Source organism: Cydia pomonella, chromosome 2 (genome assembly GCF_033807575.1).
Source record: "Cydia pomonella isolate Wapato2018A chromosome 2, ilCydPomo1, whole genome shotgun sequence".
Classification (NCBI taxonomy): domain Eukaryota; kingdom Metazoa; phylum Arthropoda; class Insecta; order Lepidoptera; family Tortricidae; genus Cydia; species Cydia pomonella.
The window spans coordinates 10,924,754-11,501,469 of NC_084704.1; the positions used below are offsets into that span (position 1 = coordinate 10,924,754).

At 37.3% G+C, this 576,716-nt stretch overlaps 9 protein-coding genes, 2 long non-coding RNA genes and 2 other non-coding genes across 24 annotated transcripts; 8 read left to right on the forward strand and 5 right to left on the reverse strand.

The window, feature by feature from the left end:
• Nucleotides 1–8,033: 8,033 nt before the first annotated feature.
• On the forward strand, nucleotides 8,034–11,127 carry LOC133534167 (transcription initiation factor TFIID subunit 12). The gene is made up of 3 exons (XM_061873250.1): nucleotides 8,034–8,408; nucleotides 9,092–9,284; nucleotides 10,626–11,127. The coding sequence occupies exons 1-3, from the start codon at nucleotides 8,202–8,204 to the stop codon at nucleotides 10,751–10,753; spliced, it is 528 nt and encodes a 175-aa protein (XP_061729234.1). The 5' UTR covers nucleotides 8,034–8,201; the 3' UTR covers nucleotides 10,754–11,127.
• A 143-nt stretch (nucleotides 11,128–11,270) lies between these two features.
• LOC133534155 (uncharacterized) lies at nucleotides 11,271–37,139 on the reverse strand. Its single transcript, XM_061873244.1, has 4 exons — nucleotides 34,443–37,139; nucleotides 33,194–33,317; nucleotides 32,253–32,428; nucleotides 11,271–12,652 (listed from the first exon to the last, which is right to left on the reverse strand). The coding sequence occupies exons 1-4, from the start codon at nucleotides 34,806–34,808 to the stop codon at nucleotides 12,554–12,556; spliced, it is 765 nt and encodes a 254-aa protein (XP_061729228.1). The 5' UTR covers nucleotides 34,809–37,139; the 3' UTR covers nucleotides 11,271–12,553.
• Nucleotides 36,587–39,992, reverse strand: LOC133515657 (uncharacterized). The gene is made up of 2 exons (XM_061848228.1): nucleotides 38,436–39,992; nucleotides 36,587–36,748 (listed from the first exon to the last, which is right to left on the reverse strand). Exons 1-2 carry the CDS (start codon nucleotides 39,990–39,992, stop codon nucleotides 36,587–36,589), a joined length of 1,719 nt encoding a protein of 572 aa, XP_061704212.1.
• A 1,930-nt stretch (nucleotides 39,993–41,922) lies between these two features.
• Nucleotides 41,923–42,988, reverse strand: LOC133534170 (short coiled-coil protein homolog). Its single transcript, XM_061873252.1, has 2 exons — nucleotides 42,616–42,988; nucleotides 41,923–42,378 (listed from the first exon to the last, which is right to left on the reverse strand). The coding sequence occupies exons 1-2, from the start codon at nucleotides 42,878–42,880 to the stop codon at nucleotides 42,236–42,238; spliced, it is 408 nt and encodes a 135-aa protein (XP_061729236.1). The 5' UTR covers nucleotides 42,881–42,988; the 3' UTR covers nucleotides 41,923–42,235.
• An 878-nt stretch (nucleotides 42,989–43,866) lies between these two features.
• On the forward strand, nucleotides 43,867–48,564 carry LOC133534271 (large ribosomal subunit protein bL19m). The gene is made up of 6 exons (XM_061873371.1): nucleotides 43,867–44,048; nucleotides 44,128–44,361; nucleotides 44,497–44,639; nucleotides 45,324–45,503; nucleotides 47,809–47,963; nucleotides 48,369–48,564. Exons 1-6 carry the CDS (start codon nucleotides 43,982–43,984, stop codon nucleotides 48,499–48,501), a joined length of 912 nt encoding a protein of 303 aa, XP_061729355.1. The 5' UTR covers nucleotides 43,867–43,981; the 3' UTR covers nucleotides 48,502–48,564.
• Nucleotides 48,565–53,278: 4,714 nt separating this feature from the next.
• Nucleotides 53,279–401,311, forward strand: LOC133534241 (klarsicht protein). Of its 4 annotated transcripts, XM_061873338.1 has the most exons (25): nucleotides 53,279–53,521; nucleotides 81,074–81,113; nucleotides 188,551–188,905; nucleotides 192,095–192,212; nucleotides 192,731–192,866; nucleotides 193,365–193,559; nucleotides 193,897–193,995; nucleotides 195,653–195,755; nucleotides 196,877–197,007; nucleotides 349,192–349,362; nucleotides 351,900–352,061; nucleotides 352,539–352,698; nucleotides 353,242–353,804; nucleotides 355,014–355,157; nucleotides 356,421–356,648; nucleotides 357,258–357,496; nucleotides 363,171–363,549; nucleotides 363,808–364,566; nucleotides 367,124–367,220; nucleotides 394,965–395,143; nucleotides 395,773–395,924; nucleotides 396,762–396,960; nucleotides 397,216–397,377; nucleotides 397,591–397,688; nucleotides 397,801–401,311. In XM_061873338.1, the coding sequence occupies exons 3-25, from the start codon at nucleotides 188,896–188,898 to the stop codon at nucleotides 398,039–398,041; spliced, it is 4,725 nt and encodes a 1,574-aa protein (XP_061729322.1). In that variant the 5' UTR covers nucleotides 53,279–53,521; nucleotides 81,074–81,113; nucleotides 188,551–188,895; the 3' UTR covers nucleotides 398,042–401,311. The 4 variants fall into 4 exon arrangements, with proteins under 4 accessions (XP_061729322.1, XP_061729334.1, XP_061729326.1 ...); XM_061873350.1 differs by lacking the exon at nucleotides 356,421–356,648; XM_061873342.1 differs by lacking the exons at nucleotides 53,279–53,521; nucleotides 81,074–81,113 and adding an exon at nucleotides 123,423–123,853.
• On the reverse strand, nucleotides 60,371–60,443 carry Trnav-cac (transfer RNA valine (anticodon CAC)). The gene has a single exon. It is a non-coding gene; the product is annotated as a tRNA-Val (tRNA).
• On the forward strand, nucleotides 333,709–333,847 carry LOC133515661 (U4 spliceosomal RNA). Its single transcript, XR_009799060.1, has one exon. It is a non-coding gene; the product is annotated as a U4 spliceosomal RNA (small nuclear RNA).
• Nucleotides 401,312–424,667: 23,356 nt separating the features above from the next.
• LOC133534171 (uncharacterized) lies at nucleotides 424,668–430,146 on the forward strand. Its single transcript, XM_061873254.1, is given in 1 exon segment — nucleotides 424,668–430,146. A coding segment is annotated over 1 exon segment (5,172 nt). The 5' UTR covers nucleotides 424,668–424,959; the 3' UTR covers nucleotides 430,132–430,146.
• A 1,270-nt stretch (nucleotides 430,147–431,416) lies between these two features.
• On the forward strand, nucleotides 431,417–454,392 carry LOC133534178 (serine-arginine protein 55). 9 transcript variants are annotated; one of them, XM_061873270.1, is made up of 11 exons: nucleotides 431,417–431,681; nucleotides 432,346–432,473; nucleotides 432,977–433,047; nucleotides 434,033–434,176; nucleotides 436,828–436,909; nucleotides 438,631–438,704; nucleotides 440,390–440,572; nucleotides 444,040–444,123; nucleotides 452,182–452,316; nucleotides 452,670–452,693; nucleotides 453,047–454,392. In XM_061873270.1, exons 2-11 carry the CDS (start codon nucleotides 432,348–432,350, stop codon nucleotides 453,279–453,281), a joined length of 1,158 nt encoding a protein of 385 aa, XP_061729254.1. In that variant the 5' UTR covers nucleotides 431,417–431,681; nucleotides 432,346–432,347; the 3' UTR covers nucleotides 453,282–454,392. The 9 variants fall into 9 exon arrangements, 8 of the variants coding, with proteins under 8 accessions (XP_061729254.1, XP_061729248.1, XP_061729279.1 ...); XM_061873264.1 differs by having other exon boundaries at nucleotides 431,590–431,758; XM_061873295.1 differs by having other exon boundaries at nucleotides 431,590–431,758; nucleotides 434,033–434,146.
• A 6,113-nt stretch (nucleotides 454,393–460,505) lies between these two features.
• On the reverse strand, nucleotides 460,506–493,615 carry LOC133534223 (neurogenic locus protein delta). The gene is made up of 7 exons (XM_061873318.1): nucleotides 493,260–493,615; nucleotides 484,948–485,250; nucleotides 474,653–474,713; nucleotides 469,624–469,875; nucleotides 464,942–465,002; nucleotides 463,430–464,791; nucleotides 460,506–462,962 (listed from the first exon to the last, which is right to left on the reverse strand). The coding sequence occupies exons 1-7, from the start codon at nucleotides 493,338–493,340 to the stop codon at nucleotides 462,869–462,871; spliced, it is 2,214 nt and encodes a 737-aa protein (XP_061729302.1). The 5' UTR covers nucleotides 493,341–493,615; the 3' UTR covers nucleotides 460,506–462,868.
• A 71,948-nt stretch (nucleotides 493,616–565,563) lies between these two features.
• Nucleotides 565,564–571,839, forward strand: LOC133515596 (uncharacterized). Its single transcript, XR_009799046.1, has 2 exons — nucleotides 565,564–565,996; nucleotides 571,639–571,839. It is a non-coding gene; the product is annotated as an uncharacterized LOC133515596 (long non-coding RNA).
• Nucleotides 568,525–569,865, forward strand: LOC133515595 (uncharacterized). The gene is made up of 3 exons (XR_009799045.1): nucleotides 568,525–568,770; nucleotides 568,956–569,115; nucleotides 569,582–569,865. It is a non-coding gene; the product is annotated as an uncharacterized LOC133515595 (long non-coding RNA).
• Nucleotides 571,840–576,716: the final 4,877 nt, after the last annotated feature.

A 576,716-nucleotide genomic window follows, 5' to 3' on the forward strand; every position in this document is an offset into this window, starting at 1 on the left:
AAGCCGTATGGCTTTTCAGCATCTAGGAAGGAATGGTGCCAATTAAACAGACTCCGCACCGAACATGGACGCTGTGCGGACTACTTGTTTAAGTGTGGTTGGCGAGACTCACCAGCGTGCGACTGCGGGGCCCCAGTGCAGACTATACACCACATTACACATAATTGCCCGATACGGAAATTTGTTGGAGAGGCCCTAGATCTTCACTCACCTAGTGCAAACGCTGCCCAATGGGTGAAGAACTTAGATATTTTATTATAATTTATAATTAAGCGACTGTAAATGCCATACGAATAAATAAAAACTCCGTCAATAACGCCTAGGTTCTTAGACTTCTTAGCTACTCTAACGCTACTCTGGAGAGATTTAGAACTATTATTTATAGCTGACAGCTGGACACTTTTGCAGCATTACAGTTCTACCATAAGAGATGCCACTCCTCTTAATTCCACACTCCATAAATGATCAACTTATGAAAACGTCATTTATAAAGTATTCAATGTTTTGAAGTATCCATTTGCAAATTTGACACTTAAACTATATTTCATTAAGTTTAATTTTGTATGAAATACTTAACTAAATTTATAAAGAAGCGTTATTAGCATAGAGCGCATTGCCTAATGTCAGTTTGCACGTAGTGATTTTATATGCTCTTTGTCAGTTTGCTCCATATATTTTGACATATTTCTTTCGCATTGGGCGTCCTCTTCTTTTAATACGTCAATGCTAATATTACATGGCGCAGTCGGTAGGATACAAACCTACGCTCTCCCATAGGGAATATGGAGGCCTACCGCAAAAATCGAAGTTAATTACGTCTTACTCTAATTACGTCTTAGTGAGAGTAAAAGAGAAAGATCCCCGCAATTTGCGAATTTCGATTTTCCCGGTATTAAGCACCCAGATTTGATTCTGATTTTTAAAGAAGGGCAAAAGATAGTTTATAAAGAAAATGAAAATAGTAGTATTTGGAAACCAGGTACGGTTTGCAAAATCACCAACAACCCGCGATCTGTAACAATAAAAGACTGTTATGGAAACTTAAAAACTAGAAACTCATGGTTCATCAAAGTGAATAAAAGTAGAGAGCCCGTCCAACCACATGTACAGTCGGCTTGGTCACAGATAGCTGTTCAGCAGCCACCTGATACTGACTTGAATTCAGCTGCAGCTCCTGAGACTGAGATGCGAGTCGACGACGAGTACTGAGGCCTCTGCTCCTCCAATACCTCTTAGAAGATCTAACAGAGATGTTAGGCCTCCTAGGCATCTCGGCGATTATGTGTGTAGTACTTTTTAATTCTTTAACATTTACATTTTATTATTTTCCTTTATGTTGAAAAGGGAGATGTAGAGTGTTTTTAGTTTGTCTTTGAATTTTATGTTTTTGTGTCCATGATGGAACAGATGAATCGCGGCGCGACTTCGTGGAGCGAACATACCGCGACGCTGACGTAGACTCCACACTCGCACCACTTTACGGCGATTTCGCAGTTTGGTTCGGGGCAAGATGGCGCCAAAGCGTCAGCTGATCGGATTTAGTTTGCGGCAAGGCACTGATTCAAACTGGGAACTGTCAAATAATACTTATAGGTACAAGACAGAGGATTTAAATAAATAGGATAAACATCTATTACAACAAAAAGGAATGGGGAAAATACACAAAAAATTGGAAAGAAGTACAAGAATATAAAGCAACTATACAATATAAATCCAGATAATTCTAAAACTAATTAAATAAAAAAATACAATCATTAAAATACTTAAGGACTAACAAATAAACTTAACTATAAATAAAACTAAACCTAAACTAACCTCTAAAAACTAGTCAAACAACCCACCCCGCGTCGCTCCCAACGCAAAGGTGCCCAACACGCTTGCCGCGTTTCCGCGTTGAACCGCGATGGACAACCTTTGCGCTAGGAACGACTCGGAGCGGGGGTCGAGACCTCTTTCCTGCAAGCGCCGCCCCAGTTCCCCAAGAAAAGATTTCGCCTCCGCGCACCAGCACCCTGACGTCTCCACGGCAAGGGGAATAAACAAGTAGCTTGCCAGCCCCGAGTACTTGTCCCTCTTTAGGGGCGCCGCCTGCTCAGCAGCAGCTTCCGCCGATCGCACGGTGCGGCCAAGGTGCGTGGCGGCGAACGTACTAACGCAGGTGGCATCCCACAAAAGGCACTTACCACTCTCCCACGGCACCAGGGTCAAACCATCCGGTGTTTTACCATCCGACCGACTCAGGCCCGGCGGCTCCAGCACACACGGGACATTGGCTGACACCAGTGCCCTTCGAATAATATCGTTTAACGCGTGGTGCCGTGGGAACCTCCCCGCGCAGCGGCGACAGCTCAAGGCATGGTGCCCGTTGCTCTCCACCATAGACCCGCAGATGCATAGATGTGGTTCACAAACATCGCAGCCCAGGCGAAGAGCAACGGCCACCCGCAACGAGTCGTTGTCGAGCAGGGTGCCAAAGTTAGGGGAGGGGAGGGCGTGTAGCCAAGCCCCCGATTCCGGCACCGAAGCACAGTGGCGGATTAACCGAACAGCAGAAAAAGCATATGCTAAGGGCCCCGCGCCTAAGGGGGGCCCCGCGCTCCGACCCTGACCATGCGATTTCGGCACGCGGAACCGGCCAAGTTCAAGTAGAACTCACACTCCGCGGACCCTGTACTACCACATTTTATTTACAATGTATTTTTTTTGTAAGTTAGTAATAATATTGATCAATTTATTATTATTTGTTGTTATCCTGTCTATTTTTCTTTATGACGATACCAAATTTAAAGAATGTTTAGGCTAACGTAAAGACCAAGAGCAGAGTTTAGCATAAAACCGAAGGTGCAGAGTGTCTCAAAACTTTTGTGCATGGCTAAGCTGCAGGAAACAGCAGAGCTCGGAAACGAACAAAAGAAGATACTGTGTTTAAAAGCATATTAGTGAAAAGCAAGGAAGGATGATTCATTCATTAATTATTATTTCAAATAACAAATTGCACCTTACAGCTAATGCCTAATGATGATCAGCTTTGAGCCCGTAGGAGGCCAAAGGACGCGCTCCTCTACGGCTGGCAGGGCGCCCAAAATATGCCGAGTTGCTGCAAAGCCGTGATACATATGATCTAATTGTCAAAATGTTATAAAAAGAGAACAGCGGGTCCCCTATGCAGGGCTTTGCATTCGCATAGGCCGGATGTAAAGCCCTACATAGGGCCCGATACCCAAAGCATCCCAGCAAGTCGCACTTTGGAGCAAGAACTAAGGCCGAGCAGCAGGCGAGCCGAGATCACATTGGTTCAATTCCAAACTCTGTTCTCCTAAAATTCAGCCTTTGCATGGTGGCCTCCGGGCCTCCGCCCTTATACGGAGCTCGGCCAACGGCCTCGTTCACACTCTGGCATTGGTTTCATTCTAGGCTCTGCTTTCCTGCAGCTTAGCCTTCAGCTTCGCACGGGAACGCTACGAAATCGGGTGGTCCGGATATTCAGCTCGTGGCTTCGGCCTTGTTTTTTGGCTCACTTAGCCATTAGTTCGCACTACTTAGGTCCGAATCACTTTTCACCTATTTTTACAAGCTTTTATTAAACTTAATAATATTGATGTTGTTAAACAGTATCCCTTCATGCTTTTATTTAACTTGCAATACTCGTAAGTTGTTTTCAAAATCTGCAAACCATCTGCAAACTATATTTTTCTTCATTAAGATTAGGTTCTTTTAAAATGGCTAAAAAAAATCGGAATTCCTTCAAATTAATAAATAAGGAAAATACTCCGGATTTTAAATGACGTCATATACCTATCTATAGTTCGTATCATCCACGAAGACACGCCCCGCTCTTCTTTCTAATCGCTTATAGTACAAATCTGCAACTTTTTGGCAATTTAGTAGTTATGTCTACTAATTAATGTGTATAGACAGAACTACTATACTAGTAAAAGGTTGCACAACACACTTGTAGGTACTATAGGCGATTGGGAGGAGGAGTGGGGCGCGTCTTCGTGGATGACACGAACTACAGACACAAAAAAAAAACATTTCTTGTGTAGGGACTCCGTTAATTTTTCTTTTTGTTTTATATTTATTATTGTTACCATTCAGTCAAAAAAGGCTAAAAGTTAGTATCATTTACATTACATTACATGCATAAGGGAGGGGAGACCTTTGCAGCGCTTTGTACGCCTTTTTAGTAAGAAGAGAAGATTTTTTGCAATAACCCAAAAGTGACTACCCCGATCATTTTCGCTATAGTTTTCATTGAAAGTATTTATTAAGAGGCTGTCAATACCTAAAGCGCGCACACTGTCTATTTGTATCGGAGTAAATGAGATAGCACTGTCGCATGTTACTGGGCCTGGGCAAGGGAATAATAAGAAAAATATTTAAATAAAAAAAGTGGATTATTAGTGTAATATTTTACTCAACCACGGTTTAGATATAAATGTTTTGAAATTGTGATTTTAATTGCAGACCCATAAGTCAAAACAATAAAGACATAAAACCGTTTAATTGTGATTTTAAGACCAATCTTTGCAATTATTTTCTATCAAGCCGATTTCGTTCAATCGTGTATCGAGTACAACCACGATCTTTGAAATATAATTAATATGAACATATATTTTTCTTACTTGACTAAAACAAATAGTCTTTCTTAAAAAAACTGTTTAAGTAACATCAATTTCAAGGACATTGGGTGTTGACAGCCTCTTAAGCTTTTGTTTCACAATTTTTTTCATATTTTTTTGGACCCATGGTTCAAAAGCTAGGGGGGGGGGGGAACACACATTTTATTTAATTTCGGAGCGATTATTTCCGAAAATAATAACTTTATTACAGGGTCAAAGCAAAATAAATTCAAAGAAAAAACATTTTGTATGGGACACTGACCTATCACACAGACAGTTAGTCCTCATAAGGCTAATGTGCCAAAAGTGAAGCCGAAACTCGATCGATGTGTGCGTGCGACGCTCGTGTCTTACGCTCAGCGACACACACATATATACAAAAACGGGTTGCCAGAGTTCATTTATTCCCCTTAAAGTAGATGGATTTTAACCACATCCTTATACTTGGCTATCAATCATTTGGGAGTGTGTATGTAGATATTAAATTTGTAGCAAAAGCTTTCAAGGTTTCTTTTAAGGACTTTGCATTTCTGTACTTTGTGAAATAATGTTTAAATAAAAAAACGTTTATTTTTTTATTTTACAAATGTGCACAGATAATAGCTGGTAGAATTGACTTTGGAATAATGATTTTAAATGATAAATATTTAATGACGATCATTTGGATTTGATTTGGTTTGATTTTATTTGACTAATATTTTCTTCGGGTTAGTGTGGTGAAAAGTTTTGTGTTTCACTTGGGGCAAAATTTGTTTAACTCTCGTAACTTGAAACCCTCGCAACGCTCAAGATTCCATTTTTCGACATTTTGGATCTTTATTTAGCTCGAGTAGCAATATTAGCACGAGCGGTTAAACAACAACTTTTCCACTTGTAAAACAAATAACTATTTATCGTCAGTACTAGTAATTGTACCTGCAGGCCTAGCCAAGGTGGCAATCGCTATTGCTTCGAACAACGAAACGCTTTGTGTCTCTCTATCAGTTTCCATATAAGTGCGACAGTGACAGTTGCGTTTCGTTTTTACAGACCTTAACTTTAACACACAGGTTCCACAAATAAAATTTACTTTACTTGCTCATCAAAATGGCGAGAGCATATTCGACTATGTTTAGTCGGTTTCCATATTGCATCGTTCCTTTTTCCGTCCATCTCGCAGACAGAAGCGGATCAGTCGGAAATCTAAAACGAATATCACACAAAATAAAAATATGAATTTAAACTGTAATTTTATAAAAGACAAAACATAATTTGAAATAAAAGAATGAAAAACTAAAAAAGAATATTTTCTATAGTCATACAAGGAACTTAAAGCAAGCATTAGTACATTACGATACAAGTGCGAAAAATAGGAAATTCGAAACGAGTGGCAATAAATTAAAACACGACCGAAGGGAGTGTTTTAAATCGACACGAGTTGCGAATTACCTATTCGCACATGTATCGTACAACGTTTTACAGTACATATGGCCTTTTAAATGTTCGACACAGTAACGTAATATGCTACTTCTCGCACTAGTGCTATAAAGTAGCCCCATATGTACTGTAAATTAATTTTATCAATGTAATCGTCATGCCTCATTTGGAGGAAAAAAGATTCATATCACCTGGCAACATTTATAAGTAATGGCGGCTGACGAAAATTTGGATTTTTGTATTTACAATTACGTAAAAATATCACATTAAACTGGATACTTACGCATGAAATGTTATATCAGGCGGTTTGTTTTTATTCACTGATGTGTTGTGACACCAATTCACCGCACAAACAACCATCTTTCTTGTATTTTTTAATTTATAACCGGGAGGTGTACACAAACCAACTCGACCTTGAGTACTGCGAGGGCCGTTCGGATACGATGACACGAGGGCGACATAATGTCGTACTCGAAATGGCTTCACTAGGGATGTACAGACTAGGCATCTGGGTTAGTTATAAATCTATGGTATGGGAGGTATCCTAATTATTTTTTTTAGTTTTTATTTTATCTATTCTGTCGCAAAGCATGATTTATGTATCCATGCCAAATTACAGCACTAAAGATCACGGAGCCAAACCTCGGACAGACTGACATGGTGAAACTACTTATATAAGAGTTTCTAAGTGACTATTACGAAACTCTAAAAAATTCACTGCATAACATGTTAAAAAGTAATGAAGAACTAGTGGAAAAAATTAAGACATCGTAAAAATGTTGTGATGGTACTGAATCCTCGGGGTGCGAGTCCGACTCGCACTTAATCTTTTTTTTTCAAACCAGGGGGCCCCGCGATCTATTGTGCTAAGGGCCCCGCGCCTTCTTAATCCGCCCCTGCCGAAGCAGCGTTTAACCTGGCTCTATCAGCACGACGCTTAATGCCGACTTCGTCCCACAACCTGTCAAATTGATTTTTAGTTGATCAAGTTCGCACCCAATATAACCAAGTAGCCGCCATAAAAGGTTATGATTATGACAGTTCAGATTAACCGACTCGTGAGCGAATCGCGGTGTGAAGCGATTGCGAGTGTGGAGTCTTGCAAGTTCGCGCTTCGCGTCTCCTTTGACGCGGGCCAAATTCCGACAAAAAACGGGGAATAAGGCGCGAAGGCGTGAACAATCTGCGAAAGCGACGCGAGGGCCATCTACACTCGCGTTCGCGGCTTCCCGTCTCGATTCGTGCACGAGTGTGGAGGGCCCTTTAGACCAAACTAGATATGGTTGTTGTTTATTTTAAATACTAATATTACACAAAGTTTGTACGGAACCCTCGGTGCGCGAATAAAATGACCTCGAAATTGACCGGTTTTTATTTAACATGAAAAAATATTCTTTGGCAATTTCTAAAACTTTTGCACATGGCACATGTAACTCGCGTAATTTGAGGCGCATAGTTAACTTACTCGCGTGTGCGTTTTACAAGCTAAAGCGCCAATTATATCCACATCTCTGATCGTTTTCCGTTTCACGGAATATCAACACATCGTTAACAATATTTGACATGTAAAAAATACTTTATCTCTATTTGCCAAAAATGATAATATTTGATATTTTTAAATAGAAACGATTATTTTTACATTTCAAATATTGTAAACGATGTGTTGATATTTGGTGAAACGTTTACAATATTTGAAAAAAAATGGTTCATATGCAAAAATATCAAACAATTTTTGGTAATTAGATACAAATTATTTTTTACATTTAAACATTGTTACCGATGTGCTGATATTCCGTGAAACGAAAACGATTATCAGGCCCGAAATTGGGTCTGATTTCAGGCTCGAAATCGGGAAGTGTGGATGTAATTGGCGCTTTACTCCAGTCACGTTTATATATATTGTTACACGTGCAAAGATCATTTTACAAGCCAAACCAACTCGTACTCAAATAGCGCGAATAAAAACGTTGTCATATGTCAAAATGACACATGACATTAAACGTTGGTTGAGACGCTTCTCATCTGCTTGATAATGATTTTGCTTTGATACAACAGTTACAATAAAAACTGTTTAGTTTGTTGCATTTCGAATTGACATGTAATTGTTACATACAGTTTTGTTGTTCCAAACAAAACTTTAATTATTCTAAGACTTTGTGAATAATGTCAAACAACATGAACCCAGGAGGTAATATGCCCTCGATTGGGTCCATGAATCCATCTAGTGCGATCCAATACGCGAATAACCCGCTGCAAAGTCCGCAGCTTCAGTCGAGCTCCATCCAGAGCTCGCCGTCGCAACACAGTCCTATGAGTAGCCAGTCATCAATTGGCGCCAAAGTGAATACCAGTGGTGATCAAACTACACAGGTGAGAACTTATTTTATGCTTTGCTTTTTTATCACTCTGTATTTACGTTGTCATGGTATTATTTACTGCTGTTACTTAGGGTTGCCATCTCTAAAATTTGGGAACCAGGACAAGACACCCCGGATTTTAGAGTCCAGAACCTGGACATGTCAACATGTTTTTTAAACAGGTTGTGCGTGTGTCGCGGGCGGCCTAAGACTTTAAGTTTTTAAACCCAGACTACAAAGGAAGACCCCCTCCCCCCCCATGGACACCCTCTAACTAGGACAAATCCGGGGAAACCCAGATGGATGGCAACCCTACTGTTATTATTTACTGAGTACTTTCTGTACTTACAGATTTTGTACCTACTTACTAAGTTTCTCATCAAATTATAAAAGTATACAAAGTCAGCTGTTTCAACTCAGCACAAGGCTTAGAGCATAAATATTTCTTCTCCCACATAAATGGCCATGTCTAATAGGTTTAAAGCTAATATGGGGTATTTAACATGTATATTTATTTTTATCAGTTTATTATGTCTAGCGCATGGTTCCATTTTTATCGCCTGTCACTTTTGCACTTATATACATTTTAGAATGTGACAGGCAATAAAAAGTGCCCCTGCTACCGCCATAGGATTGTTCAATGCTGGCTAACCTGTCAACAAATATAAATTTAAATTAATAAAAACTTTGTGACAGCTCCTTAGCAGACCCAGACTTCAGGAGTTGGTGAGAGAAGTGGACCCCACTGTGCAACTAGATGAGGAGGTGGAGGAGATGCTACTGCAGTTGGCTGATGACTTCATTGACACATCTCTAAATGCTGCATGTGCACTCGCCAAACACAGACATGCTCCCACGGTGGAATTGAGGGATGTGCAGTTACATTTAGGTGAGTGCATTTTATTTTCTAATTCATTAAAGTTTTTCAATAATTTTGCACTTGCCCTGTCAGATATTTAGTGCTGCCGATAACATGCAAAATCCCGTATATAAAAAACAGCAACTACGAACAGAGAACCTGACTATTGAGTCACCGGATAGTATATAGTATAGTAGTATAATAATCACGTAAACTGCTGAGGCTGTTACAATGATTGTGTAAACTTAACAAAATTTACCAGCCTAATAAATATTATTGTTAAAACAATGTAAATTTTTTTGTTAAAAAATGAGAGTGCAATATTTATTTCACAAGTTATAAATATATGTACTATTTTGTTACCTTTTTCTACCATAAATCTTTTTAGTTGAGTGAGACTGTCCCACATCACCTTTAGCCTAAGAAGAGGAGATTGCCCTCCAGTCAAACTTGGAAATGATGTCCTGCCACATTGCGAGTGTATCAAGTACCTAGGATTTCATCTAGATAGGCGCCTTACATGGAAAACTCACATAAAACACAAACGGAATGAAATTATATTAAAATACAAAAATCTTCATTGGCTATTGGGACGAAACTCTACCCTCTCAGTGGATAATAAATTACTCCTATACAACGCAATCATTAAGCCTATCTGGACATATAGGATCCAGCTATGGGGAACTGCTAGTGATAGTAACATAATGTGTCTTCAAAGAGCACAGAACGCCATTCTTTGAGTGATTGCCAACGCACCGTGGTTCACCCGAAACGATGAAATACACGATTATCTCAATATGACCACCATAAAGGAAGAGATCAAAAAATTCACAAACAATTATATTGAGCGCCTAGCAAGCCACCCTAACCCACTGGTTTCAAAATTACTGGATAAGACTAAAACTGTACATAGACTTAAAAGGAAGCACATTGTGCAAAATTAATGTTTGGTTAAATGAGACGATGGTCTCCAAAACCCCAATGTCAATTCCTACATACATCAAAACTGATTATAGTCGTTACCGACTGATATGGCAGTTCCAAACAGAAAAAAAAAAAAAAAAAGTTGAGTGAGAATAATATGTTCTTGATGATTAAACATTTTCATATAGGCACATTAATTAATAATATAGTACACAATTTTTAAGCAATAGCGTAAAACCATTAAATATTGACTAACAATCTGTTCATAAAATTAACTCCCCTAACATGTTCTTAGCAACAAACAAGATTAGGCGGGTCCACACTAAGCGCACCAAACGGCCAGTGTAGACGCGACTGGGTCGAGGTGGCGCGCTCTGTGTGGACCCGCCTGTTGACAAAAATATATTGATATACAAATATATATATTGATGTTATTGAACATTCCAGAGAGACAATGGAATATGTGGATTCCAGGCTTCGGCAACGACGAGCTCCGGCCGTACAAGCGCGCCGCCGTCACCGAGGCGCACAAACAGCGCATGGCTCTCATACGGAAAACTATCAAGAAGTACTAGGAAATTAGATATCTTATTTACTGTACAGTACTACCAGTGAAAAGATATTGACAATTGTAAAAGGAAATGCAAGCTGGTATTCTGTTCGTACCAAAACAATGATTTGCCTAAGTCCATTCTCATCTTTATTAGCTCATAAAATGTTTGTAATAATAAAAAATATGGACAGAAGGCCAACTTACGTTTTCTCTTTATAAACTTGAAGAATCAACTAATATTTGATAGTCCTGTACATTGAATCTAGATATGTCAAGCAAGACTAATTAAATTAGATAATAACTAGGATAAGTGTGGTGAGCTGGTATTAATAACTGATCTAGAAAGTGAAAAATGTATTGTCAATGTGAAAGTTATTAAAAAACATTTTATAATAATTTATTTTCTGTCAATTCAATTTCATTGGAGGATTTAATTTATAAACAATCTTTTAACCAACTTTCACGTAGGCAGTGGCGGGTTTTCTCTACTTGGGCTCTTTTTTTATTTAAATGAAGAATGAAGGGATTGCGAATAATAGTTATTTCAACACAGTTTATTTAAATTTAATACATTTATTTCTTAAAAATACAAATGTGATGAAACATTTAATATAGTAACATGATAATTGCGTCACAATAACACTATTTTAAACCATTCACCTACAATTAAATTACATTGACATCACAATAAAGTCACAGGATAAAAAAAAAAAAATACTTCAATAATCATTTGTTTATTAGCCTCATTCATATAGTAAAAAAAGAATAGGCTATCCATAAATAAAATTTAACATGTATCCCGAATTCTAGATAGTCACAAAAAATATCACAATGCAGGTGATGAAAACACTAATTAGTTCGTCTATAAGATATCTCATTGGGAGACTGGCCACATCAAAAAGACTCAGAAGTCTTGGAAAATGCACACATATTTGGATCATCCACATCAAATTAGTGTGAACACGCTTCTCATGTGACGTGTATTTACTAATCACCATAATATATGCTATTTTAGAGGGTTGGTTAGGAGAAAAATTATCTATTGGTATAAGTAGCATCACATCTCAAATACTGAACGTAACTAAGTTTATAAGTACTGGGTCTTGCTTTACAATCTAATTAATTACCTAGGAATACTAATAAACTCCAAACTCAAGATTTTTCCATGCTGGCGATTAATTTCAGCGAATTCACCCACCAAAAACGCCAGTGTGATAAAGCATAGACACAGAACAGAATCGAGAAATCTAGGTAAATCATACCTAACATCACTGATGTAAGTTGTCGAGTCATACTTTGGAATGTTAAATTACCTACACATAAAACATAATTTTTGTAAAATTTAATTGGGATGCCTTAAAGGTCCATTATCTAACAGATAAAATCTAATCTAAACAGAGTGATTCATTATCATAAAATAGGTCATGGCTTGGCCAAGTTGTAATATCTCCTAAAACAGAAATTATCTAATACCCATCCATTAAGCGACAAGGGCTGTGCGAAAGGGAGCTAAAATACACCGAGTCTCCATTTTTAGTTTTTAAGGTCTTCCTAGAACTGCCAAGCAATTTCTATGCGTACACCTTTTTCTACTTTTAGTTATGATGTTGAAAATCACCTTTAAAATATCAGCCTACTTTTAAAAATACGTGAAGTCCACGTAACATAAGGCCAATGTTTGCGCCTGTAAGCATATTTTTATATAAACGATATTTTTACGTTCACATGCTACATCCGCTATCATCTCACGTAGCAGCAATTTTATAGTGTGGTGAGCTCATTCAGTTAGCTCGAAGCATTTCTACTAAACGGTGTAAATAATCTAAGCACTGCAGGCTTCGTCCTTGCCCACGATGTACAGGTGGTCCGAGGAGTCCACCTTCTTCCAACGCAGGGCCTTGGACTTGATAGTCACTGGTACCTGAAAAAAGGATGGGACATTATAACTTTTTGCCCAGGAACTGCATACATACATCTACACACACAGACATAATACACCGAGACATAGTCGCCATGCGGCTACTCGGCCAAAAGTGAAGCCGAAACACGATCGACGTGTGCGTGCGACGCTCGTGTCTTACGCTCAGGACGGCTACCGGGAAAATCGTAATTCGTCTATTGCGGGCATTTTTCTCTGTCACTCTAATTACGTCTTAGTGAGAGTAAAAGAGAAAGATCCCCGCAATTTGCGAATTTCGGTTTTCGCGGTAGGCCCCCTGAAACGCACACAAGTATACAAAAACGGGTTGCCAGTATTTATTTATTCCCGTCAGAGTAGGGATATTTTAACAACATTCTTATACTTGGTTATCAATAATTTGGAAGTATGTAGATTTTTAATTTTGTAACAAAAAGCTTTTTAGGGTTCCATTATTACATTGAACCCTCAAAAATTTAGTGTGAGTGCAATATTGCTGCGGTCGACCGCATTACAGAAGGAAATGTCAAATACATAGGTCATTTACTTAATACGAAATCTATCAAATTAGTCTTTAAAACCGGACAAGTGCGAGTCGGACTAATCCACCGAGGGTTCCGTACTTTTTAGTATTTGTTGTTATAGCAGCAACAGTAATACATCATCTGTGAAAATTTCAACTGTCTAGCTATCACGGTTCATGAGATACAGATGGACGGAAGGACAGCGGAGTCTTAATAATAGGGTCCCGTTTTACCCTTTGGGTACGGAACCCTAATAAAAATGTATCAATAATTACCCGTTCTATAGGCGCGGCAACCACTGCTAGACACCAAAATTGGTCCGGACGTGGACCGCATGTACTTGTAAGATTCAAAGATTTTAGTTGTACAACATAGGTAGATTACAAGATGTTACATAAATATTTTGGTATCACTATGTCGTGCCTATTGGCATACAAATTCAATAAAAATAGCAACGCGACGAAATCGCTGGGAGAGCCACGCCTGTTTTTTGGCAATAAGGTTTAAATAAATAAGCTTTTACTATTTTATTTTTATTTTACAAATATGAAAAAATTACTATATTTGAATACATTTTACAAGTGTACAAACAATGAGGTACCTCACAAGCTGACTCTGTTCAGTATTGGCGCTATAGTGTCGGATTTCTAAATCGATCATTACATGAAATAAAAATTAAACTGAAATATTATTTAAAAAAAAAACATTTTGAAATAAAATAACGAAAAATATAATTTTCTTTTAATAATACAAGGAACTTAAAGTAAGCGTACTTATTTTAGAATGGCAACGTCATGCCTCATGTGGAGGAAAAATTATTCATTTACCTGGCAACATTTATAAGCAATGGCGGCTGACAAAGGTTTCGATTTTAGTATTCACAATTACGTAAAAATATTATATTAAACTCGAACTCGATGCTTACGCGTGAAATGTAATATCAGGTGATTTGTTTTTATTTAGTGATGAATCGTGAGCGTGACACCCATTCAACGCACAAACAGCCATCATTCCTGTATTTTTTAATTTACAACCGGGAGGTGTATACAAACCGACTCGACCGAGTACTACGAGGGCCGTTCGAACGAGTACGACATAATGTCGCCCCTGGAGTGGCTTCACTAAGGATGTGCGGACTACTCATCTATGCTTTTTTTTTCTATGCCTACACACTATTGTATAGGTAACAGGTACTACACCTATGGGGTTTGAGATCAACAGTTTTTTTAAAGGCCAAAAACAAAAGTGAAATTAATTATACCTAGGTACTACTACCTACGTTACTTTTGTTTAGTAGCAGATTTATGAAATCATCAGAATCAGAGATATGTTCATGTATACATATCACGTTATTCTCATTTGAGTCTCGGCAAACATGTAGATCTATCTAATATCTGGCGCGAAAATCAAGGGCGTAGCCAGACAGTGAACTAGGGGCAAGGCTCGGAAACCGGTTAAATTTCCAAACCATTATCATGAAAAGTACTTGGCGCAAAACCTTTCAATTTCGGTTTCAATGACGAACGGTTTTTATGACATTAACAGTTCTTGTCAAATTAACCGGTTTAGAACAATAAAAACCGGTTCCTTCCTATGTCAGTGTCTATTTTTACATGGCACACCACCAGGCCGACCGGCCGTTGTGTCGCTCGGCGAATAAACCGTTTTTTTAGGTTACAATAGAGTTTTTAAAACGTTCGCGTTATCATAAAAATTCGGAAGAAAAAACCCAAATGAACCGGCATTTTAACAACCGGTTCCGAGCCTTGACGGGGTGGGAGTTAATATCGCCGGAGGCCTAGAGGGGTGGGGGGGGGGGGGGGTTTGCCCATGGCGAAATCATTTCTATCGAAATAACACAAATTGATATAAAATAGTACATTTTTACAGATCCGTACCTCAAAAGGAAACAAAACGGAACACTTATACCAAAAATACCCCTTAACGTAAAAAAAATACACGGCTGTTTATGCCGCAAAAACGTGTATTTCGACACTCAAGGGATTCAATACACGTACAAGGAAAAATATGAAAACTATACATTTTTAGTTAAACCATTACAAAAATTGTGACAAAATACATATAATTTTCGTTTTTTGGGTAAAAATCCATTTGTTTGTATAAAATGTAAAACGATAATGCAATGAATTCATCGTCCAAGACCCCCCCGCCCTTTATGTACGTACTGTAAAAAATACATCTCCCCTGTAAGGATGCAGTTTAATAATTAACCTTGCGAGGTTCTCAGGAAAGGCGCGCGCGAGTTAAACATACAATAACATGTATATGACCCTTATTTGCTACAGTAGTTACATTAATGCTATTATTGGGAGCGTGCACGACTGTCACGCAACCTAGTGTCCGCAATTCTAGGGGAAAACGTCAATTCACTACATCTTATAAAACTACTCCAAAACTAAAAACTACTGAACGGATTTTCATACGACTTTCATCTATCAATAGAGTGATTCTTGAGGAAGGCTTAAGTATATAACTTGTTAAGGTTTTGTGTAAATTGTTTGAAATATAACGATGTTGTCGGAAAAAATCACGCTGGCTAGGAGCTTTAATCGAAAACGCTGCCTAATCCGTTTGAGCTATAACAACACAATGTATGGTGGGGTTGTTTCTCATTCATAGGTCTATAAAAAAGTCCGCGATGTGAAATGTCTATCTTTTAAGGATAACTTACTATATCCATTCTTAACTTCTAGAAAAAGATCACGTAATATGTGGCATTTGCAAAGCTATTTACATGCATACATTATTAACAATTATCAAAATAAATACGTTAGTTATATTAAGCATTTCATACAGATTACAATGGTCCCTTACACCATACAATTTAAATGAATATTTCAGGAGTAATCGTAAATCAAAGTTTCATTTCGAGCCATATAATTGTACGAAATGTTAAAGACGCTATCCGCAGTTAGTTCAAATTTTTACCACCTTATGCGCTGGGATCGCTTTACTTACCCCCACCACGCACTTCGCACGGTCCCAATATTATTCATGCTATATTTCTTCAGATTAGCCCGCGTAGCCAACATGCCAGTCGTTAACGCTCCGCGTAGCGAACGAAATGCAACTGTCACTTTCGCACTAATATGGAGAGAGATGACTAAGCTACGTATTGGGACCGTGCGAAGCGCATGGTGGGGGTAAGTAAAGCGATCCCAGCGCATAAGGTGGTAAAAATTTGAACTAACTGCGGACAGCGTCTTTAACATTTCGTACAATTATATGGCTCGAAATGAAACTTTGATTTACGATTACTCCTGAAATATTCATTTAAATTGTATGGTGTAAGGGATCATTGTAATCTGTATGAAATGCTTAATATAACTAACGTATTTATTTTGATAATTGATAATAAATCCATATAAATAGCTTTGCAAATGCCACATATTACGTGATCTTTTTCTAGAAGTTAAGAATGGATATAGTAAGTTATCCTTAAAAGATAGACATTTAACATCGCGGACTTTTTTGTAGACCTATGAATGAGAAACAACCCCACCATACATTGTGTTGTTATAGCTCAAACGGATTAGGCAGCGTTTTCGATTAAAGCTCCTAGCCAGCGTGTTTTTTTTCCGACAAAATCGTTATATTTCAAACAATTTACACAAAACCTTAACAAGTTATATACTTAAGCCTTCCTCAAGAATCACTCTATTGATAGATGAAAGTCGTATGAAAATCCGTTCAGTAGTTTTTACTTTTGGAGTAGTTTTATAAGATGTAGTGAATTGACGTTTTCCCCTAGACTTGCGGACACTAGGTTGCGTTGCGTGACAGTCTTGCACGCTCCCAATTCCGCGGCCCCTCCGGCCGCGACTTGTGACATTAATCTTTTCATAACAGAAGCTAGCACTTGTCACTGTCGACAAACTAAACCGTATATTTAGTCGCAAAAATCAGTTGGGTTCAATGTAACTACTTCGATCGTTGAACCGTCTAAATTTCCAATCGACCCGGCCAGACGTCACGAGAGTCATGCGAGTGGCATCGCGCCAATCTTGCGACTTGGACCAGACACACCTCTCCGCAGTCATCTAGCTGATCTTAATCACGTCACGTTACAACAATATTATTCGGCAGGTGATAGAACAAAATAACATTGACACCAAAGTATTAGCTATATTTGCTATACTTTTCTGTTGTTATATTTTGTCATGCGCCTAATAATGGGGCCTTTAATTCGTCAATGTAACGATACATGTACATTCTGCTGCAGAGATAATTGACCCCCATGGACAAAAATGTGGTAGATGCCTCAATTTAAAAGGAAAATTAATAAAATAACTAGTAATTCATACAGTTATTATTATTATATTAATGTTAAGAACACGAACAAAACATACCAATTTAATCTAGGTATACTTCACAACTTAGATTGTCTTAGATAAATATCATTTAGAGATAAGGAAACAATATCAGTCGATGTCAGAAATTGTATTGGATGGTGAGAATGTATTGTTCGTAGACTTGTAGAGGTACTATTAACAGTAGGACGAAGTTGTTTAAATCCAATCATTATTCCATGAGTCCATGACTCCTTTGCGCAAATAATAGGCATCTACCTTCCTAATCTAATCGTTTTGAGTTCAATGTGATGAATCATATTCTCGACAAGAGTTTTTTTAAAAGTTAGTTTTCATTCTGTTTAATTTCCTACGTTTCGACGCAGTACAGCTATACACTATTTTGATAACTTGTAATTAAAACACTCGAATACAAATCACAGTTTTATTTCCCCAACTTCACTTTACAAAATCCAACAGCGTAATGAATCATGACAAATGTCAAACTACCTCTTATATTAAAATATCAATACCGCCAAATTAGTAAGTCGGGAATCAATCGAGCTACTAATCAAATTAAATATAAATGGCTAACATTCGGCCGTCCTGAATCAATTCCCGCCTCGGGAATTAAAATTAAACATACAAAATAATTTTGAATTTTAAGTAATACAAAACATAATAACATGGCCAATTAATTAATATATACGTTATTATGAATTTAATGTCAATACATCATTATTATTAAGAAACATATTATCTCTCAGCTCTATTTTACTTGATATTACCATAAATTTATTAAACAAAATTTACTTTATTATTCATTTTTACTGATACTTTATTACATAAAACAACTTAAATATAAATTGCTATTATTACTAATCTATGTAAATATTATCATTATACAAATACATCCTTTGTTTCAATATATTAACTCGTTCGTATTTATAAACTGCTTATATGTATAATCAACAACATTTCATTTCAATATTGAAGCCTCATACATATCTTCAATATTATAGTTTGGAAGAGTACTAGAACCTCATACATATTTCTAGTACCTTAAAGTAATTAAACACATGGAAACCTCCTTCATATTTTCCATGTATTCTCAAGTCATCGCCTATTCAATACTAAAACCTCCTGCCTGTTTTAGCATGTAAATCAAATGTCGTACATGGAAGCCTCCTTCATATCTTCCACATACACATATATATATATTATTTTGTACTAAAACCTCATACCTGTTTCAGTACCTGATTCAATTTAATCAAACTTATAGTATCAATATCATATTTTAATACAAATTAATTATCACTTTCTCAAATCATTCAGACATTTCAGATTCTACCTCAAGATAATCTTCACTAGCTTTATTTTCATTCTCACTTTGACAGTCAGATCTTTCAAATACTAGCCAGGGATGAATTTTATCCACAGCAAATATGCTCTTAAATGGCCTACTTCCCTTTCTGGACAGTGGCGTATCTTCAACTTCATATCTGTCATATCATAATACACGAGTTATGCGGTATGGACCTCTTAATTTTGGAATTAATTTCCTACTTTGACCTGTAGACTGTACTTCTCTCTCAATCCTCACTAAATCACCAACTTTATATTCAATATGTTTTCTTTTCCTATCATACCTATCCTTTTGCTTCTTTTGATCAACTTCTATGTGTTCTGTCATTTCGTTTCTAACAGTATCTCTATCTATGCTATCTTCATCTAAAGCGACTCCTAACCGCAATAACGCATCAGACATACCGGATAATTCCGTACCGAATAAAGCTTGTGCAGGTGTCTTACCAATCCCTTTATTCAAAGTATTATTTATACCCCATTGAATTTTTGATATGCTATCATCCCATACTCGCTCGGATTTTCCTATGTTACATGCCGTCAATGCAGCTAATAAGGTCCTGTTGTACCTCTCTACCTGTCCATTGGCTCTTGGGGTACACACAGCATTAAGTATATGTTTAACTCCTAAATCATTTAAAAATTCCTTAAATTTATGTGACGTGAATGAGGTGCCCCTATCTGAAATAATTCTTTTGGGTACTCCGAATGTATGAAAGTAAGCAGTTAGTGCTTTAATGCTACTAGCTGTCTTCGTATTTTTAACAGGAGTAATAACAATAAACTTTGTAAACGCATCAATTATTAACAGAATATGGGTATTCTTATGTTTACTTTTGACAAACGGCCCTAAATGATCGATGTGGACCGTGTGAAAGGGTACAGCAATTTTCTGTATAGGATGTAATTGACCAGCCTTTTTAGCAACAGGAACTTTAGCATGAGCGCACTCTAAACAAGATTCTACATACTTTTTAATAAATTTTCTCATTTTTGGAAACCAGTAAGTGGCTTTAATTTTGTCATATGTCTTTTCAAAACTAAAATGACCTATATCATCATGATTGCTTTTCATGATGTGCCATCTGACACCTTTAGGCACAACCCATCGATTACCATCACTAGTGACTCTATATAATAAACCCCTTTTGACAACAAAATTCTTCGATATTTCAATTATATTAGGAGTTTCATTATTTTTAAGTACGTTAACTGTACGCTGAAGCTCAGGGTCATTTTGTTGTACTGTAGCTATCCAATCTACTGTAATGGTTTTAATTTCAAAGGATACTTCATTGATTGGGTTGCGACTCAATGCGTCTACGTGAGCCATTGATTTTCCAGGTTTATAATTAATTGCAAAATCATATTCTTGGATCACATTCCACCATCTTGCAACTCTAGATATGACATCCCTTTTTTTCAAATGTAGCCCTCAAAGAATTGCAATCCGTGATGATGGTGAAATGGATACCAAGTAGATAAACCCTAAATCGTTGTAAAGACGCGACTACAGCTAGGGTCTCTAAATCGTAAGAAGTAAAATGCATTTCTTCGGGAGACGTTTGTCGGCTGTAATATGCAATAGCTTCGAATGGTTTTGACTTATCTTTCCTTTGTAGTAAAATTCCGGCCACTCCAAACTTAGACGCATCAGTATGTAACTCTATTTCATATGATGGATTGAAAAAGGCAAGAATAGGTCTGTCCGTTAAGTCATTTTTAAGCCGAATAAATGCATTTTCCTCCTGTTCGCCCCACATAAATTTAGTATCTTTCTTTAAAAGCTGAGTTAGTGGTCTCGCAATAATAGAGAAGTTTTTCACGAATCGCCGAAAGAAACTGGCTAATCCTAAAAATTGCCTAACCTTATGCTGATCAGTAGGACGAGGGAAGTCTTTTACTGCTTGAATCTTTTTCTCACCAGGCCTTATACCATTTTGATCAACTTCAAAACCTAAATACTCTATCGATTTTTTAAAGAAATTACATTTATCTAAATTTAAGGTCATACCAGCATCATGGAATAATTGTAAAGTAAGTTTTAATTTGTGCAGGCCGTCATTGACATCTTTAGATGGTATGATTATGTCATCCATATATGCAAATGCGTGTTTAAAACGTGCGTTACCTAGAATATTGTTTATGGTTCGTTGAAAATTGGCAGGTGCATTGCTTAAACCAAAAGGCATTCTATTAAATTGATAATGACCATCTGGTGTAATAAAAGCCGTGAGATGTTTCGAAGGTTCAGCTAATGGTATCTGGTAGTAACCAGATGCCAGATCTAATGTAGTATAATATGAATATCCAGCTAACCCGTCTAATTGATCGTCTATTCGGGGCAAAGGGTAATGTTCCTTTATTGTTCTCTTATTGAGAGCTCTATAATCAATGCACATACGATAGCCTCCAGTCTTTTTCCTTACCAATATAATTGGTGATGCATAATCGGAAGTAGACTCACTAACAATCCCTGATTCCTTCAATTCATTAACCATGTCTCTTACAACCTCCCTTTCCGCATAAGACAGGCGATAAGGACGGTATACTACCGGGGTTTTATCATTAAGTTGAATATTCATAGATGTAGAGTTACTACAACCTAATTCTTTGGTACTAAATGCAAAACATTTGCGATGTTCGTTTAACAACTTAACTAGTTCATTCATCTCCTGCACGCTTAATGTCTGCCCCACTTGGATTCTAGCTAAAGTTATCTCTTCATTAACAGTAAGTGATGAATTCAAAGCTATTCTATTAACAGTATATGCTTGAGCTTCTCTTGCAATACACGCACGAGTAATAACACTATCCTGTACTAGCTCAAAAGGGTTAACTGATAAACCTTTAACCATAACTCGTCCATGCCCCTCTGTTACAGTAATTAAACCCGGTATTGTTACAAATTCTCTTTCAGGTTGCGATATCAAACTATACTCCAAATATATTAACCCATTGCAAACTGGCTTAGTATAAAAATCTACCTCAGTAACATTATTTATTAGAATAGTGTTTTTAGAGATCAAAGATATAGGTTTGTATTCATAATCCTTCGATGTATTTGAAAAAGTTAAATTATTACTGGTTTTATAAGTTTCTATGTGATCCTGTTCAGTAAACGATTGTCCAATCAATAAAGATGTACTTAAATGGCTATCAGGTACTATGAATACCTCTACAGTAGCTTCAGCCGAATCAATTATAATATTTGTATAAACTCTACCTAATGTCCGAGTTGCTGAATGTGGATAACCTCTTAAAATAGGTAAATTATCTTTAGACCAATCATCAAAAATATTATTTGCATCAGATAATCTCAAAAGCGTACACTCACTGCCAAAATCTATAAAGCACGAAAGACTTGCTTTGTTTACGTATGCAGTTTTATAAAATTTTTGATCTTTACTATTAGATACGGCTAGTCATGACACAGTTTTCTCATTTTTCGCGTCAAAATTCTTTTTAGTGTTACAATCCGATGAAACATGACCAATTCTAGAACAAGTTTCGCATTTCTTTATTGGCTGTTTACATTTAAAATGAGGATGTCCATCCTCACCACAATTAAAACATTTAACAACTTTATTATCCGGTTTAGAGCCCCGGCTGTTAACTTGTTTGCTATCATTGGTCTGTCGAGACGAGACTCTTGGTTTGGTATTTTTCTGACTACGTAAATAAACTAGCAATTTATCCGGTTCTATAAATTGCGCTGCTTCGGCGCTGGTTTTTACTGCTCTGTCATCTATCCCTAATAAAATACAGTCAACTGCATCTGTACCTGTGATTCGACACCTATTAAGTAACATAACTTTTTCGTAATAATAATCTTCTAATGAATCTCCATATTTCGCGCGTTTTTCAAGCATTTCCGTTAACAATAAACCATAATTTTCCTTACTAGGAAAAGCCGTTTTTAATTTAACTTGCCATTCGGGCCACGTGTGTTTTAAGCTCGTCAAGCCTTGGTACCACTTTAGAGCAACACCGGCTAGTTTAGGTAACGCATAATGAATGACTTGTCGTTCAGTCCAATTGTAAATACTTGCGGTCTCATTTACTTTATTTAGCCATACGTCAATAGTTTGACTACGATTAGCTGGGTCAAATTCAGGCAACACGTTCATTACGGGGAATCTTTCAACATGATCTGACCTGTCCTCTGATCTAACAGCTTTAAATAAATCTTTCAAAGTGCCTAGTAATTCATTATCACCATACCTTGTATGACTTCGGCGGTGCCGGCGCGACTGCGAGCGGCTGCGGCTGCGGCGCGAGCGCATCCTACTGCGACGCGAGCGGCTGCGGCTGCGGCGCGAACGTGTAGGACTCCGGTGTACATGTGCTGGGCTGAGGCGCATCCGCGACCGGCTTCGACGCGAACGTGACCGGCTGCGGCGCCTGCTGCTTCTCGATCCGTCAGAGGTGATGCGGCTACTCCTCCCGCGGCTGTGTCTGGATCGACTTCGCCTTGCGCGGCTGCGCCTCTCCAGTTCCCGGTCGCGAGCCCTGCTATTCCTGTGTTGTACTTGCAGCGTCATCGATTGGCCTCCCTCAGGATTGTCACGTGGGAGCGGAGGCGTCCGTACAACTCTTCTATCAAGTTCATCCATACTGAAATTAAAATGATTTTCACAAGCATAACTGTTTTACTTACTACCTTAAGTATTTACACGTGTCTAACTAAAGTAAACACTAGTTTTTATATTGATAACTATGCACGTTATTTGTGGTAAGAAAGTATCAATAAGACTTTTAAAATAATAACATTACGAAGTACACTATCTATCACAATCATAATTAGAATAATGGGTACATAAATACATGTAAAACTAGTTGTACAGTTCCTTAAATATTATCAAGTATCATCCACAACAAATATCTAATAGTGAACATAAATTCTAATTTCTAGCATTACGGTTACGATTACGAATATGCTATTTTAATCAGATTGTTTACTAATTCTAATAATAAACGTAAACCTTGTTATCAAGCTATTTTATCTCCAGAATTATTGAAAATATTCTCAATTACCTCTTAGTTTTACTTGTAAATGTTCGATTAATAACGTCAAGAAAGCCAAATCATGCACATAAATCTATGAATTTAAAAACAAAATTTCAATTACCTGTGGCGTTTTGGACTCGTTTCCAACTTCTGATATGATAACTTGTAATTAAAACACTCGAATACAAATCACAGTTTTATTTCCCCAACTTCACTTTACAAAATCCAACAGCGTAATGAATCATGACAAATGTCAAACTACCTCTTATATTAAAATATCAATACCGCCAAATTAGTAAGTCGGGAATCAATCGAGCTACTAATCAAATTAAATATAAATGGCTAACAATTTTGATTACAATTTTGCCCACGAACATAGCTGGTTAAAAATAAGTAAGTGTGGAATTATTCGTTCATTAACTATGTACATAATGTGAAGATATATCTAGTTACCTACATGTATACTCCGTTTTAGGATCATTGCCAAGCGGTATAATGTACTTCAAAGCAATTTACATGGCTACCTAATCATAATCATGATATGTATTTTACGGAATTTCTAGTCGCACTAGGGCTATTCTAAACCAAGGCCATATTAAGCATAAAGTGGTAAAAAATGACGTACCGATGTTATGGTTATGTATAATGTGTAAATGTAAACTGGTCGTAACTAAAATATATTAGGCATAACGATTATAACGAACGACGCAGAAATGAGGAAATGTGCATGTAGTGATTTTCAGACTCGACTCAAACCCGGTAAAGTAACGAGGTAAATAGATTTTGTCAGGAATTTCCTAACACACGGAAATATAATTAAAATGATTTGGTCGGTTGGCATCTCCAGATGGTTGTCATCGCACATACCTACGTGATAACAACCATGACTAACTGCGGCCTTAACTAGCAAGGTCGCCTTAAAACAATATCGAAACGAATGGAATGGCTATTATACCACCATAAAGTTTATCGGAGCGCAGCATCCGTGCATCCGATATATAATAATAATGATTTACGAACACAAAGTGAATCATATATGATGTTGAATGTAATGAAGTCCGTAATAGGTATAACAATAAATATTTTGCTTCTTGAATTAAAAAAAAAACGTGCTTATAAAAACAATAATAAGGTTCTGAGTAACGTCCAGTAATCGTAAAGTATTGACTAAGGGCTGATTTAGATGGTGCGAGAACTCGCATGTGAGTTTCATTTCATTGCGGTATTTGATCGGTCGGCCGAATTGGCTGTAACGTCTGTCCGCAATGTAACTAAATTCGCATGCGAGTTCGGATGCCGTCTAACTCAGCCCTAAGAAGCAATGATTACAAATCCTTACGTTCTATACGAACATTAATTTTAGACTGGTATGATATTGAATTATTGCATGATTACTTGATTAGCATTAAGAGTCCTTATTCCTACAGACGAGCGTATTTTGTAAAATGCTTGCTTTTTCATTCAAGATTACGACGTAACTATTAGTATTTATTCAAAAACTGATAACGTACTTAAATAATCGTTTCCTAAACTAGGGGCTCCAACAGTTCAAATTTTCATTTTTTCTTTTAAACCTCTTTTTTAATGAGGTTTTTTGGGAGTCTTTTCCAAATTTTGCAGTGAGATGTGGCGTTTCGGTTCTCAATTTTGCTATAAACAAGAATCATTTGGTACATGAATGACTACAATTTGATTCAACATATCTCGTACGAGGGGCTGGAATGATTAACAATCGAAGATTCATTTGAAAAAACTGATAAAATACCTTCCGAGTTTTCTTCATTTTTTTGGCGAAAACAGGGTTTTATTATATTTTATTTCCGCAAATTGTACGCATATTTTGCTTTAAAAATAATATTATAGCAAACTGTAACTTTATGTTAACCTATTAAAAAAAAATCGTAACTATGGGACCTACATTGCCGTAAATTTATATTTTTTTTAAACACGTATAAATCACGCAGCAGCGACGCCCCGCTCTCAGTCCGCGCGGAGCGCGCTTAGAGGACGGACCTGTGCTCGATTGTCAGGCATTCGTTGCGATCGTAATCAGCTACGGAGTTCCGAGAAGTGCTATATACTGCGATTAGAAAATCTTAATAAAAGTTCATTTTATACAGTATGCCTAACAGACTCTCTTATTGATGGATTTTCAGTGTTACTTTTTTTTTAATACTAAGTCGGTGGCAAACAAGCATACGGCCCGCATATGTACGCCTGCAACTCCAGAGGAGTTACATGCGCGTTGCCGACCCTAACCCCCTCCCACCCCTCGTTGAGCTCTGGCAACCTTACTCACCGGCAGGAACACAACACTATGAGTAAGGTCTAGTGTTATTTGGCTGCGATTTTCTGAAAAACGCATTTTCACTTGAAATTACGTTAGGGTTTGCATTATTATTTTTGACCCGGATGAAGTCCAAGTTCTCATGATGGAGTCAGGAGTAGGTCACCAGAACTCCTAATCTACTAATTATAATCCCATCGTGTTTGGGCTCAAAAGATTTGCCCTGACGAACACCATCGATCTAGATGAGGTCCAGGGTCTCATGATGGAGTCAGGAGTTGGTCACTAGAACTCCTAATCTATTCATTATAATTCTATCGTGTTTGGGCTCAACAGAGTTGCCCTGATGAGCACCTTCAATCTAGATGAGGTCCAGGGTCTCATGATGGAGTCAGGAGCTGGTCACCAGAACTCCTAATCTACTCATCATAACTCCATCGTGTTTGGGCTCAATAGATTTGCCCTGATGAACACCATCGATCTAGATGAGGCCCAGGGTCTCATGATGGAGTCAGGAGTTGGTCACCAGAACTCCTAAACTACTCATCATAACCTCATCGTGTTCGGGCTCAATAGATTTGCCCTGACGAGCATCATCAATCTAGATAAAGTCCAGGGTCTCATGATGGAGTCAGGAGTTGGTCACTAGAACTCCTAATCTACTCATTATAATTCCAACGTGTTTGGGCTCAAAAGATTTGCCCTGATGAGCACCATCGATCTAGATGAGGTCCAGGGTCTCATGATGGAGTCAGGAGCTGGTTACCAGAACTCCTAATCTACTCATCATAACTCCATCGTGTTTGGGCTCAATAGATTTGCCCTGATGAACACCATCGATCTAGATGAGGCCCAGGGTCTCATGATGGAGTCAGGAGTTGGTCACCAGAACTCCTAATCTACTCATCATAACCTCATCGTGTTCGGGCTCAATAGATTTGCCCTGACGAGCATCATCAATCTAGATAAAGTCCAGGGTCTCATGATGGAGTCAGGAGTTGGTCACTAGAACTCCTAATCTACTCATTATAATTCCAACGTGTTTGGGCTCAAAAGATTTGCCCTGATGAGCACCATCGATCTAGATGAGGTCCAGGGTCTCATAATGGAGTCAGGAGTTGGTCACCAGAACTCCTAATCTACTCATCATAACTCCATCGTGTTTGGGTTCAATAGATTTGCCCTGATGAACACCATCGATCTAGATGAGGTCCAGGGTCTCATGATGGAGTCAGGAGTTGGTCACCAGAACTCCTAAACTACTCATCATAACCTCATCGTGTTTGGGCTCAATAGATTTGCCCTGACGAGCATCATCAATCTAGATAAAGTCCAGGGTCTCATGATGGAGTCAGGAGTTGGTCACTAGAACTCCTAATCTACTCATTATAATTCCAACGTGTTTGGGCTCAAAAGATTTGCCCTGACGAGCACCATCGATCTAGATGAGGTCCAGGGTCTCATGATGGAGTCAGGAGTTGGTCACCAGAACTCCTAAACTACTCATCATAACCTCATCGTGTTTGGGCTCAATAGATTTGCCCTGTCGAGCATCATTAATCTAGATAAAGTCCAGGGTCTCATGATGGAGTCAGGAGTTGGTCACTAGAACTCCTAATCTACTCATTATAATTCCAACGTGTTTGGGCTCAAAAGATTTGCCCTGACGAGCACCATCGATCTAGATGAGGTCCAGGGTCTCATGATGGACTCAGTAGTTGGTCACCAGAACTCCTAATCTATTCATCATAATGGTAATTTGATGGTGCTTGTCGGAGTAAATCTATTGAGCCCAAACACGATGGAGTTATGATAAATAGATTACGAGTTCTGGTGACCAACTCCTGACTCCATCATGAGACCCTGGACTTCATCTAGATCGATGGTACTCGTCAGGGCAAATCTTTTGAGCCCAAACACGATGGAATTATAATGAGTAGATTAGGAGTTCTGGTGACCAACTCCTGACTCCATCATGAGACCCTGGACTTCATTTAGATCGATGGTACTCGTCAGGGCAAATCTATTGAGCTCGAATACGATGGAATTATAATGAGTAGATTAGGAGTTCTAGTGACCTACTCCTGACTCCATCATGAGACCCTGGACTTCATCTAGATTGATGGTGCTCATCAGGGTAAATCTATTGAGCCCAAACTCGATGGAGTTATGATGAGTAGATTAGGAGTTCTGGGGAGTTCTGGTGACCAACTCCTGACTCCGTCATGAGACCCTGGACCTCATCTAGATCGATGGTGTTCGTCAGGGCAAATCTTTTGAGCCCAAGCACGATGGAATTATAATGAGTAGATTAGGAGTTCTGGTGACCAACTCCTGACTCCATCATAAGAACCTGGATGGACTTCATTCGGGTCAAAAATAATAATACAAACCCTAACGTGATTTCAAATAACACTGAAACTCTATAGCACTAATGTGCGCAAACGATTGGCATCTTGACTACGCAGCATGGGTGCGTAGCCACCATGCCAATCGATACGACAACGAAACACTATCTGTCTCTCTCTCGTACTAATATGCACAAATGATTGGCATCTTGGCTGAGCAGCATGGGTGCGTAGCCAACATGCCAAACGTTTACGATACGACAAGGAAACACTATCTGTCTCTCTATCACACTAATATGCGCAATCGATTGGCTTCTTGGCTAGGTATCATGGGTGCGTAGCCAACATGCCAATCGTTTACGATACGACAACGAAACACTACTCTCTCTCTATCGCACTAATATACGCAAACGATTGGTATTTTGGCTAGGCACTAAGCAAGTGTGTGGCCAACATGCCAATCGTTTACGATACGACAACGAAACACTATCTGTCTCTCTATCGCACTAATATACTTTATTTATACCTGCAGTCATTTAGTAACTTCTTCATTTTCCATTGGTGTGAAAGAGACAGAATAAAGAGCAAGGGTTATAGTACACTCTGTAGTCTGTACACTTAGTAGTAGTGTACATAAAAAAAAAACTACTGTGCATATACAATAAAATAAAGAGTGCCTATATGATATCATATGACACTAAAATTAATGTTGCTTGAAATTATATTGAAAACTATCAAGATTATTCTAGTCTGCATTGAAACGCGCGTCGCGTTGCCGGCGCTCGCGTACCGAGCGCCAACGCCATCTATCGAGCGTTATTTCGTGAAATCGGAGAACGCTCCAAGGATTAAGGGCTCTTAAACACTCCCTCCAATTCCCTCAATACAGTCCAGCCATACAGGTTTGTAAAGGAAGAGATATAATTATTGATAAAGTGGATATAAAATGCATTACGCATTATTACCTGCTGAAACGGGTATTCACGGTTATCTCTATCTCTTATCGCGCCCTATGGATCGGAACATAGTACACGTGTCGTAGGTATGTGCACATTAATCAAGATGAATAGCCAAACAAATGCGACAAGCTGAACAGTTTTTTAATGCCTGTGTGTAAGGTCATTAGGTCATTACCTAACAATACCTATTCTTATCTAAACTAAAACGATACTTCCGGCGAGATACTGTTATTTTCTGACTCAGATGTTATGAAATCGTTGTAGAATTGGATGATCTGAAAATGGGCACTGAATGTGGCTGATGAATACTAAATCCAGACGAATTGGTTATAGAGTGAGATGCGTACGACAAGAGAGGTTTTCCAATTTTGTCGAGACAGTGGACTTGCCAAATCTCAAATTGGCATCGCATAATTTTCGATACATCATTCAGAGGTGATGCTGATGCAATTGTATGCAGCGATAGAACCTTTATTCCTGATAGGCACTACCTAACTGCTTTGAGTAAGTACTTTGCCGGTTGCCAAACTTGCCAATATGGTACTGCACCAAGCACACCAAGGTGAATGTGAAAGTTAAATATAATTGAAACCTAACAATAAAATATAATACATAGCGGATACACAATAAGTATCCAAACATCAAGATATAAGTGGCTCTGTGAGCTGTAGACCTCGCGAGCATAACTTAACACTGAAAAAATGTATGGCTAAGACGCCATTTAAAAAAACCTGAAAACTGAATCGACTTTTTTTTTAAATATTGAATCATCGAATTAATTCTAATTAAAGTAGACGTTTCTTAAATATTGATTGACCGCTTAAGTCACTTTTCATTTGTGCAGCTCTGCGAGTTTCCCAGCGTGGAAAACTAGGGCGCCTGTTTCACAATGAATTCGTTTGTTTTATAATACTTTCGTCATCTGCTCGTGAGTCGAGGCATTGCACTTGTAAACTACCTACGTCTGCGTGTCTCGTGATCTTCCTGTCTCTCAGGGTTCACGTGAGCTCCAGAAACGTCCGAAGCATTCACAATCTTATTGATTTGTAAATATTTGACCCCATTTTCACACTGCCACAGCGATTTCAATATGAACAGTAAGTTTACTGTTTATTGATTTGTTGACTTTGTTGTCTGTAGGTATAAAACAATGGAGATTCCAGTTAGCGTAGCGCGGGTAGCACGTCATTTACAGCGAGATGTAATTAGCATTTAAGTGCGACTAATTGCGCTCTTGCGCAGCTGCATGGCTGGTGAAAGATTTTAAATTCAGTCTTTATTTACTTATAATTAGCTATACAAACATTATGGAAAAATAAAAATAATGTTTTTTTTTTTTAATAATGTTAAAAGGTGACTTGAGAATGACGTAAATGAAGGTGTTATACACTATAGTACTGCTTAATAAGCAAAACTTCTAGACGGGTTGTTTCTGTCACCAGATCTCTGTACTATATTATCAACAGAGCGAAATTAAAACATAAATTTCATCTGACTAAATATTACCTACATAACTTTTGTGATAAGTACTCGTAGGTACCGCAGCTACCCAGAATCTGGGTCCCTAATTTCTTTACAAAACCTAGCTACTACTCTGATTTGCAACAAACGTGCTTGATTAACTACATAACAATCGACAAGTCACACAGCGCGTAATACAGACACACACCAGACACAATAGGCAGCCAAGCCAAGGACGTTAACATAAACCCACTAAAGGTGTTTAGTTTATAAGCTTAAACGTCAAGGCTCGTTCCCACTCTACCGTAAAATTTAACCATCATCGACCTTGCTGATAACGCCATGGTCAATCTAATAAATGCGTAAATACCTACTCAAACGACAATCAATCAATAAAATGAGTAGGTAGTAAATTTTTCATAGCTACCTAAATGTTGTTCATGATTAAGTGTTGTTGATCATTGTGCTATTGTGTAAAGTAGGTAAGGCGTATTTAAAATTTCATGTTCATGAGTATCATGCCACATTTCGTTTCTGTTAAGGTAATAAGTAATACCTACATACGCACGCGCACGTCGCACACGTCATTTAATACTTTTATCAATTTTAAAAGTTTCTTGTAATTTTTTGTGGATCATTAAAATATTGAACTTAGGCTTTTAACTTGTTGTCTAATCCGATATTCAACCTAAATTACAAATGTACCTAAATTTAAAAAAATGTAGAATTTAGCAGCCTAAAAATTTTAGTTTTAATATTTAATTTTTACATTTACTTACACGTTTTAATCAATGGCAAATGCCATGAAAAAAATCACTTGGAATCTAGACTTAATTGCGTGCGCAGACTCTAAGTAAAATCTTAAAAGATTAAAGTTGGCTGTATAGAAAAAAAAAAACACGAAAATATGTCTAATTTTCCCTGCATACCATAGCAGTTTAGCAGTATAATTTTATTATAAAATAACTAAATTTAATGATATAGCAGAGGGATTTGAGGAGCAAAATTTTGAACAGAACTATACTTTCCGAGATATTGAGGTAAAATGTTAAAACCGTCCATCTTCCGTCGCAAGTTTCGCGCGGCGCAGCTTATCTTTTGTTCCTTTCTAATCTCCTGACTTTACACCCATTTGGGTCATATGAAGATATCCAGATCTATGCATAACTTTTACGTGCTTTACCGCTATATATGCTGCTGCTATACTTTCGTAGTGAGCTTGCCGTCATCTCCGATGAGGAACTCCTCGAGCCCGAAGACCAACGGCGACAAGTTGCTATGGAGAAGAGAAAGAAGGGAGAGGAGGCACCGCGCATCACACAGACGATCATGAACATACCTTCTTGACGAGCTTGCCGTCCTCCCCGATAAGGAACTCCTCAAGCCCGAAGACCAGTGGGGACCAGTTGCCAAGGTGGAAGATCCGCGAGGAGGTGCCGCGCGTCACGCGGAACTCGATCGTCTTCGCCATCAGCACGTTTGTGATCATGTACACCGACTTCTTGCCCTTCAGCTCTGTGCGCAACCGAATTATTGTTATTATGTGAGGATAAAGGGTAATAATAGAAGACAATAATAAACAATGAATGTGGCAGGTTTAGATTAATCATTTAATATTGATAATATAGTTCGTGCCATCCACGATGACGCGCAGATTTGTCAAATCTAACATGACAATACGAGTCAAGGCAAGCGTCTTCGTGTATGACACGATCTATAATCATAAGAAGGTTTAGTGATGTCATTAACTGCACAAATTTATTTATTTTGTTAATCGTTTCATATATCTATAGTTTAATAGATTTTATTTGATTCTAGATTTATTGTGGCAGGCAAGAATAGCAAAATAAGGTAAATTATGCCATTTGGCACTAAGTCTGCCTGCTGTAAGTATCTCTACTCTTCATTTAATGTCAAGTCAATGTTAAGATAAAGGAGCCCCATTTTAACTTCAATCCCATTTTAATTGGTTTCACATTTATATTTTGGAGAAAGGCCAATAATTGGTATTTACGTTGGCAGAATATATTATTTGTATGTAGCACCCTACCATACCTTTTTACAGTATTAAGTGGTGTGTTCGTGTGTATCAACCTAAGCGCGACATCTAACTATTCAAAAGTAAGAGGAGTTGGTTATAAAATCATGTTGCTGAAAGTTATGAAAAGTAGGAAAAATCTGGGAAGGGAATATTCTTGTAGTTGGTAGTTTTGCATGTTACAAAATATAACGAAAACATAGAGATGAAATGTAGGCCAAGGATTTTGTAGGTGTTGTTACCTTTGTTATTGACATCAAGATAGATGTTGTTCTCAAGGTGCTTGTCCTTGGGGACACTGGAGCGGGCAAAGTTGACCATGATCACTCGCACTTTGTTCTTGATTGTTTCATCTTGCAGTGTGATCTACAAATAACAAATATATCGGAAAAGGTTAAATCAATTTTGAGAATTTACCAAACCAAGTTGGTGGTAACTAATGGGTTTTTTTCCCAGTAGTTACCAGTGGTAAAAGGTGGGAAAAAAATTCCAAGTAGTTACCACTAGTAATAACTTGGTGGTAACTAGTGGGAATAACCCGAAATACCTATTTATACATATATCTAGTAAAAAAATTTATAGGGGAGATGTAGTAAAATATTTCCCAAACAACACTGATGAATAATAAGCTAAATTTGCAGAATCAAACTGAAATTGGGTTCAACTACATGAACATACATTACATGGAACAGGTAAGTACTTAAGTAATTGTTTACTTCGTGACTGATAATCCTTCTTCAGTGTTTTAATTTTGCATCTTCTGCATTCAAGCTTATATAGCTTGTGGCTCAGTATCACAGCTAGCAGCTAACTAGCTTATTTTAAAGACAGATGAATATAAGATTCTGATTAAGTCATAGTCTCATAATAAATTATCATCTAAAGTAAACTATGATTTTAAAGGGTTGTAATTTCCTTGATATCATAAGATGCAAAAAAAGGTGATTGCTAGGGCATGTAAGTATAACTTGTTAAAATTTTTCTATTTTTATAAAGGCTATGTAACAAGAGAACAATGTGTGCTCAGCATAATTTAAATTGCTAAACATAATTCATGTCAAGTTCACATGAATAATCATTAGTCATAAATAAGAAAACAATTTTGTTTTTTTTTATATTATAGGACATTATCACACAAATTGACTAAGTCCCACAGTAAGCTCAATAAGGCTTGTGTTGAGGGTACTTAGACAACGATATATATTATATTATTATATTTTGAATTTGTTAACCCTAGGTGTTGGAAAAACAAGGAGTACTAAGTTAAGGTAGTGTTTTCATGTTAACAACATTTTATTTCATGAAGATATTCAGTAACTTTATGAATTTAAAGGCTAAGGACTAATTTGGAATAAAATGCGTAAATTTAGTAATAAAGGTCTCCAGGGCAACACTGAATCTAAGCATGGATCCAAGGGACAGGTCAAGGTCAAAGGTACATAGGCTGAAAGTAATTTCAACGTATGCTTAAATATTACGTTTACAGCTTACCTTCACGCTTTCATGCGGAAATTTAAAGTCCTCCTCTTGAAAATTGCCTTGTTCCAGCCATTTCACATAATCGCTATTAGATTTTGCTTTATTAATATTCTGGCTCAATTCTCCAAGGGGCGTGAACATTTTACCGTTAGTTTCTTTTTCCTTAGGGACGAATAGAGAGGTGCATTTGTAGAGGTCTGCTTCCGTGATGTGCGGAATACAAACCAATTGACTGCTACCGATTTCTGTTTCAATTTCGTCTCTAATAAATGGCCACGCATCTTCCAGCTTTAGTGACTTCAAGTCGTCTAGGCTGACATCCTTCCGAATCTCGTGCGAGTACAGCGACTTCACTACAACTTTCAATTTCTTCGGCATTTTGTTTGAATTAAATTCACCCCGTTAATGAATTAAACAACACGCACTCACCGCGACTGTCACAGCTCTACTAACATTTTTTTAATACGTCGCCCGCGTCGCCGTTCCATTTCACAGACAAGGCACTGGCGTTATTCGTCCAGTACACATGGTGCACGGCGTATACCCATCATGCACCTTTATAATCAACCAAGTTAAAGCTGTTGCTACAATAATAATACCAGTAGCTTTTCCATTTTTCATTCGGGACATTGCATTTTTCACTTCCAAGGGTGAAATTATATAAATGAAATTATAGGGCCTGAGACTGGAGGCAACTCCGGAAGTTTGCCTTGTGGGAATTCTTCATTTAGAAGGTTGTAAAAGTAATCGTGCCATCTCCTACTTATATCGGCGTCAGCAGTTAAAAGTTTAATCATCGTTAATGTATTTATTTTGGTTAAAATCTTGGGTTTGCTTATTACGGAATTTAGCAACTTTGAAAATTTCATTTTCGTTTTCACATTTTTCTAACCGTTTGATAAAATCTCCCTCCGCCTGCGCTTTAGCTATTGCTACTGCTCTTTTCACTGATTTTCTAACGTTATGGTACAACTCTTCATCTTGGCTATGGTGTGTTTCGTGCCATTTCTTAAACTGTTGTTTCTTCTCCTTTAGCATTTCTTTGGCGTCCTGTGACCACCAGCTGCCATTCTTCTCAGACCTGAGCTTGCCTTTGGTAACCCCAAGAAGGTCCTTGGCGGTGCGAAGATTGAAAGAATGAAAGTTAAGTATTCCACATGGTGTTGACGTCTTCTGGCTTTTCACTAACATCTCGGAGATCTTCTGTGAGATATTCTCCTACTCTTACAGTAAGGCCTTTAGCCTTGTCCAGGTTGAACCATTTGATGCAGGGCCGGGGCTTTATTTTTGATTTGGATCTCCAATTTGGTAGTTTTAGACATGCTACAAGCAGCCGATGTTGGGTGGTAAGTGGTTCCCCTGGGATGACTTTACAATCTCTAAAGAACTTGCGCAGACTGGCATCACACATTATGTAATCGATCTGTGTAGCAAATTTACCACTTTTGTATGTGATAAGATGATCGTTTTTCTTCTCGAAGAAAGAGTTAATAATAGACACCTGAAAGTTGTTTGCAAGGTCTAGTATTTCTTTGCCTTGATCATTTAATATGCCGTATCCAAAGCCCCGTGCATATCACATCCCTGGGTAGACGCTTTTCCGATATGTCCATTTAAGTCGCCTGCAAGGATCTTATTTTCCGTAGCTGGTATGTTTTGGATGGTTTCCTGCAACTCTTCCCAGAATACCTCTTTTTCTTCTCTGTTACAGCCAGTTTGAGGGGCGTAAACCGATAAAATGTTTAAACAAGGCTGATTATCTAGGGCCACTTTGACGTACATTGTTCTGTCACTAATTCTGTTAATTTGTATGATTCTGTTCTTAAGATTCTCATCTAAGTAGTATTACACGACCGATGCCGTTCCTAGTAGTTGATGACCCATTATATAATAGTTGAATTTAACTCTTGAACACAGCAGATGTTAATGTGTCTTCTGTTAAGAATCATGGAACCGATATTCCAAGTCGCTATTCGCAAATTTGTCTCGCTGCGTCTAAAACCGTCGCTTACGGGGGACGCCCTAGCATGTTTCGCTGGTTTATATCGGGTTTCGCATGGGCAGTCGCTTACAGGGTACGCCTTAGCATTTATACTTATCCTTTCATATTGTACTTTCATGTTGAGTGTTAGATGTAGTGTATTGGCGAGTTGTTTTTACGGCCGGTTGCCACCTGACGCCGAGGACGAGGCTTTTCTGAAAAGCCGGAACGCCGCCGATGACCCACTTTGTGGTTCTTCCGCCGCCGAACCTTCTGTCCACTCCGTCCCAAGTGCACAGCGCTCCTGTAGCCCTTTATCCGAGTGTTTTGGAGAGGCCTGCCAGGAGGGATTATTTTGAAAGTGGAGATTAACCTACTCCTGTTTGCCCTATTGATGTGCCTCTTCCGCCTGTTTAGCCGTTTCAATGGTTTCTATATCCGCCTTTACAGCCGTTGGGCTCTTCACCCGTAACCCCGAGCCAGGGTTCCGCGTTATACCCCGCGGGCTTGGGTCCCTGTCCGAACATGGTCCGAACTCAGCCATGTATTCGCTCCGGCCTATTGAAGCGAGAGATGCCCACCCCCGCGGCATGGACGCGCCGGACAGGAATCACCCCAGTGGAGAAAAGTAGAGAAGATGGCTCTAATCTCCCTGAGGCCGGGTTAATGGTCTCGTATGATACCAAGACCAATGGCGTACAACAATATATATATGAAAAAAAAAACACTTAAGGATTAGCCTAGATAAATATATTACATACATACATACATACATATAATCACGCCTATTTCCCGAAGGGGTAGGCAGAGACCACGGATTTCCACTTGCTACGATCCTGACATACCTCTTTCGCTTCCTTCACTTTCATGACATTCCTCATACACGCTCGTCGGTTTAGGGTGCTCTTGACCTGGCCTTTCTTCAGGATTTCCCCGATTTGATCAGAGAAAGTCCGCCGAGGTCTACCCCTTCCAACTCCCTCTTCTACTTCTCCCTTATACACTCTCTTTGTTAACCTTCTTTCACTCATTCTTTCCACGTGTCCAAACCATCTCAACATACCTTTCTCAATTTTTGTCACTACATCTTCGTTCAGTCCACACTTTTCCCTTATCACACTGTTCCTAATTCTATCGTGTAATTTTACACCACACACACTTCTCAACGCTCTCATTTCCACTGCATTCACTTGACTCTGATGTTTCCTCTGCCATACCCAACTTTCGCTACCATACATAAGTGTAGGCACCAACACCCCTCTATGCACAGCCAACCGTGCTTTTTGCGACACCTTCTGGCTGCTCATAAAAGCGTTGAGTGCCCCATTCACACGATTTCCAGCATTCACTCTCCTTTCAATGTCTTCATCATGTTTACCGTCCCTAGTGAACAAGGTTCCCAGATACACAAACTCTTTCACTTGTTCAACTCTTTCTTGACCAATCAAAACTTCACAGTTTGTCATACTTTCTCCCTTTTCAAATACCATTACTTTCGTCTTGCTCACATTTATTTTCATTCCTTTCCTTTCAAAAGATCTATGCATTCTAGTTACCATCTCCTGCAATTCTTCACCCGATGACGCCAGCAATACCAGGTCATCAGCGTAAAGAAGACATTTGACGAGTAAACCTTTCATTCTCAGCCCACATTCATAATTTCTCAAATCATGCATACTACTGTCCATGAATAGATTAAACAGCCACGGTGACGCTACACATCCTTGCCTAACACCCTTTTCGATGCTAAACCACTCAGTGTACGATCCGTTTACTCTCACACAAGCACTGGAATCCTCATAGAGCGATTTCAGTGCCTGAATGAGACGACCGCTCAATCCATACACCGACAGTACCGACCAAAGTTCATTCCTCACCACTCTGTCATAAGCCTTTTCCAAATCCACGAAAGCGCAATAGACCTTTTGACCTCTGGCCAAATACTTTTCGGCTATGCATCGCAGGGAAAAGACTTGATCCGTACATCCCATACCCTTTCGGAATCCCGCTTGTGCATCCCATACTTTCTCATCGGTTTCTTTCACTACTCTTTCAATCAATATCTTTGCATACAATTTGCCGACGACGCTGAGTAAGCTAATGCCTCTGTAGTTTTTGCAATCCAGTTGTGATCCCTTTCCTTTGTAAAGAGGTACAATGACAGCCTTGCACCAGTCCCTGGGCACTTGGCCGGTTCTAAAGCACATATTGAAAAGGCGATACATCTGAGTTGCTACAATGCCCTGTCCAGCTTTCAGCATCTCGACAGAAACTTTATCATATCCTGCAGCCTTTCCTGATTTCATTCCTTTCAGCGCTTTCACAATTTCATCCATGCTAATACTATCTTCATTCTCCGACACATATTCAATGCTTTCATTCAAATCCGAAATTGGCGTGTTTGCCTCTTCTCTATCAAACAAACTTTCAAAATACTCCTTCCATCTTTTTAAGATACATTCTTCCTCATTCACTAATCTTCCATTCTTGTCTTTAATTGAGTTTAGCTCAGAATTCTGAGTGTTACCCCTGGCCAAACGAATGGACTTCCAGAAAAACTTTATATTTGCCTGGAAATCTTGAGACAGCCTTTCCTCCATTTTATCTTTCTGTTCGCCTTTCTTTCTGTCGACTAATTCTTTCACTAACACTTTCATTCTTCTATATTCCTTTTTCGCTTCACTGACTTCGTCAAATGAAGCTGTGTGATTTCTTTGGTTAGCTCTTGTGGCTAACCAATCCAACCACAACTTTTTCTTCTCACACACTGCTTCTTGCACTTCTTGATCCCACCAAACATTCTTCTCCTTTTTTCCTTTGTGCCTCTTACTTACTCCACATACTTCACTTGCCACACTTACTACTTTATTTTTAAAACTATTCCACAAATGTTCAGTCTCACTAATCTCATCCATACCTTCAAATTCGGTTTTTAATCTACTCTTATACTCATCATTGACTCCTTCATCTTGCAAATTCTCCACTTTTATTCTTTTTAAATCTGCAGTAACTGCACGGGGCCGTTGTCGCCATCCTTTAAACAAGCCTCTTAATCGGCACATCACCAGGAAGTGGTCAGTATGGATACCCGACCCTCGATACACCCTGGAGTCGATAACATTCTTCCTAATTCTTTCATCCACTATCACAAAGTCAATCACACTTTTCCTTACATTCTCCGCCTCACGAGTGTATAAATGTATCCTTTTGTGGTCAAACATCGTGTTTGTTACACAAAGGTTCCACTCTTGGCAAATCTCTAATAAGCTTCTCCCATTCTCATTTACTCTTTTGTCACCGTGCATTCCAAGAACCTTTTCAAATCCGTCCCGTTTTATTCCTACCCAGCCATTGAAATCACCTAACAAAATCATTCTTTCATTCCCCTTACATACTTTCAAAACCTCTCTTAATTCATCCCAAAATATCTGCCTGTCATTCTGAACGCACTGTGAGATCCTCGCACCCTGGTCTACTGGAGCGTAAACGCCTACCACAAATATGCGCATCAGTCCCACTTTCAGTCTAATCCACATCAGTCTAGAATTCACACATTCAAATTCTCTCACACACTCAGCCATTCTTGCGGAAAGTACAATACCGACTCCCTGACAGGCGCGATCCGAACTAGGCACCCCAGACCAATACGCCTTGTAGGTTCCATGCAGGGTAGTATCGCATCCTTTCCGTTTCGTCTCATTTACACACAAAATATCAATTTTTTCTCTCATCCATCATCTGCAAAACCTCATTTAATTTCTCTTCCATTCCTCCTCCAACATTCAGCGTAGCAAAGCGGCTCTCCGTGAGCCGCTTGTCGCCCCCGCGAGAAACGAGACGTGACGGGTGGCGTACCACGTCGCCGCCATTCGGATGATTATTATTTAGAATCTCCATTGCGTTCCCACGAGTAATAGGGATTTAAATGTCAACAACAGCAGAGCCCTGTACTGAAGCAAGGCGGTTTATCACTGTGTCCTGTGACCGCCAACACAGACACCCTCCGTTCAACGCCAGAACTACCCTCTGGCTATGCATCCCTCGGCACGGGTCGGCTAACACCTTGGATTTGGGGGTTTTATATTGGAGTTTTCCTTCTCCTAGATGGGTTGCAGCACAAAGCTAACGAGGCCCATCTCCCCGGGTTATATTTTGGAGTTTTCCTTCTCCTAGACGGGTTGCAGCACAATGCTAACGAGGCCCATCTCCCCGAGGGATAAATATATTAATTAAAATAAATGGATTAAGTAGTTTATTAATACATACCTAGGTAAGGCCTCTGAATAAACTCTGTAAATTAATTAGCTTCCAACATTAATACAATGCAGTACGTTATCTACCGCGGAAACATTCAACAAGTAGGTAAAAACTTTTGAGGCAACTCGGTGACATCACGTCGCGATTAGGCCGTTGCCACGCAACGCGCACGCTGCAACCGACTGCGCCCGCGCCTCTTTTTTTGCGGGAATCATGATCGTGTTCAACGGCTCTTTGCGATCGAGTGGCGTAACGTGTGAATCATTTAGTGCCACGCCGCTCGCAGCTGAATAAAATTGTAGGAAGTTTTGTAGGCAGCAAATTTGACTCAAAGTAAACAAGACTCGATCAAACATATTTAAAACATGTGGTAAGACCCATAGTTTCAAAATAACGTGAATTGTTCACTAAAGTGAATGTTCGTGTTAATGTAGAAAGTTTGTCTTTGATGTGGTTAAAAAAACTCGACAAATGCTAAGTTCCATCTAAGTTCGAATATGTACGTAATTAGCCGGGTCCACACCGAGCGCGCATATACGCGCCAGGCAATTTCCTCACGCACAGAACGGCCAGTGTATACGTGCCTCGGCCGAAGCGACGTGCGCGTTTTCCTCGCCCGAGCGGGCCGCCTCGGCCGAGGCACGTCTATTAGCCATTTGCCTATTTACTTATATTAATATAATAGTACTAACAATCATACAGTACTTAATATAATGTTGAGACAAAAATATTGAAACAATAAGAAATGATGTTTAAAACTTTATAAGCATAACAATCAAATAAAAATATGCTTCCTTATACCTTAAAAAAAAAGTGGACATTTTTTTTGTACTACGTCGGTGGCAAACAAGCATACGGCCTGCCTGATGGTAAGCAGTATCCGTAGCCTATGTACGCCTATGTGCGTGTGTGGACATATGTTTGTAAATGCATATGAGAGCTGATGCCTACTGGGTTATTCATTGAATAAATTAAACTAGATATCTATAATATTTTAGTGTGTTTCTTTATGTTGATAGTAACACAGTAAAACATAATCAATAGGCGGGTCCACACAGAGCGAGCATACGCGCGACCTATGTAGACATGCCTCGGCGGAGGTGGGGCTCGCGTTTTCCTCACCCGAGCACACCGCCTCGGCCAAGGCACGTCTACACTGGCCGGTTTATGCGTGAGGAAACTGCCTTGCGTGTATGCTCGCTCTGTGTGGACCCACCTAATAATTTTGAATGAGCCCGTTAATGAAACATAGAATAAGCCATTTAAACATATATTTTTTCCAATAAAGTGTGTTTGTATTAAGCTTTTGTTTCACCAAATTTGCTTGAGTAATTGTGCCAGGAAAGCAAGTGCTAAATATTACAACATTTATAGCACAAAATCAACTGACATGGTTTTTATATGTATGCTTGATAAGATGATAAAAGCTATACAAATTTTGTATGGTAATTATTTATTTTTATTACTTAAACATTAAGGATTAAACCATTATAGTTGCTTAATTTTAAAGTGCAACCAATATAAGTATGCCCTATTAAAAGTGCATATAGATTTCAAGCTCCCAGATTTACTTTTTATGAACATTTGGGGTAGTGGATTGAAATACTGATGATGCTGACATGAGATTTTCAATATACTGCCCCAACACTTGGTTTTCAGAACGCAGCTTCAAATTCTCTTCCTTTACTGAGTCCACTCTCTGTGACAGATCTGGGAATAAAATACATTTTATTATTTATTTATTGACACAAAGCATATAGGTAAATTCTAGGAAATAGAGAAAACTACTTCCAAAGCTATTACTGCATAATACTATTCCAAGGTTTAATGAGCAGTCTCTGAGACTGCAAGGTAACTGTAAGTTAACTGTGTGATGTCATCAATATGAATCCAAGGATGTAAAATAGTTCAGCATAAAATGATACGGTAATTAACAATGAATCATACCATCTAAAGTGTTCTGTAGCTCTAACACCTGCGATATCAACCGCGCCTTCTCTTCCTGCTCATCTAACCCCGAGTCGGGCTCAAAACTCTGCGGCCCATTCAGGCCAGGGCTAGAAGAACCACCAGTGTAGGAACTAGGCAACGAGTCCATTGAACGACCATGATCTAAATGATTGTTGTCTACGTCGTCTGTAATAATCACTTGCGGATCATCATCAGCTAATGGAATGTTGTCGTCGTTACACTTCTGCACTATTGACGACATTTTTGTTAAAGAATTGTTAGATTTAAATGTTAAGTTTTTATTTATATACAATAAAAAATGAAACGTTTGGCGAAAATCAATAAGTATTTGTGATTTAGTTGTCAAGTTTGACAGTGACAGCGTAAAGGTACGTTCATAAACTTAACCTTTTTACAAGCTTTTATTTACTTTCACCTGACCGTTGTCTGTTTGTAATCAAATCTTGCAAGTTATATTTGATCCACTTCCCGGTTTCCGATTGAGCTGAAAATTTGCATACATAATTATGTAAGTCGGGTGACAATGCAATAGGGAGCGTGCATGAACTGTAGGAGACAGCACAGTGCACAGGAGCCGTCAGATTTTTGGCGCGAGGCGTAAATGTGATGTTTATTGTTCCGATGTAGCCCACAAGATGGCAGCACTTACTATGCACAAGAAAACACGTGACGTGTAAATGTACACGTTTATGGTTACGATTCAGGCCACAAGATGGCAGACCCTCCAACGCGCACGGTCCCTATATTATGGTACCATCGAGCTGATCTGATGATGGAGACAAGAGGTGGACATAGGAATTCTGTGATAAAACAACGCAACCTAATTGTGTTTGGGGTTTTTAGAATTGGCTCGATGAGTATTAGTTGCCTGTGGAAAGAAAAGTACAGTCAGCGATAAAAGCTTGTACCAAAAATGAAATTTTTTGCCAAAAACTTATTTGACACAAAGCCTACTCATTATTCTACATTATTCTTTTATGTAATAATTGTATAGAAGATTGCTATTGAAATTTAAATTATTTGATTACATGTTAGTATAATCAAGGAGATTTGTAGTATTATTCTTGTTATGAATCGTTTCAGAACGTAACCCATATTTATATTATTCAAGTTATATGTTTAAACGCTAAAAACATGCTATATTATGAAAATTTATTTTGCTGTGGTTCAATGACAAATTGTTTATGTCAAAAATATATGTACTAGTAAAACGTAGTGATTATATGCTCTTTGTGTACTAGTACTGCATTTAATTTGTGTTAAACATATTATTTATTTTTATAGAGTTTCAACATAATTTCGGCATATAGTATAATCAGTTCGTATTTAATACAATTTAACTATGGCTCTTGCCATTAGAAAAAGTAGAACTGATTTATTCACCGCAGCCAAATGGCTGGCTCGGAGAGGTTATAATCAAGTTAATAACGGTATATTTATTTCTTAATTTTAGTTGCCACAACTTATATTATTTAAACTTTTTTGTAGATTGCCGTTTTCTTTCAAGCCTTCCAGAGAAGGCCGAAGCAGTTCCAGATGAGAAGCCAAGGAGAATGGGACGGAAGCCTGGAAACCGGAATGCAGCTTTAGAGTTCCGTCATGCTTACCCTGAATTTTTGCCCGATCCTAATCCTAAATGGCGTAACAGCTTAAGGGAGAAGTTGGAGAGAGCTGATATGCTGAAAAGGAGAAATCAGATTGATATTCCAGAGTTTTATGTTGGTATGTAAGCAAAATACGTCTTTGTATGTAACATGGCCCATTACTTACAATACTTTTGCAATTACACTTCCAAACATTATAATACTGAATACAGTAGTTTATGTTGGCCTAAACAGATTTTCTCTGTGTTTTCAGGCTCTATTTTAGCAGTGACCATAACAGATCCACATGCTCAGGGCAAGATCAATCGCTTTGTGGGCATCTGTATTGAAAGGAAAGGCTGTGGTTTAAGGGCAGAGTTTATTTTGAGAAATGTCATTGATCATCAGGGAATAGAGGTAAGCAAGTTTATTTTGAGAAATGTCATTGATCATCAGGGAATAGAGGTAAGCAAGGATACAATATGTGAAGTTGTACAATAATATTATAGTACCTGGGCGACCGAGTTTTGCTCGGTTATAACTATTTATTGTAATATGGTGGTGTATAGGTGATAATCTTAACTACATTTTTTTACAAAATTAAACTTGTCTAAAACAATAAAAATTAAAAAATTAAATATAAACTTGAACATATAAAAAAAAACAAAAGCTAGTCACCGGGCGAAATTCGAACACTTGTTTCTAGACCAGCGGTGGCAGTATGGTTCCATTTTTATCACTTGTCAATATGTCCGTCATTTTCGCGCTTACATACTGGTTAGAACGTGACAGGCATGGTGACAAATGATAAAGAGCCGACCATCTTAGCCCTACTGACGGACAGTGGCTGGCAACACGAAATTAGCGACCATATTCTGCGTCGCGTTTTCCCAAACATAAGACTAATCTAGATCGATTGTTTACCCCCAAAAACCCCCATATACCAAATTTCAGCGAACTCGTTAGAGCCGTTTCCGAGATCCCTGAAATATATATATATATATATATATATATATACAAGAATTGCTCGTTTAAAGATATAAAATTATTTATTTGATTAACAACTTGCCTTTCACAATAGTAATATTTATATTTTTTAAGGTTCGCTATGAGCTGTATGACCCCACCATTCAAAAGATCCAAGTGCTACGTCTTGAGAAGCGCCTTGATGACAAACTGCTGTACTTGAGGGATGCTCTACCAGAGTACAGCACATTCCCAACTGACATGGATCCGGAGATCTGCCCAGAGGGGACTCCTGTGCCTATTAATCCCGTTCAGGTATGGTTTTTTTTGTACAATGAAGTGTGTTAAAAAATGTACTGTACATATGGTGCTACCTTCCTGTTAGTGCAGGAATAAGCACTTTCCGTGCCTATGTTGAAAATTTAAAGGGCCATATATACAGTGTGTAGAGCTATGGAAAGAAGCATCTTAAAGAGAAGAAGAATTGACAAAATAAGTAACAAGGATTTAAGAGACAAAACAGGATTTACTGATGTGACATACAAAACAAAACAACTGAAATGGAAGTGGGCTGGACATACTATTAGAGGAGGAGATAAATGGAGTAAAATTATAACACTATGGCATCCTAGAGGACATAAAAGAAACAGAGGTAGGCAATTTAAAAGATGGTCCGATGAAATAGAAGACATGGCTGGAAGGACTAAAACATGGACCAGATTAGTGCAAAATAAGGAAGAGTGGAGAAGATTAGGGGAGGCCTTCGCCCAAAGGCACAAAGAATCGGTTATCGTATATATATATATATATATATATATATATATACAGTGTGTCCCTAGCCATTGGACAAAGCCGAAATGTACATTTGCATTAGGGTATATAGAACCAGTGTACAAAGTATCATAACAACCGGTGTAGCGGTTTCGAAGAAATTAACAAATTACCATTTTTTACTTTGGAGCAGCCTGTATGTGTTAGTAACTCCTAAGGTAATATCCTCAAAGAATAGTATGGAATCTTCTTCAACCGTTTTGATTATTTTTCATTTATTTATTTAATCTTTATTGCACAAAAGAAAACCTTATAGTACAAAAGGCGACTTAATGCCATGAGGCATTCTCTACCAGTCAACCTTTAGGCAAAGCAGAGAGATTTTGGGCGGTCCTACTTTAACAACAACAATCAAATATTATACAATAACATACCATACATATATAATAGATACATACTTAAATATACATACTTATATTTCTTATAATATATACATAAATAACGACAAAACATAATTATAGAGCTTACACATACATTATTATTTTTTCATTCTGCTAGCGAAGAAAGCACGTAAGGATTTTTTAAATGCAAACTTATTTTGAGCATTTTTGATGCCGTAGGGAAGTCCGTTCCAAAGACGGGCCGCATGCATGGAAAACGAATTCGACATGAACCCAGTGCGGTGAAGAGGGATAGATAGAGACATATTGCCGGAAGAGCGAAGTTGACGGTCCCGGGTAACGCCGTAGTATTGAAATAGAGACTTAAGGTATTCAGGAGAATGAGGATCATGTAACACAGAAAAAAGAGTACACAACATGCGAACATTGCGTCGTTGACGAATGGGGAGCCAGCCAAGCTGGGAACGAAAAGATGAGACATGATTATATTTACGAAGGCAAAAAATGAAGCGAATGCAGTTATTGAGTAGCCGATCCAATTTGTCGAGAAGTTCTTCATTTAAGTCCGGATAACACACATCACCATAATCAATAATGGGCAGGATAAGGGAATTAATTAATAAAACTTTGGTTTTGATAGGCAGGAAGTGCTTAAATTTATTAAGAGCGTGAAGGGAACCCATGACCTTTTGACTGATCTCAGTAACCTGTGCTCTCCAACTCAGAGTACTATCTAAAAGAACACCCAGATCTTTAACACTTTGACTGAACCTTATTGGAGTGCCGTCAAAACTTACTGGTGTTATCGCGTCCAAGTCTATTCTTGCAAGCTGTCTGGATGGCCTGGCACTTGGAAGGATTTACAAAAAGGCTGAACTTTTTTGACCACTGCTGGATATGTGAAAGGTCCAGGTTAAGTTTGTCAATGCAAATCTGAAGATCAGTCACGGGACACTGGTCGTAGAGTTGCAGATCATCAGCATACATTATATTTATGACACTAATAACCTTCTGACTTTTGAAAAATGGCATCATTATCAAATATTTCGAACCGCTTGTATCATGAATAACTATTTTTACATGTTTTGGTCAGGTCTGATTGTGTAATACCCTAGTTGATTTTCTTGGATTCCATGAAATATTTTCATGATATATTATTTGGTGGTGAAAAACCATAATTGGAACTTAGACCAAAGACCAAATCTGACTTAAGACAATTATTAGTCTTTGCTGTTGTTGTACAATTTTTAAAACCTTCATTGTTAACCTCTAGGGTCCCACGGTCCTAATACTAGTGCATATTAGACATATTACGTGCTATGAAATTTAAATCATGATTAGATGGAACAAAGTTGCTTTTGTTGTGTATCATTTGATTTTAAAGAGAATCAAATTCAAGATAATAATACTGTATATAATTAAACTTGATGCTCTTGTAATATTTTTAGGTAAAACTGAAACCAAGACCATGGCTCGAAAGATGGGAGAGGCAAGATCTTAAAGGAGTGTCTAATATTGAAGAATATTTAAAGGAGAAAGACAGAGTTAGGCGAGAACTGAGGAAGACCCCATGGGAGAAATATGATTTGATGAAGCAGTACAGGTACATTTTGATTAATTATAGATCTTGAGTTTTATAAATAAACCTTCATCACTAAGACTGTAGTGACCTTGTCTAAGAAACGTCCAGACGTTTGAATCCAGGTAATACCCCACAAGCCAGTTACAGTCTTCTATGACCAAGTTCATCTCTGCCCAAGGGGCATTTCATGAATATTAGTTCCTTGGTTGTGGATGTATTTTTTATCAAAGTATATTAGTAAGTAAGTAGTTACATTTAATTACGTAAATCTAACACTATGCTATTTTGTGGTAAGTTGACCTGTGTATCTAACACTATGCTATTTTGTAGTAGGTTGTGTAAATTGACCTGTGTAAGTCCCCAAATATTTATTTTAATTATGTTCATTAAGATTTATATAAAGTATAAGTATATATAATTTTCCAGAAAAACTATCCCCGAAGAAGACCAAAGCGAAATATGGGGTGAAGTGTACAATCAACTGCATCAGCTGCAAATAACGCGCAAGAAGACATATAGAAAACGCACACTTAGTGCACCAAAACCGCAGCTTGGATAACTGTTATGTATGAATCTTAGTTTTTAGATATAAAATTAATAAAGCAATACAAATATTATGTTATGTTATAGTTTAAATTATCCCTATGGGGTACGTTAGCAACTGTCAAAGGTTGTAAAATGCCACCAGCTTAGGTTTTACCTGTCTCTAGTTTTGTTTGTTCTAGATTTGGCTAAGCAGTTCATAAAATTCCAAAATAAAACAAGAATTTGATACTATTTCCCTGGGATAGGCGCACAATCTATGCTGGCGCCTTTTGTAGACGTACAATATGTATAGACATGAAATGGTAGAGCCAGCAGATGACTGACCGAGATGCTCTTATGGAGCTTTCAATAGGAGTAGCAGAGAAAGCGCTATGATTGTTTGTCCCGGTCACAGCATCATATATTTTTATTCCCCACTATAAATTTTAGTAAGTAAGTAATAAGTAAGTAAATATTCTTTATTGTGCACCATACATTTAAAAATAGACAGGAAATGAAAAAAACGCGTAAAAGTTAGGTAACAACAGGCGGTCTTATCGCTAAGAAGCGATCTCTTCCAGACAACCTTTGATTTTAGTATCGCTTATGGTGGGCAACAAATAACCCGACCAAATTATGTTTGGTCTGGTTTAATTACGTAGATTGTTTTTGGTATGTTGTCAGGAATCTTAAAACGTGTATTTAATTTGGCGCATTGCGTATGTTCTGTTCCTCACGGGCGCCGCACGCGTATAGCACATCTAGTTGATCTTACCATCTATTAGCCCACCAAAAAAAGTTAAAGGTCCCTTATTTTGGTTTTTCGTAAAAAACTCGTAAACGCAAATAATCTATATGAAATTGCCTACATTCTTGTAGGCAATTTCATATAGATTATTTGCGTTTACGAGTTTTTTTACACTTTTTCGGTACACTTTTATTCCGTACACTTTTTCGCTAGGATCAACATTTAAAAATATATTAAAGCGGGAAACTTAATTAAAATAAAATCAATTCTAATGTTCCTTTTCTTTCGTTTTTCGTAAATAATTTGTATGGTATGACCCATAGCAAAAAAAAAAAATGTCTAGTACATAAATAATTACCATGAATTTTTCTACAAGAAGCATATATGTATAACACTTATCGCTAGAATCAACATTTAAAAAGATACTAAAGCGGGAATATTAATAATAATCAATTTTAAAGTCGCTTCTTAGTTTATCGTAAATAATTCATAAATGGCAGCTCATACCAAAACAGGTTCTTATACATTATTTATTTATTAACATAATATTTCCTACAAAAAACATTAAGAAAACTTTTCTCTAGGATCAATATTTAAAACAATATTAAAGGGGGAAAGTAAATCACAAACAATTCACAGGTCCCTATTTTTTACTTTTTCGTAAATTACTCGTAAACGGTGGCCCATTGAAAAAAAAATTATACATAAATAAATAAAAAATCTACAATAAAGGTTGTGTACATTTTGTGGCTAGGATCAATATTTAATGAGATATTAAAGGGGGAATGTTAATTTTAATCAATTTCCTGGTCCTTTTTTTAGTGTTCGCAAATAACTCAATAAACATTTAGAACAGTCTTCCCTGGGATCAATATTTAAAAGATGAAGGGGGAAAGTTAATTACAATGAATCCTCAGGTGTATTTTTTAGTTTTTCGTAAATAATTTGTAAAGTATAACCTAAAGCAATATTTTTTATATCTAATCAATTAAAATTAAATTCTCTACACAAGACATTGCGAACACTTTTCCCTAGGATCAACATTTATTAAGCTTTTAAAGCGAGAAACACAAATAATGTGTAGTAATGATCAAAATTAACTTTCGCTGTTTAATATCTCAATAATATTGATCCTAACGAAAAAGAGAAATCTTTTTGTAGAAAATTTAAAGTTAAGTATTTATGTTTAACATTTTTTTTTTTGCACTGGAGCACCGATTACGAGTTATTTACGAACAACTAAAAAAAAGTACCCATGAATTGATTGTAATTAACTTACCCCCTATAATATCTTCTTAAATATTGATTCTAGGGAAAAGTGTTCAGAATGGTTTTTGCAGAAAATATTATGTGCATTATTTATGTATAAGATCGTGTTTTGTTATGGGCTACCGTTTACGAGTTACTTGCGAAAAACTAAAAAGGGACTTTAAAATTGATTATTTATTAACATTCCCGCCTTAGTATTTTTTTAAATAGATCCTAGCGAAAAGTGTTCTAAATGTTTCTTATAGACAATTGTATAATAATTATTTATGCTTAAGACATTTTTTTGCTATGGGTCATAGTTTACAAATTATTTACGAAAAAGTAAAGAAAAGGAACCTATGAATTGATTTTAATTATTAATAATATTTTTTTTTATTGTTCAAAACATAGATGGTACATATGCAGTTGGAGCCCTGGAGACTGCGTTAGTTTACACTGTGTTGCAGCCCCAGTGGGTGTGGGTGTGGGTGTGGGTGTGTGTGGGTGTGTGTGTGTGTGTGTGTGTGTGTGTGTGTGTGTGTGTGTGTGCGTGCGTGCGTGCGTGCGTGCGTGCGTGCGTGCGTGCGTGCGTGCGTGCGTGCGTGCGTGCGTGCGTGCGTGCGTGCGTGCGTGCGGGCGGGCGTGTGTGCGTGCGTGCGTGTCTGCGTACTAATCCGAACACCCAAATAATCCCTGAATTAATATTTTCTCAGTCTCATCATAATTCATATTAGATAACCATGTCCAAATTGTCTTTTTGGAAGCATGATTAGATAATGTTTTTAAAGTTCTATTTCTGTTTTACTATATATTAATAAGGCGTTATATTGATATTGCGTCTGGCAAATTTAGTTTTGCATTTCGAAAGAGGACATCTCTCAATACGATTGTGGGATGTCGATAACATTGGGACTACTTTGCGGTGATATCTTCTTAGGCATTGCATAATATACAATTTACGAATCGTGGGAACCATAGCCATGTTATATAAATCGGCAGTGGGATAGCGGAAAGGTAGGTATAACATGACCTTTAAGAAAGCTCGCTGAGCTCTTTCTACCTCTAACATGTGAGTCTTAACAGCACCACCCCAAGAGCAAATACAGTACTTCACAAATGCATTCACCTAGTGCTTTATATGTTTTAATTAACAATTGTTTGTTTGCCATGCTTCTTAGATTTCTGAAAGCATAAGTACATGAGTTTTCGAACTCTAGAAGCAACAACAGTAATGTGATGATTCCACTTAATTTTGGGCATCGATCTGTACTCCTAGGTATTTGAGATGATCAGTACGTTTCAAAAGGGCACAATTACTACAGTCCATGGATATATTTCTGTTGCATGGGTAAGTGTGTATAGTCACTTTAAAATCTTTCCCTGGTTTAGTGGCTGCTGTTTTACTAAAACAAATGTAATATGTTTTGGTTATATTGAGTGAGAGCAAAGAATCTTCCAATCAAGAGGTGACTAGTCTAAGCCCATTTTCTGCAAGTGCAATTAACTTTCCCTCTTTAATATCTTTTTAAATATTGATCCTTTCAAAAAGAGTACTGAATATTTTTCGTAGAAAATTTTGAGCACATTATTTACGTTTAACAGCGTTAATTTTTTGCTATTTGCCACCGTTTACTAATTATTTACGAAAACATAGAAAAATGGACCTCAAATTGATTTTAATTAACTTTCCCGCTTCAATATATTTTTAAATGTTGATCCTAGCGAAAAGTGTACTGAATCTTTCTTGTAGGCAATTTTATATAGAGTATTTGCGTGAAAGAACATTTTTTGCTATGGGCCACCGTTTACGAGTTATTTAAGAAAAACTAAAAACAGGGACCTTTAAACCCCCCTCTACCCGTTAGCGCCACCCCCATCCATCAGTACCTACTTTCAGTTCAGTATGTTATGTAAGGTACCTTTATCAACAACTATGCCAAAATTCGCTTATACACGAATTATTTCCCCGTTTTTTCCTTCGTTTGGTGGCCTATATGGTAAAATACTTCAATCGGCCAACCCCATTTGTGTGCAAACACTGTAAACGCAAAAACTTTACCATAATAAGTAGATATCACCAGTTAGGAAGCTCCAAGAGCCACAAATGATTTCAGGGGTCTAGAACGCTCAAATGTTTATTTTTTGGGTCACTTAAAGACTAGCTCTAAAGAGCCGCATGCGGCTCGCGAGCCGCGGTTTGCAGACCCCTATCCTAAACCCAACATGATTGTAAAAAATATAGTCTCTTAGGAAAGTGAAAAATCGCGGAATGTATTGGGCCCTGTACACCACGACTTTTCTCTTTCCGCACAGTGGGCCTACCGCGGAAATCGAAATTCGCAAATTGCGGGGACCTTTCTCTTTTACTCTCACTAAGACGTAATTAGAGTGACAGAGAAAAATGCCCGCAATTGACGAACTTCGATTTCGCGGTTATGGCACAGGCTTATGTAGTAGTGGCAACACCAGATATCAATAGTCGTTTCGAAAATGCATTGTAATAGGTCAGTGCGAACTTGCTTAAGTGATGATAGTGTTGATCCGCAGCAAAGAATGTAATACATAGCCAGTCGTACAATGTAAGTTATTGTACATTTTGCAATTGCTAAGGTAATATGTATCGTTAAAATGGTTTCATAGTCATAGAGCAGAATACATATTTTGAACAAATTGCGATCAGTGAACATAGTATCTAAACGTACACTATTCTGAATGTCAAATAGTTTCGGAAGAGAGCTAAAAGATGTCGCTACTACTCACAAAATCTGTTCGTTTTCGTTTGATTCACCCGTTGCTTTGCGTGCATTGCATGCAACATGCAATGCAAGTTTGCGAGTAAAGTTTGTTCTTGTTGGGTGCGTGACGTTCGGCGTTAAGCTAAGGAAGTTAATTCGTTGCACTTGATTGCACTTTACACATAATACTCCAGTTGTATTACAAGAAGATTCGATAAGTTATCAACGGAACATTAAAATAAGTTTCGTTAGTGACTTGTGAAGTGAAGAATAAGTGTTGCTTAAGTTGGATCCGGAGTTGCAATTGATCAGCTTGTCGCCGGGTAAGTTATTATTTATTCACTGCTGCATTAAAAAACTTAGTGTATTGTTGTAACTGCTAGTCTATTACTCCTTTGGTTCATGGAAATTAAGTTTATGTCGTTACTGGATGGATTTTGCAAGATTCACACGTACGTATTTGGGAGCTCGTGTCATAAATTTGCAACTGCATTTTATCCTTGAATTATTGATTATGCGTCACTGTTACTGGCCACTACATGACCACCGTTATGTTCACGCCTTTTAAGTATACTTAATTTAAGTCATAACAGGTTTTTACTTTATGTTAAAGTTTTTGATTCACACATCTTTTATGACGGTTCCTAGGTAGGTAAATAATTTAGTCTGTTTGGTCCAACATTGGTCATGCAATGGTTTTTAAACAGCTAAATTATACACAATTTACTTCATTTTATACATTTTTCTTCAGGATGGACAACCAAACGATTGAACTTAGACTATTTATTTTGACCATATCTGAATGCCAAGTAAATGTACTCAGATACTTATCTAAGTTTTACCTTTGCAGCATGCCAGCACATGATGTTGCACTAGAAAACCTTGGATCCGTACTCCCTGCCTGCACCACCCAGTCCTACCCATACTATCCTCTCATTTAAGTTTAAAATTTTTTTACAATTGAATTGCTGTAAACTATTATGTCAATGTAAAAACATAATTTGTTAACTTCTAGTTTCTTCTGGCCATGTGTTAACCTTTTAAGTGGTAGTGTGTCAGGTCCCGACTACTAATGTCATTAAATTTTTAATTGTTTAATTGATATAAGTAAAATCAAATGAAAACCACTCAAAGATCACTTATGCTATCTGAAGAGTTAATGTGTTGCTGACAGTATGTTGACAGGTGGGGAACTAGTGGGCTTATCAACACTTTAAACAAAAGTGTATGATTTCCTCAAACCGCCTTTTCAGACAAATATAGTCCCCAGTTTCCTCTATGGATATGACAAAACAGAATATATTTTTTAAAATTTCTGAACTTTGACTCCAAGCAAATATAAAATATTGAGGGCCTGTGAATTGAAAATATTTTGATACAATTTGATGTATATCAACAACTGCTTTTGATTTTTATCAAATTTTTATTAAGTTTTATTAGAATTACAAGCATATAATTTTTCTTTATGGAATTTGTTTCTTGCTCCTAACTCTTTTAATAAACAAATAATTGAAAGAAGTCAAACATAGGGGCTTGGCTGTTAATATCCCGAGAGGAAAATGAGGACTATGTTTGTATGGAGAAGCAGTCATCTCCTTTCCTTTTAATACCAGTATGGTCAGTGAATCTCGAGGGCTATGAACATAACCATACCACCTCAGATGTTTTTCTGTCAGCTTTTCTGTTATTGGAGCTACTTTGAAAACTACCCTGGATATAAACGTTTCTAATCTTGTCCATCATGGTGATACCGCTGACCAGCGTAACATGCGCATCTCTGTGGTGTGAAGCTTGTTCAGGTGGGGTTTCTTTGTAGCCCAGTACTCTGATCCGTACAATATTGCTGGTCTTACTGCATTTGATATTCTGTACAAACTATCTAATTAAGGCTGCTATCGATCTGGATTTATCCTAGTTTGCATCAGGTCCCTGGGCCATCAGGGACAGTTTTAGAAAGTGTTCATGATTGCGATTGACACATCTATTAGCTATCTGTATGACAAATTAATCATTGGATGGATAATAATAATTAGTTATAGGGTTGCAATGTATAAGAAAAAATAAAAACTGTTTTCTATGTTTTGTAAGTAAATAACAGTGGAATAAGAAATGGGGTTAGATGTAATACCTACTAACATAAGAAAAAGACAGTATTATTCTATCAGCCTATGCTCCTCTGACAAATTATTTGCTAACCTATAGCCTCCTGAGACCCAGAAGCACCTAATGTCTGAATTACGCATTGGTTAGTGTTAAGTGTGACTTCATACATTTGTTGCTTGTGTTTAATAGCAAATGTATGAACTCACACTTAATGGTCCCCAGCAACCTCGGTTCTGCATACAAATGTAGTTACACTCTCATTTTAAAACAACTAGCTAGATTGCTCTGAAATTTTGTACTTACAATAGTAAGTAAGTAAATATTCTTTATTGCACCAACAATTAGAATAAAAATAAATAAATAAAATAAATAGGTATAAAGACAATAGTTTATGTAGACTCAGATACCATAGTGAAAAAAATAATACAGCCAATTTAAGACTTTCTTACAAAACTTGTTTTTGCTCTGTTTCGTTTTTTTATAAGGTGGAGCAATATAAACAAATTTTTAGATTTTTAGAATCTTTAGATATACCTTATATCATTGTATGTGCAAAGTTTCATTACAATCTAACACATATGAGAACGAAACTCACGTTTGTATGGGAAGGTGAAATTCAGCAGAGCTTGCCGGGGACTCTCAATGTGTAAAAATCAGACTTAAGGTCAGTTGACCTAAGTGATCAATGCCTCAGGGGTCTATTTTAGATTTAAGTTAGTTATAGTAATCCTTTGTATACACCGTGTTTTTATTGAATTGCGTTAACTCCGGGGTTTCGGTAAGTACGTTTAAGGAAACTAAATGGCATAGTTAGTTTTCAAAAAAAAAAAATTTTTTTGTTTTTTTTTTATTTTTTTTATTTTTATAAAAGTAACTAAATGTTGCATATAGCGTTGTTGTAACACGGGCATTACATTTAACTCAACAAAACAATTGAAAACTGTGACATATCAATGTCATTTCGAACGTCGATCGTCCGAGATAGTACTTACGTTTAGTAGCAAATGTATGAACTCGCACTAAACACTAATCAAGAAGTAAACAGGCCCTAAGGCAAGTGTACACGCTCGTAAGGGTCTTATAAGATAAAAATTAATGATTGATTATCTCCGAAAGGGAGTTAGTTAGAATATCGGTATCTTTGAGAAAGTTACTTTATTTAAGCTCAGGAATGCACCCTCGAAATTAACGCAAATCAAAAAAAACACGGTGTATATCCATTATGTACATTGTTATTGTAAATAAAATATAAAGTGATCAATCAGATCACAAAATAACATACCATTTTATGAATGGGCCATGCAATTTTGCACCTTGTCCCTAATTTAAGTAGAGGGGAAGGACAAAATACATGTACTTTTGGTGGTGGTTTGTTATATTTATTATCATAGGTATTTATTTTTGCGGTGGGAGGGTGGGAACGTTAATTGCATGCAAAAAAATAAGCAAGTAAATGTAACGGGTTAGCACTAATTGACTAGCACGTTATTATTTCGCGGATTAGCAAAGTAATATTTTTGTTTTAATAGGCCATCTTACCTTACCCATTTGACAAGATTTTTATGTGGGTACCGACTTAGTAAAAATACTAAAAATGAAGATCCTTTAAAACAAAATATTTTATTTTTATTTTATCATTATCAAATGATTGCTTACTTAGCTTATGAACTGTAAGACCAATTCTAATAACGCGATAAAATTACAGGAAAGGACGTTATAATTTCGTCATAGAAATAAGCTTTGGGCGCGGTCGACGACCGATAATCCCGCTCGTAGGCAGTTAGTGTGCTATGAGGTACTATGAGGAATTAGAACCGACACCGCCCTTCGTTTGAGAATGACTTATACGCATTGAGTTATTATTAGTTATTACTTACGAACACTACATTAATTGGTGATGAAATGGCGTCTATGCCCATTTTCGTAGATTGATTGATTATTTATTTGCCATTTTTGCCAATAGTGGGATAACAAAGAGGCCTTAAAACTATTTGCAATATGTAACTACCCGTTGTTTGGACCCGGGTACGTCCTTAAACTACGTCCAAAAGAGAGGTATGGGCATTGTGAATGTCATCTCGCTTTGTGTGGTAGGGCACAGCCAGTGGATGTCATTCCAGATCTAGAGCAATTTAAAGTAAGTTTCCTTAAACTTAAAAGAAATAGTAAGTATATTTCAGTGCAAGTCTGTAAAATGTGTCATTATTCACGAGTACGGAGATGTCTTTGAAAGACACGGGACAAGTAAATAATGACACTTGCACACGTACATTGAACGATTTTTTATTTTATTGCGAAAAAGTTACAATAAAACAAATATTGGTTACGTGAGAGACGGCTTACAGACCGTGTACAGACCTTACGGTTACGAATTCTTCCTTGAACTTGAATGTTAATTCAGCACTATACACCACGTTCAGCGTTGATTTACATTGCAAAAATTAATCACAACAACTCATTTCATACAAAAACACTCTCACAGTTGCAATAAGTTGAATAACTAAATGAACTAAATTTTAAGTGAAAATACTGAAAATGGCAAGCGCCGGTTTTACTTTTTAATTTTTTCTGTCAACGACAGCCAACGTGGCAGTGATAGTTTCACTCAGTCAATAGCTATTTTTTTTGTGAAACATCGTATTACATAACAATTAATTTATATAATAACAACATATAATAAAATAAATAAAAATGGCGAAATAAAAACATATAATAAAGTTTTTGGACATCCAAACTCTTTGGTGTGGATGTATGGATTACGGTCAGAAATAAATTTAAAAACGTTGGAAAAGTATAAAGCATTAGTTCGCTTAACAGCTACGTAAAATAGCACTTTTTGAGCAACTGTATTAAAACAATATTTACATTTACAAGTACGTACCTGCCAGTACCTAATCCTAATACCCACTAAGCCCACTACTACTATGCTACTACGCAACTACTTACTCTTGAATGCATCAAGAGTTTGATCACGAGCTCCTAGTGAGTATTATATTCTTTGATCACGAGTTTCATGCCCAATATTGTTTGTACATACCCCACTCAACGTCATTTCAAAGAAGTTTCGGTTGAACACTTGTATAAAAACTATTCTTAGAACGTAGTGATTATATGCTCTTTGACTATTATAATAAAGTGACAGTTGGCAGTGACTGCAAACTAATAATTAACGTGATTAGGATGGAAAGTAAGCTATGATACTAAAGTGCATTTAATATACTGAGTGTGATGGATATAACATAATATATTTTAAGTAAAAAACTGCATAAAAAATAAAAGCGACGGGGCGACAGAGGTGCGGCGGCGGTGAGTGGCGAGATCCAATCTTATTACCTTTGAATTTCCTCCTGATAATAGGTACCAAACAGTCCATCAAATGTGTTACATTGTGTTGTGCTGGCTTACTTTTTGTATAACTACCTACATTTCTCGTATGTTACTCACTCCATTAGCCTTATTTATGCTCGCTACTAAACAAACCTGTAAAATTTTATTGACCTCTGCCATAAACAAAATCTAAGTATTCGTGCCATAAAAAGTCAACTCAACTGCCTTGCTTGCATACGGCAAGTACCTGTTCCGGAAATAGTCGGTCGTGTTTTGATGAAGCACCTCACATGTGCCGGCTTTCTAAACGATAATACTGGATGGGAATGCTCGCAATAAAAAAAAGCATCAAATTCAGGTATTAGATATGAGTGAGGCAGTATTCTTTCCTATGTTTAAAGTATTTAACGTGGCCCGGAGGAAATGACATTTTTTGTGATTTGTTTAAAACTTTATTTGCCTATCGTCTTAAAAGGATAGGTATGGACGCCATCATTCAAATGGCTGTCTGGCCGTTGCCGCTTCTGAAGCCAGTCAGGTAAAATGTGAATACTCGTACGAAATTGAGAAATCCTTTAGCGTTGTCTACTGTCTGCGGTCTCGTAAGTGGTGCGTTGAGTATAGAAGCTTACTTAGATTTTCAACCTTTGCGGATACGTACGATGGTTGTAGCTGTTGACATAACAGCTTGGTGACTGATGACAGTGTCTGTCCCTTACCATCACCCCTCATATTTTTTTGTCACGCCACACGCTATCATACGCCCGATGATTAAATAATTGTTTTTTCAAAAAATTGGTAACTAGCACGCATGGATATGTAGATCCGGTTAAACTCTAATTATAAGAACTTTGTTTACATTCAATACTGTTTTTGGTATTTTACTCGTATATCGTAATAAGGCTTAATTACATCCAGTTCTTGGGTTTATGCTTCCGCCGTTATTGCCTTCAACGCTCAAAATGGTTGTGCTTTATATTTTGTTAATGATCTGCACCTTAAAAAATAAGTTTCCATTTAATAATGAAAAGTATAAGTTAGCTCAGGTATTAAGTAATAATTGCATATACACGGATTAATTTCATTTTGTCTGAGGATTAACTGTATTAGAACTGAATTACATTGGTAGGAGAAGTCTTCAATTACGAAAATTGGCATTTATTAAATTTCCCGAAATATGTTTGCTATTAATGAATTTTAATAATTAGTCCGATTGTAAACAATTACATCACAAGAACAATCTGCACAAATGCACCAGCGAACCGCGTTGTGGCCAATTTATATAAATTATCCGATCCTGTGCTGTACCAGTGGTTGGTACACTTTCTAACTTTAATTACCGCCTTTTCCAGTTGTTTGGACTCACATTGTCAACGTTCTTCCGCGTCATTATCGCTGCTCTAGAACGTTTATACCATTTCCCATTCCCTATAAACAAGCGGACATTTACCTTGCAAATGCTTGCACAGACCGCGAAAATTAATGACTTGGGCAGAAGCTTTCCCGAGTCTTATTAATCTGTATCACGGTGACACAAGTATTATCTTCACAGTTAAGTTCTCGTCGTCACCAACCCAAAACCCAATTTGTATTTATTCTCTCGGAAGTTATTTCATAGGGTTATAGTTTAAAAAATGAAATATTATTTTCTTGTAACCATTGGTAACATTTTGAAATGGGAAATAGGTTTATTTATAATTACTGTTTGATGAAATAAAATTATATTAAGAAAAAAAAAAACCTGTTTCCGCCCGGGATCGAACCGGGGGCCTTGTGCGTGTGAAGCACACGTGATAACCGCTACACTACGGAAACGTTGAGGACATTGGTGAAAAAGTCGTTCAGTGTGTGTTGTCTCTGTAATGTTATGCTCCACTTATTAAACGAATCGCCAATCTACTATTTACTCTTGCGTGTGCAAAATGCATTGACGTAATGGAGTTAGCCTGAAGCCTAAGACACATTGTAATTGCAACCAAATGTGTAATAATAACCCGGTCTTTGAATTCGCTCTATTCAAAATATAGATGTTTGTGCTAGGTATTCCTTTGATCTATTACATATAATAAATGTACTTACATGATCGCTTATCATTTTTGCTTATCGGTAATACCAAAACATTGGATGGTCACGGTCATTTTCATTTTTTGATTCTCAATGTATTAGCTAAATTTGATAAGATCACACGACACGGAGTCATCGTTGAATTCTCAATACTCTAAAGATTAGCCAACCATCTAAAACAAAGAAATGGCCGCTTAATTATACGGCGATGGCGGCGGGTTACAAAAGATGCACCTTCGTAAGCAATTAACGCATGTGTTGAGTCACCGCGATCACTGATCGCTGCCCGCCTAAAGTTGTGTGCATGTACGAGTAGGGCTGCAATTACCTGCGTTGCCGACTCCGGATAAAATTCACAAACCCGGGGCGTTTTAATCCTATAAACCCGACACCGTAAGATTCCCGGACACCGTGGAATCTTGTTTTTATTATGAAGTGGACGAGGTTTTGAAAGATCCATACGAGGACAAATTCTGAAAATGTACCTACTCCCTTGCATTCGTCGGCTTGTGATATTGATGAATGAGGGTTAATTAATAATAATAAAATAATTCAGCCTATATACGTCCCACTGCTGGGCACAGGCATTCTATCATGCACGAGAGGGTTTGGGCTATAGTCTCCACGCTAGCCCAATGCGGATTGGGGACTTCACATACACCTTTGAATTTCTTTGCAGATGTATGCAGGTTTCCTCACGATGTTTTTCCTCACCGAAAAGCTAGTGGTTAAAAATGTTATCTCGCACATAAGTTCCAAAAAAACCATTGGTGCGAACTAGGATTTGAACCCGCGACCTCCGGATTGAAAGTCGGACGCTCGTCGGACGTCATATCGACTCGGCCACCACAGCTCTTAATGAGAGAGAGAGAGCGTTTATTCGTGTCTAAATAATAATAATAAAAAAAGAAAACAACAAGTAACATAACATAACATATACGCCACGAAATGGCTAATAATTATTGAGGGTTAAATATCAATCAGTTACAATAATGCTTGAATCGTAATAAAAAGCAATACCTAATACAAAATAATTTATAAATAATAAATAAGTATTATTAAATATATAAGAAAGTCCCTACATTCTTGCACAACTTGACTAAGTCCTACGGTAAGCCATGAAGCCTTGTGTTGTGGGTACTCACAAATACTGAAATACATAGAAAACATCAATGACCTAGGAACAAATTACCGGGATTCGAACCCAGGACCATCGGCTTCATAGGCAGGATCACTACCCACTACGCCAGACTAGTTGTCAAAAAAAAAAGCGAATTTATCGAGCTCTGCTGAGCTCAAAAGGTTTTTATTATGCTCTGGTTTGCTAACGAATTCCACGAGGTTATCGAACTTGCCAAACGAATATTAATTATGTAAACCTAACGCATATTAATGAGATGGAATGATCTATTACAATAGTAAATATTGTAGAAGTGTTTAGGTGATTTGAAGACGTTTAGTTAAAATTAAAGATTGTGAGGAGTTATATTACAATAACCGGCCAAGAGCATGTCGGGCCACGCTCAGTGTAGGGTTCCGTAGTTACTCTTCCGTCACAATAAGCTAAACTGGAGCTTAAAGTATAGTAAATTGTTAAACAAGGGATGAAACGGTACCTTTCACCCGAGTTAAACAAATAGGCTTTGCATAATCAGTACCTAATTAAAGTAAGTCTTTTTACTATGAAGGGAAAACTTTTTGCGATAACTCAAAAACAGCTAAACTGATCATATCCGCTATAGTTTTCATTTAATGTCTTTCTTAAGCTCTACTTCCACGATTTTTTTCATATTTTTTGGACCTATGGTTCAAAAGTTAGAGGGGGGGGGACACATTTTTTTTTTCTTTCGGAGCGATTATCTCCGAATATATTCACTTTATCAAAAAATGTTTCTTGAAAACCCCTATTAGTTTTGAAAGACCTTTCCAACGATACCCCACACTCTAGGGTTGAAGCGAAAAAAAAAATTGACCCCCACTTTACGTGTAGGGGAGGTACCCTAAAAAAAATTAAATTTTAGATTTTATTGTACGACTTTGTCGGCTTTATTGATTTATATATCCATGCCAAATTTCAGCTTTCTAGCACTAACGACCACGGAGCAAAGCCTCGGACAGACAGACAGACAGACAGACAGACAGACAGACAGACAGACAGACAGACAGACGGACATGGCGAAACTATAAGGGTTCCGTTTTATGCCATTTGGCTACGGAACCCTAAAAAGGCTAGTTTTACGGCAGTGAATCTGCAAATTACATCACAGGCCTCAAATCTAACATGTCGTGGTCAGTGTTACCACATTATAAGGCCCTTAAATCCATTGAAAATTGATTGCACAACGATATCAATGGATGTTGACGACATAATAGCGACGCCATTAAAGTTGACACCGACCGTGTGAGATAATGAAACCACGAGCTTGATTGAAGCTTATCTCTTTCCAAGGACAAGGGCTTACTATCAATTGATAAGGTAACCAAGCTAATGGCTGTTGTGTAATAAGTAATTCAATTGTTTTGTGTTAATACGAACAAAAATGTTGTAACAATGATGATACTAAGCCTACGCATGACTTGCACACACCTTGCAGTGTTTTGAGGTGTGTTTGGGCGGCAATTTTTTTTATTAAGGCCAGACTGGTAAGTAACCAATTTTTATATGTAAGTACCTACTTGGGTTCTATTTACAAAGCTTTTACAGATCCGTATTTTATCGCAAGTCTTGGTCTTATAACTGACCAAAACAGGGTTCCACTGTGACAAACGAGATGGTACAGCTTGTCCTAACCGTGCTGATTATTAACCTATCACGAATATAGCGCGCGTGAATCGGAGTGCGTGCCTGTCGCAGCGTGAAATTTGCGTACGCTGGCTGAGCAAGCCCGCGTGCGTGACAACACCGCATGATACTTTGGAAACCCCTTAACTTGATATGGCTAATCTTTCATATCTTCTAAGAACTTTATTTGTACAATTTTAGGAGTTTTTGGGGTGTCAGTGCACGATTTACGACAGATTTTATAATACTGTGTTCCAAATACCGAAACCTTAGTGCTCGTTTAAGAATATTACAGTAGACAGTACAGTACTTAAGTTGCTCCAGGTAAACTATACTAAATCTTAGACTACATTTCAGAGCAACTTCCAGATTACAAATAAGTAATATTATAGTTGTTCTAACAAGCAGAAAGAATGTAGTCGTCAGGCTCATATACTTGTGTTGAGTCTTTAATACCTATATAGTAAGAATTACATTTATAATTATAACATATAGGTAATTTAATTTACCTGAAATATTTAAGATCGAAGTAAACAAGTCAAAATATTGCACTAAAACTGTTAACATTATTTTAACTTGTTTACATCGATCCTCACAAAGTGCATTTCTCAGCGGGTATACATTTCTGTATAAGAAGTTCTTGTTTTCAATATCGTGTAATTCCGGTTGCATGTTTATGCGTTGTAAATGTTTTGTGATGTCGCTTAGGGTAACTATTCTAAGGGTGGATTTAGGGTTGGTACCGTAAGTCGGTATCACTTGTTTATGTTTTCAAAGGGAGGTAAGGTAATAGCAGCTCGAGGAACAGCAAAACCAAAAATACCAAACCTTTGATATTATTGGTATTGCACATCGAGATAGTTTTTTAGGGTTCCGTAGCCAAATGGCAAAAAACGGAACCCTTATAGATTGACATAACGTCCGTCTGTCTGTCCGATTATGTCACAGCCACTTTTTTCCGAAACTATAAGAGCTATACTGTTCAAACTTGGTAAGTAGATGTATTCTATGAACCGCATTAAGATTTTTCACACAAATATAGAAAAAAAAACCAATAAATTTTGGGGGTTCCGCATACTTAGAACTGAAACTCAAAAAATCTTTTTTCATCAAACCCATACGTGTGGGTTATCTATGGATAGGTCTTCAAAAATGATATTGAGGTTTCTAATATAATTTTTTTCTAAACTGAATAGTTTGCGCAAGAGACACTTCCAAACCGTACGGAACCCTTCAAGGGCGAGTCCGACTCGCACTTGGCCGCTTTTTTTTTCATAAAAATACTTTAATAGAAAACAGGTACTACGATAGATTTTATAATTCAGATTTCCTAATGATTTCATATTTAAATTCTGTATGAAACTAAACTAGTCATGATTATGGCCAATCGTACTTATTCTATTTATTTATTTGAGGCGCAGGTCAACGATGGCGTAAGCCTATTGTTACAGCGATTTAATCAGTGCTCGCACTGATCTTGAGTTGATATTTATGGTGATCTATGTGAAGTCATGACACAGATTGCAAAACATTATTATTTTTGTTACTCATGTTACATCATGGATCGAATCTTATGGATAGATTTAGATAAGCATAGAGTTCATCGAGATGAATAGTTCTGCTGTAAGATTTTATTATATTTTGATTGACATGACATTTACACCCATTTGGCGATCGGAGGTGTTTTAATTGGTTCTATTACAACTGAATGTAAGATCTAGACAAGAAAGAGCTAGTAGTAGACCAGAGGAATGAGACAATACGGTCTGTGCGATCAGAAATCACCGCACAATGTCGTCTGCGCATACGGCCCGGTTTGATGTTGCGCGCAATCTGACAACGTGCACGACTTGCTTTCTAGTGCCTTGTAGGGTTAGCGGCTATTTCTATGGCCCGATCATGTGAGATTGTGACGCTTGCCTAATTTTTGTGAGGTTTACGGTTTCTTTGTTTTTCTTGCAAATATTTCGGTAATTTCCGTCATAACTTTATATGGAACTAAGAGATTGTTGTAGGTGCTTAGTCCTATTAAGAAATGTGCCAGTAGAAAATCTAAATGAGTCAACTATAAATATTAAATAAGTACTAGCTGAGTGGTTGAAGGTAGATTTACTTTGATCGATTGTTGTGAATGAAATGAAGCAGACGCTGTTCAGTACATTTCTACACTCGTTTCCAAGGCTAGGGCATCCATTACTGAATCGATACTTTACCTCGTGTGTGTGAGACTAGGTGGATAGTGTCTAGTGTTGGTTATGCTAATACATAGTTATGGGAGGTGTCATTGTACAGTTAAGGCTCCGAGTAGGACTGCACAATATTATGGTTAGCAATAAGTTTCAACTTTGTTCGTAATTCAGAGTTTTAGGTACATTCGCCTGCAATAATATGTTACATAACGAATTCTGCAAAAACGTCTGACAAGATCTTATATGTAGAGCCATAAGAGGGTATCACATATTTTTGCGGCCTTCAAAGAGTAACGTATTATTGCAGGTGACTGTACTAGCTTTAGGGAGGGGTACGGGTAGTTAATTATTTTAGATGATATCGTTTTTCATAAGACAGAGCTTGTTTTGTATTAAGTATCTAAACTAAATAAATAACCCGTATCGAATTGCCTAATGTTTATATAAGTGTGTGGTGTGATATTCAGCTTATTTGGATTACGAGAATTGTGAATTAAACTCATCATCACCTTTGCCTTTTCGAATTACTTAATTTTGAAGGAATTAAAAAAAACAGTCAAGGCTGAATCTATTTTCGTATCTATTAGTTGAAAAAAACTTTGAATTCCCACGACAAAATCATGATGAAAGGTTAAAATCTTAGGTTTGTGAAGTTGTTTTTCCTTTCGGTCGTTGTTTTGAAGAGATAGGGGGTCTTTGTGATTTAGACTGTAATCGCTGACGTTGACAACGGTTACGCTCCACAAAGCTCGGCGGGAGTCCATCGCTCACTTTAAACAAGTTTTATTTACCACAAGTTCAAAAGTCTACTTACTGCACTGACATGCCTCATTGTAAACAAAACAGGTTAACATGTCGTTGCAGACACAATTTGAAGATCGTTTATGAACTCGTGCATTACGCAACAAGGTAAACATATTCAAGTACGAATGTTTGGGTTTTGACACATTCACAATGTTAGTAAACTCGTCTTATGAGCGGCAAAGATAACAGTTATAGATGTGGGCGGTTAAATTGTTTATAACTTAACAAACGCAAGTTGAGATCAGTGAAGGTATCAATTTATTACAGTCGTGCCGATCTCTAGACAACGGTCAAAACAAATCAATCAGATTACGGAATATGCAGTAAAACAACGTAGGTAGATGTTACAATATTGTACCAATTAAGTGTAACCATGAAGATTGACAGAAGAAAGCAACAGGGAGCAGGGCATGACGGCGAAAGTGGAATGTTTGGTCGTTAGGTCTGTATAAATCGGAGAAATAATGACCATCGGTACGGCCCAGGCTGACGTGTCAATACATGCAGCGTCAGCTATTACTCGGCCTGCTAATGGTCGCCTGTTGATGGCCGGGGTGTGTAAATGTCGCTATCAAACACTCGTTTACTGTGCGTAAGAACTCCAGGCTAAGTTAGAAGTATTAATAGGGAGAATTAAAAAAAAAAACAGTAAAGCCAAACTATTTATAACCTTCGACAAAAAATTTAAGTAATTACTATAAAACATAAATTTCGAAATTCTCATATGTATGTAAACTTGACGTTTCTCTCGAATGCTTATTAAAAATTGCGATATGTGATATGATCGATAATATAGTATTTATTTACTGAATAGCTACATATCTACTTATGAATCTGCCTATTATAATAGTATTATATGCAAAATTGTAACATTATTTAGTCATCTGCTTTCGTCTTTTTGATCTCAGAAAATTTCATTATTTAAAAAAACTGATAATTGCTCCCACATAGCACAATACACTTTGAATGGTCCGTCATCCCGTTGCTAACTGAACTGAGCGTTCGCCAAAAGCTCGTCAATCTGCGGTCGCGGGGCGGGGTAATTCGATTCGGGGCGGGGCAGTGCAGTACAATCAAAATAAGCTCTAACGTCAGGTTGGCGGGTGGACCCAATAAACCTTGCATTATTTAACTCAAAAAATATGTATTTACTATTTATATCGTACCTTCAGTGTACTCGTACAGTGAGCTGCGAAATTGCATGGAGAAATATGAATGAATTCATTGATTAAGACGCCATGCACTTTTGCGGCTTATGGTACCTATTAATTCGGTGGTAATAGGGGTAGAGGACCAAACGGTCAAAGTGAGGCAAGATGGGGTACCTCAGAGCTCAGTTGGTAGAGCTGTGGGCTGGTATCCCGGCCTGGAGTCACGAATTCGAGTCTCGCCCGAGAGTGAGCTTTTCCACTTTTCTATTATTTCTAAGGATTGTGGTATCATTTGCAGACGTTTCTGCTTAATACAAAATTAATCATTTTAAGTTTTTTGCGGCCTGGCGTTTATAAAATTTATTGCAGTTTTGGAAGTTCCTATATCGGGGAAACAAAGCGCACCATAGCAGAAAGAGTTAAGGAACATATCACAGCTGTTAAAAATCGTCAGGTGAACAAGTCTGCTGTGGATGAGCATTTACTGGAGTCAGGACCACACCACTGGATCGAGCTGCATAACCCTCCTTTCCACGGATCGTCAGTTCTACAGCAGAAAAGTGTGGGAAGCCATTGAAAAAAAAACATTGCAATTTCAATCGGGACGAGGGTTTGGAGATCACATCCACATGGAATCCAGTCATTAGTATATATAAGCGAGAACGAATATCGTTAGTGTTGTGTGTCGACAGAGTAACATCCCTAGTGCGCAAAATGTTCAAGTCAATAAACAAGACCAGGTGCGAGTAGTTCGAAAAACTCGCGCGGCTAGAAGATGATGATGTCAACTTTAGCCGGTCTTCTCCGAGACCACGGGGACAACGCCGTTCTCGAAACGTCGGAGGTAAATTTAAAACTTAATACGCGATTAAGTCCCGTTTGTGTTCGTTAATAAATTCTATCAAGTTAGTGAACAGCGTGGAACAAACTTTTTTTAACAAAAAGGGTTTAGCAACTTGATCTTTATCGGGTGTTCAGTGTCACGCCTACCTTCGACACGCTAAGTATTAGAGGAAACTAGTGAACCCCGCGCATTCAACCAGAAATAGTTCCATGCATTGTTTATTTCAGTTTGTCCTAATGACCAGTAATGGCTTAATATTTATTAATAAAACCTATTAGGCGTCGTGATCCGCACGACAGCCTGTTATTATGGCCGCCCACCGCTCGTAACGAGCCTGCCACATAATGGGAACGCATGCGCTGCTCAATGAAACACGTGATCACTGGTTTTACAAAATGAAAAGTACTTAACCCAAGCGAAGCATCGTTAAATTTGATACCATTAACATGTGATAAAAACTTTTGTGGTTCAAGCTAGTTATTGCAAGAATTAAAAATCGTAATTAAGAGTTATCAAGATAACATTATGTTTTAAAGTATTCGGATCAAGATGGAAATAAGTAAATTCTTCTAACCTTTACATGTATGTCCTCATCTCTGTTTTTATGCTAGTTAAATTCTCAGTGAATATTCGCCCATAAAAAATAACGAGAAAATTTTGTAACTACAATCAAAGTTAGATCGAATTACTTTTAACCCGCACGAATAAGTTTATCTGATGGAATCAAACGAACGACGAAGAAAAATCGTGTCCGTTATTCCTTGACTTTAAATTTGGCTTGTAATTGCGATATTTGGGCTAGTAAATCTACTATTTCCGCCCCATTTTCTTATTGTTTGGCCGCACCTCCAAATTGGTTGAAAAGTGCCCGAGCCCCGGTGGTCGATTATCGACATCCAGATCTCGAGGGGCTGCATTAGCCTCCCACGCCTTGTAATTCGTGGCTATTAAATGATTGTCAACAAACAGGGGTAAAGGTTTCCTTTTTAGGGTTCCGTTGTCAAATAGGAACCCTTATAGTTCCGCTATGTCCGTCTGTCCATCCGTCCGCAGCTTTGCTCCGTGATCGTTAGTGCTAGAAAGCTGCTATTTGGCATGAATACATAAGATATGCATGGCAACAGAACGGTTTTTAGGGTATCTCCCATACAAAATGTTTTTTTTATTTTAATTTTTTTCTGTTTAACCCAATGGTGTGGGATATCTTTGGATAATCTTTCAAAACGAATAAGGGTCTCCATAAATCATTTTTTGATAAAGTGAATAGTTACGGAAATAATCACTCCGAAAGAAAAATCCTAATACAAAAGCTTAATTTAAACATTCAATGAAAACTATAGCGAACATGATCGAGCCGTTTTTGAATTATTGCAAAAAGTGACATGCTATTGGCCGATTCTTCATTTGTTCTAACGTTAAGACCTACGTTCCTATAAGTAAGAAACAATTGACGTGAGTGTCTATATAAAATATTAATTAACAATTGAACTTTGCTACATTTAATTACATTCAATATAACACCATGTAAAAATGTACCTGGTCTAAGTTAAACGGGTGTTCTTAACGAATTTCAAAAACGAGTAGATAGGTTATCTAAATGCGCAATTTGTCAGAATTTAATAGCGCAATATTTAGAACATTATTCTAACCTATCAGTTGAACTCTTAAAGTTTACACAGTTGTTTACATGAACAATTTCAGATCTGAAAACAATTCCGTTTGAAGTTGCCCCCGTTCGACAACTGAAACAATTGCCTATTCTCATTAACGTTAGAGGTGGCAGATGTACAAACATGCCGCCTATGTTCGGCAATGTTTCACAATGTCTTCAGGACGTTAACACTTTGAATGAAACGTGTTGGACAGTTGTAAATAGCGTTTGCGAAATTTGTAAAAGTTTTTCGGGCGGTTTGTCCGTATCCGTAGCTATTGTATAGGTTTCAGCTACCGTTCATAATTTTATGATTACTTAATAACTAGTCATCATAGGTGTATTCCGGTAATATCAAAAATGGACTCTAATATTGTGATTTTCGGAATTACGCCAATATCCCATAGCTTACAGGACAATTCGAACGTACACTTATATCAGACTAACATCTAACTGTGATCTACCTAATGTCATTAAAATAAAGTGCAATTCGCTCGTACTTGTCCGTACAAGTATTGGCGATAACTAAATAATATGATTCAAATATTCAAATGTAAGTAATAACAGTATACGTTTTTAATATGTCTGCAATTCTGCATTATACATATTAAATAGTTTATTTTATTTTATTAAATATATTCAATTGGGCCTTTCTTAATTAAATCAAACCCGAGCTTCCCTCAGTGGTTCATATCTACACATAATTATCAACAACACCACGATCGTTAATTGTTACAAAATACAACCACCTAATATTAAAAACAGAAACATTGTAATTTTATTTGACTGAAACATGGTGTGTTTCCATTATTACTTAGGTACTCAATTTGCCTAGCTACCTACGTGTTTAATCCTATGATCCTTCATAGACTCTGTCTATGTCAACTCGTCTTGCCTAAACATCCGTATGAACAATATAATTGACTTGTCCATCTCTTGTCTTGTCTATAAGTAACTGAATACTTTCCCACTTGTTTTCAATACCTTACATCATGTCATTGTTTATAAACTCCTAACGCAACAGTTATGGTATTCTTGTAACTTTGAAGTTTCTGGTGAGTACCTTACAACGAATAATCGGTAGAAATTTTTGAATAATGTATTTGGCCCGGTTGCCTTGTATTATCATGTTAAATATTACTTATTTGTGCTTATGTCAAGCGACCGAAGTTATTTTTTTTTCAATTGGAGAATTATACCACAACTAGGCTGTTAACCTTTTCTTCATTTGTTTTTTTTTTGCTTTGTTGATTTTCGATTTAAGCCACTTCAAATTTATTATTTATTTATCTTATGTTGTAAATATGGCCCAGTTAATGACGACCTCAGTTGCATGCAGCAGATTAAAATTCAAGAAATTTAACGGTTAATCACAATATTAAATGCTAAACTGGTAATAAAATATATTTATGAGTTCTAATTCTTATACGTATGCCCAGTAATTGATGACTTCCGTAACTATTCGGAAATTAGGTAAATAATACATGCCCTATAGCCATAGGTGAAGGGACAGAAAGATGTTGGAAAAAAATTGCTGTCGTTGACCGTAAGTATTGCATACACAATAAAGCTGACGGTATGTATTAATGCAATTTGATACTGTATACTTCAAATACACAAAAAAAAAGCAATGATTCAATAGGTCATCGACGTCATCGCTTACGGCCGCAGTCGTAGGCGGGTCGAATCAATGTAAACTGCCGATGCATTAAAGGTTATGGCCAATAGATTGTACAGTTAGCTGGACCCGCTTGGAAAGCCCTTTTACTGTCCTCGGCAGATTGAAGTCGATACTGGTTGTCGGACAAACGATTGAAAGCTAATGAATAGTGTAAATCGATTAAAACTGTCGGTGGGACTTGGGAAATACATTAGGTCGTCTAGGTAACGTACGGGTACAACATTGCTTCTAGTGAGATAGGTTTATATTATATTCGCAAAGCCTAATGAATCTCACTTTTAACAGGTAGAATTCTAAGAAGTAGTAAAAAAATATCTAAATCATGGTAGGTACTGATTTCGAAAAAAAAAAACAATCAATATTCTATTTATCGATACCTGTGTACCTTACCAAGATATTATGGCACTTACTTTGACAGGATGAGTCTTGGAATTGTAGGTACGTATATAAAATAGTACATAGTAAAATTAGTCATTAGAGAAACTTAAGTATATTGCAATAAACCTGCCACAACAGGTCATAAATGCAAGATTTACTTATCCATCAATATACTAGTAGAGCAAACCTTATATTTATGTCTTGACATTATCATGAGCTCACAACGCTCTCAATATTTGCCGAAGGCTTCACACAAATGGCGTTAATCTCATTATAAACTGCAGTAAAGTTGGGAATACACTAATTTGTTCAGGATTATTTAATTAAAAAATTTAATCCTTATAAATAACCTAATTTGAAAAGTAGAACAAACGTCACCTTTTTTGTCAATTATCCTGTAATAGGTTTTGAATTTCAACTGATGACAACTCTTAACAAGATTACGTCAAAGCCTTGTGGGGATCAACAAACCAATACACAGTACAGTCATCGAACTAGCTTTTAACGCCGGTGTATCCCTAGCACAAGGATTATTTATGACACCACGAGTTTTGTTAGAAATTTCGTGACGGCCTATCGCTATAGGGTCCGTAACCTGCATACCGTGTCAGTCTGTCCATGCATCTGGAGTTAGTAATGACTCGGGGCTAACTTAGTATTAGCACTACAAGTGGGACGGCTTAAATTGTAGACGGTTGAAAGTACTCGTTATGGATAAGTTCTCTGGGTCATACGTAGGTAAGTTTTCTCTACTAACGTGGACCTAGTGTAAATGAAGACATATTACTATGTTAGTTTCATTCTTGCAACTCCAACAAACGCACAGAGGGCTCTCTGGCACAGGCATAGAAGAGACAACTGAGAGTCATAATACACGTTCATATTTATTAGCAAATTAAAGTAGGTATTTCTTGAGTGGCTTGTATCCCTACTAATATTATGAAAACGAAAGTAACTCTGTCTGTTATCTCTTCACACAAACCTCTGAACCGATTTAGATGAAATTTAGTTTTGAAATAGTCTTGAGTCTCGGGAAAAGATAGTCTTTATCACGGAAATTACTATTCTATGTCGCGAGCAGAAGCTAATAAATCTAGCAATGAATAAAACTAGACTTAAGTGTTACCTATTACTGATTTTATTGTTGCTAAATACTTGACACCTAATTATTATCAGACAGACAAAATTCATTCAATACTTTTACGAATGAATAACAAAGTCGTATAGTGATAGGCACGCTCAAAGCTTTATATTCCTTTATTTTTAACTAGTTAAATATGAATTCAACATAAAAGCCTACAGGAGAGGTGACTTGCGTGCAACCAAGTACTAACCCGGTTATTTTATTGTAAGCGTCGTAGGTAAACATGAAAGTCACACGATACGACCAAGGCCTAGTCCTTCGCCTTGCAACGTTACATAATTAATAAGACTCTCTTGGAAATAAAGTTCCACGCGTCTCCGACTAACAAAAATGTTTTCTAGAAGGCAACGTATTCATTATAAGTACGAATAAACGTGTTTATTTTATTCGAAGTGGTGTCAAAGTGTCAATGCAAACGCAGCGTGCAGACCGAGGCGACCTGCTTCTGCATAACTTATATTATTTTTATCCGCTAAAGTTGAACAGACAAGTTTTTGATTATATCGATCGAACTGAATACTGATATATAACATTCTATAGTTTGCTCCGAGTCGAGAGTCAGAGACGGTGGAATAATTTCTTCAAGCAATAGATTTCCTTTGACTTCCCAGGAATACTTAGTAAGTCTAAGTGCGGCTTTCCCCTGCCTAGCAAAACCAACATCAGCGATATCGTCTCGGCAATCTGTATGCCGCTAAATCCCGGCTTCCCATCGCTTATGGCATCTGATAGATACACTTGCCAATCGCTGCGCGGTGATCGTTCGGACACGCACTTCCTTTTGCAGTGTCCTCCTTGTGCTATTCGTGCGATTCGTGTTGCTTTGTTTTCAGACCGTATATATTTTGTTCAATGGTTCAAACCTCGGCTTGTACCAATTAGCTTTTCTGAACTTATGTACGAAATATGATTTGATATTTACCAGTCGCCGGAACTAACCGCCGGAAGCCGGAAACCGGACTAATCCCAACAAGGCCTAGTTTTACCCTCTGGGTTGGAAGGTCAGATGGCAGTCGCTTTCGTAAAAACTAGTGCCTATGCCAAATCTTGGGATTAGTTGTCAAGCGGACCCCAGGCTCCCATGAGCCGTGGTGTTCAATGCTAAGGAAAAGAGGAGCGCAGGTTTCTATGTAAGCATCTATAAAGCCTCGTTGCTGGTTCACATTTTATTGCAAGCCGGGTAAAGGCAGTTGGTTTAAATAGATTATTTGGACTGATTTTCTGTCGTTAACTCTTGAGTTCTTGACACATGTGGTCGTGACGATTGGATGGTCCTCCATTAATCATTGCGGTCGATGTAATATGATTTTCATGATCCTTCTTCAACTAATCCAGTATCGAGAAATATAATTCAGTATAGGTAAAAAACTTAAGTAAGTCACCTGTTGTATGTAGTTGTGACGTGTTCGAATAGACATTTGTTTTGTTTGTGTGTGTCTTTTAAACATGTATTGTCTATTCGAACACGTCACAACTACATACAACAGGTGCCTTACTTAAGTTTTTTACCTATATCTACTTTTTTGCAAGAATACACAGGTATGTATGTACAAAAGTGTCCTCATTTAAGGTTGGTAATAATTTCCAGCCACTTCGAATGCAAATACTACAAACAATAATAAAAGATTTGAAATTTAAAATACACACATACATTTTTCACATTTCTTTACATTTCTGGTCTTACCTTGACAAAGAAGAAACAATATTACGGAAGCCATTCCGTTAATATTGTCTTAAATTCTAAATTGAGGTCGGGGTAAGACTATCCAAAGATTTTTTTGTATTCTATCCATCATCGGGTTGACTGCGAATACTTTGCCTTCGACTTTTCTGAGAACATTACCAACCTTGCTAAAATTAATTTGCCAAGGACCAAGTCCTAAGTATTACACGATTAATACTTAACAATTGCTCCTTCGCAAATAAATTTACCCATATGGTATTTGTTTGATTAAGATTCAGAAAGGTTTTCCTGGCATGGGCTTTCATATAATGATGTCTGATTCTAAAGACTTTCGGGGGCTCAAACACCTTTCTACCACGGCCCATTGCGAACCTCCCGGAGCGTGACTAAATCAATTAAGATTTAGGTGATTCAGTAACACCGTTTAGGACTATCGCGAGGGATGATATCGGAGATGCTCCACTTCGATAGCATTGCGGCTGCTCGGTCGACTATCGTCTAATTAGAATGTTGCCTTTTGTGGAATAGCAGCCAGTATGCTCCGGTTTACGAAATTAGGTAGGACTTATTCGACTTTTTGCTTCGTGATTTATGATTTGTTCTTCGATATACACCTAAGCAATATCTTCCTTATTCGCTTTTGTGTCATATTCTTGGACGCTTTGATGTGATCATATGTATCACTTATTGGAAAAAGATTATGACAAGTTTATTGTCAACTTGATTGCAAATAAGTAAATAAAAATTCGATTTCAGCAAATCCGGCAATCTAGACAAAATTACTTTTATTAAAATTAAAATATCTTTATTAAAGACCGCATATGGTCCATAAATGTGTTAGTTATCAGTTATGTTAGTAGCAAGTTAGCAACCGTAACCTAATAAAATATGTAATAAATAACTTATAAACAATAGTGCCTTTGTCCGCTGACCCATTGCCCACAACAGAGGACAATCTAGCTTATTAGCTATAATGTTTAAAATGCTGTTGCTACTCCCGCACACTCTGTCAAGCAGTGAGGCCGTTTTCTTTCGCCACACGGGCCACACGGCATCAAAACCGTCTGCGCGCGCCTCGGCGAACATGGACGATGCGCTTCAGAAACGCGGCAGTCTCAACAGCATCCTAATTTTAGAACTGTTTCTTTTCGAATTCTCACCCAATTTTCAATCCCTAAGTATTCACTTAACATGGATCACTATTCACTAAATAGTTCGCATCACCGTAAACATCTATCATATTCCGTATTTGACTAAGCCTGGTATGCAGCGTAGCTATTCAGGTAATACAAAGACCGGATCTCGATTGAGGTTACATTTTCAAACCTAATTTGATACTCAATCAGCCTTTACCGGCTCATTATCGGCCAATATCGAGATCGAGATACTGTCAACACACAGACAGACGAGTGCCTGACACGGTCCCGCACTAATTACCATAGGCGTGCACTAATACGCTGCAATTGGAGCTTGCAGTTCACAATTATCAGCTCTCAATTGCTAAAGTAAATGCCCTGAGCCCATTATGTTAACTCACGCACGAACTGCTCTATGACCTATCATAGGTTCTCGCAATGTAACACTTTACGAATATGTACTTAATGATCCGGAAATAATATTTAGTACAGTAGGTAATTAAATGTTTTTATTCGTAATAGATACAAATTCATTGTTCGTATATATTTCGTAATGGGATAATGATTCCAGGATAATTCTGAGATTTACATAAAAGTAACAATATAAATTCATATAGAGGTCCTAAAGAACTAAAATAATATTTTTTATTGAAGCACTGTACTTAAAATGATGCCCCAAAAAAAATTAAGGTAAGGTACTGTAGAGCTTTACGGCGATTTTCACATTGGATGCGGATCCGCATGCCGATCCAGTGAACGAGTAGTGGGACGTTGGTGACGTTGCCATATATACTAGGCTAGTCGACGAGCTTCTAAATGGTGAAAAATAGAGATACTACTCCTAATAATGAGTTATCACGCGTATTTCTAGGAGTAGTATCTCTATTTTTCACCATTTTGAATTTGGCGACTAGACTAATACGTGTACAGCGCTGGTTAGGTTACACATCGGAGCGGCGTGCGGATCCACTTCAGTGTGGTAAGTGGTAACCGCGTAAATGTCTATTTCACGTCACAATTTACTCCGTTCAAAATAAAATGCATTAATATAATAGTCTCAAAGCGCGAGTGAAAAGTAATCGTCTATCAGTGGTAAGTAGCGCGGGCGCCCCGCTAAAATGTCGCCGCTTGCGCAATGCTAACTGTTATCCAGCTGTAATTAGAGTAGTTCCCAGGGGTATCGGCGATACATCTCGATCAGCGCTAAACACTTTATATTATTTCACTGGCGTGGTTAGAGCAATTTATTGTTTTCTCGACCGTGATTGGTGGTTGGCTTTTGTTTTACGAGTTATTGGTAATCGGACAACACATTTTCGAAACAGCAGTTGAGTGGTAGGTTCATTGATGGGTAAAATGTAATCAAGTATATTAAGTGTGCCAATAAAGAGTATTCTATTTATCTTCTATCCATCAATATTATTGCTTGCAGATGCAAAGTTCGAACAATAACTTATTCTAATTCGTATTTACTCGTATTCGTATAATAGTTTTTGCTAACTCACGATCTAATAGTAGCCGCGAAGAAAATAACTCGGAAAGTTAATAAAACGCATAAAAGGATGTCTTGAAATACGCTTGCAGTTGGCAGCAGGCCAGGCGCAGTTATCTCCTGAATCGCTCGCGGCTGATAAATAGAGAATATTTTGACTATGTTAACGCCTCGCCTTTGAGATCATTGCTCGAAATATGGCACACGATCTTTTTTTTTTTATTACGGAAAGGTAAGCATTTGACCACAATCTCACCTGATGGAAAGTGCCGATGTAGTCTAGGATGGAACATGCTTACCTAAAAGATGTCCATTCACTCTCGATTTAAAAAGGTCCAAGTTATAGTGGACTTGGAATAGATTTGCAGGAAGTGAATTCCACTCCTTAGCCGTTCGCATGATAAAGCTGGATGCGTAGCGTTTAGTGCGAATCAATGGTAAAGTAACGACGTAAGGGTGAAACGCAAGTCCGCGTCTAGTCCCACGGTGGCAGAACGGAGATGGGGGGATAAGATTATGTAATCCCATCGCACACTCCCCGAAATGTATCCTGTAGAATACCGATAAACACGCTACCTTTCTACGGTGTTCTAGGCTCTGCAGTCTAGCCTCTACCAATCTCGCAGCATCTAGGGTGGCTAGCTGATACTTGGCGGATCCATCCCAAAGGTGACTGCAATACTCCATACTAGGGAATGCAAACCGGTTTTAACCGAAACCGAAAAAACCGGTGTTTGACGGAAACCCAAAACCGGGTTTTTAGAATTTGAAAAAACCGGTTTCGGTTTTATTCGGTTTTTTTATTTACCTAAGTTGCATGTTTTATTCATTATAAGGGTATAAATCGGTCCTAAACCGGTTGAATCGAGACCAAATCAAATAATGTAGTGTTGTGTTAGTTTGATCATTTGTAACGCTAAATGAATTTTTACGGTACAAAATACAAAAATACGAAAGATTTAAATACTATAACGTACTGGCAGTGGCAGGACATCCGTGCTGGTGTACGAATTGTATAGTAGTACTTTTTAATAAAATCGGACAGACAGACGGACATGACGAATCTATAAGGGTTCCGTTTTTTGCCATTTGGCTACGGAACCCTAAAAATGGGTATAAAAGGTCTTACTTATAATTTTATTATGCGATGCGCTGTAGAAAAATTCCACGTAATCAATTATATCAATTGTAGCTTTAGTCTTTTGTTGGTTCGGTGATAACGATTTACCGACCAAAGAAAAAGTTTAATTGAGATTAATAGTACAAATACTAATTAAAGTTGATTATGGAATAAAAACAAAGCTTGTTTCATTTATTTCCTACTTTACAAATCCATAATAACTTAGCAAATATTTTATAAAGGAAGGTAGTAACAGTAAACGAATTAACTACTTTAATATATACTAGAAGACAGCAAAAAACTTAGAGCAAGATTTCGGATTGGGCCATTTGATTTAAGAGAAATAACATTCAATGATAAATTGATATTGTCATATATTTAAGAAAAAATGACCTATCCCATCGGTGTCTAACCAACAAACCAAAAAAATAATAATTTAATAAAATTGGTTTGTTCCTATTCCTAGTTACAAATAACATTAAGTCATTTGACAATTCCTATACAATACAATAAAATAGTCAGATATTCTGTCTTTAATTTCGTGATAAAATCGTGTATATACTATACTAGCATTCGTTTTTACACGTGAAGCAATCTTTTCTTTATTCCATGGCGATGAATTTAAGAATTTTTGATTCTAAAAACCGAAACCGGTTTTAACCGGTTTCGTTTTTTTTTGGTAAAACAAGAAAAAACCGGTTTTGAAAAACCTCCGGTTTTTGCATTCCCTACTCCATACACGACCGGACTTGAGCTATGTAAAGCTGAAGAAGCTGCCCCGGTGTGAAGTACTGCTTGACCTTAGAAAGGACGCCTAATCGTCTAGCTGCAGATTTAGCCAGAGATTCAATATACGCCCCGAAGCTCAGGTTAGATGAGATGCTTGTGCCAAGTAGCTGAAGATGGTTGGATATCGGTACGGATACATCCCGGAAAGTCGGAGTCAGGTCGAAAAGACTCCGTTTCGCAGAGAACAGACACGCCTGTGTTTTGGTAGCGTTGAATTTGACCAGGTTTGCGTCGCCCCAATCGGATACTACCTTAAGTGTCAAATTCAGACGGTCTACCATAGCCTGTCGATTAGATTGGGACTAGCATGTCGTTGATATGCAGCAGAAATAGGTTCACTAATGTTTAACCAAAACAATGTTGGCAAATTTTCATTTTACAAAAAACGTTTCACCAAAGTATTATTTGGCAAATATGTTATTCCGCAAATGTATCATTTTACAAAAAGTCACTTGACAAATAATCATTTAGTAAATAATACATTATTACAATATGTCAAAATACAAAGTATCAATTTTATATTTTTCATGTCACCTAGTAATATGTTTAGCAAATTAATACATTCACCAAACTTTGAGGGAATAATTCTGCATGGTTGCAATTTTCATTTGGGCCAGATTATTTTGAGGTAAGTTACTTAGTTGCAAGACAAGCAAGCAATCGTTGCTTACATTTTTCGCGTTGTTAAAAAAAAAATAACCTCGAAGCCTAAGGCGGGAGCAAAGCTCCCGCCTTAGGCTTCTAACCTAACCTATCCGAGTCGGATTGCCCCGACAGGTCTGGCTCGCTTACAGTTTATTAGTACAGAAACACATGTCAAAATAATACATTTTAGCAAACATTTTTTGACCAATGATAGATTTATTTGTTAACTTTGTTGTTAAATAATCATTTGTCAAAAAGATCTGTTATGAAATGAAATTTTATTAGTTAATTATTTGGTAATAAGAATAATTTGTCAAAAATATTGTTGTAAAAAAATGATTTGCTAAAATATAATTTTGCCAGTAGTTGGTTGCCAAGTGTCAATTTGCTAAACATCTTTTGGCCAAACGATAGGACACCGCAGAAATAAGGTCGCGGACAGAACAGAGCCCTGAGGAACACCGGCATTAATAGCCCATTGGTCAGATGTGTAGCCATCTAACACCACCCGGATGGAACGTTCACTCAGAAAATTCTCAATCCAGTTGCACAGGCTGGCTGGTATCCCATATGCTGGAAGCTTGCTCACCAAACTTGCATGCCAGACCCGATCGAATGCTTTAGAGACATCGAGAGATACCGCAAGGGCTTCACCGTGCCTCTCAATTGCCTCGCTCCAAAGATGGGTAGCATGCACCAGAAGATCTCCAGTCGAACGATCTGTTTTATTTTGGCGTGAAATGATTTAATGAGATTTTTTTATAAGGGCATATAGATACCAAGTGTCCGGAGCTTTAACTTGATTTGTATTCACGACATGACATTTCTTAAAGTAGATGATATAACTTATTCAGATGAAGGTTTTACTTATATTTGTTTTTACGTCTGCAGGTAATTCCGGCGCCATTAAATAAAATGGAGTAACTAGCAGGTATGTTACAAACGTTATAGTACATTGTGCCAGGGATCGGAAACCGGTATTTTTTTATGGGAACGAAAAGGGTAAGGGTATTTTATTTCTAATTTGGGCAATCTAATAATACGAAGTCGTTATCTAAAAACACAACGGACTCCTACATTTGGAGTATAAAATAAACCGAAATATATGGTTATTTCGAAGCTTTTGCAAGAAATCGGTTCCGATCCCTGCATTGTGCAAGGTGAAATATTGGAAAACAGGGTGGAATATTCTTACCCCGAGTTAGAAGCTTGGCTCTACAAGATACCAGATAACTTTTTGACAGTGCGAGCCTTATGGTTTCGTTTTGGCAACATTTTACATGAAAATGTTCTTGGTGGGGTATAAGTTACTTTTTACTCTCAAATATTTATTATATTATCAGTTTCGTTCTTTTACGTATTATAAGTAACCAAAAAAAGGATATAGATATATGCCAGTCGTTTCATAGTATCGTTGATATTGGAACGTTTTATTTAAGCTATTCCAATATAATAGATCCATTTAAGTAGGATTAAGACATCGCAGTTCACTGGACTCGGTAGAAACTCAATGCTCTTCTGTACCCCTAGTGTAACTTTGATCGACATCATAACGTGACGAACGCGTTTGCGTTAAGTCTCATTTTGTATAGGATTTTGAGGTTCCAAAACGTCCCGCTTGGCGCGCTCTTTCGAAATCCAATACAAAATGAGACTAAACGCAAACGCGTACGTCACGTTTGGAAATCGAATTTATTTACACTAGGGGTACGGAACTCATTTTACGGTCCGTGACTGCCCCCTTAGCGATATTACTTAGGCAATCTACTTTCCCATTATAGTGCTTATGGCGTTAAATGAGCCATTATGAATATCTCACCACAAACTATTGTATGAGGTAAAGCTCTAGAGATGACAGGTATGCCTATTGCCTGCGTATTGAACTTAAATACGTAATATTAGCGATATGAATATATTCCTACTATTGTTTATTTTTACATGATCTTGGATAATTTCAAAATAATGGTAGCGGATAAAACCACGCGTCAAAACTATCTGCCAACCTCAAATAAGTAGATACAAATAGTGATTCGGGGATAGTTCTATACCGCGTATAACTAACAAAGTCGATAGAGTCCAAAATCAAAGAAATAAGGAAATTGGACGTTTCTGCATTTGTTAGTTACGCGGTATTGCAGTATCCCCGACGAATATATCCCTACAGTTCGCGTTAAAAGTACACAAGTCTAATTGTTCTACATATCACATCACATCACATCACACACATCTCTTTTTGAAAAGCTATTCAAGATGGTAGGTACTTTTGTCGCATAGTCAAATACGCTACTTTTGATGATGACCGTGCGCATGAATATGCTGTATGCCGTGTTACATAAATTCAATTGTAACAGAGCTAAGAGCACTTAGTCTCGCCTACGTTATACGAAACTTGATTGTTCATCTCTGTTTTTGAGGAAAACTTACAGGACATATCGTTGTTTTACAGAGAGTCGAAATATTTAGTCATAAGTTAACTGCAAAGGTTAGTAAAGACACTTAGAACTCGTGAGTTGAACTTAAAAAGCACCCGAGTACAACGAAAAGCTTTTAAGTTCGCTTGTTAAGAGCATTTACACATAAATAAAGTAACTATTTCTAACTGTGTTGTGTGTTGACTAATGTAACTGTCTTTATTTAGAACGAGCTTACAAACGTTTTTAAGTCAAAAGTTCAAATTTAATTTTTAACTTCATTTGTTTTTTCGTTACGATTTCGGTCTCACTTTCAAGATCAAATTAATCGATATATACATAGCTAGCATACTTATTATTGTTACTTAATTTAGAACCACTTCCCTAAGTTTGATTAAGCTACAATTGATCTACGACGATTTTTAAATTGGTACAAAAAATTTGATAATACTAAAAAAATTATACATTTATAATTATTAATACTTTTATAACTATTAAATAACTACACCCAAGTCCCATGGCAGAAAACATTAATTGTAATTTGCAATCCAAATATAAAAAGGAGCTGTCGGTGTAGTCATTAGTGGTTAGATCCACAGACAAGGAGTGGACCGATTTGTTTTAGATTAAAAGAAGCTGGTGGTGGAGTAGCGGCGGCCTTGTGTAAAACCGCGGCGAGCGTTGACCCCACCGACTGGATTCCGCGCGTTAACGAATATAGCGTAGATAAACTTAGATAATTTAGCGTGCATAACTAACATAGACATGTTTTTAAACTTGTCCAAGGAGTACCAGTTGCGTACTTAAAACTAATTCATCTTGCTAAGTGTCAGTATTACAGACATTTCGTAATTGAGTCCTGATTTCATGATTACTAGAAATTACTTTTGGAATCTGATTACCGATTCCCAGATTCTCCTAGCCTCCTAAGTATGTAACATTTAATTATAAATCAACCAGCATGAAAATATATGTAAGAAAACGTCTGTGCGGTAGCTCAGTTCAGGATACTTAAAACTTCACATCTATCACAAATACAAAAGCTCTCTCATAAATCCCTGACACTGACATCACACAATACACTTCCTAAGCCCAATTGGGACCGTAAGTGCTTCCGACCGGTTCCACCGATGAATATGTATGTTCGCTTCCGTAGGTGTCCGATTACAGTAATGCAGTTGGAAGTTGTTAACCGACAACTTATCAGTGACCCTTCGTTGACGCGTTGTAAGACATTTACTCGGATGGATCCTGACGGGTGCTTATCATTTTTTGTTCCGCGACGTTGAAACAGAGAAGTGTATTAAATGCACTTGTGTTTTAAGATTTTCTTGCTCATTTCATCTTGCTACACTTCTGGCTACGTACGTGTCAAGGGTCTGTGTTAAGTTGTCGCAAGTGATAGTTAATTCACTTCGGTGCGGGGGCGGTTGGTAGAGCCACGTGTGGTCGGTCGTGTTTTATTTTGTGTTCGAATTATAAGTACGTGTTTATTGACAACCGTTTCTTCTGCTGCGCTGGCATATATAAGTTGCAAATAATTGTACTTAAATAATTGTATTTTTTCAGTAAAATTAACCATTTTTTATTATTATTATTTAATTCTGATTTGTAAAGTGTTCTATAAAAGCAGCTGATGCATGTAATACTGAAGTAGGTGGTGGCGTGGCTTACAATTCCAATTTACAGAGACATCACGGACCATTAGATGGTGGCTGCTGTGAGATGGAACTAATGTGTACTTAATGCTCGATGCACTTATGTACATGTAATCTATCTCCACTATAATTAGCTTACGACATGCCTTCTTCAATTGCTTTTGGTTGGATTAAGCCAGTAGACTAATTTAGTCCAAATTAGGTTTTTGAGTCCCTACTCCCTATACTTCTCATAACTCTAGCCCCTAGACAGTTTGAAAAGACGCCCTTTAGCAGTGGAGGATATCCCACGCCCTGTGGGATTTATTCCTCAAAAGCTATGAACTGCAAGTGATAGGCTAGGTGTGCCTAATGCCTACTCCCCCATTCCGTTGGCGCTTTTAAGAAAGGCCATGGATTTTTCACGTTTATTAATTTCCTCCGTTAAGATGCGTTTCGTCGGTCATCTTAATCCACTACACAGACTCTTTTATGCGCCATTTAATTCTAAAATAGGAATGTCTGATTAATATATAAACTTTAGAAGCGATGAACTCAAATGAGGACGTTGAGGTATTAAGTATTAATGACGGCCGATGGGCCTTTTCGTAAGGCGAAGGATCCTCCACGCTCACACCCAGTTCATTTCTCGCGTATGTGCGTTTGCGCCGGTCTAGTGCGCGCGGCGCCGGCACATTCGCTCGCCACTCGACCGGCTCAACGGGTGTCACGTTTCGCGCAATGGCTAAATAGGCGCGTCTCCTAGTCCCGGTCACTGCAGCTTACTACCAATCAGTTCATTACAACTGTTTAAAGGTAACCTTTTGGGGCTGTTTTGTCAATTGAAATTTTAAATGGAAAACACAGTTTTCGGAGCTTCAGAGCAAACAATACTTAATTTAAATTAAGCATTTATGACGAGGAATCTTGGTCTTCCATCGATTAGATCAGATACTAACCTGATACTTTCTGTAAACGCTTAGATATTCAGGTTCAGGAGTAACGTTAAAAATCAAACAGTAACTATGTTTGCCAATAGTATTTCAGAAGTCGCTAATAAGTCTCATAGTAAATTTAAAAAAAAATACAGTCAAATAAGTATACACGGTGAAATTTCATTGCTGATTAGCAGGGCCCGTACTTTTCATACCGTTGACGCAAAAATGACTTTATTTAACAAAGGGCGTTTTTTTACAACATTACAAATTTAGATTACTTACTTATTTACGGGTATCGAAATACATACTTGTTACGTGAATAAAAGCTTGTTACGATGTTAAAAATCAAAAATATGTATAAATTAATAGTCCATTATTTATTTTAGTGACAATAAGATGAAAGTCAGTTAGACGTTTCTGTACTGATTGTCAAGAAGCTAAAGAAAGCATCAATCAGTTAGCTAAAGAGGTTGACAAATGATTAATTATTACGAAAATACTAATTAGAATCATACTTTATGTAGTGTGACGTATTTTTTCTGTCAACGGCATGAAATGTACGGGCCCTGGTGATTAGGAACCAATGTTTCTGATTCAGTCATCGATTGCGATCACATGTAGCACTAACACAATTCTAAGTAATTTTTTTACATACCAAATTTGTTCATTGAAAGTTATTGTCACCCTACCAATGGTTTAGTTTAGTTTAAAACATCTTCCCAAAGTAAAAGGCATAAAAAACTAAAGCCATATAGGGCTTTACTCATAGGGACCATAGCCATAGGGACCATATAGTATGAACAATGTTAAATTCCCCGCCAAAGCGATGCCACATCACGTACACCTACGGTGTAAGGGGACAGGGACACCTACAAATAAGGTGTCCCTGTCCATGTATCTTGTGGTTATTAATTTTAACGATATTATAAACTGTAATTAATTAGACGGTGAAGTAAATTGCATGAGATTTCATTATTAAATTCTATTTAGGTTAGTAATTAATATTTTTCTACTCCGGATCACCTATTAAATTTCATATTGTATATAATCTCTTTTCTTTGCAAGTAAATGACGCTATAGCATATGACAAATAAGTCGAGAATTGATCTGATTGATACTGAAAACATTTCACTTGTTGCCCCAATTTGACTGCCTACATGTGACAGAGACTGGTTTGCATTGTAAGTAGTTCCTGATACCCCACGCTAATGATGCCATTACACTAACCACTACCAGTGTCTAACAGACGACTTTACACATTATGCAGGTAAGTTTAAGTACCTATATAGACTAATGGAAGATAATACTGTCGTGTCCCACTTCACCTGCCTTCCTAACTTTACACAACACAAGATTTTTCTCTCTAGCGGAGTACATAAGCTGTTTTATTTTTCTCTATCTATGTAATAATTATACCTCACATTTTACACTTATAGTAACACAATTTGTCATTTAAAGTTAATATAATACACGTAATAGGTAGGTTGCATATAAATAAGGATTTACAACTGTAGCTATCTATTGAATTGTCACTTTGTAATTATAACTGAATACAGGTATTTATTATGACCAGAAATAAATAGTAAAACAATTTAATAAAGACGGAGCACTGCGGCGCAACTTGCAACTGTGGTCATTTATTATTAGCCGATAAGAAGGGGTTTTATAAATAAATAAATATTATAGGACAATTTTACATACATCGAACTAGTCCTACTCAATAAGGCTTCTGTTTTATAATTTACAATATAAGCTTCAAGCTTCCTGAAAAGTAACATTTCTATTGTCGATGTTTAAATGTCCTTTATTTGGGATGCGACATGTGTTAGTACCTACATTAGCTGCATCCCATCTAAGGCACACGGTTAAGGCGGCAGGTTCGGCGGCAGAAATTGCCGCCATACATAAGCACGCCAAGTATTTCGGGTTACAGGGGACGTACGATTCTGTGCCTGTTGCTGTCGAAACGGCCGGACTCTGGTGCAGCGAGGCGTGCGAATTGTTCAGGGAACTGGGTCGGCGGCTGAGAGAATAGGGTAACGACCCCCGTTCTGGGTCTTGGCTGATGGTCCAACAGGTCTCTATCGCCATACGGCGCGGCAACGCTGTATGTGTGATGGGGACTTTTGGACCGGGCATGACACAGAACGGGTTTTAGGTTAGGTAGTTTTAAGTATGTGTATTTTTAGGTTTTTTGTTGTAATAATAATATATGTAAGTTTAAAATGTAAGGATTTCTGTTAGTTTATATTTGTGTATTTGCATTGGCTTATTGCAAACGGTGCCCACAGGCTTTCCGTTTCCGACGATGAGCGATTAACAAGCAACTGGCACAGTTCCGGTAAGCTACAACAGATTACTACTAGTTCTAGATACGTGGTATTTAATAACGTGTAAAGGCACAATCCTGATCACATTGTGGCAATTTTCATCAAACAAGCAAGTGATCACGATCAAAGAAAGCTTCGCCATAAGAAATCGCTAAAGACCCCATACCCGAGCACATTTAGTGGGAGCACACGAGTCGTGATCATAGACAATCGCTTTCTCGAATGTCTAGCTAGATACTGTATGTCATAAGATATCACTCCCACGACTCGCTTGATGTGCAAACGGAGATGCGGACATTATGAGACCAAGTACCCTCGAAAGGATTGGCGAGGTTTATGGAAATCAACGAGAAATCAAATAAGGCAAATCGTGTACGTATCCAAACCACTGCTTGTGCTTCTACAAAGAGTGAACTAAATTATATAGGTACAATCAGATACAGATGCTGTACATTATAAAAAGAGCAAATACAAAGTTTATTTTCTCGAATTGCTAATAAATCAACAGTCGTACAGTACAGTAAATACATAAACCATTATACTTTCAAGTGAGTTTATGTTATGTTATAAATTCTGCGGCTGTGGACCAATTGAACCGATTCGCGGCACTTACTTGATATTGGTTGTATTGGTCTGGAAATTACAACGTGAATTGAACTAGTTGATTAGTTTTTCCTTATTATGTTTAGTCGACACAGAAATATTTTTATTCTGACTACTGATATCGAATTCATAGTCCTAGTTCAATTCCGTTACATATTTTTACACATAGTTTGTTTCTGAGTCATGGGTGTTTTCTATGTATATAAGCAGGGGTCGGACAAAAAGTGCGGATGACGTAAAAATGACGTAATCTTGCACACAGGATGATGTTTGAGTTTGTATTTAAACTTCCGTGTGACATGTAGTAACAAATTAGTATTAATGAAGTAACAAAATAATCGTAAATAAATCCATGGAATGAATAATACATTTATGCATTTTTTTATGAAATTACGGAAGTTTTCATTTTGTAGTTGCACCCAGGGTATATTTGCTGCTATCATAAAATTTGTAAGGTTCATATTAAATTCACTTTGCCCTTTTTTTCTATGTTTCCGACATGTTTGGCTGTCTCCAAATGTCTTTTAATATTGCTTACCTTCGTTGGTACATCTTGATTACAGCAAGAGCAGTATACGTGTTTGTCACGTACCTCTAAAAACGGAAAATTGCCACAATATTCGAGTAAAGATGACATTTTAGACCGTTTTCTTATACATTAGTAAATATAAATTTTAGCTAATATAATCGTGAAGATACAATAGCTAAACAATAACGAAGTCAATTTATTGTTCATCTGATTGACAATGTGTCAGTCAAAAACGTACATACTCATTTCAAGTGGCGATATCGTTTAATAAAGAGGTTGATAAATGATAAGTGATAATTGTTTATGAAAATCAAAAATACTATTTGAAATCATCCTATAAGTGGTTTGACGTCATGCGCACTTTTTGTCCGACCCCTGTATATAAGTATGTATTTATCTATACAACGTGTCCCAAAACTCAACGATAAGCCGGCACCAGAGGATGGAGCTGCTTATGATTAGTCGAGAAAAAATAAGGAAAAAAATATATCTCAATTATTTTAGAAATTACAGAAAAAAAATGAAATTCATCGAAAATCGACATCCCTAATGGTATTTTTAATGACCATGTCACAAATATTCAAATATTACTGTTTTTTTTTTGTTTTTGGAAACTTAAGTAGCCCTGCTATCTAACACAGTTCTTAAAAATACCATAATACATGTAGTTTTTACACAAAAAATAATCAAAATTCATTTTGTCCCTACAATTTTGAAAGATTTTTTCTTACAGTCCACTTTCAATCATCATGGTGTAAAAAAATAGTATCGACACCACTATGGCAATTATTTTCAAAAGTTGACGCAACTAACCAAGATTCCAAAATGGTATAATACTTTAGGAAACCTAGTCACAAAAAAAAACAACGAATTTTTAAACAAGAATCGACATTATTTAATGTTGGCGGTAATCACTTTTACTGTACCCAAAAAAGGATTTTTGTTGTTGAAAAATGTTGAATAAATGCAAAGAAATGGTACAATTTTTTTTCCTTTTTTTTAAATTCATTTACTACATTATTAATACTACAGTAAATGTTCAAATTGCCTGCCACCGGCATTAATACAGACATGACATCGCCTTAGAAATGATCGTTTTATCTGTCGTGCATATCTTCTACCATTGATATGATCCGCAGCTTGTGTGATTTTTTGGCGAAGCTCGTCCAATGTTGCTATGGGTTTTGAGTAGATTTTGTCTTTAAGACAGCCCCAGTAGAAGAAGTCTAGGGGGTTCAGGTCGGGCGAACGGGGTGGCCACAAGATAGGACCAAGTCGCCCGATCCAACGCCCTGGATACTCTTGGTTTAAGTATTCTCGCACTGCACGGGCATAGTGAGCTGGGCAACCATCATTTTGAAACCACATGTTTTGTAAATCACGTAAAGGCACGTCTTCTAATAATTCAGGCAAGTCGTTTTGTAAAAAGGTCAAATAGCCATCACCATTAAGGTTTCCTTGTAACTCAAAGGGTCCAATTACATTTCCATTTAAGATGCCCGTCCATAAGTTAACCTTGAATTGATACTGAGATTTGTCTTCTCTCATCAAGTGCGGATTTTCATTGCTCCAACTATGTAAGTTGTGTAGATTTGAATAGCCATCTTTCTTGCAGGTTGATTCATCCGACCATAGAACTTTGTCTAAGAATTGGGGATCTTCCCTGTGCTTTTGCAGCATCGCACGGCAAAATGCGACCCGATGTGGATAGTCCCGCGGTAGTAACGTCTGCACACGCCTGTAGTGATATGGGTGAAGTCTGTGACGTTTTAGAATTCGATGTGCAGAACTTTTTGGTATTCCCGTAGCTAGTTCTATGGCACGTACCGAGGTAGTTGAATCGTTTTCTATTTCATTGAGAACTTCTTCATCGCGTTCCAATCTAGGTCTTCCAGTGTGTCTCCTGTCAAATGGTAAACGACCTTCCGCAAAGGCTTGATGTACATTAATAAACACTCGATAATCCGGATGTCTTTGAACATTTGGGTACCTTTCTCGATACAATCTGCTAGCAGCGTTAGCATTGCATCGGCATTCTCCATAAATGAGATGCATATTAGCGTATTCCAACGGTGTGTACGGTAGCGGCATGATAAACGCTAAACAATCCAGAATACGGAAAAAGTTTAATACACAAAACACAATCACAGTCCAAAATAATGCCAGGTCAGTACAGTTTGCAGATCACCAGTCCAAAAAGCAAAGCCAAGAGTTGTTAGTATGAGAGCCACATCAATTAATACGGAACGGTGCACAGCGAACAAAGGATCAGAGTGTACTGACTTGAAAATTGTATTAACTACCCACATTTTCCATTGAAATTTTAAAACTTGCAACAACAACCCTTTTCAAAAGTGATTAATATCAACATTTAAAAATGTCGGTTCTTGTTTAAAAATTCGTTGTTTTTTGTTGTGACTAGGTTTCCCAAAGTATTATACCATTTTGGAATCTTGGTTAGTTGCGTCAACTTTTGAAAATAATTGCCATAGTGGTGTCGATACTTTTTTTTACACCATGATGATTGAAAGTGGACTGTAAGAAACAATCTTTCATAAATTGTAGGGACAAAATGAATTTTGATTATTTTTTGTGTAAAAACTACATGTATTTTGGTATTTTTAAGAACTGTGTTAGATAGCAGGGCTACTGAAGTTTCCAAAAACAAAATAAAAAACAGTAATATTTGAATATTTGTAGACATGGTCGTTAAAAATACCATTAGGGATGTCGATTTTCAATGAATTTCATTTTTTTTCTGTAATTTCTAAAATAATTGAGATATATTTTTTTCCTTATTTTTTCTCGACTAATCATAAGCAGCTCCATCCTCTGGTGCCGGCTTATCGTTGAGTTTTGGGACACGTTGTATACGTATGGTACCCGCCTAGTACCCGTAGTACAAGCTATGCTTAGTTTGGGCCTAGGTCGATCTGTGTAAGATTGTCCCCAAATATTTATTTATTTATTATTTAGGTTTTCCTATTCTCTTAATCATCTCTCTCCTTTCAGTCCAGCGAATCCTTTCCATCCTCTACCAACACCACATTTCAAAAGCCACCATTTTCTATTTTTGTTTCAGTGTCCATGTTTCACTCGCATTCAGCGTAATGCTCTAGATAAACACCTTTATCAATCGTTTTTTTTAGATGCGTGCCTTAAGTCGATCCATTTTGTTCTCACTTTAGCCATTTTGTGGCTTTTTTAGTCATAGTACTGATAAGCCACAGTGAAGTCTATAGGCCAAATATAATACAAAATGTAGTAAACAAACAATCTCAGTTCCCATAGGTGCGTCACACTGTCCATTATACGTCTGCAAAACTGCATATTATTATCTTAACGATTTATCAATTATCCATTTCCGCTATATCAATCCGAGTCTAGCTAGCTCTACTACAATAGCTAGTGAAATTGGCCGGAAAGCATTCGCTACCCTCGCGGACAGCACGTCGCAAGGGAGTGCGAAGCACTATAATCTCGCAGTTAGCCTTGTCGCGCCCACGCGCCGTCAAATTGAAGACGTGATGCGCCTGAGCTGAGGGCCAGTGGATGAGGCATGCTGATAGAAATATTAGTTACTCCGCCTTGTGCTAACAAGACCCAATAATAAAGAAAGTTAGGCTCTAACTCTAATTTGTTTTTGCTCATGTTAGTCTGCATAAAATTTTGTTACTTATATGATAAAATATAATAGTTATTAATTCTTGATCCGAGTTTAGTGTCAACAGATTAGTGATACAAGGTTTTAGTCCTGTTTTTTAGCTCAGGCGTTGAATTTTATATGTCCCTTAAAATTCCCGAATTTCTCGTTTGTCAAAATCGAGATGTGTACCTAGTCCTCTAGTATAGAGCAGCGTTTCACTATGCTGTTGATACGAATTCCTTAATAGCTGCAAATTTCGAAAAACTTAAGGAATTCGGAAAAAAATTCCTTCCACTTACCTCCTTGCAAGCCTTGACTTTACATCTTATGCGATGCTCTATCAATTGTATCACATAACTTAAACTAACAAGGCAACTTAACCGCATTTCTCTGACCGAGCCATGTGAGCGAATTGCCTGCAAATAATTAAGGTTGACACTATACCAACGGTTGACAACACAGCATTACCCAAGGGTTTACTACCTTCCAGCCAATTGCTAATAAACAGGCTTTCTCATGTCGTTCAATTGGTCATTTAGTTTAGCATGGAGTGTGAAAGTGAGCAGATAAACGACTAGGTTTAGGACTAATAAGTCTGCACAATGATGGTGGGTGGTGCGAAAGTGATTTGAATGGCTGCTATCTCGATCTGAATCTATTGTGCGTTGCTTTGCTTCCTTGTTTGGTAATTTATTAAAATTTGTGATCTTGATACTCTCTAATGAAAACTGATCTAGGCGAAGGGTGGTCCTAGAAGTCCTTTGTGTGTTAATTAAATAGAAATGTACAGACGTTGGTGATATTTGTTCTTACATTTTGCACAAGAATAATATATGTTATCAAAACAGTTTCCGTTCGTACTTATTTTGTCTTAAGCAATTACATGTCTATTACTTTCCTTTTGGTTGTAATTCTAACACGTTTTTTTCTTGGCAGTGTTTCGCCTTGGGTAGCTTTAGTAAAGATGGAAAGTGATTTTGTGGCTAACGACCCATCACCCATTTACAGAGATGGGTATTTTTATATACAGTGTATAAATCTAATACGGGCGATAAATTAAATCAGACATAGAACTCATTAGTGTAATCATTAATTAAGATGTTTTTTAAGTTACACTTAACTGTGACCCCATAATTAATTTTTGAAAATTTTATCAGCAGCAATGTACTGGAAACATGGTTGCGTTACCAGAATATCTATTCGAAACGATTACTACGCATTTACAAATTTGACATGTTAGTATTACACTGCGTTTAATGTTTTGTGGTTATTTTGGTGGACAGACTGCTAGGCATGTTAAAGATATTAAATGTTATCTATTTCTCATTTTTATCGACAAAGAACTGACTTCATCTACTTAATGTCATTTTAATCAGTCACGATAACAGTACTTGACGTGATGTTTCCCAATACTGATCATAGACATATTTTGATAGCACCTTTCCTGAAAATGCACTTCATATCAGTACCTAATACTAGAATTTCATTTGTCTGATTTTGTTATACCAGATGGTGAGAAATAAGCATACGACCCGCCTGATAATTGTATTATTACTAAAATTGATTTCGAGAATTAACTAAACAGTCTAAACACCACAAAGTTTGGTACATTGTTTCAAAACGTGACAAACTCTTTGGTAAAGTTAAATATTTTTTATTTTATTTCGACTTTGATTTGACAATGTCAGTCATTCAACACAGATGTAATCGTGAGTTATAAAAATGCCTCCTTGAACAAATTTAACTGCTCCCAAATTAATGGAAATGTTTATACGAGTATCTAAATTTATTTATGAAACTAGGTATTACGTTTATCAGATAAAGAGCATCATACTTGGTTATTATTTACCCACTCATGGCTGTTAATGACAATAATGATATTACAAACGCGATATGAGCTTTTGAAAGTAACTGTCAACGAGCATTAAACGCGAGTGTGTTTACATTACATTGCGGGCCGAATTATTTTGTATAGATAAAATTTTAAATGCAATTCTAATTAAAAATTATGTAATTACATTTCTTATGTCCTATACTAACCACCGTTAAGAGATTCGCCCGTATTAGATTTACACACTGTATATTTTGCAGATGCCTGTACCCATGTATTTACACAATCAGAACGATTATATCCATACTTAACTTTATTTTCCTATTTTACCAGGAGCTGAAAAATATTATTTAAGTGGTCCTATACCGCACCGCGAGGTACACAATTAGTTAATGTTAAATCCTACAGCTATCCAAGCGAACGTAAGACACGCAGCATTAATGAATCCAATAACTCCTTTCCTGTTTCTACACGACATCACAATAGGCAAATAAATCACTATTTCACCCCGATAGCATTAACCACCAAGACAACACGGGTTACTAGACTGTACGACCAACAAGCATACTCAAAACAACATAATTTATCCGACTACCGCACGTAAATCCAATTTCCATTTCTCTACGAACCTTGTACCATCGGCATCAACAGTTCTATGAGTACGAACTTAGTTGAGATTTGCAAAAATTGTTAAAAAACTCAAGTACTACCCGGCAGAGGAAGCAAATGTGCATAGGTGGGCTATGCGAGGGCGCATTGATTGAGATAAACAATTCCTTCTTGGCACTAAGTGAGAACTTCATACATAATTCATATTTCTGAACAATGCAAAAGTCGATGTCGACTGTACTTGTTAGTTCTTGTTAAATTCAAATGGTAGCTAATCTGTGAGTTTCAATACAACGGCACAAATCCCATGATAGATTCCGACACACAGCATAATGTATGGGGACCTTAACAATGAAACGTGAACTAAGTACAAAGATGTTCAATCAATGGATAATATGGATATGGTGCATAAAGATCTTATTAAAGTACATACCACACAAAGTTGGTTAAAAAAAATTGACGCGTTGGTGTATTAATTATGTGTGTGTAGGTATTTGGCAATTAGCCAATGTACTTATAACCAGGGACCGGAAAACCCGTTCATTTGCCTTACCCGTTCGGAATGGGTAACCCCTTCATACGATAAGCTAATCGTTTGGGTAACCCGTTCAACCGGTTACCCAACAATAATGATAACCCGTATTATTCAGATTAACCTAATCGTAACAAGTGGTTACCGCTTACAGGAGCTGATTCGGTTTGTGTTTTGCGTGTACTAACCGGTAACCTTTCGGTTTAGGGTAAGCCTTACCCCTCTCCCGCGCCTTTCCCCCGCCGCTGCGGCACCGCGGGAGAGATGGGCATTACGTAATTGATTCGATAGGTATATTGTAACTACCGACGTAAAAGTACTTTTCGTTAATGTTGACTTACTATATAGATGCTTATTTGTATCCGGTTTATAACAGGTTTTAGTAAGATGGCGGCCACACACTTTGTCATAAAAATCATCATTTTTAGGTTTTAGGGAGTTCCGATTTCGAAAATGATGACGATTTTGGAATTCAAGATGGCGGCCATGCAGTAAGTCATAAAAGTCGCCATGTAAATCGGTTTTTAGGTTTATGGGAGTGCAGATTTAGAAAAAGATGACCATGTTGGAGTTCAAGATGGTGACCATGTACTATGTCATAAAAATCGTCATGGATGTCGTTATATAGGTTTTAGGGAGTGCAGATTTCGAAAATCATGACTATTCATGACTATTTTGGAATCCAAGATGGCGGCCATGCAATTTGTCATAAAAGTCGTAATGGATGGAGTCCAAGATGGTGACCATGTCATAAAAATCGTCATGGATGTCGTTTCATAGGTTTTAGGGAGTGCGGATTTCTAAAATCATGACTATTTTGGAATCCAAGATGGCGGCCATGCAATTTTTCATAAAAGTCGTCATGGATGTCGTTTTATACGTTTTAGGGAGTGCGGATTTCGAAAATGATGACCATTTTGGAGTCCAAGATGGCGGCCATGCAATTTGTCATAAAAGTCTTCATGGATGTCGTTTTATAGGTTTTAGGGAGTGCGGATTTCGAAAATCATGACTATTTTGGAATCCAAGATGGCGCCCATGCAATTTGTCATAAAAGTCGTCATGGATGTCGTTTTATACGTTTTAGTGAGTGCAGATTTCGAAAATGATGACTATTTTGGAATCCAAGATGGCGGCCATGCAATTTGTCATAAAAGTCTTCATGGATGTCGTTTTATGGGTTTTAGGGAGTGCAGATTTCGAAAGTCATGACTATTTTGGAATCCAAGATGGGGGCCATGCAATTTGTCATAAAAGTCGTCATGGATGTCGTTTTATTCGTTTTAGGGAGTGCAGATTTCGAAAAAGATGACCATTTTGGAGTCCAAGATGGTGACCATGTACAATGTCATAAAAATCGTCATGGATGTCGTTATATAGGTTTTAGGGAGTGCAGATTTCGAAAATGATGACTATTTTGGAAGCCAAGATGACGGCCACGTACTATTTAATAAAAGTCATCATGGATGTCGTTTTATAGGTTTTAGAGAGTGCGGATTTCGAAAAAGATGATCATTTTGGATTTCATGATGCCGACCATGAAATATGTCAGAAAATTAGTCATGGATGTCGTTGTATAGGTTTTACGGAGTGCGGATTTCGAAAATCATGACTATTTTGGAATCCAAGATGGCGACCATGCAATTTGTCATAAAAGTCGTCATGGATGTCGTTTTGTAGGTTTTAGGGAGTGCGGATTTCGAAAGTCATGACTATTTTGGAATCCAAGATGGCGGCCATGCAACTTGTCATAAAAGTTGTCATGGATGTCGTTTTAAAGGTTTTAGGAAATGTGGTTTTCAAAAATGATGAACCTCAACCATGTGTATCGTAAAGAACTCGTCAAGACATTTAAAATGAGCCTAAACTCGATAGCATTATGGGAAGTCATCGATGAGTTCCGCTGACACCTTCCGATTCCACCATCAGACCTTCGTCACCATGTGTATCGTAAAGAACTCTTCAAGACATTTAAAATGAGCCCTAACTCGATAACATTACTAGTAGTTATCGATGAGTTCCATCAACACCTTCGGATTCCACCATCAGACCCTCGCCAACATGTGTATCGTAAAGAACTCGTGAAGACCTTTAAAATGACCCCAAACTCGATAGCATTACTAGTAGTTATCGATGAGTTCCATCAACACCTTCTGATTCCACCATCAGACCCTCGCCACCATGTCTATCGTAAAGAACTCGTCAAGACATTTAAAATGAGCCCAAATTCGATAGCATTACTAGTAGGTATCGATGAGTTCCATCGATACCTTCCCATACCACCATCAGACCCTCGCCACCATGTGTATCGTAAAGAACTCGTCAAGACCTTTAAAATGAGCCCAAACTCGATAGCATTACTAGTAGTTATCGATGAGTTGCACTGACACCTTCCGATTCCACCATCAGACCCTTGCCACCATGTGTATCGTAAAGAACTCGTCAAGACCTTTAAAATGAGCCCAAACTCGATAGCATTACTAGTAGTTATCAATGAGTTCCACTGACACCTTCCGATTCCACCATCAGACCCTCGCCACCATGTGTATCGTAAAAAACTCGTCAACATATTTAAAATGAGCCCAAACTCGATAGCATTACTAGTAGTTATCGATGAGTTCCATCGATACCTTCCCATTCCACCATCAGACCCTCTCCCCCATGTGTATCGTAAAGAACTCGTCAAGACCTTTAAAATGAGCCCTAACTAGATAGCATTACTAGTAGTTATCGATGAGTTCCATCGACACCTTCCGATTCCACCATCAGACCCTCTCCACCATGTGTATCGTAAAGAACTCGTCAAGACCTTTAAAATGAGCCCTAACTCGATAAAATTATTAGAAGCCATTGATGAGTTTCACTGACACACGAGATGTGCACAGACAGCAAACGATAAAGAAAGTGACAATAATAGGAGTAATAGGTACTAAACAAAAATATACCAAAATCAATGCAACGCCTTACCATATTAGGTAATTTGCCTTAAACCTTAGCATGTGTTTTGAAATCTACGTTGTGCGCTACTTGACTTAACGTACACTTTTGTTTGAATTAGCAATATTAGGTCGGCAAATTACAAAGCCTTTGACAAATACCGACTGCCGCCGCGCCGCGCCGCGCACTCGCACGTGCACGTAGGGAATGGAACCGCCGTGTTTCGCGTCGGGCGCTACGTTAATAGACCATATGCAATTTACGTAAAAGCTAAAACAGCTTGTTCGTATTTAATCAGCGCTTGAAGCGATAACCCTTTCCCGGGTTTTTAATATCGGTAAGCGCTAACCTGAATTAATTCAAATAAAAGGATTAGCTTCTTAACCGGTAAGCCAATCAAAAGCTTACCGAAATGAAGCGGTTTTTGGAACACAGCTTTACAATAACCCGGGTTTTTGAACGGGTTAGGGTAAGCGGGTCCGGTCCCTGCTTATAACCCACATTTTTTTTTCTTTTTTGAGCGATTATTTCCGAAAATATTCACTTTATCAAATAATGGTTGTTGGAGACACTTATTCGTTTTGAAAGACCTATCCAACGATACCCACACCATTGGCTTAAAGCGAAAAAAAAAAAAAATTATGAGAGATACCCTTGTTTTTATTTTACCGTTCTGTCTTCATTTATGATTTACATATCCATACCAAATTGCAGCTTTCTAGCACTAATGATCACGGAGCAAAGCCGCGAACGGACAAACAGACGGACATGGCGAAACTATAAAGGTTCCTAGTTGACTACGGAACCCTAAGAGACAATAAATGTCAAATATATCATTTGATAGGCGGATTTGTAGAAAATCTTAAGGTGTAGGAGTACTATTATGTATTAATCATGTACAATGTATCTTTTATTGACTTTAATTATACCACATTCTATTAAGATGCTATTTTTGGGTTAGGTTATGTTAGGTTATGTATTTAACTGTGTACCTATTTAAATATGTATCTTGCGTTAGACAACCTTAACCGGTTTAGTTCATGTGTCGTACTGCATAATACTTCCTTAATCCTTATCAGAGCCATAGGAAACTATATTTCACAATTTTAATTACGATCTATTTAATCTTTTGGCGAATTATTGTTTAAAGTGCTAAAATCCTTTCAGCTAAGCTAATGTAAACTGAATCCGTGTGGGCTATCTCATGATTAGAAAGAATAATTGTGTCAATTACGGCTACAGCACGGCTCTAGCAGGTAAATGAATTGACCAATCATATGACCTTACAAGGATATGCCTACGCATTTAATATCTTTTATAAACGTATAATTTATACAGATAACTAAGGGAACATCTTTGAATGTGACTTTGACTAATAGGACTATATTTGTATTTTCTTTATTTAACTGAAGTTAGATGTGCTCGTCCCTGTCTCAGTTCATGTCATCTTTGAACTTACTTCATTAGCTGCATTGGACATTAGCATATTTAGCATGTCGAGATTGTCGAGCACTGGGACGTTTACCTTTTATGTATGTCTGGGTAGGTATAACTTAAATTACTTAGGTTCTGAATACATAGGTAACTAGTAAAGTACCACAGAATCACATGTATGTGTAAATCGATTAATTAAATGAATCTAAACCAAACATTAAATTTCTTCTGTAAGAGTAAGAGTCAATCTAAAACTTGATTATGTATTAGTCAATCAAAAACCCATTTACCACGCATAAGAACCGCGGTTATAATTTATAAATCTAAGACTCCATTACTCCAAAACTCAATTATTTTTTACTGTCGCATTACTGTGGCATTTCCTGCCCTGTTTTTTCTGTGTCCATGGGCCTGTGAGGAGCCGAGGAGTCGTATGGTTGACCGTGTGTGAGCAAGGAATGACTATATAAAGATATTTGTAGGGAACCTGACGATGCAATGTTTCCTACCAATTAGCACGAATCTAAGACCATACGTATGTGGGCAATGCAGTAAAATAGGAACATTGAACCTTTACGATTACGAGTATATTATTATTCATGAGTTGCCTTCGTTTTTCTTTTATTCACTTTTCTCCTAATCAGTATTTTGATATGAGTATAATTGAAGAAAAAAAATCCAATTTACACCAAACCTTTCGGTTTGGTGACACCAAAAATATCTTAAGCGTCTCAAAAATATTATCGCACCTAAATAGGCTAGCGAGAAATAATGTCAGTAATGCACATCATTACAGAGTCGGAACATTATTGTAACACCACATAATGGTCAGGAACGGTACAGCATTTCTCCATAACATTCAGGCTAAAGAATAATTAGGTGCATGAATATTTATAGGAGCCTGCGCATGACATTTAACTTTGACACACCTGCGACATCTGTCATGAATGTCGACACGTGCTGTCGTTTACCGTGCCCGCACAAGGATGGCATTCTCACCTGCCATTAGTTACGCCGGTAAAAAACGTCAAGGATGCACTTGCGCATACCGGGCAGATGCTCAATAGTCTGACGTAAAAACTATTAATCATTGACGAGGTGAAGCTGAAGTGCACAGCGGTAATAAAGCGTAGCACTCCCGTTGACATCTTACGCACTGTAAAGGAAGCGTCCCATATCACCATTCACCACATTGACTTGTACAATTTATGAAATATGTGACAGCCAAAGTGGCTGAATATACAATGTGTTTTTGTTGAATTCCGTTAACCCCCGTGGTATGGGTAAGTACGTTTAAGGAAACTAAATGGCATAGTCTATTAAAAAAAAACTTATTCTTTTTCCATTTTTTATTTTTATTAAAAATAATTAAATATTGCATATAGCGTTGTTGTAACACGGGAATTACATTTAATTCAACCAAATAATTGAAAACTGTGACGTATCAATATCATTTCGAACATCAATCGTCCGAGATAGTACTTGCGTTTACGTAGTAGCAAATGTCTCGTACTAAACACTAATCAATATGTAAACAGGCCCTAAGGAAAGTGTATATAGTGTGTGTGTATAGGGCCTTATAAGATAAAATTAAATTATTGATTATCTCCGAAATGGAGTTAGTCAGAATACCGGTGTCTTTGAGAAAGTTACTTAATGTAAGCTCAGGAATGCACCCTTGAAATTAACGGAAATAAAAAAACACCTTTGTTACCATAGGAAAGATGATGTGTTCCGAAATATTTAGCCACTTCGAGTTACAGTGGATGTACCTAAGTTCAGTTAGATACTAGGTAGGTACTGTTAGCGAATAGAAATTACTAAATGAGTTTCATTAAGAGTAACAAGGAACGATTCAATGTAGTGTTTATTTTTGAAGTAGGTAGTTGAAATTGTACTTTGGAATGAAGTTGTTGTAGAAATTTAATTGAATTGACGATATTTTGACATTTTGTCATTAATTCTAAATTAATTTATAACATTATTCTATGATCATTTACTTGACATGTACAGTCAATCAGTTTGAATCCTAGGCCACTATAGAACCTTGTCGCTTTAACTAGTCTATATATGACATGCATCACTCAATAAGCACTATCGTAGAAGTCATTATGACATGGTTCTATAGTGGCCTAGGAATCAAATTGGTTGACCGTACATAAATAACTGACATTTAAAAAGTGTATTTAATGATAGCTATACCGCAAATTTAAGTTAATCGTAAATTATGAATGTTATATTTTTATTTGACGTGTAAATATCTGTCCTTTTTTTACCAATAAAAATCTGAAATCTGAAGAATGTATTACAGTATGACTTTGTATTAAAGATGATGTGTGCTTATTATTACAGATTATTTTAAGTAAAAAGTGCCTTCACTTCCTTGCCATTAAGTACTAACTATTGAAACATATAATTTGGTATACACCGTGTTTTTATTTTCGTTAATTTCAAAGGTGCATTATTGAGCTTAAATTAAGTAACTTTTCAAAGACACCGGAATTCTAACTAACTCCATTTCAGAGATAATAATTTATTTTTATCTTATAAGGCCCTCACGAGCATATACACTTGCCTTAGGGGCTGTTTACATATTGATTAGTGTTTAGTACGGGTGTGTACATTTGCTACTACTAAACGTAATACTATCTCAGTCGATTGATGTTCGAAATGACATTGATATGTCATAGTTTTCAATTGTTTGGTTGAATTAAATGTAATGCCCCTGTTACAACAACGCTATATGCATATGCAACATTTTATTTTATTTTGTATATAACAAAATAAGATTATAAAAAACATTTTTTTTTAATTAACTATGCCATTTAGTTTCCTTAAACGTGCTTAACCATACCCCGGAGTTAACGGAATTCAATAAAAACACGATGTAGATAGTTATAATTTCATCATTTTTTCCAATGAATGTTATACTCGTACATACGTAAGTACCTAAATCAAACTTCTCATTTGTTTCAGGTAATCCACTGAGTTTATTATAACTTCGAGCGCATGTTCCTATGAATCACCGGTAATATTACTAATAAGGTATGTGACTTGTTTAGTTAACCTTCCGTTTAATTTCCCAATCATTACGCAACGATTATAAAACAAATATTTAAAGATCGATTAACGATAACTCCGCGGTTTCATTGCACACGGGAACTTTCTTCGGGAAACATCACTCGTATCAGGTGTCATCTCTTCAATCAATTTGTTATAATAACCAATTTAAATATACTATGTTTGTTATAAGAGAATGTCAATTTAGACTCTGTTTACATAGTACTAAGTTATAAGCGGACAGAAGTCTGGTTGAATTATCTGCAAATGTTAGCGCGGTCGGCAAGACAGCTGTCATATTTGCTCGCATGAACTGTCACTTTCGTGATCACATGACTAACTGACACGAAGGTAAACGATACGTATTTTGAAAGTAACATTGTCCCCCTTGATAATAAATAAATAAATTATGGTAATGACTACGACTTCGCTTGTATATCTACTCGTGTCTATCTATACTGTATGTCGAGGTAAGAGGTAACAATAATTTATTTACAGCCGACGAAAGTAGAGCTTTCACATAATAAAAAACAGTTGTTAACGTTTAATATCCCTGTTTTATAAACTTGTAACTTTAAAATCATCATGTGCGATGAGCGGAGAAAGCGGGAGAGGAAAATTTAATTCCTAATGTAGATAGGTGAGTGCAAATTAGGAACTCTTACTTCAATCTTACTGCTGCACATAAAGCATAAGATTTTTATTTTAAATTAAGAATAAAAAATTTAATAATTATTCCAGATGTAGGATCATTCTAAATAACGTTTTATTCAATTAAAATGTTATTCTGAATTAAGTTAACTTTTGTAGTACAATCGGTTATAGTTTGTAAAATCAATTTCACGTAAGATTTTTAAATGGCGTTTCATTGTCGTAGCGTAATGCCAAACTTTGGCAACCTAATCCCAACAATTAACGCAAGCATTAGTTTGAAGTCTAATCTTCAGTCCTTATAGGGATTAATCCGGTTTCCTCACAAGGTTTTCCTTCATCGTTAAGAAACTGGCAAATGATTTTTGGTATAGGCACTATCGCTTATATGTGGCGTTCCGTAACTAAAGGGTCCTTATGCTCCATGTGCATATGATCCTTTAGGAATGGAACGGCATATATTTTCACCCAGACCGATTTAGTCTTAAATCCCCAAAACCTGCTTAAATTTTGAACATTAGTTACATTTAACGCTTATAAACTCGTAAGTTTTTTTTATAAAAAATCATTTGGTAATACAGGAAATTAAAAACGCATAAACAGCCTTCGCTTCCTTCTCTAAATGCATATAACAACTCCATTGCGACGTGTGTATGAAATGAAACTATTTAATATTTCATAGTTATTTCGTTACTCTAAAATTTTCTTTAATTTTGTGCTTTTAAGGCGAAGGGTAGGGCAAGCTCTTTCCATACAAACTTTGTGCGCGTTTTTCTTCGTTTGTGTTTGCGCTACAGTTATTATTTTTGGTAAATATGCTTATTTTTCTGTTAGCTAGGGCTTGATGTATTATTATTTTTGTATTTTTTTTTAATAAAGAAAATTTTCTACATCAGGTTTGCGTATATCCAATATATACAAGCAAAAAATGAAATGAAATGCTATAGTGCCAAAACTAACGAATAAAACTTGCACAAGGTTTGTATGGAGAATGCCTTGCCCTACCCTGCGCCTTAATCCTCCAGTCAGGTATACGCAAAGGTTAAAATGTATTTTGCTACGAAATGAATCGCACTAACATAAAACGCTGAGAAATTCCCCCATTATAAAGATAAAAAGCTGGTGACAATCAAATCCATTTACCTACATTCGTGTAGAGAGTGACTTGGCGATGGGAATGGGACAGGCCATTATCGGACGCTTCACAACTCCTCACCCTTTGCAGAGTCACTGCTATTTTAGGAACGGAATGCAGATTCAGACGTGGCTGCACTGCAACAGGGAATTTATGGAATTATTAAGACCGGTCTATTCTTGGTTATAAAAAAGTGGACAAACATCTTACGATAATGTTAATATTAAACATTACCCTGCACCGTAGTTCTAAAATCAGTTGTTTGTGATAAAATAAACGTTAACTTTAGGCAATTTCTTGCTCTAGGTATTGAACTAAATTCTAAAAAATAAAAATATTGAACATGATTTAGTTCATCCAGACTGTTTTTAAAGTTTCTGTGTTTATGCCGATTTATATACCACACAATAATACTAATTCTAAGATCCTGTCCATTGATATAATAACTTATAAGTATAAGCATTTATAAAGTGGGTATGCCCTTTTGCAACTGTGTGAACATTTCCCTCATTAGCGTAGCAAGGAAATCAAAGTCACGAAGCGAATTATGCACCGATGTTGTCAACAGGAAACGTTATCTAAAACTATCCTCTTTTCTAAAAAATCTTAGGAAACGGAAATTCTGCACCAATGTCTCCTGTCCATTCGTCTGACCCAGTTGCACCCGCCTAATTGGTGGTGCTGGTGATGAAAACGAAGGAAGTCGCGACGGGATTATGTTACCCATGTTTCATTCGCTTTCAAAGGAATCTTTATATCTAAATATGTCATCTCTCATTTCATGCCTTTTTAACTACAACTAGTTCAAGATAGATGATTCCATTATAACGTCTTTGAAATTCAAAATGGTTCCACTGATCGATAGCTTGTTTGTTTTGATCGAATAAGCGTGTAATTTCTCAAATCAGTTCAATTACATAAGCAGCATAACTTGATTAATAGTTTTTCAAACGTGCGTTTGCAATTTCACTTACTTTCATAATATGGTTATTAAACAAAGCGGCATTGGATCGATAAATTATAATATTCAATCGAATAAAAGGAATGTTATTTCACAATATGTAATAGGTTAATCGTATTTCTCAGTCTGACCCCAGGATGGAGAACATAATTTATTTCACGGAACGGACGTCAATCAATGCGAGAGAATTCGGATTGACGGAGTTCGCTAGCGGATCGGGTTGCAACAGGAAAGCTTGTATCTTTCTTTTGATTGTTAGTGTTACGAAATCCGTGGACGTAAATTAGAGTCGTTCTTTTGGACTACAGACATCTGAGACATTAAACCGTTGGTTGTGTTGGGATCACATTCGGTGTCTTCATGAATCGTTGGCTCTAAAATACAAAAATCATCCGATGATTGCTGCTGAAGTGGAAACATAAAAACTTGAGCTAAGCAGTTCAAACGAAAGCTTTCCCACGTATAGAAAGTCTTTCTGACAAGACACTGCTGTTTTCCCGCATTTATTTATAGAACCTCTTTGATAAACATAACACGTAGCGCAGCAGAAGCGGTCTCAATTACGCTGCGACTTTGGACGCAGGCCCTTCAAAGAATCCAAGATTTATTGAAGACGCTCGTCACCAGAGACTTATGGTCTAAACCGTCTAAGCCGACGAATTTACAGCTGAATCTCTGACGAAGTCCGCTCTGATGTAGGTACTTGGGAAATGCCAAGTCTAACCACACTGCAACTGTTTTATGTCTTCCGCATTCTCAAATTGATTCTATTTCGGTTTTTATTTCCTTTATGGACCACTGTGAACGGTCATCTTTCATATCATGATTTTAATTGCTTCCTTAAAATGAAATATTTGTTAGTATACATTAACATCGGATAACTGAAGTAAATAAATTTTGATTTTTAATGCACCACTTATTACGAAGTTCGTAATAAGTGGTGCATTAATAATATCTTAATAACAGCAACTACCTACAATAACATTGGGCTTTTAGTTATAAAAACATCCGCGTTTTCATTAACCTTGGGGATGGGAGATTATTTATGACATTTTGAATATTTTGATAATTCAAAATAAAAAGTATCTGAAATTAATTTAACGTCTTCTCACGTTTAAAACAATTAAATTAAATTATTCAGTCCCTTCGTATAGAGTACCACGTGAACCACGTCACGTCACATTAGTTGAACATTTCTTCTTAATCATGACCTAAATGATTGCATAGTGATGTCTATAAATGGCGAGTGATTGTATCGGCAGTAACACTTGTCTACAAACCGAGGAAGGTACGGTTATACTAATCGCACAAGATTGTACGGTTTGATGCTTAAGTTATCGCCTTCTGTACTCATTTCTATGTTTACAGCACGTTTTAAAAGACAATTTCAAATATTACTGATTAAGATTTTTCCAATAAGGTTTTTGTTCATTTAAATCTCTAAGCTGGTCAAATTGGCTTCTTGATGATTCTACGTAAACACATGTGTAATTGTGTAGGTACTCCTTTTATGAATGTGTGATATTTTATTTTATTTGTATGTTTTCGTCCATCCATTCGTTTGGATCAATTTTGTGTAGGCACACATTATATAATAGTTCTTACCAACAGATACTTATCTCTCAAAGAAAACGCAAATACCTACCGTTTTGATACCTACACCAAAATACAATAGAACGCTAGGGTTGCCTACGCTTAGAAATGATTTTTCAAATACTACTTAAATTTACATTAGAACTTGCCGTTAGGTATACGTACACACATAACAGTATAGCGTGAAATAACTATAAGCAAGTTAGCAATAATTACAATATTTCGTTTATGCAGTTCATTCCGACGAAACATTTTAAAAGGTCATATGTCCCTGCAGTAACCGCAGTGTTTACGCCGTTTTATATGCCGCGCAATGAACTCGGCAAGAATTCGTTATGAAACTTCGCCTAGTTTATAACCAGATAGAGATTAACGTTACACAATAAAGAAAAATAATAGATAAAGCATGAATACAGGTAGGGCATAAGCAATATATTTAAATTTCAGTAAGTACTTACTCTCATTAAAATAAACATACATATATACCAAAGGGCCTAAAAAGTTAGTTATACCTATGTAACTATACATGATTGTGTCGTACAAACATAGCATCTTTAAAGAAATTCAATAAATAATAACAGTAGGTGTAAGTAAGTATTTCTCAATGAATGTCATAACTCATAACTCATAACATCTTTATTGCTCATATATTACATTGAATACAGACCCTGTAAGGGCACAGCAATTTATTCTTATACTATAAGTACTTATACTTAAAACTAATCTTATTAATTACATTGCACAGCTATGTAGGTAAAAATAAACCTAAAAAAAAAAAAAAAAAACTAGCATTCTATTTTGTCGGAAAGGTATCTTCAAAAAACTCCTTCAAAGAATAATAACTTTTATCTAATAAATAATTATTTAAGGCGGTTTCAAATGATTTAGGTTTTGCTATTGATTTTATTGCTTGTGGAATTTTGTTATATATTTTAGTGCACATCATGTGAGGTCCTGAATGATATAATGTAAGGTTGGATGTGGGTAGCGCGAGGTTGTTATTGTTTCGGAGGTTTAGCGGTTTTGTGTGTCGTTCTTTGGCTTGTAAGAAAAGATGGCTATGGGCTTTTACAAATTTACATATTTCTAATATATATAAGCACGTTAGTGTTAAGATGCCTAGCTCCTTGAAATAGGTTCGACAGCTGTGCATTTGTTTTATATTTACTATTATTCTGATACACTTTTTTTGTACAGTGAACAGACTGTTTACAATCGTGCTATTTCCCCAAAGCAATATGCCATAGCGGAACAAGGTGTGGGCATAAGCATGGTAGGCTGTTAAAGCAGTTGTTATATCCGTAGTCTTTTTTAATTCATGCAGTGCATACGTAAATCGGGATAATCTACTAATTAATTGTTGTATGTGGTCCTTCCAATTTATATGTGAGTCTATATTTAATCCTAGCAACTAGCAATGAAAACGTATTTACAGATTCTAACTTATTATTTTTAAATGAAATATCTATTGTTAAGGGTTGTTTTTGATAAGGCCTTAACTGCATTCGTTTGGTTTTGTTGTAGTTTATTTGGAGATTATGGTCAGTTAGCCAAGATTCTAATTTAGAAAGGGTACTATTAAGGTAAAATTTACAGTTACTAACGCTTGAGCACGGAAACACAACGGATATATCATCAGCAAACAAAACGCTTGGTGAATCTATAATTTTTGGTAGATCATTTATATAAATTAAAAACAATATGCACCCTAACACACTGCCTTGAGGTATATGGACCTTTTAACGTTTATTATACTTGATCTGACCTTATTACTAATTTTTCCAAACCTTGCGGAAAATGAAAATCGATACTTTTTATTTATTTTGATGTTTCTGCATCCATGCACGCAAGCCGTTATTTGTTGGTGGCGAAGACATTTCCTGCGCACATTAAGAGCGCGTGGTGGTGGCGTGCGTCCGTTAGCGCGCGTGGCAACCAACTGGCTGACTTTTGTACCGTAGACGGGACGAGTTTCGTAGGCATAAATTCGAGCTCGCGCGGAGAGTTCCATAGGCCCGGTGTAGGTACCTAGTTGTAATGTAGGAATTACTTTATTTGCGTAGATCAAAGGAGCCCAAGTGCACTTATAGAATTATTATTTTATTAGATTTATTTTTAGAAGTGTTTAATGGATGGCTTCTCTAAGGAAAATAAATGATCGAAAACGACATAAATTGAACTTTAATGATATGGTAACTGGGTCAACAATAGTGCAACAACGGTGCAAAAACTAAACGGGACGTACTCGTCGTGCATTCATTGCTTATCGAGCAGCTATTGTTATCGCCGTGGTCACATGTTAGTACATTTCGATGCTAGTGCGGAAAGTATGTCATTACTTCACGAGTACTGAGATATCCAAAGACTCGGGACGAGTGAAGAATGACATTGCCGCACGTGTATCGAACGACGATTTTTAATACAGTTGCGAAAAAAAAAGAAAAGTTCCATAAGACAGAAACAATTGTAAATATAAAATATTATACTATTATTACCTAAGTATGGTTATTTACGATTATTTGTGTATCGTATGTTTAAATTGTATGAAAACATTATCGAATGTTGCCTTTGGAAACTTAAAACATTCTTGCAGTAAGAAAAAACGCCTCTGCTTTGACAGGCGTTTCGGCAGCTATTCCGTTCCATTCAGAGAACTTATTAAGAACGGTTTTTCAATATTCAATATTAAAAAAGAAACGTGTTATAATGATGTAGAGGAAAGTAATAAAATATGAAATATGCTGATATTTATTATTTTTACATTAACAGTAGATTTTTATGTTGATTACGACTTTTAAAGGAAACTAACATTAACACTCATCAATAAGTAGTCATGAATTGGAACAAATGGAAAAGTAAAAAGCACTAGTTCGCGAAATCCAACTTTCTGCACGATAAACAGCTACGTAAAGTAGCACTTTTTGAGCAACTGTATTAAAAACAAGTGTATTCAATAGAATGTAATTAATTAAAGAGAAATATGTGTCTCATGGTATGTGTTTTTTCTAGGATAGTTTAGTGTTAATAACAAAACATAATTAAGTTTGTAACATAATAAAGAGTGTAACTTGTCGCCTACAAACTGTCATGCTGTCATGCAGTTTGGCGAAGCTTTAAAGAAAGTATTGTACATTAAGGGTTTTGTATAAATAAATTTAAAAAAATAACCATGCAAATTTTAATCTGTGCGTTCGCAGGCTTAATACGACAGTTTGGAGAATGTACCCACGGTAAAAGCTACAATAATCACCCTATAGATCTGACTCGAAGTTTAATATTCTTGATACGAAAGCTATAAAACGGTCAATTGTCCAACTATCCCTGTGTACTTGAAGATAATTTATAGCAAAAGCACAACTTTCGAGACTTTATCGACCGAGCAATCGGACAACTAGTCGTACTTAGCCGATATATCCCTTCAAGGAGCTAACAAGACCACTTGATGGAGCTCACGTTATGCTATCATCTGATTCCGTTTATCACATTTGCAGTTTTAATTAAGATATGATCAATAGATTTTATGGCTTCTCTAATAAAAGTCCCGGTTTGAGTTAGAAATTACACGTACGATAAAGACTAGGAGTATAATGTTTCCCATAAAGGTGTTATCTAGGATATAAAAATGTTTTAAATGGTACCCTTACTTATGTATACGTACCTAAAGGAAATTTGAAAATATCTGATGTGTATTCTTATCATAAACTATTAATCGAAATAAAAAAATAACTTAATAATAACTTATTAACCTTGTTTTCATCCCATACCCCAGTATTTAATCCATCGCTTTCACCCAATAGCCCAGTTCATTTTAGATTCCATCAACCCTGAAATAGTCCTTACACCCTGGTGGGTGCTGCCTCTGCGTGCGTCCCGTGACACGGGCAAGGGCAACATCCGCTAGGTGTACCCCTTACATTTCATTAAAGTGTCAAAAGGGCTCTACGTGTTGGCTTCGGCTCCGCGCACGCCTCCCAAAGGTCCGGAACACCATTGTTCCGTGATGGGAAAGACATACTTATTAACCTTGCTGGTCTAGATCGATTTGTGTAAGACTGCTAAAAAAAAGGTTGATACTGGAATATTGTCAAAGGGCGACGAGAATTTTAGCGAAGTCTAGTAAGTTAAATGGTTGAGTGCACATTAACCATTAATCTTCTTCGATTTTAGATAATTCCATAGTTGCGCTGGAAAGCGGACTAACTGGCATGTTAGCTATCCCCGGGCCCCGATTGCTATAGATAAGAGGCATTGTTGAGTCCAATATGTTTTCCCCCTAGATATCCAGTGTTGAAGAATAGAGAAGAAATCTTATGTAAAATTATGCTTTAATCTGTTGTCTATACGTCTTGACGAATTTCTACAACTAAAACTAGATATTTATCGTCCTTGAAATCTCAATCCCTTCCCCAAATGTAATTATGCAAAACATTGATCAGTAAGGTAAATGAGGTAAATTGTTTCAACTTATTCACGTATTAAAGGACAATGAATACAGTGATCATACTGATCATCAACCCACTCGGTCATTTAGTAAAACTTTCGTTTTCTCTGCACTTGATTAATTGCGCGACCGTCCAAAACGGTTCAAGCGTACGATCATCACATTCATCACTTTTAGTTAAAACCTATATTGTCAAACAATTAACGTACTCAACTTTATACATTGTATACATTTATAGTTGAAAATATTTCGATGCAAAACGACAGGTGCATCCCACAGCTCTCACTATCAGTCAGAATAAATGGAAAATTGTTCACTCACAGCAACATTATCTTTATTAGAAACCATATTTACATTGTACGGCCTTTAAGTTTATAAAGTACTTGGGTTTAGGTGAGCTACTCCCACTACTTCGCACTAGTTGGCAATATTGTCATTACTCTACTCTTCGGATGAAAGGAAATTATGCCCTCAACGCTGTCCAACATCATGTAACCCTCATGCTTGATTGTATGTATGCTTAATTTTCTGCTTGTATTAGCACTTTGAAAACACTAACTACTATTTGCGTATGAAGTCTGAGGAACTTCATGTGTTAATGCCATGTTAATTGTAACACGAGCATAGCTGTCCTACTGTCCCTGATAGTAACTATTGTTCCCTCCCTATTCAGCAGTTGACATAATTCAGTGTACCTACTGTCGCCAGATTGTATCATACTATTAACATAACTGGTATTGCGGTTTGATCTGTATGGCACGCATCATTACTTCCTTAAGCGTAAATTATACGTAAATTATAAGCAGGGTTGTTTGCGACGCTGTGATCATGTCTAAATCGGTATAATCTACATCACTTCATTATAAACCAAGCACGACTTTTACAACCAAGGACAAGTTTATCCAAATACAATTGAGCGAGGCTTGCTTTAGATGCCTATAGTTCGTGTCATTCACGATGACGCGCAGATTTGTCAAATCTAACCTTTAATAGCATGGCATTACGAATCAAGGCACACGTCTTCTTTTGACACGATACACGATCTATTCAAGAATTACACAAAATTCACCATGGTAATTCTTTTGGTGCCATTTTCGCATAACCTACAACATGAAATTTCAATCAATCATACTCATTATAAAAATCAAGATGCCATTAGTACTTCGGATACGCGTGGGTTTGTTTCCATTTCGTATCGCGATTTAATCATAATCGCCACCCATACTGCAGGTATTGCGATGATAGTCTATTCAACACGACCTTGGCCTAGACAACTAACGCTAGTAAGGTTTAAAGTCAGAACCTCAGAAGCAAATGTAGGCAAAATAAATGAATATTTCGAAATCTTATTTAAACAAGTCTTGTTTGAGGACGTTGCGACAGCGTTGATAATGCAACCGTTATCAGTAATTCGATGGTTTACTTTTGAAAATATGTAGTCCTATATTTTATACTCGTCATACATATATTTTTTTAATTATTTAATATTGTATGGGGCCCCATACATTCCATGACTCTTCTCTTTTCGAACAGACTCTATACATTGTGTTTGGGCAGCTATGGTGGAGCCGTTAACAACGTATAGTACTCATCAACCAACAATGTTAGTTTTTTCTATAGAGTTGAAGCACCCACGTATCGATAACAATTATGTAGATATAAATATATACGAGTATCATTTTGTCAATCCCTCGTTTTTGCTAGAAAAAGTTCTAGGTATACATATGAAGAAACTATGCCGGTCTGCCTACATGTTGTTATGTTAAACACACTTATACTCGTGTATTGATTCTTGTAGAACCGGTACCTCTTAGCAATTTGTCGCCGATTGTTTCAAACCCTGCTTATTGCAAAAGTCATGCGGGCTGTCTCTTCATAAGTTTGACATTATGATTATGACAAACAATGAGGCAGATTCGTTACGGTTTACGACATGGTGAGCGGTTGCTCAAGTTATCTTCGATACTTGCGTCTTGCTTTGATAAGGTTGCGACTTGTGTGAACTATGGTAGGTAGTGAAATAGTGATGTAGGCCTAAATTCTGCCGTGATAACGACAAATGCATAATTACATTTGAAAACTGATACAATTGTTGACCTTGTTGTTCTTTAATAAGTTCTTTATTTAAACAATTTTCTTGTGCAAGTACTGTACTTATGATAAGCGGGGCCACATATTTAATATGGGGCCTAATTCTAATCATTTCCTACACAGTAAAAAATGTAGGTATATACCACTATAAAATAAAACCACAAGTGCCTACCACGAGAAGAAGAGATGCTGCATATTTGCATAATTATTTTCTTAAGCTCAAAGCACCTCGATTGAAGAGGAAAGGGGACGACCATTTTTCTATATTAACGTAGTCCCCATTTTCCTCCCTGAATACTAAAATTATAGAAAATATGTTTATGCTTGTTGATGTATACAGGTGTAAAAAAAATAGCGGGGATCCGTTTAAGGGTAAATTCTGTATCGTGTTCTCATTAGGAAAATCCCCTTGATATACATAAAATACATACTAAAAGATATTATGTATGATGATGGTAATACGATATGATATACGAACTGAAATTAGTTGATTTGGTTGGTGAGTTTATTGCATCTTGTGAACGTTATTAATGTGAAATTATATACAATGTTGTTATATTTCGTGAGACGCACCCAAGCGCCATAGCTGTGGTACATACACAATTTTCTCTTTATTTGGGTAAACAAACAGCCACTACAAGTAATACTTACAAAACGAATTACTATATTGTTTACAACATGTGTGGCCCACAGCGATTACCACTAATTAATATAAATAATATTAATTCAGAGCCAAAGCTAATCACCGACAGTCTTAAGGACTCTTGGTGTCAACAACAACATAGAATGGTTGATTATGTATTTGGTAGGTATATGAAATACAGTACAAGAAACTAGAAGAAGTACTTAGTTTATAGGGTGTGTTAAAACATCAATAATACATTTTTTGTTTAAACTACAACCAATAATTTCTACGTGATTATTATTTTTATTGTAAGTGCTGACAAGTCTGCGCAGAGGATAATACATTAAATTGTGTCAAAATATTTTCAATAATTTTAAATCCAGAGAGGAAAATAGGGACAACGTTTGAATGGAAAAGCGGTTTTGCGGCAGTCGTCCACGTTTGTCTTAATGCGACTTGTTTTAATGGCAGCTTGCCGTATCGTATATATCGTCAGTTATCTATACCGTCATACAAGTACGTAGCTATTTTTATATAATAGATTTATGGCAATGGCCGAGTCCCATATAAAAACCCAGAGTCACTCGTACAACTGGATAACCTTGCTTTGCGGTCCCCGATCTATCAGGTTCTATAACCCTACTAGGTGATATATTGTTCGAGTCCCATGACGTTGTGTATATTTTTATTTTCAACCTTGTTAAAATCTTCACCAAGATGTGTTTTAAGACTTTAATTTGTGGGACAGAATTGCTTAAAGATCACGATTGAGAATGTCTATAGCCGCATTTTACTTACATTATTCCTCCGCCAAAGGACGAGTTTTATCATGCCCAGGCACTTACATTTTTTTGTGGTCAACCATTTTCATAGTTTGCGAGTCTCTTTGTGCATAGACGGCTAGACACTCATTCGACATCGTTAAGTTTGTATTTTGTACTGCGCTTGTTATTTAATTCAATATGGACTGCAAATTAACGCAAAAACTTATTGAGTGCCTACAAGACATAAATTGAATGTTAAATATTTATGGTTACGACTTACGACTTTTGTCGCTTTAAAGGAGCTATAAACAGACAGTTATTTTGCTGTAAGTTATTTTTAATAGGATAAATATAATGAACACCTGCTATCCTATCATGTGAAATGCCTGTGAATTTAAAAAATGCGTTGTTGAAGTTTTCGACAGAGACCGGTGACAAACTAGTTATTATATATGTATTGTAAATAGGTATAAGTTGTACAGGCTTGCACACTTACTACTATGAAAATTAAATTACAGTTCGCAACCTAGGACTATAGTAGATACCCCTATAATGGAACTGGAACCGGTAATGGGACATAAAACAACAAATTTTGTAAAATAAGTATCTAAAACTAGTTTATAAACACTGGCAACATTTTAAAATAAACAAGAGTCAGAGCTTCTTAGGTTTGGTGTTTCATTAAATTTGCTTTTTCTTAAGAAATTGGCGCCAAGCCAAAAGTTGTCGTGGAACCGAAAAAAAAAATCAGTAAAAATTCTTAACAACTCCGCTAAGAGAGGTGAGTACGTATTTTAAATTATAATAAATTATTTACTTCGTATAAATTAGAATGTGTTTTGTTAATTTCATTTACCATGAGATTGGGTATACAACACATTATGTTGTTACTCCAGAGATGTAAAAAAAAAAATTTTTGCGCAATCCCATTATAGGAGCTGTAAAACTGCATACCTCCTATACATAATGGGACAATCTTATACAATGATGCTTGCCATGCCGTAATTTCATGTTTAAAGAACACAAGTAAAATGTAGTAAACAAACATATCAGCTATTTTAAAATTTGACGTTTGTGGCAGTATGGTATGATAGTCAGCAGCATTACTGCAGCAGTATTGCAACGCGACATTACTGCTGGCCTCATTTCTGCGGCAGCAATGCAGTCGGTAGTCATGTCGTGCTGCAATACTGCTGCAGTAATGCTGGTGCAGTCTGAATACGAACGGTACCTTACGCATGGGATTTTAGCTACATTACGGACTATTGAAGTTATAATACATTGAATATTGCTGACCGATCAAATACCGCAATGTAATGAATCGACTCCTCTCCCTCTCTCTCTCTCTCTCTCTCTCTCTCTCTCTCATCGTCTAAATGAGCCCTAATATTATAGGCGACCCATCACTAGTTCCTTTCCATTACCGGGGTTTCATCACTGGAGCTTTGTGGTCCATGACTGGAGAAGAAAACATAGTTTTTAATTTGTTGATTATGTGGAAACTAATTGCAGTATCTTTTGTACAATACCCCTGAAACATAAAAGACGGAGACTTTTAACACGCTAAGGAGTAGAATTTTTACATGTATCTGGGAAATGTCACAAATACTACAAATTTGCTCTTAATTGTCTCATGACTGGTGCCGTTACCCTATATATAAATATATGGAGGAACTGCAATAGTGCAGCTCCGTGGTATACCTAGAAATTTAATCAGAGAACACCCACACAAAATCAGTTCGTTATGAGCAGTCAACATGAAACTGTCAGTATCATTTTTAAAATTATTTTTAATTATATAGATACTATTTTTCTGCAAGTGATTATATCATTTGTAATGATAAAATTCTATTAAAATTCTCAAATTCTAAAATTCTCATTCTAAATATATTCTTATTGCAACATGAAATATCCCAACTACAGTTTTTAACAACTATCCTCCACTTCCAAATTACTTCCTTATTTCAAATTACTATTAATTGGATAAAATACGTACCCATAAGAATTCATATTTTTATTTAATACAATAGAAATATTAAGTCTATGATCTACAATATAGTAAAAGCAATAAAATATTTATAACAATGAAAATATCAAGCTTAGCACTCTTAGCAGTGAACACTTTCCCACGAGTTGATAAGTGAATTTATAACGGAAACAGTAGGAATTTGAATAATGCGAGGTAAGTAAATCCCGAGAAAGTGGCAGATATAGATAAAGATAACCAACCCAAACCGTAACCACGATTCCACAAATTAACCGTGAAAATTATTATCGTTTGTATCGGAATCAAATCAAGATGTTACCATTTTTGGTGAAATTCTTCGTGGTTGATCGTTAAATTTCTGCAATGTAGCGAAATTATTGGCCTCAATATATGACATACATTTGTTTAGAAATCGTTTCCTAATCTTAATGATTTGTAATAAAGTGGCCTTACTGTAATTGTCTTTTTCCAAAATGTTAATATATTTTCCGAATCGATAGCATCAGTACATCAAGATACAGAGAGATAAAGGGATAAGGGTTATGTTTGCTAATTTCTTCGTACTGATTCTAACAAGATGCTTGTCAGGAAGAACGCAAACCGCATCTTAAGCTATCTTGTAAGGAATTTCGCAAGTTCCTTGTACCCGCAGCCGCTGTGGTCCGAGGAAGGTAATGTTTAGTTTACGTAAAGGCAAGCGCTAATGCCCGTAGTTACCGCAACTATGGATGGATAATGAGCGTCCAGTGTCGAGTGTCGAGACATCGGTGAGACGTATTAGCTGGGATCATTGTGGATTGGTTGAACAGTAACCAAACCACGTGCTGTGATTTGTCAGTGAGTTATCTAATGCGTCTTGAGACATGCCAATCCTGCCTCTTGCTAATAATTGTTGTTTAACCCCTCGTGCTAATATTGATATATGAGCACGCGAAAGATTCCGAAATTGAACTACAAGAGTAGCAGCGAGTAGTTCAAAAGGAATCTTGAGCGTGGCGGGGTTTCAAGGCTCGAGGGTTAAACAAATTTCGCTCCCGCGTGAAACACAAAATTTTTCACAAGACTGAATTTTATTTGAAAAACATTACAAATGAAATTCAAATGAACGTTATTTGTTGATTTTACCAAAGCATACGACAGTGTTGACAGAGAGACACTGTATAAGATTTTGCGGTACTTCAAAGTGCCAGAAAAATTGGTGATTATTGTTGCTACCAAAGTCGGCAAGACAGAAAGGGTAAAAGCTTACGTCCGAATTTGAAGTTGTCACATGCCTGAAACAGGGAGACGCCCTTTCGCCAATGCTGTTCAACTTGGCACTCGAATCCGTCGTCCGAAAACATGATGGGGGTATAGAGTTGAACGGCAGACATAAGTTCATAGAGTATGATGATGTCCTGGGGCTATTGGCGTAAAACAAAAGGGACCTGGAGGCCATGGCTAGAATTGTGGAGCAGGAAGGGGAGAATCAACCACCAGAAAACAGAATATATCCAAATGAAAAGGTACAAGAACACCAGAGCTGATATAGAAGACCTAGTAGTCGGAGCAACCACCTATAAAGGATAGGATCATTTTAGGTACCTTGGTTGCACAGTAACTGATACCAACCGAAGGGAGGAAGAGATAGATCTACGAATCCAAAACGCCTTAAGATGCGCGGCAGCGCTTCATCGAGTTTTAGTGTCCAAGCTGATCAGTAGACCAACCAAGATACATGTCTACCAGTGGCGGCGCGTCACAAATATTCGTAGGGAACCCGGAGCTAATTTTGCTTTCCTTTTCTCCATAAACCGATCGTGAAAGTACTCAACGGGCTGAAATTAGACAAGCCGGTGGGAATCGAGTTCCTTGAACGATCCGCCACTGATGTCTACAAGAATCTAATTAGGCCAATTTTGATGTATGAGTGCGAAGCTTGGACTCTGACGCAGAAAGAAGAGAGCAAGCTCTTAGTGGCGGAGAGGTAAATCTGGAGGATGATTCTGGGACCTATCAGAGACGAAGATGAAACTTGGAGGCGTAGGAAGAATAGGGAGCTAGAGGAGCTGGTTGCAATGCCCAATATAATTGGCGAGATCAAAGCCACACGACTCCGCTGGCTCGGTCACCTAGAGAGAATGAGAGAGGATCGTGCTCTGAGAAAACCGTATGTGGGGCCCCCGGTTGGAAAACGTCCGTCTGGCCGTCCCAGATACCGCTGGAGTGATGAAGTCGTAAAATACCTGTTCGCCCTTGGAATACCCAACTAGCGCGAAGTGGCGCAGGATAGGGCAGAGTGGCGCCCTCTTGTGTCAGAGGCCAAGATCCTGTTTGGGGCACTGAGCCAGTGAAGTAAGTAAATTAGTTTTATTTTAATCTACTGTTGTAAATCATTATCAAGATTAAACATACTTATATCAATATTTATCATTCAAAATCATCACTTAAAAGTCAAATCTATTAACCGACATGAGCAAGCAACTCAAAATTTGCATCAGATTGCTTTGCCATATGTGGATAAAATGCAACTTTCTTGTCAGTTTTACAAAGAGAGCCTGAAGTACAAGCTGCTGTGGTGGTGTGGTGGAAAATGGGTTAGTTAGTCTCGACGAACAATAACCAATGACAGTGTTCTGGATAGGCTCGTGGTATATGTATTTCATCTCAAATTGCAATAGACATACTTCAAGAAGGCTAGAAAAAGACTATGTATTTTTGAAGGAATTCAGAAGAACAAGGTATCTACATTGTGTCTATTCAGGACATTAGAACTTTTATAAGAAACGGACTACGAGGAAGGAAATGAATATTTGGAGCCATATAGATTTTGACGACCTATCTGGTCTACTCGGTGGTGACACTAGTGACCCTGCCTATGAAGCTGATGGTCTTGGGTTCGAACCCCAGTAAGGGCATTTATATGTATCCACAACACAAGCCTTCTTGAGCTTACTATGGGGCTTAGTCAATTTCTGTTAGAATGTCCTATAATATTTATTTTTATTTATTATGTATATAAGTAAGTCCGGTAATATTGCTCATTTGTATGTGCAATTGTGCATTTACTAGTTAATAGACATATTAGAGCCGCCTAGGAAGCGTTTCTCACGAGCGGTCGTGTGCATCACGCCGCTGCTGTTGGCTGCTCCGCCGATTCCCATTGTTTGACGTAATGTGTAACTGTTGCCTCATGTCTTCGCAAATCTCTTGGTTCTTTTGCTTGCGAACAAATCCTTCAACTTCAGGCGCCGTTAGCTATTGCCTTTTTTAATTCCGACTGGAATTGCATTTTATGGGCTAATTATTAGTAAGCAGTTGTGCAATCATGCAATTGTAGCGTCAAACAATACCGGTGAACGCTTTTGTCCGTTAAACTATTGGTGTTATGCGTTTTCCAACAACGGTACGTGAAATGAAATTAATAAAAAGAATATTTGAAATTACGGTGATTCCTATTAATTATCAGCAGAGCCAATCATGCTAGCAGTAGGCCACTTACATTACATTTTTGGGTACTTCTATAACATTTTTGTGACTTTCTTCTGACTATTTAATACTCTTAAGTTTGGTGAAACAAGTTCTCGTTGCCAAAATACATAATCCGTATATCAAAAGGAGGCCACTAAAAGAATGTGCAGAAAACTGAAAGTGAGCAATTAACATAACTCAGTGCAAGTAAATGGACTAGTCCCACTAGCGGGTTCACAGAACGAGTCTTCTTTCCTGCAGTATGCAGCACCAGCCCAGTCATTATTGCCGACATTAGCCTGTGGGGAGCATTTAGATTTAGTTCGTTTAATGCCATAACTTTGCATGGTAAATTGCTTTCGAAACAAGTTAGGTTTACACGCCTTAAACAATTCCCATGGACAGCCTGGTAGTCAAATCAACGAGAAGTGTACGCCCATGATAATCATCCTTATAACCGTGAAGTATGAAAAAAAAAACAATCACACTATGTATTTTCAAATGCGTCCATTTTACATGAACTTGGGTTAGGTAATAGGTATATACTAACTAATCTAGTAAGACGTCTTTAGGCTAATAATACGTTAAGTTCCATGCAGACCCTAGGTTAGGTCTGTAGACTATGGTCTACACACATAGTAATTTGTCTGTGATTTCGGAGTTATGTATGAATCAAAGTCGTGAGTCGTGTGCTCGTAAAGTTTAATGAAGAATCTGTTAACTAAATCTTACAAAATGAGCTCCTGTAAATTGAAGTGAAGAGCATGCGATTGCCCTTGTCTTCTTTAATTACCTACGCTTGTTTTACTGATCAGAGTTCAGGGGGCCTACCGCGAACCACGTTCGAAGTGTTTTCTCCCTGTCACACTTACCGTGTGACACTCAAGCTACTCAGCTTTGCATGTGCAGGTAGAGTTACTGTCTTGTCTTTGACTTTTTAGCTTTACTATGCATATCTAGTTAACATGTTTTTCAAATCCTTTTTTAGCTACCTCTATCCTATAGTAATTAATTGTAAAATAATTCTAACCCTTACCTTATTATATATATGGATAAATGAACATTTATAATCAATTGAAATTAGTACTGTCAATGTCCATCGCTCATTAAAATTATTGTTAAATAATAGTACCTTGCTTCTCAGCTGGAACCTGGAACACGCCTTAGCTTTTCAATGTTGATACTTAACAATATGCAAATTTAATTAAATATAAGGTAACAAAACTGTTTGACGATAGTGACTTTCCATATAATATTGTAAATTGATGGGTAATGTATGTAGACGAGACTTCTATATGGGATGGTTACTCTGTTATAATTTTATCATGGCCATAAACATTCATATTATATTGCTAATCGTAATGTAGTTTTATTTTTCAATATCTACTCTTAGCTTGTATTTTTTGCCTTAGGGGTTTGAATAAAAATGTTACGAGTATATATTAATATTATAACGAACACCGGGCCTCAGGTATGCGCTTTGAGTCGATTCTACTAATTATAATAGAAGGGACTAGATTCGATTTCATTTAAGTGGATTAAGTACAACATTTTTAGGAAGCCAAATTAATTAATAATTACAATAAAACAAATACAAACGCACGTGAATGATGACAGAAAGATATGGAAGAAAAACACATGTTGCGCCGTCCCCAAGTGAAAGGGATAAGGGCAAGCGAATGATGATGAACATAACAAATACGATTTCGATGATACGCTTGCTATTCTGGTTCTGCATATTTATAATCATATTGTTAGTTATTACTTCTAAAGGATTCGTTATTCGAAATAAATTATTAGGTATATTATATTTAAGTACAGCGTAAAACTAATCATATTGATCATAAATAGTTGTTTAATCTATGTTAATAGGCATTTCAAGAAATTCCTAGCTTCTGAAGGAAGTTATGCGCGCGCTCCGGTTTCTTACTATAGACATAACTGCCGGACGCTGTGATATGAATACCAGTATCACTGTGGCAAGAATTTAGGTTCATTATCACATTTAATCCTTTGATCACTTATGAGTATAAATATTGAAACTTAAACAATTTACGGATTGTAATATTTGTAATAACAATAAATGACAAAGAGTCAAGATTACGAAGCGATTACAGTCGTCCATGAACATCCGCAACAACACAGGGATTGTAAGTACGTTGCCGGCCTTTAAAATGGGCATTGTCTCTTTTCTACGGTCCGGAAATACTATATTATATAATACAATAAATTAGTAATATACAGTAGTGTGCAATATAATAGCAGTACATTAGAAAATGTAAATTAGGGGAAAACTATAGATCAATATATATATAACTTTAGATCAATAACATTGGATTTTTTTATATAATTCTTCTGCATTACTTGACATTGTTTCAAAATTAACTGTAAGCTTTACTTAAATAATATTGGAATTAAAAAAAAAATATCATGAATTCGGTTTTTTTTACTAACTTGCGGAAATTCTTATAAAAACGTAAAACCCTACATTTGTATACAACAATTGTAATTTAGTATCTTGCCTATTATTTCCAATCAAAGCTTTACATGTCATCCAGAAAAAAAACTTTTCTATAACAAGATCTTCATCCCAATACAAGTGGTCCATCATTCGGACTTTGTTGTTGATTTTTGACCAAATACTTGGTTTTGTTTGTTTGCTTGAGGCTCTATATGATAGTGCCGCCCATGACAAACCAAGTAGTGGGTTGTGAATAATATAGCGAGTTGTAAATAATATCATAGATAAGTAGGACGTGAATCAGAAATTCGTTCATTATCGTGCTACAGCAAAGTTTACAACTCTACATTATTAGCTGTACTAGTAACACGATTTGTAATAACCCCTATTGCCCCAAGTTTTTAAGAATATCCCTTTGCGGCATTATTACCTAGGCTGTTCAATATATATGTCAATGTATGACCAACATTGTTTGCAACTTCACAAGTCTTCCAATTTAAAAATAACTGAGTATTATAATGTTAGTGCGATATCGATAGCGGTTTAACATGGCTGGGTAAAAGTCTCTGCCGCGTGTGGCGTACGGATACGGACGGCCTTTAGTTTGTTAGCGCTCCTCGCGCCGCGCTCTCGTGTTGGACTCGCGCTCGATGCTTGTCAAAATGTAAACTGACTTTTCGATACGAATTTTGTCGGGTAAAGTCAGTTGGACTAACCTTTTTGAATATCAAAGTACGCGTGAATTCGTTTCGCGAATTCGAACGTGCGTATTTTCGTCCTTGCAGCCGGGAACTGTGCCGAGGACTGTAAACCTTAAGTGTTGTGGAGTCAGTGCATATCAGTTCGGTATGGTGGAATTGGAGCATGTGTTTTGTGGAAAGTGTTAATTGTGGGCTCGAGACTCGGGATACGTTTCACTGAACGCGAGCCATAAAGCTGTTTTGTGATCCAATTCACGTGAATGCTGGAGTATTGATACGCCGTGCTTTCCCCCCTTACTACGGATTGATTTATGGTAAGTCATGCCAATGACCAAACTAGTCCACTGGTGCAGAACCAAAACAGCTAAACCTTAACATCGGCCATAAATATATGCATCGGCCATTTTCATGATTCTAAATTAATTTGGCTGTTTAATGAGGAAATCGTGGCAGGACTAACCGCAAGGTCATTGGTCATCTTTGAATATTAAACATTAATTCAAAGGCAGCGAAGAAGACCTTCGTTAACAAAACTCGTTTTACGACACCAGACAGTCGCATAGAGATCGATAGCTATCAACAAAAATTTTATACCGGTCGGTTTGTGGACATATTTCTCCAATACCTCCGCCGCGCCAAAGATAAAAACAAAGTAAAGAAGCTGTTTTGACAGTGACATTGAATCTAGAGAAGAAAGTGACACCCATCAATCACATCACCAGAAACCCGAGATCGAAAAACATACGCCATATTTGAGATTAATTAATACCGATGTAAGAATGAATCGACAAATTCACTAGTAGGTCAAACCGTTTATTAATTGCAAATTATTCCGACAAGTGGGACCGGCATTGTATGCGAATAAACTGGAACTCGAAGATTTCCGTTCACTTTGCAATCTTGACGAATGTCCAATAATAAATTAACTTCGTTTGGTGCGCTAAGACAATCAATAAGAAACATTAGCATAATACCACCCATCGTCGTCATAATCATAATTTATGGAAAAATATGTTTCCGAAGAGAATTTTCACTTTCCAGTTCAGAAGGGGCAAAACAGTCTTTTGTTCGGAATAAACAGACTGTAAACGGTTTGTCTTGTTGTTAAGACAGTGCCCTAGAGAGTTTAACCTAGGCATAGATTGAATTTCTAGGCTTAAATAGTCACATCGGCAGCCATTCCACCTCGCTCCTTGACCCCCGCGTCACGACCACCGCGAAATATTGAGAGTCGTGCGCTATCCATTGATATATTTGGACTTTCTATTGATATTTTCATTCATCTTTATGTTTACTGACACTATATTTCTCTTCTATATAAATTTTACACATATAATGTGCATTAACATTCTTACTATTCTTAGTAGGTAATCATTAGACATATTGTTCACGTAACATTGTTAAATAACCGATATCATCTCTGAAACGTCATTACATTACGACTTAATTTGTTGCTGCGATTTTATCTTTGCGCTTAGCCTTAGCCCTCTGCACAAGTAAGCCCGCTAGCATGCTTAGTATTTCGTTGAGCTTAAAGCCTCTGATTCCTTACGACCAGTGTTGTTGAAGACACTTTGCTAGTATTATCGTGATAAGCGCTGTAGGCCTAGCACATGATTGGCGCGAGAGTATCTCGCGGCGAGATAGACTACCCGTCTTTTTCTAACCATGTTAATTAAAGAGGGACGGGTAGTCGCCGCCCGGCTGGCATGCTAGTACTTCCGACCGCGAACAGCGCCGGCCGGCCGGCGTCTTACGTTACTTTGATCCCTCGGTTAGAGCTCTGGTCACGATTGTGTTTGATTTGGCTCCGAATCATCGAAAATTATCGGCTGCCCTTGATATTGGTATCGCGTTATCGGAAAGCTTAAGGCCCTGATCGACGGGCGAGTAAAACCGCGGTTTTGCGGCTCGTCGGTAATGCTCGCCGGTGTATCATTGCAATACCGCGGTATTATATACCGACGAGCCGGGCTCGTGGCTCGTCATGTATGTTTGATTCTTTATCGGCTCGCCATGAAACCGCGTGTCGATCATAACAAACTTCATATTTTGAGCACGACATCTTGAACCGACCGCGATCGCACGACTGTTTTGCTCGCTAGTCGATCAGCGCTGACGAGCCGCGAGTAAAACCGTCGCTCTAAAACCGCGGTATAATAGCTCGTACGTCGATCACTCGCTTTACAATATGAATCTACTGAAAATTACGGGAAGTAATATAGAGGTCGTTTATTTATGTACGTTAGATATACATACTTGTATATAAATAATACCTAAACGAGTATGTAGACTTCTAAAGGAAACATTCAATAGTTTCCTAAAAACTATTCTTTTATGAACGATAATTCCCAAAACCGTTTCTCATAAAAACCTTTAAATTTTTCAGCGAGACTTTCCGTACAAAAATGTTGAATACTAACCCCCTTATTCATAAACGTGTACTAAAGTTACGATGCCGTTAATAATCGTTTGTCCCTTTCCATCATACCAATACGTCGGAAAGGGATAAACGATTATTAGCAGCATCGCAATTTTAGTACACGTTTATGAATAGGGGGGTATGTGTTTATTTAATGTAATAGTGGCATGATAATGAGTTGTAATTCATTTAAAAGGACGCTGGAAACATCTTTATTAAAATTATTTTCGTTCTGGTTTTTGTGCTTTAAAAAATATTAGACTCGTTTTTAGTGTTAGCTAGAGTATAATGGTTCCAGATATACATATATTTATGGGCGCAAGAGATATCGTGGAAAACTGCGTATGAGTATGATGTAAATGATACTTTAACGGTAACTTCGTTGCCGTATAAGGATTTTTGTTTTCAATTGTTAAAATATTACCCATTGTGTCGAGCTTCAGTCTTTCGATTGTTGCCAGAAATACAATGTTTGCGTTAATCTGATTTTATTTGTCATTACATACTAGATTAAGATTATACATGCGTAACGTAAGTTTAGTTGGAGTAAGAGAAACACCCGGTGACTGGAAAATTGTGTCTGATAAAGATATTTACTTTAGACTAAGCTAAGAAACGACAAGTTTTTTTAATCCGATGTTTCCTATATATAGATTCTCTCTTACGAGAACATTGCTCGTAACCAACATTAAAACCTAAGTATTTTGTAATCTTTAAATTTACCCAAATAATTGCCTAACTAGTAGCTAATTAACAATAGTAACCTCATAGGCTCATAGTTCTATCCTTGGTCATGCTCGAATTACTCATGCAAACTTCTACTCGCTTAGTTTAATTTTGCCAGCGTCGTAACAGCCATGATTTAAAATTCAATTCAAATTTAATCGCTGCTATGAGGAATAAACGTGCCATATTTCTACTAAAATTATAGTAAGTATAAACTAACACAGTGAGACATTTTATAGAACTACTGAACGAGTGGCGGCCGGAAATCATAAATTCAAATAAAAACCACATTAATACTGGCTTTATTTGTAATTAGATACTTAGCAAGAACAATAACGCCATCAGAGGTAAAAACTGCGCCCGCCATGCGTCATGAGGCTTTAAGGCCATTCTTGGGCTGTTTTCTATGAACGATTAAAATGAAAATTCTTGTACATGTCTCACTTTTTAGCTTATTTCATTTTTTGTGAGAATTTTGCTTGCTTAGTTACAGAAATGTGTTTATTTAAGTAATTTATTTTATTATTCTTAATTCAGCTGTAGTAGGTAATAACATCAGTCCATTTGTTTACTCGTAATTGTTGGTACAAAGGTACGCATGTGGTTAATGGGCAAACAGAAGAGTTACGGCATCCACTCTGACCATTTGACCTGATCAAGCATTCACTGGTATATTGAATGAAATTAATTCCTTTCAGTTATTTATTCCATAACGTTGATCATCAATTTATGAACAGCGCCCTGCCATCCATCATCCTAGTCGTGCGTTCCCTTGATATTACGTGTCAGAACGTTTGTCCTCATAATGGTCCGGGTAATATGCCTTTAGTAATACTCTTTTATGGTTTTATTCCCTGGGAGCGCCCTGTATCCTGGTACGCCCTCCCGCGCGTCGATCGTAATTATAGGACTCGTCGATGACTTGTCGATTACTCGATGCTTTGGTGCTCGGATCTTAAGTGGTTAGTGAGGATAGTAGTATGATATGGGATGGGAATCGAACGCAAGGCATTTTTTCTTAGTTTTATGTATGGAAGCGGTTATTGGTGTAATTTGCTGCCCTTAGTCATACCCTGTACGGATATGATGGTCGTTCTTGTCTACGTGACAGCGTGATAAAACGGTGTGCGTCACTTTCAATTCCTCGGTATTAAAATGTGACGGTTATTTTATCAGGTGGATAAAGCCATCCATAATTCGCCTGCTGCTTATATTATATAGTTATATACTTCACATAATTTAAAAATGAAATTTAAAAATGATGCTATTTCTAATCAACGGCCTCCTAGCCGAGTCGGTAGTGACCCTGCATACAAAGCAAAATTGAATTCCGGTAAGGGCATTGTGTGCTCATCGGCAATATTTGCTCCTCCATAACCATGGATATTATGTATGTATCTATGAGATATATGTATTTATCTGAATAAGTATGTATATTGTATATTGTACTTATAGTTCAAGCTTTGCTTAGTTTGGGTTAGATTGTCTTCATATATATATTTATTATATATAATCAGAGTATCATCTTCGGATATGAAACCTGCCTTGACTCTCCCATCTTTTTCCAAATAGAAGCGACTTGTTTTCGGCCCCGTGTATAATTTTTATTACACATTGATCAGCGATTGACCCTAGTTTCATCTGAGAGAAGATGTCCAGGCAAAGCATAAATATGTTTACCAGCGACGTAGCTAGCTGGTTCAGCAAAAGCCTTGTCGTGCTTGCATAGAAAAGTTAGTTCCCTTAATTGTATCAGGAAACCACAAGCGATGTAGAAAATTACATTTCCTTGGCAGTTTGACTTATGAAAGAAGAGATCGATTGTTCGTCCTAATAACTTGCCAATATAAGGATCAGATTAGCTTCCCACGTGTCTAGTCAGGAAAGAGGAGCTTTGCAATTCGTAGTGTGTTTCCGTCTGTTGCCTTAAGGTAATATTTTTTTATTACAACCAGGGTGTCACGTGCTCACATGCATATATATCTATGCAGGAAGCGGAGTAGTGTGTGTTGGTCTTTAGCCCTGTTGCTTTTTCGCAGGTTCGCATCTCTGGACGGTTACTTGTAATTGTGTAAATAATATTAACTTACCGATTGTTGTCGGACTTAAAAATCAGAAAATGGTTTCCAATTACTTAACCGACGCGTAATAGTCCGAGCAAGACGGAAGGCACCGGCCGAGCAAGACGGAAGATCTCCATACTAATTGCTTTATTAAGGCTTTGCGCAATGCAGGATGCTACGCGACGGCTTTTCCCTCAAGATTTGATGCACGTTTAATTGCTATGGTTACTTAATTAATTCTGTGACCTAAATTGAACCGTTTTGGTTTAATCGCTTGGACTTGTACTTAAAGATATCTTGCAATTAATTCGGCCAATTGGCCTGACATTATCAGTTTGATGCTGACTATACAATGATCTTTACCCCGCATGATTTGTACATTTAAGGCTCAAGTAACAAAGACGTCATGCGAGTAACTTTTTTTAAATTGACGAATATTGCTGAAAGGATTATTGGATTCAGTTGCTGAACTACCGATTAAAAAATCTAGTAGTTATTGCCTATTGTATTTTAAATTCATTATACGCGCTATAATCTTTAAGTGTGACCGCGGCCTGCGGCTAGGCTGGCAAAACGTCTCAGTTTGTCGTTTGCCATAAGGACGCCTTGACAAGTTATTCGTATAAAGATACAAGCAAATCTCGTCCTTATGGCAAGCGATCATGTGGGACGTTTTGCCGGCCGCGGCCAGAAGTTCTTTTATTTCAACGTGAAAGTTGTGAGATAATACTTAATCGCGGATTTTATCGATCTTTTTAGGGTTCCGTACCCAAACCGTAAAAACGGGACCCTATTACTAAGACGCTACTGTCCGTCTGTCTGTCTGTCAGTTGCCATTTCTGTTGCCGCTATACGCAACAAATATTAACAGAATAAAATAAATATTTAAGTGGGGCTCCTATACAATACAACAGACGTGATTTTTTTGCCGTTTTTTTGCGTAGTGGTTCGGAATCCTTCGTGCACGAGTCAGACTCGCACTTGGCCGGTTTTTTTCACATTCGTGTACCTAAACGTAACGCAATCCATATCCAGCGTACAAGCTTATTGCATTTGCTAAACAATTATTGCCGTTTGGTCCATATCTGACCATCGTCACAAAACATTTTGTCTCAATTATAAGCTCACCCTTAATATAAATTGACCCCGGAATTCTCAACGACTTAATCTGAGGTCATATTTACACTGGCAGCGTTGTGAAACGACCCAGGTCTACCTGATTGTTGCACTTAGGGTGGACATCCTGTGAGTCACACCGGTCACACGTCCGCCTCGACTAGAACCAGCGATGCGAATGCACGGCACGCGAACTGCTGTCATTACAGGGTCCTAACCTACCACACTAGCTGGCTTTGACATTTATTTTCATTTATTTATTGCATTCCATGGTACATACAGATGTTATCTTAAATTAAATTGTCACAACATGGACCCTGAGTAGGGTATAGCAAGTTAACCTTAATAGCTAAATACTTAAAATAACCTTACAAAACATATTATTACCTGTTGCCTAATATCTAAATTATAACTTAAGGTCTGTTCGAACATAATACACGTACTAATAATAGTAGGTGATTTACTTTTGAACTACCTACACCAGTGGTTCTTAACCTTTTCAGTTCTGCCACCCCTATGACTAACTAGGAAACCCGATTTTACCCCTCCTCCCATGCAATAATTATAAATATTATATCTTAAAGGTGTAACTTTTGTCATATTTAATTGAGCTTATTACCCCCGTAAAATACCAGTTTTACCCCTACGGTTAGAAACAGCTGACCTACACGCTCTTAAAACAAGATTTAGGAGATTAGTAGCGAAGCAAGCGCATGTTAACAGCATCTTGATATGACATAAATCATGTTATCGGTTTATAATCGATGAGTACCTGTTTTTAGCCAATTAACGATATAACCAATAGAATTTATTTTAACATAAGAGTAAGAGTACATTATCGTCGTTTCATCATCGATTTTAGCTGAATGAAAGAAAAAAAGAAAATGAGTAGAGGGTTGAACATTTGTAATGAGAATGTAAAAAAATGTGGCGGTTTTATTATTTTTGGAGCTTCCATGCACACAATAGTACATTGTGCAACGAGGGGGGTAAGTGAAATATTGTACGAAAGTCTATATATTCACGACAGCCGCAGGCTGGAGTGAATTGAAGACTCGAGTAACAATATTTTTACCCCCGGAGTTACATACAATGTTTTTCATCACACTTGCGAAGAAAAAACTAATTTTAAGCGAAATAAATATTATAGGACATTATTAAATAAATAAATAAAATAATCGCAGGCACAGACCTATCCGACGTTGAGCCACAATTGAAAATTGTGTAAAAATATTTCAAACGACGATTAAATCAAGCAAATATAATAAAATTTTTAATCAAATAAAATAGAAAAACTATTAAAGGGTTTTTCCATTTTTCTACTACCACAAAAATTTCTTGTCTGTATATCTTGGTACTATCCGCTCGGCGTGGGCGTTAAACTCTACAGAGAGAGAGTCAGAGAGTCAGTAATGTACACATTACTGACTCTCTCTATCTCTGTACGATAGGCCAAAATGTACGATCTTATAGCAGGCGGTTTTGGGCCGGGTACATAATTTGGCAACACTGATGTACTGTCAGGTTTTCGTTTGCATTATGTGCATTTAGTATTGTTGTCTATAACATATTTAGAATTTATTGCATGTAGCACGAAGAAGAGTGGTCGGTGTGAACCATGTTCGAGTTCAAGCGACGCGCCCTTTTTCCGGTGCGTTAGTGCATTTGTATTATGCAAAAGCGTTGTAGTGCTTGCAAATTTGTTAGCTGCATCACGTTCCCAGAAAATGTTATCCACTTCGTTTTTATTTGCTTACATCTGAGCAGGACTGGCTGTTTATTGAGATGGCATGATCCTAGTTGAAGCAGTGAAGCCGAGAAACCTGACATCATAGGCATTCCTTATGAAAACGCCCAAAATATTGCTGTTAGAGAAGGTATTTTCAAGGTATCAACGAGATGGTCCCTGAAGGTCCTTTCACTCCTTTCAGTGAAAGAAAAAGGCCTGAATTATTGACAAAGGAACTTCTCTTTCACCAGGATAATGCATGTTTTAAACGACACTAAAATCGTTGGCGGAAATTCACAACTGTAGATTTTAATTATTGGCATGGCACCCACCCTATTCGCCTGGTTTAGCACCATCCGACTTCCACAGATTCCCCAATAAATATAGCATATGGGTTTTATGAAATTGTCAAGTGATGTGAGGGCTGAGCTCCAAGCTGAGTGGACACATTTTGAAGCCCTGGAGAAAAGCTTCCTCAAAGGTGGTGTCTAATTGTAAATTGCCTTAGAATTCAGAGTCACAAGTTCGTTGAGCTCGGCGGCGGAGACTATGTAGAGAACAAAAATTTGTCTTAAAAAATCTTATATTTGTTTTCATTTCAATCTACTGTACCTACCTACAACTTTTACTACAACTACTACTAGTTATTTTTAATCCAGATATACAAAGTCTGTTGCTTTACTACATGTTTTCCACTCCCCATTGTCGGGCGCCCCCTTATCTAAATATTGCGAGAAAAAAATCTGTCATCTATGTATGTCGTGAGCCCAACATTGTCGCTGGAGTTTTGATTAGAAAACTTATTTTGATATCCTTTATATCAGTCAAGGTAAAGTAGGTATGTATTCCACCTAGTGGACACAGATCAAAAAACGAATTAAACGGTCACTTGGTGGTGATACTTAGCCATTTCCTGTGTTTACAATTTATTGAATTATATTGCACAGTAAATCTAGTAATTGAATTTTCTCTATGTTGAATTACTTACAAACTTATAATTACTGGAATTAACTCTGACAACAGTTTAACCGCCGCACAGAATGTATCTCATTTGATCATAAACCAGTTTTAGTGAGACGCTAACGCCCAGTAAGTAGTAATTAAATTGTTGATTGCATTCTAATTTACCTTATTGTACGCTAGTTGGGCTTTAATTGAAACTAAGCCAATTTCACAGATCTTATGTTTGTGCCAGTCAGCGTATAATATGTATAACATTTATCTTCAGACAGGAGTTAGGAGAGAACTTGTATGGATAGGTATCTACAGAGATGAAGAAAATATGAATCTCATCGTAGAGGGCGGTCGCGCTTGCAAAAACACGTCCTGTATAGATATAGACCTGAAACTGTCAGCGCCATTATACGTTCAGAATAATTATCTCTGTATTGTTTATTAACTGTATATGTAATTCCAATAGTATGTAATTTATTCTATTCGCCTTTGTATACATTGCTAGATAATACGTTAATTAATTACTTTTCCGGATTTTTTAAAGAGTTGGTTGAATAAAGGCTATTTTAGCGTGTAATTCAAACACAACATGCTGTCATCTTATTTTATTTATACAGGCATTATTCCAATGACACAGGTCAATTTAAACTACAGGTTCACTTCACTTTCTTTGATGATTTATGTACCCGAGTATTGTGCGATGTAATTTCCTTTGTCGTAATTGCTGCTGGCTTCCTAGTAATTATTAGTACAGCGGCCCGCACAGGTGGATGCGACCCTAATACGAGATTCGTCTTATCTGATGGTAGAATTTCATGCATCGGTGTGCACCGTACATCGTGTGAATCACCTGTGGGATCTAGTATTAGGTAATTAGGTATCTGATTCTGATAGCACCGGATCAATTATTGAGCCCTCTTGTTTCGTAAGAATCTTAAATCTTTGTTTTATTGCGTGCTTTAATTGTTGTATTTGATTTATGCTCCCGAATGAAAGTGCTTGTGGAATAAATTTATATTCATAATTATGATACTTTAGTAATAGATAGTTTAAGCGTCCCTTAGGGCAAGCTGTCTGCGGCAGCAGTGAGGTTGTGGTTGTGTAACATTGTATCATCGGACATTATATCGAGTTGATTTATCTCATGTAGAACGGATTATTGATTTAATATTAAATATTAGCGCTATGTTATGTACATGCCATACTGTATAGTAATACAATCATGAAACGTAGGTACTAACTACGAACATTACCCCTTCATTAAAATATATTTCTACAGTAAATACATGGTGTACTGTACGTTAACACAAATTAATACATAACTGTTTAAGACATTCTAATAGGTCACTGCTTATAGCAAATTTTTAGCCGCAAGTTAACACTTATTAAGTTTTTTATTCGTTTTATAACAGTCTGTAAATATAGCAGTAAATATTACTATTTTACGAGTAACACAAGTTAAAAATAGCTACTAGAGTCTAGAACCTATTTTCTCACACCTTTTTAATTACGCTATAATTTATTAATTTTCTCCTTGCCTTGGTCTTGTTTCTAACCCTTAAGTATATAATCAAGATTTTCTCTAGCAGGTTTAACGTCCTTGCGCGAACGGTACAGTCCATACGCAACATCGCAGTAAATGTGTCACCCGTGATGTCACTTAGACTTGTTTCAAACCTGTCACTGGTAACACAGTATGCAATCGATCATTTCAATAATGGCTTAAATCACAAGAAATCAATAAGGAATATACGTCGTAGTAGAAACTAGCATTTATTTATACTGGTTAATCTAACCGTGTGAAATCTCCAATTAGGCCTTATTAACGAGTGTCGCAACCTTTTATAGTATACGGCCGTATGTTAACGTGACGTTGGCTTCTTTCTTTGGTTGGAAAACCGCTATCGTTTCTAAGATAATTGAAGTATTTTTACTTGGCATAATTGATTCCTGTTAATTGGCACGAGTAACTGAGCTGGTGATTAGATACTGAGAAGTAGCTGCTCCAGTGACTCCGCTAATAGTATTATGAGGATTACGAAAGGCCGAGAGTGAATGTGCGGCGGTAGATGTCGAGTCATATAGTATGACCCTTTGATGAACTGCGGTTAAAACTGAAAGATAGTGCAGTTAATCATGTTAAGTTTTTATATTTATAGAATTAGAATTTTCGTAATGGTGTAACTATTGACGTAATAAGTGGATACGCATCTCAATGGCTGTATTATCTATAGAAGATATGTCATCAAAATTATTACATTAATGATAGAATAGACTAATCGTCAAGAATTAACATGCCTCAATGCTTTCTGTGATGTAGAAATATGTTGACACCTTTATATCTGTGTGGTCTAGTTCGCTTATTGGTACAGATAGCTCTAAACGGTCAATCTATTAAAACAAACCTGTTTGGAAAGCATGGGAAATTCTAAAGGAAATGCAAGAAAACTGGAGCCGCCGTCCATAATAACTGCGACGACAGTGCAATAATGATTTAATACTGTTGTTAAATTTATTTTTACCATGCATTCAAATTGGATACTCTTGTGATGAACGGTCATCTCAATTTAAAAGTTGATTTGGATATTAGATAAACGCAATGCTCGTAATTTGAATGAACGTTGTCTACTTGGTGAAAACTCAAACGTAACGTTAGTCAAACAGTCTGTTGTGATTAAATGCATTTCGAGCCCTAATATGGCAGTTTGTAGATACTAGGCTATGTTTGTATTTTTTTTTAAGAGCGGGCATCTTTTTATTTTCCTCTTGCTATTTGTGTCCTACTTTTTCGTCACGCTTATTGAAATTCTAAGAGAATAGGCGTATTGGCTCTTTATAATTCAATTTATAGTGGCTTAGACTTCACATGGACGTAAAAAATACCAAAATCGTGACTTTCATTTTTACTACGACCAATTCGCTTGGCTGTTAAAATATTAAATTTGTTCTTCGTAAAATCAATTTGTATAACTGTTAAATTCTTATCTTTTCTTCGTTATTATCTGGTGTTGAAGTCTGTACAGGTTGCCGTAAAAGCCGGCGCACTCACTTCGGGTACATTAGCATCCGTTGAAAATGACTGTCATTTTGATGTTATGAAATTTTTATTAATCAAAGGTATTTCAATCTAAAAATGTGTCTATTTTGTCAAATACATATCATCATTTTAGCATTTGTGTTTACTTAATGCATTATCATTTTATTACGTTACTTAAAGTAATCTAAACAATTTACTTATTACTAACGTTTACTCTCAAGCTCTTATTCGAATTCTGTTAAAAATGCAGGCAAACAACACTCGGGTGCAAAGAAATCGGACTACCCCAGCATTATTAACATTTTTATGGTTCCGTAGCCAAATGGCAGATAACGGAACCCTTATAGATTCGTCATGTCTGTATGTCTGTCCGTTTATGTCACAGCCACTTTTTTCCGAAACTATAAGAACTATACTGTTAAAAAATTTTTTCATCAAACCCCAAAGTGAGGTCTCTTTGGATAGGTCTTCAAAAATGATATTGAGGTTTCTAATATCATTTTTTTCTAAACAGAATAGTTTGCGCGATAGACACTTTCAAAGTGGTAAAATGCCCCCCCCCCCCCCGTAACTTCTAAAATAAGAGAATGACAAAACTAAAAAAATATATTCTCTACATTACCATGCAAACTTCCACCGAAAATTGGTTTGAATGAGATCTAGTAAGTAGTTAACAAAAAGCGGCCAAGTGCGAGTCGGACTCGCCCATGAAGGGTTCCGTACCATTTATGACGTATTAAAAAAAACTACTTACTAGATCTGGTTCAAACGAATTTTCGGTGGAAGTTTGCATGGTAATGTATATCATATATTTTTTTTTATTTTTCATTCTGTTATTTTAGAAGTAACAGGGGGGGGGACACATTTTTTCACTTTGGAAGTGTCTCTCGCGCAAACTATTCAGTTTAGAAAAAAATTATATTAGAAACCTAAATGTCATTTTTGAAGACCTATCCCTAGATACCCTACACGTATGGGTTTGATGAAAAAAATTATTTATTTATTTTAAGACACTGTATTAAAAAAACTACTTACTAGATCGCGTTCAAACCAATTTTCGGTGGAAGTTTGCATGGTAATGTATATCATATTTTTTTTTTATTTTTCATTCTGTTATTTTAGAAGTTACAGGTGGGGGGCACACATTTTACCACTTTAAAAGTGTCCCTCGCGCAAACTATTCAGTTAAGAAAAAAATGATATTATCATTTTTAAAGACCTATCCAATAAATTTTGGGGGTTCCCCATACTTAGAACTGAAACTCAAAAAATCTTTTTTCATCAAACCCATACGTGTGGGGTATCTATGGATAGGTCTTCAAAAATGATATTGAGGTTTCTAATATGGGGATGAATATTGTGCAAAATATGGGCTAGGAAATTATCCCCCTCCAACTGTCTCATGACGCATGCACTAATTGACCACTTATCATTAGGTATAATAATTTGGTAATTTTTAACCAATGTTGACAGTGTATGATTAGTACCAATAAATAAATCTATCTATCTATCTATAAAACCAGTCATTATCATTGTTTATGATAATTTGTAATTGATACGTCTTCCTGAACACTACTCTCATCGACTGAACCTGGAAAAACTAAAGAAAAATGGATAATACCCCGACTGAAGCTGGCCAAGCGGTTGCAATATTGCAGAGATGGCTTAGTCAGCGTGCAGTGGCTTGACAACTGAACCTATCGAAGTCATCGATTCACCGTGTCTTCTGAAGGTTCCGCAACGATCAGACGCTCTCCAGAAAACCCGGAACTGGCAGAACTCCCAGTATTTCTGAAAGAGATGACCGTTTTATCGTTGTTGCCTCGCTACGAAATCGTCGACTGAATGCTGTTCAGCTTCAGCAGAAGCTCCTAGAGACCAGGAATGTGTCTATCAGTCGATGGACAGTTAGGAGACGGCTGAAGGACCTTCTCCTTCAGCCGCCTCTTGATTGATAGCACACAGAGCTGCAAATGGTCCAAAATTCACCTCAATACACCGAGGAGCACGACTCGTCTTCGCTCGCAAACATGAAGAATGGACCCTTCAGCAATGGAGTCCCGTACTTTTTTCGGACAAGTGCAGGATAACATTGTTTGGCAATAAGTCAATGACGGACGGGCACGAGTCTACCGAAGGCCTAGGGAGCGGTTCTCACAATGCTGTGTCGAGGAACGTATTGCTTATGGTGGGGGTCAATCATGGTCTAGGCTGGTATTTCTCTGGAAGTGAAGACGGACATTGTATTCATCACAGGGCCAGGTACCAGGCAGAATTCAGGCGGTTTGACTGCACGTCGGTACGTAGAGGAAATCCTGGCTGATCATGTGGTCCCATTTGGTTATATTGGCGATGAGTTCATCCTCATGCAAGATAACGCTCGGCCGCATACAGCCCGGAACACTAAGGAGTAACTGGAAAAGGTCGGCCCGAAGTCCTGATCTAAACCCGATCGAGCACATTTGGGACGAGCTGAAAAGAAGAATCCGGGCCAGAAATCCCCCCCTGACACTGTATTGGAGCTAACGACTGCGATCGAAGAAGAATGGGCAGGCATCCCCCAAGACACTGTAAAACAATTAATAAGATCGATGAAAAACCGTATGACTGCGTGTCGTAGGGCTAGAGGAGGCAATACACAGATGCTGAACATTGTTTTAATTTTTCTTAAATTTCCTTAGAATCACAGTTTTCCTATTATGCATTAGTTTTACTCCAGTACGCATTTTTAGGGCGGCAACGTTCTTAGCCCTGAAATTCTGACATAAAACTTATTCATATATTCTGAGAAAAATAGAACAAAACACTAAAGGCGTATACTTCTCAAGATGGCGCCTGATCCTCGTGATCCCCAAAGCTCGAATTATAAGGAAAGTTAACATGGATCCCCGAGATTGTGTGTGTCAAATTTGATTACTGTCCCTTTTGTTTGAACCCCATTTAAGACCTAAACTCTGCAATCACAGTATTTAGCCTTAAACATTTTTCCTCCGTTTTTTAGTAAATTTGTATTGCATAGCACTCGTGTACCAATTATGGATCTACTGATGTCTGTTTTATTGAAATCCGCTCAATTATTTAGGCGCTAGAAGAAAAAATATGATTTAATATTCGGCGTCGTCTCAAAGTGGCTGTACTGATTTTTCTTTAATAAAACAAGTATAAACAGGTTATGAATAGCAAGAGGAATCTACCGAGATGTGATTTTAAAAAATCCAGCCAGTATCCTAAGCTAAAGGTTGTACTGAATCATCAGTACTTAAAGCCATCACCCTACTTTCTGAAGAAGTCGCAGTCGAGAAAAATGTTTATATTGGGGTAGATCACGTACAAATGTTTAGACAAAAGTGGAATTCATGTACCTCTTAGTTTCCTATTAAGAGAATGTCCCCTGGAAGTAGGGTTGCCAACTATTTTTTGGTGGAATATAGTATTTTCCAGAATAAGGCATTAAAAATATAGTACATTTCAAAAAAATATAGTACTTTTAGATAAAATGCTTAACATAAGTGTAATATACGTTTAATCATACTTACTAGCACTCTGTTAAGATTAGTTATGGTAACGATTTTAGAGCAAAAATGTAAAATTGATAGATTTAGTCGTTGAAATTGTATGTATTGGTTACGTCTTCTCATCTTGCCTTTTAATAATGAGGTCGCAAGCGTGCGTCCCCGGTAATATGTGACGAGAAGGGACAGTTTTCAAAAATTCATCAAAAAACTATGGTAGTAAATTATACAAAATTATGTATAAGAACAGTTTTAGCAAATGTTGTAGATTGTTTAAGTATCAAAATTACGTTGAAATTAAGATTTTCAGAGAAATTGTCACTTGTTTTGAAGTTCTGGAGAAAATAGATTACGTCTAAGTTTCATTCAAATAATTAAATTCAAATTTATAATAACAAAAATGTAGTTTATTAAAGTTGAAGTACAGGATATGTGTAATACAAAATTACCATTTTTAGCAGTCCAAACATTACGAAATTTACAATTAAGATCAACAAATGAGTCTATTTAAAAAAAAACTAAAGATAACAAGACGCGCTAATAGAAACCAGTACTTCTTATTTCTATGAATTTGACATTGTTGCGACTAAAATCGATAACGGCCTCTAAACTATTTCTTTTGTGTAGACCACTCTCTGTTGTCAAAATCAACCTATTCCTAGACTCCAGCATCATGCCATCAGTTAGTCATATATGTAAAACTGCTCACTCGTCATCTCAAAACAAATCTTTTTAATAACAATATTTATTTAAAGTTTAAATTTATATTTTTTACTGAGCTTTGTGCACTTTTTAGTAATGTCTAATTTTTTATAAAATGAGAAAACGATTCAGTACATTCATACTGAATATTTATGACAATTTAATAGCTCACTTTTTATTAAATTTATGTCAGCCCTGTTGCATTCCTCACGCCATTTTGTCTTCATACTTGAAATAATTTTATTTGATTAGAATTAAATTGATAATCGATCTTGAACAAATTAGAAATTTCGGAAATATAGTATTTTAGCGTACTATATATTTTTTCAACAGTATATAGTACAGAGAGCCAAAATATAGTACAATACTATATAATATAGTACGGTTGGGAACCCTACCTGGAAGTGCATAAGGGCTAAACCTAGATTCAGCAAGTTTTTTCTATAACAATAAGCTTTAATGTTGTTTTACACCATATTTTCATAGAGAATGTAGATTTTAAGTAAAACGCGAATTAACGCAAGGATAGTACACATTTTTCAAGATGGCTCGATGTCCCCAAATGTCAAATGTTGTGGACATGAAACAAGGGCCTTTAATTTACATACACACCAATTTTCAGGACTGTCACAGAGATTTCGAGGATATTGACATATTACCTATTGTCCCTGACGAATACTTAGTAGATTTCCGTTTATCTCATTTAGATATTGCTGTGTTAACGTCACTATAAGAATTATGAAATTGTGTCATGATTAAACGTAGACATAGGTATGACATTAAATAAGATTGCATAAATTAATCCTGCTTTAACATAACAAGGTACCTACTAGTATCGCCATAAGATGATTGATCATTCGTTTTCTGGTTTTCAGGTAAGCTTGTTTCTCAAGTATGATTAATAACGTGGTTGTATTTAAATATGACGCAAGCACACGTGGTAAGTAAATCAATTAATAATGTACTCTTTAAAAAAACAAAAGGTCATCAGATCACTACATAGCTACTTCGATTATAGGTCTAGGCATATTAAGATTGAAATTGAATGGGCACGCGTTTTAACTTATTTATGAAAGTCATGATGTAATAGAATAGGGTGGGCAAATAAGAAGTATACATTTTGTTTTCAAATTTTGACTATATTAAGTTCAAAGATTGAATACTATATTTTTAAAACAATAGTTAATTCTTGTTTTGCAAATATATTATTTAGGGTTGGCAAATACATGCGGAACATAATGTCGGACATATGACCACCCCTAACAGCAGGACAATTTTTATCCCCTATCATCGCAATTTTCAGCATGTTTTCTCACATTTTCGGCGTCAATTTGTGTCGCAAAGTCCGTTTTAACTGTTTAAATTTAATCATATTGTTAGCATAGACACGTAATTTTAGATAGCCCCACAGAAATAAGTCAAGAACAGCAAAATTAGGGAAGTTGTGTGCCAATCACTGGCACTTTTTATCGAAATTAACCGAGCAAACAACGTATTTTAAACAATACAAACATTTGAGCAAAAATTGCTTGCTGGTAGAGGTAGACATTTGGCAAAAATTATCTTCTGTATACAATTGCCTACCCTGAAAAATATATTATTGAAAAATATTTAATACATTTTGCACTTAATATAATTAAAATTTAAAAACAAATTGTATCACTCTTATTTACCCACCCTGTACATTACTGTATCGTAACAGAGAGATGCGAATTACCTTTTCGCACATTTATTGTACAACGTTTTACAGTACAAATGGGCCTTTAAATTTTCACCTACGCACGTATAGTGCTAGTTACCGCACTAGGGCGGTAAAGTAGCACCATATGTACTGCAAACTATTCTGATAATGTCTGCGCATTATTTTAAATCGCTTAGAGTATAATTATGTTCATATGTTATGATGATAGATGTTATTTATACATGAATATTTGTAATCTAGGTACCTATTATGAATTACAGTTAGACCAAGATAAGTCTGCAGCGATTTCGATAGCCCTGGCAGTGCAAGTGTTATTTTAAACCTCAATTTTCTATGAAATTATAACGCATAAATAACACTTTCACAGTCTGTGTTATCATAATCGTTGCAGAGCAATCTTAGTCTGAGTCTAGTCTAGGGTTGTTTTGACAAGTCACAATTAACCTTTCTTTTCACATGAATTCTTTTCTATGGATTTATATATTTTGTTTGGATAAGTTGGCATCGTTTATGGAACAAGAACTAAAATAGAGTAAGTCCAAGCTACGTTGGTAGCGGTTTTGACAGCGCAGATTGTGGAAGTGTTATTTGAAACATCTAACTTCTATGCAATTATTACGATTAAAATAACACTTGAACAGTTTGGGCTATCAAAATCGCTGCCAACTTAGCTTGGTCTAACTCTAAATATATATTGACATATTTAAGACCCTACTTGACGGTGGGTCCCCTCAGTCCCCTGCGTTATCGTTAGCGAGGCTGCGCGCGAGATCAAAGACCGCTGCGCGCGCGCTCGTCCGCGGGATGTGTTCATTAGACCGCATTAATCTTCCGCAGCGCTGCGTCTGAGGTTTTTTGTACTTTACGTGAGTATAGATAAATTTTCTTGCATAGAAAGGGAATCGAATGGAATCTATGAATTGTATGATTAGGATATTAAGGATTATGTCAATGGATTGCGGTATTGGTTATATTGGATAGCTATGCGATTTTCTTGGTGTGAGTCAATAACGTTTAACTGAGGCAGTTTTAAAGAATGTATTATGGCCATTTACGGACTGGTTGAAGTCTTGGCTGTATGAAGTTGGCTTATATTTTATTAAGTACTTAGTAATTACGTAATATATAAATAAAGTTTTAGTCCCAAAACCTTCTAATAGACAATAAACTTTTTTTCGAACCGTCTGGGATGAGTGAACCTATTGTAGTAGTAGTAGTAAAACTCTTTATTGTACAGAAATGAAAACAAAACAGGAAATAAATCACTCATCATTAGTACAAAGGCGAACTTATCCCTTTAAGGGATCTCTTCCAGTTAACCTTTGAGCAATTGAGGGAGAATTGGAGACGGTAGACATGCGTACTGTACATCTGTATTGTTTTCCTATAATCAACTATTTTTTTAAATATAAAACTACCTAGTTGGTTACTAAGTTCTGTAACTCGATTTGCAACCTCTTTATTTCCAAAAAAATAAAAAATTACATAATGTGGTGGATTTGTGAGCTATAATTAAATACCACACATAACGCTTATCTCGTCGTATCTATAATGAATTGGGGCCTAAAAGAGAATCGTATCACAGTAATTGCGTTGCACAAATGTGGGCACCCGCCAAACAGAGCTTCGATGACCGCAAGAGGTCTGGAAGACCACGCACCGTTCGGACCCCAGCTCTAATAAAGGCAGTGAAGGCGAGAATTGCAAGAAACCCCGTCCGGAAGCAAAAGTTGTTGGCAATACAGATGTCTGTGAAGAGAAGCTCCCTAAAAAAAGTTATCAATCAAGACCGTGGACTACACGCTTACCGCAGACAAAAAGGTCATTTGCTTAATGGACGATTAAAGACTATATGAGGCTAGAGAGAAGTCGCGTGCTATTGAAGCGGTACGCACAAAATGGCCACCGAAAAATACTATTTTCGGATGATTTTTTTTTTACCATTGAAGAATGTTGTAACCGCCAGAATGACAGAGTGTATGCAAAAAACAGTCAAGAGGCGATTGCGGCTGTTCCGAGAGTGCAACGAGGCCATCATCCCTCTTATGTGATGATTTAGCTGGGTGAATCATACTCAGGGCTAACACAGGTTCATTTCTGTGAAAAAGGTGTGAAAACTAGGGCCAAAGTTTACCAGGAAACCAATAGTGAAGCCCTTAAGCCACACCCTATTTCAAAACCAGCCATGGGTCTTTCGACAGGACTCAGCTCCTGCACATAAGGCAAAAACAACTCAAGCCTGGTTTCGAAGGAACAAAATGACTTTATTGTCCACGAAGACTGGCCGTCCTCCAGCCCGGAGCTTAACCCCCTGGATTATGCCATATGGCAGGTTATTGAGGAGAAAGCCTGTGCTAAACCCCACACAAATCTTGACTCCCTCAAGCGGGCCATAGTTAAGACAGTGAAGGAATTAGACATGACAATCGTGCGTGCCGCTATTGATGACTGGCCTCGTCCTCGTGTCGTTTGAGGGCCTGTGTCAAGGCCAGAGGAGGCCATTTTGAATGATATTGTCATATGTAATTCCTGATTTTGTGTACTTCATTTTAATATATAGTTTATTTAACTTTCATTCGTATATTTTATGTAGATAAAGATTATTGCAGTAACAGAATTGAGTAACCAACTAGGTAGAAGTACAGAATCTTTCCATAAAGAATAGGTAGGTGAGGGGGGCGAAGTGCGCCATGCCGTCTAAGTGCTTATAGAATACTAGTAATATTACTATACTAGTATTTTACAGTTTTATTAATAGTAGTAGTATTAACTAGATAATTTTCATTTAAAGAAAATATTAAATTAGACAGAGTCTAGTTTTTAAGTTCAAACACCATTAATCATATTTAAGAAACCAATCTGCATTTTTATGTCATATAAATTTTAGCTACAGGTATGATCCACATCCATACCTATATGGTATTTGTGAATATAATTTTGCTCACGGAGCTTATACACTTAAATAGGCTGAATTTCTTAACTTCATAATAATTACTTCGATAACACTTCAAAGTTCAAACGCAACGTATTTATGTGGCTTTACTTATTTTTTGTTTTCATATCGTTCTTTCCGCGCCGTTGCCTTGCATGTGTCTTCACACGTTCTGATTTTTTTTCCGTGTTCCACCAGAATAGACATAACTTGCATAAATACATATTCAGAATACCCGGAACTGTTTCAGTCATAATTTATAATAGGTACATCGTTCTTTAGGGCCTGGGGCGTATCTTGTCTGACCTTTCAGTAGATGGATTTCTAGATTACATATACTACGTGACGGGTTATATGTCATTTTATATACTATAACTATGTTATTAGATTAGGATTTAGATTAAGAGATTGAGGAGCCGATGAGAACACTTATTGATTATTATGAATATTATGATTGATTCATATGGACAGTTCCCACTAAGTCTTATATTTAGATGAATCTGATCGTTCGAGTAAAAAGCGTTTCTTTAGTTTAGTTTATTTTATCTCATTTATACAATTCTCACATAGAATATAGCTTACATTAATATACATTTCAGCTTGTACTACTTATCGTATAATGATCGGTTTTTGTAATAATAATAAGAATTAGGACCGATTTAAACATTAAATAAATAAAAAATAAAAATAAATAATTATAGGACATTATTACACAAATTGACTAAGTCCCACAGTAAGCTCAATAAGGCTTGTGTTGAGGGTACTTGTGTGTAGGGACAACGATATATATAATATAGGTATAGATATTTATAAATACTTAAATACATAGAAAACACCCATGACTCAGGAACAAATATCCATATCCATATCACACGAATAAATGCCCTTACCAGGATTTGAACCCGGGACCATCAGCTTCATTACATTGCATTTGATTATCAACAAGAGTCGGAAAAACGCCCGTCATTTTGAAAACATGACCCTGTTCCGTAAAACAGAGACTTCCTTATACCAATATCAACGATTAAATATGCCCCAATGACGTCCGTAGACTAACAAACATTTTCGAGTCATAATTGGGTCCTAAATTATGGTTGCTTTCAAAATAACGGGCGTTTTTCCGAGCCTTGATTATCAATAAATTGTTTATTTTATGAATTTTAGAAAAAAAAAAACTATAGTTTGCAGAATTGTTGTTTATCCGAATATCATAAGATACCTACATTAATAAACTATCTAATACGATATTACATTAAAGAGTTGGGTTATTTATTTTGATAGGATAGATTGACAAAAAAAAAGGAAAAGTGTCCAAGAAACAACACCCCTGATGTACCTTGGACATATCCCGTCGTACCTCGGATTGATAATTTTAGAATACAAATTACATTTATATAGAAATACAGCAAATATTAAACCTTACTAAAAAAAATAACGGTTGTATCAAATACGGACCAATGTGTACCTTGGCTCTTCGTTTACGTTTACGTGTACGTTTGGTTTAAGTGGCTTGTAACATATTTTCGGTGTATGAGGTACAACAAAGAAGCTTTTTGGACAAGTAAGCTTCGTAATACCACTTCCAATGAGATTATCTTACCATCGAATAACTAATTAACTTAACTTCAATCTCTTATTATATTAGGTTTTATTAACTTTTGAAAAACATGAAAAATAATCTTTTTTGATGTTAAGTTCGGAATACATAACACAGTTTATATCTTAATTTGTTTCTTGAAATACCGGCCGCTCCTCTCAAGTTTCGTTGATAGCTATCAATGATTTTGTTAATTAATAATAACGTTTCAAATAATATAAATGAAATATTTTAATAACCGAGGCAATGTGGAAATATTGCCAACCGTCCGGGGTAAAACTAGGTCCAAGGTACCACAGTTTCCCCTACCTATGTAACGTGACAGAAACGGCTACGGTCGACGACGCCCAACATTCAGTAGTTCTCGTAAAAAAAAAATTATAAAGTAAAAATTTAAGAAAGCTTGGCAACGTCATAAGATTTTTGTTAGAACGCATTTTAATTCAATTTTGCGTTCCAAAATTATTTAATACTATCACCTCAACCTCAAAATAACAAACCGGCCTGACATTTAGATGGAAATAAACACTAACTCTTTTAAGTTAGATATATGTGTGAATTTGCATGTATAATAAATCAATCTGTGTGTATGCAGTATCAAGTCTGACCAATTAAGTTTACGATACCTGTTCAACACCCTGAAGATAGCTCGAAAGCACGAGAAAGTGAATTATTACTTTCACTTGAAGGAAATTTGCCCAACGTAATAACGTCTCAGCGATCGTGCGTAATTAATTTAGTCATTGATGTCAACAACTTGAAGACTTAAGCGCTAGACGCCACCGGGGGTTGTACGTACTACGGACATAGCGTTGTAGATATCCGCGATATCATACAGTGCAGCTATGTGAGAAATGTACAGTATACGAGTATTTCGTTTGTTAAAATTATGTATAACACAATTTTGTAATGCTGTGTTCATGATGATGTCTTTATAAAAGCTCTGTTCGACATCGGCGCAACAGGCAGGGTCAATTCGGAACGAACTTAATGATCTATTTGTAGGTTCTGTCCATTGTTGCAGGCCGGTGATCTTCTTACTTACTAGGTGGACCGAACAATTGGCCCTTCCATAAGTTCTGCTCTGCTTAGTTGTAGCGAGATGTATAAAAGCCAGCAAAACAGGATATTCAGGGATGACCATAATTCTTTATCGCTTGGAGATGGCAGTGTCGAGTTCTCTTGTACACAAGTCTTCTTAGTTTTTATATTTAGAAAGGCTTGTTTTGGCTATGGATCAGAATTTATTTCTGTTGCATCCTCAGTTCGTGCTTCGAAGCCCAATGTTCACTTTCCGACTTTTTCTCGTTCAGTTCGTGAGGTCATCAGCATCCTTTTCGTCTTAGCTATCGAGAAGCCAGCACAAACATTTAGCCCATCCATTGTTAGCTATGCCATCACTCAATTTCTTACAGCATTTGCGCTAATCTGTCGCAGCCATCGCCAGCGAAAGTGGATCCGGGTTTAAATAATAAATAATTTTAGCGAGGATATTGTTCACAGCACGAGACCGCCATATTGTTCGTGAACATTGTCCGCAACTGGATCTATTTATTTTTCACTTTCGAAACTAATTTGCAAGCCGTTTTGGGCTTTACGACGCATGACATAACAGATACGTAAGCTTTGTGTGTGTCCGTTTTATATTTCGAAAATGAATTTGTCAAGCACGAGATGGACACTGGCACGTGTTTTCGGTTGCACGAAATGCACCTTGTGTTTCTTTTGCAACTGGTATTTTATACGCTTTGGGCTTTGCTAACGCCCGGCAACCACTTTAATAAAGATACGTATGTGTTGGCTTATATTTGGAGCTAACATAATTTTTTGGCGCTAAAATATAAATAGTCAAATTATATTATTATATGTCCAATGAAAGTTCCTGTTTAATATTTTAGCTGCCTGAATAATAATACTTAAACCTTTAGGCTTTATGTAAATTTTCCAAAACGTGGTAAAATAATAATTATGCGATAAAAAACAAAATGGCATGAACAATTACTCCTCTAACGTTTGGCCGAAACCTTTACACACGGAACTCTGAAATTCGACACACCTCTTCCGATGTTATCGCTACTATTTTCCTAATTCTAAACGCCTATTCAACGTCGAGGCGTCGGACTCACCGTAGGCTCTATCGGTCAACTTTTAACTTTCGTTTTCACTTTCGACTGCATCTCCAATGTCATGTTGCACCCACTGGGGGTCGCTATTCTAATGAGAGGTCAGGATAAGACACGTATCAGTAATCTCGAGTTCTGTCGCAATGTTTGTTTGAAGTTGAAGTGCTTGTAATGTTTGTATTAGTATCATTACGAATACCACCAGCAGTTACATTAAAATATGCGTGTTATAATAAAAGGGAACAAAACTTTAATTTATTTATTTATTTATAATTTTATTATGAGCCCATCAACTTGCTTACTAGCGCCACTGCTAAAAAATTGTGATTATTCAAATTTAACGATAGATATTTAGAAAAGGGGGCTGCTACGTACTGTATTTTGTATTTAAGTACCTTTTGAATACATCATAATAGTTTTAACGTTGCTGGATTCGCCAATATAGGCGTCCAAAGTTAAAACGGCCGTTTTTGTTTTGAGTTCATAGATCGACGAATCTAGCAACTTAGAAACTAGTTTGATGTATTCAAATGGTACTTAAATACAAAATACAGTACGTAGCTGCCTCATACTAACAAACTTTTCGGAACTAATGTACGAAATATTATTTGATATTTACCAATCAGTATTCGGTGAAGGAAAACATCGTGAGGAAACCGGTCTAATCCCAATAAGGCCTAGTTTACTCTCTGGGTTGGAAGGTCAGATGGTAGATCGCTTTCTTAAAAATGGTGCCTACGCCAATTCTTGGGATTAGTTGCTAAGCAGACTCCAGGCTACCATGAGCCGTGGCAAAATGATTGGACAACGCGAGGAAGATGATGATGATAATTTTATTAAAATACTGGTAGATTGCTCTACATTTTTGTTGGGGAAATTTCCAATTGCACGGAAATAATCAGAAAATATGACCTTCATAAAGCATCTTAATGTTTACCCCCAGCTGGTTACTTCCGTGAAAGTTATTGCGACCAAAAAAACTCAATTATTGACAATTATATTTATAAGTTCAAATTTGATAAGATCGGGACTATTTTATTTTGCAAAGTATTAGTCATGCTTTATTCACCTGAGATTCGCGAGTGATATTTACCATCGCATACACTTTAACTGGTTCTGTAAGAAAGTAAAATTGCCGACACTCGCATTTCGGGTCAATGGAACAATATAATTAACCAGTTTAGTTTGGTGGCTACTATTATTCAATCAATGTTCGAACTTTCGATGGCTGAAAAATCAATTTGTAACTTGACGGTATTTTTTTTTGTATTTGGTGTTTGATTAAAGATTAAGCGATTCGAAAATGTTGCCCTTGCTTCGTAGTATATCGGCATTGATACAAAAGTCACAAAATTAATTACTTACTTTTTAGGGTTCCGTAGTCAACTAGGAACCCTTATAGTTTCGCCATATCCGTCTGTCTTTCCGAGGCTTTGCTCCGTGGTTGTTAGTGCTAGAAAGCTGAAATTTGGCATGGATATATAAATCGATAAAGCCGACAAAGTCATACAATAAAATCTTTCTTTTTTTTTTTTATACCACGACGGTGGCAAACAAGCATACGGCCCGCCTGATGGTAAGCAGTCACCGCAGCCTATGGACGCCTGCAACTCCAGAGGTGTTACATGCGCGTTGCCGACCCTTTAAAAACCTGTACACTCCTTTTTTGAAGAACCCCATACTGTAGACCCTCGGGAAAACCTCGGATCCCTTCCGGCTGGCTCATTCCACAGCCGGAGCGTCCGCGGGAGGAAATTCCTCTTGAACCGCACAGTACGCGACCATTTTGGTTCTAAGGTGTGAGGATGAGCTCCCTGCCGACGGCGAGCGGTGCGGTGATAGAAAGTGGCCGTTGGCATCATCTCAAACAATTCCTCAGAACACAGCCCATTGTACAAGCGGTAACACACACAAGGAGGCAAAGTCTCTCCTTAGACTTAAAGGTTCAATACCGTTTGTGAGTTTGGGATTGTCAACGATTCGCACAGCGAATTGCGAATCTTGAATATTTTTTTTAGGGTATCTCCCCTACACGTAAAGTGGGGGTGAACATTTTTTTTGCTTCAACCCTACAGTGTGGGGTATCGTTGGAAACGTCTTTCAAAACTAATAGGGGTCTTCAATAAACCTTTTTTTGATAAAGTGAATATATTCGGAGATAATTGCCCCGAAAGAAAAAAAAATGTGTCCTCCCCCTCTAACTTTTGAACCATAGGTCCAAAAAATATGAAAAAAATCGAGGAAGTAGAGCTTAAGACAGACATTAAATGAAACTATAGCGGACATGCTCAGTTTATTATCGCAAAAAGTATCCCCTTCATAGTAAAAAGACGTACATATATCCAGTTAAACGTTATTACGAGATTAAATGGGTCGTTAAAGTTATTTTGCATTATTCATGTAAATATGCTATAATTTAAGATAAAAAATGCTTATTTTGCTCATTCTATTTTTATTTAATATTTAATTTGTCTAAAACAGTTACATTGGCTGTGTAAGTAAAGCCGAAAGAGTAAAAATTAAAAAGTATAAGAGGCAATCCCGTTAAATTTATATTCATATTCGTTTACTGCACTCATGTACGATGCATTATCTCTAGGACTTATTGTTATACTTTACTTTTTCATGCTTTAATGAACAAAATCATTTTAAAATTACTGCAGATTGCTAAAATATGTGTTTTATTCATCTATATCGGTATCAAAATGTTTTTCGCTATGGGATATCTTTAGACATGCAAAGTCTCCGATTGCAAGTAAGTCTGTTACTTTAATTAGGTACTGATTATGCAAATATGCCTATTTGTATAACTCGGGTGAAAGTTACCATTTCATCCCTTGGTTAACAATCTACTATACTTTAAGCTACAGTTTAGCTTATTGTGACGGAGGAATAACTACGGAACCCTACTCTGAGCGTGGCCCGACATGTTTTTGGCCGGTTTTTTTATTATTATGGATTAGTTATTTACGACTTCTGGACTGAAACATATGTGACGTATATATACATACTTTTCCTCATGACTTCGAATAGTTCGATTAATCACTGCAACAGAAGATTCCATATATAAATGTTAAATTATATCTGCAGTGGTGCAAGTGTGGTAATAGTTAGTAACGATCTTATTTAGTACATATGAATGCGGACTATATCTAGTGGAGATAGGTTTCCTATAGTCCTAAGTATTAATATAATTTGGAGTTCTTTAAAAAATATAACTGTTTGTGCTGCTGCTGACTGCACAATGCCTAATATGCGTTCATTATCACTGTTAGTCTTCTGAGATGTATACCTCTGACCCAGTTACCACCCGCTTTCTACTATAGATAAGAATTAAGGCAATTCAAACACGGATTGGGCACAATCGCCCAGAATTACAAAGATTGGCGTAATTGGGACGATATTTTCGTACAATTGCTATTTCAGCATCTGATCGAATTTTTGATAGCTACCTACCTACCTACATACGAACATATGTAGCTACGGCCTGTTACTTATCATATTTACTTCTTTAGTTTTATTACAAAGAAAACTTTTTTTTTAATTCTGAAATATTTGTGAGCGCCTTCCAATAACAGGAGGATGTACGTGTTTATTTGGATATACTCGTAGTATTTGTATGTTCGGGTGTACATGTATTTTCATTCTCAGCGCCGTCGTTCGATTTTGAATAGGCATTTTTTTGTTCTGTGGATTGACTTACTCGTTCTAAGTATGACGGATGAGAAAAATCTGGTGATAAAATAACTAATATTGCCTCTTATCATACTCGCACACATGGGTTCGTGTAAAGTGCACAGGTACGTAATTTATATCGCAGTTTACGGAAACGAACGGCAACGTAACATAATCTTAGACGTTAAGGTAACGTGTGGCAATGTTAGTCCCAGTTTTTCCAGATAGCTTTCTGATTACAGATTAACTTTACGAGCTATAGTTTGATAGCTGCAATGTAAACTGTTTCTCCATAAAAAGCAGTTATGGTAAGGTGTTGGCTTGCCCTACATCCGTTATCAGCTACCGTGTGGCAACGCCGCTGACACGAATATTCTCACGACACCGTGTAATCGATTCTATTAGATTTGTTATGCTTTTTATGCGTCGTGTGATTGAGATGTTAAAGATGATTGCGCAATTTCGTTTTTATTGTCAAAACCGGCCATTGTCGTTTTTATTTCATAATTGAAACCATTACAACTTTTTTTGAAGTAAATAATAAACATACAGATCATCCTGTTTCTAATGTCCTTACTTAATTAAATTAAATATATGGTTGTTAGATATATCTTAACTACCTACAGTCATTAGTGGACATGGCCGACATATAGATAAATGCGATAAAGATTAACTAATTTAATATGTGTAATGCGAGATGTATTATGAAATTCACTAAGATGAATCGGTCTTCTAGTCCTCGTTCCTGCTCTATGTTTATTTACAGCTTAGAAAGTAGCGCATCTATTGTCCATATATAGCACCTAAGTTTTATGCTCAAACACGTTTGATGGCACCTCGAGCGACGAGATCCAATCCAACGATAAGGTTTTATAGTCCTGCGCCTGCACCGTTAGCAAGTACTTGTGATGGATTTTATGAGCCCGTTTTCTGTCGACATAGCGTCGAAAAGGTGTAATTGAATCGAAATCTTTTGTACTTATTATGAACTTTACTTTATAGATGTTCAATATTTATGTAAATCGCTAACGATGTGGTATTTTGCAGTTTAAGCAAACAAGAAAGCAATATAGGGTTAAAGTTCGTATTTAAGGTAATGAACATCATGTCCCTAGTCACTACACCCGTGGCCCAAGTTTGACCTATGACTACGCCAAGATAGAGGATGGGCAGCAGTGTCCTTATAGATCTATATAATGGATGGAACTATCAATTGCATGTTCTCCTATCCACGTACACCTTGAATTTCAATAGTAGTTGCCTCTAAGCTCAACACGCTTGCCAAGAGCGGCGATGATGAAATTTCCTTTTAACAATTTAAGATTTTCAAGACGTTTAAGATCCGTGGAGGCCTTTGTCCAGAAATTTACGCCTTGGCGCACTAACATTCGTAACACGTTTCTGAATAATGAAAATGCTTTATTTATAAAGTTTATATAGGTAAATAAAATATGCAGAAAGTATTATAAAAAGCCTTCTAAAATTATCCGTGGCTATTGTTATCGCCTTAGTCACACTCGACTGGGTGGCTGAAGCTATCGGCGCACGATCAGCTGGCCCACATTGTTCTACTGAAGCGAAGAGAACGCCATAAATGTTTGCTTTTATATACATAGATTTTCTCGTACCCTTGCTCATAACTTCATAGCTGATTAATGAGGAATATATACGATACTTAAATTAAACATATTTGTTAGGTTTTGGTTGATGTGTCCATATTCGTCTTGCATCATCATCGATAGTGATTGATGGTTTATAATATTTTATTACCGGTTTTTATCTTGCGGTAAATTTCGTTTTCACTGTACGTTAATAAAAAAAATGCATTATTGCAGAGGCCGGGAAAGGGCAATTCGTGGATGAATTTCCTTTTTGTGGGACGACAAGAAGGAGTTCGACAAAGAAGACTAATCCACTTGCTGTTCCTGCGGCGAAGACAATTGCTGTTCCTGCCGAGGCATCTTCTTCTTGGCCGTTGTACTCTTTGCAGAGCGTCGTAGTCAACTGCTGACATCAGGGTGCAGATGTTGCTTGCCGTACGATTTCTCGCCATTTTTCGCGGTTGGGGGTGGTGGTGGTGGTGGTGGTGGGGGGTCATTCTGGCAAATGCGTTCTCTTTACGAGAGTCGAAAGGCGCTGCTTGATACGGAGTTCTTTAAGGATGGAGACATTAGTCCGAAGTTCAAAGTCGGTCCCGGATATCCTCAGCATTTTCTTCTAGCACTACATTTCTAGTGCCTTTATCTTCTCCTCTGTCTTTCGGATAGTCCAGGTCTCCGCAGCATATAAGAATATGGGAAAAACGAGGGCCCGTCCAAGCCGAACCTTCGTTGTGTTTGTGGCGTTTCGGTTCTTCCAATTTCTCTTCAACTTATCCATTGCGGTTCTAGTCATACCCATACGTCGTTTTACCTCATTTCCTCCCTCCCTTACCACGCATCTGACGGCAGTTTATATGCTTCCTATGCAATGAATAAACTTTTTGTGTATTTATTCAATGCCGGTTTAGATGTGCCGAAATCTCTTAGATGTTTGGACTAACCAGAGATACCAGGATAGTATAATCATCATATTAGAACTACAAAGACCAGCGGTCACCATCACTGCTTGAGGATAGTCCTTAAGGGTGTTATTAGTAAATTTATTTAAATTATGTAAGTAAACCAAGCTACGTAGCTTTTACTCGTATATCGTAAATCAGTTGTATTCAATGCAAACTAACGTGAAACTAAACTTCAGAATTCTTGGACTGTGTCTCCGTTAATATCGCAAGTATCGCAACTTATTCAAATACGTACTTCAAGACACAATTCTGAGAATCCTAAATTGTGAGAAGAATTGAAAACAACCAATGGAGTTTTGATAGCTCATACTGTGCAAGTGTTATTTTATAAGTCAAACTTCTATGAAATAATGACGTTTTCTGCTTAAGATAGAAATAGAATTTTAGGTTGCCAATAGCGATATGAAATTTAGAGACCCATTGAACATGAACATCTGAATGACCATAATTTATATAGCCGTATTCATAAAGATCGTATTCAAGGAGTAATCCACCGTTTCGAAAGCTGGCCTGCTTGCATCGTTATGAAGGGAACAGGCTGAACTTTAGCGATATCGCTGACGGGTCGGCCGTATCTGACCAAGAGCTTGCCACGGCTAAATAAAGTATCCTCGCTTACGGGGAATTCACAGGGGACCGTTTGTAAATTATGTGTTTATTTTATTCAGTAATTTATTTAGGCCTAGTACGGCGGTCTCCTTATTTAAAAAATGTTGCCTCTTATCTTCGTTTATCATGAAAGTGTTAGAATTGGTAACCATGATCATTTCTTTAAATGTGAATATAACTATAATAATAATAATTCAGCCTATATACGTCCCACTGCTGTGCATAGGCCTCCTCTTATGCGCGAGAGGACTCGGGCTATAGTCCCCACGCTACCCCAATGCGGATTGGGGACTTCACATACACCTTTGAATTTCTTCCAGATGTATGCAGGTTTCCTCACGATGTTTTCCTTCACCGAAAAGCTGGTGGTAAATATCAAACGACATTTCATACATAAGTTCCAAAAACTTTTTGGTACGAGTCAGGATTTGAACCCGCGACCTCCGGATTGAAAGTCGAACGTCATATCCACTCGGCCACCACCGCTTCACCGCAATGTAACTATATTTTATTAATTTCTTAAATGTATTACACGTTACACTCTTGTCGATGGAAATCTTTTATTTTTGCTGCTAGGGGTTCGCTCTCGTTATTTCTATACTATTGGTCAAATGTTATTTTTTAAAGGCTTTACTTTGAAGACCTACTGTTTAGATTATTGTTACTTTTATTTTGCAATCGAGCAGTCCTAATTGCGCTTGCTACATGGTCACCCTGCGTGGAGTGGCTAGAGGGCGTGGATAAATCAGAGCAAACATTTGTAAACGCCGGGCCAGATTGTGCTCTATGCTCTTTCGCTTCGCGATATGCACTACACCACCTGACTGACCCTGTTCAAGTAAACTTACGATTTTATAGTAACAATTACTGTCCTAATTTTTAGTACCCGAAACTTTTAATATTATTATACAGCACAATTTTTATACAACTGACTATTCTATTTTTAATAAATTGAAAATAGAAAAAATATTACTGATAAACAGGGCCCGTACATTTCATGCCGTTTACGGAAAAATGACGTCACGCTACATATAGAGTATGATTCCAATTAGTCTTTTCGCAATAATAAATCATTTTTCAACCTCTTTAGTTAACTGATACTACTACATACTAAACAATCAGTACAGAAACATCTAACTAACTTTCATCTTATTGTCACGCAACAAAATAATAGATTGTTAGTTTATTAAATGATACATATTTTTGATTTTTAACAGTGTAATTTTTACTCGTCAATATGTTTCCTATCAAAATTTGTAGTGTTATAAAAAAACTGCCTGTATTTGAAATTACGTCATTTTTACGTCAACTGCATGAAATGTACGGGCCCTGCTGATAAACATAAAATAATTAATCCAAGGGAAATGTTGTACTTAAGTATGTTTTGATACAAACATATGCAACTAGTTAATGCAACTGACGATCAGATTTATATGTAAACATATTTAAGCCATTAAATTGTCTGAGTAATTGATAATGATAATATTATATTCTATTAAATTTGTCATATTCCGGAGGCTTGAGTGAAAGTATGTATGTGGAACATGAAAAGGAAAGTGACGTAAGCGACATCTTGTAATCTGGATCTTACAAAACAAATTGTTACGTCCGGTTTATGTTTCTATTATAATTTTATTGAATGTATTTAACGTCGTTAAAGCCCTTTTAGATTAATACGTCGGTTTAGTATCGCAAAGTTTCACAGCATACCAGTTTTGGCCCGAAGCTCTATTTTATCATTATTTGCTTTCCTAGCCTATCGGGTGAATATTAATTCCACAACATGTCGGGCTAACTGCTGTATATTGGCCAAATAGGTCCCAAGTTACGGCATGGAGACGGTGTTCTAGTCAATCTAGGTATTATTAATTCATTTCAGCTGATCAGGTTGTAACCATATTAAGAATAAGTAAGTTTGGTTGTGTTAATCGTATGACATTAAACGACTACAGATAAAAAATATTATATGTAGATTCCTGTTATACCAAAGCCTAGGATATAATACTGATTGTTAACAAGTCATATTAGTATAACATTGCATGGTAACAATATAGAATTTAATTATGGGCAAATTCCATTATGGGCTTGTAATGCAGCTCTTTAAAATTCCAATAGCAGTTGACGGTAAACTATATGGTAAATTAAAGCTACTGTTATAGTAAACGCAGTCACGTACTTAGTAAGGCTTCTAGTGTCTGCAGCACAGTTGGGGAAAGGTAGCGGAAAAACCAGAGACACACACAAAAACGAATAACCTAACTGAAAGAAAAATACTCTTACTCACACGATTAGATACTCGTACGAGTACAATGCATGAGTTCGATGTCCTTTAGTTTTAAAGTTGGCTTGACTTCAATGGTACATTTAATAAATATGAAAGTTTGACTTCTCACACATTTTTAACTAAATCACAGTCCCTTACCTACTCTACTTTTTGTCAAAGCCAGTGGCATCAATCCGTCAGTGAGCTGATGACAGCCTGCTGACAAATGACAAGTTTTCGCCGGGCGAGCGACAAGTCGTCAGCGGTTTATGGCGACTTTTTTCAACCTGACTTTTCATCCGCGTTGTTATTTTACCGGTACCAGAGACACCCCAAATGTCATGAATATTCTTGCTTCATTTATCATTTTGGTGATTTAGACTCGGCCATATTACATCGCCTGAGAAATAATTATATTAAAGGCTTTATAATATTGATGATGAAATAAGTACCTCGGTTTGTATAAACTAGAAGTTTCATCGTAAGTTTATGTATTGCACCGTAGGCAAGGCGGGTCGCTCTGCATAAGTTTGACCCATTTGTCGGTTCAATCAAATCACGTTAGCTACGGTTCAATCAAATCACGTTAGCTATGACAACACGCAACCGTTTAGCTTCAAATTAGAATCTATATTAATTTTTAGATTATGCAAACCATAACGTGTAGACATACCATTCATACTTAAGTTTTACTTATCCCGGAATCTATATACTTATATACTCATATTTATTTGCTATTATATCTTCTTCTTCTTCTTCTCCTTGTCCTTTTCCCATTATTTGGGGTCGGCTCTCCTAGTTAGCTATTATATCGATTGAATTAAAACTGAAAAAAATCAGGCACTGCGTTTTATGATTAAGTAGGTAACGAATAAATTATAAGTTTCGTGTCGTTGTCGTCTAGACGTCTACGTTGTAGGCTCTTTTTTTCTTTTTTTAGTAAGTAATGAACATAAACTTAGCTAAAGTTTATGTTTATTCATCTGTGGCTTAAAATTAACTCAAAGAGTAGATACTACTACTCTACGGATTCAGACAGTTGTTTTCTAGACTTGTCGCTAACTGCCATATGGCGCATGCGTCAGCCAGCATGAGACAGCGCGATTGACCAAAACTGCACGCGGCGGCCGTGATAATGCGGCCTTTACATTGACCAAGTCAATTAACCCATATAACGACACGGCTACGGCTGCTGTACAAATAAATACTAAAAATTTGTAACAGCCAAGTAAGAATTGATCGCATTAGTTTGTTAGTAATAATAGCAGAGACTTTCAATAGTAATTAGTGTAATAACACTAATAACTGATAAGATGTTGTTTTATTTATTTGCACCCGCATGACACGATGAACCTTTTTGCTTTGAGAACATGGCTTGACAGAACCGTATACTATTTGTCTTGATATGTGCCTTACCCGTATATTTTTTAAGTTGGTATGTAACCTGAAAACTGCATAGCACGTTAATAATGCACACATGAATATTCCCACCGCACTTGACACGTTCGTGGACACGATGACACAGTCGTGTTCAACGAATGTTTGAGGAATGTCGTCTTTGTCACCTGTCGGTGAATCACTCCACGTATTCTAGTTTGTAGGCTTTGTCGTATAGTATGTCATATAGGGTCGTAAAGTAGCGATTTTAATGGATCAGAAACAGGTTTAAAAAGCTTAAAATTGTGACAGTTGCGTATTTGACAATTTTAAGTTGCAATCCACCAGAACTTTCTCAATATCTGATGTAGAAAAAATCACATACCTATTGCAATTATTAAATTATCAATGTGTAGGTATATCTGACGGATGTTAAGAGATCGAAAACTAATTTCAGCATAAATGTGTATCTGTGTAGTGTAGTCGAATATGAATAATAAATATATTATAATTAAATATTTTTTGCATACATTTTAGATATGTGTCAAAATATTTTACTCTATCCACCAGTAAACCTGCTACTCGTATCAGTGAAAAACGAATTATACTTTGTGAGTATTGTCCTTCATTTACTTCGCTTACTTAAACAAAAACTTTAAAGTTTTTAGCCATGATCTCAAGTAAAACTAATTGTTAGTACGTGTTTCACGTGCGTGATTTTAGCGGAATTGTACTGTCGATTCTGCACAGCTTAGAGAAATTCGCAACAGTATGTTTCGTGGAACAGTCGTTGGCACGCGGTTTGCATATTATTATGTTTTATGTGGCAAAATTCTGCAACCTGGTTAAACGTGTGTGGATAAGGACGGTGACAATAAAGATAATAAAATACTACATCACTTACTAAGAAGTCCCAATCCTTGTTCATATTATATAATAAACATAATTTCTTTGAATAAGATTAAGTAGATATCTACTTATATATGTATAGAAAGTATAGTAACCTTTACATAAGACTGTTTGAAGTACGTGTAGCTAATGGGTTTGTGTAGTACTCTACAGCCGTCTCTGCCTACTGCGAGTAGGTAGTGTTCAGTAACTGTTTGTATCGAGAAACATGTAGGTACGTACCATTAGCCTTAAAAGTGCATGCCGACTTCATCAATGGATTCATTCATAATTTCTCCATGCATTTTCGCAGCTCCCTGTACATCTATTTCTAATAAACATGTTCGTACTTAGGTACATATATTTACATTTATTCCCCCTAATCTTAACTCTTTACTACCTACTAGCGCTTCCTTTCAACTTTGTATTCTATACTAATTATTTATTTTTTGTTGCAGGTAATAATGTTACTACTTCACAATCTTATGTCAGTAAGAACTAATAACTGGAGTAAATAAATGGCAGTACCTACAAGTCAGACTTAAGTAGGCGCAAGGTCGGGTTGAATATGATATGCGGATTTCGACAAAACTGTTGCATTGTACTTATTGGTATTCGAAACTGGTCGAGTATCATGAAACGACATAAATATTCTGTTTAATATTAACTATTACGCTTTTTTAGTGACAGTAGGTTTAGAGTAGTTTGTGCGAATAAAGAAGGTTGTCCAAGTGACACAACGCGAACGCGACCTTCAGCAGCGAGAGCTGTGAGGTAACCGCGATGCAACAGCGATCAGCTGCCTCGGCGCTGACGCCGGCGCCGGTGACGCTCGCTAGACCTAGATCTAACTTAGGATAACAGTGCATACTCAGAAAGGTTATAATGTATGTAATTTATTTTTCAACAATTAAAACTAGCTCCTCATTTACGATTGTCTTTGTTGTAAATTAGGTTACATTCAAATTATTAAAAATAATACAAATAATCAATTGATTGTTAATTAAACTAGGTGAGGAAGTAATCAGTTTCTATACGGATTAAGGAAGATAAGTTATTCCTAAACTGTTTCCGTGTAATTGGTCACAAATAGTTCCGATAGTGATTTATCTATGACTGTTTGGATATACGGATTCTTTAGATAATTTAGGTATGTGATAAAAGATAAATGTTTTATAGTCATTTTAGTTAGTTGATCGTTAAAATAGTTTTAAATTGTTAATAACAAATCAGACTGCACACTAAATAGCTGCTATAAGTATCATTAAATATCTTAAACCAGAATTCGTAGTTAGAAATTAGAAAGACATTTTTTAACGTTATACTTCTCCGGCTCTCATATAAAAAGTATGAGTATACCGAGAATGCGGGCAAACGGATTGGGAAGTAGATAGTTCTTGAAGTTTCACTAAGCATTACGTGTCCAATATGAGATTTATAGGCAACCATAAACATAGATGAGGTGTGAAATATCTGAATATTATGCCGCTATACAATAGCTGATGATCATATTGCTCCAGTTTTCACTCCCGACGGAATCGCGTGTGAAGTGAACACGACACAAGAAATTGGGCTCACCGTGTCACAAGTTCCTTTATTTCCTGTTATATCGTACATACGTAGCTCTTAGAATCGCTTTCCATTTATGGAATCAATAAATGCAATCGCTGAATTGAATTTTCGTTTTTCAAAGTGTAATTGTAAATTAAAGTTGTGGTTAACATCGGTTATACCTAAAATTATCTTACCTACACAAATAAAATAAACATAACCTCGTTCTATTCATATAAAACTACATTTCTCGCAATAACAAAGAAGTCTCATTAGATCAGGTGTAAGTTATTAAAAAGTACGTTGCAACTTGCAAGATGCGGTATGAATAGAATACGTTCGAAGTTGTCTGTTCTAATTAAAGTCACTGTTTATGCATGCGGTTCATTCATTCAAATCAGCGGGTAATTAGCTCGTGGGAAAGGTACACTCTGTTCGGCTTCTCTATGTAGCTTCTGTTATTATTTAGAAGTTGGAACTTAGTTTCACGGCTGCCTATTGACCTTGATGCAAATGGAATAAAGAACAATATATTTCTCTTTGTTATAGATCAGTCTTACGTTTCTTATCCAATATTTTTTCATTTATGCGAAATTAGGTTTTAGAACTAAAAGGAATTCTCAGTAAAATATTACTTATATTTAAATTTTATCCGGACAAATATTTGCAATTATTTACTTATTTTATCGTTTGTCCGTCTCCAGATTTTCGTTGAAAAGCAATTTATTGTAAACAAGTAGGTAATAAATCTAATTAGGTACTTACACGTGAGTATCCAACAAGCATACGAACTATGTTCTTCGTCCACGATCAATCCGTAAAAAGCCGCGATCAATTTTGTGAACCTTTGGTTAAAAGGTTTGATTGTATAATGGTTTAATTTGTATTCCGCGCCCGTTCGTAACGGGTTGATATGTAGGCAGCAAGCGTTCAGCCCGTTGAAACGGTGAACATACTTGACCATTAGCGAACATTGAAACTGTTCAGTTTTATACTTTGTATATTATTCGCAACTGTTTCAGTCCCATCTTGAGTTGCGTTATTATCTGTTTCTGAAATAATAAACTATATAGTAGATAAACTTAACTAGACTGTTAGTCATAACTAAAAAAAGTTCATGTGGATTGGCAAGTCCGTAAACGTTTGCAGTTCATATAATTTTTGTAGTATTTCGCTTAGATTGCTATATTATAAATGCATGAGCAATGAAAAAGCGTCATTTTGTACAGATATTTCCATTTTAAGTGAATACGTTTTCATTGCTCTTGCACTCAAGACTGTACTTAGTTCGCCGAAAGCACCTGTTGTTTAAATGTTGTATGTTTACCTAATGTCTGCCCACTGTCTGCGTAAATCAGTCAGTCGCTCAGACGCCCACTTCTCGGTCTAAACTACCTTTGTTACCTTACCTTACTTTTCCGAACGTATTCACACATAAATAAATTAGTTCCCACGGCTGATATTTGTACATTTGACATAACTTTATCAACCACGTTACAAATGATATGTCTGCCATTAATTTCTGACTGCGTCAGATTGTATTTTTCCGGGTAAAGTATTATACGATTTATTAGATAACTTTCGCAGACATTTTATAATTAAAGGTTACCTACTCATAATACGCACATTCGTCAATATTTTATTTAATTTTATTTAATTTTTTATTTAATTTTTCGGTGTAGGTTAGTATAGTATGTGTCCTCCAAATTAAGCGCCTAGTATTTATCAACCTTACTCGTATAATAAATGAGCAACACTAAATAATTCATGCTCCAAATAGCACGAAGATGTTCCTTTCTACTCTAGTAGTGCTAGGTGAGTGCTAGTGTCCGGTGTCCTTTGTGTCTTCGGCAACTCGACACTAGCTAGCTTGTGAAGTGTTAGGTGGCGCGTCTTTTGTTTTTGCTGCAACTGCGTTTCGAGGACGTAACCGATACGTGCTGGGTTACAGGAACATGCGCATTAACGTGATCTTATACATATAGTGCCAGGTGCATGAGAACTATTATTTATTGAAAATGTTACGTGACAGTTGGAATTGAGACAAAAAAAAATAAAAAGTATTTTGTTTTTTGTTGAGATCTCGTAAAATATGATTTAGAAACGTAAGTCTATGCATTTTAAGCAAGATGTAGAAGTGGACAGTTATTTTACTACAAATATTTCACACCAGCCACACTACCCAAGGATGTTCTTCCTACTTCCCAAAACGGATTAAAGGGTTGTTACCTTTAAACGAGCAATTCTTGTATTTATAATTTATTTATTTATTTAAGGGGAGGTCGGATAGGTCTAACGATTTCGATGAAATTTTGCTATATGGGGGTTTTCAGGGAGCGAAAAATCGATCTAGCTAGGTCTTATCTCTGAGAAAACGCGCATGTTTGAGTTTTTATATGTTTTCCGAGCAAAGCTCGATCTCCCAGATATTCTTTCATAAATGACTCTCAGATTTCAGTGGTATCTAATAAATCGATATTTGTTTAGTATTAATCAATAGTCAACATAGCAGCTGTGGGATTAATCTTGTCTATTATGTTGTCAGCAGTGCGGGCCGCGGTATTGTTGCCCCATCTGCGGTCAGTGATTCATGGCTTGCGCGCGTGTTCGGTGACACGCAAACTTTTGCTTTATAGGAAACGTAGGCGTGCTCTTATCGAGGTGCTTGTCGATTGATGATATTATTTCGTGGATCAAGTTTTGTTTCTTGTCTTCCTAAGGTAAATTGATCTTAATTCCACTGTCGTCGTAGACCTAAATTATGCTGTATGCAACTCTTATGGCGTCTAAGCGCCTGCCACATTAATCCTCCTATATTTCGAAGGCGACACATTTTCGGAATGAAAAGTGCTGTGATATAACTTTATATGATCATTAATTAAGAACCTTACGTTTACTCACAATGTGTATTCATGGTTATGGCATGGTAAAGAATGAAACGTCATACTCGTAGATGTAGGAAATCTTTATGGCTTATCTTAAATAACCCATTCGGCAGACTACTTTTACGCACATGTTACATAAGTTTAACACCATTTAACAAGATGACACGGCTCGTTGTATTGTGTACATTTCCTGGTGCAATCCGAGACGGTTGTTACTTGTAAACGAAAAGTCTTCTTAACAACCGCCGAGCATGCACGGCGTTCTTAATCGACCATCTTTTATTGATAATTACATAAACATGAAAGTAATTGGTTAATTATTTTGTTGTGTAAGTGTCAAAAATATATGATTGTTTATAATATCGTCAAATTTGTTGTGTCAAAAGACACCTGTCAAAAGGCTTAAATTGACTCTGTAGTTACGATTATAAACATTATACTTGTGTATACTCATACCTTATTTGACAGACACAAGGTGAAAAATACATTTTATTTTATAACCATGCCTGAAATAACATGTTTATGAAGTCGGCGATATTATACGTATATGGGTAATTGAGAAGAGAAATGAGCCACTTGTTGTTTGTGTCAATGCTCTTAAGATTATTACTAGTTATCGGGTATTACAACCCCATCAACATCATAGCACTGATTGTAAAACACATTTACATTGGAATATGCCGATTTGCCAACGTCTTGGCCTGCCATTAGCATGGAGAATCGATTTTCGAATCGATCGAGAAACTTGTTGCCTTGATCCTCGAGTGAACTCATTTGCGATTCGACAAGTGTTGCCGTCGCGTGTTCGTTGTCTCCAAAGTAACTTCGTTAGTCAGACTAATCTTAAACAAGAGTCAACGTTTGTATTCTAAAAGGCTCATCGTTTGGTATACTAATTTCACTTTAACATGTAGCATCGCGTGCCGTAGTATTCGGGGTTGGAAATTTGAGTTTTCAAAGCCTAAATACAACCCTTGTTTTATTGCCTCGTCCCACCACCCTCACTCATTTCGGAAGTCAACGAATTTATTATGTTAGTGGTTTATAACAACGATGCTCTATTGCTTTTAAATGATTCATTAGTTCTTATGAATGTACGAGTATTATGTATAATCTACTGATTAAGGACCATAAGTTTCTATAGGTAGACTATTGTGCTACCCAACATTGTTTGTATAACACACGTCTGCTTGACAGGTAGCTAATAAAAAGTTTCTTATTTTCATCTCTATTCTTCAATATGAACATTATACCCACAGTTTATCGTTCAAAATGCTACATTCGGATTTATAAAATAAAGATTAATGCATATGTTAATGCCCGTTTATTTGCCTTTAGCCCTTCATCATTCAATGAACATTATCGTCTGTTTTCACTTTCGATTTCTGTACTCTCGAAACCTATAGTAGCCTGACAAAAGTTACTGTCATGTCAAAGTCAACAGCGCCGAGAGTGTTTTCCGGTCGTCATTTTGTGAAATGGAAGTTCAGTGACATCCGGTTGATTGGAAACTTTTGACGAGTGGCTGATTATACCAGGCGATTGTGTTTTTGTGTTGGTCTTGTATCCTGTGGGTACCACCGTATAGAATGGCACGGTTTAATAGGAAAAAGTTACGAAAATGACTTATAGAATAGAACATGTAACCGCTATGATCAGTGATAAAGTAATATACAGGGGTCTATAATGTAATTTATGTATACATACAATTAATCGCAAACACAACAAATTATGAGCATGCGAAATGCATTTTTGCCACTGTCAACACATTCTAATACCTAATTGTAATTACATATTTACTATACTTTTGCTTAACAATAGTCTCACTTACGGACACTAGATTCATTTCAGCCTATGATTATGAGCTTTAAATATTCCTATTCCTATAATAATAATAATGTACAGGTATTTAATTTACGTATGGCCACTATCGTTAGGGTTGTCATTCGTCCCGTATACACGGGACTATCACCGTATTCACGTAATAAAAAAGCGGTGGTGGCCGAGTGGATATGACGTCCGACTTTCAATCCGGAGGTCGCGGGTTCAAATCCTGGCTCGTACCAATGAGTTTTTCGGAACTTATGTACGAAATATCATTTGATTAAATATCAAGCTTTTCGGTAGCACTAGCTTTTCGGTGAAGGAAAACATCGTGAGGAAACCTGCATACATCTGAGAAGAAATTCAAAGGTGTATGTGAAGTCCCCAATCCGCATTGGGCTAGCGTGGGGACTATAGCCCGAGCCCTCTCGCACATGAGAGGAGGCCTGTGCCCAGCAGTGGGACGTATATAGGCTGAATTATTATTATTATTATTAAGCAATACCGCTATAGAATATCTACATAAACGGTAACAATCATGTCTGTATTAACCAGTTTGTTTACCTGAAAGATACAAAGTGACATAACAGCAAAAATATGTGAGGATGTATTATTGTATTTGTACCCAACCACTAGTACTACCCCCTATTTACTAACCCCTTGTCCCCTATAAGTTCGGAAAAATTATGGCAACCCTAAGCATAGTGGATGTTGTCGAACTAAGGGTTAATATGTATAATTGTCACGTTAACTCACGTTCTACGAATAAAGGTACCTTATGGCGGTTGGCGTTGACCCTTGGAACGTCACAATATTTACTTAGACATAAAGGTATGTTTAGAGTACTTGAGATCACATTCTCGTACATATCATTGACTATACTCCTTACAGATCAGCATCTAAATGGTTTTTTCCTCGGGCTGGTCGTGCAACGATAGTTGGGCGTGTAGAGATGGCAGTTATTTGTGTTTTCACCTCAGGACCGCTTGTGACATTAGCGGCGCGGCGCCGCCGCCGGCGTGTGCCACGTGTGGGAGGAGCGCGTTGGAGACGATGCGCGATTTTGTTCACAACCGGTACTTTTTAAGTTAATTACTCACAATGAGTTTACTTACATTCTTTGAATGTACCTACCTACTTCTAACAGTCTGACACTAGGCGCAAGTTATACTATGATGATCTGCGTTCTGGTGTTGTTGAATTCAAAACGTTCCGAAATCGACCCGAGTACTCAAAACAAGATCCTTATCTAATGTAAACCAATAAAATACGGTACGAACCTATCAGTATTGATCCCAGCCGGAAGCAATGTAACTATCATGTCGATGTACAGAAGATTGCAATCTCTCAATGACTGAGAAAGTTATATTAATGGCGGTCGCGTACACTACGCACTACATACTCGATTCGGGGGACTTATCGGCCTTATCGCTTAAAGCACTTTACGATTTCCTATTGCATTTTAGTCCAGTTCAAAAGAATTAAGACTAAGTAAATAGATTTACTTTCGGTTGTATAATGTTTTTAATATAGAATATAATATACGAGTACAATTGAATATCCCCCTAGCGTCCAAACTATACCCAGTCTAGTGAAAATAGCATCAAAATTAGTTTACGTTAGGTACTTGCCTATAGATTTTCTTTAGGAACCGCGCTGCGTTGATTTAGAGCCATAAAATTATACATCATTGTTAGATTATTTATACTACTAGAAGTGTCATAATGCTATGATGAAACATAGACTTTAGTGTCATATCAGTATTCAACGTCGGATCAAAAAGATAAATGCAGCAACGCACCCAAAAGTTGTGTCATTAGACAATACATTCACTCCATTTTGAATTGAATCTTGCTACTGCTCAATAAGGATGTAATTTGAAGCGCAAGTTTGGGATGTGTTGTGATGTAATCTAGTTCAAAGTTCCACGACAACTTGTATTCCCTTCATGCATCCATCATCATAATCGACTATTAAAAATAATAGCTAACGCAAGAATTAATTATTCTCCACAAACTGTAATTATGCGGCTACTAGTAGCTTAATTATGGCAATTTAATGTTGGGTGATAAATGTGAACTTTCTACTTAAAGTACTTAATATGTATTAGTACTGTGCTTTAACCTTTATTACATTGTAATTCCGTTATTATGTTTTTGTTGTGTTTATTATGTTGTTGTCCGTTGGCTTGTTAGGTGGACGACATTCGGAAGATTGCGGGTCACTTCTGGATGAGATTGGTTCAGGACCGGGATAAGTGGCGTATTCGAATAGAGGCCTCTGCTCAGCAGTGGGCGATAAAAGCCTGATTGATGATATTGTAATGATTCACGAAGCGGTGTACCGATGACTATTTCCTGACTACAAATTCCTTGACTTCGTGCGCGAAGTGTACACTATTCCTTTCTGATTTCGGTTATATATGAATTAGTTCCGAGGTTGGCAACGAGGTTTCCGTACAAACTTTGAATTATCTCGTGTAACTATAAAGGTGAAAGACTTTTGATCAGATGTGCCTATACTAAGCATATTTTTTTCACAGCTTCAAGGGACTGTAGACCTGAGTATAATGGTTATAATTTCAACTCGATATCTCCACGCGTTCCCGAGATAAACGGTCTTGACAAAGAGACGGACGGACAACAAAGTGATCCTATAAGAATTCCGTTTTTCCTTTTGAGGTACGGAACCCTAAAAATCGGGAGTTCCTAATTTTTACGATATAAAATTTATCTACATTAGTTAGTATTTACTATTTACAGACAAATAAATATTTAATGTCGAGCATTATGAGTAGTTACGTGATATTTATATTTATTACTTCTTATAACAATTCGCTCTTGATGCACGAAAGTGAGAGTTGCCTGGTTGTTTATGAATTGAAAGAAAATTGATTTTTGTCGATTGTAACGAGTTCGCAACATATCGATTAGCTGTATCCGTTGACCTTTTCCGACAGATCTTATTGTTAATTTCGAAGAGAGCGTGTTTGTATAATTGATTTTGTAACTTACACACGATTACATTACATACAATGCACGCTCTCGTCTGTTACTACATTTAAGAGCTATAGATACGAGAAAGTATTTGGTTGTTTACATATGTGTATCTCTGATAAATCGGTCCATATTACAAAACAGTGGCGATCAATATTACAAACTAGATATTGCCGATATTAAAACGGTTATCAAGTCTTGCGCCGCCAACGTCATTATTTGGGTTGGCTTTAATTAAGTTATACCCATGTACGTGCTCATTGATCTTATCTGATCACCATTTTAATAAATGGTCTAGACTCTAGATGACCATTCCAATGATGCGATTCATAACGTAACATGTTTAATAGCTGTTAGTAAGCACTTGTGTATCGGAAGTAACCATTAGATAGATTCTATCAGATGAAACTGACTTTGACAAACTGCGACATGAATCGATTTCTTTGGTATTTAGAATGGTCATAGCTGTCATGAGGACTGTTCACTTGGCATGTGCAGTTGTGTGTGTCGTTGCAAGCTCAAGCATTGTAACTACACGATAGTGCTAAACAAAAATACTGTGTCTGCAAAACATAGCTGGATTAGTGCACTGGTATGCTCATGCTCATGACATTATCTACATTAATAATCGTAATGAGTGCCAGTGTTTGTACTTGTCAAAGAGAAATTCCCTGTCGTGTCCTCTCGCTTTCTTTCGCATGACTGTGACAACGGTAGATTAAAGAGTGTTGATGGTTAGCTAATATCATAATATTTAACATAATACCCAAGCTGGGCAATTGTATCAATGTTTGGTATTCCTGTATTGCTTACTAATACTTAGATACGTAATCGTTCTATTTTAATCTATATCATCGATCGTGTCGGTCATGTTTGATTTACATGTGGACTTGTATGCAAGTATAAAATAAATGTTCTCATATCGAATGAAAGAAATGAAACAATTATCCAAGTCTATGTTTAACCACAAAAAAATGAGAGTAAGAACCCGAGTCCAACTATAATCGGGGCGGATCGCGCTCAGCATTCCTTGATACAAGATTATAATAAAAAAAAAGTTTTTTAGTCCCTGGTCGATCATCCTTCGGCCAGGATTCGTCTTGCTTTACAAGTGTTATTCTGTTATACCTTGTTGAGTTCAGATAGAGCGTGTTTGTAATTTAAAATACAGTCTTGTTCTTATATTTATTAAGACGAGTAAATAATATTAAGAGATGCACTTATACATTCCACAGTTCGCATTTGCATTGCGTTGAACATACATAGGTAGTTGTAGAGAAGAGGAAATGTGGAAGTTATTTAATTTCAAGATTTGACTTTGCTAGTTTTTACGTACAGGCTATATTATATTATATTTGTATATTTTACTTTTCTAAAATTTGGTGTGTTAGTAAAAACTAGCCAAGTCAAATCCTGAAATTAAATAACGACCCAAGTGAAATAAATGCATTGTGTAAATAATTGCCTGTTAAATTTAAGATTCAATATATATTTCCTATTAAGCAGCAAACATTGTGTTAGTATCAAGAAATAAGAAATTGTTATATAAATTCATTTTAAAACGTTGCATATTCTTGTAACAAAAAATTCAGGATTCTCAACACACAACTTGGCATCCATTTAGATCTCAATTCTTTTGTAGGCGAAGACAACAACGACGCATTATCTTCATTTTATATTGAACTTGGCTCTCATTTCACATTTATGTTTTTGATGGGATATCTTTACTTTTTGTACAAAAAATTATATTAGTGTTAATAATGTTTTTTTTTTTTTTTTGTAAAATTACTCTATTTTTTTACGTTAACGCTGTATAGTTTCCTTTTTAGTATTATTTTCTATATTTTCTTGAACCTTCGCAATATTAGGATGAATTGCCCACTCATTATCTGCAATTTTTCTTACACGTTTTCGGTTTATATTTATTTTGGCCAATTCGGGGCGGTATAATGTGCGTAGGCGGTTGTATTGTATTATTGAGCTTTCTTGTGCCTTGACTTGACTTGGATCTTGATTATTATGATATCCTCCGTCTAAGGTTTTACATCTAGAGAGTACAACGTAAGCCTGCCCTTTGCTAAATATTGAGGAGCCTATATCAAGAAGAGCGCTGTCAAGACTAAGGCATTGTGATTTGTGGATAGTAATAGCATACCTATATGCTAAGCAAACAGGGAATTGTTCCCGATGAACATATGTATTACTTAATATCTGACAGGCAGTCTTGACACGGTCTAATTCGTACATTAAATTATGATTAAATTTCATTGTAATTTTTCCAATGGATCCGTTTACCAGCCTCTTAATGACATTTAATGTTTCTTCGCAACATTACACGTGCACCTATTTTTATTTTGATAACAGTTTCTAAGCCAGCGGTTAATGATTAATCATCCTCGTTCAGTACTTCCTTTTCTCGTGTTTTTAAATACCGTCGACAGTCTATTTCGTCTGTAGAATTTAATTAAATTTCTGATTGTTCGATACTTGCAAACATTGTATTATTAAACTGATTACACATATTTTTAGTGGGACATAAGCATACGGTATCAACGGGCAACAGTTTAAAATAAGTTATAATTTCCTTAAGTAGGTCGTTGTGGTTTTTAGCGGTCAATTTAACGAGTCGATTAGACAAAGCACACCTTTTTTTTTTTTTTTTTTTTTTTTTTTTTCACGCAGGGGTAAATGCATTTACGCATCTCACCCCCTGGCTGGGGAGGCCAACTTGGGGGGTGGTATGTGGGACTCGCTCCTCCCGGTACTCCCTCTGTTAAACAGAGGGAGGGGAAGAGAATACCCACTAACATCCCCTGCGGCGTTGCCCGCTCTACCGTTATTGGGGGACGCCACGGGGTCGCGAGACCATTCTACCGTGCCGTCCCCCCGGCTGCCCTAGTTAATATAACGGGGACACCCTCGATCCAGAGGAGGGAAGGATCGGCAACGCACTGATCCTTCCTCCAGACGTGTAAGGCCCTATATTGTGGATCCCCAGCCCACAGGCCCCTACTGGGGGATTAGGCGATTAATATACTGTAACCGCCTTCTCCCCATCCGTCTACGCCGGAGTGGGTGCGCATTTGCTCGCTCCTCGCGCTCCCGCTCCGCTACCTCTTTTTTCTGCAGCACTATTTCGCAGAATTTTGTGACAGCATCCCACGATCTCTCGCTGCTCAGCATACACGACACCACACTGTGCAGAGAGAGATCATCCACCCCCAATATCGCCACCATTTCGTGGCGCTCTAAGGCCCAACTAGGGCAATCCGCAAGGGTGTGCTGGGCAGTATCGTCCTCTTCGCCACAGTGATGGCAGAGACAAAGCACACCTGTCTTGACTTGCTATTACACCGATTCTTACTCGATCCAACATTTCGCCGAAAAGTTGGTCATTTTTTTGCCTCTGCATCGGGAAGTGGCCTAGATTTTTGACCTATATCAATATATGATTTTTTTTCAATCGAATTTTACAATAATTTTCTGTTTTCTGACTTTTTCCCCTATGCACACCTAATAGCCAACCTTGTTGTCAAATATCAAGTTTCTAGGTCATCTCGAAGTGGGTTAGGTTTTTGACCTATATCGATATATGATTTTTTTCAATCGAATTTTCAATAATTGTCTGTTTTCATGTTTTCCCCCTTATGTACACATAATAATCTACTTTATTACCAAATAACAAGTTTCTAGGTCATCTGGAAGTGGGTTAGATTTTTGACCAATATCAATAAATGATTTTTATTCAATCGATGTTTCAATAATTTTCTGTTTTTAGATTTGTTCCCTTATGTACACCTAATGGCCTATCTTGTTGCTTAATATCAAATTTCTAGGTCATCTGTGTAAGTGGGTTAGGTTTTTGACCTATATCAATATATGATTTTTTTTCAATCGAATTTTCAATAATGTTCTGATTTTAGATTTTTTCCCTTATGTACACCTAATAGCCTACTTTGTTGCCTAATATCAAGTTTCTAGATCATCTGGAAGTGGGTTAGATTTTTGACCTAAATCAATATATGTTTTTTTTCACTCGGATTGTCCATAATTTTCTGGTTTCGGATTTTTCCCCTTATGTACATCTAATTCAACTTTCTAGGTCACCTGGAAGTGGGTTAGGTTTTTGATCTATAAGTCAGTCAGTCACAAAAATGCCGGTTTTTAAACATTAATATATCAATAACTTATTGAGCTACGTCTATGAAATTTTGTATTTTAGACAAGCTAAAAGATTCGAATAACTGTGCCAAATTTCATGTGTGTAGGTTAAATAGGTTTCAAGTTGTGAAGGGGTCAAAAGTAGCTCGAAATGGTTCGTGTAATATTACACACGGTTGCGTTGCCAGTTCCTTTTTCTTTGAACTTGGCTGGACACGCTACCGCGTGTCTCGAGATGTAATGTTTTGAAAAGATGTATCCCGCCGAGTTTCTTGCCGGTCCATATTGGGATACCCTCCTCCAATTGAGGGGGGATTTAAATCTTCTCGGGTCAGAGGTGTAGGCTTAGAGCCGGTGTAGCTTTATTTGACGTTCATATAAGCGCATTGTAATATGCCTACTTGAATAATAAACTATCTTTTCAACACACTTGCTCAAAACGACGTTTTTATTCCACCGATTTTTTGCTCATTATCCTAGATATTATACACGCGTGCTTTTTCAGTATATTATACCACTCGTGCTTTTTCATTATATTATCCGACTGAGTTAAGAAGGTAAATGATTGCTAATAATATGCATGGAAACGGAGCCTTCTTAATTTGATCGAGTAATACATTTTTTTAAACCAACTATTAGGTTTCAAATGTTAGTTCAAAGAGGTTTCATCACACCAAACATAATTTATAGGTTAAATTATCTCGTAAATTACATTAATGAATAATTCATAACATTTTATCGATTTGATCTCCATCCGTGGAATAGAAATACGAAAATATTAGCTTTATACATTTTTTTAATTGGCTGTTTGTCGATTTCGTTCGCGCCTTTGCCTTGCGCGCGCATTGGAATCGTGCGTAAAAAAATAACGCGCCAACCATTTTCCGTATTTGTCATAAAATTGGAGTAGTTTTGCATGTTTTGCAAGCCCAGCACGCTTTGGTGCAATTATTCGATGTTAAAACTGTAAGCCACCAATTTGAAAATTGGACTGACTTTTACTGTTCTGACAAAAAAAAATCTAATTTATCAGTTGTGTTTTTTCCTCGCAAGTGTGTTGAAAAACGTCGTATGAAACGCGTGTGCATTGTTCATTACCCACATCGGCTTTCTCATTGCGCGCTCGCTTACAGCTCGCGCGCACAATATCGTCTCGTGTGTAATGACCAACTTAGCACACTTGTATCATTATGTACTATTATCTAATCTTTTATATATTATGTGAATATAAATGTACCGAAAACCGTCAATTTACGCCTTCGCTGCCGCGAATGGTTGAAGTGGCCAACCTGTAACTATTTCATTGTTTACGAGGGAATAATCATAATGCAAAGAAAGTAATGTTTGCTTTATTATATAAATAATAGCAAATGAAAGGTGTTGGTATCTTATCTCATTTTATCTATATGGGCATCTTAATTGATTTTCCACAAAGGTTCTGAGGAAAGTAGTAAATTGATAAATTTTCAGTCCCATTTAACTTTTTTTTATATACTACGTCGGTGGTAAACAAGCATATGGCCCGCCTGATGGTAAGCAGTCTCCGTAGCCTATGTACGCCTGCAACTCCAGAGGACTATTTCCCCTGATAATCATGCTGTAATACTTGCAATATTTCTTATTAAACTCTAATTCGTTAAGTTAATAAACTTGTTATTATATATCCAGTTTTTTACGGCATTAGTGTTTTATAAATACACATGGGCATTAGGTTTTACATTTACATGTTTCTGTAGCGTAACGAAAATATTGATATGTAATTAAGAAGGATGTAGAATATTTTGTAATAACCAGGACAAAGTAATATTACGTTTATTTTTAACAATAAAACAATTCACAAATGAATGAGTAGGAGGTTAATTTTCCATTAAAAAAAATATATAACATAAAAAATGCAAAAAAAACCGACTTCAACAGGGATTAAATAAAAATGTATTATCCTATTTAAGTATGTGTTACCAACTGATATGTTTGAAGTCGGTGCCCTCTGTCGTGTTTACCCATTTTAGCCTGGCGCTAAAATTCAAGTGAGGCGAACATTATTATAGTAAAATAGGAATTGCATTTTCACTTTTGAACTGTTTGTCCGGAAATCGAGTCTGTTTTTTTAGAAATACAAATGTTTATAACTGTCCTTTTCCTCTTTAATCTCATTTCACCACTAGTGTACAGGTACATCGATTGATATTTCACTTAACATCCTATTCATGTTCCTTGCCCGCAGTAATATAAACCACCTGTACATTTCACGGCGCATCCTCCCCGCTTTCGACCATAATTACACCATTGTCGGCTGCCGGACTCGCGCGCATCCTTTATTTGGTTCACAGCCCGAGCCCGAATAGTTCAGTATTCCTACTCACTTAATGATATCCATTCCCGACAACGTTGTGATTCGAAAGAGGCGTATTTTTATCAAGATTTCAAACCACATGTTACCTCTTATAAAGTACTATTCCACTGTACACGATATCTTGAATCGTTGAGAAATTGTTTCTTTAGTAATTGATACAGGATCATGGATAGGGTTGTTAATTATTAATAGTAAAGTCAGTAAAATGCGTTCGTTCTTTTCTAGAATATTGTTTGTTTGTTTATTCGGTCGGTGGCATAATCAATTTGCAAAGTTGGATTCCATTGCATTAAAATTTTCAACGAAATTTTGTGATTTTAGTTACATGTAACTTAGTCCAGCCAAATTTCCACCAATACAAGAAAATGGATATACACCTAATTTATAGTATTCCTCTACTCTACAAACTAGGCCTAAAATTTATAATAATGAGCCATTGATATTTATGGCATATTCTAGAAAATGTAATATAATTGAATAATTTTGAGAAAGGCGGAAGATGTGTAGATTTTTGCATAAATCCATTTTGCTTTCCGCGTAAACAATGTCACCGTTTAGTTAAATATACATTACATGAAACTACAATTCAATTAAGTACTAAAGTGAATGCAGGTATGGCATGCAAGTGCATTTACTGAAAGGTCAGTTAAATCACATAGACTTCTTCGAATATACTCCACTCATTTTGCGGACCGTAAGTATGGCGAATTGGAAATAATTTATAATAGCTGATGTTTACAGTTTAACGAATAGGTATGTAATGATTCGAGTATTATACTTACGAGTATACTTAACTTAAACAATTTTCTTAGACAATAAAGTTTCTTTAAACCGAAATCCGACGAAATATCGTTATATATTTTCTGGTACAAATATGTATGAACCTATTAAAGATGTTTTTTTCCCGTAGGATTTTTATGAAAATAGATTTTCTAGGTCGTTTAATATGCATCTGAACAAAGTACTACTTATTAGCTTATTACTATTTGTTTCAAGACCGCCGCACATTTGTAGAATTATTAGGTTTACATGTATGATTTTTCTATGGTTTTGTTTTTTACTGATTTCAGGCAAAAATGTCGTTAAGTTTGTTTATAAAAATAATAATTATTATTTGAAATATGGGAACGGAGTTAATGATTGTTCCTATTATCTACTTCCGGGTACAATATTTGTAGGATTCCTGCATATAATTGTCTGTAAATATTTTATTAGAGTGATATAAAATCAGGCTATTATAATTTAACTGGCTATTAAATAAATCCACCATTTTTCGACTATAATTAAGCATTTTACCATTTGTTCAGATTTTCTCACATCTTTTATGTAAACTGAATCTGCGATTTTTACGGCTGTAAAATGTTGCATTATCGCTGTATTCTACTATGTATATCATTATGAAGTTGCGTTGGCCGAGCTCTATAAACTCTTCCGTAGATGTATCGAATAACAGGCCAATTCAAACGTATACTGATATCAGAATGACATCTAAATAATGTCGTTTAGACATCGTGCATTAGATTAGATTTATTTTCATAATAGCATTTCGCTCGTACTTGTCCGTACATGTACTGGCGCGAGTGATGCGCAGAGCAACTAAATGGCATCATTCTGATGTCAGTGTACGTCTGAATTGGTCTGGATGTTTAGACAACTAACAAAATATACCAGATGCGTGACGCGCCGGAAGCACGCCTACGAAAATCGCAGTAATTTTTGATCATGATCACGCATAAACATCAACAATATCAACATGCTAATATCACATAAATTACACTAAGCTCGCAGCGAGATGCGCCATTATGTAAGATTTCGGTCCATATTAGAGCAGGTGGCACACATTATACGCGTATACTATGAATAATACCATGTTAGTGTGTTAGTGGATTGTTTGCTTTAATCTACGCACCTAAAACCTTTTCAATGGCCCGTTTTCTTTCTATCGTTGACTCGGTTAAATTAGGTTTACGCAGCTGAAGTACTGGTCGTAAAGAAAACTTTTTATATTTGCCCACGCATGGACTGATCTGGCCGACCCACATTGGTAGGCGTCGACACGTTGCCAAGAAGTAGGCTTTGTTTTTGAAAACCGTCACACGACGCAAATTTCAAATAACTGTGCTAACAAATTTGCTACTTATATTTATTTATAAATGGGAATAATAAAGCCCTTAAACAATCTTTATTGACTTCTTCTCCTCTTCTTCTTCCTCGCGTTGTCCCGGCATTTTGCCACGGCTCATGGGAGCCGGGGGTCCGCTTGACAACTAATCCCAAGATTTGGCTATATAAATAATCTATATTGACTAACTAAACTAAAATATAATATTACAAAACTAGATACTTATATTTTTACAGCTGTTAATACTCGGCTCCTGGAGTATATTTAAGTATGAAATATTATAGGAAAATTGGAAATAAATTTGCTACGTTAAAACACCCTGTTGACCTGGAGACCTTATTGAACAGATTCTAGAACCTCTTTTAACTAACACTTAACTGGCCACTTCACGTTAATACATCAAATTACACGTTGACAATGACAGAAAGTGTAGAACATATTGTCAGTTACATGATGATTATTTTTAGATAATTGCAAATTGAAACCAATAAAAAATTATATGAAGTTTTCTTAATTTTTATTTAAAATTAATTGTTTTGGTGTAATGTAAAGTATCATCTCTTAAAATATTGGTAGCTAATATGATAGCACCTTAATAAACCTATTTCAATTTAGTGTGTATTTTCCTTTTAAAATTACTTCTGACGTTTCTTTTCTAGTAATGATAGTGATACTTGTTAGTTACACCACTACATAATATAAGCATAATAATAATTCAGCCTATATACGTCCCACTGCTGGGCACAGGCCTCCTCTCATGTGCAATTGTGCAAGAGGGCTCGGGCTATAGTCCCCACGCTAGCCCAATGCGGATTGGGGACTTCACATACACCTTTGAATTTCTTCGCAGATGTGTGCAGGTTTCCTCACGATGTTTTCCTTCACCGAAAAGCTAGTGGTAAATATCAAATGACATTTCGTACATAAGTTCCGAAAAATTCATTGGTACGAGCCATGATTTGAACCCACGACCTCCGGATTGAAAGTCGGACGTCATATCCACTCGGCTACTACTGCTTAATATAAGCTTAATCAAAACCAATTTTTGACACGATGCCATGGAGGCGTCAAACAAAACCTTCTTTGTTTACTGTATCGCGTAAGAAATATAAACCAAATTAGTTTAACATTACATGACGTAATTAATTAGCGAGCTAAACAAATTACTGTTGTGGTGTTAGTAGACGATTTTTAACAAGATAATTATTAATTACGCGTTATCGCTGAACACGTCTTTTATTAGAACAGTTTCACTTCCATGAGGAGATTGCTGAGCGACATGGCGGTGCTCTGGGAAACAATGCTCAGAGTTTTAGGGTTCCGTCTTTCGTCAAAATGTAGGCAAACTTTGATCACATGATTTCTGGGTGAGCTTATTATAAATATTGGACGTAGCAGGTTGTAGCAATAGCGATGTCATGACCTCTTATTGACGACCGGTTTGGCCTAGTGGGTAGTGACCCTGCCTACGAAGCTGATGGTCGCCAGCTAAGCTGCCGGTCGCCTTCTCCGCGGCTCCATAACCTGGCCCCGCTCAAACGGTATCACCAGGTTAGGGGCCGTGGGGTTGGATAACGATCGGTAGCGAAGAGCTGGCCTACACCAGCTGCCCACACCGTCCCCAAAATGACGGCCACCAGACCACCCCACCAGTCGGTGGGGAAGCGAACCGCAACAGCCGCCGCAGCCATTGTGCGGTAGCGGCCCCTCATACCCCCCTCACGGGGGGTATCGACAGATCTCTCACTCGAAGCTGATGGTCCCGGGTTCAAATCCTGGTAAGGGCATTTATTCGTGTGATGAACATGGATATTTGTTCCTGGGTCATGGGTGTTTTCTATGTATTTAAGTATTTATAAATATTTATATATTATATATATCGTTGTCTAAGTACCCTCAACACAAGCCTTATTGAGCTTACTGTGGGACTTAGTCAATTTGTGTAATAATGTCCTATAATATTTATTGAAGCCCAATCACGAAACCCAAGGTGGGCATACAAAGGAAAACATATTAAAAAATTGCGACGCAATTGTATACGAATTAGACAACTATTAGGATACTATTAGAATTATTAGAACAAATTAAATTATTTTCAGGAAATATTTTCTTTGTATATGAGACATTTATTTCAGTTTAACTATTAGGATGTCGGAGGAGTTGCTAAATTAATGTTGTTGAAAATTTATTATAATTTTTATCACTCACACAATTTTTATACACACACAAGTAAATTATTCAAAACTTTTTAACTTAGACTAAAAAAAGACCTTAAAATAAGATTAATTATACACATAACCTAAAATGACCCCATCGTGCATTGTACCTGGCCCAAAGGTCCCCATACTGCCTGAAGCATTCCCCCGCTGAACAGCTATGGAGACGTGTTGGACAAAGTACGACCCAGAACGAGGATCACCACCCCTCTCCCGCAAATGCCGGCCTAATTCCCTTAAGGTCTCTACAGCCACCGGCACAAAGTCGTACTCCGAATTGCTAAATTACAAGTCACATTACATATAGCAAACACCTGTCAGCTCTGAGATGTAGTCTGTACAGTGAGCTGCAAAATTGCATGGATAAATTATGAATGAATTCATTGATATGCATTTTTACGGCTGATGGTAAAGTCAGCATCAAAAGTTGCGGATCAAACAACGCTTCAAAAGTATCTACCATTCTGTAACAGCTTAACAAAAACGGAGGTTTCTATATGTTAAGCAATTAAGACGATAAAAGATATACTTCTGCGGTGGCAGCATGGTTCCATTTTTATCACTTGTCACGATACCCGTCACTTTCGCGCTTACATACTTGGTAGAACGTGACAGCCATGGTGACAAATGATAAAGAGCCGACCATCTTAGCCCTACTAAGCGTGAAATGAAGAGATTTATCGATATTTGGAAAAGTTATCAGGAATATCAGATATTTTTGGCGCCTTGTTTCATCCGCTACTATTGATGCTGACTGTACATACTCCGTAGAACCGTCATGATCGAGGTCAATTTAGTTTTTTACCTTATGTATTTATTACAATTAAAACGTACGAGTAAACCACTAAGATATCGATGTAACAAAAGGTGAATGCAGCGTACTATGGAAGTAACCTACTGAAAAAATATTCCAGTTTACTTCTCAGCCAGTATTAAGTAGGATAAGATGGATGACACTGGATCACTCCATTTTCCAGCGCTCATCTCATTCGTATATGTATTTCGAAAAATAACTGTTATATCATTCTTTATTTTGAAGCTATTGAATAGGTACACAATTTATCTAAGAATCACTATGTTATACTTCAAATTCAACCATTTGGTGTCAGTAGCGCTTTTAATTAAAAATGGGAATTGACTCACTGTGCAACAGGGGGTAGTCCGCAGTCCAAAGATGGATTAAAGGAAGTAAATAAGCAAACAAATATATTGAATCATCTCTTTTTGAATTTTTGATGAGAAAAATCCTAATAAGACCAGTTTTAATCTCCTGTTACAATATAATTATACCTAGGAAACTTCTCCACGCCGTCTTAGAGAAAAATCAACCTTTTACTCGCATAAATATTTTTGCTTTGTCATGGTTCCTTTGACGAGCTTTGACCCACCTGAATCACTTGATCCACTGTCAACCCAGGTCTCAATTATAAAATAATACAAACTAATAAAATGATTAATGAGTCAGCAAATAAAGTAATACCATGTAGAAATAGCTAATTGAAATAATTAGCTAGAAATGAATTCATACTGTTGACAGTCCCGCATATACGGGACGTATGGCAACCCTATATATTTTGGAAAATACACATTAAACTTCAATAATAATATAGTAGATTGTTAACCAAGGGATGAAAGCCACTTATTCTAGTCGAGGTAGTTTTAGAGGTAGTTCGCCAATAGTCCGAGGCCGAAATGATGCCTTCACTCGAGTTAAACACTCTACTTTTCATTTCCAATACGAGGAAAGTAAAATACATGCTTGTAAATAAACATGACGTATAAACTATATACTATTTCTTGAGGGTACTTTCAATTAACAGGTATTGTTACTTATGGAATAGGGAGTTAAATATCAGAATGGAAATGGTAGAACAAATCTATTTAAAACCAAATTTTTATTGCTTATCGTATTAAGATGAAGAAAAAACCTTACGTAAAATGTAAAATGCTCTAGAGTAGAAACGTATCACTTTCTGCACACTTTATAGAACAACAATGACTCTTTTTCAGAGTATGAGAAAAGAAATAGTAAATTTCGATGCTAGTGCGCAAAGTATGTCATTACTTCACGAGTACCGAGATCTCTCGCCTACGGCTCGTGGCAAGACTCGGGACGAGTGAAGAATGACATTTCCGCACGTGTATCTAGCGACGTTTTTAATACAGTTGCGAATAAATAAGAAAAACAACAAGTAATTTTTTATGCATGTTCCATAAAACAGAAACAATTGTAAATATAAAATATTATACTATTATTACCTAAGTTATAGTTCGCCTCTGCTTTGACAGGCGTTTCGGCAGCTATTCTGTTCCATTCAGACAACTTATTAAGAACGGTTTTTCAATATTCAATATTAAAAAATAAACGTGTTATAATGATGAAGAGGTAAGTAATTAAATATGAAATATACTTATATTTATTATTTTTACATTAACAGTAGGTTTTTATGTTCATTACGACTTTTAAAGAAAACTAACATTAACACTCATCAATAAGTAGTCATGAATTGGAACAAGTGGAAAAGTAAAAAGCACTAGTTCGCGAAATCCAACTTTCCGCACGCTAAACAGCTACGTAAAGTAACACTTTTTGAGCAACTTTATTATAAAAAATTATCCGGACAACTAATAAACTTTAACAGACCTCCATGATTTTGTGATTACTCCAATGATCTAGCATTAAGTTAGTAGAATCGTGTTGCCAAGGAGCAAGTGCGGGAAAAGTATTGGAAATACCTTGCATTTTTCCAGAATTAGCATAATTACTGTGTACCTCAACCCACTGTCCGTGTCAAACAAGTTAACCTATATGTTTCATGCCTTTCTCTACTAATATATTGTGCATTGTTCTCACATTGCCAAAAGTCCATACGCAACAAATAGCTCATTAACATTAATCGAGTGGTGGCCGATGAAAGTAAGGCCACAATTAACGTTATCGGATCTGATAACCCCGCCGGGCGTGAGGGACAGGCGGCAGCGGTACCTAAATCAATTCTCAGCTCTTAAAATGTGTTTTCGAGTTATGCTATTTGTATCCATAAAATAAAATTATTACTTTCAATAGGTATTTACTTTAATTTGAGTCGCTATTTTATTTTATACTCTGTTTCCTTAACATCTAAGAAATTATATAAAATGTATTGAGTTAATCGTTTTAGATGGTCCCCAATTAAAGTGTATTACTGCAATTACCGCTATCAGATGTGATCAACCAGCTGGGGTAGTTAAGCATGTTTTGATGGATGGGCGGAAGCGGGAAAGGTGACCGATTCGAAGTCTTCAAATGGTTAGAAAGAAAGTTGGACTAACAGCATTTCATACATATGTACACTAGCAAGCATTACTCAAATTCAATCATTTGCTATTTCTGCTTATGTTTTCTAAATTTAGATATTAAGACCTTATTAGAAAATTGACGATACGCTATTCTAAAGATAAACGCAGCAAATGAGAGTAGGTACGTAGGTACGATATGCATCCTTGCTTGGTAACTTTTATACGAAAGGGAAAACCACAAGGTACTAGTACACAACAAGACGCAAAACAGTCAAGACTCTTTTTAACAATATTTTTGCAATGAACAATCAGTTAAAAAGGTCCTTCACAGGCGTCAAACTCTCGGCACTCGTGCCACTTACACCTGACACATGACAGTATAAAAAAACCTTTATATTTCGCTTCCCATTGTCTGCCCATGACGAGAAAGGCGTATTGTTATCAGCCCGGCGGAACTTACAGCCGTGGCAGACAAACATTGTGTATGATGGAAGACGTGCACACAAAGGGTGCAGTGCCACTATCGTACTGCCAAATCGCTAGTGACAAGTAATTTAAGTGAAAACGGAGTTGATGAAACGATTACATGTAATGTTGAACGTTTGATCATATTATGGGAAAAAAACACTAATATGATTGTGAACCTTTGAAATGAAATGAAATGAAAATCATTTATTTCGAGCTAAAAACTCATATAGTGTTAGTACATACAACAATTATTATTTATCTACCTATATATCTAAGTTAGTACAATATAAACAAAACAATAAATACCTAAAACTACTTAACATAATCTATTTCGATGATGCGTTGGTCCGTTGGGTTCATGCAGTTGGTTCCAACGCCTCATCAGTTAATGAAGAAAACAATTTATTTAACACTGAAATTCTATATTAATATCTTCCCTAGTTTGTTCAAACTTGTTCCGTGCAGCCACCTCAGCCGTTTGTATCATTAGGCAGTCGGTGAACATGATTGATGTCTCTTACCTTTCGCAAACAATGATTCGCCAGTTCCTCTTCTTAGCTATCTCCTCTCATTTGTTTTATGATTCGCGAAACATCCGCACTTGCTCGTTTGTTTTAATAATTATTTTCAAATTAAAATTTAATTTGGTAGGTAATCATCGGGTTATTCTCTAAAGGAAAGTTGTTTTTTGCATTGTCCGAATTTCGCACGGTAACGGAACGGAGATTGATAGGGTTTATTACTTTCTAAGGCCTTGAAACGAAATAAGTCATTATCTGAATAAGCAATTTTAGCTGTTATCTACTTACGTGCTGTATTGTTCATGGTTCATTCATTGAGGATTCTAAATTGTACTTATATTCCTTTTAATGACTTCATTTGCTGTTACTTTGTCATAAAACTCATAACTATTTATTTTGACTGCCCAGGATATTGAATTGAATTTCTCTCATTCAAATACGTAGAGGTAAGACACGTTATTAATTCTTTAATATAGCGCCACAAGAGAATGTCTGTTTTTAGAGTTATCGTTTATCAGTAATCTTTTAAGTATGTATTGTATGACAACTACATGTCATGCAACACAGTCCCATTAGTTATATAAACCCTTTGGAAATTATAATTCAATTGAGCATAATATTGGCGAGTGTTATATGCCGCACGGAGCCAGCTATAGGTTATAATGCCTCGCACGACACACAGGCAGGCGGCCATTATCTAGGGGCCATAAATTTTAACTCCAATACGTTTACCGTTAGTCGACAGATTAAATTGTTGTACCTAGGGTTCCGAGCCACCCTGCTTTATGGGTTAACGGCTAGAAAGTCAATGTTTGGACGGTGGTTAGGTATGTTAAGGGCTTGGGTTAAATTGCAAGTCGAATTGATTTGTATTCATGAACTACTGTAACTTGTGTAGCTAAGGTGTATTTTTAAGCGAAACCTATAATATGCCTATTAAAAGCGTGGGCTATTTTGCTGATAAAGTGTTGTTCAAAGACAGCCCAGTAAGTATAACATTTAATTTTTACTTTAATTATTACTGTGGAAATAACCACGAGCCAGTTTCGATTCCGGAAATCTTTAAGTTTTAAAAAGTTGAAAGAACCGACCCGCACCATTATCGCGTACTTGTTAGAGCATTTAACGGCTGTCGAGTATTCTTCTCTCTACGCTTGTAATGGTTATGCGATGGTCTGTGCAATTTCACGTCTCTACAGAACTCTGCTTAATAGAAATATCTTATTAGATCAATTATTTTAACTACTCACCTTTGTTAGTTGCTCATTTGGCTATCCACACTGCATGGCTAATTTGGCTATCCACTGAGTTGAATTGTGGACTAAAGTGCGGTCATATTTTAAGGACTTTCAAATATTTAAACTAGCTTGATTCATTTTTAATACAAATATTTCAGAAATGAATAAAAGGCTATTTTACTAACTAGCCATAACAGATACGTAGTCTGCATGGAACGTAAAAAAGATTTGTTACTTAGTATGTAAGGAATTAGTATGAGAGTTGCAATAAGTGACTGCACAAGTAGGTAATCCAACCTTCATTGTGTTTTGTTGAAGTTAAAATAAACTTGCTGGAATCCTCTAATTTGCAGTTTAGGTATGTTGTTATGTTTGATGACTGCTGTGACACATTTTTCTATAGGAAACTACATAGTTTATTTATTCTAAATATTCTTACAGTAGGTAGGTATATACCTACGCAGCACACTAAACGTAAACTTTAAATAAAGTTAATATTTACTTAAAATATATACATTAAGGCAACCCTGCCGTACCGTGCTGTCACGCAACGAAAATATGACCAATGCCAATCTATTATCGACTATTAGATATTTTCGAACACTGAACAGCCCCCGGCAGCAGGAAGCAGTTAAATCCATAACGTGGAGCCAACACCACAATCTGTCGTTACGCATTTACGCGAAAATTTATCGACGGAACATTGTCCAGCGAAATGACGTAACTGTACTTGCAATGCAATGGTTTTTTCGGAAGACGTGGGGTAGTATTATGTTTAGACGCAATATCACGAGATGCGACCTCCCACTAGGCTGTGAGCGAGGTAGGTATATTCACCAAATACATTATACAAGATATTATAACTGCGCCGCATAATGTAAACCAAAATATTACTTACACACTCTACACAGACATCGCAAGCTTAATATGTGCTAAAGCTGGGTCTAAAGCGTGAGCGTGACTTGATACCCTGACGACGTTTTACAACGTCAAATCAAATAAAGACGTCAAGGTTATGTTCGGGACCGCACTTCAAGCATACAACCGAATTGAGAACCTCCTTCTTTTGAAATCTTGAAGTAGGTGAAAAGGCTTACCTGTAATATATAGGTACTCGTACCTATAACTTCACGGATAGGTATTCCACATGTGTTCTGTGGAAAAAATCAACGCTTACTATTTTTGTGAAATGAGTAAAACCATTAACGAAATTAGTTCCTCATCTATCAAATGTCAAAGAGAGAGTCAAATGATCGTAAAACTACACCCGTCTATTTCTAGTTTTGTTCTTGTTCACTTTATTCTCGGAAAGATCACTTAACAGAAATAAAAGAGTATCAGAATCACATTCAGTAGCCGAGTAGCACCAGCAGTACGTGAGGTTCCGTGAGAATATATTGAACTGAGAATATAGGTACAAATAAACAAAGTAAATCATTTATAAATCAGCACATACTTTACTATTTAGAATTGGTATATAAAAAACATATTTTCACTTGATAAAATCAATTTTTAGATATAAATTTAAGTTATACTGATAAGATATTTGGGTCTTGAAAAAACCTAATGTTAGACAATTTTTTTTTATTGGTAACCAACTCATAAAACTATTAATGAATTCGGATTCGGTTGTTATGCTAGGGGACCCTTAAATAGCAAGGAACTGTTGAGTGCCGGAAGAGTTGTTAAAACAAGTTAACGGGGAGCAGGAGCCAGCCTGGCGAGATTAGAACAGGTTTTAGTGTGTTTGAAGACGCACCTGTTCTAAAACGACTTTGTTATCCTTGGCGTCCTGCATCTGTCTCTAGGTATGTCATGCCTATATTTTGTATTGTAAGCAGGAGGTATTCGCAGCTGCTTCATTTCACATTTGCAACTGCTCACCTTAATCAAAAGGCCTTACGTGTTCCACATGTTCTTGTTTTTGATATATATATATATATTTATATATATTTACAACAACACATATTGCTGAAGGTATACGTTTGACTTGATTGGCTGGCCGATTAATTACATTTACCATAATCCAAGATAACCCTTCCATTATATCATTGTTCTCTCTCGGCATCAGTCACGATTATAATCACTTAATGTCATTGAGTGTTCATTCAGAGTAGGTTACACACCTTGATATTCATTTATTTGCTACACTAATCCACTGAACCAAGGCGCATATAAGCGATAGCGTAAGGCTAGGTTCAGATGACAAGCGCTCAACGCGCGTTTTGATAACGCGCGTTTACAACTACATATATTTTATTCAGGTCGTACACATGCTAACGCGCGATATAATAACGTTAGCATGTGTACGACCTGAATAAAATATATGTAGTTGTAAACGCGCGTTATCAAAACGCGCGTTGAGCGCTTGTCATCTGAACCTAGCCTAACCGATCAAATCGCCTGCGACTTTTCGGTGTGTCACTTTGAGAGACGGTATCAACTCGGTTGTCACCATAGACCATGATTAAAGAGACACAAAGTGCCGGCAACTAGGCTTCCGCGGGTGAAAGTTGATGGCGGCCCATCGGTCATGGCTGTGGTCATGGTTCAGGTAATGGGTGCTGAATCAATCGATCTCATGTTCGTGGAATGGCCACTTCGTGACAATTGTTGCGAGGAATGTTAGGGACGGATTTGATTTTACAATATGCTATTAAAAATAAAATATACGATCATTATTACGCTTTTCATTTTTAATCCATCCTGATATTGCGCCTGGCTTGGGGTAATTTTTCTTATTAGATACAGCAAAGCCAAAATTTCATGCAAGGCGAAATTTCCAATATACAATAAATAATGAAAAATCGGGTAATAATCAACCAAAAGAATAAAAAAATGATGGTAATCATCGTACATAATATACAAATTTCCATAAATCACTCTTCTAAGAAGCGTTTGTGAGTAAGAAGCGTCCCATGCCTAATCTACGGCTCACTCGTGTAAATCTGCAGATCGGTGTGAATCTGATGCGGAGGAAAATACCCGTCACTTTCCATTCGTCATGCGCTTGCGCCGCCCTCAACGTTACGTGCAACCACCATGGAAACAATCGGATTTTCGGTGAAAGTCCTGTTCCGAAATTAATATATTTCCTAACAACGGTCCATTAACGTATTTAATATGATTGTGCAAATGTCAATTTGTGACCAACTTTAATTGTTTCTTATTAAATTCAAACTGTTCGTATTCTTGGTAAGCTTTCTCTATGAATACTCGTATACTATATTTAAAACTTCCGGTCTTTTCCTGAATTTCGCAAAAGTCAGGTTATTTTAACAACATTCAAACTTATTAATAAATTTAGTCCTATGTCAATTTCGTCAGATTAGGCGTAGAGTAGAGTAGCAGTTTTGTAATTGCTTCTTCACAACATTTGTCTAATCTTTTTATTTGTATCATTTCAGGACCGGCCGGGCAGCCCCCGCAGCTGGCAGGGCCACGCCGCCAGCGCACGCACAACATGTGACCACCGACCGACGCGTCTCGACGACACTGCGAATATTCATGAATCCCACAAGATTACATGATCACGCACTTATTTATTCTACCTAATTTTAATATAAACGAATCTAGTCGCCATAACACTTTTAACACGAAGCAATTTAGACTGTAATGATAAGAGGATTTGAATATCAATTATTAAACTAGTACAAAGATTAAGGAATTGATGAGACAGTACAAAGAGGGAAAGCTAATGTTGATTTAAGAATAAATTGATTCATTTAGAAGTTCCCTAAGGATTATTCAGAATGTCTGCAAGTGAGTATTTTTTTTTAATATTATATATCGGTTCCATATATTAAAACTAGGAGACATTTCCGATTAACTAAGCAAGTTTATTTCGCAAATTATGAAGAGATGTCTATGGTTAGCCGTGGGTAATAAAATGTGTCGTTTCCAAGCAAAAAGTCCCACTTTATCGTTTGCTATAAGGATACTGACAGGTTATTCGTATAAAGATACAAGCAAATCCTTATGATAAGCATAGAGAAATATGAAGTAATAGAGTGCTTACTCCATACATCAGTTTTGGAACCAAAATGATTATTATATTCGCAGTCGAAATCTAGCATCAAGTAGCGGAACTCTCAGTACTGCTACTCGACAATAGATATCGCGGCAAACAAAAAGTCTAATGCTCAACGATTTTGAGCTAATATTATAACCAGAGTAAGTGTAGGAGTTGAAAATAGAGTTCCGGTTACTCTAGGTATAATATTAGCGGAAAATCGTTGAGCATTAGACTTTTTGTTTGCCGCGATATCTATTGTCGAGTAGCAGTACTGAGAGTTTCGCTACTCGATGCTAGATGTCGACTGCGTATATAATAATCATTTTGGCACCAAAACTGATGTATGGAGTTTCTCTATGATGATAAACGACAAAGTGGGACCATTGAATAGTCACACAAATGATGATTATGAATTTATGATTTATGTAATTCGTGAACTCTATCGGTTCACATGTATTTCTTTTGTTTGTGTGTATGAGATGGGTTTTATTTTGTTTTATAAAAGTTAATAAGTAACACAATGTGTTGGCTGTTTTAAAACTTTTATCCTGTTTTTAGGGTTCCGTAGTCAACTAGGAACCCTTATAGTTTCGCCATGTCCGTCTGTCTGTCTATCTGTCTGTCCGAGGCTTTGCTCCGTGGTCGTTAGTGCTAGAAAGATGAAATTTGGCATGGACATATAAATCAATAAAGCCGACAAAGTCGTACAATAAAATCTAAAAAAAATTATAGGGTACCTCCCCTACACGTAAAGTGGGGGTGAAATATTGTTTTTGCTCAACCCTACAGTGTGGGGTATCGTTAGAACCCTTATAGTTTCGCCATGTCCGTCTGTCTGTATGTCTGTCCGAGGGTTTGCTCCGTGGTCGTTAGTGCTAGAAAGAAGTAATTTGCCATAGACATATAAATCAATAAAGCCGACAAAGTCGTACAATAAAATCTAGAATTTTTTTTAAGGGTACCTCCCCTACACTTTAAGTGGGGGTGAAATATTATTTTTGCTCAACCCTACAGTGTGGGGTATCGTTAGAAAGGTCTTACAAAACTAATAGGGGTCTTCAACAAACATTTTTTGATAAAGTGAATATGTTCGGAGATAATCACTCCGAAAGAAAAAAAATGTACCCCCCCCCTCTAACTTTTGAACCATTGGTCCAAAAAATAAGAAAAAAATCGTGGAAGTAGAGCTTAAGAAAGACATTAAATGAAAACTATAGCGGATATGATCAGTTTAGCTGTTTTTGAGTTATCGCAAAAAGTGTCCCCTTCATAGTAAAAAGACGTACATCCACAGTTAAACGTTATTACCACATTAAATGAGTTGTTAAAGTTATTTGGCATTATTCATGTAAATAAGCTAAAATGTAAGATAAATTTGCTTATTTTACTCATTTTATTTTTATTTCATATTTAATTTGTCTAAAACAGTTTCCTTGGCTGTATGAGTAAAGCCGTTGATTATTTGCAGTTTTAGAACGAAATAGGTAATAAAAATTAAAGAGTAAGAGGCAATCCCGCTAATTTTATATTCATATTCGTTTATTGCAGTCATGTAATGCATTATGTCTAGGACTTAAATAATTTTAAAATTACTGCAGTTTGCTAAAAAATGTGATTTATTCATCTATTAACAATCTAAATGTTTTTCGCTATGGGATATTTATCTTTAGGCATGCAAATTCTCCGAATGCAAGTAAGTCTGTTACTTTAATTAGGTACTGATTATGAAAATTTGCCTATCTGTTTATCTCGGGTGAAAGGTACCGTTTTATCCCTTGGTTAACAATCTAGTATACTTTAAGCTCCAGTTTAGCTTATTGTGACGGAAGAGTAACTACGGAACCCTCTGAGCATGGCCCGACATGCTCTTGGCCGGTTTTTTTTTTGTTAAGGTAGAATATGAAGTGCAATGAAATCATCAGTCAATAGCAATCATATATTACAAGACATCACAAGACAAAGCCATCTAGTTTTAAAATACGGAAACCCTTTATTTCTTGACACGCTATTTTGTGTGGAAACCAATATTCTTTTTAATTTACTTTTCTTTGATGCTGGATTTATTACATTCTATAAAGTCGGCAAAGTAAATGGCATGTATAAGGATGTCTAATTTCAAAATTGCGACCACATTGTATCCCAGTGGTGATAGAAAAGCGACATAATGCCGCATTTCCCGAACACGAAAGCATCATGTTCGCCGTCCACTTGCGGCCGGCGGTTCTTGTTAAGTATTCTTGACACTTGCCAAGCACTTGTTTCCATTGTACCAGTATACGTTTGACTTGCACCTCCGATATTCTACCCATTTGGTGATTACTTTTATGTTGGTTGGAATGAACAAGTGATGTTGTAAGCGATGGGTGACAACCCTGATCAGCGGCGAGCGACGGTCGAGCTTTCCTTATAATATGCTGCGGTAACCTACTGCTCTTATTATGCTGTAATAGCCTTGAGGGTTACGCATATTTGGATTTGAATGGGTTTTGTACTATGATGGTAGTTTGGTTTATTGTTGATAAATACAAGCAAAAAGTTAGCTCAAGATATTATTTTAAGAGCATTGCATTGCAATAATTACTTACCTACGCCAGGACCACGTCAAGCCAGTGCGTATGTTGATATACACGTACTTATCTATATGTATTACTACTACTACTACAGTAAAATAATAATGTGTTTTTTTATTTGTACTATTATTATCTATCGTCTTTTTATAGTTAATTATTATTTGTTATCTTCTGATAAGTTACGCTCGTACCGCAACCTTTTTCTGGTTTATTTTCATTTTTGTGGGACCACCGATCATTGCGTACCACGCGGCCTGCTGGTAAAGTTTGCACTTTGGCCCACTGCCCGCCCACATAGCCTGCTGGTAAAGTCAATTAAGTTAAGCCCTGTTGATAGACCATTGATGAGTGTGTCTTCCTCCGCAGGTTTCGAGCACTCCGCGATGAAGAGCAGCTTCTCTTTGTCGTCGCTGCGCAGTGCCCCCGCGCCTCCAGCGCGCGCTGACCACCTGGAGCGCCCCTATCACAGCCTGACCAAAAAGAGGTAGCAAAAATTATTTTGATATTTTTACACAGTTTCTTGTCCTGAATTTCCAAACATCTCTTTACACTCACCCTTTTGGAAAGGGCATCCAAACGTTGACATTCAGTAATTCTTACTAATAGCAACACTCTTCACTGACCATTGTTAGACCTTATGGGTTTGCAATAAGGTTTACAAATTCTCAGCTATCTATATTTGGGTTTAGCAAAATCAATATTTTATATTTCAATATATACTTTATACTATTAGCTAATAAAATACCACAAGGTCGAAAGTTTTAGCGTATAGGTACGCACCCAACACCGGGATCATAATCCAATCCTATTTTAAAATGCGCAGTAGGTTTCCATTTTTCTTACAGCAAAATTATGTTGCGTACCTACTACGGTCAGCTCATAAGATAATTTTATTTTGGGTAACCGATTAGGATCGTTGTCTTTAAATAGTACACCTGTGCGTTTCATTGCGATTATATACATATACAGCTTCCGGATTAACACTCCCTTTGATTATTCCAGAAAGGAGCCGTGTCGTGAGGCGTGGCGGCGCAGCTGGGGCTCGGCGGCCAGCGGCAGCGCCGGCGACGACCTGTGGCCGCTTCTGCAGCACCACTACGACTACATCATGGACAACCACCTCATCGACACCTGCAAGGTTAGCTACTTTAACAGAAGGAGCCGTATCGCGAGGCGTGGCGGCGGAGCTGGGGATTGACGGCCAGCGGCAGTGCCGGACGACCAGTGGCCGCTGCTGCAGAACCACTACGACTACATCATGGACAACCAACTCATCGACACCTGCAAGGTCTAAACCGTACCTAATAATGAACCAAACACTGCCAGCCGGGGGATTGCTCATTAAACAAGTAGCATTAATATTTTATATCGCAGTGAATGTGATCCAGCATTGTCCAAAAATCACCCTAATGTCTGAAAGATCAAGAACACATTTTGAAGTTACTATTATGTACGATGTACGGCCATATTTCGTAAGGAGTAAGGATACTGAAAATATTTCAGGATTTTGCTATCTTTGGTTTTCCTTAAATTTGTAGTGAAGTGAGGCGCTGCCAAACTTCACTACAAATTGGGGTCATCATCATCAATTGGTATAGTCAAGAGTGTTATCTTAATTATTTCGTCTTTTTTACAGGAAGCAAACGGCGAGTTGTTATCAAGCAAGTCGCCCGCTTTGCTGCCGCGGCTCAACCCAGCCGCCGGCTTCAACCGGCAGTGGTCGCTCAGCCAGCTCGTGGCCGAGTTCGGGGAGCTGTGCCAGTGGCTGTCGCAAGTGCAGGAGGAGATCTATTCTAGTCCCGAGAACCTGAGCAGCAGGAAGCTGAGAACGGTAAGAGACAAACGGTAGTGGGCGCTTAGTAAGCTGCTAATAAAAATTTGTCAGCCGGCAGCTACCTCTTTGTAAGTAGACTAGACCTTAAGGCTAAATTTAAAACAAAGGTACCATACTCGTGGAACGGAAGTGGGTGTGGGCAACGCTCTGATGTTTCTAAATTTAATCATCTATCTATTCCATCTGATCAAATCTGAACTTAAAAGTGGCAGGATAATTTGTGGCTTTGATTTACCTGAAGCACGTATGAATTTAAACTATATTTTATGCTTCTCTACAATTTTCAAAATGAATTTGATGTAGTGTCAATAAGTCCATTATTTTATATCACCAGACCCGCATGGCCGAACTGGCGTCGGTGGAGCCGCGCCGAGCGAAGTTCATCGAGCAGGCGAGCGCCATACTGGAACGCATTCCGGAGGCTAGCGCAGAGGTAAACGTAAATTTTAAGGGTCCCCAGCAAGCTCGGTTCGCCATTCAAACTTACAAGGAAAGGTACCCAACTGTCCGGTTCAGATTTGATTCATATTTATACCTATATGTTAAAGAGTAGTCTAAAATAACAGACACGTATTTTTTTTAGCTGCCTAAACTCAACCTATTGGGAGAAATCGTCCTCCAAAGTACTAAAAAATTACTAAATCTTCTAACTCCTATAGAAAATGTTTGAGAGTAGGAAAAAATAATGAGCACGTGTTTTGTTATATCTGCTTAAACTCAAGTTCTCCTAAATAAAGATACACATGAAGACGGGTGTCTTCATGTGTATCTTTAGCGATAACTATAAGATATTACAAAACTTCGAATGTAGATTTTTTTAGGAAAAAAATAGTTTCAGCCGATATAACAAAACACGTGCTCATTATTTTTTCCTACAAACTTTTTTCTCAAACATATTCTCAAACCAGCCATTAACTAGCAAGTTACTTGAGCATCACATTCTATAGGAGTTAGAAGATTTAGTAATTTTTTAGTACTTTAGAGGACGATTTCTCCCAATAGGTCGAGTTTGGGCAGCAAAAAAAATACTTGTCTGTTATTTTAGACTACTCTATAACATATATAAATATAAATCAAATCGGAACCGGACAGTTGGGTACCTTTCCTTGTTAGTTACGCTCTCATTTTCAAACGAATAGCTAGATTGCTCTGAAACTTTGTACTTATAAGGTATATATCTAGTCCCGTAATTAGTTTATGTAGCTTCAGATACCATAGTTAAAAAAACAGCTAATTTAAGTTTTTCATACAAAACTTGTTATTGCTCTCTTTCGTTTGATTTATAAACTGAAGCTATATAAACTTATTATAGGACTAGATATATCTCACGTCAGGTCATTGTATGTGCAAAGTTTCATTACAATCCAACATGTAGTTTTAAAATGAGATCGAAACTCCGTTTGTATATGAGAAGGTGAAATACAGCCGAGCTTGCCGGGGACTCTTAAATACGCTAGTCAGGTTTACACAAACCATAACACATGCAATAGTTGTTAGTTGATGACTGTTAATTTAATAACTTGCTAGTCTTGTTATGTTAACTGGTTTAGCAAGTTTATTTCTTCCAACGTAAACGCAATAAATTGCTACTCATATTTCTAACTCTTCCATAAAAGGCATTCGATATAAGGCAGTGTCCAGACGGGTCAGTTTTTCGCAAAATTGACAGTTTTTCGCAAAATTGTCAGTTTAATCAAGACGTGTGGACGCAAAAATGAAATAGGCTCGCCGATCTCACTAGATTCGATGGTAAGATTATGACCGACCAAATGGAGGTGCGGACGCAAGAATGTTTCTTCTCGACGGCTAATACGCGTTTGGAGGCATTTTTTAAATTTCGGGCGCTAGAAAGTCACCATAAATCTATAATAAAATTGTGTACGTGTGGACGCTTCTGATGTGGATGAGATTACGGCAATTTAATTTCAGATCAAATTGTCAATTTGATTGTATTGTCTGGACGCCCATTTTAATACTTTTGAAATGGAGTAAAACTATTCCAAAATGCCTTATTAGTTTTGTTCATAAATCTTATAAGAGGTATAAGTGAGACACGAGATTAAAACAAGGTTTTCTATTTAAAAATTCAGGTGACTTGGCGCGTGGACCATTTGAACGCGAAATGGGAAGGCCTGCGTCTGCTGCTGAGCCCCGAACAACCTCAACGTGACGGAGAAGGCACTGACACCGTCGGTTAGTTTTTCATGGTTATTTCAAACGTATAACAACACCTATCCGACGAATTATGCAACTTATGAGAATTGTTATCAGCGCCATCGTTAAGAAAAGTAAAATATTACTTTCTTTCTCGTATCGCGCTTTATGGTTAGGCTAGTAGTTCGAAAGTGTGAGTATAGATGGCGCCGTTAAACTAGCGAGCTTAGCTAGCTAGCTAAGGCCAAGGCTTTATTCCCTTTCTATAGATGGCGCTCTAACAATGTGTGTCTATTTAACACTAGGTGGCATGTTATTGCAGTTTTGCTACTCCTCGGAAGATGACGTTATAATAGATAGTTTCATCACTCCTTACTAGATGGCGCTATAACCGTTTCTCTCATTGTTTCTTTTTGATGTTCTATCAATTTTCCATAGAAATATGAATGTGAAAGTAGCCACGTCGGTTTGTTTGTTACCTTTAACGGCTAAACTACTGAACAGAGTTTGGTACAATATGACATGTAGAATGCTTAATTAAACCCTGGGTCTGGGGGAAGTAAAATGAATCTAACCTAACAACACGCGGGCAATGCCCTGTTCACAAATAGTATCTGAACATCTGAACGTATAATATATTTAAAAGAAAGAATGGTCAATTAAGGGGTTTTATGTAACAAATATTATTCACACCAGCTGCTAAAGGCTCTCTTGAGTGTTCAAAAACTGGTGAAAAAGATGCATTTTATTTACTTGTAGGGCAAAGTAATCAAATGTTAATTTTGTGTTGTTTCCTTATGTAGCCTGGTAAAATTATTTAATAACGTTCATTTTGAATTAATTTGGTTAGATTATGTTTGATATTTTACAGTTAGTATTTTCCTTGTGTTGGTGTACTGAAATATGTTGTGTTCGACTCGGTGGCAAAATTTATTTAACCCTCGTGCCTTGAAACCCTCGAAACGCTCAAGATTGCATTTTTTGAGCCACTCGTTCAGTTTTGGAATATTTCGCTTGCTTGGGTATCAATATTAGCGCGAGAGGTTAAAAAACAACTTTGCCCCCTCGTAAAACAAATGACTAATCATTACTCGTATCGTATCTGTAATGATTAATCTGAATTTGACAAGTGCTATTTAGTAATAAAGCAGTCCTTACAGACACGTCGCACGAGCTCCGCTGCCTGCGGCGCTGGCTGCACGGCATGGAGGGCCGGCTGCCGCCGCCGTCGCTGGCCGCGGCGCGCGCCGCGCCTTACCATGAGCTGCTGAGAAAGCTGAGGGAACATGAGGTACGTGAGATCGTTAAAAAACTTTCAAAGTTATTATGATGATGTTTATTTCTTAATTTGGCTAAATTTTATTACACAGTAAAAATTATAAAAATTACATACGGTACGAGATATCGTAATTAGGGAATGCGATCTCGAACCAATATTGGTGATTCGAGATCTCACCTGAAAAATCTGAATCGAGATTTGGTGTTTCGAGGTCTCCACCTGGCGGTCGCAAGCCTGGCGGCTTTCGAGATAAAGATTAATCTCGCCGAGAGCGAGATTCGACTAAATCATTATAAATGAGATATTCTTACCAAAATTCTTACTTTCGTACTTGCTGTTATATTGAAAGCTTTACAAATAAATAGAGTAAGCGAGCTAAAATCATGTTATAGATAGTTGTGCGTACGCTATTACGCTAAGTCCGCCCGTTTCTTCCGCACATAGTGCATCACAACGCTTTTATCATCAGTTAAAGCCGGTCGTACACAATAGCCTGAAAATACTCATGTACTTATGTATTTACTTATTTTTTTAATCCGACGTCGGTAGCAAACAAGCATACGGCCCGCCTGATGATCTCCGGGGGTCAGTTTCCTTAGGATAAGGACGCCTGTAACTCCAGAGGTGTTACATGCGCGTTGCCTACCCTAACAATCCACACCCTCGTTGAGTTCTGGCAACCTTACTCCCCGGCAGGAAGACAACACTATGAGTAGGATCTAGTCATAGACATAATACGCAGATACCGCAAGTCTCCATACGGCTAATCTGCCAAAAGTGAAGCCGAAACACGATCGACGTGTGCGTGCGACGCTCGTGTCTTACTTCCAGGAACGCACACACGTATGCAAAAATATGTTGCCAGTATTTATTTATTCCCGTCAGAGTAGGGGTTTTAACATCATTCTTATACTTGGTTATGTATAATTTGGAAGTGTTTAGATTTTTAATTTTGTAACAAAAGCTTTTTAAGGTTCCATTATTACATTGAACTCTCAAAATTTGAGTATGTGTGATTGTAGTATAGCTAAAGCTTTTCTGACAGTAATGCAATCTATTCAGATACGGCATATTTATTTGAGGAAACTACGGATGCTAGCAAATAGCATCCGTAGAATCCCCAAATAAATATGCCGTATCATTGAAGTGAATAAAAGTGACCTTAGTAATGAGGTGCTAAAATAAGAGGTGCAAAGACGGCACTACTCAAGTTATTGATATTTCTCGATTATTAATACTTCAATTTAATTTCCATTGAAACAATACTTTCTTTGTTAAACGTAAAATATCAGAATTTCACTTATTTCGTTGTTTTTTTATTTAAAAATCTAATAAAAATATGGTGAACCCTAATTCCGGAATTGGGAATATTGGGATCCAATATCGAAAATCAGTTCCGTAATCAAATCTGTCAACTATTTTTAAGAAACATTTTGACTATTCAAGTATTTCATGATCCCTAAGTAAAAAGTAGTCATCACAGTAGGAAAGTAATAACAATATGGACTTCAGTAATAATTACAAAGGTGGTATAGGTATTAGATTTCCATGTAAGGTGCTTTCTCTCAAATACATATAATAATTATCTAAGAGATTTTACAGAACACAAAAAAAAGGTTGTCTGGAAGCTCTTTAGCGATAAGGTCGCCTTTTTTTTGTTTTGTTATGTTGTCTTTATGTATTATGTGTGTTTCCTTGTACATTTATTTTGCGGTTGTGCAATAAAGAGGATTTGTATTGTACTTACATAATTACGTACTTGATACTGATAGACACATGGGATTTAAGTAAAATTATTTATATACTAATAATTTACAACACTCACCAAATTCGTATTGGCTCGCTTACACGTTATCCATTGCGGGCCTGGATCGTGCTGCGCGCCGGCCGGCCTAATGGCCCTCGTAAATCACGCGCGATGGAGCGATGCCCTTAATTAGGGTTGACGTTTCGTGAGTGAGAGCGCTTTGTACTTTGTAGGGGGACAATGCGCTCTCACTGTCACATAGTATTGAGGGATGCAGTGTGGAAAGTTCTACAGTTTTCTTTCTCAATGTCGTATCTGGCTTAGTTGTATTCTTGCAAACACAACTTTTTTGCTTTAAGTATAAAGCTCAAATTTGGAAAAAAATAACACTCATTAAAGATTTCTTAAAATATGAAACAAGATCAACGCTCATTCTGGTCGTCTATGGCCTATTGTGATTCTGGTGTCAGGTAATGCTGTTTTTTGCCTTCGAATTGCTCGTGTCGATGAGTGTGTGGAAAATAAGTGTTACGACCTTTTAATGATGTGCTAGATAGGTATATAGGTTTTGCGCAGGTTGAGCGGGGTTTTAAACACTTTTGTCTTGCAAAGCTGATTTTAAGCTGAAGTTAGGTAACTTTAAACGATGTGTTGATATAAAATTAAATACTAAAAGAGGAAGCGCTGTAATTAATGTTTCCTAATAGTGTTCATTTAAGTATTGCTAATGAATTTAAGAGTCCTATCACGAACAAAATCACAATAATGTAAAATTGGTAGATTTCGTCGTTGAAATTGTACACTTTAGGTTACGTAATACAAATAAAAAGTCCTTGTTTCAATTAGCACGTCTTCCTATCTAATAAGTCATATCGTCGCTCGTTTTGAAATCGTTACCGGCCTCTTGAAGTCTCCGTACTGAAATGTTGTTCCCTGTGGCGCCGATTCCGAGTTTAGATATATCACATGTAGCTTGCATATAAGTAAAAAGGTCATACGCTGCCTTTCCGATTTCTGCGCCTGACTCACGAACCATTAGCTACCAACTTTGTGCACGCTTTAATACATCAATGCGTGTAATTAAAAAACTATTTTAGATTCATGCGCACCAAAACAGATAGCAGTCTTTCGAAGGGTAGTCTTCCGTTTGGGTTTAAAATTTGATGATCATCACCATACACTGAAGCAAAATAATTAGCTGAACTCATTGAGTAATTAAGAAGTAACTGAACTTGATTAATAAAAAATATTTAATAAATTATTATTATTATTTTATACCTACCTGTTGGCCGGTGTAACAATTAGTTCACGAGTTCCATTTTTTTTTGTAAGTAGTAACATAATATTTTGTTACTGTTATGCAAACATTTCTTTCAGTGTATCAACCAACCGTCCACTACTGGGCTAAGCTATTTTTAGTTTGACACGTTCGGAATAGTACTCCAAGTTTTGCAGTTATTTGCGGTTCTGTATCCATAACAATAAGTTCATCATTAATTAAGCGGCGGAATACAATATCCCGCTTTAATCGAATTTCTCCAATGTATTTTACGATCCATGATCTCAAAATTTACTCGAAGCGCATTATAAAGCAATAAATAACAATAAGCCAATAGGACACTTCCATAAAGATCGTCTATCGCAGACGATCGATGTCTAGAGTTGCACAAATTGGCCCCCAACCAATGGTTTAAAACCATATTTTATGTAAGCTTTATCTGATTGTATTAAAGTTGAAAATGGTGAAGAGCGAGTGCCCAGTGTTGGTGTTGCGAGTTACATTTGACTGACTAATGCGAGGTATCCATTTTGTGCAGGTTTCCGGGGAGTCGCACGCCGTCAGAATTAACCTCCTCGATTTGACGGGCGATCTGTTTGGATATTGATCGTGAATAATCGTGATCTTAGTTGGTTAGGGTTATTTATTTTCCTGTTTTGTTGCTTCATAAAAAGCTTTTCTAAGATATATTATTGCAAAAAGCTGTGTAAAATGTAAATTTAATTATAATTTAGGTAGATTGAACGAATATCTATTTTTAAGACTGTCCGAGTAACATCGCACCAAATACCATTTCATTTAAACATATTTCTTGTCTACTGTACCGTATCTTTCGTGAACTCGAGCATTTAAAACCAAACATAATGTAGGCGTAGAATGAAGAATATTTCGTCGTGTTACATCAAAGTGAAGTATATCGACTTCGTTTCCTTTCTGCAACTTCCTTATGAGGAAACTTCCAAGAGAGACGTTATAACGTGTATCTTAATTACTTTTCACGCTTTTTTACGAGCTAAAGTCCATATTCGGACGTAATTTAAGGCCTTAATAATTTATTAATTTATTTAAACTTCATAACGTTCGCAATCAAACGTTTTATGTCTTCATTTTATTATGTAAACTGGCTTACAAAAATATTTGTAATGGGTTTTTAATTATTATGTAGTACCAAAATTGCATTTTAGGGGCCAGTAGTCCTTTAAATACTCTCTATTCTATTTAAGGGACACTAGTCTGTTTATCAGGTTCTTAGGGCTTAATAATTTTTGAAAAGGGCATTCAATTTTAACTTTAATGAATTGTTAACGTACATTAGAACTGCATGAACTTGCGTGTCTTGTATGTGAAACAGTATTTAACCCTTTTGCCGCTCCGTCGACTCGCTCTTGACCAGTTTTTTAAGAGGAATTCCTAGTTGCGATTTTTCCATACAAACGCTCTCGACTGATTCCTCCCTGGATTTTTAACCTAGAGCAGTGATTTTTTCAAATAAGATCAATATCATCAATATCTGTGCCTCTATGTTTTGCTTTTTTGGATTATTTTATTTTGAAGAAAGATACAGCGCCTCGAAAATCGCAAAAACGGCTAAAATAAATTGGCTGTAAAAAAAGGCACAGTATACAAATATGACAAAAAATATCCAAAAAATCAAAACATAGCGGCATAGATTATTTCTTCCTCTTGCAATTTCCAAAATTTCATAATGATTAGTTGCGTTTTGAAGGAGGAAACAGTCGAGAGCGAAACCTCGATTTTTGAGTTTTTTGCGAGTGAATTTCGGTCCGAGCTGCAGTTGTCCTTATCGCACGAATTGGAGGCGGAGACAGTTTCTAAATATACGTACACAGAAGGAATAGTGATGGGCATAACATCCTTATTAGGGATTGCAGAACCGGTACTGTTTTAAAGAACCGGGATTTCCCGGTACTTTTGGAACTGGTCTAATTATTTCATTATTTTAAAAAAAAACGACAGCATTTTGCGATTTGACCACCTTTCGTATTATAATTTAATAATCACATTTTCTTTTATTACGTAGTAGGCAATTTTTTTTTAGAAATATAGTATTTTACATTGCTCACACTTGTGCGTCACAAGTAAAAGATAACTACTTTGATGTTTGCCACTAGATAGCAAATTTAATGAAATTACATTGACGAGGGGATTTATATAATAAGTATCGCAGTCGTATTGTATAATCCGCCGTATTACATTACGGCTAGCCGATATCAAAATAAGGGCCATTTTGAAATGCGGCGGTTCAACGATTAAGGTATGATGGGTAAATACCGGATGCGGGTGAAGAACGTAGGACATTCATTTCCCCTCCTAATTTGGCTTTATTTTTTAATGTAGGCAACATTGTGTAAGACGCCATTTCATTGCGCCTCGACTGTCAGTGTCCCCGCGTCGCTCAGGGAGTCGGGCTTGTGATATGTGCAATCACAGAGAGCAAGGTAAATTTCGCGAATTCTTCCTTCTATCCGATCTTCGCTCTGTAATTTATTTTGCGTATTGTGATGAAACTGTGTTTGTTTTTGTAATTGTGTTAACAGACCTAGCACTGCTGTAGACCGATATCCGATCTTGACCCTTCCAGGAAATATCGGACCAGAAACAATCAGATCTTTACCTATTTAAAAAACAGCAGTGATTATCAAACTTTAAATTTTCTTCAATTTACCTACTGACCTTAATTATCACATTTATTGTTTTCTTGATCACACTTTCGTACCATTATTTTTATCCAGTACCACTACCAGCGCGACGGTTACTGACAATGTATTTTTTTTAATTTCCGCAACCCAAAGGTTGCCTTTTAGCGATAAGACCGCATGTTGTTTACCTGTGCTTATGTGTTTTAAATTTTCTTTTGTATTGTTTTCTTTTATTGAAGTGTGCAATAAAGAGTATTAACAAAATCGAGTAAAATAAATAACCAATGTTTCGCAATAAAGTACCTACACATACGGATGCATATGTAGATGTGCACGCATACATACATTGCTAGTTTCGGATACAAAATAGAGATAGGGCTTCGAAATTAGTTTCCTTAAAATGCTTCAAGAGGGCTCTCTTTTCCTATATACTTTACTCTTTACATACGATCCTTACATTTTATCAAAAAAAAAAAGATTGTATATCAACTATATATATATATATATATATATATATATATATATATATATATATATATATATATACATAATTGCAAAATTAAACCAACAAAATCGCAATTTTAATTATTTTCCATACTTCAAGATGGGCTCTCAGTGACCTTGACCTTTTTAAAGAACTACTTAGTCTTTTTGATTTCTAAGTTTGATTCTTATTTTTTTGGCGACCTTCATTAAAAATGACTGGGCACGATTATTTTTTATTTTGATTTTTGTCCCTCCTACTTAAGTACTTAATATCTTCCAGTACATTCCATTCAATAAACAATACGAGTACATTTACACTTTCCCTAAACCTGTACAGTTCACGAAATCTTAAATTGTCAAAACTTCGCAACGTATCTATTATTTTAGTGGTTTTTTTTTATTACTTCGGGTAAACCTTACAATAAGAGGTTTCTTAGCACATTGTTTACTTATCAAATTGCCTTATGACATAGGTATCAAAGTTTGAGAGCCACAATTTTATCAATTTTTGTATCAGGGTTAAGATCGGATACAAAAGGGTAGACACCGGACCTATTTCTTTGTGATACCTTATTCTCTTTCCATTAGAAGCAACTTTTTTTCACCATCCAATGTTCTCCCTTGATGGCAAAACACTCGTTACCCTAAAAAAGTATGTCTCATCTTTACACAGATACAAAACTAAAACCGTTCTATATTGAAGATTACCAAAATTCAGGCCGAATCTACGGTTATTATTTAACGATTCGCTACGTACTTCAAGAATCTGTCACGTGTTGAGATCTCGAAAAAACATTTTTTCACGAGTTCTCTCAATTAGTCCCAAAATTGTCCGGCATTATCCCAACATACTTTACCCAGATTGTCATTGCGATACGTTCTTCAATAAGGCGGCCCAAGTTTAGCCCCATCGTACTACAAGTTAAATAGATTGTAGTTTAACCATAGGTATATTTATACCTACTTACAAAATTTCACAACACACCATGATCACTCCCAACTTACTGATACGGATAGGTACAGTCAAGTGTAAAAATATGGGTGTACACATCTTACTCAAAAATATGTCCCATAGCATCTTATTCCAGTGTAATAAGAGCGTAGTACCATATTTATGAGACGATTCTTTCGATACATATTTTTGCACTTGACTGTACGACGACAACCGAAGCTGAGACATCATTCTTTTTTGCAGTTTTTACTTATATGGTAATTAATATCAATCAATCATTTATTATTTTGTCATCATAGGTGTAAAATACATTTAGTACAGGTGATAGGGTGTTTGGTATTAGGGTGTAATAGATACAGTATAATATAAAAATGAAAAACAATATTACGTGGTAACAACAAAAACAACTTGCGTCGGGGCAGCGCAGAATAAATTCCGTCTGGCTCGCGGGCGATGTCGACGGAACGGCGCGCAATGAGCGAGCGCACGAGTCTCGCGTCTGTGTGCGCGCACTCACACTTAGATAGCTCCGGCTCCCGCCCACCGCAGCGCGACAGAAACATAGCTTCAAAAATTCGAGATTTGAAAAGTTGCTCAGCTAGGAATTGCTCTTAATTATAAATCTGTAGGTTTTAATGCGTCCGGTGTGGCCGATCCTTCCACGGTTATGGCGTGTGCAGTGCAGTTGATTATAGTTTAACCTCGTTCCTTAATTGAATAGGCGATACTTGTGAAAGTGATTTATTTGAGAATTGGAACATATAAACATATTCTAATGGCTTGCCTTGTCAAAGACTCATCGTATTAGAGCAATATATCTTCTAGGTCTAGTGAACATTTTGGTGCCACTTCTTTGTTACGTGTGATTTATATTTTATGATTAACGTTTTCAGAAATGAAAACGGAAAATAAAGTTCTTTAATTCTATTGAATGAGACACGTTTATTTTTATGCAAAAGATCAGCGCCTGGCATTTCGGTGTCTATGAATAGTCGGCGAGTCAAACGCGCTCTGAGCCCGCGATGCACTGGATAAACTTAACAGATGATAAATGCAAACAAATAAATACCTGACGAATCAATTGCTGCTCATTATAGGGCTAAGTAGGGAAGTAGGGCTTTAACGGCCGCCATAATGACAAAATAATATCTTTTAAAAGCGATATGGCAAAACTAAACCACAAGAGACAAGAGAAATCCTAAATAGCAAACAACAAGAAGAACACACAGACAATTATGGACGGACGGTTTCTTTGGTTACCCCCCTGGATATCACGAGATAGTAGCAGAATAAAAAAAATGCATATGTGGATTAACACTGCACCCTTTTAGACTAGATAAGTGTGATGAAAAATAATTTGCTTAGTTTTGTTGTAAAGCAGTTTTCGCTCGTAATTTTAATAGACATGTATTTAATTTATGTATGGGTAACAAATCTTTGTTATGATATTTTTGTTCAGCACGTTTCCGCGATAAAACTCCACATAATAGTCCTTTGTGATCAAGAAGGCAAATAAACAAGAGGTGTTATGCGCATGCGTCTTCTCTATTTAAACGTAACTTGTTGAAGATACTTGAAGTTATAAGCCTGTATGTATCTAAAGTCAGTCGTTTTTAAACATTAATATTTAATTTGAACGCGGTTGAGAGCAATAACTAAAGTGTGGTAACCAATTTTATTATGTAAATATAGATCACGCTTTCTTGTTGTTAATAATTGTAGGTAGGTATAATTCCATCATAAAGAATCTTGGCGATATCTTCGAGCTGCTCTCCTACCTTCGTTCCGGGTATCACCTCCAATCAGTCGGCGACATCAGGTACCCGTGCTATAAGTGAACCAAGTTAATAAACTGACTTAATTCAGGTACTAGATCCAGTTTGTTGCTCTTGATCGTAAAACTAGTCTTTTTGCGCTGACGGCTTGTTACGTCAACGGGGCAACACAAAAACTTGACATAGACTGTCAACTGCACCAATACTTAAAGCGTTTCAAGTTCTTCAATAATTGCATTCAAAATACTACCTTAAAATCAGTACTTTACGTTACTAAAATGTTGTTCTAAGTAAGACTTTGTAACAGAAAATGTACGTCTCGTTTACTCTTAGTGCTCTTACGTACCTATTTATTATCTAGTTAATTACGTAATACCATTTTAGCTTTCTGAATATATAATGATAAGACAAACTTGTTAAGATAGATTCAGTCCTTACGATAGAAGTAAAAAGTCATACGCAGCCGTGTTGGTTTGAGAGATTAAGAAGTATTAACGACTTTACATTATCTCGGAAAGGGTATATTAGACCAAATTGACTGCACTGACTGGGCAAGTGACAGAGTGTGGGCTGGAAGTGCTTCCATATACCTACGTCAAATTTCTATGAAAATATGACGTTTATAGTGGCACTGTCACAGTTTGTTATTGAAAACTCCGTTCAAATTTAGCTTCTACGGACTTCGTACCTATACTTAAGTAAACTTTGTCGGAATTCGTTCTAGTTACGGTGTAACGAGCTCCATAATAAAGCTTAATTTTATTGTTATTATGAAAGATGCCACCATCACTTTGCTACTCTTTTACTGTTACACCACTTGATTGACAGACGACCCGCTAGTCTACAAGAATAATGCCAACTTGTTCTACAGTTACGTAAAACTTACAAAGGTGGAATTAATTAACAAAAAATGTCGTAACTACTCATAAACGGTTCATTTGTTCCGCAGATTATCTCTGTCAGTACAGTGACAGGTCGTACGATGGGCGACAGTTTTTGCACAATGTTGGCGATAAGATCGAGTGTCGATACGGTGGTAGCTTTCGAGCCGGGGGGTACGCGATTGCCATGATTGATAAAAAATTGATTAGTTTACGACCGTGTCAGGGGACTCGGTAGTTATTTACTCCAGCCCTACTCGGCCACGATAGTGGTTTAATGTCGCCGTATCGCGTGTTTATATGCATATTAACTTATTGCTTTGCTTTTGGGCAAATATAAATATCCTCGTGTCAATATCAGTAACAAATATTTGTTGTCGCTTTCAAAATCTAAAGCAAAGAACAACAAACATTAAGAGCAATTCCTAGCTGAGCAACTTTTCAAATCTCGAATTTTTGAAGCTATGTTTCTGTCGCGCTGCGGTGGGCGGGAGCCGGAGCTATCTAAGTGTGAGTGCGCGCACACAGACGCGAGACTCGTGCGCTCGCTCATTGCGCGCCGTTCCGTCGACATCGCCCGCGAGCCAGACGGAATTTATTCTGCGCTGCCCCGACGCAAGTTGTTTTTGTTGTTACCACGTAATATTGTTTTTCATTTTTATATTATACTGTATCTATTACACCCTAATACCAAACACCCTATCACCTGTACTAAATGTATTTTACACCTATGATGACAAAATAATAAATGATTGATTGATATTAATTACCATATAAGTAAAAACTGCAAAAAAGAATGATGTCTCAGCTTCGGTTGTCGTCGTACAGTCAAGTGCAAAAATATGTATCGAAAGAATCGTCTCATAAATATGGTACTACGCTCTTATTACACTGGAATAAGATGCTATGGGACATATTTTTGAGTAAGATGTGTACACCCATATTTTTACACTTGACTGTACCTATCCGTATCAGTAAGTTGGGAGTGATCATGGTGTGTTGTGAAATTTTGTAAGTAGGTATAAATATACCTATGGTTAAACTACAATCTATTTAACTTGTAGTACGATGGGGCTAAACTTGGGCCGCCTTATTGAAGAACGTATCGCAATGACAATCTGGGTAAAGTATGTTGGGATAATGCCGGACAATTTTGGGACTAATTGAGAGAACTCGTGAAAAAATGTTTTTTCGAGATCTCAACACGTGACAGATTCTTGAAGTACGTAGCGAATCGTTAAATAATAACCGTAGATTCGGCCTGAATTTTGGTAATCTTCAATATAGAACGGTTTTAGTTTTGTATCTGTGTAAAGATGAGACATACTTTTTTAGGGTAACGAGTGTTTTGCCATCAAGGGAGAACATTGGATGGTGAAAAAAAGTTGCTTCTAATGGAAAGAGAATAAGGTATCACAAAGAAATAGGTCCGGTGTCTACCCTTTTGTATCCGATCTTAACCCTGATACAAAAATTGATAAAATTGTGGCTCTCAAACTTTGATACCTATGTCATAAGGCAATTTGATAAGTAAACAATGTGCTAAGAAACCTCTTATTGTAAGGTTTACCCGAAGTAATAAAAAAAAACCACTAAAATAATAGATACGTTGCGAAGTTTTGACAATTTAAGATTTCGTGAACTGTACAGGTTTAGGGAAAGTGTAAATGTACTCGTATTGTTTATTGAATGGAATGTACTGGAAGATATTAAGTACTTAAGTAGGAGGGACAAAAATCAAAATAAAAAATAATCGTGCCCAGTCATTTTTAATGAAGGTCGCCAAAAAAATAAGAATCAAACTTAGAAATCAAAAAGACTAAGTAGTTCTTTAAAAAGGTCAAGGTCACTGAGAGCCCATCTTGAAGTATGGAAAATAATTAAAATTGCGATTTTGTTGGTTTAATTTTGCAATTATGTATATATATATATATATATATATATATATATATATATATATATATATATATATATATATATATATATATAGTTGATATACAATCTTTTTTTTTTGATAAAATGTAAGGATCGTATGTAAAGAGTAAAGTATATAGGAAAAGAGAGCCCTCTTGAAGCATTTTAAGGAAACTAATTTCGAAGCCCTATCTCTATTTTGTATCCGAAACTAGCAATGTATGTATGCGTGCACATCTACATATGCATCCGTATGTGTAGGTACTTTATTGCGAAACATTGGTTATTTATTTTACTCGATTTTGTTAATACTCTTTATTGCACACTTCAATAAAAGAAAACAATACAAAAGAAAATTTAAAACACATAAGCACAGGTAAACAACATGCGGTCTTATCGCTAAAAGGCAACCTTTGGGTTGCGTAAATTAAAAAAAATACATTGTCAGTAACCGTCGCGCTGGTAGTGGTACTGGATAAAAATAATGGTACGAAAGTGTGATCAAGAAAACAATAAATGTGATAATTAAGGTCAGTAGGTAAATTGAAGAAAATTTAAAGTTTGATAATCACTGCTGTTTTTTAAATAGGTAAAGATCTGATTGTTTCTGGTCCGATATTTCCTGGAAGGGTCAAGATCGGATATCGGTCTACAGCAGTGCTAGGTCTGTTAACACAATTACAAAAACAAACACAGTTTCATCACAATACGCAAAATAAATTACAGAGCGAAGATCGGATAGAAGGAAGAATTCGCGAAATTTACCTTGCTCTCTGTGATTGCACATATCACAAGCCCGACTCCCTGAGCGACGCGGGGACACTGACAGTCGAGGCGCAATGAAATGGCGTCTTACACAATGTTGCCTACATTAAAAAATAAAGCCAAATTAGGAGGGGAAATGAATGTCCTACGTTCTTCACCCGCATCCGGTATTTACCCATCATACCTTAATCGTTGAACCGCCGCATTTCAAAATGGCCCTTATTTTGATATCGGCTAGCCGTAATGTAATACGGCGGATTATACAATACGACTGCGATACTTATTATATAAATCCCCTCGTCAATGTAATTTCATTAAATTTGCTATCTAGTGGCAAACATCAAAGTAGTTATCTTTTACTTGTGACGCACAAGTGTGAGCAATGTAAAATACTATATTTCTAAAAAAAAATTGCCTACTACGTAATAAAAGAAAATGTGATTATTAAATTATAATACGAAAGGTGGTCAAATCGCAAAATGCTGTCGTTTTTTTTTAAAATAATGAAATAATTAGACCAGTTCCAAAAGTACCGGGAAATCCCGGTTCTTTAAAACAGTACCGGTTCTGCAATCCCTAATAAGGATGTTATGCCCATCACTATTCCTTCTGTGTACGTATATTTAGAAACTGTCTCCGCCTCCAATTCGTGCGATAAGGACAACTGCAGCTCGGACCGAAATTCACTCGCAAAAAACTCAAAAATCGAGGTTTCGCTCTCGACTGTTTCCTCCTTCAAAACGCAACTAATCATTATGAAATTTTGGAAATTGCAAGAGGAAGAAATAATCTATGCCGCTATGTTTTGATTTTTTGGATATTTTTTGTCATATTTGTATACTGTGCCTTTTTTTACAGCCAATTTATTTTAGCCGTTTTTGCGATTTTCGAGGCGCTGTATCTTTCTTCAAAATAAAATAATCCAAAAAAGCAAAACATAGAGGCACAGATATTGATGATATTGATCTTATTTGAAAAAATCACTGCTCTAGGTTAAAAATCCAGGGAGGAATCAGTCGAGAGCGTTTGTATGGAAAAATCGCAACTAGGAATTCCTCTTAATCGACCAAAAGAAAGTGACCGGTTGAAATCTTGGAATCATCAACCGTAACCGTTTTACTGCGTGTGATTGTTGTGCTTCGTTCAAAACGGGAAAAAGACAAAAGTAAATTACAAAAATAGTCAATTACGTGTTCCGCAAATTTCCCTTTACCTTTATGAGTTTCGGCTTTCTCTGCCGTCTGTCAGGCGCCATATCACAAATGTATGAACGCTGATGTGTATCAAATCTTCTGTAATACCGACACGTTTGGAGTTGCGAAGATCTCTAACTGATCTAAACTTTCGTGAAAACGTTGCTTCCGTGAGTGTTTGAAAGGAGCAGTCGAGAACAAAATCGTATTATAATATTAACGTTTTTAGGGTTCCGTACCCAAAGGGTCAAAAGGGACCCTATTACTGAGACTCCGCTGTCCGTCCGTCCGTCTGTCACCAGGTTGTATCTCATGAATTGTGATAGTTAGGCAGTTGAAATTTCTACAGGTTATGTATTTCTGTTGCCGCTATAACAAAAAATACTAAAAACAGAATAAAATAAATATTTCTTTCCGATCTCGAGGTTCTCATCCAATCACCGAAGTTAAGCAACGTCGGGCGGGGTCAGTACTTGGATGGGTGACCTAAAAACGGTCACGGTACGGTAGATAATGGTACGGAACCCTTCCTGTGCGAGTCTGACTCGCACTTGGCCGATTTTACTATGTTATCGCTTCTACGTAACTTAAATCTCACTTTCATAAAATAAATATGGCGGTACAAAATAGCTTTGCGTTTTTGCGTTCTCTATTTCTCATTTACTTACACGTGCCTCGTAGGTTTCAAGTACGAAAGAGGAGGAAGAAGAAAACTTCTTAACAGGCAATGAATACTATGTAGCTGTGCATTTGTACACCGTCACAACGTAACACGAGCGTACAATCGAAGGCACGCTTCGAGCCAGGTGTGGTCAACCCGCGGTCAATAATTCTTACGACGGCGATACCATCGCCCCCTGGTGGTCGAGGAATTCATTGGCTACCGCATTGGTTTGATACCACTGTCCTGTCCAGGGTTGCGAATAATATTTCTTAGGAACAGTTACCTAAGTATATTGAACTCTTATTGGTATATTAAAATGTACCTATAATGGCACCTCTGCTAAAACGATAAATGTAGAAACTAAAGTTCTTTATTTGACTGTTAATATGTATAAAATTATCAGCGTTTTCGTGGCTTACACAGAGAAGGCTAATCTTCTCTTTACATGTGAATCTTCTTAATAATTTTTGCAAGAATTTTAATAACTCCAGCGTGATAAGTCATAACCCTATGAGGCTTTCGTAATAGTTTCCAGCTGGGACGTCAAATTGCCCGCGACATTTCAAGCACTCAACACGCTGCTAGGGTTGACACGCTATCGAGTAATTTATTGAAATGCCTGAACATTTCTTATCTGAATTATTTAATAGACATGTCGTACGCTTGTGTCAATCATAAAGGGGCGGTAAGAAGATAGTGGTAGTAAATATTTATTTACGATTAACAGAAAAGTACTTATGGTTTCTTATATGTAATCATGTACAATTGAACTAGTAGTTATGTAAGTAAACTAAAAGAGTAAAAAACCTAGAATCACTTTGTTTTAAAAAAATTAAGAGAATAGGACTAAATGAATTTGATAGGTATGAAGTTCCATGGACGCCTCGCCAGTTGTACGTACTTAACATTTAGTTTTAAAGTCACGTACAAAATGTCAAATCCAATATTTCAAGTTAGTTTGTAGACGCTGGTCATGATCCAGTCGTGCGGCTGGGGGCAGTTGAGTTAAGGTAAACAATGCGTCGTTGCGCGTGAGTCGACGACCGAGCACGACCTTGCGACCGCGTGTTCGGAACTTAGAAAGGTAACCATCGAACTCTCACTGCCACTTCGAATATGTACAACTACTTGACTACTCAAAAGGCACTCCTGTTACCTGTCCTCTGCTGGTATGTTACATTGTAAGCGGAATATTTTTTTAATAAATGTAAATACATCTGCGAAGAAATTCAAAGGACTATATTAGCCCTCGTGCATGAGAGGAGGCCAGTGGGACGTATATAGGCTGAATAATAATAATTATTATTATAAATGTAGATAATTAAAATTAAGACAACATGCAGGAAAAGATAGGTAGGAAAATAATATAAATCAAAATAGGCTTATGTTGTTCTAAAATTTAAAAACAATATTGACTGTGTTATTTTATGGGCAATAGTATGCGATTGCAGGGAAAAAGAGTTATTCAATTCGATTGGTAATGTCATGTTAATTTATTTTAGTAAACCACGCGAGGTTCAACTCTACGTAATAGTCAATTAATTCAAATTAAATTTTCAAAAGGTTTAATCTCTATTTCGGCATGAATCCCGACGACCGATGAAATCTGCAGTAATAATTAATATCAGCAATTTCGATCCCCAATTGAACCCCCATAATCCCCATATTGAATCGGGCTATTAGCAGGCGCGCGCCGAGATAGCCGCGTGCTAATCTTCGCATTTAGAAAGCTGCGAAAGTGGCTCCACGCAGCGGAGGCCGCCGATAACGCAGCGATCCCGACAATGCTCGCCACTGGCGATGCAGTCGATGCATCTTTTTAATGTACCAGACATACCTACATTCTTGCACCCGGGGCTACACTCAGCTATATTTGACAGATTATGAATATTACGTTGTGTTAATAGAGAAAAGTATGCTAGTATCTAAATGGCCGCCTGTTAGGTTGGCTACTTAATAGCATAGCAATATATGCACCATGCCTTTCCCAGAGGTTTTCGTATCCCACTAAGTCTTCTACCCAGTCTATGAAACCGACTCTAAAAAAATCCCTCGCAATTAAAATGCTGTATATAATAACGGAAATGGTAAGTTGAGCCCTCTGTGAGCGTAGTCTTTCCAACCGTCTAAATATATATATCTTGGGTTAAAAAGCCTGCATCCCCTAATTCATTCTACTAATTATAGATATACAGTGGACGTTTACGGCGTACTTGGAGGTACGTACCTACCTTATTTACAGCTTGTAGACTACAAGTTGTAGTCTGGTATATCCGCGTCGTTTTTATCACATTTGGGCTTGCTGATACACAACGCTAAAGTGTAGTAACAGGCTTTTACGAAACTCACGACAAGAGCGCAAATGGTACCATTAAATTCAAACGGGTGGTATTATACCTCTTACCTACAGCAATCATGTCACTTCAGACCAGATACATTATAAAACTATCTACGCTTTTATATTAGCAATTTTAAGATATTTTTTCTATTAATGAGGGTTGACGGTATTAAAGCATCTCGACACCAAGTGACCAATTACAAACTATAAAAGGTGGCCTGTTAAGTAAAAATAATACGAATATCAAACGATAAATGCCGACAATACAGACATAGCTTAAACTAAAATACGAAGGCACGTTTTTAATCCCCGTATTAAATTGTAAACATCTCGTCCCGCTGATCATCTTCAGATGACCGTAGCTGAGAAAGTTGTAATGCTTACCGCTGAAAAGCCTATGACGGGTAGCGTATAGCCTGCCTGACCCCGGCGCGGAGATGAGACCACACGCGCGATAATGTAGCCACGGGAGAAATAATTATAAACATGGAAAAGCTCGTTACTACCAGGTAAAGGTTACTACGAGATAGTCAAATTTCTGAAGGAAAATCTCGAAGGAATAATCAAAGCGAAACATAATTACTTGCCACTTCAAGACGATTAATTTTAAAGTGAATTAACCTATGCTTTGGACGGCAGTAACTTTTATTTTATAATAAAATTGTATACAGGAATTACAACTTTTATAATAATGCATTTTAAGGAAGGAGAAACCATCAGTACCTACTGTATAAGTGTGTGTGTGTGTTTACTTTACATATTACATACCTACAGGAAGCATATTTACCGAAATGGTTTTCGATTTAGTCTTCTTCACAAATTTTGAAATGCTGTCAATTGCGCAGCTTATACATTTTGTTAGCGCTTTTGTAAGTCAAATTAATGTAATCATTTATAAGTCAAAAGATTTACGAACCACTGTCGCAGTCCTAATACATAATAAATAATAGCGTTATCACTTATCAGTGAAGGCTTAATTTCGCAAACTAAACATTTTATAGCATTCCTTCGCTTTTTCGATCTCGATTAAACAGTTCGCGGCTGACTGCAGCTAAGATGTCTTTTCAACTGGACATTTCTGTAACTTAATTAACAGCTTTATCTTTAATCCGTGAAAGTAATGTTACTCGCGGAATAACACCTTTTCACGTCTTATGGTGTTGAACGATTTTGCCAATTTCATTGCAATTCCTTTGCTAAACTAAATTATTACCTATGCTCAGGACCTAAGATTGAGTTTATATTACTTTGTTAAACAAACAATCCTTTCGTGGAACATTTTAAATGGAGTTAACATAAGCGTTATCGCTTTATATTGGTTATTGCAATTAGTAATGGATTTCGGCGATATACATTAATGTTTAATGTTTGGCGACTTTCTCGTCATTAAAGGATTTGAGGCTATCGTTATGTCTTTAAAGGGTTTAACGCCTTATTATATTAATAATCTACAATTCTACAATAAAGGAAAATCAATTTAACTTTTACCAAATTAACTAGTCGCCTATATGGTTGATAAATAAAAAGCAAATAGCGATTACAGGTTATAAGTATTATTTATATAAAATGTATGGTCCTAGCTTGATTCTGTTTAAAGGATATTAGGAAGGAGATGGTGATGGTGAAATTACTGTATACTGTACCTTCAGCATCTAAAACATCTCGTCATCGCGATTTTATAGCATCGGTATATAGGATAACCTACAATATATATTATACTTTATGAGTTTTATGACCTTAGTAAGGCAATCGCTGTTGGGTACCATAATAAATAATCCAATTTTAAACCGTGCCCAACAGGTTATTTTATGATACTTATGTAGTTTTGGTCTCATATCTAAATATATGACAGGCATGGCAGCCGTTGTTTTGCTACGGTTTTACTGCAAAACAAATGCCGATAACCTCATTGTAGTGCGCGCGCGGATAATCGTGCGCGCACCCATTACTCACTATTATTAGTGGCATTATTAATATTGGTGCGGTTATCACCTGCCGCATAAATCCTGGCTTCAGCGCAACTTATCTAGATCTGCATTAGCCGGCCCATAACTCACCACTTATGTAATTAGCCCACGTGGTAGAAAGGCCTGTTATGATTAATAACATATTAAGGGTTGCACTTAAATCATAATTATTACGTAAAATGTATGTTTTTTACGTTATCCATACATTGTTTTAACCATAAAAATATCTAAATTTCATCAGATTCAAGTCTTGTATTACTTTTTGTTTGTATCTTAACTTGTAGTATAAAATAAGCTTTAATTTTTTCCCGAAGTCCAACAAAGAATTTTTCGTTAGCATAACTCCTAAATTAAAATGACCTTGACTTATTTTTCGGATAACAGAAAAATTTAACTATTGTTTCTCTTAACTATTCCTAAAGTAAAAACTGGTTGTACCAAACATAAAATTATTACTTTGGAGAAAGCATCGGGAAACACCGCTCCGACGAAACGTGGATTGGATTGATAACAGCATTTAGTCCTAGCCTATGTTTACCGAGCAAACCTTACGCCTTCGCTTGCTCCTCGTATGATGGTGGGCAGTTTCACATAACTATTCATACTTATTACTTCACAACATAATTGTGTTCTGTTGCTCGACCATTGCTCCAATCCAACTCATTAAATAGGTTTTTTCATCAAATCCGTAATTACTTATCAAGCTTTTTTTCCGGTCCAAGCATCCCCCTCTTTGCAGTTTTATGATATCAAAACGGTTTTTAATACAATATGTCCGTATGTATAATTAACAAAGCATATCTCTTACAACATCAAAGACTGTTACTAGTTTAAATACAAACCACAGTCGACAGTTAAAATATGGCAATGGCATTATATTCACACACATTGTTTAATAACAATAATAACTAACTAACACTGCGTGAAAAGTTCACTGAAATACACGTGCAGTTCGCAACGCTATTCTACCTAAAGTATCATTAATACTAGATATTGGTAATGGGTCTTATGCTGTACTTCTTCATAATCTACGGGCCAGGCCGTTCATTATACCACCTCACAATTACGCTCCTTCCTGAACACTGCCCGCAATAAATATTACTTGATTCTCGTAATTCTTGTTCCACGGCGGGGCTATGGATGTTCGGTTTGGTGTTATTTTGCACTGGACAGGATTTGACGGGATTTGATTTAGGGACTATTTAGTCTAAACCATAATAATTCAATTGACGTATCTCGGTTCTAGCTTCAGTTTTATCCCCCCTTCTGTGCATTTATAATTTTGTAAAACCATTTACAACATATTACAACGGAGGTGGGGTCTTCTCCGAGACCACGGCGACAACGCCGTCCTTGAAACGTCGGAGGTAAATTTAAAACTCGATACGCGTTTCTATAATTTAATAATGTGTAAAAATCGTAAAAGTTTAATTCAGTATATTGGTACTTAATAAAATAAGGCACCTACTATAGAAATTTGAAGAATTTCTCTTTTAAATCCTTAAGCTTGTTTATTAATCATTGGGCACGTTCGATACCCTACACTCTCAACCTTTTTAGACAAGGAACACGCATAACAATAACATGCCGCACGTTGACAGCAAGGTCGGACCCTACCGATTTTATATCCGCCACATTGTATATGTTTCCTGTCGCACCTCTTCTAATTTACCTTTACGATTATTGCTTATAGATGTATCAATGCGGCGACAGGCGATGTAAACACGTATCGATTGCCGATAGTATCAATTCTAGACAGGTAAAAGCTACTGGTCGAGATAAGTTAGATCATAGCGTGGCGATAGTAATCTAATGTCTATTTATATTTTACGTGTTCACGTGTCCTCCGGTTGACTACCATACAGTGAAACTGACGGCGGGGTTAGAATAAGCTTATCTGACAGAAGCAAAGGTGCATCTTCAAATGCAAACATTCCTTACCTTTATTATAAACTTTAAGATTTATGATTGTCATCTGATAAATTTCAAGACAGTGAAAAACAATACGTACCTAATAAATATATAAATATTATAGGACATTATTACACAAATTGACTAAGTCCATCGGTTAGCTCAATAAGGCTTGTGTTGCGGGTACTTAGACAACGATATATATAAAAAAAGCGGCCAAGTGGTAGTCGGACACACCCATGAAGGGTTCCGTACCATTTATGACGTATTAAAAAAACTAAATACTAGATCTCGTTGAAACCAATTTTCGGTGGAAGTTTGCATGGTAATGTACATCAACATCATATATTTTTTTTAGTTTTATCATTCTCTTATTTTAGAAGTTACAGGGGGGGGGGGGGGGAGACACATTTTACCACTTTGGAAGTGTCTCTCGCGCAAACTATTCAGTTTAGAAAAAATGATATTAGAAACCTCAATATCATTTTTGAAGACCATCCATAGGTTAGATGAAAAATAAATTTTGAGTTTCAGTTCTAAGTATGGGGAATCCACAAAATTTATTGTTTTTGTTTTTGCTATTTTTGTATGAAAATCTTAATGCGGTTCACAGAATACATCTACTTACCAAGTTTCAACAGTATAGTTTAGTTCTTATAGTTTCGGAAAAAGTGGCTGTGACATACGGACGGACAGCCAGACAGACATGACGAATCCATAAGGGTTCCGTTTTTTGACATTTGGCTACGGAACCCTAACAAAATACTTAAATACATAGAAAACATCCATGACTCAGGAACAAATATCCATGCTCATCACACGAATAAATGCCCTTACCAGGATTTGAACCCGGTACCATAGGCTTCAGAGGCAGGGTCACTACCCACTAGGCCAGACCGGTCCTCAAAACACGTAATATCAACAACCTTGGGAATTTAAAGTCTGGTTGGTATTTTGTTGGTATGCTAATGTATGTAATAATAATAATACCTATCTCCATCGTATATCATCATCGTATTGTATTGAAGCACGACCAGCGGGCAGCGTTAGCCCAGTCAGGCTAACACCAGGCTGAGTCGGGACCATTGGCAATGGCCTGAGTCAACAAACTGTAGGATGACGGTTAATAGAACCGTCGGCAGTAGGGTTGCTCCAAATCAGCATTTGCAAGCAATGCAACAGGAGCATAGCTTTAGTTGGAAATCCGGTTCAAAAGTAAGAATCGGATACCCAACAAAAGCTAAGATCCCGTACCTGTTAATTATCCTCCTTAAGGCCCTGCTAAGGTTGCGTATAGGTACCTATTCGTAAGCCACGCACGCTTGTTCCTCCCTTTCCGCTAGTAAGCACGATTTAGTAGACTTCCGATTCCGTTACTAATGAATGTAAGTCCGGTCAAGCTGACTGGATATATCATATTTACGGAGGTCGAGGAGGTCTCACCTCCGACTCCACCTGACGACCGACTGCCATTGCTCGCATAAAGGACGCATTTAAGACTTCGACGCATGAGAAAAAGAGAAGTCGAATTGCGTGATGTGGGCGTTTTCTGTTGGATTCATGATCATGATTTCATAAAATCAAAAACGCTAATAAGTCTGTCGATATTATTATTAAAACGATATTATGTAGTTCTAAGACACTTGAGATTAAAACCTTTAGAGTAGATTACGCTGCATAAAGTTTTTTTTTTTTTACTTAGACTGAGGTAAAAATGAAGACGTAACTAGTGATGGGTAGGACATCAATTTAAAATGAGTTTGTATGAGTACCTCATTCTCTAAAATGAGGTGTTACAATGTCTTACTTCAAATGAGGAGAGGTACTAGCAGTTTTGCAGCATCGACTATTCCATCAACTCCAACGGCAGCAAACCATATTTAATGTAAATACATATTTAGGCATTGCTAAACTTCCTTTTAAATATTTAATTGGAGTGCAATTCTGGAGGTTTAAAACAGAACTTTAACAACAGAAGACATACATTTAAGAATCAAACTAAGGAGTTAAAGTACATACATCCTATTGCAACTTAATTTGATGCTTTTATGAAACTTGTTCTAATTTAGCAGTTTATTATTTTTATTGTTAGATTGTTCAGTATCAATTTTTGCTACTTGATATCATTTTAAGTTTAACATTCATATATTGAAATAAATACTAACCATAAACTACCAAACAAACAATTAACAAACTAAGGAGAACAAATCCAATATTGTTTGTACCATTATTATATAGAAATTACTAACTTACCACCTCATCATTTATCAGTAATAATATCATTGTAATATGATAACAAACGAAAGCCTCAATAACGTTCGCGCGGTAATGCCACCGGCGTGTAATATACACTTGATTTTTGTATGCAAAAGACACAACGAAAGACCCACAGGTATATTTTATCGCGAAAACAATGTTAATATATTGTTATTTTGGCATAATTATAAGAATGGTCACTGATCACTATTTATAAAACACAACTAAAGATTACGAACAACTTTTTCGAGTTTCTCGTATTATAAATATGTCAAAATCATAAATGATCGAAATAGTTTACGAAGCACGTTAACAAAAAGTATTACAAATTCAAATCGTTAAAATGTACATGTTTATTTCACCTATACAAATTATATTTACTTTTTTTATTAATAAACTAATGTAAATTATCATATTTTGTGTACGCCACTATATTATATTTCAATAATTTAAATAATATTTTGGTCTCTTAAACGATAACTGCAAGCTTCGTAAATGCCCAGTGAGACTTGGTTGGCATTTCAATCGCTTATCAAGTAACCATTTCACTGTCCAGTCTAATTGATTCAGATTATACATGACACCAGCAATATGAGTCTTGAGGTCAGGTTATACTGGTATGCGCGTTAGTACAATAATAGCTAACAAATATGGAGGCCTACCGCGAACCACGAAGTTTTGCTTTGCTGTCGCACTTACGTATGAAATTACAAGTGCGACAGAGAAAAAAAAACTTTCTTCGGTAGGTTCTTTGATGACTTAGATTTTTCGCTTTTGACAAGTAACTTAGCAATGCTAGGATCAAAATGGCGTAATATGTATGTAAGCTTGCGGACGCTTACGCTTGTTTTCTTTCGTGTTTCATTTTTAACGTATTTTCGATGAGGTGTTATTGAAGCACGGCGCGTGTCTGTCTCACTCCCTCTTTCGGTAAATCCAATTCATTGTTTCATTTTGAAAGGATTTTTGAGGGGATGTCACAGTGAGGCGAGTGAATGGTATAAACACAACGCATTTCTCGGTGGACCTTTTGTCCTTGCAATAAGGTTTGTAGTTGGGCAGTTGATAGTATGAGCGATGAATACGATGACGTCAATGACTCATTTCTTCATTTGACTGTCGGCGAGCACCGAGCGCCTCGCGACTCTCTTGCGAGTTGTGAGGAACGCGAGTGAGTTTGAAAGGCTGAGTTTTTTTTTAAATTTGAAGTGTTTGAGTGGTAAGAGCTGTGTGTGATGCGCGCGAGTAAATGAGTAAAATTAATTGAGGAGTGATGTATGACATTTATGCGGTGTGAAGTTCTGCGACAATTTAACAAAGTGAGTGGTACAAATGAGGTGCCTCACGAGTGAGTAACTCAACACTAGACGTAACTTTAACCGGTATGGCGGCATCGTTTCGAGCGATGGCGCTATAACCTTTAGCCTAGCTCTGTTAGATGGCGCCACTTTTTGATATTTAACAAATGTAACGCATATCAGTGAAAGAATAAAGATCAAAGTCAAATGACGTTGTAAAAGTTTTAATCATGTATCGAAAGATGGCAGTAAATTTATTGTGGCTACAAAGTTTTCTACGACAATCCACCTCTATTAATTTCAAATTCTCTTTGCTGTAATGCAATGTTATTCATTATTATTCAGTCAAACACAGAAGCAAATTATCTACTAGGAATGGGCACGGGCGCTACACTAAAAAAATTGTCAATAAAATGCACGGTGACTATCCCCCGTGAACGAGTCATCCATGTTGAACCGGCTTACAAGACTAGAATGGCGAGTTGTACAAAATTTGCGTACTACCTACTAGCTCTAGCTCTAGCTGCTCTTTATTTAATCTCAATAAAATACAGTTGTGGCTCTTTGATCTACATATTATTGATAATCTTTGCTGTGTTTGGCTCTTTTACTAAAAAGTTTGCCGACCCCTGTAGGCTAACAGGCTATGAGCCTAAATACTTTTAATAAATTGGGATTTTTCATATTAAATTTGAATATGTTAAAGAACCGAACTCGGAAGATTCGGTGGGCCAATCTTAAGTGAATACAATCTCACTTTCATCCCAAATCATTAAAGGGCTATTTCTATGGTAATGGTAGCACTTAGCAGGTTGCACAAAAGATTCATACAAATTCTGCCTTTAGTGGCAATTAGATTGCGATAGTAAAATTTCTACAACCTTAAGCGTTTTACTGGATTATCTGAAAACACCTATTTATGCGGAGTACGGAGTTTTTAACTAGCAATTACCTACGAGTAAATAATTCTGGGACACTGATTTTTTTTTCATATCAGGTCCAAGTCAAGTTATATGACCCCTTTAAGTTGTGTATATATGAAATATAGTAGACATTTCAAGGCTGGGTCCCGCATAATATATTGGACGATATCGGTTTTCTGAAAGTCAGTTGTCATTAAATACAAATAAGTTCCGAATATTTATGTTAAGTGTTCTTACACTTACACTCTTGACGTAATTATCTGTTGACCCTACTTACTTTCTCCGTATCTCGCATTTAGTCGTTTTATTGTCATAAGCGTCGCCAAAGACTTCATTATACAGCTACTGCTCATGCTAATCTCTAACCTTTGCGTCTGTCGTGATTACTGGATAATTGTTTTTAATTTTATCCTCATTATTATGATCTTTGTCGTTATCTTAATGGTTGAAGACATTGCGTAACTTGTAAGTTTCATTTTATTGCGTGCATTCGTAAGTTTTATGTTGATGTTTTAAGTTTCTTGTTGTTGATGTTTTAAGTATATAAATTTTCCCATGAGTCGGATATGTTATCCGTTGTTTAAGTACTCATATCTTGTAACCATAATTTGAAGTAATATAATCTAGTAAAGTTGTTTATTTTTAAGTGACATAGGACAATGACTTCTTCTTGAAGTTGTTGGCTCTAATCGTGTGCACTAGTACAATTAAAGAATGAAATCTTGATTGCGAAGTAGGAATCTGGTTTTTGTCGTTTACATCAAACCTGTCATCCATAAAGGGAACAATCATGCACGGAGTTTGTTTCTTCTGCAGTACGGCCTGTCGGGCACGTCCTTTAATGGTTTCTCACGATTGCAATTATTCTAACTTAGAATGTACAGTCAGCTGCAGAGATAATTGACCTCCCTACATATAAATTTGTTTGCAGGGGCTCATGTATCTTTGCACCTGACAGTACTATGCTGAAATTGCTGTAGGACATGTTGACTTAACTTAGATCTTAGAAATGTGTAAAAAATACTATAATGAAGGTAGAACTCGATCTCCTTAAAAGGATTAGGAGGAAGTGACCCCGTAAGGTTTGTAATGTACGGTGATTAATGTACTGGTTTTACAGTTCATCCTCCATAATTTAGTTCATTTGATATGAATGTAGCTGTGAGGGTTTGAGCTGCTATGTCTAACACAAAGAGCTTCGCATAAGCTGACTAATAGACAATTGTGTTTTAGACACATCTTGTCGTGCTCGTGGCTGTTCTGAAGACGTTATTCGTATATGCCATTAGTCCCGAAGAAACGAATGACAGCGGAAAAGATGTTAATCCTTGCCCTCGTCGAAAGCTTCTAGCCTCACCTAACATTACCTTTTAACATCACACTCGCGACATGTCATGTCATTCTGCCCCTGCCCTTACATTAAAATTCAACCTCTCCCTACGTTTCACCGGATTTCTATTGTTTATCAAAATATTCACAAGAAGCTGCTAGAAGCTAATAATTTGAAGCTCGTCTCAGGTTTTCTGTTAGATACGGATGTAAACTTTAGTTGTAGTTAGCAAGGGCTCTGTTGCATACTACAGGCATTTGTGATATTGGTAGTTGCGAAAGTTACTGTTGGAATTATAATGAAAACATGTCAAGCTAACCATTTTCTTGGCGGCTGTCGTGACAGACGGCTACGGACCCGTTTGGCGGTATCTTTCGCACAATCGTCGCATTACTTTCATTGTAAGATGCTAAGTGCCGACTCTATTCCAAAGGCTTTAGAGCTAGGACTTCATATTTATTATAATATAACCCTGTTCCTTAGAATGGGGTGCAACGCAAACATCATAAAGCACCACAACTAAGTCACTAAAATACTTAGTGCTGTATGGTGCAAACGACCAATATAAAACACGGTAATTCAAGAAGAGTTATTTTCAATTATCTGCGTACAATACTTTGTAGCTCGGTTTCTACAACATCATAATTATTCTCCGTTCAAAGCCTTACTATCTATATTTAGAGTATTCGGTATTGATTGTAGAAGACTTGTTAACTCAAAAAAACATGCTCCAAATTAGAGAGCTGAACGCTGAAACAGACTGCACTGCACGGTGCCATATAAATTGAATGGTAACGATATTGCCAAATGTTAACTTTTGACAAGCAGAATTTCCGCATAATAATGCACTGAATCGTATAAAATCATTTAGGTACATTAGGTATAAAATCCGAACTTCTAAGTCCGGATTTTCTTTTACTCTTCTACAATTAATAACTCTTCTCAACAACCATCGTCTCAGGCGGATCTGTCTGGCCTCCAAAATTTACTGGGGCTTTAACATTTGATATGTTTTTGATTACTAGTTGAAGGTTATCTGCAACAATTATAATTTCTATATTACAATATTAATTTGACGTGTCTCAGAATAGACCTATGTTACACGTACTTGGTAATCGGTTGCAGCCAATATTAAAAATTGATTACTTTTACCAGAAGCAGGTACAAATTTTTGACATTCAATTGTTTAGTTAGAATATGATCAATCGCAGCATGACGTCATTATGTTATTAGGTAATGCTTTTGTTTTCGTTTAATACATTATCTGGGTGTGATTTGTCACGCGTTTAGTGATCCGGCTTCAGGCGCATTGTTCATCTCGATTGACGTAATCGGTTTATTATCAAACTCAAGAGATAAAGGCGTTTAACTTACTCAGGTAACGTTTCATTATGTGGGTGGTCAATTCTGCATAACTCTCTCGGCCGGTAAAAAAATAGGAGCTAACTACTAAAAACTTTGGCAAAGACATTGTTTCCAAAGCAAATCTTCCCTCTAAGTTTTTAGTATTTTTTTTAAATATCACGACAGTGGCAAGCAAGCATACGGCCCGCCTGATGGCAAGCGGCCTCCGTCCGACCTGTGAACAACTGCACTCCAGGCCACGTAGCCAACGTGCATATCGTTCACGCTCCGTGGCGATCGAAATGCAACTGTCACAGTCGCACTAATATGGAAGAGTGATAGAGAGAGATAGCTACGATACGCTTCATACGCTACGGAGCGTGAACGATTGTAACGTTGGCTACGCGGCCTGGGGTGTTATATGCACGGAAAGAAATTCATGTTATTTTAATCACACAGTGCGCGACCATTTAGGTTCCAAGACTTCCAGGGTGTTAAAGTGATCGCCCTCCTGGCGGTGATAGGAAGCGGCCACCACCACCTATTTTTATTTAGAGAAGCCCATGTCTGAAGACCCTGAACATTTATGACAGGTCAGGGCTCATTTACACGGTGTGAGAACTCATTACATTGCGGTAACATATGATCGGTCGGCCGAATTGGTAGTAACCCCAATAGTCAATGTAACTAAAATCGCATGCGAGTTCACGTGCCGTCTAAATCAGCCCTTATGATTATGACCCGGAAATGCAACCAATATTTTTTATAAAAAGTTCCTGCACATCCGTCTCCTCGTTCCGGCCTGCACGGCGGCCACTTTTATCGCGATCTGGTTCTATTTACTTTCAAACACTCGCTGCATCAAGTAAACCGTATAACTTAATTACGCTCGGGCTCTTTAGATCATGATTGGCGCGGCACGGCGGCTGCGAAATGTTTTAACTGGGACTGTTAACTCTCGTCTCTACCTACATCAATTGCAGGCTTGTATTTGTCGCGCCGTTGTTAAATTGTATGATAGTGACGTAAATTGGACGTTTGTTACGTAAAGCTTCCTTGTTTTTGTTTCCTTTTCTATCGTGTTGTATTAAATAAAGTTTAAAATTATAATCGTTTAAAGTAGGCTGTTTCCTTTTACTATTATGGGATTACGAGTATTTTAATTTTTGCTTCGGTTGTATTTACGCAAGAGTCAAATCTTGGAAGCTAAATTAGAAGCTCTTCCTACCAGTCCATAGGGTTCCATTTAATACGCAGTTTAAAGATCAATATTATGATGACATTGAACTGATCTGACGATGGAGAGCGAAAGTGGTCATATGAATTAGGTGATAAAACAACACAACTTTGTTGAGTTCGGGTTTGCTAGAATCGTCTCAATGAGTAGATGATTGTTGAAAGAAAAGTATAGTCAGCGCCAAGAACTTGTATCAAAAATTATCTATTACAATGCAAACATTCAAACGGCTATGGAAAATTACATTATCAATTTATCACGTAATTACAAAGTTAGCATTATACGAGTATCTTAGGCATGTCGTCGTCTGAGAATATCCATTTTTTATCAAATTCGTTTTTTTTTTATGTTTCCTAAAATAACAAAAAACATGTTATAATTGACGCTAATCGGTTTCATAACAATTTTTCAATAAATTTGCACAATAATAGTGAAATGTCCAAAACTTTGTGTCATGTCATACATTGTAGGTATGTTTAAAATTTACTCATCAAAAACGGATATTGCAATAATGAAAATGCTTTTGTTTCATGATTACCACTATATCAAAAATATTTATATGGTCAATAGTAAACATGTGTGCCTAAATGATAAAAAGTTGGATATTTCCTGCATATAAAACTTTTCGAAAAAAATTTTTTTTCTACTTTTCGCTCTCCTGTAAACCAACCAAACCTAAGTGGCATATGGCACAAACGTATTCTCAGACGACAATGTGCAATTTTATCGGCGTATGCCGTATGCCGTCTTACAGTCAGCATCAAAATTCACAATAACCTGTGTCAGATACTTGTGACCGCGAACTGTCAAGATATATCTCTCATATCGAGGATGGCAGATCATTTTGGCGCGTCCTATCAATTGATGTAGACTGTACAATCGCACAAAATTACCATCTTGTCTACATTTTATGATTGCTGAGACTTTTAAGACCTAAAAGAGTACCTTAAGTTGAAGCATACAATCTTCGCCTATAAAGTACCCAAGTATGAAATACTTGTGAGATTAGCAGTCAGTCATCATTGTAAGACGTGCGGCTTTTAGAAGCCCAGTGTAAGTGTATATACTTGTATATACTGACTGTGATTACTTCGATGTGTTCTTGGAACCGGCGAGATTCATGACACTAGTTAACTCTTCAGAGCTTTTTATTTATGTCCACTTCTTATTTATTATTCTTGTCAACGTTGTTATGTCTTTCACATGTTCGTAAACAGATAGTATCTTTGTTTCCGTGTGTCGGTATTTTTGGGTTAACAACTTGCTTGGTATAACAATCACAAAGACATTAAGGCAGGTTATACCGTATTCTAAAAAGAAAAAGGATTATTAACAAAGCAACAGCAGAAAACGTTCAGTTGTAGAAAATATTTATTTTATTAAGGCTCTATATAATATTTTGTGCAACAGGTACATAATAATGTTCTTTAAATTCAAGAAAATTATTATTATGGTTCTGAAGTCGCCATATTAACAGGTACTTCTTATGTCAGCGATGGCACCTTAATGTGCAACAGCATTTATGATGATTATTACACCGTGAGGTAGCGCAGATTTAAATTAAATTCCTTATGACATCATCTATAAAATGTATAATTAGACTATGTGCAGTCAGCAAAGAAGTTAGCTGTGTACCTGTACTTAAATTATATCTATGTATGTATTAATTACTTTGCAAACTGTACGTAGGTACATAACCATTACCAATTACTATCCTCGCCACTACCGCTTCAACCATTGACCACCTTATAAATGGCTCAATTAACCCCCGACAGGCTTACACATGTTTCTTAAATTACCTACAAGATAATTCTGTTACTCCAGCACACGTAAGGGGGAAAGTGGATATCCTAGTCGTATCGATTCATAATTTAGCTGTTGCGAGTGTCATGGTTTAGTGTCTCGGGGAATTTAACAGTGCGACTGGGTGTATATTACTATATATGACATTCTATACATCTCTGTCAAGTGATAGCAACAGTAAAGTTGTTCAGTCGCCGCAAACGCCGCATTTTGCCTTTGGGACCATAGTTGGCCATGCGATTATGATCCATTTAAGATCCATCGTCATTGTTTGAGTACCTAACCGCGAATACAACTTGTGTTTGTTGATATTCCGTAAATGTTCATCAGTTCTATCGACGCATAACTTAGCTGACACCATGGGCTGAGGTCGAGACAACTTTATGTCGCGAGACGTGGATATTTACCACATGCTGTCAACAGATTGCGTTGTTGTACAATGCTTACAACGGCGTTTAGTTTTACCCTCAGCAACTAAAATGCGTTTTTCAGAGAATGTTTTTACAAATTGACAACTAAATGATATCATTTAGATATAAAAAAAATATTTGATGGAATGAGGACTTTATTCATTATCCATCTCACATGTTTTTATCTCTATTTTTTAACTAACTATTTTTTATTTATTTCATAAATAACATAATGGTTCGCATTTTAGCAAGTTTCTATGTGGGACATCTAATTTAAAGCTTCGCACAGCATGCTGTGTCGTGTTTGCAGAGTGGTGTATGACGGGTCCACATCACAAACATGGCTGGACGGGACAGAGTGAAACTACGCGGAATCGACCAGGCGATAAATAACGCACGGCCGATAATTCATCTCGTGCCACGCCCGTACGACTGTATTGTTCGGGTTGCGACACTCTTAAAGATATAATATCGAAATGTGTGGTCTCGATCTCGACTTCAAAATGTATTGACTGTTGATTAGTTAATGGCGAATAAGTGTTCTTATTTGACAGACTCCGATCAAGTCACTTGTACTAGGTATTGAACTGCACAACCTGGTCGTAGAACATTTCACAACTAAGATCACAATCTAAAGCGTGCCCCAATAAGGTCATAACTAATCGAGATCTCGATCGAAGGGCTATTTAATGGAACTCTTTGTTCCTGGCGTGCGCCTGCACATTGGTGTTAACGTTATCTGTTTGTTTGATAATTACTTCTTTTGTTACAGGTATGTTTCTCAACTTGTCTATGGTGAAGTACGTAAGTGGATTTACTGTTTTCGTATGGGCGTTAATCCGAATTAGGTTCATACAACGTAAACGCTTTGTTGTATAACACGCGTATAGTTCATAATCATAAGTGCTATGATTACACAATTATATAACTAAACGATTATAGATCTTAATACTAGTGAAAATAGATTTTTATCATATTATTGCTACGGACTGTAGGAAGTCACTGAAATCTGCTCTGAATGTGCGAAATGATTATAAAATATATAATTTGTATATACTTAAGAGTACGAAGTTGCGATTCGTTAGTGGTTCTTTAAGTGCAAGCTAATGACTATTTAGCACCGGTGTGCGAACTAATTAATACTTTTCACAAGTTAGTGAAGACTGGGCAAAGGATATTTCCTACTCCTTGTATGAAGCTAAAATTTTTTAACACATGATTTTCGTCTGACGACCTATGCCAAAATAGTATGTTTATGTGACTGCTACATAATTATGAAACGAACGAAGTGAGTGAGATATACAATTACATATATACACCGTTTTATGTACACATATATTGTTTTATTATTAGGTCTCTATGGCGTGTTCAGGAACCCCATTTTACGACCGACATTGCAGCATGCTCTCTCTGATACGGAAATGGCGTCGCGTATGTGAAATATTTATATTGTTATTTTACACGAATTTAGCTATAGTTAGTTTATAAACAACAAAACAAACTAATTTTAGGCATACAAATTTCAAGATAAACTGAACGATAAGCGGTAAATCAGTAAATGAAAACTATTAGAACGCATGTCACGCAACCGTATTTTTTATTAAATTCAGAGAAAAACTAGAGTCGGGTCCAACTGCAGTATCGTTCGATATCGAGTATAGTATTGTTCAAACATGCAGGCTACGGTGACAGGTGTCAACTCAACTACATATAATTTATAACCTTAAAACGCGAAATCCCCCAAAACCGTATTGAGATGACATCTGTCAGCGCATCCTTCGTGTATAAAAATACTAAATATAACATGAGAGATTTGTCTTAACTGTTTGCAATGATACTTCATTTGAAATTAAACGTCATCTCGACTGATATTATAATATAGTCTGTCAAGCTGGACATGTCAGTAGCAATGTGATGCGAACTAAAGTATAGTATCCCTAGGAAACGAACAAAAAGCAACAATGTACATCGAACAGCCGTTACTTTTTTAATTAAGCCGCTTGCGCTCCAGACGTATCTAAATTTGCCTATTTGCGATATTGTGGTCAAATAAAATAGTTTTTGATAACTTTGTCATTATATGATTGTTATGGAGTAGTGTGAAGATATTATAATGTGAACGATTACGAAATAAAAAGGCTGATTATGCGACCAATAAACCTGGGATTACGCACATAAAGTAAAAAATTACCTATATAATATTATTAGAATCCAACAGGTCAAGTTTTGAATTTGTACTGAAGGCTTTTGTTCAGAGAGAAGTGATACTTTGTAGCCAACAAGTTTGAGTTTTTAGATACCTAACAGAATAATAATGTTTAGTTACCTTTAAAACATTTCAAGACTTCCTCCCTTGTTCGTTTGTCGAGTGGGCGAAACAATATCATCGTCTTTGAATATATTCGGGAACAGGTATGTAAAATAAAGGTGTATAAACACTATAAACAGTTTTCTTGATATCCATTTCGCATTTAACTAGTTACTCGATTTAACACTGAAAGAAAACTGCACATATTACTGCATAACGTCAAATTTACTTATACATGTATCGCTCAAACATAATTATACCTGTTAATGTAATAATATTAATATGATGTCAAAAATATCTCTGAAAATCGCAATTACATAACAAAACAGTTCCACGGATAAGATATAAATGACACTCGACATATTTCAGAACATTCATAATTCCATAAAACATTGTTAGTGCCATCGTCATTATTATCGTTATTAGTTCAGTCAGCATCAAAAGTAGCGGATGAAACAACGCCCCCAAAGTATCTGATAAACCGGATAACTTTTCCAAATATAGATAAATTTCTAAAATGCGCATTCAAAAGTATATCTTTTACAGTCTTAGTTCTATATTAAAGACATCACTTTTTATTAACCTGTTACAGAATGGTAGATACTTATGAAGCCTTATTTGATCCGCTACTTTTGATGCTGACTGTACCGATAGATACAGGTTAAATCAAGTTGCTTTGTTTTTCGGAGATGGAAATACTAACGAAATTTAAATGTAATTAAAAAAAAAAAATGTTGGTAACAAAACAGGTTTTTTATGCTGCTCGTAATAAGATTTTTGAAAGAATCATAGAGGGTTTATAATTAAATAAAGCTAAAAGCTTTTTAATACTACATTCGAAATTATCCCGATGTACTCAATTCTATTATTCGGATAATTTATATAGATTTGTGGTCAAAGTCGGAGAATAAGTATTATGTTGTTAGTAACGCAGTACACTCACGTACTTACGACGTGTATTTCATGAAATTACTTCATTATCGTATAAACTGACTGTAATTTGTATACAATATATGTTCAAATATGACTCCCAATCAAGAGTTACTTCTAAGAAATTAAATAACAATGTGTCGAAATTTTTATGGCACAACGTCCAACCCCAAATACTCTGTTACTAGTCAAGCCAAAATCTCATTATACTCAATGCAGTAAGTGTTCACGACTCACCGTAGATATGTTTGTCAGTTTGTATGCAATAGATGAACAATGAAAGCACTGTGGCGGCCATTATTGTTTTAGCGCCTACTTTTGTTGTGATCGGCCCACTTAGATAAGCAGATCTAAATTCACCACTTCAGCGCACCTCTCATAATGTGTTATCGGACGGCGTGCATCTGGGTAATAATACGACAAAATAACGTTGGGACTTGGATTAACAAGGATAGTAGAAATGCTGACCTTGCTTGGCTTGCCAATAAGAATGGCAGCCACGTACAATAACGTTATTATAGCGATAAGCAACGCAATGTAAGAATTTTAGATGTACCTATGTTCCTTTATTATATTGTCTTTAGACATCCACTTACGATGTGCAATGCATTGTTTAAAAGTGAGATCAGCATAAGAGATTACTAGGATACACCATATGGTTACTTAGTGGTCAGGACAGTCAGGACCTACTCTTAGATGGTTTGTCTTTCTTCTTAGATTTGCAAATTTTGTAGTCAGTATCAATAAATTGAAAGTTAGGACATGTAGCTTGTATGCAAGGCGATTGGAAACTTAAATATTAGGTAATACTACGATTAATGCAAATTACTTTTATCTTTCCCAATTAAAATCTCATTCGACGTCTAATTTATTGTCCGATAGTTACCTATAAATAATTCACTTGTCCAAATTAGATGCAAATAGATGCTAATTGCAGTGGTTCAAACAAAGAATAATGAATGAATCTGAGTTGCACGCCGCGATATGATTTGCATGTAATTGAAGGGCCTACATACAAATTGTTTTCGTCTATTTTGAAACCCAGCTAGTAGTTACGTAACATGTGAATAACCTGGCTTCAATGAATCATGTTTGACTGATGAACTTGTACCTTTTGTCCGGTGGTATTACCCTGAAATTAGTAGACAACCGAGTACGACAATAGTTAATACTGAATTGACATTGTAACATATGCGAGAGCAATGGAAAGCGGTACCTACGCATTTCAAGGAACTTTTATACTCTGTATCAATTTTTACTACTTTCGGGGCAGTTGAGTGTTTTACTCGCTCGTTCTTTTCTTTAGTGAGATAATCGCTAGTTGCTGGCTCGTTGGCTGTCGCACTGCTGCCTAAATTAACCATAATAGATTGGTGACTATAACACATTCAATTTAAATCATTTATTTTGCCTGAACATACAAAGTTGTCATTGGGCATACACTACATTCCTATATTTAAAAAGTCTACCTTTCAAAATGATGAAACTTATAAATAAAATAACTTATGGAACTTACAGTATCGCTAATAATATCAATTAAAATTAAAAATCTGAATTAATTAAAATTAACCTATGAGACAATTTAGTCATCAAAATGATGGTTACAGTCTTAAATCGGCCATTCATACTTTAAACTCAAATGTCAGCCTGTCATATTAATTTATGAACCCTGCGACAAACTGCCAACAATCTGTCTCGTTAAATGATAAATGTCCGTGGCCTAGGCCCTGATGGCCTTCACGGATCCTGCCTACTTGCGATTGACCGTTGCTTCGCCCGCCGACTCGTTCGCTGTCGTTATTGATAAAGTGGAGCGGATCCAGGACTGTATAAACTAATATAAGTAATTATTCCGGCCGCCGATGAATTTACCCGCAACTTAAGTACCTGCTAATTTACCGTAATTAATTTATAAATAAATAATTTATCTTTATTCATGAACGAACTTTCGATGGCAATTTCAATAATTACTTGTTACATATTGTCTTATTACCAGGAACTAACAAATAATTAATCGTTTTTTTTTTTAATGAAAGGTTGTGGAGGAAGGTATAGTTATAAGTATTTATAAGAATAGTTAACCTTTTGCTACCTACTTGGTAATAATCCTACCTGACCAATTATGTATTTATGAGGAATGGAGAACCAAAAGTGTTTTATTCAATCAATCATTCCATCTAGACAAGTATTATCTGAATGATGGCTAGAAAGTATAGGAACTGAGTACATTTACATTATATTAAAGGAAACTTTAAGCTAATGAAACTGTCTAGCTAGTGCGCGTCATAAACTACTAAAGTTAGGGTAATAAATGCCTAAGTGATCCCGCTAGAAAATTAAATATCTGTCCAGAACTTAGTTGCGAAGCGAAAGTCAAGCCGGGCCGCGAGTAGTATAGCGAAGTATAATATAGCCAGGAAACAAATTTAAGATTAATGTGACGAACAAGTACTGAAACCTTCAGTTGTCGTTAATAGTTGCACTTGTTTTATGTCAATAATCACCTACAGGTTTATATTACGATTGTAAATAGTGCGTAAACCCAACCGTAAAGTTGTCTAATATATATTATATAACAGACAGAAACTTAATTTAAATAAAGCCTTAATAGCTAATTATTACCAGAGCATTTACATATCTGTAGCAATGTAACAACAGTTTTACCGTTTAACCTAGGCGGACTGGTTGAAGGCTTGGCTGCATGAAACAGATTTATTTTATGTAAGTTAAAATATAATATATAGGTACACTAGTCCTAGCCCTAAAACTCAGCTACCTTCTATCAGAAAATCAACGCGCAAAATCTTTACCTACACCTACAGAGAGGCAGCTGACGTTTACGAGGATTCATTATACATCGCCCATGACCACTTACGGGTTATCACCTAGGATGCGATGGCTGAAGAAATTGCGCTTGCTCGCGGGCCTCGCGGCCTATATGGCATTTCCCTACCTGCTGCTTTATTTTATAATTTATTTTATTTTATTTATTACAAAATATATAAGCATTACAGTCAACAAAAACCAAGGCGCTTATATAATAGAACAATTTAGATAAAAGCAATCCACAAAAAATAATACTACTGTCATAAAAACTAAAATAAAATAAAATTAAGTAAAATGTCATAAATAGTCATAATATACATTACATTAAAAATTCATGCATTAGTTATAAGTAATTTTTTAATTTAAATAAAAACTTGCGAAAACTACGCGCAATTATTATTAAAATAAATTATAAGTTTCCGACCAAATCCACCAACACGAGGATCGATGTGGAAAGCCCTTTTAGTATAATTACGATATATTCACTATTACCTATAATTAAAAATCATTTAATTCAGACATAACCCATATACTCGTAAGTGTTAGTAACAGCCTTAAATAATAATGTTAAACTATGACTATGACTATTACAATTTCCTAGAGCTTACCATGCAACACGTGGGCCAGGACTATACAATACCGGGTGAGCAATACATATACTTTGAATATTACCATTTATTTTAATTCTCACTATTGGCTTTGCTAGTATTAAACTGGTCTACCTTTTATCCCCGTTACCGTTACTAATGTTTATCCGTTAGCTTTTATTGCCCGATGCATGTCACGTATGTCCCTTATTTCCTTAATGAGCGCGATTAAAAAAATAATAATTGACATTTAGCGCTAATTGTATCTCTTCGCGCTTGGCTAATACTAAAATAGAAAATGTCTATTACCAGTTTTTATTACTTTGATGATACTTCAGTATACAAATTACCCTTGTTTTTGTACCTACCATGAGTCTATTAATCAATATAATATATTCGTTATTGTGGTTCCCCATTACCTGCTATTTTTCATCACCACGTGCTTAATCCTCGTGCTGTCTAGTTATACCCTTGAGGGTGGCGCCAATTGCCGGCATCGGAGGAACATGTTAATCACAATAAAACTATCTCAGTATTTCAACATTAGTAAGAAAGTCCATGTTTTTTTGCTTTAATAAAGCTTCATCAGTAGAGTGAAGGCCGATCAGACGCCCGGTTAAGGTATACTCGTAACAGGAGCAATGTTGCTAAATTGGACTGGCGCGATCTCGAAGCCGATAACTGGAGGGAATTTGTGCAGGATGGATCAAGACATCTGGGACTCGTGTCAGTGGTCAAGACTTTGGATCACTGTGCCATTAAGTTGTTAGTTTCTATGAATGCACAGGTGATCGCCTGATCGGCAACTTACGTGCGTCAGGTTATGAGCAATAACGCGTAATCCGGGAGCACCGTTACCCGCGCTACCCGCTAGCTTTATCACCGGACGCATAATCCCTAATGCGCGCTATGCGGTGGTGCAAACTGCAGCCTGGTTTGACTGTAAATTTATACTGTTCACCTTGAGAGTAGTATACAAAATATCTTAAGGCTGATACGTACAAATTTAAAGTACATGGTGTTTTTATTGCCTTTAAGAGGATACGGGAGCTGATATTTAAATATTTAAGGTGAATATATCCGTCTCGGTAACGGAAGCGGCTCCTAAAACTAGTGTGATAATAAGGACAACGCCAGATTCGGCGAAAAATCCTGCGTAAAATTTAAAAAAAAAAACGATGTTGGGTAATTCCAAGAGACTATAACGTCAGTCTGTATATCTGGCGTAGCCTGGATACTTAAATTTGCTTAATTAATGTATGAACTCACGAAAGAATTGGTAACTGACGTTACAGTCTTGTGGAATTACCCTGTTTCGTACTCGACTGTTTCCTCCTCCAAAACTTAACCAAGTGTAACGAGATTTTGAGGTCTAAATGATAATGAAATTATCTGTGTCGGCGGGAAATTAGGCCGTTATTGCGAATATTTGATTTGAAGTTCACTAGCGTCATAAGAAACAAAAATATCAAAAAAGCAAAACAGTACGACACAGATATTAATATTAATAATTTAAGTTGAAAAAAATCATTGCTCTGGCTTCAAAAACCACAAAGGGAAACAGTCGAGTACGTTTGTATGGAGAAATGACCACTCCTGTTGCCTAGGAAGAAATAGGAGTACACTGTGAATACCTTTAAGATACATATAATATTGTAGTTGAATATAACAAGTCCTCTATTTCGTCAAAAGTGTCATCACATTCTCCTCAGGCGAACCAATGAGTAGTAATTAGCGATTGTTATGTTAAGATTTAGGTTACATGTGTCTTATTTCCATAAGTCCTAAAAAATACAGCATGCCACAAAATTAATATCTGTGCTGGGTGCTTAGCCAATGTGCCAATCGTTAATGCTCCGTAGCGAAGCGCCGCCCGTCATCTCGATTGGCACGTTGGCTACGCACCCTGGTTTATATGCAGTGTGTGTGCTCGGCTTACGATGAAAATAATAGCCCAGATCTGGCAGCCTCCCGAAGATGACGCGCGACTTTAAGCATCCGTGGTGGTAAATTAATCATCTACATCCGGTTCCCACTACATAGTTGTTTGGTTGTTGCCTTGGACGCTGTGGGAATATTGCTGTTTTTATTTTGAGATTGATTATCTATGTTTTTAGACCATCTGTCATTTGAGTAATTTTTTTCTATATTGAATTACCATGTACAGTCAGTAAAATTATTAAATTAGTATCCTTGCATACAAATATGTATAAGGTGTTACATTTATATATATATAATGTTAATACATTTGTCTCGCGCCTTGAAGGACTATAGGTACTGATGTAAATGTCTATAGCATGTGCACATCGAATCAAAAAATGACGTTGGCGGTCGATCACCGGATGGGAGACCGTTTTGAATGGTTGCTAAGTATTCGTACATTTGATGGCACGGTTTTGGGCAGCTTGAGAACTTATAGTAATAACCAATTTAGGTAGATACTCACTACATAGCCTAATTTCAATAAAGTGAAGTTACACGATCAAAACATATTGCTATGTTTAACAGTGACAGCGACCCGTAGCCAAAGTATAGGTACAGTCAGCATCAAATAGATAGTGGCGGCCAAAGTGATAGCAAACGCAGCGCAAGTGTTATTTGTACGTCATAATTTCATAGAAGTTTGACGTATAAAATAACACTTGCACTGCGTGTTTTATCAAAATCGTTGCAAACTTTTTTTTTAATACCACGTCGGTGGCAAACAAGCATACGGCCCGCCTGATGGTAAGCAGTCACCGTAGCCTATAGACGCCTGCAACTCCAGAGGTGTGACATGCGCGTTGCCGACCCTTTAAAAACTTGTCTTGGTCTGACTCTAATATAACGTAAAGTGGCATAATATATAACACGTGTGTCATGGTATATTAGGTCTCTTTGGCCGTCACTATCTATTTGTTGGTGACTGTACCTAACCATAATCTTTAAAGTTTTGCTTCCGGTTGGCATTCGGCCCTCTCATAACTTGCGCCGGAGTGGGCAGCGGCATCGTCGTCACGAGTGATCGCGTCCGCGTCCGTCCGCGTCCGTCCGTGACGCCGCGACACCGGTGCAATTGATCGCACACCCGCAGCTTTGTTTCAGACTATTCACTGGAAACCGTTAAACGGATAGGAAAATGACGCGAAAATTGATACTTATATAATCTAGATATTGTTCGGAATCAGGTTAGCATTTTATTAACTAAGTACCAATTTGTGGGCGATCCCAAACTTACTGACGGCTTAGAACCTCTTAGGCTATGGTCTCCTATAAACGCCATCGGCAGCTTACAGCGTCACGTCGTACGCTGCATCACAATGCTTACTATAAAAAAGTACTGTTGTGGTCTTCTTTACACGTTGACGTTGGCGTTTTGAACTTTTGACTGCATATGCGGCGTCCAAACTCTTTTCATCGCGTCTTTGGTTATTTTGAACCATTGCAGCGTTGAGGTCGTGTACAAAATGGCATTTTTCTTCAACTGATTTGGGTCTAGGACGTCTATTTGATGGAGAATTTGTTATATGTATCTCCCTGCACCAAACCTAATAGTACATTACGATACAAGTGCGAAAAATAGGAAATTCAAAACGAGTGGCGATAAATTAAAACACGATCGAAGGGAGTGTTTTAAATCGACACGAGTTGTGAATTACCTATTCGCACATGTATCGTACAACGTTTTACAGTACATATGGCCCTTTAAATGTTTGACACAGTAACGTAATATGCGAATTTGCGCACTAGTGCGGTAAAGTAGCACCATATGTACTGTAAATTATATTTAAATTGCTTTTGGTTAACAGAAATACATACATTTAGTCAATTTTGAATTGTTATCTTATAAGTGTCTTTTTTTATCAAAATAATATACTTCTTTTTTGTCTTCAAAAATATTTGATGACGTGTTGTGTTTACTTTCCTTCGTATACGTTCGTGCTGTATTTCTTTTTCCAATAACAAAGATACCGTCACAAATTGTTAAAATTGTCCATTATTACTAAATTACACACAGTCCCGCACATGACCACTCGTATCAACGACAGCGAAAAGTCGTCGTCTACTGTGGACGTATTGGCCGCCGACGCCGTGCGTTGCGTTCAGACGTCGATCGGAACGTTTACGCTGACGTCAGACGTCGCGTATAGCATAAAATAGGAGACCATAGCCTTAGCCTTCGGAGAGACGTTGGCTCTCTTTGCATGTTCTACCGTCTGTACAATCGGGAATGCTCCGAAGTACTTTTTGAATTGATGCCATCATCACGTTTTTATCACCGCATCTTCCACCAAAGGAGCAGTTCATCCTCACTTCTTAGATACATGGCACACCAAGAATAAGCGGGCATTTCGCTCGTTTCTTCCTAGCACGTGCAGAATGTGGAATGAGTTGCCCGCCTCCTGAGGTATTTCCTTTGCGTAACTTGGGATTCTTCAAGAAGCGGGTATTTAGAGTTCTCAAGGGTTGGCAACGCTTAAGTGGCTCCTATGATGTTGCTTATGTCCATGTGCGACGATGACCGCTTCCCATCAGGCGGCTCGTCTGCTCGTTTGCTGACTATACTATAACATAAAAAAAACATAACCTTTCTGTAAACTGTTTAGTTTAGAGGTAGGTTATGTGATTTGACTACGAAACAAATAATGGAGAAATTAATCCGAGCGAAGGTCAATTACCAGAAAATGGTCACGGAAATTGACACTTAATCCCTTCAAATGTATTGTGTAGAATTGGGTTAGTGGGATAAACGTACTAACTAAAATCCGAAAAATGGTAATTTTTTGGGAGTCACACGAAATCACAAAACAGTTAAATTATGTTCAAAACAAGACTTGAAAACGTTCTTTCTCATTTTTGATATATATTGTTTTAAAAATAGTTAGTGCAGAGTAGTTATAAATAGTACATTAATGCAGAGGCCGGGAAAGGGCAATTCGTGGATGAGTTTCGATTGACAAAGAATATGGATTCACGAATTGCTGTTCCTGACGAGTGCTTTTCTCTAAAAATGCGAAGAAATAACATAAAATAATCTGAATTTAAGCATCAACCATCACTCAAATCGCACCTTCACATCAAAAATATCAAAAACAATTTCCTTGTTTAATTATTGTTAAAAGTTAAAGGCACAACTTAGTATGCCATTCAGTACCATTCAATATTCGCTCATTCAATTTAACTGTGCAATATAAGCTGTATTTGCACGCATGAGATCCTTAAAAAAATATAAAAGTTATATAGTCTTTGATTTTATTAAGCAGTATTCGCACGATCATACACGACGGTCTTACACAACGCTGTCCTATAGCTTGAAATGATACTGACCGGGTCGTGTAGACACAGCCCGCGGCTATATTAATTGGCTGTTTGCGTTTTTTTAGTGAATACATGTTTTTAAAAAGTAATAAGCAATACAGTAATAACTTCCCGTCCGCTAAAACACGACAATAATGTTTAGAAATTTTTAAAATTTGAGTTTGACCATAACGAAGAACTTCCCATACTATTTTTGCTACAATAAGGTATGCATTTCCGAGCATATTGGAGAAAATAAAGTTTAATTTGCTTCGTTATCAAAAAAATACTTTCGATTTCGATTATTACAAATGCGTTCAGAACACGTGCGTGCACAAAGCAATCAAATAAGGTTGATACAATAACAATGGCTTCCATATACTTTCTAACCGTTAATTTTGGAATTTTATGACACAATTATGTAGCTTAGTAAGTGCACCTGTGGCAAGCGTTGCATCAGGAGGCAGGACACCCACGGGTTCACACGTTATGGCTGCGCCTGCGGCGCTGGATTGTGAACTATGGAAATCATGGTATTCTTACGTCAAACTAAATTGGCATGATTTGACACAGTTACTCAGAAATATCTGATAATATCGACCGTGCTGGCGGTAGTAATTGAGACATACCTGTATGTAATCATTCGCTTTACGTCAAATACGATATTACAACTGCTTACAGTCGGTACCGGCAAATAATATATTACCATTACGCTGTTTGACAATATTTTTTCTAATCCATATTCATATTCATTTATTTCGTATATGCATGATACATTACACGTCATAAAATCTCCCTTATATATTTATACATAATTAGGTGGCGTGAACTTTGTAGATTCCTCGTATAACGAAAAAGTAGGTTTTGATGGTCAAAATAAATATTTATAACTCCGAGAAGTTGAGTCCGGTAGGAATAAATTATGTACGTATTACATTTTGGCTATTTGGCTTCAGCTATGTTTGTTAATACGAGCAGATATTACTGAACTAGACAAGTCGTTAAAGATTTGTGAATTCGTGTACAAATCGGAGTACATATCTACAAGTTACTAACAATCATGAAGCAAGCGGATCTAATAATAATTCCGAGAGGTAATGCAAGTAATAGCACCTATATATTGTGGATAATTAGGCAACACCGAGCACGTGGGAGAGCGGTGGGCGCGTTGCAACAGAGATGCGTCTTCAGATTCCCTTAACTCAACCTACCTAGATTGTGGTCTATGACTATTCATGTAAATACAGCTCGCAAAAAAGGTTATACTCTTCTGGTACTTATATACTTCTTTACCACGGGTACGTATATTCTTGGCTCTCCCGACATTACAGACACCAAAACCTAGTACCCATGGAAGGGTCAAAAGTAGATCACGAAATGTAGCGGATTTTTGTAAATACATTGGCTCTTACTAGCTTAGTTTGGGGCAGCTTACATTGCTTATCAAGGTGGTAGGTATTTATAAGAATAAATGGTAATTTGATCCAAATGTGGGTATTTATTTAGTATAGCACATTTAAATAAAACTGTCAGTTAAATTGTAAGACACTCAAATAATTATTAGATTTGTGAGTATGATAATAGTTTTGAATATTTTTAATTCTTTATTTTTAGCATATGACCATTCAGTCGTTATAAAGATTTGGTTAAATAAACACGATGCTGTTACGGATCTGAAGAAGTCGGTCACTCTAGTGATGACCAATTTCCTTTGCGCAACTATCTATAATTATTGGCGTGTGCCCAAAGTCAACACAATTCAGACAGGACAAACTAGAACTCGTCCAATAAGAAACTGGATTCGAAGAAATGTTCAACAGTTTTAGCACACGTCGTTTAGGTATTGAGTTAACCATCAAAAAGAAATATTGCTTCCGAACAGCATTAATGAACCGGAAACTAAAGGGTTTATGTATATATATATTGACTGTAATTTATTTTAATAAGACAACCTACTTATTTTAGGAAGCTACTATTTTAGCAGGCGACCCTTACTATTTCAATTCTGTTGGGAGAATATACCCAACAGTGTACGTTAACTAGTGTACGTGTACAGTCTCGATCCCATGTGACCCATGAGTCCCATTGTCAGGAGATTTTTGTAAATAACCAGTGAGGGAAATAGATTAAAAAAAAAAAATTCTGTCCGTGTGCAATTTAACAAGGTAAATGTCATTACGATAAAATAAATATTATTATTATTTAATAGACGTACGTATATATTTCTTATACCGTATCTCCCAGTAAGAGACCAATTTGGAGATTCATTGTGCATTGTGTAATCTTGCACCTCTAAATATTTACATTCGTGTCTGGACAAATGTTAAAAATTAGGTTTGTTAACATTCAGTCATACTCCTTGATACATTACTCTAAACAATATGTTTATGGTCGTTTCTAATGTACTAAGTATTATATTGCGATATCAGTTTCTCGCGTACAGTCTTTATTTATACTTAGATCGTAACAGCTTTATATATAGGTACAGCAATCTCCGGTGCCCAATCTATTATTCCTTTGGCACATCCAATATCTATCTGCCATAACACGGAAACTGCGCCTACGCAACGCGTCGGACCGGGAAGCGGCTAGTAATTGTAACTCGATATAAATGAAGAGATAACGTCCATTGCGCTGCTTAAGGAAGGATAGTGACCGGTTGATATATTGGCCCGTTGTTTAAGGGTTAATGTAGATTTACTAGCCCTGTTCCTCATTTCGCGCTAATGGATTCCTGAATAACTCTCGTGACTAGAAAATTTTGCGTGACGTAAGAGGGGTCTTGCAGCATCGCGATTTATCAAAATACCTGCGATTGTGACGCTTATCAAACGTCGTTTGAAATTTTTATTCTCTAATGCATTCAGATTGCTGTCGATATTAGTTATTAGTCCTTAATTAGTTGATCGTTAATCATAATGCATTAGCCATACTTAGTCTTGGCATCCATGTATGAATCCCAGGCCAGGGTTTGTTCCGGCATTCCCTACATATGTAAATAATAAAAACCTCTCCATGTAGGTTAGTTCACTGAGATTTCCTCCTCATCTTTAGTCATCCGGAGCATGTCTGCGGACGCTTAGCGGTGCTCATATATGGAAGCTTGTGCTCTGGCGATGCCCTTACAAAGGTGGAATAACTATACTCTTTGTTACATGCTTCATTTGTCGTTCGTTCACCACAATTGTCCTGAAATACGGTGTCTGCTGACCTTTAAGGTAACCCTTTCATATGAAAATGTACCGAATGCAAGTTGCTTGATACTCAAACTGGACCTCAGATTTGGAATGTTAATGACGTAATTTTTTAACACTTCAGTAAGTTAAGGCTCTCAGTTACTTAAGGATTTTTTTTTTAATCGAAGCCCGCTTCATTCATGCGTTTATTACATAACTACTATCACTTTTGACTTGAGTTGGAAAATGCATTACTTAACATAAGGGACCAATAATATATCCATTAAAAAACAATTAAATTACTCTTTTTCCTTCGGGCAGTGACACAAGTGAAATAATATGTAGCTCTCAAAATTCTCCGATTTCTCATCTATCGGAATAAAGGGTTTTAGATATCGAGTTCACTATTGGAGGACGTGACGAAACAGGTACTGTACTGCCTACCTAAATATGTGCTTACTGGAATACCAGTACTCAGCAGCAGGATAACAGTATCATAAACATAGGACACCAAATTGATCAAATTAAGTAACTAATAATAAAAACTAAAAAAAAAAAAAAATGATCTGAAGCCATATGAAGTTAAGACGAGCTAATGCTTGGTGGTGCTTGGTAAGTATACTTAAATGTAAAAAAAATCCTATTTGACATTCATGTTTGAATTTAGGTAACTTTGCATAACATTACTAAGAAGGAGGATTCTCATTTATTACAATTGCTAATTAAGTGACAATTATGTAAAGTTATCTTATCATGGCACTTACTCGTAATACTTACTACTGCGCCTATTATTACGATTAGCATCTCGCATTGCAATCATTTTTAATGTAATGCTTTTAATGTAAGCCCACTGCATCTACATCCAAAATAGAAAAGTCCCTATGGCGAAGCCATAAGAAGGGCCAAGAGAAGAGAAAGTCAGTATTTCGTAAATCAGTTCGTCCATTGTACAAGTGTTGATCCAGATTCGTTTCGTACATCAATCTTCACTACTTATTCAAATATCCGTTTATACATTATTCGTTAATGTCTACTTCTTCAATAACTTTAATGATTTAAGCTTCAGAGCTTTATTTACTTTATATATTACAAGCTTTTATTTAACTTGCCCTGTTAGTTAGCGTGCAGCAAATTTTGTAAACTAAATGTGACCCACTTTCCGTTTTCCGATTGAGCTGAAATTTTGCATACTTATGTACTTAAAACGGATGACAATGCAATATATAATGTCATGGAGCTGATCTGAAGGCAGGAGGTGGCCATGGGAACTCTGTGATAAAACAACGCAAACGGATTGTGTTTGGGGTTGTTAGAATTGACTCGATGAGTATTAATTAGGTGTCTGTGGAAAGAAAAATACAGTCTTTGGCAAACACTTATTTAGTTTTATTTGCAATTGGGTTAAGAACATCTGGCGAATCTACGTTGCTAGCCCGTTATGTAGATTTTTATTAGATTTTTTTCGTCAAATTATTCATTTTTATTGACTAACAGTCATCTATTCATTGAGACGATTCTAACAAACATAAATTCAATGAGGTGTTTTAACACTTACCACCTAGTTCATATGGGTAATCTTCGGTCTAAGTAATCTGATAAGCTCGATATTATCATCATTTTGATTATTGTGAATTGCTTTGACACCTTTCTGTATTTCATATGAAGGTATACCAAATTTGAGCCCAATCGAACGTCAGGAAGCGGTTCTAAGTAATTTAGCTTCAAAAGTAGGCAGAGTATTGAATTTAGTAACTTAACGGTTGGTCTCCCAGTTACATAAGTATGAATGTGCGTAAACTTAAAACTTACAATAGTCGCCACACTTGTCAAGACATCCCATATTCAAACATAATACAGTAGAAAGTTTGCGTCCGATGACCAATTACTTAATTCTTAGACTGTCTTTCTTTCTCTATTAGCTATTGTACCACGCAACATTTCTTCGCCTTGTGTTACCAGTGAAATTGAGATTTTTCTTATATAATGTTTTATTCCGTACAAATGATTTGACGCTTTTATTGTTTGTTAAGTGCACCCGCGATTCGGTAGCGTAGTTGCGCAATGCAACATGAATTCAAATGACCTTTTTCCGTTTTTTGATTTACCTTTTGTTGCTTTTTTATTTTGTCTTGGAACCGCTTTGAATGTTCGATTTAGCCGATTGCAGCACTTCCTTGCCACCTCTTTTTATTTCGTTTACTGTTGTTGTTTGTTACACACATTAAAAGTGGTTGTCCGGTTGTGTACTCTAATGTATTTTCCTGTAGGTTGTTAATGGTTCTTCCTCCTAACTTTTTTATTAAGACAGATGAATATGAGCTGACGACAGCAATTGACAAAATAGTGCCTAGCTAGTGAGTGAGTGAAATGTTTTCAATGCCATTTAGCCACAACAGTTATATAATTGTCTATTAGCATCACAGTTTTTTGATATACTAATGACTTAAGTATACTTCTGAATACTTTATATTTCTCTTTAAAAATAAGATAAGTTTTGTCATACATTTCCTTAGTGTTTTGTTGTCTTCATTCGTGATCCAAAAGAATTCACTACTTTCACACTTACAATTTGGTTTTTACACAGCTTGTGCATTTGCTCTCGAAATTGGTGATAATATGAAACTTCTGAGACTAGATATTAATTTAGGTCTCACGGATTTTGGTGAAATTCCTTTGATATTCATCAAATCGACGTAGAAGAACACTGATGGGTATGAGTTCCTCGAGGTAATACTCTAATAGTGGCGGGGCACTAAACTTGATACCTACCTGATAGATAAATCAGGCAAGTTGGATCATATTTGTTGCATTTTCTTCAAGATGTGCCGATGGTATTACCAAAAATTTTAAAAAAATGGGTCTGATTACTTCATATGATTTGACGACCTTGTGTGGGGCAAAGTATGTCTGCTATCTCCAGTCATTCGCTATTTATAACAGCAGATTCCGAGAATGCGCTTGCACACTGCACTTCCTCTAACAAACTTGTGACCCTCTTCGTTCCGCTTGAACGTGAGTTCGGTTCACAACAAAAATAGAAGTCCAAACGAATCCAACATTCGACACGAGAAAAAGCCCTGCCAAATACACAAAAAAACTTACTCGCTCCTTTCCTTTCTGACTAATGTCTGGTAACTATTCACGTCGCTGTAAAAGTTTATCCTGCGATAAAACTTGAGCGGTGCTAGAATTGTGACCATCTCTTTCCAGCGTATTGTTTTTGTAGGTGGTGAGGGAGATGGAATAGTAGGGCGCTCGCCGCGTGGCCGTTGGTGTTGCGTTTGAAACGAATCGGAACAGTTTGCAAGACGCCGGCCGCGCGCACGGCCGACTCACGCAGACCGTCTGTTGCGCTCAAATCGCGAATTTATATCAATCTTTTGATACTTCTTTATAGTTTAATCACACAACAGTGCCTTATCATTAATGGATGTGCGAGTGTATGCATGGAATAACAACTCTGAAGAACTTAATCTACTACTAAAGTGACAGCGTGTGGAGTTTAGTGGCATCTTGCGTTTGTGTCCTTTTGGTTAGAATTTAATTTTGAAATTGCCTTTAGTTTTTTTGTATTTATCTTTGAAGGTTTTGTTGACTGTGGTGAGGTTGAAGCACGTTTCGACCCGTATATTGGCACGAGCCCTTAATAATAATAGTGCACCAAACCAGTTTGCGAGTGTTGCGCCTGTGGTTATCCTGACTTACATATGCGGGCGCCTTTCTCGTAAACGAAATTCGAGGCATCCATATATTTATAAGTATACTGGTACATATTAATACAGAATACAGATTTGTAATGCAAGGCTTTGTCTCATTGATTCACCGTCCAAAGCCGGTTTTATTTATCAGCTGGCTGACACATCGTATCAAATTAATCTTCCTTATCTGTCATTGTTGTAGACTCTCCGCGATCCTACTTTATTGCAATCGTGTCGCTTTCCATATTTGTTTTCTATGTCGCGAATCGTGCTAATCTGGCCGATTTGCCTTGACCGTTTAACACTGCACCGATGCAGACTTTCTGTTCCGAGGTCAGGCCTTATAAAGCCTTACTCTGCAATTAACATATCTAGTCGGTCATGTATTGGCATTTGAGTAGGTACATATAAGTAGACAGGCAAAAAGTCTATATTGCTCAAATAGATCCGGCCGTAAACACTATATTACTGTCTAAAGTAGTGGACATTAATCGTGGTTAAGTGCACGTAATATAAACAGGACAGACGTCGCGTGGGCAAGTCTAGCGCCGCTAATTTACTGAGCGCTTCTTTAATTGCATCTAAGGGCAGTATCGTGGTTTCAGCGCCTGCGCCGTGCGCAGTAAATCTCGCCCGTCTCCGTGCATCTGTCATCCGCACTTTATCTGTAACGATCTCGTTAAATCGCGTCCAGAATCCGCCTGTTCTCTCGCCACTTGTTGCACGCTCCGCTTCACATAAACGTGACTCCATTGACTTTTTTACTGCATGAGTTGGTTTATTTGTCTTCTAACCTAACTGAATTTACAATCTGAATTACTTACACAATTTCAGTTTGCCAATTTGCAGTTTTTTATTTACTCCCATTACAGTCCTGGACTGTTTCTAACGCGGCACTTCCTCTGAGTCACGAAGCGTGTAGATACTTATTAACGAATGTCATACGCGCATACGAGTTGCGTAACTGAAGAATGGCAGGCGTCCAACACTGTCACCCTAAAATTTATAGCTTCCATGAAAGAAAACGAAAATGAAGGTTGAGTGAACTCTGCAGACGAAGCGTCTACCGATAATTTGTTATGTAAAGTGACGCTAAAAAGGTTGTCAATAACTTTAAAATGTTGCCGCCAACGGTCTTTCTACCTACAAATTATTGAAGAAGTTCTTTAAAAAACATAAATTACTATTTACTAATACTATTTGTCTATTTCTGTCGTTTCGGGTCGAATATTTAAGATTATTACTACAATTTTTAATTTTGTTATTGCTATTTATGTATTGCTTTTACTAAATTGCGTACCTAACATCAACAATCAACATCATACAATAACAAACAACCCTTCATAACTCATCCAATAAATAGGAGCCCTGCCTTCCTACCTTATTGAACGATATTTCTAAACAGCATTAAGGGGCCCACTGATTAGAAGTTTCCGGCCGGCCGGCCGGCCAGCAGATCAGCATTTCAATCTGCATAGTCTGTATTATGCTGAGATTTAGAAAAAAATAATGATATTGGATAATAACGACTTCTAATTGCATGTTTTCATTGAACTATGATATAATTCGCAAATGTTCGATGTGGTTTTAATTAAACTGATTATATTATGTTTGCTTAAGTACCTATTTCACTTCATATTAACGTTTGTACGATATTAAAAATAATTAATTTCCAAAGGGACACACGCAACATTCCATACATCTAAAATATCTACATATATACCTATAATAAACAAATCAGTCAATCACCTCCAGTGATAATAGTGCTCTTAAAATAAGTCTCTACAAAGAGTGAAAGACATTGTTCTTTTAAATAATATTGTCCTACAATATACAGAAGAATAGTATTTCTACGACGAGAACTACAATAGTAAACAATCTGACCGACCACGATTTTCGATCGAGCATTCAACGTTTGGAAAGATGATACAGTCAAATAGGTGAGTCTATTACATTTAACGAGTAGCTACAATGTGGAGATACTACTACCTACGAGAAATTAAACCATGCATTATACTGTACACCAAGGACATCAATCGGTTTTCAGTATCCCAGCTGCTGTGCTAAGAAGTAAAGTCTAGATTGTTGGAGTGAATTTTATGAAATCATTCATCGTGTCGAATGAGGAGAAAGAAGCTCAGTAGACCAAAGTAGTTAGGTAGTTAAATTTGGAGAGAGTAATTTATAAATGAAATTATAAACGTTATCGATTCTACGCTCATCGAAATTTCAAGAACTTTGGCTTGTTACTCACCGAATGGCCCTCGAATTGCACGTAATGAACATTCGTTCGTTATAAAGACCAGAGACTGTTGCCTTACTAACCCAGTGACCTCATGCATTTATAACTGAGATTTAGAAAAAACGATATTGATACTCTGGTTGAGTTTCTAGCAACAAATTTGCTAGCAATAATAACTGTTTTGGGAGCTAGTTTTGAAAAGATTGCCCGTCTGGTTATACAAGTAGCCAATTAAATCGTAAGTCCAATTACGAGTACGAATGTGCTAACGTATGCGTGTGCCATTTGAATTAACTCTCGCTAACTTAAAACAATATTATAAACATACAAGAAATTTTTGTACGAATTTTTGTGAACGTTATTTACGTTGAACAACATTTGTTGCTATTGGCTACCGTTTACGAGTTATTTACAAAACTATAAAAAACTTACCATAGAATTACTTTTAATTAACTTTACCGCTTTATAATCTTAATATCTTTTTAAATATTGATTCTTGCGAAAAGTGTTCTGAGTCTTTTTTGAAGAGAATTTTGTGATTATTTACGTTTCACAACATTTTTGTTATCGGTTTTTGTTAACGGGCACCACCGTTTACCAGTTATTTACGAAACACTAAAAAAAGGGACCTTAGAATTGATTATCATTAACTCTCCGCGTTAATATCTCTTTGAATATTGATCCTAGCGAAACATTGTACGGAATTTTTCTTGTAGGAAATTTTACGCAGAGGACAATCATGCGACAATCGTGGTCAAAAGTACATACTTGCTAACGTTTGTTTTCCAGAAAGCTAGGTCTGTAACAGGCTTAAATAAATGAAAGTGGCAAACTGTGGCAAGATATGAGGACTACTCATGGAAGGCATTGGAGGAGGCATATGTCCTAAGACGGATGACTAACCGACTGGTACTTGTCTTCTGGAATCTTTTGGAACCTCAGGATCTCCATAGTCCCTCGACAGCGGTTGCATTTCCAGCGCGCGCGCAGGTTTCGGCGCATCCGGTTGCCGCAACTTCACGCCCCAGTTCCGTCGTCCGCTTAATTGCAATTTGTTGTGCCTGCCGCTTTCCGACGACAATACTCTTGTTTTGTTTTGTTTTTGGTCGGAATTGACTAATTTTGAGTTAAATAGGATCGGATTGAAAGTGATAATAGCTTGCTGTGTTCTGATTTCGCGATAGGAACATATTTCTCGTTCATAGGCCATCCAATTTTTGGGATTCTACCGTTCCTTGAGTAATGCACATTTTATTTGAAGAAGAACGAGTTTACTACATGTGTTGCAGGTGTATGATGTGTGCCTATGTTACAAAAAGCAATTGTGACACTATTATAAAAGCAACAGAACAGTATTATACCTAATAAATAATTTTACCTAAACAAAAATACGTTTGCATTTAAGTATGCTTTTAATAAAAAATATGGGCAGCTCATTCAAATTTCGAGACCTTCCCTCGAAACAGGAAACTTAGCATCCTATAGTTACTGGCGTTACGCGACTTTGTTGCTGAGTTTTATTAAAAATCGGGTTTACACCGACTAAGCAGCTTCATCTTGCTATCCTATGATGCTTGTTTATTGTGCGGTTTTCAAGCAAAATGTATATAACAAAATTAGAAATCGTCCTTTTCTCTGACATAAGTAATATGTTTTTGAAGTTTTCACGCAAAAACAACTATTTTTGCCCGAAAACGTTACACTGAAATTTCCAAGTTTGAAATATGATATGTCATAACAAATGCGTGTCTTTAACTAGAAAATTGTCTTTTACTAGAGCACTTTCCTAAGCGTTTCAATTTAAATTTACACGCACATTACATTATCTACTACACTGTATAGTTAATTACTTGTAGTCTACTTTTATTATGATTTGAAATGGTCTGACGGGTACGATGTATAATTATACGTGTAGTCGTTCTACCCCACATGTAAGCATTTTCGTGTTTGCAGATAAAACTAGAGGTCCTAATGTAGGACACATTTTTATTGTCATAGGGCACCTTAAATAGACAGGTTTCTAAAGTCCAATAAAATACAATACTGGTGCTAATTATGTACTTAAGTACATATCTAGTGTTTTTTTCTGTCACTAATGATCTTTTCAGTTCCAAACAGCAGATGGGCTAGCGTAAACCACCAAGTGGCCACCGCAAGACATAAATAGTGGGACGATTCAGATAGACCCATATTCGCAAATGACCATAAGAGAAAACGGGACGACCGCTTCTCCATACGAACGTATTCCCCCTTTTCCTCTCTGTGACATTTATTGAACACCGCTATGTCGCTTCGTTTTTTATTCGGTTCTTTAATCTTTGTAAGAATAGGAGTTTTTACTAATTTGTATGAAATTTGTTTTCGCTTTTATCTCTTAAAATTATCAAACAATTGAGGAAAGGTAAACCAAGGGGCATAGCTGTAGTTAAAATACATACAATTTTGTAAAAACGGCCAGGCGAACCTTATAAGGAAATGTTGCATTCAGTATAATCGTAAAACTTAATTCACGCAAGCAGCTGCTGATCAAACCTGTATTGTGAATTTGTGATAGATGCGATAGAACACAGCGGGCTGGTGCGCCCGACCACACAACAATGGCCGAAATGGCTGTAATCTAACCACCGTTAGTCGTTGCAGTTCGCTGCCATCCGGACCAGGTCACTTTTTGTGCCTGCTAAAATGGCAAAACCTACTGTGAAAAAATCATCACGATCGTTAAAGTTGTTAGATGAACTGAACATAATGCCTGTATGTAATTCTTAGATGCCATCATCTAAATGTTGGACGAACTCGTTGCAAGATAATGTACCTATTATACCTTGAAGCAGGTAAGTTATCCTATGCAGGTATAATAGTAATAGGATAGTTGCCAAATGTTAATTTTTCTAATACCAAATGAGTTGCTTACAACTTATTTATTTAAACTTTATTGCACAAAATACACAGAATAATGTACAAATGGCGGGCTGAATACCTAATGGCATTCTCTACCAGTCTAAATTATGCACTATATACTCATCGTTCCCCGACATCGAACAGGTTTTATGTCTAATATTAATGGCATGATGACAAATTTTGAAATCCCCTTTAACCTTTTGAACGCCAAGAATACCTAAAGTCGTAGTTACTAGTCGTACCCACAGCGCCAAGGACACCTACCTATATGTGTTTTGGCGGACGTTGTCAAAGTAACCTTCACACTTTCGAGTAAGTTTTACATTAGCTCGCTTGCGCCCGGGCGCTTGGCGTTTGAATGATAATTGTGTTTATGGCATAAAGCGTTCAAATTCAAAGGGTTAAAATTGTCGGTACACTTGTAATGGTTCACAAAAACAAAATATTTCAGTTACACTCATAACTTGATAAATAATTCCTCCGATCCTATGAGACGTTGGATCCGCATCCTAAATTTGACAGATATCAGAATATCCCTGTATTGCAAACCCTAATTAAGAGATGAAAAACCAGTATTATTGACTTCCAAAAAGAAATTAATTTATCGACGACCAATAACCTAGAATTACCTAAATGTGGTGTATTGATAAGAATACCTAAGTAGTTTGTGTGCTATGTATTCTCGCTACAATGCTGATAATCAAAACAAGGATTTAGGCGTGGCGTTTGCTAATGATTTTCGTTCGCAATCACACAGGGTATACATATACCTACGATTATAGCAATTATCGAAAGTTGACTTGAAAGTTGACACTGATCCGCAGCGCCGCGGTTGTAAATGTTAACAATGAATTTAATTTCCGCAACTCTGACCGCTTAATATAATTTTATTGCTAATAGTTATACGCATATAATTTTACTTTAACAGTTACGATTTCTACTCGCAAAGATGTTTATGTTATGATAATAAATATTATATTAATATGGGATTCATATTACTTTGGCACATAACTTTTTTATAGCAGCGCACAGCGCGATCGAAACTGCATTTTAATTTTTCATTTCACTGGGAATCAGCGGTTTGGATCCAGTTCATAAGAGTCTCAGTAACACACTTATGAGAGACCTATTTATTATTCAACGCTGTTATTATCCGTTGATCCATCATGTTTGTGCTCCGCCAATGGCGGTCCTTATCGCAATTCAAACACGGCCCTCGCCATGTGGTTTAATTCTGTCAACCCGAATGGATGCATCTCACATTACTTTTTGATAAATTATTTTGTTAGGCTTCGTGTACAAGACCATCATAAGGCCGGTCCTCACTTATGGCAGTGAAATATGGCCAGTGACCCAGCGACATGTACAATCCTTCCATGTGGCAGAAATGTCTCCAGGATGATAGGGTTCGAAACGAACACATCCGTGGTAGCCTCGGAGTGATAGACGTCGCCGATAAGCTCGAAGAAAGTCGGCTGAGGTGGTTTGGGCATGTCAAAAGAATGCCGCCTGAATAAGTAGGCAACAGAGCCCTTAGCTTTGCCTTACCAGGCCCAAACAGAAGGGGCAAACCAAGGCAGCGGTGGCGCAATGTCATTGCCAAAGATTTAGGTACTTCTATCTAACATTAGTCGATCAAACTCAAACATTTGACTTGCGTAACTTCGTAATTTTGACCTCGCAATTTTAAGTTATCAATCTTTCTACTGAACCCTTTACCTTGTTTTCACTCCTCTATCAAGATTGCCGCTAATAATGGGTTAAGATCACAAAATCACAATGCTATGTTTTTTTACCTTGACGTTGCCGTTGCGTGTGCGCGGCGAACGGCAATTAAGGCTTTCGGCTCATGCTCCAAACTCCATGAAACACCCGTTCATTCGTGAGAGAAGCCTTAACTCAATGCATTTATGCCTATATTTGAATGATTGGCTTATCTTTCTTACTAATATTACGGTATACACGGTGCCGGTACATTCAAAAGTGTTGTGGTCTTAGCCATTTTTGCAATTTAATTCGCATTAGGTGGTTTTCAAGGCTCGTAACTGTGCATTATTTTTCTGGAATTTAAGTGAAAGAGAAAATTTTAACTGTGTTTTACTTATTAATACAAAAAAGACCGCTCAATCAATCTAAAAATCCAAATCCCAAGTTTTGTTATACATTAGTGGTTATTTACGTTTTTGTGGAAATGGTCTAAAGTAGGAGTATTTACAGTAGCCTTCACCGAACATACCTGGTAGTATGTAACTGTGTACAGTCGACGTCAAAGACATGTTTACTATTTTCGCCTTATTACAAAGGAGTAAGATTTCTCTTCTTCCTAGCGTTGTCCCGGGGCATATTGCCACGGCTCATGGGAGCCTGGGGTCCGCTTTGACAACTAATCCCAAGATTTGGCGTAGGCGCTAGTTTTTACGAGAGCGACTGCCATCTGACCATCCAAACCTGAGGGTAAAACTAGGCCTTGTTGGGATTAGTCCGCTTCCCTCACGATGTTTTCCTTCACCGAACAGCGACTGGTAAATATCAAATGATATTTCGTACATTTCCGAAAAACTCATTGGTATGAGCCGGGGTTTGAATTTGAACCCGTGACCTCCGGATTGCAAGTCGCACGTTCTTACCGCTAGGCCACCAGCGCTTCTTCTCACAAAGGAGTAAGATGCAAAGTGTAAACATATTTTTGGAGACGACTGCCCTAATGTTAAAGCGCCATTTGCTTTTGCATGCCCACATCAAACATGCTATGTTTACCGACCTACTTGCACCAGTTTGCCCACGGTCAAGTGAAAAGCTGATACCCCTTAATGGGCAAACATTTCGGCTCACGAGAACATATCGTTATGAATAAAAATTACACGCACGAAGGGCTTTCTAATTACCCGGCTTTGATGACTTGACGTTTGACAGACACCGGATTAGCTGAACCTTCTGTTACCAAGAGTTCTATAGTTGCTGCAGCTCTTCGAGTATTGGTTAATGCGGTTCGGTTCTATTTCTATTGTCCAAAGGAGGTCGAATGCAGATTAATCTGCCGGTACAATGGTTGTCAAGATGCTGATAGGGCTCACAAACATGTGAAGGTAATATACTGGAGCCAATTGGTGATGAGTAACCTATTGAAAATTAACTAGCTGGAATGAATTGTTTTTTTATTAGAAAACCACATAGCACAATATTGTATTATATGTATATTCTTCTAGTTCCATCTCGCAATACGCAAAATTGTCACAACTAAAGCCCGCTTGATGGTTTTAACGTTCATCTTGTGTAATATTTTACTTCGCACTTCTTTCAGGGTAAGTTATTAGGGTAAAAGAGCAGTCGATATTTGCGTTTATATTAAGAGAGGGCGTAAAGGCAGAAATTTACACGGAAACAAAATGTGGCGCGACGCGCGGAACTTATGAAGGAAGATATGGCCATCGCGCAGGTTTTTATAGATTATCTCAATTGTTCTAAAAATACATAGATTATTGCTTAAAATTTTGCTCGTCAGATCACTCTGCTACGTCAATAGATATTTCACGCTTGGTACTTAAAATATAATTATGCAGAGTGAAAATAATTGAAAATTAAATATGCTTCGTGATTTTTTTCTATCGAACCAACTTTAACCTGACATGAGGTGTGGTAAGGTTTTGGTTAGAACCGGCCCTTGCGAATATACTCGTAGTCTAGTTTCCGTGTAATTTTACAGCATTTGCCCTTGATTAAAACGTAAAAAAAAAATACAATTTTGCGTTAGCCCCCTCTTAAACACATGTTCCCGATTTTACATAAGTTGAGTTTACTAAAATACTCATTTTAAACTATCATGAACTACCCAAAATAAATGTCAAACGCGTTTTATTTTTATACAAACCCGGCGTGCGTGCGCGTCCATAAATCAATCTTTTCGATGCTTCGCCTAATAGAAGCAACGACAACTTAATCATTTCCTCCTGCTTAAATGATAAAGCCTATTGGAGCTTCCTGTGGGAACTAATTGAAGCTTAGTTCCACGGTAGCTATGTATTGTAGTCGTGTTTACTTCTTGTTCAATTGTTGCATACTGTAAGAAACGTTAAATGAGTTCATCTGATGATATTGTAATAAAAACTGGTCGGGCAACAATTAAGTGTTGTTGGAATTTTAAACGCTTCCCGAATGTTTCCGATAGGTTTGTAAGACGTTTCTTCAAGATAAAGTAAGACATTTAGTAAAAATATCGTAGTAAACCAACCATTTGTAACCTATGTGTCGATCGCATTGAAATTTCTAAGCAAATTGGATAATTCGCAGCACCTCCATCACGTTCTATCACCACGTATCTGAAATCTATCTATCCCCCTCGATTACGGGTCATTTCCAGTCGCCGCTGGCAAAGCACAATAATATGAGTCTAGATTTAATAAAAGCGCCCGTAATGCTGGAGAGAGCTACGATAAAGTGTGAGGGTTGAGTTGAGTTGCTCACTCATTATTTTGTTAGCGATTTGAGTGAAAACACTTGGAAATTCTCGATGAAATTGCCGGTTACGGAGTTATAGGTATGCCTAGTTGAGTGTCCGCTGCGTTGCTGGATAGTTATTTTATGACCGACCGATGCATACCGATATGATATTTAGAAACTCAATACATTTCTATGCACTAATAACAAGTAAATTACGAGCGCATTTACCTGCTTGTTCGGGTTTCCTCTGGTTACAATATTACAGATGGAAAATACAATTTAGTTTGCAATATTTGTCATACATATAGTAAACGTTGTGTAGCGATTGCCAACAATGGGCAATAACAGGCGGAATGTGAAATATTTTATAGTCGACTTGCCATCAATAATGCGTGCCCTGAATGCTATTCCATGGGCATTCACAATGGGGTAATACAGCCCCTGGCCTAGTGTGTTTAAAGGCTTATCGTAACTGGGAATCTAGGCTGTATCGCTGCCAACGGAACTGTCAATGCTGCTTTCAAGAAATGAATGTTCTTAATCCAGTCTAGGGCTCACAAAGGCTTAAGCGTTATCGGAGGCGCCGAGCATACAATTTGTGCGGGTAAGACAAATAATATCGACCATTCATCTGACACTATGAACACGCAATTTCTCCTGATCTGTTCTATTGATAAGCCCTTTATTTAGTATATAAACAGCCCTTGCTATGATTGACTGTTAAAGGCAGCTGAAAGCCAAGTTGCCTTACAATAGGAAATAGAGCACGTCCGGATCTATCAATACCTACAAATCATTTGTGTATGACTGACTGACTCATTAATGCAGAGATGAAACTACAAAAGTTAGAATGTTGAAATCTGACACATTGTACGAGGAATACGCCATTTTTAAAAGATCAACCCCTAAGGGGGTTAAAAAGGGGACGAGAGTTAGTACCTACGTGACACAAGTTTTATTTTAAGCTAGGAACTAGAAAGAGGAAATAAAAACTTAGGAACTAGAAACTTCGTAAAATAAAGAAAAGACAATTTAGCGTTTTTGAAAATTCATCCTATTTTTTTCTTTTCAAATTTAGAAAGTAAAGGGGCAAACATTATTCTCCTAGAAAATTCTATAAAATAATCGTAAATAAGCACATTTTTTCCGCTGCGTTAATTGTTGAATGAGACATTGTGTCTCCGTTTCAACTTTGTCAAAAATGAATTAAATCAATTCCGTAATCGAGGAGTGATGCCTTATCTGCAGATAATGATCGGTAAACTATGACGATTGTTTGAGTGTTGAGAACTATTAAATTCTTGAAGACATAGCATGAATGTTTGCTGCCAAACCTTACTTTTCTATACCAACGTTTGGAACTTGGCAATTATCCTTACCGATTTATCAAAATCCTACCTAATTCTGACATAAGGAACAACTGTGCCAAGTTTGGCAAAAAAAGTACTTAAGGCTCGATTTTTTTTTTGACGATAAGAACCTCTAATTGGTAATAGGTAGGATTTTGATAAAATGGTAATTATAAGTTCAATTGTACAGATTTTTGACTGACACAGACGGTTGGCATGCATAAACATCCTCCATTAAATCAATATAATTGGCCAGATTTCTAAACATTGTGCACGGTCTCACACATGTTCATACACTCCAATTATCTCTATCGGATAACGTTTGAATGGACCAGGCTCTCATACTGCAAGATGGGACTAATTAGAAGGTTCTCCAATTCAATGGCTCATTACACGAGAGCGTGGGTTTCGTATGAACAAATGGGGTTAAATCTGACGGTATATTCAAGGAGGAAGTGTGTGGTTGAACAATCATGTACCTTCCTATTTGAATCTCTTTAAAAATTGTAAAATATTGTTGTAGGAATCTTGAAGAATTGATTTTTGTACAATTTATTTGTGTCCCTTTATTTATGTCTAACTTTAATGACAAAATAGTTTTGAGCCTCAGTTCTCCATTGGGTTTATTTCGAAACTGCCACACAGTCTGGGTTGTAGTAACTTCCATGTGTTGTATGTGTTCAGAAAAAAGTCAAGGATGGAATTTTGTATTAATTAATAAAGTATTAATATATTTTCCGTTATTTTCTCTAGAGACAGTTTCATAATAGATTAATCAATCATTTAAGAGAGATAAACGCACAAATGAGGTGAAGAGCGCCCGTGGGCCGTAATACATACAAAATGAACCCAAGTAAGGTTATTTATTAAGACGTTTAAAGTGCGTGGGCGCAAGTACTAGGTTTGTGTAGAAATTGCTCCTTTCAGCTGCTGTTATTGCTTATTCTACTTCGTTTTCCTTAAATGCCTTATTTGGTTCTGTATGGTATTGTATTTCTTTATTCCATTGTGTTTGGTTTGTTAACCTGAACTGAAGTCTGAAGTTAGAAACAATCTTTGTTGTCGTTTTTCTTGTCCTGAATCTTTGATGTGGAATTTTAGGACATTACTGTTACAGTGATATTGTATAATCTATTACGAAATGTTGTGTTTGTCATATTGCAAACATTATAACTGTTTCAGTTTTGAAACGTGGTCATTGTCACGATAATAAGTTGTTTGATAAAGATTGCGACAATTTACTCTTGGTTTAAAGTCCATTATAATATATACATTGACTTCATTTATCTCCTACTGCGAATTGAGTTTCACTGTATTAATTTTGCTTTCTTTGATAACGAACCATCGGTAAATGTTAATACTGATACTTTAGTAATGTGTCAGGTACTAGTAAATTGAACGGTTAAAAACTCGCAATAATTAAGTAGGTGTCTGAATGGATTGCAAAAAAATTGTACATAATTAAGGAGCTGTAATTAGTCTTAAAGTTAATGTTTTGTAATTATGTTGCGACTATCAACCAGTTTCTATTCAAGTTAAATGCATGAAAGTATGTTTGCGAATACTATACACTCATGTGTGTATAAGTACAATGAATACAATAAAATACAATTTACATGATTAACTTTCGTAACACAATGGAATCAATTAACTTAAGACTAATTACAGCTCCTTAACTATGCTTAAATACTTAAAAATTTGTTTGCAGATCGCCCATCTACGTCTTAGTAGTTTGTACATGTGATTTACTTACCTATATTCTAATACGTTTAAATATGGATAATGACAATGTAATGTGTGCAGTTTATATTTTAATCATGAAAAAAAAACGTGATTATCCTCACAGGGGGGAGGTATCGCAGTAGGATGGTGGTATAAAGCTTTACCGTTAACATAAAACTACCAACGTCTTTGCCGGGAAGTAATTACTCACTTAATTTATACTGAGCAGTTCAGTTTCGTTGCATTTTGCCGTCTCAAAGAGCGTGGGAGGCTCAAAAGACTAAATAAAACGCAATTAATATCATTAGTCGTATTTAAAAAGACGCTTTCTGGAGTGTTTGTTGACATCAGAAATGAAATAATTAACCTCTTCCGATTCTAATAATTTAAAAGTAATCACAAATTATATTATCAATTCAAATTATGCCGCCTCTCAGCAGCTAATGTTCTGCCCGTTTGTTTCCTTTCCTTGCATCTTGCACCGTAACAGCACCGGAGTACTTCATTTACCGTCCGTCAGGCTTTTGTAACCGGACCCTGGCCACTAACGAACCCTGGACTATGTTTATGTTTATAATGAATTCAATTTCATCTCATTAGTTCATCAGATGGTCCATTTGGTCGGATAATTTTTTATCAAATAATTGTAATGATGTATTATGAAACATTATGAATTAAGCTAATGAGTATGACAATATGTTAGTTTTATATAGTCATTTAAATCTAATTTGAACTGGTACGTTATTTACCTAAAGAAGGTAGCCATTGAGACAAAGTAGGTATAATTTCAATGTTAAGTAACTGTATATAGTTTTAAACATAATCAACTTATTTTTCTGCCTTTCAGACTGTTTGTTCAGTTTACAGGCATCTTGAACACAATCTTATCAACCAGGTACTTGAGTTTACCTGTTATCTGCTGTTGTGTTGCACCGTTAATAACGATCGATTACTTTTGTTACAGGTAAGCAATACACAGATTCTGTTTGTTGGGACTCCTATTTCGGAGACGCATGGTAAGTGATGATGAAAGATGACTCTATAGTAGTAGTAGTAACATTATGATAGTCGTACGTCTGAATTTTTGATACTCCGATACTGTCATACTTGCCGAATGATCATATTTTTTAATAAAAAACCAGATTAGTAAATACTAATATCTATGCCATACTTAAAGGAGGGCTGTATTTTCATTAAAAATGTATGCCTTTTTTGTTCTTTATTTGCCTATAGCGTTCGAATACGCAAGAGCGATAGATAAACAGATAAACGTTTTTCGATGTTAGCTGTAGGCCCTCAGTAGGTATTCGAAGATTACCGATGGTACTAGAAATTGACAACTCTGTAATGACTTGTTGAAAACCGAAATCATAAGCCCGGGTCCAGACGGGTGTAACGCGTAATGTAATCCATCGTGTAATGTTACTGGAATTCTGCGTGTGGACGGCACTACGAGCATTACATGTAACGCTCATGCCTGATCCATCGACTGTCGGGTTTTTAAGCGCAAACAAAGGCGCTCGCAATGCCGTCCACACGTTGACGCTAAATTACACGTAATCTTACATTACACATTACAACCGTCTGGATCCGGCATTAAACTTTCCAGCAGCCTCACTTAACACCACGATCGCGGTAAAAACGTGGTGTTTAATTTTCGCGTGTATCGCGACTATCGCGCATTGCGGTTTATAGTTTTAGCGCTGAGATAGCAGTGCGGTGCAGGCGCACGGTAGTTCATGTTTACTGATCCAGTCCGTTAGAGATGCCACGTCTAACAATCATGATAGGTTATTACAATTTATGAAGAAATTAAGTTTACATACGGGAAACTGAAATTCACGCGGGCTTTAGCAAGTATGATTTTAATTATTTCGACTTACCTACCATCGATTTCTACCTAAATAATAGTAGATTAAGAGTTTTATTTGTCAAATTCTTTACTCGTTATGTGAAATAAACAGTTTAATTTTTTATTTTTTATTTTCTTATAAGTATTAATTCCTTTATAGGATACATTTTCTAACCCATGTTCGAATGTGTCTCCGCATCTCAGTGCACCTATTAGGTAAGCTAGTTCACAATGCACTCCAAGATCACATACATCCTTATAAACGGACAGTCTACCGTCATTTTAAATAGACGTATGTATTTAAGAAATAAGCTACTCGTTAACTCTTTTTTGATGAGTATTACGAGTAGTACCTACAGTTACATGCGTTGCTCGCTGAACGCGTCGCCTCAAACGACCCAGGATAAGTTTGATCTTGGATTGCCTATGGTAGTTACGCATATGGAGGTCATTCTTATAGTGGTCCCTCAGGCGTCGTAGTGGCGTCAATGCTATGACAGTAGCCTATACAGTATGTTCCATACCCGTTGTCCAGACTGTTCCCACGCCTTGTGAGAGCGATGTAACTAGATACAACTGTTTGTGCGTTTACGGGATACGTGTCACTGTATGACACTTGTTTGTAATTGTCATCAAAATGTGTACATAATTTTAACAGAATATGCCATGGTATAGGTATACTAAGTAATTGTTTCATTGTGTAATGTCATAAATCCAATTATTATAACGCGTTGAAAGTAAAACTGACTTCCTTTATAACTGCGCCTACATAAATACTTTGTATCGTAGTGCAACATTTAAATATATTGGCGACCTGGTGAATTGACTGGTGAATTACTTTATACCTGTTCTTTCGAAATAGTGGTTGAAACATTATCTTTTGCTTTAAAATATCGTGGCAACAATGTCTTTCGAATGAGGGTCATCCTTTATTATTACAATACATGTTCAGTAAGAAAAAAACAACCAAAGTTGGAGCTTATGGAATTGTATTTTGAGTGCCAAATTGACAGTAATAGAAATTGGTTGTATACTTTATACTCTTTAACCACTAATGAATTAATCACCTATAAATACATAAATTATGAACTTTCTCACTTGGGCATTATTCAGTGAACGGGATAGTCTGTCTCGTTATCGAACGCTCGTAAAAAAGGTAGTAAAGGATTTCTATTAAAAGTACCTACCAACAGTTAGTCATTTCAGTTTGTAATTAGAAATACTTAAAAGTAGGCATCACGGATTTCTATTCTCTTCAGGTGTCAATTTTAATCAAAGGCTGAAAAGCGAAACCATAACTACAATTAGATTTTAAGTGTCCGAACTCCAAGCTACGTGTAGGTATGCCGGCTAAACACCTGCTACAGCCTTCCCTGCGTCACTGATATAACATGAATAGCTTGTGTTTTGTCTTTGCTTGCATGTCGAATATCAAAATAAACTTAACCGGAATATTTGAAACGTTGTCAAATATAAAATGTAAGATGGCGTGTGAGCCGTCATCATCAAACGTGGCAGCACAGGAAGCCGGGGCACGTGTTCGGTGCCGGGCCGGCCCTCTTCCTTCGGCTAACGAGCCGAACTAAATACGGAACCATTGTTTCCTTCTTCTGGCTTCTCGAAGATGTTGTTCACTAGTTGTTGTTGATATAAACACTTTATTGTATACGATATGAGACAAAATATAAAATTTCATGTACAGTCAACCAATTCGAATTCTAGGCCATTATAGAACCTTTGTCGCTATTCTATACATGACATGCATCACTCAATAAGCACTGTCGTAGAAGTCGTCATGACATGGTTCTATAGTGGCCTAGGAATCAAATTGGTTGACCGTACATGTACAATTCGGACGTTGTTAAATATTTCACAATTTGAACATCATACAATTTTAGATATTGGTAATCATGTGTATTCAGCATGCATGACATACAGCATTCATAATTTCTCTAATTGTAGTTATTATTGTACGTACTATATGATGACTTAAATACTTTCGTGTAGGCACAATCGTTTTCATAATTGAGTGAATCAAACCAACATCGGTAGTTTGTTGCCTGAATGCCACATTTTACGAAGCAGGAGATCCAGGGTTCGAATTACGGCAAGGGCATTTATTTGTGTGTTTATCATGAATATTTGTTCCTGCGTAATGAATGCTATTTATGTATGTGTTTATCTTATGAATATCATCGCCTAGTACTCATAGCACAGGCTTGGTTTGATCTGTGGAAGATTATCCCCAAACATTTATTTATTTATTATGCATTCATCTTCATTTTGGCAAACTACTATTATTGTTAAATGTTTTTATTTTGCTCATACGGGGTGAACCGACATTAGTTCTGAAGTTGGAAAATATGTAAAAATGTCTACTCTCTAGCTTCCTGCACAATGCCCTGATATAAACTTAGTATTCACGGACACGCTTGCTGTAAACCAGATTATAGGATCAATGCAATTGGCCGCTGCCGACGCGCCGCCGCCCCGTTTTATGCGAATAATAATGTTACTTGTATGACAGCTCGACAACCGTGGACAAATCGGTAGCCGGCGCAGAAACGCGATAACTTTCAATATGTGCGACTAGAGAAATTGCATACTGCAGTGATTCCATTAATGTACCTAATGCGAACCGTAAAATTGCATAAAGTATTTGACGTCTTTATTTACTTTTACAGTACATATGGTGCTACTTTACCGCCCTAGTGCGGTAACTAGCACTATACGTGCGTATGTCGAAAATTTAAAGGGCCATTGTACTGTAAAACGTTGTAGAATACACGTGCGAAAAGGTAATTCACAACTCGTGTCGATTTAAAACACTCCATTCGGTCGTGTATTAATTTACCGCATCTCGTTGCGAATTTCCTACTTTTCGCACTTGTATCGTAATGTACAATTCTGGTGTACTGGCTCTTTTTGTTTTTATTAAGTTTTATCTTTGTAGTTAACCCTAATATTAGAAATTGATAGATTGTTTTTATCGCAGCCTTATCAGGTGTTAGCCCGCCGACTCATCGATTTTTCCCTCTAGCAATTCCCCCGTAACTATTTTTTGCGCTAAAGTTTTATCCAATTTATTGTAATATTCTGCATTTTAAAGAGACAACCGCATTAAGTTTTATCTAAAGTTTGGATTGTTAAATATTTTCAATAAAAATAAACGTGTTCCGAACACGAACGCAACTACAAAATGGAACAAACGTTGCTTTGAGGTTAAATTACTCTAAACAGTAAAACCAATAGAAAGTTCATAGAGAATTCTTAGAGAATATTTTGACTTATCTCCATGTATGTAAATAGGCCGATCGAGATATTTCCGTCAAAGTTCGAGAGCAATGCCAATGAGTGTACTAAACTACTAACCGTGTCCATTGAAAAGAAAAATTTCATATAAAAAATACCATGTGGACCCTCGATCAACTTGAAGTGAGAGTACTTGTTTGTCTTACTTTTAAGGGCCAGACCGAGATCCATTTTCGGTTATAAATATTCGGGGCTCTCATACACATGTCACATCAGCCGGTTTGTAGTTCCTGTAGACAGCTGGTTAATTAAATCGTATTGCGTGTTTTTAACCTTTTCATTTTTAGGGTTCCGTACCCAAAGGGTCAAACGGGACCCTATTACTGAGACTCTGCTGTCCGTCCGTCCGTGGGTCTGTCACCAGGCTGTATCTCATGAACCGTGATAGTTAGTTGAAATTTCTACAGATTATGTATTTCTGTTGCCGCTATAACAACAAATACTTACTAAAAACAGAAAAAACAAATATTTAAGGGGGCTCCCATACCAAAAAAGTGCCGTTTAGATAATGGTACGGAACCCTTCGTTTATTTATTTAATCGTATGGCATAACATAATACAGAAGCATATAATAACTAATTTTTTTTTTTTTTTTAATGTCAACACAAAGACCAGTCAGCCATTTGATGACTTCGTCGCACAGGGATATCAGGTCTTCTGGAGGACCGGCAATATAGCGCAATATGGGGCAGTCTTCAATTATGTGCTGGATAATCTGGGTTTCAGCACCGCAAGCGCGAGCAGGAACCCTTCGTGCACGAGTCCGACTCGCACTTGGCCGGTTTTCACAATAAAATTTTCACTGATTTTTTTTTTCTATTAAGTAAAAATATTTAATAACTGCGTGCCAATGAAGAAAAGTAGGGCAGGTTAAAATTGTTTCATTCTGTAAGAGGTTGTTGACCGGCTCCACCCCGAGTGGGGTTAGTTCGCGGGTATTTCGTTCGGGTGTTAATTGTTCTCAACTGTAATTACGGAGTGTGGATCGACGAACAAATATACGAGGGGGACTTATGATTGGTTTTTCTAGTTTGGTGTAATAGTTGCTAGATAACCGTTAAAACACTTGTTTGTTTGTTTATAGAATGAAAACTATAACTTTTGTTGTTTGTTTTTTCCGACCGCGTTTCGTCTTTGAGCAAAGTCCCATAATGAAAGCAGCAGGACGTATAAAATACAGCCACTTAATAATGATGACTGCGGTGATTCGTATGATTGTTTTCGGTGACCGTAACCTTGTATGACAGGTATAAAATAAACATTGTACACGATTAAGGTTATATGAACAATATGCATGTACAAGATTAAGGTTATAATTATTGTTGAGAGCTTTTTGTAGCTTAAACAAAAACTATGAACTAAAACATTGTTGCCGATACGACCGTTACTGACAAGAACAATGAAATAAAAACTGGCAACGACATTGATGCATCGCCTCATTGCAGCTGAACAATGAGAGCAGATGCGACAGCTCTGCAAATATGTTGACAGAGGAGGACACGCAGCGTGAGAAACCTATGTATAAGCTCTAAAATTTCCAAGAACACGACAGGTAGGTACCATTTAATAGAGACTGCTTTTATTAGATATCAATTAAAATACACAAGAGCCACAATACATACAAATTGAATTTAAACGTGATATAATGAGCGATAATGAATACAAACGCGGTAAAATAATGCAAAATATAAATAAAACAGGAAAATTGCATTCATTGCGGCAAATAGGTAGAGGGAACGGTATAATTACAAAATTACGCCTTCGACATTATACGGGGCCTTAATACATTCATAATAACTTGTGTGCCTCCGGTAAGCCAGGATTCAGGATGTTACCTATTCAAGTTTTATATCCCAGTTAAATCTTGTAAGTTATATGAACGTTAATAGTTAGTAGTGCCGGGCCTTAGTAGATCCGTGATATCAGTTATATGTGGAGTCACATTGGCGGGTGTGTCCCATTCGTACGACACGCACGCTACGGGGCGCCACGTGCCGCGCACAGGTGGCGTGTGCCGCAAACTGTGGAGCACAGCGAGATGCCACTAGTAAAATATTTGGTGCTTGTAAAACAATAGGATGGCCTTAAATTAGGACGAAGTTTAAAGTATGAGAAATAATTTTGAAAATAAACAATACAACATTCATTAGAATAATGCAGTCATTTTTGTACTTTATTACCTCTACTTTGCTTTCAAAGTAGAATTGTTCAACATAGTGATTGTTTTACAAGAAATATCGTATATGAAATATTTATTCAATGGCTTCTTAGCACTTGCAAATCTGAATTGCCCTGAGTAACCAATTTTCAGTCATCAATTTACAATTAACAGTAAATATAGTAATATAATTTGAACTTGTGATACATTTTTATTTAAACGATAACGGAACATGTAAAGTATGTAGATGTACAAACAGCTTGCCACAAATAGGATATTTAGACAACGATGGCAGCTCATTGTTTTATTTTTAAACAATGCACTCTAAAACGCCAAGTCATGCTGTTTTGGGGCATGCAACAACAACCAAATAAAACCAAATAGGTATAATATCGCCTATCCTCTCATTATAATAATTTGTTATTGCCTCTAGGACAGAGATGGGCGATCTTATCTTCGTGAATATAACGCCCATATGATTCCCGTAGGTGTTAGAACAGGACCTTTCTTTTTGTCAAACCAGTTGGGCCTGAGTGATAATTTGTGTCGAGGACGTATTATTAATGAGGCAGTGGTTTTGGGTTCCATAAATGCCGTGGGAGGATGGGGTGTGGTATAAAATACCGTAAACCACTTTGTTATTGTTAATATCTTATACCTTTAAACGAGCAATTCTTTTATATTTATATATTTCGGGGATATCGGAAACGGCTTTAACGATTTCGATGAAATTGGATATATGGGGGTTTTCAGGGGTGAAAAATCGCTTTTATTATATGTTTCCCAGATATTTATTATAAGCTAGGACAAACAATACAACAAGCAATATAACCAAAGCTATCCTTTAGTTACTTGCACCAAAAACGCATGCACATAGAAATGTTACTCGTAGTATGGACAAATTATCACTATCCGTAAATTACCTATGAATTATAAGCATATTGCCAAGCCATTGTCAACTTTGTTACATATATAGCAAAGTAGATTTCCAATTACAATCGTCTATGCAAACACGGGAGATGTTATCAATTGTATAATTCATTGGAATCGCTTTATAATTGCTGTAGCGGAAATTATCAATGGGCATAATGGTTGTAAATGGGACTAGGCCTATAAATAATATCCTAAATAAAAAGGATTTACTGTACGGTAACTAAGTAGTTTTCTTATTTATTTCCTAGATAGGTTTTAGTATTACGTATTTTATTGCTATAGCGGGCTAACCGTTATAAAAGTACAGTCAGCTTCAATAATACCGGATAAAACAAAGCGCTGAAAAGTACCTACTTTCCTTTTACCAAAGCGATAAATCTCTACAGTACTGTAACAGATATCTAATTTTGTAAGCGAATCTGTTACAGTCTAATCGTTCTACAAATATATACATATCTCTTTTTGTTAAACTGTTAGAGAATGTAGATAGAGTGAGCGCTCGGTATTCCCCCTTTTCCGGATTATTGGAACTGCCGGATTACTGGATTTGTATGGGACATAAAAGCACGAAAACAAACACGTGACACTACCCAACAATGCAACCGCTCTGTAATCCGGCGTTCAGCTGTGTAAACTGCCGGATTATAGAGTGGGCCATCTATCGATTGATGTATCGGACGTGGGTCGATCAATTAGTGTTGTAACACCCCTCAAAGGTCAAACGTACTTGCATTTAACTGGTTATCATGCAAGACGAAGGTAATGAGGATAAATGAAGGAAACAATTTAATTTTCACGTATATATATTATACTCCTCTAAAAAGTACGTAAGTGAAGTAATTCCAAAATATCATCAAGTACAGCTTTATTTCTGAGTAATAAACGTTAAACATACATAAAAACAATTAAACAACCTGCGTGTTTGTTTAATTTCCGTTAATTTCAAGGGTGCATTCCTGAGCTTAATTTAAGTAACTTTTTTAAAGACACCGGTTTTCTAATGAACTCCATTTCGGAGTTAATCAATAATTATTTTTTTATCTTATAACGCCCTTACGAGCGTATGCACTTGCCTTAGAGCCTGTTTACGTATTGATTAGTATTTAGTACGAGTGTATACATTTGCTACTAAACCTATAAGTACTATCTCGGACGATTGATGTTCGAAATGAAATTGATATGTCACAGTTTTCAATTGTTTCGTTGAATTAAATGCAATGCCCGTGTTACAACAACGCTATATGCAACATTTAATTACTTTATTATAAACAAAGATTTTTTTAAATGTATATTTATTAATTAACTATGCCATTTAGTTTCCTTTAGCGTACTTACCCATACCCTGGAGTTAACGGAATTCAATAAAAACACTTTGCCGGTGGGATGACTGGTAATAATACCGGAACGTACCTAATATGTCTTCATACAGGATGTTTATTTAGTCACCTGCAATATATTTCGCGATTTCGGGGTTGGTCCCATAGTAAAAGTTGCTCAGTATGACCTATATATTCACCCAGTAAAATATTGCAGGTGACTGTATAAACACCCTGTATAATAATTGCGTATATCATGGCATTCGTGGCTGGTTGACTCGTCAACGCAGAGCTGAAAATACAAAAGTTAGAAGGTTCAAATTTGCATATCCAAGTCACATTAAAATTCGTACATAAAATAAGAATCTATTTTGAAAAATATTACCCCTGAAGGGGGATAAAAAGGGCTTGTACGTTTGCATGCTGTGCCAGTTTTATTTTAAGCTAGAAACTTAAAATATCCTAAAAAGAGATTCTAAGAGGTAGAAAGAACAAAGGGGTTGAAAGTTTGTAACCGAACCGATTTGAGTAAGTGACTCGAAACTTCGTAGAAATACACTAGTAAAGCACAAAAGTAATAAATAATAAGCGTTTTTGAAAATTAAAAAGCGGTTGAAAGTTTATGTTGGGAACGAATTTTTATTTTGAGTGAGGGACGTAAAATCTTGTAGGTCTTGTAAGGCAGAATATAGAAAACAAGCTTAACTAAATTCATCATTTTAAAAACTTCATACCCTGAGGGGGGTAAAAATGGGTTCATGGGTTGAAAGTCTCTATCCGGTACCTACGAACATTTATTTTTAGCGAGTGATTTAAAAGTTACCTATTAGAAAAGAAAAATAGTAATTTTATCATTTTAACCTTCTAAAATATTCATGTCCTAAGACGCTAAAAAGGATGTTGAAAGTTTATATAATAAGAATATTTTTTCTGAGTGAGGGTCTTCATATAATCTTTGTATAAAGACACTGTGACAGAAAAATGTTACCTGTTGTTAAATTATTAACTCGACTGTTCAATTTTTTGCAGCACTGTGTACTATGTTCATGTAGAATTAAAAACCTAATAAGAAAACCCTCGCGAACCAAGTCGTGGCCAACAGCTATACTAGCTGTAAACTCGTAACTCCAAGTATATAATCGTGATACATACGAGTATTTTCCTTTTCTGCCTCCCAGACCACTCAGGCATCATTTCATTTCCCAATTAGCTGATGAAAGCCTAACATTAACATCTACATTAGCATTCGCGTGTCACTTCACAATAAAGAAAAAAAGCTCTGTCTGGTCATTCACCCTGACCTTTTTAACCTTGCCACTTGAACTGTGAAGGAACAGTTTCAATAAACCATTTTAATGGACCAATAGACTTTATACGCTCTTATTACTTAACACATAAAACTTATTTCTGCGTGTGTCGTTAAGGATTAAAAAAGTCCATAAATCTCAACATTCAGGCGCGTTTGTAGCAATTAGAAAGTTGTGGTCTTTGTTCTAAGGGTAAGTAAGTAACAAGGAGCTATTCATCACGGGGATTGGGAACATAGTCCTGTACAAAAGAGGTACTGTCTATTTCTGGTTTGGTTGCCTTTACATTGGATTTGATCCGTGAATGTGATTAGTGATCCAAATACCTGTAACTTTTCATCGTAACATACCTGCTAGTTTTAAATTTTAACCTAGGTTTTGATTTCTGACTAGTATAATGCGAAAAAAAGAGCAGGATATCTGTTCCTACTTATTATCGTATGTTCTTGTAACATAATTCAGTGCACCTTTACAGTTATGATTAGTCTTTTTAATTATTGTTGGGTGACTCGAATATTTTATCCTCTAAAGGGTCGTCTGTAATTGCAATTTTCCACCTGCTTCCGCAGATGACTTCCGCAGTTTTTCAAGTCAATTACTATTTTTACACAAAGTATGTCCGTCCAATATTAGCTGAAGCAGAAAGAAACTACAGTTATTTTATAAACGTTATTTTTCATGTTCTTTGGATCAATCGCCGTGACTCGACAGCGTGTCTTATTCGTAAGTGTTTATTGTTATATTAACAAGACATTCACGGAACAAACGTATGAAATTATTTCTGACTGTTCATATTCACATGATTCACAAATTCATATCTTGTAAGTTTAAGGTAATCGAACGGTTTCGAACGAATATTTTGCAAGTTGTTTTATGCTAAGTTAATGTTTCGCCGATACTTGTCTAAAACTTTCTATTGCTTAACACATTGAATCGTTTTTTCCTTGTGCCAACTTTGTTACCAGTAAATATTTCCGACGAGTACGAATAAACACAGTTTTCATCCGTCCATCATCTATGTTGGTGACATCTCAAGAGCACTTGTTTTGAAGTAGCTAGCGAAATTTGAGTCGATTTCAAAGAACGCAAATAACTTGGGTACCGTAATAATTTAGAATCTAAATTATTATATAGTTAACCACTTAGTGTAAAGTCTACTTTTCCACGCCTTTCTATTGCATTTAACATAATTTTCATCACACTTGCTCGAAGAAGATCTTATTTCATGCAGGTGTGGTGAAGGACAAAGGCCTGTTTTGTTCCCGCGGGACTTATGGAACGTGAAAAAAAAAGCTATAACTCCCCAGGGAGTTATAGTATGAATTTTACTTTTAAAATACTGACGTTTATAATTTAATATTTTTGTTTATGTTTAAAATTATTTAATTTGATTAATTTAACGGCCGTTTAAAATATTTTTACATAATTTTCAATCGTGGCTGAATGCCGAATAGGTTTGTGCCTTCGATGCCTCACCTGCCAATAAATTACAAAATGGCGGACGAATGTTTGATATGTTACCTACCGTATTTAAGAATTATTTCGCTTAAAGTTTAGTTTTTTCTTCCCTAGTGGGATGAAAAACATTGTGTGTTACTCCGGGGGTAAGAATATTGCAAACTCGGGTCTTTAATTCCCTCCAGCCTGCGACTGTCGGGAATTATCAGCCTCGTATCCAAAATTTCACTTACCGCCCTCTTTGCACAATGTACTATATTATGGAACAGATTCATAGGTAATAAGAGTTTGTTAGAATTAAGCCTTGCCATTCGACAACGTCGCTTAGATTCGTTAAGACACGTCGTTAGGATTATTCTGTAAAATTTGAGACTTATTTCTCTTTACAGATCACCTCATCTATACGGTGCCTGTGTTTTTCTTATTGCAATAAGTAAACCGACCGGGTACTATATGTAACTAACCTAACGTTCGTTATGTTTTATGTTATATACCTAAATTTGAATGAAGATCTCAATTTTATTTTACCAAACTCTATTGTTAAAAACAACTTAGAAAACTTTTTTAATTGTTTCCACACACTTTTTGGATTTTTAATCGAGAGATGGATTTAAAGAGTCGAGTTCAAAATAACTCTGACTCCCAACTTAATGACAAAACCCTGGATAAAAAAAGGTCTTAAAGGTAAGGACTCCAGACTCAAGTTTATACCGACTTACAGACCAGTTTTCCGAGAACAGGATGAAGTGAGTAGGTATGCTGCAACGTTTATTTTAGGCGTGTATCTGTTTCTTACTCATTGTTTAGTCATAACTTTGCTAGCTGTATAAGGTATCGGGTTGCATTGCATACGTTTTCATTCATCTTCAGTATGCACATGTCCCGTTGACATATATTCCAGTAGGATTCCAGTCCAGTGATCGCATCCAGCACGGAACTGGATCAAATCGTTTACATTAATTCCAGTCATTCTCATCATCCAGTGAATTTATGTGGACTGTTACAAAAAAAAACAATTCATACTCACTATTTAACGTTTAATCCAGCACTGGATTGACGGTCTACAATCTACATTATTCCAGTGACGCAGGATTTGGCGACCTGGAATCAAAAGTAGACCATCATTCCAGTCACTGGACTGGAATGATTATATTCCAATGCCGGTTCACATTATTCCAGTAGCATTCCAGCGCTGGATTCGATCACTGGACTGGAATGCTACTGTAATAGATGTGAACAGGGCACAAAAGCATTTTCAAAAATTGTTCATTCATTTATATTTTTCGGCTTACGTGACTGTTATCAGGCATGCACAGTCGTACTCCAAGGCTTGTAAATGACGTCACTGGCCAATGTTCGACACACGATTAATTACCACTTGTTGAATAATTTGCTGACATACGCTAAATTTTAAAACAACATTGTAACATACACAGATCACGCTAGGAATCTAGTCGTATGGAAAATACACGCCTACTTTATACATAGATACCATATAGTCCAATACGAATATTAAGATTATTAATGTTGCACTTTTATCGTTTAGCGTCCTATGGATCGTTGGAAAATGACGGCAAGGACTTGGAGGATTTAACAACCAGAGTCGCCTTTAAGAGTTTACCCTTCTGTCGAAAATCTCGCCCTATTGGGAGCGTGCACGACTGTCACGCAACCTAGTGTCCGCAAGTCTAGGGGAAAACGTCAATTTACTACATCTTATAAAACTACTCCAAAACTAAAAACTACTGAACGGATTTTCATACGACTTTCATCTATCAATAGAGTTATTCTTGAGGAAGGCTTAAGAATATAACTTGTTAAGGTTTTGTGTAAATTGTTTGAAATATAACGATGTTGTCGGAAAAAATCACGCTGGCTAGGAGCTTTAATCGAAAACGCTGCCTAATCCGTTTGAGCTATAACAACACAATGTATGGTGGGGTTGTTTCTCATTCATAGGTCTACAAAAAAGTCCGCGATGTTAAATGTCTATCTTTTAAGGAAAACTTACTATACGTATTCGTAACTTCTAGAAAAAGATCACGTAATATGTGGCATTTGCAAAGCTATTTACATGGATACATTATTAACAATTATCAAAATAAATACGTTAGTTATATTAAGCATTTCATACAGCTTACAATGGTCCCTTACACCATACAATTTAAATGAATATTTCAGGAGTAATCGTAAATCAAAGTTTCTTTTCGAGCCATATAATTGTACGAAATGTTAAAGACACTATCCGCAGTTAGTTCAAATTTTTACCACCTTATGCGCTGGGATCGCTTTACTTACCCCCACCATGCACTTCGCACGGTCCCAATGGTCATATTTATTGTACGGACTGACATTGGCTACATATTTGTACGTTACAATTAGCCATACATTTGACGTGCCCCTCCTCCGCCAAAATCGGCAGACTGTTATATACAGAAAATTACAGACTATCGCATCTCCAGTTGTTAAATCCTACAAAGGCAAGGATGATAGATAATAAAAGGGCCATCATCGCGATCTTAGGCCCGCAGGAGGACGGTTTTTAAAGACTGTGTTTAGTACAAAAATATTCAAATATTGTATCTGTTCTGTCTTAATATTTTTATGATAAATGGATATGAAATAAGCCATATACTCAGAAAATACCTGTTGTTGTGCATGCGCTCACAGCATGCAGAACACGCAACCTATGACACCACAAGTTCACAACACGAACGTGGCACACATTTATTCTCATGCACAAGGTGTTTTGAAACAACATATTATTTATACTAATGTGCATAACTTTTATATGTAGCAATATACGAGTATGTGCAAAAAATCACCACAACTTGATAAGGTTAAACTGATTTCGACCATTTAAATGTTTACGATGCTCTTGCATAAATGACCCAGGCCATGTTCTTATTAGTGAACTTATAGATAAATCATAAATCCAATTTTGGTAGATTTCGTTCGCCTTTACATATTGATGATTTTCACAAGATCATCGTGACAGCGTCTTTTATTCATTCCGCAGAGTTAGATGTCCGGTTGTGATTTTTACAAGGCTAATTTTAAAATGCCTCGAGCAAATTGTTAAGACGATTACAACGTAGCAGCTTCGCGTGGATAACGCCTAATTATATCGCTCTGCCGTTAATTGTATTACCGATGCTTTTGAATAATAACAGTAATACAACATAGTTAGCTTGATGCGTGAACGTGAACCAATCAACCGCAACTAAGTATACACCCCTCACACACACAGGTATTATCGTAAATTTTACTAACGTTCGAGGCTCGTAAATGGACTGCTTTCGTTTTTAGAGCCACTGAATCGTTATTAATGTTGAGATTGAAGACATAAATACAGCTGGGTGATTGGAGCTATAAGTCATAGTCTTCTTTAATTTGTACTCGTAGTCATGTTTGCCTAAGATATTAAAGTAATTTGCTATTATGACGCGCTCTTTCTAAATGTATTTTTTTGTTTGCGTCATATTTAATTTTCAATTGATCATTGACGAGGTCTATATGTACCTTGGTTGAGTTTATTTTTTATATGATATATGTTTATTTTCTTGTAAGATTTTATAATAATGATTTGTTTCCTTAGTTGTCATAAAATCTTGCTGATAGCCGACTGGTTTGTGCTCTCTGTAGCTATTCCTTACATGTTGAAACGGAGCAGTGGTGGGTGGCTTAGCGGCAAGAGCGTACGACTTGCAATCCGGAGGACGCGGGTTCAAATCCCGGCTCGTACCAATGAAATTTTGGAACTTATGTACGAAATATCTTTTGATATTTACCAGTCTCTTTTCGGTGAAAAAAAACATCGTGAGGAAACCGGACTAATCCCCAACATGGCCTAGTTTGCCCTCTTGGTTGGAAGGTCAGATGGCATTCGCTTTCGTAAACACTAGTGCCTAAGTCAATTCTTGGAATTAGTTGCCAAGCGGACCCCAGGGTCCCATGAGACGTGGCAAAATGCCGGGACAACGCGAGGAAGATAATAAGTAAATGTAGAAATGAGTTTGACATGATACGTTCCCTGATACAGTTGCACAGCACGTAACTATCTTATTCTTATCATTTTCTTGTTATCAACACTTCAACTCGTCTCGATAATGTCATGCAACGTCCTGTTTTTTATCGAACTGATTTTGTTGGTCTCATTTCGACTATAACATACGCTTCACTTTATAAACCCTAACCAAAATAAAATGATCCCATTGGTTGGTTTCGCATCCAAAATGACCATAACGAGACTCATTTTACGCAGTAAATTATAAAACGAATTTATTAAAATGTCGACCGTCTCCGAAAGCTGAAAATAATACTGCCACGAAGATGAGCCCTCATGGTTGTATGGTGTTTTGTTTGCTGCTGTTTCGTGCTGTATTAGAGAACAACGGAATCCTCGCAGGTACTTAGTCCGAGACTTCGTAGGCTTTTTTATTGTTTGTACCTTCAAATGATCTATTTATTTATCGCAGATACATATCTAGTTATTGTCTATCTAACGTTTTGCATAAGCGTTTTTACTTTTGTAAAAATGCCATCTACGTAGAATAATGTAGAATATTCTATAAAGTATAGTTACATACAAAAGTAGCATCCGATACTGTGGGAGGTAAAACATCTGGTCTGTCGAATGTATTATTCATACCGAATAGGCAGTGATGATGCGTAACGGTCAATCGTTTTTAGGGTTGTACTTTTAATAGACTTTTTTTATTACCAAAAATGATGCCATGATGGTGCGTTATAGTATTTTATGTAATGGGCAAAATGATTACAAATTCATATCGATTCAGTACAGGAAGAGTTACCATTACCACGATCATATCGATATTTGGAATATGGAATTAAATACCGTGGATTGGGGATACTTTGATCAATTTCAAAATTAATATCTAATTATCTCCCCGAATATAGAATCTAAGTAATTTTTTTTTAAATGTCATTATCGGTTTTTGCTCACTTGTAATAAAATAAAAACGTGGTGATCAACTTTAAACTGAACTTGGGTTTACTTTGATACGCCCCTTTTTTTCGACGGAATTCTATAGTAACCCCTATAAAGGGATTTATAAGGATTTTTGTGCATTTGGGTTACTTTGAAATAGAAAAAAGGATAGTTTAAGAAAAATCAACTATATTTCAAAATAGTGTCATATTTTAGTTATTTATGTTTAGAAGCATAATTATTGAACAATATAAAGTTATCAAACTTTACCAACAATATGTAATCGATAACACATCATGATGTTCGGATGCTTGGCGTATCGACAGCCTGGCTTCAACCTCTTCTGTCACAGGTTTAAAACTTTTTCATAGTAGTAGTTTCGATATGCTCGGGAAACTAATCGTTTTTTTAAATGATCGAGGCATTATTCTAAAACAATAAAACAAAAATCAGTTAAGAAACCATTAATTAATTAACTATATAATCTTTGAAAAAACTATATTTTGCGGGGTGTCATTGATCAGTGATCAAATTAAACCCTTATAACCGATCAATGACACTCCATGCCACAAAAACCAAAAAAATACAAATGGCCGCCATGATTATTTATATATTTGCAACAAGCATCGATGTTATAGGCCGATACATGCCTGATTCAATATTTACATCAAATGTATGTATTTACTACATACAGGCTATTAAAAGTACACAAATCTAATACTTACATATTTTCATTTTTTTCTCATCGATCGACGTGGTTTATCCCTCGAACATAAATCACAAACTGGCAGTGACGTTCAATCTTGCCAACCGTAAAAAAATATCCAAAGGATGCTTTCAGAAAGCGTAATAATTGAGTTTTAACCTGAGATAAGGTTTTTATCAAAGTAAACCCAGGAATCAAAGCAACCCGAATCCACGGTATTAAATGATTTACCATTTCTAAAAATCCAACTATGTCGTTTTGTGTCGTATTTATAGAATTATCTTGGATAGTTCTGTTTGCTCGCTAATGGATTGTTTTTATCGCTACAGGTAAGTAAAAGTAATACAAGTTCGTCGATATATTGAAGATAGGTATGCTGATATTTTAACCTCCTGGTATTTATGGTGTAATTTAATGTTATAAATGCGAAAGTAACTCTGTCTGTCTTTCTGTTACCTCGTCACGCTTAAACCACTGACCCGATTTGGATGAAATATGGAGATAGTTTGAGGGCCGAGGAAGGACATAAGGTATAATAATACCATAAGGTATTATCATCAACCATAAATATCATCATCATCATCCCAGTTCCCACGCTGACGAAGTCGAGGGCAGATGCTCGTTTCTTATAATTACTCAATTGGGATGTGTAGACACAAAATTGTGCATGTACATTTTCTCTTCTTTTAAATGTCACCAATTCTATACTCTAACAGGGCATGTTTTGAGTTGGTTTTCGATTGGAGACTTAACTTTTACCGTGAAATAAACGAGAAGCTAAGTTATTTATTCATGTCTCGTGTCCAATTACAATAATAATGAATCGCTACCGCCACGCCAGTGCAGCGGTGTTTGGATAAACGCCGCTTGTTACACTGTAGTCGCGGACGACATGGTTGTAGTTCTGTAGCTTTGTTAATGAAGTCATCGTAATAAGTATTTAATATTTATAATGATGTGAAATCCGTTGGTGCAATGTATCTAAGATTTGATAGTATTATTATTAAATTTATTCAATACTGTATTGTTATGTACATAATAGGTGTTACATTATATAAAGTTAGATCATGACAAATGACAAAATATTATTATTCTACATATTCTATTCTAGAGTATTAGGTAACATAATAATACCATTTTACTATACTATACTTATATGGTGTCATATACTTTTGAATTGTGTTTATTTCAATAAGGACTAAATTATTCTGTGTCTAAACTATTTGAGTCTGTGTATAGTTAAAAAATACAACAGAATCTTGATATAAAGGTAATGTTAGACTAACTGAATAAGTATATTGTAACGCCATTCTTGTATTTATCGCTCATACAATTTTCATGAACTCAACCTCCGACTACAAAGAACAGATCGGTGTGACACTCGGCCATATTTATTAAGAAAATTGTCGCTACTGTTAGCAGGGAGGTCGTTCACGCCATCAAATAGCCCGCGGGCGACAGCCACAGAGTAAAAGTGTACATTGAATTCATCATTCACAATTTTGTTGTCAATGCAATATCCAACATTAATCTTGTGCATTCAAATCTTGACTGTGGCGATTAAAATAATAGCTATATTCAATCTCAAAAATGTAATACGTGAAAGTATACCATTTGAGTTAGAAAGCATAATTATATCCCTGTTTTATTAATGGGAGCGGATTAGCCTTGTTAGCGGTATTGGATCCTTATCTATTTGTATTGTTATGTATTGCATAACATAAAGTTAACCACCACATTATATAAAATCTATTTTCAATATAAGTTCAAGAAGTCTTTTTCTTTTTACCATTGAAAGGACAAATAATCCAATTGAATGGTTTATTAAATATGATAAGAATGTTTGCTCGACCTCAGCTTTTTTTAATTACTTAGTTTTAACAATACGCACCAAACAAGCTTAATAGTCTTGTATTAAAGCCAGCTATAAAATAGTATGGTGCTAGCAGTATACAATTTAACTTATTCTTAAATTGGCGGGCAGGGTTCAGTGACTCGAGTTTAGAAGTTAGAAGTGTTAACTCTCGTGACTCAGGCAAGTCAGGCATTTGGGCAGTTGATAACCCGGGTGACTTCATGTCCCTGATCTTGTTTATTGGGTAATAAAACGCAATAAACGTGCTGTGGTGGTTAATTGTTTCGCTTAGAAAATAACAAAAATACAATAAGTACACTTAGTACACATGCATATGACTTCTACTCGACTACTTACCAAAATATATGTAGTCAGCTTAGTCTATGGATGATTCAGAGATAAATTGTATGGAATAATATAATTAATTAAATGAATTACCTGCATATTTTTACTACGTAAAATATAAAATACCACGAGATCAAAATAAATAACGGCACTTCTGCTAAGGCTGGCGCGGCGGCAGAGGCGGCCGAAAAATTAAAAAAGACTAAATATAGGGGTCTCGGCACCGAATATAATTTCGTACCATTTGGCGTCGAGACCCTTGGTCCGTGGGGTCCGAGCGCCTTTAACCTTTTTAAGGAACTTTCGAAAAGGATTAGAGAGGTCACCGGTGACCGCAGAGCTGGCAGCTTCCTCGCTCAAAGAATTAGTCTTGCGATACAGCGAGGAAATGCTGCTAGCATCTACGGCACCATGCCGCAGGGGGATAGTATTATTTTATTTTAAGTCTATTTTTATTTATTTTTAGATCTAGGTTTTAAGTTTTGTAGTTTAGTTTTTAGTATATTTATAAATAAGTTGTATAACTTAAATAATGTAAATTACATAGTAAAACGTCAAAGTTGAACTTAATATTTTGAAAAGAAAGATGGCACTTCAAAAAAAAAAATTATTTTACCATATTTTATCAGGCAGTGATTGAAAATCATATGGCAACACAGAAAAACGTAAACCAAGCACATCCACTAAGTACCCGTATCATCTACAATTTTAGCAGCGAATAGATTCATGGCTGCGAATGCCAGTTATTTTTACTACAAGTACATCCCGCGGCTTCTCACGCCGTTGGCATTTGACCCAATTTTTATAATTTCAAAACATGTGTCGAAGTAACGAGCATGCCATGAAATTGATTTTGAATTAGCTTGGAAACATGCGGTTATCGTTGGTAAACAAACAGGCGTGAAGTATTAGGTTGTAAAAACGTTGCCAAAGAGATAGATTTTAGTTGCTTTGCGTATTCTTTATAACTGTACTTTAGCAATGTAAAAAGGTATAAACGTTTTAATCACATATCCTTTAGCAATTATTGTTCTATTGTACAGATATCAAGTGTCTACTTGAACTTTATAAAACCTTCAAGATTTAGCTTCCTTCGATGATATAAGAACAGATTTAGAAAATATTTATTTGGAAGCTCATCATTTGTTCATATTTAAACGACTATTTTTTACCTTTAGACGGAAATACCGGAATGCTAAGTAGGAATTTAGTAAGCGACAATTTATGTCTAGGCTTGAAATTTAGCCATACAGCGGCGATTTACTTTCAACACATCTTCTCGTCTGAAGTACATTTATTTGTTCACATTAAATTTCATGATTCAATGAATTGTAATGATTTCCATTGTAGCCTTGCAGCCATACGTAAAATCACCACACATATCAATCAAGTTACTTAAAACGTGCACTAAATATTGCATCAATGGTACCTTAAACCTCAAATCGTACATCGTTAGTCTTTTATTAGCAAAAGTAGGGCGATCTACGATTTATTGCGAAGCTGTGCGTGAGTTCACCAGTTGATATTTTTTATTTTTAATAGGCGCAAGGTCGCTGGAACCGTTCCAGATACTTATTCGCTTTGTTTTGTTTTTATATTAGCGTTGAGCTAAGGACTCTTTGGCGTCGTAAATCGGAGACTCGGCATGGTAACGATGGCCACCTACGTAGTAGTAGAAGTAAACGAGAAGAGTGAATATTTTGTATACTTACATTATCTTATCGAGACACATACAGGATAATTATTATAACCACTTGGTTGTGTCCCAAACCCTTTCCCGCATATGCAACCATATGGCAGTTATACTCGTAATATTCAACTCTATTGACAGCTATTAAAATTCAAATTTAAACAAAATAGTTTTTAGGACATGCGTTAAGGGGTTCATTTATCTTCATAAATGTAACACTGACTGCTTAACTCGTTAAAGTGACTCTTTTAGAACTATATTTCGGGGAAATATGACGTATAACATATTAAATTCCCATTTTTAGTTACATGCGGGTAAGTGTTTTTATTAATACTAAGCATACAGCCCGCCTGATGGTAAGCAGTCTCCGTAGCATATGTACGCCTGCAACTCCAGATGAGTTACATGCGCGTTCCCAACCCTAACACTCCGCACCCTCGTTGAGCTCTGGTAACATTACTCACCGGCAGGAACACAACACTATGAGTTGGGTATGGTATGAGTGTTATTTGGCTGCGGTTGTCCTTGTTCTGTTTTACCATATCGGACTGCATAGAAATTTCTAATGACTTCCAGACTTATTATATCAACCAAACACAATCACAATATATCAGTTGCTGACTAAAATACAAAAATAGATGGTTCATTAATATAGTTATTCGTTCTGATTAACGGGAGAGTTACAATAAGCCTTCTAGTTGTTGATTAACACGAATAACAAAATATCTTAGTCATTTCATAACAACTAGATCCTCTACAATTTGCTACTGAATACGATTACAATTGTATTGAGTGTTAGAACCGTTGCCGTATCTCATCTCATGATGAACGCTTTACGCAATGATCGACGCAGGCGCAGCGATAACGAAATCTGACTGATGTCAGTGATCTATCATCTATCACAGCCTGATTGGAAAGCGCTTTGTGTTTACAACTTCGGTACAAGCGATACGAAAAGCGGTCTGATAGTAATTTACATATACTTGTCATATTGAAGGACTTATAACGATCAAAATTATGACCATTATCTGACGAAACCATAATTAAAAGAGGAAAATTTGGATGATTTAGTTTAACAGATTACACATAGAACCTAAAACACACCAAAGTTACAACTAACACTGCTGTCTAATGCTAAATGGTAAAAATTCATTTTGAGAAAATCTAATTTAGCATTTGTATGTTTTGAGGTAGTCTAGCGTTGATTAAAACTATTGAAAGTCTCAATCATTGTAAAGAATGTCTGGACTTTTACTTAATTTGAAAAGCAGTAGCCATGTTGGCCGGCACAGGCAGCCCGATATACGCTATCGAATCCCCTGTGAATTCATCCAATACGAACTCCCAAATAAAATGAATAGATAACTACCTAGTATCACTTCTGTCGACAACTATACTTACGTTACAAATGCCATACTTGACCCACGACCTTCACGTATTAAAACGTCAAGAGCCGTCTTATTAACAAACGTGTAAGTGAAAAATTGTACATGCACCGGTGTTAATTTACCGTCGTATGCCGTCGTGCGGTCACTTTCTCTGCTATTACTGCTGCAAAGACATGATTAGCTGTTCGATGTTGAATAATTGATTGATTAGTGTTCAGCTCTAATGATCGATGGTGTGATACGTTTACTTTTTTGCCATGTCATGGGCCTGTACCTGTTATGGGTAACCGACCATATGCGTAGTGTTTTGAAAGCGTTTCTATGAGAACTAGATTGTTACGTTACGGTTTTACGCAGTTTTCTGAAGAAACGCACTGCAGTATTGTTTTATAGTGTGCCAATAGTGTGCGAGTGTATATTAGCAATTTACATTATTGTACATTGACTTAACATTAGTAATTAGTCTTGTATTTATACGAGTAATATTAAGTTAAATTAAAATATAAATCTAGTATTCATATATATAATTTAGTGTCCGTCGTGTTGTTAACCGCAAATATAGTTTCTTCCTTCCTTATGAAACCCAATATGACGTCAGTTTATGGAAGCGTCAGTTTCCTAGAATGATTCTCTATCACTCGATATATTTTAACTGTTTGGCATTTAAAACAAACAACAACAAAAAAAAGCGGCCAAGTGCGAGTCGGACTCGCGCATGAAGGGTTCCGTACAATTTAAGACGTATTAAAAAAAATCTTCTTATTAGATCTTGTTCAACATTTTCCCACTTTGGACACACATTGTACCACTTTGGAAGTGTCTCTCGCGTAAACTATTCAGTTTAGAAAAAAATGATATTAGGAACCTAAATATCATTTTTGAAGACCTATTCATAGATACCCCACACGTATATGTTTAATGAAAAAATTTTTTTTTAAATTTTATGACGTATTAAAAAAAACTACTTACTAGATCTCGTTCAAACCAATTTTCGGTGGAAGTTTGCATGGTAATGTATATTATATATTTTTTTTAGATTTTTCATTCTGTTATTTTAGAAGTTACGGGGGGGGGGGGACACACTTTTTTTCACTTTGGAAGGTTCTCTCGCGCAAACTATTCAGTTTAGAAAAAAATGATATTAGAAACCTTAATATCATTTTTGAAGACCTATCCATAGATACCCCACACGTATGGGAATGATGAAATAATTTTTTTTTTTTTAATTTCATGACGTATTAAAAAAAACTACTTACTAGATCTCGTTCAAACCAATTTTCGGTGGAAGTTTACATGGCAATGTATATCATATATTTTTTTTAGATTTTTCATTCTGTTATTTTAGAAGTTACAGGGGGGGGGGACACACTTTTTTTCACTTTGGAAGGTTCTCTCGCGCAAACTATTTAGTTTAGAAAAAAATGATATTAGAAACCTTAATATCATTTTTGAAGACCTATCCATAGATACCCCACACGTATGGGTATGATGAAAAAATTTTTTTTTTTTTAATTTCATGACGTATTAAAAAAAAACTACTTACTAGATCTCGTTCAAACCAATTTTCGGTGGAAGTTTACATGGCAATGTATATCATATATTTTTTTTAGATTTTTCATTCTGTTATTTTAGAAGTTACGGGGGGGGGGACACACATTTTACCACTTTGGAAGTGTCTCTCGCGCAAACTATTCATTTTAGAAAAAAATGATATTAGAAACCTCAATATCATTTTTGAAGACCTATCCATAGATACCCCACACGTATGGGTTTGATGAAAAAAGATTTTTTGAGTTTCAGTTCTAAGTATGGGGAACCCCCAAAATTTATTGTTTTTTTTCTATTTTTGTGTGAAAATCTTAATGCGGTTCGTAGAATGCATCCACTTACTAAGTTTGAACAGTACAGCTCTTATAGTTTCGGAAAAAAGTGGCTGTGACAGAATCGGACAGACAGACGGACATGACGAATCTATAAGGGTTCCGTTTTTTGCCATTTGGCTACGGAACCCTAAAAATCACTTCTTCGTTAACTTTCCCGTCTGTGCCCAAAAATCCTCAAAAGAGATTCCTTGTAATGTTAACAATCATCTATACTTATGCATAAAGGTATAAAAATAATAACGTTTTAAAATCACGTACCTACAGCAAATTGACAATAATTTTCTCAAATTTGACAGCAAGTTAATATAATTGCCTTAATTTTAATGTTCATGCTTAAATTCAGTATTACGCAAGCCAGCATTAAAGTACCGCAGCTTTATAACCTTTACCGAAATATTGTACGTTAAACCTCAAGGAGAAACTCGCTTTCGTTTGAATTGCCGAAGGACTTCCGTGAGACGAATTGCATTATGCTTTTTTATCAGTCTGTAAGATATCCCATTTTTGGCGTGATGTATACGTTTGATATGTCTATATTCTGAAACCAGCCGCCCCTATTACATGTAATACGAGTATAAACCCTAAGATTTGTAACGACTGTTAGTAATAGCAAGTCAAAGATACGCGTCCGTCAATATTACCGCAACAGAGGATAATCACGGGAATTACAGATCCGTTCGTTGGCTGGCGCCACATTGCGCATATATTTAACTAAGAGCTTGCCTTGTTTTGGCATCAATTTTCTAGTAATAATTATTTATGGCATAAACTATTTAATCATAATTAACCTTGTGCATAAACTAGTCTGGCATATCAGTGTATCATAGTTGGCTTACGCAGATTTTCAATATATATATGCTTGCTTGTGCAATAGTCCGATTACTGTTTGTGCATTAAAGTCGTTCCTCCGAAATGTTTTCAGGCTTAATTTGTGCATATATTTTGTGGATTGAAAATGAGTTTGCAGAATTGCTTTCTGACTGAACCCATTTCATATATGGTGAAAGTGACAACAATCAATTCGAAAGAAGAAATGTTAAGAGTGGAAATTATGGCCCTAAACATGTTAATTGCTTGAAGACATTGCTTGCAAATAGTAATTTAGAAAACAAGCAGAGGTATAAGTAACACCAAAGACATATTATAGAAATACTTTTAATATATTGTAACCTCTCAGAAAGTTTGGAAAGGTTTCAACGCAATGCAACGATTTTGACAATATTGCGTTTCAATACGACAAATACAAAAAATAAAGATGTGTTAAAGAAAAGGATACCATTATATTACATAACGTTCAGGTGTTGGTAGATTGCATGATTTTCCATAATGCAAGTAACGCCATGGCACAATGTAAGTAAGGCCCGAGATATCCGCCCGGGAAACGCCACATCATGGTGGCCCGCCCCGACACGCCTTTAGGACTTTCACACGTCGACGCTATGGGCAAATGCATCAGCAATATGCAATATTACGTGAGATTCTTTATGTCTTGTGGCGTTGATAAATTATGCTATTGGGAAATGAGCTTTCTCGACCACAAGTTACATTGTATAGAAACCACATTTTATTTATAGTTCTTGACAGTCATCTTATTTCTGTACCACTTAAACATGATTTTTAGGGTTTGATATCCTATTAATAACCCTCCACTGTACGTCTATCCTGTTCGTCTGTCAGCAGTACATTAGTGTAAATTTACTCAGTGTCAAATACACTACTGTCTTTATTTTAATACAATGTAAGTTGGCGTGACGCTAATCGCTGTCTCTGGCTTTAAATTTAAAAGCCCTTTTCATTTTGGACTCATATTATAAATGTTAGAAAGTAAATCATTGTTTGTAATTTCATCACAAAATGTTAGGTCGCGTGGGATCCTATGACAGACATTAAATCATTTGTGGGTGACAAATATAACGTACAACTGAAAGCGGAAAAATTATCTCGATATCTCATTGTTCCGAGGTTTAGATTGATATCATCAGAGTCAAACATTTGAAAGGGGCTTTCTCAAATCTCTGTTTGTAAATCGTTGAGTGATTCATGCATTGCTGTTTTAGACACTGTTGTGGTTGAGGTTTTAGCTTTCGTAGGTTCTTGACCAGATTTCTAGAAATAGAGGTAAATCTGTTATTTTAATAAGATAGACCAACATAAAGAAGCATTGTCTAACATTAAAATCCATTCATCGTCTTCTAAATGGCGAGGGAATTGTTAATGATTGAGTACCTATTGTACACGTGTGTTTTTTTTAAAACTTGGTTAGCTTCGGGGTATGGCTAAGTACATTTAAGGAAATTGAATGGTATAGTTAATTTCTATATATATATAAAAAAAAAATTAAGTAATTAATAGCGTTGTTGTAACACGGACATTATCCCTAAATCCACCAACCAATTGATAACTATGATATGACATATCAATGAAATTTCGAATATCGATCGTCCGAGTCCGAGACAGTACTTGCACTACTTGCGTTTAGTAGCAAATGTATAAACTCATACTTAACACTAATCAATATGTATGTCAACAGGCCCTAAAGCAAGTGTACACGCTCGTAGGGGCTCTATCAGATAAAAATTAATCATTGATTATCCTCCAAAATTAAAATACCGGTTTCTTTGAGAAAAATACTTAATTTAAACTCGAAATGCACCCTTGAAATCAAGGGACTTAAAAAAACACTGTGTATAAGAAATACATAATACAACTACTTCAATAGGTAACATTTGTAAATCAATTTAATCACATTCCATAGGGAGGTAACTGAATATTCTTGTGATACTCGTAGCGTCGTCAGCAATAATGATTCACAAATTTTCTTTTCTTTTATTGTTATCGACTCGGTTTCTGATTTCTGATTCCCTCACACTCCTTCATTTTTGGATTGCTCATCCTGTGTAAATGCATGGATTAACTAGGGACCGAATTGGACCATCAATTTAACACGTTCCCAGCTCATTTCTTCACAAAGCTTCCCTGCGACCAGCTTATATCCAGGATAACCTATTTAAGTGAAAGGTACAATAGGCAATTATTGCAGTTTACAGTTGTAAATCACATGGTAGGTTAGTCAAGGTTCGGCATAGCTGGTACAATAAGCGCGTGTTCAGGCGCGTTGTGTACGCTGGAGGTCACTGCGCGACCCTCTTATTGTTACATTTTGCACATTTATACTTAAATCTGATTTATATCATTTAGTCGACCGATAAAATTGTATTGTAGTCATACTTAATACAATTCGTGATATTATTACTAGCTTTATTTCTAACTGAACTGCATCTTAAGACGAGCATTATTCTAAAAATGATTCAATCTTGCGGAACATAAGCTTCTGAAAAAAGTGATGAAGATCAAGTTGAATAAGTTATTATAAGTGGTTTGAACTATATTAGCTTATTTTTTGAAGTTAATCAGATATGGTTTCATAACTTGGGTAACTGATATCAGGTTGTTGCCCTTAATAAATATTATCCGAGACTATTAATTGATATGGTTTGTGTAATATCGATTTAATGTGTAATAATGATTTCCGGAAATATAACATACTTATGGTCTCTTTTTCAGTTTTGGTTTCAATGGAATAAAAATTAAACTTCCGTAGTCCTAAGTTATCATACTATTGGACAATGGACATATCGACTGTCATAGCCGTCACGCGGCGCTTCGCTTATTCGCTATGTGCACGACTGTCACGCAACCTAGCGTCCGCAAGTCTAGGGGAAAACGTCAATGCACTACATCTTATAAAACTACTCCAAAACAAAACTGCTAAACAGATTTTCATACGACTTTAATCTATCAATAGAGTGATTCTTGAGGAAGATTTAGGTATATAACTTGTTAAGGTTTTGTGTAAATTGGTTGAAATATAACGATGTTATCGGAAAAAATCACGCTGACTAGGAGCTTTAATCGAAAACGCTGCGTAATCCGTTTGAGCTATAATAACACAATGTATGGTGGGGTTGTCCCTCTTTCATGGGTCTACAAAAAAGTCCGCGATGTTGAATGTCTACCTTTTAAAGATAACTTACTATAACCATTCTTAACTTCTAGAAAAAGATCACATAGTATGTGGCATTTGCAAAGCTATTTACACGGATACAGTATTAATAATTCTCAAATTAACGTTAATTATATTAAGCATTTCATACAGATTACAATGGTCCCATACACCATACAATTTAAATAAATATTTCTGGAGTAATCGTAAATTAAAGTTTAATTTCGAGCCATATAATTTAATGAAATGTTAAAGTCGCTATCCGCAGTTAGTTTACAAATTTTTACCACCTTATGCGCAAGGATCGCTTTACTTACCCCCACCATGCACTTCGCACGGTCCCAATAGTACATCATTATCCAAGACCATTCAAAATGTACCAGTGTAGTGTACCGCTTTTCATGATTGTAGGTAGTTGTTTTTAAAGCCGCTCTTGTTTAATTTTTTCCAAATTACAGCCATTTAGAGCAGGTCCAAAACTGCAGCTGCTTGATGCGCAGCGTGAGTTTTGTTGTTTTTACACGGTCGACTCTGGTTGCGCAAGGTGGGTTACCACCTGCATAAATCTCCGGATGCACCCACAGTCGGCCACCTTATATTTAGCTCTTTTAAACGCCTTTGATTTCTTGTCTATAGGGCGCATTCTCGCTTGTTTAGGTGCAATTCATTCTTAGATATTATGGATATTCTAGATGCGTTTTGTTTTATGTATTTTAACTTTTAGCCTTATTTTTAAAACTGTAGGATGTATTCTTGCTTGCGTTACCCGTTGTTTATTGTTTTTTTGATTTCAAGGTTTTGTCAGTGTAAATTATTTACTTTGGGTATTGTCAATAATGACATTAATGACTTAATCGTGACTGTTAGCTAAATACACGCATGGACGCTCACTAAGGAGACTGTGCATACAATTCGAGTGGCACAGAGAGCCATGGAGCGCGCCATGCTCGGCATCTAACTTCAATACCGAGTGAGGAATGTCGAGATCCGGCGTCGCACTAAGGTGCATGACGTCGGACACGTCATTACCAAATTAAAATGGAGCTGGGCGGGACATGTTGCCAGGCAGAGTGGTGGCAGGTGGGCCAAAATTGTAACGGAATGGTGGCCGCTTTCAGACGAAAGGAGTGCCTGGCGTCCGTTGGCTCGTGGGGTGGACGACATTCGGAAGATTGCGGGTCACCTCTGGATGAGATTGGCTCAGGACCGGGATGAGTGGCGTACTGGAAGAGAGACCTATGCTTAGCAGTGGGCGATAAAAGGCTGATATGATGATGATGATGTTAGCTAAATAAGCTAAATGAATTCATAATGACAATGCTACATATTTCATCGTTTCAAAAGAATTTTCTATTAGGTAATAGACCAGAGGATCTACCGTGCCTCTCTGTCGCGCTTGTAAATTCGTACGTAAGTGTGACAAGGAGGCAACACGTTGAAAGTGGTTCGCGGTTGGCCCTCAGGATCTTTGGCTCTGTTTCCTATGCATGAGTTATTAGATCACAGATTGACTTCTGGTTCTGGCCCTTGTAGTGAAACCTAGGCTTCAAGAAACCCGATGTTGCCAGGCTGAAAAGTGGTGCCGTTACCCCCACCAGCCCTTTAAATTTTCCCCTTACAATTCTCATATATTCACCATCGAATAAATAACACCTTTTTTACAAATCTGATCTATTTGAGTCCAGCTCTTAGCGTAATTGAACTGCCAGGTTAATATTGGTATAAAAGATGCGCTAGTAATGATAAACTAAAATTCTTTTAAAATGTTAAAATGCGCGCTGAATAAACAAATGAACGTCGCTTCGCCCCGCATAAACGTGTGCGAAAAAATCGGCGGCGGCGGCGTGTTTTCGGCGTGACCTTGACTTTCAGGTTTCTTAAAAAAAAAACATTAATTTGTAGTTTTTCTTGAAAAGTTGATCAATTCAAATCACTGGTCGGTGAATTACGTTTAGATTTGAATAGACTGTGAGTAACTTGATTTCTCTCGTAACTTACTTGCATTAAGGGGTTACCTGTTCCCAAGTTCCCAATGACCTTCGATCCGAACTGTAAGTCTCCATATTCTCATGATTCCCGTTAAAAATGGGCACGTTTGCCATTCACTCGGTCTCAATTCATGTGTTTTTCCACATCATGTGTTGGAAACCGCACAATATGTCAAAAGAATCTAAGGGCTCACCCATGGCATTGAGCTCTCTGAGAATGGAGGGGTTTGTTGTTTTATCTATCCCAGGTATAAGCACCACTGTTCGTTAACACCACATCTCAAAGCGACAACCTTTGCCACTTCAGACTTTTTGAGGCTCCACGCTTCGGCACCATGCTGAAATATTGACAAGACCAGCACTCGCTGGTACCATGTATACTTTAGTTGCACGTCGAATACCTCTGTTCTTCCAGATCTTGTCGAGGTTAGCCATAGCACTCTGAGCCATGCCAGCTCTGCGACGTATCTCGGCGGTGCAACCACCGGCACTGGTTATTAACCCAAGATATACAAACTAGCTCGCTTTTTCGTAATGCAGAGTGCGTCGGTAACTGGGAGTATGTTTGTCCTGTCTACTACCACTACCATTACTTTGGTCTTGGAATGGTTGATCTTTAGACCTCCCTAGAAATTTCTTCTTCAATTTTCTGCAGAAAAGCGGCCATTTCGATATATTTCTTGTTATTATTCCCGTCTGGCAGGCGACAATATAGTAGCACAATTTGTTACAAGAACTTTTGTATCAAGTCATATTAGGCAGTGCTCCAGGTGACTGTAACCATAGCAACAATTGACCAGAAAATTTTGCTTTATCCATTTACAGCTTGCACATATCCGCGGGGCAAGCGTTTGCGCGGTTCGCTAGATTGACAGTGAATCTCTGTCGCTCTGTCTCTCTCTTTCTTTTTCTCGAGATTTTTGGCACACGAATTTTTTCAGGGTCTCGGATAGTATTCGCACATCAATGTTCTCAGATTTTTGCTGGTCTCCACTACATTTTAAGACCCAAGCAAATAAGAAAGGATGATGGTCGCAACATTAGCCAGTTAGTTTTTCTTTTCTCTTCCACCTTGAGGCCCCATGGTACATATACATAGGCCCTGTGTTTTCGTTGATTAGTTAATTGTAAGTATTTCCATGACGGAGCATGCTGCCTTCGTATGTGAGGCAATGTGAATTCACAATTAACAGGAATAAATCCTACTTCATATATTGCTCCCTCATCTTTCTTGATGCTGAATACTGAGGGTTACTCAGTTTCTTAAAACAGTGTGTCAAATAGTTTGTGCGACTGGCTATTCAGTTTCATTTAATTAATTGATATATATCTGACAACTGCAACACATGTAATACAAAAAAATCTATATTGTAGTTCAAATACCAACTTGGAATAGTTAACTGTTAACATTCAAGGTCACGCCGATCATTTATCGGCGGCGGCGGCGTGGTAAAAAAGTCCGGCGGCGGCGCACACGTCTAGCCCCGCATTAGCGCCATCTTATGTAACACACTCGTGCACAAATTACACACACACCAGTAAAACCAAATTACACCAAAACACACGTTCATACTAGCGTAAGACCAATTTTGACAGCTCGGAGAAAGTCACATAGAGTAGAGTAAGCATATAATTATACCGATTATGCCTAATTATGTAGTGCATATATGATGTAAGGTAGATTTGACATGACATGATCGTTGGTTAATTTGTGGTTTTTAACACCTAGCTGATGGTTACGACAACAATGTAATCAGGCAATCACATTTAACATATTTGTTACAATAGGTAATAGTGAAAGGTATTATCAGGGGATTAATAATTGCTTTATTAAGAGTGGCTCATAACTTATGTCTTAGTTTCTGTATTCTTAATGTTTTCTGTGTGCTACAAGCTACAACGGAAAAAAGCTACTTTGCCGCATACATATCTACACCGACGATTTTTGGTCCACAGGTACTTTAGACCAAAACATTTAATTTGTCCACTAGTTCCTAAAAATTAGACCGTCATCAAATTTTTGTATGGGATTTGAAAGTTTTTTTTTAAACCTATCATGTGAGACATCAAATTATAAAAAAAAGCATTCTAAATATATACTACACTCTTACCTTTTAGCGACCTGTTTTCCAAAAAGCTAAAAAATATTTTCGAAACATGCCAAATTTGGGCTCCCCCAGGTGAGATGTGGCTCGGTGATTTTTTCCAAAACACACTCCAAACGTCTTGTCATATCCTCATATCAAACGTTAAATAAAGCAATTTGTAAAAAAATAACTATAACTTGTTTTTTCAGATTTTTAACTTTAAAAATAAATTACATCCCAAGGGGGGATTTTTAGGAACTACTGGAAATTAAATGTTTTGGTCTAAAGTACCTGTGTTCCAAAAATCGTCGATGTAGATATGTATGCGTTAACCAAAACCAATCTGTTCCTAAACACAATTTTAATTTATGTCTAAACCTCGAGGTAGCTGCGGTGTATCGGGTGTGAAATTGATGTAAAGACCACCTCTGCAGCCTGGTTCGCTGACCACGGGCCGCGGCGTGCACCGGCAACACTTGTAATTAATATCGCTTTAGTTTACGTTTGGGTGATGGATTAGCGCGACCGGCTACGACGACGCACGTCGTGGCTACCTTTTTGTGAGAATTAATTTCGACTAGCCGGTTACTTCTTACAAATGGGCGACCATTTGATCCTCACCTGACGTTAAGCGACGAAGACATTATTTGATGAAAAGATAACATTCAAAGTTTAATTACGGATTGGTTATAGTAGTTGTGTAAATACAAATTAAAAAGAAACAAGCTTTCTACACGAGGACGCTGTTAATGTCAGTTCTGTTATTAGTTCAGAGCACGCTTGGCTAGTCGGGCTGATTTTAAGTGGCACTGATTCTCTTCTATGGGTAAACTGATTCAGATGTCTACTTAATTGATATTTTAAGCAGGTTGAAAATTTACTTGACATAAAAAACGTGAAATATTTTAGCTTAAATGGCGTGTTTATTTGTCTAATCTCTATGGATTAAGAACGAAATTTTGTGTACCCTTGTTAGTTCTACATGCACACCTCATAAAAATTTCAAATACGGCGTTCTCTAAACAAAATATTTCCTTTGGCAGAATTAATCTTTGTGTTCCTAAGATGTAAAATTTGACGATTTAAAAGTGCTTGTTGCTAGGCCTATTTGAATAAAGAATATTTTGACTTTGATGTGTTTAAGAAGTGGAGCCACCCAGATTTTGGGTGCGGGTGAGGGTTTTTAAGCATCAGCGACGTCTGAGGTTAATAATTGTTTTTAACTTAGAACTTAAGTTTGTAATAATTTTCAACTAAATCAAAGTATGTAGAAGTGGATTTAATTTAAATCGGTTCATCGGTTATTAATTCCCCATACATAGTTCCACCTCCCTTTTCACTTATAAGCGATATTTTTTGGGATAAAAACTTATATATTTGGGATAATATCTTATGTTCTTCCCCGGGGACTTAAACTATCTCGATACCAAATTTCATCTAACTCGGTTCAGCGGTTATTGATTCCCCATACAAACATCCACCTCCCTTTTCACACCCTTAAGGGATGAATTTTTGGGATGAAAACTATGCTATCCTTCCCACTCAAACTATTATCTCTATACCTAATTTTAACTAAATTGGTTTAATGGTTTGAGCGTGGAGGGGAATAAAAAAAGTTTTTTCTTCTTCATATTTTATGTTTTGGCTTCGGAACGGTACGTATATTACTTATACGAAAACGATAGCAAACTTGGCCTTGTAGCTTAAATGATATAGACATCAAGATAAAGTTCGGAGCCCCCCTCCCCCCAAAACATTACATTAAAGATGGTGGGTCCACTTCTTTAATCCATCTTCGGGTCCTAAGGTTCAATCCTGCCAAAGGAAATCTTTCTTTCATCAGCTACAAGTAGGAATATGTCGTTAGATATTGTAATTATTTTAAAAGCTCAAGATTTTTATAATCGGATTTATATAACCCTTCAATTTGATTTGTAATGTTTGGCCATAATTATTCCTAACAAAGAATACGAAATCTAACACAACGCAATAATATTTTTGTATTTTTTGTAATTGTTACGTCGACGTAACTATAACGGTGGAAGTTATTATACTCTCGCAGAAGAAATGAATCTAGAAATGTGACAATGCATATGTAACATGCAATTAGTTGGTAGATGATGTCATTAATGTCTAGAAAGTGGAGATTGTTGAAGACGTCGAAACCACAAAACGTATAATATATGTTTCATATCATTGACGACAGCAACGCTTATATTTTGGGTGCCTTAAACCTGTCAAGATTTCGTATTCTGTCCGTCATAACACTAGTATATGAATTGCTTTGATGTTTCTAATCTACTAATTAATTTACTAGTTTTACTGCACACAAACTAGATAATTTACATAAACTAATTTGTATTTTAAGCCTATATATTCTTAGGACTCCTTAACACAAAGCAATGTCCTATGTAGGACGTTGTTGACAGTCGAAGGCATCTAGTCGTGTTTCTGAATACAAGAGCATCCAATCCGTATTGCCCGCATTTCTAACATGTAATCTGCCCTAAATGTACTTAAAAGCAAGCATTACACATGAGCCAATTATGTGGTTACACAACGCTTTCCACATTTTGGCGATACGTTGCGTACATACAATACAGTGTAGGCGGACCTGACGGGTGTCCATCATCTTAATTGGTGATTGAAATCTTTATGTCATGACGTTAAACGTGTTAGATTTACTAAGTGGTAGGGACCGCTTTGTTCTGCGATCAACATTAGCGTTGCGTAAAATAGTAGAAGTCAATTTTCTGCTATTCTGCCTACACGTTAGTTGGCAGCGTGATGTGTAGTATATTGGCCACCACATCTATAGCAGATGATTGTTGCAGCGTCGGGTAAAATCAGGTGTTGCGGGGAGGTTGCTTGCAACGTCTGCGATGACTGAAGAGTCCAATACCAGAGCGGCATCTTCTGCCACAGCAATCACAAACATGACTAGAGTCCAAGGGAGGAGGTCTAGCAGCGCGGAGTCTTTTCTGCCTAAGGTTCTCTAACCAGTCCTTGTCATGCTTGTCTACACCCGCTTTGAGATCTCGACGCCACTCTGGCCTTATTTCAGCCTGAGACTCCCAATTGTGAGGTTGAATATCGGAGCAGATCAAGTCCCAGATGTGTAGATGACACTACAAAAGAACTTATATTCTTTTCAAGTTGTTAAAGTACGAAGTTTTAAAGAGCGGAAGGAAGTTTTATGCAGGTTATTATAATATTTACATAAGTCCCAACCTGATACCTAATGTAACCGTTTGCCTAAATAATGATTATTTATTTCGGTCCCTACACTCTGCTACATAGCTGAGTTTATTATCGTTCTCGAAGATGGAAATCTTACAAACGTCTCAAGTTCGCAACAGTTATGAGCAATGGAACTAGTTCGGCTACGGGCTAAGTGTATACATTCCAACTATAAAATAAAAATCCTTTCTGGTCAAAAGCCGGTTTAATAAGCCGGAAATTGAAAAACGTGTACTCTTAATTTATCAGATAGGTATAGTATAATTTAGTCTTCTTAAATGATTGATGACGTCCCATCTAAACATCATTTCATCTTGATCACAAATAAGCCCTTCATATTATAAAATTCCTATTAGAGTATTTGGCCTCTGCGTGCCCTACGAAAATGTAAATGCACGTTCACAGGAGAAACAATTAAGGGACTTTAGGCGGACATAACATGCCTAGTCTTATTTAATTTTAATTTGAGTAGTAAATATTAATTACCTAATAGATGTAGAGGGGACGCTTTGCCATTAACTTGATACCTTTCATTCGCGATAATATTTAAACTAAATCTAAAATCAAAATTGTATTCCAGTACTTACTTATCGAATATTTATTAGTTTGGTCACATCAAATAATGGATTAGGTTTAATGTTATTTAAAAGACATTTACAGAACTTTTATAGTCAATTTAATAATTCTGATTAGATTGCCTGAAAGAAATCGCTAGCGCTTATTGTTTGATTTGATCGTAGGTATATTTATGAGGTGTGCAACAATCAAAAATAATTAATTGACTTATTATTGTATTGAATGTATGTACGTTTTTAGTAGATGGCAAATTATTATTGAGATGTTCTAAACTATGAACTAAATCAAAGCTGATTGTAATAGTAAGTATTAAATAAATTCATTTATTTTTATCCATACCTTATACAGGAGGTTTATTTAGTAACTTGCAATAATTTAAGGGGTGAATATATAGGCCATACTGAGCAACTTTTACTATAGGACCAACCCCGAAATCGCGATAAAAAAATTGGCTGTTACATTTTGGCGCATAGTTTTGATATTTTCTATGGGAGGGTTAAAAAAAATTCACAATTTCGGGGTTGCTCCCATAGTAAAAATTGGTCAGTATGACCTATATTACGTAAAAAAATATTTAGAATTAAAACCTCACATCATAATTATCATAAGTTTTCATAATCGATTTGAAGTGCGTTTACAGATAATGCATATTTAGGGATCATGTATTAATGCTTTATATGTAAGGTAAGGACTGGATATGAACAAGTTTCCCAGCTTCGCAAATGAAAATCTGCTTGTGCTACCATTGATATTGTCATGAATTTTTGATAAGTACTCAGTTACACATTAACGAACCCAGATTTCCTCGAATAAAGTGACTATATTTGGTTCACAGCTTCACTCTTTAGCTTAATTTACGTCGACTACAAAGACATGCATCCTATTTAACAAGGCTATTGTACTGTACTCATTACTACGGGACCGGCATGAGACTGCCACTGTATCGGCTCTTATTTAAATTATTGATGACGCTCCACGCTCCAACGTCCATCCATTTAATCCGGAAGCCCCATAATTTGCTTACCACAGTAAACTACAATAAATATCATATGAAAAGGGCATTGGTGAAAGCCCGATGAGACCAGTTTACGCAAAATTTTAGTTTATGGGTAAGGCGATACCGGGGCAGTGAAGTGTTTTCGTACGAAGCTGATTTTTGTTGTAACCCGATATGTCGTTTTATCGTTGTAAGTAGCGGAGCAAATATTTTCCAGCACAGTATAGGGCTCTACGAACTGGATGCCTACTAAGATATACAATATATATACACACGAAGATATAACGATTAAGAGTCCCTTTAAGCTAACTTTGTACCGATTTGAACCAAACAAAGTGACGTCATATTTTCATAGAAATTTGACATTAATGATGACTTTGTCATTGCAAATGCCATGCTGGCTTATCTTGGCCCGACTCTAGATGCATACAAAAGTATTTTGTATAAAATATAAGCTAAAAGCGGTATGATTTTTTTTGTTAAGAGGCTGGCAAATTTTCAATTAATTGAGATCAGTACCTGTGTCGGTGAAGAAGTTTTTTTTGCTCGAAATCAATTCTAATATTTTGCTCTTCTCTCGCGGAACACTTCAAACGCCAAGTACCTAACTACTCACAGCAGCGTGAGGTAATTCTACGAAGCAAAAAAAAATTTAAAAGATTTAGCACGTACAAGGTCGGTCGATAGCAAGAACGAATAGACTACAAAAACGTATCATGCTATCTCATCGAGCAAATGACCATATCCTATGACGTAATCTATATTGCCAGTTTAGACTTTTTCACCATGATCACGACGTCAACGACCGGGGTACAATTAGAGACAAAAACTGTTATTAATAAGGTGTTTTTCTCAGATGTGCTGCGGTATTGAAATGGTCAGTAATCGATCTAGTTTCACTAATGAAGCGTTTTTGTTGTGTGAGAAATTATCAATCACAAATCGGCCTTGAACTAGGATTAACTTGTCATTGATTTTACCCTTCTATGTATACTCGTATTCTTGCTGATAATTTAGATGTGAATATTTCTTACTCAAACAGCAAGAAGTAGTTATCGTCATTGGGATTTGTTGTATAAGTTAATACATTCACCGCTGAGCTACAGCGCGTCCTAGCTGATAACATAGGTTTCCCGGTGTGTAGAGGAAATGCTTCGTAGAGGCAAAACGAAGAAACGGCAAATTTCATTTTAAACGAATGCCTAAAAGGCGTTGAACGGTGTAGTGTTTGAGGCCTATACCGCGAAAACCGAAATGCGCAAATTGCGGGGATCTTTCTCTTTTACTCTCACTAAGACGTAATTAGAGTGACAGAGAAAAATGCCCGCAAATGACGAACTTCGATTTTCGCTGTTATAGCATTGTGTAGTTTCATGTGCATATGGTTACGTATAATAGTTGGATTGGTATCTTTGTAATTCATGAGGGTATCACGAAATTAATCTTGTTTTCTTTATTTGTAGTAAATAAAACACATTTATTATTTCACAAAATAATCACCTCTTGTAACAATAACTCAAATTTGATCCATCTCGTTGCCGAATATATGATTAAATCGTTTTTGTTTCGCTTTTTATTGCTACATGGGAACTTGATATTTTTTATGTATAAGCTACAGCACTGGATACTGTTTCGATAGGTGGTATTAATAGGTACTCGTTTAAATAAATGACGAACATGTACATACGTACCTCATGCAGATTCTTTTTTTGTACCAAATTACAATGCATTAAGAATACAATAAATAAATAAATAAATAAAATGTACAGAAACAACAAAGACAATTGGCTAGAGGTAACAACAGGTGATCTTATCGCTAAAGAGCGATCTCTATCTGATAACCTTTGGGTATCAGAGACAATATAATTAGAATATTAGAAATATAATTAGATTTTTTTTTAAATATCCCATTGAATATAACCAAACAACAGACTTATAATAAAATACATACATATAACCATAAACATACGTAACTAAGTATATATTAAAAAGAGAAACAACAGTTTCATTAATAGAAAAACTAAGAAAGGGAAAGATAGTATTCCTTAAGGTTTGATTTTACAATTTATCGAATATTGAATACAAGTTCTTGAACCGCCTAAACGGGGCTTTAATCCACTTTTTGATACTCGATTTACATACTAAAAATATGACCACCTTAGAAAGTGCGCAGTTAAATGAAAACCAATTACTTACCTATATTCATTCATTTGGTTTTTTATTATTATTTATAACTATTTTTACCATAACTGTTTGGATTATGTTTTCTAAATGTTTATTTTCCGTTATGTTTTCAGGTAAATACAACAGATGTGCTAACAGTTATTGAGGGATGCAGTAAGTGTGCATAATCGAACTAATGTATGTTTTGACGTGTCGTTGAATTTGTTAACAAAAAATTTCAAAATGGCGTAACCAATTTATTAAATTATTGCAAATCATTAGTTACTAATAATAGATACGGCGAGGGCGCGAATGATTGGGAATGAGGGTGTGTCGAGACATTGATCTCCTGCACTAGGGGTTCTTTTCAACTTGTGTGTAATTTAACTAGTCGTTTAAATTTATTATCCTTATCGAAGCCTTGTTCAACCAATCCATAGGGTCCCCTTTAATTTTAAGTATTGATAGTAACGACTGCAGTCTCGCTCACACGTACCTACGTACTTTTCGTAATACAAAATCCAGAGTACAAAATATGATACTTTACAAAAACATATTTTACAACTTAAGTGTATGTGCATGATGTCATCTATTGAGTAGTTGTCGTGAAAACGGTCGTAAAGTAGGCAAAGGTTAATAACATTACCTACCTAATATCAGTAAAGGGTACAATGTTGTGTTGAATGTAAACTTGTAAAGTTTAGGTACGTACTGCTGCTGTCGAGCAGCTGATGTCATATTCAAATAACTTCATATCATTCAGAATACGATGTACTTATAGATATAGATGATTTGATAATCGGTACAATGAAGATAGCGGAATTAAATGTTTATCTACAGTGAATATCTGTGTAGAGTAATATAACGAATATAGCATACGTGGGCGATGGTTATATACATATTGATAATATATCGCTGACTCATTGGGATAATCGCTAGATGCATTTCGATGTCGTAATGTATACGCAACGGTTGCGTACACGAACAATTTTAAGACTTAAGTAGATTCAAAAGTACATGTGGTCTAGTCCTCCGAGAAAAGAACGTACTCACATATTAAAGGCCGGTAACGTACTTGCAACCCCTCTGGTGTTGCCACCTGCAACGGTAATTGCTTACCATCAGGCGATTCGTCTTCTCGTTCTATATCATAAAAAAAGATCAAGGCAAGCGGTCTCGCTTTTATTCATTATTGAGTAATATTGCAAACATACATAGATGCAAATGTTGATGTTTAACCGTAAACATGACAAACAGAGAGCGGTGTAACACTTCGACTAAAACACTGAATTTTGACCAATAAAATGTTAGTGGGAACGTTCTTGCACCGACAGTTACCTTGGTGTACATTTACACAGCTGCAGCTAATGCCAGCGACTGCATACAGAGTACCACACTGATAACACGATTATACACTTTATTTAGAGCAAGCTTAATACACATGGATGGAGGTGTGATTTAGGAAAGAAACGGTTTGTTTAAATTTAGTTTATGAAAGAAACTTATATTGTGGCCTTATTAGTAGAAGAGGTCACTTTCAATGCCAAATACATTTCGATTACTTTCAGCTGTTATCTGATTCTGATAATACGTAGTCACAAATAAATATCTAAATGAGAAAGCGTTTCTCATAGGAATTCTGGAATCTACTAAAAACCCTTCCAATAAACTAATTTCATTTTGAAATACCCTAGTCAGAGTTCTTAAAAAAAAGAAACCTATCAATAATTTTAAATTGATGTCCGGTAACGCTACGTTTCACTGAGCTGCTCTAGATTATTACCTAGTCTATCTCGATTGCTCCTGATCGATTAACTCTTAAGCTCATTAATCGAGACAATCGATTCACCGTCTCTACTTTCACTGTCAGTGGATAATTTTCTTAACTGCCTTTGATTTACAAGTCAATTTTACAACTGGTTTAAAAACATGTCGGTTTTCAATTATGAGTCATCTCGGCTCAAAAATAAATGGAATACTTAATTGATTTTAAATTTCGCTTTCCCCTTGACGTGGGAGGTCATCAATGTTTACTCTGGTCGGAACAGCTTGAACAATAAAGCGTTTGTACATCTGTTCACGGCCATTACTGGGATCCTGTCGTTCCGCAGATGGCCTTCGATGCCCCTTTTCCCAACCCATAATAAAGCTACCAGTAATTTGTAGGCACAAGCTTCACTGGATTACATACCATTTGGCTATTCATTTGACGGCTCTATTACAAGGCTAATTTCAGTATCATTCTATGAAATTGCTTGTTTGCTAATGCGTTTTTAGAGAAACGACTTTGGTCGCCTGATATCTCTATTAACCTTTTTACTTTAGTGTCTTTCCACATCATCGCTCGCTTTATCACCATCATCATATTTATCTCTGCTACAGTAAATATTGCCTTCAATTACTTTAACGGCTGAGCCATTCTGTTTTTGAAATGTTCCTAAGTATTCTAAGTTTATAATAATTATGGGTTATGTTTAAATGTTTCAAACTTTATTACGTCATCACACTTTACCTTCGATTTCCGTAATTCTTATTTCACTCTGTGTGAATCAACTTCGACCTGAATGCAACCGGTTCCATCATTTCTCAACCTAAAATTATTTGTTTACGTATTTAATTACTTAATCTTAATGGCTTTTATTATGATGGCATTAACTTTCTGATCTGATGTTATGTCACCGGTTAACATTTTGAGTTGATCCTTTTAAGATACAAGTGCTATCTTTATGGGAACATTTACGATATTATTTAAAGCAATCGATTTTGCGATTGATAACAGATGCTTTTAGCGCCAGTTACAAGTAAGCTACACCCACAAAGATGAGCACTCAAACTCTGAAGAGCGATGCTTCTGGCTAAAATATTTTTAATGATTCGTTCAGTTACTTAACATGTTAACACATCTTTAATTGAATTATAAAATCTGCCTAAAATACTGGTTTAAAAATACATACATATTATCTTGCTTGAGACGGAACCCTAGAATAGACACACATTAGTTGCGCAGGTTTCATCTTCATTAGCCACGCTAGTAGGGGCGGATGTTTCGACGGGATTGTCTCGCGATGATTGAATATACACAGAGTAGTTGGAGATAATGAACTATGGTACGCAGGGAGATGTAAACATTTACTGCAGCTTTACAAATTTTACTTGACATAGGTCATGTTTATCCAAGTCTGTAAGACTGTAGGTATTCATTATTTGACATATAGCTACAAGTCCTACTAGTGGGTTATAATGTTTGAATCTAGACTTTTTTAATGATAGTTCATTACGAAGCCTATTTTATAATATTCATGATGTGATTTAATTATTCGATATGCATTTTAAATCACAGACAAATACAAGTAGGTACAAAGTAGCATATACAATTATACATATTACTATTTGTTTGTGCCTCACACTTAACAAGCTAATTTCTTCAGTTTCGGTAACCATTGAAACAATATATATTCGTTGTACCTATTATAATAATATTCAGATTACTATATTATTACTATATATATTACTTGTATTCCCCACGACCGCGTACTCTGTGACGGTATAAGGTGTCCGTCGCCGGGTACTCGGGGTGCACGAACAATCCGAGGGAGGCCGCACCCACACGGCCCGTATGCGTCTGCGCTACAAAAGTCCATGTAATGAATCCGGCTCGGCGGTTACGGTCCATATGGGTACAGATTGTTTAATTGATTCTGTGGGTTTAAGTTTCCAAAGTTTTTAGTTCTCTAACGATGCCACGGAAAATCTATTTTTAATAAGGTTGCTCAAAAAGTGCTACTTTACGTAGCTGTTTAGCGTGCGGATAGGTTTTCGCGAACAAGTGCTTTTTACTTTTTCATTTTTTATTTATTTATACTTGTTCCAATTCATAATTACTTACTGATGACTGTTAATGTTAGTTTCCTTTAAATGTCGTAATGAACATAAACACCTACTGTTAATGTAAGAATAATAAATATATGCATATTTCATATTTTGTTACTTACCTCTTAATCGTTATAACACGTTTCTTTTTTAATATTGAATAATCTTTCTCAATAAGTTGTCTGAATGGAACGGAATATCTGCCGAAACGCCTGTCAAAGCAGGGGCGTTTTTTCTTACTGCAGGCATGTTTTAAGCTTCCAAAGGCAACATTCGATATTGTTTTTTCGCAACTGTATTTAAAAACGTCGTTCGATACACGTGTTGTAATGTCATTCTTCACTCGTCCCGAGTCTTGCCAGCATCGAAATGTACTATTATTTCCCACCGATAGATAATATTTATTCAATAGCACAAACGTTGAGCTTACTGTGGGGCTTAGTTAATTTGTGTAAGGATATCCTATTTACTATTTATTTAATAGTGTATTGTTTTCACTGCAGGAGCTAAAAATCATATGTAATGATAACATAATCAAGCCTAAAGTCTGCTAATTGTTTGCAATAATTGTGTTATGTACATATAAAATGTATAAGTATTGAATGTAGATAGCGGTGGTGGCCGAGTGGATATGACGGCCGACTTTCAATCCGGAGGTCGCGGGTTCAAATCCTGGCTCGTACCAATGAGTTTTTCGGAACTTATGTACGAAATATTATTTGATATTTACCACTAGCTTTTCGGTGAAGGAAAACATCGTGAGGAAACCTGCATACATCTGCGAAGAAATTCAAAGGTGTATGTGAAGTCCCCAATCCGCATTGGACTAGCGTGGGGACTATAGCCCGAGCCCTCTCGCACATGAGAGGAGGCCTGTGCCCAGCAGTGGGACGTATATAGGCGTAATTATTATATTATATTATTATTGAATGTTATGTTTCATTATTTAAGGACCTAATGCGGAATGGAGTATTGAGACAAACCAATCTGATTTAAAGATGCTATATCCAATTTTATCGTGATTTTTCTAAATATAAATAATTAAACAATGATTCCTTTTTACTGCGGTTTGAAATGCTTTTTAGAATAAAGAGTTAAATATTGATACTGTTTAAAATTTTGTTAGATGAAATGTACTGGAAAATGTGATTACGTATTTAGGTTTACGACAGTACAGCAACGTACTTCCATTGTAAGATAAGAGAGCTTGTTTGTTTGCAGCTAAGTTAAAACAATCTTCAGGCGGAACTTACACGGAATCGGCCCACTTGCTGGAAACCGTTACGGCTAAGGAAACGGTTACGTTTCCTCTAAAACACGTAAAACGCGCCGATGGAGGGATATACTTAGATTTCATGCAGATATGATTAGATATATGCTTATGTGCAAGTTCGTCAGTTTTCTATGAGAAACGTTGTTATAAGAAGAGCAAGATATCGTTTGATTTATATATATGTATACTTATAAGATGTTTCGGATATAGGTATTGGTTAAGCACTATGTCGAGTAGTGTGATCCCTGAACCACCTCGAAATTCCTTTTTTCAGCAACATGCAGTCTGTCAGCGTCTTGTTTTTTCAAGGGCCAGCATTCCACTCCGCTAGTCATGGCTTATCGTGTGTGTGCTTATATATCATGAACAGACATTTGTATTAAAATTACGGTTCTGTAACAGTCATTTCACATTTAACGTCTCATTACCTATGCTAAAACTCATTTGAATTTTAATCAAGCGAAGTTCATAAGCCAAACCCGATTATTATCTTTAATGAGCTCCTAAGTAAGCAAGGTCGCTGCAGACAGGTGTGTGACTCCAACCAATGCATAATACGCATGTAACCGTATGTCTCGTTTGACGCTAATTGGCAGCTCGTTGTGACATTCGCTAATAAACCTATTAAAGTGTCATAGAACCGTAAACAGGACCTTGGATTGATTAGTGATTCTTGGGAGAGTATTGCCATTTAAATACATTTTGCAACAGCAAAACAATCATGACCTTTAACTGTAAAGATTCTTCAAGCCCGTTGTTCGTTAATCCCATAGATTACACTCCTTAGAAGACGGAAGGTATCCCTTTAAAAATATGCAATGGACAGATATAATGCGTGAGATACAAATCAAATCGTTTTTATTAATACATACAAATAATAATAATATAGTTCTTTATTAGCAGACATAGAAGGCCTAATAATAATAACTTAATCTAAAGATACTGAGTTTCAGGTCAGATGTGTATCTAAATAAAGTTTCTTCATCCGTTACGTACGCTGACGCTGACGCTGTACGTATTACGTTATGCTGAAAGCTAGCTGAATTTATAGAACACAGGGTAAGACGCACGTATTTCTGTAGCTATTTTTTAGAAGTGTAAATTTCTTTAGCGGCGCTGTGCACTTTTTGTGATAGGAGAAAAAATGTTAAACTCGCGTCAGGGGTCACGTGACCAACGGATTGAAAATTCGTAAGACGGACACGTGACATCATGGTGACGTGCAAATTGAATGTCTTCGAAGCCTGGTTACTTTTGAAAAGTCGTATCTCATTCAAGTGTGACATTTTATTTTCTTCATAATCAAAGTGCTGTCATAACGGTTAAATAGGTTTTATCTTTATGAATTGTGTTGTATTGTATCTTTGTGTTATTGAGTGTCCATGATTGTAGATACTAAAATTTTTCCTTACCAAAAAGTTAAATAACAGAAAAGAAGCGTGATTGTTTTACTTAATATGATGGTAAACGATTCATTAACATTTACTGATTGTGTAGGCTGTAGTCCTGCTCACGTCTCATGAATTACTCTGTATATGTTGTATATTAACACTAAAATTCGCATTTCACAATATCTTCCACACTCGAATTTATATACGTAGGAATAATAGAGAATTATCTCTTTTTATAAAATTGCTCTGCCGGCACTCCCGGAGTGCAACCCGATTTTTTTTACATGTCGTACGTGATTTAGTATGAACAAGAGTGAAGTTCCTGTGGTTAATAACGAAGGCTCCGTGACTGCAGACGGCGCGGCGCTTATTACGAGGCCTCTGTGCGCACGCGCATGTCGTGCTTGGCCCTGTATTGTCGTCGCTCACCGAGCGCGGGCATCCACCTGCGCGAGCTAATATCGGGCGCGCGACAGTCGGAGCAATATCGGGATTCTATATCCTCTGCATACATGATTGTAGTTATCTTCATCTGCGAATATTCCGCTGAAAACACGCCTTGAGCATGGCTACAAGTGTTGTCGCGAGCTAGAAAGATGACTCCTACCGCCCTGCCGCAGCGTCAAACTAGGAAAACGCCCTTGCTTGGCTGCTCAGATCCCAATAAAATATAAGGAGCCAACCCCAAATGCTCCAGCGGCAGGTGTGTGAGTAGGTAGCCATGATATCTCATTACGCATAGTTATTCTAAATATCTTGGCCACATTTTATAATTAAATAGTTTGAGGCGCAGGCTCACTTGCGCTCTGGAATAACAGTCATGGAAATATAGCGCTGCTCAGAGTGGATGTAAATTATGTGTGGAAAAATATTAAGATTAACAAGCTGGGCGACTCGTGGTCACGATTGTGAACGTTTATCAAATGCAGGTCTCGTGCAGGTGTAAAGATTTTGTTTCATGAAAACGTATTTAACTTATAATCACATTCAATGTGCATCATGGCTAGTTATAAAAATATATAAAGTGCATCACTTAACATTTAGTCTTACGGAAACCCATTAATATTTATTCAATTAACCCGCCTGTTCATTAAAAAATACAACATCTTTTTGTTTAACGGTTTCAGTATTATGTATTTCATATACATAAATCTCTCGTATTTGGTTTACTTTTGACTATAGTAAACATTTAAGTTTGTACAATCACAGGAGCCAAAATGTGAATATAAATAGCTACTCGGAAATCGTAAGTGTGTTATGTTATACATATATAGTTATAGTTCATCGTTTAGATAATCTTATTACACGAATGTCGGTAACTGCCCACAAGTGACAGATGAAGCAATAGAACACAACGATCCTTCCAGCCTATCTGAAATTGAGTTGAGATAACTCATTCACACAATCTTGTAACAACGAGAGATAGAATCACAATTTAATTCGTATGCCGCTCTTGTAATGACAGATGTAGATAGACTATTTCCTTTACGTTGACGACACGATACTCGACAAGTAACGAATACATCAATCCAACGGCGTCATGTTTGTAAATACTATTTTGGAGTTCTGTATTTATTATACGAATGCCTTGCCTAACATAGTGCAGCAACATCCTAAAAGTGTCAACGTGACTACTTATATACTTACATTTATTAAGACCTAAAGATACACATCGTGATTTAAAGTCAATCGACAACGACTCTTACGATATGCCTACCCTTTCGTTATACAGTTTGGTCGGTATTCGATAAGTGGTGCCACTGTGGTGCATTACATCCATAGCGAAATGTGTAGTGTAACGCGTGCCTGTTTAAGCCTACGACCTCCATTTGTACCGTTGCACAGTGTCGATTGACGCTAATTTCATGTAATTCAAGGTTCACACTTCAGAGCGATAATTATTACGGCACATGTTTCGATGGAAATTGGATCACAAAACGTATGTAATTTATCACAGTATATTAGTTAGTTTCTTTAAATATTTATTACATACACCAATGTATTACAAAAGTGAGGGTATCACAATATGAAAAGGGAAACTGTCTGAAGTATTTCCAGCTGTTATGCAAATATTCAATTGACTTTCCATCGGTGATTTAGCGAGACGCGCCAGAACCTTTGGCTCCCCATTCTTCGCGGAAGGCAACCGGTCACGGACCCATTAAGCGACGCACTGTAGTTTAGAAACAGTCTCGATAATTTCTCTGTCACAGCTCATAGCTGAAGACCACCGTGGGTAATAGTTTCCGGAAACGTGATACATAAATCGAATCGAGCGTGAATTTCAAACTTCTAATATCACCGGTAAGAATTTATCGACCGGGCAATAGTAATCGATTGTTATGTTGTCGCTTAAAGCTGTAAATTGAAGGTGGCAGCGAGACTTTAAATCTTTATCATCAGATCTGGTCCCTGATATAATTATATTAGTTTGCTTTGTTTATTTTATGACGCGTACTCCTGCAACGCCTCGGTTATTATGACCATCAATGACTTTCATAAATTCATTAATGTTGTTTAATTGTTGTTACTATGAGAAGGAAATGAGGAAAACAGACTTTATTTAAGTAAGTTCTTTACCTACAAGGGACGGTATTGTACAGGTATACATTTTCTTCGATTGGCTACCGATTTATTTCCTTCCCTTTGAGAATTATTACTGCCTGTTTACCAAGAATGACCAATCCACGTCTTTAGAGCCACTATCCTTTTCCGCTTCAGACTTGTTGTAAATTTCGCCTTGCCCTCGTAAGTTAGACTTTCTCCCTTTACTGTTAACATTATGGACCCATGGAGATTCGTGGATAAGCTGTTAGCTATTTGTCTGTGAATGATTGACGAATCTGTTTCGTTCCGCGAATTTAGCTGTAGGGTAATTCTAACGAGCTAAGTCCGTAATTATAGGTGTAAGGAAGGAAAGGTTGGCATATTGGAGGTGGTTGAACCCGACACTGTAAGTGAGATGTTGCGGCTAACAGTTTGGTTTCGAGAAATGTGCGTATAATCAATGTCGGATGTATAAAGTAATAGAAGTCCATACTAAAGCAAGCAATAGCTGTTATTGTGATTTTTAAATATATAGTGGAAATTAATATTTCCTGCGATATTATCAGGATTTAATACATAATAGCCGTTAGTCTTAGGGATTGAATATTGGTATAGGTAGCACTGTTAGTTTTGCCAGTGGGGCGACACTCCTCCTTTCGGCTTTTCTCGGCACCGTTCGGCTCAGCTTTACTCCGAGCAATTATTAGGGTTGACACAACTTGACGTCCCTATACTTGTATACCGATACGTGACAGTATAATTCGTCTCTGAATCGTTGCGGTTTTGTAGGAAGTGTCATTTCTGTACGGTATTATTATTTATTCTGTGGTTCGCTGTTCGTAGTAAATAAAGATTTGCTGCAAATCTTTATCTACTACGAGCAGCGGACGCCGCAAATGTCTGTTGAATCGCAGGTCAAAAAGGCCAATTTTTTGGAATGAATGCCCATAGAAATTAGTTACCTGTTCATTTGCAATAGCCTTAAATATGTTTGTGACGCCTTGATGAGTTTGAAGGTTCCTTGCCTTCCTTGGGTGGTTGAAATGAAACGCTAACGGCACAAGCACATCCTCGCTAATAAATAAGCTTTCAAAGCGTCATTTATCAATCGATAGAAACTTAACGATGCAATCATTTTGTCAATAGCTAAGCGTAAATTTCTTTCGCCGTCTTGACCTTGCGACCTCTTTGTTGCTACAATACATTAATATATCACTTGCCATTGGCTCCACAAACACTCATTCAGCCTTCTTTGATTTCATATTTTCATTATGTTTGACCCGTGTACACTGCCAATATTTACTATAGGTACAATCAATAGTACGGTACAGTACTTTGACTAATGACTACACACTGATATGTATAAGGTAGATAAATTTCACACCTTTGTGACCACTCTCAGCAGTTTAGTTTAAATCTCGGCTGTATTACATTTGAAGTAAAGCTTCGACTCGAGCAGTCGCAGATGTTCCATACGAGTTTCGGAAAGTTCTGCACTCTGATAGTACAATGACGCGAAAGTGTAATGTGGACTATAGTATTGCTATGATTGATTAAGAGATGAAAGATATAAAGAGATATTAAATGGGAGTTTATGTTCGTATAATGTTTTCGATGTTTTTAATTTTGCATTGGTGTGTAACGCTTTTTGATTATTCTCATAAAATAGTTCTTTAAAAAATGCTTTTTTTTAGTGCTACGATATCCAATTAAATCTAGTCAATGGCTTATATTTGTATTTGTATAACATACTGTTGCAATCATTTTTTAATCTAGACGTGTCTGATTAATATACAGCAAGCTGCAAAACTGTGTGTTCCGTCGTCAGTTTGGATTATTTTGTTATTTTATAATGAAATCGGTTTTACTTCTTACTTACAATTAGACATAACCGTGAGTCTTAGCATTCCAAAACTTTCATTCCGCTTTTCTTTTCAACGAGTTCTAGATGTGGCTCGGCTGTTGTTGATGTTCCAGTAAACTAGAGCGTCTAAATTCACTTTACAGTTTAACTTTTTACTTTTAAATTGAAAGGCTTTTTTTATAGGCAAGCAGGTTCGGTAGGTTAAGGAGATTTTAATAATTTTGATTTTAATATAACACGTTAAAAAAAGTTCAAATTAAGCTACGAGTATAGTGTATAGTTAAATTGAGCATACGACCTCTGCCCAAAATCTTTTCGCACAGTCATCATCATCTATATTGAGATATACCCCATGCTATTATCTCCGATTTGGTTATTTATTTTCAATATTTGTCCGTAAGTAGAACTTAGCCTTAATACAGCGACGCGCGGTGGGTCTTATGGACCGAGGTTTATTGACCGTCAATCAATGTATTATCACGAATGCGTCGGCTTATCAGGCCCTTTCAAAGGGAATCGACTGACTGACACCCTTTGCGGCCATTAGTAAAAGTAGTCGTACACGTATCTACATAATGAAAACAGATATTCGAAATGTTTGATGACCTGTTGAAACGCCATTTAGATTTGAGGATGACTGTTTCTTAATGCATTTCTTTAAGGTATCTATACTTCAAATATAAGTAACTATTAAATACGAGTAAACGGGAAAAGTGTAGGTATCCTGGGCTTTACGGATCCAGAGCTATGAAGCTGCCTAGAGATAAAGACACAAAAACAAATCTTTATAGTACCTAAATTACCTATTCTATTATAAAACAGTTTTATTTCACGCCGGCGTCGAATTCGACTGAAATCGTTTAAAAAAAAAAACAATCTTCCAAAGTTCCTAACACTTCCATCTGCTTCTACGCGTTAGTGAATATTGGACCTAATCATTTGTTTCCCTTTGTGGACTAGTTGAGTTTGCGTAAAACTAAAGTTGACTTCTTATTGCTTATTCATTATCAAAACCTCTTTGTATATGCGTACCATATACACCAGCCGTATGGAAAGTCCGCGCCACCTGCAATGTCTTAAAAAGCAGTCATGCTCGCGTGTAGAAACTAGCTCCTTACTGGAGCCGATATTTCTGTTTTTGGCAAACTAGACTAGTGGATTTCTGTCTAAATAAGGAGCGTTACATAGGAAACCTTAATTAATCACATTAACTTATAAAAAAGTTTTTACAATTTTTACTTTAATTAACAGAAAAGATACGTATACTATACATACATGCATATCTATGACACCAAATCTAGCAAATGTTTACAGCATGATATCATGTGATATGATCCTCGAGGGACAAGTTGACGATATCTAGTAGTTAGTACAAATTGTTTTTGATTAGAGTTCTACTGGCCTATAAATTAGTCAAGATGCGATTCAGTACCGTCAAACATTATGTTGGATGATTCACGGTAGACTTTCAGTCGAGCCATTACGGGTCATAGTAGGCGGTCTTATGGCGTTACTTATACGATGCAAGATGTACATTTAAATGAAATTGAGTCTAATAGGTAGATCTAGATTAGGCATAGTGCATTGATATTATTGCATACCATTGCATATGCAATGGGCATGGTGAAATAAGAGGAGATACTAAATCAGTAATTTAAATATCAACTAACCCACTTGCTATTGGTAAGCCGATACGCCATCTAAATCAAATAAGTCCTCAAGCTGATTATGGTAAAACTTATTGATTAATAAAAGGTTCATTTTATATTTATATATTTTTTTTTTACATTATAATACCTTAAAATATTACTGTAGACACGCGAGTATCCCGAAAACCACCAATATCGATGGCAACTGTAATTTATATGTCAATAATATTAATAAATAAAACCACATCAATCCGTTATATCGGCTCATTCATACGTCGTCGCCATTTCGACCGCGTCTGGCTATGTGGGTTAATTCGTCTGAACTTCTGTATCTGTTCCCATTTTCCTGCATTTTTATATTAGAAAGACAATATACGTGTATCATAAACTCTTTTAAAAATATCTATTCTTAGTCACTTGCGTTTTAAAAATAAGAAAGTTCTTAAATTTCCTAAGAAATCTACATAATTATATCCTCAGCTCATAAAGTGTTTAAACGCTGAAAGAATAAGGCAGGGCTTTGAAATGGTTCCAAACCACCTTCTCCGATAATTTGCCGGCGAACCTGCTTACTTCGTGCATTGAAAATTATCCTTTACCACTTAAACCATGTCGTACAAACTGGCCGCTATTTGTCGATAAATTACCTGCTCCGATTGAATTACGGTCAGCCTATCTCCGATTATTGATAAACTTACCTGTTTATGTAAGTTCCGTAAATATAATCTAAGGTCTACATCGCCCTAATTCTGCTGTAGTACTAAATCTGTTGCTAACGCTTATCTCGGGCTAGGTAATAGGTATTTGCTTCTGTTACCTCATTTGTATTATATCTAATTAGTATATCAAGTTTTGATCGTTTGTCGAATGATTTGCTACAATACGAAACATTCGATTAGTCGGAAAATTATCTTTCTTCTAAAGTGGTCGTCAACATTTTGATTTTATTTAAGTGTAAACATAAAGTTTCCTGTTAATTACTATAATAGCATTATAGGCGTAATATTGTATGTACCTAACACATTATCTTAATAATCAAGTACACGTTTTAAGTAGGTTTTAACAACCTCATAAATAGGCCAACGACACTTGATTATAGAACCAGAGACCGACTACTAAGACTACAGCGTGCAAGTTAATAGTAATAAATTAATAATACTGTATAAAAGTGAGTCATACTCATACGGTGATCTCATTGCAATAAAAAACGTTTTTTTAGACGACTTGTCTGCGAATGGGTACTTTATTTAACCGACGATATTATTGTCGATATCCTATATAGCAACAGTATTATAATAATTATTCTAAGCAATAATTACTTAATGTCTGATAAAATAGATGACGTATTAACAAACCGTGTATTATTTAGTTTAATCTAATTCTTGAAATTAATGTAATTACGATTTACTTCTGGATAATTCAACATTGAAGCAACACTTCCTCGATTAGCAACTGCAACAACCTCTCTTTGTTCGGCGATAAATATTTTATAGCTTACCGTCGAGCAAGGTTGTTACGATTGTAACATTCGTAACCCGACCTACCGAATTTACAAGGTTGTTTTTTGTTACTCCTAAATGAACAAGAACAAATTACAAAGCACGAAACGCCAGAATAAATGCTGTAACATTTATAAGAACATAATATTATTGTTGAGTCAAAAAGCTTATTGTATAAATGTAAACTTCCTGGAGACATTAATTCTAAATGGCGTATTGTTTAAAACTACCCATGTTAAGCGTTTTAAATAATGTGTTAAATATACAATTTTTAAAAATCTTGTCAATTTTAATAATTGATTTTATTAATATCTTTTTTTTTTTTTTTAATAGCCTATTTGTGTGTCCCACTGCTGGGCAAAGGCCTCCCCTCTAGCTTTCCAATCCTCCCTGTGCTGAGCAAGGTCCCGCCAGTCCCGCTGAAACGCATCCAAGTCGTCCCGCCATCTCTTTCTCGGTCTGCCTCTGCCACGACTATACCGGGGATGCCAGCTAGTGGCTATTTTAGCCCATCTGTCATCATTCATCCGGCAGACATGTCCAGCCCAGTCCCACTTAAGCCTGGCGGTCTTCATCCCAACATCGACGACACGGGTTTTGGAGCGAAGCTCTGTGTTCCTCACCCTGTCTGATCTTCGGATACCCAGGATACTCCGCTCCATTGCTCTTTGACAAACCTTGAGCCGTGATTTTTGCGCCTCAGTTAATGACCAGGTTTGGGCACCATAGGTGAGGATGGGTAAGATGCACATGTCGACGAGCTTGCGCTTTAGTGCAATTGGGAGTTTACCTTTCATGAGTTCCTTCATAGACCAAAAGCTCCGCCAGGCGTTTTCGATCCTTCTATCAATCTCCTTGTCCTGGCGATCTGTGAAGGAGACTATCTGGCCTAGATAAGTATACTCGTCGACATATTGCAAAATGTTCCCATCCACCGTCACCCCGTGCTTCTTGCTGTTGGTCATTAACTGGGTTTTAGATTGGTTCATCGTCAGACCAACCTCAAGGCTTGCGTCGCTAAGTTCTTGTAGCATACTCTGCAGTTCAATTGCCGATGTTGAGAAGAGTACGATGTCGTCCGCGAATCGAAGGTTTGTCAACCTCCTATCGCCGACCTCGATACCCTTTGTCTCCCAAGAGGCCGCCAGTTTTTTGAAAACTTCCTCCAAGCAGCTGGTGAACAATTTAGGAGAGAGCGGGTCACCCTGCTTTACTCCCTTAAGGATTTTAAATTTAGGACCTGGTGCGTGCAGCTTGATGCTGGCCGTACTATTCTTGTATATCCGTCCAACGAGTTCAACATACGTTTGGTTTATTTGTTGACTACTCAGTGCCGATAAGATGGCTCCATGTGTGACACTATCGAAGGCTTTATTATAGTCAACAAACGCCAAATACAACGGTTGTTTGAACTCGTTGGATTTCTCTACAATTTGATTTAGGGAGTGAAGGTGGTCGATTGTAGAAAAGGAGGGACGGAAACTGTGAAGTATGTTCTACTTTAACATACCTTCTTATTTTTAGAAGACTAATTGTCTATGACAGGGGTTCCCAATCTTTTTCAACATGCGGCGCAGTTACAAGTTTAGTATTTTTCAACGGCGCCCTTGTAAATTTAAAATCACGGTCGAAAAAGAGTGACACGACGCTATATTATTTACCGATGCGAGCGCTCAAATAGGTACCCGCGAATATTTGTGGTTTCGGATAATGATAGAACTCACGGCGCCCCTCTTTACTTTCTACGGCGCACCAGGGCGCCGCGGCGCACACTTTGGGAACCCCTGGTCTATGACAATCGTTGCCGTGGAGGCAATTATCTAAGGAAAAATATGTCTGTCAAATGAAACATCAATATTCTCAAAAACATATTTAATTGTACTAAGACTTGTTAAATATATAATTATAAAATGCTTCAGTTTCTTCTATTATGAATAAACAAAGTTCTCGCTTACGCCACTGTCACACTACAAGTTGAGATCTTTATATGGTAGCAGAGGTGAAACTGTGAGTACCAAGTCGAAATGTCGAACATAAAAATCGATCCACTCACGAAGAATAATTACGACACTTGGGTAATTCAAGCCGAAGCCGTCCTAGTACGACATAAATTATTTAAATATGTTGAAAAAGCCTTGACTGCTGATGCATCTGCCGATGAAAAAGAAAAGGATAGATTAGCGAAATCTGAGCTCATCCTTATTATCGCTCCGTCCGAGCTTAAACAAATTAAAAACTGCGGCACTGCAAAACAAGTATGGGACAAATTAAAAAATACTTATGCTAGTACGGGACCTGCTCGTAAAGCGACCCTACTTAAACAGCTAATCCTAACTAAATTAGACAACCAAGATGTACGAGCACACTTGAACAAGTTTATGGACACAGTTGACAAGCTGGCTGATATGGATGTTACTATAAACGAAGACTTATTAACCATCATGATGTTATACAGTCTTTCCCCCGAATATGAGAACTTCAGAGTCGCTATAGAAACGCGTGACACTCTTCCTAAGCCAGATGAGCTTAAAACGAAAATACTAGAAGAGTTTGAAGCCCGTCATAACCATAACATGACCAATGACGACGAACCTGGATCCTCATATCAAGAAGAAGCTTTATACGCTTCCTGTCGAATCTGCAAACGAAGAGGTAACATCTTCAAACGCAAAACACATAAAATCTGTACAAGCTGCTGGAAGAAAAGTAATGAGAAATCTCAACAACAAAAACAAAATTCTTCATCTCATCAAAACCACATCGCTACGCAGCAGTGTCTTCTAACAAAAAATGAGAAGCCTGAAAACAGCACATGGATTGTGGACAGCGGCTGTACCTCTCACATGACTTACCAACGAGACCTGTTTAAGAACATTGAGAAAACATGCAGACAACTCAACTTTGCAACTGAAGATTTTACTGCAGAGATTGAAGGGAAAGGTACAGTCTCTTTTACTACAAAAAATGGCAGTGGTGATGCACTCACACGCCTGAAAGACACCCTGTACGTACCTAGCCTATGCACCAACCTACTGTCTGTCAGCAAGATAACGGATGCTGGGTGTACAGTTCTATTCACAAAAAATAAGGCGATAGTAAACAACCAAAAAGATAAGATTATTCTTACTGCCTACAAAGAAAACGGTCTCTATTATATCAAACCAATAAAGCATGAGTGTTACAACCTGGCCACTGATGATGATGAAACACCTACAATTACCATAAAAATTGAATCATCTAGCATCGAAGATTTTCATAAGAAATTGGGACACATGAACACCAAAGACATGAAATTAGCACTTCAAAATAAAAACATAATTGGCTTGCACTTTAATCCTAAAGAAACATTACCGGAATGTGAAGCATGCATTCAAGCCAAAATGCATCGAGTTCCGGCTCCTCGCGAGAAAACAACTCAAAGAACGACTGAACGCTTACAAATTGTTCACTCTGACGTTTGTGGACCTATCCGTACACCTACAATAAGCGGAAACAAGTACTTCGTCACATTCATCGACGATTACTCCCGATACAGTCGAGTTTACCTGCTGAAATGCAAGAGCGAAGTCTTAGAAAAATTTAAAGAGTTCAAAGAGTTAGCAGAAACGCACACGGGGAACAAACTCAGAGTACTACAATCAGATAATGGCACCGAATATATCAACAGGAACTTCGATGATTATCTGAAACGCTGTGGGATACAGAGAAGACTTAGTGCCCCGCACACAGCGCACCAAAATGGATTAGCAGAGAGAAAAAATCGTACCCTGATTGAAAAAGCTAGAGCCTTAATGATTGACGCAAACGCGCCCCTAAAATGCTGGGGTGAAGCAATCATGACAGCGAACTATTTGTGTAACAGGAGCTTAAACAGTGCTATAGAAAACAAAACGCCATTCGAACTATGGGTTGGTAGAAAGCCTATTATTCACCACCTCTATATATTTGGCTCTAAAACTTTTGTTCTCATCAAAGGCACTAATGGTCACAAATTCGCACCTAAAGCAATTTCTGGCATGTTCGTTGGCTACTCTGAAACATCAAAAGCATTCAAGATTCTTCTACCATCCAAAAATAAAGTGGTGATATCGAAGGACATCCGTGTGATGAAATCCATGTTTTACGACAACACAAACAAAAACGACATCACCGATATGTTCAATAATGACTGTTCCTTCGAATCTCCAGAACCTTCAGAACCATCAAGATTACCACATAAGCAAGTAACAGTACAGCTTGATGACAATGAAGATGGAGACGTCACACCACTAAGCGACTATAGTGACTGTAGCGACAATAACGACACGGAAGACGAAGATCTCGACGATATGTTGCATCCAAACTCGGTCAACAGCACTGAAGATGTTCAGCAACCACCACAAACTTCAACTCCACCTCGAACTTTGAGAGACAGGTCTACTATCGAAGCTCCAAAAAGGTATGACGATTTTATTTTGGCTGCAGCTGAAGAAGTCGAAAATCTTCATAAACCGAAGGAACCTGAAACTTTCAAAGAGGCTATGGAATCGCCAGACAGTGAAAAATGGCAAGAAGCAATGAAAAGTGAAATTCGCTCATTGGAGGACAACCAAACATGGGATCTGGTCGAGCTACCCAAAGGACGCAAAGCCCTGCCAAGCAAATGGGTATTTAAGTTAAAAATGAACACCGATGGTTCCGTCGAGAGGTACAAGGCCAGAATGGTCATCAAAGGCTATTCCCAGATACCTGGAGTGGACTACGACAGAACGTTCAGCCCAGTGGTTCGTCTGAGCACTGTACGTTCATTGCTGGCTGTCGCTATTCGTGAAAACCTGAAACTTACACAATTCGACGTTACGTCCGCCTTCCTAAACGGCGAACTAAAGGAAGAAATATATATGAAACAACCCGAAGGTTATCGTGATGGAACCAAAAAAGTCTGTAAATTAAAACGCAGCCTTTATGGATTGAAACAAGCGCCACGCTGCTGGAATACCTGCATAGCAGAGTATTTACTGAAAACTGGATTCAAGCAAAGTGAGGCAGATCCATGCTTGTTCGTGCGAACCAAAGGCCAATCCAAGGTCGTTATAGCTCTTTACGTGGACGATGGTCTTGTAGCGCACAACTCAACGACAGCAGGTGACGAGTTTTTAAAGGAATTAAAAGCTAGATTCAAAATAACGACCAAACCTGCATCTTACTTCCTTGGAATGGAAATAAACGTGCAAAAGGACTTCATATCTCTATGCCAAAAGTCATATATCAAGAAAATCCTGGAAAAATATGGAATGTCTCATTGCAAGTCAGCACCATCACCCATGATCAAAGATAATGATGTGGAAGCGGATGAAAACATGAAGTCGAACTTTCCTTATAGGCAAGCTGTAGGCGCTTTGGCCTATCTGTCTGTAGGTACGAGGCCTGATATCTCCTACGCTGTTGGAGTCGCCTCGAGACACCTAGAAGCACCTACAAAGGAAGATGTGATGCTAGTTAAACGCATCTTCAGATATCTGAAAGGAACCCAAGAAAAGGGCCTAATATTTACGAAAAAGTCAACGCCGCACTTGGTCTGCTACAGCGACGCAGATCATGGAGGAGACCAGTCTACTGGACGATCAACTTCCGGTATGGTGTGCCTATTCTCTGGCGCCGCTATAAGCTGGAGAAGCCAAAAGCAAACTACAGTTTCCATTTCTTCAACGGAGGCTGAAGTCATAGCGGCGAGCGAAGCGGCTCAAGAAATACTATGGCTGAATCGACTGTTTAACGATCTAACAAAGACGGAAAAGCCAATCCTAAACTTAGACAACAAATCAGCAGTTTACTTAGCGCACAACCCCAAATACGAATATCACAAGCGCACCAAACATATCAAACCAAAACACTTCTTTGTTAGAGAATGTGTGAGCAATGAAGAGTTCAGTATGAAACAAGTTCCAGGCGAAGTCCAACTCGCTGACTTATTTACCAAGCCGCTATTTGGGCCCAGACTACAGAATTTGAGTTCTAGAATGGGACTTAAGAATTTTACCTAAAATTCTTAAAGCTTCTGAGGGTGTGAAGTATGTTCTACTTTAACATACCTTCTTATTTTTAGAAGACTAATTGTCTATGACAATCGTTGCCGTGGAGGCAATTATCTAAGGAAAAATATGTCTGTCAAATGAAACATCAATATTCTCAAAAACATATTTAATTGTACTAAGACTTGTTAAATATATAATTATAAAATGCTTCAGTTTCTTCTATTATGAATAAACAAAGTTCTCGCTTACGCCACTGTCACACTACAAGTTGAGATCTTTATAGAAACCGGCTTGCTCAGGTGGTTGTTTTTGGTCTAGTAGCGGAGCGATTCTGTTCTGAATGACCTTTATGAATAACTTGTAGATGTGGGATACTAGACTTATTGGTCTATAATTATTTATGTCTGCTTTGTCACCTTTTTTATGTAACAGAATGATATTGGAATGGCAAAAATTATTGGGTATTATTCCTGTGAAAAGTATACTATTGAAAAAATTTGTGATATGCGGCAGAAGAACATGTCGTCCCAGTCTCAATGCTTCCGTCGTAACGCCATCTTCACCGGGGCTTTTTTGGTAAATCATACTTTTTAAGGCATAATTTACTTCATAGCCTGATATTGGAGGCATATCAGAGCAGGAGTATTCTATATTGTAGTCTTATATAGAAATAAATATTAGTAGCATAGTGAGGTTCAATGTTTAAATAAGTCCAGGAAATCAAGTGTGCTACCTGGAGCAACCAACGACCTACTAATATCTAGACATAAATAGTGAGCAATTTATCATTAAGTGCGCATGATAGCCGGCTATTGACTAAGTGCCCCCTTTAGTCCAAATAACTGGCAGCTATAGCGCACATGAGCTATCAACCGTAATAGATAAAGTAATCACTGCTTTTTGCCGACGTTTCCTTAAATCACCCTCATAAACTAAATCGGTAGAACCTACCCTCGGGTTTGAGGAAACCGGTAGTTTTTCATATCAGCCATCCAAGAAAGAGCTCTGATGTTTTTATATTTTCTACGGAAGTTATTTCACTAGAAATATTTGATGGTTCTACGTAAACTGGTTTTAGTGTTAGATAGACGTCGGCCTAGACAAAATGGCTCAATTTGTCTTCTGCAACGTAAGTGGTTCCATGATTTAAGAGCACGGCTGCCCACTCTGTACAGTAGGAAACCACTAAATCTCGGGAATGGGCTAGAATGGCGAGATCAGGTGAATTAGTGTCAGACACTTGAGTTGTAAACGAAATTGTGGAATTCCGTTTCCGCACATGCACGTTAAAGCATAATGAGAGTAGAGTCAGACCAAGACAGAGAGAAAAGACCAAGATAAGTTGTTGGCAGTGCAAGGGTTATTTTAAACGTCAGACTTCTATAAAATTGTGACGTTTACTTCACACTTGCACAAGCTGGGCTATCAAAATCTTTGCAAACTTAGGTTGGTCTGACTCTATACATAGATTTCCTTGTTATCAGTTGGCTTTAATTTAGTAACACGCGCTGACTATTTTATTAATTCTCATATTTCATCCAATTTAGATTCCCGACTGTTTTATTCTATATATAAAAATAAACTACTAAATCGTATCCCATGTTAATTCAATGTCATTTTTTTACGTTCATATTTATTTCAAAAGAAACGAAGTATTGAATATCAATGCGCGCCTAAACGAGGTGGTCGATGCTCGTTTGTTATGCTAATCAGAAGTGACAGATAGATATCACTTTCAATACTACTATTGCCGTAAAACCGTATAAAGTCGTCGTAAAAACGATTAAGATCTACTTTAACAGCCTATATTAAAGAATAAAAATAATATTAAGAATTTATAAGATCTGCTTTAAATTTCCACCAATTAATACTTCAGAAATAATGTTCTTGATTGAAACGTTATTACTTACTTAACCTTGTAGATTAATATCGATCTATATTCTATTATAAGAATTCAATTCGTCATAATATCAGTCATCACGAATTAGAAATTGAGTCAAGGTTGCTTCATTAACAAAGGTACTTATTAAATGCAACATAGTCAGCTAGGCGAAGTTGAGATTTTTTTATTATTATGAAATGATACGACTGTGTCCCAGTGGCGGCGTGTCACAAATATTCGTAGGGAACCCGGAGCTAACTTTGCTTTCCGTTTCTCCATGAGCCGATCGTGAAAGTACTCAACGGGCTGAAATTAGACAAGCCGGTGGGAATCGAGTTCTTTGAACGATCCACCACTGCTGTGTACATAATATACCTACTTGCTCCATTTGTGTACACCAATCATTTCGTTCTCGGCGCAAATATATGCATTAGTTAACTTTCGTTATTACATTTTAAACAACTATAGTACATTGTAGGAGAGGCCGGAAAATCGCTCAAAGATGGACGAGTGAATTTGAGGGCCGACACGTTAGTGGAGGTCCTCAAATAATACGAGTCCATCTTTAGCGTTTCCGGTCGAGGCATTACATAGTGCTTTCCACGACTGCAGCGAGGAAATAAGAAAACATTTGGATAACTATAAGTACTTTAATAAAAATTAATATTTATGCCATACTGTTGAAAAAAATGAATCATCTTGGAATCCATGGAAATTTACTGCGTTGGTTTGAATCCTATCTCTATCGACGTTCACAAATTGTTAGCATATACGGTTATGACTCAATTCCTTTTATGGCTGAATCAGGCGTGCCGCAGGGCTCTAATCTGGGCCCATTATTATTTGTTTTTTTCGTGAATGATCTTTTAAATAGGATTAAATCACAATGTCTCGCATATGCAGATGATATAAAAATCTATAAAGTCATTAATACGGAAAATGATTGCCTTATGCTCCAGGAAGATATTGAGTTGATATCTGATTGGTGCAGCACTAACCTCATGTCTTTGAATATCGATAAATGTCAGTCAATTACGTTCACAAAAAAAACCAACTGGATTAATCACGAGTATAATATTAATGGCAAACGATTAGTTAGGGTTTCTTCCATTAGAGATCTAGGAGTATTATTGGATAGTGAACTGTCGTTCCGTTGTCACTATGAGCATATGGTGTCAAAATGTAATCGCATGCTTGGTTTTATCAAGCGAACTGCAAAACCTTTCAAAGGGCCAAATAGCCTAATTGTTCTATACTCCGCATTAGTACGAACTACGCTCGAATACTGCTCGTCGGTTTGGCAACCAATTTATAAGACACACTCTGATAGATTGGAATCAATACAGGCAAAGTTTTTACGATATCTTTCCACTAAAACAAAAACACGCCGAACTCTTCATGAGTATTCAGATAGACTCTTAGCATATAATTTACAATCACTATCGTCCCGACGCGATGTCGTTGATATGGTTACACTTCATAAAATTGTGCATGGTGGTCTCGACAGTAACCTCATGGATTATGTTTCACTTAGAGCCAACAATAAGAGAACACGGAATCTAGAATTGTTTGCCTTGCCTATGGTTTCTAATAACAATGTATCCAATAATGCGCCTGTCTTTAGAATGTGTCGTGTATATAATAACCTAGATATTGATTTAGATATTTTGAACGTGTCTTTACCTAAGTTCAAAAATGTTTTGCTGTCCCAAAATTGTAAGTAAATATCTTATCGTACTTACAGTTTGTTATATTTTACTATATTCTTTACTGCCTTTAATAACAAGATTTTATAGTGAAAAATTGTATTTAGCTTAATAATTGTTCCGTGGTTATGTTGTGTACAATTGTAATCGTGGTGTGGGTAGTGTATAAGATACTTATATATGGTATATTTTAAAATGTTGTTGCCTGCATTGTGTTATTGTACCTATCAAAATAAAATAAAAAATAAAATAAAATATTGGCATGAGGACAATTGTTGAAAGAAAGCGATGTATTTTTGCCAGGAACATTATATTTTCTTCACTAGAAGAGCTAATTTTTATAACGTCGATACGTGTTTCTTGTATTTTTAAAATACAAATTACACTATCCAATTCAGTAAGTATTCTGTTATTTGCTTCAAACCGACTGTAAACTTTGAAGCGTTTTTGCCAAAAAATCACAAACAGCTACAAAAGTAAAAACGCCTTAAGCGTGAACTGGATGGTTTTGACGTTTCTTTTTTTTAAACAAGTAATTGGACCTATACATAACCTAATTTTATTTTTAAAGGAAAAAGTTGCGCCATAAAAAGACCTTTTTACCATCACTAATGACAGATGATGATAACATAACAATGAAACATTGTAGTAGTGGTGGTTCAGGTGCTACAGCTATTGCCTACTTTCCAGCTTGGTTTAAGACCATGTATTGCCACAATTCCGAACAGTGGCGTGAAAAAAGCATTAGTGGCTGTCGTGCCTTATATTTATATTTGATTTGTTATAATTTTACTCCGCTTGTAGCAAACTGCATTTAATTTTACTCCGCTTGTAGCAAACTGCATTAAACATGCTAAGGGATCAATGAAGGCTGTCTGACGCGCAACCCTAATCATGATAGTGCGTAATATTAGCATTGTTGTTGAATGGCTTCTCACGTGGGTGTTACTACGTGCGAAGGATTGGACAATTTTATTATTAGCCGAGGTGAACAGCCTGCAAAATGCTCACGGCCTGGTCTTTTAATTCAGTAGGCTATAATTTTTTTCTTTATTGCCTATTAATTTTATAGTTCAGTTATTGGACGTCTCTGCTTCTGTGGTGTGTTTGTCCTACTTATCATGAATGTTATTACGTTGAACATTTTGACATTTGACAACATCTATTTCAGATATGAAATCTTTTTTTTTAATGTCTCTTATCGATTTGATATTCCCAAAATTCTCATACGTGCTTCATTCAACACCAGATGGGTTTGATCGGTACTTTTGGTTACAAACCCACTAACTAAACTTAGATTTTGCTGCTTCTTATTAGGAACATCATTATTTCTTCCTTTTGTTATACTTTAATTTTGTATTTCAGACATGGCATCATTAATAACCGAACACTTGGCTAATTACACTAGGAAGTTTAATATCTTATTGCACAAGGCCTCCTGTATTACGTACTAAGTAATTATAGTGATTAACTTCATTGTTAGGCCTGTCAGTCAAATTTTTGGCTTAGATTACTATTTCCTCTACAACTTTAACGATTATGCCAATACATAACTTGCAATGGTTTTGAAATAATCGAATTTAAACTGTCGTGAGACATACTAACATTAAAATAATTCTACGGATTTTGAAATGATGTTCGTTGTTTTTTTTTTTTTAATTGGACTCTTACTAAGTATATTTTTCACGTTTGCACAGTTGCGCTGTTTGTATAAAATACAATCCTTTGTTTTATTGTTACATCTACTGTATTATTTAGTAATAGTACCTATAATTATTTATTATATGTAGGTATATAGATGTTATTTTTTTTTACTCACTTATTAATTTTCTGCTCCAGGTGATATTGAAAATAAAACTTTTTTAGTTCTACATTCCCGCTTCACGGCACGATTTCCCATTAAGCAATTTCCCGATGTAGCCAGCCGCAAAACACCTATTTCCACGTTGTATAATATCACTGTTTAGAACATAGTAGATCATCTGTCATTTGGATACATCACTTTCATCAATCTATGAACGCATTATATGCGATATTTGAATAATGACCTTTTTATTGCGTTATTCCAGAATTTGCCATTGTGTAATACACAATAATTACACTAAGCACATGCCTATTGTTGTTTTAAAAGCTCTCTAAATTTGCAATAGGTACGTTAAATTTACTTTGTGTTGACCGTACAATGGAAACATTTCCGTACAATATTTTAAATCAATGGCCATGTGTTGAAACTCAAGGGCGTCTGTTAACACGAATATGAAAACTAACAATATAATCTCCCGTTTCTCAATACAAGGTTCTTGATACTTTATACGCAACATTCTTGTTTTGGCTTACGTTTGAACTATTGAATTCCAATTTCCAATGTTACTGGGCTTCATTGTTATTGGTAAAGGTATACTGAGCCTACAAAACATTCTGCATCCATTACCTGTATGGTTTGGTATTATTCATTTTTCTTTTAACAGCAAGAGTTATGGATCTTTTACAATTTCAAGCATCATTTGTACTTATAATTCCGGGTCCTTGAACTCAAGTAGCTTGTTGTGGAGTTTAAAACAAATATTATTTATGTGTGCTTTACTATACTCTGTTTATAAAACGTTGACGGTATAATAAATTATATTTTTATTTGTTACAGGTAACTGTTTGGTGTTTCCGCACTATGCCATTTAGCAAAAATAGCATCACTAGAAATGAGGTTTGACTTTGTATTTACATATGCAGTGTGTATTTTTGGTATAACCGCAAACATAAACTAGACGTAGGTTTTAGAACAATTCTGGTTTTTTTTTTAAATTTAGTCTTACCTAACTACCGGAGCATACTTTTTTTTCTAATTTTTCGAGCGGCAATGTATTTCGTACATCATGATCACTTGTGATAGTTGTGACTAGGGCTTCCAAATACTGGACCTTTCGGAGTACCGGTATTAATACCGAAACTATTCATCAATCCCGGTATTGAGTATGGATTCGGAATATTTTACAAAATTTGGTATTAATAACGCTAAATATCGCACCACATAAGTCTTATTAGCTTTAAATGCCAATGGACATTGAAATAATGTTGTTAATTTGCATTGATTTCATTTTGCATTTCAAGTTGCTGATATTTTTTTCCTACTTGTTAAGGATGGTTAATTTTTATTTAACAGTTACCATGCAACTGGAATTCCGTTCCAGTTCAACATATAACTCATGTTCTCAATAGTAGCCGTCCATATTTATGAAACCTATGAAAGTGTGTTCATTAAATCCTAAATACTCTTTGATTATGCTGTCGTATCAAAAATACACTTTGTATAATGAATCAGCATTCTCTAAGCTATAATGTCTTTTATTACCAGTTGCATATCGAGGCCAATTTGGACCACTGTTGTTCACCAATTAATAATATCTGCAGTAAATATTTCTCTACTGTTACTATTATTATTGGCCGTGGTAGATTTATAACAACGGGCCTGTGCATCGTTCAGAGCCAGAAAGCCTTTCGTGAATTTGACCTAATGGTACTTAAAACATTATCAACTGTACGTCACGTATAGCGTAATTATTCAAAGCGAAGCCTGCGAAGGCTTTAGTGCCATAATCTTTATCAGATCGACGGGTTATTGCTCCCGGGTGTGATTTATCGGAATACATATAGGTAAATAACTCGCATACAAATACTGTATTTATGTCAATAAGAATCACAATAGTTTTTAAAATAGCTGAATGTATCAAAAATATGGCATCAGATAAATTGTCAATAAAATAAGTTGCTTGTTCGTGTTCATGACGTCTTCTCGTTTAAATTTAGAGTTGATGAGTGCAACACACCCTTTAAGGGTATACGATTTGAATGATTGCAGCTCGTCGCCTGCGGCTTTTAACATTAGAATCAATCTGTGATTATAATGCATGAGAAATCTTTCACTTTGATTTTGCTGCACAACTTTCGTATATCTTAGACTTTTGTAGTTTCTCAATGGCTTGGAGATTTGCATGAAGATTACGTTCAGTGCCTTTATATTAACTTCGCCGTGTTTATATGTGCTAAAATTCTGGATCAAAGTTTACCTAACCGAGAAATCGCTACGATGATGAGGATTTATGATTCTTGTTACTTTATAACGCATCGCATCCTTTTAAAGCTTCCTTCTTATTTTATTACATTATTTAAGTAACTTCACGAAGCATATGGCTATTTCATAATACGGCCCCTCGTGCACCGCAGCTGCGCCTGCGCCTCCCATAAACACGTGTTCCACGACTACTATCAATTTAGGTTAAAAGGCCGTAAGTGTATATGGGTAATTGACATATGTGTGCCCTTTTACATTGGCGTGTAGCAACCCCAACCTAACACATATCATAGCATTCAGAAAAGAAAATACTGAATGCGTTCGCTATGTTTGCGACTTTTACAAACAGTCATTCAAGTGCAGTAACAGTAATAACTTGTTTATTATGGGCATTTTGTTCTTAAAAGATTACATCACATTCATTTCATCAGCTGATAAATTCTAATTATCGTAGTAGTAAATAAATCAGCTACTTAATTTAAAATTCGGTACCAGATGTATTTTTAGAAGTTAATAAATAATGAAATAGGTATTCTTGATTAAACCATATAAATATTTTTTCTATGCTATCACTATACAAACAATATATCAAAAGCCTAGTCATAAAATGATATTAAAGCGTTAACCATTACTTACAACCTGACATGAGCGGGTGACCTCTAATGAATTGGTTTCTACGATATGCAATTTACATCCGTACAAATCTCATCTAGACATCAAAACAGCCTCTGTGGCAAGACGAGTAGTTTAATAGAAACACAAAAGCGAATGCAAAGCTTGTAAAAGTTGTAAATCAAACGCGAATCGAAACTCATATATTGCAGATTGGCTGCGTATGATACGACGTGATACGCGCGGTCATTACTATGATTTGCAGCGGAATTGACTTCGACACAGTCCACAGATATAATATGTATTTTTTTAAATATACAATAATTTTTTTCCACTAAAATTAACGTTTCCTTAACGGATGATTTTTACTTTTATATAAATTGATATGCCTTTGTATAAAAAATCTGTTTCCAAATATATTAACACGTTCACCGCGGTTCAAAATGTTGCATACTTTCAACTAGTGCTGTAAGACCACCCAAGGAACCAGATATTTCTAATGCATTAGTCTGCAAAATTTACAAATTTTGACATGATACATGTATAAAAACATTCATATGTTGGCTTCGCCCGCAGTTCTGATATCAAAATATGACAACTAGCAGCATATAATAGGAGGCATTTAAACCTCTTACAGCACTGAATTCAAGGAACACTTTTAGCTACTACTTAGTGATGTTCCTAAGAAAAAGGCGATGTTATCAATATATTTAAAAAATCTAGGTACAGTTTTGTCTTCCACTTCTTTCGGGGTTTGTGCTTATTGTAACATTATCCTACATCTTTTATTTACACGACCCATGATTTATCTACATAATCGATATACATATGTACATATACTAATACAACTCTCTGACTGTAGACACTAGGGTAGGTAATTACTATTTTTCATTACTGATCAACTAAATAGATATTCCTTATAGGGATAAGTACGCCTTCTGTTCACAAACTGGTGCATTAGGGGGTGGGGGGGTCTTTGGACCTCTTATCTGCAGTGCATTCAGCATTCAGTGCAGATTCTGCACTGAATGCTCACTTTTCACTCTCAGTGCGATGAGAAGCCTGTTACGTGTTTTAAGGTTTAAAAAAATCTACTTTTGAATAAAAATGGAACCATAATTATAGCCATCTCTTTTGTACCTATAAAACTATTTACAAGCTACGAGCTCTGCTCCAGAGCACCACCCACCACAATATTTTCTCTCGCACAGCCCGGGAGTACATGAAGGAGGTATTTAGACCCCTTATCGCAGCGAACGTGTTAAATAATTATTAAAAATGTTGTTACTTATCCAAAATGATTATTTTCTTATTTTTAAACTAGAAACTTAGGTACTTAAAAATGTAGTAACTTATTCGTACTATAGAGTTTCAATTTCGAAATATTAACTAAACTAGTTCCGTAATTGTGCTTTTCACCGCTACGTAACAAAAATAGGGGAAATAAGGTAACAATTATGTAGTTTTAGTTAATAAGACTAGAGGTCCTATTACTTACCTAATCGTGGTATCACGGTTACAAGACTAGGTACACGCTGTACTGCCCTTTTTATGTAGTCGTTTTGATTTGAATATAGTCTACAATAAATGAATACCCAAATAATTGAAAATGTCCAAGAGGCGGCATTTATATGCTAGAAGCATACAATTTAGAAGTTTTCAAATAGGACATGCGAAATAACATGTTTATTGTTTAATTGTTTACGTAATACGAGGTACGAACCGTGTACTCTTCGACCATCCAATAAAATATTTTTTTACTCGTCGACTGTAATGGTTGAATTAAGATTTCGTATACCAAATTATAATTGCGGACTTTTCATGTATGGGCTCCCAGCTCAACTATAAGATTTATTTCGAAATTCGATATGCTAAATAATAACTATAAAAAAAAAACTAATGACGTGCCGCCGCGCTCCCATAGAAAATACTAAACGGGCGCGGGGTCGCGCGGAGTCGCGCATTTATGTATTTTTCATCACACTTGCTTGAAAAAGATCTTATTTCAAGCAGGTGTACTGAAGGACAAAGGCCTATATTGTTCCCTAGGGAGTTATAACTTTTTTTTATTATGCCACGAATTCGTAGAAACTACGTCGTGTAAATGAGTTTTACTTTAAAAATACTGCCGTTAATAATTTAATATGTTGGTTTATGTTTAATAATATTTCATTTGATTAATTTAATTTAATAGCAGTTTAAAATATTTTTACATAATTTTCAATCGTGGCTGAATGCCGAATAGGTGCCTTCGGTGCCTAACCTGACAAAGAATGACAATATTGCGGACGAATGTTTTAAATGTCACCGTATTTAAGAATTATTTCGCTTAAAATTTAGTTTTTTCTTCGCAAATGTGATAGAGAAAATTGTGTGTAACTCCGGGGGTAAGAATATTGCAACCTCGGGTCTTTAATTCCCTCCAGCCTCCGGCTGTCGCGAATTACCACCCTCGCTTCCAAAATTTCACTTACCCCCCTCGTTGCACAATTTGTACTACATTTTTGTTTACTGAGATACTTACCACTTTTCATTAATTATTTAGGTTTTATAGTTTAAAAAAAAGTGTTATTTTAGATGACCCGTAGAAAAAGTATTGTATACAATATTGATATAATCAAGCTTTTCAATGTCCTAGTCAAAAATACGTAATATAGCCATATAGAGATGATGATTTTAGATAAACATGTCTACAGTTACTCGTACTACTGCATACGCAATGTGTGTTGTGGCAATATTGTAGCTGATTGCGCATTTCGCAAAGTTACAGTTTCACCGGCGAGAGAACCGTGAAAGTCCTGGCCAATGGCCATCATTGTTTCATCCGCCGCGGTTTTCAATCTCATCGCATTTTGTAACTACCTTTTATTTGTTTATCATTAGAGATGCGAGTTTGTATATGATAATCATGCAGACCTGAGTGCCTGACTGCTTACAACGTTTATATAATTACCATATTCTGTTCGTTAGTAAAGGTGACATGTCATATTTATTTTTATACGGTTTATTGACTTGAATGTCATAAGGATTTTAGACGCTGGTACGTTAAATAGTATTGCAAGTAGATGCACAAACATTTGCCTGTTAGTAGTAAAGTCTACAGTAGCAAATAATAAGTATACGAGTTATACATAATCATTTACTTTAAACAGGTAAATATAACATACATCATTTATTGAATGAACACTGACAAGCATGTAATAGTATCTTGTATGCAGTTGTCAAAATCGGTTCTAATCATATCAAAGCTTTAAATATATAGTTTAATTTTTTTATTTGCAACCAAGTACAAAACCTTCCTCTGCGTCTTATACCCTCAATCTTGCCCTCCAAGATGTTTAAAAAGAATCTGTCGTGCCGTATCAGGTGGCCAACCATCTTGCCCCTTCTGTTAGCTACTGTGTCTAACAGGCATCTCTTCTCTCCTGCCATGCTCAGTACCTCTTCGTTCGTCTTCATTTCTGTCCAGCTAATCCTTAGCATCCTCCGCCAACACCACATTTCAAAGGCCTCCAATCGCTTTCTGTCCCGTTGACGTATAACTAATTTTAATATAATGCTATAGATCGTGTCATTCACGATAACGCGTGCCTTGACTCGTAATATCATGTTATTAAAGGTTAGATTAGACAAATCTGCGCGTCATCGTAAAATACAAGTCTTATAATGAGAATGCTTGACTGGTATAGAATGCCTTAAGGCATTAAGTCCGCCATTTGTACCTTCATGTATTGTGCAATAAAGATTAAATAAATAAATAAATTCTTACATTATTTCGTAAAAAATCCATAAAAATATTTCATACAAATTTGATCGACAAAAAAAAGATATTATAACCATAGTCTGTAATAAAATGTGCATGCTATTTGCATATTGTGCAAGTAGTAAATAGGTATAAACAACCGGTAGGCGTGTAGATTGATGTCATTTATTGTGTTGAAGGTCTTTAAATATATCTGTAAGTAACATCGGCCTTCGTTTTTCTTACACGAGTACTTCAATTACCGCAGTATTACAACATCGCCTTAATTCTGATGAGTCATAGCAATCTAGTAATCTAAAACACTTGCGGCTTTGTAATTTCGTCAAAACGTGTCCTGAAGTTGCGATACCCTAGTTCCCAATTATGTCAAAGTACGCTCTTTCTGAAATGAATAAAGTAGAAGTAAAAACATGATCAAAAATACTGGCACAAATGCAAATGTCTAGAAATATCTCGGCAAACTGGCAACGTTGGAAATGTATAATAAAAACAAACAAGTATTTAACTTAGAAATTTATTTATGTTTAATGAAATATGCTTGACCTTGCTTTCCATATGATGTACATTGCATATTCGACCATTGTATTGCAATGCAAACCACTACATTTACTTCACAACAAACAATTGAGCGTTCATGAATCTCATTGTGTTCGATTTCTGATTTCACAGCACCATTATTTCATTTTGTTTATCTAACCTGTTACAGCATGCGTTATAGGTGTTACATTGGTGACCTTATGATGTGTTAGCTTACTTCGCCGATTCGCCGTGGTGTCATTTCGCAAGTTTGCTATGGCTGTCAGCTGTCTCTGCGTGCAAGCATGTTGCATTGCATCGCTTCGTTGGTTTATGTTTGAGAACTTGAGAATTTGCTATTTTTACTTTGAAAGCTTGACATCTCCTTGAGACGGTATTTTCAGTTACGACATGTGTCCTAATAGAGGTTGAAATCCGTCTACTTGAGTCAGATAATACCAACAACTTGTAAAATAAAAATTAATTACGAGTATTAACGCAAAATCCTTATTTCGTATAAAACTTAGTGAGAAGCATTGAGCAACCTCTGCATTCCGCAACAAGTATAAAAAAACATTTATAGAGGAAATACGATGGGGTTTTGTGCCCGGCCTTTTGATCTCTCGCCTTTTTATTCCCGTTCGTATTCGTGAATACAAGTTCGCGTGTACAATAACTCATAATACCGTATATTCCCGTTTACCCATTGACTGAAGTCATGGCTCATGGCTCGCCACGACTAAAAATCTTAAACACCTATGTTGCTTTACATACATAGTCCATTACAAATATCATAATCATTGAACTCGAGTATTACTTTTATACTCGCAATTCTACTACACTAGTAGTTTATCCATGTACTCGTAATAGTAGTAGTAGTCAATCTCACTGCACCTATCATAAGTCATAAAATAAAAACTGACATTGCACAGGTATCTTCCGAGATCAACCAAGCTGTTAGTTCCCAATGTTCCCATCGTCAAGTAATTACTTTAATATTCCAACGTTCTAGTAACTGCTGAGATTTCGTTACTGATTTCATTTATGTTTTTACAACGTAGCGTAGCTTCATATAAACAGGTATTTTAATTATGCGCAACGCAACTATGTACTCCTTCCCGCGAGAACTTGAACCATCTTGGTTTACTTTTTATGCGTGTACAGTAGTAGTTGCAAAATTCTACAACAGATGGCGCCGGCATCGAGATAGAACACGCTATCGTTTGTTCGACGTAGTTTTATGGGGTGCCTTGCGTTCGCTAATTTTACTAACTTTGCGCAGAGGCAATATCGTAACCAATGAGGTTTATCCGAGGTGCGATTATTGCTAGTTGAAAACTTTACCAATACCCCGCCGTGTGGACGTGAAATACCGTCCGCTATGGCAATTTTTGAATGGCTGTAAAGGCCTCAAAATCCACATAAACTACCCGCCCCGAAACCGCCATTCCATACCATACAAAAGTAGTCCCTATTTTCCTCTCTGAATATTAACATTATTGAAAATATTTTGACACATATTTGTTGCAAATCTACAACAGCTTGTTTTGATTTTTGTTCGAGTTTTTAATTATTATAAGTTTGCAGGAGGATTAAAAAACTGTATGCAATTTGTTTAGCTAATGGTTTGATGTATTAGCTATAGTCACTATAATCAAACTGTGTAAGCATGCTTTCTATAATGTTAATATCCGCAGAGGTAACTGGGAACTACGTTTATATGGTGAAACGGTCGTCTTCTTTCCTCTTAATTATTGTAAAATTAAATCGTTTGAAGACAGTTCAACATTATTTATTTCATTTCCACAACATTTCTCGCGATGTTTCACAGTTTCTAACCTACCTAGACCCCACGTGTCGCATGTTGCAAATTTATTATCTAAACGCAAATTACAAGCGAATGGTTGACATATCCCATAAACTTCGTTCTCAGACTCGACGTTAATTTCCCATAGAGTCAACATTAATTTGCCATAGGTACAGTAAACGGAGAGCTTGGTTAATTGTAGCTTACGGTTGATACGTAGCTGATGTTGGCACTGTGCGACTATGCGAGAAGGTAATTGCGCTAATTTGTGCCGGTCGTCGGCTGTGGGAATTAGAAATTGGGGTTCTATTTAACTGATTTGTGAGCTTGTCTTTACGTTTTTATCGATAAATTCTGGCTTGACTATAAAACTCTGATTATAAAATGTTGAAGAAATTTATAATAGTGTGTAATTGTTCTGAATCGAAGAACGTAATTAATTATATTAATTTATATACATTTTGGCGGCCTATCGTAAGATCGGGCATATCGTGAAATTCCTGGGCATATCGTAAAAATATTTATCCCGTTCCCTGAGTTGACGGGTTCCTATACGTGGGCAATTTGCCCTTCGGGCATCTGAAGCAACCTAACGAACTATTGGTTTCATATGACTACCGTCAAAACATTACTCAAAAACGTTACGATCTTGCTGATCTGATCTTACGATCGTACTCCGACATATACATATAGGGACATGTTTATTATAATCTGTAATTTCTGTATGCTTATTCTCTATATTTTATAAATAATAATACGACAAACAGGGGTGAGTGGTCAAACCCGATAAGTCGAAATATTTTTCATTCAAATTAGAACTATATGCGACTTGCGTGGAGTGAAGGAAAAAATATCTCGATTTATCAGTGTGACTGCTCATCCCTCGCACGCGTAACTGATCAAATCATATCCGAAGCTATCAAAACTTCCAATCATATCAGCAGGTGGCGATCCCAAACCATTATAATAATGTTTTCATGTCAACTCACCGACTGGTCAATTGGCTGTATTGAGCACAAGCTATCATGTCAAGTGTAATAGGATTAGTCGCCAGCCCCAGTGTAAATAAGGCGCAGCCATCGCGGATTAACAGTAAATTGAGTATTTCCGATGCAAACGTACTGGGGAAAATTGCGCTTGGGCATATCCAAGACCCGTAGTACCGCCTCGCGTCCGCTCTACCTTTTGCGGTGACATAACCTATATTATAACGGTTCTTGCAATGGATTTCTCTGCGGTATTTCAAAGAACCCTTAGAGGTGTTCTGTAGAAATGTCGTTCTCATTGACAGCGTAATTACGCTCGTCTGTAGCAATGCTGACAGAATAAAAAAAAAACGTTTCTCTATGCGAAGCATCTGCGGTATGTTAGTAACGCTTCCTTAATTTGTTCACAATCAACCTCCTTAGTTTGGGTTTTTGTTCCGTGTCAGTTAAAACACGGTCAAGTTTGAGCCTTGGAATCGATTTCTCACGTCTCGTCACGTTGAACGAGCATTTGAAAAAACCGTGTAAGAAGCCTTTGTGCGATACTTAATTGAACTGGTCGGGGATCTGGATTTGCATAAAGCTTTGGATCACGTCCATTTTTGGCAGCAATTTATTAAAAAGGAATGATGATCTTCCTCGCTTTTTATATGGACGTATTTAATTGTACCTACATGCCTTGCTATTGTAATACGGACTGTGGACAAGCAAATTAGAATTAGGTACCTTATTGAACTCTCGACTAGAATGAGTTTCTAGAAATGCATGGAAATGGAATATGTTCTATTTTGCGAAATATGAAAATAACCTTGCCATATTTTTAATATTCGCAGTCATAAGAACACTATGCTAATGCATATCTGGTATTCCCTTGTCCATCTACGATTTGTAAACGTTAATTATACGGTATGCAAGTAATCTGGCTTCCAATAGTCGTAAGTTGAGAATGTCTGACTACAGCTAGAGTCATCGTTATTCACGAGTTACTCCCGCTCATGATTAACACCGCCATTGACCGGTGTTCCAAACATTTCGCTGAAACGCGGACAAGCGCATGCTTTCTGGACATTCGTCTATTTCCGTTCGACGTCGGCTAAATCCGGCAGCGGCGGCCGATGACTCCGCCGGCACGCCGCATGCGCCGGCGCCGGACCTTGACGTAAACTTGACGTGTGCAATGCAACACTGTATTATCAACTTATTTGCAATAGCGTAAAGATTAATATTAGATAAGCAAGGTACATGCAGTAGGCTTTGTTCGGGGATGCCTGGGAATGCTCTAATTGATGCCGATTGCCAACTTTATTAATTCCGACGAAAACGTTATGGATGATTACTCAGAAACGATTGTCTACGATACGATCTTCGCGAGAAGATTGTTAAGTAAACTCCTCAAAGAAAAGATAATGAATAGTTTCTTACATGTCTGTCTGTTTAAATTCTTAGCGGCCAGATACTACTTGACTAGGGAACGCAAATGTTTGCCATAACATTTTCACGTATTGTGTACGACCACCCATTGACTTTTTCTGTTCACTAGTTACATTTTAACAAGACTATAACCGTCTAAGTAGGATACATTTATTAGAAAACACTCAGATTTCTAGTTAGCCAGTCACTTAATTACCATCTGTCGAACTGACCCGCTATTATCCCGTCTTGTAACAATTATGACGTCTATGCATAACGTATTGCTTTTTGTATAACCATTAATATATAACTTATTCCAGTAGTCAACGATAAGACACGTCGTTTTTGACACAACAATGAGACGAGATTACGAAATGTATATTGCTTTGTGCGATTGTTTGAAGCACAATTACGAGTGGAGTCGGACAGCGGTGATTCGCTGGCCGACGTCAGTAATAACGCCAATTATAACGAGAACAGTGCACCGAACATTACTCAAACACTAGAAGCGGAACGGTTTCTTCATATACTCCGGTAAGGTCATCATTCAAATGTAGCTAATGCTCCGGTCTTCAATATACCTACACCCTTAAAACTACTACCAGGTAACGAGTATTGTCTTTGTTGGCTTCCTGAGGGCCTGCCAGGAACACCGAAGTTCGTAAATTTCGAACAACTATCTCTGTCACTTTAATTACGCCTTATATTGGTGTAAAACAGAAAGATGCCTGGAAGATGATTTTTGCAGTTATAGCCCATTTGTTGTTATTTTTAAATTAAAAGCGCATTCTCCTTACATAATTGTTCTGTGTAACCTACTTTCAAGATACAAATGATTCTGAACTCGAGTCAATAGCAAAACACGATGTTATTCCGCAAGAAATAATCTTAGTGTTGATTTCAAATTGTACCATTACAATCCAAGAGCGTAATGAATGGTTTGAGCACTCGGTGAAGGGTGAACACCTGAGATCCAGGCAAATTATATTACTCGTTGTATAAAACTATACCTACAGCACAACTTAGGTTTTGTATTTAATACTTTATACCTTGAACATGGAAAATGAAAACTTGGCAAATGAAACATCGGACAAATAATGTTTCGTGATTGCAATAGGTCACTTGGTAGCCTATGCGTTTAGAGCATTTTCTCTAAACTTCGAGCGTCGTGTCTTATGTTGAATTAGTCAGAACTGTCAGAAGCAATGTAAAAAATGTAATTTTGTGTCTGTTGAACCGTTGTTGATTCGACACGCTGTCTGAAGCTTTTACTCTACCTACATAGTTTGCCTACGATATTGAAATCGACCAGTTAATATTGATATCTAAATTGAACCTCCATCATATTTAAGAACTTACTCAGATCAGAGGGGAAAAGTCAACGAAATTAAGATATTTATGTTTTAGAAAATGAATGACTGTGGCACAATAAGCCTAAACTTGCATTTGCATACACAAGACATATGACCAGCTAACCCCATAGTCTGTCACGCTCGCGCCGGCATATCACGATATGATTGCGAAATGCGACATCCTCACCGCATGCTTCGCCTTGACTTTACACCTCTTGGTATTTCATGATATCTCGGTGACTGCATAATATCACGGTTGATCCTAGACTGATGTATAATTTATCTTATTATTACAGTGGAAAGACTTCAAAATCTAGGTAACTGTATTCTGGCTTAAGCTCAACAGAGTTTATTGTTTCTTCATTCAAACATTTTACTGACGTACGTCGGTATATGTTACGCTTCCCGATTATCTTCCCGTTTGAAAAAAAGACATTAAATATACATATATACTTCACCACCTCTTTGCCTTGCCTCTTTTTCTTGCCTCTCTCATTAAAAATAAAAACTCTGTTTGCTTCCATTAACCATAATTAGGTTAGTTTATTATATCTGGGACGACATAGATATCAAAATAGATGGAAAGTGCTTAAACCACCTACGCTTTGCTGACGACATCGTTCTATACTCGCAGAGACAGCTGAAGAGCAACTCCTAGAACAAATGCTAAACGATCTAAGCCAGGAATCGATGCAAGTTGGTCTAAAAATGAATATGGAGAAAACAAAGTGGATGAGCACTGCTGAAAAGGCAACCACTTTATTGGAAGGCAAAACGATGGATGGAACGATGGAATGAGCCGGCCATATATGTCGTAGAGATGATGACCGATGGGACCAGCGAGTACTGGTCTGGAGACCTCGACTGGCAAGCCGAGGTAACGGAAAACCACGAGCCAGGTGGTCTGACGATATCAAAAACCGACCTGGCATAGAACTGCCGCATACACAACAACATGGAAATCCATGACAGAGGCATAATGTTCAGCAGTGGGCGCAAATATGCTGAGAAGAAGATTATAATTGGTTGTCTTCAAGTTATCACGCTTAATATCTTCATCACATCGCATATGCAATCTGCATAAAAATGAACAGACTGATATATTTTTACATAAATTGCAGTTCCCATCATGCCTTTATTAGACACTGATATTTTTTATAATATCTTTATCTATATTTCCTGTGGTGTGGGTAATGGGTTGTTCATAAAAATAATATTAAATTATGTGTGAACGCACACTTTATTACAATTGAGAACCTTTTACTCCAACGCATTTTTATTTTGAATGTACCATCAAATAATAACATAATTTATATGTGCACCTACACGAGATTTAACTTCAAGAATTTTTGGAGGATCGTCTAACTTTATTACCCAAACCTGTAGCAATTCTTACGTATACAGGGTGTGTAAGATGTTATATGTACGAAATATAGAAACGCTTAGTACGCGTACCTCAAACACTGAACCAAAGTTGACAATAATCAAGTCTTAAAGGTACGCACTGTTCGCAGCTTTATAAGGGACTGTAATACAAGTAGGTAAATAAATACATTAGCAGGGGCGGCCTTAGCCTCTGCGAGGCTCCGGGCGGAAAATCTTTGCGAGGCCCCTGTTTTTAGTACTAAACAAAAAGCCCAAAGGATCCTTCAAGAGAATGGAGCACGGTCGTGAACTAAGTACCTATGTGTTATAAAGCAACTAAAGCAAGAAGCGAGGCAGAAATCCGAGCTCCACCCAGGAGAGAAGATCCGGGACATTAAAACTGAGCTGTGGGAAAGCAAAGCTTGGAATCGAACTCGCAGAGTGAGCGAGGTCAACAGCTAAGCTCCGCAAAGATAAGGCCGGCAGTCCCGAATGTGTAGAGATTTCTGCGAGTCTGACATCAAGCTGCGTAAGAGCATAACGTGGAATTGAACCAGTGGCCAAATGTAAGCAAGACCGAAAGCCAAGCTTGGCTTGTTTCAGTAAGACCTATAACTTTCCTGCAGCGCATTTAGGCGTGGCCAAAGGCCGAGTTACAGACAAAAACCAATGGCCAAGTGTTTTAAAGCGCAAGGTCTAAGGCCGAGCTCCACGAAAGACGGAAGGACTTCCGCGTGAGGCCAAAGGTCGAGCTATGAGAGCTTGCAATCGGACAAACGGCCGAAGGCCCAACCGTCCGATCGAAAAGCGTTTTCTTCATGCTAAGCTGCAGGGGAGCATAGCCTGAACATTAAGAATAAGAATAAGAATAAGAAAATATTTATTGCCACAAAAAAAAACCTTATCAACAAAGTACAATATAATAACCTTAAATACTAAATACAAATTAATTAGAAAGATAGGTACTTCGACATTTAATACCTGATGATTGGGCAATGGGCTCCAATCTCAGCATATGCCAAGCAGAGGGCCTAGCGCTGGTTTTCAGACTGGACCCTTGAGATCGGTCGGTCGCAGGTTAACAAATTTCTGTGCTTTGCTAGGCTCTACAAATATAAAATCAAAACAAAAGTAAAATATATATAAGTGAAAAAAAAAATAAAAAAAATGTGTGCTCCTGTATGTGCGCGCGTGTGTGTATGTGTGTGTGTGTGTGTGTGTGTGTGTGCGTGTGTGCGTGTGTGCGTGTGTATGTCTGTGTGGGTGTGGTATTTTGTATTTATGGGTTATGTATGCAACTGCCAAATTTCGTGCCTTCAGGAGGGAGAAAAAAATCTGCTCTGCATATCAAGTAGATACATTTTGACTAACCGCCTGTATTTTAATAGTCCCATCGGTTCCCGTATGGGTGGTGGCAGGTCATTCCAGATCTTTGCAGCAGCAAATTTAAAGCTCCCTCTAAAGAATGCCGTCTTGTGCGTAGGTATCGCAAGTTTCGTGCATCTCCTTAGCGATTTGCTGCGTGTATCATTGACCCATTTTAGTTTTTCAAACAGGTAGCAAGGTCTTTGAAACTCCAATACTTTCCGAACCGCGCAGGCTAGATGCAGTTTTCTCCTGTTGTCCATATTGAGCTGCTTTCTTTCGTTTAAGAATGGCGTGATATGCGTTCGTTTGGGGACGTCGTAGCAGAATCGAACACACGCATTTTGTACACGCTGTATGGACTTTTTCGTTTGTACCAGGAGTCTCGGCCCATATACTATGTCCGCGTAATTGAATTGGGAAAGTATTAGAGATTCAACCAGAATTTCTCTGACTTTTATCGAAAGATACTTACGAATCCCGTATAGTACTTTAAGCCGATAGAAGGCATTTCTAATTTTTAAGTTAACGTGCTCTATGTATCGAAGCTGTCCATCCATTATTATACCCAAATTCTGTGCTTTCTCTACTTGGGGTACTGTTTCGGCTCCGATTGCAATTTTTGGACATTGCTCCTTAATTTTTAAACATTGCCATTTGTTCCCCACTACTAGAAACTGCGATTTAGTTGGGTTTAAAACGAGATTGTTTTTTCGCGACCAGTCCGCCACTATTTCCAAGTCTTCATTAATTTTATCCACAGAATTCTCAACGTTGCTTGGCGAAAATGAGTGATAGATTTGGGTATCGTCCGCATATAGGTGTGCGTTGCAGTACTTAAGATTTTTGATTAAATCGGCAGTATACAAAATAAAAAGCAATGGACTTAAAATTGATCCCTGGGGTGTGCCGCGGCCGATGACGCGCGTTTTTGATCTCACCACCTCGCCTTGATCCCCCTCTATTTCAGTGTATTGCTTACGGTCCGTGAGAAATGATTGGAACCATTTGCAGGACGGTGGAGATACGCCATAATAAGCCAACTTAGATATTAGTAATGTTGGGTTGAGGCAGTCGAAAGCTCGCGCACATTAATCAATATGATCTTGATTCTCTTGCTACTCAACCTTTACCATCGATGAAAAAAAGAAGTCGAGCATCGTCGCAAGGTTGCCAGCCTAACGATCTTTTACAGGATACATTTCGGAGAGTGTGCCGAGGAGCTGCACAACCTTATTCCTCCGTCCCCATTTCACCATCGGACTACCAGACAATCGGCACTCCGGCACCGCTTCATGGTAGGTATTCCACAAATACGCACGAAGCGTTTTGCTTCAACATTTCTTATGCGAACTGCCAAGGAGTGGAATGCCCTGCCCGAGTCTGTGTTTCCGCATGAGTACAATCTGGGTCTCTTCAAGGCTAGGGTAAATAGGTATCTCATAGGTAAGCGTGCTCCACCGTAGACCGCATCATCACTTACCATCAGGTGAGATCGTGGTCAAACGCTTGCCTATCGTTATAAAAAAAAAAAAAGAAGTCGGCTAGTAGCCCCGCAAGCGCGAGCCCGTTCAAGCGCGAGGCCCCGGGCGGTTGCCCGATTCGCCATCACCAAAGGCCGCCCCTGTACATTAGTTTCCTTGCATGGAAAACCGTTCAGTTCATGCTTCCAAAAACTTTCCCGCGCCTGTTTGAATGCGTTTTCTAAGCGGAAATCAAAATAAACAAGTAGTGATCCCGATAAATCGTAATTCGCCGTAATGGTGCATCGGCATTACCTATCAGTATCGAAATCAGTATTCTCTAGATGGTAATTTGTATACGCATCGCTTACGGAATGCTCGTTATGGTCTGGTTTCTCTGCACAAGATTGGAATAGACCCAATTAGATTGAATTGGGATATTTATTACTGATTTCCCTTACATGCCGGCAGGCTGATTGCTTCGTGTTTTGAAGTCAGTTGTTTCAAAATAAACTAACCTACGATATACAAGGAGGTACCTTGTTACTTAAGCGAATCATTTCTGGTAGGTAATATATTTTCATTTTCTAAAATTGCTATTTGATTCTACGAAAGAAAAAGTTCTGCATGCAACGTGGGTTTTAACCTTTTAACGTCGCGGAATGATTCATATTGCTTAGGTATAATAAGGTACCGATCCTTCTTTTTCTTCTTGTAATTCTTCGTACGTACTGTGCACGCAAAATACGTTCGTATTCATCCTAACTAGATCAACGCGCGGTGAGCTACTGAATGTATTCACCGGTATCGAGGTTTGTTTACGATGAACCAAGATTCAATTAAGAATGCAGCTGCACACTATAACGTAGCAATCATATCAACGCGCTCCATCGCGCCAGATTAAAAAGTCATTGTTTTATTATTCATTAACCATCGCCTCGTTAAAAATAAATCAGCGTTATTCATTACGCTTAGAAATCGCACGGTATTTTTTCTGTTAGAACTCTTTGTGTTCATATATTTTGATGAGTGTGTCTTGTCAACAGTAAGGTCCGACCGAGATCTCGGTCTCGGCATTCTCGGCCAAAAATCGAGCCGAGATCTCGGTCTCGGCTCTCGGCCAAAGTGAGCCGAGATTCTCGACGAGACCGAGACTAGGCAATGAGTTATCATTGGTGAATTTGAATTTTCCGCACACGAGCGCCGGGGTCTAAGCCACCCGTTGGTTTCATCGCTGGGTTGGTGTGACGTTTTTAGGGATTTTGATTGGTTTCGTACCCACATTTTAAGCCAATTACTTATCAAATACTATGTAAGTGTTGGGATCGGATAGGCGCGGTTGCAATTAATTACTTGTTCATTTGAGTCTTTTCGTTTTGGGGTTGTTGTTATTGATTAATACATGAGTGTATATTGTTACCGGGATGTAACTTAGATTAACTTGTTGTGAGTGGAAGATGACACTGGATATTTTGATACTAAATATATTTGTGTTAACGGGAAAAAGCAAAGCAGTAGGTAAGTACAAAATGACACCTGTGGCGGATTTTTTGGGTTAAAATATAGAACTCTTTATTTTGATTATTGTTATTGTACCTCTTTTTGTACACACCCGTACTGAAAAAACCGGCCAAGTGCGTGTCGAACCTTCACACAATACAAGAAAGCCGTACAAGCAAAAGAGCGTATGTTAGTGGCACTTTCGTCGTTTTAATAAGATCAGTTTTTTTTTATAACTCTTAAATAGCTTAACCTAACATATTCAAAATAATTTTCCTGAAAAATTATTTGCTTATTACGCTTTATTATTTAGATATTTTTAAATGGTTTTGCTCTCCCGGTTTAAAAGTTAGAGGGGATCACACTATTTTATTTTGGAGCGATTATTTCCCAAAGTATTTACTTAATAAAAAAAAAACCTTTTTAGCAACCTTTCTGTATTTTTCAAGACCTATCGAATGATGAGCCACATGTTTTTTTTTAACGTTTAGTTACATTTATATGGAGTAGGTATATATTTGAAAATATATTTTACATTTTTTTTTCTAAACTAAGAAGCGACTTACATAATACATCCTCACCTACGTTCCAAATTTGGTTATAAAATATATCGTATAGTTTATGAGTAAAATGGCTGTGACAAACGCACAGACCGACAGACATAAGGACATGACGAAACTATAAGGGTTCCATTTTTGCCATTCAAATATCAAATATCAAACATTTATTCAGCAAATAGGCCACAGGGGCACTTTTACATGTCCATTTTTACAAACAATAAATTAAAAAAAAAAAACAATTACAAATATTGAATCTATGAAATAATAAATACTTTATTAGAGATGTATACTGTCTCTAAATGTCAAATTACACAAAAATAAACTATGATAAAAAAATAAAACCATAAAATACTAAAATTCTTTAGAGATGTATAAGTCTCTAAGTGTCAGAGATAAAATATAAAAATATATATTAAATTATCCTTGGAGATGTAGAGGGTCGCCAAGGCTTGAATTCTTATATAAATAATTAAAAGACAAAAAATTTAAAACAGACAAGAACCGAATGAAGTGTCTCACGTTAATGTCACTCAAAAGTAAAGTTACATACTTTAACATAACCTGTACCCCGTGTAAGCTTAAACAGACCGGTCTCCACAAACAGCACCCGTTCACGAGTATGACGTGTATCTCAGCCATCGCCTCCCTCAACCTTCATTCGGGAAAGCGGCGACCCGATCAACGACGCCACCGTAAGTAAAGACTTTTAAGCGAGCATGACATGTTCAAGCTGCCGGGTTGTATTAATATAAATATAATTAAAAAAAAATGTGAGATACAACATTTGTGCTTGTAAGTTACATTAAAGACGGCATAGCGCCACATAAACGCGACTACATATTATTCATAAGGAGAGCCTACCTATAAAACTAAATTATAAATTTAAATTGACTTAGAGATGTACAGGTCTCTAAGTGTCCAAATCATTAAAATAGGTATTAAAAAAATGAAATTTAAAATAAAATAAAATTAAAAAAAAAAAAAAATCTTAGAGGTGTATAAGGTCTCTAAGTGTCCAAAACTAAAATAATACAATCAAACGAGAACATGATGTTCTCTTGTGTCAGTTCTACTGGACGCTAGTATGGTTATTTCACAGGAAGAAAACGAAAACACTATTACTGACATTTTTATCATACTATCAAGATCAAGCTACTGGCTTAAAGGCATCCTTATCATCTATGAAATCATTCACAGCATAATACGCCTTACTTAACAAAGAGCTCTTAACGTGTGACTTAAATTTGTTAAGAGGCAAATTCACTATATCAGTGGGAACTTTGTTATAAAAACATTTTGGCTACGGAACCCTAAACATACTATTTAATAGCGCTATGAATAAATTATTATTATTATTATCTTATAAATCGTCGAATTACGTTTATAATAACATTTTAAGTGCAAAATTCGTCTTTTTTTTCTATTTTATAAATTCTCGGTGATTTATGCGTGTATGGACTCTAAGGAAATATAGCGATGTATAAAAATGTCTACCTGTACAACATAAATTTGTCTGAGTATTAGAAAGCCAATACTTCAGAACGTTTAAGTATTGTCAAGTCGAAATATAAAAAGCGGCCAAGTGCGAGTCGGACTCGCGCATGAAGGGTTCCGTACCATTTAAGACGTTTAAAAAAAAAATCTACTTGCTAGATCTTGTTCAACATTTTACCACTTTGGACACACATTTTACCACTTTGGAACTGTCTCTCGCGCAAACTATTCAGTTTAGAAAAAAAATATGTTAGGAACCTAAATATCATTTTTGAAGACCTATCCATAGATACCCCACACGTATGGGTTTGATGAAAAAAATTTTTTTTTAATGTATTGACGTATTAAAAAAAAACTATTCACTAGATCTCGTTCAAACCAATTTTCGGTGGAAGTTTGCATGGCAATGTATATCATATATTTTTTTTAGATTTTTCATTCTGTTATTTTAGAAGTTACGGGGGGGGGGACACACTTTTTACCACTTTGGAAGTGTCTCTCGCGCAAACTTTTCAGTTTAGAAAAAAATGATATTAGAAACCTCAATATCATTTTTAAAGACCTATCCATAGATACCCCACACGTATGAGTTTGATGAAAAAAGATTTTTTGAGTTTCAGTTCTAAGTATGGGGAACCCCCAAAATTTATTGTTTTTTTTCTATTTTTGTGTGAACATCATAATGCGGTTCATAGAATACATCTACTTACCAAGTTTGAACAGTATAACTTTTATAGTTTCGGAAAAAAGTGGCTGTGACAGAATCGGACAGACAGACGGACATGACGAATCTATAAGGGTTCCGTTTTTTGCCATTTGGCTACGGAACCCTAAAAATGACTATTATCAAAGTATAAAAATGTCTATTTTCTTACCAGGATCATAATACTATACAGCCTTGGCCAAAAGTATTGAGCGCTCATGCATTTTTCATATAAAAGTCATAATTTAAAAGCTACATTTATATTTGCTACTATAGAAAGTTGCATATCTTTCGGAATAATTAGTGATATTTATTGATGTTAAAGGAAATTAAGCAGAAAAAATACTATTACAGCGGTTTCGCACTACGTCCGATCCGAACCCGTGAAAATATAAAATATATGATGCTGACTGTACTCGTAACTGGTCGTCAGCTATATTTCGTTTCATTCGAGTAGTATTTTTTATACTTACTTCGATATTTTTATATTCCATCTAACATACTCGTACATGTGGAATGTGGACATTTTTATACTCTTTCAAAAATATACAGAGACGAAAATATTCAAGTGGACATTTGTATACATCGTCATATTTTCTTTTAGTCTATTGTAGCAACATCTTTATATTTCGTCTAATATACATGTGGATATTTTTATACTTTGTCAAAATTATACAGGGACGAAATTATTCCAGTGGACATTTGTATACATCGCCATATTTCCTTGTAGTCCATACACGCATAAATCTTCTCGGTCTCGGTCTCGGCCGAGACAAAAAAAGCGTCCTCGGTTGGACCGTAGTCAACAGTCACACACAATTCAGTCATAGACATAGACAATATTTTTAATATCAATTACATAGAGAACTTACTAACAGTCGTAAAATGATTACTGTACTATTTAATACTTTATGTCGTTAAAGTGAATAAGACTTATTGTGTACTTATAATTTTTAGTTAAGAAGGAAGTATACCACGTGATCGTCCATACAAAAGGCGGAAACGTTTTTCCACTGCTAAATATTTTCCATTCTCCATGATTTTTTAGTATGTTATTGACGCAATAAAAAACTAGGTTTACAAGTTTTCCTTTTTTTTTCAAAATTTGCAAAACAATTTTTTTTTTTATAAAAAGCGAAACCTTATATATACATATTATGCTGAAGCGATCGATATCGAAATCAAAGTGATTTCTTAAGACTTAGTTAGTGGAACACATTTTCTCCCGAAATGGAATTTCATAGAAAAATTACAATTACTTCGTTAGATTCAAAAAGTTCTTCTTCCCTCTTAAGTGAATAATTGAAATTTAGTTAATAGTGGCCTTTTTCTGCCTGAAACACATCCTAGGTCAGGCGTTTGTAAACTATTCTCCTCTAATAACACTCCTTAGTCTTTAAGAGCTAACACTGTATAATACTTTTTTCAATAATTTTTTTGTATGTATTTGTAATTCATCAATATATGAACTCTTTTTGGTCGTAACTATTTTCTTCGATTTGCCAACCGTCACTTTCATGGGATGCCAGCACGTTCCGCCCTTTGTTCGCTTTTCAAATTTTACTTTTTTCTTCTTCCCCTATAAATGGCGGCTATGTCAACGACCATTGTCGGTTTGATTGGTTCCATCATTGCTTTCTCGCCTGTATTGTGCGCGGCCAGATTATATTTTTTATCTTGCGGCACGTTAGGGCCGTATTCTTTATTGTTTTCGTCAGCCATTTCGTAACACGCATTCCGTATCGGTTTTATTGATCTCGAAGTGTTTATTTACTGACATCCACTTCATTCTGATCGACATACTTTTATATTATCGATGTTTGAGCATTCAGTAAGCTAATGTCACAAACCTCTTATCTCCTTCGAAAGGATATAGAGGTTTGAAACTTTACGTATTGTTGGCTAAACTTACAAATCCCTAATGACTTTGAAATGGCTAAAAAGGTTTGCGATTTTAGCGGACGATTTTTATGTCTAAGTATTCAGTTTGCCAAAGCATCAACATGACATCCCTCTGGAAAGCAGTTAAATTTATGGCACACGGTTTGACAGCTAAATTTATGGGAACTAGAATGATGGATGGGTTATCTGTGTACGTTTGTATACTCGTACATTATAACCTCGTCATCTCATGTTATAAACAACGTGGGTCGAACGGCATGGGTCTTTCCTTTTGTATGATATATTATTTAATGCGAGTTAGTGCTACGAATTCTACCTATTGTGAATAATAGAATATTTTTTATACTAAGTCGGTGGCAAGCAAGCATACGGCCTGCCTGATGGCAAGCAGTCTCCGCAGCCTATGGACGCCTGCAACTCCAGAGGTGTTACATGCGCGTTGCCGACTTTAACACTCCGCACCCTCGTCGAGCTCTGATTTATGTGATTGATGTTGATTTGACTGGTTGTCGACTTCCAATTTTATATCTTTAAACTCACATTAGGCGCGGTCAATGAATCATGGACCATTGGCTTTGAACTTTACCGCAGAGAAATCATTAAGAACAGAATAAAAGTTCAAAGTGGGGACAGTTAATATCATTAGAATTGATTAAATCTTATAAGCAATGCGTCGCACTCTTACAAACATAATCACATTTTGCCGCAGGGTTTTGACCAATTCATTTTTTACCCAAAGCATCATATTTAAATTTAGTGAGCACAGACCTACTACTACATATGTGACTGTGACTATGGCAAAATTTGTCATCATGACAGCTACTCATTCCTAATTTTGTTGTCCAGGTATTGCAACGCGACGTCGAATGCCACGGTCGGATCGTGAGCTCGGTGGTGAGGCTGTGCGCGGGCGGTGACGCGGCGCGCGCGCTCGAGCGGCGCTGGCACCTCCTGTATCTGCGCGCCATCGAGTGGCAGTGCCATCTGGAGGCGTGTCTCGCTAGGATCGATAACCAGGTAAACAATCCATCCAAATTCCTTGCGGCACTTTGGTCCTTGAGCTTGAGCGGCTCCTTGAGGTTGCACCTTTCCCTGCGTGCTATCGAGTGCCAGTTCCATCTGAAGGCGTACCTCGCTTGGATCGACCACGGTGATAGCACGGTCGCATTTTTATCGCCTGTCACCATGCCTGTCACGTTCTAACAAGTATGTAAGTGCTAAAGTGACAGGCATAGTGACAGCCGATAAAAGTGGAACCATGCTGCCACTGCAGGTAAGGGCTTGTGCACAAATGACGCGAGGTTATTTCGGCTGCTTTTTGACCCTCTCTCCTCTCCTCACTGACCTCCTCCACTTTAATCGGCTCTTTAAGGTGGCACTTCCTCTATCTGTATGCTATCGAGGGGCAGAGTCATTTGGCCAACACAAGTTCCGTTCATAATGATGGTTAGGCAATGATGCAGCCTGCGTTTTTTCTACTAAAAGAAATAATGGTTTAAACACTTAAAAATAACTCGTCGTTTTTATATCCCTACGATAATTGATTATACCTACTAAGTAATGCGTTAAAATCATAAATAATTAATGTTTTCACATCTTATAACTACCTTTCTCACATGCACACTGTTAAGACTTATTTAATAAACATACATAGATACTAATTTAGTTTCCATATATTTCAAATTTCACTTTGCTGGAATCGGTCGATATAATTCTTAATTTAATATTATAATTTGTTGTAAAACAATTAATTCTGGCGTACCCTTAACCTGTTCTATTTACATAATAATTCACTTTAATAAAAATTTATTGATCTAAAACTAATTTTCAATCAACTATTTATGACCCTGGTCAGTTAATTTAAATAAGTAATATGTGCACATTCCAGCTGAAACTCTTGTTAAAGATGTTAAGTTCATACAATTACCGATTTATAAATTACACATATATTTTTCAACGATAAACAGTAAGTACACATCATACAAAATGAAATTGTGTGCATATTTCCCGATCTAACAAAACATCTTTCAACACTTTCACACGGCTGACAAAAGCGCAATCAGGCAGCCACCCGCGGCTCCCTGTTTGCAAACAGCCCCAAGTGGCATCTAAAATTGGCCATAGACAAACCCTTTTATTGCTTTTAAACATTATGAGAGTTCGGTGCCTGTTATTCATGCAATTTGGTTTCACCCTTGCGGGTAACCACTTATTTTGTCGGCGGTGCTCAAACTTTTGTAATTTTCAATTGAACTGTACATACACAGGAGTAATTCATATTCGAACTACTCGTAGTCATCACATCAATCACTCTCCACGTAGAGTAGTTTACGTACCTAAAGCTTGAATAATTTAACCCTATAGTTATTTATTTCTTAAGATTTCTCGACTTGAGTCCGCGAAGGTAACTAGAAACATTTGGCTCCTTGGAATATAAAATAAATTTTACCATGGAAATAAGAAATAATAACTACCTAAGATATTTAGCATGTCCTTAATGTCTGTAGAAATGTAAACATCTACATTTCTTACTTTTGAATTAACATGAGCTGCGTAAACAAGTTTCGACAAGTACTCGTTTTATGAAAACTAAACTGAATTGAACTCTGTATCAGGTTTTTTTCCTGACAATTTGACAGATCACAGCGGAATTTATAAGCGCAACGACAATATTGTACAATTTGGCAAGTTCAGACATACTGATCAAACTTAACACCCTACTATCACCCTCACATGAGTTGAATGTCAAGTGAATTCCGATTGGCGGGGCCACGTGTCCTCTATAAATCATATTATTGAACTTGTTTGGGATTTGTTTTGATTGGCCGTTGCTAAGCAACTTACAGCGGCTGCGACCTGCCTGCACAAAGGTTAAACAATTGTAGTGTCCATACATCCTTTCCTAAATACGACAGAATGCTCGACCTACATTCGTTTTCCCGTGAAAGAAGGAAAGCTATATTATATATTCCTGTGAATAGACAAAGTCGTTCCCCGTTTTTAGTATAGGGGCGCGTTTGTTTAAATAAGGATCGTTACTGTCCATCTCCCAAACTATTTTATACGACAATAGCCGACCATAAATTTCTTTAGTTTCTAAACGACTTTTAGTGCGTATAAATTAATTTATGAATGGACGTAATGAATAAAACCAAAGCGTAATGATATTAGTGAATGAAATACGATTCACAAATGCGTAGAACTAGGATGGTGTTCTACTTTGATAGTTATAGAGGGACGTTAAATTTATTTACTCAGCGCCGATTCTTTATTAAGAGATTATATTTGTTTACATTGAAAAATCGTTCAAGTAATAAATAAACTTCATTGAGATTCCGTTCTAGCTATGCACGTTACATTGCGTTCCAACTTAACGATTCTTTTTTTAATTAAGTAATTAATAACACATTTGTAATGAATACCTTGATTAAAACATTTCCTTGCCTGTTTTCGTTTATAAAACACCGTGTATAACTTAAATCTCGTATTCTTATATTATTGTCAATTTAAAAAGATGTAACCGTTGTTTTAATGCAGTATTAATTATATTCCAGGGTTGTGCTTCAGCAGAAGCAGCAAGCGACAGCGACGAAGAGCCAGCGTTGAAGCAGCCGCGACTAAGTCGGAAAGGCTCACCACGGCGCGGCTCGCCACGACGGCTACGACCAGAGCGGCGTCGCGACAGCTCGGGCGACAGCAGGCAGTCGGCCTCTGAGGTGAGACTAGACGGGTAGAATAGATAAAAAGAGAGACAGCGCTAAGCAGTACTTGACACTGCTTGACTAGTGACCGCTTGTGAGGAGTATAAAGCTGGGGAACTATAAACGTTTTGACACCCGTCTGCTTCATGGTATTTAGCAATTATTTGTATCATATTAGTTAAGTTTTCTTACGTTTTATATAATTTTAGTGGCCACTGGGTACTGTTTTCCATAATAACATTTGAACAAGATTGCGTTCAGTGATACTTACTTACTGCTGTTGCGCAGCGACCCGAAGGGAATCTTGGCCTCCGACCCCAAAGACCGCCATGCTTCTCTGTCCAAAGCCGTTTTTGTCCAGTCGACTACGCAGAGTTCGCTAAGGTCTTTCTTTAAGTGGTTAAGTTATGCCGAAATGAAATGATTGCGCACTGACTACCCGACATATTGTCTTAATGAATATCGCTAAATATCAAATTACCCTCGTTCCAGGAGGAGCAGGACTATGTTGTAACGTACCCGTGGCGCGGCTTCGGGTCCGACTGCGAATCTGAGCGACACAACATGGACGCCCGCGTACCGAGCGGCGGCAGCCAAGCTAGTGCCCGCGACACAGACCAGATGGTCCCGGCCATGATGGACGAACTTGATGGTACGTATCGAATTATTAAGTACTCGTATTGAACAGGTTTGGATTTGGGTCCTACTACAATCTGAGCGACACAATATGGATGCCCGTGTATTGAGCGGCGGCAGCGATGCAAATGGCGACATAAACTAAACGATTTCGGCCATCATGGTAAATGTTGTTCAACAGTGTTGTTTTCTAGTGACACATAAGGGCACCTTTCTATTAAATTTCAAAATGTTCCAAAATCACTTAAATCAATCGCCTTCTTGGATTCATGCTCATTATATTGTTATTGGTTAAAATTAATGTTTCTGCGCAAACAAAGTAACTCTCGAATCGAAATTCGAAATCACGTTACTTTATTACACGCTATGAGAGTCTATAAATATTCATATTCATCAGCTTTCCGTTTCACGCGAGCATACCCGCATCAGTCATTCATATTCACGATTCAACGAAAACAATAACAACAATTCCGACACTGGAGTTGTTTGAGAAATGCCGCCGTTCACAAACAAATAAACAGAACAATGCTGCCATTGTAATTTGTCTTTGCATTTCTAGGGCTCGAACACACAAACGTAGACAAACCGAGGACTCCGCCAACAGTCGTTAAGAGGAAAAAGCCCGCCGACCCGTCAAAGTTTAACCAAACCTACCGGAAATCTGACCATCTTGCCATATTTTACTGTAAGCACCGCGACACAGACTCGGACCGGCAATTAGTGGAAACAGACGAGAAGAGTCAAGAAGAGTCGTCCGAAGAAGAATGGACTTATGTTAATTCTAAAGTAACTAACGAGGATTCCACTGATGTAATGACGTCATCGGTTGAAATACAATGCGAACTGCCTATTGATGAGAGAAAAGAACCTCCGAAATTATTACCGACGCCTGATCTAATAAAAGATAATAACACAAGATGCAAGGATATAGAGAGGCTAGTAATTCAGGCTGAGGAGTTGGTACAGAAGCAGGCGCAACAGCAAATGGCTAAGAAGAAGGGAGCGAGAAGCTTCAAGCCTTTAGCGTTCGAGGAAGACGGCAAGAACGTCAGCCGGGCCAAGATGTCGCGTATCAAGGAGTGGCTGAACCAGAGCTCGGAGGGGAACAACAATGTGCACCAGGTATGTATTTGCTATAAAACTTATTACCTATAGTCCTCTACAGTTAACACGTTTACTGCGGGAGGGGATTGAAAAACCCCATGGTGTTAAAGTCATTCCTGTCTTTACGCCTGTAAGTCCATTATTCACGCTTTATTATTCAGCCATTTTTGGGTTGCGATATTTATTGATATAAGGCAGGATTAACTTTTTATTGGTCGTTATTGTATTGTATCGTCCTAAGTCCCAGAAGTAAGTTTCATTTTTGGATTTCGAATTGAATTTAGTAAAAGTTAAAATTAAATTTTAGAATAAAGCCTCTACAAGGGTATCTGGGTCTCACGAGGTGCCCTTATTCGCATAAAGAACCATTGATCTTATTAGTTATTAGTATTTTATTAATTTTTCTAATGACCATCAAATGCCGTATTTAAACTTTAAAACTTCAATAGTTTTCGGTTATACTTAAAGTAAATAAAATAAATGAAACAACAGAATTGAAGAACTTGTCCTTAAATGCCAGAAACACAAAAGTGAATAGACGGTTAATATGTACAACTAACGCCATCTTTTAGCAACAGCAGTGCTTTATTGCATACCGAATCATATCACCGAAAAAATGATATATGGCACAGAATTCAAGCTTTTAATTTTCATAAATCATAAGCATTGCATCTAACTATATAGGTAGTATTTTGGCTCAACACTTATGAAAATTAATTGCGTGTTGTCGATAAGAATTATTCGGCTTTACATATGAAAATCACATGTTAAATGCAGCAATAACCTTGTTTTTGTTTCTATTCTTTGTATAATTAGTTTACCCGGATGTAATTAATAAATCTGTTTCACTACATAGTTTTAGGTTTAGTTATACTCGAGACTTTAGACGTGAACAAGTACCGTGCATATTGTTGTTTTATTTTGTATTTTTTTTTATTGACGACTGTTTTATAAATTCGTGTAAATTAACGTTGAGTAATTTATATTGTAATTTTATATTAGGAAATATTATATATATACATCTCAAAGGTAATGCTTACATTTTAAATTTGAATATGTAAACAATAAACACTTAACATGTTTGATTAACCATTAACTAGATGGCGCTAGTAGTACGTACACCGGCGTGGAACTACTTTTTTTTATATACATATAAAGGGAAACGCCTTGTCGTCGTTGTCCAATTTTCTCAAGCCTATAGTACATTTCCCTTTTTTTTTATTCTAGGGTACAGAAAGTTGTGACGCATCCGGCGAGTACACCACCGAGAGCGAAGTGGACACGTCACTGACCTCTGAAGAGAGGAACATACACTCTTCGATGGATATGAGTACCTCCACTTGCACGGTCACGCCTACACACCACGCCAAGGTAAACTTCGACTAAGGCCTTAATCATTTATCTTAGCCTCTTGTGCTGTATGTTTAACCGTGTCGGCTACTAAATTGTAACTTAATTCTTATGAAGTTTAAATGGAACGATTTAATATAATTTAATTGCATATGTAATATCACTACCCAGATTATTAACGGACTACAGGAAACGGTTCTCTTTTTACATTCAGTCTATGTTCTATTAACTAATAAAGGTGAAGGACGAAAACATTCACCAATTTCACCATGTTTTTTAAGCGCATACACTCTTTATTTTTCAACGCCATTAATTCATTTTATTTAATGAGCTGTGGTTCTTTCCAGTCCAGCCTCAAATATATTTATACCTTATGATAATGCAACAAGATGTAAAAGTATAATCATAATCATATTTATGATTGATTACAAACACAATGTTACAGCAAATAAAAGTAATTTTCACTTAACATACAGTATGATATTTTAATATGTTTTAGACGTACATAGCGAACAACTTTTACTATGGGGCCAACGTCGAAATTGCAAAATAAAATCAACAGTTCCATAGAAAACATTGGCATATGACTGCCAAAATATTTTTTTTAAGTTTTTAAAAAAATTGTTCAGTTTGATCTACATATTCACTAATATTCAGCTCTTAGAGTATGATTACATATAACAAAATCAACTGGCATACTGTTAGTCTATCTGATATTTGGCTAGGTAACCTGAGCCAGATAAAACCGGTTATTACTAGTAAGTTAAAAGGATACATTTCATATTTTACTCAATATACCGAAACTAGTTGCGCTATATAGTGGCGAGTGGTATTTCAATCTAAATAAGTAGTAACTCGCTGCAGTGTAAAAATTAATACTCGTATTCATTATCCACTTCCATTGTAAATTGTTAACACCACTAACTACTAGCGACATCTAACGTCAAGTAGAAACATCAATGTAAGCTAGTTACTATATTACGATTCAAGTTTTTATATACATTAATTCATCACCGATTGCAAACATTAAATAATCGGACAGACAGATGGACATGACGAATCTATAAGGGTTCCGTTTTTTGCCATTTGGCTACGGAACCCTAAAAAACTACTGTTGCTGCTTTTGAATGCTAGGCAAAAAACTTTCTGCTTCCCTAATTGTTATCAAAGTTGGAACTACACTTTGTTCAACACACACCAGTTCATATTGATCCAAATTCGGAGTGTATGCGCTACGCTAACCCCCACAATTAACCCGCGGCTAAGGTTCACATTCCTCCCAAGGTGCAACTCCGCAAGAAGCGAGCAGGCAACAGCGCGCGGCCGTGGTCCGTGTCGTGCATCTCGCAGCTCAGCGGCGCCGCCGCCTCGCTCGTGGCCACGCCCACCGCCGACGCCATCAACAGCGTCATGTCCATATCCGAGTCGGCGCTCAACACGCTGACTTCGCCGCAGAGGGTCACACCGACTAATTCTAACTCGAAGCTGCGGGGCAGCACTACCACTGTACAGGTATTGTGGGGTTAAATTATGGAGACCTGTATATACATATTTTGTGCCGAAACTACTATCGAATAACAAAGCTAACTTGCAATGGGACAATCTGAAGACGTTTGGTCAGGTTATCTTTTACATAGAGTAACATATATTTCATTAAAACTACATTCTCTCATTATTATGCAGCGTGCATAATAGATATATTTGGCAGGTTTACAAGTAAAGAACATATAAGACACAGAGTTTACCCAGAAATTACGTAAGGCAGCGCCACTGGGGCGCATATTTGTACCATCTAGTGGCATCTAGTGAGTGAGTGGTTGAAGTAACAAAATGAACACAGGGTTACTTTTAGATAAATAATGTATTCTTTCTAGATATAACAAATAAACAATCATATGATCATGAACTGACCCTGGTTGTTTTGCGCTTGATTTTTCTCTTAATCAATTTATAAGGTTTTTATCCGTAAAGTTGTATTGACTTGTGAAAGAGCCCTTAAGGCCTTTTAGAATTTTTACTTTCGGGATGAGATTTTTAATAAAAAAATGTTGAATCGAAATCCGAATTCCTGGCCCCTGAAACTTCTGACAATAGCTATAGTAACGCCATCGGTTATTGTAGGGCCACGTGTCCAGCACCAACACAATGACGGAGGCGTGCACGTCGTGCGTGGAGGCGGCCGACAAGCAGTGCTGGCTGCGGCGCAAGCGGCTGAAGCTGCGACGGCACGACGCCGCGCGCCGCGAGCGCATGGTCAAGAGCCTGTCCTTCGGCGCGCTCGCGCCCGCGCCCGCGCCCTGCCACGACGACAAGCACGAGCGCAGCACGGCCAGCGACCCGGCTACTAGCAAAAAGAACAGGTGACTGTGTTTACTGCACGTGTTGCAATACCGACTACGCTGCTGTATGTGTCCCGTCTAGATTACCTTACGCAGCGAACGAAAAAAACATGGAAGACTAATTTCCAACAACATACCGGCCTAAAAGTGGCCCCAAAATTAAAATACGTAATACTCATAACGGACCAATTGCAACTCCTCAAAGTTTAGGTCTGGTTTCCTTCGACGAAACTATGATTGGTTAATTTAAACCACTCAAACTGCGATTGGTCTATTATAAAATGAGTTACTGTGATTGGCCGTAGCGATGTCACTTGGAAACACGTGACAATCAGAACTGCCTCTTAGTAGACAATTTAATTCAATATGGAACATGTTTACCTATATTTAATGTTTTTGTAGAATAATTTATTATTTTATTATAAAGCGTATAATGGGATAAATACTTTATCTACACACATATCATAAACCCTCTATGATGCCTTCAAAATTCGTAAATAATGGCCAACATTACGATAAACTGTTTTGTTGCAACAAATTTTTTATCTGTGATGATGTTGTAATTGCTTCATAACTACATCAAAATCGATTTTGTTATGACTTCAAATTTGGAACATCTCTGAAAATAAAAGCAATTCCATTTGACCTCTATTCTAATATCTGTCGAGATGCCTTTTTGTTCGAAATGAAATGTCAATTGCATACAATTTTGACATGTCTCGCTTGTTAGTTTGTATCGAATAATACGAAAATAGGCCCCCGACTCTAGTTTGTCTCTGAATAAATAAATAAAACTACGAATGCGTGACATGCGTGAAAAAGTTTTCATTTGCCGCCATTTGACGTACAGTTTATCTATTAAAACCTGACAACAGTTTATTTGACCCTCGCCATTTTGCGGATCTTCAATGGTACTAATCTGGGGGCACGGCAGTGCTCCCGCCAAGTCGAGCGCGAAGCAAACACTGCCAGTGGCAATTTTCCATCGTCAATGGGTACCGGTTCTTGCGAAAGATTGGTGCAGTGGTGTCATGGAGCACCTGGTTTTGTACCCTTGTGTACCCTTCAACGGCCAAGTCACACTACATTAACTATACTAATAAAGAAATCGCAGTAAGGAACCTTAGACTTGGCACGACTTTGTCTAGATTTCATTACTTTTTATAGATAAACAAGCAGCTCCATCGAGACTTGGCTAGTTTTTTACAGAATGTTTTTGATGGGATTTCTTTTACTGGCAACAAGTACTTTTTGACAACGAACGTTGGATGTCATCCAATGTCACCGATGTAAACAAACAGAAAATATATATAATATTATATTCAAATATAAACGGCTTTATTACAAAAATTCCAATAAAAATTTCCAAAGATGCGAAAAAAATTGTAGTGAATGCAATCAAATACTTACAGCTTAAAAAAGACGAAGGATTACATAGCATTCCAATAAACAATGTTTTAAAGTTGGTTGTTGACATGACCGGTATTGACATTTTATAGTGCGGTTGTATTGAACTGGTTAGTAGTTTGGTTTAAACTTTAATATTTCATTTAAGGTTTATGTAGATCGACGATAAAAAATATTTCTAAAAATAATGAGACGGTCTTGACTTTGCCACCTGTACAAAACAAAGCCCCACACAAAAAGAGAATTCAAATAGACGACTTCGATAAATGTGCCATAAGGCATAAAATTCATGAATTTTATGCCGTGCGAAAACGATACCGAGTATCAAAACTCGATCTGCTCACTGCTTTGAAAAAAGACATTGGATTTACAGGCAGCAGAGAGTACTTACGAAAACTGATGCACAGTATGGGATTCAAATATAAAAAATGCAGACACCCACGTTCAATATTGATGGAGCGTTCCGATATTGTGGTTTGGCGTGTAAGTTATTTGGATCAAATACAAGAAGTAAGGGATAAAAATATGCCTATAGTTTATTTGGACGAGACCTACATTCATACTTCTCTGAACCACGCCAAATGTTGGCAGAGCAAAAATGAACCTGGAGTATCGAAAGCCGTTTCAACAGCGAAACGACATATTATTGTTCATGCCGGTAGACCATCCGAATTTGTTCCTAATCCACTTCTGGTATGAATGATGAAGAAAAAAAAGCAGATTACCATGATTCGTTGAATAAAAATAATTTTAAGAAATGGGTTACGCAGAAATTAATTCCCAATCTAAGTGAACCCACATGTATAGTTATGGATAATGCCCGATACCATTCCTTTCGCATTAATAAACCACCAACATCTGGCGACAGAAAGCATGTCATTGCAGAGTGGTTGCGTTCGAATAAAATTTCCTTTCCACAAAAAGCATCCAAAGCTAGATTGGTGGAGATTTTGAGACGTCACAAACTTGAACCAATATATGAAATAGACACGATTCTCTCCACATACGGACAAGTGATAAGTGATAAGATTACCGCCATATCACTGTGATATAAATCCTATTGCGATGATTTGGGGCATTGTAAAAGTTAAAGTGGCAACTAAAAATGTGTCTATCGAAAATAAGGCTTTTCTAAAGCTTGTTGAAGATAGTTTTCAGGTATAAAACTTATTTTAATGTTGAGAATTTAGTTATGTAAATTATTTTGAAATCATTAATGATTAAAAATTTTAATAAATTATTATCGTATAGGAAGTAACTCGAGAAAATTGGAGCAATTGCTGTGACCATGTTAAAAAAATTGAAGACCATTATAGGAATAAAGGTCCTATAATCGAATTGGAGACTGAACGTTTTATAATCGAGGTTGGTGGTCCTGAAAGCGACATAACATCTGATGAAAATCAGAATTCGTCAGAGTCAGAAAACGAAGAATATATAAATATTGAATATTTAGAATCAGATTTTGACGAATAGGTAAATTGAAAGAACCGAATTCTCTGTAAGCAATGTTTTGACATTATACGAGTATCAACATGAAGCCAATACCCACTACCCCGACTATACATGACGTACGCACATTATTGCCATATGTAAGCTGTTTGCAGCGACACTATCTCAGGGTTAAATAAACTGTTGTCAGGCTTTAATTAGTTTTAAGTATAAAATTAATATGTTTTGTTGTTTTTAAAGTAACTATAGCAAAAGTTTCGTGTAAAATGAGCGATAAAAATATTTCGGTGACACCACCACAAATCCGCGAGTTCCGCCAAGAGAGCAACGATTCCCTGTAATTTGGGTTAGTGAATGTATCATAGAAAGTTTATAATATGTGTTTAGATAAAATAGTGTATGTAACTGTATATAATTAGGCATTACAACACTCTCACTTCGTTCGTTTCTTAAACCCACACTCGTGTATTTTAATGCCTTTTATTATGTAGCAGTCACATAAACTGCTATGATTGTTGACCAAGTTCGTTTTTCGCACGTACGTGTTTACGATACTAGTGCGAAATGTAGGAAATTCGCAACAAGTAGCGATAAATCGAAGGGAATGTTTTAAATCGACACGAGTTGCGAATTACTTTTTCGCAGTCAAGAAAGTGGTTTACCACTTTTCGACTATTACTTGACAAATAGAGTCGAAAAGTGGTAAACCACTTTCTTGGCTGACTGTACATCGTTTTACAGTACATATGGCCGTTTAAATTTTCGACATACGCACGTATAGTGCTAGTTGCCGCACTAGGGCGGTAAAGTAGCACCATTCGTACTGTAACAACGATTAAGCCTCCGAATTAATTAATATACTACTTATATCGTTCATCTTACAAGACACCTGTGATTTTAAGTTATGCGTCACAGGAAATCGATATCTGAGGCTCCGAAGGCCCTTATTATGAATCTGAGGTCCAAATAAAATACAAAAAGGCCCGCCATCTTCGAATTCTAGATTTTGGCTGTGATCAAGATGAAAATCGATATCTAGGAACCAAAAGGCCCTTCTTTAAAATTCTGAGGTCAAATTTGGTAAGAACGACGCCATCCTGAATTTGTCTATTTTTGCTCTGTTCAAAAAGAAAATTGATATCTGAGGATCCAAGAGGACTTTTATCATGAATCTGGTTCTGAGGTCAAAATCTTAATAAACGCCCGCCATCTTGGATTTCTGCAATTTGCTCTAATCATGATGAAAATCGATATCTGAGTATCCTAGCGGCTCTTCATTATGATTCTGATATCAAAGGTAAAAGTGGCGACCTCTTGCTCAGAGCAAAAATGCAGAAATCCAAGATGGCGGTTATTCTAATTTTGACCTCAGATTTATTATGAAAGTCCTCTCGGATCCTCAGGTATCGATTTTCTTCTTGGTCAGGCCAAAAATAGAGAAATTCATAATGGCCACCGTTTTTATCAAAGTCGTTTGTATGAAGAAAAAAAAACATTGTTGAAACACAACTTATATATTTTCCTCGCAATTTTTCCATATTTTCTCACCATTCAAACCGTCCCTGATCTTCCACAGATATTTCTATACCTAAATTAACCAAATCGGTCCAGCTAGACGTTTGCGTTCTCGAGTTTAAGCGAACTTTACGAAAAGTCATAAATTGCAGCGAGATACCAGAGACTTAGTTAAAATCTACACATAAAAAAACACCACCTACAACGGCGATTAGTATTTACTATCACAAATTTAAATTATCAAAACAACTACTTCAACAAATTTAAAATGAAAGTTTCCAAATATCAATGGTTATTTAAAATGCATAACACCATCCCAATATAAAAACATGTTTTGATCAAGAGAAATGAAAATAAATATGATTCTAGCTAAATTATACGAGAAAGGTGTTCCCATATTTTTTCCAGTGTTTGTTGGAACGACTAGCACATCATTTATCCGCACAATAAGGCATATTTGTTTTGTTAAAGATATAATTTGAACACTTCTTACTACGACTGTGACAACGCCGCGATTTGCGAACTAAACAGTTCCGTGGCACAATGTGTGTGGGTTCATTTCGTAGTTCGTTATCTATGTTTATTATCAATCTGAGGGACGCAAAGTTGAAATCTTGATACTATGCGAGTTTCAATTATTTTGTGGCGAGCGTTCCGACAGAACGTCTTGCAACCATCACTAAAAAGAAGTTTCTCCCGGAAGTTCCGCGTTCCGCCTGACACTGCGGGGTAGCGTGTATTTATCGCAGCCATAATATGTTTTGAAGTTTGTAGTATTAAGTTTAAGTTATTTTATTTTTTATAATATGTAGTTTTCAGGTATTTATCTATAGGCCGCTAATTGCCTGAATTAAATATTTTCATTTCATTAGCACTTGATAAACGCGCAAGGCTAGTAATGTGTACAGTTTTTGAGTATTTTTATCTTTGAAAAACACCTAAAAATCCGCAGGATATTTTAACTCCACGTCAAGGTTCTCCTTCTTTTCTTTCTTTTATTGTTCACTCATAGGAATATACCGATTCCAATATTAATAACTATATTATCAAATAGGTACGGATAGACTCACAGCAAAGGTGGATGGACTGTGTGAGAGCTGTTCCGATCCCAATAAATATGAATTCTGAATTGAATAATTACCCTATTCATTATTACGACTATAACAAGTTAATCAAAGAATTAAACTATGATGAACATGTGTACAGGTCTACATATTAAATACATGCAATTATCTTCGCTTGAGCTTAACTAAAGTACCTAATATAAAAACGTAATAAGTAAACGTCTGAACGTCTTTCTAACCGGTTTCTTTATGTTCAGGTTTGACACAACATCGACCTCCGGCAACGACAGCGACGAAGAACTAAGCAAACAGTTCCCGACTATCGCCAACCTGCGCAAGAGCATAGAGAAGACGCACATCTCCTCGCGAGAGGACAACGCCATTCCCGAGCAGAACGAACCAGACATCGCAGGTGGCGTCGCGCCGAGCTTCAAGATCGGCCCCGCCGGGGGGCTCGTTAGGCCGAGGATAGCAAGAAGCATGGATCGAGAAAAGACATTCCTAGCACTGAGTTTGGGCGACCCCAACCAGCTGTGGGACCTCAGTATGGACAAGGACTCCGATATAGACAAAAGTGTGACGGCGGGCACGGAGGAGCATAGCTCCTTTTCGGAGCAGGCGTGGGATTTCTATCAGGTTTGTAGAGAATTATGTTATCATGTAATTAGAACTATGTACACATATCAATTGAGTAGGTTTAGATTTACATACATGTTTAATACACTTATCTTTTCGAATTATGCAACTAAGAAGAATGCGAATCAATTTAGATTTTTCTCTTAGTTCTAAAATTAATATGTAGTTTGAAAGGGGTCATCAATTTTTATAATTTATCTCGCATGTGAATTAGTATTAGCTGTCCGTAGTAGTTATTTGTTAACTATTTCTTCACAGGAAAAGTACAATTCAGAGCCGTATTCCGAGGCCCCAGACTCGGACGCGGCGCGGCGCCTGCTGGAGTTCGGCGACGACTACCGCGCCTTCCTCGACTCGCAGTCCGACTGCTGCTCCAGCCTGTCGGCGCAGCCCGAGCGCGACTCGCCGGCCCGCCGCCGCGACCTGCGCCAGAAGCGCCCCGTCGACACTCCGCCTCGCAAACCCAAGAAATCTATGTCAAGCGCCGAGCGCAAGAAGTCCCTGCTCGACAGTCTAGAGAGGTCCCGGAACAATACTAGCATCGAGAGCAACGACGGCGTTCGCCGCCGCAAAGCGTCCGAGAGCGATCGCAAAAATAACAAACGATCACCCGAGTTTGACCTGCTCAACGTGCAAGCGCTGAGCCGCCGCCGGCACAGCTCTAACATGACCAGCGACGAGGTCAACAGCTCCTTGGAGTACACCGAGGTCAACAACCGGCCGGACATACTCGACTCTTTGGGCCGAAGAAGAAGGAACGTCGACAAGAACGTAGAGTCGGAGCTGCAGAAAGTGGCCCTATCGGAACTTCGCCGCCGCTCGACCGAGAACGTCGATTCCGAGGACGACACGTCGAGCCCCAAGAAGCACAGCCGAAGAAACTGGAGCGGAGATTCCGATTCGGAGCTGGAGGAAGTGCGCTCGCTGGTGCGGCGCTCGAGTGCGCAGCTGGACGCGGCGGAGGCCATGATGGCGCGCCACGAGGCGTCGCCCGACCTGCTGCGCGCCTTCGACTACGTAAGGACCCCCTTCGACCCCGATCTAGATAGCTACGCCGAGGCGCACGACGAGCTGCCCGCCGCGCTGGCGGCGCGCCGCCCGGCCGCGGCGCTGCGCGCGCGCCTCTGCCTCGCCGTCGCCGCGTTCTCTATCCTAGTAATAGTTTACATACATCTTCAATGACATTTGGCTTGGGCGTGTGTCATATTTATCCTTATTTGTGTAAGTATACGTATTAAGTATGCGGCGATTGTCAGATTTAGGCGATTTTATGTCTCTTTAACCCGAATAACGTTTTGCTACTTTTAGTCAGGTCAGGGCGCCAATAAATGCAACGTTTTTGAATGAGAAATGAAAGAGTGTACAAATAACAAGCATTTATAAAACATTTATACTATTTCACAAAAAAACTGACAATCGTTGCTTATGTTAACTTAATAATTTATTAATATCTACATCATTTCACAAGGACAGTATCATTTTGAATTAAAACTAACTTTTTTTTGTAAAAACAAAGTACATACTTACTTTCTCAATAACTTTTTTTTTTAATTTGCCGTCCCTTCAAAGTGACACTGTCTTCCATAAGTTTTGTTTGAATTTTCAACCTTTTATTTGTTTATTCATCTCCTACTAACAGTTTATTTGAAGTGTGATGTGTTTTGTGCATATTTACTAACTGCCTTTTATTTTCCCTTTAAATCATCTCATCTTCTTGGTGGTTATTACTCGGTGCTAGGTATCTATCGAATACTTCGATATTTTTCATAGTAATCTTTAATCAAATTATTTCTTGCATATTGTGCAATGGAACAGAAAGCTTCGAAAGAATCATTCGGGGTTACCAGTGGCAATAAAACGATGAAATGAAATATATTGAAATGTCAAATTAACAAAAGTTACATTTGACAATTTCGATCAATTCAGGAATGAGTAACAAATTGCGCTTGAATATCGCCAAGTCTTTCATAACGGCGATGAGCAATTAATTTATATTAGTTTATAGTTTACCTCATTTTACAAGCGTATTTTTGTCATTGAGTGATATATCTGTACGCTTAGTTAGTAAAACTAACGCTTTCGGTTGTTATCAGTTGTATAGTGCTATATATGTTTTATTGTGAATAACATATTATTGACTGAACTCCGCAATATATCTCAGTATATTTTTGTAAAGATGGTTAACCACTTGTTGATTAGGGCTAGGCTGTTAATTGATTTTATTTGTGCAATTTTACAAAATGTTAAAACAACAAAGTGATTATTTTTGTGTAACAGTTTAAGAGGAATAAACGAGTCGGTTGGAAAATTAAATGGAGTTTCAGTCAATTAACACCCTTCTCTATCAACAGTCAAAGTACATATTTGTTTTCATTATCGTTCGGAGAGGTTTCACGGAAATTTCTAAAATTCTAAATTGTTTGGGCTTTCCTACATGCTTTCCTAATGTTTGGCATTTCCTTTCTTAGATTAGTTTAGACCTGCATTTTTGTTTGATCTAACGTTTGGTTAATATAAATTAGAAGTAACTACTTTGTAAGATAAAATTTTCACTCCTTTTGTTTTTAATTGGCATGAACAAATAATTGTAAACATTGATTGCATGTGATTTGGATTTTAATAAAGTGAATGCTACTTTTGATAAGAAGATAAGGAGTTTTGAAAAAGTGAGTTAGTTCGAATGTACTTATTCATTACTTGGCTATATTTTATTTTTATGTTTTTAATATGGCACATGCACAGCTGGTAGGTATTCACATGTAAAATATTAATTACGCTATGTAAATCCATTAAAATAAATTGTGTTACACTTTGTAAATCTAAATTAAATACTTTGATCTAAAAAAACCTGTCTCCTTGGATTTACAGAGCAACTTAAAGTCGCATTGAAAGATGAGCATTGTCGTTGTTAATAATTATAGCATTATATTCATCGAAAATACCACTTACAAACAAATATCAAAACAAATTTTATGTATCTAAAATCAAAACAGTTATTACTATAACGGGAAAAAATGGATATCTCTGTATAGTACAAGATCTCAGAGCCGCCAGACCTTACTTATTTTCTCATGAATAAAATGTATGGGATAATATAGTGTTAGTATGTAGGTACTTTTAATGTCTGCATACTTGCTATAGTTCTCTGAATATCATATATAAAAATCAAGAGTGAGAATATAAGTAAAGTAACAATATCTTTTTGACAGCTTTAAAGCGTCTGGCAAAAGTTACCGCCCTCGGAAATGGTCTGGCAATGTTGATTACCAATTTTTAACAATATTTTCTAAAACACACATAAAAACCAGCCATGACAATATAAGAAAAGTTAGTATTATTTTTACCAGCCCTTAGCACCAATGTAGCGAGTATGCAGACATTAAAAGTACATACTAACACTATAATTATCCTATACATTTTATTCATGAGAAAATAAGTAAGGTCTGGCGGCTCTGGGATCTTGCTCTAATAGTACATATATTTCTTTTAACGGGTGCTGGGAGTTTTAAGCCAATGCGCTCTTACGATGCGACGTTATCGATGGACTTGAGCGAAGGAAGTTTTTCATACGCAGACGGAGCTGGAGACGCGCTGCCGGGACAACATCAACCTGCTGGACGCCGCGCTGGCCGGCGGCTCGCTGTCGCCCGTGCTGCAGCGGGACATCAGAGGTTAGTACACTGATAATATGGTTTGCCGACCGAGTAAATGGATTCACATCAACTTTGGTTGGGTTAGGTTGGGCTAGAATCAGGGCGCACCGTACTACAGTCAAAGGATAGACTTCTTGAGAAACAGTAGTCGCATTCTAATTTTCATATTTAAATCGCAGCGCCAAACGTCACTGACGTTGTTGTACAGGAGCTTCAAATGCCACTGAATCTAGCTAGGTGCGCAGTTATCATTATAGGTCCATTGATAGATTGAATAGTCTATACAAGAGTACAGAAAAAACTAAAACATAGTTAGCTGGTCTGACTGTACCCACCGGTTTATATTATCGCTGTAGTAAATTTGCATAGTCCTGAGGGACTAGATACCAGGATAGAAAGGCAGATACAATGCTTGACCACACTTCTATCCTGATTTAAGACTTGAGGCTTATACAAATAATACATATACATGAAACTTCATAGTGATTAGGTATGTCGTTTGTTGATGCATTGACAGCGTGACAAGAAGAAACCTTATATACAAATACTTAAATCCGGATGTTCACTAACCCCCTTATTCATAAACGTGTACTAAAGTTACGATGCCGCTAATAATCGTTTGTCCCTTTCCATCATACCAATACGTCGGAAAGGGACAAACGATTATTAGCGGCATCGTAACTTAGTACACGTTTATGAATAAGGGGGTAAATGTATTTCGCGAGATACAAGGTAAAACTCATTTTTAAAAGTCGCTGCTTACCCATGTAAGTGCATCGACGTTGTTCGATTTAAAAACCAACCGCAGGGTCGCTCCAATTCGGACCGAAACAATGAACCATGCATAAAATCGTATCTTATTTCTCGCAAAAATGCGACCGGTAGGTGGCCGGCTGCGGTTTCTTAACTCGGGTTGCGACCGGTTTCTGTACGTGCATCATGCTAAGTTTGCGAGGCAAAAAGCATTCGATATTTGCACAGGATAACGTTGGACAACTTTATTATATCTCATAAAAGACTATAACTACTAACGATTATTGTATTTTGAACATTAAGGCTTTAACGTCCGTATTTTTCTGAATTCATCAATTAATCTCTTGGTCATACGAACATAATACATATAGGTATGTATAATCTCTGCACCAACAAGGTTTTCCCATGTTTGGCTCCGGTTTGCCTCGTCGCCCCATTTTATTAATGTATTTTATACTCAGACAAAGACAGAATACATGTATAGTTACTATATAAGTACTATTAAAAAACATACACTGCCAATCATCATTTTAAAGTTGCGTTCCTCTAATAGGTATAAAACATTTCCACTTTCTTGCTCACCCTATATAGGTATGGTTACATATATAAGTTTTGATGGGTGGGGGTTTTATAAACCTTGTATTTTTGCATCTCTTATTCGAAGCGTATTCTACTTCTATTAAAACACTGCAGAAGGACAGCAATATACTTAGTACTGATTAGGATATTTGCTAATTGAATACCCCCCCGTGGCTACTGTAGGTACTAACTAGTATGTACTAAGATGGCCTCAAGAGATCTCATTCCTGTAGATTTTGCGTCTCCTTAAGACGACACAGTCAAACCAAGCTAACTTTGAATGACATTTGTAAATTTCTATGATTATTATTATTAATCGTATGGCATGCACAGTTGAAGGACAATCAAAGTATGGCCTTGAGGTTGTCAAGCCAAGTAATCAGGTCAGGAGTGACGGAGACCAAATCTTCAGCTGGTCCAGAATAAGAGTGAAGGGGGCAGCGCCGTATGATATGTTCAGTTGTCTGCTCTTCTCCACCGCACTCTGCTCTGAGAAACATTCCAGCCCCATTTGTAGGGAAGAGAGTTGCAACAGCCATGCCCGGTCTTCAATCTGTTCAGGCGACACCAAAGTTTGCGAGGGAGATCGAACCCTTTTAATTTTTGTGTCGGGTCGGTTATAAGGGTGAATTTCCCGGCCGTGTCAGCAGACCACTCCACCTTCCACCTATCTGAGATGCTGAAATTCTTTAAGTTCTGGGCTATAGCGCAGGGTGGATTCCGGGATTTTAGTCGCTGGGGGGGGGGGGGGGGTGGATGGCAGACCAGGGTTCTTAGTTATTTTCTGGGTTTCCCTCCTCAGTGCCTGGAGCCGTCGAAGGTGAGGCGGGGCAATGTGGCATAGTAACGGTAACCAGTGGACGGGTGTAGATCTGATGGTACCAGAGATGCAGCGCATAGTCTCGTTTAGTTTTATGTCTACTTTGTGGGTATGTGCGCTTTCAAGCCACACTGGAGCACAATATTCCGCCGCCGAGTAGACGAGCGCGATGGCTGTGGTGCGTAGGCAATCAGCTGAAGCTCCCCAGCTAGTACCGCAAAGTTTCTGTAGGAGATTGTTCCTAGTAGCGATCTTCTGCGAGAGTTTTGTTAGGCGAGTCTTATAGGTCAGTGACCTATCCAGAGTTACTCCAAGATATTTCGGGCAGGGATTGTACCTTAGAGCATCGCCATTCATGTAGACACCTGGTTGATAGTTGGCTAGCTGATTGTTTAGGTGAAAGCAGGCTACCTCAGTCTTGCTAATGCTTGGGATAAGTCTCCACGCACTGAAATATGCGGTAAGGGCTATTAGATCCGATGTCAAAGTTTGAGCTCCAGAGTCAAAATCTACGCTTTGAGTCACGAGTGCAATGTCGTCGGCGTATATAAATTTGGTGGAATCCGAGTGCGGGAGATCAGATATATACAGGTTGAAAAGTATTGGTGCCAAGACCGAGCCTTGTGGAAGGCCATTATTGAGCTTGCGCTTTCGGCTTCTTTTACTACCCAGAAAAACCTCGAAGGCCCTCTCAGACAGCATGTTGGAGATAAGGTCCACCACTTCTCTACTCGGGATCACTGTTAGCATCTTGTGAATCAATCCATGCCTCCAAACTGTGTCGTAGGCAGATGTGAGATCAATGAACACTGCACTAGACTTGAGGCGTTTCTGATATCCGGCTTCTATGTGGTTAGTTAGTGATAAAACCTGGTCAACACAGCTCCTGCCCTTCCGAAAGCCAGCTTGCTCGGGAGGAATTACAGCCTCTATTATTGCGTTACTCTGCAATTTCTATGATAATATGACGTTTACAGTGACATTCCCTCACTTTGTTCTATTTCAGTCGATGCTAAGTTAGCTTACGTGGACTCTATTAAGACAATTTTACTTTAATAATATGTAACGATAATGAGTGAAATAAGGTGTCTAGCGAAATTTTGGGTTATTCCCGCTAGTTAGCACCAAGTTGTTACCAGTGGTAACAACTGGGTTTTTTTTTCCAGTGGTCATGGCCGTCATATCAGGGCCGGTGGCAAGCTTCACAATCCGTCGCCGTTCTTCCCATACTGTAGCCCTTGTACATTCGTGGAGTGGTCCAAGGAGTGCATTTTTGACTCTGTCTGACCAACGCATTAGTGACATACCGCGCCTTGTGCCTTCGACTTTTCTTTGCACTACAAGTCGTTCCATAGATGTAGGTATAAATAGTAAAGTAAAAATAGAGTACTTTAATAAATCATTATAAATTGATTAGCGTTTCAGTAAACTGCTTTATGATTAAACTGGTAAAAGGTAAGAAAAAAAAACTCAATAATTACAACTGATAACATCTTAGTGGTAACTAGTGGGAATAACCCGACATTTTTATTCCGAAGAAAAGCACATTACTCCTTTGTCTCAAGGACACGGCCACTACGGGGTGGTATGATGCAATGCAAGCGATAACACATCAAATAACGACTGTGAAACAAATTAAACGAGTCTCCCTTGAATCTGTAAGCTTAGTTTATAATCTACTACATCTACCAACAATAAACCTATGCTAGTTGAGTAATTGCGAAATTAAAAGTAATCGCGGAACTTAGGGCTTTGGTGACTGGCGATTAATACCCACCTACACTGATTTATCCTTTCCTATGTAAGGGTTGTCAAAACGAATTGTAGGAAAGATATTCAACTAAGTATATGACAAACAGTATTTCATAATCTGTTCGTTTTTTCAAGCTATCTGCATCGTTAACGCATACAATAGTGTTTCTAGTTTCACAATATTACATAAACAATGGTGTAGGCATTATTAGTTGTTTAATGCGCTGGAGTATATTTTTGTGCTCACAACCACAAAACGGAGATAGTTAATCATTCCCCGCGATTAAAATCTAATCATCACCACATCGCTAACCACAGTATACGTTAGACGTACCAACTCTGTGATCAGAAACACACCTAAGCCCTTTTCTGCTGGCGCGACACAATGAACCGTTATTGCCTGTCAACCCTATGGTCTCCCGGAAACGGCGACGCGGGCGAGGCGGGCGACCAAGCGGCTGTCCCGTCTATTTCTGCCAACGAAAGCGGAACGGTCCCGCTAACTCCGAAAGAGAGGACACTCGTGCGTTTTGTTTCGTTTTTTTATGGCGTTTTTAATGGCGATGATTTTCCTGCTTCATTTATGTGTGTAACATTTATAAATTACTGTAGAAAGATTAGAGATACCTACGTAAGAAATAGACTCCACCATTTTCAAACATCATCATACAGAGATCTGTGTATACTAGTCTCCAAAAGGACGAAACCTTCTTTTGCCATTAAAAGGGGTATTTATTTACCTATACATAAGTGGTTACTAAAATAGTTTAAGATAGGAGCGCAGGGGTAAACGGATCCGTCTATTAATTTTGCCTCCATATCTCTAGTATCTTACTTCACAGAAACGGCAGTTAAAGTTCCATAAATAGTTTCTGTAAAAATACCTGCAGACTGTCGGTAGCTAGCCTATTATCCTGCTATTGTCTTTCTAGCTTTCTTAAAATAACTAATAAATTAACTAAAATACTGCAGTGTCAGAAGAAGCAAGGTTCATCGTAACTAGTAAGTTAACTAAGTATCGTTAGGTGCTTAAGTAATATGTATGCACCTACTGATCAATCTATAAAAAATCACCTCCATTTATTTTTACTAGTGTTACTTTTGTAGTTATGGCGATTGTTTTTTTTTATAAGTACATTGCAGTTTCAAATGTAACACAAACATAAATACACACAGTATACCTTCCTAAATGACGTGATCTTATTCCCATTAAGTGTGGTACGGAACAACACTGAAAAGACTTTAAGGCCTACACTGACATCTACGTGATATCATTCAGTTATCGTGAATTTCGCTCGTACTTATCCATACACATTGGCGCGAGCGAGACACACGATATCTAAGTAATTGAGATATCATTGTGATGTCAGTCTACGTCCGAATTAACCTGTTTGTTCAGAAAAAGGCCATGAAAATTAAAATTGCAATCACCGCTCTGACAATAGCAAGTCGTTTGACGTCAAAAACTATAATCACTTTGCTAAACACCCACTTTAACAACACAGTCAAATCCTAATTGTATGTGCATACTTAACACTAATAGCTGCACACAAGCTCTTTCTGCATTTACAAGTGTAACCTAAAAATCTATTTGCCGATGCTGACTTTAAAAGAACACCTATGCAGACAAAACTATGCGCACATAAAGTGCATTTTTAGAACTAGCACACGGAAATTTACTTTAAAGCATGTACGAGTAGGTACGTTATTGTTCTGTCTTTTATTCTGCATTCAGGTAGGTACCTGTATGACTACTCTACTCAATCGGAGATAGGTGTTTCGTGACTGTAGCTTTCCGTGGCGTACGAGTAGGTATTTAATATTTTCTTGGGTATAACATAAATCTATAGTATGTGTCAAAAGTCTAATATAAACAATCCACTGTCAATACGGTGTTTATTTATTCACTTGAACATAAAATCACGTTTACCCATGACATCATCTAGACACGTTAAAAAGTAATACAAATACTTCAATGCACAGATGATATTGTGCAGAGACATTTTTGATCTCAGTGCTGATTTGATCTCGTAACTGCTAACTTGAATTATTAAATTAATTTACTATGTCTTGCAAAGTTTTACTGGTTATTCAAGAAGTTAGAGGACCTCGTATTCGGAAAAGTAAGTAAAAAGTTACACAATTATTTATTTCGTTATTCAAATTACTCAAGTAGGTAGCCATTCATGATAATAAATGGCATTCGACAATGAAATCAAGAATTTCCGGATTTCTTACGGTATTAGGTAACAGTTGAACCAACAGTATGTTTTTCAATGCATATACAAAGTTTGCTCATTAAAATACTACCTATATGTAAAATACTTGCGCAACATGGCTACGAGTAGTAAAGTGCATTCTTTGGCATTGCCGCCAAAACAATCGCTTTAGTAAATAGATCTGATATTTGCAGTTGGCGAAGACACAAGGCCAGAGCCATATCTACAGAGCTGTCGCTGGCAAGCGATACATGTGTTATCGTTATCGCGAAATTATTCGAGACTAACGACTTTTCTTTATCGCAACAGGAACTCGTGCTCGTGCATTCAAAATACATGTCAATAGACTTAAGTGATATTTTTTTAATCGACGCATTGATAGTCTGTTAAATTTGCCGTCAATTGTAATTAAAATACGAAGGCTTTTTATAGTGTCTGTCCATCGATAAGCATTCTAAACTATGGATAATTGTATGGAATGCAGGCCATACACGCATCCTTAAGACGTTTCAAAAGGCAACGTAATTGCTATGGCAGACACGTTTGAAACACCGCTAAGCTAGCCATATTAAAAGCTACGTATAGTTGACTATGTTTTGTAAATCGACTGCATTTGTTTTGAATTTGAATACATTGTTGTGTAACATCAAGGAGCTACGTTTTCTATTCGAGCTTAGTTTCCCTTATTAAAATGTATTCCGACCGTTTTATAAGCTCTCTAGTCTTTGTTGTTGAATAAAATATACATAAGTATGGCCTTGTTTCAGTAAGTTGAAAAATGATTAATGTATAGGTAACTAATGAATATTTTTTACTTCAAACAAAGAGGAGTCAAGACCTCTCACCTCTATTGTATTTGCTCAATGTGGCACCTACGAAACCCAATCGCTATATACCTATTATTCAAAGTATGAGTTACCTATACACTTCTTCGAAGGTGTCTTCCGCGCATCAAAAGGTGATTTTGTACTTACTTACATTTGATCCAATGTTGTTGGTATCAGAATTTAACAGCGCTTTCGTGGCTGTACTGTTTGCTGTTTTAAGGGAGGGTCTTTTAGAGTGAGGTGCTTCAAGCGCTGAATTTCCGACTGGTTGGGAGTACTAACAGTAGATCTACTACATGGCTCGCGAACGGTCGCGTTCATCGCTACGCCGCCGCCGGCCCAAGTCGCGAGTGTTCCTTCGTGTTTATAATTCGTACAAGCGTTTTTACTGAGTGTTTATTACTAAAGGTTTTTTATTTTATTTTCACGCCTATTGTGGCCACGACCAATCAATATTACCGAATGAAAAGAAAACGTGTAAATTTTCCTGACAATAATATAAGAGAAACTAGATGCGCACGAGTGGTTTACGGTTTACACTTTCGCTTGTCAGTGTGTTGCGTTTTTAATGGGAGGTTGCATTGCCCTAATTTTCGAACTCCAGCTGACCACCAATTAACAATTATTTATTGTTGTTTTTCCATGTTCAAAGTTACTTAGGACTGATAGGACTATTTACAATAATACTTTAATTTAACATCCGTAAATCCGTATGCTATTTAAGTGACAGTTGGAAACTTTTATATTTAACTTATAACAAAAAGAGCCTTGAATATTTTATTGCAGTAGAGCTCTCCGCTTCTCCACCTATATACATTACGAGCATCCTTGCACTGGGAACGCAATTGCTCTTGTAAACATTCTGCTATCTGACCCACGTCGCTTTAAACACACTGCAGGTATTTATGCGGTATTTAGATACATCTACACACACATCTAAAAGATAAGATGTTGTACACCTATATGATGATCTATAATCTTTGCATTTATCGTCTTAGTAAGATTACATTGACGAGTTTCAAACTTTATTTTTATAAGTTTAATCATAATAAAATATCTATTTTAATGCAATTTATATTAAATAGTCAACATCATCATCTTTCTGGGTGGTTGTTCCGGCCTTTTTGCCCCAGCTCATGGAAGCCTTGAGGTCCGCTTGGCAAATTGTCAGCATAGTGAAGTAGTAACAAAGTATCCATAAAAAAGAAACGAAATTTGGTCGAAATCGACTAATAATAACCCGCTCTTTCTGTTTTTCTCTTGACATTAGTACTAACAAGAGTAGATATTAACACAACAATGCTTTGGCCCTGCTCACGATCACCAATAACGGCAACAAAAATCCATTGAATGACGCCATGATCATAGTCGACAAGAAAACCTCAGGATCCATGTCTTAAATGAATTATTATTGCATTATCTACTCGTAATAGATTAGGTCATTATTGATTACACCTATCAAATGTCATAATAAGTAATTACGTAATCTATGGGATCAAAAAAACTAGACTTTCCTGATTTTATTATATCAATTAACTCTTAATTTGGAACCAGTTAAGCAATATGCCAAAATTATGTAATAATAATCGCTATAATCTATTGATGCTCAATATGAGTTGTGTGTTTTCGAGTGGGTACCCGCGAATTCGCGTAATAAGTAGCTACAGATTTCGGCTCTTGTAACTAATAAAATAAAATACATAAATTGAACGTAATGTATGCATCATGCCTGTAATGTATTCATGTTATGTAACTCTCCATGTAACACTGACTCAAATTGATAGAAGGCAGACACCATAAATTGACGCATATCAAAAATACATTAGCGCATAAAGAAATCATATGCATACTATGACTTGCAGTAATGCATATAATAATATGGCGGCGCTAATGACATACTTCTAGGTTTGTGAAAGTTGCGGTTGCATCATTAAGTTGTATTTTTATGGCCATTAACTGGTAAAAGTGTCGCTTTTATGCAAAATGTAAAACTTCATTAAAGATAAAATGACAATTTAAATACTGACTTTAAGGCCCCGCAGGTTCGTGTTTTTCTCTCACTCTCACTAAGCGTAAGCGTGAGCGAGACGGATGTGCGTGCTCGAGACCGCGGATTTTTTAATTTTGAATTGTTGTAATTACATATTAACAAAAAAAAATCGATGAGTTCCCTCAAAAATGAAATTTTTATAAGCCATTTTTATACTTTTAGCTTTTGTGCATAAATTGTTACAAATTTTTTAAGTGCCTTTTAAACCCATGTGATTTTTTTTCTATCGAGAGAAAGTCAAAAAAATCAGGATTTGAATCGATGAAGACACTAGAGAAAATCCACATGATTGCTACTTAAGTTTTTGGCAACCGTATTGTGATTTAAAATAAGCGGTACGGTTTTGAAACTCTGTCCTCTGAATCTACGGCACCTTAACAGTTACACTCGCAAATAAATTTATATTGATTAAAATTATAAAATCTTGATATAATATCTTTATAGAACAATACTAACTGCATCAATAAATTGCTCTGATATTTAGATTTAGATGATATTTGTAAAATTTGACGATTTAAAAGAGCTTGTTGCTAGGCCTATTTGAATTTGACTTTGACTTTAAAAATAAAGATGATCTTGCAAAGTAATTACTAACAAATGCACAAGAATCTCTTATGATGCTGCTTTATCATGCATTTAAACATAATAAAGCACTTTACAGGATCCTTAGTCGGGTTAGCACAGTTCATTGTCTAAAACCTAAGCATGAGAGCACAGACACTCCTTAAAAGATCGTATAAATCTGTGCGCGCCTTCTGCATTAACGTTATTCTCATTTGAATTGTGAAGCCATGTCGCATGACCCGAAAAATATATATATACTACACCGGTTTTAATTTCATGATGAAACCGTGGTGAAAGGATCGATTATGCATTCACTTATTTTCGATTAAAAACGGTATGTTGTGTTCTTGATCAGTTATAAACGCAAGGTCATTATTGCCTATAACTGTTATTGTGGTTCTTTTATTGCGGATTTATAGACATTGGCTACTTGTTCAATTCTCTCAATTTATAAGTTACTTTCATACATACTTAACTACTAGGTAATAGGTCGCAATATGCCATAGGGTAAACTTCCTACTGTTCAAATTATTTTTTCGACAACCTGTCTTAAGTGCCTAATGAAAAGTATTCATTACATAATATATATGTCGCGCGAAGTCAAACATTGAAATGATGTTTTCTTAATAAGTAGGTATACCCAAGCTTTTGTTCAATATCGATAGTTTTAGAAGTGTTAAACGTAACAGTAAATAAAATAAATAATTCTGCCAGAATCGAATGTTCTCTTATCGAAGCTAAGATCTTTGTAACATATGGCTTCCACATGACACAAACAGGAATCATTTCTAATGCTTATCGAAAGTAGTTAGGGCAGACTCGCCCTGTGAGTTTCACTGCAAGGTACACATGCCACCTATGAGTAATTACCTGTTATGGGCACTATCGACTGTCGATTACTGGGAAAAAGAAACGAAACATGGTGTAACCGTTACGGAAATTATCGGATCTGGTTATCTAGACCAATGATAGGGGCTGAGATAGAGCAATCAGTACGTAATATCAAATTTACGTAATACTTACATATAATTTTTCACGACAAGGTAAAGGCCCTCTTGATTGTTCAAAAACTAATGACAAAGTTGCATTTTATCCACATGTGGGGCAAAGTAAACAGATGCAAATTTTGAGTTGTTTCCTGAGTGGAACTTTTAAATGATACATTTTTTATTACGTTCATTTGGATTTGATTTGGTTTGATTTTTTTGGTATTTCATTGTTATTAGTTTTCTCGCTTTGGTGTGGTGAAAAATTTTGTGTTCGACTCGGAGGTAAAGTTGTTTACCCTCGTGCCTTGAAATCCTCACAACGCTCAGGATTCCACATCTCGAACCACTCGCTACGCTTGAGGTTCAATTTTGGAATCTTTCGCTTGCTCGGGTATTACCACGAGCGGTTATACAACAACTTTGCCCCCTTGTAAAACAAATAACTATTGTTTGTCCCTCAAGAGCAGAATTAAATAGTGAGGTGTGAAATATCTACATAGGCGCGTCTAATTATGACACTACTAAGTACGTAGGTATATCCACAACTTGCACGCAATAACACATTTTCACACCTTTAAAATCCCTTGAATGAAAAGTGAGAATAATATACATTTCGAATTACTTAAACTCATCACAGTACAGCATCACAAGAAACGACTGTCATTGTGATGTTTTGATTGAACCTTGTTGTTGGATGAGCAATATTATTGTGCTTGACGATTGCTGTTGCTGTTATGAGCTCATGAGGTGAAAGACCGACTGACTCAGACCTATTCATGCAACTTTTACGGCAAAACAAGTTTTTCAAGTATTCCACATCTTAGGATTATTGACGAAAACTGAGAATCCCGTTCCTTAGTGGTTAGCTATTTAACTATATCAAATTCAAATTATTTTAAGTAATTGTCAACGAAAAAGAGAAAGACAAGGAGGTAATGACGATATCATGTTAGATAAGATAGATCTCTATTATCGATCTTATCCAACATAAGGGCAAGAGAAACGCTTGCAAACCCCAAGCAAAATAGTACTCAACATGACCTTATTATCTTACATTGGTACATAGACTTACGTGCTTTTGAATTGTTTCTATCGACCGACTTCTATTCCCTCATTTGATTGCGGTCATTTGAAGCATGACGAAAACGTCTCATTAGGGTTAACACTTAACTAGTTCTCATGACAAATACTCGTAATCACTCTCAGCTTCATTAATTCTATTGTCCTTTCCGCTCGCGATAATGTGCCCTACTGTGATGAGTTTACAGGCTAAGTATAATTAATTTGGCCCCTGAGTAGCTAACGGTTTATCAGACCGGCTAATCTAGTTCATCTGTACCGCTATATCTAGACATTCCTGGTTCCCTTTTTTGTGTAGGTTTCTTTTAATTTTCTATAATGGCTGTGATTAGAGTCAGCTTATCTTGTTTATGCTGATCTTGGCTAGATAGTTCTGGAGGTACTGACTAGAAAACATTAAAAATACAACTGTTTATTATAATATAGGTAAATATCCCCCTCGCTTGTTATAAAAAATGATTACGTATTATACTATAAATTATATAATGGACTATTTCGACTTAAATAATGCCTTATTTAAAGCGTTAATTTATAAACAATGTGAGGTTAAAATAAGGTTCAGCTTTCTGAAAAACATTCGATGCAAAAACATACTATCAATTAATTTTTAACGTTTTGAATAGCCCTTATTCAGAATGCTATCGACGATGTAAAAAAAATACATAAAAGAATCAAGACAAAGCGTACGTTGAATACGAAACTACTTTAGAAACATGTAACCACTTACTGTAAAAATAGAAATGACTTTTATAAATTGAGATGAGTGGTGTTATTTCTCGAGTTTTAATTACTATTTAACCAGTTTTAAAACAATCGACTTTGTGTCAAAAAAGCGAAAGGTACATCTTTCTGATGTAACAATCGGAACATCTAACTCGCGGTCAACAGTCTTAGATAACGATCATTAATTCAATTACAGAGAGATCTTTGCCACAATTGTGGGCGAAACGGCCTTTTTCTCAAATTGCATCATGCGCTAATGATAGGTTGATATGATTGGCAAGATATGCGGGCGTGGAACCAATTATATCATTATTACAGTTTATAAGTGACCTGATCTGATCAAAAACTGCAACAAATATCGGAATAATTATCTTATTGAATTTCTTAAAAATATGCAGACCGTCGCCACTTATTTCATGTGGTGATTTCAGAATATAGTTCTGCACAAATTAAATACTGCATTGTTGCTTTCGACAGGATATTTTAGGTTGCCTTGGCATCGAAATCGCTAATGAAGTGCAATAGTTGATTAGGTGGCTATAAAATTCTGCAGTAGCCAATCGACCACAAATTACATACCTACTAGATTTCTACATAAAGGGCAACTGAACGCGCTTATTATGATGTCAGCACTCATAGACTCACCTGGTTACATATAGATTGTGAGTATGTGACAACTGTGAGACGATGTCTTTTATCTCAGCTTTTGTTAACATTGCAATATTTAAAATGTGAGGTCGATACCTAACTTCCTAATTGAAAGTCAGACTTATAGTCCTACTTGTAGCGCATGAAATACGGCGTTTCGTGAAAGAAAGATTTCCTTTGGCAGGATTGGTCCTTAGAACCTTTTAAACAATTATTAACCTCATTATCATTTCGCCGACGTTCCATTTCTTGAATACATCTTAGGAACACAAAGATTAATTGGTCGTTACGATCGATGCGAGATCGAGGGATGCAGTGTATTAACATACACACTATCAATCCGTCATTTCGATCGGTCTGTAACGACGGATTGTAACGATGAATCCCCATATGGAGCCCCATTGCATGACTGTAGTATTGGGCTGTATTATATGTAGTTATTTTATTTTGGTAATTGTCGTAAATGTCAAATTTAATAAATATTTGGGCAAATTAGACACGACTTTTAAGTTTCTTCACCATATAGACACGCGCAACGCTAATATCTGACCACCGATTAAATTTTATAAGACATTTGGCGAATCGGTAAGCAGGTGACGTTTTGCGATTAGTGGCAGTCGTGTCGAGTCGCAGACGGGCGCAATTCTATACAAATTTGTGTCGATATCTTGTCAAAAATTGTAACGATTGATTGATGGTTTGGGAGTGACCATACTGATAGTGTACTTAATAGAAATGATATCGCTATCACGACAATACTGATCAACTGAATTGACCTTAACAGAGTTAACAGATTAAAAAAAATGCTTCTAACAGAAAATTAATGTCAATTTTGATCTTGATCTGTATCGTTTTGGTCCAATACTTATAAGGACAATTAGACCCTACATTGCAAATAAAACCTTACAAGGTATCCATAATGATAATATCTCTAGCTAAACCAAAGGAAAGGAAGTGTATCAAAGTGAAGCTGTAAAATAGACTGGACTGAAAGTGAAGTGATGAACATTTAGTGAACAGATAGTGTTGTGGATAGGTACCTGTGATATCAAAATGAGTCTATCTGTCGCTACTACGGCAAGCAACACTGACGAAATTGGTAAGTTACAAAGGAATAAGATAAGCAGTATATATGCGTTTCTCGGAAATAAGAGTTCATGTTTTCCACTACAAAGAAAGTCAGGTAGAACCAGTAAAGTTGACTAAATTTAGTATCAGCGAAGTTTCTAAACCGCCTTGGGTCATCTGCCTCATGAGGACTTACTTATATTTAAGTAACTAGCGACCCGCCCCGACTTCGCACGGGTTACATAAACAAATTATACACCTAAACCTTCCTCAAGAATTGAAAACCACATGAAAATCCCTTCAGTACTTTTTGAGTTTATCGCGAACATACATACAGACAGGCGCGGCGGGGGACTCTGTTTTAAAAGGTGTAGTGATTAATGCCGTTTTGATTTGGCACATAGGCCGATCGCGGTGGAAATTCTGACAATTTTTACAGTTACAAACTATAGGTAACGACTGAATTTGTTGTAGCATTGCATTTTCTGATTTATTGCGACAGACACGTCAATTTTAACGTACACGTACCGGCATATAAAGGATATTTGGATAATATCATTTAGTTATCTTGCGTCTCGCCCGCGGCATTACATGTATAAACAAGTATGAGCGAAATGCATGATGTTCTGTGTAACGTACCTACGTGTAGTGTACAGTCAGCGTCAAATACTTTGTAGCAACCAAAGTAGCCAAATAGTTCGGTACACCATATATTTAGTATGGTGACACTGACTGTACGTTCGAATTGGTTTGTACGTACTATGTATACATTAGCCGGATTAAAACATGTTCAAATCTTTTTGTTCCACACCCACGTAGTTAGCATGATGTCATACTTGAGTTATTATACATACATAGGACCAAAGTAGCTATAAATACAGAAACCGTAAGGATATAGACGAAGAAATCTGCCATTAAAAATGTCGTAGGTAGTTATCGTTATTGTCACGAAACCGGCTTTTATACGTATTGCCCTTGTGGGTCTTTAAGGTCAAGTAAGCGTAGCCTAATAAATATTTATTAATAAACGCACTAGGTTAACCGTTCGACCCTATTTCACATAAGTAGTCCGTAATCTTGGAAGTGCCTGATATTCTATCACAACGATAATTTCGAATTACAGTAGCTCCCAGTGGCGGCTACCGAAGTAAACCAAGCACATACATGTTACTATAGCAATTTTCTGTGGCCAGGTTGTGTATGTTCTTATTAGTGCGTGAGCGCGGGTAGATGGAGATCTTGAGCAATCTAGAGTAATGTGATCTCACGAAACGTAGCAACTATAGTGTAATCTAAGAAGCATTATACTGGTTCGCTTAAGCCTTCGAATTCCCTGTGCTCGGTAAGCGGTTGAACGGCACCCTACTTCGTTCTTGACCTAGGCTAGTCCGCCTACGGCCATGCCCACGCCCGCAGCCTGCGCCTGGCACTGTTTTCTCTAGGTCTAATTATATCGTTAGCATGTTAGATACGTTTATTAGTTCGTGGGTGCTAATGCTAATCGACGTGCAGATTGGATTTCGTTTGAATTTATAATACATAATATAATGCATGCAGTTGTTAAAGGTAGAGTTGTTAAATATTATGAACGACAAACATAAACTGAAAGATACTTACTTAGATGTTTGAATGGGAGCGTGCACGACTGTCACGCAACCTAGCGTCCGCAAGTCTAGGGGAAAACATCAATTCACTACATCTTATAAAGCTACTCCAAAACTAAAAACTACTGAACGGATTTTCATACGACTTCCATCTATCAATAGAGTGATTCTTGAGGAAGGCTTAAGTATATAACTTGTTAAATTTTTTTGTAAATTGTTTGAAATATAACGATGTTGTCGGAAAAAATCACCCTGGCTAGAAGCTTTCATCGAAAACGCTGCCTAATCCGTTTGAGCTATAACAACACAATGTATGGTGGGGTTGTTTATCATTCATAGGTCTACAAAAAAAGTCTGCGATGTTAAATGTCTATCTTTTAAGGATAACTTACTATACATATTCGTATATGTATATCTTCTAGAAAAAAATCACGTAATATGTGGCATTTGCAAAGCTATTTACATGGATACATTATTAGTCCATTGAATAAAAAGTTCTAGAGTGCGTGAGTTAGTAACGTAAGATGTTTCTTCGGAAACATGTCAAGAGTCCCTAGGTAATAAACATACTAAAACCCCGGGACACTAGGAGGAGCCCCGGAGTGGGGGGAGGGGGGGAAAGGGTCCATTTTTTCATTTTTCGCTTAAATCTCAAAAACGGTACATGTTAGAGAAAAACTTTCAAGGAAAAGTTGAAAGGCCATAAAATTATCTACAAGTTGTACCTAAATCATTTTTTTCTATTCCCAGCCGTTTCTGAGTTACACGCAGTAAAAAATGATTTTGGCTCAAACAATTTCCCCATACTACATACCCATGTTTATCACATCAATCGATCAAAAAATATTTCTTTCTTCCAAAAAACTCAAATGTGCAACTTGTGACCGGTACTGATAGATTGCTCTTAATTAGGTCTATAATTGGTAAAATAAACACATTCCTCCATGGAAGCCTTTAGGAGGAATCGATTGTCAAAATATTATATTAGGGTAGTTTGAGTTACTGAACTTGATCTTTTTATTTTTTTCTTCCAAAAAACTCAAAAGTGCAACTTGTGACCGGTACAGATAGATTGCTCATAATTAGATCTATCATTGATAAAAATACCAGATTCCACCACGGAGGCGTTTACGGGGAATTGAATTTTATTAGGGTAGTTACGATACTTGAACTTATTATTTTTTTTCTTCCAAAAAGCTCAAAAGTGCAACTTGTGACCGGTACTGATAGATTGCTCTTAATTAGGTCTATCATTGGTAAAAAAACACATTCCTCCATGGAAGCCTTTGGGAGGAATCGATTGTCAAAATATTATATTAGGGTAGTTACGCAACTTGACCTTTTTATTTTTTTTCTTCCAAAAAGCTCAAAAGTGCAACTTGTGACCGGTACCGATAGATTGCTCATAATTAGGTATATCATTGATAAAAAAACCAGATTCCACCATGGAGGCGTTTAGGAGGAATTGAATTTTATTAGGGTAGTTACGATACTTGAACTTTTTTTTTTTTCCTCTAGTGCCTCTCATATGACATCAATGTCCCAACATTATCCGTTGTTCGGATTTTTTCGATGCCTTCATTGCCAAGGGAAATGCCTTAACAGCGTATCCATTCAGGAAGATGATGATGATGGTGATGGTGATGACGAAGAGCTTCACCACGAATCACCTACATCTGAGGATGAACAAATAATAGAAGAAGAACTCTTAACAGGACCGTCCCAACCCAAAAGGATGAAAAAGTAGTCATCATCATCATCATCATCATCATCATCATTATCATCGTCATTTCTTACAATCCACAACAAAAACGGAGAAAAAAACGGTCGTCTGCGGGCACCCTAAGTTGGTAAAATAAAAAGTTTTCGAATTTTTCACCTTTCATGGGATGTAGCTCGAAAACGGCTGGGAATAGAAAGAAATGATTTAGGTACAACTTGTAGATAATTTTATGGCCTTTCAACTTTTCCTTGAAAGTTTTTCTCTAACATGTACCGTTTTTGAGATTTAAGCGAAAAATGAAAAAATGGACCCTTTCCCCCCCTCCCCCCTCTCCGGGGCTCCTCCTAGTGTCCCGGGGTTTTAGTATGTTTATTACCTAGGGACTCTTGACATGTTTCCGAAGAAACATCTTACGTTACTAACTCACGCACTCTAGACCCCCCTTGGAGGGACTCATTCAATGGACTATATTAACAATTATCAAAATAAATACGTTAGTTATACTAAGCATTTCATACAGCTTACAATGGTTCCTTATACCATACAATTTAAATGAATTTTTCAGGAGTAATCGTAAATCAAAGTTTCATTTCGAGCCATATAATTGTACGAAATGTTAAAGACGCTATCCGCAGTTAGTTCAAATTTTTACCACCATAAGCGCTGGGATCGCTTTACTTACCCCCACCATGCACTTCGCACGGTCCCAATTCAGTATTAGCAACTTATGTCCAACGGAAGTCCTTTTGAGGTTATAAATACTTAAGACCTTATAGAAATATAGCCGCATGTCTAAGTAGATCAGTGAAAAAACGGGTCTATATAATGATGCCTAGCGCAACAGGAAATATAAAATTAATCGTAATTAAGATCATTTAAGTGCCAAACGGCTTCCCATAAAAGCAGAAAGTAAGTATATACGACAACCTACGCTTGCGCATTTTACAATCTGTTATAAAATGTTATCGGAGTCATTACATACTTAAATTTCTGGTTAAAGTCATGCATAGATAGTCCGTTCGAGAGAGAGAGAGATTTAAAATTAATTATTATTTACCTGGTTCTTGATTCTTATAAATCTTCTAAAAAATATCAATTATCTATTTATGAATTTATAAAGTAATAGTCATAATATAATAATAGATAGTTTCAATGCTGAAAATTGCATGTATCAACCCAGGCATAAAACTGAATATTATCTTTATCTTTTACTATAAAAATATATTTTGTTTTCTCGTTGACTTGTCTGACATTTAAATGTACATCTGGGCTCCCGCGATACAGGCCTCGCCTTGTGGAAACTCGTAGTCAACCTAGATATATGCACCAACTCTTAGAAACAACTACTGTAGGTATACTTTTTCTGTGTTCTTTTTGTGCAATAAAAAATATTTTTTTACCTTTTCTTTTTTAATTAACTTGTCAAACTAGTATATCTCTTGGAAATTAGTATAAGTAGTATGTGACGCTTATCTCATGAGTGCATAACACCTATTTTACATCACGAGTATGCGATAATAGATCAACAGATCTCATTCCGTCACATCAAATCATAAGTTCCAAAATTAGCGATGCAGTAAGGCAGTAGGTCGCGACGCGAGGTAGTTTAACACTTGCAGCACCGTGTATTCTCATTTGTTGCGCATGTATGGTCCACTGGCGGACCAGCATAACTTAGATCTGTAATAAGTACACATAACCAGAGACCTTTCTTGTAGTGGTACTATGACTGGAATACCGCAGCCGTTCGATCATTATCGCGCGCAGACGTTGTTGTAACACTTGCGCTTGCGCAACGACTCGCAAAAAAGCCGTTAGACGGGATGGCGATTTGCTGCCGATTTTCAATCGTTTGTTTATCGAATGTCTGTAAAGATTTAGTTCGATAGGCCCCACAACCAGTTTGCTTTGTGTTTGGTACATTAAATAGTAAAACAAACAATCAATCATCATCATCGTCCCACGCACACGAAGTCGCGGGACTCGCGGGCATAAGCTAGTACATTATATTAATCGGACCATCTTGCCCTACTATTATGTGGTTCAGTAATTGCTTTAATTCTGCTATTGTCTCTCCTCACCTATTGTTGTGTTGATATCTTGATTGTTTTTTGCTACCTCAGAAATTGACGAATGCAACAGATTGTCATTAATCAACCGTTGACGTAACTGAAACAATGGCAGCTGAATTGACACATTTGATCTGAACACTTTCATCTACTAGCTTAACCTACTTACTTACTAACTACAGTTCGTGAACGAATAGCGTGGAAGCAAAATGAAACTCCGCCTGCCCTCATGCCAGGTGTTCAGCTATAGCGCACACCCTGCCGCTTCCTCTGCCTCCAAATCAGCGGTTTTCGTGCTGAACTGTAATTTTGTACCGCGTATATTTATTTCAGACAGTGGGACTGTAAAATTAAAAATAAATGATCTGTCCAGAATCTCTACAGGTTGTTTAATACAAATTACCCACGTTTTACTATTTATATAAGTTATATAACTATGCCAACCGTTAAAATAACTAAAATTAAATAAGTTTGTTTATCTGTTTTATTTCACTTCAGTATCGTCGCCTAGGCTGATTACTTATGAGCGAAGCCAATTACTCGCGTTTTTATTCGACATTCTAGGTCAATATCTTGACCTGTATTTGATAACCTTTGCTATACCAAATACGAAATTTGGTATTAAATCGCGTTTAGCTTCATTTTACTGAAATTGTTGTTTTCTTATTTATTACTTAACTACATATTTGTAGCTGTTGCTTACATTCTCTCTAAAATTAATCATTTCAGTTGAGATAATTTGCCAATCGTACCCGCAAAAAATAAGATTTACCTAAGTAAAATATCCATAGCTATTAGCTAAGTTTATTTTAAAACATACATATGCTATGCTATTAGACAAATAGAAAAATTAAAAGTACCTATTTAAACAAGATAAATAGAAAAGTTAGTCGTACTTTAACAAGGACAACCCGTATCTTAAATTAGATGTGCGGAGATGAAAACCGCGCATGGGTTACGTGACGAGAGCCACAACAATGCGTACTACAAGTACTACACTACATACTTACTATACATAACCTACATAGGCTTTGTAGATATTTCTGACTAAGGTATAATCACTTTTCAAAGGTATTGGATAATTTATTTCATATAATTGTCCAATTTTAAAACTTGTCATCTTTAAATCGATAAATTCGGTGTCACGTTGGAAGATTAGGAAATGCTTTAAAAATCTGCATTTGGCAAACGTCCCGTCGGTTCCACAAGAAACATGATTTTCGTTTAATCCATTTTTGGTGAGGTGGGCATTTCACTTTAACTTTTAGTGTACTATAAAGCGCGACTTACAAGGTACCCAACTGTCCGGTTCCGATTTGATTTATATTTATATATGTTATAAAGAAGTCTAAAATAACATATATAAATATAAATCAAATCGGAACCGAACAGTTGGGTACCTTTCCTTGTTAGTCTGACAAAATGTACGGTATTTTCCATCGTATATTCACGCAAACTTACGAACGAGTCTTGCTATTTCAGTTAGTCTTGGTACAAAAAGTACTGACATTGACTGAACTAGCATGACAAATACGAACGTTTCCGAGAAAATACGATGGAAAGCAATTATGCACTAACATCTATAAATATGTGATTTGTGGGGCCGTGGTACACACAGATTCCTTAGTAAAAACGTCCAAGGACACTAAACTACATGAGTTAGGTACATGACCTACCTACATTAAAATCTGTGTATACGGAATAACATCATGATCAGAAATTATATTACGCAGTATAGGTGTACAAGCCAAATGTCCTTAAGTTTTATTCTCGAATGTCTGTAAACGAATTTATTTGTCATATCGGGGTCACCTTGAATCAGTCGCGCTGCAGTATTGCATTACTGACTTCATCCATCTATTGTGGCATATTTTACTTAGACCCATTTAGGAGCGCACTTTAACACGATTTCTATCATAATTTAAATCGTACTAACCTTCAAAACACGTTTAATATACAAAAGTACACTGTAGGTCTTGTTCAATAAGCGTTAATCTAGATGTAAATTACAACAGTAGATAAATACTGTAAAATTGCGTTAACTGTTGGTAAACTTACTTCGTGCACTATTTTAAACCTTTAGTCGGGGTATTAAAGTCTTGCCATAGTTGCCATATTGCTATTTAAATCTCTGAAAGGTTAACCAGTGGTTAGTAGTGCAAATAGTGCAGTTTCGACCTTGCCGCCTCGCCGGCTGCGCCCGCGCCGACAGTTCCGTAATGGATTGCAACAACTAGTATCCTGTCAGGTATCGTGACAAATTGCCAAGAAGATAAATTTCCGGCCTAAAAACGAGCTATGTTATACGTTGGTAAGTCTCTTTCGGAGTCGTGTTATTGCACTTTTATATAATAAACAACGATGCATGAACAATACTTTCTAGTCATAAGTTAAGTTTTTACACGAAGCTGGCGTCTTGTCTTTTCCTGGTGATATACATTTAAAACCGACTGTTCATTTCCAACGTCTATCAATAAGAAATCCATAATAATGCACTCAAGCATGTTAACCCATTCATTGCCGACGCCTCATATTTTTACTCATCACGCAGTGCCGCCGCCTTCCACGCGACGACGCGAATTCGCGTCCGCGGCATTACGTTAACATTTCATGGACGCGAGTTCGCGTCCGCGGCATTAGGTTAACCTATTTCAAGGGCGCGAATTCGCGTCCGCGGCATTACGTTGTCAAGGACGCAATTTCGCGTTTTCGGCATCGTAAGTGAAATTTTTGCGCCTAAAAACAGTTTTTGTCGAAAACGTATTCAGTATAGACGTGACGGCCGTATACTTCAGACGTATATGAGTTTTTAATGGTTTTTAGTAAGATTATAAAAGTTAAAGAAAGTGTTTAAAGCAAGTGTTTAGATAATGGACAAAAATATTAAATATTAAATGCAACCCATTTTATTATAGTTAAATATACAGTCGAAAATTTTTAGTACCCCTGGACATAAACATGTCTGCGTATCTAAATTATTTTAGTAGTTTGTATTATTAATTGCCACAATCACTTATAAAGTATATGGCACATGATTAAATTACTATCATTAAATATTTTTCGCGATAAAAGGTAGGGAATGCTAACCGGTTAACCGGTTACCCGGTAATTTGACCAATATTACAGTCGGTAAAATACCGGTAATATCCAGCCGTAACCGGGAATTTACCGAACGTTGTATAGGCAAATAAAAATGTAAAAACCTGTTGAATTAGCCCATCTATGTCTTCGTACTTACAAAAAAAAAACAATTACTACGGTTTACGATTACGAAGAGACACTTAAAATACTTACTTTTCTGCATCTTATGATTTCGTCGGAGTAGGAACTATTTAGGAAGCAATGTTTTTGAGTGGTCGCTAATCCCTCGCCCTTTCCCTTCTCGTCACCCCTACCCGACCCGCCTTACTATGTTCAGTGTCCTTTGTTTTAGTCTGTAGTGTCCGACAAGTGTAGAATGCGAAAGAACATTTTCTACCGCTGGTTACTTGTGTTCAAGATATCGTTCACGAATGTCTAAGCAACATTCTAATTAATCGCCTAGATATTAAACAAACGCAATTATTTTATATATGTATAATTAACAGAATGATCTGATGATGACATGTTCCTGATTCCAACTCCTATCTTAAGAGCCCGGTAACGATTTTAGAGCAAAAATTTTAAATTGATAGATTTAGTCGTTGGAATTGTACACCTTTTGTTACGTAATATCTAAATAACAAGTATTGATTTCTATTAGCACGTTTTTTCATCTTGCCTTTTAATAATGAGGTCGCAAGCGTGCGTCCCCGGTAATAGGTAACGAGAAGGGATAGTTTTTAAAAATTCATATAAATTATGGTAGTAAATTATACAAAATGATGTATAAGAACAGTTTCAGCAAATGTTGTAGATTGTTTAAGTATCAAAATTACGTTGAAATTAAGTCAATTTTCAGAGAAATTGTCACTTGTTTTGAAGTTATTTCTGGAGAAAATTGATTTCGTCTAACTTTCATTTACACTACTTCAAATTTATAGTAACAAAAATGTAGTTTATTAAAGTTGAAGTACAGGATATGTGTAATACAAAATTACCATTTTTAGCAGTCCAAACTTAACGAAATTTACAAATAAGATCGACAAAATCACTGCTTTTCGCGCGTTTACCTAAACGTTCATCAGAAAAAAAAAACATTACTAATTACGTGAGTCTGTTTAAAAAAATATATTTATTATAATGAAAGATAACAAGACGTGCTAAAAGAAACCAATACTTGTCATTTTTAATAGTTAACAAAAGGTGTACAATTTCATGCGCTTAATCTATCAATTTGACATTTTTGCGACTAAAATCGATAACGGCCTCTTAAAGTGCAATTTTAAAGTAAATTCTTGCTGTTAAATTTTTTTTTCTTATATTTACTAGATTTTAATGAATGTTGATTACGGTTTCAGTTACTTTAATAACAATATTATATTGATAGATGTGTAAATGCAAACTTGTATGACATTTAAATGACGACTGTCACTCTTTAGTTATAATTTTTGTTACCCTTTGATTACTGCGATTTTTAAAGAATTAAAAAAGTTTGATGTTGCTTATTTAATGTACAAGTTCATTTCGCTTTGAAATGATACATGTTTGATTTTTTATTTAATATGATTAGTAAATATATCTTGTTTAATGTTTATGGTTTATTTTCATTATTTTGTTTTCTCGATGTTTCTATAACGTGCTGTTGATTACTTTTAAAGGTTACTGATGAAAATAATGCAAAATCAATGTTTTTTATTTCAAAAACGTATAACCGGTAATTTACCGGTTAACCGGTTAGTGGGACCTCGCATCGGTAAATTACCGGTAATGAAAAACGCCCGGTTATTGCATTCCCTAATAAAAGGTAAATGACAATTACCTAATATAAACATAATGGACGGGAATCCGCCTCCGCTTCACCCGAAATGAAAATGTTGAGTATTACAAATGTGTTTATTTTAATAACCGGTAACAGTATACAATTTGTCTTTAAAAATTACATCTCGGGATAAGTTTTTTTAAATAAGTGTTTTTCTAGCAAAAACTATTTTTTCTAAATTACAAATGCACTGAATCCAAAACCGAAGTATAATATTCTCCTTCAAAAAATAAATAAATAGTTGTTTTCTAGTAAAAAAACGAGGCCGCGAAATCGCGACCCCGGAATTACGATCGGACGTGAATTCGCGTCTTCGGCATCCGAGATAAGAATTATGAAAATTACAAATGCACTGAATCTAAAAACCAGCAACAGTATAATATTATCCTTCATAAATAAAGTAACATTTTGGTATCAGCATTTAAGTACAGTTGTTTTCTAGCAAAAAAAAAACACAACTCGAGGACGCGAAATCGCGTCCTCGGCATAACGATTACACATAACATGGGACGCGAATTCGCGTCTTCGGCATCCGAGATAAGAATTATGAAAATTACAGATGCACTGAATCCAAAAACCAGCAACAGTATAATATTATCCTTCATAAATAAAGTAACATTTTGGTATCAGCATTTAAGTACAATTGTTTTCTAGCAAAAAAAAACAAATAACTCGAGGACGCGAAATCGCGTCCTCGGCATTACGATTACACATACATAGGACGCGAATTCGCGTCTTCGGCAATGAATGGGTTAACGGGTGTATTTTATAATTTGTTTACTTTCACTCCCACGCTGAGGATGTGAAGCTGTCGCGTGGCGTAACGACCAGTTTGTCCACGTATGGACACGGAATATTTTATTTTCAAAGCCACACCAAGGATTCAATTGAGTACCTACTCGTTCCTGCAAGTTTTATGATATATAAAAATAACGGTGTCTCCCAACAGTTATTTATTTAAAGCGAAACTGTCTTATCAATCTAACTTATAAACAGGCTGCTATATGGAAGTTAATGGTATGTAATACATATTCATAATGTTCATTCTTAATTTCGACGGTACGGTTGCGTTCCAATTCGCACATCGGCCTCAAGGGGGAAGCAGTAATTTAACTCTGAATTTGACGGGCGGCTGCCGTGCTGCGCGAATTGGTTGCGTATCCGGAACGCGGAACACTTGAGACTTCAAAGTATGTACCTACCTTATGTACCTATCCACGAAAATCGTAAACATGTCTGTTCATTACTCTTATTTCCTTCACCAGTTATTAACCATGTTCGGACGTCTAGACGTTAGGAAACCATTAGGCCTAGTTTTAACTGCGCCGACACGACTCGTAAATTAAGACTATTACGTACACCGAGCACAGACAAGTTCATGGACCCAATGACATTTAGGGCGCTATTTTGGATCGTGCACACTTCGCTGGATGCAGCGTTATGCCCTATCTATTCGACTGATTTACGACCATAGGTGTCTGGGTTTGTGCAGAAATAATGCAATAAATCGGCCGCCTTGAAAGCAGAAATAAAACATTTAAAGTAGGTACACCCATTTCCCAGCTTCGTTGGGATTATTATATTGGGATCTGGGAATTAAATTTACTATACTGGAGATTAAGTAAAACTTGTAGTATTTCTGAACAGATGTTATCGCTTTCGGCTCGTGAGGCAACCAGTAGTTCACCATCAACGGGAGGAAATTATTACCATCAGATTTAGACATAACGGACACCGGGCACGTTTTCGATACCACTTTAGCTCTTAATGAAATTGTTATCGGAGTATCCGTTGGAAAACAACTTGAAAGTGCTGGCCATGTAGACACTAATAGATTCTCTGATAAAAAAACTGGTGATCGTGATCCATTTATTACGCTTGGGTAGCTAATGAGATTTATGAGTTTTCTAAAGACGTGTGGTTGAAAGTAATCTTAATTTACACGAAATGTCGAAACCTTCTAAGTAAACTTTTGAAACCGTAGATGAGCAATTTCCCTACTCTCGGCTTTAAGTAGGTAAAAACCACTAAGTCTATTTCAAGGGCCTTTCACACAAGTCCTTAACTTGTACCTAAGTAATAGCGTTTTGACATCACATCAAGGGAAAGCGATGTGATGTGTGACAGGTGTCCTAGGAAAATGAAATGTTACACATAAACATAAATAATTATTTTGGATGTCATCATTGGTGGCTTCCGTGTGCGTTTTTATTTCGAACGGTCTAATTTTACTGTGGCAAGAATAGATCGAAAGCGCCTCGTGTTTGTTTGGTTTTCTGAATAAGTAGTCGATTAACGTCTTATTCTGGATTGTTTATCTAAGCATTAGACTTCGTTAAGAGTGTATCATTAATTAACGAGCGTTAATTAACCCTACAGGCCAGCTTTGTTCATAGACAAACAATATAAGGCATTTTGAAATATACCTATATATAGATCATAGTATTACGAGTTTAATAACTGGGGATTAACGATAGTCAACCCTCTACCTATATAATATATGTCGGCGGTCGATCGTAAGATCAGGCAGATTTTAATGTTCCTGTGTAATGTTTTGACGGTACCTAGTCACACTAAACCAATATATAGATACGATAGGTTCGTTAGGTTGTTTCAGATGCCCGAAGGGCTAACTGTCCAAAAATAGAAGTCTCAGGGAACGAGTTAAAGATCCTTTCACAATATGCCTTAGAATTTTATAATCAAGGCATGTACTTACGATCTCGATTCGATAAATTATATATATAACTGTAAACTGATGTCATATTAGAGACGTACATAAGTCATACACATTAACCACATATGGTACCGTTGTGTTGCGTTTTGTTGACCTCGTTGGGTAGTAGGCTAATGTCATGCGGTGCAGGATGTCATTTGTGACAATTTTAAGACGTAAGGCATATAACTTCTGACCGGCCAATTGTGTCTGTATCAATAGGTATAGTTTGTCAAAGGGCTATCTCATTTCAAACATAGACAGAGGGAGTCATACTATCTTTGTCTTACACTTGTATTAGCATCCAAAAGAAAAGGATGAGTATAGTTTTTATTGTTCTTATTTACTGACAAATTGGTTTGACCAACTATATGATTGATAATTAAAGAGCCTTATTTCATTAAAACTCCCTAAGAACCCTTAATAAAGTTATAAATGTTAGTCCAGCCTCCCTTAGCTAGGCCATTAGGCATATCTTGCCATTCAGCGACTATCCCTATTTCTGATTATTGTAAGAGTGATGAGATGAGATAAAGATAGTTGAATCAGAGATTTCACTTTTTAACAGATTGAATCCAAGGATGTAGGACTAGTTTTAGGCTTCATTATTCTCTTCTCTCCTAAGGCTTATCTTGTTTATAGAATAAAATAACTAATTTAATCTATATCTTCCACCAGCCGTATCGGCGCGATGGTCGGCATTGCGCGCGGCGGCGAGTCGGCGCGGCGGCACCCGCCGCCTTCGTCGCGAGGTTGCAGCCCTGAGAGAGAACCTGCTCGACATCTGCGAGCCCGAGGACTGCGCCCCGCAGCCGCACACTAGGGTACAGCTAAACAGGAGGATTGAAGAGTTGAAGGTATGGAGTCTTAATTTGATTGCCTAAATGCCATTCAAGATAATGGATTCGGGGACCTATCTACTTGAAACTATATCAGTTACGGTCCATAGAGACAGAGTCGTTTTTGTCATTTTTTGTTGTAGTTACTTGTTCAAACTTGTTTCTTAAGAAGTTAGGTGTTAAAAAAAAAAAAAAAAAAAAAATTAATCTGTTTATTTCATATCAAAAAAAAACATGCATTTTTCTAACTTAACTACTAATCTTAAATTAAAAAGATTTTTTGAGTTAAGGAGTCTAGGCGTGTAGAATTAATTATAAAGTACACTTCATCTTTGTATAAATTTTCATTATTTTCGCATTTTAAGCAAAAAAGCCCATTACAATGATTCCGCCATATTTTATCTAAATACCTATCGACTACTAGTATGAATTACCTAATGGCTCCTCTACACGATGGCCCAGCGCAAGCCAGTCCAAGATACGCATTTATGCGTTAGAGGGAGTAAGTGATATTGCTATCTCATTCCACTGCGTCCCTTAGACTGGCCTACGCTGGGCCATTGTGTAGAGGAGCCCTAATAAATATCCGTTTTTATGTAGTCGGGTCTAGAACGACTTAGCTATAATTTAAACGTTTGACTTTTCAGGACCGCCTAGCGCGCCTGTTGGATTGCAAAGTGTCCATGCTGAAGATAAAGGTGTCTGTGAAGCGGGCGCTCGGCGAGAATGAGCCAGATGACAGCGGGCTGGCCGCCGACCTTGCAGCGTTGCTGGCTCTGTGGGAAGACGCGCACCAACGGTCAGTCCGCATCCTAATTCTAAAACTAGTATTAATAAACTCTGCTCTGGCCAAGAACAAGTTAGGGCGACTTATCGGCGTTGCTTGACGCTGTGGAAGTGTGGAATAATGCTCTTATAAAGTTTATACCTTTTATGGGTCAAACACATTTTAGAAAAGGTCACTTCTGTGGACAAAATCATAAAAGTTTACGACTCTGGTACATATGTGTCCCGTTTTTCTTATTTGAAATGTATTCTGCGTAAAAATTAACTTTAAATTCCCAACTTTGCTATGTCTACAGGAAAGACGCGAAACGAGTAATCATACTATAAAATGTGTATGACCCTTATGGTGGACACTGTAAAGTGTGATGTTAGTTGTCAGGAACGGTGGATTCTTATTGTCTCGTCGGAAGAAACATATACCTCCATAGGTATTGTAAAGAGCTGTTCAAGATATCATATTCTTAGGCTATAGATAAAAGTAGCATCGAATCGCTGCTCATGCACTGTAAGTGCTTGAAAATGGAAAGGGCTTGTGCACAAATCACGCGAGGTTTATTAGCCAAGAACCTCACCAAATATCACCAAGGGAGAGGGAGGGGTCAAAAAGTGTAGCCGAAAAAACCTCACGTGATTTGTGCACAAGCCCAAAGATGTCGCCGAAGTGACTATAAAACCGTAAAAGTATTTTAATATTATTATGACTCACGACAGTTTTAATTCGAAAAGTAGCATCATTATAAGCCTAAGATTGCTCACAATCCTCACTTATACACAATAAGGCTTAACTTAGCATTTCATAATGATAGCTTTTTTTATTTATTTGTGTTGTAATTTTTTTTCATCTGTCTAGCACGTCGAACGAGCTCCTCTCGCTGGAGAAGGCGGTGTGCGCATGGGCCGAGTGGGAGAGCGCGCTGCGCGAGCTGCAGGGCGCGCTGCGCGGAGACCTGGCCACGCTGGAGGCCTTGAGGGACCGGCCCGGGGACGACTACAGCCAGGTCACCGCGCAGATCCGTCAGCTGGCCGCCTCGCTTGTGGATAAAAAGAAGGTACATATATTTCTAGTGGTTTCACTCATTGTTAGAATGTATTTGAGGCATTGACGCGGCAAATTTTTATGCTAACTCTCTCTGACAGCTTAAAGACGCGCCAACTCTAACAAAAACTGACATTACGTTGATGAAAAAGACCCGTTGTTGTTGTTATTTTTGCTCCAAAACACCTTAATGGGGGAAAAATAACAACCTCCGAGTGTAACTTTATTTGATTTTAATAAGTTAAAAATGTTTTTGTTGTGTTCCCAGGGTGGGTCGACCTGCGACTCCCTGTCCGACTCCGGCATATCGGACGGCGACAGCGAGGGCGCGGGCGGGCGCGCGCGGCGCCTGCACACGCTGCGCGAGCTGGCGCGCCGCCTGCAGGCCGCGCTGGCGCCCAACTCGCCCGCGCACAGGGCCGTCACTAAGGTGGGTGGACAACTGGCCAGTTGCAATTCGTCGACTATTTTTAGAGTCAATGTTTGATAATCTACGTACCTATAACGCGGGCTCTTCGTAGTGACCGCAGTGCTGTCGTCTAATGTATTTAATAATTCAACTATCGTGTAACTAAAATACCAAATATACCAATCAAGACTGTGCGAAGAAAAAATATTTAGACTTGAATTATATGGCTTTCAGCGCATGGAGCAGACTGAGAATGAGGTGCGAACTTTGCAAGAATCTTGCCGAGCTTTGGTGGAACAAAGCATTCCCGACTTGAAAATCCACGAGGAAACGTAAGTATTTACTAATTGTACTATAATAACCGAGTTTCTTATACATTACTGCTTCGCTTGCTTATACATTAGTGCTTCGTAATGTTTACTTACCTCTTTGATTTATTTGCAGAGAACACAGCGTAAGTACCGTAATGGGTAAGAAAACTGGATCCGGCGATCCCGACTACACGCCGCGCAGCGGCTGGGTGTGGCGCGTGCTGCGCTCGTCGCTGCCCATCCAGCTGTGCCTCGTGGCGCTGCTGCTGGCCGCCTGGCTGGTGGAGCGGCCGCGCTGCTGCGACGCGCTCAACTCCCTCGCTCAGACCCTCACGCCGCAGTTGCGTTATGTGCGCGGCCCCCCGCCGGTCTGAATTCGACTTCACTCATTTTTGTATCTGTGCAACATTGTGCGACTGCGACTATTTCGGCGCGAAAAAAGCTTGACGCTTTTAAATATTTTTTTATCGGAAGTGCCAATCTCTGAAATGAGTATGAGTGCCGTTTTCGGCAATTCCCGGAAATACATTAAGAAAGTAAGAGATGGAAATGGGATAGTCGAAGTACTTGATCTTTGACGTCATTGCATATGCAATATCTTAATTTTAATTTAATAACATTTGGAATGACGTTTAAAGATATGACTTAGAATGAGATGCGAAGGTTTTTACTAACAATACGCCAAGAAAAGGAAACTTAAATAGGAGTAATGAGGATTATAGGTAGTTGGTTGGTGATTTCATAATTAAGATTTCTTTTAACTATAATAAACATAGTGAACATAACATAGGTTCACTTTTAATTAATCTGGAATTCAATTTAGACCAATTTCGTTATAAAATTCCTTTTTGCTCACAGCATGAAAAAGTTCAAATTAATGAAGTGTTCCAAAAAAGTACCATCTGTATCAGATGAAGTTCAAAGTAGTAGTACGGTTACTGTAGTATTTAATGTACTAACAATAACAAACCTTACTAAGTTTGTGTTAGTTTAGTCGCATGCCTATTTTAGTACAAGTTTATTTGTTAGGTTACTTAAAATAGGTGAGAGTGCGCTAAGTGTGACCAGTGTATTTCTTAAAAATAAGAAAAATGTACCGCGACAATAATATGAAATATTTTTCAGATCTGCACGTTATTTATTACTTTTTATTTCTTTCAAAGTTGCAACAATGCACAGTATTTTAAATTCTAAATATTGACATAACTTTTATATATGTATTTATAATAAGCACTTTCGACACAATTGTGGCCTTCGTAATCTATAGTAAAGACTGATGTCTGACTTTGACAATTTTCCGATAGTTTTAGGTAAAAATAAAATCTGACTTTATAATACTTAACTTAAAATATTTTAGAAATGATGAATTTATCTTCAAATCTTATGGAAGTGTAATTATTGGAAGTCATTCATTGTTTAATCAGTCACTATGTAAAATCAATTGCGTTACATTTTTGCAGACGGGAATGATACGAGTACTACATTTTATTTGATCTTTCACGTAATTAATACTGCTACTCCAGCAATAATATATTTACGAGGAAATAGGTCATCATTGTCATCAAAAATATGTATGTTTATGGAGTCCATATTTTTTTTAAATAGACCGTGGCATATATTTTTGACTGCTCATTCGTACTTACTCGTGTCAGACGGTATATAATTACGCGTGACGTATGTGAGCTTGGATAGTTGTGTAGTTGCTTGTGTATATTTTTATGAACGCTTCGGTGGTTTATTAGGGTTATTCCCACTAGTTACCACTAATTTGTTACCAGTGGTATCTACTGGGAATTCTTTCCCATCTTTTACCACTAACTACTCAGTATTTTTGATCACTTTCAATGCAGTGTACTGAAACACTAATCGACTTATAATAATTTATTAAAGCACTCTATATTTGTACTATAACTGATACAACTCTGACAAAATGTTGGTGGTAATTACTGGGAAAAAATCCCACCTTTTACCACTGGTGCTGTGGTATTATGTGTTTGTGTGGTATTATACTGGGAATTATTTTTCAGTGGTAACAACTTGGTGGGAATTAGTGGGAATAACCGTTTATTTTAAACACTGAGTAAAAAGTCAGTATTTTATAACTGTATTAATTACTTCAACAGATAAATAGCTTTTATTCATGTATGATAAATGAACTGATATCAGTACAAATAAACAGATGCACACGCTGTACCACTTCACTCATTGCGTTTGAGTAAAAAGAACTCAGCACTGGTTCATTTATTCCTTGTTACGTATACGTGCGTATACATATGTATGTATAAGGCTATATGTATTTATATATACTGTGCCTGACAAAATATGACGATATGTGATTGTTACTTATAGTATAGTATAATATATATAATTTGTTGTTACAATATAGGACGTGACCAATTCACTCCTATTCCTTTACCAATAATTGAATTTCGAATGATAATTATTTAAAGACAATAGAAATTGTATTATCATTTTCTACGTCAAAATTATCAAAGTATAAATTATTCGAATATACCTATAAATTTATTTTATACAAAAACTTGACACGTTAATCTTTATAAAAATATGAATATGCAACAAGTATGCGACCATACAGTTATTATAAACTATGTATTGAAAAGCCCACAATTAGATGTTATTAAAATATGCAGTTTAGCAATAGTGAGATTGCATATTCCTAAAGTGCGATGGTTATTTCTCATTTACTATATGACGGTATTTTTTAATAGCTACAATTTTCCAGCAATTAAGACTTAATTAATTGTAAAATGGTATCAATATATTAATTGGCATAGCTCGAGTAGGATATAAGTCTCGCTACAGTAGTTGTATTATAGATCGTGTCATTCGGCACGACGCCTGTCTTGACTCACAGTGTCATGTTATTAAAGATTAGATTTGACAAATCTGCGCGTCATCGTGGATGACCCGAACTATATAAATATAAAACCTTTAACATTATTTACTGTGTTAAAGTTTTTAAGATATAATTGTTAACTAACTGTAAGGTATAATGCCGCCTCGAGTGAATTAAAATGTTTGATACCACTTAAAACTGCCTTATATACGATTGTAGTATATGAGTGTTTGATTGTTTTAGATTTAGAAGTCAGTCGGTCATTTGCGTGCGCGCGTTTGACAGAAAATACACTTAGTTCAGACTCGCACGGGTAAAACTTCAACCACTTCAGATGATGAATGAATCGCCCCCAAATGATGAGCCCTAGTTCTTGCAGGAAGTTTGCCTCAAAATAAGATTAGATAGGTGCTAACAATAGGTTGTTTTATCAATAGAGTCAGGCCAAGATAATTTGGCAGCGATTATGATAGTCCAGACAGTGCAAGTGTTATTTTTAACGTCAAACATCTAAATGCAATGATAAACACAGAGACTAAGTAAATCTAAATAATTGCGCTTTCTATGATTTAATGTAAGGCAGTATGTATATAGTGTGTCATATTTCTTTTGATACTTTATTTTATTACTTAATCTAAAAATATTGAAAGGAAATAGGCATGCTATGAAAGTGCATTTAGAGGGTTGCCCTTCAGGAAGTAATATGTTTCAAACATAATAATAGGTTGCATAATGTGTGGCATGTTGGCTTTTTGGAATGAAATAAAATAAATAAATTGATTTTTAATGTTTTTTATTTCTTGTCCGTCTATCCGATCGTTGCAACTTCCATTGGGCCGAACACATTATACCCATACTACGCGTAGGTAAGTAAAGCCTGACCAGTAATTTATGATTACGCGCCATATTGTGGAATTTCATTGGAACTAAATTGTTCATACTAAACTGAACTATCACCCTATATATGCGAATAACAGCGCCCTCTTGACAATGGTTATGTATTTCTGGTCTGACTTTAAGAGCCCATCAACGTGCTCACTAGCGCCACTGGAAAATAATTGTGATTATTTAAATTTAACGATAGATATTTAAAAAAGGGGGCCGCTACGTACTGTATTTTGTATTTAAGTACCTTTTGTAAACATCAAACTAGTTTCTATGTTGCTGGATTCTTCGATCTATGAACTCAAAACAAAAACGGCCGTTTTAACTTTGGACGCCTAGATTGACGAATCCAGCAACCTAAAAACTATTATGTATTCAAAAGGTACTTAAATACAAAATACAGTACGTAGCGGCCCCCTTTTTAGGGTTCCGTAGCCAAATGGCAAAAATCGGAACCCTTATAGATTCGTCATGTCCGTCTGTCTGTCCGTTTATGTCACAGCCACTTATTTCCGAAACTATAAGAGTTATACTGTTCAAACTTGGTAAGTAGATGTATTCTATGAACCGCATTAAGATTATTACACAAAAATAGAAAATAAACAATAAATTTTGGGGTTCCCCATACTTAGGTATGGTAGTATAGGTCTTCAAAAATGATATTTAGGTTTCTAATATCATTTTTTTCTAAACTGAATAGTTTGCGCCAGAGACACTTCCAAAGTGGTAAAATGAGTCCCCCCCCCCCCCCCCCCGTAACTTCTAAAATAACAGAATGAAAAATCTAAAATAAATATATGATATACATTACCATGCAAACTTCCACCGAAAATTGGTTTGAACGAGATCTAGTAAGTAGTTTTTTTTTTAATACGTCATAAATGGTACGGAAACCTTCATGGGCGAGTCCGACTCGTACTTGGCCGCTTTTTTAAATATCTATCGTTAAATTTAAATAATCACAATTATTTAGCAGTGGCGCTAGTCAGCACGTTGATGGGCTCTTAACGTTATAGCTATTCAGACAAGCGTACCAGACCGTGACCAGTCAACATACCTCTTTCACGGGCTTTTTAAGGCTCCTCCTCCCGCAAAATACCGTAAAACTGAGTTACTCTGAACCATTTCTTATAGTAAATATGGCACTTTCTGAGCGGAAAAAAATATATAACAATCCACAAGATATGAGAAATGATATGGTTTTTGAAATCTTGAAGTCACCCCTATTTCTTTCAGTTGTAACCTTGTCCTTGTGCAATTTTTATCTAAAATATGTGAAACTTTATAATCTTTCTCACAAAACACTATAAAATTATTTGGTTTTTAAATCTGTCGGGTTATATGGCCCACGGTGCATAAATTGACTTCTGAAATTATTATAATTTTTGCATCGTAATATAATATTCGACTCAAAACACTTCGACTGCATTGAATCAATTGTACGTTGAACATATATAATAACTGATATTCTTTTCATCTTCTTCCTCGCATTGTCCCGGCATTTTGCCACAGCTCATGGGAGCCTGGGGTCCGCTTGACAAATAATCCCAAGATTTAGCGTAGGCACTAGTTTTTACGAAAGCGACTGCCATCTGACCTTCCAACCCAGAGGGTAAACTAGGCCTTGTTGGGATTAGTCCGGTTTCCTCGCGATGTTTTCCTTCACCGAAAAGCGACTGGTAAATATTAAAATGATATTTCGTATATAAGTTGCGAAAAACTCATTGGTACGAGCCGGAGTTTGAACTCGCGAACTCTGGATTGCAAGTCACAAGCTCTTACCGCTAGACCACCAGCGCTTGCTATGACTTGCTAACTGATATCCTTTTCATATTATTTTATTTATTTGGCTTTTCACTGACTGAATGCTTATTCTACTGGACATAACACCTTGTACTAAATATTTAAAATTAGTTAAGTGTATATGCATATATTGCATATACATATGTTATGCATAGTATACAAAATACTCTAATCTGTATCATGTATTATAATAATACCGAAATAAATAGGAAACAGTTTTATGTTAATTTCATTAACTTACCCATAGTCTGTCTTGCTGTATGGGCCAGTGCGGTTGATTTCTCCCCGATGTTGATGGAGTGGTTTCTATTGCAGGGGATGCTAAAATAGAAATACATAATGAACACAACAGTTGAACAATATGGTTAATAAAAGGCTTAAAAATGTTACAAAATATCCTCCGAACCTACACAGTGATGACTGTGGTTTTCTGATGAGTACATGCATTTACAGACATTTCAGTTATACATAATTATGTATATTGGTTGGTCCTTCCACTGACGGGTTTGTTTCCTTATTGGAAATATGACTGTGGTAGGGTAGACGGCTAATATTTAAGAAGAGATAGGTTGCCCATGAAAATGGAATCACTAGCCTTGGCTGACCTTAAATATGAGAAGTTGATTCTTAAAATTGTTTGCAGATATAAGTACCATTGATGAAATATTATTATTATTATTATGTCTGTCTTTTACAAATTCTCGGGACCATGGGGTCCCGGACATTTGGAGGGCGTGCGTGGGGCCGAAGCCAACACGTAGAGGCCCCTTGTAATAAGACAATTTACTCTATATGTAACGTGACACCAACCGACGATTATCCCTGTTCACACTATAGCAGTGCACCCAAGGACAAGCCCCGGTTAGTGTAGGACTATTGTAAAAAAAAGGGTACCAAAATAAACCGGGCTATTGGGTTGAGTTGCAAGTGGACTGGTAACCGGGACTATGGAGATTACTATGGCACCTGCCCTGATCATATGTTTTAAAAACACGACAAAATGGGCAGGTGGTGACTTGCCAACTCACAATATGGGTCCCCGAAAACGGCCGCTCGCACAGAGCGACAAGGGGACAACATTGCGTGAGCGGCTCAGGGTGTCGAGAGGTGTACGCCGCTTTCTACCCAGTGGCTGTAAGCAGCCACTGTGCCAACTCGCGTCTTATGCAAATTTCACTTCCACCCTGCGAGCATATAGCTCTGACACCCCACTCTGGACGGCCGGTAAAGGCAAGCCAGAGGTGAGAGTCCCGCGGCCCCTGCTCAGTGTTCACTCCAGCCGGCCAATCAAGGCAAGCCGGAGAGAGGGGCCTGGCCGACTCTCGGGGGTATGGGACCCAAGGGACGTCACTTCCCATTCAGCTCGCCACAAGCTGCCCTGGGGGCTTATTATTATTATTATTATATAATTATAGGCGAGCAGCTATTTAGCTGATGAGCCTATGTCACACAGTGTCCTGTATTATACAGTTCACAGTTTGTAAAGTCGTATCACATCACTAAGTAACATCAGTCTAACTTATTGTTTAAAAGCCACTTGTCCAATCTGTTTTTAAAAACATTGACCGAGGGAGCAGTTACAACACTATCCGGTAAACGGTTCCAAGCCGCCACGACACGGTTGGACAAAGAATGATATGCAGCTTTAGTAGTAGTGGGAGTGCGAACTATTCTTAGGCTGTGACCTCGGGTCTCGCGGCTGATAGTTCTCTTGTTGATTATATCGTGAATGTCGGGGAGGTTGTAACAGTGGGTAACAATCTTAAAACACTCGATAAGGTCTCCTCTCGCTCTCCTGGCTTTGAGTGTGGGCAGCTTCAGTACCTTTAGCCTTTCTTCATAAGGTAGGCGTTTGAGCTTAAATGGAATCTTGGTGGCTCTTCGCATATACAGAATATATTATAAATAATATATTATAATATATATATATAATATATATATTTTATGCATAAGTATATATAAATATATATACTTATGCATAAAAGTTTCATTGAAAAAGGCTTTTGCGCCTAAAATGTAAATGAGTACCTGTCATATATGCATAACAGAAAAATTTAACAAACCTTTTTGAGGCACCTGTCGGCAGAATGTGTGGTTGTCATGTGGTTTATGTACATATTCATGTACTTTTAGTGGATCCATGTTTTCTAAAATTGACAATAAAATATTATTTTTAAATCTCTTTAACATATGGTATTTTCTGCATGTGGTTTTTAGGGTTCTGTAGCCAAATGGCAAAAAACGGAACCCTTGTAGATTCGTCATGTCCGTCTGTCTGTCCGATTATTTTATAAGGATTGGGAAATTTCTATTTGGTACCATGCAGACTGCAACAAGTTAATTATTAAACTTGACAAATGATATTTTAACAGAAGTTATACAAAAATGCTAAGCAAAATTAACACACGAGAGTTGAAACATTAATATCGAATGCATGAATAAACAAAAACACTTTGTAATAAACATGGTAAAATCACCACGCCTTGATTCATGAGTCATAAATTGAATAGAATTTTTATGACATTATCTTTTATTTGAATGTAATTTAACATTTTCTACACTTACCGGTATTCTCATGAGATGTGATCCCACTGGTAATCTCATCTTGAGTGAATAACGAATTTAACGAAGGATAAGCCTTCGCATTGAGGCGTCGTATCGATGCCGAAACAAACCGCTGTTCGAAGTGCTTTTCACAAATAAAAGCTTTCCAAATTTGCTCCGGCGACCTATTTCCCAAACTAGGAAAACGGTATAACTTAAAAGCGTCCTTTGCCAAAGCAAAACACAACATCACACACACATCATACACCATACATCTCGCAAAATGCATAAAAAATGTTGGAATAGAAGAAAATACGAGAGGTAAGTAGCATCTAAAAGTTTTTTCAGCCACAACGGCAAAAACAAAAGATGACGTCTACAAATCACAATGTGATGCCGCAATTGGATGAGAAGCAAAATTTCTCTAATTGGAAGTTTAGAATTAAAACATTATTGGAAGAAAAAGGCGTAGTAAAAGTCCTGAACAAGGACCCGCCAACAGAAGCGAGTGAAAAGGAGAAATTTGAAAGTAACGACGCAAAGTCGAAAGCGGTTATTGTTCAGTATGTATCCGATAAATACTTAGATATAATAAAAAAGGCCAAAACTAGCAGAGAAATGATTGAAAAGCTAGAAGAAATATTTGAACGAAAGAGTGTATTCAATAAATTGTACCTCAAAAAGAAACTATTGACACTCAAGTGTACCGGAAACTTACAAGACCATTTCTTGAAATTTGACAGCATTATCAGCGAAATGGAAGCTGCAGGCTGCAAACTAGATGCAAGCGACAAAGTTGCGCACCTACTTTTAACATTGCCGGACACATTCGAGACTGTAATCACGACATTAGAAACAATGAGTGTAGACAAAGAACTGACAGAAGATTTCGTGAAGGCCCGTCTTTTGGACGCGGAACTTAAAAATGAAGGAAAGTCGTCATCCTCACAAGCCGAGGTAACCTTCCTAGCCTGCTTTAATTGCGGAAAAACAGGCCATATATCGAGCGACTGTTACAGTAATCGTAATAATTTTACCCAACAAAGAGGTCGCACAATGCATCGAGGCCCACATTCCTATAGAGGAAGGGGATATAGTAGAAGTTCATCAAGATACCCAAGGGGTAGATACAGAGGAAGAGGGCAAAGCCCACAATACGTGACAGACAAAGTAGCATTTATAGCACTTGCTGCCATTGAAAATTCAGACGATTTTATTCTCGACTCAGGTGCAAGTAACCATATGATTAAAAAGGAATGCTATAAATATGTAACCAACGTCAGAGATCTTGAAATCCCTGTAAAGATACAAATAGCAAACGGAGAATGTCTGATATCTCGAAAAAAGGGCATAATTGAGGCCAAATACGAAAAGTTTGAAATAGACATAGAGGTTTTACTGGTCGATGGATTGAAACACAATTTATTATCAATCCACAAGTTAACAGACAAAGATTTCGAAATAAGTTTCACCAAGAAAAATGTTTTTATGAAGAAAGGCCATGTAAACATAAGGGGCAATAAATACAAAAACTTATATATAATGCAAATGGATATGATTGAACCTGACAAAACTGAAAAAGCCCATGTAGCAAACGAAGCCGACGACTTATGGCATAAGAGACTTGGACACATAAATTATAATGATTTGAAACAATTAAACTTGCCCGTGCCCAAGAATATTTGTGATATATGTATCGAAGGAAAAAGTACGAGAAGAAGTTTCTATTACAAGGAATCAAACACAAAACAAATTGGAGATCTGATACATTCAGACTTATGCGGACCAATCGATCCTATTGGCATATATGGCCATAAATATTTTCAGGTCTTAGTCGATGACTATTCACACTTTGTTGTTGTGAAACTATTAAAAACAAAAAATGAAGCAGAAAACAATATAATAAACTACATTAAATATATAAAAACACAATTTAATCTAAAAACAAAGAGAATAAGAGTTGACAACGGAGGAGAGTTTAACTCAAAAAGATTTCAAAACTATTGTAATAATAAAGGTATTCGACTCGAATATACCACCCCGTATACCCCCCAGCAAAACGGGACATCAGAAAGGATGAACAGAAGCCTCTTAAATAAAGTACGGACAAAACTGGCAGAAACCAATTTACCAAAAAGTCTATGGAGTGAAGCTGTTACAGCATCAGCTTACGAAATAAACAGAAGTCCAACTAAAGCGCTCAATGACAAAACACCAGCCATGTTATGGCTAGGCAATAATGATTTAACAAGACTAAGGGTATTTGGCAGTCAGGCTTGGGCTGTCACATTACCGAAACCAGCAAAAATAGAGCCAAGAGCTAAGAAGTATATAATGGTTGGATATAGTGGCTCAGGGTACAGACTATATGACCCGAGAGAAAATAGAGTAATCATATCAACAGATGTGAAATTCAATGAAAAAGAAACCAAATTCAAAATAGACACAACAGAAAAGAAAGAAAACCAGTTTGTGCCTTATATAAATTATGAAGATGAAACGACAGAAATTATGGAAAATGATAAAGATAATAATATACTTGAGGAAATACATGAAGAAAACAATAATGACAATGAAAACGAGAATAATAATGAAAATGAAAATAATAATGACAATGAAAACAATAATGACAACGAAAATAACAGTGAAAACGAGAATAATAATGAAAATGAAAATAATAATGACAATGTAAATGAAAATAATGAAAACAATGATACCGTGACTGATATAGAAGATGATTCTTTCCATAGCATGCATGAACAAGATCCAACCACTACAAGATCTGGAAGACAAATAAACAAACCAAGCTATTTAAACGAATGTTTCTCATTAACACAACTCTGCAATCTATAAAACACTAATATTATTATTTGAGAACACTAAGAGCACCAATAGTTATTAATAAATGTTCAGCAAATCTCTATTGTGATTAAACTTTTGTATAGAGAGTATTTTTGTAAACATATCGGCAGCATTATTATATGAGTCTACATGGCGAACAGATATTGTTTTATTTTTTACTAAATCCTTCACAAAATGGTATTTAATATCAATGTGCTTTGCACGTTTGCTGTTCTCGTAGCTACTTGACATAGCGATGGCTCCCATGTTGTCTACATAAACAGTAGGGGTTAAGCACTCACCGAAATCCTTTGCTAGACCTTTTATGTTTACTACCTCTGTGCATGTGGTGGCTAACGCGACGTATTCAGCTTCTGCCGTCGATAAGGAGACACAGTTCTGTTTCCTTGAGTGCCATCCTATTACATTGCCACAGTAAGTAATTACACTTCCACTTGTGCTCTTTCTGTCAATCTTCTGGCCTGCCCAATCGGCATCTGTGTAAGCTTCTATTTTATTTCCATTTTTCTTGTAGTTAAGACCAAAATTCTTCGTTTCTTTTAAGTATCTTAACATTCTTTTTGCTTGTTTCCAACATTGTATGTCTGGTTTGTCGAGGAATTGGCTTAAGTATGATACGGCATAACTTATATCTGGTCTGGTCACTGTTGCCAAAAACATTAGGCTTCCTATGATTTCCCGATAAGGAACATCTATCACATCTTTGTCATTTTTTATTGTGTGCATTTGAAAGTCTTTATCCAGTGGTGATTTTACGCCATTACATTCAGTCATGTTAAATTTTTCTAGCATTTTTTCAATATGTTTCTTTTGACTTATTTTTATTCCATTTTCATTTCGTGTTATTTCTATTCCGAGAAATTTATTAATTGATCCCATATCTTTGGCCTGAAATTCTTTATAGAGCTCCATCTTCACTCTCTTTATTTCTTCTTCTTCTCCAGTTATTAATATATCATCAACAAATATTATTATCCAAACTTTGGTGTTATAGTATAGACAAAAATCATGTTGAGATCGTTTCAGTCCAATCTTTTTCATAATGAAGTTGTTTAGTCTATCATTCCAACATTTTGGACTTTCCTTTAATCCATATAAGCTTCTGTTTAGTTTTAGTACTTTATCTTTGTTAACTTTCACTCCTTCAGGTACTTTGATGTACACTTCAGTCTCCAGTACTCCATTTAGAAATGCTGTTGGTATATCCATTTGAGATATTGTGTAATCATTTTGTACTGCATGTACTAAAAACATTCTTATTGTATTCATTCTCGCTACTGGTGAATAATTATTGGTGCTCTTAGTGTTCTCAAATAATAATATTAGTGTTTTATAGATTGCAGAGTTGTGTTAATGAGAAACATTCGTTGTGTTTGTGTAACTAAGAATTGTTACTTAATTTAATTTTGTTTATGAAGTTATTTGAAATGCGATTAGAAATGTTTAACTCTGTACCACATTTTTAATCGAGGAGGAGTGTTGAGATATTAGTTTACGCTTGACACTATCTTCCTATTGTTCCAATTGTCTATTGTTGCTGTATGAAATAAAACGAATAACTGACATCTTGTCCAATGAAAATATTCCGCCTTTTATTCCCATTTAATTAATATAACAAAAGGTTATGGGCCCAGTAACAATGATAACAATGGGCCCATAACCTTTTGTTATATTAATTAAATGGGAATAAAAGGCGGAATATTTTCATTGGACAAGATGTCAGTTATTCGTTTTATTTCATACAGCAACAATAGACAATTGGAACAATAGGAAGATAGTGTCAAGCGTAAACTAATATCTCAACACTCCTCCTCGATTAAAAATGTGGTACAGAGTTAAACATTTCTAATCGCATTTCAAATAACTTCATAAACAAAATTAAATTAAGTAACAATTCTTAGTTACACAAACACAACGAATGTTTCTCATTAACACAACTCTGCAATCTATAAAACACTAATATTATTATTTGAGAACACTAAGAGCACCAATAGTTATTAATAAATGTTCAGCAAATCTCTATTGTGATTAAACTTTTGTATAGAGAGTATTTTTGTAAACATATCGGCAGCATTATTATATGAGTCTACATGGCGAACAGATATTGTTTTATTTTTTACTAAATCCTTCACAAAATGGTATTTAATATCAATGTGCTTTGCACGTTTGCTGTTCTCGTAGCTACTTGACATAGCGATGGCTCCCATGTTGTCTACATAAACAGTAGGGGTTAAGCACTCACCGAAATCCTTTGCTAGACCTTTTATGTTTACTACCTCTGTGCATGTGGTGGCTAACGCGACGTATTCAGCTTCTGCCGTCGATAAGGAGACACAGTTCTGTTTCCTTGAGTGCCATCCTATTACATTGCCACAGTAAGTAATTACACTTCCACTTGTGCTCTTTCTGTCAATCTTCTGGCCTGCCCAATCGGCATCTGTGTAAGCTTCTATTTTATTTCCATTTTTCTTGTAGTTAAGACCAAAATTCTTCGTTTCTTTTAAGTATCTTAACATTCTTTTTGCTTGTTTCCAACATTGTATGTCTGGTTTGTCGAGGAATTGGCTTAAGTATGATACGGCATAACTTATATCTGGTCTGGTCACTGTTGCCAAAAACATTAGGCTTCCTATGATTTCCCGATAAGGAACATCTATCACATCTTTGTCATTTTTTATTGTGTGCATTTGAAAGTCTTTATCCAGTGGTGATTTTACGCCATTACATTCAGTCATGTTAAATTTTTCTAGCATTTTTTCAATATGTTTCTTTTGACTTATTTTTATTCCATTTTCATTTCGTGTTATTTCTATTCCGAGAAATTTATTAATTGATCCCATATCTTTGGCCTGAAATTCTTTATAGAGCTCCATCTTCACTCTCTTTATTTCTTCTTCTTCTCCAGTTATTAATATATCATCAACAAATATTATTATCCAAACTTTGGTGTTATAGTATAGACAAAAATCATGTTGAGATCGTTTCAGTCCAATCTTTTTCATAATGAAGTTGTTTAGTCTATCATTCCAACATTTTGGACTTTCCTTTAATTCATATAAGCTTCTGTTTAGTTTTAGTACTTTATCTTTGTTAACTTTCACTCCTTCAGGTACTTTGATGTACACTTCAGTCTCCAGTACTCCATTTAGAAATGCTGTTGGTATATCCATTTGAGATATTGTGTAATCATTTTGTACTGCATGTACTAAAAACATTCTTATTGTATTCATTCTCGCTACTGGTGAATAATTATTGCCAAAATAACTTTCTTTCTGCTGAAATCCTTTTGCCACCAATCTAGCTTTCTTAAGACCGTTTTCTTTGGTTCTGAAAACCCATTTCGTATCAATTGCTTTCTTGCCTTTAGCTTCCACAACTTCCCAAGTTTTTAGCTTTTCTAATGAGTTTATCTCTTTTCCGATTGCTTCTTTCCATCCATCATCTTTTACTGCTTCTTCATAATTTACAGGATCTTCACTACAAATTAAGCAATATGCCATATAAGTTTCATAATCGTTTAAATAGCTTGGTTTGTTTATTTGTCTTCCAGATCTTGTAGTGGTTGGATCTTGTTCATGCATGCTATGGAAAGAATCATCTTCTATATCAGTCACGGTATCATTGTTTTCATTATTTTCATTTACATTGTCAACGGTATCATTGTTTTCATTATTTTCATTTACATTGTCATTATTATTTTCATTTTCATTATTATTCTCGTTTTCACTGTTATTTTCGTTGTCATTATTGTTTTCATTGTCATTATTATTTTCATTTTCATTATTATTCTCGTTTTCATTGTCATTATTGTTTTCTTCATGTATTTCCTCAAGTATATTATTATCTTTATCATTTTCCATAATTTCTGTCGTTTCATCTTCATAATTTATATAAGGCACAAACTGGTTTTCTTTCTTTTCTGTTGTGTCTATTTTGAATTTGGTTTCTTTTTCATTGAATTTCACATCTGTTGATATGATTACTCTATTTTCTCTCGGGTCATATAGTCTGTACCCTGAGCCACTATATCCAACCATTATATACTTCTTAGCTCTTGGCTCTATTTTTGCTGGTTTCGGTAATGTGACAGCCCAAGCCTGACTGCCAAATACCCTTAGTCTTGTTAAATCATTATTGCCTAGCCATAACATGGCTGGTGTTTTGTCATTGAGCGCTTTAGTTGGACTTCTGTTTATTTCGTAAGCTGATGCTGTAACAGCTTCACTCCATAGACTTTTTGGTAAATTGGTTTCTGCCAGTTTTGTCCGTACTTTATTTAAGAGGCTTCTGTTCATCCTTTCTGATGTCCCGTTTTGCTGGGGGGTATACGGGGTGGTATATTCGAGTCGAATACCTTTATTATTACAATAGTTTTGAAATCTTTTTGAGTTAAACTCTCCTCCGTTGTCAACTCTTATTCTCTTTGTTTTTAGATTAAATTGTGTTTTTATATATTTAATGTAGTTTATTATATTGTTTTCTGCTTCATTTTTTGTTTTTAATAGTTTCACAACAACAAAGTGTGAATAGTCATCGACTAAGACCTGAAAATATTTATGGCCATATATGCCAATAGGATCGATTGGTCCGCATAAGTCTGAATGTATCAGATCTCCAATTTGTTTTGTGTTTGATTCCTTGTAATAGAAACTTCTTCTCGTACTTTTTCCTTCGATACATATATCACAAATATTCTTGGGCACGGGCAAGTTTAATTGTTTCAAATCATTATAATTTATGTGTCCAAGTCTCTTATGCCATAAGTCGTCGGCTTCGTTTGCTACATGGGCTTTTTCAGTTTTGTCAGGTTCAATCATATCCATTTGCATTATATATACGTTTTTGTATTTATTGCCCCTTATGTTTACATGGCCTTTCTTCATAAAAACATTTTTCTTGGTGAAACTTATTTCGAAATCTTTGTCTGTTAACTTGTGGATTGATAATAAATTGTGTTTCAATCCATCGACCAGTAAAACCTCTATGTCTATTTCAAACTTTTCGTATTTGGCCTCAATTATGCCCTTTTTTCGAGATATCAGACATTCTCCGTTTGCTATTTGTATCTTTACAGGGATTTCAAGATCTCTGACGTTGGTTACATATTTATAGCATTCCTTTTTAATCATATGGTTACTTGCACCTGAGTCGAGAATAAAATCGTCTGAATTTTCAATGGCAGCAAGTGCTATAAATGCTACTTTGTCTGTCACGTATTGTGGGCTTTGCCCTCTTCCTCTGTATCTACCCCTTGGGTATCTTGATGAACTTCTACTATATCCCCTTCCTCTATAGGAATGTGGGCCTCGATGCATTGTGCGACCTCTTTGTTGGGTAAAATTATTACGATTACTGTAACAGTCGCTCGATATATGGCCTGTTTTTCCGCAATTAAAGCAGGCTAGGAAGGTTACCTCGGCTTGTGAGGATGACGACTTTCCTTCATTTTTAAGTTCCGCGTCCAAAAGACGGGCCTTCACGAAATCTTCTGTCAGTTCTTTGTCTACACTCATTGTTTCTAATGTCGTGATTACAGTCTCGAATGTGTCCGGCAATGTTAAAAGTAGGTGCGCAACTTTGTCGCTTGCATCTAGTTTGCAGCCTGCAGCTTCCATTTCGCTGATAATGCTGTCAAATTTCAAGAAATGGTCTTGTAAGTTTCCGGTACACTTGAGTGTCAATAGTTTCTTTTTGAGGTACAATTTATTGAATACACTCTTTCGTTCAAATATTTCTTCTAGCTTTTCAATCATTTCTCTGCTAGTTTTGGCCTTTTTTATTATATCTAAGTATTTATCGGATACATACTGAACAATAACCGCTTTCGACTTTGCGTCGTTACTTTCAAATTTCTCCTTTTCACTCGCTTCTATTGGCGGGTCCTTGTTCAGGACTTTTACTACGCCTTTTTCTTCCAATAATGTTTTAATTCTAAACTTCCAATTAGAGAAATTTTGCTTCTCATCCAATTGCGGCATCACATTGTGATTTGTAGACGTCATCTTTTGTTTTTGCCGTTGTGGCTGAAAAAACTTTTAGATGCTACTTACCTCTCGTATTTTCTTCTTTACACTTTTAATTTATACTCATTTACGTTTTTATTAACTATTATCCCCATTATTTAAGCCCATAACCTTTGATTTTTTGTAACCGATCGATTGTAAAGAATTGTCAACCCTTTCATACCATGCTCTGGATGACTGTTTTAAACCGTAAATCGCTTTGGTTAATTTTAAAACCTTGCTGTCATCGTCACACTCTAAACCTACAGGTTTTTGCATATATATTTTCTCCGACAAATAACCATTAAGAAATGCAGTTGTCACATCTAAGTGACATGTACTTAGATTTAATTTGACAGCTAATGCAAACATTAATCTTAAAGTTGAATGGCGCAAAACAGGAGAGAAGGTTTCCTCGAAATCAATGCCTGGCCTTTGGGTGAAGCCCTTAGCCACTAGTCTGGCTCTATACCGAATGCTGTTATCTGCATTTTGTTTCTTTTTAAAAACCCACTTACATTTTACTATAGCACCATCATCTGGAGCGTTAACTAACTCCCAAGCATTGTTATCATCGAAAGCCTTCAGTTCCTCTGCCATGGCACGCTTCCACTGCAAACTCTCAGGTCCATAAAGTGCATCATTGAGACTTACCTCACTACACGGATCATTGTCGCTTACATTTTCACCAGTAGCGCACCAGCCGTATCTGTTAGGTGCCTTCCGCACGCGCTTAGATGACGTAGCTTCAGTGATCGTTCGCTGCGCTGCTTCAACAACCCTCTCGTCTTCGACTGCTGCACCAGTCTTTTCTAGCGCTGTCATAGGCTCAATTTGAATTTCAGCTTGTTTGTCCTTTTTAGTTTCTGGCTCTGTGCTTTTCGTGGCTTCTGGCATCGCTCCCACTGTTTTTGGACTCTCTTCGAACTCTATATCTTTGCTGATAACGAAGTCTAACGAGTTATCATCGATTGTGATCTGTACCTCGCTTCTGAGTCCTTCTTCAATCACAACAATGTCTCTACTCGTTGTTATCTGATTGGACTGAGGATTATAAACTCGATATCCTTTTACATTGTCTGGGTAGCCCACCAAGATGCACTGGATAGCCTTTTTGTCAAACTTAAGCCTCTTCTCCTTTGGCACGTGTACCATGACTTTACTCCCAAATATCCGCAGATGGCTAACATCAGGTTTCTTGCCTGTCCATAGCTCATAAGGAGTCTTGTCATCTGTACCCGATACAACTGATCTGTTCCGCAGATAAACAGCTGTGTTGACAGCTTCTGCCCAATATTTCTTGGATAGATCCGCGTCATACAGCATGCACTTGGCTTTTTCGACAATCGTACGGTTCATACGCTCACAAAGTCCGTTTTGATTTGGACTGTACGGATTCGTTTTGTGATGGATGATTCCTGCGTCTTTCAGGTACTTTTCAAACTCCTTCCCACAGAATTCCATCCCGTTATCTGTCCTAAAAATACGAACCTTTCTGCCGGTCTGGTTCTCTACCATGGCTTTAAACTCTTTGAATGACTTAAATGCTTCATCCTTAGTCTTCAAGAAGTAGACATGGACCATTCTGCTAAAGTCATCAACTAATAACATGAAGTATCTCGAACCTCCAATGGATTTTACTTCAATTGGGCCGCATAGGTCTCCGTGAATGATGTCCAGCAAGCCGCTACATCTGTTCCCAACATGGTTGAACGGCAGCCTCATCTGCTTTCCTTCACAGCATACTATACAATTCTCTTTACATATCTGGGACTTATCTGTGTATGACATCCCTGTGACAGCTCCATCACGCATCTTGTTGAGGTCACTGCCGTTCAGGTGTCCAAAACGCCGATGCCACACAGTCCCTGTCGTCGACAACAAACAGTGAGAATCTTTCACATTCAGTTTGTATACTCCGTCAACGAGGTCGGCAACTGCCACTATTTCATCCGATTGATTGTGAATGTAGCATTTTTTATCATCAGCAAAACAAACTGTATTTCCCTTGCTAACCAATTGGCTTACTGATATCAAGTTCGTTACAAGACCTGGTACGCACAAAACACCTTTGACTGGAATGGTATATTCTGTATTTTCAACCAAGGTTGTAATCTGGATGTCTCCACAACATTTCACAGGCATCTTTGTTTCATTGGCTACCACAATTTCTTTAACCTCATGCTGATCAGATAAAATACACACGGATGACAGGCTACGACAGATATATATTTTTAAATAAACATTACAGAATTATAGACAATCATCTAATATATAACCTTTTTGTTATTATTCCAACACTCCCACTTAACAAAAACAAACTTATTAAAAACTTCTACTTCTCATACAAGAATAAACTTGGGAGTATAAATTAATACCTACTGCACTGCTTAACACGTAGATAAACCCAACAGCTTTATAAATTTATAATGTTTGTTGGCCACCAAGCCTTTTGTCAGAATATCTGCGGGCATTTCTAGTGTTGGCAGATATTGCAATTTAATATTGCTTTTAACAATGTTTTCCCTTAGGAAATGGTACCGCACATCAATGTGCTTGGACCTTTTGTGGAATATGGGATTGGCTGCAAGCTTCTGAGCTGACTGATTATCATTGAACACAACTATAGTATAATCATTATGAGTTATCTCATATTGCAGACGTTTAAGATAAATAGCTTCTTTACAGCAATCAGCTAGCCCCATATATTCAGCTTCGGTGCTGGATAAGGCCACTGTACTTTGCTTTTGTGTTTCCCATGAAACAGCACATCCTGAAAGCTCGAAAAAAATATCCAGTATATGACTTACGATCTAAGGTATTGCTGGCCCAATCAGCATCTACATAGGCTTGCAGATGTGCATTGCCATCCTTTGAATATCTTAAACGCAAGTCTTTGGTTAGCTTTAAGTACTTAAGAACACGTTTTGCATAAGCCCAATGTTCTTCTGTGTAACATGTATTGAACTGGCTTAAATAATTAACTGAAAATACAATGTCCGGTCTTGTAAGAACAGCTAAATACATCATACTACCTATCAGTTGCTGATATGGCAAGGTCTTGTCGCAAACTTCACTTTTACTTGCATTCAGTTTAGGCTCAATAGGAGTCGCTGCTGTCTTACAATCAACTACATTAAATTTATCGAGAACCTGCTCTATATATCTTTCTTGATCAATGGTAATAACTCCGTTGTCCTGATCGTGGTTAACTCGCATGCCTAAACATTGCTTAATAGATCCTAAATCCTTAATTTTGAAATTTGTTGTCAATTCTTTTTTCAAACTGTTCATTTCATTTTGACTATCTGAAAATATGAAAAAATCGTCTACATACAACAATATCACAGTTTTAGAATGTTCATTAATTTTGGTAAACATGCACGGTTCCAATGATGATTTTTTGTAACCGATCGATTGTAAAGAATTGTCAACCCTTTCATACCATGCTCTGGATGACTGTTTTAAACCGTAAATCGCTTTGGTTAATTTTAAAACCTTGCTGTCATCGTCACACTCTAAACCTACAGGTTTTTGCATATATATTTTCTCCGACAAATAACCATTAAGAAATGCAGTTGTCACATCTAAGTGACATGTACTTAGATTTAATTTGACAGCTAATGCAAACATTAATCTTAAAGTTGAATGGCGCAAAACAGGAGAGAAGGTTTCCTCGAAATCAATGCCTGGCCTTTGGGTGAAGCCCTTAGCCACTAGTCTGGCTCTATACCGAATGCTGTTATCTGCATTTTGTTTCTTTTTAAAAACCCACTTACATTTTACTATAGCACCATCATCTGGAGCGTTAACTAACTCCCAAGCATTGTTATCATCGAAAGCCTTCAGTTCCTCTGCCATGGCACGCTTCCACTGCAAACTCTCAGGTCCATAAAGTGCATCATTGAGACTTACCTCACTACACGGATCATTGTCGCTTACATTTTCACCAGTAGCGCACCAGCCGTATCTGTTAGGTGCCTTCCGCACGCGCTTAGATGACGTAGCTTCAGTGATCGTTCGCTGCGCTGCTTCAACAACCCTCTCGTCTTCGACTGCTGCACCAGTCTTTTCTAGCGCTGTCATAGGCTCAATTTGAATTTCAGCTTGTTTGTCCTTTTTAGTTTCTGGCTCTGTGCTTTTCGTGGCTTCTGGCATCGCTCCCACTGTTTTTGGACTCTCTTCGAACTCTATATCTTTGCTGATAACGAAGTCTAACGAGTTATCATCGATTGTGATCTGTACCTCGCTTCTGAGTCCTTCTTCAATCACAACAATGTCTCTACTCGTTGTTATCTGATTGGACTGAGGATTATAAACTCGATATCCTTTTACATTGTCTGGGTAGCCCACCAAGATGCACTGGATAGCCTTTTTGTCAAACTTAAGCCTCTTCTCCTTTGGCACGTGTACCATGACTTTACTCCCAAATATCCGCAGATGGCTAACATCAGGTTTCTTGCCTGTCCATAGCTCATAAGGAGTCTTGTCATCTGTACCCGATACAACTGATCTGTTCCGCAGATAAACAGCTGTGTTGACAGCTTCTGCCCAATATTTCTTGGATAGATCCGCGTCATACAGCATGCACTTGGCTTTTTCGACAATCGTACGGTTCATACGCTCACAAAGTCCGTTTTGATTTGGACTGTACGGATTCGTTTTGTGATGGATGATTCCTGCGTCTTTCAGGTACTTTTCAAACTCCTTCCCACAGAATTCCATCCCGTTATCTGTCCTAAAAATACGAACCTTTCTGCCGGTCTGGTTCTCTACCATGGCTTTAAACTCTTTGAATGACTTAAATGCTTCATCCTTAGTCTTCAAGAAGTAGACATGGACCATTCTGCTAAAGTCATCAACTAATAACATGAAGTATCTCGAACCTCCAATGGATTTTACTTCAATTGGGCCGCATAGGTCTCCGTGAATGATATCCACCATACCAAAACTGAAGGGTAGGCAAAATTATGATGATTGGGCGTTTGCCGTTGAAAATTTTCTTATATTAGAAGGCATGTTCGAATGTCTGACAAAAGAAGGCGATGCCAATGACGCAAAGGCGAAAGCGAAAATAATTTTGACCATTGATCCAAGCCTATATGTTCATATAAAAACAGAGAAAAGTGCGAGCGGATTGTGGTTAAAACTTAAAAAATTGTTTGACGACACCGGCTTCTCCCGGCGAATTGGTCTTCTCCGTCAGCTCATCTCAATTCGTTTAGAGGACTGCGATTCCATGTCACAGTATGTAACTAAGATCGTAGAAGCAGGTCAAAGGCTAAATAGCACAGGCTTCTCAATCAGTGACGAGTGGGTTGGTTCCCTATTACTAGCGGGTTTGCCAGAAAAGTTTGCTCCTATGATCATGGCAATCGAGCACTCCGGCATTGATATAACCGCAGATAGTATTAAAACGAAGCTTATTGATATTGAAGATGGACAGGAAGTTAATCGTTCGCAAAGCGCATTTGCATCCAAAGCCTGGCAGAACAGAAAGCCTAAATCAGCTACAACGCATACGTCAGAACCGTCAACATCCAAGTCGCACGTAAAATGTTACAGATGTAAACAGACTGGACATTACAAAAATCAATGCGAAAATAATATGACGAAGAAAAAACAATCGAATGCGTTTAGTGCAATATTCCTCAGTGGTAACTTCAGTCGTTCAGATTGGTATATTGACAGCGGTGCAAGTTTTCACCTTTCACCAAACGAAAATTGGTTGATAGACAGTTCGGATCAGCATGAGGTTAAAGAAATTGTGGTAGCCAATGAAACAAAGATGCCTGTGAAATGTTGTGGAGACATCCAGATTACAACCTTGGTTGAAAATACAGAATATACCATTCCAGTCAAAGGTGTTTTGTGCGTACCAGGTCTTGTAACGAACTTGATATCAGTAAGCCAATTGGTTAGCAAGGGAAATACAGTTTGTTTTGCTGATGATAAAAAATGCTACATTCACAATCAATCGGATGAAATAGTGGCAGTTGCCGACCTCGTTGACGGAGTATACAAACTGAATGTGAAAGATTCTCACTGTTTGTTGTCGACGACAGGGACTGTGTGGCATCGGCGTTTTGGACACCTGAACGGCAGTGACCTCAACAAGATGCGTGATGGAGCTGTCACAGGGATGTCATACACAGATAAGTCCCAGATATGTAAAGAGAATTGTATAGTATGCTGTGAAGGAAAGCAGATGAGGCTGCCGTTCAACCATGTTGGGAACAGATGTAGCGGCTTGCTGGACATCATTCACGGAGACCTATGCGGCCCAATTGAAGTAAAATCCATTGGAGGTTCGAGATACTTCATGTTATTAGTTGATGACTTTAGCAGAATGGTCCATGTCTACTTCTTGAAGACTAAGGATGAAGCATTTAAGTCATTCAAAGAGTTTAAAGCCATGGTAGAGAACCAGACCGGCAGAAAGGTTCGTATTTTTAGGACAGATAACGGGATGGAATTCTGTGGGAAGGAGTTTGAAAAGTACCTGAAAGACGCAGGAATCATCCATCACAAAACGAATCCGTACAGTCCAAATCAAAACGGACTTTGTGAGCGTATGAACCGTACGATTGTCGAAAAAGCCAAGTGCATGCTGTATGACGCGGATCTATCCAAGAAATATTGGGCAGAAGCTGTCAACACAGCTGTTTATCTGCGGAACAGATCAGTTGTATCGGGTACAGATGACAAGACTCCTTATGAGCTATGGACAGGCAAGAAACCTGATGTTAGCCATCTGCGGATATTTGGGAGTAAAGTCATGGTACACGTGCCAAAGGAGAAGAGGCTTAAGTTTGACAAAAAGGCTATCCAGTGCATCTTGGTGGGCTACCCAGACAATGTAAAAGGATATCGAGTTTATAATCCTCAGTCCAATCAGATAACAACGAGTAGAGACATTGTTGTGATTGAAGAAGGACTCAGAAGCGAGGTACAGATCACAATCGATGATAACTCGTTAGACTTCGTTATCAGCAAAGATATAGAGTTCGAAGAGAGTCCAAAAACAGTGGGAGCGATGCCAGAAGCCACGAAAAGCACAGAGCCAGAAACTAAAAAGGACAAACAAGCTGAAATTCAAATTGAGCCTATGACAGCGCTAGAAAAGACTGGTGCAGCAGTCGAAGACGAGAGGGTTGTTGAAGCAGCGCAGCGAACGATCACTGAAGCTACGTCATCTAAGCGCGTGCGGAAGGCACCTAACAGATACGGCTGGTGCGCTACTGGTGAAAATGTAAGCGACAATGATCCGTGTAGTGAGGTAAGTCTCAATGATGCACTTTATGGACCTGAGAGTTTGCAGTGGAAGCGTGCCATGGCAGAGGAACTGAAGGCTTTCGATGATAACAATGCTTGGGAGTTAGTTAACGCTCCAGATGATGGTGCTATAGTAAAATGTAAGTGGGTTTTTAAAAAGAAACAAAATGCAGATAACAGCATTCGGTATAGAGCCAGACTAGTGGCTAAGGGCTTCACCCAAAGGCCAGGCATTGATTTCGAGGAAACCTTCTCTCCTGTTTTGCGCCATTCAACTTTAAGATTAATGTTTGCATTAGCTGTCAAATTAAATCTAAGTACATGTCACTTAGATGTGACAACTGCATTTCTTAATGGTTATTTGTCGGAGAAAATATATATGCAAAAACCTGTAGGTTTAGAGTGTGACGATGACAGCAAGGTTTTAAAATTAACCAAAGCGATTTACGGTTTAAAACAGTCATCCAGAGCATGGTATGAAAGGGTTGACAATTCTTTACAATCGATCGGTTACAAAAAATCATCATTGGAACCGTGCATGTTTACCAAAATTAATGAACATTCTAAAACTGTGATATTGTTGTATGTAGACGATTTTTTCATATTTTCAGATAGTCAAAATGAAATGAACAGTTTGAAAAAAGAATTGACAACAAATTTCAAAATTAAGGATTTAGGATCTATTAAGCAATGTTTAGGCATGCGAGTTAACCACGATCAGGACAACGGAGTTATTACCATTGATCAAGAAAGATATATAGAGCAGGTTCTCGATAAATTTAATGTAGTTGATTGTAAGACAGCAGCGACTCCTATTGAGCCTAAACTGAATGCAAGTAAAAGTGAAGTTTGCGACAAGACCTTGCCATATCAGCAACTGATAGGTAGTATGATGTATTTAGCTGTTCTTACAAGACCGGACATTGTATTTTCAGTTAATTATTTAAGCCAGTTCAATACATGTTACACAGAAGAACATTGGGCTTATGCAAAACGTGTTCTTAAGTACTTAAAGCTAACCAAAGACTTGCGTTTAAGATATTCAAAGGATGGCAATGCACATCTGCAAGCCTATGTAGATGCTGATTGGGCCAGCAATACCTTAGATCGTAAGTCATATACTGGATATTTTTTCGAGCTTTCAGGATGTGCTGTTTCATGGGAAACACAAAAGCAAAGTACAGTGGCCTTATCCAGCACCGAAGCTGAATATATGGGGCTAGCTGATTGCTGTAAAGAAGCTATTTATCTTAAACGTCTGCAATATGAGATAACTCATAATGATTATACTATAGTTGTGTTCAATGATAATCAGTCAGCTCAGAAGCTTGCAGCCAATCCCATATTCCACAAAAGGTCCAAGCACATTGATGTGCGGTACCATTTCCTAAGGGAAAACATTGTTAAAAGCAATATTAAATTGCAATATCTGCCAACACTAGAAATGCCCGCAGATATTCTGACAAAAGGCTTGGTGGCCAACAAACATTATAAATTTATAAAGCTGTTGGGTTTATCTACGTGTTAAGCAGTGCAGTAGGTATTAATTTATACTCCCAAGTTTATTCTTGTATGAGAAGTAGAAGTTTTTAATAAGTTTGTTTTTGTTAAGTGGGAGTGTTGGAATAATAACAAAAAGGTTATATATTAGATGATTGTCTATAATTCTGTAATGTTTATTTAAATATATATATCTGTCGTAGCCTGTCATCCGTGTGTATTTTATCTAAAAATACTTGCAGAACTGGGTGATAATCACAAAATAAAACGGCAAGGATAAGCACAAGAACTCCACTCGATCAACACTTTATTGCGATTGAAAATAAAATAATTTTAGCTGTTCAGTTTTCAAACAAACATGGGCGACAACCACTGACAACTGGACGTACTTCTGCAAACAGGAACCAACCCACACAACGTCAAAAAATTACTTCAGTATACAGCTAAGCCGTAAAATGCACCTTATGTCGACCCTGTAAATATCAAAGTGATGTGACAAGTATAACCTATAAAAATATCATGGTCACAAAGTTACCAGCACTCTGTTTATAACTTTATAATAAAATAAAAAAGATCCATGTCACATGGTAACCCGATACGTTGTTTAATATGCTTATTATATTTATTCTAAAAAGACCCAACCAACATGGTTCCTAGTTAAAGTATCTGCATTATTATTCCACATGGAACCATGCGGGTTGGTTCTCGTTTGCAAAACAAAAATACTTATTCTAAAAAGACCCAAGCAACATGGTTCCTAGTTAAATTATCTTCGTTATTATTCCACATGGAACCATAGACATAAAAAAAAAGGTTCGCGGAAGGGTGACCAATATATCGAAGGATATAATGGAGCCCCTGTGGCCATCTGGAAAGCCTATCCCAGATGCAAAGTTGAAGGACTTGAAAAGCCTTCTGCATCTGATTCCACAGGTGAACCATGATTTATATGTTAAATTGATGCCCGATGAAAATATTGAGGATGACCTGGAAGGCTTTTCAGGTGAACCAGACTTCGAAATTGAGGAAGAAACCACTGAGTAGTAACAAAATAAAATTGGCAACAGATCTCATTTTAAGTATGTCTTATAGCAAACCGCGTAGATGACACCAACGGTCAAACGTCTACCGCGTTCAAATTACCCGCGCGCGCCTCTCGCGGACAACTCCCGGCGCGCTACACGGAGTAGAGCGAAAGCCATCTATCTCACTCTAGCGTTAGGAGTAGTAATGTCGTCCCGCTCCCGCGCAACAGCATGGCGGCTGGTTCTGTCTTGTCGGTCGACACACTCTATCGCGCTCTCGATAAACTTGTTAAATAATTAATGTAAAACTGTAGATTAACTGATTATTGGGCTTAAATCTCTAAATTGTGTGTAAAGTAACCAGTGAGTGTACGGATTGTTGTGTTAGTGGTCAAATAGACTGATTCTAAACCTACACGTCTCTGTTATTTCATCAATCCCTGAGAAACCCTCTCATATATGGCGCATCCAACGTGAAATAATAACTAGTTCGATCGAAAGTGTAGTTGAAAGTACATTTCTTTAGTGAGTGTGTCGATATGCCGCCGAAAACGAAAAAAGCGGCTAGTACAGAGCCCAGCACCGACGACGAGCAAAATGGCGGTGATGGTGAGATCTGCGAAGAAAGCGCGGTAACTACGGCAATGGCCGATATGACTATGTTTTCGACTCAAAATGTGCAAAACATCATAGAGACGCTACAGCGATCGCAGACCGAAGCTCTGAAAGAATTATTACAGTCAGTATCGTCGCGTACTACGTCGTGTACAGCTCAAGGTCAAGAAACGTTAACGGGCTGCAAGACTACGTTCTCTGGTCAGCCGCAGGAGTCAGTGGAAGCATTTATTGACGCAGTAGACGCCTACAGTGAATGCGCACAGGTTTCTGATACAAATGTCTTGCGCGGTCTGGCATACCTTCTAAAAGAAAACGCGGCGACTTGGTGGCAGGGCGTGAAGCAGCAAATTACGTCATGGCAGCAGGCTAAAGAGAACCTTATAAGTGCTTACGGCGATCGCCGCCCGCCCCATCGCATATACATAGAAATATTTTCATCGCCACAGCAAACGGAAAACACCGACGTGTTTGTGGCGTGAATACGTTCCCTTTTCGCGCGGCTTCCCGAGGGAGATATTTCCGAAAAGGCGCAACTCGACATGACTTATGGACTCCTGAGCAGCAGGATAAGGAAGAGGCTACGGAGGGAGGACGTCGCAAGCTTTAAAGAGCTACTCCGCCGTGCACGAAGCGTGGAGGATTCCTTCGACGAGGGGGAGAGGAAACAAACACCGCCGCAGGCTGCAAACCGCGCGGTGACCTCGAACCAACGCGCGCCTCCTGCTTCGACAACCACGGCGCGTACGGGTACATCGCACGCCAGCGGCGCGCCAGCCGCGACCGCGCCGCCCCGGGCGCCGCAATCGTCCGCGCTCGCGCAGCCGCGCACGCCGCCGACGCCGACTCAACCGGCGGTCGCGCAAGGTCCCGGCACCGGTATCACCACCACCGTCGCTGACGCGTCTGTGAAGAAGCAGCGACCCGTTTGTGCGTACTGCCGAAGGTTCGGACACTCCAAAGACCAGTGCCGTAAGCTTATGAACTCAGGTGAGTCCACGTCTAATAATAACACTGCAAATAGTGCAAATGTGCGACCTATAAGTGAAACAAGTGATATTAGCTTTTATAGTGTCGATTTCAACTCGTGCAATGTCGCGTCTAAAAATAGAACACAAAATGCCTATTTTTCTATGAGTGACACATGCAGCAATTTGAGCCTTATGGTGCATAGTAATAAAGTCGAAAATGGCACTACTCATCATTGTTATGATTACGATGGACCTCGTAGCAATATGATTCCTGCATGTACCACCACAGCTACTACAGGCGAGAAATGTTTGCATTCAATTGTACCTAAAGCCGTTAAAAATATTACGTGTGCTACCAATTCTTTGCAAACGACTAACCCTCATTCATGTAACGAACAATTTCGCTGCCGCGGACCGCTTAGTTCTATTACAGTTCCGACGTGTTCTAGTAATTATTCAGTAATTTCAAGCGAAGACGCGCGAAAACGTTCGATGACGGATAGTCGTGAACAAAACGAGCTTTATTTAACAAACGGTCGTAACTCAATTTTGTGCGTAAATAATAATAATCGTCCCTGTAATAATAATGAATACTCACCGTTTGCGTCAAAGTGTATTAACCCTTCAAATAGCGGGGATGTTACGGAAGTAGACACGTTTTTTGGCGCGGACTGTGGTAAGATTTCCGACGATGAGTTGATATACCTGTATATGACTTACGTTGATGGGGATTGCGAGACGGTGGGTCGAACGACAAGACCGATTTTTAATATAGAGATTTTAGGCGTGAAGGGCACTGGTTTGGTAGACACGGGTGCAAAGCGGTGCGTCGCGGGCCACACGCTCTATGCTATACTCTTGCGTCGAAACCACCCGCTCCGCACGATAACGCGCAACATTAAGTTGGCCGATGGGGTGTCGCGTGCGATGGAAGTACTAGTTACCGTATTAGAGGTGCGATTAGAACAGGAAATTGTTAAGATTCCATTCCTAATATTCCCTTACGCGACTAACAATGAAACGTTGCTAGGCATTGATTTTCTTACTGCTGCTGGGGTAGATATTGATTTCCTCGAGTTAGTATGGTGTTTCAGTAGGAACCACACGGTTCAGTATAAACTATGTTTCGAGCCTACTTCGCCCAGTGTAACCTGTGCTACCACAAACGTTCTTCGGGATGACGAGGGAAGTCATCTTACACCAGCTGAGCGTCAGGCGCTTGCTGGCGTCCTTACTAGGCACGCACACGTCTTCACACCAGGGGGAGCTCCAACCCCTTATGCTGAGCATCGGATAGAAACAGGTGAGCACCCTCCTATAGCAGTACCAGCTTATCGACTCAATCCAGCCAAGAAAGAGCTGATGAAGAAGGAGATTGATAAGATGTTAAAAGACGACGTTATTGAAGAATGCGAGTCAGCTTGGAGTTCACCAGCTCTGATGGTGCCGAAGGCTAACGGTGAGATTCGTTTCTGCGTGGACTACCGTCGTTTGAATGCAATTACCAAGTCCGATACTTACCCGATGCCACGCATCGATGACTTGCTGCAGAATACGAAGCGAGATTGCTACATGAGCACCCTTGACCTTCGTTCATCGTACTGGCAGGTAATGTTAAGGGAGGCGGACAGGGATAAAAGCTCATTTGTGTGTCCTTTAGGCACCTTCCGCTTTAAGCGTATGCCGTTTGGCCTGAAGAATGCTCCAGCGACGTTCCAACGGCTGATCGACCGCCTACGTTCCTGCTCAGCATTAAAAGATGTAACTGTCTTAGCTTACTTAGACGACCTTCTGGTGATTTCAGAAGGTTATCAACGTCACTTACAAGACCTCGAAGCAGTTTTCAAACGCTTGGCCGAGTTCAACCTCCATGTCAATAGGGAGAAGTGCGCGTTCGCACGTGAAAACGTCAAGTACCTCGGCCACGTCATAACGCAACAAGGCGTTTCCACCGACCCAGATAAGGTGAGTGCTGTACTCGAGATGAAGGAACCAGGTACCTTGAAGCACCTGCGAACCTTTCTACAAACGTGCTCGTGGTTTAGGAAGTTTATACCAAACTTCTCGAAGGTTTCTGAACCACTGACACGCTTAACTAGGAAAAATCAAGTTTGGATCTGGGGATCTGAGCAGACCCAAGCATTCCTTGAGCTGAAGCGTCTTCTGACCACAGCTCCAATTCTGGTGCAAGCCGATTTCAGTCGTCCCTTTATTCTTCGGACAGATTCGAGTAATTACGCCCTAGGAGCGGTCTTATTGCAAGGGGACGGAAACGAAGAAAGGCCGATAGAATACGCCAGCCGACTTCTCAACGCAGCGGAGCGTAATTACTCTACAACGGAACGGGAAGCTCTCGCTGTGGTATGGGCGGTAGAGCGTTTCCGACCTTATCTTGACGGCCAGCCAGTCGTCATTGGCAGTGACCACCAGCCCCTCCGTTGGCTGCTGTCACTGAAGTCACCAGCAGGCAGGTTAGTACGTTGGGCCCTTAGACTCCAGGCCTTTGATATTCGTTTTGAATACACTCCCGGGAAGGCGAACGTGGTAGCCGACACGCTGAGTAGACCAGTCTGCTCCGGAGACTCTCGTGAGGACTGCGGAGTCTGCTCGGTTGTGGTTGACCTACCAACGAAAAACCCAGCAGAGTTGAGGCGCGAACAGCTCGCTGACCCCGAAGTGGAGAAGATTGTCAAAGAAGTCGAGGGTTCTAACGAGGTGGCATCTCGGCGATGGACAGAGCGCGGCTACTTGATGGAACAAGGGGTACTATACAGGTACAACCCCGATTCAGATAGCGAGACTCCACAGCTCGTTATACCCATTAATCTCAGAGCAGAGATTCTGAAGGAGTGCCACGACTCGCCGGTAGCCGGACACCCTGGCGTCGATCGTACGTACCAGAAGATTGCCCAGCTGTACTACTTTACAGGTATGCGGAGAATAATCACTGATTATGTCAAAGCCTGCATACACTGTCAACGCTACAAAGCCATAAATACCAAGCCTCCAGGTCTTCTGCAAACACCGCTCATGAACCAGCGCAATGAAGTGCTGGCCATGGATTTATTCGGTCCATTGCCACCAGGAGACCAGGGGGAGAGGTGGATTTTCCTTGTCGAGGACACTGCTACCCGGTGGACAGAGCTATACGCACTTAAGGACGCCACCGCGGAAGCCTGTGCGGTGATTCTCGTCGAGGAGTATTTTATGCGTTTTGGTCTACCTCGTCGAGTCATTTCGGACAATGGTGTTCAATTCATATCCGCAGTTATGCGTCAGTGCATGGCAGCTCTAGGGCTAAAACAGAATCTTGCCCCGTTATATCACCCAGAAGCTAACCCTGCGGAACGCAAGAACCGAGACATGAAACCGATGTTGGCACAGCTCGTGGAAGAAGACCACACTTCTTGGCCACGAAAATTACCGGTGATTCGGTTCGCCTTGAATAGTGCAAGATGCCGCACTACAGGGAAATCACCTGCTTATTTGACTTTCGGCAGGGAAATGCGGTCACCCACAGAGGTCATCCATGACCTTCGTGCTATCTTGGGTAAAGATAACTTTGTCCCACAGATAACTCCGTATCTCCAATCGTTTTTAAACTCGTTATCAGGGATTCGGGAACGTGTGGAGATCCAACAAGATAAAGCGAAGGAGTATGCCGATGCGTCGCGCCGACCTTCAGAGGAATTTGAGGTAGGTGACTTGGTCCTCCTTAAGTCGCATCTGCTCAGTAACACGTCCAAGGATGTAACTGCAAAGTTTCTCCCACGTCGCGATGGACCGTACGTCATAACAGAGAAGGTTAGCCCTACAACGTATACAATCGCTAGCACCGACCAACCTGATATTTCTTTCGGAAGATACCACACTCAGGACCTTACTCGTTACCGAGGTAACGACGGCGATACCCCAAGACCTGTTGTTCCTAAGAGGAATCGTGGACGTCCACCTAATACTGATAGGAATGATAGGGTACTAGTCCAGGAGCGGGGGCGTTCTCCAGGACTAGAGGGGGAGCATATAGAAAACTGCGTAGATGACACCAACGGTCAAACGTCTACCGCGTTCAAATTACCCGCGCGCGCCTCTCGCGGACAACTCCCGGCGCGCTACACGGAGTAGAGCGAAAGCCATCTATCTCACTCTAGCGTTAGGAGTAGTAATGTCGTCCCGCTCCCGCGCAACAGCATGGCGGCGGGTTCTGTCTTGTCGGTCGACACACTCTATCGCGCTCTCGATAAACTTGTTAAATAATTAATGTAAAACTGTAGATTAACTGATTATTGGGCTTAAATCTCTAAATTGTGTGTAAAGTAACCAGTGAGTGTACGGATTGTTGTGTTAGTGGTCAAATAGACTGATTCTAAACCTACACGTCTCTGTTATTTCATCAATCCCTGAGAAACCCTCTCATAGTCTTAAGTTAAAATTGGATATTTTGATAACATAGAACGGTTTTTGAGTAAACTATTGAATAATTAAGTGTTTTTGTATAATGTACGAGTATTGAGTACTGTTTAGTGTTTGTACTTTATATTCTTTTAAATAAAACAAGTAAAACATAGCTTATTATGGTTTTTTTATTACCTACTAGTAAAGTAACAAGGAACCAACCCTCACTGAATCTTTTTTGTTAACAGGAACCATAGACTTTTTAAAGAAAAAAAAACGATATACGTTTTGTTTTTTGAGCAAGTTACCAGTAAAAACTGTAGAAAGTAAGGATTTGTTCGGTATTTAAATCAAACTTTTTGATTTAACTTTCGCATGTTTTTTGTTTACACGTTTTAAACAAAAACTACTTTTTCTCGAAACTGCCATCGTGTGGGTTGGTTCCTGTTTGCAGAAGTACGTCCAACTGACGTTTAGTTAAAGCGACAATCGACCAATCAGAGCTCGGCAAATTGTCAGTAGCAAAGAATATATAGTTGGGTTGGTCAAACCAATTTGTCAGTAAATAAGAACAAAAACAACTATACTCATCCTTTTCTTTTGGATGCTAGTACTAGTGTAAGACAAAGATAGTATGACTCCCTCTGTCTATGTTTGAAATGAGATAGCCCTTTGACAAACTATAAGTAATACTCACGTCAGTAGCATCTAATAGTAACATTACGGAAGGTGGAGGTAAGGAAATAAATCTCCATGTACCAAAAAGTGTCATCAAAAAACCTTAAATAGGTGGCGCTACAATACCTAGAATACTTGAACAAAAAAATCAAATCATAGACAGCGCACTTCACTCCGTCAATAGAGCCTAGGTTCTTAGCTACTCTAGCGCTACTCTGGAGAGATTTGGAACTATTATTTATAGCTGACAGCTGGACACTTTTGCAACAGTTCTACCATAAGAGATGTTACTCCTCTTAATTCCACACTCCATAAGTAACATGGCGCTATCGTACCCATTCCGTTGTACGTAGATTAACAGCCGTGGCCCCGGCTCGGCTCGCCACTCGCACGCGAACGTAAAGCGCTATGACTAGTGAGTATTATATTCTTTGGCTATGACACAAATACTATAACTTCCACGCCGCGCACCTGGCAACACAGCCATCGTGCCATCCCCAGCATTCCCCACCCCCATTCATTCATTCATTTCCGGTTACGCGAAGCGACACGTGCTAGTGGAGTGCTACTTATAAAATAAATAGTGCTTTATTGTGATTAAAGTGAGTAAATACCATATTATTTGCAGTGCATTGAAAGTAGGTACTGCTTGCGTAGAAGTGTTTCAGCATTTCCACATGTAAGTTCATAATTTCGGCTATTGAAATATTTGCCAGGCTAGGCCACGCGCCGCCATATTGTATGAGTTGGTGATTTTGTATCATGAACTCGTAATATTGATCGTTTGCTTTGCATTGAATTGAATACTTCACCTCATGGTTTACCGCTATCTAATGTATATTTGTGATCTGGTCTGCAAAGAATAGAAGTTTTTATTCTGGAATTTCATGAAGATTGGACGTTTTGATTGAAAAGAAATCCGAGCACTCGATAAGCAAATTGCTGCGTATATCTGTTGCAAATTGTACATACTTAAAACAACGCTTCTTAAGCTGAGCGTTAACAGCATACAGTTTGGCTTAACTTTTATACAGTTAATTATTTCCTTCCTGAAGTGTAACTAGACACGCCGATTACCAAAAAATATATGGAATAGGTTTATTATGTAGCCGATATCTAGTTAGGGCCAAGAGGTATTTTTACGTATTGCGTGGGGTTGTCCTAATATTCCGTACGAATTGATTTTGTAGACGCGTGGCTTGACGCGGCTGTTAGGTTATCTATTGGTCAACAATTATTTGAACATATTGTTTCATCCCTTTTCAGAAATGGTGGGGTCAAGGGTTTACGTCGGCGGTCTGCCGTTCGGTGTCAGGGACAGAGACTTGGAGAAGTTTTTCAAGGGATTTGGGAGGATCAGGGACATACTTATCAAAAATGGTTATGGTTTTGTGGTAAGTGTTGATAAACTATGAGGTTATCTGACTGTTGATTGGAGTTCATAAAAAAATATGCAATAATAACATTGATAGTGCTCTATCGTATCACAGGAATTAAGGTTATCAACTTATCAGATTGGGCAACAAAATACAATTTTCATTTGTTTCAATTTGTGCAATAGGCAAGCACAATACACTATATAGGAAGGGATGCTAGAATCTTATAGCCATTCAGGGCATCGCAAACGTCTACGGGGTGATTGTTGTGTTTTAATGTAAGTCCACTTGCTTATCAAGCACATCTGTAACCAACGCTAATGTCTAGCAACTGGTTTTTTAAGAACCAACACTGACACACACACACACACACACACACACAGAGCGACGAAAACACTTTACTTTTTATTGTCCTATGTTGACTGTTATTTAAATTTATCTCAAGAACGGCCCCCCTTTACTATACTCTAACTGCTTGATGGTGTATAAATGTCTAACATATTTTTTGCTCTACTTCACAGGAATTTGAAGATTACAGAGATGCAGATGATGCTGTCTATGAACTCAATGGCAAGGATTTACTAGGAGAAAGGTAATTATTAGAATTGTGCTATAGGAAAAACTTAATACCTACTCATGTTTAGAAGTTTATAAGTATTATTTAGTCAAATGAAAACGATATTGTCAGACCAAGCTAACTCTGCACGGCATTTGCAATGACAAAGACAAAATGTCATCATCAATAACAAGTTTCAAAAAAAATATGGCATTTATAATGACACTCTTCACTTTGTTCTGTTCAAGTCAGCTTAGACACTATATATTATATATGTATGTTATTATTGTGAAAATGAACTATTTTCCCTTATATGTGATTTGTCAATATTCAGAACAGAAGAAATACTTTTATTTTGCCATATTTGTTTATTTATAATGTAATTATTAATTTGATATTTTGTAATTAATTTTCTTTATCAGCCGGCTCCACTAGTGCAAGATTTGGATGGAGAACTGATATTTGATTGTAGTTCTTGTATGGAAGTCTGAAGACTGTATGCTATGAATGGTGGTTAAAAATGTTAATTTTTCATTTTAAAGTTCTTATTTAGATTATAAATAAATGTAATTATTTGGCTCACACTCTTAATGCTTTTGCTGGAAAGGACTAAATGTTGGATTTGATTGTGAGTCTAGTTTAACATATGCAGTATGTGTGATGAATATAGAGGGTTTTCTAAATAACATTTATTATTAAAAATGGCTATTTTTCTTCAGATAGAAATAAATAGTCACTTATGTAACATATCCATAATAGAATCATCACAATGTGATGTGAGAAGGTTATTTCCTGTTGGGTGAGTGTTGCGAGTCGGCGGATGTGCATGCGTGCGGACGGCCAGGTGACGATCGGCTGAGCGGGCGGGGGATGACTGCTAACATGACGGATGCCCCCAGGGTGGTGGTGGAGCCGGCGCGAGGCATCGACCGCAGCGCTGATCGGTACCGACGGGACCGGCACTCCGAGCGCGACCGCGGGCGCGGCTCGCGGTACGAGTGAGTGTCCCCTGTTGTTGTAGGGTGACGGTGGAGCGCGCGCGAGGCATGCCGCGCGGCTCGGACCGCTGGCGCAGCCGCGACCAGCCGCCGCCGCGCCGCGCGCCGCCGCCCCCGCACCCGCCGCGTCGGGACGCGTCTGTATTACACGCACGAAAGAACCAAGAGTAGATACATTTATTTATCTTTGCACGTGAGCGTATGCCTTGTATACTAGCGCTCTATGTTGCGAGACACCTGAAAATTTGTACCTTGCGAAATATCCATCATCCTCCAAGTAGATTTAACCTGTTTACTAACTAAGTTACATCTCCTTTTTTGTTTTTTTTGAAGCTACAAATACAGTAAGATGGAAAATATAGATTAACAAAGGCTTGGTAAATAATAAATGAACAATGAGTCTTCACTGTACATATATATACTCCAGGCTTATTGTTGCCTATCAAATAAAGTCACCAACATTCTTGTAATAAAAATTGGTAATTAAAGTAAAACATAAACAGAATCTTGGGTGAACTTGTTTGAATGTAGTCAACCTCATAACCAGGGGTCGGACAAAAAGTGCGAATGACGTCAAACCACTTATAGGATGATTTCAAATAGTATTTTTGATTTTCATAAACAATTATCACGTATCATTTATCAATCTCTTTATTGACCTCTTTATTAAACGATATCGCCACTTGAAATGAGTAAGTACGTTTTTGACTGACACATTGTCAATCAGATGAACAGTCAGCGTCAAATACTTCGTAGCAGTCAAAGTGGCCAAATAGTTCGGTACACCATACTAAATATATGGTGTACCGAACTATTTGGCTACTTTGACTGCTACGAAGTATTTGACGCTGAATGAACAATAAATTGACTTCGTTATTGTTTAGCTATTGTATCCTCACGATTATATTTAGCTAAAATTTATATTTACTAATATATAAGAAAACGCTCTAAAATGTCATCTTTACTCGAATATTGTGACAATTTTCCGTTTTTGGAGGTACGTGACAAACACGTATACTGCTAATCTTACCTACTGTTCCCACTTTTGACTATTAAACCTATTTATCTGAGGATCCCACAGACTTGTTCTAACTAATTTCAAATAATTATACCTTATGATAACAAGTTTCGTGAAATTTATTTTATTCACTACATCACCCTACCACCTGTATTATTAATTCCATGGATTTATTTACGATTATTTTGTTACTTCATAAATACTACTTTGTTACTACATGTCACAAACTCAAACATCATCCTGTGTGCAAGATTAAGTACGTCATTTTTACGTCATCCGCACTTTTTGTCCGACCCCTGCTCATAACAAATGCACAATCAATCAGCATCAAATAGTAGCAGCGAAAGTAGAGATTATACCGTATCCGAACATGTTACTTTATTACCCTATTACTATTGGAGTAGTTGTGTTACGACATATACAGGGATCTCAGTTGCTAATATCTGAAGCTGACTGTACAAGGCAATCTCACTGTAATATGCAATTATGAATAAGTCTATCACTGCTTGGAACTAATATATTTTGAAAAGAAACAACTTTCTGATATTAAACAATTTTAAAACTTAAAATAATTACATGTTACATGTTACCAATTTTTACGAGAATTCAATAACATTCTTTTCAATGACAATTTATTAGAAAATTGTCTCTTCATTTTATTTTGCGAGTTTATGGCAAACCATAATCTATTTTTTCTAATTCTTACTTATTGGCGTCTATGAATATTATGAATAATGCATTCTAAATTTTCATAATTGAATGTGATTTGCAATATTTCACAAATTCATGGTATGAGGAAATTATTAGAATTTCATATTCAAAAGCATGTTTATTGTTCCCGAGTCCTTATGAAAAACCGCTTAATCTGATCTTGAATTTTATATGACTTTTTAGTTAAACTAGATAACATTTATTAGTGTGGCATAAATAAATTGTAATAATAGAGTAGAAGAAATCGCAAGTTTTTTTGTTAAATATATTATGATATGGTTGGTCCAAAGGAACCTAATAGAGTTAATTCGTAATTATAGCTGCAACTCTTAAATAACAAAGAATATCGTATTTTGCAGCTTTATATTTAGAACATTCCTGTGAGTAAAACGTCTTTTCCTAAAGTTAATATCTATTTTTCAAGAAACTTAATTTGAGTTCATGCAGTAACAACAGAGCAAAAATTAACTCTTTCAGTGCCCAGTGACATCATGATCATTATTATTATTTAAAAGTAAATAAATCTCCTGACTCAAAAACTTGAAAATAGACTATGGCAAAATGAAGAAACCCTGGTGCTACTGCTATGCCAGAATTCTAGCAAGGAATGTAGTGCGAACTCAATAATTTATTTTAATAATGGCCATCTACAACTATACAAGTACAGGCCTTCATAAGATCAAATAAAAATGTTAATTGACATAATTACCCTAGTATCTCAATAGGCGGGTCCACACAGAACGAGCCGCCTCGGTCGGTGTAGACTGGCCTCGGCCGCATTGCCTCGGGTGAAGGCACGTCTTCACCGATCGAGCTGCTTCGCGCGGCAATTTCCTCGCGAGACGGCTCGTTCTGCGATATCAGTTTGAGGTCAAACAAACCAAACTACGAAAAAGCTGAGACTAATATGCAATACACATATCAACCTACTTTCCTTATTTTAAATTTTTGAACTGGCAATACAATCTTTCTTGAGTTCTAATAATGATTATAACAATAATATTCATAGGTATAAATCTTATCAGGCAGATAATTTATGTACAGAAAAAACAACAATTTCATATGATTTTTTGTTGCTGTTTAAAACAGTGACAATTACAGATATGGGCCGCCAACGAGGACGGAGTACCGGCTTGTCGTCGAAAATCTGTCTAGCCGCATTAGCTGGCAGGTAAGCACCTCCCGCCGGGACAAGATTGGGCCATCATCATCCCATCACCTCTCACCCAGGGTCTGGACTCATGGCGCTTGAGGGTCACCAACACGAGGGCAGGGCGACTTACCTCTTCCACACGGTTAAACTACCCACTTAATCGAGCACGGGACTGCAGGACATGCAATGGTTCAGGATCATGGGACGAGGCAAATTGGAGGCGCAGGATAACCAATTGATGATCATTGATGGACTGACGATTGATATACACTCTTTGTTGGAAGACAGCATGACGGAACATAACTGATGGAGCAAACACCATATTGTAGCTGTTCAAGAAAAGCAGCCATAGAGCATCCTATTTTAAAAAGTGCAACCAAAGATGACAATCACATAGTGAAGGAAGACGACGAAGTCAGGATCTCAAGACCAATGGACCACAATCTTCATTCGAAAACTCACTTTATTTATTTATTTAACAAAAAGCAGCATTGCAATAAGAATTCAAAATAGTTGTAAAGTAGTAGTTATTAACTTGTTTGTTATTTCATATCTTGATTTAATTTCAAATAGGGACAGAACTAGCATTTTAAATTTGAATCAAAATATCTGTCCTCTATAATTTTAACTTTACATCATACAAACTTACGAGCTTATAGATAATTTTTAAAAACAACAGAAGGTGGCGTTTCGTGCCCTGAGCCCTCGATGTAGTGCTGTGTGAGATGTGGTCTGAGGCGATGTTAGAGGGATCGGTCCGGAGCCCTCCGCCGGAGCCCAAGTCCCGCCGCCGCCGCCCGGAGCGCTGGAGCCCGCGGGTCCGCCCAGGTAAACAAGACCCAGGGGGCACACACAAAGGAGCCGCTCTCGTTATGTGCATACTCCCATTTTAAATCATTTTATACCTTCATTATTATAATTTAAGTTTACATTTCGACAAATTAGCGCCGCATCTGCAACAAAATTATATCGATTGATGTGGACGATCATTTGAAATAATCATGTTAATTTCCGAAATTACTCTTGCTTAATCGAACAAGTTTTCGTATTTGGGTCTCCCTTTAAGGTGTAATTGTTTATGTAATCGGAGCTTAGAGAGAAAACCTGTGGATGCAGAAGAAGCCTGGACTCTTGGACGGAATTTCACTCACCAGACAGGACCAAAGGACCTTAAGGACATTTCGCGTCTATTGCTGAATGGATGGAGCAATGCAAACCTGTTGTATCATGGAAAGATCGCCGAGTTGCGGACCACGACGAGATAATACCTATCTCAACGGATTGGAGATAAGAGAAATAATTAGAAAAAATAAGAGACTATTATTATTAAATAAAATACATATTCCACCAAGGCTGCACTTATAATGATGGAAAGATGGTTGAAACCTCTGACACGGACCCTCCAAACATTTAACAATTTACCAAATGGTAGCCAAATACGAAAACATTGTTGCGGCCGTATTTCTATTATTTTCATTTTTATTCATCTTTATTTAATATCACATTAAGAAAATATAAGGATATTAGGCTGCTGTCTTGATTATATATGCTTTTCCCAAAGTTAGCATTACCACAAAGTAAATAATGATATCTTGGTGTGTTTATGATGACATCTTTTTTTTAATACCATCTTTCGGGGCTGAAATCCTTGATGCAAATTTTAATCTGATGCCAACCTTTGGAAAAGTTCTATCACACTTGTTTGAAGTCTTCAATTAATATATTAACTTGATCGCCAGGACCTGAAGGATTACATGCGTCAAGCTGGAGAAGTAACTTATGCTGACGCGCACAAGCAACACAGAAATGAGGGGTAAGTGTTTAGGGTTCCTTAGCCAAAATGTTACCCTCATAGTTTCATCAAAATTTAAAAATTTATTCTGCAAGTAGGCCTCAGGGGCTCTTTTACAAGTCAATACAACATTAGTAACATTAAAAATACATAACAACATTTATAAATACAACAGCCAATACCTGGGTAAACATTACATTATAATAATCTTAAAATAAATAATTACTACAATACAATAGAGATGTATAGTCTCTATGGTTAAAAATACATTAAATCTGGAGATGTAAAAGGTCCCCAATGTCAGAATACTAATAAGATTTGGAGGTGTAAAGTCTCCAAGTGTCGAAATAAAATGTATAGTAAATAAATCGCGTCTGGACTGTTAAGCTAGCAGTCTCATAAATCATGTCCATCTATCCGTCCGTTAGTATGTCTCATCCATTTAACTTTGAAAATTAAAACTTGTGTGATAAAACAGATTAAGGGGGGTCCCTAACGCCAATGACCTTCAATCTGAATCCCTTAAGTTTTCTAATGTTTTTTGTAGCTTATTATATTACCAAAATTTGGCATCAAAGTTGAACAATTTTAGGCCAAAAAACTGGTTAACTTTTGAGTTAATTAGTTTAAAATTAAAATGTGTAGATTTCGTACATACATGTAAAATCCTTCGCAGCAATAGTAACGAAAAAAGTGTATTTTCAGAAAAAAAGTGTTCATACCTTTCAGTCTGAAATGCCATATAATTATTTACAACCAATATATAATTAGCCTTAAGACTTTAAATAATCTTTCGTCATAGAGGAGTTCCATTCTGGTCTCCATGAGCAGTTCCATTTCATCAAATAGCACTATTTAAATGCTAATGCTGTTTTTAAATAAAAACTAAAAAATCGCTATAATATTTGAAGAGTTCCCTCGATTTCTCATGGATCCTATTATCAGAACTCGAGCTTGACAAAAATGTGACTTTAAAACCTAACTTGCTTAACAAACATAACGAAGAATGACACTTTTATTTAATATAAATGCTTGGTAAAATCACGATATGTATGCCTTCATTTGAGGAGTTCTTTCGATTACTCATGTATCCCATCATTAGAACTGGGTATTGCCAAAAAACGGGACCAATCTGCATGTATATTTTCAATAAGAAAATAATTTTCATAATCGGTCGAAAAATAATGGAGAAATGGAGTAACAAATTTTTAAACATTAAATTTTTAATCATACAACCGAATTGAGAGATAAGGGGAAGGGACATACTCCTTCACTCCATGCATGTAATTGTAACTATATGTTGAATGTTTTTTCACCAAATATCATGATTATACTTTTACTTTGGGGTTATATTACTAAAGGTATTTATTTTATGTTTAAATAGTAATGGCATTATATCCCTGACACTATCAACAACGAATATGGAGGAAATCTCGGGAAGTTACAGGATACATTATCATTAAGAGGTGTACCTAATTGTTTAATTTCGTGCTAGATGATTATTGCTGTCAAGTATGTAATGGTGTAAAAAACATAGTCTGTGATGCGTTAACGTATAACACTCAAAATATTTATTAATGATGAAACTATACATTTTACCATCTTTCGGGGCTGAAAACCTTGATGCTAATACATATCTGAGACTGCCGCCGCTCCCGGATACCCAAATCAGACACGACAGCATTCTAACAGTGTTCGTTTCTCAGCGTGGTGGAGTTCGCGACGCACTCTGATATGCGCGCCGCCATCGAGAAGCTGGACAACACTGAGCTGAATGGGCGCCGCATCCGACTGGTGGAGGACCGGCGTTCTTCGCGGCGCCGCACGCGCTCGTCGTCCAGCCGCAGTCGCAGCCGCTCGCGCGCGCGCCGCAGCCGAAGCCGCTCCAGGTAACGCAAACCCTACGACGCATTCCCTCCCACATGTGGGACGCCATCGAGAAGCTATGGCAGTTAACACACTGCGTCCGGTGCTGCGGTTTTTACTTTTAGGCCAAGCAACAAGAAGGTATAGAGGGAAATGCTTGGGTGGGACACAATTTTTGACACCATATCCGTAACTTTGTGTGGACTAGTTAAGATTTCTGGTTACATAAACATTTCAATCATTAAATAGGCGGGTCCACACAGAGCGAGCATACGTGCGAGCCGATTTCCTCGCGCACAAAACGGTGTGGACTCGGCCGAGGCGGCGCGCGCGCTTTCCTCGCCCGAGTGCCCCGCTACAGTGGCCGTTTTCTACGCGAGGAAATTGCCTCGCGCGTATGCTCGCTCTGTGTGGACCCGCCTAATCAGGTCAGTACCTCGCATTTTTTACATTAAAGGAATAAAAGTTTCGCTTCCGGCAGGACTTGAATCCGTAACCTCCACAATCCGTGCGTTGCTCTTAATTAATTGAGCTACGGGAGCCTACCAGAACCTCGCAAATCTTTCCATTCCTTCCCTTACGTATGTATGATACACGCCTTTGGGTCGGCGTAAAGCTATATCTAACGAAGACGATTACATCTTTTAATGGCATCATATTTTTAGACAATCTGTCTCAATAACCGTCCAGTCGTCCCCAAACAAATCGCAGGACTGTTGCGAGCTTATTGAGCGTGTCTAACGCTCAATATTGTCATGGAACATACTTAAAGCAAACCTTATCATTATCATACATTGTAATAGGAACGTAATTGTAGAGAAAATTTGTAAAAGTTGGCAGGTAGTACTGGTGGTAGCAACCCCTAAATATTGATCAAAAATTCTTAAATGAATTACTAGTTATTATTTTACTAAATCGGATGAAATTGAGGTGAGAATAGAAAAAATTAAAACTGCTTTTTGAATCGCCTAATAACAGTCATAGGCTCCGCATGCGGCGCTCATGCAGTGCGGGCCGCAGGGTATGCCACACGGAGCTCTGTAGTACCGTACGGATTTTTGTGCATAAACGCGGTTCATCGTCCACTGCTAAGGTCCGACCGAGAACGCTTTTTTTGTCTCGGCCGAGACCGAGACCGAGATTCAATCGGATTCTCGGCCGAGACCGAGAATTTATGAAAAAGAAAAAAAAAAGACAAATTTTGCACTAAAAATGCTTTTATAATCGAAATTCGACGATTTAACAGAAAAAAGTTATCATAATCAATTCGTAGCGCTATTAAATAATACTTTTAGGGTTCCGTAGCCAAAATGGCAAGCTTAGAACCCTTATAGTTTAGTCATGACCTTATGTCTGTCGGTCTATGCGTATGTCACAGCCAGTTTACTCAAAAACTATACGATATATTTTATAACCAAATTTGGAACATAGGTGTAGATGTATTATGTATGTCGCTTCTTAGTTAAAAAAAAAATCGTTAAATATATTTTCAAATATATACTCCATATAAATGTAAATAAAAGTTAAAAAAAAAACATGTGGCTCATCATTAGATAGGTCTTTAAAAATACATAAAGGTTGCTAAAAACGTTTTTTTGATTAAGTAAATACTTTTGGAACCGGGAGCGCTAAACCATTTAAAAATATTTGAATAATAAAGCTTAATAAGCAAATGTTTCAGGAAAATTATTTTGAATATTGTTGGTTAAGCCATTTAGAGTAATAAAAAGTTGATCTTCTTATTAAAACGACGAAAGTGCCACTAACGTACGCTCTTTTGCGTGTACGGCTTTTTTGTTATGTATGAAGGTACGGAACCTTTCATTATGCGTGGTCCGACACGCACTTGGCCGGTTTTTTCAGTACAGATGTGCACAAAAAGAGGTACAATAACAATAATCAAACTAAAGAGTTCTATATTGTAACCCAAAAAATCCGCCACAGGTGTCGTTTTGTATTTACCTACTGCTTTGCTTTTTCCCGTTAACACAAATATATTTAGTATCAAAATATCCAGTGTCATCCACTCACAACAAGTTCAAGTAATTGGCTTAAAATGTGGGTACGAAACCACGTGGGTACGAAATCAAAATCACAAAAAACGTCACACCAACCGGGCGGTGCAACCAACGGGTGGCTTAGGCCCCGGCGCTCGTGCGCGGAAAATTCAAATTCACCAATGATAACTCATTGCCTAGTCTCGGTCTCGGCAGGAATCTCGGCCCATTTTGGCTGAGAGCCGAGACCGAGACCTCGGCTCGATTTTTGGCCGAGAATGCCGAGACCGAGATCTCGGTCGGACCTTATCCACTGCAACTCCGGACGTAGATACAGAAGATATTTCGCAACGAAATGCAGTGGCAGATAACCGCCTATAGAGCAAGATCCCAGAGCCGCCAGACCTTACTTATTTTCTCATGAATAAAATGTATGGGATAATATAGTGTTAGTATGTACTTTTAATGTCTGCATACTTGCCCGACGGCCATTTGTCCGGTACAAGGTGCTAGTTAGGTAGAAATATTACTACAGCTTTAAAGCGTCTGGTAATAGTTATCGCCGGCGGAAATGGTTTGGAAATGTTGATTATCAACATTTAACAATGTTTTCTAAAACATAGATAAAAATCAGCCATGACAATATTGAAAAAAGTTAGTAATATTTTTAACAACCTTTAGCACCTTGTACCGGACAAATGGCCGTCGGGCCAGTATATCAAGTATGCAGACATTAAAAGTACATACTGACACTATATTATCCCATACATTTTATTCATGAGAAAATAAGTAAGGTCTGGCGGCTCTGGGATCTTGGACTACTATGGGCGGATGGAGTTAAATGGGCGCCACCACGAGTCACGACGACCGGCGAGTATAGATCGTGTCATTCACGACGACGCGTGCCTTGACTCGTATTGTCATGTTAGGTTACTCGTACGTCAGGTGTAATTTGACAAATCTGCGCGTCATCGTGGATGACACGAACTATAGTTTAGATGTATAGTCGAAGACCGGGTCGTTTTACAACAATCTAAGGCGGTTATCACACTGCCGCCGCGTATCGTTGCATGAAAGGTAAAATAATTCAATTTAATCGTGGTAGACCCGTTTATGTCGGTAATTTAAATATGTGTACAAAACGCGAGAGTTGAAAGTGTTGTACTGAAATATTTTTTTCTACTCGTCGACTGTAATGGTTGAATTAGTAGGTACTCGACTGAAAAGCTCTCTATTATATCACGATTGTATAAAATACTATAATAGATGACGCATAATGTCTCTAAGGGCTGCCACAAATTTATTGGGAAATTTAAATGCTGTACATATAATAAGGATAGATCGCGATTTATTACATGATGATACTATATTTTTACCATCTTTCGGGGCAGAAGAGCCTTGTTGATAACTTACCTCTGATTATACCTCTGATAACCCCCACCCGTGCTGATTTTCCCTTCGATTTCCTGTGCTCTAAGTAATGCACGTTGCAGGGCCGGCCGCAGCCGTTCGCGCTCCAAGTCCAAGGGCAAGAGCAAGAGCCCTGCTGCAAAGTCCCGTTCTAGATCCCGTTCCAAGTGAGTATCTAGTGTCTTGAAGTTCTTATTTAGCACAATTAGCCTCATGTATGTTTTTTTTTATTATCTTTATTTATGTCGGTTTAACACCGGAAAAAATAAAAATACTTTTATAAATCTTCTCATTAAAAAATATATAAAATGTTGAAAAATTTTGAGCGGTTGAAACGCTCATAATTTTTGGCGCGAATTCTACAGAGCTGATGACTTCCGACTTCGGATCGTTTTCCGACAACTGACGTTTGTTATTACTAATGTTGTTCGTGTATTTCAGCTTCTCGACATTAATGATTAGTTGCATTATTTTTAAATACCATGGATAAAGCTAAAAACCATTCTATAGGCATTATCTATTGCAAAAACATACATATAGCGCTCAATATTTTTTCTAATAAAAAATAATTGGAAGTATACAAGAGTAAACCGATTTTGTTTGTAGATTTAAATCGATTTGGTAACGATTGACTTCTTACCTTTGGGACTGGGTCATAAGACTCATAAGCTTCGGAAGTAAGTAGTAGGTATGAAGCCTGTATATCACTTATATTCATAAATCTAAAGTTTTTGATTTAACTATGAATTTATACACAATGTAGAACCGCATATTCTTTACTCAAACCTTTGCACAAAACTTTTTAAAAATAAACTTTTTAAATTGTATACCATAGACAATTTGCCGGTTCTTAAGGCCCGTCCAGATACACAATTTCAATCACCAATTTTAGATTTATGATAACATTCAAGCGCTCAAATAAAATAAAAATGCTTCCAAACACGCTTAATAATGCGTTATAGGAGACCTAAATGTCGAAATCTATATCATACTCTGGCACTCAAAATTTAAAAACTGTAGGCAAGAGTTGACTTGTGATTAAAGATTATTTTTGATCTCAAAAGAAATGTACATTTCACTTAATGAGTTACTAGCAGATTAACAGAATTAATTAATGCATGTATATGAATTAATTCTATGTTAATTTGCTAGTTTGCGCTCGTGAGCGACAATTTGATTCTATTTACAATTAATTTGATTACACAATATTAAATTCCTAAGTTAAGTAACAATAACATAACAACTTCCCACAGAAAATTTGAATTTCTTGCGTTTTTCTACTAACAAGTTGGGTGTGTTTCAGTATATTTTCAATGTTCTTATTTAAAAGATCTTTTAAGATGTCAATTTGTTTGGCTGATAAGCTCTGTTGTTGGCACTGTTAGCGGGTCTTCTTTGCCTATTGGCGGGAATGCGAAAATTAAAAAAAGCTAAATCATAAACGGAGACCGGGAGGAGAGGAAAATACTTGGATGTATTGTTTCGGAATTGTAATTATTCTTCTTCTTGTTGTGCCATGTCATCATCTGACGTCGGCGACCATCTCTCGGAACTTATTTCTATCTTTTGCTATTCTGCTCAGGTTGGCAGCGTCCTTAATATGAGTCCAGCTTTTAATGTTATCCATCCAGGCTAGCTTCCTTCTTCCTCTACTTCTTTTACCCTCTATTTTGCCTTCTATTATTTTCCTTAGAATTACATATTTATTGTTACAATATATATGTCCAAAGTATGAGATCTTTCTTTTCTTTACTGTTTCCAAAAGTTCCAATTTTTTCTTCATTCTTTGCAAAACTTCTACATTGGTTATTCGATCTCTCCATGATATTTTTAGCATTCTTCGGTAGAGCCACATTTCAAAAGCGTTTATTTTTGCCTCGATGGTTCGGTTTATGGTCCAGCCTTCGACACCATACATAAATACAGATAACACGTAACATTTAACCATTCTCCATCTGAGTTTCAGGTTTATATCTTTGTTGGTGAATAGCTTGTTCATTTTCATGAATGTACTTCTTGCTATCTCTATTCTTGTACGTATCTCTTTCCGTGGGTCCCATTTTTCATTAAGAGAGCTTCCTAAATACTTGTAATGTTTGACTCTTTCAAGTGGCTTGCCGTTGATAGACAGCGTGGTCGATTCCACCGCGTTCTTGCTCATTATCATGTACTTGGTCTTTGCTATGTTCATTTTTAGACCGTAATCTTCCACGACAGTATTTAAGCGGTTTAAAAGTTGTTGGAGGTCTTGTAGGGAGTGAGCTAAGATAACGGTATCATCGGCGTATCGGAGGTTATTTATCACTGTACCGTTTACTCTGATACCAGTTTCAGTTTGTAATTATTAAGAATAAGTTAACAGAACTTTTACTGGTGATAGACATCTACAATAATACATGTATCGACAAATCTGCAATAATGCAAATACATCCGTAATTTCGTGTTACCAACTGCAAACTAGTGTGTAGCTGGCGATAAAACTTTTGAACTTCGTGTTTTGTATGTAAGTACGTACAAATTTAAATAATAACAGTATTGAAACTCAACCAAGTGTTTTAGATAAAAATTAGTCTACAATAACCGATACCGTTTTTATTGATAAATCGCGACTAAAATACATTTTTATACCAGATTTCTTTCTAAACGACCTGTCTGGCCTAGTGGGTAGTGACCCTGCCAATGAAGCCGATAGTCCCGGGTTCAAATCCTAGTAAGGGCATTTATTTGTGTGATGAGCATGGATATTTGTTCCTGACAAGGAAAGGTACCCAACTGTCCGGTTCCGATTTGATTTATATTTACACCGTGTCCAATAAGTTCGAATACAGTTATGATCCTTAATGAAATAAATGTACGCGTAGTTTATGTTATGAAAATTATATTAAATGAAAGCCACATTTATATACAATATTTACAACAAATGTTTTGGAATTACTCCACCTTTAACTTTTTTTACAAGTTTCAAACGTTTCTCAAAAGAGTCACAAGCGGCACGCACCGCATCCATCGGCATATCGTCCCAAATTTGCACGATAACCTTTTTAAAATGGCTCAGGTTTGCGACTTTATAATTATTTAGCTTCGAGAGCATGTATGACCATACGAAATAATCTAGTACGTTTAAATCTGGAGAACTTGGTGGCCATTCATTTTTCGGCAAAAAATCGGTCAAATTAGCCTTGCACCAAGCTTGAACAGCGTTTGCCGTATGCGACGGAGCTCCGTCTTGTTGGAAAACATAATAATCGTCTCCAAACATATTTTTTAAATTTGGGGCAACATTTTTCTCCAAAACCTCCGATTTATAGTATGCCGCATTGATTTTAACGCCTTTATCAATAAAAACTAGAGGCAGTTTGCCCCTCTTACAAAGAGCACCCCAAACCATCACTGATGGTGAGCTCTGGAACCTAGGCACATTCTTTTCATACTCTGGAATGTCTTCTATCCGTGCTGCCCACAACCGGTCGTTCTGGGCGTTATGAGGCTGCTCTAACACAGAGTTTCTCGTCCGAGAAAACAAATTCGTCACCTGCGTGCCAAGAAAGTATGGTGCTACATCTTTCTACTCTCTTTTTCTTGGTTGCATCTGAAATGCCATGTACTTTTCGTTTTTTATAAGCATGACATCCAAGATCTTTTTTCAATATATTATGTACAGATCCCCTGGAAATTTTCAGATCAGCAGCTAATTTTCTAATAGAACGGTGTTTTTTTCCGCCGAATTCGCTCTCTTATAGCCTTTACCACTTTTTCAGTTCTAGCTGAGCGGGGCCGACCGGATCTTTTCCTGTCCTCTGTAGAAGAGATCTCTTTATACCTTTTTATAGTAGTATAAACCAGATTCCGTTTAATTCCATGGGGTTGTAACGCCTTGAATATAGCACATGGCCTGTCGCCTTTAAGGAATTTTCTAATAATTTCTTCACGAACGTACTTCATCGTGTATTGAAGCCAAACTAAAAATACGTGACTTATGAAATTATAGTACTATGTTTATGTCAATATACTTTTTAAATTTTATAGCCAGCGATCCGTATGTCTATACAGCAAGTGCTAAAAGTTTGTATTCAAACTTATTGGACACGGTGTATATATGTTATAGAGTAGTCTAAAATAACGGACACGTATTTTTTTTTAGCTGCCCAAACTCAACCTATTGGGAGAAATTGTCCTCCAAACTACTAAAAAGTTACTAAATCTTCTAACTCCTATAGAAAGTGATGCTCAAGCAATTTGCTAGTTAATGGCTTGTTTGAGAATATGTTTGAGAGCAGGAAAAAATAATGTACACGTGTTTTGTTCTATCTGCTTAAACTCAAGTTTTCCTAAAAAAACACCCGTCTTTATGTGTAACTATAGTGATAAGATATTATAAAACTTCGAATGTCGATTTTTTTAGGAAAAAATGAGTTTTAGCCGATATAACAAAACACGTGCTCATTATTTTTTGCTGCTTTCAAACATATACTCAAACCAGCCATTAACTAGCAAGTTGCTTGAGCATCACTTTCTATAGGAGTTAGAAGATTTAGTAACTTTTTAGTACTTTGGAGGACAATTTCTCCCAATAGGTTGAGTTTGGGCAGCTAAAAAAAAATACGTGTCCGTTATTTTAGACTACTATATAACATATATAAATATAAATCAAATCGGAACCGGACAGTTGGGTACCTTTCCTTGTGAGTCGTGGGTGTTTTTTATGTATTTAAGTATTTATAAATATTTATATATTAGATATATCGTTGTCTAAGTACCCTCAACACAAGCCTTATTGAGCTTACTGTGGGACTTAGTCGATTTGTGTAATAATGTCCTATAATATTTATTTATTAAATCGGTGCGACGTAAAACAAAACAACAAATCTGTCTGAACTGTGAAGTCATGTGACGTTTCGACCAATGGCATTGCGTTTCGCTCATTAGAATTTCGCGCGCAATTTGTGTACTTTTTATTTATTATTTTAAGCAATTAAATGATAATTTTATAACGGAAATGCATTTGTAACATGCTATAAAGGTAACAATCATCCGAATAAAAATTATTTGGTTCAAATTGAAACTTCATGCATGAGGCTAATTGATGTAGATAATTCGTAACTTCGTGCAGATTATAAAAAGCTTAAGACGAATCATGCTTGAAAACTCTTGCCTGCTTTAATAAATGTTAAAGCTTATGAGAGAGTCACCTCCGTATAGTCACGGGCGTAATAGTTTTTTTTTAGTTTCATTATGCCCATGGTCATATTGGGTATAATGTTTCTTTTTCAAATAGGTATAAATGAGTTTTACTTTAAAAATACTGATGTTTATAATTTTTTTGTGTATGTTTATAAATACTTAATATAATTAATTTAATAGCAGTTTAAAATATTTTTACACAACATTCAATAGGGAATATTACGCGAAACTCTGCGTAGGGGGCGTCACTACCACTATCCATCCCAATCTGAGGGTCTACCGCGAAACATGAAAATCGAAATTTCGTAATCTAACCTCTATCACCTTGCATATTCGAGCGATGAAGAGGCAGATAACTAAATTTCGATTTCGCGTTTCCCGGTAGGCCCTATGTAAACAAACCGCCGTGATGCATCAATGTCATATTTAATTATCTGTGAAAATTTGTCAAAAAACAGTTTAAGGCACAGTATGTATAAGTTAATCTATGGTTTATGAAAGGTGCTAGTGCTGCACTCTGGCGGCAGAACATTGCAGTAATACTCCCTATTGTGGCTGGATGCCTGATGGGTCTGTGCATTAGATCCCTAACCTATCAAAAAATGACAAAATGGCGGACGAATGTTTAAAATGTTTTAGCTTCAAAAGTAGTTTTTTCTTCGCTAGAGTAATGAAAAACAGTAAAACTCCGGGGGTAAGAATATGCAAACCTGGGCCTTTAATTCCCTCGTTTCCAAATATCTCACTTACCCCCCTCGTTGCACAACGTACTATTATTATCATCAGGGCCCGTACTTGTGATATATGTATTTTCATGCCGTTGACGCAAAAATGACGTATTTTAACATACAGGGAGTTACTACAAATTTAGATAACTTACCTATTGACGGGTATCAAAATAAATACTTGATACGTGAATAAAAGCTTGTTACGCTGTTAAAAACCAAAAGTATGTATTATTTCATAAATTAATAATCTATTATTTATTTGTGTGACAATAAAATGAAAGTCAGTTAGACGTTTCTATACTGATTGTCAAGTATATGTATCAGTTAACTAAAGAGGTTGACAAATGATTAATTATTACGAAAATACTAATAGGGACCGTGCGCGTTGGAGGGTCTGCTATCTTGTGGCCTGAATCGGAACCATAAACATGTACATTTACACGTCACGTGTATTTTTTGCATAGTAGGTTCTGCCATCTTGTGGGCTACATCGGAACAATAAACATCACATTTACGCCTCGCGCCAAAAATCTGACGGCTCTTGTGCTGCCTCCTACAGTTCATGCACGCTCCCTATTGGAATCAACTCTATGTAGCGTGACGTCATTTTTCTGTCAACGGCATGAAATGTACGGGCTCTGATTATCATCATCCCCACTTGAGCAATAATATGCATTTTCTACCTTTCCATTTTATTTATTTGGTCACATTGGTCGCTTGCATGGATATATATCCAGATTTATATAAATCTTAAATATAACTTTGCAGCGATTTTGATAGCCCAGCCTGTGCAAGTGTTAAGTAAACGTCATAGTTACATAGATTATTGACGTTTAATAAAACACTTTCACTGTCTGGGCTGTCAAAATTGGTGTCCTGACCCTACTTGCTGGCTGAGGATTCGTTTTAAACAGACAACTTTGGGAGTTCATTTAATTGAATCCGAAGCCAACAAGTAGCCTGCAGCCGAGTCATACCTAGTTTTTCTCAAAAATGGTGCAAGAAATATACATAATATATGTATATTTCTACAAGAACGTTCCTTCTGTAAAATTATTTATATTAATTTTACAGAAGGAACGTTCTTACGTTTATATTTCCACTGAAAAACGTAAAAACAATTGAAAAAATGTTCTTTGCTGCCTTTTTTTTATTTTATTTTTTTATTAAGAAATAGAAATTTATTTTTCTGCCGAAAATACGCCAAATATTCGTGGTACCAACATTATAATAATAAGTACTGATCATCTGTTTGGCTGTTTAATGGACCGTATGCCTTCATTTGATATGGCCATTTCAACTTTTTTTAAAGTTTGGAACTCTACTAATAATGGAATTTATAAATTTGCATTTAATTTTTACTTGTTGCATATATGCAACATAGCAGTCCCGAAATCGAGACTGCATTGTTTTTGCAAGCTTTTATTTAGTTTCACCTGTCCCGTTGTCTGTCGGTCTGTAATCAAATCTTGCAAGTTAAATTTGATCCACTTCCCGGTTTCCGATTGAGCTGAAAATTTGCATACATATGTAAGTCGGGTGACTATGCACTATTATGGTACCATCGAGCTGATCTGATGATGGAGACAGGAGGTGGCCATAGTAACTCTGTGATAGAACAACGCAACCTAATTATGTTTGGGGTTTTTAGAATTGGCTCGATGACTAATATGCCTGTGGAAATAAAAGTACAGTTAGCGATAAAAGCTTGTATCGAAAATGGAATTTTTGCCAAAAACTTTTTTATTCACTTTTTAATTTTTGACTGACCATAACCTCTACGCAACCTATTTTTTAATCGGAAAAATCATCTTTGCCGTCCATTTTTGAGAAAAATATCTTATAATTTATTGCATTGCATGGCCCTTATTGAATTAACCTAGTATTCATTTGGCTAGGTGTGTTATTACTTGCGCTGAGCAAAATTTAAAAACGTAAGTACTTTGCGTACTTCTGTATCTTTACTTCAGTTTAGAATCCTGTGGTTTGGTAGCTGTAAGTTCCATTTAACTGTATTTCTAATATGTAGTATGTATCTGATACTCAGTAGTTATTTTTGCATATCGTTATCTGGGATATACATTAGTGTCAACATTTGGTCAGAGTTTAAATGATTTCCAAGCTTTTGATAAGTCGGATCCACGTTGTGCAGGATTATATGGAAATAAGTTTCACACTGGAGCAGTCAGGCTGGCCAGGGCTTGGCAAGCATGTAAACATGTTCCAAAACTGTCACACTGTGACTGTAGAATACATAGTTAACCGTAGCAGTAGACCTAAACTAAACCCCTACTATTGCGCGATGGCATCGCTTAGGGATCGCAGCCGCTCGAAGTCGCGCTCGGGCTCGCCGCGCCGCGCCGACCGCCGCTCCGGCTCGCGCGGCTCCGACCGCAAGTCCGAGGACCGCAACGGGCACCGCTCCAAGTCCAGGTCGCCCGCCAAATCCAAGTGAGTCCCGGTGTGCTTTCAATACCGCTGACGGTTGTGTTTTACTGAAATTACTATTCTAACAGTAGATTTTTTTGAGTTGGACAGTAAACGCCAACGGCTGACATTTATTTATTTTCATACACATGTACACTTTAGATTGTGATTTTAGTTAATTTCTGTAATTCTAAGGTTCAAACCTGCCTGCCTGCCTAGAGTAATTATTTCAGTGATGTGTCAACATAGTCGTCAGCATTATTAAAATAAATTTTATTGGTTTTAATAAATCCAAATTATTTATTACATTAGGAACCACTTTATTGATAGCACAATTTGATAATTTAACTCGTTCCGTGTTTTCCTGCATCTCGAAGAAAAACCGAGGCGAAGCCAGCAAGGTGAGCCGTTGTATTGCTTGGTTAATTATCGCTTGGTTTTTATTTGTACCTTTAAAATTACATATATATATATATATATATTATTTACCCTGCATTTTTATATTTATGTTCTGGTAACAATTTGTTAAGTGTAGAGGTATATTATTTTTAGTGTGCTGTAGGTAAACTGTTTCCTGTTATTTATAGTTATTAAATAGTTACGTATTTACTTAGTATAGTTAAAATTAATTTTCCTGTTAGGTTTCGCGTGCTAGATTTCACATTTTTACTATTACAGAGCCTGTTACTTATATTGGTTTCGTATTCCTGATTAATCTATCTCTGACTGATAAAATATATTCTCTCATCCACAGGGAAAGATCTCGATCCCGCAGCAAGGAGGCGGGTTCTCCCAAGAGAGAAGAGCGCGAGGAGCGTCGCGTAAGCAAGTCTCGGTCGCGGTCCCGCTCTCGCTCCCGGTCCGCGTCGCGCGGCCGTTCCCGCTCCCGCTCCGGCGACCGCTCTGCGTCTCGCTCCCGCTCGCGCTCACGCTCGCCGCGCCAGAACGGCGACGCGCCCGACGACCGATCTCCGCGCTCCGGCGATTAGACATAGACATATTGTAAGATCATCTTTAGTGCTATACTGACTTGATTATGTTGTGTTATTAAGGTCTCAAATACCTATATATGGGTTTTCGAATGCGATAGCGTTAATAGCCCTATATATAATACATCCTTCTCGCACTTACTTATTTGTTTGATAAATTGGTAGTATAATTCGTCTAGAGGGCTGTATGCTTTTATGTTTTCCCCAAGTGTAAATCATTTTTGACTCGGGTTTAATTTTAGCAGGTTCGGTATAGTATTTTAGATACTAATTTTAAGCTATTTTATAGTTGTGATTTAATTCACCCAAAGTAAGACCGCTCACACATGGCATTGTATTGCCAAGTTCTTTTTCAGTAATCATCATAAAAATTGTTGCTTATTCGAAACAAATGCTATATATCGAACCTCTTTTACTACGCGGTTGAGTGGAACCTTAGTTATTCACAGTAGAGTTTAAAAATAATGTGTAGTTTTCGGTCAAGTGTAGAGGTAGAAACAAATTGTCTACCAAATATATGAAACTCAAATACCAATTTTCTCTTGCTCGTCATTATTATATTACAGCAGAAATTAGTCTTAGCATAAACTTTTAATTTATACTATCGTCACTATTCTGATATTTAGTTTCTACTTTTTGGGCTAGTGAACAATTGTATACATATTAATGTTGCGTTATTTGACGAGACAAAAGACACTATCAATTTATTTCTGTGAAAATGAATTAGCACTACACTTTCGTGCATTATAAACGTACAATAATATTATTGTTAAATGAGTATTGTGTAAGGGAATTTTAATTATAATTTGTAACAGGTTTTGACACGGCTTCAAAGTACATTGTTACCTGACCGACAGGTAGGCAATCTGAGGCAATTCTATTCGATAGGCTTATATAGTATTTTGTAAATATCTAATTTTATTACTAGCTAGAGTGAGATTCCACCGTACGTTTATGCACCTATGTGTTTCAATCTTGTTATATTTCGTGTATAAGTTGATGTGGAAACGTATCTGAAAATCTGTGTCATACGTTGTCCTAGCTAGAAAGGAGCAAATGGGTTCAAAAGTTTGTGGGATCTCCGACTATTAAGAATAAATTACAATACGAATATTTTGGTTTTATTTCGTGTACTACCATAACGTAACTGTTCTAAATTGGCACAAAGAGAGGATGATTGGGTAGTAATTTGGCCATTCGAATAGTCATTTTAATATCTGGAGGCATTTTTTAAATGAGGCAATGAGCTATAGTACGTTTTTAGGGTTCCGTAGTCAACTATGAACCCTTAACACATTTAATGCCAGGAACCCACCTGGTGGGCGCTCGTGAACTTTGTTCAGATGCCGGACAACCCGCTGGGCGGGTTGTTTTGTACGTAGCTATAGACCACCGATTTCTGGGGTAGTGCGCCGTTTTTTGTCTGGCAGTGAATGTGTTATAGTTTCGCCATGTCCGTCTGTCTGTCCGAGGCTTTGCTCCGTGGTCGTTAGTGCTAGAAAGCTGAAATTTGGCATGGATAGCCGACAAAGTCGTATAGTCAGCGTCAAATACTTTGTAGCAGTCAAAGTGACCAAATAGTTCGGTACACCATACCAAATATATGGTGTACCGAACTATTTGGCTACTTTGGTTGCTACAAAGTATTTGACGCTGACTGTACAATAAAATCTAAAAAAATTTTTTTTTGCTTCAACCCTACAGTGTGGGATATCGTTGGAAAGGTCTTTCAAAACTTATAGGGGTCTTCAACAAACATTTCTTGATAAAGTGAATATATTCGGAGGTGAGAGTCAAAATGGCGGGTGTACCTAAATAAAATCAAATGAAAAGCATACCATATTTTTGTACCTAATTTGTACTATTTAGTACCTCCTTTAAAAAAAATTGTACCTCACGGTACATAAAGTTATCATCAAAAAACAGGTCACCCGCCATCCTGACAGTCAGAATGGCGGGTGTACTTTATTACGCTATGTTCCCGTGGTTATTGATAAAATCTATAAATGCCAAATTTTTGTACCTTCACATTCAATTATAATATGAGCCATTTTATTTGTGGTTTCCAAGTTATACTCATTTTTTATTTTGCTTGCTATTACAATTTTGCAGGCGTTATAATTTTTCACGTTATCGATCTCATTTTTAAGAAAAAAACGCTAAGGTACAATTATTTAAATTACGCCAGGGTTTAGTACCTTTAATGTTTAATATGTTAAGTTCAAATAACTCAGAAAATCATGTCTTAGAAAAGAGCAGGCGCAATTTCAAAGAAATCTTCCTAAGAAAAATCATGCACTTAAATGTTCGTTTTTCACTCTAAGGAATAAGGGCTCTTAATCAAATAAAAACCGCAAATTATGCTTGTTTGTCGGAATATTATTGTGATGAGTTTTATACTTCTTTGGGGGGGATATCGATGATGTCCTTACTTTGCTGAACAATGCAAAGTACCATATATATTTCTTCTATGACTACGACTAGTGGCTCTGTGAGATGTATTCCTCGCGATAAGATCGATATGCTTAAGCATGTAAAAACAAAAAGATACTTCGTTGAGTCACAGCGTACTCACAATGGTCTTAAGAGCCATAGACTGAAGTGGCACTTAAGTCCTTTACGCAACAGTTCGTACGAATAGACCATCACTATAAAGATTCCGACAAACTAATAAAACAGCAATCTAAATGGCACACCATCAATAGTTCTATCCCCCAAGGTAGCGTATTAGGATGTTTGCTGTTCCTAATATATATAAACTATCTTCCTAAAATAACCAACCACAAATGTATCATATTTGCTGACGACGTGACCCTCCTGTTTAGACATGACAACGACTCCAATGACTACTCCTACATTAAGGAAACTTTCACAAATATCACAGACTGGTTACAGGAACACAATATAATAATTAATACAAATAAAACAAAGATATTTTTTTCCCTAAGATAAGCATGCTATCAAACGGTGCAGGCCTTTGGCCTTATGTGGAGTTCGGCCTCGGTCCCATTTGACCAAGCTCTAATTCTAAGCTATGTTCTATCGCAGTTCGACCTTTGGCCTCGTACGGTAATGTGACGCTATTTTAAGCTCCGGGTCTTCGGCCTCAATGTTTAAAACACTTGGTCATTGATTTTTGTCCTAGCTTGGCTTCACTGAAGTTCAGTCTTTGACGCCCACAGGAAAGCTAAAAGAAACCTCCTTACCTTTTGCGGAGCCCGGGTTTCAGCTATGCTTGCAATGTGGGCATTGTATAAATTTAAAACTTTTTCTCATTTTCGATTATAAAATCTAACGATTATTATATTTTATTTTTTATTCTTTAAATATTTAAAAGAAGAAACTGACTGACTGACTGACAAATCAACGCCTAATCAACAGCCTAAACCGCTGGTTCTAGAGAGTCCAAATTTGGCACGTAGGTTCTTTACAAGGTCTAGGGGTGCACTAAAAAAGGTCTTTTCAAAATTGGGGTGAATTTTGAAAAGTCCTTTCTTAATGCACCCCTAGACCTTGTAAAGAACCTACGCGTAAGTTCTTTACCCCCTTAAGGGGGTGAAATGGGGGTCCAAAGTTTGTATGGGGAAACAAGATTAGTTAGACTATTTTATTCGAAACTTTACAAGAGTATTCCTAACGATAAACGAGTGAACACGTGTTTCAGGTTTTTTGAGAATTCAACCCCTAAAAGGGGGAAATATGGTGACAAAGTCTATAAATCAACATGGATATTATTTCTATGGTTTATCGGGTCACTGATTACGAAAATAACAACGATTTTAAAATCTAACGAGGTGGACGTGAAATACAAATCCCCTATTGGGGTGCGATGCTGATTTTTTGCTCTTCGGGCTGGACCCTGTATCGAGGAGTTAGATTCAATTTAATCGACGCTCAATAGTTGGAACCAACAGTCAAAAATGACGCCAGCAACTGAGTTCACGAATGCTGGCGACGACATAGAAATTGATATTGTTGCTGACAGAGAGCGACTCGATTTATTGTAAGTATTTAAATTGATTGATACATTGATTTCTATATTAATAACTATAAATTATGATTTTAATTAGAACTGGAATTTGGCACCCGGGTATGTCCTAAACTACGTCCAAAAGAGGTATGGGCACTGTGAATGTCATCTCGCCTTGTGTGGTAGGGCACAGCGGATGTCATTCCAAATCCTGAGCAGAGCTCAACTGGGGTTGTACCTCCACCTATCAGAAAACCGCTGCCAAATAGCACTAGACCCTACTCATAGTGTTGTGTTCCTGCCGGTGAGTAAGGTTGCCAGAGCTCAGCGAGTGTGCGGTGTGTTGACGACGGGGGACCTACGGAACTTATGATACTGCCTTTGGTCTGTGTGGACGCAGAGTACAGGTGCGGCTATCAGGGAGACCCGGTGAAACGACTGTCCGCTGGCCGCCCGCAGGTCAGTAGGGTTCCCACCAACCTTGCGTAAAATCCCTATTGTAGTAGTCGTGCCGGAGAAGGAGACCGGAGTGGACCCGGCTGCTGCAACAGGGGGGAGGACCGGGGGCCCTTCCGTACGCAGGGGCGGATTAAGAAGGCGCGGGGCCCTTAGCACAATAACTCGCGGGGCCCCCTGAATTGAAAAATAAAAGATTAAGTGCGAGTCGGACTCGCACCCCGAGGATTCAGTATCATCACAACATTTTTACGTCTTAATTTTTTTTTTGACTAGTTCTCGATTAGTTTGTTACAGTGTATCTTATAGTTTCGCCATGTCCGTCTGTCCGAGGGTTTGCTCCGTGATCGTTAGTGCTAGATAGCTGTAATTTGGCATGGATACATAAATTGCGACAGTACGGTAAAATAAAAACTACTTAAAAAAATTAGGGTACAGTCAGCGTCAAATACTTTGTAGCAGTCATGGTGTCCAAATAGTTCGGTACACCATACTAAATATATGGTGTACCGAACTATTTGGCTACTTTGGTTGCTACAAAATATTTGACGCTGACTGTACCTCCCATACAAAATGATTTTTCTTAATTTTTTTTTGTTTTGACCCTACAGTGTGGCGTATGGTTGGATAAGGTCTTTCAAAACGAATAACGGTCTTCAAAACCTTTTTTTCATAAAGTTATTATTTTCGGAAATAATCGCTCCTAAAGAAAAAGTTAAAGCTTAATATATAGGTACTTTTAATGAAAACTATAGTACCTACAAGTGTGGTATGCAACCTTTTACTACTACAGTAGTTCTTTATTTATTTATTTTATTTTATTTACTACTTGCCACATCGTTTTACACGAGTTCTGTGATGCGGTCATCTGTTTTGAGTAAAATTGCGTTTTACTTTGTTGAATCGCATGATTATATTTGATTTTCAACTTATCTGTGCATTTTTTTAACGCATCATTCAAAGGGAACTTACGTTCGAAATTAAGGCAGTCGAAATATAAAGCTTTAATATTTAATATATCTTGGGATACCCACGATTCGGTATTTTTCGAACGGCAGTTTTTTTTAAATGGGAAACAAGTGTCTATTCTGTTCGATAAAATATTATTTAACCGAGCCGATAATAATTCAGCTGTATAACTAGTATTTGATATAAAATTCGTCCAGTCCATACATTCTATCGTGTAGATGAAATTGGCGCGATTAATTTTGGAGTAATTTCTGTATAATCGTGGTCGTGTAACACCACGTTACATTCTGTCTATACACATTAATTAGTAGACATAACTACTACATAGGCAAAAAGTTGCAGATTTGTACTATAAGCGATTAGGAAGAAGAAGAAGGGCGGGGCGCGTCTTCGTGGATGACACGAACTATAGGTATATGACGTCATTTAAAATCCGGAGTATATTTCTTTTTTTTTTTCAGGAATTCCGATTTTTTTATTTGTTTTTTTTTGCCATTTTCGAAAAGCCTAATTTTAATGAAGATGTGTTATCTTATCACATTTCCTATCTTTTATATAGGTTTCCTTCTTACCTTCGGTTTTCATCATCATCGTCGATAATATTGTATTGTCACCGATTTTTCCCTAGTATGCGAATTTTTAGATTTCAGCTCGCCTGCTGCTCGAAAGTACGACTTGCTGGGATACTTTGGGTATCGGGCTCTATGCAGGGCTTTACATCCGGTCTACGCGAATGCAAAGCCCTGCATAGGGCCCCGCTGTTTTCTTTTTATAACGGCTTTGCAGCAACTCTGCATATTTCGGGCGCCCGGCCAGCCGTAGAGGAGCGCGTCCTTTGGCCTACCACGGGTTCAAAGCTGATCATCATTAGGCATTAGCTGTAAGGTGCAATTTTTTATTTGAAATAATAAATAAATAAATCATCCTTCCTTGCTTTTCACTAATATGTTTTTTTTAACACAGTATCTTCTGTTGTTCGTTTCCGAGCTCTGCTGTTTCCTGCAGCTTAGCCATGCACAAAATTTTGAGACACTGCACCTTTGGTTTTATGCTAAACTCTGCTCTGGGTCTTTGCGTAAGCCTAAAAATTATTTAAATTTGGTATCGTCATAAAGAAAAATTTACAGGATAATAACAAATAATAATAATTGATCAATATTGTTACTGACTTACGAAACAAATACATTGTAAATAAAATGTGATAGTACAGGATCCGCGGAGTGCGAGTTCTACTGGAACTTGGCCGGTTCCACGTGCCGAAATCGCATGGTCAGGGTCGGAGCGCAGGGCCCCCCTTAGCATATGCTTTTTCTGCTGTTCGGTTAATCCGCCACTGCATGTGACATACACATCTCCAACCAAATATCTGTTTTTAGGGTTCCGTAGCCTAATGGCAAAAAACGGAACCCTTATAGATTCGTCATGTCCGTCTCTGTCCGATTATGTCACAGCCACTTTTTTTAGGAAAATTAAGGAAACTAAATGGCATAGTTGTCTTAAATTCTGATATTTTTATTTTTCGGTACAAAATAACTGCTTCATCAGCCACTGAAGTCAAAGAAATATGAATGAATAAGATATCTATGCATAATGATATGCATATGATAAAGAAGAAAATGAAATAACATCATTTAAAAATATAATGGAAGAAATATGTTTCAAGCAGATTTTTATTACTTAAATGTTACATTTCTAAATAAATTAATATGCTCTTCCAAATAATGTCTAAAATAATAATTCTATGATGGCTACTATTTGTAGTAGTTTGCTCCAAAGTTGAAGAGAACACATGTTTTATTCTGTACCATGGTAAATGAAATAAAATACAGTTTTAATCTTTTGTAAACAATTGTTTATTAACATTTTATTTCTCATTGTATCACTGCACATATACACATTCATCGCAAACACTCGCTGGCAAATTTATCACCGTAGTAGCAATATAATGACTTTTATTTTGATAGGATCTATTTATGGAATTAATTCATGTCCTAATGCAAGGACTGCTTTCATTTTTCTTTCAGAATTGCGCCATGTGAATATACTCAAAGGTAAGACAGGAAAGAAGGAATTGTCCACCTGGGACTAAGCATTAAGATGGTATCACTAAGTTCACATGCAAAATAAACAGCCTAAGAAAATAGCGAAATTACAACAAGATATTAAAAACATAAAGTTACTTAAATAAGAAATGGAATGATTTATTATTTTTATCTTTCAGTATACTCACAAACTTTTTTATAAATATCTTCCCGATAAAAACTAAGTCCAAAATAGAAATCAAGAAGCAAATTTATCTTCAGTCAATTGTAAATATGTTCAAAAATAATAATTAAATAAGACGTTTAATAAAATTTAAGCATATCCACAATAATCGTAAATTGTAATAAATAATAATTAAAATATACTGTAATTTTATTGGTCTGAAACATTATTCTTAAAATATCATCAAAAAGAAAAATGAAAGTGACATTTTACCAAGATCAATTTTAAGTACAAAATTATGATACTATTTTAATACAATTGTTCGGGTAATATGTTCTATTTTCACATAATTTAAACTTACATTTTGTCATCATACAAAATTAAATACAAGAACATTATTATTGATCATCAGTCTATTCATAGTTTGATATAAATTTTACAATTTTGTCGATCTAACCTTTATAATCTACATTCCAGTCGAAAAGGCAACATAAGAGGTAACATCTCCCTACCATATAATACATCTGCTCGAGAAATGGTACTTAATTGAATGTGATAAGATTTCATAATAGCACGTTACGATACAAGTGCGAAAAGTAGGAAATTCTCAACGAGTTGCGATATATTAAAACACGACCGGTGTTTAAAATCGACATGAGTCGCGAATTATCTATTCGCACGTGTATCGTACAACGTTTTACACATAACACGTATGACCCTTTAAATTTTCGACATAGGCACGTAAAGTGCAAATACTGTAAAATGCATAAAGTGGGGTCGGCGCGCAGCAGCCCGGGGTGGCGCGCAGCGGCGCGCCGAGCCAATAAATAGCCAGACCAGCGTCCTATGTTGCCTGATCACCATTATATTGTCACAGTACTCTTACAAAAGTAATGGAGAATATACTTAAATCACTAAAACTTAATAGTTTTTATACACAATGACTTAGGTTTCGACATTTTGTTCTTATAAGTACTCAAGTTATTTTAACCTATGGACTAATTACGTGCGTGATGTTTGTTTGTTGGCATCCGTTGTGTCCGGGGCCGATCGCGCGGCCTCCGGCGAGGCGGCGCGAACGTCCCCGGCCACGCGCTCGTGCTACTGTACTTCAGCTAGGAAGCGAAACAACGGGAAAAAAATCTATGTCGATTTTAAAGAAAACCGGAACAAGATTTTTTAAATCAGAAATAACTACCAATCATCATAATTATAGGAACATATGACAATAATTAGTCAATCACAAAATAATATATGTATAAAACTGATTAACGCGTGATTCGCGTTTTTTTTATAAATTAGTCTAAAATCTTATTTTACGCACGTTTTGGCTTCTATACTGGTGCGAGTCTAGAGAGGGACAGTTTAGAAATGGTGAGAAGCTCGGAGAAGCGATACGGAGAGCATAATTTGGCAGCAACGTGAAAAGTTCACAGCCTATTTTAGTGGTCTTTGATCACGTGCGCGTTAACGTCCAAAAACGTTAATGTGATAGTGACATGAATAAATAGGGTTAGTTCAGGAATCAGTATCGTTTCTGGAGCGGCGCGGTCGCGCAGTGGACCGTCACTGCCCGAGCGCGCTTCGCACCGGTTACCTACAGAGATCGCAGACGGTGGACCTCGCCACCCGGCCTCTCGCCGCGCGCGGTCCTCGCCCGCGCCGCGCCCGGCGCAGCCTTGCCGCCCGGCGCGGTCACCCGCCACCGCTTCGCTGGACAGGCAACTTTGCACCGTATAATCTTTCACTTAGTTATCTACTAGTCAAAAGATCGAATAGCGCGTTTCGGGCGACGCGCGACGATATGAGGCGGAAAAACGATCCGCTCCGCCGTTACTATTTACAGGGGCTCACGGATCGCACAAATAAATACATCGGAACTTAATCTAGCCGTTTATACAGATGTCACTTTACACTTTACGCTATATATACACGCGGCGCACAGCCAAGTTCGCGTTAGCGTCCAATAAATAAGTTAATGTCTGCACTACACTTGCGTCGCGAACGTCGGCGGTAGGCAATGGTCGTCCAGGACGTACACCCCTCCGCCTTCTAGCGCTCGCTTCACTAGCGACGTATCGCTGCAACAAAGAGAACAAACGTTATATCATACTGTAAAGTACATAAAACCATTGTTAGATGGATGCAATTTTATTACATTATGGTAGTTTAAAAATCTACATAGCACCAACGCCTTTCCGCTATTACTCTTTCGTCATTTACTTTATTATCCTGCTTTGCCGTGTGCCGTTTTCAAGCAAAAGATACCACATCGTCGCTTACCATAAAGACGACTTACCTTTTGCTTGAAACTTCATATTTGGTACGAGTTCTAAGATTTATTTTAGTTACCTATTTGAAATTTAATAGTAAATATGCGTTTTACCAAATAAATCATAGCAAAATAGAAGGTTTATTATTAAGGTCTCAGGCTCCGGATAACGCCTTACCGTAATATCGTCACGTTATAGAAACTTAATGTCTTTCCATACAATGTCACGGTATCGTCATCATCCGGAGACCAAGCAGGGTAGGATTTAGTACTGACCTATTGGCGCAATACGCGGAGTCCTGCGACAGCCGCGAGAGGCGCGGGTCTAGCGCGGCCAGCAGCCGCGCCGCGCTCTCCGTGTTGAGCGTCTTGCGCTTGCACTCTTCCGCCGCCGCGTTGTGCGCGTTCTGGCACTCGGGCGCCGGCACGTCGCACTTGCCCCACGTGTTGCGGATCACGCGCCCGCCGCCGCCCGCGTTCGCGGCGTTCTGCGCGCGCGCCTCCGCGTCCGCCGCGTGCTGTGCGCGCTTGCGTCTCCTTCGTATGCACGCCACGGCCACCGCCGCCGCCAGCGCCACCGCCGGCACTGCCGCCGATAGTGCCGCGATCAAAGCCACGTGCCGCCCCGATAACGTGTCTTGTTCTGGAGTCTCTCCGCCGACACGCGGCATGTTTACGCCCGCTACTAAATCTGCCAGGGAGACGGTGCAGGCGCGACCGCTCCAGCCGGGCGCGCACGAGCAGAGGAACCCATCTACGCGGTCACGGCACGTGCCCCCGTTCCGACACGGTGATGACTCACACTCGTCTACATCTACACTGCAGTCTTTTCCGGCGAAGCCGGGCCTGCACCGGCATTCGTAATCATTATCTAGTACTAGGCATTCCCCGCCATTCGCGCAAGGCTTGGCTAAGCATAGGTCGACTCGAGTTTCACAGCGTTGGCCTAAAAATCCGGGGGCGCATTGGCATCGTTGTCCGTCTATCAAGTCCACACAGGTGCCGCCGTGCTCGCAGGTGACGCCCGCGCAGTCGTCGATGTCGATCTCACATCGGTTGCCGCGGAAGCCGGCACGACAGGAGCAGCGAAAGCCGTCACCGGCGCGCGTGCAGGTGGCCCCGTTGCGGCATGGCGCCGCAGCGCAAGGGTCGGCCTCTAGATCGCAGTCGGCGCCGGCGTAGCCGGGCGGGCACAGGCAGGTGTAGCCTGTGACGCGGGGCTCGCAGGTGCCGCCGTGTCGGCACGGTCGGTCGGCGCAGGTCAGTCGGCGAGTTTCGCAGCGTGCGCCCTCATAACCCGCCGGGCAAGCACAGGCCAATTCGCCGCCCTCATCCGGCACGCAGGCCCCGCCGTTGAGGCACGGTCGCACGGCGCACGAGTGCAGAGACTTCTCGCAATCGGGGCCGGTGTACTCGGGCGGGCAAGCGCAGGTGTAGCTGCCCTGGCCGGTGTTGTGGCACGTGCCGCCGTTGCGGCACGGTCGGTGATTGGTGCAGTAGTTGAGGTCCTGGTTGCAGAACAGGCCGCCCCAGCCCTCCTCGCAATCGCAGCCCCAGGGCTTAGAGCAGGTGCCATGCACGCAGCCCGGGTGCCGCTCGCACTGGTCGCACAGCTCGCCCACCCAGCCCGAGTGGCAACTGGAAACGGACAAAAACGTTCATTAACTCGAATAGGACGTGATAACAAGCGACTAAAAAGTTGTCTTTCGGAACAATAAGGAGGATGAATGATTTAAACGCGGAGGGAGGTTGTAGCGCTTAGCACAAAGGTGTGAAGTGGATACTCACATGCACTCGTCGGGCTTGAGGCAGTGGCCGTGGTCCGTGTCGCAGCCGGGCAGGCAGCGCGCTGCAACAAAAGAACGAGTTCGTTAGCGCTTCACAAAGACAAAACGGGCACAAAGGGATGCTGCTTAATGGATTTTTTAAAGACATTTGTGTAACGACGGATGTAATGCGTTGAAGGGAAACGACTGATTACACGAATATCAGTTGGATTGCAGCGTCTCGCGAGCCGCGGGATACCGTAAGGATACAAAGTGACGTTAGCGCCCTGGTCAGGGCACCCGGGGCGAGGTCGCTCCGCAGACCATTCATCTTCGACACGCTACCATACTATCCATAAGCTAACACCTTTTAAAATGCAAATAGCAGCAATATAGGTAGTAATCTATAATATAAAGAATTGAATAGCTACTTTTCTTTACTATTTAAGTAAGTAATTACAACTTAGTATTCGCAGTCAATCAACGAGCGGTACCTACCGTAGATTTCGTAGAACCTTGTCAAAAGAACTTTTTAAATAAAGTCGTATAGGTAAAAAACTTAAGTAAGTCACCTGTTGTATGTAGTTGTGACGTATTCGAATAGACAATACATGTTTAAAAAACATACACAAACAAAACAAATGTCTATTCGAACACGTCACAACTACATACAACAGGTGACTTACTTTTTTACCTATAATGAACTTATTTTTTTAATTATGAAACGGTTTTATGGTTATCCAGTGTTCCAATCTCTCAATTGATTGTCTGTACATTAAGATAAAAAATCCTGGAAGTACGTAGACTGAAACAATCGGGGATGCATCAAAATCAGTTAAGAAGAAATACTTTATATAGGTATATAGATGAATATTTAACTCGGACGTGATGTATTAAAGGCGTAATATGTGCGCATCGTTAACTGTGTGATTTACGTTCCATGCAACGAACGAACCTTACCCTGTTCTAGCGTTACCAAAAGAGAAACCAAAGACGTGCGCGCCAGTCGAATGAGGTGCATTACCGTGCAAAAACGCGAGCAGTGAACGAGTGCGAAAGGCGAGCCGGCAGTGTATGAAGCCGGTGGAAAAAATGTGTTTTGAAATAAGAAGTGCGGCGCGGAGTCGTACCGGTCGGGTGCGCATGGGCAAGTTATCGGAGCGAATACAAAGGGGGCAGATAGCGCGGGGAGACTTACTAACCGTCGTTCGACCGTTACTCTTCCCCTCACTAGAAAAATACTAGACGCCATTTTGCTCATAAGTATCATTCCGAATGCAAATGTGAGGCTTATTCACTTTCTAAATAAAATAAGGAAGCAATCGTTGGATCCGACAGCTAAACCTCTAGAGGATTTGAGGCTCAGACGAGTCGGAACTAAATAAAAGAGATTAGCTCCCGGCGCTTCCCTAGAATGTAAATAGGTTCGCTAAGCCCAGCGCCGCCTCGCAATCCGCTTACGGTTCACTCTGCGAAATTGGGGACTAATGCCGCAGACATTCCATATCCATTGTTTTTATACGCTGTAAAGGAAATTAAAAACGATTCGCTTTCAGATCGTTTCACACTTTCGCGAGTGAATTAGAAGTGGTCGTTACGAATTAATTCTTACATTAAACTATCTCGTGACCTTTCATTTAAATTGAAATTCTTAATAAAATTTTACGACTTGAATGCATAGGTGGCATGGCGGCCGGCGCAACAAAGGGAGATCAAAGCAAGTCAAGTGCGAGCCCGTTGCTCTGCTCCACTCCAGAGCACTCCCACTCTTATCTTGACCCCTTGAGGTAAAACAGGAGTCGTAAAAATTACACTCTTAAAACTAATATTAGGGCACGAGTGGGCGTAAGGCGCCGCGGGCGTTTTTACCGTCCTGCAGGGCTAATTAATTATTATCAATGGGCATGAGCAGTATCGATTCGTAATGAAAGGCTTTCGTGCACCGCAGCGATCGGCCAAGGTCTCAGGCTTCTCGGCCTTCGGCGAGGCCAGGTAGCAGGCGACAAAAAGCGACCTTCCCGCAGCCCCGCATGGCTGCAAATATTTAACTGCTCCACATCTGTCTATGGAACGGATATTAGGGACGCGTGGGATTTGCGACTTCACCTCCCTCCACACAGGTTGTATTCGTGAGAACCTTACTCTCGTTTACAATTAGGCGAAATTAAGCGGCCGTAAAGGTTCTTGGCGGCTGGACTATCATTAGCGGGAGAGCGGAGATAATGCGCTCGGGACATGCAAATAAGTTTTCGGGATCGTTAAGCTTTCCCAGAAGGCAGATCCGTACTTACCGTTCTGCGGGCAGATGTGAGCACTGAGCAAGTTTCGTGACACGGGCAAGAACAGAGCTTATTTCGTTCGGTGTTCAGTTCTCGTTTTAAAAGTGTTTTCGGCCCGGTTCGCCGCGGCTGTGTGTGTGCGCGCATACAGCGTTGTTTTCATTTCATTATGGCCGCTTCTCTCGCTTTTACATTTTCGTAATCGCCGATACAAACCGAACTGATAGGGTTGGCGAGACTTTTATTGGCGTATATTTGAACGAATGGTCGTTTTACATTCGCGAATGGCCGCCGCTTTCACACGTCAAACATAACAAGCGCAATTGAATAAAATTCTTCGATTAATTTTAATATTGAGCGAAATTTGTGTTAGGTGGTTGCGCCGGAACCAGGATCGCACGATCAGAGTGGTGTCTGTGCGCAGCCCTGGTGTGCGAGCGAGAGAACACCGCGCGGGCGTCTCGCTCTCGTTTTTTGCGGCGCCGGAGTGTGGGAACGCGGCGGCAGGTGGGGCTGCTGAGATTGCGACGCGACATCCGCTCCCCACAATGCATCTCAGCACCGCTTTGTTTTACCGAGATCGAGACACGATGTTTAACATACGCCAGGACCTCGCATTTGAAACGTTTAGATTTGCGAATTATTTCAGCTTATCATTGATAGTCCGACATTGATGGATGGCGTGTTTTGCTTTGTTTGGGAATGGGCACCGATGATTGACAAACAGACCACACCAGAGAACGCCGGTCGCACGCTTCGTATTTTCCAACTTGTGTGAATGACGATGCAACTGACGACTGATGAGTCGTTTTTGTCGTTCCGAGGCTCTAATACGCTTTAATAAAACTACCAACTTTATTTCTACTCTAAACAGCTCATGTTTTTTGTAGCGGAACAGTTTCAATTTAGAAATACCAAAGCAGATTCTAGAATTGTTAATTGCTCTAAACAATCACTAATAAAAATTTATGAACCGAATACTTGTACGAAAACATTATACTCATGGCATGTATAAAATGAACTATTTGTTAATTTATTATTAGTCATTTACTTGGAGGTCGAGCATTGGCCACAGGAAGTGGATATAACCTTATAAATTATATTCATAGATCAATACAATAATCTCGAGAATAATTAAAGATAACGATTTAAGGTGGGATATCCCACTAGATAATTATATAGCAATTTTTATTAGCACATGGCGCCTCTGAAGAAGAAAACATGCGCAAAGAAAAATGGCTAATTTAAGTCAGTTTAGTTACAACATACAACAAAGAGTTTTACCATATTTATCTATACATTTATATTAATTTTCACCACACCACATGGTAAAGGCTCTCTGGATTGTTCATAAACTGACGAGAAAGTTGCATTTTATCCACATGTGGGGCAAAGCATTCAAATGCAAAATTTGAGTTGTTTCCTTATGTTGGCTGTGGTAGTTGATTTTTAAATGATAAAAATTCATTTTGAATCGATTTGCTTTGATTTTGTTTGATATTTTACAGTTAGTATTTTCCTTGTGTTGGTGTGGTGAAAAATGTTGCGTTTCACTTTGTGGCAAAACTTCTTTAACCCTCGTGTCTTGAAACCCTCGCAACGTTCAAGATTCCATTTATCGAACCACTCGCTACGCTCGTGGTCAATTTCGGAACCTTTCGTTCGCTTGGGTATCAGTATTAGCACGAGAGGTTAAACAACAACTTTGCCCTCTTGTAAAACAAATAACTATTATTCACTCATGTGAAACCGGATTAACGAGATAAGTTTCACAGAAGCGGGGTCCATCGACGTCATAATGTTTAAAGCACTGTACGAGTCGACTGGAGCAATTAATGCATTATCTGTATTGCAATAAAGGCTATCAACTCCAATTAGGCAGAGGATGTTCGACTAAACTGTCGCGTAACCACTAATGAGGAAGAGCGAATTGCTCGTTCCATATTTAAATTTGAAACAAATTTGGAACATTGCGTACTAGAATTTAAATTCCGAACCTAATAGTACATTTTCAATTTGGTTGCTTAGGTAATCGTTCTTCTATACTGCCTACTTCTCGCTAATTTATATTCCAATAGACAGCGTTGAATATAAATAGTTGTTCCAGATAGATTGCAATTATACCTACATTTGTTTTACGTGATCCAACCTAATATAACTACATATGTACTTACTTCGTCGTGTTTGCTCATCTTTACAAGCCTTTTGGTTTTCTATACTTTTATTTAAATTCGGAAGTATACAATGTTATTTTGGATGAATTTGTTAAATACATAAAAGCAAGGTGAGTGATTCAGTTATAAAATTAGCATCGAACGTAAACGGGTTTGATGTGATAATTGGAATACAGGACTAAACCAATCAGCGTAGACGTCAATTAGAGGATCACCTGCAATTAAACTCAAGGTAGTGGTAAGGAACTTACGTTTCTGGCAATATTCCCCTTGCCAGCCAGCGAGGCAGACGATGGCGCCGCTGGGTGAGCAGCTGTAGTGGCCGAAGCCGTCGTCTCGCGGCCGGCAGAGGACCTCGCAGCCCGAGCCGTAGTAGTGCTCCGCGCAGGTCACGCGATACGACAGCCGCAGGTGCGGGCCCGAGCTCCAGCGCTGCTCCTCCTCAACCCAAGGCCCTCCCACGTCGGCGATGCTCTGCTTCGTCATGCGGGCGATTAGTGTGTCTGGAAGGAAATTACTCAATTATAGAATTTGCTTAGACGTTATTCCTAAGCCTATAATGGAACATCTTAAATTAAACACATGAACATTTCTATAAATAACTAAGAGCCTGCTGTGCACGAAGAACGCGGTTGACGGTGGATGAGGCGGGGCGGCTTAGCAAAACTTATATACTTATATATAAAATAAAAGTATGGACACGGATTACGGGTTGTATATAATAACATTATTCTTTAGGGTAGGATTTTGCAGAAACTAGTGCCTAGATTAATTCCAGGTGCCAAATCAGAGCTCTGAAGAACTAGTTCATCGACCAGGGAAAAGTAGGATGAGGAAGAAAACACCTAAGTTCTGAAAACATTGAACTTAGACTGCAATAAATAAACATCGTAATGGAATCTAGAATGAAAAGCGTAGGTACATACAATCTAAAGTATTTTATCCTCACCAAACTTATTGCGCAAGATGCCCCGATAAGAGTGAATTTAAAAAGGATAATGGACATTAATTAAATTAAAATCCTTGGCTTATCGTCGTGGGAAAGGGTAGATTGACCTGTTAGCCCGCATACCGTGAGACTATTGTCCGTGATTCTGTTCCATTTGAGCGTGATTGATTCAAATTCGACTACAGTAACAGCGGTTTTTATAGCTCTTTAAATATTTACTAGTGGGAATAAACTAAAGCCTGGGAAGTGCAAGTGAACAATGGTAATCTTACCATACTTACATCAAGTTAGTGCTCACTTGACATACAAGAGAAATTATATTTATAACAGTCTATAAATACTTTAATATCTTTGCTGAGAAATCACTGCAGTATAAACTTGTTACTGTAATAGCTCATGTAACACAAAAACTGGCAAGGATAGGCCTGCCATACGCGCCACAAAACCTCCGTGAAATCTACCCGCACTGATTTAAAAAAAACTGCCAGTCCATTCATCACGGTCGAGCCTCGACCAGTTCCTACCTTTATTTATTTCTCTGTATGCCCACTTTTTAGTCTTGTTGCCTCGCCGGAACATTCCTAAGCCAGTAATCCCTACAGCAGATAAAATTAAACCAGACGCGAAACAAAATTAAAAGGTAATATAAAAACGATCGATCCGACTAATTTCGTGGCATATGGTATTCGAGTCGATTGTCTTTTTTATTTGTTTCGAAAGTGATAAAGGATTTCAAGTAATGAGATAGACTGTGAGATCAGCTATCTCCAATTGACTCTTTTGTTTACAAATAACGCAACGATGATCAGCAACATGGACGTTTGGGTAATCGCGCGATAGTGCCGGAATAGTGCATAGTGCACACGATTTACCGATCCGGTATGGGCTTACACCGATCGTATCTGTCCAATAAATTTAAAAGATAAAACGCATACGCGCTGCAGCGCGTACCAAACGAAAATACAATCAGTAGACAATAAATATCAATTTATTCCGTTCGAAGGCCGTTGAAAAATGTCTGTTATTTATCGGTTATAAAACAAGGGTCGCGTGAATCTCGTTTGTGACTAGACTTAAAACAAAATCAAACGTAAGCAGTAAACAATCTAGTGAAATATGATAGACGCTTCTTAGAAGCGTTATTATTGCAAAGTGCAGTGCAGAGTTCGGAGGGAATTAGAAAAATGATGTGTGGGAACTGAGCTCGCTTGCAATTTAGCTCCATATAGCGGAGAATTATGGCACCCGTGCGCGGAGTGGGCGCTAGGGCTGCACGGGCCACGGCAAGCAGGACTCTTAGAAAAACATTTCACTTATTATTTGAAGAATTTAGTGTTAAGCAATTGGTAATGTTTACGAAGTGTCAACTTAAATTGGATTTGGAAAAAATTGTTCCGTTACCTTGCGAACAGGTACGTGTGCTAACCCTCAACATCCGAATGACTAAGCAATTTGTGGGAAAATTGCAAATGCGTTAAGACGTTTCTATTCTGCATAGACGCATTACTCGCCGTCAAAACGTTACCAACGGTTCGGTATGAAACCGCACAAATTACAGCCATTATCCCAATTCGAAGCCATAACTATATTAAATGAAGGTGTGCGCTATCATCTATTAATGTAATTCCGATTCACAAATAAATAATGCATTTAAAGGCAGTACGTGGCTCGCCCGCCGGTGCCATAATTACGAGGTCAACTCAATACAAATAAAACGAGAGAAGCGAACGGCCAATAAACAAAAACAAAAGGTGAAATAACCGATAATCGGCCTATCGGTGGATGCTGTGCGATTTGGGAAGCTCACGCGACGCTTCCGTCGCGGCATCCATCGATCAATAGCCCACCGGATGCGGAGCTCGCATTCATTATGTAGCTCGTAGATTGATAACGTCTATCGATCGCCTAAACTGGATCGCGACGATGGTCTAATTAGTGAGCGCTGGCGTTCGAATGAAATCGAAACTGCGGAGCTTGGTCCGCCATCATTACTTTGGACGCCGCCGTCTCCGACGCACCTGCCGCCCCACTCTAGCCGCGTGGTGTGGGAAAAGGCATCTCATGAATGGATTGTGTACACACCACGCACTCCTTTTGTTTATAAAACTGTCCACTACAGGCTCGACGAGTATTCGGCTTCATCGTGCCGTGCGCTATTTAATTATATGTTTTTAAATCAATTAACAGGTCAACACACGGTTTTAATTTTTTGTGACACGGGACTACTCGCATTTTAAAATCCCCATTGTTTAGTGTGAAAATGGACATTTGCGCAATGCGTCTACATTACATTTTGAGAAAAGCAATAAGTATATTAAGTTACAAAGAAGAAAGAAAGAGAGCTAGAGACGAAGACTAACGAGTAATGAATTGACTAATATTGTACGGTGTACAACGAGATAGCAAGCCGTCACAACATAACTGTATCAATAATCGCATCTCGGTCGTGTAATACCACGCCGCGCCGCGCGGTAGCACCGCCCCGGGCCGAATGCACTGGCCCAGACAAGTAATTGCTACGAATCTTATCGATACTTTTCACACGCTCTTTTTTCCGGTTTCATCTATACGGAGGTGTAAAGCGAAGCAGTGCAATAATCGTAAATGTAAATTAAACAAACTGAGACAGTGGAGTGTGCCCTCTATTATCCCGGCGCATGTGCTTAGCATCTGTCGTCGGCGTTTCCTGAGCCTGTTGAATCATAAATTGAACCTTCCGGACCATCTTCCTTGGTTTTTTACCCGGCTCAAGCCCTACGACGAAAGATGAAGTGTAAACTAAAAAATGATTTCCCTCAGAGGTGTATCCTCGTGGTAAACAATGTAGGCCCGTTACCGGCCAGGTGCCCGCCTCGGGCGCACAAAAGATTTCGGTGAAAGAACGAGCTACAACATCAGATTCGCCAGAGAATCGAGGAGCCATTGTAGTTGTTTGCTTAGCGCAAGAATCCCTTTATGCGTCCATAAACGATCGCTATTCTACACAATCGTGCATTTATCTATGATATATTGAATTCTTAAGTCATCGTCGCTGTTCTTCGGTACGCCTGCACAAAAATTTAACTAAGCAGGGGCGATGAGCGATCTTTTTGCGTAACGGCCTAGTGCAACTGCAGCTGTTCTATTAGAAAAAAAAAGAATGTGATTTAATTAAGTATTAGCCGCTGAGTCGATAGTAAGTGAACACAAACGGCGTGCGTGTAACCTGTTATTACGGTTGATTAGATTTCTGTTGGTAACATTTCTCGGTAGTGGTGAGCGCCGCCCATCGCTCCCGAGCGGTATTAAAATATGCCCGACCTCTGCTATCCACTCGGAGGCTAATGATTGCCGTAAACCGGCTCGTAGAGCCTCCCCGTATCTCCAAATCTCTTCTAAGTAAATCACCAGGGTTTTTTGTTGCTCGGGATAGTAATTATGTCGGTCAGAGTGCAGCAGGATGGAAATCTAATTAAGAAGTGGGCGGAACGGCAGTTTTCGCGTCTACGTTACATTACGTGTTTTTGAAAATCGAAACCCGACTCTAAAAAAAGAATAGACGAGATATATATTTCGAATGGCCTTTGAAATGTCTGGTTTTAATTTGGAACGTGACCCGTATCCAACATTATGTTGTCAGATGCCATATTTTGGAGTGTTTGTGTGCGTGGTATACTGATAGTGCAGAAGCTAAGCGAATTACCCTGATGATGTATTTACGGTGGGTAAAATTCATTTGGAACCGTTTTTTCGGTCACGCCATGTCGCATGATGGTAAACCGCTGTCGAATCTTTATTGAGCATTTAGACTAGTAATATCCGTGCCGAACTTATTGATCCAATCGTACTTCGAATGTAAATCAAATGATAATAATCGAAAATATTTATTTGTGCACATGGCAGCTGTAATTTGTGGCGTGTAGTGGCATGCTCATAAAATAGTCACGAAACCTTGATAGCTGCGGACGCGGTATCGGCGATTCGATTTGTTTTCCTGTGCTAAGTAGCGACGTGTACAGACAACGGCCACTAGAATATATTACAACATTTCTACTAAATTTTCGTCCTACAGAAGGCTGCGTTTATTAGAATAGTGCGCATTGCGACGCAACTCACGCGCTGCCGCGTGCCCCGCACGCCAATCGCCACAGCCATGGGAACATTTTTGTCTTCCACGATATGATAATATGAGCATTCAAATATACATGCTGTCCGTTAAATGCACGATAAACACCCAGAATTACAGTGAAACCTGAATGTGAGCGACTCGTGACAGACGTGATTCGAATTTTACAAACTGCTTCGGCGATTTCATGATCATGACCCTTCTTATCATAAAGTCATTAACTCACCGTCAGATCTCGACGTCTCGTTGGTGTCGTGCCACGCTTCGACTATGAGCGAGAAAGTGCCCTGAAAAACAGAAAATAACCATTAAAGTTTTACACATAAAACGAAATGAGATTAAACGGCAATTAATCAAGATAATGCAACTTTAAAAACGAGACCTTTAAATATAGGTGCGGTGGGTCAGTACAAATATTTCTGTTAGTTTACGAGGACCTTGACCGGTGCCGGGCTCGCGAACGAGTGTAAATTACCAGCATGATGGACAGGTGAACACGGGAGCAGATGGTAGCGAAATGGTTTTTAATAAACGCTAAAAATAATACAAACGGAGTGAGCTCGTGTCGACTCTGTTACAATTTAATGTGCCCAATATGGGACTCCGTAATGGTGTCGGGCCTTAAAAAATAGCTCCGCGTATCTGATAGGGAGCTATTGACATTTTGTCGATGTTTACACAAGGAGGCGAAACGGCAGTCTAAATCGATTATAAACGATAACGCGACGAGTCAACACCTTCGAGGCGCCTGCGACGACACTTATCGACGAGTTTTATGGGTGACAGCGCTCCAGTTCCGCTCTTGCAAAAACGGAGGTATCCCGCATGAATCAGTTAAGAGTTAAGAATGTTTCGCAATCCAAGTGTAATATCATATATGTAGCCCCAGACGGACCTCTTTCAGAGTTTCGGAATGCTAGTCTCTCGGGTTATGAAAATTTCTCCCACCCGAGGAACCGGTTGTTTGAAGCATAAACTCGAATCGAGGTTGCATCTCGACCCGCGCGCACGACCACAGCTCCGATGTTCCCCGACCTTTAACAGTTTACTAATCGAGCTTTAATTACGCGACCAATCGGACCCGTACTCGTTAATAAACAATTTAAAAGATCAAAAATTAAGCCTTGTTGATTTTGGGCTGAAGTCGTTAAAGGATTATCGGGCAATTAAGTTCGGCGGAGACGTTTGTACAGAAATTAATGGCGTATGAAATCTTGAAGGGGAGCCGGACTGAATAATTACAATGAGCACGTCACGGCAGCTGCCGGGCCGGATGGTGGGGTCACCGTTTAACTCACTTGATCACCGCTCTTAAGGAGTGATTCAGTTTCTCTGACAGATGTCGCTGTCAATTAGCTTAATGAATGAAAACACTATTTGCATGGGCACCATGCGCTCAACAATGACATATTTGCATAGGAAACGCGCCTACTATAGACAATGATTATTGTTACTACGAGAAATCATCGTTTCTCGAAGCGTCACACGGGCGCTAAAAACGAGCTTTTTAGTTCTCGAAACGCGTTTACTTATTCATAAGCCTTTTAATTGCTTATCGACCGGGTCTCAATTAAGGAACGGGTGTCAGTGTTGGGTTTTGACGAAATTATAATGAGCGTTTCGTTAAATACATGGACAACACGAGCGGACGTCTTATCGCTGCCGCTGCATACTAAGCAGGCTGCTGCGGGTGGACAAATGTGAGCCTTAAAACCCTCGCAGCCCCTTCTTTATCGCATAAAACGACCATATAACGCCCGTAATATTTTATGAATAAGGAGCGATACACGGTGCGTTGTCAAAATACATTATGATTGGTACTCCGCGTAACCGATCAAATATGGCAAGCCGTAGTAGTCGTATTGATTTGTTAATCGAGTATGGAGAGCGCATTTCGGTCAGCTGTGGCGGTGTAAGTATATGCCGGTTCCCACGACAGTGACTCTCGACGCGGCCATAAAAAGTGGCCGACGTAAGCGTACGTGTGCAGGTAGCCTTTATAAACGCGTCGAGCTGGCAATACCGTTCACAGAGTTGCATAGACTTGTTACCTACTCGGCCCGCAATTAAGGAAACGTGTCGTGTACGCCACGCTTTATTTATGATATATTAATGGTCGATAGGTACTCGTAGTTCGAGTTCCAACAGTCGAACGAGCTGTCGATTTAAAGTGCTAAATAAAAATCCTTAGTATTCAAATTACAAAATATGAATGTTATTTTTACGAGTTGAACAATAAAAGCACCGCTGTATCACAACGTATTAATCCAACGCCTGAATGCGATGCGTTAAATTGTATAACCGTCTTAAACGAAGCAATAGACTGATATGATGCGGTCTGAATGTTGGGGAATTGTTTGATAATCGTTTTATGAGGGTGCCCAAAGAGGCTACTTCCATATCAAAGCCCGTTCCGACTTTATATTAGTTATTAATTAAAATGCTCAATGTAAGGATACGTGGGAACAACCGAGGCTCGTTTGTACTGGACATCATGTGTTTAACTTGGGATCTTTATGAGTTTTACGACTTCGGACAAAGGGAATAATCAGGTGCCGGCCGTTTTGGCGCTTACCACGTGTCCCGTCCATTGTTTTGTTTGCTATAGAAATGAATACGGGTAAACTGCAACAGATGTTTGTACCTACCTTTCAGTCGGTCAGTTGAGAGGAAACTACCTAGATTCTACGAGCTCGACACTGTAATGAATGTTTGTATTCAGGTGAGATTAAAATGGAACAAGGTCGCGCCCCGATTATTCGTTCCACTCTTTACAGTATACTATCGAAAGTATTCATAAAACATCAGGAAAAACGTATTAGACCTCGCTTTCGAGTTTCGACACGAGAAAATATTTGGAACGCAAACACCGGCAAGTAGAGTCGTGATTTCATATTTCACACTTTGTTACACCGGGGCGAGGACAGGTTTCGATGCACCCAGCCGGCACCGGCGTCTGAACGATTGTTACGATACTTAAAATGCTCCGCATAAGTAGGGTTGCTATCTCTAAAATTTGGAAACCAGGACAAGACGCGTGAAAACCCCGGATTTTAGAGTCCAGAACCCGGACATGTCAACAGGTTTTTTAAACAGGTTGTGCGTGTGTCGTGTGTGGGCGGCCTAAGACTTTAAATTTTTAAACCCGGACTACAAAGGAAGCCCCCCCCGGACGCCCTCTAAACTAGGACAAATCCGGGAAACCCGGACGGATGGCAACCCTACGCATAAGGTCTGTAATCCCAATGATAAAACACTCGCAAATTAAATTCTACCGATTTTTGATACGATACGATGCCGCACCATACGTCAAATTAAAAGATATGCAAATTTCAACGTCTGGCTGATACAGGACGCGTAACGTGTTTCATTATTTAAGCGTTTCGAGAGCGTTTAATTCGGATTATTAATGCTTTTAATTTAATTTATCTTCCTTCTATTTTGGCATGGCCGATCGCCCAGTGCGTTGACCCGCGCTCGCTGCCAGAATAGGTCCTTTTCGATGCAATAAAATAGCATGAGCTTCACTAATAGCTTATTGCGATAAATGTCGTGTGAACGGGAGACTTCCTGTTGAAATATTCTCCCACAAAAAATATCCAGGTCGACGTTTTATTGGCGACAGTACACGTGCATTCGGCTAGAATGCTAAGCAGTTTCGTGTTAAACGCGAGTGCGCCGAGCGGTACCCGAGCCTCTCTACTGTGCTCGCCTATCTACCGGTTTATGTATACGTCCAAACACTACCACTATGTTTATATCGGAATGCATTGTGACTCGGCCGGGTTATCCTTGTCGCTACAAGCACGTCTCGGACGCATATATAGACAAAAGTGAGACGTTCTCAACCGCCGACCTCGCTGGCTATGTGAACTTACGGCGTTCCAAATTCAAATTGTTAAACGAGAGAAATCCTTTGTTTGTACACCTAAATGGAATGCTTAATGTAAACGGATTTAAAGCACTTAAAACTCGAAAGAGGAACGTCAAAATAAATCATTTGGATTTATTCGGATCGCTGTAAGTAGTCAAGAGTCCAATTGTAAAAATTTAATACACGTTTATTAGATTTCAATTTAGTAATTTTACATACCTATCATATTTCATGTCTCTTGCATCGAACCGGATTGCGCTGGCGTGCAATAAATTAAAAAGCTTTCAAACAGCAGTTTATATGCTTGTAATGATAATAAAAGATATAGCCACTTAGTAAATGGCTGTAATTTTCGAGATGTTTTCGCATGGGTCCATTGTGAAACCGAGGACATTAGTTACGTATAATTCACTAATAAATTTGCCCATTTAAGCTGTTCACACGCCAATCATAAAAAAATACCACTAAATCGAGGTGATAGTGAACTTGCTGCAATCAGTTAGCAAGAATACAAACATCAAGAGAAAAATTAACAGTGTTTAGACGGCTATTAAAAGCTTAACTGCCATACGCGAGCCTAGACACCCGCAACATCAGAATGAACGTGTGGTTTTGTAACCGTGAGGCATAAACATTTAACCATTTCAGCTACTAACGACCGCTCGGAGACACGAAATAAGTCAGACAAAAAAATTATTGCCCTGAATTACAATCATCGCGAAAAAAGCGACTTCACGGTAGGAATTCGGGACTGAATACTGGCTAAAGTGAAAAACGAACCGGCTACCTTTAGCCCACGAGGCATCCGCCGGCGGACCGCTGCTGGAATCCCAAACATGAAAATGTCCGCAATAAACTACGGAATGATTTGAATGGAGCAAACAGGATGGAGCGTTAGTGAATATATCTTTAGATCTCTTTAAAAGGCGAATACTTGAGTGGATTTTTTTGTAATCATAAATTGAATGCATGACTAGTTAGCGATTATTAGATTATTATTACTACCATATAATTATAGTAAAATAATCTATAAAACTATTTAAAAAAAAGTAAGTACTTTACAGCAGGCACGTACTTAGTTAGTACCTACCTATGTTAATGTTAGTAACGATTGACAAATAAATTATTTTAACTTTTATTCGCACTGCAAGGAATGCGATCTGAAAAGGATTATCAACCAATATGTGCCAACCGGTAAAATAATTTAAATTAAAAATAAAGTTAACATATTTTGGAACCGTCGGATAGCTGAGATCGAGGCGATAAGAGAAGGGTAAGAAATCGAAACCGCGGTACAAATAAACAGCTCATTATCAGCTCACCCGGATCCGATCCTAAGATGATGCGCGGACAGCCTCCGCGGCCGCGCAGGTCGAGACACGATCACAAACGATATTTATATAATTAGGGGCCCGCACCGAATTAAACGTGTAACGCAACCCATCATTAATGATGACTGTATTAGTTCGCTTTGATGCTATGTAATTTTTTGAATCAATAAAAATACAATGATTAAGATAAAACAAACGCGTCAAGTTCAGACTCTCAAAATGACCTAAACAAAATCTCGAGTGTATTATACCCAAAAAGTTTAGGATTAATTTTATTGTAATCGAGTGAAAATACGCGGAACTCTCCGATAGACTGAACTTTTAACTGGTTTCCCATTCTACTTTGCATACCATGAGAACAGACAATTCACCCGATGAGTAATACATAGAAAAGTTTGTACTCTGGTCACGGTCGTAGCGAATGGAAATAAACTAAGTGCGTTTTACAATCACAAGAAGAGCGATAACCAGCGGCTAATCTAGCGGATCAACAATGGAGACGTACGTTCCGAGAAACATCCCGGAGTGGAATCTTCTATCGGGCATCGAGATGTAATCGCGCCCAACCTATATTATCAGTCGTATGTAAAACGACCGTTCCACTCTACAGTTTAGTAGTTTCCAGATTACGATCGGCCTTTGACACGTATGGCGTATATGCTCAAGGGATGAAAGGTATAGTGCGCCTCTTGCTGGGTGTATATCTACATATATGAGCGGGATTTATTCGCGCGTCCGTGGATACCGCCCGCCACATGAGCTTACTGCGACTCAGAATTCCTAGAAGTTGAGCGCGTGTGGTGAATAAAGCCAGGAATGCGAGGAATGTCATCATTGCAGATTTGAGGGCTTGACGCGCCCTCGCGACGTGAAAACGCTCCCGAACGACCACCGCTGTCAAATAACAAAAATGGAACGCAGCCTAAAACGGTAGAAAGCGATCATAATTTGAATTTAGATTTACGTCACATAGTTCTTTAGTTACTTATTTCTGCCTTTAGTGACAACATGGTGACAACAAAAAATCCTGCAAACTTTTCCAAATACATATTATCGGGCTCTTTGAACAATTTTACTAGCGGCCGTAAATGATTTGAGAGATGCAATTAAAATGTCAGAATGTGACCGTAAACGAGCGTCCATTTGAAAAAGGAGTGTTTTCTTAGCGTTCGGCTCTAGCCGGCCGTAATAACAAAACCGGTAAAGTTTATTGTCTATTCACTCGGTTGATGAGCTTATTTTCTTTATCTTCTTGTCTATGACTAATCATAATCTCAAGTGAGATTTTATTTGAGAAGTGTGGACGTGGGATTGTTGTTTTAGCACCCGGAAGGTTCGGCATAATTGATACATCGCGGCTATTGTGCGGTGGTTTATTTGGGCAGATTCAGTAGAAATCTCGCCGTTAATTGATAAGGTTGCCGAATGCTTGCGCACTCACTTGAACAATGCGAGCGCACCAATTATACACGCTCCGATTGTTTAAATTTGAAACTTATGAAATCGTGATTAAGTTAATTTGCAATGTGTGGAGGTCGTCATAACCCATTTACGTGGAATTTAATTTTTTTTTTATTCTGGGTTATTGCCGGGAGATAAAGACGGTGTCGACGATAGCAAGACCGTGAGGCATTCCGTAGCTCGGTAGACTATATTAAAAGAAGCGGATGTAGGGGTAAGTATTTTAAGAGGATCCCGGCGCGGGCGGATTGAGATAAAGGAAATTATAAAGAGCGTTCTCTACGTGAAAAAACTCGGCAGACGGAAGTTGTGCTCGGCGAGCTATGGTTTAATATAAAGCGTCCGACGCACTATCGCGTTACAAGTATGAAGTAACGAGTCGATGATCCGTACGAAGGTAACGTTTTCCGTTTTTCGTGTGTGCCAGGCTTATGTAACGGCTCGCCCGCGGAATAACAATGCCCACATAACCGATTACAATTCGATCGTAATTATAGGCGATTTGAACCCAGTTTCATGTTACAATTCGTGGTGTTAAGTTTTTATGCGACGTGCAATGTATTGTTAATTACTTTCTAATGGAGAGGCCGCTAGCGGAGCAAGAAGTGGCAGCGTTCTCACGCTGACAATGTCTCGGCTGCTGTGGCATCGTGCGTTACCGTACTATTGTTTTGAAATTCGAATTAACTGACGTCACAACGTTATCTTATTGATTTTCTTCAATATTCGAACCTCAGCAAGGCATTTTCTTACTGGGTTGACTTTCATTGAAATGTTAAATTACGTACACACATATGTAGAGCGTGAAACTATTGACGAAACATGCAAAGTCGGTAACAATATCTTGCTAGTTGTCTGTTTCCTCGCAGGCGGCCGATGTTAATAGCACATATTGTGTCCCGGCTTTCTGGAATATTTTTACAGACGTCGTTCGTCTTAACTTGTAGGTAATTTGCATACGTGCATAGGACTGCTGTTGTGTCGAATGTGTTAACACATTCGCTACTAACGGTTTCGTAGCGCTACGCTCGTAGCCGATCCCAGCGTTTTTTCCGCTTTGTAGAGGAAAGCGACTACGAACAGAGAACCCACCGAGCGGGTTCCCGGTACTCAATGTGTTAAGTACCTATTTTCACTTAAAGGCGTCGGCATACATATACAATATTAACATTGAAAAAAAAAAAAGAATTTTGTGGAGTAGATTTGGAGGATTCACATTAACCAATTGTAGCGCGCCCCCCGCGTCGTTGCTGGGAACGCAACGCTCGGCCGAACCGAATAGACACATAAAACATGTAGAAAAGTACATATAAAAACTCAATATGTGAATAACTCGCTCTGATTTAATTAACCATAGTTAAGTGGAAACTCGTTAGTATGTGTCCATTCGTTATTAAATACATGAGTGAAAATGTGTTCCGGAAAAATGCCTGCCGGTATCAAAAATCTTCGAAGCTGGCTCCTTTTTTACCTAAGCAACGATGACACAGAATATATAAAGGTATTTGTTATAAATCGTCGAAAGAAATTACGTATACATTTAATTAACTAATAACATAACAATATGTATATATTTTTTTTAGTTTTTATCGACAATTTAACAACAATGCGAGTCAATTTATCAAGATTAACCGAGATGAGATATGTCTAAAGCAATACGGATCTATAGTGAATCTATAAAAAGTATAGTTCACGGTCAGCGGGCGGCATACGCGAGGCATGCGCTATGCGCGGAAGTACACTCTGACATTTTACCTCGCGGTATGAATACACCTTGCGTTACCCCGTTTCCCTCATCTTTATAAGTAAGTAATTGCGGATCAAAATGGCGACTAGTAACGGCCCTTACGATTAGTGAATGAATGAACAGTTTCATTCTCCCCAGAACAGCCCCGCGAAGGGCACAATTAGCCCTGAGCAGCATTAACCTTTCCTCGAGACACGTAACAATTAAACGCGCTTACAAGCTACGTGCGACGAGTCGCTCATGCCGCGACATCCGGACTAACGGGCTTCACAAAGCCGCATTACAATATAAAACTTGTGATTTACAAACACAAATTGTTTAAGAGTAAAATAAATGAAACCCGGCCGCCAGCCGGGCGGCTGAATACAAATGAGATTTCTTTTTGGAGTGAGCCATCTCTTTCTTTAAACGGATGATGAATCGTTTCTATGCGTCGTTAACGCGCAAGCCGTGCTTGTAATTTCACTGTTCGATGTTGTCAGTAATATTAATATGCTCATGACCTATTATCGCGAGGTCGTATCTGGTTATGGCCGGGATTATTTCACTACGGATCAGATAAAAAGTTCAGATGCAGTTGTGACGAAATCGACTCTCCCGACTCCAGGGATGTAATACAACCTCGACCGTTAGCCGAGGCGGAGCGCGCGGATCGCGTTTCAAAATATTGTGATGCTGGCCATCGACACGGCTCGTCGATGACTAAATTAAATGTCAATTTCGAAAATCGAACGCCGCCGATCCTTTTTAAAGCGAGCGCCGTTCACCTGCCCGGCCAGTCACGAAGGCGCGCAGAACGTGTACCAGGCATATACCAATATTACGCGTACATATTTATTCGTGCGGGCGATATGCCTCGTGAAACAGGCTCTTCTCGGTCCGTCGATGACCTCATTGTGAGAAAAACTCAGCTAATAATGCTCCTTAGGGTGAATTATATGTATAATTTAATGCGACGCACCTATCTTCAGCACGATCAGTACAGGCCGTGACGTGTCGAGTGCTTCCTCGGCGAGTATAAATTATCTGCCGGAGCGGAACATATGTACTGTTCCAGCAAATGGGAGACATTTACCCGCTGGGCTACGGCTAAGATAAAGGACATATGGCGTGAAAACGACAGTGGATACGATCGGCTTTGGCCGTCACTGTCACTGTCGAAATTCGATTGAAGGGATTATTTCGCGTGGCTTTCGCTCAATTGGTCCTGTGCTGCACCATATGTTTGACAATAGACCACTATGGGATTTAAACAGGAAGTTTCAATTTAGTATCAACTCATTCGGAACTACGCTGCTAGTGGCCGATACATCCACATTGTATAAAAAGTCTAAATTTCGTTTGCGGTGTGTGTTTCACGGTTATCTACCTGCAGTTTCTTTAGTTACCAAATGCCACGTTTTTCTTCAGATGGTTGGAGCTTGTGCAAGCGGCCGAGCTTTAGGAGCGTTTGTTTGTTCAAACATTACGAGACGGTACGACATTTGAAGCGGGCCGCTAAACAAAATACAAATAGCACTCGAAACCTCCAGTGTCCACAGTGCGGTCAGAGACAATTCACGCTGGCGGAATAACCGTAACTTAGGCCCAATTAAGATGTCCGTTATCCTTGAACGCGAGATAGATCTAAACAAGTAAATAAATAACAGGTAATTACAATATCGAATCACGATCCCAGCCGGCTTTAAGTAGGTAATCGTCTGGAGATGAGAACGCGGCGCGCCGAAGGTTAACCAAGAACTGCCTCTAATAACACACTTACGACGATTTAATAATTAATTAAAAATGAACTATTGAAAGCTTGAACCGTCCCACGCGCTCGTTAAACCATCAAGTATTCTTATCGTCATCGCTTCTGTCAAATTTGAATACAGAATCCCGTAATTTCTTTTTTAGTATTATTTACAGCGGCCGGAACGCGGCCTTCGTGGATTATTGGAATTTAAATGTTGGTAACATCGGCGGCATTGATTTATTGATGTAGGGTTGCTACTTAATGCTTTTTTACGACGTATTGATTTTACTATTGCTTACAAAATTAATGAAGTGTTCGGTTGTTATGAACCACCGTCGTAGGTTACCTAAATGAAAAGGAGTTGAACACTTACCGGCCACGTAAAATCGAACGGGAACACGATGGGATTGGTGAATCCTTTCACGTTAAGGTTCGGTACATCCAAAGAGTTTCCTCCTAGCACTGGGGTCGTGATATCACCGAAGGTACAAGGTGATGTCGTATCGATATTCGCTTGGTAAATCTTGAGGCACACGCGGAATTTAGTCCTGCACGGCGCCAGGCAAGGCGCATCACTACTACTTGAGGAACCATCACAACACTGGCCACTACTTAACCTACCCAACGGGTTGGTAAAACTTTTTATCCTAAGTTCGAAGAAACCAGACGTCAGCACCTGAAACAAAACATTCAATTAAAGTACGGCTCTAAATCAACTGTCCAAAAAGCAAACACTGAGTTTCAACTAATAACGGTTGAATAACCTTTTATGGAGATCAGTAATAAAAGCAACGACGTAAATGTATCTCTATTAGTAGAGTCTATTTATCAACATCGTATAGACAAGACAAACAGGGAGCCTGGTGTAAGTGATACAACTTTCGACACCCCCAAGATGTAATCCTGAAAGAGATTGAGTATTTGCACAACTGGCCGTGCTGTATCGACCGGGAGACATTAACGGTTTTACTGGACACTATGTGGGTCGTTCAAAAATAGGGTTGTGGGCATGTGGGGTGACTTTACTGTGCGCGACACCCTTAACCCGATTCATATTTCGAACGCATTGCTAAGCATACGGGGGGGACTATTGAAAATTCGTAGCAAGCGTTTTTGCGTTTAGAAGCATTAAATATTATGTTGCACACTGCACACAGCAAGGTCGGAATCGGAAATGTAACTAGGCTATGATGACGATATGAGCTTGCGAATGTCAGATTTAAACATCCGTTGATATCGAAAACGCTTACTTATTTAAAATTGACAAACACTCGGATCCCCCACGCATTGTTTTGAACGATTTTTTCTGCGCCACCAGGATCAAAAATTGTTGAAAAATATGTGGCCGGCTACTGATGTTGATAGATAAGCAGTCGTCAGTTTAAACGACTCGAATTCCCGAGGTTTTTTGTTAACTATAAATAATAATAGCGAGTTTTTGTTCCCTCCAGGGTAGTTTAACCCTTGTATATTAATACGCACAGTTGTTCATCGCATAAGCGCTCAACTCTAAAACTATATGCATTAGGCACCCGGGAATGCGCTTAAGCATGCACTAACTAAACAGTCGTCCCATAATTATTTTTATTAGAGGCAGTCCTTAAGCGTACTTAAATTTACTTTTAATTTCAATAGAGACGGGGCTTGAATGGGAAGGAGCGTTGTTTATATGGCATCGGAAGGAAGTGGTAGATATTAAGTTATGGCGTCTCAGCGAATCACCGCCGACTTGGTATGGATAGTGTTGCCGCTAAATAAAAACAAAAATCATTTCCTTTCGATCTAATTGATTATTTGATGGGCTACTATAAATTAGATTCATAAAATTTGACTCCCGCTATTAAATGCTGCCGTGATTTGAATCTTAAATAATGAAGCAGATAATAAAGTTTAAGTAATCAGTCCTTACATCGACAGTCTCGTAAAATATATTAACCAAATTAATAGTCATAAAAACGCAATAATTTTACAAATTGAGTGATAAACTGCGATTCCCACGAATATCAAGCGATATATCGCTAACTTAAAAGATTCTGAATGACGAACAATGGAGCATTCAGTGTTATCTGATCAGTAGGACTGTCTGTGTCAAAACTTACCCCCGGTGAAACAAATGTGGTAAAAAAGACACCAGATTTCACCAGACTTCCTGCCTGCTGCGGCTAGGGTTGGACTCAAGAAAGTGTAAAACGAGTAGTTTTACATCTCGCTCTAACCATACTAACTAGCTAAAGATGACTCGCTCTTCACACATCCACGTGGTTCTACAGGTAGGGGCGGAAGGAAAAAATGCTCCAAAAAAGTTACGGGCACTCTAAACAACCCCGTTTTTGTTATCAAGTTGATGTATTGTTTATAAAACGAGTTATAGTAGCACGGATTATGATAAATTGTAGCATAGGAACTTTGTTTACCTAAGTAATTTGGGCGGTGCACGGTGCAGATCTAAGTAGGTATATCTTTCATTCAACTACGTTGGATGTAACAGTGGTATGACCTTTAAAGTCTGAATTACAGTTTATGGTTTAGGTTAAACGGTAAATTAAACAATTAGGCTGGTAAAAAGGCAACGGGACGCCGAGCGCGGGCGCAGCCGCGGGCAGACCACAAACTAACAATTAAATAATACTTACTGCTCGACTACCGAATAACTTAAATGTTACTATGATGTCTTCGGGCGGTTTGACACGACTGCCTGATTGATGTTTTAAAATACGGCTTTAAAAGTGCTAAGCTTTATGACGTTGCCTACAATTACCGACGTTTAAATACCTAAATGAATTTTGAACATATACTGTACATATTTATGTTACGTTTGTAGGCAACTTCGATTATGTAAGGTTTGTGTGCCAGTAATCAATTAAATGCGTTTGAGATGAGTCTCATTTATTTAACATACGACTTTACATTTAACGCTTTCGACGTCAGACTCGTGAACATTAATATTCAATGTTTTTTTTTTTTCGAAGAAAGCAATGGCTGTAGCTTTAATTGCGACGGCGTAAGACCCAACAAAACCGTCTAAATTGATTTAAGTAGGTACCTACCTAATAGACGATCGCGCAAGAGATACCAACCGGTAACATATCGTGATACATTAATTCTTTTTCCATTTTAATTATACCAAGTTTCAACTACCGACTAATGCAGAATTGGTGTGTCAAAATGATTTAATAATACAAAATAGTTTTATGTACACTGTTCTTTTACATTAGTCTGTCCATTACGCATTGCTCAACCCCAACAAACTCGCACACACTTCGCTAATAGGGATTCAGTATCAGTAGAGGGAGACCTAATAAGGAGTAATAATGTGAACACCATTGTATGTAAGTAAGCCAGCAGTAAACACTTTGCTCCAGACGGCAGGTTGAGCGAAGTCTAAAAATAGCTCAAATAATGAAACGCAGGGGAATGTTTTTCATCTCGGCCGTTACACACGAGCGAAATGTGTTAAAATATACACCCAAACAGTCTTTTAATATCGTGACGATGTGGCCTCCGGTGCATCCGAATTCGCAATAATATAAATTAGGAACGGCAGCATGATTTATTTTTTTATTCAGTTATTTTTCAGTTACGCGCCACGTGTCATAAAGATGTTCAGATTAAAAATAGCTACCGTCTCGGGGTAAATTAATCGCTTAATGAAAAAACATGACGATGAATGGGTGTTGTTGCGATGACCAAAGTTTCCAGAAAACTTTTGAAGCAACAATCGCACAAAGGGCGGCTTTCAGACGTGTTGCACACAGAATGTCATCTCAAATGGAACAAAACGTTAAAATCGGCGCGACAAAAGTAGCTCTTTGTTAATTTCGCAGCTGCTCGCATAAAGAAACTTAGTATGGAACGTCGGAATTGTGAGTAAGTCGGGAATCACGGAGCGTAATAGGCCCGTAGATTGCCTGGATCGTATATGGAAAGCGCATAATAAGGTATTTTGCGGTTGTTTAAGCGTGTTGTGCAAGGGAATTGAGATTTCGTGCGTTGGTGTTCGCTCGCTGCGATCGCGCGCTGTATCGCGGCCCGATCTTCATATTCGAATTGTTATTGGGATTATACCTACGTGTGAACCGAGTTTCAATACGGAACTTATATTACTTTCGTTGATTGTCCACCTTTATTATTAAATCAGTCTAGACGTTCTCAGGCGGAAAAAATGACACGTAAGACGTAATAAATCATGTCTATACTAGGAATTCCTGGGAACTTTATATCTATACATAAATAACACTTGCAACACCAATAAGTCGATTACATTGGTTTAATCATACCTGTAGTACATATCCACATAAATCATATCAATTGCTCTGTATATGATAGGTGGCTGTATAGGTTACCTGATCGTCAACTGTAGGAAGTATGAAGATCAGTAAATCCAAGTTATTTAATCGAATAGGTTTAAGATTCCTTGCGATTGCTCCATCGAAATCTGCATATGAATTGGATACCTACTAACAGATTAAGTAAATTAGTTCGGCTCCATCATAGTAATGCGCTAGTTATGAAACGCTATGCACCGGTATCTGCGCGCGTATCTCGTCGTATGGAGAAATTTAATCATGCCCGTTCAAGTGTAACCGACGTGTACGGGGACACCAGGCAAATTTACTCTTATAATCGCTTCTTTATTTTAGAAACTTTACCCACAAACAGAACAATAAAGTTTCTAAGTGTGGGACACTCGAAACGACGCACTTAATTTAAACGCCTCCGTAGTTGAGTAATTATTTCGCAGTGTGAATTTGAGCATTCATAACTGTCATTTAACAACCTTAACTTTCAACCCACATCCACAGAAGCTCGACAGACTCATCTCTGGGCTATGGCGCTGCAGATTGTGCAACCCACTGCATCGCTGGCACGTCTATCCGTTTCTGAATAATTCCCTATCCGAGGTATGTTTTAGACAATACCATAAATTAAAATAATACTTGCGGAGTAAAGACAATAAAGTCGTAAATTAGAAGCGTACAGTTCCAAGTATAAAATTAAAACCTTTCCAAAACGCGCCGCTTAAGGATCGATGTCAATTAGTTTTCAATTTACGAATGCCATTGAGCCTTTCCAGCAATCCCTGCTAAGTAAGCTCACGGACGTCAAGTTATGCGTGTGTTTATAAATAATGCATAATATTGACTTCCCCGAGCATCCAGTTTGGCGACATTGCGTAATCTGATCAATGATCCAGGCGGCCGTGTGGCCTTTTTGCCGGGAGATCGGGAATCAATTAAGCCGGTCGAACGACAAAAAAGTTTAAACAGCTCATAATGAAAGAAATTCTGCACCTCAGAGAGTATTCGTCCGTATGTCACGCGTCAAGTGCTTCTGGGAGTGGTGGTCGGGGGTGAACAATGGCGCCGGCGGCGCTGTAATGGATTCTTCATTTGTCAGAGATGTCGCGCTAGATGTAGACAGTCCCGTCTATTCGGCATGCGTGGGCCCACAATTACATACCCGGCACAATGAAACCAAAATCACAGTTTCTCATAGTTAAGCTGTTAAAAACCGACGATTATACGGATTTCGTACAAGGAGGTCTCTTATAATTGAGCCGGTTCTCATAGAACAAAAACCGTTTTGGACAATGGACGAAATTATAACAGGGTTGGTCCGTTAAAGTTTCATTATTGCGACTAACATGACATACGGCGATTAATTGCTGTTGTGAAAACGTGTGCGACGGCCGAAATCGCAGCAGGTGGCGACTTGGACGCTGGGAAAATTCAGAGAAACTGTACATTGTTACTAAAGTACCGCCACCCACCAGGCGCTAACCACAATATTTACGACTACGATTTGTCCATTATCCTGCAAATTTGACAGTAATAACTCGAAATTAACTATGGGAACTTTTTACACAGGTAGTTAGGTACTAGAATCGCGAAATTATGTGCATAACTTACGTTATTAAATCCTTTATTTACATGTACCTATATTAGTCATTAACGTTTGGGGGCTAAAAAGAGGTCGTTAAACAACTCACTGTCATAAGAGACCTCGTGGTGAACTTTCGAGTCACTCGGGCGTTACAATTCATTGTAAATTAAGAAAAAAGCAGATGTAGAGTCCTTTAGCCGGTCAGCGCACCTGCTGGCCAGCTATGTTGCCGCCTCACCTCGAAACGAATGAAGCGTCTTCGAAACTTTAACGTACATTAGACCTTTTAGTTTACAGCGGTTGTATGTGGGTGCACCGTGCACACTGCATACATGTTGCGACTTACCGGCCAATTCGAAGTAGGCTGCGCGAATTCAATTTATATATAGTAATATATTAGTTATATCACAAATCATAACGCAATAACACGCACAGCGTTCCATACGAGCTATGACCAGCTATGTCCTAGATATGCTTCAGGCGCCGAGCAATCACGTATATGTAGGTACCTACTCACCGGCTATTATACAGAAATACTCATAAAATGCAGCAATAATCTCAGCATTAAATGCAATGTCGAACAAACATAGAAAAAAAGAAGTTTGTGTCCATATTTATGTAGCACAATCGACATACCTATATGTTTAAAACTAGTTTAAATTGTTAACCGCGTAGAAACCTTTATCTACCTAAGTATATAAAGTAATTAATTTTACATCCCGATATTCCGTCAGCTTCGAACGAAATATTATGTTTGCTTAAAAATGACTTAGGTAACATGTATAATTTAGGTAGTGTTCATGTTAAACGGCGTCATCCTATCGATTGATGATTATTTACTTATTAACAATTTCATGAAATTGGAATTGCGGTTTGGGCAGACGTGTTTCCGCTGCTTCCGAGGCTGCCGGCGCGGCTCACGCGATGCCCGCGGCTCAGCTCGGCAGCCAGCTTGCACTTAATGAGCTTCAGAACAAAAACGCTCTTCAATCGCTTCCACTGCGGATGCTCGATACATCATAAAGAATCGACTCGGTCGGGGGACAATTACATCAATGCCCGCCGTCGTCACGTAGCCAGGAGCAAACCAGTCCCCGCTCTGGACGCAAAATATACCGTTTTTTTATGAAACAACGCGACTTCATTCATAATGTATAATGGCTTGAAAACTCACTCGCACGCATACACACGCACGGCTATAAATAGACACCTAAATCCATAGGAGACGAGTTTGCGGCCGGACACCATAGTTAGTAATTTTATAATTTAACCTGCTCGTCTGGTTATAAAACGATCAAAAACTTAACCGAAATCACTATGTCGCCGGATTCTACACCTATCTACAAGCATACACGTTCTTAATCCGCATACATGTGTGTTAGTGAAATAACGGTATGATCGCGTACATTAATAAATAAGTAGTCGTTTTGCGCGCACGCATGGGGATAGGTCCCTCGCGAAATGTTAGCCGGCACGATGCGGGAGAACAAAAACCGACCCGACTACTTATACGAGTAGCTATCGATTTTTTATCAACGCCTAGCTGATATATTGGTAGGGCAAAATAAGTAGGTATAACTATAATAATATAGTAATGTAAGATGACCTACCTAAATGCTAGCGAAATGGCAGCAAGTAGATAATTGATTGGAATAACATTGAATTGTTTGGTGAATCATGTTTTTCTCGGATGTACCTACTTACTGAGATGTAGATATTACTAGACCTGTTACAATATAAATAAACACATCGGCCTGTGGGCTGCAATGTTCTAAAAGGCTTAGGTTTTAGTTTGAAGATTGATTATTGGTAGGTATTATTGTTTTCAGTATATTGCAAGTTGTTTACTTATCTGCTTAAAGTAACTGAATGATTATATATGATTAGTAAAGGAGTACCAAACTCCGTTTATTAGGTTTAGTAAAAGTAAATTGTTTGCTATAGCGGCTGCATTCATCGTTAGTTTAATTGCTATAAAATGTTTTTACTGACATTTTATTACTTTGAGAATGAATGAGTATGATATGAATGCCAGGTGCGTATGAGTTATGGTAATGTTAGATAAGTTTAGCAGCAAGTGGGAGCAGCTGAATATGTTGAACTTTAGACGTGAACGACCTAGCGTAAGAAATGAATTAATTTTCACGGCCGGCTGACGCCGCCCGAGGAGTGCAGGAAATCTAGGAACGTTAGCTCAGGACTTCAGCCCTCAGCGCAACCTTGACCGGCCGGGGCAACGACCTCGCATTTAGTAGGTAGAGCAAGGAGCCATGTTACCAGCGTGTTTTGAGGTTATGTTTTTGAGTTTTTAACGAGTTGACACTGGAGCCAGAACGCACGTTCATTAGCCACGGACAATAAACAAGCCAGCATAGGCATTGTTAACTGGAGCGAACTACTAACCCTGCCTGAAATAACGCACCGTCTGGAGTTATTCCTGGCAGGGCCAGCGCTAGGTATACGGATCTTCACTCGAAGCCTCGGAATGCATCTAATTTTAAAACGAAGAGGCTCGCGTCGCGACCTAGCTGACCCCGCGCGCCGGCCGTATTAAAACCTGAACTTTCTTTATAACTATGCAACTATGTTTGCTCGGTAAACGTATCGGACACACACAAGCGTCCTGGCCCGCGCGCCCGGTCACGACCGACTCCCGACTATCCAGGACGATCACCAACGTGGGAAAGTGAGTGTCGTGGCCGACGTCGGCTCCGCCGGCGTCTCATACAGTCCGCCCCGAACTCACGTAAACAAACTCGACTCTGTTTTGTAGTTTCGCACGGCCAGTGCCCGTGTCAGTACCTGGGGTAGAAACCCTAGCAGGGCAAGCAGCACCGCAGGGGCGCGCATACTGGCGCGACCGGGCCAGCGGCGCTGGAGCATATATCGCAGGCCGGCCTAGGCCGTCGGTCAGCAAGTACGGGATTCGCAATCCATCACAGCACTGTACACTGAGTTTCACTGGGAGTCACTCACAAAGTGGTCACTTGCGAACCGGTATTCGAAACGCGCGCGTGTAGTTGCGGCGTGAAGCCGTACAGACGTATGTTCCCGACAGCGCGTGGTAGCGGACTGAGGCGCGGCGGTCGCGGGCCGGGACACCTGGCGCGCTGCCGCTGATGCGCCCAGAGATGGCGCTGCGCGGCGCATCTGCCGGCTCCTGTGCCCCGCCCCCCGCGCCCCGCGACCACCTTCACACGTGCCATACCCATGTAAAAAGTTTTTAGCATATTTGAAAAACAAGCGTTATTTAATCTTTTGAGTTATTGGGTTAAAATAACAATTAGAAACAACTGTAGGCAATGTCAGTTTATCCAGTTATAAGCTGTTAACAGAATAGAACTTACCATAGGTACCTACCTATATAATATACCTATGGCCGTGTGTCTGGCAAACACAACTTGTCAGTCAGTAAGAACTAGGAAAATGATACTTACATACTTAGACAAAGACAGTATGATTATCTAATGAAACAGTCTTAGGCCAAACTATAGCTAGGTGTTAATATTATAACACGAACACACATAATAATATTACTTAGGCCTTTTCATATAATATTTACCGTCAATTAAGTAGTTTGCGTAGCTGTATTCCTATGTGTACTTATTCTTCTTAGATTAAATATTTAACAAAAAAAGAGGGTGCTACCCTGTTGTAAAACCTACTCTTAATTTCAACTTTTTTTATGTACCTAGTTTAAATTGAAAGGTAATTTAATTGATCAGGTACCACGTTCCTGATTCCGCATAAAATTAATCTTTGCCATAAAGGGCTATCGCGTTTAATTTCGCCGTTAGGGGCGCTAGTGTAGACGGAGGTCTTTTAAATTCGCAAGCTTTTTTATCGCGAATTTTCACCCCTTATCATAATTGTGTTAAATATTTTTCCATCTTTGATTAATTATGGTAAAATTAGATATCTCGTTCAATAAATGAAAGCGTTGGTTTTAAAAAATGCCAACTAAAATATATGCAAAATTAAAATACCTTTGTGTATATTGTGTACGCTACAGCGAGCGGCGATACTCGTAGATTTGCCAAAGTTTCACCTAGCGTAACTCTACCGCACAGGCGAAAACGACGTAAGTGGCATCTCCAAGCTGGCGAAGTTAGGACTTTTTTGAAGCCGCACGCATGACTGGCCGAGTACAATGCAGTTGACAATATGACAAGTGCTACGGCGTAGCGCTCCGTAGCAAACAGTACGAGTACGATCTCGTAGAGACATTATTATAGTTTTTAGGCTGTAAATAGTTTGCTTTTGTAGTACAATACAAAAACGAAGGTATAATTTGAGGCTACATTAGTTTGATTGAAAATGTTAAGGAAAATGTATCTTATTTATTATACAGTGTGGAAAAAAATAATGGGCCCTGGACGGAAAAATCCTTCAAACTTCAAGCGAGCTCATTTTACTTAAGTAAAGGAAACATTCTTTTATTGAAAAAAAAAACAATCTGCATTCAAAGCTGGTTTACAAAATATTCTTGTGTACTAATTATTCGATTTTATGGATATTTTGTACGGCAGACGAGATTCGAGAGTATCGACTCACAGAATAAAATAGCAAGTGTTTATTTTTTGGAGGTTAGTCGGTTGGATTCCCGGGCGAGACAAGCGAAATAAAAAAAACACTAATGCAGTTTAGTTTATTTAAAAAAAAAAAAATGTTTCCTTTAAGTAAAATGAGCTAACGTAAGGTTTTAAGGTTTTTTTCCTACAGGAGGGCGGTGGTGGCCGAGTATGAGTACGGATATGACGTCCGACTTTCAATCCGGAGGTCGCGGGTTTAAATCCAGGCTCGTACCAATGAGTTTTTCGGAACTTATGTACGAAATATCATTTGATAGTTACCACTAGCTTCTCGGTGAAGGAAAACATTGCCAGGAAACCTACATACATCTGCGAAAAAATTCAAAGGTGTATGTGAAGTTCCCAATCCGCATTAGGCTAGCGTGGAGACTATAGCCCAAGACCTCTCGCGCATGAGAGGAGGCCTGCGCCCAGCAGTGGGACGTATATAGGCTGAATTATTATTATTTCCTCCGGGGCCTTCAATTTTTTTCCACACTGGTAAAGCTGCTTTACCAAACCATCATGATTATCTATGAATTTATTAATTTTATTGTATTGGACGAAATGAGCCTAGTTATTTATTCGCGAAGACTATGGTCCGTATGGTCCCTATAATGGACGTGGCACCAATAATGAAACGTAAACCATAAACCCTGTAAAATAAGTATTCATCATCACTATCATCAGTGGCATTTTACCATAATTACGAGTCATAGAGAGATATGCAATGATGAATTTACAATTGAATTTGATGCGAAAGGAAAATTCAGACGTAACCGAATGACATTGACTTGCCAGCCGAAGGGATGTGGGCAGCTCGGAGTGATGCGTCACACACTAAACAATTGAAAGTTATTGTTGATTAGGTAATCAAATAGTAGCCTTCATTTGCTGCTCCGGTGATTAAAATAAAAAAGATAAACGAATTCATTAAATACGTTTTTCATAACCTACTTCAAATTTAAATTTTCTTACTTGTTATATCAATAATAAGAAAAACTTTGAAGAAACTACGGATATCAGTAGTTTTTTAACAACTGCAAAAATATTTAATTAAACTTTATTATATTCAATTATTTGAAAAAACAGTAGCACGAAAAGAGTCCAAATGGGTAAATAGCCGGAAATCCTTCCAGCTACCTAATCGAGTAATCATGTGCAATATGCTAATATGATTTTGAGACGGGTTGCCAGACCTCGCGCGTATTAAGTATATACTTAACATGTTTGAAAAGGTCTGTCTGTTTGATTGGTACTTTTTGTCAGTTCCTCTGCATACTTTATAGGTTTGATGCTATTAGCAGAGTCATTTGTTTTTGGGTTTTAATTAGGTATATATATATATATATATATATATATATATATATATATATGTGTATATATACCTAACTTAGAGAGAAAAAACCTGGAGGAAGATTCTGGGGCCTATCAGAGCGTGGGAAGAATAGGGAGCTAGAGAAGCTGGTTGCGGTACTCAATATAATTGGCGAGATCAAAGCAACACGACTTCGCTGGCTCGGTCACCTCTGGAGAGGATGGGAGAGTATCGTACATTGTGAGAAGCGCGTATGTGGGGCACCCGAGTGGAAAACGTCCATCTGGGCGTTCCAGATACCGCTGGAGTGACGAAGCCCTAAAAGATCTGTCCGTCCTCGGAATACCCAACTGGCGTGAAGTGGCGCAAGATAGGGCAGAGTGGCGCTTACTTGTGTCAGAGCCCAAACTCCTGTTTAGGTCACTGAGTCAGTGAAGTACATGTATATATATCTTAAATAATAGATACCTAAATATTTTTACGGGACAGTCTTACTAAGTCCCGCAGTAAGCTCAACAAGGCTTGAATTGTGGGAACAAACTAGACAACTATGTATATAGGTATATATAAATACTGAAGTACATAGAAACCATTCACATTTCAGGAACGAATATGATGAATATACAAATCTTAAATACCCTTACCAGTATTCGAACCCAGGACCTCCGGCCTCTAGATTTGTAGGCTGGGTCGCTACCGACTAGGATTGCGAGGCCGTATAATTAATTATCTAAGAATTTTAAGGCGGTTTTAATGTTCTTTGCACTTTTCACAAATTCAGCGAGTATCAACAAACCCTTGACTTTTACTTCATGTAAAAAACGGGTGCATCCACATGCTAAAGCTAGCAAAGCTTTATAAAAGTTTTTATAACAACTTCCCTCAACTGACGGCTCATGAATATGTTTATCGGTTATCAAAGCAGCTGCCGATAGCAATTGTGCAGATTTGCAATTTGCATAAGTAAATGAGATCACGCGATGGGATGTTATCCTTTAATTTTGGTCGTATAAAGGTGTTATTCCAGAAGTGCTAATGTACCTACTTCGTAAACAGATATTATTGCTGTTGAAAATATATTTTTAAAGTCAAATACTCGGAAATGTGACCAAAGATGTTTTAAATTGAATCAAGGCTTGAAAATTATGATTAGTACGCGTAACAGTTACATCCACAGGCCTTCTATTCCCTAACTATTAGGAACAAAAAGACAAGTTAGAACCTAAATCTGTGTATGACCTAACCTAACCCAAGTGTTGACAAGCCGGTCATCAATGTCATCATCATATTCCTCGCGTTATTCCGCGAGCCTCGATTCATGGGAGCCTAAGGTCCGCTTGCTAACTAATCCCAAGAGAATTGCCGTAAGCACAAGCTTTATTGGGATTCGTTTGGTTTCCTTACGATGTTTTCCTTCGACGCTTGCGACTGGTAAATATCAAACGATATACTCGTAGCCTACATAAGTTTCGCAAAACTGATTGGTACCAGCCGGGGTTTGAACCCACTACCTCCGGATTAAATGTCGCACGATCTTATCGCTAGGTTTCTATCGTTTATACTTAAAACTAGACAGGTCAGTATAAAAAATAATACACATGTGAGAGTCGTTCGTAAATATATTACCAACTAACTAGACTAACACTCAGTGCGCACGCGAGGTCCCTAAAAATACCTAATAAAGTAGTAATATAACGTTAAAGCCTAGCCGCACCTGTAAACGACGGCAGACTTGTACTACTACTGCTATCATACCCACTAGTTACTCGTTTGACACTACAGGTTCTTTTAACTGTCGGATAGCAGGATTCGTTTTATAGGCCTTTCTAACAAACATGGTTGCCTCCAGGAAAACTTCGGCACGTTTTAGCTGTCTTGTTTACAGTGTACCTTAACAAACAGTACAGAGCATTCTGGGTCTCTTCACCAGGTCCAGTCAGTTCAAGGTGCCGTATAGTAGGAATAAAAGTAGATATAGCGTATCTTTATCATAAAAAATATCCACACTTAACAAGCCCTTAACCACGTCTGGAATCACATTGAGGTTCATTCACTTTGGCATTAGGTGTTCGATTATTTCGATACATTACTGAATTTCTCTCGACCTCGAGTAATTTAGGTTAAATACTCGTAGATCGATATCGATATTAACGAGAATATGTGTAATAAATCTAGGAAAATTATTATTTTTTACTTTATTGTAAGTTTAAATATAGCGTTAGTCCGCCTTTTATGCTAACTACTGTTCACCGATTTGAATAGAACTGAAGCGAGGGAGAGTAAATATAATCGTCATATTTTCATAGAAGTTTGATATTAATGATGACATGGCCCCATTTTGTTATTGCAAATGCTACGCAGAGATATCTTGATCCAACTCTTATACTTATAAAAATATTATCCCCAATCCCACTGACACTATAACCTCTCGCACCGAGTGATGGTCCCTATGACAGTTCCTTCAAGTCTCTTTAGTTGAGGTTTCGTTCTCAATATAATTAAAAAATATGGTTTTAAGGTATTTTAATTAATTAAACGTTACATGGGCCAAAATTCTTTTCGTTGTCTTGTTTTTTGTCCCCAAAAAATGTTACGGAGTGGTGGGTTTTGTGTGAGATGAAATATTGTTTTTATTTTTTCTCATGTATAATATATAATCTATAGCTAGAAAGGCATACAATAGCACTCGACTTTTTTATTTATTTGATAGGAGACATAAATACAAGATGACCGGTCTGGCCTAGTGGGTAGAGACCATGCCTATGAAGGCGATGGTCCCAGCTTCGAATCCCGGTACGGCCATTTATTTGTATTATGCAATTATAAATTACCCGTTTCGTTGTGTACATGCAAATAAAGTAAAAAAAAAAATCATACAAAACAATAGTAGATTTGTATGTTAGTATTTGTATCCAATCAAGGGATGAAGGGGCTCGAACGCAGTGAGAGCGCTAATAGTCCGAGACTGAAATGGTGCCTTTCACCCGAGTTAAATACTCTACTATCCATTTCGAATACGAGGAAAGTAAAATACATGTGCATTTAAAAACACGGCTTCGGTAGTATTTTTTGAGAGTACTTTCAAGTATCATCGTTATTATTCGTATATCGTTATTTATGGAATGGAGAGTTTATTATTAGCATGGAAATTGTACAACAAATCATTTTAAAACCAGTTTTTTTATCGCTTATCGTAAAGAAGAGAAAAAAAAAACAGCTTCTGCACACTTTTTAGAACAACAACGACTCACTTTCAGAGCATGAGAAATAAAAAACAAAATAAACGATAATCTTTCGATTGTGGTTGATGCAATCCATCCATAGATGATGTTAACAAGTTTTTATGTTAATTTTTGTTGAATATAGACGACGATATACGACGAATTGTATCGCGTATCATACGTAAATTTCTTTACGAATCAAGGAAGAACGAAGACTCGGTCGACCTCCAACCGCCGGCGGGGCGAGCATGCACATCCTGCAATTATCTGCTTATGGCAATCGCATTGTTATCAGTGATACAGGATTATCAGCATCGCGTGGAGGCTGGACCTTCGTGTTATCAGCCGGAAGATAAAAAACTAGACGCAGCACCGAGTGAAGAGTTCCGTAGCAAAGCATTTGCCTCTCGTAAATAAGATGTAGTCTTTAAACCGTCCAACGATGCCTTGTATGGTAAAATAAATCAGTACAGTTCGCACACGAAAACCGTAGATTTGGGGGCTGAAGAAGGGGGAGATACGCGCTGTATTCCGTCGGTTTTGTTATCTCGGTATTATATAGACCACGAATGAGTATGTAGGTATCGTAAAACTGCCTTTACAATTCAATTAAAATTGTCTTTACAAAAAAAAAAGATCTTATTTTGTTAGTAATGCATATCCAGCGCGCACAAGTTTTTTGGAGAAATCGCGAAACGTCTGGTTGACGTAACTGGTGACCGAAGAGCTGGCGGCTTCCTCGCACAACGTATCAGTATTGCGATACAACGAGGAAATGCCGCCAGCATCCTTGGTACAATGCCTCAAGGGCCTATTTTAGATATAAGCTAGTTATAGTATTCATCTGTATATATCCATTATGTATATTGTTATTGTCAATAAATAGATTTACTTTCATGCATATAATAAGACATAAAACTATGTCAGTACGATATGTTTTCCATTAATTTTGAAATTGAATGAATCATTTGAAAATCTACATATTCAGGCCGCATCCACCCTCTGTTCTATAGGTCTCTTCGACCGACGTCCGATTACACTGTTTGGAGTGGACGATGAACGAGGGAGATGCGTAAGATGGCTTACTCCATGGCTCCTTGAACCACGTTCATTTGATGAAGTACTCTTAACGAAGACCCTAAGTTTCAACCGGCCAGTAAGGGTAGGCAAGACATATTGGTTAAATACCTGTTAAGGCATTGAGGAATATAGATTACGGATATAATCCTAGCCAGATTTGTCTAGCAACCTATTTCTCCGGTATTCCTTGGCCAAAAGATAAACGATGTCCCGGATACATTAAGTTGTGTATATATATATGTACTTATATATTGGCATCCACAACTTCCACTTGGGAACTACCCAACGTGGAAGTGGACGATTAGTTATGATCTTGGTCTTGGACATGTTCATGTTTTGAGGCTAACCTTAAGAGTTGCTTAGTCTACGAAGTCGCCTAGCGTATAAAGCATATTACGGAGGTTTGCAACGCGGATCCCTTTGTTTGACATAATTATTGAAAGTCATAATGTCATTAGTGATAACTCTGAAATCGTTAACTTTTCAGGAATTTCCTCGGGTTATCCTATAGATAGGTTAGGTTAGGTTAGATTTGTTTTATGGCAATCCTGAAAAGTGACGCATTTCTGAGAAAAACCAAATTATGGCTAACGAAAATGCGGACAAACAATACATTATGACTTAAAACTTTATGGGTCAGAATAGAGACACTTTGCAATGTTCTCAGGAGATGATATACATATATTTAGTGCGACAGTTTCGCGCCATCGATACTTCTTTCAACCCGGTTCTAAATCTTCATCATGTCTCCAACTCACTTGTGAAATAATTAAAAATATTTAGTTAATCTGTTTAATAGCTCACAGAGTGATAAGTGAAAGAGATAATAAATCTGTGACTTCTCGTTCTATGATTATTTATACTACGTTTGTGTACATATTATTATTTTTATAAAAAGTCTGCTCATTAGCATTACATCGGAGCTTTTAAAAACGGAATATAATAAACTATATAAGTATTTCTCGTTTTCCTTGTATTGCCGAACGCTGAAGATTCTATGTCAGGGGTAACGCGCGCTAGGCGTGGCCAGTTCACAATGGGTGTGCGCGGCCTTTGTTCCAGTAACCGCTATTTTAGCGCACTGAATCACACCTATTGCATGATACTAATCAATGCAACATTTGTTTTCAGGTAAAAAAGGTTCAGAGACATCATAATACATATCTCCTGCAACTAGTCAGTATGGACTAAATAATAATACTCGTACCTCTACATACTCTACGATTACTTGAAATTGTTGACCACCTATCTCAATAAGTCTGTTTCCGTCTGCTACTGATGTGAATAGTAGAGATAACTAAGGAACAGCCAAAATACTACACCATTTTCTCAGAAGTCAGAGCACGTGGTGATCTCTTGCAGCAGGAACGACGCATACGCACTATCATAGCGAGTATTAAGTATAGCTAAAGTAACTAGGATTAGGTTAGATAGGTACACATAATTATCAGGTAAACGGACGTAACCTCAATAGTTCAACCCGTGAAACGTACGCATTACTTAACTACCGAGTTTGGGCGTGTTCAAGACTCAGAGCAACCAGGGTAACTGCGACCTTGAGTTTGCTTAACAGGTATTTTTTTTATCCAAGAAAAGTTTTTGAAACCGGAGTTTTGGTCTCACGTCCCACTCTGATTGACACTCTAATAATGATCCGGTTAGGTATGTTAAAAAGTTCTATAAGGAAGATATATTTGTATAAAGCGTTGTGGCTGATAGTTGCAACGCATTTTTTTTCAAAGTTACCGATTCGCATTCATTTGTTCTATTGGTAATAGATATTTGTTTTACAAGAGGGTAAGGTTGTTGTTTAACCGTGCTAAGATTGATATTCGAGCCAGTGAAATATAAATTTAAAAGTGGAAAAATTACTGCCTTAGGTGAGACATGAACTTATACTCTACTCTGGGTCGATACTTCTTCTGGGTCTTTGGTTCTGGCCGTGAGTTAAAGTCTCACCCAAGGCAGTAATTCTTCCACTTTTAAATTTATTCTAAGCTTAATAGTATCATTCGCAGACGTTTCTGCTTGGTAAAAATTAATCAATCGAAAGATTCCAGAATTTAACTACTTGTGGTTGGAAAAGTGTAATCTTGAGCGTTGCGAAGGTTTCAACGCATCACAATAGGTATATATAGTTGGTGATTGAATAGGTAGCTTTTAGATAAATACTTTTTTAAATGGACTGTAAGGTAACTCTCTCAAACTTATATCACACACAATAGCATGATAATAAAAGCAACTGTGTGTAATAAAATGTAAGGTTTAAAATAAGATGATTAGAAAGAAAAATTACGAGCTTTAAAAAGAAAGAACTTATAAATGCCAAGTTGTATTGTCATCGTACTCCAAGCCCAGGCGGGCATTAGCCTTATAGACTTTTCACTTCCAGTATAAGTTAGATAGGTAGACCAGTAAAAACGATACGAGACCAGAGACCAAATTACCACGGTTACTCTGACGCGGTGAGCTCGGTAACATCCCAGTTGAGATTTCTCAGATCCGGCTGATAAGTTGGTCCCACGGCTGTTCACATATTGAAAAATGTCATTCGTCAACGGTTTAAATCCGCGTCGACGGCGGCGGCATGCCTGTCTATTCGGTCATCAAATTAGTTTGAAGATTTACATTCTTAGCGGGCCACCGATTTGTATTAGGTAACAGTGAAATTATTTATTTTTGCTAAGATGGGGAGATATGCTTATTGTAAAACATGGGGAAATACCTTTTATGGGTAAAAATCGAGATATGACTGAAGGACTTATGATATATCTAATATTCTATTTATGGCATTTGACAGGCATTCCACGCATTATTTAATACGTAACAGACGTCTTGGCTATAAATAGGGTACACGCAGGTGATATTCCACGTGGGTAGCAATAGGTCAAATAGGTGTTACGTAAACGAGTGAAAAAACCTAGCTGGTCCTATTTTAGGTGCCTGGTTAGAAGTTCCATTCAAGACGAAATCGTCAACTTTGGTTAAAAAGCGTAAGCGTATTGGCCAAGCGCGTGTCAGTCGAAATAAATAATTTTCCAGCGATTTTTGGCGTCTGTATTATATTAACAAAAAGAAGGCTGTTAATTTAACAATAACCTAAATATTAGATTTTGTTTTGTGTGTATAGATAGGCACTAGCTCTGATAGTATGTTCTTTAAATTTTTCATTTTCATTCACCGAAACAGTAACTTAATAACTTATTTCAAAAATAAGTGCGATTTTGACTCAGTGGTGGTGTTATGCAAATTGTCTCATAATGTTATAGTCGGACAATTACATTCGAGCTAGCAGATTATTGAAACTAGCGTGAAACTGCCGTCGGTCCGAAATGACAATTAATCTACCATGAAGGAGTCTAGGTGGTTCCGTGTGCATGACAATGGGGTATTAGGAACTGTTATTTAGCGTTGCTCCAATTCGGTGACGCTGGTTCAGAATGTAGCAGCAGATGTAACAGAGGTGTAGGTCTAGCTACAGTGTTTACTTACTATTTTGTGCGATTTCCTCCCAGTTTTCTGAGCTCAGGGCGAGTAAAGTGTCTGTCAACCTGGTCCCTCCGGCGGTACTTGGACCGGCCGAATGGCCGTCGACCTATAGGGCCTCCCAGGTAGACCCTTTTTGCCACGTCACCTATTAGACCAAGCCAGTAGAGTCTTGCTGACTTGATCTCTCCGATAATGTTCTCCAGCTACCATTTTCTCGCTGTGTTGGCTCCAAGATCCTCCGGAATGATTTCCTTTCAGCGACAAGCAGCTGGTTTTCTTCCTTCAGAGTCAGTGTCGAACATTCGCACTCGCAGCCATACATTAAGATCGGTCTAGTGACGGTTTTGTAGACGTAGGGCGAATTACTACATAGTAAATATAACTTAATTGCATATTCTCGTATAGAGGGCAAACTATGACGGTAGTGCATGGAATGACGCAAGCGGCTACGCACAGCACGGATACCCACGCAAGTTTATTAGGTAGATTGGACTGTTAACTTTATAATGGTTAGGGGTGTTTCTTCACTATGTTCCATAAACTTGCACTAAACGATTACTCTTAAATGACTGGTCTGTAGACATTTAGTTTAACTTGTGGTTAAACGGTCAAAACAAAGTGCACGTTTAAATATTTTTACGCGCTTAAAGTGCGAGTGTAGGATGGTCACTTTACAGTTGAGTTGACATACATATTTACAAGCCAACATCCCAAAAATATATCTTCACCACACCAGCTCCTAGAGGCTCTCTTTGAACTTCAAAAACTGATATGAAAGTTGCATTTTATCCACATGTGTGGCAAAAGTCTAATGCAAATTTTGAGTTGTTTACTCATGTTGGCTGATAGAATTGACTTTTAAGTGATGATTTTAACTGATAAATATTTGAAAATATATATTTTTTTATACCACGACGGTGGCAAACAAGCATACGGCCCGCCTGAAGTTAAAGTTTTTGTACTGTTTTATAGTATTTTATTAATGAATGGTGAAGATTAAAGAAGTGGTCGCAAACAAGGCCACGCGTGCAGGCCACCTGATATGGAACTGAAGGTCATCGTAGCTTATAAACGCTTGTACATCATACAATTTACTTGCTTGTTGACAAAACTCTAAAGTTTTAGTAGGTATAGCTTTGGTTTCTCACCGTCGACTTGTGGCTACAAACAATTAAAAAGGTTATACATACAAAGGAAAAACAATGTCCGAGTACAATACAAGCCAAACGCATATAAAAAAAGCTGAATTTGGCGGTTGATTGTGTTTATATATGTAGTAATAAAAAGTGGTCAGTTCCTCTTTGTATTCGTCCTGCTTTAGAACTCAAAAAAACCGGACTTGTAACATCACACAATTACTCAATTGTAGCGCACATGCAGACCACAATAACTTTTCGGTTACGAAACGTTTCACTTGAGCGCGAAATTATTTAATTATACAATTTATCCTGCATTTTGGCCACAGCAGTACCTACATTAGAGAAATCTTTGCATTATGCAGTTTCTTCTATATAATAAGGTGCACAGGTGAAATCATTTTCATTACGGCCCAATTCGAACTTTAAGATACGTCATACTAAAGATACGATATGGATCGGATATGTCAGTGTCAAAAGTGACGTTTCTTCAAACAGAAACTTCTTGTTTAGCACTGACCTATCCGATCCATATCGTATCTTTAGCAAAATGTTGATGCATCTTAAAGTTCGAATCGGGCCGGTAGTTATTGTATGTGAGATTGTGTTTCGAACCTCGTGCCAAATGTGTAAAAATAGGACGCGACTTAACGAATCAAATTAATTTAAAAATAATTCTGACTCCGTTTTGGAAATACATACATTCATGTCACGTCTCTGCTTTGGTTATTGGTAAGTATTTTTAGATTCAATTTCGGAGCAAAAATATGGCTTTATGAGATGAGTAAGCGATTATTTCTGTAACCATTTAAAGGATATCTTTATTAAATTTATAAATTGTATGATATCTACATCTCGTGTTCATTGCTCTCGAGTTTAAATATCCATAAGTATAATCTTATAAAGGTGTTGCATTGCTTTCGAGTTTATTTTGACGACCGCTCTGGCCTAGTGGGTAGTGATCCTGCCTATGAAACCGATGGTCCTGGGTTCAAAATCCGGTGAGGGCATTCATTCGTGTGATGAGCACGTTTTATATGTATTTAAGTATTTATACATGTATTATATTTATCGTTGTCTGAGTACCCACAAAAAAACCTCCTTGAGCTTACTGTGGGGCTTAGTCAATTTATGTAAGAGTGTCTAATATTTATTTATGTATTCCTAGTAACTTACAAAGGTATCTTATTGTGCACTTTACTATACTTCACAATGTTATCAAACAAATCATCGACAGATTTCCATTTAATTAGCAAATAGCTACAAACAATCGAACATCGCCGCAGACAGCCAAGTACCAAAGATATTTTACAGTACATATGGGGCTACTTTATAGCACTAGTGCGAGAAGTAGCATATTACGTTACTGTGTCGAACATTTAAAGGGCCATATGTACTGTAAAACGTTGTACGATACATGTGCGAATAGGTAATTCGCAACTCGTGTCGATTTAAAACACTCCCTTCGGTCGTGTTTTAATTTATCGCCACCCGTTTCGGATTTCCTATTTTTCGCACTTGTATCGTAATGTACTATTATAAGTTAACGCAACTGACACGAACAATTTCTATGACAATTCATTACAGTGTTGGTGAGTTATTGGACGTAAAATCTTGCAAAAAAAGTTTCATGATAATTATTTCACAAAACTATAGACCTTACAGTTATGAGAAAAGGATCATTTTAAATTACAGCGTCAGCAAAGATACGATCTCTTGGAATTTATTCATTGCGTTGAAATCTAAATACACGAAAACAATGAACTAACCTTTATTAGAATCAGTTTAAAGATCGAAGTTGATTGCGATTCTCAAATGATTTACGCATCGATTATTTTAAGGAATGTGTGAGGATTTAGGTGTGCACAGCGATTACGAAACGTGAGTGAATAGATTAATAGAATTTAGCGATTGATGTAAGCGTCTTTAATCTAAAGTGTAATATCTTCATAGCAGCCGAAGGAGAGCTAGTCAGATCAGCATGTTGAACATCGTGTTTGCCTCGTGACAGCGTGCTAAAGGCAGAGTTGGTCTTTCAATTGCGTGGTGTTAAAAGTGACAATTATTTTATCACGTGGATAAAGCCATCCATAATTCGCTGACGTGTTCAAAATCTGATCGTTTTTTGTGTGCGTACAGTACAGTCAAAGATATACGAGTACACCATAACAAAAATAGTACCACCTCGATGGCACAAACACCAAAACAAAAAACAAAACACGGCCCGATTCGAAAAATGAAATACGATAACGATAAGTTCTGGTTTACATAAGTTCTCATTAAGATATCGTTTGTATGTCGTATAATTGACAGAAGCAGCTCGATTCGGGCAACCAATGTCACTTTGACGTTAGAAATATCGTAGATAGATCCTATTGGGATCACAGCGGAATCGAAATAAACTTCAATTTTGACATGTCGTTTAGTTATCAATCGTTTAAAAATCTTTCCAAGATCTTAAACGTGTTTTTTTTTTTTTTTTTTTTTATACTACGTCGGTGGCAAACAGGCATACGGCCTGCCTGATGGTAAGCAGTATCCGTAGCCTATGTACGCCTGCAACTCCAGAGGAGTTACATGCGCGTTGCCGACCCTAAACCCCTCCCACCCTCGTTGAGCTCTGGCAACCTTACTCACCGGCAGGAACACAACACTATGAGTAGGGTCTAGTGTTATTTGGCTGCGATTTTCTGTAAGGTGGAGGTACTTCCCCAGTTGGGCTCTGCTCTAGATCTGGAATGATATCCGCTGTGCTGTGCCCTACCACACAGAGCGAGATGACATTCACAATGCCCATACCTCTCTTGTGGACGTAGTTTAAGGACATACCCGGGTCCGAAAAGTTCTTACGTGACGACGTGTCTTAATCATTCTTCGAATCGGGCCGTAAGGCACACAAACAAATCTACGCTAACAAACTTTATCATGTTAATTAATTCATCTCTATACCCCGTCCTCCTATATATACACATACTAATGCATTACTCTGATATCGATCCATCATCATCTAACCCAACAATCGTTATTAAAACAGTTAATTAAGTCCAAATAGAGCGATATAACTAATTACTGGCAGACGACCAACCTTGCGTTGCAATATTAATCGTTCCGCAACGGCAGGTTTACATATCGTTTTAAAGTACAAATAACAACCTTACCACAAACAACTAAGAGCTATAAAGACATGTTCTACTCAGAGCAATCCTCATTACATTACCAAGCGAGTTAGAACCGTAGTACATAGTAATAAAAGTGCTTGGAACAGGTATGTAGTCAGAGTGAACGGCTTGTGTAATCGCATTCTTGAGCCAAGCCAATACGCGTAAGCGATACTGAAACGCTTCGAAATCTCCAGGTTTCAACAGAGTTACTGTTTTGTAGGTAGTTTTTTTAACTACGTTCCTTACCTCAGTAGGTAGGTACGTAAAATAATTTTGTAGTAATAAAATCCCGAAACCGAGTGTAGGTCAAATTTTATGTTTAATACGGTTATAGGTCATATAGGCTGACTAACTTAGGTACATTGTTGCCAATTCAGTCGTCAAATATTATTACCTACGCTTAAAGATAACTAGATATGTCAAACATCATCAAAGGCTGCTACTCGCGACTTTTGCGTGGAATAATGATTTCCGCGATAAAAACTATCCTGTCTAGGAACTTAAGCTATCCATAATATATTTTATCTAAATTGATTAAGCGTTTTAAGCATGAAGAGGTAACAAACACACAGATTGACAAGAATACTTTCGGATTTGTAGTATTAAGTAGGGATAAACACAGATAGCGTAAATAATTGATTCTAAACGCTACCTATCTGTCTGTCATTGACTGTTACCTTTGAGTAACTAGTATAGGGTATAATGATGATCACAGCGTCAACATCTGGTACGAAGAACAAAGTGTGTTCTCAAAGCAAAAACCAAAGTTGATATCAATCTTCACTCCTTTTATAAATATTATGAGGGCAGCATTCGTCGATGTTTATACCATCATAACTTATGTCGTCTTTCGGTTTAGTTATCTTTAATAGGTTTTCTCCTTAATAATATACCTTATCTTATATATTTAGTCAACAAATAATTTTATTTAAGATGTACGGGTGTTTCTTTAGCCACCTGCAATAATTTACGGGGTTAGTATATAGGTCATACTGAGCAACTTTTACTATGAGACCAAGTCCGAAATCTCTTCTTCCTCGCGTTGTCCCGGCATTTTGCCACGGCTCATGGGAGCCTGGGATCCGCGTGACAACTAATCCCAAGATTTGGCGTAGACACTAGTTTTTACGGAAGCGACTGCCATCTGCCCTTCCAATCCAGAGGGTAAACTATTAGGTCTTGTTGGGATTAATCCGGTTTCCTCACGATGTTTTCCTTCACTGAAAAGCGACTAGTAAATATCAAATGATATTTCGAACATAAGTTCCGAAAAGCTCATTGGTACGAGGCGGGGTATGAACCCGCGATTTCCGGATTGCATTGCAAGTCGTACGCTCTTACCGCTAGGCCACCAGCGCTTCAACCAACTCCGAAATAGCGAAAAAAAAAGATTGTCTGTTTCATACATATTGGCTGTCTGACCTTAACATTTTGTATGGGGGAAACATTTTTATTTCGCGATTTTGGGTTTGGTTCCATGGTAAAAGTTGCTCAATATGACCTCAATAATTCACCCCGTAAATTATTGCAGGTGACTAACGAAACATCCTATATCTATTATAAGAGTATGTCCTAGGAGTCGATTCTCCATACAAACATAGTTACATTTTCATGTTGAAACGACTAGCTAGATTGCTCTGAAAATTCTGAAATTGATTTGTACTTACAATAGGATAAGGCATATCTATGCCCATTAATAATTAAAGTTTATTTCGTTTGTTTTATAAGCTGGAGCTATACAAGTATAAACTAATTACAGGCATAGATATTCGTTACAATCCAACACTTTGTTTTAAAATGAGTTCGAAACTCCGTTTGTATGGGAAGGTGAAATTCGGCCGTGCTTGCTGCGGACTCTCAAAATATGCATTTCATTAGAGTTGCCACGAGTACTCGGCAACTATTCGGCATTCGACCTATTCGGCCACTTTTCTGAATATTCGGTATTCGCTCGAGTATTGCGTACTATTTGGCCGAATACCGAATAAATAGAAGTAATATTGCACAATTTAAGTGTACCGCGAACCGTTATATTTAATATTTAAAATTTAGACACATTCATTGATTGTGTTTATTTTTGGGAAGTTGTATATGAATGAGGAGTTTTTTGAGCTCTAACTACACTACAATGAGCAACAAAATTTAGCAAACATTGTCATTTGTAGGTTGTAGGAGACCTGTTTTGTCTGATGATGTGACCACTGACCAATATTTTACCGAATGTTCGGCCGCCGAATATTCGGCGCTGCGGCCGAGAGTGTATATATTCAGTATTCGGTCAAAACCACTATTCGTAGCATATGTACATTTCATATACAGATCATACACATTGTATAGTATGCTTTACTCATTCGCGTCTTTCCTGCAGACATCGCAAAGCTAAGGGAATCTAAAGCAAATTTTTACGCTATCCCTTACAGGCGGGATACATTTTTTAGGGTTCCGTAGCCAAATGGCATAAAACGGAACCCTTATAGTTTCGCCATGTCCGTCTGTCTGTCTGTCTGTCTGTCTGTCTGTCTGTCCGAGGCTTTGCTCCGTGGTCGTTAGTGCTAGAAAGCTGAAATTTGGCATGGATATATAAATCAATAAAGCCGACAAAGTCGTACAATAAAATCTAAAAATTTAATTTTTTTTAGGGTACCTCCCCTACACGTAAAGTGGGGGTGAATTATTTTTTTCGCTTCAACCCTAGAGTGTGGGGTATCGCTGGAAAGGTCTTTCAAAACTAATAGGGGTTTTCAAGAAACATTTTTTGATAAAGTGAATATATTCGGAGATAATCGCTCCGAAAGAATAAAAAAATGTGTCCCCCCCCTCTAACTTTTGAACCATGGGTCCAAAAAATATGAAAAAAATCGTGGAAGTAGAACTTAAGAAAGACATTAAATGAAAACTATAGCGGACATGATCAGTTTAGCTGTTTTTGAGTTATCGCAAAAAGTTTTCCCTTCATAGTAAAAAGACTTACTTTAATTAGGTACTGATTATGCAAATTTGCCTATTTGTTTAACTCGGGTGAAAGGTACCGTTTCATCCCTTGGTTAACAATTTACTAAACTTTAAGCTCCAGTTTAGCTTAATGTGACGGAAGAGTAACTACGGAACCCTACACTGAGCGTGGCCCGACATGCTCTTGGCCGGTTATTAGTACTTGATAGAGGGCTATATGTACCAGAATGGTCAACTATTTGTCCGTCCACAAAAGTGATTGTTGCGAATGCAACTTATTATTGTGAATATTCCCGATGCAGTAGCTAAACGCAGCCGTCGGGCTCGGCTAATATTCGGAGGCTCTTTCAAAAACACCAATAGGGGCGCTCCACTTATTTTGTATCGCGGCCAATTAGAGGCACCTAAATTTCAACCACCTTTTGTATTGATCAAATATTGCAATTTACTCTTTCATTCTCCATACAATCAACAACCACTTTCTGCACTTAACCGTTTTGGCAAGAACCCCAGTTAACCAGCGTTTTGGAAGATTATACTTAACATTGTGACTTTTTTCTAAAATGTGTTTGACCCATACCTACGCATTAAGATTTCAGCGAATGGAAACTTGGTAAGAATTTGTTATAATTCCACACAGATTAAAAACATATTTAATAACGAATAACATTAAAGTCCCTCTTGATAACATGTGTTCATAATCATAATGCTCCATTGAACGAAAATTTATATACCACCTAAACAACTCACAGTTCTTAACAAGATCTATAAATTACTATTTGGATTCGTAGCCCTATTTTAATATGGTAATAGGTGTTACTTAATAACCTTAAAGCTTGATCACGGACTTGTATTATGAGCCTATTATGTTGAAAATACATCGACTTGGTTGCGATAGTTTGTACTGGGGTGTATTTTCTCTTTGATCGGATAACTTTGTTAATTTACTTTATGGCATGGGCCTGAGCTAATCTCGAAGGAAGAGTTCTGACTCATTGTTATCTTATATGAAATGCTTAAGGATATGGGATGTGTATTCATAGTTAAGAGGGAACTTGTTTTGCATGGGCGTGGTCGTCCATGCAAAAAGAGAAAACGTTTTTCCACTCCTAAATATGTTTCATTCTCCATGATTTTTAGTATGTTATTGACACAATGAAAAGGTTTATAGGTTTTCCTTGTTTTCAAAATTTGCAAAACAAAAAAAAAAAAAATTTTTAAAGCGAAACCTCTACATCTAGAATATATTACGCTGAAGCGATCGACATCAAAATCAAAGTGATTTGTCTAGATTTAGTTATTGGAAAGCGTTTTCTCCTGAAATGGAATTTCATAGAAAAAGTACCGTTATTTCATTAGATTCAAAAAACTATTCTTCCCTCTTCATAACAACGCTATTGCTTTTTTAGAGTTCCGTAGTGTTCCTATTGGGGAACCCTTATATGTAGTTTCGCTATGTCTGTCTGTCCGTCTGTCCGCGATTTAGCTCCGTGGTCGCTAGTGCTAGAAAGCGCAATTTGGCATGGATACATAAATCATTTAATCATACATGGCAACAGAACGGTAAAACTAAAACTACAAAAAAAATATTGTTAGGATACCTCCCATCTAAAAGTTATTTTTTTTAATATTTTTTAGCTTTAACTCAATGGTCCGCACCATGGTATCGTTGGATAGGTTTTTTTAAAATACATAAGAGTCTTCAGAAGCCATTTTTGTTAAAGTGAATATATTCGGAAATAACCGCCCCGAAACAAAAAAAATTAGTCCCCAAATTTAAAAAAATATAGAAGAAATCGTAAAATTATAGCTTAATTATTACTTTCTTAATTAATGTACATAATACTTACTAATAGCCCCCGTTTAGCCTATTCTGACAGAATGGTAACTACGGAATCCTACCCTGAGCAAGACCCGACATGCTCTTGACCGGTTTTCATTTTTGTAACGCAATTTCACACTCGCACGCTTTTTTTTATAAGTTACGCAGGTGCTTTTACAACTTGCTCAATCGCGTGATACGTGAGAAAATTAGTAAAACTACTCCAAAATCAGACAGCAAATTTTGTGATATTATGTATTTCGATAATATTAGAAAAAATATTTGAAGATTTCATCAAACCTACCTTAAAATTACGTTCTTTAATTCCCTGCAGCTCAATTGTATAAAAAATAAATAAATATGGGCTTTAATTATGCCGTCATTAAATATAATTAATAAGCTTCTCCACCTAAATGGACATCTGTAATCATTGAAATTCAGGTTGCGTAGCTTTCCTGGGCAGACGTTAATTAGGGGTCCACTGACAGGTCCTAGAAAGCTTGACCTCAGGTCGCGCTTATGCAGATAAGTTTCTGCGATAAAATTTACTACTAGTACTTGATTTCCAGTAAAACGTTTATAATTATGTAAGTACGAGCATGAACGTGGGACGCTAGTCCGTAGTGCCTATTTATTTTATCGCACAGGTTAACAAAAAAAAAATGCGGACCTAGTAATAATAATAAGTTTTTTTAAGGGGTCCCTGACGCCAATGACATTCGATCTGAATCCCTTAGTTTTCTAATGTTTCTTGTAGCTTATCATATTAACAGTAACGGCTGTAAGCAATATAGTATCCCATATTTACTTCAAATTTCACTGTCTTCGAGATATTTGGCATCAAAGTTGATCAACTTTAGGCCAAAAAACTGGTTTACTGGCCATAACTTTTGTGTTAATTAGTTTAAAATTAAAATCTCTGACCAGTTTTTAGATACGTCAAAGACGAACCCAAATGTATATATAGATTTCGTACATGTAAAATCCTTCACAGCAATCGAGTAACTAAAAAAGGTTATAAAAAAAAGTATTCATTTTCCGGCAGACCAGAATGGAGATAAAAGACTGAAGAACCGATAGCCGTTTGTCTTATAATTCTATGTATAGTGCAAATGTAGGATTAACGACTTAAAACTGGTCAAAGATCTATGAAAACCGCGGGGAGCCCCTTAACGTAATGTTACTTAAAGTTTTTTTTTTTAACGTAATGTTATAATTGTTCCTAACTGATATGGGACAATGGGGTAGTAATAGCGTTACGGGGGTGAGGGGGGAACTTTCAAATATACAATATGTTTACGTACACGTATAGTAGAGCCGTTAACCACGTATAGTACGATGAATTTTATCGACAAATCACCCCCCATACCTATGTTTATTCTCAACCATTTTAAAAATGCACCACTCCAAAGTTTTATGGTGCTAAAGACGACTTTTATTTTTTAAATGTCCGCTAGGTAAATGGACAGATAATAGTACATTAACCAAGTTGCATGGAACAGGACCGGTATTAACATCAATGGTGTCTTCTGTCGCACTTAAGATTCGCCGACGATATTGTTTTATTTGCCGAGTCCCTGGATGATCTTCAAAGCATGATTCAAAGACTATACCATGCTTCTTTGAAAGTAGGTCTTAAGATGAATATGTCCAAGACCAAAGTTATGATGAACATCACTGGCAATTCGAATCCCACCATAACGGTGGGAGCCGAAAACTGGAGGTGGTCGAGCAATACGTGTATCTCGGACATATTCTACCTTTGACAAAAAACAACAGGAAAAGGAGATCTCCAGGAGAATCCAGCTGGGTTGGGCAGCATTTAACAAACTATCGGACATCCTTAAACCTGCTAACGTTCCACAATGCTTGAAAACTCGCTTCTTTAACCAATAATGTGTCCTGCCGACCATGACATACGGTGCCGAGACATGGACGCTCACTAAGCAGGCTGTGCATAAAATACGAGTAGCACAGAGAGCCATGGAGCGCGCCATGCTCGGAATTAAACTTCAAGACCGAGTGAGGAATGCCGAGATCCGACGCCGCACCAAGGTGCGAGATGTGGGTGACGTCATTACCAAGTTAAAATGGAATTGGGCGGGACATGTTGCCAGGCAGAGTGATGGCAGGTGGACCAAAATGTTGACAGATTGGTGGCCGCTTTCGGATGAAAGGAGCGCCTGGCGTCCGTTAGCTCGTTGGGTGGATGACATTCGAAAAATCGCGGGACACTTCTGGATGCGGCTTGCCCAGGACCGGGATAAGTGGCGTACATGAAGAGAGGCCTATGCTCAGCAGAGGGCGACGGGAGGCTAAAAATGATGAACCAAGTGCAGTCGTGTGTGGCAACATAAACCTTTGAAGGGGTGCATTTTAAAATGGTTGAGAAAAAACATAGGTAAGGGGGTGACTTGTCGATAAAATTCATCGTACTATACGTGGTTTACGGCTCCACTATACGTCTACATACAAACACATTGTACAGCTTTGCTGCTCTTTCCCTTTGTACAAACTGGTTGCATAAAGATGATTGTGATCATTAACGTAGCTATTCCACAGCGGTATTAATATACGGGACAAAAACGGGACAGTTAAACATACGGGACGCGATACTTATTAAATATGATGATATTCCCGTGTATACGGGACGTGTGTATGTCAACCCAACTTATAGGTACATACAATATAGTCTTAATTTTTTTTTACAAATACGGGCAATTTGTACACAATTTGAAGAATTAATAAAATAAGGAGTATCGTGCAAATATTGCACGTGAAAGTACCTTTTGGTAGAATATGATCTCATTCCTACCTAATAATACCAATTACCTATCTAATTTAGTAGCGTGCGTGTATTTAAACGAGAAAGTAGGTATCTTTGATTAGTATAAATGTTGTCGATTTGAAATCTAAATGTTCCTAATTCTACCTCGGACTCGGATCATATCGAATTATCGATTGAAGCGCCGATGTGTTTAGTAACAACTCGCATCGATGCATCCAACTCATGAAGATGGAAATCAGCTTTGAATAAGCACGATAGAGTTAATTTTCGATCGTGGCAGTTAATGTCGGCTTATTTTATAAACAGTGATTTGTTAATTTATTATTTAGACGTTGTTATTACAGATTTTTCATCGATAAACGTTTCGGAATCCAATTTGTTGTGATGTCAGATTTTTCAGATAATTTAAAAAGGTAACGTGACCCCGTCGGCATCTGCAGTAGTATCTTTTTAATTAATGGTAAAAATATATTATTAAAATGGCTGAGATGTTGCAATATTGGGGACTGTGTCGTGGACATTATGGGGTATTTACATTATGCTATTTAGTACTGACACCTGGATCGAGTTAACGTGGTGATATGTTTATAGTATTTCATTTGTGCAGTTGATCTTTGCTTTGGATTGTTTATGAGCAAGGTACGATATATTGATAGAATACTATAATCTCTAAAAATAACTCGGTCCTTTAGAATTTCGAAATGATTATAGTAGTTGATAGTCAATTCCGTACATGTTTTATTAACTCATGCAAAAACTATTGTTATGCAGCATAATATGTCTCAGCAGGAAGTAAGTTGAGAGGTAAAACGAGTAGATAATGTAACTAAATGGATGTAATTTAGCCAAACTTTGGTGCAGCTTTATATCTCGAAGTTTGGGACATAAGTGAGAAATACTGCAAAATCTTCATAAGTGGAGTGCAAGCTAACTAGCTTAATATTTGGATAGTTAAGACTTCGTGGCTAACTCCCTATACCATAACGTTTATTAGATATACAATTTTACTTGCATAGGTACATGAAAAACAAAGTTTCGTTTACGTTTAGCGTTAATATAAATAATTCTTCTAATTAAAGTGTACGTTAGAGGTCATCCATTAATACGTCACACGTTAGGGGGCGGGACGGGTAAAACAATCCATGAAGCTTGCCGCTTCTTATCAGTATACGAAATGCGTAAATTCAAATATTTCTTATGATTTAGTCCTGGCAATGATCTTTAAATTTGAAGAGCTTGACTAATGTCGGCAATAACTCTATAAAAATCGTAATAATAAATACATTCCTCGATAAACGAAGTGTGAAAAGAACAGTATAGAAACACAGCGCGGAGAGGTCGGTATGTTTTAATGTTCCTATGGCAGGATTACGGGACGGTATGGAATAGTTTTTATAGTTCGTATCGAATCGCGTCGTTAGCGATCAACACGGTTCAATGCGGTTATATGTGGAGTGAACACATTAGGGAGTTTTAAAAAGTCTACTATGAAAGAGGGAATGCGGAAATTATGAAGTTTTCAAGGTTTTAATCACACTGGTTCAACAATTAACAGTGAGTGTTTAATTTAGATTTTTTATTAATTGTTTACTACGGTTTTCATTGCGCCTCTTAGTTCACGCGGCAGAGACTTGCTTTATGATAATGATCAATGATTGTTTTTTTAGCATAGAGTCGGCCGGACAGATCCGGCCCTATCTTACTATACCCTAGACTAGCCAATGATTGGTGCATACTAATTAATGTACGGCTGACATCCAGGACCACCACTGCCAAAGTAGAAATAGATATAATACAATTATATAATCTGAAATCACCTAATGTACCCGTTGACTATGCGCGTTTGCTCGCGTGCCAGGCGGACGGACATACACCACGCAAGGTGATTAATATAAACGATAATTGGGCCGATCGGTGTGACTGAACCTTTTATTGGGTAGACGAGACGACCGTTGTCTTTAACATTTTGGGATAAATATATAGTTGGGTCAATTTTCAATAGAGCAGTTTTTGCTGTCCCAAGGCTAATATTTCATGTACATTGAACGAACAGTATTGCTATGGATTGGATATATTATGATTATATATATTATAAACTAATAAAAACATATACTTTTGTTCATTACACATGTATTGTCATATCAAGCCCTAAAAACAGCGAAATCTACCGCGTGTCCCAGGGGCAGTTTGGCTCAGCAAAAAAATCATAAGTGTGGACGTAGGCAAAATATTATACATGTATAAAGGAAAATATTTAGCGAATTGATAAAATTATTTATAATAAATAATGCGTTCTTTAGTAATACATACTAGGATAGCCTTTTTGTGGCTGTCCCGCGTGGCACTGTTTTTGTTATGCTTATGACTCAAGGATACCTCGCTAAGGTGTGTCTATGTAGATAAATAGACACATTACCTACATTTAATTTACGATACTTTACGGTTCCGATTTACAACACACACATTTGTGTAGTGGACACAGAGCCGGTATTTTCGATCGAAGAAACAATTGACCTTTATCAACGTAGTATTTTGGTACGACATTTTTATGGGCCCTTATTTTATTGATATAGAATTGAAATAAAAATTTGTTTCTTTATAATTTGTTGTTAATTTTGTACGTGACTCGGGTACATATTGTACGAAAGATGGACAAGAAACATTTTTTGTCGACATTTGTATGGCAACATTTGTGCGACTACTTTGACCATACAAATACTGGAAAGATGTCATACAAATGTCATCAGGGGTCTTACAAATGTAGTGTAAAAATGTATGTATATATACTGTCGATACTGACATATAATGTAGAAAAAATACCATATAACTACATGTCAACAACGCCATACAAATGGCGGTGCCCTATTACACAATATTTTTTGGTGTTGAAAACCCCTCCTGACACAATCATTACAAATCTAATTTTTCAAAAATATAAAAAAGCCATACAATGTCGAAAAACACGCCTCTTCAAAAATTGACCCAGTTGCACTTGCAGCACGCTGGTAGGACCAAATACTATGGTAACTTTGTACCTGTTGTACCTAACCCTAAACCTAGTTATCCATTGGTATAATACTGTTCAAGTATAATACTGTTCGAACAGGAATTTGTATTTGTGTATTGTATTTTGTAGTTTATTATATTTTGCAATTGTTTGCTATTGAAAACAATTGCAAAAATAAATTATTATTATTATTGATTTAAATTAAATACTCTTACTTTTCTTCTTGCACCATTTTTACATTTCTGTTTAGCCCTATGGTTGACTAGTATTTATTTAGTATTTTGTGCTATAAAGTTTAAATAAATAAATATTTATGTTACATTTTCAGTGAAAATAGCGATTGTCTGCCTTATTGGCTTTTTCCAGCCCTTTCCTCAGGCAATCCCTTTCTTTTCAGTCCTCGAAAATAATATTATTTACCTATTTCTTTTCAAAAAACAATGTCATACATTGTTGAAAAATATGTTTTTCATTGTTTTTTTTACGGCTTTTTGTTTGTATAAAATTTCTGTGGAGTATTTTATGTTTGATGTTTTTTTCTTAATTTTCGATTCAACGCGTTGAAGTCTTATATTTAAAGTTGACGGCAAATTACCGGACTGCCGGAGGAGGGTTAGATAGAGATTGGTATGTTATGTTTGTTCTGTAAACAATAAACATATATTGTGGTTGAATAAAAATCTCTATAGGTAAGTATATGATTTCTTGACTTATGTTAATGTTGCCGCTCTCTGCTAGTTTATTATTTATTGGCAGCTATAAACATAATAATACGACCACTTTCCTATTAGTTGACATACGTTATTAATTACTTTATAGCTATCATCCAAATCCATATAAATTATCCGATTTGTGAATAACCTCGCGGTAATGATTGCGTAACTGGCATCTTCAAATATCAGTATAACCATTTCACAACAGATTAACGTACACTCCAAAAAAGCTTTATTAGTAAACAATGCCTCGACTTCTTCCGTTTCTCCATAAATATATTTGGGATTTAAACATATTTATTTCACGTTCAAAATTGTAAATTTCATTGTTTTCGATCATAAGCTTCATATATAAGTGAGAATGAGAGAGAAAATATAAAATGAGAATCTCATACAATGTGTTCACGTACGTACGTTAAACGAAGCCGAGTTTTTTCAGGCACGCATCAACTTAACGCAAGCTTAATTTTATATCTTTGAAGAATAGTAAAAAAGGAGCAAGAGTACAGTTTCTCTTTCGTGGCGAATTTAGCGATCTATAGGTATGGTTTATGCGTGTTCGTGGTCCGTCCGTCCGTCCGGGAGTGATTAACGTCCAAGCCGCTAATTAGCGCTTTGTTCGAGCCGACGGATGCTGCGTATAGTCGGACAACGAAAATCATGAGCACTTATTAAGATAGCGGACAGTATAGACCTGGGTTCCCCTTTTGTTCCTTCTCTTACAATTGAACGTTTGTTATTTAAATAACTAAACCAAAAATCAAGATTTCTAAACATTCAAAAAAGTTGCCCGTCAAATTATAACTGAAAGTGTTAAAATCGAAAATTGGAAATATATACAATTGATATTTTTTTCAAAATGACAAGGTGTTAAATATGTTTAATAGGCTCACTGGACCTACAGACAGCCGCGACGTTTACCCGGTTCCCTATTAAACATATTATGAGACAGATGTCCTTGCCTTAAATTGATACAATTTACTTACATCAAATGCACAAAAAATAAATAGGTATGTAAGACCAGCACCTAATGCGCCCAATACATACATTTCACAAACACTAAAGTCAAGCTCGTAATTGTATGATACATATGTTTTTTTCTTGAAGTGACTGTACTTTCCCGTGCTGCCAAAGATAATACTTTTTTATATTGTGACATATCGGATTGGTGCAGCGAAATCGTGGTTGAATGTGGGTGTCATAGAAAACCGAGAAATTAATGATGATTACTCGTCAATGCTTAGAAATTAATTGCCTTACCAAGATAACTTTAGCACCAAGTTAACCGCCAAAGGCTGCCTCTGTTTTTATTACTTACTGCTTCTCTTTTTATATATACGCATCGATTCTAAGGTAACGTTTGACTGACTGAATCAATAAGTTTGTACGCAGTATATGAAAAATTTACGTTAACTTTAGAAACATATTATCTAACTTTGTTACAGAATTTGAAAAGGTACTCTATCGCATTATAATAAGGCGCATAATTTGGTTAATATAACAACGCTAGAAAAGAATGTAGAATTAATAACTGCTATATCATAACTCACTCTTATGCAATATTATGAACCATTTTTATTATAGTATATGTCTTCCGATGAGGCAATATTGTCTACGCGAATTTTAAAGCTAATTTACTTAAGTGATTTATTTGGTGAAGATGTCTATGATTTTTTTTTATTTCGCAAGTAGCGAAGCTTAATCAGTTGATAAGTTTAGACAGTTTGCTAATGGATGAAACGTTATGAAATATGCTTTTAAGCTTTTACTGACTTACTTAACTTAATTAGGTAATGATTGACTTGAAATATCGATTCAAGGCGCAAAGGAACCGCTTCTTAAACTAACCGTTACTAAACCTTTACTATTTTAATATGTAACTGTATTATGTTATGACATTCATGACACTTAAATTGTTTATCAGCTATCAAAGTTGATGTGATTTCGGTTTTGGTTATTATTATTGCTTATTTTATTTAAAACCAGACACTTTGACGAAGGTGTCGTTACAGAAATTAAGACAATTTTTGTAAGAAGAATACGAGTATTTATTTATATGAAGTTAAATATTGAAATACGATACCGATACGATACGATTACGATTACGATTATTATTACGTATGCGATTTTTATAGCAATAACTTTAAATATAAAACTGAAGCATTCCTAATTTTAATAATATAGGAAAAGGTATGCTTGGTTAGCATAGATAATGACTAGTACATAGGTATTCGGGCTTTTTTAAAGATATTTATATGATAATTGTATTTTTCGTACGAAACGTAGGTATATAAGTACTAGTTATGACAACTTATCGTAAGTAATTGGTTGATTGCATTTTCGTATTTGATGTCAATGTTGTCATGGTATCTTCTACTGTTTTAAACACTGTGCATAGTTCAATTTTTATTTTATTTTTCCGTTTTCTTTTAACACTAGACCGTTAATCTGGATTAGGTGCGAGGAATAATAGACATATGTGTATATGAAATGCCACATCTTATTTACTAGATTGTAATATACCTAAAAAACTAAAAAATGTTTTAAGAAATGTTTTTAGCAGATACTTATAAGTAATTATAATGAATTGAAACATACCAAGAGAAGTGATCCAAGATGTGAGTGAAAGCGGCTAAAGGTAAGGATGCGCATGCGCAACCAGTCGTAGGAAGAAAGCGGCCACCCTTATACGGACAAGGCCTAGCTAGATTTTGTCATAGCTAACAAACTTCTACTACACGAACGAATGGTCATAGGTGACAATGAATGTTGAACATTAGTTTTTATAAGCAGTTTTTTCGCGGAGAACTCCTTTTTCCATAAATCTTACAGTCTGCCCCCAATTTTCGTAAGACGCTGACTATAAATAAATAAATATTTGGGGACAATTTAACACAGATCGACTTAGCCCCCAACTTAGAAAATATTGTACTATGGGTACTAGGCGACGATATACATACTTAGATAGATAAATACATACTTAGATACATATAAAATACCCATGACTCAAGAACATATATCTGTGTTCATCACACAAATAAATGCCTTTACCGGGATTCGAACTCGGGACTATGGGCTTCATAAACAGGGTCACTACCCACTAGGCTAGACCGGTCGTCAAATAATAAGAAATATATAGCATGTTAATATCTTATATCTTCAATTTCGACGTTTATGAATTCAAAATGAATTTATAAATTCTAAATAACTTCGTCAATAAATCGTTTCCTTTAATATTTTTTAAGGAAAGCTTTTTTCGTTTGTATACCTCACGGCATTTTTCGAAAAAAAAAATAGAAACTTAAAGTAAAGTTCCATTCTTTATTGTACACGGAACGTCTCAGAGTTCAATTTCCATTAGCCGATGGGGTCAGATGTGATTGTAGCGAACAGGTGGCGATACTGACAACAGGTGATTTTGAGGCAAATCTTTAGCGAGTTCTCAACGTGTGTCGGTGGACGCTCCGATGGCGAACCTTAGCCAGCTAGTTTCAACGATATTGTGAAACTATATTTAAATCCTTTGAGATTCAGGTCTCAGATAGCTCTAGTGCTTTGTGTCCAGTAACATATTAGCGTGTCCGAATGAGCTGAACACCGCATACTATATGTAGCTAATCTATTATGTTCGATGCAATACAGCGATTGGAACGGCTCGGAACGGATTTTCGATAGCCTCGCATTCTCAGTTAAATTTATATGCTAGCAAATATACGCTCGGGAAAGCGCGAAGTATTTGCTTTCAAAGCAATTACGCAACATATCTATCTATATACCTACTTACACTGAATATGCTTAATTTTGTAGCTCCGTAGGAAAATCTCATAAATGTTGATTCTTCAGCAAGTATGTACTATGCGCCCACTGTTGGGTATACCTGCGCCTCTCCATTTTTTTCCTTTTTGCTGCTTCACTCCTCCAGAGCGGGCCAGCTATCTTTTTAAAATTGTCCTCCCATCTGGGGGCCTACCGCGAAAACCGATATTCGCAACTTGCGGGGATCTTTCTCTTTTACTCTTACTAAGACGTAATTAGAGTGACAGAGAAAAATGCCCGCAATTGACGAACTTCGATTTTCGCGGTTATAGCGCTGGTCGGAGGTCTGTGATCCCGTATTTTAGAACGAGGCCTGCATGCTAGGACACGCTTGATCCAACTCCCCTCACCTCCACACATACATGTCCGGCCCAGGCACATTTCAGAGTAGCAATCAGTAGACCGATGTTAAATAGGTATCTACACTACATCACGCTTCTATGTCTTCTATCAAATAAATAAACAAGTCGAGTGCTATTGCTTGTCTTTCTAGCTGTAGATTATATTTTACATGAGAAAAATGAAGAACAAAATTTCATCTCATACAAAAAATTGTTTAGTTTTGTTGTCCCAATTTCCTGATAGATGGCGCATTACCAGACGCAAACTAGGTAATGCTAGTTTATCATAGAATCTCTATAAGAAACTGTCACATTTATATGACTGGTAAAGTGGCAACTTATTCGACCAGTCACATATTTTAGGGACAAAAAACTAGACAATGAAAAGAATTTTGACCCACCTACCAACCTATTTCTAGCGCAACTATCATCTGCTCGTTATCTTACAAGGCTACATTAGAAACATTTTACATGTGTATTGTTTGTGTTTAATTGAATATTACCTTTTAAGCCGTAGATGTGTATAATTGTCTCATTAATCCTTTTTCACTTGTCAGACAAATTTGAACTTTGTGCCAAAGTCGTAAGTACTTTGACATGCGTGAGGTAGCACTATTCGTAACGGTTGACATTTAGTTTGCTAAACGCAAAACAAACAAACATACGCTTGCTGTGCTAATTGCTCAGTTTGTGTGTGGCCAGCCATGCATTTACCTAATATATTCTAGCGCTAATACTGAAATAAAAATGTAAAACTAATAGGTTTAGTATATTAGGTAATAAGTTATAATATAATATGGAAATTTAATTCTGAAATAAATGTTAATTTCATTTAAAACATGCGTATTGCGTAGTACAGTTGTACGCATGTGTATGTAAACTTACTCATAATAATTATAAGTATGCGAGCATCTGCATGGTCATATAACTGCATAATTCGGAATGCAAGCGATCATTTTTAGCTTATCTTGAAGATCTACCTCTACCTAATAAAGTATTCTAAAGGATAGGAATGACAACTTACTAGCATTTTATTACCTACCTGAAACCAGACAACAACAAGTAACGTTACACATATAAGTCATCTTTATTTAACAAGTATAGGCACAAGTAAGCATTTTCACTCTAGAATCAAATAGATAAAATGACGTTTTGTTTGATATACCTAAATACATCAGACTAAGCCTGATTATAAAAAAAATTGCAATTTTTATTCCAATTTTTCAAGAAAAGCCAAAAGAATATTGTTAAAATTTTGTACAAATATATTTTATGAACAATGACGGCTAGACTTTTATATTGGGCAATACCATTATATCTTTAAATTTGGATATAGGTAAAACTTTATTCATTTTATTTTATACTATACAAAAAGATGGATGTAAGGGAAAATATTAGATCAGACATTATATAAGTATTCATCTTAGTAAAAAGTACGGGAGTGCCGTACGTATAAGTAACCTACCTACAGCAATACCTCACGCGCTAACAGTAGAGTTGTGGAAACCAGCCCGTATTACAAATACATTCAGTAATTCGAGTCACTCACATATTACAAGATTAATTTTAGGCGTTGATTAATAAGATCAAGTAAAATAGGACTACGCACACTTATAAAGTTACATGTATATCTAAACAGGTGCTTTTAATTAATCGAAATCTGTCACAGTTGTTAATAATGAACGCCGAGCCTTGTCACAGTTGTAGAACAGGTGAACTATTAATTGTCACTAAATGAGCACTTAAATGATCAGTCCCTTCAACATTAGCGATAAAGCGATTAGTTGGATTCCCTCCTTAATACAGTTTAGCCATAAAGGGTTGTTTACTATTTGTTGGCCGTCTTAATTAAACGCTGTTCCTAAGTGAGTGACGCACCGCACCTCATAACGCAAAAATATATCATAAATCAGTGACACGGAATTTTATCGTAGAATGTTTTTACAACGCACTAAATAAATGGCGAATTAACGCAAGTAATGGTTTTAGGATTTCGTTCGCATACTATCCAGTCATTATAGTAAGTGCAGGTGCTAACGAACCCGAACCGAGCGACGACAACCCGAAGACTATCAAGTTCATAAAAAAAATAAGTGAGGGTAGTCCAAAAACTCGTGCTCATCCACATCTGGTTGATGTTAAGTTTACACGGTTTTTCTCCAAGACTAGGAGTGCAATGTCTCGCTCGAAACATCAGAGGTAATTGTCTAGTTTTTCTTCATACACGATTAAGTCCCGTGTTACACAACAAAAAAAGTAATTATTACGAAATTTACGAACATAATCCCTGTTTTCAGACTACTTAAAAGCAGTTTTTCAATCTGTGTGGTCGGTCGAATTTCTCCTCGGTTTGTCCTTATCGAATCGGCCGTTCGTTAAGTCCAATTAGTAGCATTATTCGCGCATGCGTGCTAGCGATGGCGCGTGCGCTACATGTCTGACCGTGTCGAACCAAAAAGGTCGTATATATGTAAGAAAGAATACAAGTAATATTGTAGGTACGTTTTAGTACGTATATCTGGGGAATAGTGGTTAAAATTGTACAGATACAATGTTTAAGATTTGACTGTGTTCCGTTTTTGTAGACTATCACGAAACAGCGTTGCTTCATGGACTAATTACAGAAATGGACTCGGGCAATCATTTAAAACAACAATGTTTCAACAGTTACATCTATACTTTACCTATTGCTAGTCATAGTGAGCAATTTTTACTACAGGACCAACGGCGAAAACGCGAAAAAAAAATCACCCCGTAAATTATTGTAGGTGACTAAATAAACAGTCTGTATAAAAATTTCGCCTTATTTACTTATATAATTCCGACTTTAAAGTCCGATAGGAAACTGCACCAACATTTTACCAATTTTTTTGAGAATCTATTTTTTCCCATAAAGTTTTAAGTGATGTATTGTTTGTCCGCATTTTCGTTAGTCATAATTTGCTTTTCCCCAGAAACGCGTAACTATTCAGGATATTGGCATAAAACAAACCTAACCTAACTTAACCTATCTATAGGATAGCCTTAGGAAAATCCTGAGAAAACGGTTTCAGAATTATGACTAATCATAACATTATGACTTTCAATAATTATGTCAAACAAAGGGATCCGAAAATGTTGACATTGAAAACAAATACCAATTAATAATGTTAGTAATGTAGTCTTCATTTCATATTTACCTACATCCTGCAGAGTAAGCACATTAACGTAATGTATCGGGGTCATCCCTTGCCATTTGAGAGCCGCTGGCGCTCCAGTTAGATCCTATTCCAAATAAGGCACTAAATTTGCATGCAATTACTTCATTATTTATACCGGACTCAAATTTATATGGAGGGTCAACATTTACATATAGCTACGAGTCAAGTGTTGATTTGGCAAATACGTGTCAGACTACATGTAATTTATTACGTTCCTGCCTACAGTGAGCTTTCTTGGCTGCTTTGAATTTTATCACAGCTTGTGCTTTATTAAATGGAGATCGTTTCATGAACATTTTCTCTTGGTTCCATTTTGCTTTTCTCAATAGATGCTATATAGTTATTAAATAGTATAATAATAACTATAATATAACTATAATGCCTGCTGCGACCGGTTCATGGGTGTCTATTGTCGCGCCTGTGAACGGGTTCCAGCAGGCGTTCTATATGACATTAAAGCTCTCCAAGGGGCCTCTATGTGTTGGATCTATATCCCCACGCAAGCCTATCAAAAGACCGGGATTTATGGCCCCATGAAATCCAAAAAGATACAAATAATAATAAGTAGATTAAAAAAAATACCTATTTCCATATAAACACTATCAACTATTCTTAGCTACCTACATACATTTTCTCCAAACTGTACATAGAATACGATGATACTATCATTGAAACAGACCAATAAACGGATAGGTACCAATTTGAATATTTCCACATATTTTTATACAGAAATACATTCAACAAGTGAACTTCAAAACGGATAAACCTATCATCAGCTTTTCCTTACCAAGCCCCCAGTTATTAAACACTTCGATGTCAATACATGTAACGTAAACACAGCACATCCTGTCTCAATGTTAAGATCACCATTGGCTGTGTGTGCCGTTTTATGTGTGTGTGTGTATGTGCGACCTCTGAGGCTTGCGCTTGCGACCCAGTGCTCGCGGGTGGGACGAATCATTATAGCTATTCACTTACTGACGTGAAGTTACAATCGATGGATAAGACAATCCAGTTCCCCTGGAATTAAATAGGATAGAAGGCCACTCTGACCCTTAAGGCTAGTTCGGACTTCGTTAGGAATTTAGTAAAGTGGCGAGTATTTATGACTTCGCATGCCTAAAGGGTTCTTATGCTCCATAAGCAGCATAGACCCTTTAGAGATGCAGTCACAAATAGTCACCAGTCGACTAAATTATTAATGTAGTCCGAACTAGCCTTAATAGTCGTTTTTCAAGTTGTATAGCGCAAAATATTGACATTAGCAGTAGCTAAGGCTGATAGAAAATTAAAGAGATGACGTTTCCATCGCTAACTCTCCAAGATTTCAAATAAGATGTTCAGACACAAGCTCCTGTCAACATTCCACTTTTTGCGAATGAGTTTTTATTGCCAATAAGTTAGAAGAGTCCTTCCAACGTGACCACACTTTCCCTTTCCTCACTAAGAAAAGAGCGGTCAAGGTGAAAGGACTCTATCCCCGTCCCATGAGTGAACTAGCTCTGACTAATCTTATATAATTTTACCTCAGTTGAACACCAAGCGGTTTAAATTTTAAGCGTGCAAGGTTTGAAATAAATATGAGGAGTCAACCATGATTTTTTTTTACGTGTGGAACCACATGCCCTTGTTGGACTAGCTGGGGTTATCCAAGAGTTTCTAGCTTACCGCCGAGTCCGTGCCGAATGGCACCGCGCTGGAATGCCACACTAACTAGTGAGCCCGAGTAGCCATCTTCTTTGGAAAGCGGCCGCGCGGGTCGGGGGTCGCACTGGCTCTTAGCGACAAGTGACACGCGCTAAATTTCTCTATTAACTGCTAATTTTACTTATTACTTCTGGACAAGTAAGTGTTAATAGAAGAGAAATTCAGTAAGTGTTTAATTATCTACATAAAGACGTACAATAAACAGTATTTATTGCAAATGTATCTACTCACTACCATCTGTTATTTTCCATACGCTACACATACTAAATTACCCTTCTCCAAATAACTTATTTTCACCGAAAAACTCATCCGACTCAAAGAAGATGTTTTCCTGTAGTATGTTTGATTTTCTAGCTTAGACGGAAACTTTTTTACCACAATTCTATATTTTTAGGATTCCTTTTAGGAAAACTATAAAGTAAAAAATAAAATATAAGTTACATTTGTACATAACCCCTGAAATATATACATATAGTACAATCAGCAATTGTCTGCCTCACAGTAGCTTTGAAAATATCTTAAAACAAATTTTAAATGACAGTAATATTAATTCTAAGACAACACTGCTAATTCTTATGGGTAATAGGGGAAATGTGAACAAAAATAATTTACTTAAATACTTTGAACAGTTAAATTCACTTGCAGTGCATGAAATTATTATTTTCACATTCCCCTATTGTGAGCAAATGTCAGAGGCAGAAAATAACATTAGACATAAGTTGAATATATCTCTATATAATCTTTGTACATATAGTAGTAAGTTTATCATAATTGACACTAACAAATCTGTTAGTAAATACCATATGCCTATGGTGTTTTTGACTAAAGGTAAGTGTTACCTTTCAAATTATTACAAGAGACAAATAGCTTTATCGCTATCCTATTTACTTGACATTTCTGCCAAGAATTTGGCAGACAACTCTGCTCCTATTGAGCAGCCCAGTGTGAGCTTGGAATTGGTTCCAGTCATAACCAATGATTTAAACTAGCTGTTAAGACAAAAGATTCTGTCTCTGGCAATTTAGTTTTAAATAAATATAATGAAAAATACTGTAAACATGGAAAGTATATCCACCTGGTGCATCAAAACATTCAATGTATTAGAGGAAAAGATTTACAGATTGAACTTTTTATGAACGATTTTTATGTTGATATTTTATGTATTACTGAACATTGGTTAACAAATAATGAATTAATGCCTCAATTTAATAATCATCAGGTGGGAAGTTCGTTCACCAGAATTAGTTCCATACATGGTGGGTCGTTAATTATATTAAATAGTCAGTTAAAATTTAAGGAACGTAAGGATATTGTATCCATGTCTGTTGAACGGACTATAGAACTAAGTGCAGTAGAATTGGAGCAATTTATTGTTGTCTGTGTGTATAGGCCGCCATTAAGTAATTTTGAAATATTTGAAAGTGTAATGGATTCTGTGCTACTTAAAATATCATCTTCTAGTAAGAAATTATTTATATGCGGCGACTTTAATGTAAATATTTTGGAAAATTCAACAATGTCTTGTAGATTGTTGAATCTATTCAAATCTGGTAATCTCAACCACATGTTTATGGAGCCTACTAGAGTGACTGCTACTAGTGCAACCTGTATAGATAATATTTTCACTGATATTGTTCCTATTACTAAAAAAGTTATCAGTAATTTAGAATCAGACCACTTAGGTCAATTAATGGTATTTGAGACATTAAGGAAAAATACTTTGAGAAAACAAATAACTTTTGTACCAGTAACCTCGGACCGCGTAGAAAGAATGAAGCAAAGTCTAGTTCAGGCGCTACCCTTTTTGTCTTCCGATATGGGTCCAAATAGTATGTATAATTCATTCTTTCACACTTTTATGGATCATTATAATGCGATATTTACTTCAAAATCGGTCGTAGTTAGTGGTGCATCAGTTTTTAGTGAGTGGGCTACTGCGGACTTACATCAACGAAGACGTGCACTGTATGCCTTGTATGAGGAACGGCGGTTTAACACGAGTGATGAATTTAAAGAACATGTCAAGCAATATTCGAAAAAGTTTAAAATAGATTGTCATATAGCTAAGCGAAATTATCTAAGTCAAAGAATAAAAAATAGTCCCAACATTATTAAAGCAACCTGGAAAGTAATCAATGTGGAGACTGGTCGCTCGAAACACACAGTGAATGATTTTAAACTAAATATTGATAACAAAATTATAGATTCCAATTTAGAAGTAGCTACAGAATTTGAAAATTTTTTCACTGACGTACCAGTTTTCACAACTAAGGATTTAAATTCATCACCCTCATCTGCTGTTACTCTATTAAAAGATAACGCTCCAGAGTGTTGTGGAGATTTTCATTTTGAACGTGTTTGTACCTCCGATGTAGTAAAGGCGTTTAATTCGGTTAATGTCAAAAAAACGAATGACCTCTGGGGAGTCTCTGTCCATGCTGTCAAATCCTTAGTGGAAATTATAGCGCCTGACTTAGTAATTATATTTAACAACAGTGTTGATTGCGGCGAGTTTCCTGATTTAATGAAACATAGTAAAATAACTCCTTTATTTAAATCGGGTAGCAACTCTGACCCCACTAACTTTAGACCGATATCTGTGCTACCAACGTTCAGTAAGATTTTTGAAAAATTAATTCTTTCTCAATTAGTACGACATTTTAACGTCAATAATTTAATGCATAATAAGCAGTTTGGTTTTACACGGGGTCGCTCGACAACCGATGCTGGTGTTGAGCTAATTAAGCATATCTTCGATGCCTGGGAGGAGTCACGAGATGCTATAGGTATCTTCTGTGATTTGTCTAAGGCCTTCGACTGCGTTTGTCATGAAACATTAATCAGGAAACTACACTATTATGGAGTTAGAGGAGCGGCACTGGATTTACTTAAGTCCTACTTAAATGGTAGAATACAAAGGGTCGATGTGAATGGACAGCGATCACCGGGGTCATTGGTCTCTATGGGTGTACCACAGGGGTCAATATTGGGACCTTTCCTGTTCCTTATCTACATAAATGACTTGCCATTCCTTGTAAAGACCCACCATGATATAGTATTGTTTGCAGACGACACTTCACTTATTTTCAAAGTCAAACGACAGCAACAAGCTTACAATGATGTAAACGATGCTATTTCTAAAGTAGTAAATTGGTTCAATGTTAATAATTTATTGTTAAATGAGAATAAGACTAAATGTATTAAGTTTGTCACTAGTAATGTAAGGCATGTACAAACAAGTGTCATTGTGAAGGATGAGGAATTGGAATTAGTTGATAGTACAGTTTTTCTTGGTATAACTTTAGATTCTAAACTCCAGTGGGGTCCCCATATTGCTACTCTTTCGAATAGACTGAGTTCTGCAGCTTTTGCAGTAAGCAAAATCCGTCAGTTAACTGATGTCAAAACAGCTCGATTAGTATATTTTAGTTACTTCCATAGCATTATGTCATATGGTATTTTACTGTGGGGTGGTGCTTCAGAGATAAATACCATTTTTGTTCTGCAGAAGAGGGCTATTCGAGCAATATATAAAATGAACCATAGAGACTCACTGAGAGGTAAATTTAAGGAAATTGACATCATGACAGTGCACTGTCAATACATTTATGAGAATATTCTGTATGTGCATAAAAATATTGCCGATTTTAAGAAAAATTGTGACATTCATAATATTAATACTAGAAATAAACATAAGCTCGCCGTGCCCTTCACTCGGCTCCATAAAATTAAAAAATCATTCATGGGTAATTGTGTGAGATTTTATAATAAACTTCCAAACCGTATTACTGAGTTACCAATTAATAAATTTAAGAATCATGTAAAGCGTAAACTTATTTCTAAAGCTTATTATACCACACAAGACTACATGAATGATAAAACAACGTGGGATTAATTGTGATTCGAAATTATTAATTATTTATTATACTTGAATAATGATGATGAAATGGATATTCCAATGCATGTATTTCCTTTGTTGTTTTTATTATATTTGTTTGACATTTAGAATTTATTCTAGAAACAATCTAGACTAGTATTTTTTATACATTTTTTTTTTTTGTATGACTGTATTTTGTGAAACTTTTAGTATTAAATTTGATCTATGAATTATATTCATTAGTATTATATATGGAATAATATTTACAACATCAATAAATTGCTGTCTTACTATTCATAAGTGCTTGTTGCTAGGCCTACATGAATAAAGTATATTTGAATTGAATTGAATTGAATATAAGTTACATTTGTACATAACCCCAGAGTCCGACTCGCACTTTTCCGTTTTGTTTCTCCTTATATACCTACTTTACTGCCAATTACCTCTACTTGTAATCCAGAACTAAGTCCATTAGCATTTCTTGCTTTTATTTATTCAATGGTATGTATATTATACCTTATACATTATACATACGCCCGTTCTTATACTATCTTAACCTTTATCTAGTAAACTATTGGTTCAACTGATGACGAAATGAAGTTATTTGTGTCATCGTTCAAGTAGAAACATGTTCCGGGATGATTCACAGCTTCCCAGGCTCCGTGAGAGACGGGTGACTCAGCAAATCGCGAGTCGTGATGCCTCCATGTGTTCCGATCGACCCCCTGTTAAAAAGTTATTTAGTTTAAATACTATTTGTTTCCATTTTCCAATTCGTTCGCCCTTCGCAATCTTTTCGGTATCGGTTTGAATATTCTTTTAAGATAAGAAAATCACAAAAGAGCGCCATTTACCTGGGGGCCTAGCCAAAATGACACTCGTCAATAGAAAACGCTAATCACACTTAAATTATGTATGTAAATAGATCAAATAGTCACGCGACTTTTCTTAGTATGTCATCCCGATACATTTTTTACATTCGTTTGGCGTTTGTCGATGTACGATTGACATCTTGGCTAGGCCCTCTGATGTTACACCTGCAGCGGTATTATGGTCGCATTTATATCACCTGTCATGCCATGCGTCACTTTCGCACTTCCATACTTGTTAGAACGTGACAGACATGGTGATAAATGATAAAGAGCCGACCATCTTAGCCCTACTGCACATAGGAGACCGATCATGATACTTCTGCCGTAAATACATAATGAATAAAAGATTTCAGTTCCCAAATGCGTCATATTTCCCACATTGGGTTAAATCCTAAGATCCTTCTTTACCTTATACCCACATTACCTGCATTATATTACCATTTCCAAAACGAAAATTTCTGGAATTCAAAGACAAAAGAGCACATTTTATAAACGCGATATTAATACTAGAGGAACTTGGCATCTTCTTGGTACTTAAACTCGTGATAGATGCATTAATGCAGGGAAAGTAGCCGAAGTGTAGAAGGGTACACGATTTGATAAAATAACAGATTCCTACTCTTATTTAGCCAACCTGTGAACTATTGTTGAAAATAAAATAAAAGGATGTGCTTAAAAAAAAATTCAGAAACAAACTTATTGTAAAACACAGATGGGTGATTAAATAAAATAGGATTAAAACTAAGGAATATCCGACTTGTTGTAGCTTGTTAAAATAATGTTTCTCAATTACAGATGTATAACAGATGGTTTAAAGCTTATCAGTCACCAGATGTGCGAAATATCTCCGATTGTTTTCTTTTTACGCCATCAAAAAGGTAAGTTGTTTGAAAAGGTACCTAATTATAATAGGATCTTGTATTTTTAAAAACTTACGGATGTTAGCTTTTGGCATTAAGCTTACCAGAGATACTTTATAATTTTCTCTTCTGTGAAAGGGTTTTTAAAGTTTGTTTACAAACCCTTGTGTGATGCTGTTTTACGAGTCATTAATATATTATATAAAAATAAGATAACTTCAGCTTGCTTGCTCTTCTTATACTTTAGAGGTTATGGAAAATCGCAATTCATTCAGTTCAGTCTAAAATGGCTGTACTGTACCAATTTTTACCTAATCCCATCAAAAGTTTACGTTTACCAAATCCTTGTTAAGTACGCTGTCGTCTCGTAGTCTGGTATCAGCCCGTGCTTGCCAGAACATGCAGGAAAGCCCGCCACAGGTTACGAAAAGTAAAGGCATTCCGCTGGCGACCTTTAAGGCCGATCGAGCAATCACGCCACTCCTGCGCCGCGACTCCCGACCTGCGGCGCTATTCTGAACATCAATATAATCTAATCAATATAAAATGATTTAGGAACAATGTCGAGTTATTAGTACTCGTACATGTTAGGAGTGACAAAAACTTAGCCACCGGCATATAATCTATATTATGCTCGAATTTTAAAACAACATGCTAAATAACATGAAAATTGGCATAAACCTACGATGTCCGGTATTAGGTAGTTTCCATTGCTAAAAATTGTGATACCGGTGTAGGTACAAAGGAAATAAAGTGAGTAGAAGTTTTGTGACTGTAAAATCTGCTCGCTTTAAGTATTTTCTTATTAACAATTTTAATCTCTAAAACATATGTAAATTGACAGCAGATTTGATTAAGTTTACCTGCAGCTTCACATATGTATAATTTAATAGAACAGAATAGGTCACTGCCGCGTGCGCTTGCGCCGATGCCACTACCGGTTAAATAAGCACGCCAATATTTAACAACATTGTCCCTGCTTACAACGGTATTTACTCTCTCGCGACTCTATAATTTATGGTGATGGTATTTTGATGCATCTTGTATACTTACATTATATATTTGACGCTGAGTATCCCGAGTTTATGTATTACTCGTCTAATGTATTATGACCGAATGCAAGGCCGTCTTTATACACGCGGGGGCCTTGGGCACTCAGGAATAGGGGGCCCTAGAGCATTCAAAAACGGAGGTTGGGGGCCCCGGGCACGTGCCCAGAGCGCCCAGTGGGAAAGAGGGGCCTGACGGAATGTAATACAACACAAATAAAATTATAATGTTCATAATCGTATTACCATTGATGAATTTGGTGCTGGAATGTGTTATCATCGAATATGTAGTTAGATGTAGATTTAGGTATTATTTCAATGTCGTTATTTTTTTTGTGCAGCTACAGGTTGGACTCTTTCATGAAATCTTAAAACTTAAGTAATATAGGCAGAAATCTAATAAAAAGAGTGTTAAAGAGCTTTGCGCTTATATTACTAAGTTACAAACATTCATGACCGTAATAAACCGTAAGCTGTTTCTCTAGGATTCCTACAGGTGTATGGAAATGCGTCCCTGTTACCCACAAACCGCTTCCGCGTTGACACCATCGTGACGCGGCGGGTCGTTAGCATGCGCAAGCGCGATAGCTACGGCTCCCGAGTCTGACCTTTGCGTCATCCTGATAGTACATACTTGCGATTTATTATATCTGGACTGGTATTTGGAAGCGCGGTGCCCCAACCGTCAGGGTCTGATGTTGTGGATATCCTGAAAGTCAGTAATATATCCACACTGAAAATACAATATTCCACATCCAATAGACATAAGTATTACAATTAATTGAAAGTATTTATTCTTTTGGTAGTAGGTTTTGGGTCATATTAAACACATTAAACACAAGACTATAGTTCGTGTGATCGTGTTGTCAAATCTAACCGTCAAATCTAATTTATTTCGGTTTATTTTATGTTTCTTTCCTTTTGTCTGTTACCTTCCGTGATTATTTCGCACTCGATGGTCTCATCGGAAGATCAGCGCTGGAAGTCGCCAGCATCATGCTGAGATGAGGCCATTTCGTGACACTTTACTCTCACTATGTTCTCTTTTATGTATGTCTATTACTGTTTGTGTTCATGAATAAAACAAATTCTATTCTATTCTATTCTTACCTTTAATATCATGGCAATACGAGTCAAGGCATCCGTCGTCGTCAAACCCATGCGCGGTGGCGGAACATGGCGGATGCTTTCCAATCACTGCATGATTGTCTATTGGTGTTCCTTTTCTCGCACATCACTCTACAACTTCGTTCAGTTGTGGTAGATATTCGCCAGATTTATTGAACTTCTAACTGTTGAGTAGCCTAAATATGGATTACTATCTGAAATAATATTTTTTTTTTTTTCTATATACTTATTTGTGGTATTTTTCAGTAATGGACAGCAAACATTTTTATAATTTATACTCAGATACAATGGAATAGTTTAAATACGTATACCTATATCTTTCACGCCAATCGGTTGCGTTAAATAGCTCCAATTGCGTAGGGTTAAAAATAACATAGCACAGTATTGTACGCATAGATCGAATCGCGGCAGGGGAAGGGACAGAATTCCACAAGGACTACCTTCACCTGACCTAGCCGGAGGTATTCTTTAGGACTGAATGGAGTGAGGAGCGATATCGCCTAGCTGGGTTACCGTTTGTTTTACGATAGTAAATAGTTTTAGCTCAATACAGTCACGAATATAGATTTTGGAGAACATTTGTGATTTTTATACCATGGATTTTAATACGTACTTATATATCTTATTGTTTTGTGGCAAGCAAGAAAAAAATAGGAGTCTTTAAAGACAAAATCTGCTAAATTACAAAAAATTACGATACTAGATGATAAAAAATCGGTTCAGCCAAACGCGACATAATCGCGGACATACATACATACAAACATACGGGTCTAACTGAGAACCTCCTGTTTTTAAAGACAGTTAATAAGAGAGATTAGCAACTTCTTCTAGAATGCCAATCAATCACGGTAAGGATGTTGTACTCTTAATTTCCTAGGTAGATATTTATTTTCTCTTACCTACTTATCGGTCAACCCATTCAACCCATGACTCTCTAGAATAAGTATGTACTTTTCATTTATTATGTAGGTCTCCGGCTCACTACTTACGTATCTGTTGAATTGGACTGACTCGTTATACCTGTTTCCAGTTTCAATTAATGTGATGAATTAATTCATTACAAGTAATCTAATCACAGAAATTAAAAGCTTACTTGAACTTTAAGTCCATATCACAGTAATGTTATGACCCACCATTACATTAACATGTTTTATTATACACAGATCTACAGGTATCTTTGACTACGAATAATTCATATTAAGGTACCTTTCGGATCCTCTCGGACGTACCGTTTTCGAGCTACAAGCAAAAAACAAAAAAAAATGCTAAAATTTATACACACTGGTATTGTGAAAAATCTAATTACATGCATTTAGGATAGAACCAAATGAAGGCATTGTAATAAATAAATAAATGTAATAGGCATTCTAACAATTTCCAGCTTTCTGGGAATTAATTTTTAGAAAACAACTAATTTAATTGTCTTAAATAGTTAACTTCGAATTTAATTTCAAAAATTGATTAAAACACTGATAGAGGATACCTCAAAAAAAACAAACAACAGTTTTTATTTTACCATCGTTTTAATAAGCGAATACTTTCGAGCCATAATAATTAACTTAAAACGTTCATATTAGAATATTTAAAGAGAAGCGTGCAAATGTTGCGAAATAATTGAATCCTGAGTCATCCATTGAGAGGAGTCAACAAACGTATGATCACCGGTTTGTAGCAAAATGCCGCCGAGAATTATCGCGGCCTTATACATGCCGAAACTATATTATGGTAAAATGTTAAGTACGTATTTAAACTTTTCATTTTTTTTTAATGCACGAAGTTTGTGTGAGACAGTTTATTTTTAAAAATTTTAAAAATTTCAATGTTAAAAACCGTTATGTACCTACATAACTTTACAAATTGCTAGTAACGCACTTTAAGTAGATTCAATCTTATCTCATGTTAATCCCTTATACCTAATAAATTAATAAAAATTGTAGTATAAATAATATACTGTAATTTAACAAACTTTCTTTAATTATGGTATGAATATGCTAAATTATTTTTATAGGGCAATTGTAAAAGAAGGACTCTCTCAGGCGGACAACCACGGTGATGAATGATGACTTTCATGCCGGGTCAAACGCGTTCTTAGGCTCTGAAACTCTATTCCACATTTTATTACACAGTTCGTAACATTGCATCCCTTATGACACGACCGTCATTTCACGAAATTGGTATATTACCTCTACAGGGTTCTGTTTTAATGCATTTCGAATAGGAACATTAGAAATTCTATAAATAGGATTAACTGGGACATTTTTTATTTATTTGACAGATTTTGATAACTTGGTAAATTTGAAAAGATTTGATTATTCTGGTCGAAATAAATACGAAATCCAAATTTGGGCATAAAATAGAATGTATGAAAATTCCCATTGAGTTACGGAATATTTCATTTGTTTTCCGTAACTCAGTGGAAGATTTTGTAGGACATACAGTGAATTTGCGTTTATGTCGTACATAATAAGGAACTATCCCCCAAATCCTATCAAAATCGGAGAAAAATTTAAAAATACAACAAATCAAAAAGTCACTATATGTCAAGCTATAATTAAAACGAGTCTGATATGCCTTCAGCTCAGCTCCTTTAATATCACCGTAAAGTAACCCACACCACTCATAACCGACCGTGTCTTACAGTTAATCATCGAAACATTTACGAGCTAGCCAGATAGAGTAAATCTAAGATACGTGCGTTCCCACTGATTATCTAAAGGGCATTTATATTTTCTAAATGATCTTGTGATGGTATGTGGGCGGGACATTCTGTTGATTAGATTTTATTTTTAACCAGTAACGTAAGTACTGCCAATGTCATTGCTTTCTAAACCCTTATATGTATAGCAATTTGCAAGATCAACCTCAGGAGAGGAGGCCCTTGTCTTTTGTCCTAAGTGACTTGTGAAAAATAAAAATAAACTGCTCGGCTCAGCGCGAGGCCTCTGCTAGCGAGGCCCTGAGCGATTGCCCCGCTTTGCCACCCCACCCTCATAGGCCACCTTTGATCAAGGTATAACAATCTCATGTACTCGTAGTTACTTACCTACTCGAGTAATATGAATTTGAATTTAGTTAAGTTTGCCACAATTGTGCACGAGTTTTCGATTTTGACTATTCTAAGTTAGCTATTTAACTACTGTGTAATTTTTTACTGGCCGGTTTGAAGAATTCCCTCGTTTGGCATTTTATAAGTAATCTTATGTCCCTTCAGTTATGACTAGACGGTATCTAGATTACAAATAGTTGACTGTAGAAATAGTAATACATACGTATATGAGTAGATATCTATACTAATATATAAGTTACGAGTAACTGTCTATGATTATTGTCTAAATTTACGAAGAACTTCAAAGTTCAAATTGTTTCCAAGTAACTTTTTAGAGAAATGACTTTCAATAAATGTTTTTGCCGCCATATTCCATCACCATCTGTCCGAAACCCTTGCCATGTGTCCAGTGATTGTTAAAAAAAGATGCCCATAGACAAAAGAGAGATTTATAACTTTTTAAACATCTGGTCCGTGCCCATACCTGGACCCGAGGCAATGACGGCAGGCATCGTAGTATAATTACTAACGTAATTCAATTTTGTTAGCAATTTATCTTCCCGTATTTGATGTTTGAAAGTTATTTTCTGAACAGTAGCTATAGGACCCTTACGAAATTGTCACGGAAAAAGGAATGAAATGTACCTTATATAGTAAACACCCCTATAATGGAACAGGCACCAGTAATGGTATGGGGGTCCAGGCAGGAGGAGTCAAGTGTAAACAGCGGTATAGTCAGTTAAATAATGAACATTTATTGAAATGTATCGTCGTCTTATATACTATTCCTAAACCTACGAAAAAATAGAAAGATAGGTATCTTAGAACTACAGAATCTAATCTACCCTTTGACGTAAATCGCACCTCTCTAGAGTGCGATGGCATATCTTCTATCCCGCTCACAATCGCCGGTTGCATGAAGTGGGTAGTAAAAAATACAGCAATTCAGGACTACCGCAGAGAATGTCGCTTGCGAGAGTAGCACGCCCTGTCTTCCATCTCGCTCCAACCGCTGCATAAATACGTGCGCGCCGCCTGCGCGCGCCTCAGTTGCGTCCGGCCGTCGATGCGAGCGCATGTCCCATAGCACTCCCTCTCAAGCGAAGCGAATACGTTTCGTGACTCTGCCCGATCTCGTCACATACGTCTGAGTGTTTGGGCTAGATGCAGGAGTCTGGCTGTCGCTTGTGACGTCTTCATTGTAGATGTAGGCTGGCTTCAGACGCTCTATAGTGACGACAGTAGTTCGTTGTGGCATTTGTATCTTGAAATACTTGTCGTAGCGTTTGAGGACTTCGAACGGGCCATCATATGGTGGTGTGAGCGGGGGTCGCACGGTGTCATTACGCACGAATACGTGAGTGCACGACGCAAGGTCCTTATGCACGAAAGGTCTCCATTGCGTGGCGTGCGTCCGGGTTACAGGAACAAGTGATGACATTATCTCTGACAAACGTCGTACAAACTCTGCATCTTCAATCGTCGACTTTGTAGGTACGAAGAAATCAGCTGGCATGCGTAGTGGGGATCCATACGTCATCAATGCAGGACTTAGGTTGTTATCGCTGCGTAATGCGGCTCGTAATCCAAATAAAACTGTAGGCAGCTCTTCGGACCATCTTGAACTTTCGCCCCTTGCCATAAGAGCGGCTTTCAAAGTGCGGTGTAGCCTCTCCACTTGAGAATTCGCCTGAGGGTGGTAGGCAGTGGTACGTATTCTTGTGGTCCCAAGCTTCTTCAGGAGAGCGTTGAAAAGGTTTGACTCGAAGGTACGACCTTGATCTGACGTGATGCGTAGCGGGCATCCAAATCTCGTAATCCAGTGCTCGTACAGGACTTTAGCGACAACTTCAGCTGTTATGTCGCGTACTGGTATTGCCTCGGGCCACTTCGTGCAGCGGTCGATCATTGTGACGCAATATCGATAATCATTTGATATTCTTAGGGGTCCCACGATATCGGTATGCAGATGCTCGAAACGCTGAGATGGCGGGAACTCTCCGATAGGTGGAATCACGTGACGATGTATTTTAGCTCGTTGACATCCAATGCATGCTCGAGTCCAAAGTAATGATATGGATGGATGGTATAGATAAATCCTGTAAAACAAGTATTTACCATCAGTTTTTAATCGCTGGCAACATTTTACCATAAATAAGAGCCAAAGAGCTGCTTAAATTTAATTTTTCATTGATATTTGTGAAATTTAAAATTAATGGCGCCATACATCCCATGACTCGAGCAAAAAACCATAGTTTTAATTGGTTAATAATATTGAAACCAATTTCATAAGCTTTCATTAAATACATAGAATACATAAAGAACGAATTGGACATTCAACTTTTAAAGCATAAAGCGGTAGAAATTTTACACATGTCGGTGAAGTATCGAAAATACTCCACATTTTCTCTTAAAATGTCCCATGATTGGTGCCGTTAACATACAAGTAGGCTGTACTTTACTTGAGACACCTAAAAGAATTAAAAATTAAGTACCTACATAAAGTAACTATACTGATAGCTATTTGGTTTTTATATAAATTTATATGATATAGATGTAATTAGACTAATTATGTTGGAATTTTATTTTCTGAGAATGGCCGAATTCCATTATGTCCGCAATATATTTTAACTTGTACATACATACTGCCTGAAATAACGTACGTTAATCTCAGCTTTGTCACATTTTATCTCAATTAAAAAACTCTTTAACCACGTCCTCGGGAGTTCGGCCATTACTTGCACGCGCAAAATATATAAAGTATATAATAGTTTCTGATAAAGAATACTTTACGTATTCAACTGAGCGTTCGTCTCATCTCATCAAAATAGAGCACACGAAAAACAATTTCGTGGCGTTCCTGATAAGATCTAAAATCAAATGTCAAAGAGCTGCAAGCAGGGGCCAAGCTGAGTGAGGCTGGCATACTTTTAAATCAGCAAATACCTAAAATAACTTTAACAGTTCAGACGCCTCGAAATTCTCTTAAGTAATTAACTTGATTAATTTCCAGATAAGTAAAAATGTTTTAAGGCATGACACGTGCCATTTGCATATGGCGTTCACGGGACAAGTGCACTTATAAGAAATTGTTTACGAACCAAGATTGCCTGAAGGTGCCGGCACTTTTATGTCATCAAACAGCGGTGATCATGCTGCGTATGATTTCGATAATGCCTATGCGCTTGAGAAGAGTGCGAGTTTTGTTGACATTCAGATACATATTTAGCGAATTTATATAAGATATTCGTAAATGTATAGATAATACAAAATAAATATCATTGGTATCTTATTATTGTCAGCTATGGATTTACTTCGTTTTTTGGGGTAGAAAGAACTGCACTTGAGGGTCATATAGTAGACAGTTTTAAAGTTTAATTTATAACATAATTTATTTAAGGTCGCTTGTTAACAACAAAGTTTAAGTTAACTTACAAGACAAACGAATAAAGCTGAATGATTTGCTTTGAAACTTCGTCAGAAAGTTATATTATTACTGATGGTCACATTGCTAAGGCCATGATATGTACGAGAGCTCAGTATTCTACACCATCGATGTATGCTAGTGTACGGTAGTTACACTAAGACTTATGATAGTTAATGAAAATAATTAACCATTTCTTTATTTGAAAAATAGGTAGATAGAGTCTTTCGAATAGTTAGTTGTCAAGCGGACCCCAGGCTCCCATGAGCCGTGACAAAATGCCGGGACAACGCGAGGAAGAAGAAGAAGAGAGTCTGGTATGAGTACCTAACTACTTTCTCGGTTATCAACACGACACAACTACATTGTACATGACCAATATTTACAACTGAACAAGAAAGCTATTGTAACATGAAAATGTTACATTAGAACACTTACGGCGCACTCGCATTTGTCGTATGAGTCACACTGTCAGCCGATTGCATCGCGACACATGACGCCTTGATGTTTTTACTCTTTTAATTAAAAAAGGAAAAAAAGATAAACGCCCAGATATCACCTGCCGATGCCAAGGTGTAGATTTACCAACCCTAAATACTGAGCCTTTCTTTAATTACTGCCTTACTTAGGATCTGTCGTCGGATTTCGATAGGCAATTTAGATATGAGAGGTTTGTAATGTATTTCATGAGGAATGTGGTTATAACAATTACACATACAGGTTACAAAGAACATTAGAAATACAGATGTTGGTTGTTACATTAGTTAATTAGGGTTCGGTACCCAAAGTGTAAAAACGGGATCCTATTACTAGGACTCCACTGTCCGTCTGTCTGTCTGTCACCAGGTTGTATCATGAACCGTGATAGCTAGACAGTTGAAATTTTCGCAGATGATATATTTTTGTTGCCGCTATAACAACAAATACTTAAAAGTTCGGAACCCTCGGTGGGCGAGTCGGACTCGGACTTATCCGGTTTTTTAAATGAAGTCTCGTGAAATAAATCGAGAATAAAATGCGATAGCTTATTTAAATCTCAATAAAGATCTAATTTTGGAAGCACACGCCACTAAGTGTTTCTGAATGATATTGATACCTATTCGATATTAAATATCTTTAACAATAGTTAGAAAGAAGGTTAGCTGGAAGAGGTCCTTTATACCCTATACGATACTTTATACCCATTCGCCTTTGTACCTCTATTTCTTGACATTTTATGAGAACCTGCGTTACAATTTTTTTATTTTTTATGACTACTTACATTAGCGCCGCAAATACTCAGCCTTACTCAACGACTATGAGTTTGCGGCTGGGACTATGCTTTGGGTCCCTGGTCAGCCGATATGAAAGCATTCAGGAGGGCACTGTCGGCGCGGCTGGTCGACACAACAACGCATCTCTCTTGCGATACAGAGAGGTAACGCCGCGCCGCCAGTGTCATGGGGTCCATGCCGCAGGCCGACTTATTGAACGGGGTGTTCTCTAAGTATGTAATTGGGTTTATTATTATTTTGTAGGTAAGTATATTTTTATTTTTCCTTTGTTATTTTTTACACTTAATTTTATTTTTAGGTTTAACTAGTTTTTATTTCATAATAGTATTATTTAATTTAGTTAGTTTTATTTAATTTTATTGTAATGAATGTATACGATTAAAGTTATTACTTACATTAGACTTAATCGGCTTCCGAATATAGGTACATCATGGAAAACAGCATTTATAAGTACATAATTATATCTACAATAAACATTTCGAATCAGAAGTATAATCGAATCTCAATATAGTTTGGAAGAAATCTCACTCACAATATGCCCAAGTAAGACAGCTGCGATGAATCGAATCGTAAAAAGATAAAACTTTATGTTCCCATACACACGGTGTACAAATCTACCTATACGTGTAATTTAATGATACAAATCAGATTTTATTTAAGGTTTAGTCACAGTTAATGGCAGAAAAAAATTTAGGTAATGTCTCAGGTTCGGCATTTCATCTAAAAGAAAAATAGTCTTAGAGATGCGCCGAATAGTGATTTGGCCGAATACAGAATATTCGATCTCTCTCCCGTGGTACGCTCCCGAAGCACCGAATATTCAGCATAAAATGCGAACTTTTGAGTCTCATTAATTAAGGAAACTGTTCGCCAATAAAGCACAACGTTTATTAAGATTTCATTTTTGTTCAGAACCAGTGAATGTGATTAGAAACAATCAAATCAGACCCATGATAATTAATGTAGTAAATAATACATATTAAATATAGTGGTTTTCGGTTATTTTAATTGTGTAATTTTTCATTTTAGGTAGGTGCGAACACCGAATATTCGTGGCATCTCTTAAAAATACCTATTTGATATTGAGACAATATCTGCATAATATTCATTTGAAGTCAATACTGTAGTATTATTTTTTAACTGCAAACTTACTAAGAATTAGGAATCTAAACAATTCCTTTGCAATCAATGTTTAATCCAGACTGGTCGATATTCATATGAGTGGAATCATATAGTTCTACATTACCTGCCCCTCCTGGTTTAAGATCATAAATGCTTGTGATGGGATGGATAAACAATCTGAAGAAGGCAACAGATGTGCGCGCATACGGTATCTGTGCGGAGAGGATCTTTATCACAAAGCACCTAACGGGTAGACATCTGCCGGCAGACTCCCACACGTAGTCAAGTTATCGGCGCAAGCGGGCAAATTGATCTGGCAGTAGACCGTGTTTTAAGCTAACTCTGCACCGACTTTGACGTTACAGAGTGTGCAAGTGCCACAATAAACGTCGTATTTTCATAGTAGTTCGTTTACGGTCACAATAACACACGTTGTTTTGTAATTTGATATGCTCCAGAACTTGCTTAAAATGAATATATAATAAAAGCCTTACAATAAATGGTGTAAATTATATACTATATTTACCGAGTCTTAAATGAGGAATATATTTCATACCCATAAAAATAACATACTTAAAACAATTCTCAAAAACGGGGAACTCAATGAAATCTAATACCTCTAAAACTAGCTTTAGGTTTTCCCCTTGGAAGATTTCGGCGTGCTGAATTTTCTCGGTTTCTCGGATATTTTTCTTATAGGAATTCACAATTCACAAGTTCTCCTATAGATTATATTTACAATTTAGTAGTTAATATAATGGCGTTATGGGATCCTAAACGTGAAGGTATATCGTAAATATTCCGCTACAGCTTAAGTACTTTTCCCACATACATGCCGTACTCTCCCAAAGGGTTGATACAAGGTGCGCGTACGCCGGTCCGCGGTTTTTTGGCGACAAGTAGAAGAAAGGTGCATATTGTGTGAGAACACTACGAATAAATGTCACCTGTGCTACTTGTACCGTAATTACAAATATGTTTCATTCTACAGTTCACTTCCGGGTATGTGTGAAATAATGTGGGAAGTTTGTGGATTAAATTATCTACAGAAACGGGAATACAAAGATACAGATAGAAGAGAAAAAAATACAGTGGAACTTGTTTTTGTATTATTTCAGATACCTATGCAGATTGTATATCGGTGACGTTGAATAAAAAATAACCCCTTTATTCATGCCTGATTTAGTTAAATAATGTTTTATCTCTTTCTTACAAATACATACGTCAAAATGAAAGATAAAGACAAACGATTCATAGCTGATTCCGACCAGTAACGCGTTTATGAATAACGCCAATAGTGTATATATGTGATTTTTTTAAATAAAATCTATAGAGCACCAAGAGGTGTATTTTTTACTCTTGGTTTTTTCGATTGCGCCAATTCATAATTTCATACGTGTGAGCAAGATGTACTAACATTAACATGAAATCAAGATCATGTTTTTGAAATCGGAATGCGCCTGATGCGGCCATAAAGACTATGTAAATTAATGAAATATGATTTTTTACAGGTACGTTTATTATTGTTTTGACTATTTTATTACATATAGGTAAACTATAAATTTGCTTTGATAGTTAAATAGGTGAATATTAAGAAAAATATTCCCTGATTAGGAAATGTATGGTCGTCTTAAAAAAAAGAAACATCTGCAAATTTGTAAATAAAAAACATTAAAAAGGTCGTCAAAAATTTAAACAAGATTCCTCAGATTTTACAATCTGCAAACAATATTCCACATATTGTTTTAATGCCAGCTGCTTGTCAAATATTGATAAACAACCTTCAAATATAGTAAAAAATGCGAAAAAACAATAAAAACAGGCGACACTAATCACTCGCTGCCGATTTCTAAACGGATGCAAGATCCGAGCGGAAATTGGCACCTTTTTATGACTACCAACTTAATATAATACCTACGTCTCGAACTTGGGGACTTTAAAACCATGAAATAGGGATAAATATTGAATATTTTTAAGTTTACTAAAACTGAGTTTACATTACTGAGTCGTCGTAATTTTTTAAGCATAAAAAGTAAGGTGATTTCCTAAGTTTTGTAGGTCACTTTTTTGTTATCAGTAGTATATGCAGATGTGTTTTAAAAATATGCCTCGGCAGATGCGCGAAGAAGGACCTTGAAGATGTTTGGCGAAAAAAAAAACGTACCACCTTTGGTTTTTTACGTAAAAAAGATATGGTGATAAAACTGTGAGTAGTAGCAGTTTTTTTTACGGCAGATGTGATTTTTGTTAATTAAATATTCTTAATGATGCCGCTGTCATTCTGCAGCCCATAAAGGAAAATTTCTTTTTTTATACAAATATGTTACTATTTAAAAAACGTACTTGCGTAATAACAAATGGCATTTTATGGTAAATCAAAAACCATTAGAATGTTTAACCCTAAGTTCCGTAACCAAGATGGCAAAAACGGAACCCTTAGGTATAGTTTCATCGTGTCCGTCCGTATATCATGGAAAAATTAAGACATATTTAAATTAAATTTGGAATGTAGGTGTACTCATATTTTGTAAGGCGTTATGTACTCGTACTTAAGAAGTCAAAGTTAAATGTATGTATAAATTATAAAGGGCACTCTATATAAATAACTAAAATTGTTTTTTTTTTTTCTGTCAAAATACAGGCGTGAGACCATTCGAAGATCTTTAAAGATGATAGGTTACTAAGAGCGTTTCTTTATTTATTGAAAACTTTTGGATAGGTTGTATTGGTCTGTGTTAAGCCGGGCGCGCAATATAACTTTAAATAAAACTTAATAAATAGTTTCCATGATTTTTCTTTGTTTTTGGATATTAAAATCTCCCTAACCTTTTGTTTCCATGATTATTTGAAAATATTATCGGTTGAACCATTTTTTTTTCCAAAAAGTTATTGCAACGTAGTAAGTGTCGATTTTGCTGGTATGATTTTTTATTGTATGAAGGTACGGAACCATCTATGCGTGGTCCGACACGTGGTCGGTTTTTTGTCCATATATACTTACTTGAAACTTGGTTGTTTCAGACGAGATCCTTTGTAATAGTCACTTTACGCTTTCTGTATTATATTGTATTGTAGTAATTATTTATTTTAAGATTATTATAGTGTTATGTTTACCCAGGTATTGGCTGTTGTATTTATAAATGTTGTTATGTATTTTTCATGTCACTATATGATGTTACTATAAATGTTTTATTGACTTTTAAAATATAATTTTGAACTTTGAATTAGGTAGCTAACAGCACAGCAAATGCATACCTGTTTAACAGGTAGCATTAATGCATTTAGAGGTACGAGTAATATTATATAAAATTCATCCTTCTCGCACTATATATTTAGGGACATAGCTTTACATCGTTATATTAAACGGACAGAAATCTCGCAAACGCGAAATAAAAATAAAGACGGAAAATAAAATTCTTATTATGAGGTTTTTCGAACACATAAATAAATGATTTAAAATGACTTAATAGAATGACTATAGACTAAGTTGTGTTTCATTTCCCTTTGCTATTGAAAACAATTCATATTTCTGACCAATTTTATTGGTTCACTACATTTAAATTGAAACGAGGAATACGCTGATAGTTTTTTTTTTCATTTTTAAAGACCTATCCATAGATACCCCACACGTATGGGTTTGATGAAAAAAGATTTTTTGGGTTTCAGTTCTAAGTATGGGGAGCCCCCAAAATTTATTGTTTTTTTTCTATTTTTGTGTAAAAATCTTAATGCGGTTCATAGAATACATCTACTTACCAAGTTTGAACGGTATAGCTCTTATAGTTTCGTTAAAAAGTGGCTGTGACATAATCGGACAGACAGACGGACATGACGAATCTATAAGGGTTCCGTTTCTTGCCAATTGGCTACGGAACCCTAAAAAACGTAGGTGCTCACTATTTTTCTCAATTTACGCAATCGGTCTCGATGTTTCTAATTTATTTTATAAGTACTTATTAACTTTTTCATTCAATATTCTACTGTGTTACTTGGGAAGTTATTTCCAGCAACACAAAACATCTTACAGGTTTAAAATAAATAACCCAAATTAATAGAAAAAGAACCTTTAACTCACAAGGAAGGGTACCCAACTGTCCGACTCCGATTTGATTCATTTTGATATATGTTATAGACTAGTCTAAAATAACGGAACGCATTTTTTTTAGCTGCCCAAACTCAACCTGTTAGGAGAAAATGGCCTTCAAAGTACTAAAAAGTTACTAAATCTTCTAACTCCTATAGAAAGTGATGCTCAAGCAACTTGCTAGTTAATGGCTGGTTTGAGTATATGTTTGAAAACAGCAAAATAGTACATTACGATACAAGTGCGAAAAATAGGAAATTCGAAACGAGTGGCGATAAATTAAAACACGACCGAAGGGAGTGTTTTAAATCGACACGAGTTGCGAATTACCTATTCGCACATGTATCGTACAACGTTTTACAGAACATATGGCCCTTTAAATGTTCGACACAGTAACATAATATGCTACTTCTCGCACTAGTGCTATAAAGTAGCCCCGTATGTACTGTAAAATAATGATTACGTGTTTTGTTATATCGGCTAAAACTCATTTTTTCCTAAAAAAATCGACATTCGAAGTTTTATAATATCTTATCGCTAAAGTTACACATAAAGACATGTATTTTTTTAGGAAAACTTGAGTTTAAGCAGATATAACAAAACACGTGCTGCCCGCGTTTTAAAATAAAAACCATAAATATGGGTCCGAATCGAATTAAATGAAAGTGGACATCTTTAGCCCTGGAGCCAAATTACGCGTCCGACACGCGCCCGAATATCCACGAAGGCGTCCGAATATTTACGAAGATCATCGCCAAAACAGTTCCATATACCTGATTAATGGAAAAAGAACTTCCGCGACATGGAATACAGTTCAATTTTGATTGCAGATATAGTTTTGTTTAAGCAGATGTGCTTCACACAGTTTTTCGAGAAACTGTTGTAACATTATTAAGATTTTTTTCTCAAGAAAGGCATATGCAGTTGTGAGACGTCTGCCAGGTAAGGCAGATGCTCTAGGCTCGGTCACTTTGTGTCTTCCGGTTGGGAATTAGATGGACTCAAGTGGTCGAGTTTAAAATTGGACTGCAACTTCCGCAGTAAAGAGTTCGTAAGGACAGGAGGTGAATGTTTTCTTAAGTTCCAGCTTCTAAAGTAGAAAAGTAGTAGGATAACGGTATCGGTATCAAAGTACGAGTAAAAAATGTGGCGTTGCTGAATAAAATAAAGTTTATTTCTGTAAAGTTTGAGTGGAACATTGGTGTTAACTGTTAACCCAATAAATACGTAAAATACACCCAAGAGCACAGATTACTCTTTATCTCTTTTTCTGTAAGTAGGTACGAAAGCGATCCGTTTTTACTGCTCTAATGTGTGCTCTCAAATAATATAACATGTAATCGGATAATGTTGAACAATACATATAAGAATCGGCTCTAGTGCCTAAAACTATAATCTATAGAATAATTTGATTATCACATTAGGACTTTTCAGGATTATTAAACAAAATGGAGCAGTAAGGGACTATAGACAGTACCTAATTATAGGAGATAGGTCAAATATTTTTTTAATGTTCTCATAGAACCCCTTAGATTGCTCATCCTGTCTAAGAATGAACCACCATCACCCACGTTGTTAACGGACATTTCGCAAACGTTGTAACCAACAATATAAGGTCTGAGTTAAGAGTGTCGCTGTTCAAGCAAAAATTGTACAATCGATCTCAATGCTTGTCTCACGTCAATCCGAAGTCTGCCGCCATCTTATTACACCCGAACCCATAGACAACGAACGTGTCAAGATTTTTTCCTCCGGCACGTACCAAATGTTGCACCGGCAGCTGCGCCCGCGCTCGCGAATTTTCGCCTCACTTCGCACAGATGCCACTCCACACAGCACAACGACAAGGTCGCAACTTCATATATTCATCCAAAACTTACAACCCTGTCGTACTAAGGCGATCTTTAAAAATATACAGTTTGAGTAAATTATAAGGAATGTCTTCTCTTAATTAAACTCAAGTGCGCTTGCGTTTATATTTTGTTACCGTTACTTTGTGTGCATGAAAGATAAATAAACAATACAATAATGGCACGTTCTTGAAACATATGTCACGACTTATATTTGACATGTGTATGTAAGAGATACTATGGTAGTCAGTTAAGTCATTGTCAGTATGTAAGAGATACATACTGACAATGATTTAACTGGTCCATAAAACACCATCCATCATCATCAGTTATTTTAGTTAAGTTTATTTTCTTTGCAAGATAATCGAGGTTTCGACTAGTTTCGAGGGAATGTCAGTCATTGTCTATTTCAATAAATTAATAACTTCTCTATGATTAACTAACAGTTTATACAGTACATTATGGTTCTACTTTACCGCAATAGTGCGATAATTAAGACATTACGTAACTATATCGAAAATTTAAAGGGCCATATGTACCGTAAAGTGTTGTACACATGCACATGTATCGGTGCGAATAAACGATTCGCAACTCGTGTTTATGTAAAACATTCCCTTCGGTCGTGTTTTAATTTATCCGCACTTGTTGCGAATTTCATATTTTTCGCACTTGTATCATAATATTCGTAATGCACTATTATAATGGTAAGGCGGGCAAATTTAGCCCATCAACGGGTAGCTTTGAAATGGTTATACCAGGTAGCCATGGGTAGCACAGCTGGTCAAGGATAAGAGCGAAGGAGAGCGCCGGTGAATATGTGCAGTGATTTGCTCTCCTTTGCCACAATCGAATTTATTAATAATCATAAAAGTAAACTATAAAATCCGTATTTATTTTGGGATACCTACACGTACAAGATTAATATTTTATACAATCGTGATATAATAGAGCTTTTTAGTCAAGTACCGTGTTAAGGCAATGAAGTTTGCTGAGTTGCCTAAGTAATTAAGGTACGAGATTGAAAAGCTTGATTACATCACTATTGTATAGTGTACAATACTTTTTCTATGAGTCATCTAAAACAATACTTTTTTTACTATGAAACCTAAATAATTAATGATAATTGGTACGTATCTCAATAGACAAAAATGTACAAAAAACATAAACGCGCGTTGAATGAATATGCTCATGAGAGTTGCACGTTTATGTATTTTCTATGGGAGCGCGGCGGCACGAGATTGGTCAAATTCTTTATAGTTGACTACGGCGTATCGAAATGAAGTTGGTAGCCCATACATAAAAAGTACGCAATTATAGTTTGGTATACGAAATCTTAATTCAACTATAACAGTCGACGAGAAGAAAAATAACTAATTAGAACTTAATTTAAGAAAGACATAACACATATGTATGTCTAACATACCTATAATAATGCCTCGACAAATCATATACGAGTACATAACGCTGGTTTTCAGTGGCGTCCCTAGTAAAATTTAGATTTTAAACTAGAAAAGTAGATAGGCGTGGTTAATCTGTTCCCAATATGAGCATAATTAAACCTACTCACCTCCTCCGAGTTAGTCGTGAGGATGCGTATATCATTGATAATGTGCGCAGTCCTGACGTTTCCCACCGAGCTTTCCTGAACTGAATACTAAATGCTAGGACATCGACGCATTATCAAAGTCGCATCATATAAGTGGAAAATGTAAACCTTAAATACATGTAATAAGCTCCATTTTGCAATGAAAATGTGGACTGATACCTTATTGTGCGAAAGTTTTTTTTCGAAATGTAACGGTTGCTGCGAATCGTTTCAATGTCGTATGTAGTTATTTTGTTCGGTTAAATTGTAACCTTAGCTGTAGGCAGTTAGGTGTTTTTGAGGGTATTACGTTTTGGAGTAGAGTACTGCAGCAGTGCCGGATTAAGATATTTTGATGCCCTAAGCATTTCTAGACCGTGGTGCCCCCTCATCAAGATTACATGGAATTTTCTTGATGAATTAACTGACGTTTATTGCCGCATTACTGCTGAGAATAGAATTTTTAATCCGTCACATCATTTTATCACGGAAATTGACAATGCTGCAGCAGCAGTACTGTTGCAATAGTAGTTAATGCTCCTGCAGTCGCGATATTCTTATGTATCACCTTAATATGTACCTATGAAGGCAATAAATGACTGAATACTGCTGAAATGACTGAATGGACTGAATAGCTGGCCTAAACGAAATGACCGAAATTACGAGTACCTATATCTATCACTGTGTGCTTTACTATGCGATTAAAACCTGCTTTGGTTCACAAGGTACCTACTCGGAACATGACTTATACACCTGCCTAAGAGTAACCCGAAAGCTTTGAACAGTGTATTTTGATTATAATTAGAGCAGACTTTGGAATAAAAAAATGGTCAAGTGTAAGCAAATCCAAAGACCGTGCTTCGCAAAAGGCCGGAGGTAGAGCCAAGCCAACCAATGTCTAATTGTAAGCGAAGACGTGTAGGACGTAGGCCATGCTCCGCACAGGGTTTTGCAACCTTTAGAGCTTTCCTGCTAAGCTTATTCATGTGAGGCTAAGCTCTGACAAGATGGCCACAAGAGTCTTAAATAGCAAATTATTGATTAAGAAAACGGGACTTAATCGCGTAAGATTTCAAATTACCTCTGACCCGACTTTTCAAGGATGTCGTTGTCCCTATAGTCTCGGAGAAGACTGAGTAAAGTCAACATCATCATCTTGATGTTGAAGGTAATTTTAGAACTTAACTGAACGCGATTAATTCCCGTTTTCTTAAATAATACTGTGTCACAAATAATGTATCAAATTAGATTTTTTCGAAGAATTAATTCCCATCAAGCTGGAATTTGTTTGAATACCTTAATTTGTTCCTATAAATGCGTGTAATCCGAGTTTGCTCCATCCCAAGAGGTGTGCATAATTTTTTCCTCTTTTTTAGTTTTTTGCTTACTAAAAACTAGTGCCTACGCTAAATCTTGGGATTAGTTGTCAAGCGGACCCCAGGCTCCCCTGAGCCGTGGCAAAATGCCGGGACAACGCAAGGAAGTAGATTTAGTTTTTTGCTTGTAGATCGAAAACGGTACGTCCGACGGGAAGTTACTTAGTTCTAATCATGATCCGAAAGTTACCTGAATGTATATTCATAGTCAGAATTGTTAAAAATTGGCCGCCGTTTTTAATTTCCTTATTTTTGGTAAAATCATGTTAATAATCTGAAAACGCCTTCTGCAGTGTCATCAGTGTCTGATCCACCAAACCTATGGTAGGGCCATTGTAATTAATGGTAGGTTCCTTCTATATGGAGTGGTTTGGCAATCCAAGGAAAAAAATATCTCCTAAGGATCTCTGAGCAATAACAACAAGTCGTTCTTGAACACATTTTTGAAATCAAAATGTACGCACACCTCCTGGGATGGAGCAAACTCGGATTACACGCATTTAGGACCAAATGAAAGTATTAAAACGATTTCCAGCTTGCTGGGAATTCATTCCTCAAAACGCTATGTTTATCTAATTTGATTGGCCTAAGTCGTGAAAGTTTAAATCAGTGTTTTTAAAGGCAAAGTCTAAGGTTTAGCTTTTCATGAGATTGACACGGAGCGTTCGATTGGCGCGTGCAAATGACGCCAAAGGTCGGGCTGGAAGAAAGCAAAGCTTGGAATTGACCAATGGCGAGGTGGGAATGGCTGGACATCCGGAGCTTTATCATACAATACAACCAGTGGCGAAGTGTGAGCAAAGCAGAAGGCCCAGCTGCGAGAGAGGAAAGCTTGGATTTGGACCCATGGGCAAGTGAAAATAAGGCAGAAGATCGACATTTGCAAAAAGTAGAAGGCCTACTAGCCTAGCGTCGCATAAGACCTAACGCCGAACTGCAAAATAGTGGCTTCAAAATCAACATATCACGGTTCTCCTACTACTCTGCCTTTGGCTTAACTCGAAAGCACGAATTAAGATGCGGGTTTTTGGAATTCGCGGGGCCCTTTATTTTGACAATTAGATCGTAGGATCGCGGCTCTGCAGCAACTCTGCCTAGCTGACAAATCTGGCGCGCAAGAGAGCAGAGATCGCTACAATATCGGTAATCTACGTTGAAAAAATCGGCTGGGCATGGTAAGATTTTTTGGCCATGAGCTTTGGGGGCCTCCGCGTAAGGTCAAAGCAAGGGCCTACGTTGGAGACGTGCTTATGTGTCCTCACTCTCTTACTTTTACGACCCTTCGTTATTAGATGGGTACTTGCACACGTATCATAAAGTTTTGTATACATACTCCACTACACTACGATGCTGATGCAGCCTGCACGTTTTTTTTTCCTCCGATTTTGGTGCCCCCCCCTAGACGTGGTGCCCTAAGCAAGTGCTTATTTTGCTTAAGGGTTAATCCGGCACTGTACTGCAGTTATCCTTAGAATTGTAACGGTGGGTGAAAATGTCCATACTGTTCGCTGTGTAGCGCTGAGTGGCAGTGACGATGACAGGCCTTGCATGCTGTGAGCTGGCGGCATCTAGCTTCTTGTAAGCAAAGATAATTCGAAATAGAGGTATCCTTATTCTTTCACTGATATGTGTTAAATTAGTTAAATATCAAAAAGTGACGCCATCTTGCCTAAAGGTTATGGCGCCATCGCTCGAAACGATACTACCATACCTTTGGCCTTTGATCTATAAGACGGCGCCACTTTTTGGTATTAAAATTTTTTAACACATCTGCAAAAGAACAAGAATCAAAGTCAAATGGCGTTCTAAAAGTTTTAATCATGTGTCGAAAGATGGCAGTAAATTTCCTGTGGCTACAAAATTTTCTTTGACAATCCACCTCTATTTCAAATTCTCTTTGCTTGTAAGTGAGATTCTGCGAGAGATTGTTAGCAAGTAACAATAGATTCAATATTGCCACTATAAAAAATGATCTTTCTGTTGTCAGTTTCACGCCTTTGACACTTGACACTATTCATAATTCATTCTGTTAATGTTTAGTTTAGTATTTACTTATAGTATGTTTCCTTTGATTTCGATCTCTAGCTGCATAGTATCCCTGTTCTCTTTAATGTATTGTTCTAGGTATATTTTTTATCTCACACGCGGAATTTGAACTATTGAATAAAAAGCATGCTTAATTACGGTTATAGTGCACTATTGAATTAGAAATGTTCACTTATCATAATCATAATACTATGATATACATAAATTACATAATACATGCATGATTTTTATATTAAGCTGAAGGGCTATTATGGACGGCTTTATCCACGTTATAAAATAAATGCCATTTTAACACCACGCAATTGAAAGAGACAGACATTGTCATTATCTCGCGGACACGTAAACAAATACGACCATCATATCCGTATTGGATACTGTAATTGAGAGTGATGGACAGTTTTGTGGTTTAAAAATCAATTAAAAAAAACCGGCCAAGTGCGAGTCGGACTCGCGCACCGAGGGTTCCGTACAAAAATTAACGGTTTTCGTAATTTTTCCTTTACCTGTGCTATAAGACGTTGCTTCGTACCAAATTTCAAGATTCTGAGTTCACGGCAAGTGTAGAAAATTTGCAGTAAAAAGCCATATTATACTAATTAAAAACTTATGTCAGGTGATACCTATCACATGAACGGCTAATTGACCCGCTCTAACCAAACAAGCCGTGTTATGTACTCATATTGAGTGCCAATATTAATATTTGCCGAGTGTGAGGCAAAGTTTGACAAACACGCTAAGCCGACACGGATGGACTGAATTGACAGTTGAGACACACTCTCAACTATTTAATAGAAAAGTAAAAATTGTTTGCAGCCACTTGGAACTGTTATGAATGAGTAAGTTATTTATATTTCTCTTTATTTATATTTTGCCTTAAGTTAATTTATTTACAATTTTCTTGTAAAAGTAAAATAAAAAAATACATGTAAACAGCAAACACCCCTATAATATTTTACCATAAACAAGAGCCATAGAGCTGCTTAAGTCTGATTTTCATTGATTTTTGAAAATACATGGAGCAAAAAATTGTTTACATTTATTAATAATATTGAAATCAATAGCAATAATATTTCGTTATATATAAGTACATCGAAAACATAAAGGATGAATAGGACATTAAATTCGTAACGCATACAGCGGTACAAAATACAAATGTTACAGCTGGTGTCGGTGAAATATCAATAATAATCCAAATTTTGGTGCCGTTAACATATAGAGACAGTAAAAATATTATAATAAACCTAAACAAGGGGGGGCTGCCAACTTGCCAACAGCGAAGTAAGAAGTTTTCAACGTTTTGATCGAGTAGAAACGTTAAGTAAAAGTACAAAAAAGCTTTAAGTACAAAAAATGCGGATTTCACATTTTTGCATTAATTTCGTGTTGTTGAACGTGTTTATTAAACAAACATTTAAAACATGTTTCATGCTTATAATATAGCTCACTATTGTCGAATTCGACAAAAAAATAAAACTGACGCTTTATATATTTAAATATCTTAGGTGCATCTTTAACTCATAGGTAACTAATTATATGCAGTCCAATTTTTATATACCTTTTTTTGCTTGGAACTTTCAGATATGTATACATTTTAATGACCAATTTCTGTCCATAAAATCCCGTTCTATCGTTGCTCTAACTATTTAATTATTAGTACAGGCTTCTGGTGTAGATTACACAAGCTGATTATTTGCCGATCTTCTCATATCAAGCCGGTGTAAAACAATACCTTCAGTTTGTCAGTAATTCTATATTTGTAGTCAACAAGATGATTGATTCACATCACGATCCAAGCTGAATGATAATTTGTAATGAGCTTGACAAATTATAGATTGTTGCGTCACCACACTCGAAGCTTTGTTTGACGTCAATTTTTTTCCCACAGTTAGATGAAAATTGGGCAATTTGTCAAAATCGAAGTATCCTTGAAGATTGCACAATTTATAGAATTTACGAGTAGAGTTTTCGTCGAATGAGCCGTCGTTTGTAGTTTGTAGACAATGCAATGTAATTATATTTTAGGGATATTTTTAATGTGAACAAAGTAAGAGAATTTATTTATCAAATTAACATAATAAATGTATCAGTGAAAAGATAGTAAATTTTGACAAACTGTTGATGCCTATGATTCCATTTCTAGCCAAGATCAAAAGCTTCTTGGAGGCCGTCTTAGTTAGGGCACTAGAAAAGTCACAAAGTCGTAATTACTAAAGTCCAAATATAAATTATAAAATCCTTTTTTTTGCGGCAAGTATCATGTTCTCTTAAAATGTGTTAGGTACCTTTATTTAAATGAACAAAGGCTCTAAAAGTAATTTAATTTGTGGCCGAACTGGTTGTCTGCAAAAAATGCCTAAAGTTCAAAGAGCTATGTGTTTGTTTTTTATTTAATTCTCGAGGTCGACGCAGGGTTTTGCCTCTAAATTTGACACTGCTTTAATAAGGCTGTGTTACACTTAACTGGCGTCAACAATTTTGGGGTTACCACATCACAACTGATGAGTTATTTGTAAATTTTTCCATTAGCGAAACTGAAGAGATTGTACCGGTATTATTACACCAGATTGTAAATAAAAAGCTGAAAAGTGGATTAGGTTTCTGTCGATAAGAAGAGGAGACTTTGGCTGCAATTCGCTGGCATGTTTGGTCAGACCAAATATACACACACGGCCGCAATGCTAGTGGATTGAACATGTTTTATGAATTAATTAATAAGTTACCAAGTACCCACTACTCCAAGCAACCTTGAGCTAAGTGTCCCTCAGGGCTTAGAAGCTTCGGTGACTCAGCCTGTCTCGTCTCGAGCTCTTGCGCAACACGCACACAAGCAAACGCAGAGTCTATTACACACAGCCAATGCACGCGACCAGCTCTTCTTGGACGCTACACTGCGATTTCTTTGTTTTACCAGATAGATTTGTCTACCGGTTTAGGGCAGAAATGGATTTGTTATAGCACCATAGTGTTATTGATGTATTTAATATTTGAATGTCAGTAAACTCAGTAAACACCTGTTTATATACAAACGTGTGTTTGTACGTGGTTTTGATTGAGTCGTCTCGACGTATTTTTTCATTGCAGCGACTCACACGTCTAGAGTCGTAAGTGTTTATGTAGGTAGTTTTGAAGTTTGTTTTAATTTATTCGAGTGTATCAAGTAGGCACTTATTGAGAGTTTCATGTTTATAAACTTTTTCTTATAAACATTGCGATCGCTTTGAAATCATTAGTTTACTATATGAATAGTTTATTTCACAAATATGTATTTTATCATAATTTGTTTTACATATATATGTTATTCTTCTCAGTTGTGTTAAAACATTTGTTTTTATTGGTGCCAATAATTGATTTACAATGTTACTACTTTCTATACCATGTTGAGCTGCTTCACAACTTTGATGGTATGCTGATCGGAAGAGAGAGGTACGAGCAGACCCAAACAACAGGTTTTTAAAAATAGCCTGTAATACCGCAGGCCCCGTAGGCTGTCGGCCTGTCGGCCCATTGATCCTTAAACTCTGGCCTTCTTCAAGGCCTCAAACAACTTCCGTCTACGTACTTTATCGTGTATAATCGATGGCCTATTGTTTAATTTGCCACAAAAAGCGTAGTAGGTCTGCCTACAGACTAATTGAAATTTATTCCTTGTTTATCTAACTAAAGGATCATTAATCATGTGGGTTTCTTCTTGGTGAGTTAAGACTACGGAAAGATTAATAAGTATGGTCTAAAAACAACTTTGTTTTGGTGTAATGTATAAAAGGACTAGTTAATGATATATAATTTACATACGCTTGAAACTTTAATTCTTGATTAGTTAAATTTTAATCACGTTCAAACACAAGGACAAGTCATTTACCTACCTACACTATAAATAAAATAAAATAAATAAATAAATATTATACGACATTATTACACAAATTGACTAAGTCCCACAGTAAGCTCAATAAGGCTTGTGTTGAGGGTACTTAGACAACGATATATATAATATATAAATATTTATAAATACTTAAATACATAGAAACACCCATGACTCAGGAACAAATATCCATGCTCATCACACGAATAAATGCCCTTACCAGGATTTGAACCCGGGACCATCAGCTTCGTAGGCAGGGTCACTACCCACTAGGCCAAACCGGTCGTCACTATAAATTGGTTATAGACAATGTCAGTTAAGAAACATTGCGAAAGTAAAAAGATAATTTGTTTGAAGATGACCTGTAGGTATTAAATTGAACGATGCGCCAAAAACAGAACGAGTTTGGTTTCTCAAACACAATCTAAGTAAAAGGCTGCAAAATTGGACTATTGCAGTCTGGGTTCCGACAGGCGATTATACTCGCGTATCAGACTTGGTTCCCACGACGCCGGCAAACGGGTTATTATTAAAACCTACTGCAATGTACAAACAAATATATACTCTAATAAAACTCCAGAAGAGTTGAAGTTTCAATAACAGATGCATCTGCTACAATCTTCCATGCCGCAGTAAGAATCAACTTAATATCCCTAGCGCTATGGTTGCATTTGGTTTGAGTATTTAAAAGAAGAAGCTGACCAGAGAGCACAATTTGAAATTCGTATTCGGATTCGTCGGTGAAGGATTTTAAATCCTCTCTCCGTTGTTTAAGAGCGTTTTAAGTAAAGTAGCGGTAAATTTTTGTTTTATAGACTCGATATAAGTAACATATTAATTGCACCAGTAACCGTGCAAGCGAGTGTCAAGAACTTACCTGACTATTTACAGTTTGAATGAGCAGAAATCCTCTAAATGTTCAGTTTAAGTGATATAATCATGAATTTAGATCAGCTCAGCCTAATATTGCAATATACGGCTTCATAAGGAAGCTTTAACCTATCAAAGTACTCAAAAAGTTGATTCTTACTCCTTTTCGACTGAGATGTACCTAAGATGAATTTACTATAAAAGAGTTATTCGTAATTAGCTACTCAATGAATATACATTTCAGGTATTACTCGTAATAATTAGTCTCATCAAGTTCACTAATTTAAGTAGAATCGAGATCTATATAAATATAATGGAATAAATGTTATCTTCCATTGTTTTAATGTTTAATCGTGAGCAAAATATTTCAATTTACATTTGGCCTTCAGATAGTAAATACACTGTTTTATGTATTTCGTTAACAATGAGAACGGCGAATAAATGAGTTCCGAGTTTTGTCCTATATTTAAAACTACATTTACTCCCTTCGTGGTGTCCCTGAAAACGTCGCTCAGGTTGTAATTACAATATTTTATTACCATCTTAATAGGCAATTTCACAAATCAAGTACCCCGCAAATTGTACAATATACGGTATTTATTTAATATTTTACTGCGGGTCTGTTGTTTTAATTTGTGAAGTTATTCGCTTTCCCATAGGGTCAAATTACACGTCGCCAGAACAGAAGCATTGTCATGATTATATTAATTATCTACATACGATCCGAAAATATTTATACGGGCGAAATATACTACGAGCTCTTGCTAAAACACAAAGGAATCAATGCCAATGGTGTAAAAGAGATGATAATTCAGCGATGATCGAACATTTTTTAAGCATTAACCTAAATTCTTTCAGACTATATATATATATATATATATATATATATATCTATTGCAGATAAACATTAATAAATGAACACTAGTTATGAAATAATAACGTACTAATCTAAATATTTCTACATACATACACATTATAGGACTTTATTACACAAATCCTGTACGACCACGGTTACACATAGACGGTTAGCCATAAAATGTTGGCTCACTTATCTGCCCTAAAGTCAATAATAGTGACCGCAGCCGGCAAAACGTCCCACTTTGTCGCTTGCCATAAGGGCGAGATTTGCTTATTCTTTATATGAATAACCTGTCAAGGCGTCTTTATGGCAAGCGATAAAGTGGGACGTTTTGCCGGCCGAAGTCACATTTGTTTGCATTGTGTAATTGCCTGCCCGTTGTTAAGTTGTTATTGACTACCCGTTATTAGGTTAGGTATAGCTTGTACCGGGAGGCGTCGTGGTAGAACGTTTGCGACCCCATGCATGGTGGCCCCCATAAACGGCAGTGCGGAGAATCGACGCAGGGGATGTTAGTGGGTATTCTCCTCTCCTCCCTCTGACTAACAGAGGGAGTCGCAGCAGGAGAGAGAGTCCCAAATACCCCCCCCCCCCCCCCCTATGGGCTTCCCTGGCCCGGGGGTGAGATACGTAAATGTATTTACCCCTGCGTGAAGAAAAAAAAGGTATAGCTTGTATGACTAGTGAGTATTATATTTGACTTGCCCTGTTAGTATGTACATACTTACATATGTTTGTGTGAGTCAAATCTTGGAAGCTAAATTTGTCCCACTTCCGGGTTTCCTATTGAGCTTAAATTTTGCATAGGTACATATGTAAGTCGGGTGACAATGTAATATTATGAGACCATCGAGTTTATCTGATGATGGAGACAGGAGGTGGCCATGGGAAATCAGTGATAAAACAACGCAACTGTCAACACAATTGTCTTTAGGGGTTTTAGAATTGTCTCGATGAGAATACTATTATTAAGTTGCCTGTGGAAAGAAAAGTACAGTCAGCGATAAAAGCTTGTATATACCAAAAATTAAATTTTTGCCAAAAGCTTATACTTAATTTGTAAATACTTGTTTTTCCCAACGTCACTTAATTGCTTATTTAATGATTTTGTTTTAATTTTTTGTAGAACTGTATTTATTATAACTTAATAACTTAACCTAGTAATTATATCTTTCTGTCAATTAAGGTAAGGTAAGATTATAACCGGGGCATGACAAACACTTGTATCAATACAATCCTCATACTGTTTTTCTTGCCCCGAGCAAAATAAACTATGTTCGTCTTATCTTTGCCTTAATTAAATTTGAAATGGACAATGGACATATATGTATATCCCTGTGAGAATCTGCCACGTGAAGGGTTAATTAGTAGTGTAAATATGTACGTTCAGGGTAATCTTAAGCTCAATCAGCTAATCATTGAGTAATTTATTGACAACACGTCGCTTGTTCGTTTTCCTTACAAGGCTTGTTCCATTATAAAATACCTTACAATAAATTGTGATTTCGAATAGCTAGTTTTTTCCCTGAGATCTGAATTATTCCGTTCTTAGAACATACCTACGCAATTCCGCGTTCTTCGACCTAAGACCGTACGTGACCGGGGAGGACAAAAGCGATGTTTAGCCTAAAAACACTTCTGAGGAATCGGTTTAATATGGTAATTGCTGTGAGACATGCACGTTGAGATATAATGTGGTGCGAGTGACGAGTACTTCATTTTACCATCCGTAGATACAAAACCGAAATATCAAATAGTATGTCTACAACAAGTCGAGCAAACAAACGGAATAAGCACAGCCGTAGCTTCCTTTCTCGAACACGTTCATTGCATTTTCGTCCTCCCTCCTACTTCTTTATGGATAAAGCTATAAGCTTGAATTTTCACTAACCAAGAGGGCATAGCGAAACAAACAAATCTTTAAGTTCGATCGAACACTATAACATTAGTTACACAGGATTTAACGACAATATTCCTCCAAGATTTTTATACAGGATATTTCGCCTAAGCTGCAGTTGTATCCTTATCGCATTCAATTTAGGAGTCGCCTCCGTCAGCGCGACGGAGATATTTACCAATAGTTATCAAATCTGAGAATTTCCTCTTAAGCATTTCGTCCGCACGTATTGGTGCGTGTGAGATTCCTTATGATACGATTCAAGGTCGTGTCAGAATACTTAAAATGATATTGTTATCAAATTGTTAAAACAGAATTTGTCTCATAACTACAGCTACAGATATACCTACAGCGTTTAGTGCGCACCGTGCGACTGTCACTCCGGCGCAGTCCCTTAATCGCAGGAAGCGTATTTTTATAATTACCGCCTGTCTCGCTTATCTGCGAGAGAATGGGTACTCCTCGTTTGCATAAATACTAGTTTTTTAGGCATCAGGAACTACGAAGTTCTTTTTTATAAGTTGACTGACTTGTTCTTGCTGTTACACAAGTCTTTCGGGGTTACAATTACTGTAGACAGGTTCATACCTGCCTAAGTCTTTCGGGGTTACAATTACGGTAGACAGGTTCATGCTCATGCATTACACAGGTATGAATGTATTGCAACAATAGTATCTGTTATTATAAATATATTTTCTAATAATATCCTTCCTTTTATTTATAATTAATATCCCATGTACTGTTTTATTCTTCCAGCTACTTAACTATCGTCAGCGGATGTAATTATTAACAACCTGTGTGTTCAGGTTCTAGACTTCCGTTAGGATAATTGATCTAATTAATTATTAGCCTCGTCCGTTTTTGGGGATCATTAACCTCGAAATATTTGAGCGTAACTGTCTCATTACACAATACAAACGTGTGACAGCTCGAGGCAGATGGAGTTTAGAGAGTTTAAGGTGACTCATGCTACAACGTGCCACATCCGTACCGAGTCCGAGCTGCAACCGTTAAATACAATCTGACTAAAAAATAAAGTCGTAATTGTGGTGACATAACGACCAACCAGTGACCAACAGGGAACCAGTACACGACACTTCTATTTTTTATCCAAGAACATAAGGGTAGGGAACCGATCTTCTAATACGGCAACACTGTGCAGTAGCTGCACAAATAGAATAGCATAGAAATAATAATACATAATGGAATAGAACAGCTGTAGAAATCGGCTTCCTAAACTGGATAAAAAATAGTATAGTCGGTGATTCTACAATAAAATTGCACAGTAACGTAGTGGCACCAGTGACCGATAGGGAACCAGTACCCAACACTAAGCTATTCTAATTTGACGATTTTACTGACGACCTAATACACACGCTGCACTCACAAATGCATAAAAAAAGTGTGCTTGAGGATTGCCGGATGGTCCGGAAGAAAATCGTAATCAATACCTACGGTGTACTTACCTACGGTGAAGTAACAACAGGTAGGCGGTACGAGAATACAAAACAAAACGTACGGGTCAAATTGATAACCTCCTTTTGTTTGAAGTCGGTTAGAAACGCAATTTCGTAATTTTTAGTAGAGGTTTCTTATAGAAAGACTAGTGCTTACTTGACGGTTAATTGTTTATGTGAATATGTACATTTGTAGGAAAATTAACTACTGACTTGAAATAGTACTTGTATCTGTAAATATGTAAATGGACACTTTAATTCAGCTGTTCATTATGCAGGTATCAGTGGCGATCCTTCAAAGAACTCGATTCCCACCGGCTTGTCTAATTTCAGCCCGTTGAGTACTTTCACGATCGGTTCATGGAGAAAAGGAAAGCAAAATTAGCTCCGGGTTCCCTACGAATATTTGTGACGCGCCATCACTGGTAGGTATAAAAGTTAAAATAATAGAATACAGTAAGAAAACTAGTAGATACTATATCGCAAATATTATCAGTCGCATAATGCTACAGAAAATTATGATGTCGCCACCCGCGGTCATCACGTCGTGGTTATGCGGCCTTGTCATCACAATTTATAAAGAGACGTTAAAAATAGACGGCATTGCAGATCTCATCTAAACTTGGTTACAATATAACAGGTCGGCCATTGTTCTTTCATGTTGTTTGCATTTCTGATGGAGGTAGGTAACATTTGTAAACATATTTATAAACATTTTATTTTTATAATCCATAATACCCACAACACAAGCGGCTTGGGTCTATCTTAAAATCCCTGGCAAGCTCGGCCGAATTTCACGATCCTATACAAACGGAGAATCGTTCTCATTTTAAAACTACGTGTTCGATGGCAATGAAACTTTGCACATATAATGACATGAGGTATATCTAGTCCTGTAAGTAATTAGTTTACATAGCTCCAGTCAGGGGCGGCCTTAGCCTCTGTGAGGCTCCGGCGGAAAATCGTTGCGAGGCGCCTTTAGTTTTAGTACTAAATAAAAAAATTGGTAGGTCGTATCAGGGAAGCGCTTTGTAGACAGTCCAAAGGTTCCTTCAAGAGAATGGAGCTCGGTCTTGATCTAAGTACCCATGTGTTATAAAGCGAGAAGCGAGGCAAAAAGCCGAGCTCCGGCTAGGGCAGAAGGACCAGGCCATCAAATCTCGATGACTTCCCATGCGAAGTTGAAGACTGAGCTGCAGGAAATCAGAGTTTGCAATCGAACTCGCAGAGTGAGCGCGAGCGAGGCTGACGGCAAAGCTCCGCAATGATAAGGCAGGCAGTCCCGAGAGCATAACTTGGAATTCAATCAGTGGCCAAGTGTAAGCAAGACTGAAAGCCAAGCCAGTTACATAAACCAGTTACAGGCCTAGATATACCGTATCCTATTGTAAGTACAAAGTTTCAGAGCAATCTAGCTAGTCGTTTTAAAATGAAAGCGTATCTACGTTTGTATGGAGAGCCGAACTCGCTGAGACCCTTAAGGCATTTAGGTATTAAGTATATGCATTTTTAGGGAAATTGCCAAAAGCAATTTTTACATTATTCGTTTCGTTAATTTAATCGTTCCCCCCGAATTTATATTCCTAGACTCAACAGTATCTTAGAACATGTCACCTACTGTACGCTAAAGAAGATACCTGCCACATACCTAGACTCAATAAATTCAAACCTACTGTTGTTATCTCATTGCAGATCATCTGCATTAATGGCCTGAGATTTAACATAGATTAGGTATAAAATCCCACATAATGGTCAATTAAACAAATCTACAGTGTAATTGTTATCCTTCTATTTATGTTAAACATTCGCGTAACCAATGCCACGGTAAAGGAGCGTACCCACCTACAATCCAATGCGGTGTTTTTATTAGATCGGTTAATTTAATAGTGATCGAACCATTCGGCTTTTAGTATAACAAACTATTATAGTGTTGTTAGATTGTAAACGCGAGTATGCAGATGCCTTAAGTAGGCACCGACGAAATATACAGGGCCCTTAAATCGGCACCGACGAGAGACGTCTTCATTGTGCGCGGGAGCATTTGCATAGCTAATCTACCGTGAGACGGAGGACTTTTGTTCCCACATCTAGATGTGACATTACAGTAGATCCCAATCAGACAGTATTACACGTTAAAGTTTTATAAATATGTAGAATATAGGTAATTACTCGTATTGATGAAAATGAACGGTGCATTTTCAGTTCAGTTTCGACTAATCTTAGAAACAACCTCCAAAATCCAAATGGTTGCCAACTTGCCATATAAAAGTGATCTAAAAAAAAGGTTATTTTAATGAAATCAAAATAAAAACTTGTTTCCTTAAGTCTTAAATATGTACCTATTATTAGATCGTGTTTTATTTAAGAGGAAAGAACCACTTCCATACTAGAAAATACTACCTACATGTAGTAATTATAGTTACCTGTCAAGTACATCCCAAAGTTATTTTTTCAGCAACCACAAGATATGAAAGTACGCCAATTTCAAAAGCCTCGTAATTATTGCTAATAAATATATCGTTTTCATGTATTGTTTGATTCTGCTTAGCTTCTTATTCGTCCGTTTGTAGTGAGTATACTTATAAACATAATGTGGGTAGGTACCTTAAGAAATGCATGATAACTTATAAATACTATGACTTATCTTAATGTTAATGGACTGAAAACAGCTAAAATTTCACTTTCTCAAGGATTTCTACAATGTCCAACCCTGAGCTGCTCTCATTGAAAGATCCCATGTAATTTGAGGTTGTTGTCACTAAACTATGTACTGCGAAGTCTGTCCGCGAGGGACTTGTTCTTCGTACTGCGCTGGCTGCGTCGTCCACCTCGGTGGGTTCTGTCATTAATAACAGTGACCCCCTTTTTGATGCGTTTAGATTTTATATTTCAATAACATTGCAACTAGGTCCAAATAAGTTTTTGTGTAGACATCACGCAAAATGTAATTTTGTGACGCTTACAATAAACTCAATGATAATAAATTCGGCGCAATTCTATGATACTATACCTACATATAGCGATGTAATTCGTGATTGGTTCAAACTTGTAGGGCAACAATTGTGATCTACATATAGATTCGTGTTTCTTTAAATAATATCACCAGCAGGTCTAGCATAACTTACATCCGCGAGAAGGACCGCGACTCGAGTCGACATTCCCGCAGCTGTCAAATTTGTCGATTTCCGTAGCACAACTGACACTCGCGACTGCAACAGTCGCGTAGAGAACTCAAAGTCGCGGCGCGACTAGTCAGTGTTCCCCGATGAAATCAAAGTGAAAAAATAATTGTTATTTACATGTGACAACACTGAATCGGAAACAGGGTTGCGCTATTTCATTCGTTCTTCGGTGGTAAAAATCAAGTTTTTTGTCGATGGTTATGTTTTCCTGTCAAAGTCAAGGAAATTTCAAATTTTGTCAACATTTTATTACGAGAATATATATGGAAAATATGTAAGTAATAGAACTTTATATAGGTATTCACTTTTGTAGCATTTATGAAAATTCATATTCCTTATTAATGTATTTTTAATTAAACTTATAATAATATATTCTTATAGTAAATTAAAATTCCCAGAATTGTGATTATTGGTTTGGTTCACATATTCCTATTGTAAGTAGATTTTAATTTTTTTCAGAATAAGTCCTGCATTATCCCAAACATCCAATGGAAGCTATTGTTAACAGGAAGGTGATATCGAGATCTCAAGTGGATAGTCAGAAAACACTAGGCAAGAAGGTATCAAAGGCGGGGCTGTCTCCGCGCTAAGCAAGGCTCCTAAGTCTGAGGAGAAAGAGGTAGTACTAACCTAACTTATGATCGCAGTCACTGTATCTTCTTATTTTTACTAAATTAGGTATAAATAAGTATTATCGGGATACGTATGAGTGTAAGAATTACCAATTTCTCCCGAATCTCCCGTAATGCAATCGCATTAAAGTAAAAGCAAGCAACACCTGACTGGCGTCCTACCTAGGATCCTAAATTATTTGTTCCTGATTACTGCAGTCAGACTCATACTAAATTCGATTACATTTTTACGATTTAGGATCCTGAATTAAGTAGGATGTGTGAGCGCTTTAGCCCTTTGAATCCCAAGATCTCTTACAGAACACTTGTTTTGTGTTGTAGGTTTATTTGTGCCAATAACGTGTGTTTTCATAAGTATAGCTATTTTAAATTTGACAAATGAAGATAAAAAGCTTATTTCATAGTTAGTCAAAATAATTTCTTGTTTTGTTAACAAACCGGTTCTCTTTCCAGGGTGATCTGATTGTACTACGCCGCATGTCGAAGAAAAAGAAAAATTGAAAATAATTTTAAGTTAATGTAGAAGATGCTTAAACTATTTTTTAGTGTACTTCTAGAAGGTTTTAATATAAGTTGCAATAATATATACTCTGAATTTAAATATTGTTTTTTTCCTAAATTCCTGTAATTTTTACCTGCAATGAAACAAATATAAAGTAGGTACCTTGAAGCCGTCATTAAGGTCTTCCCTAGGCCCACTTCATAATGCCCAACGTATCATACCATGACCGTCTCAAGACCTGCCAAGCACGAAGAGAAGCGCCTAGAACACGGCCACGATCTCTACCTTATGATGACATGACCGTATATATACAGCCATACCGTAACTTGACATGAGCCTAACGACACTTTCAAAATATTGGTGTTGGCCAGTGACGGAATGGTTTAGTAGGTGATGACTGATAGATTTCAATCAAAGCATAATTTTAAGCCTGACACGATCCTGTTACATAAAAGAGAAAAACTGTAGGTACCGACCGGCCGGAATCGGGCCGCGCCGGAGCCTATTACATATTACATAAGGCAGAAGTGATGGAGTCCTACCGGAGCCGTCCGCATCCGCCAGTAGCCAACCGGCTTGCGGTCCTACGAATGTGAATTATTTCATGAATTATGCAAAAAAAGTACAAGTTAACCACCCGCGAGAGCAAGTCGCGTTCTTAATGTCGCGTAGACTTCGACTCGCGGTTTGACGTAAAGACGAGAGAATATTTTGTCTCGAAAATGGCAGTTGTGCTACGGATTTTAGTTCAAAGTCGCGATATTCTATCATTTTGTGACAGTGACATTCGATCTCGAGTTTGTCGCGTCTCTCGCGCGTGAGTTGTGCTGCCACCCCGCGACAAGCCCTCAAGTCGCGCCGATCTGTCTCTTGTCGAGCCTGTCGCGGTAAGTCATGCTAGCAGTGCTGGTCAATCAGCATCACATATTATTGAGTAAATGAAATTAATTTCATTAGTTCACTAAAATTATACAGATATATTAGTCTCCTATCAAAATAACTGAAATAATTAAAATTTTATTTATATGTACATACAATAAAGTATATACACACATACATACATAAATATCAAAGATTAAGAATTCGGCTTTGACTTTGTTTCATCGTAGATTAAATAATATAAGTCCTGGTGGGTGAAAACTGAGATCGAGGAGTGAATGATCGAGGTTATGGAGATCAAGAAAAGTGTCGCGTTTTAGTTATTCGCTGATTTTTCTAAATCGGCCTACGAGTATATCGCATGGTTTTGTCGAAATTGTATTAAGATACTCGAGGCTTTTGAAGACAACCTAGTGATTGATGTTGTCAAGTTTCATAATACATTCTGCTCTAAATAGTTGACGTAATTAAATAGGAGGTAATTATTATTAATAACGTTAATAGTCTCAATTATCGAATGTAATTCATATTGAAATAACCTGTTAGACATGAGTTTTGCAATCACGATTTGCAGCAAAAAACGATATCGTTTTTAGTAAACGATGTATACTTTTGTATCCATATTTTAGATATATATCTTATATCTATTCTATTTTCTACAATATATTTGTATACCTGTATTCTATTTTCTACATAAATTTAATAAGTAATTCAATTTGTTTTATATTTTTAACTTTATGGTACACAATAAAGCCAATAAAATATATTAAATTACTTACTGTCTATGTATTCTTCGTACAGACGTTGACCTTACCGACATGTATTTATTTAACAATAAAAAATCAGGAAAGTCTATTAGTGTGTGTAACTAACCTGAAATATAATAAATAACATCGACATTTTAAGTATCACGTAAGTATTTATTTGTAAGTACCTAAATAAATATATGCTGATCAGCAACCAGTAAAGTTTATAGTATTCGAGAGCTTTCTGTGTCTTAATATCGCTAGTTCATTAAGTCTCTAGTAGTTGGTTTCACGCGCTGATGAATTCTAATATATACGTCAATCGCGACAATTGAATACAGCAGTAGTTGAAATAATTATTGCAATTAATATTCTATGTCTAGGATGTGCTGCGGCGCCGGAGCGCGCGGTATGGCTGGAATCGGCGCTGCCTGCGCCCGCGCCGCTCCCACGACCACGGCCACTGAATCACGCGCATCTACAGCGATATGCTTACATATTACGCGTGCAGCAGACACGATTAAATCGGTTGAATCTGATGGGAATTCGAGACATTTCTACTAATAAATTGTTGTTTGGTTTAACCTGTATTTTACCTACTTTATAGACATTTTTATTATATATATAATCATAGATATGTTAATTCCTAGCAACATCGCTCTTATACGCTTTGACACATAAAATTTAACAAAAAATACAAAAATATTTAATTTAAAATATGACTAAAAATGTATTAACTTATGGGAAACATGACATAAGAAATATCTAACATAATATCTATCTACTTACGTATACTAAATACTTGTAAAAGAAGAAGAGATTTATGTGTAAGTTATACCGAAAAACTTTGCGGTATCCTAGTTAAAGCTTTACATCTGTTCAACAACCCAATAATAGGCCTAAGTACTTTTTATCCAGACTTGTCCCGTTGATACCTACTCGTAATTCTTTATTCGTATTCTAAAATAATTATGTAGGTACAAGCCTTTATAGTTTTACCTGTTTATGTTACTTATTTATCCAAGATGTAATCTCAAGTAAATTGCCTATAGCCGACCGTGCCAGTGCAATACGCATAAACTTACCGGTTGGCGCATACTTGTAACTCATCCTAACCTAAATGAAGTTATGCTTGACGAAGACGTAATCAGGTGACTCAGTATGATGCTCATGCGCTTATTATTGCTAGTTATTAAATTGACTTAAGTAGGTGGTAAGCTCGAGTTGTAGCTTAGATACGTAGCTTGAATAGGTAGGTACATAATTGGGCCTAGGTACTTAAAATTATTAATATTTTGGCCGAGGCACCGTCTTGCAAAAGCGGCAAATAGTTTGCACGTTTTAGGTCATAAAATCCCAGGTACCATTAAAAGTAGTAAGACACGCTTAGGCTTTACCTTAAAACTAAAATCACTGTTAACACTCACTGTTACAAAAGGCCTACTATTTAGTATCTGAATTTCTGACTGAATGAAGTTAAAATAACTTTGAGATGTAAGTACCTATAATCATTGTATAATTGTTTGTTGTTTTCCATAGTGCAGAATTTTGGCTTTTCAAATTATATTTTTTATTGTTAACTAGTTTACCAAAATTAATTTATATTATTATCTGTACCTATTACTCCTGATATTGTTCGTTATGTTGACAAACTGCTTATATAAGTATTAAAACAATACCTAATACACTAATTAATATACAATATAATATTATATATATTGTAATTTACGAGATAATTTAATCTTATTTTATGCTATATTGCATATTATTATATTAAAACTTAAAATTTACACAAACAAACCGCTCCCCGCCGTCCCCGGTGCAAAGGCGCCCATGATGCTCGCAGCATGTTGAAAATGTATATTCAATACTGAATAAATTAATATATATATATATAATATGAATATATACTGAATTATTTTACTTGCCATGCCTGTGAAACAAACAGAGAAAAAACGAACATTAGTAACTATAGTTATATGTATAAGATGTATGTTGTACAATTACGTAGGTAAATAACATGAAGTTCGCATTATTTTGCAAGACTGGAGTGCAGTTATAATACTACAAATATCGTATTCGATTGTTTTCCCTACTAATGATAATAAATTAGTAAGTACCTACTATGTCACAAGTATAATTTTATGGTCATGCCTTAGTACAATAAAAATACTGGAAGTTAAATATTAGTTATAATCTAATGAACAAGCTTTTTTTTCAGTTCCGTCACCCTTTCAGTCAGATAAGACCGAGGTCCAATTACATCAATTTAGGTTTATGTGTAGTAAAATTACCATCAACATGCAATTTTATGATAATATAAATACCTCAATAACATGACAATCAAAGGTCATAAACTTAGTCATGATCACTTTAATTAAACTGCCTATCTAGATGCGATGCAGGCCCTTAGTTTTGACCCCAAACGCCTTAGACATGTAGCCCGTTCGGCATGCGGAAACAGACAAACATGCTGTAATTATAATTTGTCAGGTTTATTGGCACTTTGTCTAAGAGACGGACGGATTTAAATTATAATTAGCCCTTTTCAATATAATCGGACGTGAAGTGCGATATAGCCCGGCTGCGACACCAATAAAGTTGGGTTATATTTTGTTTCAAACAGTATCTTACGTTACGTTGGTTTGTTTCAAATACTATAGTTATAGTGTCAGACCAAGATAATTTGGCAGCGATTTTGACAGCCCAGACGGTGCAAGTGTCAAGTAAACGTCATAATTTCATAGAAATTTGACGTTTAAAATAACCCGTGCAAAGTCTGGGCTATCGAAATTGCTGCCAACTTATCTTTGTTTGACTCTAGTACCTTCCGTTTTAAGCAGTCTATCAAAAACTGTTTTAAACGCTCTAGCATCAACTTAATTTTTTTAAAAAATTAAGATGACTATTGTAAGAAACTTCTCAAAGAATTAAAGGTTCTTATTTGAAAATGGTGAAATTTTCGCCGTATTTAATGTTATAAATATATAGTATTTATCCACAAGATAATAGATGAGTATTAGCTACATAAACTAATCTTAATGCAGAATTCAATAAAAACAATGCCTTTTTGAATAATTTGATCCCATTGAGTGAGGATTTAATGATGCATAGTCATACATACACGGACCCGTGACATCAATCTTGTAAACACTTAACCACTCGCTACTCTCACCGTTCAATAGCGTCCAGAGCTGCGCCTACGCACAACAAACAGTCAACAATGCGCAAACACACGAGTGTTATTGTTCCATCACAATGATGTTTGTTTATATTGACGGAATGACGTCATTAAATTTGAATGTCTTTATTACTTAAGTAGACAGTGATGATGATTTATTGGATATGGGTTTGGTATAATTGTTTAATACATTGGTAATATTGGTATATAAATAGCTGTAGTAACGATTGTTTGAAGATGTCAGTACTGGCAGAGATATAACTTGTTATCTAAGTTTTAGACTCTCGTAAAACTTGATACCTATTAAATTTGATCATTATTATAAATACTTTTTCGCAAATCTCGTTTCAAACTTATTATAAATGGGATTCTATCTATGTATGTATCTATGGAGTGAGAAATCTAAACTTACTCATTTCTTTATGGTATTAATGAAAACTGGGACCCATTTCTCGAACCATATTAGGCTACTATTCTTAGTGTGTTGCCATGGAAACCCATACAATTTGAGAGTTTGTAGACTAATAGTATTAGTCTAATATGGGGCCCATTTATCGAACGGTATAAGTCTCATATTATTAGTGTTGCCATGGTAACCCATACGACTTGACAGTTCGTGGACTAATATTATTAGTCTAATACCGTTCGAGAAATGGACCCCTGGTAGTACCTACTGGTAAGCGAATTCAAACTAATTAATCCCTGAAAACAACAGTACGAGTAGAAAGCAAGTGCTATGTTTAAAGTTCGGCAAAAGAATCGGCAGTTTTTTGACCTAAGCCAAACTTTAGGATAATTTCGTCCAATAGGTAAATAACGCAACCAGCTTCAGTTGCGTTATGTCGGATAGCGTGCGGTTCACATGCAGAGACGGCACCGTGTTATTAAGGACGGGTTATGTTCTGTTTGGAGGACTGCAATAATCGGACGCACTTAGCCGCACTAATAGAAGACGAGCGATTAAATACAATCGCTTTATTTATAGCACTAAACGCTCCCACAGCATACAAACAACCGTCTATTTATAGTAACAATCAAACCGGGTTCGAAGAGAAGTTTGAATTGAATAAAAATAGTGGGAGGGTACAAGGTATACCCTAAAAAGACCTGTTCTTGTTCCTCACGTTATCCCGGCATTTTTGCCACGGCTCATGGGAGCCTGGGGTCCGCTTGACAACTAAACAGACCTAAAAAAATATTTCATTGCTCTTGAGTGTAATCCGTCTTCACGGAAAACTTAAATTAGGTAACGCTATACTCCACGAATATTAAATATTATTTAAAACAGTAACTACGAATTCATACGAAAAGAATGGATTTTGCTTGTATGTATAGAAGTTTTAGTTTTATATACTTATGTAACTATGGTAATATATGGTTTTCATAGCGTGCTCAGATCTCGATGAATGCTTAGCTATATCAAATTTCAATACTTATAGAGACGTTCTGCTTTATTACTTTGTTTTTTTTTCCATACTTTATCTTGTATTTACCTATATAATACAAAATACAAAGATAGCGAAGGTATTCATGTTTACCTAAATAAGTATTAAGTATTACTTGATCTCACCCATATGTATATGTACCACTGATTCTGGGCTAGCTACAGCTGATCATGCATTATTAAAATATGAGGTAATAATAGACAAGTCCGTGTACCGATGCACATCAAGGTTGAGTACCAGTTAACTTGCTGCGATATCCTTAACATAATAATATTTATCGCATCACAAGGAAAACCGTGCGTGAATGAGTAACGTTACTACTAATAACTTAATTAGATTTAGTAATTGCATACGTTATTTAATTATCGATGTATAAGTAGGTCATATTATTCAAGGCCCCTAAAACGCCCACAGCACCGAAAACGACAATGGTTATTAGCGTGCGCTTGCGCCGACTCCTTCATACTGTTAGGCTGCGGTCTGCTTAATAAGACGCCGTCCGGTCCGTCCGTAAATGTCATCATTTCTTCGGGTATCATTTTGATATCAAAGTGCACGTTCGTATTGGCCTCCTGTCTCACTCGATTACATGCGACGTCCACTTATTGCGGACCAAGGTCACTCGTCGCGGCGTCTATTGTAAAGAATAGAGCTGATTACCAAAGAAAAGCTGGGGTACTTATGTGTTTAGTGCAATCTACTAACCGTTCGTATGATATGTGGCAGTTATCCGCTGCGGACGGCGCGTGGTCAAGTAGCACGCAGTCCGTCACGGGTGGCGTTTTAAGCAAACAGTAGCCTTAAATTAAGAGTTGCAGTAAATATCCTAGCGTGT

What these genes read in the sequence shown, in the direction of transcription:
- LOC133534167 (XM_061873250.1), top strand. Translation starts at nt 8,202, where the DNA reads ATGTCAAACAACATGAACCCAGGAGGTAATATGCCCTCGATTGGGTCC. An exon ending in GTGGTGATCAAACTACACAG is followed by an intron (nt 8,409 to 9,091) that starts GTGAGAACTTAT and finishes ACTTTGTGACAG; the next exon opens with CTCCTTAGCAGACCCAGACT. An exon ending in GGATGTGCAGTTACATTTAG is followed by an intron (nt 9,285 to 10,625) that starts GTGAGTGCATTT and finishes TGAACATTCCAG; the next exon opens with AGAGACAATGGAATATGTGG.
- LOC133534155 (XM_061873244.1), bottom strand. Translation starts at nt 34,808, where the DNA reads ATGCCGAAGAAATTGAAAGTTGTAGTGAAGTCGCTGTACTCGCACGAG. An exon ending in TCTTGATGTCAATAACAAAG is followed by an intron (nt 32,429 to 33,193) that starts GTAACAACACCT and finishes GGTTGCGCACAG; the next exon opens with AGCTGAAGGGCAAGAAGTCG. An exon ending in ACGGCAAGCTCGTCAAGAAG is followed by an intron (nt 12,653 to 32,252) that starts GTATGTTCATGA and finishes TCCTTTTTTCAG; the next exon opens with GTACCAGTGACTATCAAGTC.
- LOC133515657 (XM_061848228.1), bottom strand. Translation starts at nt 39,992, where the DNA reads ATGGCTGAGTGTGTGAGAGAATTTGAATGTGTGAATTCTAGACTGATG. An exon ending in TGAAAGAAACCGATGAGAAA is followed by an intron (nt 36,749 to 38,435) that starts GTATGGGATGCA and finishes CCCTCCTGGCAG; the next exon opens with GCCTCTCCAAAACACTCGGA.
- LOC133534170 (XM_061873252.1), bottom strand. Translation starts at nt 42,880, where the DNA reads ATGTCGTCAATAGTGCAGAAGTGTAACGACGACAACATTCCATTAGCT. An exon ending in GCTACAGAACACTTTAGATG is followed by an intron (nt 42,379 to 42,615) that starts GTATGATTCATT and finishes TTTTATTCCCAG; the next exon opens with ATCTGTCACAGAGAGTGGAC.
- LOC133534271 (XM_061873371.1), top strand. Translation starts at nt 43,982, where the DNA reads ATGGCTCTTGCCATTAGAAAAAGTAGAACTGATTTATTCACCGCAGCC. An exon ending in CAAATGGCTGGCTCGGAGAG is followed by an intron (nt 44,049 to 44,127) that starts GTTATAATCAAG and finishes ACTTTTTTGTAG; the next exon opens with ATTGCCGTTTTCTTTCAAGC. An exon ending in GATTTGATGAAGCAGTACAG is followed by an intron (nt 47,964 to 48,368) that starts GTACATTTTGAT and finishes ATAATTTTCCAG; the next exon opens with AAAAACTATCCCCGAAGAAG.
- LOC133534241 (XM_061873338.1), top strand. An exon ending in GAAAGCTGAGGGAACATGAG is followed by an intron (nt 197,008 to 349,191) that starts GTACGTGAGATC and finishes TTTGTTGTCCAG; the next exon opens with GTATTGCAACGCGACGTCGA. An exon ending in GCTACTAGCAAAAAGAACAG is followed by an intron (nt 357,497 to 363,170) that starts GTGACTGTGTTT and finishes CTTTATGTTCAG; the next exon opens with GTTTGACACAACATCGACCT.
- LOC133534178 (XM_061873270.1), top strand. Translation starts at nt 432,348, where the DNA reads ATGGTGGGGTCAAGGGTTTACGTCGGCGGTCTGCCGTTCGGTGTCAGG. An exon ending in CACGCACGAAAGAACCAAGA is followed by an intron (nt 434,177 to 436,827) that starts GTAGATACATTT and finishes TGTTTAAAACAG; the next exon opens with TGACAATTACAGATATGGGC. An exon ending in CGCAGCCGAAGCCGCTCCAG is followed by an intron (nt 440,573 to 444,039) that starts GTAACGCAAACC and finishes TGCACGTTGCAG; the next exon opens with GGCCGGCCGCAGCCGTTCGC.
- LOC133534223 (XM_061873318.1), bottom strand. Translation starts at nt 493,340, where the DNA reads ATGCTCCAGCGCCGCTGGCCCGGTCGCGCCAGTATGCGCGCCCCTGCG. An exon ending in CGTTCGATTTTACGTGGCCG is followed by an intron (nt 474,714 to 484,947) that starts GTAAGTGTTCAA and finishes TCTGTTTTTCAG; the next exon opens with GGCACTTTCTCGCTCATAGT. An exon ending in CTCAAGCCCGACGAGTGCAT is followed by an intron (nt 464,792 to 464,941) that starts GTGAGTATCCAC and finishes GTCCGTTTCCAG; the next exon opens with TTGCCACTCGGGCTGGGTGG.